Below are 576,716 nucleotides of genomic sequence, written 5' to 3'. Positions count from 1 at the left end.
GGGGCAAATTTCTCACCTAGCAGCAGAAATTCTGGGCTCAATCATGGTCATAAGTCGAAGACTACCTGCATTTGGCAACATCCCCACTAACTGTGATAGTTGTATCATCATCATCATTGGTTTGAAATAACAGTCCCGAGGACAGGCTTTATATCTCTTCAACGATGGTGGAGTGATGCTAAAAGAGAATGCAAGTTACTCCGGGGATCCTGCCTTCAGGTTCAAACAGGGACAAACAGACAATTCTGTGAAAAGCTAATTATCTGGCTTGACTTTAGTTACCTGTTAGGAGCCTCTGGGGTGAACCTTATCAGAACTGCTGCAACTTGGAAGTCTTTGGAGAAGAATGGAGTATACATTTCATTAAATAAATTAGCTAGTTAACTAAATGTGAGGCTGTAAGGTTTATGTTTTTACTCTCCAGCATGAACAGAGTTTGCTTATCATTAGACAGCCAGAACCGAGAGAGAGAGAGAGAGAGAAGAAAATTAAACTTACCTCATTCATTCCAGCATATTTAGAACTGCAATCTTAATGTCAGCTTGACTGACATATTAGAATCATCACATTTCCTCCTTTGCTAACTATTTAGCAAACTTTACTTATCAGCTCTCACTCTTGGGAACTGCAATAAAAAAGGAGGGAGCTATTCAAGTTTCTTCTTTCTTGCAAAGGAGAAAAAGAGGATAGAAAATAAGTGGATGAAATGGGGAGTGGGGGGGGGAGGAAAAAAGAGAAATGCCAACCAGCCTTTCTAATAGACCAGCATGGACCGAGTTGTTCTTATTCTCCAATATCTACAGTATGAAAAAAATGAAGGTATGTATTTTTGAACTGTGGTATTCAATAAAGAAGCATGGCTTCTCATGTTTAGCTGCTGGCTTCTTTTTGTGACTTCTAAAGGAAGAATGCACAACAGTTTTATGTTGAGAGCTACATTTCCAGGCAATTCTCCTCCTTTTTCCAGATGTCTCTAATCTGTTACTTTCTTTTCTCTCTTCTATTTTTTTCTCTTCCTTCTTCTCTTTCCCCATATAACAAACAAAGGCACTTCATATTGTTAACTGCTTTTTTACATTCAGTTTACATTCTTTCTGTAAAATTTAAGACACAGGACCAAGAGATTAACATTTTTTTTTTTAAAGACAGGCTGAAGTAATTTCAAGAGAAAAACTACTTCGGTGGGCAGGGGATAATAGTTCTAATTACAGCATTAGGGAACATACTAGAAACATGCATGAATATATCAGTTTCAGATGCATTAAACACAGAACAAATGAGAAGGTTAACTTAAAAAAAAATAATTTCCAAAGAAATCATTTATAAAGGTGAATCCTTGATAAATGGGATCATTTTTACTTGTGTGCACAAAGGAAATAGGTTTGGGATTTGTGCAGCTGTAATTGTCTGTGGGAATGACCTTGGGGGACAGAAGGAAGGAGGAGAGGAGGTGTGGGAAGCATTTCAGAATGGACACTTCCTGATAGTAAAAGGAGAGCAGGGCAGAGATATGTAGTTGCAGATTTGAAAGATTTGGTTAATGTAACCTTTGAATAAGATAGAGTTAGTACTCATGATTCTGTTTCTTGTCTGGATAAGTAGAAGGAGTAACATCAATCTGGCAAGACTGAAAGCATTGCCCCCCTTTATTTTCCAGAAAATTAGAGGATCCTTTCTAAAACCATTTCCATGCCTAATCTCCTTCTGTGGGCTGACAAATCATTTATATGTTGGTTATCCAATTTGCAAGTTTTCTTCCCGACTGCTAAAGACATTCCCAAATACCACTATGGTAGCTCAGAGGGCAAGGAGTTCAAAATCATGGGAGACCACAAAGGAATTCTCCCCCACTACTTTCATCTTATTAAAGGTGGGGACTATTAGTAGGCCTCTCAGGATGGGCAAAAGAGGCAATGCTGATCATATCAATCACTCTTGGGTAAAACAAGAACCCTGAATTAGTTCTGGAAACCTTTCGTCAGCCCACATAGCAGTCAGAACATTAGTATAATGGTATAGTATAATTGCTGTTCCCTCTTAGTAGCAGGGCTATATTTTGAAGGAGATACACTGTCATACACTGTCTACATGAAGTGTAGCCATGTATGTAGCATTTGCACTAAATAAGAGGCAAGGAGATAGTCCAAACAAAATGAATACAGAGGAATGTTTCTTCTATATCCTTGTTAGAAATTCAATCAATTAAAACAAATGGCAAAATTTCCCAGAATTCTCAGAAAGTATGGTGGAAGGAGTCATAGTCCCAGTGTGTATGGAGGAAACTTGTTCCATTGCATATCTGAATGACAAATTTACAAAACACCATTTTTGAAAGGTGATAATGAAATGAATTCCCCTAGCACAGTGGTTCTCAACCTGTGGATCAGGACCCCATTTGGGGTCGAACGACCATTTCACAGGGGTCGCCAAACAACGCAGTCCACCATTTTTTTCCCTTTTTCCTTAGCTGTGCTACTCCCTTTTATTCTATTGGCTTTTGAAAGCCAACAGAATAGACTCTCTTGAATAGAGTCTAATTCTACTGACTTTCGAAAGCCAATAGGAATTGTCCAGGCTGTCTCTGCCCTGCTGAGCCCGCCAAAAGTCCCATTCTGCAAATGGTGCTGCACCAGTTGAGTAGTCCTCGACTTACGACCGGTTGAGTAGTCCTTGACTTACAACCGGTTGGGGGGTCACGGCATTAAAAAGGTTGAGAACTACTGCCCTAGCATGTACAATGAAGAAAATTTGGGACAACTTAAGACTTTATTTTTGTATGGAGGGGCTACAAGTTTAACTACATTATGGTCCTCAGTCAATGCTCAGAGGTAACTTAGCATATCTTTTTCATCTGGCTCCTGTCTGTTAGTCTTAGGATTCAAGTAAAACACAAAGATCAAATGTCCTTTTAATCTAAACATAACTCATAGCCTTACTATAGCTATTAATGTAGATTAAAACAAATGCAGCATCTCCATCCTACCAAGCAAGAGAGGTATAGAAGTTATAACAGTTAATATTTTTAGTTTATTTGCATATGTGACACTCATTAATTTTTGACAAGGGCACATTAGCAGATGCTGCCTAGAAATGCATATTTGATAATTAACATTTAATGCCATCTCCTTAATCTTAAAATCATTGCTATCCTGACTTATGGTAAGGATATGGCAAATTAGACATCCCTTAAGGAATGTTAATGGATTTTATGGCAGAGATTGGCAGTCAGATGCCAGATCATGGCAACTAAAATCTCTCTGGAGAAAGGAGAAATTGTGAGATTGCCCAAATGTACTCCAATTCCTCATGAGTAGACAACAAGAACTGAGGATTTTACAACTGGCTTATAAGTTTGCAACTGAGAGTCTTAAGGATTCCATTTAAGCTCACAGTCATTAATATAGCCTATATGGACATGAAGCTCTACTAAGCCTAATTTGTTAATCATGTCTGGATTTACTTTTTTATTGCTTTTTAATAGGAACAGCAAGTTTTTATTGCATTCACTAGGTGAGTTTCCTTTTCCTTAACAAAAGGAAAAGTTTTAAGTATGAATTTAAGGAGTTAGGGAAAAATTCTTTGGGGAATAAGCACAAAGGTGATTAGAGTGTTGATTTTGGAAAGTTAAAAATGGACTAAGGCTCCACAGGAATGTGAAATAAGATTCTGAAATTAATTATAAGAATACTTCCTATGGGAAATTGCTGTCATTTGGATTCCTTAGGGGAAAAACATGAAAGGACTGGATTCTGAAGGTTGGAATCTAGAGAGAACTAGAAGAAACTAAAGATTACAATTAAATGAGAAAAATATTTAAAGTTGACTCATTATCACAGAATGAAGGAAAATATCTTAGTATTGACATTTTGAAGGACATTCGTGAACAATGGACTCAGAAATTAATTCAAAGAATTTTTGTCACTATAAATAGATGGTGTGTAAATGATGTTACAGATGAGAAACAAGCTCTACTAGACAAGGCTAAAATTTATTTGAATCTGGATTTTAAATAAGATACAAGCATAACATGAAAAAAATTGTGTACTGGATATACAAATGAAACTGGGTGATGTTTAAAAATTAAAAGAGACATAAAAACAACAAACCAGAAGAATTATTTGGATAACTTTTCTGTACTGGATTTGCAAAAGAGATCTGTTGCAGTTCTAAAGTACTTTCCCAGAACGAACAAAGAAAAAATGAAATCAAGTTCTAGGATATTATCTGGAGTAAAAACCAAAATTGTTAAAAGTACATGGAAGGTATATAAAGCTAGTTTATCTGTTCAAGGTTAAAGTAGTTATGTAGTTACCTCTGGTAACTTTTAATGGACTTTTGTTGACCAAACATGAATATTTTAAAATTTTATAGTTAAGAAATGAGATATGAGAAGAAAAGAGCATTTATTATATTTTAAGGGACAAATGATAAGTTACTAAAATTGTTTATACTTGTAATGAGAGGGTAAAATTACTTCTTTTTTTCCCCTTTTCACGTTTTCTAATTTTTTCTTTTTATTCTTATATATTTTAGTTTGTATTAGTTTTTTTCTTTTTAATTGTAACCTTTAATAAAATTATTAAACTAAAATTATTATAACAATATTGCTATATATAAACCAAGTGTCAAGCCCCGAGGAAATCAGAAAAATCAGGCAGTTCAAATGAAAGATTTATAAACATTTATTGAAAGCTTCAGTTCCCCACAAAAATCTGAACTACTAATGGTCCAATCAAATTGGCTGTAGATAAGAGTCAAAGGGATTCAAAGTGGGCTGAACTTAGATCTCTTGTGGGTACGAAGAGACTCTGACTGATGAGTCTTCCCCTCCCTTGCCTCAACACCATTTACATTGATTTAAAAAAGACATAGAAAAGGAAATGGGAAACAGGAGAGATGAAATGGGAAAGAATTAAACTCGGTTAAACAACTAAATTTTTTTGAATAGATTACTGATACATTAACGTTAACAATCAATAACTCAAACAATCTTTTTCCTGAGATGAATATATCCTCATAGCTCCTGAAACCAAGTATGGGTCGCCTTTTAGTTTCTTCACGAGGTCTCACCCAGTCTTGATTTCTGGAGCCAACGGAGGTTAACAAACCTATCTGTACAATCATGTTATGGATTCTTGTAAACCACCCAAGGATTTATTATCTCAAGCTTCAAAATAATGATTTGGCCATGGTGTGGCAGGAGAACAATATGATTTAATTTGGTTGCAGATATTTTTCAAAGCAAAGAAGTGACAGGTAAAGTTAAATAGGCTCTTGATAAGAAACAGAAGTGTGAGAAAAATCTGTCATGGACACAGTGGCAGCTACATAATGTCTTTGTGGTTATTTCTTTCCTTTCCAACTGCAATCAAAGGTTAGGTTAGTAGTAATACTATTCAACAATGTACATTTAATGCTAGGTTTTATGTGTATTCTTAACAGAAAAATCATGTGGTCAATTCTTGCTTCAGTACTTGCTTTTGACTGGTATAAACACAATATGAAAAATGATCAACAAGAATACCATTCATAATTCTTGAAGGCATGATGATTAGGCTTCCTGTTCAAAAATAAATTCTCAGGGTTAAGTTTTTCAAGCACAGTTCTATATTCTGAGATGCTTTTGTTGTCTCAACCACTGTAAATTGTATTTAGGCAGGAAGACAAACTAGACTGAAATAAGATTTGGCTTGTGTATTTTATTGATGATACATTCCAGGAAGTGTTTGCTGTAGGAGTGTTTAACTTGTAGTTTGTGTGGCTTCTCAAAAGTGTTTCTGTGCAGCACCAAACGTTACTTCCTCATTACTATGAGGAATAAACAAAATGCCATAAAACTAACTTTGTAAAGTTTTCCATAACTCTTTGTCAAAGTCAGGATACAAAAACACAGAAAGGAAAAAAGAACCCAAATACCCCAAACTAGCTCAGGAATTGTGATTCTTCAGGTGCAGAAGCCAGTGAAAACTAATCAGAAGAAAATCCAAAACATCTTCATGTGCTATTGAGTAGAATCATATTTGGCCAAAATTTGATGATCAGTTCAATATGCAGAGTACATGCAAAATGATACTAAAATTACATATTCATTGCAAAGTCTCCAAAATCTGCACCATAATATTTCTCAAAAGAATGTAGGTAGTACTCGACTTACAACATTTCATTTAGCGACTATTCGGAGTTACATCATTGAAAAAAAGTGACTTATGACCATTTCTCACATTTACAACCATTGCAGCATTCCTACAGTCATGTGATCAAAATTCAGATGCTTGACAACTGGTTCATTCTTATGACAGTCGCTATGTCCCGAGATCATGTGAACACCTTTTGTGACCTTCTGACAAGCAAAGTCAAGGGGGAAACTAGATTCATTTAACAAACATGTTACTAAATCAACAACTGCAGTGATTCACTTAACCTCTGTGCAAAAAAGGTCATAAAATGGGGCAAAACTCACTTAACAAATGCCTCTCTTAGCAACATAAATTTTCGGCTCAACTGAAGTCATAAGTCAAGGACTTCCTCTACTTCAGGCATGTCAAACTCACGACGTTATGTGATGTCATGCGACGTATCAGAACTTTTTTCCCATTGCCGCCAAAGGGGTGGGCGCGGTTTCAGTGTGATGCATCTGGCCCGCAGGCCAGCAGTTTGACATGCCTGCTGTACTTAGTTAGCTTCTCTAGTCTGCAAGGACTTATTTCACATAATTATCACCAGATGAGTCAGAACTGTGGGGTGGAAGAGCTACCCCAGAAGTACACTTTCAGGAAACATATTCCCTGGATCCATATTTGCACTAGGGAAAGCAAGGAGCATTGTGAAGTGGTAGGTGGATTAATTGCTGATTGTAACCATGTTATACCATCCATTCTGACAGGACTATAGCAGAATAGAAAGTGTAGGAAAAAGGAAGATAAATAAATTTCCTGCACAATTTGACATCATTTTGTATTGTCTCTTCTGCAATTTACAGAGGCCGATAAACATTCCTTGCTCGTTTGGCAATAGATTTTCTTTCTTCAAGGAAGTCTGTTTTCTATTACCATGTAAACTACAGGATTGCCAAGCAGACTAGCCTCATTAATCTTGTCCCAATGTAGAAGAGTTAGCACTTCTGTACAATATTTGTGAACTTATGTCTTATTTCTCCACCCCCAGCCTCATCATCCATGGCTTACAGTAGACTTCATCTTTGCAGGAGATTCATTTGATAATTCCATTAACTAGAAAAGGATCCTTAAATGCCCTGAGCTGAATTTCTAATAATTTGTAAGAGGTCCCAATACTAATATTGTTGAATGTACAAAAATAATTTCTCTGCTTTTGATGACAGAAGTATAAAATGTTGGGTCTTAAAGCATCATTTTTTTCCCTCTGACATCTTTTAAACTATAATGTCAAAAATCAGAGATGCAGTTTTCTAACATTTTAAAACAAAAAATATGTGAAATGCTTCAGAATGGTTTTGTTTTGGCAATAATAACCACTAACACTAGTCTCTCCATTTCTCAAGGAAAGACATCTTAGCCCTGTCCTTTTGTGTAACAGGGCTCTGATAACTTTTTATGATTGCCCCACACTCAATGATCCAAAATGAAATCATCTTTCAATCAAGTTTAACTCAGATTATTTCCTTTTAGTTTTCTGGGCAACACAACCACATCTGTTTTTGACTATCTAATGCCAGTTCTGGGATTTAGTGGTGGTTTCCCATTCAAGCTCTATCCAAATTCACGCTGTTTAGATTATGAGATCATCCTTCATCTGGATGTGCACTGCAGTCCTGAAGCCTCACAGAATTTAAATGTGAGTTGAAAATACCAAATGTTGACATACAGTACACGGACATACTATTCAAACATTCCTGTCAATGTCCTAAAGACACAGGATTCTTCAGACTCAATAAAGATGGCAATATCTTGTAAATGAGTCTCAGAGAAAAGCTAATAAATAAATATATCATTATAAGATGACATATAAAATAAACATGTCTTCTGTTTAATGGCTTGAGAAAGTTATCTACAGAGTTACAACATGAGGAAGCACAATCAGCAAACTTATAGCTTACCATGGTTCCAATTTTTTTCACCTTGTTGAAATATATTACCCAAAGTTGCCTCAAGCTACGAGATAGGTGAACATATAAAGTTAAATAAATAAATAAATGAATTTCTTTTACATTATTAAAAAAATACTGCAAAATCATAACTGATTCTAAATTTTCATTATTTGAAAATTGCCATTGACAAACAGATAGACAAAAATAAATAGAGCTAATGCCAACCTAAAAAAAAGGTTTATTACATCCCTCAAGATCTCATCGGTTCACTGATCTGTAGCTTGGTTTTTAAGCAACATCTTAAACAAGAGTTTCCTGGTTTAAGAATCACAGACAATTGTATTTAATGAATCAGGAAGTCACCTTTCAAGATGGACAAGAAAAGAGAAGGTAATTGCTGGAATTCCCTCCCTCCCTCCCATGTATTTTTTATTGTAATTGTAGTTTTACTTCTGAGTTGGGCCATGTATTAAAGCTGTTTCTGTTCATTTAAGACTGTGTATTGGAGGGAGGAGTCATCATGAGCACAAAAGAAGATTTTATATTCCCCTATCAAAAAAGAACCTCATGTCAATAATCATCAAAGGAAAACTAGCTGCTTTTAGGAAGGTGTCCATTTGAATACATCGGGTCTTGAGTATTAAAGGTCAAAATCAACCTCTGAATTGTACATATCAATTGTTCTACCAGATTCAGGATGTGCAAATCTGCATTCTGACCATCTGCAGAGATCCAGAAAACCCTTGCTGCTGATATCTAGTGTTTGCTTGAATTTATGCACCCCAAATCTTGTAGTTGTAATCTAAAAATAAATTAGAAAAGAACTGTGGAATCAATGCTGGTGATTTGCAATCACTTTTTTAGCAACTGGATCAGAAACTTTTATAAAATTAAAGATTCATAAAGTATACAGTCCGCTAGCTCTGATGATGTTACCTAGTTTGGATAATGAAAGGTCTGCAAAAAAACAACCAAGCTCAGATAGCAACAAGGACACCTGGACTACAAATATTCCCCTTTATTAGTATACAGTCCAGATGTAATCAAAGTATTTATATAATTATTGTATACTTCAGATGTAATCAGTAGAGGAGTTTGATACCTGGCATTTTTGCCTTTAACCTTTGGTACTCTTATTATTTTTACTTTTTTGAAAAAGGGCATCTGTACAAAAACATATTCCCTACTGCAGTGATGGCGAACCTTTTAAAGACCGAGTGCCAAAACTGCAACCCAAAACCCACTTATGTATTGTCGGGTGCTGGGTGGGTGTGGCCAATTGGGTGGGCATGGTCCATTGGGTGGGCGTGGCTGCGGTGGTAACGGCAGGCTAGATGGGACTAAATAGTTCAATCAATCAATTCCAACTTTGCGAGATCTTTTTTTTTCCCTGCAAGAAGTTGAAATTGATTGATTGAACCTTTTTTTTTTTTTTGCACACGGCGGCAGAGGCCTGAAGCAAAAAGGTTTTATAAAACCCAGCTGAAAGCCTAGGACTGGGGCGACAGTGTGCGTGCCCACAGAGAGGGCTGTGTGCCATCTGTGGCACGCGTGCCATAGGTTCGCCACCATGATCCTACTGGTTTTATTCATTTTTCAAATCTTTGTTGCCCAAACTTCTTATTTTGCATCACTCTTTCACTTCTGTCCAATAAATTCCTTGGGCAAACAAAAATCTTTCATTTGTTATCAGAATTCTATAATACATAATATAAAATGAGGGTATTGTTTTTTAGAAAAGTTTCTACTGAGCTGCTCAAAGTTTAACTTGGAGTTTCATAGAAAGAACCAGAGGCTTATGCTAGCAGGACCTTTGAAGTGTGAATAGGTTTGAATGTGTAACTTCTAAAGTTTAAGCAAGGCAATTTCATCCATCTCACTCTCCTCTACGAGTTCATATGATGAGATCAGTCCCACATTATGAGTAAAATAGCCATTTCAATCTTCTCATACTTATCTACCAACATGGATTAAGACTATTTTAAATACAATTTCCATACCAAGGGACTGTATAAACATTTGTGTCTTCAGCTGATCTTTCTCAACATAACCCAAAAAGGCTCATGCATCCTTAGATTAACCTACAATGTAGGATGGGACAAACTGAAATGAATGAGCCCCACTCTTATTTCATTTCAAAGAGCAGCCCACAGCAAACCAATTACTATGCATTAAAAAAAATGTAATGAATGCAGCCCTGCTCTCAGTAACGTCACAAATTTAACACTAGAGCTCATTTTCTGCTTTAATTGAACCATTAATTAATGCAATCTTCCCAATATGCATTACTTCATCAGATTCTTCACTCTGTAATGACATCCAATGCCTATTCTATTATTGACTCAGTTGCAATTAATATGGCCACAAAGATTTGGGCTAGACAGATTTGGACTTCATTGTTTGGGCCAAATTTTAGTTTTACCATTTTGTTTTCAATTGAGGGATACAAAAGATGTTTGAGGGCATTAATGGAAGAACCTGGACTTAAAAGTAGTGTGCTTTTGCTGTTATTTTGTCAGGGTGATAAATTGTGCTACAAAAATTAGCCAACTTGCTGCAGCAATGCAATCCTAAGGGGCTTTGCAAGCCAGAAAACTAGATCTGGATAACCAAATGCTGACACAGGCCATAAGCTGCTTACCCCTGCTCTTTATGAACACATTAAAACTCCATTTTTCCATTTATTGTTTTATTTAAACCATTTATATAACCCTTATTTCACAGCTGTGGATCTGGGCAGTGTACAAAAAATTAGAACCTAAGCCAAAAATATAATATACCAAGAATATACATGCTATTCTGCCCCATCTTAAGTTTGAAGGGTAGTAACAGTATTTTTATTTTTTATTCCTGTCTATTTTTAATGTAGCTTTCAATGAAAGCTACAGTTCCTTACCTAGAAATATATACCTTCGCTAACCAACCATGTCATAATTTCTGCTGGAAAATAATGATTAAAAATAGGACAATCTATTAAAAAGTTGGCTTTTTCTTTTAATAGTGCTCTCTCCTTGAAAGTTTCTTGGAGAGTAAAGCAAAAGCTTAGAAGTCATAATGATGGCAGCTGCAAATAAGTAGGATCTTCAAACAGAAGACATTTCAAATAGCGATTATTTTGCTAATATGTACAGAAATAAAATATCCATTTCCAAAATGTTTCAGCCATCTTTATCTGTCTATTAGTCTGCTATTTTTATACTGTCCTTCAATCCACAAAGATCACCAATATGGCTTCATTATAAATTACAGACATAATTAACACAGTGCTGCTTTCATCCTGCTTTTCCCTTGCATTCTGACTGGAGAAGAGATATTAGTTATCATATTACACAAATGAGGGTGGACCTTTTCCTGGTTCTTTTGCCTGTTTTAGTTAGTATAAACTAGATTAGAAATGATTAGATAACATGCTCTAGTCTAGTACATGAAGTCTGTAGTGGGAATAAAAATAAATTTAGTATGATAGGGATAATCATCTCCTCCTTTTTTATGTGTACAAAGGCTCTGATCTGCCATCTTGACTTTGGTGACTCCCTCGTCTACAGAAGCTCCTAGCCCAGGACATTTGTTCAATTTCTACTAATCTAAAGTTATTCAAAATTCTGTTTTCTACTATCATTCTTTGGTAACTGGTCCAATCAGTAACATTCCAACATTCATTTGATGGTTATTATCCCATTTTGTTTAATTGCCTTCTACTACTTTTCTCCTATTCTGCAGGACTTTTGCTGCCTAAGAACAGAGACCAAAGTGGGATATTGGGCAATGTTGGTGACACTTCGCTGAGGCTCACTCAAGTAAAGAACATGTTTTTACTTTCCTTTTGCCTATGCCAAGGTTGGTAACCTATAGGTGTATGGCTCCATGTGGTCCTCTGTTTACATTTATGATGGCCCTTTGCAAGAGATCATTTCTGAACTCATTTCTGACCTTCTTGGAAAAGAATCAGAAAGAGAAAGAGAATTAGAATTATTTTCCATGTCTTTTACACAATGGAGAATCTAAAGCTACCTGTGTCAGTGAAAAAAACATATAGTTACGGTATATTCTATACCGTAATAAATTTTAGCACTGTGTTGCTACAAAAGAGAATTTGATCAGAATATAGTCAGGATTTTAAATTCTGCACTTCCAAACTTCCCTATCCCCTTACACATTCATTTGTCACACTATTTTAAAGCCCAAATCTCCCAATTTTCCCTTCATAGCTACTTTTAACAAAATTGAAAACTTACATGAAATACTATACTGTACATATTTCAGCCATCTCATTCTGTTTAAATCAAAGAATGTGATTTGCCCCACATCATGCACACCAAAGAATAGGCCAGGAGAGATATTTAAATACTGATGTCAAAAGCTTACCTGCCATTTTGATAACAGATGCTCCCCACACAGATGCTTTCTCTTATTTGGAAATCTTACAAAAAAAATCTGAGCAGTCAATCTGTTGAGGGTGTTGCACTGCATTTTGGTTATGTGTTGCAGAGTTAGACTATAATGGAATATTCTGTTCAACTCCCTGATTTGGTGACAAGATGCTTTTCAGATACAAGTCATTGCTTTTTTGCCATCACAAAAAAAATGAAGAATTTACCACCTATCTAACTTGAAGATCTGATCCATAAAAAGTCCCTTTGTAGTACAGTGATGTCACCTGGTGAAAATTAATTGTACTTATTCAGCAGTGCAGCTGAACACAGTAAGTAAATTACAGCAGTCTTTTTCCCATTTACATAAGCCGTAAAATAATGGCAGGAATATATCCAATTGCTTGAATTTGTTCTCCTTTGTGTCCCCATTACTTCCAGGACAGAAAAGGCCAATTCAGACTGATATCTACAGAGACTGATATGGATCATGATCTACATTTCTGCAACTAAATAAGCAGCTCTTCAAACACAAAAATCAGAGAACTGGGAAGAAATAATTGCTTCTTCCTCCAAATGGTGTATCTCTGCAAGCTGGCTTAGTACAGATATTTAATTAGTCATAAATATATATCAGTCACGTTGCAAGAGAAAATCACACCTGATTTTCCTGAGAAATGCATAAGGGAATTTTAATCATTAAAATAACTATCATATCTTTTGGGGAGGGGGTGGTTTCCTAGATCAAAGAACATGAAAAGATTTTCTTATATGAAAAGAATTAGCATAAAAAATCCAGCTGGGAATTAAAGAGTTAAGCTGTCAGTGTAAATCAGGAATTGCCTCAAAACAGGATATAACACTTAAAAGTAACCCATGTTTTCCTTCTATTCATTATTTCCTCTGCTTTTTCTTTCACTACTAATAAATGCAGGAGAATCCAAAAAATATAAGATGTGGTCATCAAGGCTGCAGCAATCTGTGGCAAAATTTGTCTCCTCACATCAGTCAAAAGCTTCAGCAAAAAATACCTAGAATCACATTATTAATCCCAGATCTCTTCCAGGAAGAACAATAACAAACAAAATAAAACAAAGATCTAATGGTTAAGGCACCAGGCCAGAAACTGGGAGTTCATGAATTCTAGTCCTGCCTTAGGTATGGAAGCCGGCTGGGTGGTTTTGAGTCTGTCCTTCTTTCTTAGCTGAAACCACCTCATTGGGTGGTTGCTGTGGGGAAAATAGGAAGAGGATGGAAAATTAGGTATGTTCACCGCCTTGAGTTATTTATAAAAATAACACAGGCAGGATCTAAATAAATAAATATTTAAGGGCTGTTCATCGATATACACTATTTTGGGTCCCTAAGTATCACACAGGTCATGGACACAAAGGAAGCTGTTTATTATAATCCATGCAAAATTTTCAGAGTGTGTCCAGTTTGGGAAATAATTTGCTTTGAGCTATACCAGAAAATTCTGAGCAAGCTGTGTTCCATTGGAAGAGGACTCTAAGGAGCTTGAGAATTTTCCTCTGAAACTGAAAATAAAACAAAACAAAAATACTCATTTTGTTTTGTGTTTAGAATATTCAATATGGTTTAAAAACAAACTGCCCTGTTGTTTCTTGTGATTTGGGCATACAAAACAACCATACTCAAAGCAACTGATATATTTCAAAGTTTAAAAAAATGTACATGCCTCACATATATAGAATATGAAATTCATATACATCATTTTATTCACTGTGATCTATAACCCCCCTTTTTTTCTGAAGGCTTCCTATCATTTTGTTCCCACAAGTATCTGTGAGGTAAATTGGATTGAATATATAATTAAATGTAAATTAAGCCAATTAAATGCAGCTATGGCTATTATTTCCTCTAAACTTCAATATATTTTCCTGCCTTTCACATTAAACAGTTTGTTCTCCATTTTGTTGAACTCCAGGACCCTATATAAGACTCACATATTTGCAATTCTAATCTGTTCATTTAACTTATGCCCAACTTAATTCTGGAAAGCCTTACTCTAAATTAAGTTAGGCATAAATGAAATAGATTGTTTAGACTAGTTTTCACCCCCTTGTGTCAGTTGCAAATCAATTGCATAAAATACATGGAAGAAGGGAAGAATACAGGTAGTCTTCGACTAACAAGCACAATTGAGCTCAAAATTTATGTTGCTAAATGAGACATTTGTTAAGTGCGAGTTTTGCTCTATTTTATGACTTTTCTTGCCTCAGTTATTAACTGAATCATAGCAGTTGTTAAGTTAGTTACATGGTTGTTAAGCGAATCTGATTTACCCATTGACATTGCTTGTCAGAAAGTTGCAAAAGGTGATCACAGGATCCCTGGATACTTCAACCGTCATAAATGTGAATTAATTGCTAACTGTCTGAATTTTGATCATGTGACCATGGGGATGCTGCAATGGTTGTGTTAAGAATGGTCATAAGTCAATTTTTCAGTGATGTTGTAACTTTGAATGGTCACTAAATGAACTGTTGTAAGTTGGGGATTGCTTGTATTTGTAATCTGCCCTGTGTGGTTACCTTATGGAGTGAAGACACATTGTGTAGCGTCAGCCCTGAGTTTCTCTGTGCAGACATCTTACTTCTCCAGGAAATCTCTGCCTTTTTGTCATTTATTTTGCCCATCTTTGAAAAATAGGACAATACCATTTCATCCTAGGGTTATTCACATACTTTGTTTGTTTATCAAAAATAATCATTAAATCTCTTCTCTACCTTTGCCATATAATCATATGGAACACCTCTAAGGCTATATCCTGCTGGTCCTAATATTCTATTCTCTTTAGTTTTCTAAGAGGTTTTCTAGTCTCTTTACTTTTCTAAGAAGGAGTTCATTATCTGACCTATCTCAGCCCAAATCCTATTTTTGCTGATTGAGTCATTCTCTATCTTTGTATGGTATATAGCCAGTTTGATTTTGGTGTTATCTATCTGCAGCCTCATCTTTCAAGTTATTGGAATTATTTGCTAACACCATTTAATTTTCTTGGCAGGATATTAATCATCTCTCTGCTTTGTTTCATATACCATGGCAAAAATTTTCCATTCCAATGCTTTTTTACTGTAACTTCAGCAGAGCATTTCAGTGTTTTGTTGTTGTTATTTTGGTGTGTAAATCTTCTGTTTCAACCTCTGCCTTCTCTGTATCTGCAATTGGAGCATAGACATAGATTTTTATAATAGCAATTAGCTTGGTATTGGACTCAGACCGAGATAATCTATTCAATTTTTGGACTTTATCCAAACACACCTTTTCTTAACAGTGGTGACACCATTTCTTCTATAGTTTTCTTGTCTGCGATAGAAAATATGACGCTATTCTGATGAGAAGTGACACGTTACAGTTCACTTCAGTTCACCGATTCCCAAAATGTCATTTTTCAGGCTTGACATTTCCGCTCTGACAATATCAAGTTCACCTTGGTTCATGATTCTGACATTCCACATGCCTATGATATGCATTTCTTTGTCTCATTAAACTTACCATTTGTCTTTGCCATATGAAGACCTGAACATTCTTTTGGCTTTAATTCAGCTAAATTTACTTACTTATTACTTGCTTACTTATTTACTTATTTACTTACTTTTATTGATATTTATGTTTCTACACCGTACATTTCCCTCAAGGACTTTGCACTTACCCCCTCTTCTCTTCCACATTATCTTATTGTTTATCTTCCAACCTGAGGCTGTTCCAGTATCATTATAGCTATTGTTCATTTAGTTGCATTAAATAAGGCAAAAGTATGAGGTGTAAAGAGCTACATACACATATTTATGGAGATTCTCAGTCATCCAAGTCATGGTTGTCCCAAAGGTGCTTTTTCAAGGGGCAACTGGACTTTCTTTGTTTTTCCTTAAAGATGTTTCGCTTCTCATCCAAGAACTGAAGCTTTATTTTTGCTTATGGATAAAGAAGTGAAGATGTTGTGACCTGTAGTTGTATAGGGAAGATTTGGTAGTGTGAATAAAGTCATCAACTCAGAAATAATGGAAAACTAAATTCCAAAGTGCATTTTCAGGGACAATTGGGAAGAATGTGTACATGACAGGCGATCGATGCTGGCTGAATATACTGGAATGAGTATATGAGAACACTGGCTAAAGCCAACAAAATGGACTGCAAAATACAAAGAAGGTTATTTAGAATACAGCTTACTATGGCTAAGTGATTTTCTTTAGCTTAGGCTCAATTCATAGGAACTACAAGGGGGATTTTAAGCACTTCTAGATGGGTTTCCTATTTTAAAGCTTGGAACTCTCCCAACCCCAGAAGTGTTGCTAAAGTGAACGTGTACTTGAACAAGAGCTGTACAAGTTTATGAGATTGAAACCACTCTCATAAAAATCCTGAAAGCCACTTATGGATATCTGGTTAATTATTCTGCATTCCTTTAAAAAAGATAGACCTGTTTTAACAAACTTCATTTCCACATGCTGTTAAGCCATAAAAGGTAATGTGGCATAACTAGAACCTAGGAGATATAAATTCACATTCAAAGTCAGCTATGGAAATGCACAGAAAGTTACTCTTTTTTACCTTAGGGAACCTCACAGGACTGTAGGGGAAATTTGGAACTTTGTATGCCAATTTGAGTTCCTAAAATAAAATTAGGATACAACAAACACCAAATCCAGTGTTTGGCATATCCTGCGAGAAATGGAAAATGCCTCTTTCAGTTCTGGAAAATCTGGGCCAATCTATGTTAACACTGCAAAGATAAATGTATTCTAATGCAGCTTCATGTGTGCTGGGTGAGTCATCAAGCCTTGCATCTGAGATCATCTGATTTGCCTTGAAGCTGTTCAGAATTTGTCTCAGTTCTTTCTTAATAAGGTCATCCTCACATTTCAAGGTAGTTCATTCACAGAGATTGCTGTGTTGTAGAAAGAGTACCATGAAACATTAACTTAACCCTAGAAAATAAAATAAAATAAAACCCAATCAAACCATAAAACCTCTGATGTGCTCCTTTAGCAAGCAGTCCTAATAATTACCAACGGAGCAACTGCATCTGGTTTTAAAGCTACAGAACACAATTGTATGTTCATTGGCCAGCTTATTCGCACAAATCTGTTAATGGGATGGAGAGAGCACTTTTGCAAGGCTTTCCCTTTTAGTTCATATCAGATCTTAAAACATTTCCTTTATTGGATGCTTATCTTGTTTTATGAGACAGCTGGAAAACACTGTGAACATTAAATGTAGATTTAATTTGTCACACAGACAGAAATGCAAGGGAAGAATTATTCAAGAGTGAAAGAAGAGAAATGAATACTTGGGACTAGGGTTGATAGAAGAGAAAGAACAACATTCTGCTAAGATGAGGTTGTCATCTCTTTTTTTTTTCTAGAGAAGTGTATCTCAGTTTCCAAACCAATATTTTCTCTGAACCTCCAAAGCAATATTTCATTCACTCCATAGTAGGAACTGAACATAAGAATTGACACTCTTATATTAAAAAAATAACTAGGCTTTAAACGCCTAACATTGCTATACACTCTCATATCTTCCATAAATATTAATATCTGAACTTTTGGATTAACTAAATTGCCACCTGTAATATAGATTGAAAAATAAAGTATACCGCGCTTTCATAAGCAATCAACATAAGCACAAGTCTAAACTTTAAACTGTATTTATTGACTGCTTGCAAGTAAAAGACATGCTAACATGCCCCATAACATTCATCTCAAAGCTTATTTGCTTCATTATGGATAGCAGAAGTAAGCCACTTTAATGGAACTGGTGCCTTCTTATTTATTTATTGAATTTATGCTAGGGGCATGGTGGTTCACAAGGTCAGAACACTGGGCTGATTATTAGCAGCCTCATGTTCAAGACCTATTGCTGCGACAGGATGGGGTGAGCTCCTGTCACATGCTCCAGCTCCCACTGACCCAGCGGTTCGAAAGCGGGTGATTTCATGTAGATAAATGGGTAACACTTTGATGGGCAACTTCGCAGGGATGCAAAAGGAGTTCCCAATTGGATGTCCCCCAGGCAAAGGTGTTGTCACCCGCAAATCCTTTTACCATGGAAGTACTTTGGTGCTTCTGATATGGAAGTATTAGTACTGAATTTATATGCCAACTTTCTCACTGTTGAGTGACTCCAGACAACACTGATTGTCACTAGAAAGATGCTGCTGGATTAATTTAAGTCATTCAAGTGGATTTAAAATGAATGGTTTTTTAAAAAGTGAGTAAAAAAGCATTCTTAAATATATGAAAAACAAAATTTATTGACTGAATACATTACAATCATTCTTTATCCGTGTCAGAATCACCCTCAAATTATAGGCATATAACATTCCAAGTAAAATGGGTATAAAATAGGTCACAGAAATAGGGCACGTGTAAAAAGTATGTAAGATAAATAGGATTAAAACTAAATGATTGTCTTTGGAGATTCTCAATCATCCAGGTCAGTGGTTCTCAACCTGTGGGTCGGGACCCCATTTGGGGTCGAACGACCATTTCACGGGGGTCGCCAAACAACGTAGTCCGCCATTTTTTCCCCCTTTTCCTTAGCTGTGCTACTCCCTTTTATTCTATTGGCTTTTGAAAGCCAATAGAATAGACTCTCTTGAATAGAGTCTAATTCTATTGGCTTTCAAAAGCCAATAGGAATTGTCCAGGCTGTCTCTGCCCTGCTGAGCCCGCCAAAAGTCCCATTCTGCAAACGGTGCTGCACCAGTTGAGTAGTCCTCGACTTACGACCGGTTGAGTAGTCCTCAACTTATGACCGGTTGGGGGTCGCAGCATTAAAAAGGTTGAGAACCACTGATCCAGGTCATGGTTGTCCCAAAGGTGCTTTTCCAAAAGGCAACTGGACTTTCCTGTATTTTTTTCTTCGAAAAAGTTTCTCTTCTTACAAAGAAGCTTTTTATTCCGGAACTGAAGAAGCTTCTTGAATGAGAAGCAAAACATTTTCAAGGAAAAAAACCCCAAGAAAGTCCAGTTGCCTTTTGGAAAAACATCACTGGGAAAATGAAATGACATTAGGCTGGTATCGGGCCACATCTATGCTGTCTCACTTTTCCTTCAGAACTCAAGTCAGTGTACAAAGTTTCAATTTTTTTTTCTACAATCCTATGAGATTCACTAGGGTGAAAAAATATGAAAGGAGCCTCTTGGGCGTCCCATGGGCAAAAGTGTTGTCAGCAGCAAATCCTTTCAACCCAGAAGCACTCTTCACTCAGTCTCCTTGACCTCTAGTAACTACCAAGTCAGATTTCACTCTGCTGTCCTTTTGAAAAGGATTTCCAGCATCTACTAAGATCAGTTATATTTTATGTCATTTTCTTTCCCTTTGATTCACATCTATTTATTGATCTACATCCTTATATGTAAGAGCGAGTTTGGTTCAGTGGTTAAGGCGACAGTGAGTTCTAGTCCTGCCTTAGTCATAAAAACCAGCCAGTTAACTTTGGACCAGTCACTTTCTCTCAGTCCAACCCACCACAAATTATTGTTGTTGTGGGAAGAATAGGAGGAAGAAGAAGTGTTAGGCACGTTTGTCGCCTTAAGTTATTTGTAAACAATAAAAGGGTTTTGTTTTTTTTTTAAAAAAAAAACTAAAATAAATCTATACATTATATGCAAGTTAATGAAATCTGCCTCTGCGACCACATTTATTGGGAAACAAATGAACAAACAAATAAAGTGTAAGTCCAATTCTGCTTCCATAATTCAGATTTAAAATTTTAGCAAGTTCTTTTACACTTTGGTTGCTGATTGTCATGTTTATAGTGTTTTCGTTGTATATGTCTAGTCTTGGACTGAAATAAAATATGTATCTATCTCCCTAACACTGGTGGAATGATGAGAAAGCGGATTGCTCATTCCTTTCCAGGCCCTCCATATGAGCTGTTGAATTGTGTAAGAATTATTGCAGGAGACTGCAGAGAGAACTCCTGAGAGTAGAAGCTGTATCATTCCTTTCCTTCCATAACAGTTTACTGCATTATTAGTCTTTCAGGAAAAGAAGACTATATGGCTGTTTGTAAAAGCTATTGGCTTTTCATTAAAAACAGTATTCAATCAGAAAAGGAAGTTTGTAGTTTTCCAAATCCTAAAATTCTAGCTCCCGTAATCCTAGTCATCTTGATTTGATGGTCAGAAAAGAAGGGAGACATCCTTACATTATCAAGAATAATAAAATCCACATTTTTGCTCAGTTCTACTTTCTATAGCCAAAAAAAAAAAAAAATTCTGTTCAAAAGAGACTGCAGTTATAGTAATCACTCACTATTAGAACCCAGGAAGATTTTGGATTCTTTTTTTTAATGAGGACTTGGACTTTAAATCACTTGACTGAATTCAACAAATCTGTATATGCTTTAGCAATTCAACTATAAAACAGAGATAGAAGCAATGCGAAAACTTTGTAGGTTATACCAGCAATGAGCACTCATGTGTAAACATCCATGCAATTCTGCTTCTCAGGATCAGAGAGGATTAATGCTCAGATACATATTGCTGCCAAATGAAAAGCGAGGATATTCATATTTTGTGATTTGCAAGTCTTCCTTCATTTGCATTCAAATTCAAGTCATTTATTTGTTAAAAAGATGCTTTGGTTTAACACATTCCATATCTAAAATTCTTCTTCTAAAAACCAATTTAACTTTCTGCAAACTCAATAACAAAGATAGACAATGAATTAAAATTTTCAACAGCCAGGGCCTGATCCTAATAGTTCTGCTGCAGCAGGGCAGAATAAGACAATATCTACTACCCAGAGGCCAGATTTTCGCTTTGCATGGGCAGCATATTTCATACCACTCTGGGCAAAATTGCAATATCACTTGGAGAATTATCATTATAACATGCAGGAATATATGGAAGATAGCTTTCCTTTTGGCTTATTTTGTAAAGGAAAGGAATTTCTTTATTTACATGCACATCCTATGTGATACAGAATTCAAGATAAAGTTTATTGCAAATAAAAGTTCTAGATAAACACCTGCTCACACTTACAGCATTATTTTTTTGGGGGGATGAGTTATACAACTAGACCTGAATGCCCTGTTCCCATGTTTCAAAATTCTAAAAAAGAATTATCAGAAAGGGCAACACTAGGACAAAAAGCATGTTTAGTTGATATATGCTCCTGTTTGCTACTCAAAACTTCAATGAGGCTGGATTCCCAAGCATGGATAGGGGTTGTCAACCCTTCAAGGGGTTGACTTCAGCATGGTTGAAGCCCACCTTATGCAAACCTTCATTTTAAACTTGTGAAGTTGACTCAGATTCACTTTCATGATAGAGTGTCTCTATACCCTACAGCAGTGGTTCTCAACCTGTGGGTCGGGACCCCATTTGCGGTCGAACGACCATTTTACAGGGGTCACCAAACAACGCAGTCCACCATTTCCCCCCCCCCCTTTCCTTAGCTATGCTACTCCCTTTTATTCTATTGGCTTTTGAAATAGAATAGACTCTCTTGAATAGAGTCTAATTCTATTCGCTTTCAAAAGCCAATAGGAATTGTCCAGGCTGTCTCTGCCCTGCTGAGCCCGCCAAAAGTCCCATTCTGCAAACGGTGCTACAAGTTGTCTGCAGCGAAGACGAGCTGTCTGGAAGTTTCCACCCCTCCCTGCTGAGCAACTACTAAAAATATAAGTAAAAGAGGGCCAGGGATGGGAGGTGGGAAGCCGGCGGGTGCAGGGAGGGTTGCTGGCGCGCGTGGGGCCTGGCGGGTGCCTTACCTCCCTTGGGCTGCGCAAGCTGGTGGCCCAGCCGGTGGTCGGCCTGCGCCGTCTCTGCCGCTTGCCAGCTATGCCTCGGCCGGCGCAGGGAGCGGTACCACGCATGCGCGGCTCTCCTGGGCAGGGAAAGTCCTCGACTTACGACCAGTTGGGTAGTCCTCGACTTATGACTGGTTGGGTAGTGCTCAGCGTACGACCGGTTGGGGGGTCACGGCATTAAAAAGGTTGAGAATCACTGCCCTACAGTTTAGCTGTACATGTGAGCACATTAAATGAAGGCCTTCAAAAGTACTGCCCAGAGATGTGAGAAAGGTTAGACCAGCCATATTTGAGTTTGGCACTCTTCAGAATTTAGGGATGGAGTTTCCAGAAATTTTCTGGGCTTGGGTCATATGAACTATAAATTCTAGAAGTTGAACAGATAGGAGGGAATGAAGAATGGAGTCAAGTAAGAGAAACTCAGCTGTGTTTATAGCTGAAAAAAATATCAATTGAATCCAACTTGAACAGTATCCTTTTAATATATCAGAAATTGAAAGTATACTGGAACTTTGGACAGTCTTTATGCATGTTTTTTTTAAATTCCACTTTTATTTTTTGTATAAATAACTCAAGGAAGAAAACATACCTAATTCTCTTTCCTCCTATTTTCCCCACAACAACCCTGTAAGGTGAGTTGAGCTGGGAGTGACTAGCTCAAAGTCACCTAACTGGCTTTCAGTCCTATAATGGGACTAGAACTGGCAGGATCCTGGTTTCTAGCCTGATGCTTTAACCACTAGACCAACTGGCTTTCATGTTGCAGCATTAGCTATAGGAGCTTAACACCTGAAGGCCTCTATTAAATGCCACTAGCCCAAACTAAATGAGGGAGCCTCATGCATTTTAATACCTATTTCAAAATAGGGAATAGATAATAGAATACTGTATACTGGCATAGGTTTAAGGGATACCAATGTAATAGTAGGCAATGTAGCATTCTTTAGATGTTTTTGAGTTCACATTCCATCAGCTCTAGTTTTCAAAATTGGCTATAAATTGTGGAAATCAACTTCCAAAATAGACAGTATCTTATTTCCTATTCTGGATTTAAGGAATAGTTTGTCCTTGGTAACTGATACTTCTTTTGGGAACTTCTAATGTGTTTAGAGCATGGAGTCCTGTTTGCTCTGTGCTCTAAAACAGCTTAGCTGTCCTCTTCCTTTTGATGCCTTCTTTACAAGAATTGAACACATAAATAATGGCTAACTTTGAAAGGATTACAGCTTTAACAATGCAAAATGATATGGCTAGAAAAATTCCTGCTGCTGTTCTTTTCCTGCTACTTTCTCAATCATATGACAGTGTTCTTAAACTGGTCCTAGTTTCTCATTAGTGTCCAGGCGCAAGTCAAGTAGTTGGTCCAATGATTTAAGGGGAGGTGTCATTTCATATCTAAAGATACCTATCACAAGAGGCTTCTGTCCTATTTTATGGCATGTTAGGGATACAAAACAGGGCTTCTGAGTGAAAGCATCACTAAGGTGAGGTTATGCTGAACATAAAAATAATTTAAAATAGCTTCGCACTAAGACATTGGCAGGGTCTACCACAGGTAAATCCTCATCTTATTACCAGTTGCTTAGTGACTGTTCAAAGTTCAGATAGGCCTACCTAGGACGTACTAATGACCCTGATTTGTAAGAAGGTGACAATAGCAAAACCACTTCCAAAAATCTTGCCAAGGGACTAGTCCAAACAGACACTAGAGTCAGTGTTGATAACACACACACACAATGCTGTATTACAACAAAAGCAAGGGTAACAAAATGGTCTCATGGAGGGGTCAAGTATGTCATCATTCACACCCATAAGAGATCTAAGTCCAGCCTTCCCTGAATTCTGTTGACTCTTATCTACTGCCAATTTACCTTGAGCATTAGTAGTTCACATTCCTGTTTAGAGGTAGCATGGAATAAACCTGTAGTCATTTTGGACCTAACCTGACTCTCAATTTCTTGTGCCTGACAATTTGCATTTTATCTCTGTAAATTTACTTTGAATTCCCAGAGGAAATTCACACAGTGCAAATATAAGAAATAAGCAGTAGAGAAATAAAAGTATTCTCACCAAAGGTAGATTTGCAAGAATTTCCATCCTGGAAATGTGTTAGAATCCAAAGATGGTCATTTTTGTAACATGGGAAGTTAACTTCAGAAACACATTGTAATAATCCTCCAGGGAAAGATTGAAGGCAAATGAGGTCTAGGCAGAAGAACAACATCATGGCTTCAAAATCTAAGGGACTGGTTTGGACAAAACTCAGCAGCACTTTTTTGTGTGGCTGCTGATAAAAACAGGATCGCCAACATGATCGCCAATGTCCAATAACGGATATGGCATAAGAAGAAAAAGAATCCAGTAGATCACAGGTCGGCAACATGAAGCTCCGGAGCTGCATGTGGCTCTTTGAGCCTTCCCCTGTGGCTCCCAGCCTCCTCTGCCATTTGCAGAGAAAGACAGAGACAGAGAGAGGCACTTGCACTTCTCTCTCTCTCTCTCCGCGTGTGTTTGTGTGTGTGTGTAAAAAAAGAGAGTGGACTCACGGTGTTCTCCGATGAGCTGAAAAGCTTACTGGGTGGAGCTCCTGCCTTGGCTGCATCTCTGCAGGAAGCAGGAAGCAGGAAGGGCAGGAGAGAGCTAGCTAGCCCAGCTATGCTGGCTCAGGAATTCTGGGAGTTGAAGTCCATGAGTCATAAAAGAGCCGAGGTTGCCTACCCCTGAGCTTGTTGGAGAACAGCTTGAAGCCAGCTTTCCAGGTGAGCAGAAGATCGGAGAGAGAGGGGGGGAGAGAAAGAGAGAGAGAGAGGAAGAGAGGGAGGGAGAGATACATATATATGTTTTTGGTTATTCGGGTTTTCTCCCATGTAAAATTGGAAGTGTCTTGGCGACGTTTCAACAAAGTCCCATTCATCATCTTCAGGCTGGTGTTTTCGGCTTCGTGCTTCTAGGCATTGGAATTCTGGGAGTTGAAGTCCACATGCCTTAAAATTGTCAAGGTTGAGAAACACTGGACTATAATATGGTCATTCTTTGACTTTTCAGCCTAGTCCACACATTCTGGATTTTCTAGTTCCAATTTTCTTTAAAAAAAAAAAAAAAAAAATCAACCAAGATTGGTACTATATAGCACCTCTTGCGAACAGCTAAAAAGGGAGCCACATGAAACCACAAATTTCTCATGACTTAACTTTCTGTAAATAAATATGTGAGGAAATTTGTTTGCTTTACCCTACAATCTCCAGTAAATGGAGAGGTAAGGGAGATGCATGAAATCATAAAAAAATATTTTATTAAAAAATATATCTCTTGTGCAACAACCCATTTCATGATCATAATTAATCTCCTAATTGTCTGTTGATTTAATTTATTTGCTATTTTTTTTTCTGGACAAACTATGTCAGTTAACTTAAACTAAACCTTTGTGCCAAGAAAACCATGGGGGGAATGAACTAAAATGGAAATTTAATTTATACTTTTAATGAAATAGGAAGTGAACTGAAATATTTCTGCTAAATGCTTAAGCATTTCAGGTGGAAATGGTTTCCAAAGCTTACTTATACTGTTTTCTCCCATCCAAAGATACACAAAATCTATCCTTTTATATCCTCAGTTTCTGCTTTCCTGAAAAGAAAATATATCATATGGTTTTTTCTATGTTGGGGAAATGGATTCTAATGAGCAAGTGCTTATGTCAGAAAAAAGCACATAGTTTTTCAAGTATCACTGGCTTATTTTTGCTGCAATAGCTATTCCACCTTCAGATTCTTCACTGAATTTTACACAAAAAGCCTTTTGTACAGTATTTGTCTCTGTAGCAAAGTGCAGGGTTTCACTCAAAGTTCATATTGCAGCAAAAGGATGATGTGGTGTTGACAAGATACACAGCCTGGAAGTCTGAGGTTTCAAATGTTCTTTTCATTAACAGATTGTTTTGGCTACCAGAAAGCAATCATTTCTTAGGTCAACCCTTCTTTAGATTTACAGATAAAAAATCGGCTTCAGCTACAGAACTTAATCATAGATAGTGATGAGAAATTCTTGAAGATAATAGACAATATTGCCATAACCTTTTTTGCCACATAAATGCACACATATACACTGACACAAAACCTTTAGTCTTGCAAGCAGAGATTAGTGATAGTGTGACTTTGGTATCTGAGATATATATCCTTGGCTGAATTAAATACAGAACAATGGGAAAATATTCCTTGAGGTTGAGTTTAGTCAGCTCATAGTTGGAGTCTAAATCAATGGAACTTAAGTAAATCAAAGATAGCAATCTTCTGATTTTCTGAGACCACATTTTACATTAGGGGAATCAAGGATCACAGCAGGATGAGAAAAGGATGCAAGGCAGACATGATGAGATCATGTCATGCCTATCAGAGAGATTTTGCATTTTGTGCATTTCAACTGTGTCAAGTTTGTGCTAAAGCCAAAGTACAGTTCACAGAAAAAAATAAAACTGTGAGGGTGAAGGTTCGTTCTCTGAGCTTATGGGTTGGTTTCTGAACGTCTCATTACCAGGCTAGGTAATATCTTCAGCAGAGTTTAGGGCAGCGGTTCTCAACCTGTGGGTCAGGACCCCATTTGGGGTCGAATGACCATTTCACGGGGGTCGCCAAACAACCCAGTCCGCCATTTTTTCCCCTTTTCCTTAGTTGTGCTACTCCCTTTTATTCTATTGGCTTTTGAAAGCCAATAGAATAGACTCTTTTGAATAGAGTCTAATTCTATTGGCTTTCAAAAGCCAATAGGAATTGTCCAGGCTGTCTCTGCCCTGCTGAGCCCGCAAAAGTCCCATTCTGCAAACGATGCTGCAAGTTGTCTGCAGCGAAGGCGAACGGTCTGGAAGTTTCCACCCCTCCCTGCTGAGCAACTACTAAAAATGTAAGTAAAAGAGGGCCAGGGAAGTGGGAGACCGGCGGGCGCAGGGAGGATTGTTGGCGGACGTGGGGTCCAGCGGGTGCCTTACCTCCTTGGGCTAGGCCAGCTGGTGGCCCAGCCGGTGGTCGGCCTGCGCCGTCTCTGCCACTGGCCAGCTACGCCTTGGCCGGCACAGAGGGCAGCACCACGCATGCGCAGTGCTCCCAGGCAGGAAAAGTCCTCGACTTACGACCGGTTGGGTAGTCCTCGACTTACGACCAGTTGGGTAGTCCTCAACTTACGACCGGTTGGGGGTCGCGGCATTAAAAAGGTTGAGAACCACTGGTTTAGGGGATGTTTAGTTCTTCTATTTATAAGGTTTTCAGGTGTGGGTGTATCAAGTGAGGGTCTGTCATGGGTCAGGTATGAGTCATCAGTGAGTCTTTTGATGGGTCTTGTGATATGGAGGTTACATCAGGTCAGGGTCATTGGGAGTTCAACTGCTGGTGGGACTGGTAATATAATCTAATATACAAAATCAACTGTAACCATTGCAACCAAGTGTACGTGGGACAAACATCACGTCAGTTGAAAAACAGGATTGATGAACACCAGCTGGCAGTTGATCCCAAATCCTTAATCTCTACCCACATCAATGCCAAACAGCACCAGTTCAATTGGAGCAACACAAAAATCATCAGCCACACTACCATCCGTCACGCTCATGAGTTCATTGAAGGCTGGCATTCCACAAGCAACTCCATCAATAGATACATTGACCTACAAACCCCTCAAATCCAAATCAACCACACAGCAAACCAGAGACAACACTGACCCATCACAAGACTGATGACTCATACCTGACCCTTCACATACCCTCACTTGACACACCCACATCTGAAGCCCTTATAGACAGAAGAACACTAGCACTGACATCCCCTAAACTCTATTGAAGATGTCACCTAGTGTGGTAATGAAATGTTCAGAAACCAAGCCCTAAGCTCAGAGAATGAAGCTTCACCCTCATCCTACACCTGAACTACAGATATTCACCACTACTACATAATAAAATTGTATTCAGCAATATTGCAATGAAATTTGGCTGCCCACTCAAAGGTATCTAGAATGACCTTCCCCACTCCCAATGCAGCGGAAGACCTAATGCAACTCTAAGTTGCCTTTATTGAAACTGAATCATGGTTATATTTATCTAAATTAACATCCCATCTTCTAGACAACTTTTTTCCATCTTCTCACTTTCTATCCTGTTTTGAGTGGGAAAGCCCAACAAGGAATTATACTTGCATTCATTTGAACAGAAATAAAATACCTATTTTGTTTCAATGTCTACAGTTCTAAAGAGAATTCTAGTTACATGAAAAAAAAATGTGAAGAAAAAGTTCAAGATTTGGGGATCCAAGCTAACAAATTCAGGGAACCTGAGACAATTGTGCACGAAAGACAGAGAAGAAGGTATGTCAACTTAGAATTCTGAGAAAACTGCTAAATTATACCAGAAGGGTAGTGAGTGATCTCATTGCATTCAACAATAGCTAAAGATTTAGCATAATATCTAATTTTGTCCCAAATCCTGTGGAACATCACTCCAAGAACAGGGAAATCACACCTGGGAATAGAATGAACTTCAGTTTATCCATTCAATTTCTAAATTAAGCTTCTGGTATAATTTCCATTGTGCCTCACTCCCATCTACACAACACTAAAAAGGAAGATAAAATAAATTAATGCTACACAGATTCTGTATTTCTTTAAAGGCGAAAATCTATAATTCATTTTAATTTGGGAAAATAGTATCATTACAAGCTGTTAGTAGTGCATACTTTGAGCACCTATATTTATGAGCGTTAACAAGTAAATGTGTTAAAAATAACAAGCATTTGTATGTACATCAGTGAATGCAGTAGAGAAAGACTTATAAAGATGATCACTGGGTGTTATCATTAGACTAAGCTAAATGTGGAGAATAAGAAATTCTAACAAACTCTAATACCTACAAATGTTTAATAAATATTTCTGACTCAATATTTAATATCTTTCCCTGCAGCTTTTAATGGAGCCCAATAGGCCTTAATGGCAATGCCAAACACAAAACCTAAATTATCTTCATTTGAAATATAAAGCTGTTACCAGAGATAGCAATTTATTGTCATGTTAACAAAAGCAGCATATAAAAAGCATGTCATTCAATCCCCTTTCCATTTTAGTGATCTCTCAGCTTCAGATCAGAAGCAGTATGGGGGCTTGTTCTATATGCATGGCAACATAAAGCATAGAAAATTCTAGTAATCATTCTGATTCCAGGCAAATAGATGTAAAGCTTATAACTGGATCAGTATGAGTTTTATGGACTTCAACTCCCAAATTCCCAGTCAGCATGGTTTGCTGAGGAATTCTGGGAGTTGAAGTCCACAGGTCTTCAAGTTGCCTAGGTTGGACAGCCTGACTAGAGTAATGATTTTCAGATATTTCAATTTCAGGCTTCACTTTCTCCATCAGCTGTTCATAGGACATGTAAGGTTGGGTCCTGCAATATAGCATGTTGTAGTAGGCATAACTGGATCCAAACGAAAAAGAAGGATTTAGAAATCCCATATTGAGCATTTTGGAAGGTCTTCCTTCCCCCATTAGATAGGAAAGTTTTATTATCTTCCAAATGTTCCAATTCCTGATCTCAGCTTACTGCAAGAGATCTAAGGGAACACTATCCAACAAATTCCTAGCAAACTCCCCACAGTCCACATTTCCCAGAATTATTTTAATAATTAAATTGGATAAAATCAGGCTAGATCTGCAGCACAGAAAGGATTCTCTTTTCAGCTAATTATTATTTGCAGTCGATCCATAAAAGAAAGATGAGCCTTCAGGGATTAACTCAGAATTTTAGGATGGAAAAAGAGCAGAAGGCAGATGGAGTCTTAGCTTCACCTTGAGAGTGGCATTTGAGTTCAGTGTTAATAAGAGATTTGCATTTGATGAACTCTTTGACAATTATTCATTTGTTAGCAAGCTTGCTGCTACATGTTGGATGTCACTAGAGTTGTTCTTACATGTATGCACTTGCTGGCACATATCATTTAAGTGTTTCTGACATACATACTTCATTTATGTTTAGGAGCTCTAAATGCATACTGGGAAGCCCAAGAAATCTTCCGCTGTAAATCAGAAAGAAACACATGACTCTTCCAGACAATGTCAATCAGTAAAATATCTGAATTCAATAGAAATAGAAATAGCACTTAGACTTATATACTGCCCCACAGTGCTTATCAGCACTCTTTGGGTGACTTCCAATGTCAGCATATTGCCTCCAACAATCTGGGTCCTCATTTCACTGACCTCAGAAGGATGGAAGGCTGAGTCAACCTTGAGCCAGTCAGGGTCGAACTCCAGGCTATGGGCAGAGTTAGCCTGCAATACTGCGTTCTAACCACTGCGTCACCAGGGCTCTTATGGTGAATGTGTTCACTGCTATCAAACCTCTGCGCCTGATTTATCAGATATTAAATAGTTTATACTAATTATTTTAAATTAAATACCTATGGGAATCATGAGCTCAGAAGAGACATTCTGCCTATCTCACCAAGGAACTACTACCAATTCTCAGATGAAGCCTAACAAAACATATGCATACATATTTTTCTTTAAAAACATTCCTTGGAACTATTTATATATGCAAATGTTCACAGATTTTTTTGAATCTAAACTCACATCATTAAGACTTTTTTAATTCACTGATAACATAAATATGCTAACACATACGTCCTGAATGTATTGATTCAGGCTTCTATAATGAGAGAATTCAAGAAGACATTTCTGCATTTATTATTTCTTGTCTGCTGATTTTCTGTGCATATATCCAGGTGAGCCTTAACGTATTGCCTAGCACAGTGGTTCACAACCTTTCTAATGCCGCGACCCCATAATACAGTTCCCCATGTTGTGGTGACCCCCAACCACTTATACATCACTGGGTGCCAGGGGCGTGGCCAAAGAAAAGGGGGGAAAAAATGGCGGACAGCCTTGTTTGGCGACCCCCGTGAAATGGTCGTTCGACCCCAAATGGGGTCCCGACCCACAGGTTGAGAACCACTGGCCTAGCAGGAAGGAGGCATCTGTCATGTTTATGTACTTGAATCTATGCTCATGTTACCAATGGCTTAGTTTCCAAAGAACTACTTTTGCCTAAGTAAACAAAAAGGAAAAAAAAATCAACTATTATGCAAAAATTGATTTTTGTCTAAATTGTGATTGGTTCATGCATGGTATAAGAAATGCATATTTACATGAAATGACAACTTACATACAATGTTTGCTTTAATGCCTTCCAAAGAGTTGACTACATGAACCAAAAGACCATGCAAGATTGCACAATCAGTCAAAGAATGACATTCTGAATTGTTTGTTGCAGACAATTAAGGATGAACAAGACATAAAACTTCTCCCAACCTTGGATTACAATTCCCTTAATTTCCATTTGGCATGCTTAATACTATCCTTAGATCTAAGTCTAAAAATGATAATTTAGCATGCAGCTATACCAATCTACTCTTTTGTTGGATATTTCCTTTTTGCCATTCTGTCCTTTCTTCAAGATACTCAGCATCTTATAATTTTATTTTATTTTCAGAGCAACCCTGAGAAGTAAGTTAGAGTGTAATAAAGATGTCTTGTTTTAAATCATCACATAAAATAGAAATTTCAAACTAGGTTTCTACAAAATCCCTACAATTCACTTAGTACCTCATACAAATATCTGTCCTAGGGAATGTGCTAGGGCTAGGCCACCAAAATCATCTAACAATGACACACACAAACATTAAAACCTGCAATATTCTGAAGTTTGGGGGCAGTATTTGGCTAAGTCTCATATTAGAACACTATAATCTCATAATGGAACACCAAAGCTTTTTGTGAGTTTTTCAGCCTCATTCAAGATCTATATTATTATCAAATCTATTTTGTTGAATCTATGGTTCAACTTTGGGGCACTGTGACATCAAAATATGCCCCAGTGAGAATAGCAACTCTTTCAAATTTATCAGCACTGATAAGAAAAATTTAGGGGCATACAATTCTCTAGTAAAGTGATGGCGAACCTTTTAGAGACCGAGTGCCCAAAAACTGGCCCCACCCCCACTCCACCCCCTGCCCTGCTCCACCCCATCCCCCACCCCACCTGCCCGCAGGGCCACTCACCGCCTCCAGGGACTGCCGCAGATCGCCCAGGCAGCCCAGCAGCACTATGGCAGTCATGCCCTCTGCCCACACCCTGCAGCATCAACTGTGCACAATGGAGTGTGAGGGCAGAGTCTGTCTACGCTGCCTGGCTGCCATGTCCTTGACTGCACTGCTCAGGGGCGACTCTCCTTCAGGGGGCTGCTGGAGAGGGGGTCACCGGGGGAGGCGAGGCTGAGGCAACAGCACGTGTGCCCACAGAGAGGGTTCTGAGTGCCGCCTCAGGCACCCGTGCCATAAGTTCGCCATCACTGCTCTAGTATGTAGGAGAGAACTTGCCAACAATACAATCAAATATTCAGGTTTCTTTTAGAAAATTATTATCACTTGTAAGGTGGGTCCTTACTATTTCTTTCCAAAAGCTACAAATGCAGATGGAAAAATTAAGACAAATAACAGAATATCTCTTTTTTTTATAAGGAGACATTTCATCTTGGTCAAAACCTTGACAGCTTGGAGAGCAAACACCTAATCTTGTTTTCCATTATGGTGGAGCAGTAGTTCAAAGCAGACTGCTAGGAGGCACTTTTTCATTTGAAGCTAGCCTTCACTGCCAACACGGTATTATGTAAAATAAGTAAACAGAATTAGATCAGGATAATATATGCTTGCTCTGTCAGTTTGCTTTAGAAAAGAGAGCAGCTTCCCACAAGAGGCTTTTAAGAAGAGATTTGATAGCCATTTGTCGGAAATAGTATAGGTCTCCTGCGTGAGCAGGGGGGTTGGACTAGATGATCTCCAAGATCCCTTCCAACTCTGTTACTGTTAATTCATCTGTACAGTATTAGGGATACTGGCATGCAAAATAAAGCTTGGCAGGACCTAGAAAAAGAGTCTTCTCTGTCATTGCCCCTGCATTATGGAAAATCTTGCCCCTCACTCTCCTGGCAAAGAGATCAAATCCTGGCTGTGCAGCCTTACCAGGGTGCATCCGTAGGGCTGACTGGCCCATGAGAACCGCATCCGTAGGGCTGACTGGCCCATGAGAACCGCATCACTATTGTTAAATGCCCATCTTGGAATTTTCTACCTTTTTGAAAATGTGTAATGTTATATTGTATAATTTTAAAAAGTTAATCTTAATGTTAATATTTTAATGTTATATGTTGTTTATTTATTGATAGATTAGATAGACAGACAGACAGATAGATCAATGCATTAAATCACTGATCTACGTACGTATATACATAGATGCTATGTGGTTTGAAATAGAGGAGAACGTTGTAATTCCCTTTAGCCAAGGCTTCTGGTGTTAATTGTTTGTGATTATATTTTTCTTGTGTTTTCTTTTGTTGCACTTGCATTTTAGTCTGTGACCGCAAAATAAAAATTAATTAATCCTATGTGGTTTGAAAAAGCAGATATGTGCTTAAATCATTGTGGGTTGGTGATTCTTTAAAATTTCCTCTCTAAAGGCTTAAGGCCGAAAGGTCTAAACTCCCCAGTTGCTGCTCACAAATATTTTAATGCATTGTTTCATATGTCCTACATGGAAATGGAATCACACCCAGCTTTCTCCATATGTAAAATATCAAGTAGCATACCGGTATATCAGAATCGCCCCTCTCACACAAAATGCCCACTGCTGTGCTAGCCATTAGCCATTCAAGATATATCTCCAATGCTGCCTTTCTCTCTCTTAATGTTTTGCATCACCATTTCCCCAGTTTTCTCTTACCTACCCTTTATTTTTCTATTTTCTAAGTAAAGAAAAATAAAATGAGAAACCAACCTGGATAAAGATAAGTTGTAGAGGAAAAAGCAACTGGGGGAGGGAAGCGAAGGAAAGAGAGACAAGGCATTGTTTAGCAATTGAATCAGATATTTAATATTTGCAAACACCCCAATAATAAATGGTAATTAAAAAATATTTTCTGACCAATGTACATATTTACCACAACAAAAGTCTTCAGTGTAAACTAATTAAGGTCTGGTCAGTTTCAGGCAGCAGCTACCAATATCTATGTTCTAATTAATTAATTGAGATTACAGAGCTGAGCTTGTTAACTTGCAGTTAACACTTTTTTTGTGAAATGTTGTGCTGAGGAGAAAAGCAGGAAAAGATAGGTTGTTTAGATAATTTCTCTGCCCTGCCAGAAGGCAAATAAAGGGTTCTTTTCACTCAAAGCTAGCATGGTGTGGGAGCTGAAGTCCACAAGTCATAAAAGGGCCAAGTTTGAAGACCCCTGCTTTAAAAGATCTGCAAAACCTTTTTTTTACAAAGAGAAGCAGTACAAAGGTTGATGAATGTGCCCTCTGGTTTTCTTATTTGCTCTTTCAGACCTTCACAGAGAGTTCAAGTTTCCTTCCTCACAGAAAAAGATTAACAAACAATTTTGGTGCAGGCAGGAAGGGGGGGGGGAGAATGGAGGACAGCAACTACCCTCCAAAATAATTGAAAAATCAGAGCAGGAATGCTTCATAAACTGGTAAATCTGGCTTTTCGTGTATCATAGAAACTCCCTTGCTTTCTATGAGGTTGCACTATGGAGCTTCCTAGTCCAAATCAAAATAACTAATGTGGATACATTAATTGCCTGTGACAGGGCTTCTCTTCAAACATTGGAACTTGCTGACATTCAAAATAACCACCAACAAAAAATATTTTTTCTCATTTTTTTTTTTAAAAAAAACCTTGCTGAAACATTTGCTCAAATCTCATGGCCCTGTTTTTGAAGCAGTGCAATGCCCTTGAACATGACTGCTTTAGAGAGGATTTTTAAAAACAAAAATACATTAGAAGGTATTTTGCCTCCCAACTCAGGAAACCTGCCTGCTTCTCCATATTTACACATATTTGCAAATGGATTTGGAGCCACATTTTGGATGTGCCATTTATACAACACATCTGACAACCACACTGGATATATCTATCACTTTGCAAGAACTGGCAGATTACTCTCAGATAGTGTCAGCCGCAGGCAACAATATTTCTGGCAAATGCTTATCTTCTTTTGAGGGACCCCCTAGTAAACCTCAAAATGTTCTTTTCTAGCACAGTTCCAGCTTCTTGCCATCTCACAGGACTTGAAATGATACAATTTCAATATACCAATAACAACCACTTAGCTCAAAATACACTGGTGCAGCCTCAAATTTGTGCCATAAAGAATAAGTTACTAGCAAAACATTAAGAATACCACAAAGTCAGGCTCTTTATGCAGCATTTAATTTCTGCTTCCTTGAGGTTTAAAATCCTAAATCAACACAGGACCCATTAAATCAAATGTCTAAGTTATCGAACAGAAGGGAAATTCTTGCCAAACCCCTGCTTCTCATTAACCAAGTTTCCTGCTTTTCTAATGAAAAGGATCTCAGACTCTAGAGAGGAGCCTTCTATTTTGTTTAATAGTTACAATTTAATAAAGCAGATATAATCCAGACCTCTCTAAACCTTAAGGGAAACATCGATTGGATAAAATCCATGTGTGTATTTTCAACTCTCTTCGAATAGAAGCCACTGCTTTTATCCTCCTAGGGTCAAAAAGGTATCTACTTGAAATGATACAATTTCAATACACTAATAATAACCACTTAGCTCAAAATACACTGGTTTAGCCTCAAATTTTTGCCATAAAGAATAAGTTACTAGCAAAAAGTTAGCCTCTTTTTGAAACATTTAATTTCTGCTTCCTTGTGGTTTAAAGTCCTAAACAGCTTTCTCTCTTCTGCTTAATAACTATTTATTTGATGAGCCACATAGGATTTTATACACACATTGGATATCAGACTCACAATCAACCTGGAGATGGGACTAGGAGATGGGAAAACCTCAAAAGGTTTAGAGAGTCAATTAGGGTGCCCTTTCAAATGTCATCTAGGCTATTTAAAGCAAATTAATGCATGGTGAGATGGAGATCACGATAATCAAGTAACAGGGCGAAAGGACTGGGATTCAGATCGTGCACTGATGTCTGATACTCCATTCTATTAAACTAGAAACTATTAAACAAATGTGTGATAGTTTTACTATCTATTTGGAAGAAGGCAAGAATGTCACTAAGCAGCATCTGAGAATCAAGGAAGCACACCTAAAGTCAACTATTTTATTCAGACAAAGGGCTCAGCAGTGAGGCACCATGTAATTACAACAAAATGATCAAGATTTTGCGAGAATTAAGTTACTTAGTACAAAAATTCCAGCTAAATTTCAGAGCTCTCTGTAGAAAATTCACAAAAGTCAAAATCTCATGTGGTACATTGAAATTTTGTGAAATCTTATATAGGATGTTGGCCATTTTTAAAGTTGTTGTTGTTGTTGTTGTTATTTGTCATATTTAGGAACCACTCATCTCTCTCACAGTTGTACAATAAAATATTAAAGGCTTAAAAATAGTATGCAAATTTAAAAAGTGGCAAGGAATATTAAAAAGTTTATTAAAAAGCAGGACAACTTTCAGATCAACAACCAGTCTCACTTCTGCAACAGGTGACTGTTTTACAGGGCAGAAGCAATGGCAGAGAAGACTCTCTTCTTGGACCCCATAAATCAGAATTCTGGTGATGATGATGTTACCTAGTTTGGCTAGTGAAATGTCTGCATAAAAACAACTAAGTCCAGATAATTGTTTTGGTTGATGGGGTCCACAACATACCTTCTCTGCCTCACTGGGTGAAATGGGCTGATGTAATTGGATGAAGACAATTTAATGTTATTGTATTTCATATTTTTTCTTGACTATTTACAAGTGTCACAAAAGGGTTCTATCTTCTTTCCATTCTTCAACAAGAGTGAACAATATTGTGTCTTTGTTACTTAGTTATTACTTAAGACTTGCATAAAAGCTTTTCTAGTTTAAGATTTTACACAAAAAAAATGAAAGTTACTTTAACAACTTACTAGAGTTCTTAAAATACACCTCCCCACTCCCCCTGGGACATTCATGGAAATAAATGAAGAAATCCATTCTTGAATTACATTGCAAAATGTTTACCATTCTGCTTTATCACATTTTTTTAAAATAGGCAGATTTTCAACACCAGATTCAGGGCAACTCAGTAAGTAAAAACTTCCCAACTAAAAGTGCTCATCTGGCCAGCAACTAAGGGGAAAAAAAATCTATTGTTTTCTGCAAAGACAAGCCAGGCCTTTTAACTGAGACAAACTGTCTGAATCCAACAGAGGTATTGAACACAAAGTTCAGCTCACTTACATCCATGTGCAGACAAAGTCATACGCATGTAAACTGAAAGACAAAGATTGCATTATTCAATTCTTTTTGTTTTAAAGCAGTCTAAGCTTCACCACTTGCATGTTGGAAATTAAAGATAAAAATGGCCCCATTCATCAAGGGGAGAGTGGTGTTGGAAACTTACTGTCAATTATTATCTGAGCTTCTGAACCATAATAAATGGCAAACCCTCTGGGTTTTGCAACCCCAGTCATCACAAGACTTCTGAAGTAATTGCATTCCTTTTGACACAGGCAAAGGATACTATCTGGTGACAGATGGAGAGAATTTGGCATGTCATTTCACAGGGTTTGGGATGGTTGACATGTCATCTAAATTTCAGTGGCCTGTCACAAGCATCACTGCCAATTAAACTGAAAACCTTCACTCTTAAGAAAATCTTTGCGACTGTCTTTTTCCCTGTCAAATCAGACTAAAGAATAAGGGTTATAAGGTGTTGAGATCTTTATTCTTATTAGCAATGTGGAGAAAAGCAAGATGGAAAGTCATTGTAACATGAATATAATGATTAGATTCACACTTGTAATTTGTTATAAAGTGATTTGCTTGTTAGTGGCTTTGAATGAAGTGTGACCAAGGCAATGTAATCATGGTTTAGGCTAAACACAAATTATGAATCCAGGTCTAGGAAAAATAGTGCTATCGGTCATCTGAACCTGGTTAATTTATACTCCATAATTATGGAGCTCAAGATCCAGAAAATCAGAGATTCATAGATGATACCTTACTATGCATATTTACTTTCCATTTTCATCAGACTAACAGCAGGTACAACATTATCCAAGGCCACCAATGCTCTCTTATATCAAGAAACAACCGAGGCCTTAGATCAGTGGTTCTCAACCTGTGGGTCGGGACCCCAGTTGGGGTCGAACGACCATTTCACGGGGGTCACCAAACAAGGCTGTCTGCCATTTTTTCCCTTTTCTTTGGCCACACCCCTGGCACCTGGTGATGTATAAGTGGTTGGGGGTCACCACAATATGGGGAACTGTATTATGGGGTCGCGGCATTAGAAAGGTTGAAAACCACTGCCTTAGATAAATTGCCCATCAAAGATTCAGGAAGCTCCCAACTGTCTCTGGAAATCAAATGGATCTAATGGGGTGACTCGATCTAATGGTCCCACCTTCTTGAAGGGAGAGCAGTATTAGATAGCTCCAAATTAACTAGAAGGTGATCTTAATGTTCCACATCGTTTGGATTATATTTCATCTGCCCCATCAAAACCATCAAGCAGCTCAATAGGGATATTACAATATTGTAGGGAACCATTGTTACTCAATCATTCTAACTTCACAAAAATCATATTACATCCACTCATCCACTCATCAATGAAACAGTGACTCTGGACACTATAACAGTCCTCCAAATAAAATAGCTATTCAAATCACACCTGGGACTGCAGCTACAGTAGTACCAAAATTAAAAACAGAGGGCCTGTTTCTCACACCATACATGCCAAATCATCCTTCTCATCAATAATAAGTAAATGGATAATGTAGGATATATTACAGTCTGACCTTATATTTCATACCAAAAGTCAGAGACCAAGCCTACCAAGAATTTGGTGACCTAGAATCTGGGATGAACATGGGGGCTAGAAGTGGGAGTGATGCTAAACTCTTTATTGGCAATTCAAATGATTTGCAGCAATTGTTTGAGATAATATGATGCAAGAGGTGTGTGCCTTTGAAAATTAACATTATCAAAGGCTAACATAGTTGTATTTGACAGGGAAAATAGAGGGAACAATTACAAGTTCTACATCAGTGACAAAAAAAAAAAAATCCAAAGCAAACAGATGATCTTGTGAATTTGATAGAATGCTTACTAAAGATAGGAAAATGAACAGAGAAATTTCAAGATGTGTAAATATTAGTAGAAAAGTAATGACAGATGAAAAGAATTTATGAAGGAATATCCTACAGTATGATGGCTGTTAATATTCAATTAAATGAAAGTATTAGATAAGCAAAGTTTCATCTCATAAAATACACAATATAAAGGCTTTAAGAAGGTTCAAAATAGAGTTCTCCCATAATTCCAGCTGCATTTCCATCTAGCTTTCAGAAATCTGTGCCCCCAAAACTCAGCTGTTTCTGGATCCCATTTTCCACAAGCCCCAACCAGGGTAGGCAAGAATTGGGGTTTATTGAAATTGTTGCTCATCATCACCTGAAACAGATGCACATCTATTTCATTCTTCCATTGTTCACTTTCAGTACCATCTAAGCTAGTCACCATTGCAACTTTTTATGGCAGCAAACTATGAAAGTTATATGTCAGTTTGTCCCTGATTATGTTTCATTGGAGGACCCCTGGTTCAATTCAGATGAGCGATTTTTTAAAAATTGTGCTTTCTATCATGCAACATTTTATATGACAGCATCATGTGGATTGTTCTGCTGTACCTTTGCCTAGTGAGATGCCACAGGACATGATAAGGAAACTGAAATAAGGTTGTTTGAAATAGCTTGGACATATGCTAGCAGTGAATGTTCACACTGAAAAATGGGACAATAAGATTGTTGCTCTAGGGTAGATAATCAGATCTGTGCCAATAAAAAAGCTATGTCAAAAAAAAAATTTCCTAGTCCTGATAAGTGAGAATTTAAAGGTAAAGTATGTGAACATTTCTGAGTTGATATTTTGATAGCAGCATTTCAGGAAAGCTCAAAACAAGACAGCAGTAACATATTAGTATTTTACAGGATCTGGGTAAATTAATCCTAAGGGATCATGCAGACTGGCAGGGTGTCAGCTAATAAACAAAACCTGCCAGTACAATACAGTTCACAGGATGTAACTGAGCAGGAATTCCTGAGGTTTTGAAAAACTGATTTTCTTCATATATAGAAGCCTCCTAATTTGTGAAATGGAACATAGCATAAAAACTATAGTCAAGGTCTTGAACAAGCAGATGCAATAATAATAATTTGCTTAAAAACAGTTTTCACTTCCTAACGATAGTGACTATTAAAAAAAGTTATGTTAAGATCTGCACGTGTGACACCATTCTTGCAATTCTCAGCCACTCTACATTTCACAGAAATGGCTATAATCTGTCATAAAGTGTTGTTTAAGCAAAAATCAAGTATTATCTTTTCCCTAGTTGCCTAATTTAAGTCACAAAACACTAGAAAATTAAAGCACATATTTCTTTGAATCAAGAAAAAGAATTTTCAAGTGTGAGAAACAGCACTTGCTGAAAAAAAGAGAGCAATATATATGGGGGGAGGCAGTAATCAAGGATTTAACACCAATGCTGTTGACCCTGTCATGTGTTTATCTACACAAATTTCTCTCAAGGATGAAACATGAAATATGGATTTCCCACATTTCTGTACTTCTCTTTAAGTTATCAATGTATATATCTACCACCAAAATTTTGGGACTCTTTTCTATGTTTACCTATATAATCTTGCTCCTTTGGTTCTTGATGTATACCACCATTAATTTTTTATTTATTCTCAACTTTATGAATCCAGAATCTGCCAGAGATATTCACCATGGTCTTGACAGAGTTTCATCTCTGTGAAATATAAACTGAAGACTAGGATCACGTAAATGCTTTGCAAGCTCAGAATTGCATTTAGTTGTTCGGGTAGCATTCTAAAAGCCATATTCCCCCAAGCGGGAGTAGGGGGAAAGGATAAAAAATGGGTAACAAAGACAAAATTGAATGAGATAAATGACATCAAAGCCATCAATACATGGCCATACCTGTGATACAATACAGTGTTGGAATTATTAACTGGACTGAAAAACAAGAAAACTGATAACTAGTCACTATACATAATATCTCTGTAGTTATATTGATACCTGCCTCTCAGAAATATAGAGATTTACTTAAGTCAAGTGAACTGTTGAAGAAGAAACACGTGTATTGACTCATTAAGTAAAAGATAGCTAAGAACAAACATTGGTGCAAGTTAAAAAATGGAACTTACTGATTGTATAGAAAACAAAACATGAATATTGAAATAATATAATACAATATGAATATAATGTTGGAAAGGAAAAGCATTGCATCATGTTCACATTAAGTTAAATTAACATGCTATGTTAATTTACATGTTATGTATTTCCCTTTTATGCCATATAAACTTTCGCTTGTAAACTTTTCACATTTTATAAGTTAAGGAAGATGGAACTTTGGAGGTTTATAATTTACCCAACTTTAATGCATCGGGATATCACTATTCTAGAATATTGACAAAAACAAACCCAACTATCAAATCAAAATCATGACATTATCATTGATATTTAACCCAGCCTCTTCTAATGTTAGCTTGTAGCTTCCATAATCCTCAACAAGTAAATTCAGTTGATTGGGGATGCAATTCTAATTCCACAGATCTGGAGGCACTGAATCAGAGGATGTTTTTGCTATGCTTGTTTCAGAAAGATGCAATTTTTGAGTAGGCATTGTTGTTTAGGAGTGGCATGGTGGCCTAGTAGTGAAGATGCTTTCCTCCCACTTGGAAGGTTGAGAGTTCAATCCTAGGTAGCAGCAGATATTTCTCTCTAGGGTGCAAAGAAAAAAATATCTGTTGCAAACCCCACACGGAATCAAGAATTGCATCCAGTCAGTAAATGCTCAGCTCCAGCCAGTCACCAGGATTCTACCCTGTATTAAGAGATTACAGGGTCATAAAAAAGAGAACTATTGTTGTTTAGGAGTAAACGGAGAACATGGTTTGACTATAGAAACAACTATTTCTCTCTCTCTCTTTCTCCCTCTCCCTCTCTCATTTGGGGCAAAACTCCAAAGTTTATACAATGCTTTATATAATTGATATCATATAATCATGCAAATTATGGGATGAGCAGATCTTCCATTCAATATCTTTTTTTTAAATATAACATTTTAAAAAATGTGTGAGAAGGCTTTAGATAAGAGTGCTTTTTTTACTCATTACTATCCTCATTACACTTCTGATAGTTTAAGGTGGCAATTCATTTATTATGGTAGTCAATCATTATTACCCTGTCAACCTCTTGATATTAGCAGTTAGCCTGACAAGCAGATAAATAATGGGGGGAGGGGGAAGAAAATCACCTGCCTGATGAACTCTTGCACTGAAGAAACTAGTAAACTTGTTCTTGTGAGTTTTGTTGTGAAAAAATAAAGGGGTTGGGAAGCATCCTATATAGAAACCAGTTATCAAATGCTGAAACCCCATGGCCTGCACTAAGTTGAATGAAAATAAAATGTTTGGCATATTGCTCTCCTCTGAGCTGTTAGCAAAGTCACATTGAAGACATTCTTCCTGCTGTTGCTATTTAAGTTGTAATCACCTCGGAGCAGGTATCTGTCATTTCAAATCATTCCATGCAGACACACACAGAGCTCAAGGCTGAGAACATGTTTATAGACATAGATCTGAAAATAAGACCCCAAAATTCAGTAGGACTTACTCTAAATGCAATTTCATTAAGGAGGAAAAGGGGGAAATAAGAGGGTGTTTTTTTTAAATAAGTTTTTTTTTAAATATTTAGCTCCAGGCCCAGGTAACTATAAATTCAGATGAATAAATCTTTTCCACTGTTACTTGCCCAAGTTGCCAATAGTTTGAAAAAAGTTCTAACACAAAAAGATAGAACTGGTTGAAACCTCCACTTTTGGTGGCCAATCAGGTATCTTTAGGAAGTTCAGCAGTTCATGCAAGCAACATGAGATGAGATAAGTTTAATTAGTAGGCACTCATACAACCAAAGGCTCTGTATAATTAGTCCCCATTCTGATTAATAGCCATTAAGAATCTTAACGGAACATTCACTAGACTGATAGGATTGGAAGGTGTTATTTAGATCATCACATCCAATGAGCCCTGGTGGCACAGTGGTTAGAATGCAGTACTATAGGCTAACTCTGCCCAGTTCAATCCTGACGGGGCTCAAGGATGATTCAGCCTCAGTCTTCCATTCTCCAAGATTGGTAAAATGAGGACCCAGATTGTTGGTGGCAACATGCTGATATTGTAAACTGCTCAGAGAGTGCTATATCACTATGGAATGATATATAAGTGTAAGTGTTATTGCTATTCTTGTTCAGAGCAAGAATCCAAATTAAAGCGTTCCAGACAAATATTCGCACATTAACAAAGGACACTCCATTATTTGAGTAATTGTTATATCACTGAAATGCTCTTACAATTAGATTTTTTCCCCAAACATTCAACTGAAATCTACTTTCCCATAATTTTTATCCATTATTAAATAACATTTGGTTCAGACGATGTTTAAAATGAATGGCAAAACTTCAGTTTTGGAAACTGTGATGAGGAACCATTATCAGTGTAGCGTTACCTCCTCAGAGGCCTCCAGAAAGCAGGCCCTCCCAGCCCCAGCCCCCTGTGTCAAGCCCTGCAGTAGTGTTCTTTAGGGGTTGATAAGATGTCTGTTCTAGCCGGAGCTCATGCAGAGTTAGTAGGTAGCCGGCTCTTGTCGTCAAGGAGGGGCTTCCAGGAACGAAAATAACCAGTCAAGATAGTCAATGCTATGATGATATCCAACAGCCCAAGGCCAGCATAGCAGCAGGAATAAAAGATTCCTCAACGATCGTTCAGAGTCAAGTGGGATGGAGGAAAACCCCAGCTCTAGACAGTAGTAGAAACAACAACAGTCAGTGTGCTGTAGCAATAACTCGTCCCCCCCAGGGCAACTCCCCCACAATGTCTAAAACCTGTACCAGCAGCAATAGTCCCAATCCAAATAGCCTACAGGCTTTGCAGCAACAATGTTGTTGTTGTTGTTAATTGCGAAGTCGTGTCCGACCCATTGCGACCCCATGGACAACGTTCCTCCAGGTCTTCCTGTCCTCTACCATTTTCTGGAGTCCATTTAAGTTCACACCTACTGCTTCAGTGACTCCATCCAGCCATCTCATTCTCTGTCGTCCCCTTCTTCTATTGCCCTCAATCTTTCCCAGCATTAGGCCCTTCTCCAGTGAGTCCTTCCTTCTCATTAGGTGGCCAAAGTATTTGAGTTTCAACTTCAGGATCTGGCCTTCTAAAGAGCAGTCGGAGTTGATCTCTTCTAGGACTGAATGGTTTGAACGCCTTGCAGTCCAAGGGACTCGCAGGAGTCTTCTCCAGCACCTTAGTTCAAAGGCCTCAATTCTTTGGCGCTCAGCCTTTCTTATGGTCCAATTTTCACAGCCATACATTGCAACTGGGAAAACCATGGCCTGGACTGTATGCACTTTTGTTGGCAGGGTGATGTCTCTGCTTTTTAGTATGCTGTCTAGATTTGCCATAGCTTTCCTCCCCAGAAGCAAGCGTCTTTTAATTTCTTGGCTGCAGTCCCCATCTGAGGTGATCTTGGAGCCCAGAAAAATAAAATCTGTCACTACCTCCATTTCTTCCCCATCTATTTGCCAGGAATTGAAAGGGCCGGATGCCATGATTTTGGTTTTCTTAATGTTGAGTTTCAAGCCAACATTTGCACTCCTTCTTTACCCGTATCAAGAGGCTCTTTAGTTCCTCTTCACTTTCTGCCATTAGAGTGGTATCATCTGCATATCTTAGGTTGTTGATATTTCTCCCGGCAATCTTAATTCCAACTTTTGATTCATCTAGCTCGGTCTTTCTCATGATGTGCTCTGCATATAAGTTAAATAGGCAGGGCGACAGTATACAGCCTTGCCGGACTCCTTTTCCAATTTTGAACCAATCAGTGGTTCCGTGTCCAGTTCTCACTGTTGCTTCTTGACCCGCATATAGGTTTCTCAAGAGACAAATGAGATGGTCTGGTACTCCCATCTCTTTAAGAACTTGCCACAATTTGTTGTGATCCACACAATCAAAGGCTTTGCATAGTCAATGAAGCAGAAGTAGATGTTTTTCTGGAACTCCCTAGCTTTCTCCATGATCCAGCGTATGTTGGCAATTTGATCTCTAGTTCCTCTGCCTCTTCGAAATCCTGCCTGTACTTCTGGTAGTTCTCGATCCACATACTGCTGGAGTCTAGCTTGTAGGATTTTAAGCATAACTTTACTAGCATGTGAAATGAGTGCAATGGTGCGATAGTTTGAACATTCTTTGGCATTGCCTTTCTTTGGAATTGGAATGTAAACTGACCTTTTCCAATCCTGTGGCCACTGTTGAGTTTTCCAAATTTGCTGGCAAATTGAGTGTAGCACTTTTACTGCATCGTCTTTTAAGATTTTGAATAGCTCAGCTGGAATACTGTCACCTCCACTAGCTTTGTTGTTGCTCAGATTTTCTAAGGCCCATTTCACTTCACATTCTAGGATGTCTGGTTCGAGGTCAGTGACCATCTCATTGTGGTTATCTGGGATGTTAAGCTCATTCTTGTATAGTTCTTCTGTGTAGTTTTGCCATCTCTTCTTAATCTCTTCTGCCTCTGTTAGGTCTCTGCCATTTTGGTCCTTTATCATGCCCATCTTTGCATGAAACGTTCTCTTCATATCTCCAATTTTCTTGAAGAGATCTCTGGTCCTCCCTATTCTGTTGTTTTCTTCTATTTCTTTGCACTGTTCATTTAAGAAGGCATTCTTATCTCTTCTAGCTACTCTCTGGAATTCTGCATTCAATTGGGTGTATCTTTCTCTTTCTCCTTTGCCTTTCGCTTCCCTTCTTTCCTCAGCTATTTGCAAAGCTTCCTCAGACAGCCATTTTGCTTTCTTGCATTTCTTTTTCTTTGGGATGGTTTTAGTTGCTACCTCTTGTACAATGTTGCGAACTTCCATCCATAGTTCTTCAGGCACTCTGTCTATCAGATCTAATTCCTTAAATCTATCACCTCTACTGTATATTCATCAGGAATATGATTTAGTTCATACCTGAGTGGCCTAGTGCTTTTCCCTACTTTTTTCAATTTAAGCCTAAATTTTGCAACGAGAAGCTCATGATCTGAGCTACAGTCAGCTCCTGGTCTTGTTTTTACTGACTGTATAGAGCTTCTCCATCTTTGGCTGCAGAGCACATAGTCAATCTGATTTCTATGTTGACCGTCTGGTGATGTCCATGTGTAGAGCCATCTCTTGGGTTGTTGGAAAAGAGTGTTTGTTATGACCATCTATTCTCTTGACAAAATTCTATTAGCCTGTGCTCTGCTTCATTTTGTACTCCAAGGCCAAACTTGCCTGTTATTCCGGTTATCTTTTGGCTTCCTACCTTAGCATTCCAATCCCCCATGATGATAAGGACATCATTTTTTGGTGTTAATTCTATAAGGTGCTGTAGAGCTTCATAGAACTGGTCAATTTCATCCTCTTCAGCACCAATTTTAGCTCTTGTCACTTTCTAGCTAATTTCACAATCCCTATAAAGTCCTTGACTTTGCCTCCCAATCTCTAGATTCAAACCAATTATCATTCTGTCCCAACAAAGAACCTGCATAGCTGAGTTGTTGGGAAAAATGTTTGACTGAAAAACCAGAACATGAACCCACCATTACTAATTCCAGCAGGAACATTACGCAGAAATAGTAACAAGGTCTCTTCCCAACCATCTTTTTGGGAAGGTGCCCTAAGAAATGCATATGTATTAAGGTTTTTTTTAAAAAAACTCCAAAAACATGGGATAGTCCAGGAAGTAGAAACACCAGCTCAGTGATAATATTTGCAATCTCTGGTTGGACCAGTTGAAGAGCTCACTAGTTGGGTTATGCAGTTTCCAGTTTGTTCTCAGCATTTCCTGGATAGCGAAACCCTGTGCACATTCACTCGTGCCCTGCTCATCTCCTGGTTGAATTACTGCAATGTGTTCTACATGGGGCTACCTTGAAGAGTATTCAGTGGCTACAACTGGTTCAGAACACAGCGGCACGGACAGTTCTGGAGACCTCTCAGTTGGCACACGTGACAGTGCTGTTACGTGAGCTGCTGGTTCAGAACACAGCGGCACGGACAGTTCTGGAGACCTCTCGGTTGACACATGTGACAGTGCTATTACATGAGCTGCACTGACCCAATTCAAGATGTTGGTCATCATCTTTAAAGCCCTGTATGGCATGGGTCCAGGGTATATGAGGAATCACGTTACCCCAATGAAACTAAACTGCCCCTCTCATTTCAGCTGAAAGAGCCTACTTCAGATCCCATTGCCCAAAGAATTTTGACTCATAGAGTCCAGGAGAAAAGCATTTTCTGCTATGCCCCACCTTCTGGGATATTCTCCCATCAGAGATGAGATCCACCTCCACACTCCTGGTCTTCCAGAAGAGCCTAAACACTTGGCTCTGCCACTTGCCACTTCCCCCAATGGTTTTCCATGTGCTTACACACAAACAGTAAATTGTGTACTTGTAACCTTCTTAAAATGATACATTTGCGTGATCACTTCATGAATAAAACTAATTTACTTCAGTGCTATTAGGATGGAACAAGAATAAATATACACTTGCTGAAATATAAGTAATTTTCATCAAACTTTCTTGCCTTAAGCTTATTTTTACCAACATTATAAGTAGATTAATCATCTTTACCTTTTCTTCTCTTTGCCATTCAAGAGTAACTTTACTATTTAAAAAGCACAAGAAGTTAAAATAATGGATACAAATAATTTTTAAGGTATTAAAATGAAATTCTATGTTTAGACCCAATGCTACTGATATACTACACTTGGCAGAAAACTATGCACCAATGCTAGTGTGATCTCTCAAGACGCACTCCAGGCTTGGCTCTTTACCTTGCCTTGTAAATCTGATTTTTTTAATTGTAGCCACTAAGGGGCACAATTTGCACTTTGAGAATCCTTGCAAATAGAGTTGGTTTATGGCAGTGGTGTCAAACCCTTGGCATGGGTGCCAGAGGCAGCACTCGGCGCCCTCTGTAGGCACATGTGCCGTTGCCCCAGCCTCACCTCCCCCTGCAACCTCCTCCTCTCCAGCAGCCTCCCTGAAGGAGAGTCGCCCCTGAGCGTGGCCCATGTGGAGCAGCGCAGCCAAGGACATGGCAGCCAGGCAGCATAGACAAAACTCTGCCCTTACACCCCATCATGCACAGTTGATGCTGCAGGGCATGGGCACAGGGCGTGACCACCATAGCGCTGCTGGGCTGCCTGGGCGATCTGCAGCAGGGCCTGGAAGCGGTGAGTGGCCCTACGGGCAGGCGGGAGATGGGGGGTGGAGTGGGGGCAGGACAGGGGGTGGAATGGGGGCAGGGCCAGTTTTTGGGAACTCAGTCTCTAAAAGGTTCGCCATCACTGGTTTATGGGTTCATAGAAAATGCAAACACTGTAGTTTGCAGTAAAAGCAAACCAGGCCATTGAAAACTATTAATACTGCTCCCCTCTCAACACAGCCCAGGAGAATGGCTGATGCAGCTGGTACCATTATTATGCCCCAAGGATGAAGGAAGTGAACCTTTTTGCCCAGTGCTTTGACCCTTTTGAAAGAATCCCTAAACAGGAAGTACCTGTCCAATCTGGAGGAGTTAGAAATATGAAATCGGTATCTTAAGCTTTCTGGTGACACTATAGTTTACACATGGAGTACTTGCCTGCTGTGTGAACCCAACCCATGCATTACTACCAGTTGTACTTTAAACATCCTTTCTTCTATAACTATATATGTTTTGAAACTTTCATGTGGCCAATTTAATCAACTCTTTTTTCCCTTGCAGTTTCTCGTTACGTAGGCATTTGTATCTTTGCTCTTCCATATCTTAACTGCAGATTAAGTTGTACAAATTTCATATTCCACATCCCTGATAGTTTCTGCTCATACTGCTACATTTGGCAGGATGGATATGCTCCAGGTCCTCTCAGTGAAATACTGTCAATTAGTGGGACCTTGGAAGTGTGCTTTCTCTGTCATGACAACTGCCTTATGGAACAGTCTTTCCCTGGAGATACAGATCACCCAAACCCTGTTGGCTTTCAAGAAAGTGGTGAAGACCTGTTTTTTTTTTCTTTTTCCTCCAGGCAATGAGACCAGAATGTTGATGGAGCTGATACAAAGTGGCTAGTGGATGAATGTGAGTTTTATTGGAGCCGCAATGTTATTAGTTTATGTTTGTTGTTGGTGGTTTTACTGCGTTTTTATTCTGTTTACCCCCCAGAGTTCCTTCTGGTAAATATTTTTCCTTTAAAACTATATGTGTTTGTTTAATAAATTAATAAACAAAATGAGCATTGCTTCTCTCAGTTTTCCAGCTTGTGTCATTAATTTAAAAGAGAATCTCTAGTAAGAAGCAGGTAGAAATCTAACAGGATTATCTGCTCCCAAGCCCTGAAGGTCTTTGTGTGAGTATGCTAGGTGCCATAGGAATCTTCAATCCACTTCAACAGAAAACAAGATTCTCCCAGTGATTCCTTTAACAGGATGAAAGAGGACAAGAAAATCCAGAAATCTGAATAGTTTACAGTATTTTATTCAGGGCCTCTGTGTAAATTGGTACACGTTTTCTTAACTGGTGTTTTCTGGGGTATCAGCGAGTGAATCTTTCTCAGGCCCTGAACAAGGCCACTAAATCAAATAAAACACTGAAATACTGTTCTTATTCTTATCTATTAGCAATACTGCATGATTAGTAACACTGCATAAAACCTGAAAAGAGCATTTTGGAGTTCCTACTCATTTCTGGTTTCTTAGTAAAATGAGTCCTCATTTTAAGAGACTAATTGGGAGAAGGGGTGCCCTGAATCAAAGAGCAGAAATTTATATCATTTGTCTGATGCTGGTTGCAAAGAATAGCTATTCGCATAATGGTATGATGCAAAAGAAAGCAGAAAATACGTCCCCATCTCTGAAGCCTTTTATAATACAATAACTTTTTATTGAAATATTGAAAATGCACCGTTGGAATCGGACCCATAGTTATCTATACAACTGTAACACCTGGAGACTGTCTATACTGCTTTTATACCAAGTAACAATTACAACTGCATAGCTGTATATTTGAAATTGCTAAGGCAAATTAGAATAAAACAGCATGCACTTAGAAAAAGAGGAAGGGCTTATGCTGAGCCCTTTAATCATTCTACTGGAACTTTCAAGAGTGCTGAAAGCGTGCTAGATGAAAAATAATTCTATTGCACAATTTTGGAAAAGCATTTCTACCCAATCCTCCTCCTTCTCATCCTCATTATTGTCTTCAAGGCTTTATATCCTTTTCCACCATCCAAATATTCAAAATATTAAATAGATACATAGATCCTTTTATGCAATTTCCACAGGTACTATATAAAATTAATTGTAACAATAAAAGAGACTATAGCTCAGGGTTGAAAGGAGGGGTCTTTGGTGCTCTCTGAACTTGGTTATTTTCTTGCAGATAGTTCATTACTCAAACTAGGTAACATTATCAGTGCAAAACAACAACAACCAAGGTCAGAGAGAAGCAAAGACCCATCAAAATTAATTGTGCATTAGCTTTTTTTCTGGGGTTGTTTTCATGGTTTTTTTTAAAAAAAATTAAAATCTTCATTCATTTGCATGAGACATGAAAACATTTGCATTATATGTGCTATCTCCTTACTGCTGTGCCTCATAATTCTTAGTCATGCATGGTGGGTAGCTCTTTGTACTCTTGAAAACACTTCTGAAAATCAAATTCTTCACAAGATCTCATCTGCCTGGAGTCATCTATGTGTGAGTTGGCCAGCTATGTAAATTTGTTTGATAAATAAATAAATAAAATGAAATAAACAAACATATAATTCCATCCTCCATACTGCTTACCAACTCAGGTGAAATTACAAGTCTATGCAAATAACCTTTCCACATTCAACCTTTTCTCATCTGATCTTTATTAGTTCTTTGCCTGTTACCTACCTTTAGACAACTTAGCTTCTACCTTGTATTTTGACTCATGCAGTAATGTAGAAAGGCAAAAAAGACAGCCCATCAACAGCTTTTCTGTGACTCCCCAAAAGTGGGTAGAGCTAAATATTTTGGGCACTTTTGGTTTGGAAAAGAAAAGTTTAAGGGGCAAAATGGATACAAAATCTTAATCTTTTCACCAATCAAATCTCTGATTCCTGCCCCCCCCTAACCATCACTTTGGGGATTCAGTCCATGAAGTGCCTGGTGTGGCCCCCAAGTTATAGATATACATTCTTCCTATGAGTTATTTTGTTAGCTACTTGGGATCACTACATTTCATGGAAGGCAAGTTTGCAACCCAAGCAACCCTGATACACAGGGACATAAGAATTTTATTATTTTCCAGGGCTTGTTTCTTCCAGCGATGGGGCATCTTAATATTATTAAAGATTATGCCCATTTGAAAGCTACCATTATAAATTTGATGAATGCCCAGCCTTCCAATTGCCTCAGTTTTTTACAACAGTAGTTGAGAAGTGTTCTCTAGCAAAATAAGAGGGACTGCATAATTATTGTCCTTCCAGTTAAAGAACACCTGCATTGAAGGTATTTTTTGAGCAGTATTCATCAGGAGGATATGTAAAAATGCCTAGAGATCAGCTTTTTATTAGCATTAGGTCTTCCTGGCCCCTACCTTCAAAGTTAGATGTAAAGAAAGGACTGAAAGCAAAATGCTGGCAATTTAACCGATGGATATTGCCTCTCCCATCCCTGTCAGCTTTTCTAAGCTCCACAAGGCTACAAAATTACAGTGCGGGAAAACAGATTTAGGTCAGCAACCCTGAATATAAAGTGCTCACAATATTGGCAACAGTAAGAAACCAATTGCCTGTGAATTCTTGGTGAACCTAAAGCAATTAGATTTACAAAAAGGGGAAACGGTTAGAAATAAGTTCTCTGTAAAAAGGCAAACTCCAAATAGTATTCCCATTATTTCTGTATGTCCAAAGCTAAAGAATGCTATCACAAACATTTCACATCCATGGAAAGAAATGGAAGCTACTTTCATCAAGGTGACCGGAGGGAAAGAGAGAGGAGAAAGCCGACGTAAAACTCTGGTTTGGGAACACAGCCAACACAATGGCTTTTAGAAAACTTGGGAAAAGAAAACTAAAGGGGAAATTTCAAACTGTGGTTCCCCTCAAATTGAGACATCAGTAAGACCAGATATGTTTTTGTAAAAGAGGGATATCTCTGCTTTATGCTCTTACCCGATATGCTAAGTGGCTATTTACATTAACTCCAGACTAAAAGGTCATATTGAAGCAAATGGAATATATGCATGTAGGCCACATAAAAAGCGGGGGGGGGGGGAAATGTAACCGTTGTTATTTGCTGTCTCTCTAGGGCAGTGTTTCCCAAACTTGACAATTTTAAAGCATGAGGACTTCAACTCCCAGAATTCCACAACCAGCAATGCTGGCTGTGGAATTCTGGGAGTTGAAGTCCTCATGCCTTAAAATTGTCAAGTTTGGGAAACACTGTTCTAGGGAAATCTTTATTTCTGCTAATACTTGTTCGTTGAGCCTTTCTATCAAATGACAGCTTTTTTTAAAAAAAGGAAAGAAAACACTCTAATGCAGGTTGCCTGGAAAGTTACTAGCATTATCCATTTTTGAGCAGCTGTTGCTAAAACCACAGGGTTGCCAGCTCCTAATTAGATCCAGCTGCCCCTTCTGAGAGCTCATTCGTGATGGGAGCAGGGCTACTGAGTGGTTGATGATGGGTCTTTCGCCTGACTTTTAGACAGACAGTGTAATTAACTTTGCTGCCCCTCTTAGCGCAACTCTCTAGCAGAGCTGAAAAGGTGCTCAAATGCCTACAAACTATTATATATGCACTGGAAATGAAATTATTCATCCTGAAAACTCAGGAAAAAGGGGATTGGCAGATCACATGGAGAAGACAAGAAAAGGTGAGCAGGCTAGTTAATTTCTTCTGCTCTGCAGGCAAACCCACTGATGTTTATCTTTGGCTGGACACAGGTGGAAAGTAGCTATATATGCAACCTGTTTCATGTCACCTTGATCTTAGGAATTCCTCGCAAAAAGAAAGCTTTCCCTAGACTTTGTGCAAGCATGAAGGACTATCTGGTGTTTCCTGGACCCACTCAAAATATGACTTCCCTATTTTTTTTGTTGTAAAGCTATTCTGGGAGGGTGTTTCTAAAAGCAAGCAGATGGATCAATATCAACATGATTAGCTTTTCAGATGAAAGGATAAGTGGGACAATTTATGGACAACAAAAACTCATCAACACTGAACTACAGCCCATTCAATCCTAGGCCAGGCTGGTGGGAATTATAGTTGAAACCCAATACATTTGGAAGGTGCCAGGCTATTTCACAGGATATGAAAAGGTTTTATTCCCTACACACATGTACAACCATCATACGGGTGCCTGGCTGAGGAATTCTGGGAATTGAAGTCCACAACTCATAAAAGGACCAAGTTTGAAGACCCCTGAACTAGATATTCATTCATGAATTTTGAATAATATTGTTTTCTATGAGGGAGAAGCTTAGATAAAGTCCAGAGAATTTCATTAACATCCATTTTCTGTTAATCTGCATCTCAACTCAACTTTATGGCTTAGTGAACATAAATATGATTATGTAGGCTGGATGGACAGGCTATTCTGACTTGTAAGAAGGCAGAGCCTTGAAGGCAGTCCTTGACTTAGAACTATTCATTTAGTGACTGTTCAAAATTACAGTGGTACTAAAAATAAGTGACTTATGACCATTTTTCACACTTATGTTTATTGCAGCATTCCCAGGGCCACGTGACCAAAATTCGGATGCTTGGCATTTCATGTTTATTTATGACAGATGAAATGTCCCGAGGTCATGTGATTGACTTTTGCGACCCTCTAATAAAGCCAAGTCAATGGGGAAATCAGATTCACTTAAAACTGTGTTGCTGACTTAACAACAGCAGTGATTCACTTAACAATTGTGGCAAGAAAGGTCATACAATAGGGGTAAAGCTCAATTAACAATTGTCTTGCTTAGAAATGGAAATTTCGGGCTCAACTGTAGTCATAGGTTGAGGACCATCTGTATACCTTAATGGGAAACAGGACAGTTCTGTTTCTGTAAATTCATCTCACTAGCACCTTCCCCTTAGGCTGTTGTTATGCATAGGTCCTCGTTTCTGCGCACCTCTTCAGTACAGCTATTTCACCTGAAGTTTAGAATTTCCGCTAGTCCCCTGGTTCATCTTTTGCCACCTTTGCTTTTTCCCATTTCCCCAATCATCTGTCCACCCCAATCACCGACGAAGAATGCATTTATTTCTGCTTGGACCCCACTTCTCCTCGCTGGCAAAGTAAACAATCTCTTGCGTTGCAGGCATTAAGAATGCCTTCGTTCTCAACTGCTTATTCTTGAGAGCATTTACTGTTGTCACATCCACTTGGTAGTTTGCAGTTCTCTTGCTCATCTATCCATCGCTCAGCAATAATAGCTCTAAAGTTCACGGACTCCAGGGCAGTTTGTCAAGATGTATGGATTAATGTCTTGACACATCTGTTCAGGAAGCAGACAATGATTTTTCAATCTGCACTTTACAGTTTTCATTCCCTCTGCTTTTTTTTTTTAAAGTGGACCCCAGAAAGAGGAGATATAGTACATTTGTGTGTATTGGTACATCAAGGGAGAAGGAATGTTCCGGAAGTGCTCTTCTGCTAAGAATTTTATATCAGGGTTCAGAGCCATAGATATCATGATCATAATTCCTAAAAAAACACCAGACATTCAACCTTGAAAGTTTTTCCCATGTGCATTGACATAAAGCTAAAGGTTTCCTTTGTCCATTCTAGGGGGTGGTGTTCATCTCTGTTTCTTAGATGAGGCACCCAGCATTGTCCAAAGATATTTCCGTGGTTACTTGGCCAGCATTACTATATGCTGAGGTGCACAGAACACTGTTACCTTCCCACAAAAGTGGTATCTGTTTATCTACTTGCATTTTCATACTTTCAAACTAGTAGGTGTGCAGGAGCTGGCGTAGGTATCAGGAACTCACCCTGTCGTATAATACTCAGGTCTCAAACCCGGGCTGTCAGCTTTCTAGCTGAGAAGCTCAGAGTCTTTAACCACTGAGCCACCATGTCCCTGCATTTGATATAGTAAAATATCAAACATTCAATGCACAAAATCTTTACCTGTTCTATCATCTTTGCAAGCCAATGTTCTGTCTCAAAGAGGATGGCCTAAAAAATATCAAACATTCAATGAATAAAATCTTTACCTGTTCTATCATCTTTGCAAGCCAATGTTCTGTCTCAAAAAGGATGGCCTAAAAATAATGTGTTTACAGTCAAAGAGATTAGGGTTGAACCAGGAGAGTTAAATCACTACCCACTTAGGAAATTTATAAGATAATCTTAGGCCAGTAACAATTTCTCTATCTAACTTGCATCACAAACTTATTATTAGGTTAAACTTGGGTAAGTGCATGGATAATCAGGAGCCCTGGTGGCGCAGTGGCTAGAGTACAGTATTGCAGGCTAACTCTGCCCACTGCCAGCAGTTCAATCTTGATCAAGATTTCCATTCTTCCAAGGTCAGTAAAATGAAGACCCAGATTGTTCGGGGCAATATGCTGATATAGTAAACTGCTCAGAAAGTGCTGCAAAGCACCATGAAGTAGTATATAAGTCTAAGTGCAATTGTTATTGGTATATCTTCTTTAAAGAATGATGAAATTTAATGTGGTAATAATGACCAGTTCATATCTGTCATGAATCTCGTTTAATGCTGCATTTTTAAGTATCACACAGATAGAAAGTTAGCTATTCATCAAAATATACATTACTTGTCCGCACACATTACTGAATATAATCATAAAAATAAGACATCTATTATACTAGGGAAGTACTATTTACCATGGATTTGTCAATAATATGTGCACATTTGTAGAAACATACTCAAAAATACATAGGAATACTTTAAATATATATATTCTGTTCCAGGAATGGAAGAAAGCCCTATTAAGAAATGGAAAACTGTAAAAGTAAAAGAATCCTAAAGCCTAGCTTTAACTAGAAATAAGATCGACATACAAATTCTTGTCAAAGTTCAGAATCGTTTCCATAACACTCTAATCATTTTGCTTCTGGAAAAAACAGAGATTCTGCCAGACATTCATTACACATGAATAGCCCCACACCTTAGCAAATCTCTTGCTCCCCACATTCAGGAATAAATTGACATTCTTACCCAGTTGCTAGCATCACTGAACTTTTTTTTTTAAAAAAAGGTCATTATAATCATAAGGAACCTAACACAGGTATCTCCTAGTGATTGTCTCTTTCAAAAGAGACAATTTTGGAAGAAAAATTGAGAAGCGAAACCTATACTGGGGTTAGTGAGGGTAAAGTTGAAAACATAAACTCTTCTATCTTTGTTGTCATATGAAAAAGCAATCCCCTGTACTACAATAACATGAAGATACCTCTCCATTCAGCAATGATTCAGGTCAGAAGTGTCAAAATATGTTGGAATGCCTCATGGAGAATTTAAGCTGCCTGAAAGTTTGAAAGAAAAAATACAATGATGGAAATATGATCTTCCTGCTAAGGACTTTGATTATGAGCCAATTATTATTGTGGATGAGATGTGGACTCATTAATTAGAAAATAAAAGTAGGGGCTTCTGGAAATCGCTTTTGTTTTCACATGCATAATATTGTTAACTACAACTAAAAGACCATCAAACACTACTACAGAAAAGAGCTGAAGCTTATATTTATTATTTAAAGAAATTTAAAAACTATTTTCTACACTAAGCCTAAAGTAGTTTTTGTAAGCATAGACTAGTTGTAAGTAACAGCTAATCTGTTTTTATAAGTCTTATATCTTGAAAGGAAAGCCAGAAAGTTGAATAGACAAATTAAGTTTGCTTAATATGATGTGAATCTGGCAGCTTTTGCAAATCCAATTCCATAGTCATTTCTGGAACCTTATACGGAAAACCTTATGCCCAATAGCTGAAATATTTAGATCAATGGTGACTGAATGGACACATAGGACAAGTTGCTAAATGGCAGCTCTTTTTCAGGAACGTGCAAGGGGATGGAGCAAGTCAAGATGGGAGGTCATGACCATGTGATTAAGGTCCCACCCCTTTGTTCATGCATCACATGAGCTCTGATCATGTAATCATAACCACAGACTGAACTCTGCACCCCTTGCAGACACCCTTAATCTTTATTTAATTATTAGGTCATATTGATCAACTAACCGAACAACCATTATTAACACTCATTTTGAAGCTAAAATCTACATGGAGAAATTCTGATCTTTTCCTTTATTCTGAATAGTCAAATTAAAAACATATAATTGTTTGAAGAATGACATATTTATTATTAAAATATGTTTAATGCAAACAAAAGCTGGATTATAGTTGTATAGTTTTTTTAATAGTTTTTTGTTTTTAGAAAGTCAGAACTTAACATAGGCTAAACATTTAATTTCTGTTTCTAATGAAGCTTGTGGTCAGGTCTTCCTAACAGTTTGCTTTCAAACTGTTTGCTTTCAAACCTTTTTGTATTATGGCTGTTAGGAAAAGTAAACCATGTATGATGAAATGCAAAATTGTAAAAGGACCTGTATTGCTGACCACTGTTCCATAAAACCCAATTTGAAAGATCATAACCATGATAACACCTCACAACCAGGAAACATCTGCAGGTTTACAAAATAAATTGTAAATATCTTATAGCTTTCCAATTGCAAAAGAATTGCTCTTTATCACAAATTGTTGATATCCCTGAGCTGTCAATAGAGCTACAGCATAATGCATTAATAATATGTCTTCTTTTCAGAAAGCCAGTTTTCTTCCAATATGTTGGCGTGGAAACTAACAAGCAAAAGACTACTTAGGAGACAGAGACCTAGAGACAGACAGAGACATACACACATTGATTTATAGAGCAGCACATCTCCTGGCAGTGACTTTGTGCAGAGTACAAAGATTAAAGCCTTCACAAGAACATGTAACTTACGACATCCTGGTTAAAACAACAACACCACAACCCCCAAAGCCACATCATTAGCATTGTTCACTTATTCTCCTGGCTCCAATGCCTAGAGTCACAGTTAGAGCTATCCAGATTTTTTTTGAGGGAGGGGAATGTTTTTCCACTGAAATGCACAGCCACATAGAAGGCATTGTTTGATGGAAGAGACCTGAGCATGCACTTGGTCCTACCAATAACATGACCCTCTGTCACATAGGACTTTACAGGGGTAACCAGTCACTTGAATCAGACATGGAAGTCTACTAAGAACCAGTACAAATATTAGAACTACACTTAAAAACAGAACCATGAAATGATCAGTTCTTTTCTTCCATGCATCTCAAAACCTACAATATAAAGTATCCAGTTTGTGTTGGGTTTAGCATTGTGCCAACTAGCCCATCATGGCTTAACAAAACAAAATGAAAACAAAAACAAAACCGACTTAGCATTCCTTGTGAACCAGGTCATGCTATTAAAAAAAGCTAAATAGCTAGATGGTAAAAATGTGTTGGCCAATTGAGGAGATTCTGCTATCCAAGAGATAATTCCAATTCATCTATTTTTATAATTGATTAATTGAAAAATTTAAGCCACGCAATAGTCAAAGCTTTTGGAATGTTTTATAATAAAATATTATAAAATATACAATCTGAGTAGAAATATATATATAATAAAATACAAAAAAATGCTATATACACCTATACGCATATTATACGTACCCATACCCATATTAGGCAACAGAAGTGATCATTCAAAAACTTATTAAAATGCAAGTAAAAATACACTGAGTTAAAATACATGTAAAAACCAGTTTAAAAGCCTGAGAAAATGATAACTGATTTTCCAAAATTGTATGTTCCAGTTCTTTATTCCATAGATCATATACTATTTAACAGTTACCGCTATTACAGCTCATCATACATTTTGGTTTCTTATCAAATATAAAAATAAGGAACTACAATTAAAACATTCAACTTTTTTTTCTTAGTTGTAAAAGGGGTATATTTTTATGACATCTGCAAGAATATCTAAGCAAAAATAATTGTCTTATACCTAAAAACTACACCATAAATAATTACTGTGAATTCAGTTTATTTTTGTTCCTTTTATATTCTGCTTTTCCTCCACGTGCTCAAAGTAGCTTAAATCATATCTTGCTTCATTTTATCCCCATAACCTTTGTGAGGTAGCTTGGGCTTGCAAACCTAAAACACAATGTAATACATTTCATATGTAGGTAAATCAATATCGACAGGAATTAAGCTAATAGCTGTCCCTTGAGGAAACAAGCTGAGGATTCTGGGAGTTGCAAACTCACACATCTGAAGAACATTAGGTTGGGGAAGTCTGTTCTGAACTTTCAGCCATTTATCCACTTGTCACTCTCTCAATAACAAGTGTAGTGGCACGTAACAGAAGCTAATGACTGAATTCCGTGCAGGTCCTCAAGTGCACAGATCACTATGGTAAAACACCTCTCAAAGGCACAAGCCTACAAATGGTAGACTAAATAGCACTGCTTTCAATGGCATCTCATCAACCCTCTAATCAACTCCCCATGGAGCTTGTTTCTGATTCCCAAACCTGCCCTTATTCCTGCCTATACCGGTATTACAGCACCGCCATTTAACCCTTCTCAAAATGCTGAATGCTTTGGAGACCCTAGGAAACACCTTTACACTCAAGGTGTTTTTAATGAAATTGCTGTACTCATGACTGAAGTTTCCAAACTGCTGAGTTTTTTTCCTACCTCTGAATTTTCTGCTGAAATGAACACACTGCACTCATCACTAGAACCCCAATTTCATACAGCGCCTCCAACTTGCTGATATGTATTTGCTATTCTACTAATTATTCGTTGCAGGAAGATTTCAATCAAACTTTTTGTTTACCATGCCATATTACAATTTAGTCTTTAAATTATACAAAAATCATTCAAAAGTCAAATGTGCAACAGCATCAATTTGCACTAGAGAACAGCTTATCATAAAGTGAATAATGTCAGACATTTTGGTTGCCCACCATTTAGTTCCAGGACATCAGGCTGACCACTTATCTGTCAGTCTCATTACTTCGTTCCAGATGATTTTTTAAAAGTTATTCTTTATCTTATATCAGATTATTCTGTTTAGTTAAAAGGGGTGATAAACTAGACTAAGAGATATCTCATTTAATCTGACATAACTAGTTTATATAGATCCTCTAATAAAAGATCAAATCAAATCAAGCTTTTAGTTTTTTCAATTGGCACTTGAGATATTCTTTCCATAATTTTTCCTTGGTCCCTAATGATTACTGAAGTTTCATGGGAAAATGTCAAAATTGTTTACAAGGATGCTAATATTGAGCCTTGTTTATTAGAGCAGTGAAACACTTTTTGCTATGTGTTATGCTTCCAGTGTGAACTTCAGTGAAATGTCCTATTTTGAGTGCAAAACTACTCTTTCAAGTACAAAATGGGCTGTTTGTGGATCTTGGAAGCATTTTATGCTTGAGATGTTTTGAAAAAAAAAAAACCTGTTTTGTGTATCCTTATGTTTTGTGCCTTTAACTTTGCCTGTGGTAAGTCAAGACCAGGATCATGCTGCAGTTTTACCCTTATTTCCCCTAACCTCCATGCATTCAGTTAGAGATCTGAAAAAGAGTGGCCCTTGCATTTCCTGACTCAAATATAGCTCTCATGGCAATTTAAAATCTTAATAAAGCAGAGATCTAGATGTCATGGATTGTTATACATGTATTCATGCAAGTAAAACGTCTGGGTAAATGCATGGCAGAAAATCAATCTAGAATACATCACATATAGAGAGATGCTTGGATAGTGAGATGAGCAATGTCTAAGTTTGACACATAAAATAAATATTTTTTCTCTAGTCTTCCACATATTTGCATAACTTCAAGTTTATTTATTCATGTTTCGCTGCCAATCCAATCAAAAGATTCTGAAAGGCTTACAAATCCTGTTAGAGTATGTGAGGTGAAGCAATACAAGGAACAGCCAAACTAATCAGAAAAAGTACAAAATAATCCTATCAGCCAGTAGTGCTTGACTAGGAACAGCACTATCATCTGGTCAATGGTCTTCCTTCTCAAGATCCACAGTCCCATAACTTGATTCATAACATTTATAGAAAGAATTATTCACTCATTTCACTATGAAGCACAAAATTTCCTAGGATGATGTCCCTTTTTATAAAGCTATTTATAAAGTTAATTCTGTATATTTGTAAGAAAGCACTGGCTTTCATTGAAGCAAGTATGTACCAAGCATCAAGTGGGATTGAAGGGAAGACAGACAGCAAATAAGCAACTGTTATTAATGCTAGTTCTTAGCACCCGAGGAAATCCTTCATGTCCCATTTAAAGCTGCATGTTTGCATAACCTACCTCTTCAAGAGTACAGATAATCCTCAATTTATGACCTTTTTTGCCATGGTTGTTAAATGAATGGTTAAAAAGTCAAGGACTTTTTTGCATATCGCACACCAACAGATTCAGAATTCCCCATTTATGCAAATTTAGTCAGAGCAAAAGTTGCATTTACAATACAAAGCCATACAGTTTTTATCCTGGACTTTCCCTTTTCAACACACACTTTTGTAAACGTATATTTATATTTATGAATCAAGCCTGTAGATGAAGCATTTTGTCAACATTCCTCCTGTTTCATTCAGTCATTTAAAAATAGTGTGATAATATACAGTTTCTTCTAGATCAGGGATTCCCAACCGGGGCTGCGAGAAGATATTCCAGGGGGTGCGAAAACTTGGGTTTTCAAAATTATAGTGTATATGCATAATTTCTTGCTGTTATTTTGAACTTTTTAAGGGGTGCGAGAATATATCAGAAGCGTTCTAGGGGTACAGGGAATACTTTGGGATAAGTATACATATAAAAAAGCTGAGGAAGTGAGGAACATATTTTAAAACAAATATTCACCTATTTTGTTTAATCAGTGTTAAGGGCTACATCCAGCAGAAATTAAACAGCATGACTTTTTCTAGGACTTTTTATTTTGAAACACATGAATCAGTTTCTGTAAAGCAACAGGTTTCAAGTTTTCGATCTCCTTTCGTACTGATTTATTCATGATTCTCCATCATTCAAATGAGCAACCAGAATTGACTGCTAGGTCTCTGCAGGAACACTTGACAGCTTTCTAACTCACAAAAGTGAATAAGGGCAAATTTAAACATAAAACAAAATTTCATGGACTCAGAAGATAAGTCTAAGTTAGTACTTGAATAGGAGACCCCAAAGAAATATCCGGAAATTAGGTTATTTTCAGAATCAAAAAAAAATCTCAGAAGGCAGTGATGGAATATCATTTTTGTACTGTTACTATATTAAAAAGAAAGTCCTGTATGGACATACCTATGGAATTATCAAGAGTCCAGCTCAAGCCAAAGAAGTCTTTATGTCAAGCACAGAAAATCAGGAGTCCAGGCAGTTCAAATGAAAATATAGGTTTATTGCAAGCTGAAGCTTTCTATAAGAATCTGAACTCCTAAAGATTAAAGCAAATTGGCGGTAGGTAAGAATCAATGGAATTCAAGGTGGGCTGAACTTAGATCTCTTGTGAGCTCAAAGAGACTCAAGACTGATAATGCGTTGACCCCTTCCTTAGACCAGTCTGGTCACTTCCTACACTTTATCTTCCATGCTGGTTAATGAACTTTCAGTAGTGAACTAGTGAAATAGGACTCTCTCCCTCACTTACTGCTCTTGACTAGATATGAAGCAACTTTAGATATATCTTAAGTCCAATTTACTCAATGCAGCAACTTTAATACAGTTTGTTTGGTTTGGCTTTGTGGTGTGAATTTGGGCCTACATATTTTAACTGCAATCTCTAATCTCTTGTAGCTCTGATGTATATTTGTGCTGACATATGTCATTATCATAGTATACTGATAGAGTAGAGGAAAATTAAAACATTAAAATGATTTCTAATCATATGTTGTTTGGAAATACTTAGAAATAAAGAGAATCCTATCTATGAATTATTATATGCCTGCCTTTACCAAGTTCCTCTTGATGAATTTAAAGTGGTAGTAAAACTCACACTGAGTGACTGGATTTGCTATCTTTGTTCTTGTTTGATTATGTGCCATTGTCAAGTAAAAGCTTGCTTAATGATGGTTCATTGTAAAAATCATAATTGGCTAAATTTACATACATAATCCAAACCATATTAGCATGCTGTGTGGATCTTTTGGTGAGGATTCATGGAGAACTAGACATCTTTTTTTGAACAGGACAGTGTGTATAGTGGAGATCATGGTTTGATGTAGGATCTGGATTGGCAATTCTCTCCAGAGCAAGGCAAGAGCATGAGATAACGTGTGTAGTTTGCACAGCCCCTCTTTGCGAGTACATCTCAGGAACATAAGCTTTTGCGATAGATTTCTGAATTTGAGTGACTGGGAATCAAGGATTCCATCTTAGTTCACAGTTGTAATAGAACTGTTTTTATGCACTAAAAAATTGATTGAGCCTCATCTCTTAGTCTAGGGGTCCCCAACCCCCCCCCCCGTCCGTGGACCAGCACCGGGCCGCAGCATGCCAGTAACCAATCCACACAAACAAGCAAAGCCCCATCAGAGGGATGCAGACAGTACAATGAAACCATACCCTCTCCAGTCCGCGGAAAAACCTGTCTCCATGGAACTGGTCCCTGGTGCCCAAAAGGTTGGGGACCTCTGTCTTAGTCATCTTTGAAATTATTTTTTTTACTGATTTTGAAATATTAAGAGCCTTTCAAACAGCAAGGTTGTATTGCATTCACTGAGTGAGTTTCCTTTTTCTTTGTGAAAGAAATTTAACATACAATTTTAATTTTATAAAAACAGGAGTTTTTTTAATAATTAGCCAAAGGAGCTTCAAAATGATGGCTTTGGAAAGTAAAAACTGGACTTAAGAGTCAAGTTGATTTTGAAATGAGAATTTGCAATTAAGTATAGTAATCTTCCCATGGGAAACTCTGTTGCTTTAGTTTGCTGGAAATATAACACAATAAGAAGGGAATCTGAATGTTGGAAACCAGAGGCAGTTAAAGATTATTTGAAGGAGAAGAACACTCAGATTAGACATGTTAGTACAAAATTAAACAAATTATTTTAACAATGGATGCTTTTATGGAGGTTTGTGACTTATCAATTGAGAAATTAAGTTTAAGAATATCTAACATCATAAATAGATGATGAGAAACACTATTACACAAGTAGAACAATTTATTCTGGAAAAATTAAAATTGATCTGAATGTGGATTTAAATATGACATATATGAATTTAAATATATGAAGCTATAAGAATGTTATGCAAAAGGATGACACACTGAATATATAAATAATAGGTGGCTTGATATTTAAAAAGGACATGCAACTATCAGTTCAGAACAGTGATTTGAAATTTTTAAATTGGATTTACAAAAAAGAAATTTTTAAACTTTGAAGGATTTGCTAGAAGGAGACAAAGAGAAGATCAAAAGAAATCAAAGCTGATGACATTATTTTAAGGGATTAAAAACTGAGATGGGTAAAGTTCAGGGAAAGAACGTACAAAATAAATTTGGCTTATTTGAAGGTTAAAATAGTTATGTAGTTATTTTTGGTAGCCCTTAATGATCTTTTGATGACTAGGAATGAATGACAATGTTTTAAGATGTTATTAATAGTTAAGAAAATAAATATGGAAAGAAAAGTGCATTAAAAATGTAGTGATAATTTACAAAAAAATGTTTCTACTTGTTATAAGGGGGAATTACTGCTTCATTCTTTTTTTCTTTTTCCTGCATTAGTTTTTACTTTTCCAATTCTAAGCTTAATAAAATTATTTGAAAAACAAAACAAAACGTAGTCCCTAGATGTTAGTCAATTTGTTTGTGATACGAAGGCCCTTCCATTTATTTAGCTTTTATTAAAAAAAAATTAAACACAAGCCAATATGTTACCTATGAACTACTACAGATTGCTTCCATATCTTTACTACACTGAAGATGACAAGGTTATTGATGTCCTACCCTGGCTTACATTAGACCTAAAATATTGAGAGAAAAATTTGATCTCAACAATACAATGCTGAGATACAACATAAAAAAGCTACGTCAAATGATCTTGACACTTATTTGGATCACCCAGATGTTAGAATGATTGTTGTTGTTAGTTAGATGGGTGTCTGACCCATCGCAACCCCATGGACAACATTCCTCCAGGCCTTCCTGTCCTCTACCATCTTCTGGAGTCCATTTAAGCTCATGCCTACTGTTGAGTCCTTCGCGAAATGGCAAGACACGAGAAGCAGTTGTAGTTCTCAGGAAACTTCTTTATTCATGTGTTCAGCTTATAGTTAGAAGACGCCGACGACGCCCAAAACTCCTGGCCTCTTATATAGGCCATCCCCGGGTAAATCTGCAACTTTTGGCACGCCAGCACTTGCGCATGCGCACAAGTACTGGCGACAGCCTGTCTGGTCACGGGCAGCTTGCACCTGCCGGAACTGTTTGCAATGCCCCGAGCCTGCTTGCACAGGCTCAGGACATAACACCCCTTCCCCCCGGGCTAAAACTATTCCTTATACCATAATAACACATAACTCATTTCTGTAGTGTAGTGCCATGCTCCCCAATACCAGGTATTCCTGGTCTTCCGTCAGCCTCAATGCTCTATTTTTCTACTAGCTCTGTTTGGCCAAGAGGGTTACAAAATCCTCCAAATACTTAGGAGATTTCCTTGCTCTCTGTGACCTCCTAAGTTCAGGGTGCTTGCCAAGTACCCTCTGATTGAGGGGTGATGCGTGCCTGTCCCCCTTGTTTTGCCTTGGTGATTCCCAAAGGCTGTGCTCCAATGCCTGGCCTGCTTGCTTGCCCACCGGGCTCATCAGGCCAGGGCTTCTTTCACTATGTGACCTGGTTGTCCCGCCTAGCTGTAGGCTCTCTGGCCCTTCTAAGTGACTGTCACTGTTGGGCATTTCTGTAGAACCTCCTAGGTCCGTCCAAGACCTGTCAGGAGGCTGTCTGTCCCCTGAATCCCGTTCTGTGCCCGGGCTTGTGTGGGTTTCAGTACTGTCCCAAAACTCAGTTGTCCCCTGAGTGGAGTCAGAGGTGTTGTAGTCGGGATTTGGTTCCTCGACCACATACCTGTGTGTTTGCCCCCTTCTAGGGACAGGGGTAGTGTCGGGCCAACTCGGAGGAGTGTGTGCCAGCTCTCTTGCGGGGAATGGTTTATTGGGATGCTCCCGGGTATTCTCCCTGACTGGAGTACTGAGTGATGCGGGTGAGTAGTGATTATGCCCCCGGGGTAACTCCCTGGCTGGAGTAGGCGTTGATGCCTGGTATCTAGTTGGGCTCCTTGAATTCCTGTTTGGAGCACTCGCGGAATCTTGAGATGGGCTGATTGTGGCTTCCCCATTGATAATGGGCATCATTCCATGCCCCTCCCTTTGCCCAAAGGGCTCCCCCTCGCCCCCTGGAAAAGACCTAGGAGTCTCATCGGGAAGGTCCCGTCTAGGGCGAAGTTGGTCAATGTGCCGACGCAGGACACGACTGTTGTCCAGGGATACCTCGTAGGATAGAGGACCTGTGACCCTGGATATAGATGTGGGGACCTATGTATGACCAGGCCCGTAATTACGAGTCCAAACCGGGGCACCCACAAGTAGTTGCCTAGGTGCCCTGGGGTGTGAGACAGAAGGAGGCAGTCTGTCCGGATGCAACCGGTCAAGCTTGGTAGTCAGTTTGCGCCCCCAACGAAGTTCAGCTGGGCTTCTCCCTGTAGAAGTGGACGGTGTGGTGCAATAAAAAAGGAGGAAGTCAGCCAACCTGTGATGCCAGTCTCCGTAGGTGAGTTTCTTCAAGGCGTCCTTGGTGATGCGCACCATGCGTTCAGCCATACCGTTGGTGGACGGGTGGAAGGGTGCAGAGGTGGCATGACGAATCATGTTAGCCTGTAAGAAAGCTTGGAATTCGGAGGAAGTGAATTGAGGGCCGTTGTCAGACACAATGACGTCTGGGAGCCCGTGTGCAGCAAAAATCCCCCTCAGTACCTGAATAGTCTTTGCAGCGGTGGTGGATGAGACAGATACAACCTCAAGCCATTTTGAATGGCTGTCAACGAGGACCAAGAAGAATTGACCCTGAAAGGGCCCAGCGTAGTCAATGTGCACCCTAGACCATGGAGATTGTGTTTCCTCCCATCTATGCACAGGAGCTTGAGGCATTTCAGGGCGCGAGCGTTGACAAAGGTGGCAATGCATGCACCTTAGCTTCAATGTCTTTGTCTAGGCCAGGCCACCACAAGTGGCTGCGCGCAAGAGCCTTCATTCGTACAATGCCAGGATGACCCTCGTGGAGGGAACCTAAGACCCTAGTCCTCATTGAGGTGGGAATGACAACTCTGCTTCCCCAAAGCAGACAACCCTGAGAGGTGGACAACTCGTTCCTTTTTGACCAGAAACTCTGAAACTCAGGACTAGGACAGCGCTCAGGCCATCCAGACAAAACCCAAGAAAGGACACGTGAAAGTGTGTGATCTGTGCCCGATTCAGCGGCTACATCCCTGGCATTAAGGGGAGACTCGGGCAAGGCTTGGATAGAGAGAATATTGAGCAGGGTCAGCTTCTATTACCGGCAGGGGTAATCTACTGAGGCCATCAGCATGGCCCATTTCCTCCCCAGGCATGTGAAGCAGGGAAAAATCATATGCAGATAAAAAGATAGACCATCTGAGCATCCTGGGGGAGATGATTTGGGGGGTTTGTTTACGTGTGGTAAACAGTCCCAGCAAAGGCTTATGGTCAGTAAAGACCGTGAAATGCCTACCATATAAAAAATCATGGAATTTTTTAATTCCAGCAACAACAGCTAAGGCCTCCCTGTCTATTTGAGCATAGTTGCGCTCAGCTGAAGACAATGTCCTGGAGTAATATGCAACAGGAACCTGAGTTCCATCAGACCTGAGGTGGCTCAGTACAGCTCCTACCCCATAAGGGGAAGCATCACAAGCGATGCACACAGGAAGGGACTCATTGAAGTGTGCAAGTACACTGTTAGAAGTGAGTAAGGCCTTGACCTCATTGAAACTAGACTCATGTGTTTGTGACCACTGCCACACTGCCTGTTTATCTAATAGCCTGTGAAGAGGCTCAGCTACACTAGCCTTATGTGGAAGAAAGGAATTGTAGAAATTCAGAAGGCCCAGGAAAGCCTGTAGTTCAGCCTTAGACTTTGGCCTGGGGGCTTGCATAATGGCTTTTAGTTTGGATTCAGCAGGGTGAATCCCAGCAGCATCAATTTTGAACCCCAGAAACTCTGTGGAAGGCACCCCAATTTTACATTTGTCCTTCTTGAGTTTGAGTCCCGTTTTCCTGAACCTTAACAGGACAGCCCTTAGCCTTTTAGCTAGAATGTGCGTGGAGTCTCCTGCAATTAAGACATCATCAAAATAGGGGCAAACCCCTGGTATACCCCGTAGTGTGTTTTCCATTATGCTTTGGAAAATCCCAGGAGCGACATTTACTCCAAATTGAAGTCTCTTTACCTTGAAAGCCCCTCTGTGGGTCACAATAGTCTGAGCTATAGCAGCGTCATCATCAACAGGCAGCTGTTGATATGCTTGAGCTAGGTCAAGCTTTGCAAAACCACGCCCCCCCCCCTTGAGGGAGGCCAGAATATGACTGACCACAGGAACAGGATAGGCATGTTGCTGCAATGCCTTAGTCAGAGTGAATTTGTAATCAGCACAGATGCGAATGTCCCCATTTGCCTTGAGAGGCGTGACAATGGGGATCTCCCAGGGACTGGAGTCAACAGGTTCCAGAATTCCTTGTTGGATCAGTTTATCCAACTCAGTGTCAATTTTACTCTTTAAAGCAAAAGGGACCCTTCTTGCTTTAATTCTAATGGGAGTGACAGTGGGGTCTAGCTATAAGGACACAGGAGGTCCTTTGAATGTGCCCAGCTGGGGGCTGAAAACATCTGCAAATTCTTTGCAGACTTCCTGTAGGTCGAGTGTTTGTAGGCTGTTGAGCCCTGTGACGTGTATTCCCAAGGCCTCAAACCAATCGAGTCCTATGAGACTCGTTCGTTCACCCCCTACTACTAATATGTCTAGTGGACCTTCAAAATCCTTATACTGTACGTTAAGGGTGGCCTCCCCCTTAACACACACTCTGGAGTTTTGAAAGTCTGTTAACACAATGTCAGAAGGCCTCAGCTTGGCCTGAGTTCCACTACCGGAACAAATCTTCCTAAACGTTTGCATGGAAATGATTGAAAGGGCAGACCCCGTATCCAGTTCCATAGCTAATGGAACCCCTTGTAGCTTCACCTTAAGTGACAGCTTTTTCTTAATTGGCTTGTGTGTGCCTGTCCTATAGATGCTTCTTCGCGAAGCGCAAAACCCCACCCTATTCTGGCTGGGGACCCTGGTACCTTTCAGGCGCAATTCTTCCTGAGGTTGTACCTTCAGATGGCCCAGGCACACAGCTGCAATGTGTCCTTGTTTTCCGCACGCCCTGCAGATAGCGGAGCAGAACTTGCAGTCGGTTCTCCTGTGGCGACCTCCACAACCGATGCACTTGGGGAGAGCTGAAGAGCTTCCCTTTTGTTTCCCTTCCTTTGTGGGGTGAAGACGGTCGACTTCCTCGTCCGGATCCTCCTCAGAGTTTCTTTGGACTTCTTCCTGGTGCACGGATGCAGCATCTGGACTGTTCCTGATTGGCCGCATATTCTTGACGGCGCCGCCCGCTGCTTCCTCTGCGGTGACCTCTCTCAAGGCATCTTGGAAAGACAAGTCCTCCTTAACAAAAAGTCTCTGTTGTAACTCACGATGCCTTAGCCCGCATACGAATCTGTCCCTCAGTCGTTCTTCGAGGTCCTTGAACTCGCAATGTTTGGCGACTTTCCTTAATGCGGCGATGTACTCCTTGGCCAATTCTCCGGGTCGTTGATCCCTCTGCTCGAAGGTGTGGCGCCACGCGATGACGGACATCTTAGGCTGGAAGTGCTCCTTCAGTAGCTTTTTTAGATCTGCGTAGCTGACAGAGTCTAAAGGAACAGGTGCTGCAAGGTTCTCAGCGATTTCGAATGCGTCTTGACCGCAAACGCACAGCAGGGTGGCAGCCTTCAAACTTTCTTCCCTCACTTGGTTCACTTTGAGTAGTTTTCCACCCTGGCTGCGTAGGACTCCCACCTCTCTGGATGTGAGACGTCGAATTCCGAAAGCCTTCCAATCTTTGCCATTTTTGTATCAGGAAGGGTCTATCAGCCAGCCTACCCCCGAATGCACGCTGGATTGGCGTGTTCCTGCCGCTCAGGACTCACTCGGGTAAGCTTACATCTTTTTGTTGATGTAAGGCAATCCCACCTTCGTTGCCAGTGTTGAGTCCTTCGCGAAATGGCAAGACACGAGAAGCAGTTGTAGTTCTCAGGAAACTTCTTTATTCATGTGTTCAACTTACAATTAGAAGATGCCGACGACGCCCCAAACTCCTGGCCTCTTATATAGGCCATCCCCGGGTAAATCTGTAACTTTTGGCGCGCCAGCACTTGTGCATGCGCACAAGTACTGGCGACAGCCTGTCTGGTCCCGGGTAGCTTGCACCTGCCTGAACCGTTTGCAATGCCCCGAGCCTGCTTGCACAGGCTCAGGACATAACACCTACTGCTTCAGTGACTCCATCCAGCCACCTCATTCTCTGTCGTCCCATTCTTCTATTGCCCTCAATCTTTCCCAGAATTAGGCTCTTCTCCAGTGAGTCCTTCCTTCTCATTAGGTGGCCAAAGTACTTGAGTTTCAACTTCTAAAGAGCAGTCAGGGTTGATCTCCTCTAGGACTGACTGGTTTGATCACCTTGCAGTCCAGGGGACTCGCAGGAGTCTTCTCCAGCACCATAGTTCAAAGGCCTCAATTCTTTTGCGCTTAGCTTTTCTTATGGTCCAACTTTCACAGCCATTTAGAATGATAGAGCTGACTAAATAGATTGGAAAAAAGGACAAGAAACCTCTGATAACTCATTGTTTAATTACTCACTGATGAGCAATGAACTAAAACCACTGTTTCCCAGCGCTAAATGTATTCTTACCAGATGATATTCAGAGTACTGGATTTATAGTTTAGATATGTCTTTAATTCATATTAAATAATATAAATAAAAAACGCTGTGAGCTGCTCTGTGAGTGTTAAATGTAATACATTAAACTTGTACATTAACAGAAGAGCTTTTGATGCCTCTACTAAAGCAAATGTCACAAACTGGATCAAGTTAACCAGCATATTTGCCATCTGAACATTATTGATTTCTTTCAAGTCAGTATAAAGTTATGCAGACACATTATTGATGTCCCAGTTCCATGAGCAACATTACAGAGCTCATTTTTCTTTGGATACAAGAATAACTTTGGAGACTTAGATTATTGTCACAATTTGTATTTTCAAATGCATAAGTAAATAGGAATAGAAGTAAAGAGATTCAGTTAACATGTAGAGTTAAGCTACACTTTAATTTAAATATATAGTTTAAATTTCCTCTTTATTTTCTTCTTAGAGTAGATGCCAAATGGATTAGAATTCCAGTATGGAAGATTTAGGGAGCTTAAGCCTCTCTAGACATAATAGGGCATCTAAGACCACATTTATATTTGTAATCAGCAATGTTTGAATAAGTAAATAACAGATTTTCATATATTTAATAAACCTTTATTTTATAAAGATACAATAACAGTTCTTCAGTAGTATTGGTTGTTTAATTGGTTATGTACCATTATTTAGTATCTTCAACTAAAAAACACAAGAACTAATAAGTGTATATGTGTCTATACACATATAGGTATGTATATCTGTTAAAACGAACACATATATACACACACACATAATCTCATATACATCAATACATCACACATACCAGAAGTATTATATAAAAATTAAAAAAAGAGAGGAAAATAAAATTTGGACACTCCCTTTGGTCCCTATCTAGTTAAGATTATTGGTTTGTTTAGGCTTCCTGCAGCTCACTCTATACAGAAGAAGAATATCTAGTCTTCTGAATAATTGTTGGTCTCCAACTTCTGTCAGCATTTACCAACATAGCTAGTAGTTCCAGAGACATCCAAAAGTTCTTACCAAATTAGGAGGAAGAAGACCACAATCATATTAAATACTTACATATTAAATATTTTGATTAAATGTAAATTAAATTGAGTTTGGTTTTCTTTTTTGAAATGTGGCCAGTGGCATGCTACTCAAAGGATAGTACAACACTTGCACTAAAGAGAGAAACAAAAATCTATATTTACCTTTGGGTGGCAAAATTATTTCGGGTATGGACAATAGATGGCTAGAGGTCTCTCTATTTTTTCCATCAAGGGAATTTTTTTTTTTTTTTTTTTTTATTGAAATTTTTCAAAAGTTTTACAAATAAAAATCCACCCCCCCCTCCCCAACCACCCCACCCCCCCCCCGACTTCCCAGAACTGAATATAGGATTATTTAACAAATATTTTAAAAATAACATTTGCAATTTATAAAATAATTAATAATAATAATAAAAATCACAATAATAATATATATAATAATAATATAGATAACATAAACTTTAAAATGAATAATATATACTAAAAAAGAAAAAAAAAAAATAAAAAGAGAAAAGAGAGAGAGAAAGAAGAAAGAAGAAAGTAGACGAAGAATAAAGCATATATATATATATAAAAAAAAAATATATGAATAATAATACATAAAAAATGTATATATATAAAAAAGAAAAAGAAGAAAGAAAGAAAGAAAAAACAATCATTACAAATTATAAAAAGGCTAAATAATATTTTTCCATATCCAAATTATGTTGTATAAAATTTATCCATTTTTCCCATACCGCAAAAAAATTTTCTTGAGATTGCTCCTTTAAGAAAGCCGAAATCTTTGCCATTTCTGCCAAATACGAAACTTTATGAAACCATTCTTGTAAAGTAGGCAAAGATTCCTTCTTCCAATATTGTCCTATTAACAACCTAGCGGCTGTAATCAAATTTAACATCAATATAACCTCCTTAGCATCACAGTCAATAACAATACCTAGTAAAAATAATTGCGGAGTAAATTTTACCCTCCTTTTAAAAATTCTTTGAATATTCCACCATATCTTAATCCAAAAAGCTTTTATATGCTTACACGTCCACCAAATATGGTAATAGGTAGCATCCAAATATCCACATCTCCAGCATTTCGGCTGTAGATTAGGGTACATAATGGACATTTTCTTTGGGTCAAGGTGCCATCTATAAAACATCTTATAAAAATTCTCTCTTAAATTTTGCGCTTGTGTGAATTTAACATTTCTTATCCAAATAAGTTCCCAAGTATCCATTGAAATCGTTTCACCAATATTCTGTGCCCATTTAATCATACAATCTTTAACTAGTTCAAGTTCTGAATCTAATTCCACTAAAACCCCATAAACTCTCTTAATATGGGTTGGCCTTTGATCTCTTACTTGTTTTAAAAAAATTTCATCTTCTCTAAGCCAGCCCATTTTACAATCCATCTTCCATCTATCCACTATTTGTCTATATTGGAACCATGAATAAGTTAAGTTTTCATGTGTTAATTCTTCCAAAGATTTTAACTGCCAGTCTTGGCCATCCCATCTTAATAACTGTACGTAAGAGACCTTGTCCATATTTACCCCTTTCCTTATACCTTCTATGGCATGCCGAGGTATAGCCCATAATGGTATTTTGAAGTCACTTTTATAATACTTTCTCCACACTCTTAGCAAAGAGTTTCTTATAATATGAGACTTAAAAACCCAATCCACTTTTTTATTAAATATTAAATAGGCATGCCATCCAAAAAATAGGTCCCAGCCTTCCAAATGAAGTATTTCTGTATTTGTTAAATTCACCCAGTCGCTAATCAATGTCAATACTACAGCATCATAATACAATTTCATATTTGGTACCTTGAGTCCACCTCTCTCACGAAAATCTTGCATTATTTTAAGTTTCACCCTTGGTTTTTTCCCTGCCCAAACAAATTTATTAATACCTTTTTGCCATTCATCTAAATTACATTCGTTCTTTAAGATAGGTAACATTTGAAACAAAAAAATAAACTTTGGCAGGACATTCATTTTAATAACTGCAATTCTGCCCATAAGGGATAACTGTAAATTATTCCAGTTTTTTAAATCCTTCTGTACCTCCATCCACAGCTTTTCATAATTATTTTTATACAATTTTACATTAGAAGCAGATAATGTAACCCCCAAATATTTTACCTTATCAACAATTTCAAAGTCTGTTAAGTTAACTAGAGCCTGTTTATCACCATTAGTCATGTTTTTAGCTAATATTTTGGTCTTATTATTATTAATTTTAAAGCCAGAAACACGTCCATATTGTTGAATCAATTGTAATAATTTCACCACCGAAGAAACAGGTTGAGACAAAGTAACAACCAAGTCATCTGCAAAGGCTCTTAATTTATATTCTTTTTTATTAATTTCTATTCCTTTTATTTCTTGAGACTCCCGAATTTTAATCAACAAAATTTCCAGTGTTAAAACAAACAATAACGGAGACAACGGGCATCCCTGTCTTGTTCCTTTTTCTATTACAAAAGCCTCTGACAAACCCCCATTTACAATAATTTGAGCAGTCTGTTTTTGATATATATTGGATAATACTTGTAATATATTTTGTCCAAAATTCATCTCCTTGATTAAACACAGCATAAACTGCCAATTCACTTGATCAAAGGCTTTTTCAGCATCCAAAAATATCAGGCCTGCAGAGACTTGGTTATTCTTTTCTAAATACTCTAATAAATTAATAATTTGTCTAACGTTATTCTTCATATACCTTCCAGTTATAAAACCCGATTGATCCCTATGTATAAACTGCTGCAAGATCCCCATAAGCCTGTTAGCTAAAATTTTTGCAAAAATTTTATAATCCACATTTAAAAGAGATATAGGCCTATAATTTTTAGGCAAAGTAAGATCTTGACTATCTTTTGGAATCAATGATATAAATGCATTACGCCAGGATGGAGGGATCTCTAACCCCTGTAATAAATTATTAAACAGTTCACACAACGGTTGAGTCATCTCTTCTACTAAAGCTTTATAATAAATAGATGTCAACCCATCCGTACCCGGCGCTTTGCCCAATTTCAATTGTTTAATAGCTGTAACAATTTCTTCCTTAGTAATTAAACCGTTAATCTTTTTTTCCTGATCTTCTGTTAATTTAGGAAAGTTAACTTTGCCTAAATAATTATTTATATCTGTAATTTGAATATTAGTACCCTTATATAATTTTTGATAGTATTCTAAAAAAGATTTCTTAATCAATTCTTTCTGATAAACCAATTTACCATTATAATTTATTTTATCTATATTCCTCTGTTTCTGTTTTTTTCTTAACTGATAAGCCAACCATCTCCCTGGTTTATTAGCATTACAAAATGTATTTTGTTTCATAAATAGCAAATTAGTTGCAGCTTGATCAGCCATCAGCATGTTAAATTGTGTTTTTAGCAATTTTAAAGCTCCTTTAACCTTTTCATCTAAGGGATTTGAAATTAAAAGTTTCTCTTTTAATTTAATCTCCTCTTCCAAGTCTTTCCGTTTCTGAGTCTGTTTCTGTCTATGCAAATTATTCATTTTTATCAAAATACCACGCATAAAAGCTTTACTTGCATCCCAGACCATTGACATTGATGTTCCCTTGTTCATATTTAAAGTAAAATATTCCTTTAAACATTCCTTTAATTTATGAACATTTTTTTCTTGTTTAAATAAATTCTCATTCACCCTCCAGGATCTCCTATCTTCCTTCTCTACAAACAGTTCCATCCAAACTGGACTATGATCGGACAATGTCCTAGGAAAAATTTTTACATTCTTCACCCTGTTGTATAAATCTGTTGTGATCAAAAAGAAATCAATTCTTGAGAAAGATTGGTGTCTATCTGAGAAAAACGTAAAATCCTTTTCTTCTTGATTACGTTCACGCCAATAGTCTCTCAATTCCCAATCTTCTTTCATATCAAAAAAGGCTTTAGGTAATTTAGCCTGTTTAAAAAAGGTAGAAGAGCCTTTTTTGTCCATTTGTATATCTAAGACACCATTCCAGTCTCCCATTAAAATCACAGATCTATAGTCCAACAAAGTTATTTTCTGATGTAGTAACCTATAAAATTGCTCCTGTTGCTGGTTTGGTGCATACAACCCCACAATAAGAATTTTCTTGCCATATAAACCAAGTTCAAGCATAACATATCTTCCGTAAGGGTCTGATTCTAACAAGGTAGCGGATAAATTCTGTTTAACATAGATTACCACACCCCCTTTCTTCCCAGGGGCGGGAGATACAAAATGAGATCCCAAGCGAGGATTATTTAAATATTTTTGATCTTTAGCTGTAATATGAGTTTCTTGCAAGCAAATAATATCATTGTTATGTTGTTTCAAATAGTGGTAAATTTTTTTTCTCTTTTGAGGAATGTTTAATCCATTAACATTCCAGGACAGGAGCTTTGCCATCTCCCTTGGCCTTCAGCCTGGAGAAGATCCGCTCAAATTCTGCTGCTGATGAATATGTAGCAGAGCTTTTGGGTCTTGCTCCTCCCACCGGCACTGAAGCAATTTGCTGAGTAGATTCTTCAATTTCTTTTTCTTTTTCTTTTTTCTGTTGTTCTTTTTCTTTACGTTTATGTGCTGCACGGGTCATTCTCTGTTCTTTAACCTCTGGTTGAGACATCCATACCACCTGTCCAGCAGTCATCATCCCTGTACCTTCAGATTTCTGTTCCATCTCTTTGTCACTCAAGACTTTATGCATCATGGGCAAAGGAGAGCCTGCTCCCAGGACCGTTTTATAAAATTCCTTAGCTTTAGCAACTGTATTAAGTCTATAACGTGTCCCCGCATGGCTCAAAACAATGCCCATCGGAATCTCCCATCTAAATGGCATTTGTCTTGCTTTAAGTTCATTTACTAAAAAAGCAAAATCTTTTCTGCTTCTTAAAATTTTAGGTGGAATTTCCTTTAAAATAATAATATCTTGGGCAGCAATCTGAAATCTTTTATTATAAAAAGTTTGTAGAATCTGATTTCGCAAAGACTTCTTAGCAAAATATATCACCACATCTCTAGGCAAATTCCTCTGTTTTGCAATCCAAGAATTAACTCTATAAATTCTTTCCACATCCCCACGTAACTCTTCTTTATCAATATTCAAAATAACAGCCAAGTCATTAATCACCATTTCCATCAAATCTTGAGTTTTATCTTCTTTCAGACCCCTTATTCTCAAAGCATATTCCATCTGTCTATACTGGAACATAAGAATATCATCTTGTGAAGTCTCCACTTTTTTCTCCATATCTTGAAATTTATAATCCAAAAGTTCAACTGTTTCTTCAATTTCCTCTACTCTGGAGTCCAGCTTCACAACCACTGAGGCCATTCCAGATAGAGCTAGAAGTATATCATCCCTCAAAATAGCATTATTCTGTTCTAAAAGCTCCTTCATCTCTTTCTTCATTTCCTCCTTAGTTTCAGATTTATTCTGGTCCAAAAGTTGTTTCATTTCCTCCCTAAACTGTGAGACAGCACTTACCATTATTTCTTTAATGTCTTGTGCTGATGTGCCAGATGGGGGAGGTGAAGGTGGAGTGGATTTAGGTTGCTGCACTGAGGGTATTATTTTAAGTTGTTGTTGCACAGTAGAAGTAGCAGGAGAAGAAGTTACTTTAGAAGCTGCAGTAGCTGGTTGTCGTTTTGAAGCCATTTTAATTTATCTTCCTTTCTTCTTAAAAATACCGATAAAAATAAGTAATCCAAAAAAAAATTAAAAATAAGATAAAATAGAATAAAATAAGATCAATCTAAAAGTCCCCAAGAATAAAAAAGTAAAAAAAGTAAAAAAAAAGCAGTATTAAACAACAATTCAGCCGATCCGTCTTTTAAAGGAAAAAAAACTTTCAAAACGCCATTTTACTTTCACTCTCACTTTTCCGCCCGAAAAAAAAAGAGAAAGCTTAAAAAAATAAAAAAAAATCAGCATATACTAAATAAACTAAATAAACTAAAAAAAAATAAAATGAAGCTAAACTATAAATAAAATCCTTTAAACAGTTCTGTCCGGTTTAAGATTACTCACGGTTTCTTTAAGTACGGAGATGGTAGCGGCGTCTCGCTTTGTTTCCGAAGAAACAAAGACAGCTGAGAGGCGGAGAAGGCAATGAACTCCGAGGGAACCCTCTTTCTACCCCCCTAAAAATAAAAATCCAGGGAGAGTTAAGAGGTTCTACCTCTATTCATGCGATCTCTACCCCTTCCCTTCGCCCGGGAAGGGGATTGCGAGCCGCGGGCCAGCTGGTAAACGCTGTGCTCCGCGGATCTGACACCTTCTCAGGAGGACGGCTACAAAGTAGCCGCCATCTCCACCGCTTTAACCACCGGAAGTCCCATCAAGGGAATTTTGACATAAATGGTTGCACCACAAGATTTTGTATGTCTCTCACTTAGAGGTAACTAACCCTATTAATTTTCAGCAACTTTGGCCGGAGAGAATAATAAGAGTAATAAAAAAATGAGACACTATGTTTGATAGGGAAGCACAATCTAATCTACAGCAATCCAGTTTTAACAATAGTAATACATTCTTTCATAATTCTGGACTAACAAGAAGCAGAAGCACATATTGGAGACATATTTGGTATACAGTACATTCCTCACAACAGAAAATATTGTGAATCTAAACACAAGGAAATAACTGAAATTGAGAGTTCTTCGTTTATTCATTTCAACACAGATGATGACTCCGTGTAGCAGTTGCCATGCAAGATCCTTTAAAAAAACCATAAGGATTTTGCACTTTAAAGTTCACCAAAATTGGATAATGAAGCCATTTTAGAATGATTTAGAAGTTTAAGGACTGCTAAGTTGGCCACATGTTGCCTGTAGCTCAGAGGTGTCAAACTGCTGGCCCGTAGGCCGGATGCATCATAGCAAAACCGCGCCCTCCCCATTGCTGGCAATGGAAAAAAAAGTCATGATACATCGCAACACGTCACATGGCATTGCAAGTTTGACACCCCTGCGTGTAGCTAAACTAAAGGATCAATGGAGTGACATAGCTATCCTTTTGATCAAGCCAATTTCAAAAATAATTCATATTTATCTGCCAACATATTTACTGAAAAAGTAGACAATAAATCTTGCTTATTTATAGATGGTGTCCATCACAAATGAAAGCTATACATCCATAGTGCTGACAACTGTTTATTTTCTAATACATTTCATGGTCTTCCTAATAAGTCATGCTTCTTACCTCTGAACTCTACAGAGCTGTACATTAAGGTAACATGAATAAGGAATGCCTGGAAGTATCACCAGAAAACATCTGGATGAACTGAAGCTTCAAATGTTTACTTTTGCATGCCAGTTTCTGCTCTGTGCAAAGAATCAAATCTATATGATGCCATCAAATAACACGTTTACTAATTCAACTGATTTTTATTGATTAAAAAAATGTAAATGCATTTGTGATATGCCTGGACTCAGGGTAATGCTATTAAACACTAAAATCACACTGTGAAATATCTTACAAGGTTTATGGAAAAATAAGCAGATGGAATTTAAGATATCACAGGGAGATTCGACAAACTCTTGAAATATCAAGTAATAGGACATGGAAAAGGATGCCAAGATCCCCATGGTGTTCTTCATGTGTCTAATAGTATGATCATGGAGAAAAAATAGTATAGATTTTCTTTAGTGTGGAAGAAGAGTGTCAGACAGTTTCATACAACACACTGGGCTGCATATGAAATAGCTTAACATACAATATGAATCCATTTATTGTGGTTTGTAACCCATACCTTATAGCTTTGAATGTTGTATAAATGTAACCAGCTGTGATTTATCACCTTTCTTGCCACAGTTGTTAAGTGAGTCATTGCAGCTGTTAAGTTAGTTACACAGTTGTAAAATGAATCTGGCTTCTCCATTGACTTTGTTTGTCAGGTCGCAAAAGAGGATTACATTACCCCAGGACACTGCAACCATCATAAATATGAATCAGTTGCCAAGCATCTGAATTTTGATCACATGAACATGGTGAGACTGCAACGGTCGTAGTGTGAAAAACGGTCATAAGTCACTTTTTTCAGTGCTGTTGTAACTTTGAATGGTCACTAAATGAACTCCTTGTAAATCAAGAACTACCTGTATGTGACAAACTGATGTGTGAAACTACCAGATTAAATAATGGCCAACAATGTTAATTTTACTCCATCCAATTGCCCAGATTCTACCCCGAATAGGAACTACAGGGTCACAAAAAAGGAGTTTCATGTTAATTTTAGGTCCCAACTCTTAAATCTTACATTCCTGCAGCATAATTCTTTCTATAAACTGAAGCAAGCATATTGAAATGATGCGGACCAACTTAGAATCAAATGAGACTTTTATCTGAACATAATTGTAATCAAGATTTCTTTTGAATACAATGGTCACTGAAGCTGTGCCAATCATGTTTTATGCAGCAGTGTTAGAAAAAGAAAAAGAAACATACAAGCGAAGCCATGGGTCACATTAACAGTAAATCTGAATAAATATCACTGTGCACCAATATTAGATTCCAGTTTTCTAATTCTACTGAGATTTCTCCAGCTCTGTGCATCAGTACAGCCTAATTTAAGATATTTGTGATAAGAGAATTCATTTATTCCGATATGCTTACCAAAAAGAAAAAAAAGAAAAATAATCATAATTGTATTTTCCCCCAGTGGAGCACAAAAGAACTTTGGAGAGGAAAATTTGTTCTGAAAAATTGTTGAATGAGGACTAAGCTGCACAGATTCTCTCCATCACCTTTCAAAAACTCTGGATTGGTTTGGGTTTGAAAACAAAGAAATGGGCAGGAAGAGGAAGAATCTTTAAATATTCAACTTTACTCTGGCCTTGTGCATAGCTTTTTAACAGAAATTTCAGGCATCTTATGTCATGTAAATTCCAAAACACTGTCAGCTTGAAATGTAAATAAACCAGTTGTAACTTGCAACTAACTTATGGAGAAACACATTTTACGAAGAACCACAGGCATGTAAATTAATTTCAGCATAACAGTTGAAAAACCTACTCACTCTTATTACAGAAAAGACATGTTTATATAAAGCAATTCTTTTTTTAAAGAATTGTTCTATTCTATTCTATTCTATTCTATTCTATTCTATTCTATTCTATTGACACTGTTACTAGGGTCACACATTCTACTAAGGTTTCCGCGGTTTAACATTTTTTGTGAACCCAAATAATTGTGGCTTATTCAGGAAAAGTGGCTTAGCAAAGAGGAGGAATCGAGCCATTTTTAAAACCTTCAACAGTTTTTTTCTCCCCAACTTATAAAATAGGATACGGCAAGTCATCGGTTTATGCCCATTTATTTAGTGATTGTTCAAAGTTACAATATTGCTGAAAAAAGTAACTTAGGACCATAGCTACATCCTCACAGTCACATGATCAAAATTTGAGCACTTGGCAATGATCTCGTATTTACAACAGTTGCATGATCACAGGGTCATGGAATCACCATTTTAGAATATTCCCAGCTGGCTTCTGACAAGCAAAGTCAATGGGTTGCTGGATTTGTTTAATGACCACTCGATTCATTGAACAACTGTAGTGATTTGTTTTACAACCCTGGCCAAAAAAAGGCAGTAAAATTGTACATGACTCACTTATTTGTCTTGCTTAACAACAGAAATTCTGGTCATAAGTCGAGAACTACCTCTATTGCCTAGAACAGTGGTGGCGAACCTATGGCATGCGTGCCAGAAGTGGCACTCAGAGCCCTCTCTGTGGGCACGCATGCCATCGCTCCAGCCCTACCTCCCCCCGCAGCCCCCTCCTCACTAGCAGCCCCCCTGGAGGAGAGTCGCCCCCAGGCGCGGCCTGCATGGAACAGCGCAGCCAAGGACATGGCAGCCGGGCAGCAGGGACAAGACTCTGTCTTCGTGGCCTGTCGCACGCAGATGATGCTGCAGGGCACAGGGGGAGGGCATGGCCACCATGGGGCTGCTGGGCCGCCTGGGCGATCTGCTGCGATGGGCCATGGAGGCGGTGGGTGGCCCTGCGTGTGGGTGGGGCTGGAGTGGGGCAGGTGAGGCGGGGCGGGACAGGGGGGCTGGGTGGGTTTTGGGCACTCGGTCTCCAAAAGGTTCGCCATCACTGGCCTAGAAATTTAAATTTGTAATATACTAGCCAAACCTGAGATGAGCAAGATGCAATAAGTGTATCCTTGAAAAACACAAGGGCTGATGCAGGGAGGAAGCAACAGAACCAGAGAGGGGATGGGGGGACTTTAATTCCGTCCACCAATGCACAAAGATTGTGCAACAAGCTCCTATTTACAAGACGAGACTTTTTGTCCTTGAAATAGGCAACCAAAATTCTCACCCCAACTTTATTTTATCATATCTTGGCCAAACTTAAAGTCTCTCGCCACCTTATAAAAACATAATCAGGTAATATAATGATGAAATCCATTTTAAGGTAGAAAACTGTAAAATGTGGTTGACAGATCCTTTTTAAGATTTGTTTCACCATGTAAGCTCTATCACACAGGAAGGACAAAACTGTTGATCTTAAAGATGCTGCACTGCTTACTTGGGAGCAGAGGGTGATAGATAGATGTACACAGTGGTGGGATTCAACCAGTTTACACCAGTTCAGCAGAACCAGTAGCTATTTTTTTGTTGCCCATGCCCAGAACGGACTTCCGGAAGCGGCATCCACACATAGAACCGGTTGTTCACATATTTGAATCCCACCACTGTATGTAGGTGATCCTGCAGGTAATGGAGCCTAAAGTCTGTATGATTTCTTTCCTAAGCACTTTGGATGGAGCTTGGAAAGCAGTTACAGGCAACCTATTTTGGTTTGTCACGCACTAGCAAAACAGCTGTTAAGGCACTTAGCAGCAGAAGGTGACTCACATTTAAATAAGTTTTAATGTTGGTCAATGTTAGACTATCACTTAGACGTGTGAAACCCTAAAAAGACTTCCACATCTCTAAAAGAATTCCAAATGTGTTAATTGCATGCTAAGCGCAATTATCACTTAATAATCGGTATGAAACTGCTAACAACAGTAACCACAGTAAATCACTTATAAAAGCGTTTCTTAGCTCTTTATTCCAATATCCTAATCTTTGCACACACTTGTCTGTAACCCCAATATGCCACATGGAAATCAGTTACTATTAATATCATCATCTTCTCTCTCATGCAAGAACCTCCCTCTGTTCTTAGCCCATATTATAACACACTACAGTATTCACATTATAAACACAGTACTTATACTGCATTCAATCATTCGAACCTCTTGTGACCAGATATTACAATTTCTCTTTGCAGTAGCATGCAGGATTTCCACACTGTGCATCATCCATTCATCACTTTGCATGTAATTCATAGTCACCAATAGTGACTAGTACAAAATACAAAACTGCTTGGTCTTAATATGTAACAGTCGGCTTGGGAGAAGTTGGGGCTAGTACCTTAAGTACCACATCTTGGTATTGCACGACCCTCCCTAACTAGTATAAAAAGAAAGAGACTTGGTGTAGTGTGAATAAGATGTGGTACTAGGAGTGAGGAGACTCAAGTTCAAATCTACTCTCTATGGGTGAGTTTGGGCCTATCATTTACTCTCAGCCTAATCTATCTCACATGATTGCTGTTATGAAGAGATTTCCAGGAAACCTCCCTTGAGCTCCTGGATGAAAAGCAGGATATTTATTTATTTATTATTCATTCATTCATATCCAGCTTTTGTTTTTATAAAAACTCAAGGCAGCAAACGTATTCATTCATTTATTTTAATTAAGACATTTACAGGTAAATGTCCTCAACTTATGACCACAATGGGCAACACAGGGTCATTAAGTAAATCTGGCTTCCCCCATTGACTTTGCTTATCAGAAGCTGGCTGGGAAGATTACACCAATGGTGATCACATGACCCCAGTATGCTGCAACCATTGTAAATGCATGCCAGTTGTAACTTCGAATGGTAATTAAATGAATGGTTGTAAATCATACCAGACTACCTGTATAGGCCAGCACAAGACCTAACAAGATCCTCAGTTGAAATTATAGTAAACCTATCTATAAAGCTCAACTCCCGCGCCTTCCTCATCTGTCCTCAAAATTCCACCTTCAGATTCTGCCTTGTGTCTCATAGTGGAGGGAAGATTACCCCATCCAGACTTATACAAAAATTAGGCTCTGCGAGATTTTCCAGAATAGCATAAGCATTTCAGTCAGGAAATTCTTGATTAATGCTTCTCATCCAAAGGTCTAGAATAAAGTTTAAATTAAAATTTCTACGAATTTTAGACAAGTTAATAGAAAACATTCATTGAGACATCATAGAAAATATACACTAAAAGCTCACTTTTTATGACCCTGTAATCCTTTAATTCCAGGTAGAGTTGGGGCCAGATGCCCTTCCTGACATCTATGTGGAGTTTGCAACAGGTATTTTTTCTTTGCGCCCTTGAGAGGAACATCTGCCACTACCTAGGATTGAACTCTCAACTTTCTGAGTGGAAGGCAAGCATTTTCACCATGAGGCCACCAGGCCACTCAATAAATATATACACTGTGTAAAAAATTCAAGAAGAGGTATTCTTTCAGATACCATGATCCCAAACGTGAAATCTTTTAGGAATAAAAACAGCATCTTGACTTGGGACCAAAAATGAACTAGGAGCCAGTGAAGATGAGAGTGAAGATCAGACAGAGGCATAGAATCAAAATCACGTGAAGCATTAGTACCGCTTTATAAATCCTTAGTAAGACCACACCTGGAATACTGCATCCAGTTTGGGTCACTACATTAGAAAAAAGATGTTGAGACTTTGGAAAAAGGGCAAAGAAGAGCAAGATGACTAAGGGCCCTGGAAACTAAAACATGTGAAGAATGGTTGCAGGAATTGGGTATGGCCAGTCTAGAGAAAAGAAGGACTAGGGGAGACATGATAGCAGTATTCCAGTATTTGAGGGACTGCCACAAAGAAGAGGGTATCAAATTATTCTCCAAAGCACCAGAGGGCAAGTCAAGAATCAATGGATGGAAACTATTCAGGGAGAGAAGCAACCTGGAATTAAGAAGAAACTTCCTAATGGTGAGCATGGCTGGCTCAGGAATTCTGGGAATTGAAGTCCACGAGTCATAAAAGAGCCAAGGTTGCCTATCCCTGGTATAGGGTATGGGTGTTAAACTCACGTGCTACATCACAATATTTTTTGCCTGTGTGGAACCGGGTGGCCATGGCCTGCATGTGATGCATCCAGCCCACCAGCCCCCAGTTTGACACCCCTGTTATAGGGTCTCCTGCTTAAGCAGGGGGTTGGACTAGACTATACAACCTCAAAGGTCCTTTTGACCTCTATTTTGATTAATCACAAAGCACCAGCAATATCAAATTCCAGTCATTTGTCCTGCTGTGATGTTTTGTGTTAACTGAAGTTTCTAAATCATTTTCAAGGCCATGCAACATAATCCAAGATATGGATTATGCAACAAGGCTACCTTGGGGCAAGTTGAAACATAGCTGGCACACTAAGAAGAACCTTGAGTGATAAAGGGCAGCATTACCTTTAATTACTATTCATTACTTATTAAATTTATATGTTGCTCAGGTCAAAGATGTTTTCAGAAACACTCCCAAACTCTGAAACTGATGCTTAAGAGAAGTGAATACTACTCACCTGAACCATTCAGAAATAGCACCTTTAACTTTCTGGACTAAGGTCCAATTTATTGGGCATTCACCCAACCCATTATTGTACCAAGCATTGATTCAGCAATTCTACTGCCTCATCTGGATCCAATAAAAAAGAAAAGTGGAATTGGATGTCATCAGCATTCTGATGACACTTTAAATCTCAAAATGATCTCACTCAGCAGTTTCATCTAGAGGTTGAACAGCTTGGAAATAAAATAGTTTTGCAGCCCTCCTTGGTGTAAACTCCATGAGATCCAACCGAAATGCCCCAGCATCACAAGACCTAAAAATATGCTGCATTTAAGAAAGTCTGGATCTGATCAGATACCACATGCTGAAGCACTTCATCTACTTAGGCCAGTGTTGGCCTATTTTTTTAAAAAAGTATCTTCTGAATATTATTGTTATTGGCAGAAGTATTCTCACTACAACTTCCTGTACTGAATCTGGAATCATTCCCCCTTGTATGAATTTATACCAGTGGTTCTCAACCTGTGAGTCGGGACCCCATTTGGGGTCGAATGACCATTTCACGGGGGTCGCCAAACAAGGCTGTCCGCCATTTTTCCCCCTTTTCTTTCGCCATGCCCCTGGCACCCGGTGATGTATAAGTGGTTGGGGGTCACCACAACATGGGGAACTGTATTATGGGATCATGGCATTAGAAAGGTTGAGAACCACTGATTTATACAGTTCTGAATCCAACTTTCCTACTAGATGTGATAACTGATAAACCATGAGGAGTTGGAATCAAGTGAAATGAAGCAGGTCAATTTCCAAGAAATATGTTGTCCATTGCATCAGACCTAAGAATAAATGGTCAAAGGTGTAGCCTACATTAGTAGACACTTACCCATGACTCAATAAACAGTCTTCACCCTCTTTGTCAAAGAAATGATTTATGAATTGTTAAATCTGATGGTGGCTCTTGCTGATCATAGTTGATCTCAACAGCTAAGCAGACTCAGACCTGGTTAGTATTTGAATGGATGCTTATTAGGGATGTAAGTGAAATTACAATGACTTCCATGTTGTCTCAAAGGCATCTACACGGATAGTGGGTAGAAGTATTTGAATTTAAAGAGGGAAAATAGTTCACATTTATATATGGTCATTAATATCTTAAAGACAACACACAGGTCATTCAATAGCAACACAGCTCCTTGAAAACACATAATTGAGTTAAACAGGTAAATGCACAGATATTTGTCCATGAGATAAGCTGTGATGGTAACCCACAAGATTTTTATCTTTTAGTTTTGAAATTAAAGAAATTAAAATAAGGGCCAAAATCCCCAAGGGAATGTATCAGGCTTTGCTAACTCAAAATGAGATGATTCCCAGATGAAAAAAATTACTAAGTGCTGATAAGTTGCAATGATACATTATGGCTTGGTTGTTTCCAAGCCAGAGGGTAGTTAGTTAGGTTTTAGCTTAGACAAGAAGGATGCATATATCCTTCTGCACCCAGGGCTGATTTTCAACAATGCAAGTTGAGTGCTTATTTCCACCCTTAAAAAAAGTGATCCAAAAGCTTGAGATTCCTGTTTCTACCTTTAAAAAAAGAAAAAGAAAACCATTCCATCATCACACTTCCAAGTGACATCATGGAAAGTTGCATATTAGATTAATATGGGAACCAAGCAATGATATGCTCATCAAATTATAAGTAAAAAGATTAACATTGAATGAAACCAATTTATGACTCATAAATTGAACCCATGAACCTGAGATTTCAGAGAATAATTTATCTTTTCCTCCCTCCCTCAGAAATTGCACCAATGAGTCTCACTGTTTAACAATCCTCACAGACGCATGCATATAAAACAGTTATCAAGAAAATAAATCCAATTAAACTTTTTCCTATATGACTGAACTATAGGCTAAAGTCCAAACCACACAATTTTATTCAGAAATAACATAACATGCAAGCATTTTGCACAACCTCACACTTTGACTCTTAATTATTGTGGCACAATTGCAGCTTGGTTCAGACTGCTTTCTTGAGGCAAGCTCAGGCTCAGGCCATTGTTTTCATACATTTAAAAAGGATTCTGAAATAACCACAAGGACAACTCCATTATTTCGTATTGAATCCACTGTAGACAGAAAGATCTTCAAGCTACAAACTAGGAATCTACTATGGAATTCTGATTGATAAAAATCAGGATTCACAAACTATGGTTTGAAATAGGTTTGAATATTATGATTGAAAGACACAACACTAGTCTATAGTAACAACAAATCACAGAGGATTTCTCCATAAGATAAAGAAGGGAAGAGAAGATTACTGGGCTGTAGAACAGAACATATCTGAAAACAATCTGAGGCTCTACAAATGTGAGAATCACAATAAAGATATATATCTCAGACTAAACCATGGAAGTGTGGTAGTGTGCTTTGCCTGAAGAATTTAATATTCAGAAGTCTCTGCTTTTGAAGAGTTCCTCTCCATACTACAAATCAACTAGAGAAGTGGAGAAAAACCTATTTTACCATAAATAAAATATAAATACTGCAAATATTTTATACATTTGCTGACACTTAAAACACTTCTACCCCTCCAATGTCTTTCTAACATCAGCAAGGAATACAAGTACTGATGTTGCAATAAGCATATGGAAATAAGATACTCATAACTCCATAGAGACCAACAGTGGAATCCTATCTATACCATACTATTTTTTCAGAACTAAGCTGCACTGAATTCAGAAGAATTAATGCCCAGCAAAATTGTCTAAACGTGAAGCCTGAGCAAAACTATGCACATGATGGAGCTACTGGAATAAAATATCTTCTGAATGAAAACTCTATCCCCATTTCAAAAGAAGGAAAAAATACATATGCATATACAGTGCATCATTTTGTGATGTGTGATGTGATTTAGTATTTTTTCATCATATATAAGTGTATACTTATTCCTATGCTCTACAAGGAATATCCTTGTAGAGCATAGGAATAAGTATACACTATAACCACACAAAAGCAAAACAAAAGTTGCATCTTGTCTAAGGTTTTCAGTGTTTATGCAATCAATGAAAGTACTTGCATTTAGAATCAGGATGGAGTTGGTCCCAACATTCAATCCCAACATCTGCAATTAAGAGGAACTTCAAAACAACCTAAAGAATTTCTGCCTGCATTCATACAAAATACTTATGGGGCTTACCTACTGAACCCCAAATTGGGTTTGCAAAAGTTAAGCACACTAAACTGCCGCTCAAAGCAAGCTTAGCATGGCATCTGAATATACTTGCATGATCTTTACCCAACCAGATGAAACATATTGTGTGAATACATCTAATATTGGCTACTCCCACTGCCCCAGTGACCTCCCTAATATGCCAAGTTCATTGCATCAACCCACCCATCTCACGTGTTTTCAATACAACAAACACACCATAATATAAAACATAAGCAAGAACAAAGTTAAACACAGAATTCAAAAGATTTAAAACTTGAAAAGGAAGAAACTCAGGATACCAACCAGCCCCTTGGTTGTCTAACCTAACACTCTTCAACCCCTATGCCAATTGGCAGAGCAAGGTCTTCACACTCTCTCTGAAGGCCAGAAAAATGGGGGTCCACCCACTTCTGGGGTAAAGGGTTCCAAAGGGGACACAGAATAAAAGGCTGTCAGGGTCACGCCAGTCGAAATTCTTTAACCTATGGGATCCACCACATTCCCTCCCAAATATTGGTGTGGATAGAGGTAATATTGGTTAGTTCTGCTTTTCTAACCAGGTGGCCACCCTAATAGCCAGATTACAATTCCCATTTTCCCAAACTGTCGATGTGTGAGAGTTGTCACACCAAAAAAGAAAAGAAGCTGTGCAGGGACGGAATGAGAACGGGAACGCAACACGCTCCGCGCACGCAATATTTGCAAGATTTCCAAAAGAGGATTTCAGGCAAACTAGCTGAAGGTTAAAGATTCCTTGCAACCGGTTTTTTATTCCCCGACCTCCATTCCCACAGCCTCTTTCCCTTGACCCACTTACGTCTCGCGCTGAAGTTGCAGATTCGCCCGGCGAGACCACAAGGCAACCAAAAAGGTGCACGCTGGGGCTCACCCCCCCCCCCCCGTGGAAGAGAAGAGCTAAAACTTCAGGTGACGAAGGCAGGCAGGCGTCGCGGGAGGACAGCCGGGCAGAAGCTGGCATCGGAGAATCGAAGCAAGGAGATCCGCCCACATCCGAGCGCTTTGACGGCAAAGGCTCCCCGAGCGCTGCAAACAGACAGCGGCTGGGGAAAGCGACCGCTCGCAGCAGTTCTCGCCGGTTTTCTATCGCCCACCCGGCGGAGACTTAGCGGGAGCAACAGGCTCCCAACAAGCGCCACCTTGCCGCTTACCGCCGCAAGAGCCCTCCAAATCACTTAAGCTCCTGCAGAACCAATCAGAAGCTTCGGGGTTTGCGAGCCCGCCCACCGCTGCTTAGAATGGGATGGCCGGTCGGACTCCGCGCGGGCTCGGAAAGAAGTTGCTGGACCGCTCATTGCGACGCTCAGTGGCACGTTAAGAGGGCATGGAATGTTGGCCCCTTCTGTTTTGAGACGGAACAAAGTTCTCTTTTGTGCAACCGTCGTTTGGTGGAGGAAACGTTTGGCTGCCTTTTCCAAACCGTTAGGCGCCCAAGTAAACAACCCTCCTTTGAGCTTATAAAAGTTGGTGAATTCAACCCAACTGAGGTTTCCCTCTTTGTTCTTCCAGCAGAAGCCAGGGAAGAGCTTCTTAGAGCAGAGGTTCTCAACCTTTCTAATGCCGTGATCCCATAATACAGTTCCCCATGTTCTGGTGACCCCCAAGTGAGTGTGGCCACCAATAAGAGGGAGTAGAACAGCTAGGGGAAAGGGAAAAAAATGGTGGACAGCGTGGATTGGCGACCCCCGTGAAATGGTCATTTGACCCCAAATGGGGTCCCAACCCACAGGTTGAGAACCACTGTCTTAGAGGCTCTGCACCATCCAAGTAACTCTTCCTTTAACTTCTAAAGACCACGAGAAGAGTTGCATAAACATTTCCCAGTACGTTTGGAAATCCATTGTTTAGCTATTAGGAGACTGAAGGCTAAAACATATGAGGAAGGGTTGCAGGAATTGGGTACGAGTAGTTTAATGACAAGAAGGACATGATAGAAGTGTCCTGCTATCTAAGGCAGGGCTTTTCAACCAGTGGTACGGGTACCACCTGTGGTACATTAGCACCTGGCAAGTGGTACGACCATCCTAGAAAAGTGGTAGTGGGGGAGGGGAATGAGCTGAACCGGTGGCAGCACCACACAAGCCTGAGCGAGGGATGGCTGGAGCTGCAGGACTGTCAGGGCTCAGTGGAAGCGCCAGGATCAGTGCTTCTTGGAGGCTGTCAGGGCTCAGTGGAAGCATCAGGATCAGTGCCAGGCTCCAGCTGGAGCTCAGCACTTATCCTGACCTTCTGCTGAGCCCAGAAGAAGCGCCAATCAGCTGGAATGTTGCAGCATCTCCAGGGTCTTGTGATTTACATTCAGATGCAACTGATTCATATTTATGACGATCACAGTGTCCCAGGGTCATGCGAAGTGACCAAAACCTGCTGTAACCACCCAGCAGATGGGGGGGGAATAAAAACCAAACCCTACCCCCACTGCCAATCCTCAACAGAAATGCTCACAACAATGAAAACCTCAGACAGGAGGATGAGCGCTGCCGGGTGGGCAGGCAGGTGTTTTGTTCGGCTGTGCCTTGGGGGGGCACTTTTTTCAGTGTCATTGTAACTTCGAACAGTCACTAAGCAAACTGTTGTAAGTCGAGGACTACCTGTACTCTATCACTTTTTTCCTTTGGGGGGGGGGTCATCAAGTTTTTTACACCTTGCTAGGCGATTGGTTTAGGATTGCCATATCCTAAAAGTGGTACAATGGCCGAAAAGGTTGAAAAGCCCTGATCTAAGGGGTTGCCACAAAGCAGAGGAGGTCAACATACAAAGCACCTGGAGGCAGGATAAGAAGCAATGGATGGAAACTAATCGAGAAGCAACCGAGAACTAAGGAGAAATTTCCTGGCAGTGAGAACAATAAGCCAGTGGAACAATTTGCCCCCAGAAGTTGTGGGTGCTCCAACCCTGGAGATTTTTAAGAAGAGATTGGACAATCATTTGTCTAAAATGGTATAGGGTTTCCTGCCTGAGTAGGGGGTTGGACTAAAAGACCGCCAAGATCCTGTCCAACGCTGTTATTCTGTTATATGATTGACACCAAGCTGTCCTTAGACTTGGTAGCCTTTTGGTGGACTTTGAAAAAAAATAAAAGAACCTACAGTGGTGTTGGTTGCCCTAGAAAGGTGCTGTGTAACTGCCTTTCCGGAATTTTTAGTATAGGCCTTAGAATTTGTAGTGATCTCTGGTCTATGTACTAACTAGGATCAAACTATCTTATAAGTAGTTCTTTGCTTATTACGCCAGTTAGGACTGGACTCTCATTCATTGAGCAAAGCAATCATTAAATGAGATGCCCATGTGACCACTTCATTCAGCAATCACAATAACAACACTCTTGGTGCAGTCATTAAACAATATAATGGGTTATTGAGTGGAGTCCCAAGTAAGGATATTGGGATGCTTTGGGGGAGCAATCCTTCATTGGGTTGCATTAACAGAGCTAAAATCTCCATATTCCTGCAGGTCAATGAAGGCTTTCCCCTCCTTTCCATTCATTGGGAGGAAATTCATCATTGCCAACTTTAAAATGTACAGACGTCAACTCATATATCATAAAGTTGACAAGGTTGAAAAGCACTGATTTAGGCCAATATTGTTAGTGTTGGTTTCAACTCTGAGTTCCAACTGAGAGTCTTAGTCTTAGCTAATGAAATCACAGATGTCTGCAAAATAGGATATTTTGCACTGAAAATGTATGTGCAATCACTGCACCTCCAATCAATAGCAATTAGTCTAATTAGGTCTCAAATAGTTTTTTAAAGCAAAAAACTAAGAGGACCAGCAGCATCCAGTTATTTTATTACTCACTGAAGATGCTCAGGGGCTAAATATTAAAAGTTATGTAAAGAGAGTTAATGAGTTGGATTTTGAGAAAAAATGACCCAGATGTTGATGTAGAATATTACAATATTCTTCTAATACCCAAAATGTTTTTATATTAAAGAAGGTCAAAGTCTATTGTCTCTCATTCGAGAGCACAGGTCACAGAACACTGGATTTAAGTTTCAGGAAGAAGATTCTAAATAAATTATTTGTTTAAAAAAGGTACTTACCATTAAAAGCAGTTTGACAGTAAAACCAATTACTGTAATAGACTCCCTTCATTGGATGAATCCAGGCAGAAATTAGATACTCACCTCTATGAAAGCTTTAATTTGAATTTCTGCCCTTAGCGGGCCACAAAATGATGATGATGATGATTAATTATGCATCTTTAACAAGGTGCAGCCCAGGACAAATTCAGTATAAAACAAAACTGTAACTCAATTACAAATCAATCCAATGTTAACTCAGAATATTTAAAACAATGCAAGAACAATGCATTTAGAACAGTGCCTACGGATAAGACCAAATCTATTTACATCCATAATCACTTAAAAACAAGTGATAACATTGAACTGCCAGCTAAACAGGAATAGTGTTAAATACCAAAACTTTAGGGTAACCCACCAATCAAATAACTCAGTCTTTAAAACCCTATTATGGTATAGCAATTGTATTTTTCTACAAATATGTCATTTAATACTTTGCTGCAGAATAATAACAGTAACTTTATGTAATTAAAAGTAAATTCAAATGTAAATGAGGTTCCAGGCAGTTAATTTTAACAAGCCCACGCCACAATTTTTGGGGATGTTGCCTCTAGTAGGTCATTGAAAAGGTATCCTATATTAATCTAATGTTTTATTTTAATGAATAGTGTTTACTTTTAAATAAACAGGTAGGGTTAGATTGTGCTAGCCTGAAATAACCAAAAAGATTAATAGTAAACATCATGGTGACCATTTACTTTTTACCAGCCTGATAAAAGAGTGAGCCACATGGTTACTTTGCAAAGGATATTTGGGAGAACCTTCATAACATAATTTGTGCTTTTAACCTAAATATTTCAAATACTTTTTATGCAATGTTTTAGTAATATACACATGCCTGTTTACACTGACGTAAGTTGCACAATTTATGCAGAAACTTTCCCTTAATACAACTTTAGCTAGACATATCTACATAAACCTTGTTTTTTAAAGTAACAAGAACCATTTGTGGTAATAGGTTTTTCTGAAATTTAATACTGGGCTGATAAGAGAGTATTGTCTAGTCATGATGTTACGAATTTGAGAACTCCAAAGCATTTTGAAACTCCACATTTTTAAAAGAACAAACCGGTTGAATATTGCTAGAATTGACTGCTTTCATATTTCAGCTGAAGATTCTGCTGCTTTACTTCTGTTTCTCCTGTTTTTGTCCTAGGAAAGCCATCTATTCAATGATGCTGGAATCACCTTGTGATTAAAAACTGAAGCAATATATAATAGGGAGAGAAAAAGACGGACGTTGGTCACATCCTAGGGGATTTCTTTTAGGGACATAAGAATATGCTCAAACCATTCTTGCCTCAAATCTTTCATACATTTATTTGTTTATTAAATTTAGAACTCCATGGTACTCTGGATAGCAGACATTAAATATAGTAAGAACAATAAAAACAAGAATAGAACTACATAAAGACTGTATTCACACAGTAGTTTTGCAGTGGTTGTTAAAAATCTAGCAATTGTATTCAGACAACATGTTTAGCTTAGTATCACCTTGGTTTATTTTTCCCATGGCTTAGCATATTTGGTCCCCCAAATTTGGTCCTGTTGCATTTGTTGATAGAAATAGAAAAATATATATTTAAAGCAAAGCAATGGAGATACAAATCACTGTAAACAGACTATTGCAAATATCCCAAGACAGCCAAGATTTCAGTCCAAGTTGACAACTATAAATTTGTAAGGATAGAAGTTAGACATTCTACAGAATATTTTTTGTACAAGTAGCATTCTACAAACCCAGAGAAATAAGTTGATTTAGTGGAAATGGTGTGTGACTCAGACATTGTATTGTATCTATTTTCATCTTTGGAAGGTTCTCTTCAAGAATTAAAATGGAGAAGATGCAGGATGTGGCCAGTGATGGTGCCAAACATTGGTACCATACAGGGAGCAATGACTTCAAACTTTTTTCCATAATTAAATTAAGCATTCAGACCAAGGCAGCACAGCCTCACACAGGATGGCCAAATGTCCTTGACTAGGAGGTTCAAAAAAAAATTCCATATCTGAATTAATGCTAAGAAAATAATCTACTTTGTCTCCTGCACTTTCTTGGAGACCTAGGTACACCATGGTGCAGATGGCTTGGGCGCAAACACTGAGTTTGTTTGGGTGCAAACATTGAAATTGGTTTAATTTCATTTCAGTTAACTTTTCCTAAAGTTAATTGACTGGATCAACTGAACCATTTGTGGTGTTTCCACAAATTCTCAATGCTTCTGTTGAATCAAGTAAACATTATGTGGACACAGATGTCATGTGGGAAATCTCTTTTGCATTCCAGAAGTGGAATAAAGAAAGAATCTCAGCTTCCTTGTTACAGTCCACTTGGGAGAAGTTGGGGCTGGTCCCTTAAGTACCACATCTTAGTATTGCATGACACTAACTAGTATAAAAACAAGAGACTTGGCGTAGTGTGAATAAGATGTGGTATTAGGAGTGGGGAGACTCAGGTTCAAATCTAGTCTCTATGAGTGAGTTTGGGCCTATCATTTACTCTAAGCCTAATCTATCTCACATGATTGCTGTTATGAAGAGATTTCCAGGAAACCTCATCTGAGCTTCTGGATGAAAAGCAGGATATTATTTATCTACATTCATTCATATCCAGCCTTCGTTTTTACAAAAACTCAAGGCAGCAAACATATCCAACACACCTTCCTCCTCTTATTTTCTCCACAACTATCTTGTGAGGTGGTTGGGCTAAGATTAACTGGCCTAAAGTTACCCAGCTGGCTTTCATGGCTGAGGCGGGACTAGAACTCATAGTCTCCCAATTCCTAGCCTAGTGCCTTAACCACTAGACTAGACAAACTAGAAATATACTCAAAATTACTTTTTATTTTCTAGGATTAGTCCATATAGATTGACATAATCATTGGTCAATGAAGGAGTGCTGTAGCTCACATGACTAGGACGCTGAGCTGGTCATGACCCAGTAATTGCTGCATGGAATGAACTCCTGTCACTTGCTCCAGCTCCTGCTGACCCAGCAGTTCGAAAGTGAATGGCTGTGAGTAGATAGATGGGTACCATTTTGGTGGGCAGCTTAATGGGGACAAAAAGGAGCCCCCAACTGGGCATCCTCTGGGCAAAGGTGATATCACCAGTTGATCCTTTCACCAAGAGCTTCAATGATTCCAACATAGAAGTAAAGTATAGTATCACTGGTCAATCATTATCTTATTATCTTTGTCTCTTGGGATTTCCTTGTGTGACATATTTAATACAAATTGTAAAATTTGCCCTTGTTCAGAATGCAGCTCTCTTAAGTAATCCATTTAAGTGAATAGATGCACATCATAATTCCTGACTCAGATGTTTATTATTGAATATTAATAAATATTACTAATTTCTTAAATTTAATACATCTACCCACTCCACTGGATTCTCAGCAGTTTATAAAATATTAGATTACAACAATTAAAAACAAACAAAAGAAAGATAGCCCAGAATAAAAACAACCATTAAAACAAAGCACAATTGCTCCAAAAACAACCATATTAATCCCAGAATTGAGAACAAAGCCAGGTTTTAAGGGCTTTTTGGAATCCCAGGAGAGAGGACACCACATGCATCTCTGGGATGCTGTTCTAGAAAGTGGGGGCTGCAACAGAGAAGACACTCCGTAGGTCTTTCAAAATGACAGCCTTGAATAGACAAGACCCAGAATGCACCCACTCTACCTGAATGTATTGGGCTGGCAGAAACAATGGGAGAAAATGGCACCTCGAGTATAATGGGTCCTATGCCATGAATGATGTTAAACATCCAGCTCTTTAAATTGTACCTGGAAGCCAGCTAGGAAAATAAAGACAATATCATGTAAATACAGCAAAATCAGAAAACTCTGTTCCATATTTATTTTGCCAGTTTACTGGAAAAAAAATATTAGTGAGTACTGTAGCACATAGAGGAGAAAAACATATTGCTTTGCAGTTTTATAAACAGTTTTATAGACAATGACCGTGCTTCTCCTCACATAGGAAATGCCATATGTAGCATAAAGCAGAGTCAGGGCACCTTAATCTCCAAAAATGGTGGAAAGACAGATAGATTAAATCTGCCTTAATTCAATGGTCTCAGGCAGGGCAGATATTTTAATCCAGTCACTGCTGGCAAATGCAAATGAAGTAATTGGAAATTGAATGAGTTTGGTAATCATGCATCCTAACACCAGCAAATTGTTGGGGCAAGAAATGACAGCTATGTCATATTTATTTACCAGTAGGCTTAGAAGATCTAACACTTACATTGCCCAATAACAGCAAAAATGGTAATACTACAGGTTAGAAACACTGCTGCTTTTAAAGGCAATATGTATCCCTGTTGAGTAGTTATGCAAATCACATTAATGTGCAAATGAGATTAACAGTTCAAGGCTACGTATAAGCTCAAAGATAAGTCCAGTTATGTTAGAGGGTTCCAAAATTCAGAGCTGCACACATCTTTAAAGGATAAAATTGGCAGAATTCCTAACCTATCTATCAATTTTCTTTTCTTACCTAGGAGCCCTCAGGAGAAGATAGGTTCCTAAAACCCACAAAAGTTTAAGCTTTGCTCTGGATGCACACATACATTACTTAAAAAGAGAAAGAAAAGGCATCCATTCCTAGCCCTATGAAGCTGAAATGATGAAGTGTTGTAACATCATAACTCCATCTTTTCTGTTATCCACAAGTGTGCAAGGGACAAAGTTGTTATTGCAATGTCACAATGCAAGTTTTATTGTGTGCCTCCTCCTTCCTCCTCCCCACTACTGGAGATCCCTATGCCAGTAAGGAAGAATGAGGTATACATAATGTACTAAATTCTAAACCCAGGTTAACACAATTCCTATATCTTATAACAGGCTGAGGCAAGCCATATGGAACTGTCCAGGGCTAGTTTATCTTAACTGTGCCTAATGTTCTGCACATATACAGCCAATACGTTCAGTAGGGCAGACCCATATGGTAGATGAAGTGGACATAGGCTTATCTTGCTGCGCAGTTCTGTATGTATGCGGTTCTTGTACCTTTGTGACACATCCCTCTTTGTTCTAACCACAGTTCATTGAATACGTCACAAGAGCTGAGTCGACACATAACATTAAGCCATAAATCACAAAATAGCTACATTCTCAAATTCTGTGAAACAAAAATCAGGGAATCCACACAATGGCTTAGTATGATACTTGAACCTAGCACAAATCGGTCAGCTTCCTAGGAGCAACTGAGCAGATGTTGTCAAGGTCAACAATAAATACAGTGTCTCATTTGGAGATCTTAATACCGCATTATTTCCTTGGATCTCCTCTCTGCCCTTGTCACTGTGAAGTAAACTTTGCTGAGACGACACAGTAAAATCAATAATCTTTGTGCTTACAACTGTGTTGTCTCTCTGAATGTGCTGGCAGCTAGAGTTCCACACCATGTTACCTCATGGAAATGATGGCAGACCATACTCTGTCTTGTTTTCCACTTCAGGTTTCTTTGCTGATGATAACCTTCTTAGAATAGAGTCACTTGTGCATCAGCACTTGATTTTTGTTTTTGCTCAGTTGAGAAGATAGAGCTAATCTGTATATTACCAGAAAAGTTCAATGCTTCTCTGGGTCAAAAGGCTAATCTCTGGTTGAAAAAAAACCCTATTTAGATATGGTCACAGTCATTATGTTCTAGGCAATTTTCAGAGACTCACCTTTTCTACTTCAGTGGCTTGCACCTGAAACATGAAGACAAAACTGTTGTATTTGCATATTTAAATATTCTTCATGCTGTAGTTATTAGCCATCTTTGGCAAATTTAAGAGTATTGTGCTGATGTTCCAGCATTAAAGAATTCTAAAAAATGGTTAAGACCTTAATCAGAGCTAAAGCAAAACAGTATTAAACAACGTAGAGCAAGATGAAAGATCAAAGAAAACAGTAGGTGATTATATAAATCAGCTAAGCTAAAACAATGTTAGAAATCACATGACTTGAAAAGCTTTCCATAACATTTTAAAATGATCATCAAAAATAACATTTTAAGCAAGCATTGACCAGACATCTCTGGGAAGATCAGTTCATGGCTGGAATGCCACTGTGAAAAATCTTTAATTCGTATTCACCCATTCGGTCTGTCTTGGTGAAGTTACTGAAAAAAAAACATTGCATGTAGGATGAATCAGTACTTCAACTCCCAAGAAGTAAATGATTTTCATCCCAACCTAGTTATTTGGGCAGATATCTACAGCCAACTAGACTGAATGAAGATGATGACAAAGCACTTACATAATTCATCCTGACATTTTGGAAGACTACTTATCAGACAAGGCAATTGTTTACAGGCTGGATTACTGCAATGCACACTATTTGGGCTATACTTGAAAGCTATTATTTTTGCTTTCTGCACATAGTGCAGAAATGTAACTGCAAGGCTGGTCAGTGGGACAGATAAATAAGATCAAGTAGCAGTAATCTTGAAAACACTTGGACTAGTGATTGCTTCTGAGCAGCCTGGATCAATCCTTGTATTAGTGCAGACTGTCTTACATCAGGGGTAGGCAACCTTGGCTCTTTTATGACTCGTGGACTTCAACTCCCAGAATTCCTGAGCCAGCCAATCTAGGTTGAAATCAGTGAGGGAGCTTCTGTTCTTCATCCCAAGCAGAAAGTCTTGTCAAACTTTTTTTGTTCTTTTTTAAAAAATATATTTATTACGTTTTATCAATGGAATAAAATATAAAACAAAAAAACCCAGAAAAACATACATCCAACAATAACAACAATAACAAAAATGTGTACAAAAAAGGGGAGAAAAAATGATCTGAACATCCAACATTAAACATAAAAAAACCCCACCCTGCCTGGATGCTGGAAAAAAAAAACCCTGATGACTTCTCCTCCCCTTACATAATGGGTCTGCAAATAGTTATAAACTTTCTTATCCTTATTTAACAAGAAAATATATAGACAAATATTTCAGGTGAGCAATTCTCTATCTAATAATCGAAACACTTCCAACATCTAATATGAAAGAAAAAAATTAAAAAAAACAACAGTCAGCAGGTTAGCCCCAATATTACACTACTCTTCAAATCCCTCTGTTAACCATCTGTTGTTGTATTTAACACATATAAAGTCCACAAACAGTTTCCAGTCTTTTATAAAGCTGTCTAGTCTATTATCCCTAATCAAGACAGTTAATTTCACCATTTCAGAGAACTTTTTTTGGTCTTGAATTTGGCTTTTTCAGGCCTCTTTAGATTCCCTCTTCTATAATTCAGTTCCCTCAGTTGCTTGTGGACTTCACTTGTATACATTATTGTAACGTGCCCTTCAATCCCTTTATCTGCTTAAAAGAAGTAAAAGAGTTTTCTTTTATTCTGATTTCTAGGTCTCATAATAACTTGTTATTTTCCTTTCTCCTTTCAATTTTAGGCAAGCTGCTTGAACTCTTCCTGATCTTGTTAAGCACCTGAGAAGAACATCTAACAAGAAGGCAAAAATTCCACTCAGACTAGTAAACAGTTTCTTCCTTTCATTCTGGACACAAAGACAGAATTTGTAATTGCATTAAGCCATAATATGAGTAATTTGGTTTTGATTTAGTATATCATGTGACCTGTCAATTGTACTTTACAACAGAATTCATGAGTTAATATAATTTTCTAAACAGCAACATAGTTTGTTTCATGCATGAATAAGGACAATATAGTTTGTTCAACAAATCCTGGTTTTAAAATCCTAGTTTTAGCATTACATATGCATACAGCCTCAATAATATGGCTTCAAGATACTCTCAAGTCTACAACATATAAATAATTTACACAGAAAATATTTAGAGAGGACATAGTTGTAGTAAATAATTATGGTAAAACCTGGCATTTAATGAGAAACCAGGATCAAGACTTGTGAGCAAATAAGTTGTGAAGTGCCAGGAAAATCAGGAGATTCAGGCAGTTCAAATGAGTATAAAGATTTATTGCAAGCTTAAGTTCTCTGCAAGAATATGAACTACTAATGGTCAAAGGAAATTAGCAGGAGTTAAGAAAGGAATTCGAGATAGGCTGGACTTATATATCTTGTAGGCATGCAGGGACTCGTGACTGATGACATGTTTGACTCCTCCCTTGGGCTCAGCCTGGTCATCTCCTACAGAAATATATAACATTTCTAAATATCACCATCTCACTTCTTCTTATGCATATACATGTTAATACATTTGTATTCATGTTCTGTTTGTTTCTAATGCTGCCTTACTTCCAGACCTCTGTTATTTAAAAGTTTTAGCAAACCTGGAGTATGTTTGTCTTATTTATGCAGTTGTTACCCTGTTGGTTTTTGCTGTCTGTAATAATAATAATAATAATAATAATAATAAATAACAACAACAACAACAACAACGATGATGATGATGATGATGTTGGAAGAGACCTTGGAGGTCATCTAGTCCAGCCCCCTGCTCAGGCAGGAAACCCTATACCATTTCAGACAAATGGCTGTCCAGTCTCTTTTCAAAAACTTCCAGTGTTGGAACATTCACAGCTTCTGGAGGTAGGTTGTTCCATTGATTAATTGTTCTATCTATCTATCTATCTATCTATCTATCTATCTATCTATCTATCTATCTATCATGGATGATATCTTTCATTCACTCATCTAAATTTATAATGAGATTGAAGAACTAGGCAGGTGAGAATTTAGCAAATAGATTGCTTGATATATTCTTACTGATCCTAATCTTTTGACATTTTAATAAGTTCAAAACTGAATCTTCAGGATAACCATAACTTTATTAATATTTAATTTAGAAATGCACAGTCCCATATATCAAATACAATACTCTTGTCTATTCATGGCAATACAAGGATTCCACTTCATTTCTTAATAATCTGTATTTCAGAAACACACATATCAGCATACAATGAGGAATCTACTGTGGACTGAAATCAGACATATAAAATGGATCTGGATTATTTTGTAATCTAATGCAGCCTATAAAAATGAAATAAATATTAGGATGTGCAAAGTGACTGCAATTTTCTTGACAAGATATTTCATACCATGAAACCAATATTGTTTATCATATTGTATATCATCACAGGAAAGTCTTATCCCTCTGTTCTACAAGCTAAAAGAAACTATTGCCTTTACTGATTCAACTGCTGGAAAAGATTTAAATATGATACCAAGCAATGCTGTCACATCATTTTTAGAAGCTAGTGGCCATATTATTTCATAAGGAAATTTTGGAGGAGTGCTTTGTAAAAGGCTTTGTTCTGGCAAAGTAACTCTTTGAAACTTGGATGGGCAGGCTAAGTACAGATTCAAACATTAGCTGGCTTCTCAGAAGATATAGTGTGGCCTATTGTACTCTAGCTCAATACAATGTGTGAACTCAGACATTGTGCTTTGTAAACAATTTGAATTTGACATTATCAATGGATAGCTGAACTCTGCTAAGGTAGACCATTATCAACCACTTATGTATCATTGCACAAAAAATTAGATGGAGGTGCCCAGCGTATTTCTAGAAGTTAAGATTGTCTCAGAGACTTGAGGTGTTTTTTTAACCATACTTTAAGAAACCAGAAACATTGAAATATATACTACCTCTGATCAGCTCAAAAATGGTTTAAAAAAAAAGCATTGGTGTTTGCATTGAAAGCTTTGAAAGGTCGATGGAAATTCCATAAAGAATTATGAAACCAAATGATACAGAACAAGTTTGAGGAGATTACATCTAAAGATAATTGCAACCATTTGCTCTCTCTGTAGAAGTTTTTCACATCTGTGTATTTACAGATGCATTTTTCTCTCACATATCTTTCTTCTTTAAGCAACAGCACTGGCAACTTAAAGAGAAAATCAATAGCAAGCTCCTAAAAGAATTATTAATCTAGGTTTTTTTTAAAATTATAATGCTTTGTACAGTATAAAAAGAACCTGAGGATCAAATTAATAGTGTTCTAGTATTTTAGGTAGTACTGATCATTAGAATGAATTCATAACATGGCTATAACTGTTAACTGTTTTATAACTACCGGTAGTTATGGCAATTTATTTGTACACAAGTCTTTCCCAACGTTACCCATTTTTCTTTCAAAATCAGCTGCTGCCATCTGGTGTGCATATGTTGGAGCTACACAATAACCTGAAAGAGAAAAAAAAACCCGCTATTCTTCCACAAAGATATTTAAAGTTCTTTCAATAATAAATAAGAATGTCTTATGTCTAAATTGTGGACATTCATTTCCTTTCTGAAGCAGAAAGAAAGTTTAGAGACAATGGAGCTAATGGATTCAAGTCCCCAAGGTCAGATGGATTATATCCCAGGGTACTGGCTGAATCACTCTTGTGGTGATTGTTGTGCTAATCAATGAACCATTCTTGGAATAACTGAGAAGTTCTAGAGGCATGGGAGAGACCCTGAAGAAGAGATGGATTGGTCAATTTATGGTTTGTGTCTTGTCTGCAGACAGCCAGTATTACTTTAAAAATCACTTTAATGTGATAATTTAGGCAATTGTGTTAAGTCATGCTATGAAACAAACGTGCAAATGCAGTTTCCCTTCCCTTCTCTCTTTACACATACAAACACACACACACACACTTAATAAAGAATCTTTATATATGCATGTATGTAAACAAATGGTTATTAAACCATTCTTTATCACCTGGAATTTCCAGGACCAGCCAATAAGTGACAATTTGGTCTAGTGATTTATTTATTTATTTATTTATTTATGAGACTTATATACCGCTTTAAGTGCAAGCACTCTCTAAGCGGTGTACACCAGTAAGCAATGTATATATATATTTACATTGCCCCCAACAATCTGGGTCCTCAGTTTACCTACCCCGGAAGGATGGAAGGCTGAGTCAACCTTGAGCCGGTGAGATTTGAACTGCTGACCTGCTGAACACAGTCAGCTAAAGTGGCCTGCAGTACTGCACTCTAACTGCTGCGCCACCTGCGCCACCTCGGCTCATTAAGGTACTAGGCTAGAAAGCCAAAGACTGTGAGTTCAAATCCCACCCACTGGCATGAAAGCCAGTTGGGTGCCTTTGGACCTGTCCCTCTCCCTCAGCCCAACTCACTTTACAGGATTGTTGTTGTGGGGAAAATAGGAGTATGAAGATGTGTTGGATATGATTTATTTGTAAAAATAATAAAGGCAGAATATAAATAAGCAAAATAAATAATTAGCTAGGGAAGATGGACATTATGCAGTAGTCCACGCATACTGAGAAGACACCAATTTGAAGAACGGTATTTTATAGATTTATAGTTAAAGTCCCTAAACAAATAGAAAACTTATACCATATGTACGCAAAGAAAGCAAACACATATCCGCTGTAAGCATGGCCAGAAGGGTGATGCAGATTGGAGTGAAGCAAAGTTACTTATATAACTATGGCCTCAACATGTTTTCAGATTGTAAAATTGTCCTTGAAAAACACTCAGAAACTTCCATTGGTATAAAATGTATCAGCACATGCAGTTTTGGACACACCGAGTTTTCCTTGCCTTACACCTCTGGCTACACTGGCTCCCATATGTCTTTTTATTTATTTATTAAATTTATATGCTACCCATCTCACTATCCAAGGTGACTTTTTGGCATGTGTATGTTTTATGTGCAATTCAAGGTGCAGGTAATTACTTTGAAAGCCCAGCATAGAACAGGTTACTAAATATTTTTGCACAAAAAAGAAAAATGTTCTCTCAGAGAATCCTTAATTGTGCTACTGTGACAACAAATCACCATTTGTCTGCATTTTATGATGTCCATGTTAGAATGAGAACTAAGCCTCCCTCAATCCTTTCTTATTACAAAATATACCCAAGTCCTGTGGCTGCTGGGCATCATCAGTTTTCCACGTCTAGCTAAAATCCTCTCTGTCTACTTGCAGTCAGATCTCCAAGGTCCTTTCCTGTCCATAGCCAATTCGCCATGGGAAAATTCATTAGGCCAATTCACCGTGGGACAACTCACCACGGAACAATTTAACAATTTTATTCAATTATTTAATATAATTTAAAAAATATTTTGATTTTTGACATTCATGTTTCATTTTGTCCTTCCTTTTGCATCCTTTCTTTAATTATTCTATTTCACCTTTTCTTTGATATTATGTAACCTTTGTCCCATGTCAAGTTGGCCATGATGAATTGTCCTCTAGTGAGTTGGCCATGGCAAGTTGGCTGCGGTGAATTGGCTCCTACCCTATCATTCTAGTCTATTTTGAAATATTTCCACTAGGTGGCTTTTAAACTTGCTTCTGGGATTATTTGCTGGACTGATGAGAGATTGAGTATGTAGGTCTTAAATTTTGCAGCTGCTAGTCCTATGGATTGGGTAATACAAAAAGTATTGAATGTGGGAGTGTGGAACGTGAGAGCATAAGGCTGGGTCACTTTCTAGAGCAGTGGTGGCGAACCTATGGCACGGGTGCCAGAGGCAGCACTCAGAGCCCTCTCTGTGGGCATGCGCGCCATTGCCCCAGTCTTAGACCTTCAGCTGGGTTTTATAAAACCTTTTTGCTGTAGGTCTCCGCCATGTACAAAAAAAAAGGTTCAATCAATCAGTCAATTTCAACTTCTCGCTGGAAAAAAAAGATCTTGCAAAGTTGGAATTGATTGATTGAACTTTTTAGTCCCATCAAGTCTGCCATTACCACCGCAGCCACGCCCACCTAATGGGCCACACCCACCCAATGGGTCACACCCACCCGGCACCCGACAATGCATAAGAGGATTTTGGGTTACAGTTTGGGCACTCGGTCTCTAAAAGGTTCGCCATCACTGTTCTAGAGCAAGGCTGTTCTATTCCTGCTGGGCGCAGTATGTAGAAGTAGTGTGGTGAAATTACAGCTGATGGTTGATGGTTGAATAGTTGGCTGGTTAAATGATACTCAGATACAGAAAAAGGGGGTGCTGGGAATGAAGATTGATGGGGAAGACAAAAATGTAATCCTTGACTTATGACCATAATTGAGCCCCAGATTTTTGTTGCTAAACAAGGCAATTGAGTTGTGTCTTTTTTTATGACACTTTTGCCACAGTTAAGGGAATCATTGAACTTGTTAAGTGAATCATGAAGTCATTAAGTGAATCTGGCTTCCCCCATTGACTTTGCTTGTTGGAAGCTGGCTGGCAAGGTGACATATGGTGACAATGGGGATGATGAAACGGTCATGCGAAAAACAGTCATAAGTCACTTTTTTTCAGTGCTGTTGTAACTTTGAACGATCACTAAATGAATGGGTTGTTAAGTTGAGGACTACCTGTAGTGCAAATCTGGTGATAGGCTGTTCTTGGGGAATGAAGAAATAGTGCTTGAAATTGATGCCACATTCCAGACCCCAGTGTTCAGCCACTGACGTCAAATGTCTGTATCCTTGCCAGAGGTTGTGAGTTTGGTTAATTAAGTCACAACGTGCTTTCCATTCATTTTGAGGTGGAATTGTAAAACATTGCAGTCTAACACTGCTAAGAAAACTGCACTGAAGCACAGACATTGGGGTGGGGTGGGGAGTGACAAAATGTGTGTCATGTCATCATGCAAATTTTGCTCACTTATAAACTTGCAGGTGATTTTAAGAGACACAAAAATAAGGGCAATATTTATTTACTATTATTTATTTATTAAATTTATATGCCACCCATCTCCCCTTTAAGGCAACTCTGGGCAGCTAATGTATGCTATCACATCATCAAGTGCGTGTAACAATTTTTCCACCATCATGGTTAGTTGTCATTATCTTGCTTGCCATCAAGCGAGGAATCAAACTTACAGGCTTCTTTCACTTTTCTAAGCCTACTCCCCCAAAACTAATATCCCTCCCTTCAGAAAAAATTCAAATTTTTCCTTTTGTTTCACCATCGTCCTAAGCATAAAAAAAGATGTTAGATGCACTGTCTGTCATCTAACAATTGACAGAACTAACAGAAACGTTTGTTAATCTCCTAAACCATTGACTTAGGTTCTGTATTGCCTAACTAGCTCCACCCTGCTGCTCCCGTTTTAGTAAAGGAGCCAAGAACATTAAAATTCTGTTCTCAACATTGCACCTATTGTCACTCTGACTAGCATTAATCACCTCAATGTAGACTTATATCCTAATTTAATCTGGCATTTCATAAGAACAAGGCTATCCTGTTTCAAACCTCTTTTAAGGCACGCACACATTTGCATGGATAGATATTTTAGATCTGAAAATAGGGCACAAAATCAGGTATTGCAAATAAAAGTGAAACTATAGACATGTTTGCATAGCTTGGTTTGCCCACAATAGCCTGGGGCCCCCATTCCAGCTCTGAAGTCAAGCCACATGTGTACAGATTTTGACATATCTGCAAATCCCCTCTTGAAATCCAGCCACTTCTCAATTTTAAGAAAAGGTGAATAGTTCAAGCCAAATGTATAAGATGGTATGTTTCAATTTTCCATTCATAAAAGGAACCTTTCTCCTTCTCCTCCGGCATTTCCAGATAATATTTCCACCAGCATATTTACAAATGAAACATATCCAAGAAGTCAACAAGTATCTCTTGTTCTAAGTCTTTAAACAATTGATATTTAGGAGTAAAATTTTAAACCTTGAGGTGTTATTTAACAACTATTATTAAAAGCTGTTAATAGATATTACTTTCCAGTATTTCTCCAAGGCTTCTGCAGTCACTTGGGATGGCCTTATTAACACCTTATCTCACCTAGCATCCTCCAGAAATCCAGCTCACCCATATAAACCATCCAGACTGTGCCAGATGGGTGGCATCTGCCTTACAATGGGGCAATGAATTCTGTAAGCAGAATCAATATCTTTGTAGCTATATTCCCTTCCTTCCTTCCTTCCTTCCTTCCTTCCTTCCTTCCTTCCTTCCTTCCTTCCTTCCTTTCCTTTCCTTTCCTTTCCTTTCCTTTCCTTTCCTTCTTTCTCTCCCTACTGTCAGTCAATTCTAAGAACCAAACTTATATGATCAATAAAACTCTCTTTTATCTTTTTCTAAATGTTTGGCTTGATTGTAGATTAGAAGTGTTTAATATGGAATATAAATGGAGCAAATCCTCCTCAAAAGAGAGAAAAATATTTCATTATTTGAAAAAAATTAAAACAAGATATAACTTGCCTACCACAGTACCAGAAAAAGGACATGTATATTTGATTTATAATCAAGAAAGAATTTATTGCAGCAGGAACAAATAAAATGGAGAGGGGTTTTATATATAAATGTCCAACTAAAAAGACAACTTGTATTGCCTGATGGGAATTGTGGATTTTTGGGGAAGATGTTAAGAGGTTTGGGAAGATAGACTAATAGGTTTGTCTTGTGAAAACTGGTGTTTGGGATTTGGAATGGAGTGATCACCTCACACCTGAATAGAACTTCTGAAAAAATATTGAAACTATCAAATTATCAAAATTTTCGCAGATTTGAACGACAGTTTAGGACTGGTATATATATGGAAACAGAAAAATGACAATTGAGGGGACATATTCTTCTGAAAGACATAGAGCCTTTTCAAGAACAGACAAATCTTGCTTAAGGAGGGCGTTGGACTAGCCACAGTCCCTTCAAACCATATTACTCTTATAAAAAAGATTAAATCAGGAATGTTCCTGGATCAGATGGATTATCAAGGTCTGACTATAAACATTTTGAGAATAAACTTTTACAATTTGTACAAAACACAGTGAATTCTACCTTACAGGGAAGAAAGATGCCAGAGTTGGAAAGAAGTCAATATAATGCTGATATATCTAAAGAGGAAAAAAATGACTTTAACAAGAAACTGTAGGCCAATATCATTATTGAATAATGATCTTGAATTTATTTATCATTATAGCTAATAGAGTGAAAATAATTTTGAAAGAATTTATTGATGAGGATCAATGTGGACTTCTACCCAAAATATTTTTGAAGAATGATATTAGAAATATGCGAGACAATTTGGAATATTTGGAGCAATGTAATAAAAAACAAGCCACACTGATTTTCTTAAGAGGCATAGATGGCCTTTGACAAATTTTTTTGTTCAAAGTTTTGGAAGGCATGAACTTTGGAGAAAACTTTATAAAATGGATAAGATGAATTTATGTTTCACAGAAAGCACACTTATTTATTAATGGATCTAACAAAGGCTGGTGAGATACAAAAAGGAACAAGACAGGGATGTTCACTGTCTCCTTTCTTGTTTATTTGGTTCTTGAAATATGAACAGATGAATAGCCAAATGAGAAGATTGTGGGAATAAAGATTAAAAAAGAAATGTATAAATTTGGGACTTGTGCAAATGACAGATATTGTTTTTGGAAGATTTTTAATTCATTTATTTACAGTATATCCTGCTTTATTATTTTTCCAAATAATTCAAGGCAGTGAACACCTTCCTCTTCCTATTTCCCCCACAACTACAACCCTGTGATGTGAATTGGGCTGAGTGTGAGTGGCTGGCCTGAGGTCACCCAGCTGGCTCTCATGACTAAAGTAGGAACTCACAGTCTCCTACTTTCGAGTCTGGTGCCTTTCACTAAACCAAACTAGCTCTTCATTGCAACATTAATTGGAAATCTAAAGGAATTTGATGCATTAGTAGATTTTAATACGTCAAAGATGAAGATATTAACAAAAAACATGAAAATATAAGATCAAACAGAATTGATGAATCAAATGGGTTTTAAGATTAAGAAGGAAGTAAAATATTTAGGTATTGTGATGTCAAATACAAATTGTATGTTGTTTTAAAATTAGCTATGTTAAGACACGGAAGGAAGTTAAAAAAGACATGTTAAGATGGGAGAAACTGCAACTGTCATCGCTGTGAAGAATTTCCATGATAAAAACAAATGTCTTACCTAGAATGACATTTTCGCTTCAGATAATCCCTACTTTCACAATTTATTCACCATTTAAACACTGTCAGAAGGATGTATCTAAATTTGCGTGGCAAGGAGAAAAACAACAAGTTTAATATTAAGGTGTAAATAAAATGCAGAAGAAAGAGGAAGATTGGTTCTACCTGATTTTGCATCTTGCTGTATGGTTTAGATAAGACTGGGTGCTGCTGAGAAATAGAGGGGTGTTGGAGTTAGAAGGACATGACCTGACATTTCGATGGCATGGATATTTGGAAGTCAAGACTAATATGAACTTGAAAATCATTGTTAGATATGCCATATTTAGAATATAAAATAGAATAGATACAAATCCAGATTGTGCAAGATAACATCTCTCTGGCTCTCAGCTCAAGAAGTATTTTAGAATGAAGAGAAATAATAGGCCACCTTTGGCAGATTTTAACAAACAAAAGCAGGGTTGCTTTCGTTCGCACTTGGATGGAAGATTACTGACCAATTTGAAAGTGTGGACTAGATTAGGAAGTTTAAAAATTATTCCAGTGGAAAGCAATGACAAACCATTCTTGTTATTTTTAACATACATCCACACAATAGGGCATAGGGAAAATAAGGAATTTTGTGAAACCTTTAAAACATATTTATTATAGAACAAACTTTGTGGATTACAATGTACTTGAAAAACATATGTTGCAGTTCTACACTGTGATCCAAGAATGAATTGGTGTTAGGCTGACATATAGTATCAGTCACCCATCTTACAACCTATTACCCACAAGGATAGTTCTGTCATTTTTATATAGCTATTTATTTATGAAAATTTATATCATTGCCAAACTTACTCTCAGTGATTTACAAGGATAAAAAGCTAATATAAAAATAGTATTATACAGGTAGTCCTCAATTAATGATGGCAATAGGAGCAGAATTTCTGCTGTTCAGTGACATGGTCGTAGACTAGAGCATTATGTCAGGTGACTATGTGACTCATCAAAAGAAATTGAGACACTTCCTGTTGCCATTGTTAAGTGAATCACTGCAGGTTATTAAATAAGTGAAATGAGGATGTTATCTGGTTGTCATTTGTGATTTCCAGCCAGCTTCCCCATTGACATTGTTTGTAGGAAGCTGACAAGGGTGCAAATAGTGATCATATAATTATGGATCGTGCAATGTCATAATTGTGAGCCAGGTGCAATCACATGACCATGGGAATACTGTGACTGACATAAGTAGGAGAAGTGCCCATAGTGGTTATTTACTCAGCACCATTGTTCAAGTGGTTCCTGAGTGAGTGATTGCTAAATGATGACCATTCGTATAGCAAACAATCGCTCTAAGACAGAAGGGTCAAGAATTGAGCTTTCCCTTAACTGACTGTGAGGCATTAATGGGATCTTATATCAAGCAAAATTAGGCGTGCTATATCATGGCTGTAAAAATCCAGAAATTAGTAGACCACAGCAAAGAAATACAGAAATCCTACCTTTGCTGCCAACTAGTGGTTATCCAGATTACTGCAGCACAGAGCTGACTCATACATATACAGCAGCGGTTCTCAACCTATGGGTCGCGACCCCATTTGGGGTCGATTGACCATTTTTCGGGGGTCGCCAAAGGCGATCCGCCATATTCTCCCCTCAGGGGGCGCCGCTGCGCATGCACGCCGTGCATGGGGGCGCCGCCGTGCATGCGCGCCGCGCCGCACATGCGCAGAACGTTTGTGTGACGGGGTCGCCATCACACAAACGTTGAGAACCACTGATATACAGTATATTTATTTATTTATTTATTTATTTATGAGACTTATATACCGCTTTAAGTGCAAGCACTCCCTAAGCGGTGTATACCAGTAAGCAATGTATATATATTTACATTGCCCCCAACAATCTGGGTCCTCATTTTACCTACCTCGGAAGGATGGAAGGCTGAGTCAACCTTGAGCCGGTGAGATTTGAACCGCTGACCTGCTGAACACAGTCAGCTAAAGTGGCCTGCAGTACTGCATTCTAACTGCTGCGCCACCTCAGCTCTCTATATGCTAAATATGTAATTGGCTAGCTTTATACAGTTCACTAAGACATAAATCATTGTTTACAAACCACAGTGGCTCAGTTCACAGAACTAGCTAAACCAACTTTACCTTCCTCCCATTTAGCATAAATACATGCAAACGTCATATATAGTTCAGATGTGTCCATGCAATGTTCTAAATCCAAGCCAGTCAAACTGTAATTTATTATGTGCAAATTCAGCCATTATTTTTATTTGTCACCCATCTCACCACATCTCTGAGGCCTACAACATTAAAAGCAATGAAACCATGAAAAGTAGATATTTCTAATAACAATAAAAACACAAATTATAACTAAAGATGGGGAGGGAGGGAACAGGACATGTGGAATGCGAGATGGTTGGTTGTGCTACGATTATGGCAGTACCATTATGATTGGTGTGCCTTGATTACAGCACTGGAATATATTTGAAGCATGTCTGGGTCGATGGTTAATTATTAACTGTTTAATCTTAACAAGACTGACATTTCACAGTCCAGAACAGGTGCAGCAGAGAATGGATCAAGATAGTGATTAACATTGTAGACTTTACTTAGGAGCAGGATTGGGAGAAGTTGTTAAGAGTTCCTGAACTTTGAAATCTACTACACCACTGGGCAGAGGAGATCAAAGGAGTTCCTTCTGCAAATATTTTATTCAGGTTTAGCAGTGGATTTCAGGTCTGTCCTATCTCACAGAAACAAATGAAAAGCCATTAAACAGATTATCGGTTGTGACAATTTTGTATACGCATGGCTGTGTTTTACTAGAGAAAGGCTAGAAAGTTGCTGAACTATGACTTCATAGAGATACTGGATGAGATGTTGATGTCCTCTCTCAGTGCTTGGAGAACAACAGATTGTTGTTGTAAGATTGAGTGGATTTGGGGTTTTGCAGCCTCCTGTATCTGGTGATTTACCATTTTGGGATAGGGTTGCACTGCTTGAAACAGACTCAGTTCACTATCTAGGGGCCCTTCTGAACTCATGACTCCTGCTCAAAGAGCACATGACAGCCAGGGCCAGCAATGGATGGACATATATTACAGGTAACTGGAAAGTTCTTCAACAAAAATGAAAACCAAGTGCTAAGAAAACTTTACTTAGTCAGTTAAATAAATCTGCAAAAGAAAAGACCAACTAATCAGCAAATGTTTTATTTTAAATGTAAGTATTTACAAAAGCAATAGTTAGGATATTGTAATTGCGAACTTGCAAAAGGGAAAGGGAGTCATTGATTGCAATAGGCGTGCGTACATAGAAAATGAATAGTTAAGTAAATTATGCTCACCATACTTTACATTCCATCTTCAAACCAAAAACAGTCTACTCTAGAGGTAAAGACCCCCTTGAATCAAATTTCAAGTTTCATAGCAATAATATACAATGCCACGTCATCTTTTGGATTTTTTCCCCAACTTTCTTATAGCTCTGGATGCTTTTTTCCATTCTGATACTATTCAAACATTTATCTTTTTTAGATCAGCCAAGATAGACTGCTACGATTATGCTTTAAAGAGTAACAGATTTATTATCTCATACGGCACCCCCCCCCCGGACATTAACTGGGATGATGAAAACTGTCTTACAAAACTCCTAAAACCAGAAAGTTAAACTTTTACCACGAAACTACTGAGTAAGGCGTTGTGACAATGCAGCAAAACCTTTTTTTTAAAAAAAAAAAAAAAGCACACACACGCTCACTTGTGTCTGCCGGTGCAATCCGAAACAGCCTTAGAAATATTTTAAATCCACCGAGTAAATAAAGTCCAAGACTCGGAGGGACCGTTATCCATAAACGTTGGAAACCACAGTTCGAACATATTTGGGTTGCAAAGGATTCGCACGACCCCAAGAGACTGTAGACAGAGCCAACGCTTGGCTGCAGTCTCGGCGTGTTCCGTAGTTTGCAACACGCATACAGTTCCCCTACCCCACCGGCAGACGCTCGCATTTTGCTGAAAAGCGGAGAGGAGACCACCATCCACCGAACGAGAACGCGCGCGCGCGCGCCCGCCCCCGTGCATTATCCTCCGGCCCTGGCGTGCAACGACCCCGCCTTCTCCACCAACCCCACCCACTTCTTCCTCTCTTCCCTCCTCTCTCAAAGCCGACAGAAGCGGGTGGGAGGAGAGGGGAGGGGTTGGCGCCCGGCGGGCCAGACAGACGCGTCGGACGTCCAATGTGCGCGCGCTCTGCCTTCTCGAGAGGAGGGGAGTATCCAGAGGCTGTGCCCAATGAGGCGGCGGCCGGAGCGGGACTTCCTTCAGGGATCCCGCTAGAAAAAAAAAAAAAAAGAAAAGAAAAAAAAAAGCAGCCCGGGAGCGGAGGTGACACGTAAGTGGCGGGGCTGGATGGTGTCCAAAGCGAGGCGGAGAACCGGAGAAGAAAAGCTTCCTTTTGGGGCAGTTTGGCAACAATAAAAAAGTAACTTTAACGGGGAAGGCGCTTTGAAGCGTCTCCAACGGCAGACTTGCCTTGCTGGAAGAGTCTCGCCGGGCTCCCTTCAAACCCATCTCTGCCAAAGCGAAGAGGGCGCTGGGAAGAGGAGCCCTTCCAGTCCCGGGGAGTGGGGGGGAAGAACCGTCCCCTGCAGCAGCGCTGGGGAACTGGTGGCAGACGGGTCACCTTGAAATTCGGCAGAGTAATTGGTGAAGCAAGGACAAGCCTGCCTGGAAGACGTCCCGTTTCTTCTGAACAGCATCTCCGAGCCGTGCTGGATGCCCAGCTGAACCGGCCTCTTGGGAAGTGACCCTCCCGTCCCTCCAGATCTCGGTCTCCTGGGAACCTGCAAAGCTCTTACAAAGCTCGCTTGCTATGACCTTGAATTCCTGGCAGTGGTTGTAGCTGGTTAAAGTTCGCACGGGGCCTATGGCAACAAACGTGCCAGAACCTCCTAGTCTCTGAGAGGTCTCTCCCCTGGTTCATGTTGTGGCCTGATGCTGCTGAAGTCCTAGGGGGACATCAACTTGGATCCCACCTCAAAGGTTGGGACTATGGGAAACGGGATGTGTTCCCGAAAACAGAAGCGGATCCTGCAGTCTCTCTTGCTTCTCACGGTGGTGTTTGGCTTCATCTATGGGGCAATGCTATACTATGAATTGCAGAACCAGCTGAGGAAGGCTGAAGCCGTGGGCATCAAGTATCAACAGCATCAAGAGTCCCTCGCAGCACAGTTGCAAGGTAAAGTCTTCTTTGATTCGTCCTACCTTGGAGAGCTCCTACAGAAGCTCCACCTGCTTCCCACCTGATGACTTGGGCTGGGTTCTCCATTGCACCATGCAGATGCTTCACCATAGTTTGCTGATGAGCCTCAGTTGGTTAAACCAAAGTCAAATAAGTTGAGAATTTACTCCTTTGAGTTTTTGTGTCTCAGCAGGGGTGTTATTCTTGTGAGGTTGTTGAACCTCTGTTGAAAATAACAACAACAACAAAAAAAAACTGTGCACAAGGAGCTCTTCATAAGCTTGGTTAAAAATTAGTGTTTTCTGTCAAGTTCTAAATTGTTACTCTTCTACATTAGTAGAGTTGAGAGTGTAGTGAAATTCTGTGTAGCAACTGTATCTCATAGCCTTCAATAGACATAAATTCTTAATTTTGTTGTGAGTTACACAATGACAATAAAGATATTCTATTACAGGCATGTCAAACTGCCGGCCCACGGGCCGGATGCATCACGCCAAAACCGCACCCACCCCATTGCTGGCAATGGAGAAAAAGTCCTGATACGTCACGTGACATTGCGAGTTTGACATGCTTGTTCTACTCTATTCAGAAGTTAGGTCAATCTTTTAAAGTGTTCACCTTTTTCTTAGTTCCAATCAGTAACATCTAGAAATCCAGATTCTCTTTTAGAATCATCTTGATAACTGTCATATCTTACAATAGATGAGTCCTTAAATTATTTCTGTATTGTGTAAGAATTCCCTATGATCAGCACTAATTAGCTAACATAGTTTCTTTAACAGATAAAAGATGCTTTCAAGTTGAGCTTGACTTCTTGAGACTGTATTCATGCAGTATTCTGGTCACATAATAGAAATAATTTGCAATGCTTTCTTCTTCTTTTTTTACTTTATAGTCTAGCCATCAGCTCTAAAATTCCTAAGTTATCTCCTATTCAAGTACCTTGTAATACCAAACAGTGTTGAAAAAGCATACCTTTTCTAATCAGCCAAGATAGACTAGGTGCTGCCATCTGCTGAAAAACTGTTATAATTAAATGATGCCAAAATGCTTAATTGACAAAAGACAACATCTTTTTTTTGCTGAGTATTCTCTTCTTATGAAAGAAGAAACTTTCTGCTCTACATTGCAGTCTTTGGTGCTCTCTGAGCTTGGTTGTTTGCTTGCAAGTGTTTCATTATCCAAGTACATTACCAATGCATTCTCTCTCTCTCTCCCTCTCTCCTTGTACTTTCTGGATAATACAAATTTGACAGGAACACAAAAGTTAGTGATCTTGGAACTAGCCTGCCATAAAAAAATGTAGAAGCTAAAATTTGCAGAAAAATGTTTAAGAGGATCCTCAGAAGAAATAGAATATATAATTTTTTATTTGGCCAAAATTAAAAAGTCAAATAATGTGGGAAACAAACAGATCAGTTTGTTTTTCATGTCATCCAATTGCATTAAATTTAACTTTGGTTTAAAATCTATTTGATCCTTGCTATTGTGGTTTGTGAATAATGAATTGTGGTTTGGTATGTTGTGGAATTCATTCAATAAAAAGGTAAAGGAATCCCGTGGATTTTACTTCGCTAGTCATTGTTGACCATAGGAGGCAGTGCTCATATCTATTTCAAGACTGTTGAGCCAATGCTGTCTGAAGACATTTCCATGATCATGTGGCCAGCATGACATCACAGAGCACTGTTACCTTCCCACTGAAGTGGTACCTATTTATCTACTCACATTTGCATGCTTTTAAACTGCTAGGTTAGCAAATTCAAAAAGTACAATTAAACCAAACCTGGGTTTATCATGTTTTCTGAATCCTGTCTGTATCAATGACCTAGAGGCTGCCTTCCAAATACTGGAAAGAATTAGAGAAGTAGCATTTTGATTAGAGTTGGATTGTTTTAAAGGAATCTTGTTTCTTTTGAAGCCATATGTACCAAAGCCAAAGCTGAAGTCAGATATGCCAAAAAGTAGGGACTTTTAAATTACTTCAGAGGTTGAGGGGGTAGGTGGGCTAATAACCATCCCTTCCTCCTTTGTTTTATTGTTATCATGATCGTGGAAGGCATTGGTTATGAGAGTTTAGCAACTAGCTGCTGAGTTGCTTTATGGGCAATCCTAAATCAGTCAGTCAGTCAGTCAGTCAGTCAGTCTGTCTGTCTGTCTGTCTACCTACCTACCTACCTACCTACCTACCTACCTACCTACCTACCTACCTACCTACCTATCTATCTAGTTTGGAAGCTGCCCAACTTCAGAATTACATAGAGTTTTAATCTACAAGTATTCTTGATAGTACTTGCAACTTGCCCCAATTGCAAGAAATTCTGAGTAGCGTATTATAACAAACAGGAATGGAAAAAAGGCAAAGAAAACTTTAACAATAATACTTCAATCAAAACCAGAAGGAAATGTTTTTAATCAGCTAGAGCTCATTGGGATAAATTGATTAATTTGTTTTGGATTGTCCACAAGGGGGAGGTGACACATACTTTTGGGGACTACCATGGAAAAAGAATGTCATATTGTCTACAGTACACTCAGTGCACCTCAGAAGGAGAAGAGCACCCCTGTAGGCTTTCTCTAGATGATTGAACCAGATTAGCAATCCAAGTTTGACAATACTAAAACTGATATTGCCCAGTGCTTCAATATATAAGTCTTTAAAGTAGTGACCCATTGATTTGGTCCTGAAAATGTACAAGCACTAATAAAGCAACTTCAATATAGATGTTATTTTACCCTACAGGGATTAGTGCAGCAATAATCTGTCACATTTTGTACTAGTTGCAGCTTCCAGGTTATCTCCAAAGGTAGGCCTGAGTCTGTTGCAATAGATTAACTGAGTGATCAAGTTATGAGTTAATAACATTTATATAATATTTTGCATTAGGGATTAATAACATATTCCTCTTCAGATGTTATCAAGCTCCAATTTCTCTCTATCCTGACTCACATGTTTAAAAGCAAGGGTTATTGGGAGTTGCTCCAAATATTTGGAGACTTGGATCCATTATACATAGATGCCTGAAAATAAGGCTTGTTAAATTGAATTAGACATCTGAATAAATATGTATATATTGTTAGATGTATAATAACTTATTGTACCATTACTTTAGAATTTGAGATTATGAGTTTAAATTAATAAATACATGTTTTAAAATTGTGAATCATCAGATATTTAGCCATTTAAAAAGAGGCATTTCAAAATAAGATTTCAATCAGATTTCCTTAAGTATTTAACCCAAGTCAATCTCCTGGAAAAAATATGGTTCTAGTGATCAGTTTTGCTTATTGGCTAGTGACACGATGCTGTAATAAACTGTTAATGTCTAATGCATTTGTGAGAATTAATGTTCCATAAAGCAGTGTTGAGAAGTGGAATTTGAAAGCATAATAACATTGGAATTTTGGAATTGGGATATTAGAATTCCCATTTAGTACTGACATAATGGATATAAACATTGATATCCCATCTTCTGAAAATCAGTTGTGTTGGAGATGAATGTTGGAAATATATTTTTGGAGATCATAACACACAATAATTAATATTGTCAAAGCATTATTAGAGCCATATCAGCAATTATAGTAATTTCCAGCCTTTATTTATATGGCATAGAGCTGTTTTTCCAAAAACATTGCATACAGAATCTCAATTAATTTATTTACTTAGTAGTTCTGAAAATTATTATATCAGTTTCTATTGTAATCCAGTTAAAAAGTTAATCCATGTGTTCTCAATTTTTTTTATATAACCATCCATAGACATATATTCTTCATAAGTATTATGTTTTCTAACGTAGTTTTAACAACCTAATTGTACAGATTGGCAGTAGGGCACGTGCAACATTCCTGTGTCGCATCTGCAAGACCTTAAAATTAAATAAACATAATTTCAAAATCACTAGAATTCCATGAGATAATCATGTTAAGATGTTTTGGCTTTCTTAGACGAGCTCTTAAGACAAGTATAGTAAAAAGATTTTGTATGCTATTGCAGTCAATCTCCAAGATGAGATCATGAACACCTTAAAGATTTTGGGTGAATTCTTTTGGGGAGTGGATGTTGTTATAGAAAGGACACCAAATGAAGACATGAGAAGGAATATCTACTTCGCTGGATTCCATAAGGGCAAAGTGTTTACAAATAAAGAATCCCAACAAAATCTCCCCACCAGTGGATGGGATGGCAACAAAGTGGGCTCTGGAAAACGCCCATCTATGTTTGCTTTGGGCTAGATCAGTGGTTCTCAACCTTTCTAATGCCGCAACCCCATAATACAGTTCCCCATGTTGTGGTGACCCCCAACCACTTATACATCACCAGGTGCCAGGGGCGTGGCCAAAGAAAAGGGGAAAAAATGGCGGACAGCCTTGTTTGGCGACCCCTGTGTAATGGTCGTTCGACCCCAAATGGGGTCCCGACCCACAGGTTGAGAACCACTGGGCTAGATTGTAAAGATACCCTGCATTAGAAGAACTGTGACTATCAAATATTTGGTGATAAATTCATACATAACTAAACTTTGAACAGAGGCTGGTATTTTGTGACTCATAATCAGAGTGATCCAAGGTTGTTCATGTACTTTTAAAATTTGCATGTTTGATAATGTTGGCTATAGTGTTCATTAGACATACAAGTAGTCCTCAACTTACAACCACGATTGAGCCCAAAATTTCTGTTGCTAAATGAGATAGCTCTTAAGTGAATTTGTCTCATTTTATGACTTTTATTGCCACAGTTGTTAAGTGAATCACTGCAGTTATTAGTAACATGGTAGTGAATCTGGCTGTCCCATTGACTTTGCTTGTCAGAAAGTCAGAAAAGGTGATCACATGACCCCAGGACATTGCAACCATCATAAATATGAGTCAATTGCCAAACATCTGAATTTTGATCAGGTGACCATGGTCCTAAGTCTGAAAAACGGTCATAAGTCATTTTTTCAGTGTTGTTGTAACTTTGAATAGTTCAGTTCAGTTTTAAGACTGAAAGCAAACATTAGGCTCGGGATATTCTTTGAAGCACATTCTTTGTCTTTTGTCCCTATCTCTGATTGATGGGTCTTCATGTTCTATTAAATATCAAGCAAGTCTGAAGTTTGCTATTCTTTAACAAACAGGGGCTTACCAACATCATAGGGAGAATTTTTGCCCGCTGATAATTTTACATTTTAATTAAAGATGCTGAAATTGTATTTGGAGCGTAGACGATACATGCTCTTTCTTTGAGCAGTTGCTCTTCATTCAAGCATATGTGTATGCATGTATGTGCAAGATAATATTAAATAATCTATTATATATTTTATATATAATATATGTATTATATACTAGAACACCCCAGGTTGAAACATGCTAGTATTATTGAAAATGGATAGACCTGTACAAGCCAACCACTGTGCCCCAAGTGATAAAACAGATATTTTGGCTAGAAACTGATAATGCGGCAGATGGACCACTCTCACAGCTTGGCATGTTTGTTGAACGTATTTGGATAGCAGTTGCTGAGTACGAACATCCTGTCCCCATACAAGGTTAAAATTCAATGTGTCAGCTTGCTTCTACCAATTTGTTCTTGGCAATCTGGAAAAGTACCAGTCCTTTCTCCTGATTTTTTTTTCTAGTTACAGAAAACTTTGGCAAGTTGCTATTTTTGGAGCCAACAGTGGTATTTTCATAGTAAAGTAAGTGCACAGGACCATTGGTCAGTCAAGAGAGAAAGAGATTATGGATCACAGAGCAGTTTATTTGAGTAGATATTCACAAGATAATCTGTTAATACTTAATCTTAATACATAAGGAAAAGTCTCATTCAAACTCTGTTGAATCGTCTGTCAGACAAATAGGAGGCTAAAATTCTGGGAAGGGAGGTAGGGAGTCACTTTTCCAACTATGCTTCAATGTGCGTATGGTAGGGAAAAGATGTACACATTTATATTTGTTGTTACATTTCTTCTTTGGAGTGGATGAAGCTTTGATTCACCCGCAAACTCATACCATCTGAGATTATCCAATGATTTATAATCCAATTCAGGAATTCTGTCTTGGACTTTCTGTTGACAAAAAGTCATACAAATGTCTTTCATTTGCAAATTATCAAGTAATGTTGCAGTCATCGGGTGATGAATAATGAGTTTTGTATAGTCCTCTTGCAAGTCTCTGTGTTTTCTTTTGGGTTGGTTATTGCTCTTTGTCTCTTTTGTTCCCATTAATAAGTTGAGGATAATGAGGATTGTGGAGCAGGGAAAGAAGGCAGCAGGAATGTTTTAAGCACAAACATGTGTTCTGGATGACAGAACAAAAACCAAGGGTGTATTCTGCTATGCCCGTGGAAAGTTCAGTGGGAGTGGAATGCTATCTACCATTGAGAAAACTTGGGTTACAATGAATTAGATGCTTTTTTTTCCAGTTTGGAGTCAAACTAAAATAATAACTGGTTATGTGTGTGCCAACATGTCGGTTTATTTTTAGAAACGTCGGGAACTATTGTTCATGGCTGGCTGTTGTATATTTATTTGTACAGCTGCTTCCTAGTTAGCATTTCTGGGGCTTAGTTCATTCATAGTGCTAAATCATGAATGGTTTTTATCATGGCTTATTAAAATGACCACACTGTTCAGTTCACAATACAGCTTGTTCGCAACTTATGATCACAATTGTAACCAGATTTTCCATTGTTTAGTGCAGGGGTCTGCAACCTTAAACACTCAAAGAGCCACTTGGACCCGTTTCCCAGAGAAAAGAAAACACTGGGGTGGGGACCTTGGTTGAAGAGTTTAATTAAAAAGAAATAGAGGCTGCTGTGCATGAGTTCTCTCTCTCTTTCTCTCCCTCTCTCTTTCTCTCTCTCTCTTTCTCTCTCTCTCCCCCCTCTTTCTTCTCCCTCTTTCTCTTTCTCTCCTCTCTCTCTCCCTCTCTCTCTCTTTCTCTCCCTCTCTTCCTCTCTCTCCCTATGTCTTTCTCTCTCTCTCTTTCCTCTCCCCCTCTCTTTTTTCTCTCTCTCCCTCCCCCTCTCTTCTCTCTTTTTCTCTCTCTCCCTCCCTCCCCCCTCTCTCTTTCCTCTCTCTCCCTCTCTCTCTCTTTCCTCTCCCCCTCTCTTTCTTTCTCTCTTCTTTCTTCTCCCTCTCCCTTTTTCTCTCTTTCTCTTTCCTCTCTTTCTCTCTCTCCCTCTCTTTCCTTTCCCTCTCCCCCCTCTCTTTTTCTCTTTCTTTCCTTGCTCTCTCTTTTTTCTCTCTCCCTCTCTCTTTCTCTCTCTTTCTCTCCCTCTCTCCCCCTTTCTCTTTCCTCTCTCTCTCCCTCCTTCCCTCCCTCTCTCTCTCTCTCTCTCTTTCCCCCCTCCCTTTCTTCGATCTTCTGCTCACCTGGCAAGCTGGCTTCAGGCTCTTTTCCAACAAGCTGACACACATTATTGGGCTGGCTCTCTCCTGCACTTCCTGCTTCCTGCAGAGATGCAGCAAAAGGAGGAGCCCCGCCCAATAAGCTTGTTAGCTCATCGGAACAGCATGAGGCCACTCTCTTTTTTACACTTACACACACACACAGAGAGAGAGAGAGAGAGAGAGAGAGAGAGAGAGAGAGAGAGAGAGAGAAGGGAATCGCAAGTGCCTCTCTCTGTCTCTGCCTCTCTCTCTGCAAATGGCAGACGAGGCTGGGAGCCGCAGGAGAAGGTTCTGGAGCCGCGGGTTGCCGATCCGTGGTTTAGTGAATCATTGGGTTTTAAGCAAATACAGCTTCCCCCATTGACTTTGCTTATCAGAAGTCACCTGGGAAGGTCGCAAATGGTGATCACATGACCCCAGGACACTGCAACCATTGTAATACATGCCAGTTGCCCAGCACCCAAATTTTAATCACATGACTGTGGGGAAGCTATGATAGTATAAGTGTGAGGACCAGTCTTAGATCTTTTTTCAGTGCTGTTATAACTTCAAATGGCTGCTAAATGAATGATTGTAAGTTGAGAATCATCTGTAACCATATGCTATTTTATGAATGATGATACAGGTAGTCCTCAAGTTACAACCACAAATGAGCCCCAAATTTATGTTGCTAAGTGAAAAATTTGTTAAGTGAGTTTGCCCCATTTTATGACTTTTCTTGCCATAGTTATTAAGTGAATCATTGCATCTGTTAAGTGAATATGGGTGTCCCATTGCTTGTCCAAAGGCCTCAAAAGGGGATCACATGACTCCAAGACACTTCAGCAATCATAAATATGAACTTTTTGTGGACTTCAGTGGAATTAAGATAATAACTGTTAAGCATATATATTTCCATGCAAGATTGTGATTAAAAAAATGCCCTCTATAAATAGTTACCTATGTTTTTTTCCAGTCTGGCTTTACCAGTTGTTCTTTTATGAAATGGATACGGATGTAATTTTGGAGCACTGGAATGTTAGCTCAGCACGCTACACTGCTTTAAATAGGAAACACTCCTATTTAAGTCCTTGGTCTCGAGGAAGAATTAAAAAAAAAAGGCTTCCCAGACTAGCTAAAATAAATATGATAGCATATAAGGTCTAGACAATTACCACACCATATGTCAAATAAAATCAGCCAGCTAATATTAGACTGGCGTTAACATCTACCTAAAAATAAGATTGAAGGAAAGTTAGAGGTTGTCTTTAAGTCTCAGCCTCTGAAAACAGAAACATTTTTAAATAAAGGTTTAGTTTAGTGAATCAGCATCTTAAAAATATACTGTGATGTCCCTTAATGTTTTTCAATTCATATATGTTGCATCTGAAAGTCTCCCAACAGTAAAATAATCTTTTGCATTATATTAAGACAGATTCTTTTGTCTGATGTATTTGTACACAAACTAATACATAATAGTTTGTTTGCAGTAGACCTATTCATGGAAGGCTGACCTAAAGTTTGAAATCTATAATGACATCAGTACATGCAGAAAATAGTTTAACACCATAAATAAATTTTAAAATGCTATGTATACTTAACAATAGGTAGCTTAACAGGAGTAACTTATTTATTTTATTTTCTTCAATATACTTTGTATGCTTTTAATTAAGCAAGTACTAATAGGGGTTAAGAAGAGTTAAAACATAAATTAACATTAATCCAGTCTGGCTATAAAATCATTTCTATGATTCTTTCTGAGCAGCATGGAGAAACTGCTGAAAAGGTCTGACCTAAAGAAATGTGCAATGCAAAGAAGGTTGTGCACTTGATATGGAAAGTCCAGCTCCCACTATTTCTTCCTTTGGGATCAAGATACCCTGCAGAAAAGAACATATTTTGGAATTAGAATTAGAAATAACAGGCATAAGCTCAACTGGTACCTGGTGACTTAAATGTAAGGAGAAACCTCTTGACAGTCAGAACTGTACAAGAGTGGAACAGTGTACTTAGGGAAAGTGTGCTCTGGAAATGTTTAAGTAGATGCTGGACCACCATCTTTCATGGATGGTTGAAATGGTTTTCCTGCACTTTATACAGTATTGGACTAAGGCAGGGGTGTCAAACTCAATTTCACTGAGGGCCGCATCAACATTATGGTTGCCCTTAGGGGGCCAGGTGGGTGTGGCCAGAGTGGGTGCAGCCTTCTGGGTGGGTGTGGATGGAGTGGGTGTTGCCTATTGGGTGGGCGTGGTCTGTTCTACATCATTCGTGACAAGGGTGCTTGTGGGGGCCTGGGCAGGAATGGGACAGATCTGAGAGTCTCTGGCAGAAGAGGGTGGGACCGGGGCAAGTGCCAAGGCATGGTCCACCAGGGCAAGTGCCAAGATGGCCACCACAGAATTGTATATTGGCTCCCGGCTGGCCTGGGCCAGGCCAAGGCAGTGGGGGCTGTTCCCTCACTGTTTCCAGGCTGGCTTCACGGGCCACATGAAACCACTTTGCGGGCCACATCTGGCCCCCAGGCCAAGTGTTTGACATGTCTGGACTAAGGTGATCTTTTCCTACTAATTCTAAAATCAGTGGAAAGTTATTGCTCACAGTTAAACCCTACAGAAGAGACAAGTAGTTATTTATTGACTGTGTAATAAGCACTAGCTGCCACCATAGGCATGACTAATTACAAAACATTCAATTCCAACAGAGCAAATTGTTAAGATTACTCCCTGATGTGTCTTACAGCACAGGAATGACGTTTTTATTTGCTTTATTGTTTACAAGAATATGTTAAATCAGGCATCAAAAGCAATATGTCTGCTCTACGGACTATGGAATAAAGAAAGGCAGATGCTATACACTTGAATCAGTTTCAAATTATTTCACAGCAAATTGGGAAATTAGAGAAGAGGTGGAGGGATACCAATACTTTTGGATGCATCTGTATATTGTGTAGATGTGTTATTTCAGAAACAAGCCATCTTTTAAATCCAAGGGACGATTCTGTAATGGATATTGCTACCAGATTTGGGATACAATAATCTACACAACTATGAAGTGACAGCAAAACATTTCATCTTTAGTTGCCTGGATGTTTGCAGCTCGTGATCTTGGAAGATGTCGTGAAACAGCTGTTATAAGTAGGATTTTCCTATTTCCAGATGGCTGCTAAAAGGAATGAGACTAGGAGTAAAACTTCCAAGTTCAATGACACAAACTGAAGAGTTGATTCTTGTAGTCCTAGCCCAGTGATGGCAAACCTTTTAGAGACCGAGTGCCCAAACTGCAATCCAAAACCCACTTATACATCATCAGGTGCTGGGTGGGTGTGGGCCATTGGGTGGGCATGGCTGCGGTGGTAACGGCAGACTGGGTGGCACTAAAAAGTTCAATCAATCAATTCCAACTTTGCAAGATCTTGTTTTCCCCATGAGAAGCTGAAATTGACTGATTGATTGAACCTTTTTTTTTTTAAACACATGGCGGCGGAGGCCTAAAACCCAGCTGAAGACCTAGGAGTGGGGCGACAGTGCGCGTGCCCACAGAGAAGGCTCTGGGTGCCGCCTCTGGCACCCGTGCCATAGGTTCGCCACCACTGTCATAGCCTCTGTTAGTAATTTTGTGATTTTTATAAATGATCCTGGAGCATGGAGCAAGTGTCAGAGGAATGGAAAAGAGTTGCTGTGGTTCCAGTTTTCAAAAAAGGGGAAAAATAAATAAAACCAGGAACTACAGACCAATCAGCTTGACATCAATACATGGGAAAATCCTAGAAAAGATAATCTCTTGAAATCTCCTGATGTGCAAGGAACTAAAATGAATGTCCATTTCACTGAATATTCTCCCAAGAGAAGATGAAATTTATCCCAACAGTTTTTAAGATGAGGCTTATGTGATAGTCTTTTCATAGTCTTGATTCCACATATCTCAATTGAAATGAAATGGGAAGTTATAGTTATAGTTATCTTTGGCTTATACTTTTCTTCACACAAGAGCAGAACGAAATGGAAATAAATATGTAGTAATGTCGTTAGCTTACTGTGCTGCTTATTTTTAAAAACCAAAATTTAATGAACTTATGCAGTCAGCACTGACATTTAAGCCTTCAGTAGGATGCTATTTTAATAGTGCTGTACAGAAAAACTCTCCTTTAAAAAAAGAGTCTATGTCTTTTCTTAATTAAAAAGAATCTCCGTTTGACATTTGTTTCAAAGAAAATGAAAATTTTGCTAAAATTCTCCTAGATGGATTGTGGTATTCTTGTGCTTGATTTAATGAAAAACTCGCTACAGTGCAAATTATGAATGTCCTATCTATCTCTCCAGAAACCTATAACCGCACTAAATTTCCACGCTTCAGTTAAATAAGGGGAAGTGGTGGTGAGTAACTCTTATTCTTTGGGAAGTGCAGGTTGTCAGTGTGCCTTGGAGTAATGGCAAATAGAGAATAAAAAAAAACCTATTTAAATACCGGTATCTTCCCATCTCCATTAAAAACGCTAAAAGAATTTAATAGAAACTCTCAGCTGTGTGGGAGAAAAAAACTTTTTTTTATTTGAGAAGACTTTTGAACAATTCCCCACCAATCTCTATCCTGTAATGGGTAAAGTACCACACTCCAGGGCTAGACTTTATGTCTTTTTAAACTTGCATTCAGGGCCTCAGAAGACCGAGTAAACTTGTGCTTTTCATCTGTTTATAATTTTAAACATTTAAGTTAAATTGAAAAGTGAAAAGTGACCTCCTTGATGTTTTCACATGTCTTTTGTATTGTGATTAATTCAGCAAAAACACTTCATGTGAAGATTTGAATCATAGATGATAGGGAGATAAGGAGAACGAGGGGGGGGGGAGAGGGATGGATAGGTAGGTAGGTAGGTGGATACATAGATAGACAGACAGACATTTTATGGAGAGAGATACTAGATCTGCCAGTCAAGGTTCTTGATTTTCTTTGCTTTTATTTGTTTGCAGTCATAAGGTTTTTGTTTTTTTTTTGCCTCCCCTTTTATGTTGCAATTAAACTTACATTAAGGAAGTGGCTGTAACAGTTTTTAGGTAGGAGCAACCACATCTTTCTTGAGGTTTTGTCTTTGTCACTAATCTTTTGCAAATTTGAAATTCCGTAAGATCATCAAGACCAGGCTCTGTGACCAGGCCAGAGGCTCCCAAGAAATTGGAGACTTGGCTTGATGATTGCACTGTTGAAGAGGACATTTCTTATTCTCCCTAAATTTTGACTGTATGGGGTTTTTTTTAGGTTATTTATTACTAGGGTTTTTTATATTTGTATTTGCTGTTCTTATATTTTTTTAACTATTGTGCACTGTCCAGAGTCACCTCGGTGAGATGGATGGCTATATAAATTTGATAAATAAAACATTTTTAAAAAATCACTTTTGTGTCTCACCAGAAAAGTTATATTTTTGAACAGATTGCCTAGATCTAGACATATTTCTAAAATACACTTACTAAGATACAGTCAACCAATCGATCCTACTTTACTTGTCCAAAGATGTTCTTTCCAATGCTACAATCTCCTAGAAACCTTGTACCTTGGAATAAGTCAACGAAATTACTTGGACTCCATTTTCTTGAAAGCAGTCAACGAAGGACTAATCAGAGCTAAATTAAAACCTGTTCACTTCAGGGCTATTTGGTAATGATAAATCTTATGAGATCATATTTGTGTTCAGTGTTTGCCAGACTGTTTTCAACCTGTTCACTTCAGGGTCACTAGGTAATGATAAATCTTATTAGATCATATTTGTGTTCAGTGTTTGTCAGCTTGTTTTTCTTGGAAAGGTTACAAGCAGGGTAGGAGTTTTACACACACACACACTACCCGCGCGTACTTCATACATTGAATTATTAATCTGTGAATTTCATTAGCACAAGACATGCTGATGGCCAGTAACTAGGATTATTTTAAAGAAAGATTAGCTAATTTCATGGAGGACAGACCTTAGTCTTAGAGGCTTATGTGCCTCTAAACTATATAACTCAAAATTCCAGTTGTGGGAAGCGGTGATGAAAAGAAAATATATCTCCATGTTCACTTTCAAGTATGCCAGAAGCCATGAGAGAGAAAGAAACAAAATGCTGGGTTAAGATGGTTGTTACCCTAACCCAGGGGTAGGCAACCTCGGCTCTTTTATGACTCATGGACTTCAACTCCCAGAATTCCTGAATTCTGGGAATTGAAGTCCATGAGTCATAAAAGAGCCGAGGTTGCCTACTCCTGCCCTAACCCTAATCTAGCAGGACTGTTCTTATGAGGCAGATAGTTGGTTCAGTATTAGGTCTGCTCTCAGAAAAGAATTTTTTATCCCTATGTGGAGATGTTGGGGACTTAGTCTGAGATTTTCAATATCTAAGACGTGGTTCACTAAATAGCATAGTGCCATCTTCTAAAAAGACCCCTTGTTTGTTTCCCATAGGATCCCCAATAGATCTAGCCTTCTTGCATTTTCCTTATTTTTATTTATTTTCTTCTAAAAGCCATATAATTTTGAATGTCATTTCATTAAATTTATATGGAATAGTAAATTAAATCTTATTTATCCCATGTAGTTTGATATCTTATTTTCAGATGGCAATGTAATTATAGAAATCTACAGCAGGCAAGTTCCTACTAGCGTCCTTTCGGCTGAACAACTTGGCCATGCCTTGTGGCAGGGAGAAAGGAGAATGTGAAAGCGATGAATAAGCTCTTGGTTTTCAGGAGCTCCTTTTGCCAAGTGGAAAATTTTGGGGAACTAGAGATTCTGCTTTTATAGATGGCCTGTTTGTTCTGTTCTGTTTTTGTGGGGGGTTTTGAGCATATACACCAGTAGATACATCTACCTAACACTGACTTTAGAAGTGTTTATTCTCAAGCAAAATTCATAAGGATTTCAGGATTTACCCTAAAAATATTTTAAAATGTTGTAATAATTCTTAGGTTCGATCTATAGCACTCTGTGAAGTCTGTAGTGATCTAATGAGCTGTACATGCAAAGAGGTTAATGCAGCAATATTGTATTTTGTGCTGTACTCAGAATAAATATCCTTTTTGAATACATCATTAGTTTGTTAGGTGGGAGGGAGAATTAGAAGGGATTTTTGTTGATGACAGCTAAGAAAGAAGCTTTTCATTCTCCAGTAAAACTTTTCTATTGAAATCACCAGTAAAATGAAAATCAAAAATATGATAATAAAGTCAAAATTTGGCAACATTCCAAGAAGCTTAGCTCATTATAAACATGTCAGAGATTTTGTAGTATTTCATAAACTGTACAAAGAGAGAATGTGGTGCAGTATAACTTTGTGCTCCTACAAATTTGCCTGGAATATAAACATGAAACCAACAGAAGGAGATTTAAAAATCTGTGAATTTATTTTTTTTGCCCCTTCTGAATTTTTCACTGAATGTTATTAGAGATTCATGTTAGTTCATCTATAAATAGAATCTAAGTGAACAAATGACACCAAAGTTGAAGCAAACATTTGTCCAACATGTAACGTGCCTGTTTGAAAGCATAAGTAATTATAGTTGCACCTGCAATAAGTATATTTATCTGCAATAACTTTAACTGAAGATTTCCTGTAACTGCTGAACAGTATTTCAGAACACTGTTAGAAATTCTGGCCCCCTTTTCAGTGGCAAACAGCTTCAAACCAGTAATATTTTAAGATTTTCTAAAATGAATTGTTCATTTCAGATCCTGTTCAACGTTTCAGCGGCATTTAGGTGTGGATTTGGATTTGATTATTCTAAAACATTGAATTTACTTTTCATTTACTCTGTTTAGATTTGCTTGTACATTCAGGATATATCACCCACTTAAAAGACTGTTTGTGTAAAAATGAAAAAAAAATCAACTTGTGGTTTATGGTTTTGGTGATTAGATAAGATATAGGAAGAAGAATAGGATACTTTAGAAAGAGAGATTAAATATATATATGTACTTATAACTGCTATGAAGTATATTGGAAGCATATTGTCCTAAATCACTTCTATTCCCCTTTAACTGGATTGTTGGATGCTCAGAGTTATAGAAATGGCTTTGTATGGTTTTCAGACTGATAGCCATCAATGACTTGCTTGCAGAGGCTTTCAAATATTTTGTTTGAGTAGGAGAATATGGTGTGACTCTAAAAATCTGCATGGTCAGAACTTCACTGTGATAAGTCAAAGTCTTGTGATTTATGTAGGACAGGGCTAGCCCAAATCAGTTCTGATCATTTAATGAAATACTAAAGCCCCTGACCCTAATAATTGAATTTAATTGAATTTACCTGAACTAGGTAATTATTTGGCATATCCCAATAGTCAAAAGTATATAACTAACATAAATGAAACAGGCACCAACCTTTGACGTTATTTGTTCATTCAGTCCCTTTATAAGTACCCCATGAAGTTCTGATAACATTTGTCCATATCTAGGTTTATGCTACTAATATTTTTCATCAATATGACTTTTTTCATGATGCAGTTGAAAATTTCCATGTGGCACTGAAGAGTCTTTAGCTGAAAGTTCAGAACTCTGAACGGAGTGAATTGTTTTGACTCTGAAATTATATTAATTTACATAAAGAAATACAATTGTAGAAGCATGACAGACTCCATTCCTCTTAGCCTTTATCTCTTTAGTAAGAACGATTTACAGATTTAAACCTCTGCAAGGGAAATTAGTAGTTTTCATAAAACTAGTAGTGATATCCTGTTTCTCCGGTTCTTCTGTACTACCTGCAATTACATAATTTCATTGAAGTCATATGGAAAATTTGAACAAATAGAATCATCTACAACAGATAGTTTGCAACAGAACAAAGCAAACAGAGCAGGAACCATATGATAATTCAGTATCTTAAGGGTGTTGTCCAGAGAACTCTGTTTTCTCTAGGAATGTAAAGAATGTTTCAAATTCTGACAATTTCAAATTTCACATACTCTCTTTTGAGCTCAGTACATCTTATTTTAAGTTCAAAATAGCTGGACTGAATACCAGATGGTGTTTCAAATGCAAAGGGAACTGTTCCAAGCTCTGAGCGCCAAACATTTCTACTTCAAATTTCAACAGTCTCAATGACAGCTCATTTCAGAACTGAAACAAAAGTTCTGCTCTCAAACAGGATATTTCAAATTCAGAATCTCCTTTTTCCAGTCTAGGATTCTTGAGCTGTACTCGGTGTTCAACTCTCATGAACTATATACATCCTATTAACTCAAGAATTCAAAAACTAAGTTCAAAAAAATGTGAGAAGTCATTGTTAGGGGATGCCAGATAGATTTCCTCATCTAGCTTTCTAGATCTGAAACCTTCTCCCTTGCAAATATCCACTTGACTTCACTTACAGGGCCCCAAACCAAGGCTTGGCAGTAGGAGAACAATAGGATGATGCATTTATCCAGATATCCAGCCTTTTGGGATTATAAAGATCTATATCAAGTCTTTGATTAGGGCTTGGAAATGAATTGGCAGCCAGTACGATTAAGTTATTTGCCAGACCAGATCAGTAGTTCTGAATGTAAAGCTAGTCTATGAACCTGTTTTGGATAGGTGCACACATTGTCTATAGAACAATCTATTGTAACCCGATTTCCAGATAACACTGGGCCATGAACCATGATTTATAAACTACAGTGACTGGGTCCATATATCATACTAACTTGAAATTAAATAACATGCATTACGTTTTGAAGTGATGTGTCAATCACTCTGGTACTCCCATCCCAGGAGCAGTAGCACTGCAACACCGAGACACTCATTTTTTAACATATGTTATGACATTACATACATGTTGCAGCCTATGGACACCTCTGCCTAATAGTGATGAAGGTGCTGTTACAAATACTGGCTCCATTATGCCCATAACTTGCACTCAAAATATATCTAGAAGGCTTAATGCAAAACTAAGAAGTATACAAAATGTTCTGAGTTTGAAACCTTATCCAGGATTCCAAGTTGCACTAAGCCAGCGGTTGTCAACCTGTGGGTCGTGACCCCATTTGGGGTCGAACGACCATTTCACAGGGGTCACCAAACAAGGCTTTCCGCCATTTTTTCCCCTTTTCTTTAGGTGTGCTACTCCCTCTTATTCTATTGGCTTTTGAAAGCCAATAGAATAGACTATTCAAGAGATTCTATTCTATTGGCATTCGAAAGCCAATAGAATCTATTGGCTTTCGAAAGCCAATAGAATAGACTCTCTTGAATAGAGTCTAATTCTATTGGCTTTCAAAAGCCAATAGGAATTGTCCAGGCTATCTCTGCCCTGCTGAGCCCACCAAAAGCCCCAGTCTGCAAACGGTGCTGCAAGGCGAACTTTCTGGAAAGCTTCCTTCCCTGCTGAGCAACTACTAAAAGTAAGTAAAAGAGGGTCAGGGGTGGGAGGTGGGAGGCCGGCAAGTGCAGGGAGGGTTGCTGGCACGCATGGGGCCTGGCAGGTGCCTTACCTGCCTTGGGCTGGGCCAGCTGGTGGCCCAGCCGGTGGTCGGCCTGTGCCATCTCTGCCGCTTGCCAGTTACACCTCGGCCGGCGCAGGGGATGGCACTACACATGTGTGGCACTCCCGGGCAGGGAAATACAGATAGTTCTCGACTTACTACCGGTTGCGGGGTCGCGGCATTAGGAAGGTTGAGAACCACTGCACTAAGCAATTCTAAATTTATCTGTAAGTGCCTTTTGTCATTATGTTCTTTACAGGGAAGTCTGGAAGTTGAGAGATCTGGAGTATAGGTAGAACAAAGCTTGTTGCTTCATATACACTCCCCAGCTTCCCTAGCTCCCACCCTTACCCCTTTGGTGCTTGCCATACTTTTCTGAAAATAACTTTGAACTAAGGCTGTGAGCTTAGACTCTTGGATACGAAGGATAATCTTTGTTCTTTTTCAGCATGGTGACAGATTTCTGTATGTGCATGTGTGTACACACCTATATACATGAACAATAGGGGTGTGAAAACATTGGAATTTGAAATGCTGGAAGTCCAAATCAGTTGTTTGGAGGGTGTGTTTTGTTTCACATTTGAAATGTTCTCTGTACAGCAAACAAGGAAATATAATTGGTACCATTGCTAGAGAACTGAATTTCATTATATATCCATCTCTGTAAATTTGAATGTCAAGCTGAAGCAATTTAACTCTGTGGATACAATCCACCATTGCCTGTTCAAGTATCAACTTGAATGTGTAGAATATTTTGCTTGGTGCGTGCATCTTTATTGATACTTCTGTGTTCCCTCACACACCCATTTTCAAAATGTTAAGTAATTTTCTTTTCACAGTTTATATTCATTGCTCTTAAAAGTAAAAATGCCTTTGAGTCAAGTTCAATTGCCAACAACCACAGGGATATAGTGTGGTTGGCCTATCTAAGTTACCTTCTGAGCCCTGATAATGTTGGCCAAGTGCTTGCTCCTTGCTGGGGATCTTCATTCTTACCATCCCTAAAATATATACAGCTTTTTTAGTTGACAAACTACTTATTTCCCTGCAATTTTTCTCTCTTTTTCAGTTGTGTATGAACATCGATCAAGACTAGAAAAATCTTTACAGAAAGAAAGGCTAGAACATAAGAAAGCAAAAGAAGGTAATATTTACATTTCAGTTGAATTTTAAAAGATTTTTACCAGCAGAGAAATGCTGTTTTGTAGTGTAACAACTCCAATAAGCAATTTAGGGCGATATGCTCCTTTAGAGTTGCCCTGGATTGAAACTGCATTTTTAAAAAAATTACAGACTTTTGAATGCTCTTCCTGGTGGTGGTTGGGTAATATTTCCATAGTGCAGATAAGAGCTGATTGTTTTATGGTTTCTTACCACCATCTAGTGGATAAAACTCATTTTATTTGCAACAGCTTCTCTGCAAACTGAGACATATTTCATTCAACAGGATGGAGCCAAACACTCAATCTGGCTGAATTTCTTGTGATTCTTTTCTGCCAGAAATGACAATAAGCATGGTAGCAATCCAATTAAGAGTGAACATTCTGATGTTTGAAGACTGGGTACATATTGAAAAATCGGGTGCAGACTGAACTATAGGTCTGGCATAGGGCTGAGTTAATCATTTATGCCCTTTTCCAGAGACTAAGGAATTTTACCTCTCAGTAAAGCTAAACTGTAAATAGTTTATTTACACACAAGGATAACTAGATACATATTTTTGTGAATGAACTACATATTATGATTTCAACATTATATTATATACCTGGATATCTGATGCACTCACTTCTATTCTCATGAATTTGCATGAGTTGCATTTAAATCTAGTAGTTATCTATTTTAATCATGACTGAAGTTCTTTTTATTTTAACTGGCACCAAGTGCCATAATTTGGGGTGGGCACTGAGCCACAGGCAGAGTCAGTTTACATATTTATCAGTTCACAGGTAGCGCTGAAGGGTATGGTAATTGAATGAAGAGAAATTGTGTATGGCTGAATTAATGTGTGAAATCTTGACAGTGAAAGGATGTTTGAGGTGGAGTTACCTCCAGAGAGAATAGCTGGTTCCAGGGTTTTATTTATGTATATGTTCCTGAAGATCATTCATTTTTCTCTTTTTATTTTTGTATTTTAGACTTTCTTGTTTATAAATTAGAAGCACAAGAAACATTAAATAAAGGAAGGGTAAGTCAGCAGAAATAATTGTTAAGTTTTTCTGCACATAAGGATTTTATCAAAGCCTCTACTCTTTAAAATTAAAAGAATAATGAATAACATCTAATTGTCTGAAATCTGAATAACCTAAATATATAGTCACTTCCTGAAAAAGAGGCATTTTAAGCAATGGTATGCTCCAGGACTGTAATACTGGGGTTGATGCTTTTAAATATTATAAATGTTCTAGAATGTGTCACCAAATCGACTGTAATTTGGAATTCTGAAAATATTTCTGGTGGTTTTGCAAAATAGTTTTGCAAAACAGATTTGTTTCAGTGTGGTCTAGAAATGCTGGATTTCTACGACCCTGAACTTCCCACAAATTGGGACCTCTAGCAATTGAATTCAACACTTCAACACAGCGCTGAGCCAAGAAAATATGCATCTTAAAATCTGTTTCCCCTGCAAGTTTTCAATTTCCATAGCATTCAGAGAAGTGTCATAGTTATGCCAAAAAGAGTTGAGATCTTATCTAACTATGTGTTTCTTTTTGTTTGCTTGTTTGTTTTGCAGCAAGATTCCAATAGCAGATACAGTGCACTGCATGTACAACACCAGATGCTGAAGGTAAATTCTTGAGTTGTTTTTTTTCCCAATGGTAGGCAATTTATAGCACTGGCAAACAAAGGAAATTTTATATAGAAGCTGTAAAAACAGCCTTAATAAATTTGGCAAAGGTGTTTTACAATCAGCATGGGCACTCCTGCTGGACCTAAAAACTTTTCCTGAAACCATGTGGCTACCATATGGGTTCAACAAGGGTGCCCATGCTAGATTTGGAGCATCTTTTGTCTGCTTAATATTAGAATATTCCATGCCATCAAATGCAAGATTTAACTTGAAAACTGGAGGTCTGTTATCTCTCAAATATAATTCCACCATTGAACCTACCTTCTGCTCCCCTTTTCAGCTATATTAATTAGGCCCACATCTGTCTTTAAACAGAAGATGGGTGGCTGAAGATGAAATTAGGTTTCTAGTGCTATTAAGTATTTGTCAAAATCTCCAGTTAAAAAAATCTTTTTTGGCTTCTAGACGTTATGAAAAGGTTGGCTTCCTGATTGCAAAACGTTTTCCATCCAGTCATCGTCTTTGTACTTTGAAGAGAATTAAAGACATTTTCACAAAGGAAACCCTCACAAACATTTCATATGTTTGATGTATAAGTACAGAAAGCAATTTGGTGTAAAGGTTCATGGTTTGGAGCTTGAACCCCAGGGACCTTCTGAGATAGTACAGTTTCAAGAGGGGATTTTAAGGCTGAAAAATATTCTGAATGATTTGCTGATCTGAATTTCAAGTTATGCTAAACCGTCCTTTAATCTTAATCTGACGGATTCTGTCTTCCCTTTTCTTCCTGTTCCTGTACATTTATGATGTTTTATTGTTATTGATATACACATTGCAGGAGAAAGCACAGAAGAGAGAAAGGAAGAGTATGCATAGCAGGGTTTAAACATTTTTTAAATGTTTAAAAAATGGGTTAAAACATTTTTTCAGACCATTTTTTTTTTTTAGTGGGAGGAGAGAATATTCTAAAAAATGTAGAAAGTATCAAGATAAAGACAGCTGGTTTGGTGCAGTGATAAAGGCTTCAGTCTAGAAATTGAGATACCGTGAGTTCTAGTTCCACCCCAGGCACAAAACCGGCTGCATGATCTTGGGCCAGTCACTTTCTCTCAGCCCAAGGAAAAGAAGGCAATGGCAAACCATTTCTGAAAACTGCAGAGACTTGTCCTTGTACTTACTGAGACTTAGCCATGATTGAACGGAAGGGGGAAAAAAATCAAAATAAAGAAATAGGCCAGAAATGGAATACTGGGAGCATTTCCATCAACACTGCACACCCCGCCTGCCCGCCCCCCCACCGATGTTCATTGTCTCACCCTTAGAGTGATGCTGCATTGAAAATCAAAACAAGATTTGGCAGCTGCACAGATCAAGAAATCCTTGTGCCGTTTTTTTGTTTTGGTTTTGTGCTCTGCAGAACCAGCATGAAGAACTAAAGAAACAGCACTCAGATCTGGAAGACGAGCACAGGAGACAGGAAGATGATTTCAACCGAGCAGTTGATGACCACAAGGAGAAATACGTGCAGTTACAGCAAGAAAAGGAGCAGGAGCTGTCCAAGTTAAAAGGTATAGGAGGATGCTCTTTAAGTAATTTTGGAATTGGACAAAGTAGGCCATCCTCTAGAGTGAGATCTCATTTGGCTATGTAGGTAGGAATTATGGGTTTTTGCAGTTTAATACTGCGGGGGTGGGGGGATATGTTTGGGCAAGACAGGTCTACTCAGGTTAGCATTGAGTTAGTTAATATTTGAAAACATAAATCAGTTAGAATTCATCCTACAAAGATAGGTCTGTTCAAACATTTTTTTGACACTAAATTTTAAACAGAATCCATGTACAATCTGCAAGAAGAAAACAGACAATTGAGGAAATCCCACCAGGATATTCATACTCAGCTGCAAGATGTGAAGGTAAGATCTTGGCCTACTAAAAAATCATGAGTGGTGAGAAAGAGAGAAATACATCTTTCTTTGCAAAGAGGAATGAATAAAAATGTTGCAACAGTGTATGTAACACAACGAGAAAAATGTTTAATCTTTGTGACTTAAGGGAAATATAGTAGACATTCTTTTAAGTACACAATAGTAGACTTTTGGAATTGTTCACACAGATCACCAGTGCACAATTTAACACATCACCACTCTACTCCCTGCCCTCTGAATAATCAAAAGGAAATATAAACATGTTTCTTGCATATAAGCCGTTGCATTGTAATTTTAAAAACTCAGTAAATTACTAAATAAGCCAATATAAGCCCTGGTTTTTACATGTTAAGAAATCACAGTATCTTTAAGTCACATTCTTGGCTTTCATATAGGAATGTGAATTAAATTCTGACTTCCATAATGCTAAATTATGGTTTGGTACATCCATACCCATCACATTGTTCTCTTTTTGAAGTTGGCAGTGTAATAAGTAAGAACTGCAGTACGGAATAATAAGCTAAAGGTGTTAAAGGGGTGAGAAAATAAAAGAAGAGGAGATCTAGTTAAATCTACTTTATACTAATATTGTTCACTCCAGGTACTTCTATCCTTGCAAGTCCTCTTTGCTTCTACTAAATCCATATGGTATTTCATACTATGTTTACCATCTATTTCATCAGCTTCAATTTCTTGGGCTTCTTCTCAACCCATTCATTCTTCCTTCCTATATGTTTTCTGCTCCAGACACATTAATTTTCTCTTATGACTGAACGACCTCAAGATTTTTCATACAAATAGTCCTAAACTGATAACAGAAATTGGGAGCAGAATTTCCTTTGCTAAGTGATGCAGTAATAAAGCCTGGCTACATCTCTTAGCAGCAGCAATCCCTGCAGTCCTGATTGCCATCGTTAATTGAATCCCATGGTTATTAGGCGAGGCAATTTCCTGCTGGTTTCCCACAAGCAAAGTCAGTGGGAAAGCTGGGATGAAGTCGCATGTCCCCAAATCTACAGGCAGGTAAATGGCTACTGGAAGGTGGGGAAGGGAGTGAAGATCCACATGAGGTGTGGCATGGGAAGGTACATGAGGGTGTGAGGAAAGGTAGGAAGGGGTGAGAGAGGCTCCATGGAGGTCAGCGAGGATACAGAAAGACACAAAGGGAAGTGCAAGAAGTGCCATGTGGGTTGGGGAGGGTGCACAGATTGTGTGAGGATGTGCATGGGAGGCATGATGTGGTTCGGAAGGCTGAGGCCTGAGGCTGCTAGGGGGTTCAAAGGGACACTGTATAGGTTGGGGACAGTAGGGCTGGGGTGAGTACACAAAGGTGCAAGAGGGTGTGTGAGAGGCCCTGATGTGTTGGAGAGGGTGTGCTAGAGGTGCCACACAGGTCAGGGAGGGTGTTTGGAGACACCAGTCAGAGAGGGAGTGTGAGAATCTTCTCCTAAGTTGATCATGCCAAACAATCACCATTCCTATTCAATCTTGAGTCTTTTTTTTCTACTGGTTTTGATTCATCCCCAACCTTGCATTCCCATCATCTGTATAACTCTCTGCCCCCCCGCCCCAGCATTCACTCAGAATGTTGCACAGTTTTTCTCAGAATTCATTCCTTGTTTTTTCATTATCACAGTTCACTAGAGCATAACATGCAGCACTTGCCTATAAATTTTCATACAGTCCAAATAATACTAGTTCATACTTTTTGGCATTCAATTTAGCTCTTTTATTCCTAATTGAACTTACACCTTCATGTTCATGCATGTACTGCACAAGATCAAACTATCTTCGTTCTGATCTATTACAGCCTTCCCTTTCCTGTTAGTTTCTCAGGCATACAACGTACCTATTTTTCTTTCTTTCATTCATTTCAGTTATTCATTCCTCCTCTTTCCATTTACTCCATTAACATTCCAAGTCTGCAATCCTCCATAAGCCATGCTTGTTGGGACTATACATAGTTCACAGATTAATTATCCTAGCTTGTAATTCCAGATTTGCTTTATTCCCCTCCACTCTCAAAGAATTGTGAGCTGCAGAATCAGTTTAAGGCTAGAGTAAAAAGGCTGTATCTACAGTGAACATTTGTCTGTGTTCAATTTATAAATGATTGGATAAATAAAACATATAAATATTCCTTGTGGTGTGTTGAAATCAATACAATAATTACCACTAATAGGTTTTTTTAGCAGGTGAAGTTCATAGAAATGTGTAATTGTCCAATCAGTTAGATGGTGGAAGAAACTTCCTTATTTGTTTAGAACTTTTTTTCTCCTGAAATGTATGAGCAAATAATTTTTATTGAGGGAAAATGAGGAATAATACTTTTCTATAGAAATATATGCACAAAACCACTGGTCTTGAGAACAAACTAGCTGGTATCCTAGAACAGAACAGAACAGAACAGAATATGTGTGTATACATGTAAACAATATAACATTAAGCTTTCCTCTCTGGAATTCATTTTAATTAGGAAAAACAACCTATTTAACTTTAGAGGCTATTTGGCTTCTGATATATAAGGTTAATAAAGAATAAAAAGCTAATATTAGCATTTTTTTCAAGCTAAGTCATTTTTTTAAAATGATGGTGTATTAAATAGCCCACAGTTGACTAGATTCAAGCAATAAACTTGTGCACTAAAGTTTGTCAGTCATGGTTTATATCTGTTCTCAGTCTATGTTCTCTAGCTATGACTGCATAAACCCACCCCTCATTTATTAAAGTTTGATAAAATGCATATACAGTGTAACCTCATATTAGTGAATTTAAATGGCATGAATGAAAACCCTGTTATCATTACATCATTTGTCATAAATGGTATAACCCATGTCATTGTATAATGCTGGTGCTGGAGTTATCATATTCTTTGATTTACTAGTGAGAAACAAGAAAGATCCACTCCTTTTAATGTATGTGTTAAACTGATATTTTACTATATATTTAATAAAAGCAAGGTTAAAAAGAAAGTGAGAAGTCAGTGGTTGACAGTCCCCTTAAGAATATCTTTTGGGCTTTGAAGAAACACGTGGGCTCACATTTGATGTGGTATTTTCTTTTGTGCAGTTTCAGCATAAGAATTTAATCTCCCAACAAAACCAGCTTGTAATGACACTGGAAGAACACAAGAGCGCACTAAAAGCTGCGCAGGTCAGCCACCAAATCAGCATTGCATTAGCAGTGGTGTTTTTCTTTTCTCTAAATCTTCTAATATTTTTGGCTTCTTTTTTTTCCTGCTGATCGTAACTTTTATGCATGCAAGCCTGGGTCCTCTGATTAATAACCAGCTGCCCTCTTGGGGCAAGATCTGCATACCTAGAAGGATTTCTGCTATACCAGAATTGTAAACCAGCACATTTGATTTTGTCTCCTGACATCTGATCCTTCAATGGACTTTCTCTTTTGAAGCTAAGAAACCAGTGCCACTGACGTCCAAAACTATTTTTATTAGAACAGCTATAGTAATATGCAGGTAGTCCTCAACTTACAACCAGTGAATTTTGCCCCATTTTATGACCTTTTTTGCCACAGTTGTTAAGTGAATCACTGCGGTTGTATAGTCTGAGACTGTAGAGATGGTAGAAATCATTTTGCAAGACTGAATATATTTTCCCCTCCCCTTCTCATTTTATTTTCATGTGAATCAGGGAGGGGGGTTGAGATGTTTCCTCAAATTAGTTTCTTGGAATAGATTTGAGCCCTTCCTGCATGCGATTGTTACTTTGGTAGTGATTCTTCCTCTGTCCTTCAAAGTCATTCCTTATTCCAGGGGTCTTCAAACTTGGCCCTTTTACGACTTGTGGACTTCAGCTCCCAGAATTCCTCAGCCAGCGTGCCTGGCTGAGGAATTCTGGGAGTTGAAGTCCACAAGTCATAAAAGGGCCAAGTTTGAAGACCCCTGCCTTATTCATTCTACTTTGAGAGTTAGAGTCTGCCTCATTTCTGCCACAGCTGCAGCTAGGTAATTTACACCTGGATGTAATGAATATTTCTTACCTAAGAGTAATTATGTTGTTACTGTGAGGTAAGATGGGCAGCCAATAGATTTGACAAATAAATAAGCGTTGTTGCAGGGAAGTAAAAATTAAAAGGAGCAGCATACCTAATCTGCTATCCTAATTATATAATATTAGCAAAACTAAAGCTGAGGGGGCCTTAATAAGTCCTTGTGTCAGGCTGGAGAGCTGGAAAGTAGTATGGGAGACAACTTTCCTCTCCTCCTTCCTATCATGGCAGCTCTCTGCATCTCCCATCATATCTTCCTCTACACTTTGTAACCATAGTGAAGCTGTGTTGATAAATATATTGTAGTTTGTTTTGTATGGGCATATGATTTAAATTTCAAAAAGGGGGAAAAATAAACAGATAGCAACAGAAAAAAATCCTTATCTGTTTTCCTTTGCCTGTCCATATCATCTTTTCTTTATGTATAACATCTTTTTTTTCCCTTGAGGGAGAACAGACGTAGCAGGTCCCAGGACTTTGATGCCAATTCCATTGCTTCTGCTTTATCAGCAAAGGCTGGTCATGATACTTTCCCTACATTTGGATTAAATGTCTTCTATTTGGCATTAAGATAAAACCTGTCATCACTGACATCAGCAGAGCCTTTTCAAAACCTCTTAAGGTTTAATTTCCTATCAGCTGCTGATTGGAGATGAGAGCTTTTCATATCAGGAAGTGGATGAGGACAGGGAAACATGCTGGTGGGGTATATGTAGAAGCATTATAGCTCTCTTGGTTTAGGAACTCTATTGCAGTTGCTTCCTCAACATCAGGTTTTGGTTGTGACAATATAAAAAAGATGTTGAGACTCTAGAAAGAGTGTAGAGAAGAGCAACAAAGATGATTAGGGGGCTGGAGGCTAAAACATATGAAGAACAATTGCAGGAACTGGGTATGTCTAGTTTAATGAAAAGAAGAACTAAGGATGATATGATAGCAGTGTTCCAATATTTGAGAGGCTACCACAAGGAATAGGAGGTCAACCTAATCTCTAAAGCACCTAAAGGCAGGAAAAAGAAGCGATGGATGGAAACTAATCAAGGAGAGAACCAATCTGGAACTAAGGAGAAATTTCCTGACAGTTAGAACAAATATTCAGCGGAAGAAGTTGCCTCCAGAAGTTGTGGTTGTTCCAACATTGGAGTTTTTAAAGAACAGGTTGGACAACTATTTGTCTGAAATGGTATAGGGTTTCCTGCTTGAGTAGTGGATTGGGCTAGAAGACCTCCAAGGTCACTTCCAACTCTTGTCATTCTGTCAATTCAGCTAGAGTAAAAGACTAAGCTTTATTGGAAACAGTTTACCAGCCAACATTAAATAACTGAAGCATTGATTGGCAGAGAACACCTCACAGTATATCAGGCTTTTCCTATGCCACCATTTGCCCAATAGCAATCAGGATTTCCTTTTTTCACCTTTGTGTCCCATGGACATTATATTATCTGTATTATTCTTGGCATTATCTCCCACAGTGGTTGACAAAGCATTGTCTTCCCTTTGAGATTTCTTTTTTCTGCAATTGCTGATATGAATCTGCATTGTCCATAGGATGCCTGTGACAAATTCACCAAATGGAAACATATAGGGTAGATATCAAGGATCTGGGTTGTTTTCTTTGTATCAAGGTAATGATGAACTTGTGTGGTTTTTTTTAAAAAAACCTTTAAACTATTGCTCATAGTTTCCATCTACTTGGTGAAAATAATTTTATTTTTATTTATGTAGTTTTATAATTTTTCCCATGCTCTCTGGCAGTGCTAATTTTATTGGGTGCTTTATAGTGAAAAGTAAGCCCAGTTTAAATGTTTGATAGATAGATGATAATTGTAGACCTTCATCCTTAAAATATTGTATAGCAATAGCACTTAGATTTATATACCACTTCACAGTGCTTTATAGCCCTCTCTAAGTGGTTTACAGCATATTGCCCCCAACAATCTGGGTCCTCATTTTACTAACCTTAGAAGGATGGAAGGCTGAGTCAACCTTGAGTTGGTCAGGGATTGAACTCTTGGCAGTGAACTGAACTAGCCTGTAATACTGCATTCCAACCACTGCACCACCACGGCTTGTAGGCATAGGTATAACACAGGGACATATTGCATAAAAGCCAATAATCACTGCTACTCCATTCACTCAAACATGTCTTCTTTTCCGTGAGGCTATTAACGTTAACTCCACATGCAGCCTTCATCACATGGATTTATAGGGAGTTTTGAACTAGATGGAATCTATTGGTGTGGCTCCATCACCAGGCCTTGCTCTTGTGACCTAGTAATCATGCTGGAGAATGATCAGTAGTTTGTTTCAGGGAACTGTTCTGTCACCTTTCCCCACCCCTGTATTTTATCAAGAGTCACTCTTTTTAAATACTATAGGCAGCAGCAGGCTGGATTTAGCAAGGTAATGTTCTCTAGTCCCTTACTCTCCAGATTTCTCCAAGAGTTCCCAAGTAGAAGTCCTGGAGTCTGATCCATTCTTAAACAAACACTTTTGTTTAAAAAAGGAAGGCCTATCCAACTGAACAAGATAGTTTTCCTTCCTTCCTTCCTTCCTTCCTTCCTTCCTTCCTTCCTTCCTTCCTTCCTTCCTTCCTTCCTTCCTCCCTCCCTCCCTCCCTCCCTCCCTCCCTCCCTTCTTTCCATTTCATTCCATGATCCTTTCTGTTTGTGGATGGTTTTTTTTTTCCCTTCCCAAAGATTGAAGGAAGATGTAATAATTCACTACTGACAGTTTCTTCTTCTGCGTGGCATGAAAAACTAATCCCATTTCTGGGCTATGGGGATTTTCTGTTCAACTTTGCATGTCTGCTGTAATATATTAAATTGATGCACTCTACAGCATAAAACGATGTAGCTTTAGCACATGGACATTTTTGATCAAATGTGCATGTTTAGTTAAAATACCTGCATCAGCTCGGAGCCTCTTGCTTCCCTGCATTTATTACTGAGACCAGCTTCTCTGTCAGTGAAATCTAATGGTTACATTTGATTTCTAGTCTCAGGTGGAAGAATACAGGCAGTTGAAGGACACCTTAAAAAAGATGCCCAGTTTCCAGAAACCTGAAAAATTTGAGTCGCCACATGGTTTGCCTGTGACACCTGTGCCTTCTCCTCTGAGTGATTCCAAAACACAGGGCACAGATGCCGCTAAAGAGCAAAAAGAGGTAATATGAACTGACTGTATTAAGGCAAAGCAATCTTATTTAATCATCATCATGGTTATTAGCATTGATACAGTGCTCTGAACATTATTGCAGTAGTCCCTGTAACAATCCTATTAAAAAGGTCGCTGTTATCATTGCAAAGGGCAGGAGAAGAGAAGCTGAGCAGGACAAATGATTTAATCTAGATATCACATTAAACCACAGTTAAAAAACCTTGAATAGCAGTTCCCTAAGATAATTTTTTTTCACTCAGCCAGGATATAAAAATTGAAACTTTAGTCCTCAGATAATGAATTGTGACCATTATGGCATTATCAGCCTCCAGCTATGATAAAGGACACTTACTTTATTCCACAATTATTTCAAGTTTTTGGCCATAACAAGTATCTGATTTACATCCAAATTTAATACTAGCTCCCTCTTAGGGTAAGTGAAAAATTGCCTAAAAGTGAAACTTACCTACATCTGAGGGAGAAAAAAGCCTATGAATTAAGAAAAGTACTTTCAGTTACAGGTTCTGGTGTATTTCTTCGTTTTCTGCTGCTGAAGTTCTCCATTTTCAGATGTAGGCAGGCCACAAACTGCTTGAAAATATACAATAGGATGAAGGATACCAGAAACTGCCAATTGGCCATTGAGTATAATTATTGACAACAGAAAAAGACAATTAGGACTATCTTCAGTAAACGTCGTCTGGCCAGAATTTTGGCATCCACCCTGAAGCAAGACCCATTTACCAGTTTTACAATGGTCATTTTGAGTAATTTGACCTGATTCCATTTTTATGCAAATGACTTCAGTTAAGCATTGTACATTTTTCACATCTTAATGCATAGATAATTTTTATTAAGGGTTTTAATTACAATAGTAAAATTTAATACAAACTAAAAGACTTTTAGAAGAATAGAAAAAAAAGAATGAAAGGTGCAAAGGAGAAGAAAAAATAGAAAAGTAAGAACAGAGTAGAGAGAGAGAGAGATAAAAAAGATATGTAAAGTGACTTCCAACCGTCATCACAAGTATACACCATTTTTGTAACTCTGCACCCACTTAATTTACACTCTGAACCCACTTATTTTACAACCAAAGTTCTCTTCATACCATATCTCATCTCTTACAGACAAATCCATTAAGCATAATCTTTTCAGTCCTTCGATCCGCAAAAAGTCCATTAAGGGTATCAGATTCAGATAAAATGATGGTGGCAGTTGTAGTACAGAACATGAAGAAGACACCAATTATTATTCTACCTTGGTTGCTATGACAAATTCAGCTTCATAAATACAGCAATAAGAATTGCAGAATTTAACCATAGTGGTACCTTGGTGGTACCTCAACTGCCTTGAAACTCATCGAATTTGGTACTCAATGCATTTTTATGCAACAATGTTGTCCCGGTACTCATCTGACAAAGTAGAACTTGTCAGTGTCGGCTGTCTTGGACTCACTATATTATTCCATACGAGAGAAAAATTGTTTGGTACTCATTGTGCCTCCCAGAACCAATTAACGATGAGTACTGAGGTACCAGTTGATTGTTAAATCAACATAAGGTGAAAGGACAGTGGTGAAATGTGATTTCTAGATGTTCAGATTTTCAGTTATGGAAAAGCATTTGTGTTATCTGGGGAGGGCTGTTTGCATAGCCAACACTACGATGTAGGACTTATTTTGTTATGTGTGTCTAAAGTATAAAAGAATTCAGCAGAAAGCTGTCAGAAATGGCCAGTCTTCATTTAAAATGACATAAAACATAAATATTCATTAAAAATGTTTCTTTGGGGATTTTCATGTTTACTGAGCTTGATTTTCCTTTTGCAATTGTCACAATTAATGAAATGTTTGCAAGAAAAAAGCCGGCTTTGTGAATAGCAAGATTCCGACATTTCAACCCTAAGCTACACATATTCTCCACTATTGCTATCACAAAAAATGTTCAGACTTAGTTACCTAAAGTTGTCAGAAGGTTTAGCAAGGATATTTACAGAGCAGGTCCACATGAAATTATAGATGACTCTGGCCATAACTCTTTGGCCTGTTGGAGATCAAGAATTTTCACTACTCCAAATAGAGGATGATGATGGTTTCCAAGTAAGGACATTCAAAATGGTCAATTTGTACCTTTGTTGGGCTAATCGGGGGTCTTCTGAATAAATTCTACAGTATATGTTTGACATCAGAATGGTAAGTCAGCATGGGATATGTTAAGTCATAGCCCAGGATAACTTAAAAGGTAATAGATATTTCAAGAACAAAGCAGCATAGTATACCAATACACACAAAAGTAGTCCACACTTATCAACCACAGTTGGAACTAGCAACTCCACTGCTAAGCTGCACAGTTGTTAAATGAAACATCACACTTAACAACATCAGTTTTGGCTGCAGTGAATTACCTCAGATCTTTAAGTGCAACATCCCATGTGCTCGCCATTTTGTAATTCACTTTACTTGAAGCAGTTGTTTGCCTTCCATCAGGTGACAGAATCTGGATATCATATCTGAAATGTCTAATTCCTGATCATCTACTAGGCAGTTATCCTCCAACCTGCCTAGATTTACTTCTCACCACATAAGTAAAGATGGCATTGAAAAGAAAGAAATATTGCAAAAAAAAACACTACCCTCCCAAAGAAAAAATGAGGTCGTATTACAATGAGCCAATGTAAAAGCTTTTCTGATATTTGGGGTTGTGATCTTAAATAAATAATGGGCAGGACTGCTCTCTGAGTGAAGTAAGGTGAAGCCTAGTTGAAATACAGGTGGTCCTTGACTTATGACCACAATTGAGCCTGGAATTTTGGTTGTAAATTGTCATGGCCATTAAGCAAGACATCTACATGACTATCTCACTCAATGATCACAATCCAGCCCTTCCCATGCCTCACTGGGTGGGGGAGACCTTGGTAGTTCTGGGATGAGGAAATTTGCCAGAAACATTCAGGCCTCCTGCCTCCCCACCACCACTCCTGGTTTCTTCCTTCCCTCCCCACTGGCCTTCTCTCTGTCCTACCACAACCAGGTCCACTTACCTTTCCTTTTCCTTGTAGCTACTGACAGGTGCATCCAGCCAATGCAAAGCTCAGCTAGAAAGCTAACAACTGCAGTTTTCATCAAGGCTGGAGAGGCAATCTTTCTTAAAGCTGGCCAGGAAAAGGAACTCCACTAGCTGACTTTCTACAGCACTGCAGCAGAATACTTAACTTATTAAGTGTTAATATTATTAATTGATACTAGGCAGAAATATTAATGCAAGGCAGAACATGGGCAGAAAATTGAATGGATGGATGATGGAAAACAGAGTATCCTACCTCACATAGTAAGCGTAAACATGTGCACGGAGTCCCATTTGACATCTTTAATGTAATTGGCAGATACGCCCACAATTGGCTACTACTGTATATTGGATATACCAACTTATCAGAAAGCTTTCCACTAGAGTTGTGTAAATCTTTCACAGGGTACTTCATGTCAACAGTATTTCAAAGTTATCACTTGAAGTTTGCTTGGGTTTGTAGGTAACACTATCTATAAATCAGTTTCTATGCGTCCTGAGCACTTGGGCAGGATGCTCTTCTGGTGTTTCTAGTCAGTGACTTTTGTACAAGTTGCAGCTGAACAAGTCACTGCCAGATATTGGGCCTGTCATTTGAGGCTTCGGAGTGATACAGAGCACCTTGTTGAGGAGAACCACATGGTTTCTTTGTCTTAATAAGGAAAATTTTTATCATTTCTTCAGTGTAAAGCAAGTTGATGAGGAAAGTGAAGCTGCTTGGTTTACTTTTTTCTCTGGTGTCCTTTTGGGACCTTTGTGGAGCTCAAAGCCATTCTATAAATAAATATGATATCATATTTCGTTCCTTGGTCTTTGTTTTTGTATTGCTTTATTGTTATTTTTCTGTATTTTACTTAGTGAACCTCACAGAATTGTTGAGAGTTGGGTGGTATACATATTCAATTAATATGTACGTAAATAAATGGCTGGTGCTTCGCTTTACCTGCCTGCCTGCTTCCCGTCCATCCATCCATCCATCCATCCAAAAGGCATCTGGGAAGGGAAGTGTCCAGGCATTCCTTAGCAGTGGTAGGCACTGCCTACCTACCCACTAGAACAGTGGTTCTCAACCTTTTTAATGCCGCGACCCCCAACTGGTCGTAAGTTGAGGACTACCCAACCAGTCGTAAGTCAAGGACTACCCAACCGGTCGTAAGTCGAGGACTTTCCCTGCCCGGGAGCACCGCACATGCGTGGTGCCGCCCCCTGCGCCGGCCGAGGCGTAGCTGGCAAGGGGCAGCGACGGCGTAGGCCGACCACCGGCTGGGCCACCAGCTGGCCCAGCCCAAGGGAGGTAAGCCACCCTCTGGGCCCCACGTGTACCAGCAACCCTCCCTGTGCCCGTCGGCCTGCCACCTCCCACCCCTGGCCCTCTTTTACTTACATTTTTAGTAGTTGCTCAGCAGGGAGGGGTGGAAACTTCCAGACAGCTCGCCTTCGCTGCAGACAACTTGCAGCACCGTTTGCAGAATGGGACTTTTGGCGGCTCAGCAGGGCAGAGACAGCCTGGACAATTCCTATTGGCTTTTGAAAGCCAATAGAATTAGACTCTATTCAAGAGAGTCTATTCTATTGGCTTTCAAAAGCCAATAGAATAAAAGGGAGTAGCACAGCTAAGGAAAAGGGGGAAAAATGGCGGACTGCATTGTTTGGCGACCCCCGTGAAATGGTTGTTTGACCCCAAATGGGGTTGCGACCCACAGGTTGAGAACCACTGCACTAGAGTGTAAACATATTTGTTATCTGTTTCAAAAAATTACTAATCCTAACTTCCTAAAAGCAATCTGTCTTTGGTCACCAGCAATGGTGGAAGTTGTATCAGCCATCCTTCCCTTGGTGTCTCTGCTTTCTTCTGCTCTTGAGATGTACATTTCTTCAGATGCAGAGGATTTTTCATCAACATTTTTTTTGGGGGGGAGGGAATTTCCTCCCCCCCTAGGTTTTATTTTTAATTTTCTTTTGCACCTGAGAAGGAGAATGAAGCTCCTTCCAGTTGACCCATGAACAGCTAAGGTGGCCAAAAGAGGTGGTATCTCTTTGCTTATTTTTCCTTTCTCTTTCTCTCCCACTTTCAAGGTCACAGTATGCAATAATGCAAAGCATCTTGGATATGGATAAGGCTGGGATTTTCTAGTTGGGCTGTTTCCGACCTTTGTTGCTGATTTAAGACAGCTTTTCAGTGTTTTCCAGCATAAAATGGTAAAAAAAATGTGCCATTGATTTTCAGCAACTATTACCATCTTGTCCTATTTAACTATAACAAGGGAACAGGTTGTGACCCAGCATTTGTTACCCTATTCATGTTTTTTGTCCCTCCCTGTTCCATTTGTATCAGTTTGGGGGAGATGTTTTAATTGGAAGACTGGTTGCTTGCATCAAGAAAATGCAGCCCTTGGTCTAGTGGTCTGTAACATAAAAGTATGAATCACAGCATTGATTTAGCTTAGGTTGCCCAGGCTGGAAGTAATCAGAAAAAAGACCTTTGTGTCTTTTTTTTTCCCCATAGCATATGGACAACCATGCATATATGGCCCCTCTCTGAATGCTTGTGTTTAATAAAACATTGATAGAGATCTTTGCTCTTTTCAAATGTCACATTATTATAGTTTAAGCAAGGTGAAGCAGTCTAAATTCCAGATATCATCTTGTTTGGGTATAAACAGCTTCAGTTTTGTTTTCTAATGAAAATCTGTAAGTCTGCTTTTTTTCTTTTCTTTAAGATTGGAATGAAAAAAAATAATGAAATCAAAAAAGAATAAACGGCAGGGATGGGTATTTCAGATCAGTAAAATATAGCTCTAGGAAGTAATTGTGGGATTGAGGAAAATGGGTTTCAAGAATGTTACTGATATGGGACATTAGCTGTGAAGCAAAAATACCGATTTGCATAGGCAAATTGAGTTTTTTTAGGGCTAATTTCACACATGAACGTCTACCTGTTGATGTCCCAGCTCTTAATGTCTTAGCAGTCTGATTCCCAACGATGGGAAGGAATTCAGTGCTGAAATTGCTACCAGACTCTGCTTAATATGACCTTAATTCCCGAGTCATAATAAATGATGGGAAACATCTGTTTCTATCTTTGATGAAATATGTACATGTAAATTTATTCTTAAATATCTATTCACGTTGTGATGGATTAAAGTCTAGCATTATAATACAGCAATTTCTAGCCAAATAGTTTTAGAGAGTAATACAGGTTAAAGCTAAAATTGGGTTCTGTAAAGATTCCACTTAATTTGTGTGTAATAAGTCCAATAATTATTTCAGTGCTCACTTTGTCTCGGAATAAAGCTATTTCCATTAATAAAACATGGCAACATAATTCCCTGGACCTTACAGGGTTGTCCCCTGTATATTGTATTTACCTTCCTTTTTCTATTCTTGATCCTTAGGCTATTCATCTTGGAGAATGTGAATTGACTGAGGGATAGCTTTTGAATTATGTAAGATGTGTATCGAGGCACACAAGTACTTTCTTTAAAAATGCCTAAATTCCTTACAGCAAGACATTATAGGCAAAAATTGCAGTAAAATGTTTAAAAATGATCCTTTGCCCTAGTTACATTTAAAAAAATAATAATAATAAAAATAGTGTGAAATACATCAACAGTTTAGCCAACAATCTGGATTTCTTCTAAACAAGATAAACAACTTTTTTTTTAAAAGGAGGAAGAGCCACAAATGGACAGCATAGAAATGTGGGTAGGCTTAAGACAAATGAAAGTGGAATTAAAATTGAAATAATTAAAATACAGTTCTTATAATTAATTCTCTTATGGTTATTATAATATTAATTATAACAATGTGTTTTTATTTATTTCTTTTAGTCATTAAACCTAATTCAGTAGCAACTGTTTGGAGGATCTCTGGAGCCATGTTCAAAGATCCATTTCAAGACCCTAGACTGAGTTTTTAAGTTCAACAAAGCTCACAGCAAAAATAAATGGAAATGCTTATGTTTTTATGGCCTTTGTAAACAAAAATAAAAAACAGAACATTTGTTTTAGGGACATAAACTGAAAAGCAACCAACCTTTGTCTTTCGCCATTTGCAGCTTAAACGGACCTATTATCAGTGAACTATCACAAAACGTACATAGTCTCCTAGGGATGTAAGCAGTTCATAGATGATCCAATTCTAAACTACCTCGCCTTTTAGCAGTAAAAAGTAACATTTTGAATTTTGTATTTTTCACCAGGCAAAACTTCCAAAACTCCTTTCAAAAGCTGTTCTATTTTTCCCTTCTCTGCATCACTGTAGACATTTTTTATGATGTATATTCTGACTTTCACAATGTATCTATCGTGATTTATATGCTGATGAGATTAATATTCCTCCAGGAAATCTAGGTACCATACACAAGAACTTCTTCCTCCATTTTTTTCCCTGTAATAGCAAACTACAAAAAGAAAGAACAACAATCTTGCAAAGTAGATTGGACAAAGCGATAATATCTGATCTGAAGTCATCTAAATGAGCTTCCATGGTTGAGGGGATCTCCCCAATTCTAGCCCAATATTATAACTGCCACATCAGACCATTGAAAACTTGACAGGAAATAAATCCCTTGAAGTTCAGTGTATAGTCCAGAAGCATATTGTTTGAAACTAACCTCTCAGATTTAATGATTTATATTATTGTAGATTATGCAAAATGGTGAGCAATCACAAGGGGGAGAAGAGGCTATTAAAGTAAGCCCTAGGGAAGGAAGAGAACAGACCGAAGAACTTTTTCATCCTGACAGAAAAGTGATGGAAGGTCACGGGCCACGGGAATTAAATATTCAAGAAAAGCAAGAAGCAGGAGAAGATGAGGAACAACATGTAGAGCAAGATGAAGAAGAGCAGAAAAAAGAATTAGAAGAAGAAGAAATGGAGCAAGCTGGGCAACCAGAACACTTAACAGATGATCTCGATCAAATCCCAGAAGAGCATGAATGGAAGGAGAAAGAACAGACTGACGAGGAAAACAACACGGTTGGAGAACACAACCATTCACAGGTGGGCCCCCTTTTCCCCATAAGAATATTTGCATGTTTAAAAAAGCAGTTTTCCTCAAATCAAGTTTGACTCTTGGTGGACATCTTCATATTGTTCATGGACATCTTCATTGTTCTTTCTGTGGCAATAATGAAAATTATTTGCCATCTTTTTTTTTTTAAAAAAAAAAACTTTTCTGTCTAGAATACAACCTTAGGACTTCTTGTGATTTCCCATCTGAGTGCTAATGAAGTCTGATTCTGCTTAGCAATTCTGAGATTGGCCAAGGCTGGTTAAGTCTTAGAACCATTTGCAGGAAGTAAATCAATTGGCCATCTTTGATTATTAAGATACACTTATTGAGAATTTTAGGTTATCATTGCTTGGCAGCAACCTCTGGGTGCCTCCTGCCATTGATAGTGGTTGGATTAATTTGTACTTAATGGGGAAGAAACAGCTGTTGGATTGTACACTAACTTGGACTTCATTGCATTTGTAACAAAAAGGCCAATGTAATGGTATGAGGGAATGACCTTGGGAGAAAGGGGAAGAGTGCAGCCAGGGAACATTCAGATAAGAGGCAGCTTAGTCCACAACAGGAATGTGAGTGTGGCAAATATCTCAGAAAGGACTCTTCCTAGATTCTTGGGTTGAAAAGGCGATGTGGAAAAAATGTACTTTCAGACTGGCAAGACTAATGTCTGCCCTGCAATATAATCCAGAAAAAAAGCATGCCCAGTTCAATTAATTCTACTTTATTGTATGGATACATAAACAGAATCTTGTTAGTCTAAAAGGCAGATTTTTTACTTGCAGATTTCTCTTTACGAATCCAGAATGCTCTTTCCTCCACCTTGGTGTAACTTAATATTTTGGCAAATCCTTTCATTTAAATATGATATGCAGCCAGCAGCCAGAATCCCAGAGGTATAGTTTATGCAGGTCACATTTTGTACAGAAGTATAAATAGAACTTGTCAAGAAATTCTTCTACTTTCTAGGTCATATCTTGGGGCAACAAAATATACTTTTTCGTTTGTTTCAACTGATTTTCAAATTGAAGCTTATACAGTGTGCCAAGCCCTCCTGATGTTTTCAGGCTTCTGAAACTATTGTCCCAATGCCAAAATTTGATGTTGTCTATATTGTTCCTTACTATTCATTCTAAGGAAGAATAAAATGATAGAAAGTTGAACATTTAATCTAGCTCATAAACATTTAAAATTGTCATATCTCTCTAGTCATCCTTGATTTCTGCTGCCAAAGGATGTATCCAGACTTTCCATTCAAAGTCTGTCCTACACCTATTTCAAACTGTTGTCTTGTTCAGCCTAATATTGTTTTCGCTGGCTCTTGAGGAATGAGAGCTTTTTTTATATCATGAGAATACCTTGTCTTGAGAAAAATTAGTTGTGGGTGGGTATAATAAATGTAAATGAGGAAGGGGTGAAGTTTAAGTAATTAGTATTGGAGCCATAGCCAAATGTGAGTGAGGCCATGTAGATTTTCTGGGATTTAATATGGCACTAATTAGGTCTGTTTCCCTGTCTCTTTTCCTAAGTATGACACAGTAATAAATTTTTCTTACCAAAAGCTGGAATTACAGAGGGCTTTGAAAATGAGGCTACAAGTTGACAACCCCTTGTTTAAAGTTTTATGCATATGTTTTTCTATGCCTTCTGGGATGCCAAAGTGAATTTGGGGTCTCCTGCATGCAAAACAAAATGTTACATTACTTGAGCGATCTTATATGTGTGTTCCGCCAGGAGCCACCCACACCAAAGACTGTAACAAGGTACAAATTGCCTTATGAGCAGCAGCTGGAGCAACAGAAGCTGGCTTCCCGGAGAGAAGAAGAAGCCAGCCGCCTCAGAGAGCACCAGGAGGCTCTGCATCACGAGAGACTTCAGGAACAGTTGCATCGGCAGCAGCAACTTGAAGAGAGAGAGCTGATGCTGAGGAGGCAGGCCGAACAGGATGAAGAACAATTTAAGCAACAGCTCAGGTTGTCTTTGCCACAAATACTCTCTGCCCCGCCCTCCCATACCTGAGAAAGGAAGAAAGTTTAATTGGTCAGAAAAGTCTAGACTTGCGAAATTCTTAGAATGCTGGCCCCATTTTGATTTTTTTCTATTTCAGGGTAGTAAATAATAGGTACATAAACAAGGCCTGAGAGGAACACAGGCAATTCTCTAATGAATTGCCTATCTAACAAGTAACTGTTTACAAGATGGCATTTGTAATGGTTGCCCTCAAAAAGGGACTTTTAAAGTTTTCAGTATTGGGATTGTGTGTCTCAAATGGTCTGCAAAAGAATGCCTGTGTATCCTTTATGAATCCTTTAAATGATTCATATGGCATTGTTCCACTTCACCATTGTTTGTATAAACTATGAGCAGATAAAGTCAGGCAGACAACAGACACACAGAATACATGTATCTTTGTATATACAGTACACTGAGATATATTACTGTCTGTTTTTTATGCTGATTTTTTTTTCCTGTGGAAGGCAGCCCTATTATTGGCACTGTTTAAACCAGAGATAGCACCTTTTTGATATAATAGTCACGTTTGGGATTTTGAGAACATTTCTTGGGTTGTTCTCACAAAATCGTTGCCACTTGGAACTAGTTTACTAGAAAGCAAAAACAAAAACATTAAATTGTTTGCTTCTCAGCTTCTACTCACTACCACCCTCAATGCTTTCTACCTCCCCAACGTACTTTTCTATTATTTAAGGTAAATGTAGAGAATGCTTCTTCATAAAGCACTAGACTGCAGCCACCATTGGGCCTAGACAATGTTGAAAACAGTTGTGGTCCTAGAGGATGAAGCTTTCCATTTATTTGCATACATTTGTTTCTTCAATTTGGTTAAGGTTTAAGGGGAAAGTTATTTTACGTAAAGCCAAATGGCAGACACCAAGTAGCGTGCGTATTCCTAGGCGTAAAGAGATACTAAGAAAGATTCTGCTGTTTTTCTGCTGTCAACCAGCAATCCATCTCAGACTTCTTTGGAACGATTTATTACTTGACAAATTGTATAGAAAGATTGGAAGTAGTGGGAAAAATTATCATAACCGTCCTTTGAAACTCCAGCAATTGGTGAGCTGGATGGACTGGTGCTCTAATTCAGAGTAAGACATGTTCCTATGTTTCTTTATCAATAGGATGGGCTTTAGTTCAGAAGGAGAGATCATGTTTTCCTAATAAAATAGGAATTCGTGAGATGGAACATCTCAAGTTCAATTCCTGGCCTCTTCAAGTAAGGTTGGGAAGGAATTTTGTCTTAGACTTTGGAGAACTACAGATAATTATATTATACTGACCTAAGTAAATCAAGAATTTGATGGTATTTTTTTTGTGTGCGTGTGCTCATTCGTCCACCTTCTGGGTAATGTTAAGCCAGCCTGGAGCAAAAAAGAAACATAGCATTAATCACCCCACATGTTGTATATCAGAAAGGGTTCCTTCTGTATGAATCTGAATTAACAGACCTTCCAATCATTTCAGCCAGCAATCCCATTATGACAATGTAGATCAGGATATCGTGCAAGGAAGAGAAGCAGGTGTACATAAAGAAGATGAAAGTAAGTAATAATTATCTTCCCTGTCAACAGTTTGTCTTATTTTTCTGATACTTTTTTCATAGGATTTATATCCCACTTAAGACAAGTAATAGCATATAATAGAGCTTAACCATTAAAAAAATAGTTTAAAATTACCATTAAGCTGAATTCCATCTGGAAAAAAAAATCTCTTGAAACAGAAATTATGGAATATTTAAAATATAAATATTAACATAACCATTTTATTGGTTGATCATTTCCAATATAGGCAAAAGACACTTAGCTTATGAGTAGAATGTGTCATTTTTTTTGGTGTTATGATTTTCACACTGCATCCAAAGCTGAGATGCTGTTTTTAATGCTGTTTCCAGCTGTGGAATTAAGCTTGTGATGGTGCTTCCTGCTTGTGGGGAAGAAGGACTGAAATGGATTTATTTTTCAATTAGATTATGAGAGACAGAACCAGTATCCAAGCAGAGTAGAAGATGATGATCAGAATAATGCAAATGAGCAACAGGACCCAGAGCTGGAGTACCAGTCAGAGAATGAGCAAAACGAAGAACCAGTAAGTGGCAGTAGTACCATCAAGGCTGCTTCTCAGCAACTTTTCAAGAGAAACAGATTCTTTTCTAGCTAATGTATTCAATCAATCAATCAATCAATCAATTTAAACCCATTCTGTACCCAAAAAAGAGTTGATAAACTGAAATAACAGAACTAACTTGAATAGCAATAACAATAGCACTCTTAGACTGATATACCGTCCCATAGGGCTTTGCAGCATTCTCCGGGAGGTATACAATGTCAGCATATTGCCCCCAACACTCAGTGTCTTCAGAAGGATGGAAGGTTGAGTCAACCTTGAGCCCTGTCAGGATTGAACTTTAAGCTGTGTTCAGATTTTGCTTGCAACTCTGCATTCTGAACAGTGTGCTTGAATGTAGTTGGAATAGAGTAGTTAAGAAGTGTGTATGTCTCTGTGGATGCTAAAGCAACAAGAATAGGTCAAGAATGAATGGGTGATGAATGAGCATGAACTAAATAGAAAAGTGAATGACCAGTACAAAAATGTGGAGGTCCCTTGATCATATAGAGAAGATGTATGAGGATCAGTTATAAAACAAATATATTCCTTTTGTCGCTACTGGTAGTCCTTAACTTATGACCATAATTGAAACCATAGGTTGTTGCGATTGTTAAGCATATCACCGTGTGACTGGACCCGATTTTATATCATTTCTTGCAGCAATGATTAAGCAAACATCATGGTTGTTAAGTGAAGCAATTTTACCCAATTTGCATTTTTATTGTAAACTGGGAGCAAATGCTGGAAACTGGCAAAAAAAACCCACTGAAAATCACTGTCACATAACTGTGAGATGCTGCAACAATCACAAAAATGAGCTGATTACCAAGCACCCAAAAATGTGATCATCTGGGTGCAGTCATTGTAACTTCAAAATTGAGTCATAAATAACTATTGGGGAGTCTGCCATAACTTCAAACAGTCTCTAATCAAAGATTACCTGTACTTCTCACCGTCCTGTGCTTTATATAATACTACTTATCTCAAGAGAGAATATGTATTTGTGTTTGTATGATTGCATACACAATAGCAGTTTGTATTACAGAAATATGTTATAGAAAAAGAAAACAGCCAAACTCAGAGAGCACCAAGGACCCCTTATTTCAACCCTGAGCTACAAATATTCTCCTTTATCGGGAGACATACGTTAATTCTTTTCCAGAAAGGGGTAAACATAAAGCTGGTCAGGCCTGAAGTCATGATAATTTTAAGAAGTTTGGGGAAAACAAAAATTAGAACAATGATTGCCAGTTACCCATACAACATCCCACTACTGAGCTTCACAGTCTTGTTATAAAAACAAAAAAGAACAGTATGTCTAGAGGTGAAGGATCTTGATGCATTATGAAAAGAAAAAGTATCTTTAGACTCTTTTCTCCAGGGACTGTTTTTGGGAAAAAGTAAAGAAGAGCTGTGTATGAGAGTGTTTAAATAATACTAAGTGAATTCCATCGGAGTGCCTTTTGATTTCAGCAAAGATGTGTATCACATTTTTCTAAATAAATGCCAATTCAAGGGAAAAGACTATAAAAAGAGTCTATTATAGAGTCTTCAGAATGCCATCCAGGAATATATATGGGTATAAAACCAATAGCAGGGGCATTGAGGGCATGAGGTAGTTACTTTCTTAAATACCCAATCATGTCTTTGAAAAAAAGAGATTGGACAGCCGTTTGTCTGAAATGCTATAGGTCAGGATTTCCTGCTTGAGCAGGGGGTTGGACTAGAAGACCTCCAATTCTCTTCCAATTCTGTTATTCTTTTAAGCATGAGATTTCATCCTGGCTTGCATGTTTATAGTTCAGTAGCTATAATAATTTCCAAGATCAAGCTTACACTATATTAACTTACAGGATGAAAATCTATGTTGAGAAGAGATGAATCTAGATGACTTTAATGCATTATGGGCTTACCTATCTTCTGTTGTTATAATTGTACTCATGAAGACTAATTTGCAAGATGAGAAGACAGAACCAATCTAACAGAATGAATTACTCTAACAGCAAAACAAATCATGCAATGAGTGGACTTGACCTTCAAGTCTATTTACATATCAAGCAAAGCCACAATTTTATTTACATGACATAATTTCTGAGCTCAAACAGCAAACTAAGCCTATATCAAATAAACCATTTTCTGATTTTCCATGATGAGTGAACCAACCTGTGTTTGGTCATAAAGCCTACTGAGTGATTTTGGGACAGTGTTTCAAATATCCTGTCTATAAGCTATAAATAATAGTTTAGAATCATAATGGCTAGGTTATTACGTTTTGCAAAATCAATATCAAGCTTTAACCACATGGTTTAATCCAATATATGAACCCCATTATTATTTTAGTATTACCTGTTTTTCAAGGATTTTTGAAGAAAAAGTTTTTCAATTTTTGTGGGATTTTTTAAAAAAACAAGTTAGCTATTGTACTGTATGTGCATATCACAACATAGCAACTGGGTGAGAGGTTTGTGGCTGCCATACTATAGAGCCCATCCATTATCCTAAATCTTGCTTGTGGTCATGCACAAGATTCCTGAAGAGAACGTGGACTATAGTACTCATTATCCCCAAACAGCAATTGTATCCAAAATATTTGCAGGGCACCCTTTTTTAAAAATGTTTACAGCGCTCTTATTATACAAATAAGATGAGTAACGTACCTTATTTCCTGAAAGGAATTTGTACCTGAATTTACTTTCTGTTCTGCTTGCTTACCGTTTTTTTTTTTAAAGCTAATTTATCAATATATTTCATACTGCCTTCATCTGTGTATTTATCCTGCTGACATATTGTATTTTTCTTCTAATGGAAGAAAAAGCAGAATATAAATTTCTACATTGAACATATTATACAGGTTTTATGTTGAAAGAATATAAATATAGAATGCATTTCTGTATTACTAGGGTATATCCAGAAAGTGCTAGTTAGTTCATAATATGTTAAACCTAAGTGACGGTGGTGGTATTGTAGTGAAATATATATTGTTGTTGAATATTTTTTTTTCACTTCATCTTGTAAATGAAGAAGACAGTCATGGATGATATCAACCCAGCTGATGATCCCAACAACCAGGGAGAAGATGAATTTGAAGAAGCAGAGCAAGAGAGGGAAGAAAATCTCCCTGAAGAGAATAAAGAGCTAAAACCAAATAACCAGAAACAAGTGAATTCTGAAATGGAAGACCATTTGGTGGTGAGTCAGTGAAGCCAATGGCTTTGTTCATGAATTGATTGTAATTTCAAGTGTTTTCATACATGGGTGAAATAATCCTTGCAAATATAAGATAGATAAGATAGCCTTTATTATCCTTTTTTTACTGTGAGCACACTGGCACATATTAAAAATAAAATTCTGCTGCCTACTCTCAAAAGAAAGTATATATCAACTCATATACATACTTAACACACATATATACATGCTATATAAATGTTTAAAATAAAATGAGCACCAAGGTAGTTAAAACTATAAAAGTTTAATTTAAAAACGCCAAGCTTTCGCCGTCACCTGCCGGCATCATCAGGGCTTAAAACGCCAGAGAGTGGGAGAGTCTCTTATAAGCAAGCCCGAGTCTGCGCCCGGCTCCTTGATCTCGTTATCGGACCTAATTGGATAGATTGTACTCCGGTGATCCGTTTCTTCCTGCACCCTTTATCTACGTGTATCTCCTCATTTGCGTTCTTTTCCTTGGATTCTAGGGTTTTAAGCCCTGATGATGCCGGCAGGTGACGGCAAAAGCTTGGCGTTTTTAAATTAAACTTCTATAGTTTTAACTACCTTGGTGCTCATTTTATTTTAAATATGAATATACCCAGGGTTCATATTTTTAATATTATTACTCATGCTATATAAATGTATATATACATATATACACACACACACACAAACACACACATACACACATATACCTATATCCATACATATATATAGTAATCATTGAGTACATAGCGGAAAGAGGAAGCTTGAGAGTTCACATAGTTGATGCTATATGGAACAAAACCGTGACTGAATCTGGATGTTCTGCTTCAGATACCACAAAGCTTCTTCCCAAAAGGCAACCAGAAAAATAGGTAGTGAAGAGGATGTGTAGCATCCCAGACAATACTGTGGACCCTGCTCAAGCATCACTTATGTGCCGTGACCTGAATAGAAGGAAGTGAACTACCAATAATCTTTTCTGCCACCCTCACCACTCTCTGTACCGCCTTTCTGTCTGAAGCAGTAATGCTTCCAAACCAGACAGTAATGCAATATGACAAAATGCTCTCAATTGTCCTTCTATAGAAAATGGAAATGATACAAAAAATGCAGGCACTACTGTGCCTTTTCTGTGTCACATGAGAAAAATACATCTTCCTTCCCCTGTCCTTACCACTTTTTATAGAGGGACAATTGAAAGCATGGTGTCATATTGCATTACTGTCTGGTTTGAAAGCATTACTGCTTCAGACAGGAAGGCGGTGCGGAGAATGGTGAGGATGGCAGAAAAAAATATTGGTAGTTCACTTCCTTCTATTCAGGACACGGCATATAAGCCATGCTTGAGCAGGGTCCACAGTATTGTCTGGGACGCTACACGTACTCTTCACTACCTGTTTTCCTTATAAGGTGCAGTAAGTGCATTATAACATCTTAAAACTCATCTGCTGGTCATTCTAGACAGCTACTAGAAAAATTTAGATTTCCTATTGTGATAGCATTGAAAATTTCTAAACTCAATCTCAGGAGTCTTCCATCTTCTGTTCATTCACATCTTGCCTTCTGCTCAACTTCATGTTACCAAACACCCTTGTGCATCTTTGATGAAGAGCAGGACACCAAAGGAATCTGGATGCAATGGTACGGATCATTGCATTAGATCTCCTTTTTGATTTATGCTCCATGCACATGAGCATCTGTGAGCATCTATAGCTTGAACAGAGAGAGGGGGAAAGGATGTAGTGAAAAAAATCAATAAAGGAGAATAGAAATTGAAGGAAGCTATACCTACAAATGATTTCTGAGAACTTCAGAAATCCAAAAGGGGAAAAATTGCAAAACATCAGCACTCTGTTGTCAAACTGTGCCAGGTATTAGAATCACAAAACAAAGGGAGATATGGGAAAATCTCTTTCCTTGTGTTAGACATGAATATCAATATAGTACCCAGTAGTAAACTGCATGAATGAAAGCAATGTTCTCAGATGATTCTGTTGATACATCAATCTGCCAACCAGCAAGTACACAAAAAACATGTAAGACAGTCTTTCCTAATGTAGTATCATCAAGATATATTGAATTATAGTTTCCAGAATTTTCAGTTGGCATGATCAACAATATATGGGGAAATTTAGTTTTATCTGTATAAAACTATTTCCCTCTCTCTTCCTATACAAGCTTCTGCTTCTGATTTTATGCAGTACAATATGATATATTTTCTGTACCTAAAATGAAAGTTAAACTTGGGTCACACATCACACAAAGACATTTTGTATTTTGTTTGGTTTGATTAACAGTTTGTGTAAACTCAAGTGTTCTGGTTTGTAAGTTTTGGATTATGGCTTAGGTTGTATGACTCTAGTTAGTTGGGGTATATTCAATAAACCACAGCTTAGCACAATCTCTAAACCTGTTCCTATGGCCCAATTCTGACAAAATGGCAAACAATTTTAATGAAAAATGATGCTTTGATGATACAATCAAATTATCATTTTTTATGTGCAATGTACATAAATAGGAAGAGCTTCAGTTACACTGTTGAGGCAGATATCTTGATGGATTTTGCTGTTGCTTATTTTTATTTATCTATCAAATTTTAATAATAATACTAATAATACTAATAATAATAATAATAATAATAATAATAATAATAAAGTTGGAAGGGACTTTGGAGGTCATTGAGTCCAACCCCCTGCTCATGCAGGAAACCCTACACCATTTTGGACAAATGGAAGCTCGGGGGTTGTACAAATAAAGTATTAAAACATAAAAACAGTACACAACATTTAAAAAGAGGCACAGAACAATGTTAAAAGTTAATTAAAAGGACTTTCTAAATGCTAACCAGTCCCACAGCTGTGTGCACCACTATGAGTCCCAAACATGGGCGCAGAGCCATGTTTTCATGCCTTTCCAGAAGGCCAGGAGAGTAGGATCCACCTCACCTTTTGGGGGAGAATATGTTCCACAAGGCAGAGGCAGTGGCAGAGAAAACTCAGTTCCTGGACCCCACTAGTCAGTATTGTTTGGCTGATGGAGTCCACAACTTACCTTCCTGTCCTCATTGGGTGGGACAGACTGATGTGATGAGATGAAGACAGTACTAAAGGTAACCTAGCCCTGTGCCATGCAGGATTGTAAAGGTGATAATCAAAATATTGAATTGAATCCTGAAGCAAACTGACATCCAATGCAACTTATGCTGCAAAGGTGTCAACATGCACCATTTTTGGACATGCATCTGTATTCTTTACCAGCGGAAGTTTCCAGATACTTTTCAAGGGTAACCTCATGTAGAGTATGTTTGTTTACCATAATCTCCAGATACCCCAAGGGGGAAAGCATGAGTCCCAACCTTGTTCATGAAGTAATTATCTATGATGCAATGCTTTTTAACAGTATAACCAGTACATACAGGGATTTTCCAGTTACCAAATAACTAAAATTCTTTTGAACTCCCTTTGTGAAACCACTATATACATATTATTAGCATTTGAATGTGCTACTTTTTGTATGATGAAATTTTTTTGTATTTCTTTAGAATATTTTCTCACTTTTCTTGACCAACTCAAAAGCCATTTAAAAATAAATAGAAATCAAAACAACCCTAAGACATAATAAAATTATGTTTTTTAGTTTTAGAAAAGCAGCAACATATAATAAAGCTCAATTTATTAAATCACCAGAAACTTGCCTGAACAATATGATATGAACACATCAATTAAATTCCAATACAAGAGAATATATGTAGCTCAGGGTTGAATTGTGGAGTCCTTTGGTGCTCTTTGAGCTTTTGATCGACTGATGAGGTTACCTAGGAAATATCTGCAAGTAAACAGCCAAGCTCAGAAAACACTAAGGACTCCACATCAATTAAATGAATCGTTTTAATGTTTTATCAGAATATCTTGGAGAAAGGGGTTTCATAACAGAGGGTTGAACATCAGAAAATGTATTTTTCATGTCAGACTTCTGACATTTTTCTTTTCAGTAAAAACTAAAATATATTAACATCTTCTTAAAACCATAATTGAAATAAGGCATCCTTAATTCGTATGCCTTTCTTAATTAAGAACTTGGGAGTAACCTATGCTCCCAAGTGGAGTAATCCACTTATAGCCAATGATAATAGAGGAACACGTTTGGAACACATCAAGATGGCGGGGGCTATCTTTTTTTTTTCTGCCCTTAGAAATTGCTGATGGTGTTGAGCTGTTTTGGCAAAATATATCCTGAACATCTTTTCCCAAGAATAGGGGCTAAAACTCTATCACCTTTAAACAGAGTTACAAATTCCTTCTGCAAATTGACCACGTTCATGGTGATGTCATGTCACAAATCTCACCTTGACTTTTTCTCCAAAGCACCTGAATGTAGAACAAACACCGGCAGTCGACGTGATGTGCCGGTGCCTGGAAGATGTGAGGGTCTGGATGGGGGTGAACAGGCTTAGACTCAACCCTCACAAGACCGAGTGGCTCTGGGTCTTGTCTCCCAAAGGTCAACTGGATGGTCCATCATTAGTCCTGGGGGAGACAAATTTACCTCCCTCAGTGCAGGCACGCAACTTGGGTGTCCTCCTGGACTCACAGCTAAATTTGGAACAACATCTATCGGCTGTGGCCAGGGGGACCTTTGCCCAGGTTCGCCTGGTGCACCAGTTGCGGCCTTATTTGGACCGAGAGGCTTTACTCACAGTCACTCATGCCCTTGTCACCTCAAGACTGGATTACTGTAATGCGCTCTACATGGGGCTACCCTTGAAGAGCGTTCGGAAGCTGCAGTTGGTTCAGAATGCAGCCGCGAGAGCGATTGTGGGCGCGCCAAGGTACGCCCACGTGTCACCTATCCTCTGCGAGCTGCACTGGCTTCCTGTGGGTCTCCGGACGCAATTCAAGGTGTTGGTTATCACCTTTAAAGCCCTTCATGGCATAGGGCCAGGTTACTTACAGGACCGCATTCTGCCGCACAGTTCCCAGAGACCGGTGAGGTCCCATAGATTGGGCCTCCTTCAGGTCCCATCGGCCAGACAATGTCGGCTGGCGGGCCCTCGGGGAAGGGCCTTTTCTGTGGTGGCTCCGACCTGGTGGAATCAACTTCCCCCCGAGGTTCGAACAACTCCCACCCTGCTGGCCTTTAAGAAAGCCGTTAAAACTCTCCTGTTCCGGCAGGCCTGGGGCTGATGTCCCCGGGGGGGGGGGCGGGATATGATGGGACTCGCGGTATGATTGTATTATTTTATTGTTTTATTGTTAGATGATTGTTTTAATTTTGTACGCCGCCCTGAGTCCTTTGGGATTGGGCGGCATATAAATAAAATTAAATAAATAAATAAAATGGATGGAAAGTAATCAAGAAGAAAATCAACCTAGAACTAAGGAGAAATTTCCTGGCAGTTCGAACAGTTAGTCAATGGAACAACTTGCCTCCAGAAGTTGTGGGTTCTCCAACACTGGAGGTTTTAAAGAAGAGATGGATAACCATTTGTCTGAAATGGTGTAGGGTTTCCTATTTGAGCAGGGGTTTCTATTAGAAAACTTCCAAGGTCCCTTCAAACTCTACTATTTTGTTACATCCTGTTTTTTTAGGAGAGGTGGCTCAAACATGTGCCTCTCTCTGTCCTGGCATCTATTTTATATCCTACAAAGAAGCGAAAGGTACTTGTAAGTATTTTCCGGCGTATAGGGTGACCTGGCGTATAAGACGACCCCTGACTTCGGTGCCGAGTTGCATGCCTAGAAAGTCGTCTTATACGCCAGAAACTACCATAATTTCTGGCGTATAAGACGACTCGGCGTATAAGACGACCCCCACTTCAGTGCCGATTTCAATGCTTTAGAAAGTCATCTTATACGCCGGAAAGTATGGTACCCTCAGAAAGCTAAGCTACCCTTTGCCAGAGACCTCTTGTAGATCAGTTCTTTTCTGTCTTTGGGTGGTTGAAGAGAAATTTTATCAGGAAAATGGGTTTTTTTTAAAGCCCTGATGGGGTTAAAGTATTAATGTATTATTTTCTCTCCTCAAACACTCGTCCAAGATATCATGTACCCACTTTTGCAGAGTGGCCCTCTATATGAGATTCTGTGGCCCTTGAATCAACAGGACTGGCTTATTCCTGGTCTAAATAATCAAAATTACTTTTTGAATATTTGTTATTGTTGAAATACATTACGAACACTGTTTAAAAGCATTAGCGGATATTGATGATAGCTTAAAATGTGTTTTTTTTTTACAGGGAGACATTGCATTTGAAGGTAGAAATGCTTAATTTAGCATCTATGTTTCTGATGTTTTAAAAAATATGTTAAAAAGAGCATTGATTTTCTTTCTCCTGCTCAACTTTGATTCTCCTAATACACATAAGCCAGCATTATAATGTCTAGACCAGGGGTAGTCAACCTTGGCTCTTTTATGACTCGGGGACTTCAACTCCCAGAATTCTGGGAATTGAAGTCCATGAGTCATAAAAGAGCCAAGGTTGACTACCCCTGGTCTAGACAATAAACGTTAATTTATTCTTGTCCTCTAGATAAATTCATTAGAAAGATAGAGATCAAGAGAAAGAGAGAAGCATTTAAGAATAAATATTGAATTAAGCAAGCTTGCTTCCAAACACTGTATCCGCCTTTCACATCACTGAAAGAGTTTAGAAATGGAAAGTATCTTAGAATGTATTGTTTACCAAAAATATCCATATCATTTACTCAAGCATGAATATAATATTAATATAATTGTAAAGCATGAATATAATATTAATATAATTGTAGTTATAATTGCTATGTTCCATATTCTTAAGCATTGACCAGATAAATTGTATTTTATACTATCCATACTCAGCGGTGACTTTCAGTACATTTCTAAATAATAATAGTTTATTAAATGTATATTTCATCTGACACCCAGTGACTCTGGGCAATCTAATTGCTTCCAGATTATGTTTTTTTTTTTTTAAAGAAAGAAATACAAAAGTTTCAACACATTTTGGTCACAGTTGCGATTTGGAAGGTTTCTTCACAGTTTCTTCTTGTGTTCCAGTTGTAAGCGTTCCTTCATCAGGTTATGAGTGACTCATAGTCACTCGTGCCTTGGTCAACTTTCATTTGGACTACTAACGAAGGAGAATATTTGTAGTTCAGGACTGAAATGAGGGGGTCTTGTTAGCACTGATGATGTTATCTAGCTTAGCCGATGAAGCGTCTGCAAGAAAACATTCAAGCTCAGAGAGCACCAAGGACCCCTCATTTGGACTCAGTTTACATGGGGCTGTCTTTGAACACACTCTGAACCCACAACTAGTCCAGAACATAGAACTCAGAGAGTTAGAGGCAATTTATTCATTCAATACCATTTTTGTGAGAGCGGATCAGGTTACCTTTTTGGTTTCCAGGTACAACTAAATGTGTTCATGGTTCATGTAAATCTCTTCATAGCTTTGGCCTTGAATGTCTTCTGGAATGTCTTCTCCCAGTGGCCTTTTGTAACTTGAAGAGATCTATGAGGACGGACTCATTCTGGATCTGGGTCCCTCCATCTGGAGGTCTGCCCTGCCTCCGTGGCCCCAGTTTTCTGGAATAACATATCTGCAGAGAACATAACATTCCCACCATTCTTGGGTTTCTATAAACCATTGAAATCTGGCTGTTTGAAGCCTTTTGATTCTGAAGGATGGTGAATGTTAGTTGGCTAACTGATATTCCCAGTTCTCAGATTTCTGCATTTTTTAAAACAGGTCTTAGTCTAAATGAATGACAAAAAAAAACCCTACATTTATTTTTTCATAAAAACTTTGCCAAAATATTTTAATGTGAATCTAAAATTAAAATTTAGTGCAAATGTTAATGCAAAATGATAAGCATTTAACACCCTGTATTTTTAGCTGAGAAATATTTCAAAGGGTAGGCTAAAGAGCTCAGTGAATTATATGCTCATTTGTACCGCAACAGATTCTGTTTTGGCAGACAAAGCTTCTTTGCTTGAAAAGATATCCATGATAGATATTTCCAGCATCCCTACATTAAACCATGTATCAGTTTGTTTTATGGCCCTGTGTGTATCAAACTATTCCAGATCTTTCAACCACAGTTAATAGACTGACCAAACTTATGTCTGTGCAGTTCTCAGTGATATGTGAGCTTTCAGATTTAAGTCTTTGCAATAGCCCAGCCTATCTATAGTTTTGCCTGCCCTTTATTTTTTTTAAAAAAAGTTAATACTTATTTTCTGAGTTCTGGAGCTGCAGGAGTAATAGCAGCAGAATCGGTTTGATTTATCTGCAGGTGGTGGGCAATCCGGATCAACAGGAAGACAATGTGGATGAGCAGTACCAGGAAGAGGGAGAAGAAGAGGTAAATAACCTTAAATTATGAATCCTACTTCACAGGTTTATTGTGAGGGTAACATATGGCAGTGGGTTGAATTTATGTGTCTTGTGCTTCTTGGAGGAAGGGCAGGCTGAATGATGAAATATATTACAGAAAAAGCTGCAATAATATATTTGAGTGGAACCCTAAGTCCATAATTCTGATGTGGCAGCTGTACAATGTAATTTATAGGCCACAGATAGTTTCTGCAAAAAAGGACAAGCTATACTACTAAAACAGTACGTAACCCATAGAAGTATTTCTTCTACTCATAATTCTGTTGGACTAGCCAACAGGATTATAACTGCCAGGAAACTTTATGGCTGGAAATTCTTAGAACTTTATTCTAAGATATTAAAAAAGAAAATTAGTTTTTTTAAAAATTAAATTTATTTATTTAATCTTACCCAATAGGTGCAATATAGACCAAATGACTACTTTATCTTCTATAATCACTTAGTTCTTAAATATGTGTATTTTTAATAGGCCCAAGGAGATCTACCCGAAGAGAAGAAAAGGGGGCTGGAACACAATGGTGAAGATCCATATGGTGAAAATGATGAAAATGTAAGCACTGCACAATTAAATAATGAAGTGGAGAAGGTCCTATCATGGGAAATGGACTTGGATCTAAAATGTTGTGCTTTATCCATTGAATCTCTTAACTATTACTCTTTCTGCCTAGGAAAAACAAATGTATTCTACTAAAAGCAAATGGGTCTTAATCAGTGTTTGATCTGACGAACACTTTGGAGCCTCATACTAGCTTTTTAGAACTTTTACAAACACGACAGATGCCAAATTCAGCAGAATCAATGATATAGCCCTTGTGGGGAAAAAAAAAAAGAAGTGACTACAAATTAGACTGTAGTGAAACCAGAATGAATACCAGGATTACCTGTGAAAATTGCACAGCATTAATAAAATGCTAACAAACGGTCCATTAGGGCGAGGGGATGCAAGTTTTTTCAAACCAAGGTTGCACTTGGCTTTTGATCACCATCCTTTCCAAGTAGGAAGCTCAGGAGAAAGTAGAAAATGACTTTATTTTTAAATAAAATTGACATTAGTATTAATTAAATAATAGATAACAGGATTGCATTTAATCATTTTGTTATGATTTCACAGTAACTTTGAGTGGAGTTTTGAGGATCCTATTAGAAGGGTTAGGTTGGATGACTCCAGCACCTATTTTATTTTATTTTATTTTATTTTATTTTATTTTATTATTTTATATTATATTTTTATTTTATTTTATTTTATTATTTTTTATTTCTCAAATGAAAATTACAAATTCAAATGAGTGAAATAAAAAATTAAAGTGTGATAGGAAGAATAGGCAACATTAGTGTACTTATGTACACCCCCTTAGGGACCTCTTATATATGGGGTGAGGTCCACAGAAGTTAAGTTAGAAATAAAGCTATGAAAGTTGGTGGCTGAGACAACTGAACTGGGTAAGATTATGTAATTTAGAAGCGACACAGTATGCATACTTCTGTTTCACCTTTAAAGTTGTAGGATGCTAATATCATTATGTATATCCCTTTGAATTTTCTCTTATTTCCAGGGGAGGGAAGAAATTCCCTCTACTTTGCTGTAACAATTAGAATACTATAGAATTTAATCTATAAAATGGTGCAGTGGTGGCGCGGTGTTTAGAAAGCAGTACTGCAGGCTAATTCTGCTGACTCTTGGCTGCCAGCAGTTCGAGTCTCACTGGCTCAAAGTTGACTCAGCCTTCCATCCTTCAGAGGCGGTAAAATGAGGACCCAGATAGTTGGGGGCAATAGGCTGACTCTGTAAACCGCTTAGAGAGAGCTGTAAAGCACTGTAAAGCAGTATATAAGTCTAAGTGCTATTACTATTAGCTTTTCTTTCCAAAATTTTTGTTTGTTTATTTTTTCAAGTTGTGTTCTGAAATCATCTCTCTCTTTCAACAATTTTGGATTTCCAGGCTGAAGAAAAAATGAGCGAAGGGGTTGATCAAGAAGAAGATATTCAGGAAGGGAAGCAACAGAAAGAAGGACATGATGAAAACTATGAGGAAGAAGAAGAGGAAGAAGAAGAAGAAGGTGGTCCTGTTGCAGTAAAAGCCCACAGACGAGGGGAAATGTAATCCTGGGATGGTTTCCTGACATTAAAAAGGGACAAGGGGGAGAGCAAAATTGTGTAGGTGCTAGAGAAAGAAAAGATGAGCCTTTTAACAAAAATGAATATATTATATTTTTTTTATTGAAACTGCATTTATATGAATATAGTATTTTTAGGTTGCATTCTTAATGTAAGTTTTATGTGACAAAAATAGAATAGAAAAGGTATTCTTTTTCTCTTAATTTTTTATGACGCTTTTTTTTAAAAAAAATGGTATATGTGTTTTTGTTTGGCATTGTCCAAATAGTGACAAGTCAAAGTATTCTTTAAGCCAATAATAAAACTAGTGCCTGAGTTTGAAACTTGAGGAAGGGCTGACTGCACCCATATCTCAATTCACTCACTTTGGTGAGTCTGCTGGTTGCCGACTTGTCCTGTGTTCATTTTGGTTACAATCCGTTTGCCGAGATGTCAATGATGCAGATGTTGTTAGCACAGATTTATGACAGCTCTGTTGGCATATGCCAAAAGGCATTGCAACAAGTGAATGCTTGAGCATGTGTCAGACCAGAGTGTTCGTTCCACTTCTATGTTTGTAGGCCAACTGTTACGAACTTTCCAGTGGCTGGCCATCATATGATACAAAATGCTAGTCTAAATGGTTATTTTTATGTTTGATCCTGCCTTATGTGCCCTAGTTCTCTCTTCAGGTGTGTTAGGATTGCAACTGGGTATAAAATTTGGGACTTAACAGCCATAACTCAACTTGATAGTATGAAGCTGAAAAGGCTGCATGAACCCAAGATTGGTTGCCATCTGTTGATGAAGATAGAATGCCCTTAGTCTTTCATTGACTTGTTTTCATTTTCTGTGAAAGCTCACATTTGAAAACAGTGGAAATTGCTTCTGAATGGACCTGTGTACATTTTTGCTATTAGAAACTCCAATCTTGTCTAGTTTAAAAGGTGATATGTATATGTGATTCTCTTCTCCCTCTGGCTTATTTGTGGTCAGTCATACTTTGTTTTTACCACCTAATTTATAAAAAGTCAGGTTTGAGATTTGAGGGTTTTTTAAAAATAACTTTCTCTCAAGGTCTTTTTATCACAATGATTCTCCCAAGGATCTGAAAACCTTCATCTTGGTTATATCAATTCAGAGTACAGGAAGTATTTTATGCATACAAAAAGCTTGTGTGTTGGGATTAGTAGAGTAGTAAAGGATTGGAAGTATATTTATATTTTTCCTTCTTGAGTACCTTGGTCCAAAAGTCCAGATGGCTGTTCTTTATTGCACTGGATTTTAGCCCAGATTTGTTAGCCCTGTCACCATCTAGCATCTGAAACAGTACAGCATAGACACAAGTTAATCACTTAATTTAGTCATGGAAAACTTTTATCCTAGTGTCTAATATACCATATGTTCTCTAGTCTATTCTACTCTACAAAGTTCTCCTTGCACACCCTTTCCATTGTCCATACCCCCGACCTTTAATCCAGTCTTCCTTGTTTAGTTTAAATTTTAAGGGATGTTTCTAGTAATCATTCTTACAAGAGATCAGATATTGTTTCCCCAGATATTCTGGTCTTAAATTGACTTTTTCCAGATGCCTGTTTTTGGGGCAACTGTGAAACATAGAGAAAGGAGCATATGGATAGCTAAAGGGAGCCTTTGGCCAACTCTCTTGCTTTATTCATGCTTGTATTTCTGACGTCAAGTTCTTAATAGCTTCTAAAATGTTCTTGGAACAACTTTATTGTTCCTTAATATTAGGAAACAGAGGCAATTTCTTTTGAATCTGTTCATCTTTAGAACTCAGATATGAAAATTGTGTATCAACTGACCAATCGGTGTCACAGATGGTAACAGAATGAAGCTTTCAAATACTCATAGCCGGTCCTGTCTTCTTCTTGCTTGGATTAATCAACAGTACCGTAAATGCCGGCGTATAAGGCGACTTCCGCGAGCGCTGAAATCGGCGCCAAAGACGGGGGTCGTCTTATACGCCGTCTTATACGCCGGAAATACTGGTAGTTTCCGGCGTATAAGACGACATTCTAGGAATGCGGCCCAGCTATAAAGATGGGGGTCATCTTATATGCCGGGTCGCCTTGTACGCCGGCATTTACGGTACTTACTTCATGTACTTACTGATGGAATAATCAATATACATTTCTATGTCTATGCACAGAAGCTAATAGTACATGCACTACCTAATGCTATAAAGGTCACAAATGTTGTACAACCACCTGGGAAGTAAAAGATTGTTCCCAAACTCCATGAACTTACCTACTCCAACACAGTAAGATGTTCTATGCAGTTCCTGGGAAGAAGCCTCTCTCCCATGCAGCAAAGCCTTGATGAAGATCCTACCCCCAAAATTTCCCTCAACTATAATTCTCCGCCTTATCTTTTGTATAAGAGAGTGAATTTCTTTCAACACACATTGGGAAAAATTCCCAAGACCAAGGTTTATTCCAAGTTTCTGCTCGCATCTAATAATGTCAGGTACGCCAATTTGATTTCATTATGTTTATGCTGGCTTTTAGCTGTCTGGTTCTTTTTCTCCCCTTATTACAGTGCACTGGGGATAGGGGATGTTTGTGATGTTTGTAACTTGCAGTATATGCACATACAGTATACACATATGCGGACCTACCTGCATCCTAGCAGATTTCAATTATTTGTGGCGGTCTTCCCTCACCTGGGCAACAGATGTTAGACTTCAGTTCCCAGAATTCCCCATCTGGCATGGCTGTTGCTGAGAATTCTAAGAGTTTGAATCAAAAGGTTGGGAAGATTCCTTCATGCACAGGTCAATTGGACATCTTCTGGAACAGAGTTTTTCAACCTTAGCAGCTTGAAAATATGTGCATTTCAACTTCCAGAATTCCCCAGGGCAGTTGAAGAATTGAAGCACACAGATCTTCAAGTTGCCAAGGTTAAGAAACAATGTTCGAGAATGTTTTTCAGAAGAATAAAACATTGTTCAGATCAGGGGTGAAATTCCACTTTATTTCCATCACAGGAAAAAATAATAATAATTCCATGCTTGAGAATCTTTCCCCTTTTTCTCTTTTAAGATACACCACAAGAACTATAATGGAACATTTCTTTTAATCTTTTTATATGAATGTAATATAATTCATTTTGTACTAACTGGATGGTAATTTACTTTTGTAAATGTTTTGAACCATATCTTTATACATTTTTAAAAAAGGATTTTGTGTTAAACATGGCATCCAATTGTATATGTATAACAATACAAAGCTGAGTTTACTAATTGAACAAAATTATCTTACAAGTGGTGAAAAAACTTCCCAGTTTACAGTTATGTAAAGTGTATAATATGTACATACCCTTTGGAATACAAATATTTTGATAAAATTCTGTGTATTTTTCATGCCTTGGGGTAGTATTTAATTTTTCTGAGGTTTTAATCGAAGACCATCAATAAATGGCAGAGTTTGAAATAATGCTGATTTTAAGGTGTGTGCTTTTTTCTTTATCTCTACTATTGTGTTGGCTGTAAGTTCAAGCAATGTGCATCATCCAAGTAGATGAATAACATTGCTTTTCAATAATCAAGTTCAAATATTCTGGGTTTTGATTCAAATCAGAAATTTTTTTATTTCTTTATATCATTTTTTAAGATTTAAGAAGCATTTGCAAACAAATGCAATAAAGTAGATGATCAAGAAAAGAGTTTATTGAATCAAGATCCACAGATGTAAATGTAGTTTTTATTAATGGGTATTTTTTATCACTGAGATACTTACTTTGTTTTTCCATAGGCTTAGTTTGTTCAGCTGATTTTAGCAATGTTTTCCTTTGACCCTATTAAAATATACTGCTTAGCATATGTACATAAACAAATAAATTTAGATTTGATTATCATGAGAGTATACATACTTTATAACACATATAGTAGATATCTCAGAAATAATAATTATTGATGCATTTTTTTTTTGTTCTTTTGAAGAACACTAGTATAAAGACTAGGGTTATTTTTATCAATTAGCAGTCAGATACAATCTCCACACTGGGGCTTCAGTTCATAGATATGACCTGTAGAGTGTTCATAGAAAGTCTTTGTGTTTGATTTTTACTACTTATACTCTCCCTTTGTCCTTTCCTTTTCATTGTTTTGTTTTTCCTCCATACCTATTTACATCCCCTCTTTCAAATATTGTTTCTTCAGCCTTGGCATAAAACATTCTCCATTATTGGCTGTTATTTTTACAAATTTCCTTTATATTGATTAATCTGGTTAATTAATAAATTAACCAAATTATATTTTAATTTAGCTGATTACTCAGCCAATACCACACAAACCACACACCTTTTAGTTACACTTGTGTCTTCAAGCAGAATATAAACACAACTAAACGTAAAAGTAACTTCATGGAGTTGAGAAGAATATATTTCTTTGACTCATCACTTGGATCTTTCCTTATCCAATTCCATCTTGTTAATAGATTATTTGAGTTTAACCTTTGGCAATGAGCTAATTTGCCTCTGTATTCCAGTCTATGGAGCGCTGCATACCAATACAAGCTACTCAGTGCAAGTCACAACCTCTAATGAGAGATACTGTTACCTATCTTTATATTCCAATTTAACTATAGAAATGTATATGTTGATACAAACTATTACCTGTGTGGTTGATAATCTTAGTTAATAGACAGTATTATTTCTCTGTACCTTAAATAGGAAAATCTACTTGCTGAAAGAAGCCTCTTCTGTACCATATTACAATATTTCCCTGTGCTGGGCTGAACTAAAGGAATTGCTTTGTTTTAGCTTTGGTGCAATATTTCTTCAAATCTCCTATTTGCTATCCTGTTATGCTAAATGTTTATGATGATTGTGTGGATAAGCATTGTTTGTAAAGGTTTCTGTTAAAGTTAGAGCATTGGCATTTCAACGCCAATCATTTGAAATGTAAGGCTACCAAGTTTCCAATATTTTTCCGCACAAGTAGAGTGTAGCATCAAAGCTATGGTTCTGTTTTTACCTTCTGAACATGTCCATTGAAAAACTGGGTGTTATTTCCAAATAGGTATTGTAGGAAGATGGTAGTCTCATTTTGCAGAGGAAACAAATGTTTTTCTTGTTGTATTTTTATTTTTTTTCTGCAAGCTATATGAGAATAACAGATAAATGAAGATTGACTATGACTCTCTCTATGAGGTTCTCTTCCATCAATTCTTCCCAGGAGAGATGAAATGGAGGGAGATTTTGGAAGGACTTTAAGCCAAATAGTCTTCCATCCAGAACTGGAAATTTAAAAGATAGAATTAAAATGTGGGGAAAATGCAATGAAAGCTAATAGAATCAAATAAAATTCCTAAGTATCCAGAGTAAAAATAAGATGCCGATCGTTATGGAAGAGATTAAATAAATACTGCTATAAAAGTATTTTTTCACACAGTAGTTTGGATTAATTCACACAACTGCACAGATGACTGCTTAATCAATTTTTGCATTTTTTAAAATTCTGAATATGCACTTTTGCTTACTTGGTACATAAATACAGTACCGGTACTTATTCTAATAGTTGAAATTCTTACAGAAGTTGGAAACCAAACACAAAACAAAAATACTATCTTAATTTATCTGCTTCTTCTGTCAACTTTTAGGATCTTTTCCTTTTTAAAAATCATCTACCATTTTACAGGGAGTTTATACAACTCTTTTAAAAATCGTAGAAATTAGAATATAAAAATACCCCAAATTTCAGAAAAATCAGATGCATTTCACAAAAGGTTGTGGGAATATGGAAGAAAGTAAACACATCTTGACTGCAACTAGACAATCCTGCAAATAGACATAGCTGTTTTTCATGAGACACCTGAATAAGCACCCTAATAAAAAGGCATCTGTCACAGTAAAGCAAAATGAACCTGCTGTTTTTATTGGAATTCAAATGCCACTATATTCCACCCAAATCCTGGAATATAAAAGAGGTTACTAGCATGCTACACATGAAAGTAAAGATTTCTATGGAGAAGAGAGAGCTAAGCTTGTATGCATTTTATTGCTTTTAAGAGAATCTAGCTGTAGGAAATACATTGATCTGTTTTAAACCTCAGCTTTAATAGGCTCCATTCAATTTACTAAGAAACAGAAAATGTATTTAAACCGTTATGATGGCAGTAAGGCATAAACTGTAACTTGGGCCCCAGGGCCATATATATTCCCTCCAATCTTTAGGTATTTATTCCAGAATCCTCCAAAGCTTGCTATCAAATTATAATTTGTACATGTGAAAGAAAAGGAAGAAAAATACTATATGTTTAATAATAATTGTTAATCTATTGGAATTATAGAATCTTGCAATTTATTTATGTAGAGGTGAAAGATTGCAACTAGTTTTCAAAAGCTGTTTGAACTGTAGATTGTAACTTAACTTTATTCTTATTCTTAACTGCTTTGGAAGCCTCTGTCAAGCCAGGCAACATATAACATATTTCAAATAGAATAAATAATTTTATGATCTATTAACACAATGAAAGAATAACTATAGTAATTCTCATCCACCCTAAAGTAGTCCTCATTTTATTCAGATGGAAGCAATTTTTACTTCCACAGCTGAAGAAGCAAATAATTTTATATGAGCTTGAAATTGTTTGGATTCATGTGTCTGGATATAGCCCATGTTTTCTGCTAAGAAATGCCATTTTAATTCCGGCAATTCTTGCGAGCCGGATTGTGTAAGAATAACACTGGACACACTGTTTGAAGAGGAAGCAGGTAATTTTATTTGAGAGCATTGAAACAGCACTAGAAGGTAGCTACAATAGGAGTACAGAGACTAGAAATATGTATAGGAGAGGTTGTTCTTGGTGCATGTGTGAATGTGCCCACTGTAATGCTTAATTTGGTGGATGTCCAGTTCTGGTGGAAATGTTCTTATCTTACTTTTCTGGTGTAGATGTTTTTCTTTGATATGTTGCTATGTAGTGGCTTTGGTTGCCATCTCTATGTACCCAGGGAAACTCTGTATTGTGAAAGGATTTTCGCTGTCTGTTATTAATTGTGCAGGTTAATTAATTTAGTCTGGTCATTAATTATCAGAGGAGGAAGTGGATTAGTGATCTTTGCAAAATGGTTTTCCAGTTTCAGTTACTTGTGGCTCATATTAATGATTGAAAGGAAAGTCAGAGACAATGTAGGAATAAATCTAATTTTGAATTAAAATTCTTTCCACAATTACTTAAATTCTTCTCACATTAAGAAAAGGAGTTTATTGTGTTCATAAGCACAGATTAACTTTCCAGTCTTTTATAACCACAGCTTATAGAAATTTATCATGCAATAGCTCTAAGAATATATTTTGATTGGGGATGAAGGTGGAATATAGCTTGTATCTATTTTAAAAAGTTTAAACATATCCCGAACATTTATCTAGTCAACCCTTCAGCTGTTTTCACTGATATATTTATTCAAAGTCCCTCCAGGAGAGCCTGCAGAAATTTCAGAGCAATAGAATAATGCATATCACAATACCATAAATGATGACTAGAAATAATTTATTGCTAGGGAGATCTTGACTTACAACCATAACTGAGCTTGGAAATATAGTAATAAATTTTGGCAGTCATTAGGTTGTTCATGGAGTGACCATGCCCAATTTTACAAAATTTTTCAGGTAGTCTTAAAGTGAATGCTGCAGTCATTAAACAAACACCATGATGGTTGAGTGAATCCATTATCCACAATGGTCACTTTTTGCCAGAAACCAAGACTAAACAACAGTCATCAAAAAGTTGACAGGTAAATGACCACAGGACAGTGCAAACAATCATAAATGCAGACCAATTGTCGAGCACCCAAAAGGCAATTGTGTTATAATAGGAGTGACTTGGCTGTAGGAACTTTGAATCCATTCTTAGTGGCAAGGTACATTGTCAAGGACTACCTATATATAGGAATCTTTTCAAACCTGATGATCTACAGATACTTCAGGATAATATTTCCAGCATGGAAGACAGGACTTGCAAACTCAAAGATTTATGAGCACCCAGTTGCAGTAGACTGAGGTATAGAATCATCTATATTTCACATGCAAAAATGTTTTATAATGATGTTGTTGTTGTTGATGATGATGATATTATGCCTTCAGTTGTGTCTGACTCTTGACGATTCCATACGCCATGTCTCTCCGTGTCTTCTGATCTTGCACTACTTTGAATTGTTCTTTGCTCTGGCTGGTGTCTGCTTTGATGGTGTCCTGCCTTCGTGTTCTTTGGTGGCCTGGTTTCCTTTTACACTAACTCTTCCAAAGATAATTGCTTTCTCCAGTGAATTCCCCCACATGACAAGGTCAAAATAAGTGAGACACAGTTTTGTGATTTTTGCCTTCCAGTGACATGTATGGTGTTATGCACTCCAGTACTTCCTTGTTATCCACCCTTGCTGTGCAAGTAATGTGCAGGAGTCTTCTTCAGTACCACAACTCAAAGGAGTCGATTTTCTTCCTGTCTTGTTTTTTTAAGGTCCAACTTTCACAACCATAGGTAACTACAGGGAACACAATAGAGTGGACTAATCTACCTTTCGTTGCCAGCCTGATGTCCTTGCTTTTCCATATTCAGCTCATGTTCATCATTGCTGTGAGCCTAGTGCAATCTTAGCAAAGGTGTTTATATACAAATAACTAAAACAAAGATTCATATGTTGAAATTCTGAGCACTCATATAAAGAGGTGTTGCCTGACCAGATGATTTGATAGATGAATTAATATTTAACATTAAATATGCCACCCTTCTAATAGTGTTTTCCCAGAAACACATTATAATCACCAAATAACATTCTAAAGGATGAAAATTAGTCAATAGGGTGACTTAGCTGTTTGAGATCCTTCCTAATTCAACAGACTTAAAGTGAGCCAGAAATGTTCTGAGGTCAGATCAAAAAGTTCTAAAGATTCTTCTTCATTCTCAATACCATCAATCCTGACCAAGAATAAAAAATGCATAGTATGGTGCCTAACATGGTAACAGCTTAACATGTAAGCATCCTAAATGTGGCACAAGTCCATTTTTATCTTATAAGACATTAATGTCTTGCTTTAGCATCCTGGATGTCGGCTTAGCCATTGTAGATTGTAAACCATTATTTCTGGCATAGTGTAATATACATTGTGGTTTATCTATCAAACTACAATTAAAAAACATGGATTAGTACAATGTTTGAATTCAGCCCTGTGACTTACTCCTCACTGAGTTGACTTTTACTCTACTTTACTATCAAGTTCACATTTGCCTGAAAAGTGAATTTCTAGCAGTTTTAGGAATTAAGGTATTTTTTTCTTTGCCTGGAAAAAAAAATCAAATTTAAAATTCCTCTATAGCCATTCAACATCAGTCAATGCTGTGCTATTTTTTCCTGTCTTGCCTTTTTAACGTGATTAGCCAAACAATGTTGGTCCAGGCTTGGCATAGCTGCTTCAGTGGCTTTTGTGACTCATGAATATTTAAACGTACCATTTCACATCACTGTCAAACCCAGAGAAAAAGTTGTGTCTGCACATGTATAGACATTCCACCATCAACCTGGAAGCTATTTTTGGAAGGCATTTCTTAAATCAACTGAAGTTAGCAATGTAATGTAATCCATACATGTAATCCATACATTTGCTTGAATTGCATGGTAGCTATTCAGATCTTGTTCTGGGTTCTGGAAAAGAATAATTTGACAATCACTTCACTATAGATGAGTCGATGATTTCTGTCTAGCATTAGTTGTAAACAAGAACAACTGAAATATCATACCAGTCAATTATTATCAAAAATATGTGCTGGCTGGAAACCATGTTTGCAGTGCAACTAATAGTTCTGGTTCAGTTACCACACTGTATGAAACCATAGTTTATTAACCATGGGTTTTTTTCCTAGAGTTTTTCTGCATGTGTAGAGTCCACTTATTTCAGCTCAGCTGAAAGTTGATCCATTTGTGTCAGAAATTGATTGGTGGCTTGTCACCCAAGGCTGATGTTGTGAGTTGAAAGAGAGTGACTGGCCCAAAGTCACTCAGTCAGGTTCATGTCTAAAGTAAGGCCTAAACTCACAGTTTTCTGGTTTCTATCCTGGTGTCTTAAATACTAGATCAAACTGGCTTTATTATTAACCATAGTTCATTGGTTCTATTTCTCAAAAGAAAAAAATTATGGCTTACAAATTGGAATGAATGGGTTCATAAGATAGTCAACCACACACACACAGACACACACAACATACACACACACACTATATATACACAACACACATACACACAGACATTAATGCATATTGTGAATCAGGTTTATATCTACTGCTCTTGCTAAGCTAGATATTAAATTTTGCATCAAAAGGGGTTTATATGGAAAACATCTAAATGCTGTAAACTGTATGCAGACAAATCAAAACACTTTTAATGATTATTTCAGAGCAATCATAATTTTAATTATTATTAATAGTTGTAGTGATCATTTTCAAGCAGAAAAAATAATCTAGATTATTTGGTATTTAAAATAAATAGGCAGGTGGATAATATCCAGTAAGTATATAATTTAAGAGAAAGAAGACTTGAAACAGTAAATAAGAAATTCCGGATTGGACTTTGGCATTAAGTTGGCATTTAGGAGAAGCTATTCTGTTAATTTAATTTTTTCCCTCTCCAAAAAAACCTTATCCATCTTCAAATGCCTCTGGGGAATTGCTTAATAACACATCTATTTCATTGAGGATAATCTAGTTCACTTTAATTTCCCAGACAGTAATACTCTGGACTATCAATTGTGATTTGGGAGCTGTTCTTTCTCCTTGTAACTGCTTTGGGGAGGGAGGAAGGACAGAAATAGTGCAAATCAGCTCTCTGTGCAGAAATATAAAATGCCAAGGTAGCTTTCAAGTATGATTTAGAAGGAAAAATGAAATATTTTGGATTTTGTCCATCCCACAATCCCTTATCTGATCAACTTTATTTTTGACTTTGTTCCAGAAGGAGATGTTGCTTGCAGGACTACGAGTATGATTAATTTAGAAGTAATCTTATTACAAGAAGTGGCATTATCTAGAGATCCATTTTGCAGGAAATCCAATGCAGACATGGGCATTGACCATCTGGAATAATGGGTGACTTAAATAAAAACAATATATCATGATTTCCTTAGGGTCTATGAGTTGATTTCTCTTGTGCAGGAAAACGGTATGTGCCAGACACTGTGCCATGCATGGAGGAAAGAGCTAGCTGGTCCTTGAGTTATGTACAGTGCTTTTTTTGTAAAAAAAAAAAAAAAAAGTGCTGGAACTCACACATGTCATACAACCCGCCTTGGCTACCCTACAAGATTCCATCCAAAAAAAGTGCCAGAACTCCGTTCTGGGCATTCTATGAGAAAAAAAGCCCTGGTTATGTATATAGGTATCTGCAAGAATGGAGCAAGGAAAAACAAAGCCAAAATGTCTACAGATAGCTTTTGACTTAAAATCCTGCCCATCACAGTCAGAAAAGCAATGGTCATAAAATTATAACTTCTTTGCCATATGCCAAATAAATAAATAGAACTTTTTTTTTGCAATTGTCGTTAAGCAAACCAACAGTTTGCTATGGGCCTGGTTTTGTTGAAAACTGGCAAAATTGTCATAACGTGCAGTCGTGTGACTGCAGGACCCTCCAAACAGCCATAAATGTGGCTATGTTGCCTAGTGTCTGAAGTTCAGTCATGTGACTGCAGGGGGTATGACCATTAGAACTTGAAATCTAACTTGTAAGTAACCTTAAGGTAGGTCCATCATAACTTTGAATAGTTGCTAAGCAACTGGTTGTCAAGGACTACCTGTACTGGAATGCAAATAAAAAGGATGAAGCTTGTGTAATGATGTCACAACACACATTTCATCATTCTGACATGATCATGGTTAGAAACAGGCACCTCTGATTGTATATTTTTACATGCTTGTCAAGATTTCAGGATCTGAACATAAGTCAAGTTACCTTTGAACTTCTAGTGGGTCATTATGTGATGCATCTTATCCTTTAAACAATTATAAAAGCTATTGTATACTGATTGAGTTTGCATTTCATGCTGGCCATAGTTTGCTTAATAATCTTTATTAGATAAGCCACAATAGACACTCTTCAAATAGCATTAACACAAACCCCGCTCTATAGATTACAATGATTGGGTTTGCACAATACAGTAAACTAAAACCAAACAGAACACATTTTCATTTAACTCCATGAATGAATCTAACGACTGAATTTGAAGACTATGATAATCTATCCATGGATTGCTGGTATTCACTAGGTTCACATACAATACTCTGAAGTGATTTGTTTGGATTTGGCTTAAAGCATTGAATGAAGATAACTATTATAAATAGGGAACTTTGAGTGACATACATGGTTAAATCAAATTGTGTTTTGCACAATTATGTAAACCCATCTACTGACTGACCATGGGTCCTTAGAGTTTCAGTCATACCTCTGCCTACCATTAAGAAGTTAACATGACATTGGCTGCATTCACATAAGACAGTTGTTCTAGTAAAGGCCAGCTTGTTTATTTTAATCCTTAATTTAATTTGATTTAATTTAAACCTTTGAATTCTCTTTTTTTGATGGCCTGGTGTATTCTGGGGATCAGTCCAACTGGTTAGTTTATGGGTCAGCTTATTCTGCGAGGCCAGAAAATGAGATAATTCAATAAGCATATTGCACATCTGATCTGCCCATAGTGCTTAGGTATATTCTCTCATTGACCTGTGGGGTTCCTGTGCCATTGCTCTTTTTTTCTTTCAAAGAAGAAAAAGGTGAGAAGACTTTAAATATCTACTTGCTCAAGTTCTTTCTCTCTTTTTATTTTTTTCTCACCAAGGAACTCTCAGCATAAGCCACTGCTACGTTTCCATTAGAGCAGGGGGTAAGTAGCAATGACAAATAATAATCCTTGCCATGGCAGGGTGAAAGAATATCCACTTCAGATTAGAATGGAATTTCTCTGGAGCACAGATTGCTAAGAGCTCCCATAACTCAAAACCAACCAGAATGGGTGAATTTATTTCAGCTCTGCAAGTCTGAAAAGAAATCCATTCTGTACAAAGATAAATTTTTCAGCCTCCAGCAATGCTAAGCATATTTTTGAAGACAGTCAAATTCTTTCATTTGTTCTAAATTTTTATTTGGAGCTACGCACTAGAAACCACTTTCTTTTTAGTTTTTCTGCAGAAAAAAATTGCATCTTGCTTTAAAAAATCATATCCTCTCATTCTTTTGGGTGGATTTCAGAGAAGAGTAGAAATGACATCAAACCATAAAAAAGTAGTTCAGTATAAAATAAAACAACAAAAAATATGGGGCAATAGTTTGGGGGTAGGCTGCAATCCTACACATAAACATCTGGGTGTATTTCATGCAAAATTTATAAGTGTTTGGAAGCCTAATGTATTTTTTATATTTTTTTTTATTTCCTATCATTTTTATATTCTGTTTCAGACTCCGGTTTTAAGGAAGTGCTGTATTTTCAAGACTAAACAAGAGCAAATTCTGCAGTTCTAGAATTCATGACCACCTAGATTGATTTGACTATTGCATAAATATACCTGCTTCTTCAGTGATTTTTGATTTACAAGGACTGCACTATTGTAGCTGGCCTACTAATTTTGAATACTGATGATAGTGATAGGTGGTATGTGTTGGCTGCAAAATAGGAGATAGACTCAAGCACTTGGAAAATAAATAATTTAATGCAGATATCATCAACGTGTGGATTGCAATTGCAATCCCCCAGCAACACAGCCATCTTGGAAGATAGCAGATTTTGGGAAGGGGAGGGGCTTGACTGAGGAATTGGAAAATGCTGCAATCCATGACATTTTGTGCTCCATCTCTAAGACATGTTAAAAGAGAGAAAATAAAAGTGTGCATGCCATAGGACTCACCACAGGACTTATTTGCTCATAAAGGGTATGTTTGTGTGACCAGTATGATGACCTCAGAGAACAACACTTTTGTAGCATAGCTGTTTATGACCTTGTAGTTGTGTGGTTCATCTGACTCCCATTCTGCTTCCAGTATGATTCAAGGTGTTGGTTATCACCTTTAAAGCTCTACATAGCTTGGGGCCAGGCTATCTGAAGGACCATCTCTTCCTCATTATGTAGGCCATTACTGGTCTACCAGAACAAGAATGTATGTTGTGGGTTCCATCTGTTAGAGATGTATATCTGACAGTACCACGGAAAATGGCCTTCTCAGTGGGAGGCTGGAACATTATTCTCCTTGAAGTATTATTGGCCCCCAGCTGCTGTTTTGAAAGTTTTGTGAGTTTTGTCAGCGAGGCTGGGAACTTCAAAAGGAGAAGGAGCCAATCAAGAGGTTGGTTTGATTGTGTTGCTGCTGCCATGGGATGGTATGGGTGTTATGATTTTTATATTGTGTTTTTTAATGCTGTAGGCCACCTTGAGTCATCAGTGTATGATTTGGTTGCTGGCTGTATATATTCATTTAATTAATAAATGTCTGCCATAGGATTGAAGTTCTAGACAGTTCTGCGTGGTTGAATGGGAACCCAGCTCATAAAATAAGGGGTACTTTGATAGAGGTATAAGCATGGTATTCTGTCAGTTGTAGTTCTGCTTCACATCCACTGCAGAATCATTCTTTTCTTTTGATTTTAGGAACATAGTTTATTTGTGCTTTGTCCTAGCCTCTAGCCTTCCCTGATTATATTTATGTATATCATTTGTTTGATCCTGGGCATATGCTATGTGAGAATCTCATTTCTTATTGTTAACATTTTCAATTATTAGTATGAAAGACAGCATGCTAACTGAATACACACACACACACACACACACACACACACACATGCATGCACACACCATACTGGACAGAGATCACAAATGAAAAATGATAGCTCTGAAATAACTTAATAGTGCATATTGGACTGCAGTTCTATAAACCTGTCCCTGTGTGCTTTAAAGGTGTATTGAAATTGATCAAAGCATCTGTCAGTAGATATGTTAAATTCATTTTTCTGTTTTAGGACTAGTAGTTGACTGCTGACTGAGTATGGTCATGAATTTTGTAAGTAGTTAGTTCCACTCTACAGCCCAAGTGAGAGCTGCTGAATAATGAATGAAATGGATTTGATTTTAATCAGCAGAAGAGGAAGCAGCAGAAGACAAATTGTTCCATTAGCTCCTGTTGCAATACATCCCATGGCAGGACATTGTATATCTTTGCTAAAAAAAAAAAACCAAAAAAACCCACAACAACCTAGTCTCCCCATCCCGACCCCAGCCCTATACTTTTCTTTGTAAAGTTAGTTTCCTGTCACTGCAATATTGAAGCTCAATAGAATTCATTGATACAGCACAGATATATAGTGAAAGTTGGAAGAAACAGAAGGCTGGGTGACATTCACATTAACAGTGGAAGATCACCCAGTTTCTCTAAACCAAGATGTAATACCTTTGCAATTATTTAGTAGTCAAGGCTTATATTACTGTCTAATCCTGCATGAAACTCAGGGCTATATTTTTACAACATAGTTAGTAGGAAAGGAACTGTATGCTATCCGTCATGAAATGGCTGCCAATCAGCTTAATCCCAAAGAGGCTAATGTAATTTGTTACATGTGTCTAGGTATGTCAGACTTCTACTTCAGTCATTCCCTGCCATGCTGACTGGTGGTGATGGGATTTATGTTGGCCAACAATTATAGGCAATGAAATCTTGGGATGTGCCAAGTTGTGAAAAGTTAGAAAAATTAAGTTTTGCCACAAAGAACAGGGGGTCAACCTATTTTCCAAAGCACCTGAAGACAGGACAAGAAGCAATGGGTAGAAACTAAACTAGGAGAGAAGTAATGAGAGACTTGCCTCAAGAGGTTGTGGGTGCTCCAACACTGGAGGTTTTTGAGAAGAAATTGGTCAACCATTTTCTGAAATTGTATAAGGTTTTCTGCCTGAGCAGGAGATTGGACTAGATACTAGAAGAACTCCAAGGTTTCTTCCAACTCTGTTATTCTGTTAAACCATTCAAGGCATCACAAGTAGACATTGGAATATGTAAAACTGAAATGATGTATTGGCTTAAGTTATCTTTTGACTTCAGGATTTGGCCCTGTGATTCCATTATCTTTTCTTTTCCTGCATTGGCTAGCATTGGTTGTTAACAAGCTGATCATTCCTAATTTAAAGCATGAACAATAATTATGTGTTCCCTAGATTTATAAAGGTTAAGATTGTACAAATTGGAAGAAGTTTAGAATGTCTGCATTGATCCAAGAGAGTGTTTCAGAGGAAATGGCCTCTTTAAACATATATTACAAATTTTCACAATTTGGGATGGCTCTTCATGCCTAAAAACAACACTTAATAGAAGGAAGGAACAATAATTCTGCATTCTACTTAAAAATTCAGCCTGAGTTTTCCAATTTTGCTTTTTAAAATGCATCTCATATAATTCCATTTTCAAATGTGTGCAAGGGTTTGTTCTAATATCGTAGGGGTTAATCTCCTATATAGAGTGGTATGAAGGAAATGAAATCTTTGAGAAGTCCTTGGTGAGGAGATTGGAAATAAATGTAATAAATAAGTAACTTAAAAAGCACAAGATTAGCAAAAAAAATATTCAAAGTAGTCTCATCTCTGTGTCCAGGGAGCATATTTTTGTATTCTGTAATGTTAAGTTTGGATATTTTTAATAAAGTCCCAAAATGATCGACTGTTAAGACAAAAAACAGCTTTGTGTCCCTAAGATTTACTCCTTTAATCATGGCAAATCCTTCAATCCTGTTGGAAAATATAATGCTACGATATGGTGCATATTTTAGAAAAAAAGTTCCTTCCTAGTGGAAGACAGTCCTCTGGCATTTTTAGGATTCCATCCAGCATCTTCAGATTTGGCAAATTGAAGAATACACTGTAGGGTAATAAAATTGAGAAAGAAATTGTTATTTCTCCTTCATTATCCTAACCCATTTAACTTAATGCTGCTATTGCTATTATTCCCACAAGCAGGAGAATTGGGGTAAAACATGTAATACGCCACTGAAACTCTTTCCTTCACTCCACCAAATTTTATATCCCATTCTGAATGGTAGAAGTTGTATCCTTGATCTATTTTTTTCAGATGCAAAGGGAAGTTAAGGGTGGATTATAAATTCTGTGGACTGCCAGTTGATATATATATATATTATTTTATTTCTTCTGCACGATGCACACTCCTTTATGGATGTTCTGAGAACAAAGTCTATTTACTTTGTTCTACTAAGGGAGGCACACCCTTTGGCCAACAAATACCCCAAATTTGTTTTGTCACCTCTGAAACTTGTGTATATGTGTCTGAGAGAAAGATATCACAAACTGAAAAGCCAAAACAAAAAATAGAGTTGCAAGGAGAATAAATTAAAAGTGAGCACCACAAGGCCAACTGAAGAGATTTTCTGGCTCCAGGCAAAAAAATAATATTATCCTCTCCTCTAGTAGAAAAGTTTACTAGACTGGCAACTTTAGGCCTTTCTTATCCTGGCAATGGAAAAATATTCTACACAGCAGGTGAGAGTCTCATACCATAATGCCAGAAGGTGCCCAGCAGGATTTGGGCGCAGCTCAAACCACTATTATCCACTGTCTGTTATTTGAAGTAGCTACCTCACTCAGTGTAGAATCACAGGATGCTAGTGTGAGGTTTTTTTGCATTGCTTCCAGAGAACAGTATCTGGGACTAGATATCACAACTTATTATTTTAGTATTTGGGAAAGTGCATCAATAAACTTCTGAACATTTGCCCTTTTTTCTTGAACTTCATCTTAGTTCGCATTCAGAGCAGTGGATCGATAAGTTCTTTATAATGGGACTACATTTCAGGTAATAGTATTCTCTTTTTAATGCTTAATTTTATTGATTAAACTGTACACTGCTCAGGGCTCCTCTCTGAGGGAGATGGAGAGTTACAAAGTGTGAAAGACAAACAAACAAACCCTTGTTTATTCATTCTCCATTATCAGTTATGGCAAAAAAGATGGATGGGGCAGTGGTTTCTGGGAAATTGTTCACATATGGTATTCACATATGTTCATTTTCCTTCACTTATTAATGAGCACTTTGAGTTCATGAATGGAACTTCTCTTGCTCTTTACAGTTAAGCCAGAAATCCTCTGAGAAACTAGATATTCCTGACTCATTCAACCCAAGAAACTGACTACCCAGATAAATTGTTAAGGGGATAATCCAAAGGGGATAATCATGGAGTCCTAGTTTGGGATTGAACAAATAATGGTGAATTAGGGACTTTTTAGGTGATTCATAGTTTGTGGCTAAGGGAGAATATATGCAGTTTGATGTTGAATCACAGCTTGATTTAGTCCAGTTTTAGTGAGACTATGGTCACTGTATGCATGTTATTTATTTTAATAAGTGAAGGGGGGGGGTTTGCTACTTCTGCTGTTTTACAATTATGCTCTCTAGGAATAACAGTCTCTCAAATCACACTTTACTAGTTTCCAGGAACTTACAGCTGCCTGTAGTTTTCTTGAAACTCACAGGGGTTTCTCTTGAGAATAAGAGATTCTAATGGAGCATATCTCAAGGCTGATAATTCATTTAAGGCTGTGATATTGTTCTCGTCTAAGAACAAGTGTTGAATTTCAGGTATTTTTGGCAGTTGTCTGAAGGATGTAAAATGATTTTTGCTGAGTTTGAGTTCTTTGCACCTGTAAAAAGTAAAAAGGAATGTGCTATCAACTATTACACAAAGAGAAAATAAAATTTTAGACTATAGCAGTGCTTTAAAATGTCTTAAAATAGACAAAGTTTTCTTTTTTTACTGGTAAATGGATTATTGGCCCTGATTAAAACTGTAACAGCAATTTTTATGTACATTGCCATTGATTTCAGTGCAAAGTGGAAAAGTACCTGTTACATGGGCAGAAAAAATTACCTTGGCAAATTTATGGCACTTAGATCTGTCAGTGAATTATCCACCAGCCAAAGCCTCTCCACTCGGATTAATCGGCGGAGAATTCTCTTACAGTTGTCTATTTGGTAAGGATCTCCCAGATCTTGATATGAAAGATTTAAACTCTGATAGAGAGGAAGAATATATAAATTAATTCATTTGAATACTGAACAAAGATCATTTCCAAGAGTGTCTTTCACAGCATGATTTGGATTTGGACTAAACCAGATTCATTGTTTACTTTTTATACAATTTAATAAAGAATAGTTTTGATGGGGTATTAGTTGGGTGATGGTGAAGAAAGCATCCAATACATACTGGAATCAGAGAGTAAAGGGGAAAGATTTCCCTCACTTTTTATCTTTAACAATAAAAATACATCCCAAAGCTTTTATTTACCTGTTATATAAAGAATATATATATTCTCCCTCCCTCCCTCCCTTTGAAAAATTACTAATAGCTTTGGGATAGCATATAAAAATTACTAATAGCTTTGGGATAGCATATACCATTGCATATTGAAAAATATGCATGGAAAAGGCTTAAAATGCCCATTGTCTCTAGGTTTGTGCTGAGTTTCTCCCTGAAAAATGCATATAAATTTAAATAAAATAGGTGTGATCTTTGGCCTTTAATTTTCCTACGACAGAAGACATTTTTTACTATTAATTAAAATGACTGAGTTATATAGTGAAGTGGGAAAACATGTTTTAAGGTCATCTAGGTTTTGCTAATACGATTAAACTGCTAAAATCCATCCTTCAGTTTCTCAGAATTTTTCTCCTGGGGAAAAAGGTTTTTCTTACTTTATTTTCATTCATCCTCTATAAATTTTATTCAGAAATTGTTTGCTGCTGTTTTTAGCTTACTTTTCATTGGAGATGCTGATGGTTTTTTTCCTATTATACTTCCCTCTGGCATTCTCCAACTGTGCTTCCTGATTTCCAAAAGTCAATGGATGGAATCTCCTCATGATTTTTCCCTGAGAGAAGCCAGAATGGCTACACCAGTGTTTCTCATCCTTAGCAACTCCCAGAATTCCCCAGCCAGTCTACATTTCTGTGGTAGAAATAGGGCTTAGACTTAGACCCCTTCACAGTCCTTTACAGCCCTCTTTAAGAGGTTTATAGCATATTGCCCCCAACAATCTGGGTCCTTATTTTACCGACCTCAGAAGGATGGAAGATTGAGTCAACCTTAATCCAGTGAGAATCGAACTGCTGGCAGTCAGCAGAATTAGCCTGCATAGTGCATTCTAATCACTGTGCCACCACAGCTCTTGTTAACTTGGTAAATAAAGTCATGAGAATTTAACCAAAACCATCTTCTCTTCTGAAAACAAACAACATTTTTCTAGCTGAATGAAAATGGTTTTGAAAAGTGCAAAATAAACTTTAAGCACACCATTAGACATACCCTATTTCTAAAAAAAGGGAGAAATAAAAAAACAGATCTGCAAACAACTAGAAGCAAACAAAGTTATACCTAGCAACCAGCACAGGTTTGTTAAAAACAGATCATGCCAAATAAATCTTATTTCATTCTTTAATAAAGTGACTGAATTAGTAGACCAGTGAAATGCTGTAGACATAGTATACTTAGATTTCAATAAGACATTTGACAAAGTAAACCACAACCTACTAGAAAAAGGTAGGCTAGACAACATCACCACCAGATGGATCGGTAGCTGGCTGACAAACCATACTCAAGGAGTAATCCATAATGGTACCACATTCACATGGAGAGAAATAAGCAGTGGGGTACCACAAGGCTCCATCTTAGCCCAATACTCTTCAATATCTTCATAAATGACTTAGATGAGGGAATAGATGGGGAACTCATCAAATTTGTCACTAAACTGGCTCAAAAACAGTAACTGTGAGAGGGATCTTGGAGTCCTAGTGGACGATCACTTGACTATGAGCCAGCAGTGTGCAGCAGCAGCCAAAAAAAGGTAATACAATTCTGGGTTGTATAAACCCAGAGGCATAGAATCAAGATCACGTGAAGTATTACTACCGCTTTATAAAACCCTAGTAAGACTACACCTGGAATTCTGCAACCAATTTTGGTGACCATATTACAAAAAAGATATTGTGACTTTGGAAAAAGTACAGAAAAGAGCAACTAAGATGATTAAAGGCTGGGGACTAAAACATATGAAGAACGGTTTCAGGAATTGGGTATGGCTAGTCTAAGAAGAAGAAGGACTAGGGGTGACATGATAGCAGTATTCCAGTATTTGAAGGGCTGCCAAAAAGAAGAGGGGGTCAAATTATTCTCCAAAGCATCAGAGGGCAAGACAAGAAACAATGGTTGGAAACTGACCAAAGAGAGAAGCAACCTGGAATTAAGGAGGAACTTCCTAACAGTGAGGACAATTAACCAGTGGAACAGCTTGCCTTCAGGAATCATGATCATTCCATCACTGGAGGTTTTTAAGAAGAGACTAAGCAGTCACTTGTCTGAAATGGTACAGGTTCTCATGCTTGAGCAGGGGGCTGGACTAGAAGACCTCCAAGGTTCCTTCCAGCTCTATTCTATTCTAAATCCAGCTGTCACTTCTTTACAGATTTAGTATAGTACTGATACTGGGTTGATAAATTGATTTCAATCTTGGTTCCAACCCCAATAGATATAATCTATTTTGATGTTATTTATTACTATTATTTTATATTATTGGCTATTCCTAGAAAAAAATTATTGAAGCAATTACAGACAAGATAATTTGATTGTAGAAGTTTTTCTTTCTAAATTCCTTAACAATTTGGAACACAGATTTGACAGGAACAACTCTGGAGTCCTTTATTTCTCAGTGTCTGATAGAAATATTGAATAGCTTACCAGCTATCGTTTACCCGTTTACAAGGAACATAACTCAAAAAGAAAATGAAGTTTAAAATATGTACCTATTTTAAAGCAGTGTGGAGTTTAAATTAGATTTCTATAACTAAGCACCCTAGCAATGAATGCCTCTGAATTACACAATGTCTTGATAGTAGGCACATATTTTAGAACTAATAGCAAGCCAAAACGGATTGCGTGAATTTGTTTCTTTTCGTTTCTGTCCATTACTCATTCATTGGTTGCCCTTGCCATTTTTAGTCTTATTTTTTTCTATCATTGTTATTTTTTTCCCTTTCCTGTAATTTTTTTATCTGTATCTGTATACCCAAAATCATTGGGAATATAGGCCTATGTACAGTATTTAATTAATAATAATAAAAGCAATAAGCTTCATACATTCGTAATCTTAGAACTTACCACACAATTTTCCCAGTCTTCTTGTAACCATTGCTCCCATCTCTCTTTTTCTGTCATTTTTTTTCTTGCACAATGACCATATTCTTCTCCTCTAAAAAAACATTCTTCTTCAGAAGGTCCTAAATGTATTTAAACATTTATGCATTCCAGTATCCCATTACTACTCATAAATTTGAATATTTCAAAAGACCAAAATAGATTACAGATTAGATTAAGCAGATGTGCAGAGGACAGTCCAGAAGAGGAAACAGAAATGCTTTAAAAATTGGAAGAATTCAAGTGAATAATAATAATAATAATAATAATAATAATAATAATAATGATGATGATGTAAGGGAACTTGGAGGTCATCTAGTCCAACCCCCTCTCAGGCAGGAAATCCTATACCATTTCAGACAGTCCAGTCCAGTCTCTTTTTAAAAACTTTCAGTGTTGGAGCATTCACAGCTTCTGGAGGCAGTAAATATACATATATACTTTTTTTTTTCATTTTTACATTGTAATCAAATAAGGGCATTACTCCACTGCCAATTAACAGTGTCACTCAAATAACACATTGGCAATACAACCCTCATTAGCGTCTTATCACTTCAATGGTAGCTAAATGATGCAATAAATTGTCAGTGTAGAAAAATGTGCAAATTTGCTGATAACATTAATATCAATCTATACATCGCAAACTGTGTTTGTATATATTCCATTATGGAATATTAAGTCATAAGTTGGACCCCACCATTAGAAATACCTTTTCTAGTAGCTAGTCTTGCTCTAAGCTTACTATGCATTCAATCCATAATCTCCATCCATTCAATCCATAATCTCCATCCATAATCTCCATCCATGTCCTCCACATCCCATAATTAAACATCTGTTATATTTTTAAAATTTCCTTACTTTTTCCCTATTTCAGTTTTTGTAACCTGTCAGTGAATAATTCTGAAAGCCTGGAAACATGCTTATATGTTTTGTGTTATTGTAGCTGGATCTAGAAATGGTGTCTTCCAGCTACAGATTGTGGGTTTTTTTCCCTCTCTGGATATCCCAGCTGTTAGTTCATTATCTTAGTGCATTATCTAAACATTAGGGTTGTGTTTTGTTGAAAAATGACCCCCCAAAAATGCTTCAGACGTCATACAAATGTAAGCATACTATTTTTCTGCTATTTGTTAAAGCCATCCAAATTATTTCTGGCTTCTGTACAAACTTTAGGAAAAAAGTTGTGATGGCTTTAAGGAATTGTTGCAATTATGTGATTCTTTATTGTTATTGAGTTGATTTTGACTCCTAGTAACCACATTGATAGAATCTCTATTAGAAGATCCACCTTCAACATCTGGACATTCACTATCATCATTGAGTCCATCCACCTTGCTGGTTGTTGCCCTCTTTCCTTCAATACTTCCCCATATTATTGACTTATCTGCTTAGGATGTTTTGAAGGGCTTTAGTTGGCTTGTGTGCTATGCTGATTCCATGTGGTTGTAGCAAGACTACATATAGTAATACATATAGTACTACTATAACCACATTGAATCAGCATAGCACACAAGCCAACTAAAGCCCTTCCAAATATCCTAAGCAGACTAAAAGTCCCAACAATCTCAGAAGAAAAAACAGAAATCATCTACAACATACAATGTAAGGATTTCAAAAACCACTACGTAAGACAAAGAGGCAGAAAACTGGCAGAAGGTATCCAGAAACATCAACTAGCAGGCAGAAGACATGATGAAAATTCTTTAATTTCACAACATATAGACAGATTTAACTATAGTTTCAATTGGGAAAATGTGACCATCCTAGACCATGCTAAATCCAAAAACATCAGGCAATTTCTAAATGCCTGGCACTCTGACAAATCAGCCATCAATGGACACATAGACATTAACAATATCTATAGATTATGAAAAAAAACTATCATCCAGCCCAAAAAAGAACAAAAAGCACCAGTAATCAGCACCCAGCTCAGCATAGATTAATTTCAAGGTCAACTTCAGACCAACAGTCAAGTAAGCAATGCCTCAATCAAGAAACTGCCAAAGAAGCCAACAGCAAATAATCCAACCAAAGAATCTCTAAGCCAACCCCCACTAACACTGACAGGCAAGCCACTAGAATATAAACTGACAGCAAACAGCACTCCTTACCAGCACTGATGATGTTACCTAGTTTGGGTAATGAAACGTCTGCAAGAAAACAAGCAAGCTCAGAGAGCACCAAGGACCCCTCAGGTCAACCCTGAGCTACAAATATTCTCTTTTATTAGTAATGATGACTCCATTTATTGTTTAAACTATCCATAGTATCCTCAAAAGTCTTCCCTAGCACCAAAGTACAAGATTGAAAGTACAATATTACTACATTTTCTGTTCTACTTCTTCAAGGTCCTATTTTTACGTTCATAAAATGTCATAAGAAAAATTACTGCTATTGGAAAAAAACTGGACAACTTTACAATAGCAGACGGGCATAATATTTGTACTATTCAAGGTGCAAAGTGTTTCTTCCAAATATTTTTGAAATGTACAGTAACTTAATATATACATTATATATACAGAGAACCACATAGACTAATGTGTATTTTTATTCCTTGGATTTTTATGGTTTTTTTTACATAATCATTCTTCAATTATTTGCTTATTTAGTGCAGTTAATAAAGTACTATAAATGAAACATTTAGTCTTAAAACTTCACAGCAGCTGCATCTGATACCTATCTGATATCTATCTGAGTACTTGAAACAAACATTAAATAGGAAATTTGGAGGATTATGGATGTCTTTCTTACAGTAATATTTTTGCCATATTGGATTGCTTTCAAGATTACTTTTGGGGATAAAATAATGAAGTTGCCAGGAAGCCAAATGATATCTATTCCTTCCTAGCTCTAGTGCCAAATTTTGTTTTGGTCCATATGTCTTGTGATTGCTTCTTCCTCGTTCAGTATATATAGAAATAATGCACTGCAGTTCTGTAAAAGACTGCTTAACTTCTGTTGTACAGCATAATCAGAGAGGCTTAGTAATAAAATCATTTTAGCCAATTAATCATACGTTTTATTTAATCAGTATATAGGCTTAAATTTTTGGAGGGCACCAAGATAGGAAATGTATAGGATTTAGGTTTTTTTGTGGGTGAAGGACAATACTGAATACTTTTCAAATATAAACAGTCATAACTAGCAACTACTGATATATTTGTGAATCTGTCAAATTCCCCTTTGAATGGCACAATGGACCAGTACTGTGATGTGCTAGCCCAAAATATCCATCTATTTTGAAGGGTGGTGAGTTAAGAGTCAACAATAAGGAGAATTGGGGGAAAATCTGACAGTGATACTGGCTGATTAACTATACATTAATTACTGTCTGGGTCATTGTAGGTCTTTTCCCGCACATATTTATTGTATCATAAAGGCAGACATTCTACTAAACCAGGAATGGTGAATTTGTTGTCCTCCAGTTTTTGATGAAATTAAGCCTACCGTATTTGGGCTCCAAATATTAGCACAACTGATAGATGGCAGCAAAGTTGAGAATTTTTGTAATACTTTGGTATTATCTGCTGATTGTTCAATTTGCAGCCCAAATATAATAGCCCTTCTGAAATACAGCTCCTATTATCTGAGCTAATGTAGCCAACACATTAGCTATAGCTCCATATAGCTTATGGCATTATTCTTCTTGTAACTTCAGTACAATCCTTTCATTGTAGTGTTTATGTGGAAATCTCTCTGTGTTGTCGAATAGAGCATGTACTAACAATTTAAAATTGTTTCCCCATTCCTGATAGAAGAACAAATAAAAGGTCTACGTATTTCAGAAAGAGAGAGAGGGAGATAGCATGTAGTTTAGAAAATGAAGGAAATATCAATTGGGCTACCACAAGGTTTCCCAACCTTGGCAACTTTGAGGACTGGCTGAGGAATTCTGTGGGTTGAGATCCACATGACTTAAAGTTGCCAAGATTGGGAAACCCTGGGCTATGGGAATATCAGAGCATAAATTAATCAGACAGTAGGGTCCTGTACAAGGCAGCAATACCATTACTCCATATCATATTTCCTCAGTGGTGTCTATGGAGATTCTCAATCAACCAGGTCGTGGTTGTCCCAAAGACGCTTTTCAAGAGGCAACTGGATTTTCTTAGTTTTTTTCCTTGAAAACGTTTTGCTTCTCATTCAAGAAGTTTCTGAACTGAACTTAAGAAACTTCTTGGATAAGAAGCAAAATGTTTTTGAGGAAAAACTAAGAAAGTCCAGTTGCGTCTTGAAAAGCATCTTTGTCCCATTGTGGTGCATTCAACCAACACTGTTCTTCTGGCTTTCTGACCTTCAAACTATAAACTACACTTTGTACACATAAATATGACGCTGAGTTCTGAAGTCACTGTGTGCATGAGCAGAGGTCTAAGCAACCTGGGAGTGCACATTGTGAAGACAGCTTCTTGGGAAGAACTATTGCTTCTTTTTTTGAATGTCTGTGAAGTAGAACATCAATTTAGAATCCAGAATTTGGCCATTCCATTCAAATCCATACAAACAGTTTGTTATTGCTATACCTTTTCTTACTCGGGGGCAGCAGATTTGGCTCCCTTGAACATCATGTTCTTCCAATTCATGCCAGGTAACATACTTGAATGTATCTGATGGAAGCTTGAAAGGAGAGAAGCAAAATGAAAACAGTTTGTACTGTGGAGGTATCTTATAATAAAAAATCATCCTTTATTTTAATTAATTTTCAATTTCAGTTATTTACAGTAAGTGTTATCTGATTTTCAGTGACTTTACTGAAACTGAAATAATCATGCTCCCTAAAGTTAAGATGAACTCCAGAAGGAAACATATGCAATGCCATTTATGAAATGGGTTTTGCTTTTATTTGGATGGGCATGTATAGCTTATTTTCTTGCATGCTACCAAGTTTTTTGGCAATGATGTGGAAAGGCCAAGAGAGGCAGTCTAGACAGATAGGCAAAAATCAAGAATTGTTGCATGTATTTAAGATTATCCTCTTCAGCTAGCTTAGACATATATAAAGACAGACATAATTTCCAGTTGAATGCAATTGCATTCAGTAATGTTCTCACCAGAAGCTAGATCATACTGCACCCATCCTTAAAACAGGGTGGATAGCTAATTCTCCTTTGATTCCCCATGTCTTTTGTGCCTTCTTCAAGGTTCACTCTGCAGAATACTGATTGGTTGGCCCTTTAAACAATGATTTTCATATAGTCTATTGGAATTGGGCAGCTAATAAAGATAGAAAGATGATAGATAGATGATAAATAAATAGATAGATAGATAGATGATAGATAGATAGATAGATAGATAGATAGATAGATAGATAGATAGATAGATAGGTAGGTAGGTAGGTAGATTTAAAACTATTTTTCAAATTAAAAAAGCCCCTTTTAAAAAAGTTACTTTTTTTAAAGAAAGTGAAAATGTAAAAAAAAAGATAGCTGGAACTGGAACTGGAACTAGGAGAGCAATAATTTTAGAGAAGATAAACTGTGAAGTTAAGAAAAGGGCTTTCTCAGCAACATCAAAACATGACCTATTGCTAGGTACAGTATATATATGGAACTAGCACTTTTTGGTGGCCTTGAAACTTCATACTGAAAAATATTCTGTATCAGTATCACTCATAACCCATCTCAAAGCCCAAAGAAGAGGCAGATGATGGGTTTATTATCTTGTGTTGTCCACTTGCCCTTAAGATTAGGCTATATAAAATCACCATCAGTTCCTTCTTAAGGATCCATTTTATACCATGGCTTAGCTGGAATATTTCAATTCTTCTCATTCCCATGTCCAAGAATCACCCTTACTTACTCTATTATTATTACTTGTCTGAACTAAGTAAACAAACTGCACTTCCAACAGATCAGGTCTAAAATCCATTGCTAAAAGAACAAATAGAACCATATTTTTGTCATGAAGCAATATGTTTGCAGTAAAGCAGCTGATAAGCTTCTTATAAGGAAAAAGGCTCCAGGAAACAACCAGCAAAGATAGGACAATAGATATGATTGGCTCTCAACTATGTTTACTAGAGAGCACTTTTCACTCTGGAAATTCAGCCTTGCACAAACCGAAGACAAGCAGTAACTGGAAAATTTACCACTTGAAAGTTTGATGAGATCATGCCATTACTGTTTCAGACAATTATATTATCAATCCTTCACAGCTGAAGGCTAAAAATAAAGAACAAGATTCTGTTCTCATAACCCAAGGAAAAACTAGCAGTGAGGGGCGAGTATTGAGGTTACCATAAAGATCTGCTTCTTTCCACAGAACCCAGAACCAGAATGCTTACTGGAGAAGAAATTCCAGAATCATAGCTTAGCTGATGATTTCCTCTGTTTCTTGATGAGAATAAAGGAAAATCTGTATTATTCGGTTCAGAGCAGGGAGATGAATGAGAAGCAGAAGATCGAAGTCGGCTTGGATTCAGACCTGAGGAACTAAATAGATAGCAATTTTAAAACACAGGAAAAATTCTGATGCAGGGAACCACATTTGCAATCACTTTAGGACTCAGAACAGTTTGAAGTTAGGCCACACAAAATCAAAGAGCAAAAGCTTGTGTTAAAATTATCTCTGTGCAAAATGAGAGAAAGTGTAGTGCTGGATTAGAGCATCATGTAGCATTCAACATCCAATAAACTTACTATCCTAAAGTTAGACAGCATAGAATAAAAGAGGAAATAGATAATGTTGATGCCCAAGAATGTTTTTCTGAGCAGTCAGGTCCCTTTTTACAACCTAGAGAGATACTTAGACCAATCTCCAGGCTGTGAACCAACCGGTTCTTGGCCTGCAAGTGACAGAAGCTCCATCCATGCATGCACAGGATGCCTGCAGTATGTGAAACCATGCCCCCCAGTCTGCAGAAAAACCAGTCTCCATGTAAATGGTTCCTGACCCCCAAAAGGTTGGGGGGCACTGACTTAGACCAGGGCTTTTCAACCAGTGCTCCGTGTAGCACCTATGGTACATTAGCACATGGCAGGTGGTATGCGGCCCTGCTCAGCCAAGTGTAGTGGTAAGGTGACCAACTTTTTTACAACAAAAAGGAGGACACGAATAAATTTAAGAAAAAAATATCGTAAATAAAAGAAACGTTGTATTTATTGCAACAATAATACAGAATACACTATAATATGATAAATGCATAATAAAAAACATTTGTAACAATAACATTTTATATTGTAATTATGCTTACATGCCTATTAATTATTTAAATGAGTACTTTTCCATTGAATGAATATTTTTTGTCAATGTATCATCTTCTAACAATATATTGGAAATATCTGAACAAGAAATATCCTTCATATTGAATTTTACGGCAAGTGCTGCAGCTAGAGTATCAATATTCAATCTCGATTTCTCACTTGTCCAAAAATCTACATGGCTGGATTGTGCGGGGGTGGGCGGCAGAGGCAGGTGTTATGAGCCAGGCGCCCCAGGATGGTCATGTAGATGCGCAGGGTGAGGTGGTGGCAGCGCAGGTCAGCACTGTGTAGACCACCAGCTGGCGCAGCCCATGGAAGGTCAACTGCCTGCCGCGCCCCCACCCACAGCCGCCCCACCAGCACTGCTGCCCTGCTGTGGAGAGCCGGCTCTACGGCTCGCAAAGCACCAGCCGCGCCAGCTCCAGCCCTGCAGCCGCCCCCCAGCACCACCATCCACCCTGCGCATCCCGGTAGAGCCAGCCCTGCGGCTTGCAAAGCACCAGCCGCGCCGGCTCTGGCCCTGCAGCTGCCCCCCCAGCCGCCCCCCAGCACCACTGCCCCCCCCAGTCGCCCCCAGAACCACTGCCCCCCCGCCCATTCCTGTAGAGCCAGCCCCGCAGCTTGCAAAGCACCAGCCGCGCCGGCTCTGGTCCTGCAGCCACGCCCCCCAGCCGCCCCCCAGCACCGCCGCCTACCCTGTGTATCCCCGCGTAGAACCGAACAGGGAAGATCAAGTGAAACTTACTGCTCCAGTCTCCTCCAGCTATCTTTGGAACTAAGAAGTAGGAGATCGTGTAATTGGGTAGCAGTGAGGGGTGCAAGTTCCTGCAACTTGCACGTGCAAAGTTTGCCGCCCGGGTGTTTTGGCGCGCTCAGCAGCAATTCCTATTGGCTTTCGAAAGCCAATAGGGGGAGTAGATGCAAAAGTTGAAAAAAAATAAAAAAGGTCCCGGAACGCCTTCTGAGCGTTCTATGAGGAAACAAAAGCCCTGCAGATTAGTCGTCAAAAAGAGGACATTTAGGAGGACATTTTCGAGAGAGGACAGAACTCCCAAAAGGAGGACTGTCCTCCCAAAAGGAGGACGGTATATGGAAAAGGAGGACATTTAGGAGGACACTTTTCAAGGGAGGACAGAACTCAAAAAAGGAGGACTGTCCTTCCAAAAGGAGGACGGTTGGTCACCTTAGTAGTGGGGGAGTAATGAGCCAGCACAGCACAGGACTTACTATGAGAGAGTCCTCCAGAGCTGCAGAGTGGCTTGGGCAAGGCAAAGGCCTCAGGCTCTCTTCTGACTCACCCGGAAGAGAAGAAGGAGGAGGGGGCAGAGACAGGAGAAGCTATAGAAGGAGGCAGTTTGGGCAGGAGAGAGAGAGAAAGAAAAAGAGGCAGCCTTGAGAGGAGGTGGAGTCAGCTCTAGTTGCATGAAAGGAAAGAAGGAGGAAGATGGGGGGAGAGGAGATCAAGCAGACCAGCCATGAGCCGATCTACAACTTCTGTGGCAGCCACCTGTGCTGGTAGCAACAAACAGGCAAGAAACGCAGCAGGGGAGGGGTTCACCCTCCATGAGGAATGAAGAAAGACAGCAATGAAGAAAGGTAGCATTGGCTGGAGGTGAGGCATGGAGGGAGGGAGGGAGGGAGATGGAGAGTGGAAGGATTCTTATGTGCTTTTGTGACTTTGAAATTCTGAGATTTGTGCAATGTGGGCTTTGTGTTCTTAAGGGGTGTTTGGCAATTTCTATTTGGCTGATGGCTGATGTCTCGTGTTAGCTTCTATTGCTGTGCTATTATTAGCTGTAAGTTTTGCTGCAAGGGATTTTGAAGTATTTTTCTCCTGAATGGATTTTGCTCATAGTATTCCTTTACTAACAAACGGAGCCATTTGGGTAGCCAGCAGCCAGTACTTACTACATTTTTTTTCTTCCTCCTTAACTTTGCTTTCTAGCCAGTAGCTAATTCTTAAAGGGGAATGCACCTTTTTAAACTCGTTTCCTCAGCAGCTTGTCTTTTCTGTCTCTGGAGGCTTTTCCTTGTTTGATGACTATATGGAAGAGGGAAAATATGGAGGAGGGTTTCAAATTCTTCCTTCAGAAGGAGATGGGAATAAGAAAGAGGGAGGCAGTGAAGGAGTGAGGGAGGGAAGGAAGTCCTGCTTAGCACTTGGCCACCAGGAGCCCTGCCATTGATTTTGCTTGTCAAAAAGTTGCAAAAGGGGATCACATGATCCTGGGACACTGTGACTATCATAAATGAATCAGTTGCCAAGCATCCAAACATAAATCACATGACCTTGAGCATGCTGTAATGGTCATAAGTGTGACAAATGGTCATAAGTCATTTCAGTGCAATTGCAACTTTGAACAGGGTTGTTGTTTTTTTGGTCACATTTTTGACACCTTGCTAGGTGGTACTCGAATATTGCCATATCCTAAAAGTGGTACAATCGGTGAAAAGGTTGAAAAGCCCTAACTTAGACTTTAAATAATTACTTCCAAATTTCAAAGTGCTCTAACTTTAGTACACTTCAATGCTTTCCTACAGGAGTTTCAGAGAGTCAATATGAAAAAGTCACCTACTGTATGAGCTGAGACTATGCCCCATGGACAAAGGATATTAAAAGTAGCTCATATCTTGCTATAACCCTCTATAACAAGGATGTCAAACTGCCGATCTGTGGGCCAGCTGCGTCACATGGAAGCTGCGCCCACCCCATTGCTGGCAATGGCAAAACAGTCCCAATACATTGCACGACATCACGTGACGTTGCGAGTTTGTCAGGTCTGCTCTATAAGGATTCATAGACCTGTCTTATAAACTCCTTGCCTAGTAAAACACCAGGGAAATTCTGATCTTTTTATGTATAGCTGTTATCAGATCAGTATGATTCAGTCACCTTAAACATAGCCAAATTTGGCCATACTGCCTGTAAAATTAGACAGATTTTGATTGTTCATAAATGAACTCGCCACCAACTGTAATATTTTTATCTTGTTTTGTTTTTGCTTTGTTTTTATCTTTAATGTATTTCTGTTTGTAATTCCGGACAGTGACTTTAAAAAAATGGTATTACATGTATGACATTGAAATGATCTTGGAAAAAAAATTAAATACAGATAGTCCTTGACTTATGATCAGTCATAGTTTTGACAGCCAGTCCCTCCCTCAATAACATGACTGCATTTCCGGTGTTCAGTAATTGGCTGAGTTTGAAGCATCCAGTGGTCACTTGACAAAGATTTACAATGTTTTTGCTGAAAAATGTTTACTTCCTATTATCAGCAAAAATGCTGCATAGCAAACAATGGGTTCGTTTAAAAATCAACTAAAAAAAAGGTCTAAAATTGGCTCAGTCATGTGATGACCCGCTTTGCAACCAATCATAGCTTATGGCTGTAATGGGCAGGCTCCATAAAGTTGCAAGTCAAGGACTACCTATAGTAGGAATTGTAGCAGTGGACCATATCGTAAACCTGCAATCCATATTTACTTGAGAAATATACAAGCAAGATATTATAGATTTAGCCTCTTTCTATTGAGGGAATTCTCTCTATAATTTATGAAATAATGCAACTCAATACCTCTACCTATCTGTCTCTAGCTAAATTCGATTATCAAGCGTTAAAATTTTTATACAAAAATAGTGATTTTCTTATTTTTATGGTTATTTTATTGTTTAATCTAAACTGCAGTTTTTGTCATGGATATGATTGAAAACTAGAATAAATAAAGGTTAAAGGGAGATAGTGGGGAAGAGTTACTTATCTGAAAAATTACTGCTACCTTGTTGACATGTCTCCAAAGACTTTGAGGAAAAATATGAAATCTGAACATAATAAACATGTTTTATGTGGTAAATAGTATTAAACATTATGATAGCCTATCTCTTTTGTGAACATAATCTCTGCAGTGGTCTCAACACAACTGGGACAATGAAGAATTGTGACAACACATTTCTGAAAGGACTAAATTTTTCAACCACAAAAATTGATCTGAACCAATAATTATTCAAGGAGATCTCAATTTCAACTTTGTCTCTGAATCCAGAAATTCAAATTATCCTTCATAAAACTGCTTTTTAAAATAATATGTCGGACAGCATTGGATGAAATTTACAACAATGCTTGCCCTGATGGAATGAGGCATGCCAATTTTCTCACAATTATAGCATGTTTTTGCATTAGCTACTTTTAAATTTGGAGCTTTGAAAACAAAAAAATTCCTGCAAATATTTTTATATCTGGGCTGAATAGGAAGACATGTTCAGAAATAATGCAAACTTACGAACAGGCTGATAATCTAGTTTGTCAGCTTTCCTACTATTTACTGTGATAATAGATCCACAATACAACCATTTTTTGGTGATTAGATAAATGGGAATTATAATCCAGATGATGAGGAAAAAAACCAGAGTAGAGGACATTAATAACAAAAAGGGATGTGTTTCCATTTGGGAAGAAGAAAATTCCAGGAAATTGGAATCACACTGTTAATTCCCCAAATGGTTCAGATTAGTACAGTCCACAGAAAGAATGGAACATTCCAGAGCTCTCTGGAATATTCCACAACTAGAATGGAACAACTTGCACATACTTAACAGACAGACAAGTGAGGAAAAAGTCCTGTGGTCATTGGGCCAGATCTAGATAACCTGTTTCTGAAAAGGTTGTGGCTCAGACTTGCAGACTATGTTTGGGTCCTGTCCTCCATTTTAACAGAGATAATTTTAATTTTATACAGGCACTATAATAGAGTATATATGGTTTATTACTTTGTCAGACAAGGGAACTGAAATTGCTTTCTTTTTTTATTGCGTAAATTGTGTGATTTTCATGGTTGTAATTTCAAGCAAATGAATATCTTTAAAAACAGGGACATTTACCAACGAAAACCTTGATTGATATTTCTGTTGCTCTTTAGTAGCATAACCAATTCACCAAATCATGCTCTTATTATTTTATGAGCCCTATGATCTGTCACAAAATATGATTGTAACAGCTAAAACAAGGCAACAGAAAGAGTTCTGCAATTGTTAAATGCTCCAGTAAGAAGGCTAATAGAAACATTAATCTATGAAGATAGCAGACTAATATAAAGCATTGCAACTGAGCCATTGTTACCATTTGCTGAAGAAAGTTATAGACTAAATAGCAAAATCTATTGTTGAAAAATATATAGATATGTTTCTACAAAAGCATTTTATCCTGATTTACCTGGAAATGAACTTCAGAACACATTTTTGTGTTTTAATCTTATTTTAAAAAAAATCTTTGAAAATGTTTCTTGTCAGAGAATCTTAATTAAATTTAACGGACCATCTTTTTAAGTAGTGCCAATGGTTAAAAAGCAGAAGGCAAAGAATGGGAATGGGTAATTTTCTCAATGGAGGAAAATAAGTGGAGTTTCTCAAAGAGTTTAATTTGTTCATAAGTGATCTTAACTAAGGGATAAGCCTTGAGCTAGCCATGTTTGCAGAAAATATTAAAGTATTCAAGGTGGTAAAGCTTAAAGTGATTATAAAGAGCCAGAAGATTCTTCTTAAATTTATTGAATGATTAATCAAATGGCAAACAAAATTTAATTTAAATAAGTGTAAAGGGATCCGATTGGAACTATACCCCCAACTTTACATATCCCCTGATAGGTTCCAGCCTATCTGTAAAAAGCCATAAAGCAAAAATTTGGGGTGATAGATGTCAACATAGTGTGTGGCAATTGTGAAAAGGGAAGGTGATTGAAAACAAAACTGCCAGCTTTGTATAGGTAGTGCTTGTTTAGTGACTGCTTCATTTAATTTCATTTCCAATTATGAGGGTGATGTAAAAATAATTTCATGACCAACCTTCACATTTATAAATTCACAGGTCTATAAAACTAAGGAAAGCATAAGGAAGATCATCAGCCCAGTCACAGTTTCACTTAGTGACCAAATTGCTGAATGATCGAGTTGACCATCCCAGTAGTGATCATTAAAGAAGAACTAATTGCATTGCCTTTATATCAATCTCTGAATCTGAAGTATTGTGAATAGATCTGATTGCCACAACTGGAAAAGAATATAGTAATGCTGGGAAAAGTGCAGAAGAAGGTAACCAAAATGCTTATGAGGCTCAAACACCCTACTTATAAGAAAAGGCAAGCATATCTGCACTCTTCAGGCCAGAAAAAATGATGAACAAATGGGGGATGATTAAGTGTATAAACCTAGGCATAGCTTGGAGAAATTTTCTGGTCTCTATTAAGACACCAGGACTGGAGATCATTCAATGAAGCTGACTGGAGCAGGATTTAGAATAGCAAAAAAAGTGCTTCTTACATAATGGTAATACCAGTAATTTGGATGGTGACCTTAAAAAGATACATTCCTGAAGAACAGCTTAGTCAACGGCTATTGGATGTGAACAGTTAATAATTAATGGCCCCAGGTTGGACAACACCATAGCTTCACACAGCAGTTGCTGGAAAATAATAGCAGGAGAGTATGTATCATTATCTCTTGCTTGCATGGCCCCAGCCAGCAGCAGATAGACTAATATCCAGGATTTTTATTCTGTTTTTATGAATCCTGTGCATTATTACAAAGATAAATCCTGGATTTCCTAAAACAAGTAATCTGCTTGAGAAAAAAAATCAACAAGACTGCACTGGGCAGAGGGACATCTATAACTATAGACAAACTGTGTATAAATTGCCTATTATTATTGGCCTTCTCATTAAACATCCATTAACTCTTTTCTAACATTCATAAAGAAGTGATGTGAGTGGTCAGACTAATATCTGGCTGTCATGCACCTATCTGGCTGTCATGCATTAATAGTAATTCTTCCCTAAAATGTTGGCATATATTAAGGCATGTATCCCAAAATGCATACAACTATTAACTCAATGTAGATGGTACTATTTAGTAGATGGAAACCAAGGGCAAAGCTAGTCGATTATAATGATCTCTTCAGACTGCCGGTTTACTAAAATACAGTCTGAACATGTATCTGTTATGAAAGTCACTCAGTCAATGTTGAATGACTACTTGTGTTATATTTTGGCCCATAGCTTGTCATCCCCATTAATAGAAAAGGGAGTTCTGGATTGCAATGCAATTATAAGCTTCAGAGATTTCAGTCTAAGGAAAACAAAATCTAAGGAGCAAATATCCTATCAAAAATTTTATATAAAATATGAGATCATGACTTTCTTCTCCTTTCCTGTAATTTCCATGCCATGCCCAAGGAGAGAAAGACACTAAGCAACAGTCTATCAAGGAACAGGCATGGCCCTTATTATCCATAGCCATTTGCTATTTTGAGCTGTCCATGGTCCTACTTGTCTTCAGTTAATCTTTGAGGCTTACTTACTGAGCCAAATCACAGAACTCTTTAATTTGAATAGAATAGAGCTGGAAGGGACCTTGGAGGTCTTCTAGTCCAGCCCCCTGCTCAAGCAGAAGGATCTATATATCTCAGACAAATGACTGTATAGCCTCACAATTTCTGGAGGGAAGCTGTTCCACTGGTTAATTGTCCTCACTGTCAGGAAGTTTCTCCTTAATTCCAGGTTGCTTCTCTCTTTGAGCAGTGTCCAACCATTGTTTCTTGTCCTGCCCTCTGGTGCTTTGATAAATAACATGTCCACCTCTTCTTGGTGGCAGCCCCTCAAATACTGCTATCATGTCTCCCCTATTTCTTCTTTTCTTTAAACTAGCCAAACCCAAGTCCTGCAGCCATTCTTCGTATGTTTTAGTCTCTAGGCCCTTAATCATCTTAGTTGCTCTTTGATTTTTTTTCCAAACTCTCAATATTTTTTGTGATATGGTGACAAAAATTGGCTGTAGTATTCCAGATGTAATCTTAATAGGGTTTTATAAAGTAGTACTAATACTTCACGTGATCATGATTCTATGCCTCTGTTTATGCAACTCAGAATTGTATTAGCTTTTTTGGCTGCTGCTGCACACTGCTGGCTCATAGTCAAGTGATTGTCCACTAGGACTCCGAGGTCCCTCTCACAGTTACTGTTTTTAAGCCAGATCTCACCAAATCTGTACTTGTACCTTTGATTTTTCCTGCCTAAATGTAAAACTTTGCTTTTCTCCACACTGAAACTTATTTTGTTGGATAGGGACCATTGTTCAAGTTTGTCAAAATCTTTTTGGATCCTTAGGGTGTTGGCTACTCCTGCCAGTTTGGTGTCATCTGTAAATTTGATGAGTTCCCCTTCAATTCCCTCATCTAAATCATTGATGAAGATATAGAAGAGTACTGGGCCTAAGACGGAATAATAATAATAATAATAATAATAATAATAATAATAATAATAATAATAATAATAATAATAACAACAGCAGCAGCAGCAGCAGCAGCAACAACAACAACAATAATAATAAAATTTGGAAGGGTGCTTGGAGGTCATCAAGTCCAACCCCCTGCTCAGGCAGGTAACCCTATACCATTTTGGACAAATGGCTGTCCAGTCTCTTCTTAAAAACTTCCAGTGTTGGAGCATTCACTACTTATGGAGGCAGGTTGTTCCACTGGTTAATTGTTCTCAGAAAGTTTCTCCTTAGTTCTAGGTTTCTTCTCTCCTTGATCAGTTTCCATCTGTTGCTTCTTGTCCTGCCCTCAGGTGCTTTGGAAAATAGCTTGACTCCCTCTTCTTTGTGGCAGCCCCTGAGAGATTGGAACACAGCTATCGTGCCCCTTCTCGTCCTTCTCTTCATTAAGCTAGACATACCCAATTCCAGCAATCGTTCCTTATATGTTTTAGCCTCCAGTCCCCTTATCACCTTTGTTGCTCTTCTCTGTACTCTTTCTAGAGTCTCAACATCTTTTTTACATTGTGGTGACCAAAACTGATGCAGTATTCCAAGTGTGGCCTTACCAAGGCATTGTAAAGTGGTATTAATAGTTCACGTGATCTTGATTCTATCTCTCTGTTAATGCAGCCTAGCACTGTGTTGGCTTTTTTGGCAACTGCAGCACACTGCTGGCTCATATTTAAATGATTGTCCACTAGGACTCCGAGATCCCTCTCACAGTTACTACTATAGAACAAGGACCCCCTATACTATACCTATACATTTGGTTTTTCTTGCCTAAATGTAGAACCTTACTTTTTTCACCATTGAATTTCATTTTGTTAGATAGCGCCCAGTGTTCAAGTCTGTCCAGATCCTCCTGTATCCTAAGCCTGTCTTCTGGAGCATTGGCTATTCCTGCCAGCTTGGTGTCGTCTGCAAATTTGATGAGTTTCCCATTTATCCCCTTGTCCAAATTGTTGATGAAGATGTTGAAGAGCACTGGGGCACTTCACTACACACTTTCCTCCATGTAGATGTGGTTCCCTTGAGGACCACACGCTGAGTACGGCCAGTCACCCAGCTACGAATCCATCTGATGGTGATGCTGTCTAACCCACATTTTTCTATCTTATCAAATAGTAGTTGTGATCTACTTTGTCAAATGCCTTACTGAAGTCCTTCTGGTACCCCACTGCTTACTTCTTTCCATGTGGATGTAATGCCATTAAGGACTACTCATGGAGTATAGTTTGCCAGCCAGCTACAGATCCATCTGGTGGTGATGTTGTCTATTCCACCTTTTTTTAGCTTATCAAGGAGTAGGCTGTAGTCTACTTTATCAAATGCCTCACTGAAATCTAAGTATACTACATCCACAGCATTTTGCTGGTCTGCTAGTTTAGTCACTTTATCAAAGAATGAAATAAGATTGGTTTGACATTTGAAGGCAGTTAGAGTTTTCAAATTGGCTTGATAATTCAGATATTTCAAAGTGAGTTGATGATTTAAAAAAGTATTTGGTGAGGGATGCATAAAAGACTTCTTTTTCTGAATTGATTTGATTTCCAAATCAACCTGATTCAGATATTTAATTCAAAGTGTGGAATTAAATTGTCCTGATTTTTCCAAACTAAATAGCTGATTAGAATTAGCTTTGAATCATTTTGCATATACTAATGTTCATGAATAAAGGAAAAATGCCTAAAATGTCCCCAAATGAAGGTTTTGTATGCTGAATCTACCGGCATATAATTCTAATGTGACCTAAAACCTGGTTCAGTTAAAATTGCACTAAGTTTCAGATCACCTTGCAACTTACATACCAATTTCCATCTTTCAGTTGCGGATATTGTTAAAGTTATAAGGCAGATTATATCTGTTGAAGAGAGCGCTCCAAAAGCATTGAATCTTTGCTTTTCTTCCTTTAGAGTTCTAGGGACATTAAGAGCAGAGATAAATGTTATTTTAACATTTCTTTCATTGTCTTTGCTCTGTTTACAGGAAGGATGGGATACTCCTCCTCCTCCTCCTCCTCCAAAAATTCAAAGGTTCAAGCTTTCTATCATAGCATGCTTTCTATAGAATAAATCTTTCATACTAAACCTTTCTTATACTTTGGACACTATGCATCTATTTCCAGATATTCTTAGTTAGGTTCTGTATACTTTCTACTAAATATGGAGCCAAGTGAATGGACAACCTGGTTTGTGCATGTTCTTTAATCATGTGGCTTCTTTTTTACATATACTAGAGATGGTATCTGTAACCATTAAGATATTGTTTGACTTCAAATCTCAATATCTTTCACCCTCATATCCCTCACCCTTTATATACTGACTAGAGCTGCTGGGATCTTCAGTTCAACAATATATGAAGATCCACATTTTTCCATACCTGTTGCAATGGTTGGAAAGGGCTATAATGTGATGCAGTATAGAAGATATGCTCTTTATGTCTGCTCATATATCACCCGGTATCATTGAGATGTTGTAATAAATAAGCAGACCTAACTGTTGACATGGCTCTTTAGACTTCATTTAAGTGATTCACAAAAAGGAACATGATAAACTAATGATCAAGCAGATAAATCGACATACAAATTCTATGAGATCCAACATGCTATAATGCTTAAGATGTTGGACTAGAACTAGATAGACTTAAGCTTAAGTACATCTTCAGCCATGTAGCTGACTGCATGATTTTGGACTAGCCACTATCTTTCAGTCCAAAAAACGTCGTAAGGCTGTTATAGTATGGAAAAAAAACGGAAGAAGAAATGTTATATATAGTAGTATTAGACCAGTGATTCTCAATCTTTTTAATGCTGCGACCCCCAACCAGTCGTAAGTCGAGGACTACTCAACCGGTCGTAAGTCGAGGACTACTCAGCTGGTGCAGCACCATTTGCAGAATGGGACTTTTGGCGGGCTCAGCAGGGCAGAGACAGCCTGGACAATTCCTATTGGCTTTTGAAAGCCAATAGAATTAGACTCTATTCAAGAGAGTCTATTCTATTGGCTTTCAAAAGCCAATAGAATAAAAGGGAGTAGCACAGCTAAGGAAAAGGGGGAAAAAATGGTGGACTGCGTTGTTTGGCAACCCCCGTGAAATGGTCGTTTGACCCCAAACGGGGTCCCGACCCACAGGTTGAGAACCACTGTATTAGACTAAATGGACAAATGATCCAGTTTGCTTCAAGGTGGCTTATTAAGTTGTATTCAAGCTGGACCATATTTCAGGCCACTAAAAAGCTGAGATTCTTAGATTATAACTTATTCATTTCATTTGTTTTGAAAATTGGGTGCAGTGATCATTTCAGCTGGATAATTGCCTATTAGTATCCTAGTATATGCCTTATTATTATTGCTTCTTAAGAATAAACTAAAAAAATGATGGTGCAAAATTAGGATGCAAATAAATACTTCTCTGGAGTACACACTTTAGATTTTTTTAAAACAATGGGGAGGGCAATGGAAATGAAATTCAGGCTATTTTCCTAAGTAGATCTCTCTCCCATTTTGTTTGCAGTGAGAAATAGGTTGTGACTATAAATCACAGGTCATGATGTATTGTCAATTCTACTTCTAAGATAAATTTGCTTTGCAAATACCTTTACAGGAATCTGTTGTGCTCATAAGACACCTAGATCATTTTGTTTTTCTCTCTCCCTAGAAATTTATAATGAGATAGATTTCTTTTCAGATGTATTTGTCTATCTTCCCCAAAATAGGTCTCCAAGGATCATTCTGATAGGCTATAATTCAATGACTTTTATTCCAATTCACATACATATGCTCATTGCTCATCAGCAATGACTTCTAGTGATTTCCTGTACATATGAATGAGCCACTCAGCATCTTACAGCTCAAAATTAGCTTTAGCTCAATATTTTCAAGATGGAAATAATTCATCTGGGAATTATTGGCTGCTGAATAATCAGGTGATATGTTCATGCGTGAATGAACATTTAGAAATATTCTACTCAACCCAGTTTTGTGATGTAATGGAAGTTCTCTCCTCTTCCAAAGCAGAGCTTACTTTTGCAAATCACCTGACAGTTAAAAGTGGCTCAAGATTGATTCAGCCTTCCATCTTTCTGAGGTTGGTAAAATGAGGACCCAGATTGTTTGGGGGGGGCAATATGCTATAAAACTGCTTAGAGAGTGCTGTAAAGCACTATGAAGCAGTACATAAGTCTAAGTGCTATGCTAGTGCTATTGCTAAGTGGATCAAATTTTTAAGTGCTGAAAATTAAATACAAAATAGCAGTCTGCATTTAATTAAAATTCAAAAATTACGTCTGTTAAGCTTCCCTTTTGTATTGAACACCACAAGTGTCCAAAAATTGATACTGTGTTAACATTTTATATAAATCTGTGATCTGTCTAGAAAAAGGATAGGTAACCAGTGTCCAGAGTAGCTTGCTAAAAATTAGCAACACTACCTTCTCTCATTTTAAGGTGAGAAAAACACTAGAACTATAGTGGTAGGTCTAAAATAGACTTAATCAGTGGTGGGATTCAAAAATGTGAACAACCGGTTCTCTGTGTGGATGCTGCTTCTGGAAGTCCATTCTGGGCCTGGGCAACAAAAAATTAGCTACTGGTTTTGCAGAAGTGGTGTGAACTGGCTGAATCCAATCACTGGATTTAATCTAGTTTTAAAAGTCAAGAACATATTTTAAATTTCCATTAATTCCAACTAACAGAACATTCTAGCCCCCATCCCTATATGAAGCATAGCCTATTTTGCATTTTCACTCCACCCACTGTAGATTTTATCCTTCCAAGACATATTAATGGTTGCCTATTGGTCTCTGGGTCCAATTCAAGGTGTTGGTTATTACCTTTAAAGCTCTATATGGCTCAGGGCCAGGCTATTTGCGAGACCGCCTACTACCTCATAGTTCCCTTCGTCCGGTTAGATCCCACAGGCTGGGCCTCCTTCAGGTCCCGTCGGCCAAGCAGTGCCATTTACTGGGGCCGCGGGGGAAGGCTTTCTCTGTGATGGCGCCCATGTCATGGAACCAGCTCCCCCCGGAAATTAGGACTGTTCCCACCCTGTTGGTTTTCCGCAAGCTGCTTAAGGCCTGGCTTTTCCGGCAGGCCTGTGGTTTATAAAATCTGACCCCTGGATGAATGTTATTGTATTGTTCGTCTTGTTAGGTTATATTGTGTTTTTATTGTTAGCCGCCTGGAGTCCTGCGGGAGTGGGGCGGTCTATAAATTTTAATAAATAAATAAATAAATAAATAAATAAATAAATAAATAAAATGCAACTCTCAGTGGTTAAAGGATAGACCACCTATGAAATTGAACCTGGGAAGACAAACTGATGCTTTTAAAACACTGGTAGACTCCAATTACAAGTAATCCTTTACATACTGTTCAAAATTATGATACTGAAAAAAGTGACTTACAACCAGTCCTCACACTTACAACCAGATCATTCCCACAGTTATGTGATCAAAATTTGGACTCTTGGCAATGGGCTTGTATTAATGATGGTTGCAGCATATGATTGCCATTTATGACTTTCCTAGCCAGCATCTTAGCAATAGCAATAGCTCTTAGACTTATATACTGCTCCATAGTGCTTTACAGTTCTCTTTGAGCAGTTTATAATGTCAGCATATTGTCCCCAACAATCTGGGTCCTCATTTTACCAACCTCAGAAGGATGGAAGGCTGAGTCAACCTTGAGCCTGTCAGGATCAAACTTCAGGCAGAGTTAGCCTGCAATACAGCATTCCAACCACTGCACCACCAGGGCTCCTGACAAGCAAAATCAATGGAGAAATCTGGATTTGCTTAACAAGTGCATGATTCACTTAACAACGTGGCAAAAGATGTTGTAAAATTGAGTGTGACTCACTTAACAATCTTGCTAATCAACAGAAATTCAGGACCCAATTGTGGCTGTAAGTCGTAATGGCCATTAGTAGGTATTACTTGAGTTTTAATCCATTATTCTGGAGGGCACAAAGTTGTTTACATTTTCAAATATAAGACTATGTACTTGAAAGGAATTCAGAATCACAAAATCTTTTGAACTCCAATGTTATCAGATGAACACATCCATTAGTAAAATAAAGAGGAGAAGGGTGGGAACTGGAACAAGTGGTTATACATACAAAGAAACAGTCATATAGTTGGAAGGATACTTAATGAAGCAATCTAAAGTAAATCATCCTGAACAGATGGCCAGTTAGCCTCTACTTAAACACATCCAGGAAAGGGGAGTTCACTATCTCCTTAAGTCAGTGGTTCCACTATCAAACTGCCCTATTAAGAAATGTTATTAACATTTGATCAGTCAACTAATGCTATTTTCTTCATGATGTGTCCTATGCTATGTAACAAAAAGATGCATCCAGTTTCTCTGAACCCTTGTTAAAGTGGGGTACCCAGAAGTAAATAAAACACCCCTGTAGAATCTCAGCGAAGCAAATGAAATTGAATAGAAGTTTTTCCAATCTCTGCTCTACTCCTCCAGAATTTTAGAATGGACAGCTAGAATTCATTGCTAATTCTTGGTTCTTCTGATTCAAAGGATGCCCTACAAGAAATACCTAGTAATTAGATTAAAGGATGGCTGTCTCTGCCTCTCAAGACAGTATCTTAATGGGTTTCTAATGAGCCTATGACAGTGATGCTGAACCTTTTAGAGATGGAGCACCCAAAAACTCCTCTGCCCCGCCTCACCCACCCGCAGGGCTACCCACCACCTCCATGGCCCACTGCAGATTGCCCAAGTGGCCCAGCAGCATCATGGCAGCCATACCCTCTGCCCGCACCCCGCAGCATTATCTACACATGATGGGGTGCGAGGGTGGAGTCTTATCCCTGTTGGTTTTATCCCAGCTGCCATGTCTTTGGTTGCGCTGCTTGGCGCAGGCCGCGCCCAGGGATGACTCTCCTCTGGGAGAGGCTGCTGGTGAGGAGGGGGCCACGGGGGGAGGCAGGGCTGAGGCAATGGCACACATGCCCACAGAGAGGGCTCTGAGTGCCACTTTTGGCACGGGTGCCATAGGTTCACCACCACTGTCCTATGACAACACTGACAAAAAGGTTTCTGGGTGTGATGACCAACTTTTGAACTGCAATGTTCTCACTCCAGGCAGGTCTTGGAGTAAGGCAGAAGAGGCAGACCTGGAAGCCCTCCCCAACCACCCCAAAGCCCAAGTTTTAATAATGGTTTCCTTCAAATCGAATTTGATTCTTGGCAATTACATAGGCCTGTTTTCTTGATTTCTTCTGTTGCTTTCTTCTGGGATTTTTTTTTTTTTCAGTTCTGCAGTTTGGTTTATGATCCTGGGATTGTTTGCTTATGCACCATCTTAGTGCTAACAAGGTCTAATCCTGCTTACTTAAATAAAACCAGCCAACTTACAGAAAGTCCTGCCGCCTAGAAGGACTATTAGTGATCTGTGATCCTGATATCTTGGAAAATTTCCAGAATATAATCCTGCAACTCACCTCACATGTACAATTTCTAAACATCCAATGAAGACATGAGGAAATTATATCTCCCCCTGTATTTTTTATCTGGCACCTAGTAGTATAATACTAGACTGTCTTCTTGGATTGTTGACAAGAGTCTGAAGAAAAAGGAGGAAAAATGGTTTCTTTTCTACCTGTTTTGAGATCCAGCTTTACACTGAAACCATTGGAACGCCCCCAGAGTATTACAAAACAGCTATTTTTATTCTTCATTCTGCTTGTTTGTTCACTCATCATTGTTTTTCTGCCCTTGACTATTTCTCTACTCTAGTTTAAATGCTTTGTAGCCCCATTTGGACTTGCTAGAGGTATTACCCAGCACAATATCTCTTTAGGGATCCTATTAGAACTTTTGGAAGATTAGAAGAAACCATTTGAAAGCAGACTTGCAAATGCAGATGCCATGCAAAGTGAGGCTAAACAATGAATGATTACCCCAAACATTATGGTACTCATTTTGTGCTATAAAGAAAATGCCTCCAACTCACAATTCAGGTCCAATTTCCCTAATTAGCCTTATCACACACAATTAGCCTTTGCCAGTGGATGTATAACGTGCATGCCAGGCTAGTCATCCATAATCTAAGCAATTGTACTTTAAATATTGCATTGCAGTGGCTGCTTGAATCCACTTTTCATAAATAATCAATTTCTTTGGCAACATTTTTTGCCCCTGCAGTGACATTTTCCGCTATGCCTCATAACCGAAAAACCAGCCTCAGCCATTTGACGGCTGTTGCTAATTGCAGATACATAAAGACATTCAACCTTGTAACTCTATCTTGGCGTTTCAAAGTGTGTCAGTTTGATAGTGCAAAGACTTTTCTGCTTTCTGTTTCTTACCTTTCAGACATGGTGCACTGCTGTGAGATGTTTTCAGGATTCTCAGGGCTCTCATAAAGCTGTTTGAGTCCTGAAGAAACATTTCTTTTTGTCTTTTGTGTTCCTTGCTTTACAACCCAGCATCCTTTCTCTTTCTCAAACACAGGCTCCCCTTTGGGGTCCCGGTTGAAACTCTAGAGGTGAGATATTGCCAAGGAGACCGCCTTTCCACTGAGCAAAGCCTGTTCACTTTAAGAGGTCTTGTTACCAATCTCTTAATTGCATCAAAGACTATCCCTCCTTCCTCCAATCACAAGTAAAGGACTTTGTGTTTTTCTTCCCCCTCTGGTGCTGTCGCTACAATAACCCAATTTATTACCTGGATGAATCTGTCTGGTTTGCAAGTGTTTTCATTCACTAGCATTTTAAAACTGTCTCTCCAGATTTGAATGATGAAGAATGTTATAAAGGAAAGCTTTGCAATTCTGTCTGAAGGCTGCTTGTCTTGAAATTATGGGAGATGAAGTCAACTACATCTGGAGGGTACCAGATTGAGGAAAGCTGCATTATGGTGAGACAAAGCTGGATCCCTACCATCCAAAGTATTGTAAGGGCAAATTCAACTGATTTTATTGTTGGTCCTTCCAGGGATGGTGGTGATCTTTAGGAGAGAGGGAACATGGCCCATTAGTGAACCCCTCATTAAGTGGTAAGGCCTGTTTTGATGTCCCAGGTACATGAGAAATGTGTGTAAGTGAAATATTGCTTAGTATAGTGGGTAGAAACATAGAAAACCACCTTATAATAGGCTAAATTGTTTGCCAGTCTAATCTGGTATTACCTGTTGCCTGCTCTGGCTGATAATAACCACTAATTTGGCATAATTCTGCTACTTGGATGCTTTAATTGGAGTTGCCAAGAATAAACCTGCAACCAAACTCTAGAGTATGTTTAAGTTTCTATTTAGTTGCCAAGCTATCTACTAACAATTCATTACTTCGTAGCTTAGCCTACCTCAGAAAAATGTTATGAACTGTGGGAATTAGGTGTTCAGCAGAGTGATGGCATGCAAGAAAAACCCTGTCTCTTTCTCAGATTGTTTTGGCATGTGTTTTGGTAGCTGCATCCAGGATTCAAAAGTTTAGAAAGGTAAACTTATTTCCATGTGCCCATTTTTAGCATGTAAGAAAGTATACATTATAGCAATTGTCTCTTTTGCATTCACAGACAGACACACACACATACTCAGAACTTTTGTTTATAAAGCACACAAAAGAGAACTGCTTGATCTCGGTTTTATGTTATAAATTGGTAAACCACAGTGTGCATGCATGCCTTATTAACTAACTATGGATAAGCAAACAAAATTATCATCCACTGTAAGAATTTCATGTTTTGTTTCTCTAGGCTACCTACTCTGTAACTAATGCATTAGATTGTATTAATGTGTTGAACATCTGTATTAGCTGAGCTTCATTTGTTGAACAAATAAGCAAATTTCATTCTGCGTGTAATGTTGGTTGTTTTACTGTTTCTAAAAGCATCAAAGTACTAGAAAATATTAATTTAAATGCTAGAAATAAGAAATGTGCTATGTTCAATGAAAAGAGTAAGAGAAAGATAAGGAAATGTGTTTTAAATTATAGGCTGCTATGGTATGAGTGACCGGTCTGTCATGATTTATTAATTTTTATCTTGCAGAGATACCATTTCATTTATATATGCATTCATTTTTCACCTTATAAAAGAAGGTGTTCTAAAATTTTTAAAAGTCATTGCACAGCCACTCTAGAGCAAAGTTTACACACTCTTTGCTGAATAATCCACCATTAGTCGGAGCCACACAACACATAAAGGCAAAAAGCATGGTTTATAAATCAGCATCTGCCTTCAGACATTGCACTAAACCAAACACATTATGGTCTAGTGTAGCATCTGTGATTGGCTCCAAGTCTTGCTTGACTGAATGGGAATGACTTCAAGGCTGGGATGACAAAGACATAATAGTGCTAGTGAATTGATTCTCTCACATCATGCAAACAGACCTTTGGGCTCAAGTCAGCTTTTCTTGAGCTTTTTTTTCCCACACTTCAGTCTTCTGATGGATTCCTTTATTCAGACTCAGAGAGGAAAAAACTCCTATCAAGTCCTGGAATTTTGAACATCCTAGTTATCTCCATGATAAGTTGCTTACCTATATTCAGAGTTGTGGGTGGATCATGAGGGGCAAATGATGAAAGCAGTGTCATCCTGTTGTGCCATAAGCTCTGCCTCTTCTGTATGTCTGAAGTTATATTGCATAAAAGTAGAGGTGATGATGAGATGTGGTTTTTATCAGGTCAGTAAAAGGGGTGGATCCTCTGGCTGTATTGTGGGGCAGAGAGATACCACCTGGCCAGAGTCGCACAACAACTTTCCATGGATGAGCATAGACTTGAATCTGGATCTTCTATTCCAAGTCAATACCTTAGCCATATTGTTTGAAGTAATATCTTTTTTTAAAATAACCCTGTGTTTGGTTATCTTTATGGTGTGACTGATATCCCTAGAATATTGATTATAGTTGCCTTTCATTTGCCTGAAATTTGAGACTATGTTTTTGCCTATGGCTGCTGGAATTGGAGCATAGAAGTCCAGGTGACTTCTGGATAATGGCAAAAAGAATTTCATTGCTATCTCATCTGCCAATCCTCTGCATTTTTGCAGCCCAGATCCAGTAGCTCTACTTTTGCCTCTCTTGATTCATTATTCAGGACAGAATAATTATAATATATAATTAAAGGATCTTAGGAAATCAGATAGATACATTACACAACTATTTGATTTGTGCTTAACTGTAATTTTTAGAAAATAGGCAACTTTTTATATGAATGATTATCGTTAAAAATGTAATGAAACAGTACAACTGGATTGTTTGGGAGTGGGAGGGGAGATTTGTCTGAGTAAGTGTTAATTCCTGATAGCTGTCTAGATTAGTTCTTGCACTTTTCTTGACAACTGGACATAAAATTATGGAAATAACTGAAAGTGGCATTGTCTTGGGGCTAAAATATATTCATATCAGGGCTAAGTACGGTACTTATGAATTCACAGGAAGTCCTTTGCTGCCTTCAAATATCCATAGAATCATATTCAAGTGGATTCATGGTTGGGTGTCTTTCGTATGCTGGAATGAATGCTGAAATGGACAATTCTGGTTTATAAATCCATAACTGAGTCAAAATTTGAACCATGATCTCTCAAGCTCATTGAGTTCATAGATTTATAATGCTCAACTCATAGCAGATTGCAACTTCTGGTGTTGTCTGGGTAGGCAAAATAATCAGGCTTGGGCTTGATTATTCCTTCAGTGGGAAACCTCCATGATAATCCACAGATTATGTTAGAAGGCACTGATCAAGCACTTTCATATTGTTGCTACTAAAAATACACAGATAGACCCATGAAACTAGGAACTGAGGTTAACTTGAAGGAGTCTTGATTTATATAATACTCAATACTTTTCTGGGAAGAAAATGTGGAGATTTTATTATATCTATTAGTTCCTGCCAATATTTTTTCCCCTTTGTCACAGCTAAAACAAGTATTCCTAACTGGCAATAGTCATTATAGTACTGAGATATTTAGCCAATGGTAGTCAAGGAGCACTACTGCCCTTAATTCTCCATTTATGTTCTTCATACAAAGCAACACATTTTATTAGTGGAGCCAGCACTCCTTGGCTGTGCATCACAATTAGGGGGAAGATCAATAGAATTTTCCCTGTAGGGACAATTTATCCAGAAGATAGATCTGCCAAGAATGGCTGCTCAAACAACATGTATCTGAAATGACCAACGATAAATTGGGATCTCCACACATTCCAACACCAGTTTTACACATTGATTTGATTACTTGCTTACTTAGGATTCATTCACCTTAGAGGCATTCTGCTTATTTAAATTTATATCTGATTCTAGTAATAAGATTCTGGATAGATGACAATGCACCCAGGTGCTTCTCAAATGACAGAATTATCTTGTTTGTGTGAAATATTCTGTTTTTAATAAAGAAGAATGTTGTTCCTTCAGTGGGTAATTAGATTTGCTTCATAATCACTTGAGCAGAGTCACTGATATTCACTCCTATCTTGCCAAAAATGGAAGACAAATTCCAATGTTGTAGCTGTCATTTTCGCCTATACTTTTCTTTCAGGTCTGGTTGATTGTAGAAAACAACAGAAACTACTGGGTAGTATAGTCATCAGGTTACAGCACTGTGGTTTTAATTGAAATATTTTGCCACACATGCACTGTATATCCATATCCAATGTATGGATTGGGTTGGATAGGTTGTATGGCAACAAAGATGATCAGGGGACTGGAAGCTAAAACACATAAGGAACGGCTGCTGGAATTGGGTATGTCTAGTTTAATGAAGAGAAGGACGAGGGGGGACATGATAGTAGTGTTCCAATATTTCAGGGGCTGCCACAAAGAAGAGGGAGTCAAGCTATTCTCCAAAGCACCTGAAGGCAGGACAAGAAGCAATGGATGGAAACTAATTAAGGAGAGAAGCAACCTAGAACTAAGGAGAAACTTCCTAACAGAACAATTAACCAATGGAACAACCTGCCTCCAGAAGGTTTTTAAGAAGAAACTGGACAGCCATTTGTTTGAAATGGTATAGGGTTTCCTGCCTGAGCAGGGGATTGGACTAGATGACCTCCAAAGTCCCTTCCAACTTTATTATTATTGTTGTTGTTGTTGTTGTTGTTATTGTTATTAAGGTTCTCTTCCAGGTGAGTACAGAAGTATCCTGATTGATCAAAGTGTGTGTTGTTCATACTTTGCATGTTATACTTCTGAAGGGTGGAAATTTACTTAAAAAGTGAATCTGAAAGGCCCTCAGAGAATACATTTTTATGTAACATTTACATAAAAATCTTGAGTGAATAGCTCAATGGGATCTTTAGGCGTGGGAATTTAATCTGAATTCAGTCAAGATAAATGATTAGGATATGACTAGATAGAATAATGGACATAGACAACTGAATAAGAAGCTACAGTGCTCTTTGTAAGTAACTAGTATTTCTCAATAGGGGTTTCTTATAGCTCATCTGCACGAGGCATTAGAAACCCATGATCAGATAATCAGTTATTTCTTTTTTTAATTAAAGCAATCAAATTATGGCAATAATTCTGGGTACAGGATGAGGTCATGTTTAATTTTCTCTAATCGTATAGCACTGATTAGTCTTAGGATCCAAGTCCAGATATCCACAAACCTCAAATGTTATGTAGTGATTTGTTCACTGGATAACAGTTGGGAGGTTGTGGACATGTATATAAATAAGAATGGTCATATTTAGGGCTACTAGATCTTGGCTGTAAAAATCCAGATGATCACTAGATGGCAACAAAGAATTAGAGGTAACTATAACTCTTTGTTATCATCTAATGTCTGAGTATATTTTTGCAACATGGTAGCCTCACTTTTTTAATATTTATATTTTATTTTACAGTTTAAGACTATACAATTGTACCCTTCCCCCCTCCACCTGACCCTCCCTCCCAAATAAATCATTATTTGCTCACTCAGAACATTTAAGAAAAGTTATGTTGGTTAGTGTAAAAGCTCATAAAACTATTTCAAGATAGTCCAGTCCCGTTATTGTTCCTGAATACTTCAGAATCTTAATATCCTGGGTTATGGAATTTCAGCTTGATCATATCATCTATGACTTTTTCTAATTCTGTTTAAAGTCACTTCAACTGAACTCCCCCAAACCATTTTACATTTAGATGCAAGAATTTAGAAGAAATGGAGAAAGGTAACTCATGTGTGCAATTGCTCTTTCTGTCTTCCTGCCGCTGTGGCCTTTAACTACTATCATAATGCTGAGAAATCCAATACTGCAGTCATGATGTAGGCTGCAATTTTATGCAAAAGTACTAGGGAGCCATTCACACTGAATTTATTGCTCAGGATTATAGTATTAAAGCTCTTAAAGGAGCTGGAATAGTTCATGTGGATTAAGTAATTTTGAAGTGAGGCCAGTCTTATGAATACAGCACTGAATATAGAATAATAGAGTTGGAAAGGACTTTGGAGGTCTTCTAGTCCAACCCCTGCTCAAGCAGGAGACCCTATAACCCTATTACCCCTGGTCCGTGGACCGGTAATGGGCCAGGGCATGCCAACAACTGGGCCACACAAACAAGCAAAGCCCCATCTGTGGGATGCAGGCAGCACACAAGCCCTTCCACTGGTTTCATTCAACCCCTCAGAATCATTATTGCCCACTGCCTGAACAATAATGATTCTGAATGAGATTCACTCAATAAATAGTCATCTTTGGTTGAATTCAGATCAGAAATCAGCATTTTTCATCTAGAGGTTACATATTATTGAGGATTATTTGTGAGAGCATAGTGGCTGAATTTCTCCTGCCCTCTGCATATTTTTACTACCTTTTTACTACAAATCTACTCATGTGAATCACTCCTCTATACAGGTAGTCCTTGCTTTACAACCATTTGTTTAGTGACCATGCTAAGTTACAACAGCATTGAAAAAAGTGACTTACAACCAGTCCTTACACTTATGACCTTCACAGCATCCCCATGGTCAAGTGATCAAATTCAGGAACTTGGCAACTGGTGTCATGTGATTACCCTTTTCATCTTCCCAGCTGGCTGCTGGCAAGCAAAGTCAATGGAGAGAACCAGATTCGCTTAATGACCATGTGATCCACTTAATGACTGTTGCGATTCGCTTAACAAGTATGGCAAAAAGGTCATAAAATTGGTTGTGGCTCACTTAGCAACCTTCCTCCTTAGCCATGGAAATTATGGTCCTAATTGTGGTTGGAAGTTGAGGACTACCTTGGCTCATTTTATTCAAGCCAACATTTTGGCCCACGCTTCCATTAAATAAAACTTACGAAAACAGCTGAGCCTACTCCGACTGTGCATGGTTCTCTGTTCATTCTAATTGGGGAATCTCTTTCATTTGATAGCTTCCATCTCTGAAATGGAGCTGTAAATCTCCAGGGCACTTCAATTTGAAGGAAGGGCAATACAAATAGCACATTGCTCTTCCTAAGCAGTAGAAAAGAGATGATGAGATACCTGCTTATTATATATAAATCATTTACATATAAATAAATATTGCAATACGACTGTACACTTTGGAGGGGCTTTTTATCAAGGTCAAGTATGAGTTCCTGCCCTAAATTGCAGAGGAGTAACTCCGCAGAATTGAAGGAATGTGCTTATCTGCAGAGACACTATAGAGGGTGTATTTAATACCCTTTCTTTACAGTAAAGGATTCATGCTATAGTTAGATTGTGTTAGTTTGCTTTCACTGCAAGTATTCTAACTTACACAAGGACCTGGAAAGGGAAACTGTTAGAGATTTTGAATGGGACAGTTGTTGTTCCCACTCAGTTTCCCCTGAGTACAGAAAAGCAAGTCAGTAAAATGCATCAGCATATTGCTCTCTTTGTAAAAACATGGGCATGCTGAGGCAGCAAGATACATTGTACAGTTTATTTCCATCTTCCTTATGTTAGAATCTCCGATGGACTGAATATCTATTTCCTATTCCAAAATGATTTTATTTTGTACCTGGTGCATTCAAATTCCACAATAACAGTGTATTCCTGAAACTTGTAAAAAGCTTGAAGGACTCTTTTAACTGCAAGGATTTTTCAGCTAGAATGTCTTGCATTATAATCCCAGTTTAATCATGAATTAATCTAGGCAATAATCTAGGCAACTAGAACTAAGAAGAAGTTTCCTAACAGTGAGAACAGTTAATCAGTGGAATGGCTTGCCTTCAGAAGTTGTGGGTGCTCCATCACTGGAGGCTTTTAAAGAAAAGACTGGACAACCACTTGTCTGAAATGGTGTAGGGTCTCCTGCTTGAATAGGGGGTTGGACTAGAAAACCTCAGACTCTGTTATTCAATTCTGTTCTGTTCTGTTCTGTAAACAATGGTGCTGCTGCTGATAATAGGAAAAAGAGGCTGAATGAAAAAGATCACCACAAATTGACACATGGGCAATTTCAATCATTAATACACAGTTGAAATAATGGACTGGATTCAAGCAGAATGAAGAGCCCTGGTTAGGAAGACCAGGAAATTATGACACTGAATCATGCCTTTCATCCATGCAGCAATGTTGACAGACTCTACCTACCAAGGAGCATAGGTGGACATGGAATGTTGCAAATACACTAGACAGTTCAAGGGCATTGGGAAACTATCTGAAAGACAGTGAGGAAGATGCACTGCAGCTAGTATACCATTAAAGTTTATTGAATACTAGAAAAACAAGGGCCTACCAGAAAGACCAAATGAAGAATAGAAAAGAGGCATGGGCAGAGAAAAGTATTACATGACCAGCACAGACATACACAAAATAGCAGACAAAGCAGACAACAACAAACCCTGACAAAGGCTAAGAGCAAAAATAGACACACAAAGGGGTTTTTATGACTGCCCAAGACTACACCTTAAGAACAAATGTATACAAAGCCAGAATTGAAAAGACAGCAACAGCAAATGCCACCTCTGCAAAGAAGCTGAAGAACAAATGGATCACTTTGTTAGCTGCTGTAAGAAGTTTGCATGGAATGACTACAAACAATGGCATGAAAAAGTAGCAAACTGGATTGGAATATCTGCAAGAAATATTATTTTCCTGCAGGCAAGAATTGGTGGAACCAACAAATAGATAAAGTAGTAGAAAATGAAGAAACTAAAGTACTCTGTGACTTTAGAATGCAAATAGGCAAACATCTGCCATGTGACACCCCATTTAACAATTGTTAATGAGAAAGACAAAAAAACCTGGATTGATGGACTTTACAGTACCTAGAGACAGAAGAAGAGAAGAGAAAGAATTGGAGAACATCACAAAACACAAAGACCTTGCAAATATAAGTATAATGACTAAGGCAAAGAAAGCAAAGACAATCCCAGCAGTAATATCTGTCTTGGGTACAAAACCAAAACATCTGGAGCACCATCATTAGAATTAATAAAATCACCATGAGTCAACTGCAAAAGGCAGCTTTACTTGGATTTACTTGGCAAATCCAGTCTAACCATTTGGTTGAGTAATCAAAATCATATCATAATAACAAACCTCATAATTTTCATGAAAATGAATTACCATAAGACTACTATTATTTGCTTCAGATAGTTAGGATTAGGAATTTTATGGAATTATATGAAAATAAAGATCATACTCGTGCAAATCATGGTATTTCCTTTAACATTCTATAAGACTGTGACTTCCTTCTAGCTAGGCATGCTTTTGAACTTTGGAGTTAGAGGAGATTCCTGAATATACATAGACAGCCATGAAAACAAACCCAATATATCATTGGACAAATCAAATCAGAGTTTCCACTTCAGGTATAAATGATCAGGCTCAAATTATCCTACTTGGGACACATTATGTGAAGGCTTAGCTCTTTGGAGAAGGCTCTAATGCTGGGAAAGAAGGGAGGAAAGAGAAGATGACAACCAGCAACTAGGTAGGTCAATTACAGTAGCAATGAGTATATGGCGGGGAGACTTGAAAGAACAGGTTAGGGATAGATTGTGTGGAGAAAATCTATCTGTGTGGTCACTAGAGTCAGAAACAACTTGATAGGATATAATCAATCAATATGGTAAATATTCAAAAGTATGGACATTGGAAAAATTCCCTTGACTGTTTTTGTACAGTGTAATTTGTAGAGTTGTTTCAAACCAGGGTTCCACAGTGAGCCACTCTAGTGAATGATACATGTACATATCAGAATACTTACTGTTCAACCATAACAGTTAAAAATGTAATTCTCTTTTACCTCTACTTGCTCTAATAACCTTCCATTAGCTCTGATCCATCTCGCTAGACTTGGGAATTTGAATCAGTTATCAGTTAAGTTGTGAGGAACGTTATTGGTTTTGTTATTGCCCCTTTTCTCCCTGGAAAAACCCATTTTTTTTAAAAAAAAGGAAAACCAATATATAGGAAAAAAGGAGGAAAACCAATATATAGGGAAAAAAAATGCCAAGATACTTGTTTATTACAATCTCTAAATAAAAATGTTAGCCTATGAAGAAATTAAAAAAGCAAAAATAAATAAGCAAGAGTAACTACTATTGCAACTACTAATATGCAGTCAAATATGGCAAGAAACTGCTTGATATCTTATGAATAAGAGAGATCAAACTCTAACCCAAACCTCACCCTCCTTCAGGAGATAAAATCAAGGCTATAATTTATAACAGTATGATTGCTGCTTGGCTATTTTGCTCTGTTGAATAGAATGCCTTATAATCACAAATTGTGCTTAACCATTTTGTATTTAGATTAAATTAGCTTATATGAACCTTGCCTGAACCTTAGTGTGCTGTCATCCATGACCTTGGGGCTTTATTGGTTTTCACTTGGTCTTAAAAAAAACCACTCATTACACTTCAGTCTTCCAAAAAGCAAAACAAAACCCAAAGCAAAAACAGTCTACCTGGTTTACATGTTTCATTTCTTTGTTTCATTAAGTGTCTTCACTGTTTGGAACAAATCAATACTTGGATTACTGAATCAGAATCCAATTTAAAATTGAAGTCATATATTACATTGGACATGTATAATCTATGTATATTAGAAATGGTTGCCTATTATGCTTTTTCCGTTTTTTTTTTTGCTGTTGAATTGCATCCCTATTTAGAATTTTAAATCAAATAGCAGATTTGTATATTTTACATCAGAAGTAATTTTATTAGACATGATTGCCTAATGCATTTCTCAAACTTGTCAAGTCTTCTGCATTGCTTAGCATGTTCACCCAACACTGTTTACCTCATAAAAACAGAGTGTTTAATTTTCCCATAGCATTTATTATTCTAAATAAATTATGCATGCATAGGGTCTCCATTATTAATTTAGCAGGCCATTGTTCTTTACCAAAGAGTGACCTAGTCTTTATTTTGTTAAGCTTATGTTTGAAATACATAAATATGTTTAGTGCTTGTTAAGATTTAGGCTGTTCAAATTCAGGGTCTAAAACCTTTACCTGTGAAAAGATAGACAGAGAAATGGTGCCATACAATCAGCTAGTTTAATGAAAGAAGATTTGAGCTCTACATTCTATGGGTTCATCAACGTGGCATCATTTGTCAGGACAAGAAGAAAGAAGAAGGGAGAAAAATGAAACTCAACTTGTACTACTTTAAACAATGATCGGTTTAAAGTATTGTGTTAATAGAGGGGCTACATTTGTCATCTTTTCATCAGAAATTAGGTGACTGCAAGAAAAACCTTAAAGCTGTATTTTGGAGGAAAAAAAGAACTTTTTTTGGGATGCTATGGCATCTGGTGTTATCAGAGCCTCTCTTAAATGTAGAAAGATCTGAGGACGTAATTTTCACTTCCTGTTCTGTTCTCATTACAACTTATGTCAATATAATTGTTTTATATTGAAGCATAATACAAAAGAGATCACAATTGTCCAAGACACCTCAAACAGATATCTTAGCCATATTTCATGAACAAATATAAACAAAGAATAGACATCGTTTCAAAGGTGCTTTTTCAAAAGGTAATCGGACTATGTTTTTTCCTTGAAGAATTTTCAAAAGGTAACTGGACTGGATTTCCTTGGGGAAGATGTTTCGTTTCTTATCCAAGAAGCTTCTTCAGATCTGACTGGATGGTAGAGGATGAAGGAGGGGGATGGAAGCTTCTTGGATGAGTCCAATTTCCTTTTGGAAAAAAAAGCACCTTTGAGACAACTATGACTTGGATGTTTGCAATTCTCCATAGATATCATAACAATACATTATTCACCGGCTTATTGCCATGCCAGAGCCAGGCAGAAGTTGCATTACACTAAATTCTGTCATCTTGTCTGCTCTCTCATTTCAATGGACTTCTTGAAGAACAATTCTAGAAAGTAATGCAACCCCCCCCCAAAAAAAACCTTGAATCTAAAGTGTGAAGCAAAAGGGTCATGTTATTTCATGTCACTTGACTCTGCTTAGGAGACCCTCATTGTCTTTTTCCTTGGAACTTCAACAATATTTTGGGAAAGTTTGAAAAGAGCTTTTTGCAGGTTAAGGCTACTCAAATTGTTTTATTGAGTCAATCAGTGACTTCTTCACTTCTGTGAATGAATCATATTCTTCCACAGTTCAAATTATTTTGTCAAAACCTTGCTTCACCTAGTCTTCTGTTTCAGATTATTTAAGAATCTATATCTTCCCTTTTCTTGTTTTATTGGCAGCACATTCAGAGATGAGATCATCCAGTGACATTTCTCTCCGAAGATCTCATTCTACAGAGAGAATACATGATGACAGTCATTGTAGATCAAAATTTAATTTTAATCAGGGACACTTTGGAGAAATCACTTTCTTCTTCACAGTTTGAAAAGGGCAAAGTTAGATAAAAGTGGAAGAGTACAGTGACATTTGTAAAAGCTTCTGCCAGGTCCTTATTATAAATTGCCTTCCAAATATTATGTGTGCGCTTATAACCATCCAACTCATCTGCATTATTTAAGAGAGTTAAATGTTTTTGTTCAAAGAGAAGAGAAATTTGGAACTATTTTGAGTAATCTCTCAGAAAAGTATCAAAATCCTTCTCCAAGGAAACCTTATTTGGAGGTTGTTTTCCTTCAGAATAAGGAAAATAAGTACATGCACAAATTCTATATAAGCAGAAGAGAGTTTTATGTCAACCTGAATGTTGTCTGCTTTTGTTAACGTGCCATTGTTTTTTATTCTCTGAAAAAATCTGTTTGAAGCAAACCCTATTGGGGTCAAAATGAAAAAAAAACATAGATGATGTCATCTCCATTATAAACCTTTAACATCTTCTGTGACTCAAGTAGGTAAGTTGTAGCATTTGTGTGATAACATAACCACAGATATTTCATCATTTCCACTTCCTACACCTTTTATAGTCCCATTGAATGACCATGCTTAGTAAACTTCTTTTATTCAGGCTTATCATGTTCAACTCCTTACCCTCTTTTAATAGATTCTTGAACATTCTTGTTGCCCTTCTTTGAATCTGTTCTAGTCTCTAAATCCTTCCTCAAATACTCAGGACTGAATACATTTTTCAAGATGATCTTGGTGTAGAGGATAAGGTGACTAGGAGACTGTGAATTCTAGTCCTCCCTTAGGCACAAAGCCAACTGGGTATCCTTGGGCCACTCACTTTCAGCCTGTGGAACAGGGGTGTCAAACTGCCAGCCTATGGGATGGATGTGTCATGCAGATGCAGCACCCACCCCAGCTCTGGCAAGGGGAAAAAAAGTCACGATATATCATGACATGTCATGTAATGTGGTGAGTTTGACACCCCTGCTGTGGAAAAAGCAATAGCAAACCACTTCTGAAATCTTGAAATCTTGCCAAGAAAATTGCAGGAATTGCCAAATGCCAAGAATGACTTGAAAGCACCAAAACAAAAACAAAACAAAGCCCCCTGAATAATCATCTTTGCTAGAGAAATGCAGCTCTATTATTACTCATGAAGCTGTTCAAAATGACAGAGCTCTACCTATATCTTCTTCAGAGAGGGAAGTTTTGGGGCAAGCAATGGGATGGTTTTCATCCTACAAACATTCCTTCAGTTTGCTGTTAATATACAGTAAATAAAATCACATAATGGAGAGGTGGATGATGGTTTTTTGCTATTTCATCCTCAGGGCTGGACTTATATCTGCTATCCATGCATCACTACTCAGTATCTGAAGAGGGCCATGTGCTCTATAAGATTTAAGGCTGCACAGGATGTGTTCATACAAGAAGAGTAAATGGGTCATTTAAAAATCTCACATATACATTTGTACAAAATGGCTGATAAATTTGTGATTCGGACTTTATTGCATGAATCTGGAGCGATGATTCATCGTATTGTGCAAATCCAGAAGATGAGTTATTTTAGTAACCAAGTTAAGCATGTTATATGAACACAGTCCAAATGGTAGGTTATACATACAGTAGCTGCCTTTTTGCTCTTTTCCTGAAATTAGTAAAAGTGAAATTCATACTACCAAACGCAACTGAGAAGATCATTTTTTTCCCCAATTCCCACTGCAATGATTTGTTTTTTTTAAAGGAGATGAAAAAAAATCACCCCTCTTGGCACCAATGGATTTGTATTTCCACCAGTAATTCCTACAGGAGAAGTAGGCTCTTTCTCTATATTGCTAGTAAACAAATAGTTCAATTATTTTTTTTCTTTAATTCCTTTTTTCCTTGAAACGGGAGAGGATCTCTCTCAAAAAAAAGTCAAGATGACAGTCATGACTGTAAAAAATTTCAACGCTTTTTTTACATGCTATATTGACTTTTTGACAACTCCCTATAGATACCCCTGGAAGGTGAGACTTACGACCACAATTGAGCCCAAAATTTATATTGTTAAATGAGACTTTGTAAAGTGAGGTTTGCCTCATTTTATGACCTTCCTTGCCATAGTTGTTAAGTGCATCCACTCCAGTTGATAAGTTAGTAACCTGATTGTTAAGTGAATCTGGTTTCCCGGTTGACTTTGCTTGTCAGAAGTTTGCAGAAGACGATTCCATGACCTTGGGACACAGCAACGGTTATAAGTATGAGCTGGTTGCCAAGCATCTGAATTTTGATCACATGATCATCAGGATGCTTCAACAGTTGTAACTGTGAAAAACGGTCGTAAATTGCTTTTTTCAATGTCGTAACTTTGCATGGTCACTAAATTAACTGTATAAGTCAAGGACTACCTGCGTTGTAACCAAGTAGCTGAGGCAATAGGATTTTGGTTGCCATGTTAAGTCCAGATGTTTGTACTACAACTCTCACACCATATGGTTCAACTATTCAACTACTATGGAGGGTTGCAGTTGTGTTTTTGGTGGGCCAATTACATATCCCAGGTGTACGCAACGAGTACTCTGATGCCAGTTGTGCAGTGGTGGGATTCAGTCAGTTCGCACCAATTCAGCAGAACCGGTAGCTAATGTTTTGTTGCCCAGGTCAAGAATGGACTTCTGGAAGCGGAATTCACATAGAGAACCAGTTGTTCACATATTTGAATCCCACCATTGCAGTTGTGGTACTTTGGAACAATCTACAAGGGAGCTTTGTCCTGCTATAACTCTTCTGCAACTGATGTACAATAACAAAAAACCTTTGAACATAGCTATGTATATAGCCTTAATACTGCTACAGTATTACAAATGGACAATAGCTTGCATATTTCTCAGGACTACAAATAGTGGCTCTTTCCCAGCTTGGTTAATTGCTTGGAAGTTTGGGAGTGTTCTCAATTTGTTGTTGCTGTTGAATGCTGAACTGGCAGCTGTAAACATTAGTTCCTGTGTTATCAGTTGATATCCTCAAATGTATGCCTTAGGTGAGCTTTGCAATAGTCAGTCATGCCCTGGTAATATAGGAAATTAATTACTGGAACATAGGCAGGGGAGAGTTGCCCTTACAGTTAACTTAGAAAGCTGCAGTTACTGATGGATGCAGTTGCCTTCTGCTCAGGTGTTTGAACTTATATTCCACAACCAATTAAACATCTGCTTTTGGCAAGCACAGTAGCATCTCAGGCAGTGGCCTTTTTCATCACCTGCTACTTGTCTTTCCAACCAGAACAGGAACATTCTTCATGCAAATCATGTGTTCTGCCACTGAGCCTTAAAATCAGACAACCCATCTTATTATACTAGCCTGGCAAAAGGAAAAGAGTTCCTGTGTGCTTAGAGGTTGCCCTTGCTTAACAATCACTTGGTCAGCAACCGTTAGAACTTACGATGGTGCTGAGTAGTGGTACTTATGACCAGTCATTATGCTTATGATGCTTGCAGCATCCCCAGGATCATGGGATCACACTCCAAATGCTCAGAGCTCAGGTCACAGTTAGGACATTGAAGCATCCTGCAATAATTGTCATTTGCAGTTTTCTTACTGCTGGCTTGGGACAAAGTCAATGAGGAAGCCAGCAGGAGGGCACAAAATGATGAGCATGTGACGTGTTTACGAATGTCAGAGAATCAGTGTAAGAAAGGCAACAAAGAGTGCTAGAACTGCTGTCACTGAACAATGTGGTCATATGACATCATGCTTTACCACCATGTTGTTTAATTACAGAAATCCAGTCTCAAGTAAAAACTAACTGTACTTAGGTGTTAACTATCTCTGAAGGCATAGGAAAAGATGTTTCCTCCAGGTTCAACCATTTATGAATCTCATTGTGGCTGGAATGGCTTGTACATATTTGATTTTGCTGACAATATTCTAACAAAGTATAATCATCTTCTTGATCCTGTTTCTGTGGAATTAGCATAACATGCCAAATCTGTCACCATGATAAATACTGGCAGGGGAACATCTGGAGAAATACGAGCACAACATGTTTGAACTAAATGATCACTTAATCATTTCTGTCAGTTTATGACTCTTGGTCTTACAAGCATTTATTTTTCCCACCAAGGCAAACATTTATTTTTTAGAACCAATGAGAATTCTGCTATGTTTGTCAGCCCTTGTTTTTATTGCTTTTTGCAGTTTCTTTATTGTTCATTTTCAAATCAGCATGGGACGAAAATTGCCTGCTTTGGTCATTTCCCAATATCAGTTTGTATCGGGGAATTTATTGACTTTAAAGACCAGCCAAAATGCAGGGACCATCATCACCACAGTTCTTTAAATGCCTTGAAAATGGTTATAAATTCTTGTCATGACTCCAAATCAGAGGTACTGTTTTTCCAAGATCTGTACATGATTCAATGTGACGATAAAACTCTTGAGGAAGAAGCTTTTTCATATCAGAAAACATCTTTGGCACATAATGAAGCTGCTAACCATATGTACATGACAGAACGTTTGCATATAGAAATGTTCTGCATGCATGGAAACTTATTCCTTATTATAGAATTGATTGGAATAAGGCAATTATAGAAAATTTAGATCAGTACAATATTTAGGAGCTGAAAGGTTCAACTTGACATACATGGTAGCCACTGGTTAATTATGGTTTGTTAAATATAATACTATTGGCTAGATTACATAATGTATTTATCCTTAAGCTGTGATTTGCAGTTGGGTTTATCCAATAGGCTACTCCAATAGTAATTAAATATACAGCGTGTGAATCCAATCAAAGTGATTTAGTTTTGATATCAGCCCACCAATCAAACTAGGTGATTCAGACATTGTTAACAGTTTTGAATGACTCTAATTTATTCCATAATTTGGAACTAGAAATCTATAAACTGGAAACTGAACCACATATGTATCACAGGGGTCCTTTTCTTGACAATGGCAGGTGGAACTTCATGCATGCATAAAGTGTTCTGCTCTGCTTTCGTTGACAGGTAGAAGACCCAAGCTTTTATTCCAAATGTGTAAGATTGTTTTTTTTAAACCCAAATGTGTAACATAGGTGTTTTTTTTTCTTTAACAAATCTCAGAGTTTTATTTCAAGTTCTTCATCAGCCACAAGGCCAGAGGTACTGAAGGAGTAATTTACAAAGATACTGTCCAGTGCCCAAGGCTTTTGCTCCTGAGCATATTGGGTACCAATGCCTCTTTGCTAAAATGGGCTATAGGGGCAAGCAAGGGATCAAGCTGCTGGTCTGCTGCCCTTATGCCACCCACCAGTCTCCCTTGTGAAAGATCTATATTTAGGCTTCTTGTTTTTGGAGTCCACTCATTTTTTGGTGTTGCCTGATTTCAGCCTCCATGCTTTATGTTTTGAGAAGGCTTTGGAGCTGACCTAGTTAAGTATATTGTAGGAATGTAGCTGTAGAGAAGGAATAATAAAATACGAGTCCCTGAATATTTTCCTGCTAAGCCTTTGAAATTCACCTGGTTTAAATTAAAATTCCTTCATCCACTTAGGGTGTGCTTATTACAAAGGCAAATCTATAAAGTAACAAGATAGGGGCTTTTTAACCTGTTAGGTCCATGCATTTACAAACAAACAGCACAATGTGGATTATAATTTGTTAGCAGAAGCAGGCGATAATAGAATGCCAGGTAATCTGAATCCATGATTAGAGAAATGAAGTACTGTATATGCTTATCTGATTATATTATGGGTCCTTATATGCTTTTTTTTGGAGGGGGAGAGGATGCTATTTCTGATTATAATAGATTCTTCCACATCTGAGAGGATTCTTGGTGTACAAAAATGTATCTGCAAATACAAGCAGACTAGCCCAGATGCTTATATTGTTCTAGAATTTGCATTGATTTAGTCAGGGTACCAGGCCTGCCACTGGCCCCATTTCCTCTTCTGCAGACAATTCAGAGGAGATAAACTTTGAGTTTTAATTGTAGGCAGGAAATACTTCCTCAGTAATCAGTAATTAATCATTTTATGACTTGTGGACTTCAAGTCCCAGAATTCCTCAGCCAGGCACGCTGGCTGAGGAATTCTGGGAGTTGAAGTCCACAAGTCATAAACAGGCCAAGTTTGAAGACCCCTGTTCTAGCTCAATCCCCTGCTCAAGCAGGAGACCCCTAGACCATTTCAGATGGCTGTTCAGTCTCTTCTTAAAAGCCTTCCGTGATGAAGCACCTACATCTTCTGAAGGCAAGCTGTTCCACTGGTTAACTGTTCTCACTGTTAGGAAGTTTCTCCTTAGTTCTAGGTTGCTTCTCTCCTTGATTAGTTTCCATCCATTGTTTCTTGTCTTGCCTTCTGGTGCTATGGCCAGCTACAGGCATTGCTTTGTAATAGAGAAATCAGTAAAGACAGTTTCATTTTGTTTTAGGCTAAAGTCTACTGTAAAATGAGAAAAAAATCCCTTGAATAAATACAGTGCTTTCAAGTTACTTCTAAGCTACATAATTAATGAATAGTTAAAATAATATAGGGCATTTGGTTCAGTCAGCCACATTTAATTAACTAATTATTAATTAATAATAACCAGATACAAGGCAAATAAGTGTAACCGTGACATTTCACTTGTCTAATGCATTCCAGAACAGCTTAAATCTTCCAGAAGACCAATAGTTAGGGTGCTAGCATCACTTCCAAAGGAAAGTATTCCATAACAGGAAGGCCATAATAATTTAAATTTAACCTTGTGAGTCCTTCCTCCTTCTAGTTCAGGGCTGGGAAGGTGAGATATACGTATTAGACAAGAAGACAGTCCTGGCTCCAGAGTCATAAAAGGTTTTATACATTAAAAACAGCATTTTGAACTTCTGCCTTGAAACTTACAGGTAACCAATAAAGTGACTGTAAAAAGGTGTTATGTGACTGTGGTGTCTCCAATGCACCCATATGCAAGATGCTGCACTTTGTCTGGCTTCATTTTCCAGTCTCCAATGGCAGCCCTATGTAAAGCTGATTGCATTAATCCAAGCAAAGGTTAGTCAGTGCATGAATCATTGTGTCTTTTGCTTCAGTCCAGTGACAACTAATGGAGGAAGACCTCTTTTAGAGGAGTGCACCTCCATCAAATTGACCAAGAATGTTTCTAAAGGTAAAGGAAAAGGTTTCCCTGTCAGTCATATCTGATGAGCACGTTGCTCATCTCTGTTCCTTGGCCGAGGGAGCCACGTTGTCCAAAGACGATTTCCGTGGTCATGTGGCCAGCATGGCTATATGCGAAAGGCACAGAACGTTTTTACCTTCCCATCAAAGTGGTACTTATTAATCTACTTGCATTTGCATGCTTTTGGACTGCTAGGTGGGCAGGACCTGGGGCAAGTAATGGGAGCTCACCCCATTGCACAGAGCTGCAATCTCTCCAGCTGACAAGCTCAGACTCTTTAACCTCTGTGCCATCACACCCCCAATATATGTACAATATTGTAGTATGTTTGAATATAAACAATAATTCTTAGTTTCAACTTCATCATTTCATACCGTCAAGTACCTCCAAGCACCAGACTAAAATAGGTCTATTTGCATTTTCAAGTACAGGCTGTAGCTGAATCCCTACCACTTTCTCAACGGTCTCCAAATAGGAGCGAGTTGATCAAGACAAGGTGGAAGGAGCAGTGAGAATTTAGCTCCTCAGTTGTCACAGTGATACTCCTCATATTTCAGATATGAACCTTTTGAGGTTGCAATTATTCCCTCATTATTATTGGAGTATCTCTTGGCTTTACTTATCAGATAACATAATAACAGAATTGGAAGAGACCTTGAAGGTCCGTGGACCGCCACCAGTCTTCAGCATGCCAGCAAGTGAGCCACACAAACAAGCAAAGCTCCATCCTCAGGATGCAGGCAGTATTCAAAACCACACCCCCTTTCTCCATGGCACCAGTCCCTGGTGCCCAAAAGGTTGGGGATCTCTGTTCTAGTCCAATGTTCTTCTCAGTCAGGAAACTCTATACCATTTCAGACAAATGACTGTTCAATCTCTTCTTAAAAATCTCTTATGTTGGAGCACTCACAGCTTCTGGAGGCAGGTTGTTCCTCCTTAGTTTTAGGTTGGATATCTCCTTGATTAGTTTCTATCCATTGCTTCTTGTCCTGACTTCAGATGCTTTGGAGAATAGCTTGACTCCCCCTCTTCTTTGTGGCAGCCCCTGAGATATTGGAACACTGCTATCATGTTACCCTTCATCCTTCTTTTCATTAATCTAGATATACCCGATTGCTGCAACCAATGTAGAAACACTTGGTGAAGATAAAAACCATTGCTAGCATGGTTTAGTGGTTCAAATGTTGCAGTAGGACTGGGGAGGCTCACATTCAAGATCACCTTTAGCCCTGGAATCCTATTGGAAGCTCTTTCTTCCTCAACCCAGCCAACCATATAGCTTTGCTGTTTGGGGCATAAACTGAAGTACTGAAGGTCATTTTTAGTTCTTGGAGGAAAAGCGGAACATAAATCTAATAAATTAGCAGAAGTTGAAGAGCACTTAGCTCTCTCAACCCACCATAATTTCCCATCTCTGCTATGTAAACAGGTGGGAAGGACGAATTAAATAAATTCAGGAAATTTCTCCCTTTCTTCTTGTTCATTTTCTTGTTTTTGTTTTGAACGGATAATGTTGCAGATTTAGAAAGAACATTATCATCTGGAAAACAATAACCATTTTATCAGGACTCAGGCGGCAACTTACTATGAACAACTATTGGCTCCATCATTCCAACAAGCTATCTATACAATCCTGGATATTGCCAAAGGTAAAACATTAAATGGTGGAAAAAAAGTAAAGATTGCACACTTAATTTTTTTTAATTATTGATTCCACTTTAGCTAAGCACCAACTTAATGCCTGGGAGTAGCTTTTGCTTTTTCCTTAATGGGGTCAAAGCAATAGAATTAGTGAATGAGAAAAGAATTCACTTATTACAGAGTCACAATCCTACACATCTTGGCAATGTACCTTAATGAAGCACACACAGGATTGCCATCTATGCTGTTTTTCCCCATGCTTTATTAATAAAGTGCTTTTAATCTGTAGCAGCATCAATACAATTGCATTTGAATGAATATAAAACTTTTTTTGATGGCAGGGAGAATCTGAGGTACACACAGGAAAACTACCATAGTGGAAGGACATACAGATTTGTGTTAGACAACTTGCCCCAAAAGATTTGACAGAGAACAGAATCAAATCCATATAGAAATCAAAGGAACTAGAAAGCTTTTATTGGTGCCTTAGTGTTTTGAATGGGATTTTACTAATATTCTCTTTAACTGGACTTGGATGATATGGTTCTTATCTACAGAAGATAGCTAAGTGCCACGCCACAAAAACATTTGCTGTTTTTCATGAACAATCCAAGGAACTGCACAGAGAATTGTATGATTTCATGTTAATCTGCCTGCCAGAAGAAATCTTGATAAATTATAAAGTCCCTGATCCCCATTGACTACGAAGTACAACCATTTAGAGTGAGTGACAGCTACTCAAGTTTCAAATGGACATTGCTTTTTTTTTAATATTATAGCAGCAATTACAGAAACATATTTAAAACCGGCTTTTTAAAAAATTTAGTGCAATTTATTTTTGTATTTGACACACATCAATGTTACTCATAGGAAGATTGACTTTGAGATTGCATAATGGCTCATATTGTCTTCTTGGCAACAACATGGGAATTAGCTGGAGGAGGTGCTCATCTGTTTCATAGCCAAGGGAGCCAGCATGGTCCAAAACTGCTTCTGTGATCACGTAGCTGGCATGATTATACATTGAGTGCATGGAACACTGTTACCTTCACACCCAAGTGGTATCTATTTACATGCTAAATAGGCAGGACCTGGAGCAGGAACAGGAACTCACCGTCACACGGTTCTTGGATCTCAAACTACCAACCTTTTGATCCACAAGCCCAGTGTCTTAACTGCTGATTTTAAAAAGGTGGGTGCAATGGGACAACTGTTAGGAAAAACAAACAAGGCCAGAATGCTCCATAGGAATTATGCTACTTAAAGCTGCAGTACACATTGTCTTGATGCACTGCTATAGTATGGTGTTACTTTCCCTAATTTCAAGACATCACACAACCTCCGTCCCTGATCTTTTACAAATGCATTAGGATTAGATATCACTATAGGTTTCCCACATATTCTGGAACTCTTGCCTTTTCTGAAGCAAGACAGAGTTATGGTTCTGGAATAATTCTTTCTCAAAACCTTCCAGTGCTGTATTTTTCCTGCTTAATCCTGGGATCCTTGCCTGTTTTTCCTGAAAGTCTTCCTCAGTTCCCTGGCTTTTGCACAGGAGTCAGTGGTAGATGAGACATTATAGAAGAAGATAAAAGGGAGTGGTGCATCACACAGAGATGTAATGAATTATTTCCTCCATGGGTTAGATTAGCATTTACCAACCTTGGCATCTTATAGTTGTGTGGCATTCAATTTCTAGAGTTCACAACAATTGTGAATTTTGCAAATTGGAGTTCACACCTCTGAAGGTTGTCCAAACTGGAAAATAGTGTCTAGAAATTTAGCTGTGATACCAGCTCACCAAACAATAACAATGCTGAATTGTAAATTTTATTGTGACATTTTGGGAAATGCACACAATATATGGGGAATGGTCATATTGACCAGGATTGCTTAATTCAATTTTAACTACATTTAAATTAAAACAAATACAAGTTAGTTATGGTATAATTTCTATCTAGGCCAGTGTTTCTCAACCCTAGCAACTTTATGCTGGGTGGACTTAAGCTCCCAGAATTCTTCAGTTAGTATGATTTGCTGAGGAATTCTAGGAATTGAAGTCCATCCATCTTAAAGTTGCTGAGGTGGAGAAACACTGATCTAAGCTCTTCCCACTTCTGGAATGTGTTCCCAATACATTGCCCAAAGGCCTTCTGGGGCTCTCATCTTTAAAAATCTGAGCACTTTGGGATTGTTATCTAGGCTTCAAAGAGCCTTGACAATTAATTATGTTCTACTATAGAAATTTGGAATGGCTTCATTTGAGAGGCAATTAGGCATTGATTCCCAAGACAAGAAAATGATCACTAGCATGAATATTTTATTTTTTTTTATTTTAAAGGACCAACACAATAAATCACGAAGACAACAACATATATTTTAATACTGAAAGCTTTCCTTCCACAACTATGGTCTGCAATTTCATAGTTGAAGTCAGACCTGGAAATGGTTTGTCTTTTTAAATAGTATCTCAAAGGTAACATTGCAAAAAAGGGAGAACTAAAAAAAGAAAGTAAACCACCACATGGAAAACCTTAAATACATCAATTGCAAACTTAGTGTGCTTGTTTTCTTTTGTGAGAATGTGGATCAACCTGTGGAGCTATTAAAGTTCTTCAAAATCATGCACACTTGGATTCATCGCTTCTGGGTGCATTACTCTCCCCATGAAAATGATGGTACCTTAAAGAAAGAAAAGAAGAGCTATAGGAATACAGATTCCAGATAACAAGAATAATAATTCTTAAAAAAACATGTTCAACGGTGGAAAATTATCCATAAAGGATATGGCTTCTGTTTACTGGGTGGGTTCAAGAAAAGAGTGATTACAAACTTCCTTTCAAGAAACTTTCTTTTCAAGAAAAGAGTGATTATAAACTTCAAAGACGGTGTCTTTTCTGCTGGATAGATCTTATCAGTGCTTTTTTTCTTAAAAAAAAAAAGGTGCGGAACTCACACGTCATACAACCCGCCTTGCCTACCCTACAAGGTTCCATCCAAAAAAGGTGCCGGAACTCCATTCTGGGTGTTCTATGAGATAAAAAGCCCTGGATCTCATTATTAGGTAGTTTTCCTAAGGTTTTCCTGAAAATGTCATTTATTGGTTCCAATCTTGTCTATGGAACAATAGTTATGATCCTATCCTATTTTCTAAAGCAGTGTTTCTCAACCTTGACAATTTTAAGGCATGTGGACTTCAACTCCCAGAATTCCACAGGCAGCAATGCTGGCTGTGGAATTCTGGGAGTTGAAGTCCACATGCCTTAAAATTGTCAAGGTTGAGAAACACTGTTCTAAAGGTACTGGGTGCTCCTTGTAATTAATGAAGAAGATATTAAGATACTGATATGAGATGTCTCCTGAACCAAGTTCTTATTTGTTTTCAGATAGGATTATCCACCTACAAAAGAACCATGGATGAAAGAATAAAGAAATAAAGCCAATGTAGAGTTTAGAATATCTTGTGGTCTTTAATAGTTTATTTTCATAATTAATGAGAATCCTGGGGAAGGAAGGAATCAAATGAGTTACAAAGAATGTTTTCTGGTATTGTCTGATGGCATTAATATTTGAGTATGTATTATATATATATATATGTATGTATGTATGTATGTATGTATGTATGTATGTATGTATGTATTAAATATATATAGTATGTAAATTTATATATATATAGTATGAATTTACATACATATAGTATGAATTTATATATATATATAGTATGAATTCATGTATGTATGTATGCATGTATATATTTGTTGTTGTTAGTTGCAAAGTCGTGACCAACCCATCGTAACCCCTTGGACAACATTCCTCCAGGCCTTCCTGTTCTCTACCATCTTCTGGAGTCCATTTAAGCTCACACCTACTGCTTCAGTGACTCCATCCAGCCACCTCATTCTCTGTCTTCTATTGCCCTCAATCTTTCATATATATAAATATATATATTCAATCCTTTGTTTTATACTTTTATTTATAGTTATCAAAGGCATGTATTTCTTTGAAGTCTTATTTTATATCTGTTTCACAACAACACATATAATCAATTATAATAAAATGTTCTTGCTTAAATAGGGATTTCTTTAAAAAAAAAAACCAAATGATTCTGCCAGGCACAAGTTTTCTATTTCAGCACTGTCCAACTTGACTCTGGGCTTCTTCATATGAGTTGTGAGAGGATAAAAACTCTGTTCTGGCTACTAGGCAAGGCTCCTTTTCCTCCAGGATGTGTCTGGAGGTATGCAATTCTTAGCAGCAAAGTTGCTTCTGATTTCAATTTCAAAAAATCCCCAACACTCTTGGCTACTTTTGACTGTTGCTTCATTGGCTAGATCTGTGGTTCTCAACCTGTGGGTCGGGACCCCATTTGGGGTCGAACGACCATTTCACAGGGGTCGCCAAACAACGCAGTCCGCCATTTTTTCCCCCTTTTCCTTAGCTGTGCTACTCCCTTTTATTCTATTGGCTTTTGAAAGCCAACAGAATAGACTCTCTTGAATAGAGTCTAATTCTATTGGCTTTCAAAAGCCAATAGTAATTGTCCAGGCTGTCTCTGCCCTGCTGAGCCCACCAAAAGTCCCATTCTGCAAACGGTGCTGCACCAGTTGAGTAGTCCTCGACTTACGACCGGTTGGGGGTCACGGCATTAAAAAGGTTGAGAACCACTGGGCTAGATAAAGAGTTGATAGCATGGCCCAAAATTCAATTAAAAAGGTTAAAAAAATAAGTTCATGTAATCTTGAGTGAATGCTGAATATTCCATGCAATTTCAGTAATTTCAAACAAGATTTGATTGCTTACTTGTGGGATCTCATGGGAGAAACACATACATGTATATAGAAACCCAATTTTGAGTGGGATCATGAATCACACTTACTTGAAATGAGCCTGATTAAATTTAAGGAGCCTGATTTCTGAGCCACATCTAGGATTGACAGTTAGAACACAGGTCCATTTTAGCCCATATTATTTCCCAAACTGACAACAATTCCTTTTTGTCCAATTAGATTTTTACTAGTCTTGCAGATCTCTTTTTGAGCTGGTAATGGAGTGAATTGAAAATGTGAACTCTAGTTTGTGAGATATATACTGTGCCACAGAGCAATTGCTTCCTTCCAAAAGTACATGATTAAAAAAAATCCTCTATGTACTTTTAAAAGTATATAGTATATACTTTAAATCAATCCATTTTGTTATACACCAGGCAGTTGTCATCATTCTTGTCAAGCAGGTGAATAACTCATCACATTGGTACTCTGGATACTCTTGAGTCAGAACATTTGGGAATTTTCCAATATTAATCATAAAAAGTTGGACAGCAGTCAAAGCCTGCTGGTTTGACTAATGGCCTTTAACTCCCTTGCACTGAACCACAGCATGAACAGTCCATGGCAAGTGCTTTGTTCTGCCATGTCCTCATTATGTTTCCTACACCCCCAGTTTAAAGTCATCTCCTACAGTTTTGATATCAAAGTAGGGTCCTCCCTTTTGAGCAAGCAAAAAGATGCAGCAGTTTTGCTGAAGATGAAATCTGATGAAATTCATTAATCATTCCGTTGATTCTCGGAAGCTGGGATCAGACCACAGTCTAATGGCCATTTTAACCTGGTGCATGCCGGTTCCTTCCCATTGGCCCCTGGTCAGTGTATTCCAGGGCCAGTCTGCTTTGGCTACTGGTCAAGTCTAGCTCTTTCAAACTGAACTCTCTCATCTACCCACAACATAGCCTCCCTGCCTGACTGGATGGGATGGATCAATGAAATATGGACAAGATAGTTCCTTTGGTAACCTTTTTCCATACCATAAAGGGATTTAAAGGTTCAACCGGAAGCAAACTGATACCCAATGCAGCTCATATAGCAGGTGTTAGATGTACAACCCTAGGGGTGGCCAAAACTACTCACATTGTTGTCTTCTGCACAGCTGTAATTTCTGGCTACTCTTCAAAGATAACCCCATGTAGAGTATATTGTATTAGTGCATATGGAGATGACAAAGGCATAAGTGACTGAAAGAGGGGTGTTTCAATCAGGGAAGGGGAATAACTGATGAACAACTCAAAGTTGAGCAAAAGTCCTCTTAGCCACAACAGTCATCTGCTTTTTGAATGGGAGTTGTGAGTCCAGGAGGACCCCTAAATTGAACATTGTGTTTGTCTGGGGCAGTACAACCCCAGACAAACACCCCATACTGAAGTGGCCCCTTCAGTATCTGGCAAAGCCCCAGATACTGAAGGGGCCACTACCGATAGCCATTCCATCTTACCAAAATCAGTTGAAGCCTGTTGTTCCCTATCCGGATCCTCATAGCTTCCAAGCATGCACAAGAGGGCATCCACAAATCACTTAGTTCATCAGGGATGGAGATGTACAACTGGGTTTCATTGACATACCAATGATATAGAAGACCTCACCCAACAGCTTCATGTAAATATTTTAAAAAGAGGAGAGAGCCCTAAGCCCTGCAGCAATCCACAGAGCAATGGGTATGTGCTAGATCTCTTGTTCCCTATCAGTATCAATTGGAACCAGCACAAAACCTCCCCCCCCCTTTCAACTCTTAAAGCCAACCCCAAAGGATACCATGGGTCAATGGCATCAAAAGCTGCAAGGGGGTGAAGCTGGATGCACTACCCCCCAAGTTACTCCCGCCAGAGGATTTATTATTATTTTTTATTCATTCAATTTCTATTTGCTGGCAGTATGGCTATTGGGTAGAGCAAAAAAGAGCAACTTATTTTGTACTTAAACATAGCCTTCTGCCAGCTGTAGAACCAGTGGATAATACTTGGGAACAATGCTGGAAAGTGAGCAAAGCTCTGGGGAGGCAAATAAAGTAACTTTCTAGTTTATGGGATATTGCCTCTTTGAAAAGCTTCTATTTCTTTATGGTCCTGCCTCATTACTTCATACTTATATACTCTAATTACTTCACTAGGCACATGTTTTGTAATAGCCAATGAAATATCTTGCTGTTATAGCTGATCTCATGTATGATCTCATTTGAATAAATTATTAATCTCAACCTTTTTGAGACCTGTTTTTCTTTCCAGAATTGACAAAAATCCAGTATGATTCAGTGTCATATATTATATCCTGGTTTCCAGTTTAAACAAACCCCCTACTACAATTCAAAGGAGGCAAAAAGAAGAAAAACAAATTGGGATTAGGCATAGGTTCAAGTCTATCCCCATCCATGGAAGCTGGTGAGTTGACTTGGGAATAGTCACTGTATGTCAGCCCATTCTACTTTATAAGGTTGTGAGGAAATGTTTAAAGGCAGGATTGCTGTGTAAGCTGCTTTGAACTCCTAGAGAAATAAGGAAGATGAATCAATATTATATATTTAAATATTGCAATGCACTCACCTATAATTCTGTTCCGAACCACAAAGAAGAATGGATGATCCACTATAATTTGGGGGTACAGCACAGCCATTCTACTAATTGCAATCATTCCTGGGGAATGGGAGAAAAAAAAAACAAAGTCTAATATTTCTTGGATATATTTGTGCCACACAATCTCTCCTTTTTGCTGCCAGTCCATTTGTAGCCCACCTAAAGTGCACAAACAAGGATTAGAAACCCATCACACTAACAAGGTTGTCAGGAGGCACAAACCTAATCTAAAACCTTAGAAAGATTTGGAAAGAAATGGATGTATCTAGATATGTTCTATAAATGATTAACAACTGGTAGTTGCACAATTTATTTTCACCACTTTGGGAACAGTTTATAACTTACAAACAAGCTGACTTGGGAGACTTATTACATCCATTCCTTTCTGAGGGGAAGCCATTACCTTGGATAACCTTACCACCCACTTAGGTTATTGCTAAATACAGAACAGAAGCATTCAATGGAACGTATTGTGTTAATCCTAACTGGCCACAATAATTTCCAGGAGTGCACCTGTACTGTAAAATCTTATTTCTGATCTCCAGAATTTTCATTGCAAATGGATGCAAATTCTGATTCAATGCTTGCAAAATTTTCAAATGACATATTTTGATTACTTTCACAATCGTAACAGTGACATTGCTAGGAGTATTTTCAACCAGAGACAACATTCTTTTCTGAGGGGATAATACTAACTCCCCACCTTAAAACATTAACTGCCTACCATCTTAAATTCATTTTTATATTGACTTATCAGCTATGAATTGGTCTGGTTTTCAATTAGTTAATCTTCTGTGGACCTTATAATCAGATTCATTCTTTAGTCATTTACTTTGGTATAGGTAAATCAGAATTTCCTTTAATTAGAATTTGAGATCTCTTACAAATTATACCCGGAGAGGCCGTTTAAAGGAAACATGGTTTGCCTTAATGACCGAAATGATAGAAGACCCTACTTAAAAGCAAGTCAGAAATGAGATTTGGAGAAGGGAAGGATTTGCTTCAGTAAAGATGGATTTAGTGGGACAGTGGCTCAGTCATTATCATGGTTCATTACATTAATCTAATAAATTATCTCAAAATGACACAGCAAGCCACAGTACATTAGCCTCACTCTGTCTTGCTTATTATCTCAGCAATAATTCCTGATTGGTTAGTCTGTTGCCCCATTGTTATTTTTCTAATTACAACGATCAAAAAAAGTCTGTGATTGCCAATGAACATCTACGCCAGGGTTTTTCAAAAGGGGGGTTCCATGAAACCTAGCATTATGTGAGATACTAAATGTGAGAAACTAAGGGGGAAAAAAACCCACTCAAAACACAGCCAATTTATTTTGGCAAGAGCAATGTTTCTCAACCTTGGCATATTTAAGATGAATGGACTTCAGTTTTCTACATCCCAAGTCAGAATCTCCCATGCTGGCTGAAGTATTCTAAGAGCTGAAATCCACCCCATTTTAAAGAAGCCAAGAATGAGAAATCTTATGCTAGAGCTTCGCTTCTTGATCTGGCATTCTGGAATTTATTTTCTTAAATGGCAACCTTACTAAGTTTAGACCAAGCGCATGACTAAGTCCCCATCTGCAGAATGAAGGAAAGCCTATTCTTTCTGTCGTTCTTTTCTTTTATAAAAGAACTCATAGTCAGCAAGGGTGAGAAGACAGTCAAACTGCCACAAGGCAATTTTACTTACTGTTTCCCCTTTTATTGTCTGAAAGACTAATACTGCTTAACTCTATGTTAACTCTTAGCAGAAATATAAATGACAGAGCACATCCTCGATCATAATTAACATAGTTAACACAAACAAATGTAAATCAAACAAGGTCAAGACAACCCGACTTGAAATGCTCCTTCTAACCCATAATTTAATCTATAGTATGGGTTTTGACATTATAGCAAGCCAAAAAACAACAGGTTTTGGCTTGTTGTGAGAACACACTCAATATAAGACACTTGTTTCTAACCACAACTGCCAAAAGCAGAGAATCATAGTTAAGGTGACCAACTTTTTTACAATGAGAAGGAGGACACAAATAAATTGAAAAAAAAAAGTGAGTCTAATGTGTGTGTGTGTGCCGTGTCATGTTTCGGTAAGAAGTAAACAAAGCCACTTGCATGCAGCGCACTCTCTCAAAACAATTCTCCTGTGCGAAGCGCATGCGTCTCATAATCGCGTCTTGCCGCACTGTACCAAGCCTTGACGAATTGTCATGTCAAATACAAATACGTCACATCACATGCAACGGATCAGCTTGCCATTGATCGAATACGGAGATTTACAGATTAGTCTTCAAATATCGAAAAGGAGAACATGTAGGAGGACATCTTTCGAGAGAGGACAGAACTTACAAAAGGAGGACTGTCCTCCCTAAAGGAGGATGGTTGTTCACCTTATCATAATTAACTCATTATGAACTTGCAAGAAGTTCTCCAACATGGTCAGCATAAGATATATGGGACTATAATGTTGATCATCTCCATCAAGAATTTCTTATAGCTAAACTGTTTGGAAGGGATTTGTCAGGCACAAGAAACCAGGAGGAAGGATAGAGTTCAAAAGCACTGCAAGTTTATTCTATGCAGCCTATACAATAATCTGAACTACTTGGTTAGAAAATATGATGAAAATCCAGATAGAATTTAAACCGGAACTGTTCCTGTTAGGTATATTAAGACCTAACTATGGCAAAGAAAATGATTATTTAATATTACATGTATTAACAGCTGCAAGAATAGTATTTGCCCAATTTTGGAAAAATGAAAACCTACCATCAGACCAGATTATAATTTTGAAAATCCTAGATTGTGCAGAAATGGACAAATTAACGTTAGAGATGAAGGAGAAAGAAGATTCAGTCTTTTATAAAACCTGGGGAAAATTTTATCAGTGGGTTGAAACACGTTAGAATAAGAAGAGATTTTAGAGTTTTACTATATTAAGTATTAAGGTTGATGATTGGAAATAGTTGTTATGCTGTTAACTATGTCAATTATTTAAAGGAATATTAGACTTTTACCAAATGTCAGTTGTAACTATATCGATTTATTCTTATAAATGTCTAGTATTATATAAACAATAATACTTAATATAAAACCTGGACGACAGCTTGTTCGCTGAATTACGTATTTACTGTAGTTATCCACACCCTGTCCCTTTTATCCCGATTTTCTTGTACCCGCACCGACCCTACCTTTTCCCTACCCATATAAAATCTCATAAAATATATTAAAAAAAAGAATCTGATCTACTAACAGTCAAGGCAAATTGGCAGCAGATAAGAGACTTCAAGTGGGGCCCTCTTTTGGGGGTGTAGGAACTCCAGACTAATGATCTGTTTGACTTTGCCCTCAGGCTCAACCTGGTTATCTCTTACAGGATTGGCTATCTACTTGAATTAGCATCCAGAAAGCTGTGTGTTTTTCTGACACTTAAGCTGAGACATCTAAAATATGCAGATTTAATTTGTAATATCAGTATATACAGGAAATATTGTAGTTCAAATACATTAGCATTAAGACAAAATTTAGTCTTAATTAAATTTGTAAGTCTTTAGTGACTCTCCTCTAGAGCTTTACAGCAAGCATTTTATTAACTTTTATCTTTATTATACTGACATATAAAAAGGAGATAGTAATGAAATAAATAAAACTTTCACGCATGCCCAGTCATGAAATGAATCCTTGTCTCTGTAGTTTTCAGGAATCGACCTTTCCAGCCAGGGCTCAGTAGGAATGCAAATTGGCAGCAGATAAGAGACTTCAATCTCCAAAGATTGTGCTTTTCTACTTATATATATATATATATATAAAGGAAATTGATACATGATTTGAAACCTATAAGAGAATTATTTAAAATCTGTGGGGGTGACAGATATATATTTGTACGTGATAAGCAAGTAGTTCTGCCATCTGGGTGTGTGATATTCAAATATATTCAAGTGGGTCACTTTGTTGGGGGAGAAGCTGAATTGTGAAATAGGTAGGACAAAGATGCAATATTGGTGGGACCATATCTCACATCTTAGCACAGTCTTTCTCAACCTTAGGAACTTTACGATGTGTGGACTTCAACTCCCAGAATTCCCCAGCCAGCGATGCCACCATGCTGGATAGGGAATTCTGGAAGTTGAAGTCCACACATCTTAAAGTTGCCAAGGTTGAGAAACACTCCCCTACCAGGACTGAAAATCCCAGTATTTCTTCCTTGGGGAAATTGGAGAAGCAAAATTTCAGGATTATTTTCAATCCTTTTAAAAAATACTTTCAATGATAAAGTTGAGGCTTAGATTTCAAGTGTTTCCTAGCTCAAAATGATAAGAAATTAGCTTCTCAATATTCAGCAACAGTAATCGCAAAACAGGGTCTTAGAGCTGCAGATTGCCCATTCTGATCTATGACTTTTTCTTATTTCTGTCTGATCATCAGCTCATCTGGAAACAGAAAGATCTTGCAAACTGATGTAATGTTATATAGCCGCAACCTGATGCTTCTGATAAGAGCAAAGGGATATTTTTATCTCCTCACACTGGTGCTGCAGTCCAGCCTCCCTCCTTCTTTCCTTCTGGTATTACAAAGACATTTAATCAAAGGCTGCGGCAGGAGAAGAATATATCATGGAACAGAATCAGCTGCAGAATTTCCTTGGCTCAGAATTCAAATGTATTATACACACATAATGCAATTGCAAATGGCCAAGTTTCTATTGCCTTTTTTTTTAGAAAACCTAGTTCACCATCTAAATACTCTCTAATTCTTTTGACATATATCTGTTTAAATTCTCTTGACTTCTGTTTCATCTAAGAACAGAGACTTGACTAAGTTAAAAAGTAGGGTTTATATTTTAAAGATTAGGGCTTGCTTTCTTCCCGGACAGTACTATGGTACTGGGCATAACCCAATACCATTGGATAACTCCTCTTCATGGTAATGCCAAGACTATAATTAAGTGCAGACAACGTCTTCCTCCCAACCTTTCAAGGGTTGGGGACATGTTTTAAATGAGCCTTCTGCCCACTCATTGACCTTACCAGAAAGGTAAACAAATGGCTAGAAAGCATGGGAAAATGTCCTCCAAAATAGCTTTTCCGAAATTGCCCTTTCAAGGTGTGTTGCACTGTACTACGAAGTATTTATCTGCACAGCTGTCTTGGGAGCTAAGCCATTAATTACTTTGGCTGATGAAAATGAGAAGATAAATGTCATGCTCCTGCTTCATATGCTTATCAGGCTAGCAGACATCCATGGCTGGGATTATTGCACCAGGAGCTTGCCTCTCCTCCACCTCCTTACACAATACACATAAAATGCATCTTGTTAGGATTGTTGGGTTTGAATTAAGGAGAGGAAAATTGAGCTGTGAAGCTTACCACTGGCTGTCCATGGAAGGGCAGGAACCTAGGCCAGGGTGTCAAACTGCCGGCCCGCGGGCTGGACACATCATCTGGAAGCCGCACACACCCCATTGCTGGCAATGGCAAAACCGTCCCGATACGTTGCGTGACGTCACGTGATGTCGCGAGTTTGACATGTCTGACCTAGGCCCTTGAAGACGGTTTGGACTTCAAAGCTCATCAGTCCCAGTCAACGGCCAAAGATTGATTGAGTTGAAATCCCAAGTCTCTAGAACAGGGGTTCTCAACCTTGGCAACTTTAAGACTTGTGGACTTCAACTCCCAGAATTCCTCAGCCAGCAAAGCTGGCTGAGGAATTCTGGGAATTGAAGTCCACAAGTCTTAAAGTTGCCAAGGTTGAGAACCCCTGCTCTAGAAGACAGTTAACTGTACTTCAAGCTTTCCTAGCAAAAGTCTAAATCTTGACAACTCTGCCAAAAAAAATGACAGAGGAGGAGGAGGAGGAGGATCACCCAGCTACTGCTCGCTTCAGCCCAATCCATGTAGCAGTTTATTCTGTGGGAATACATCTTTTTGCTAAAAAGCTGGGCATGTCATTTAGTCCACACTTTTAGAAAGTTTACCTGAAGCAGCAGCAGCTTCTGAGCCTTCTTCATTAACTTCAAGGATAGATTTGTGAACTGCTTTTGACAGGTAAAGCTCTTTGTTGTCTGGAGGAAAAACAAAAGTCGGAGCATTAGCAATTCAGCATTTCCACAAAAGACCTATAAATGTCTTCCAATATCAGAGAAAAATAAGCTTTGGGCTTAGTTTACAATAATGGTGAACAATTACCATTCAAAAGGTACAGATGACACCCTCTGTAATCTAAACTCTAGGTACTTTATTTCTTTTTCTCTTCTCTCTTTCCTGTTCTGTAAGTCCCACTATTTTCTTCTGATAAGACACCTTCAGATTTCATATACTGAAATGTGAAACTATCAGATTACTAGTGTATCTGAGCCAGATGTAGATAACCTATTGTCCTTGGAATCTCTCTGCAACCTTATTTTTTTAATTCCTGAAACAACCTCCCCACGGTCAAGTATTCAGTGATTCAACTGTCAAAAAATGATGATGCAATTTTGCATCATATCAAGGCAAAAAATAAATTAAGAATCTCAAGGCCCCCCAAATAAAAGAAAAGGGCAATCCAGAGTATTAATAAATCAAAAGCTTATCAACCCCAAGTCTAAGCAAAATGATGCCCATGAATGCAGAGATTTCAGGTTTACTGACTTTTTGCAATTTTCCCTAGAACCCTGAGACCTACTAGTCTTCATTAATCAGGCAGAGGGGAAGAATTAAAGAACAGATGCCCTGAGCAAATGAACAGCACAGGAATTTGTCACTTTTAGAATCAGAAACAAGGTCATAAAATCCTTTCTTGAGAAAATCCATTTCTGGTGTTTATTTTTTCAAGCATTCTTTTTTTTGGGTAACCCAAACATGGTCAGTTCTTGGCCCTGATAGCCAACTGGAGTAAATAATGAAACTCATGGTGATGTGCTACAAAACACTCAGCAATCTCTTCTGTCCATCATTGGATTACTTTAACTCTGTAGAATCTCAAGCTGTGTTTCCTATAGCTGAAAATCTATTTTATTCAACTAGATATAATAAAGTTTGAGTCTCCTTCACACTGAATTCATAGAAGAGAATATTTGTAGCTCAGTGTTGAACTGTGAAGTCCTTGGTGCCCTCTGAGCTTGGTTGTTTTCTTGCAGATGTTTCAACAGGTAACTAGGCAACATCATCAGTGCAAGAAAACATCTGCAAGAAAACAACCAAGTTCAAACAGCACCAAGGAGCCCACACACTCAACTCAATACTGGGGACAACATAAACCTATCTGTGGCAATGATATGGAAAAGATTACTTCTTTTTCCAGGACATTTTTCAACTTTCCAGTCTAGCCTTTAGCCTTGGGATTTCTTTATAATCTCCCAAGTAAGTACTAATTAGATCTAACACTGCTTAATTTTTAAATATGAGCCAAAGGCATCTTGGTACTGCTACATAGCTGGGCATAGACTAAGGCCCCCTCCAAATCTAATAAGAGAGGTAAGAAGACAAAAATTTATCACTATAGAAAGTCTGAAGTCTGATGCACTCCAAAAGAAGAGATGATTGAATCCAGTAATTTATTTTTGTACATTCACTAGGACCCTGGGTGGTGCACAATGAAAAAAAAACCCCAGAAAAATAATACAAAAACATATTAAATGATATTCCTTGTAATAAAATGGTAACCCAACAATCATATAATGAATCAAAAGCCTTGAATAATTAAAACAAATCCTCAGAGTTTTTCTAAGTAAAAAGATAGTCAGGGCTACCTGTCCTTCTGGAGACAAGAGTATTCCAGAGTAGGAGACTCACTATAACAATGCCCATCGCCTTGTTCCTCTACAGATCTCTCAATGGGTTAGTTTCTCATGATAATCAGACTGGACAGACAGAACTATCCCTGATATTACTGAACACCATTATTTATGGGAGGCCTTATAGGTAACAACCAGCACTTTGAATATACCTCATAAATATGAATATACAGATCAGCCTCAACTTTCGATTGTAATTGAGCCTGTAAGTCATGATGGTCGTAATGTGAGTTACCCATGTGACCAACCCAAATTTATAACATTTTTTTGTGGTGGCTGTTAAGTGAATGCCACAATTGTTAAGTGAACCCACTGTTTGATATGGGATGTTTTTACTGAAAACTGGAAGCAAAAAGGCCAACACAGTGCTAGGCTGCATTAACAGAGGGATAGAATCAAGATCACCTGAAGTATTAATACCACTCTACAATGCCTTGTTAAGGCCACATTTGGAATACTGCATCCAGTTTTGGTCACCACAATGTAAAAAAGATGTTGAAACTCTAGAAAGAGTACAGAGAAGAGCAACAAAGATGATTAGGGGACTGGAGGCTAAAACATATAAGGAACGGTTGCTAGAATTGGGTATGTCTAGTTTAATGAAGAGAAGGACAAGGGGGGACATGATAGCAGTATTCTAATATCTCAGGGGCTGCCATAAAGAAGAGGGAATTAAGCTATTTTCCAAAGCACCTGAAGGCAGGACAAGAAGCAACGGGTGGAAACTAATCAAGGAGAGAAGCAACCTAGAACTAAGGAGAAACTTCCTGACAGTGAGAACAATTAATCAGTGGAACAGCTTGCCTCCAGAAGCAGTAAATGCTCCAACACTGGAAGTTTTTAAGAAGAGACTGGACAGCCATTTGTCCGAAATGGTGTAGGGTTTCCTGCCTGAGCAGGGGGTTGGACTAGATGACCTCCAAGGTCCCTTCCAACTTTACTACTATTACTAAATGCCAGCTTTTGGCAAAAATGTTGTAAACTGTGGGATGTTGAAAATGACCCTAAACGCAGACTGATTGCTAAGTGCTTGAAATGGAGTCATGTGACCATGGGGGAACTTTGGTACTAGGTTGTAAAGACATTTGGGGGAGTCCATTGTAACTTTGAAGGGTTGCTAAACCACCAGTCATAAGTTTATTTTTATACAAAGAAAGAGAGAGACTGTTTTTTTTTATCAGATTCAATCCAATTAAAAAACAGGGCAGGGAAGACATAATGCTGCTACTTTTCTATTTGTTTCCTTTCCTCTAGCAATTAAAAAAGGAAAGGTGCTTTTATGAAAATATGAAAATAAAGAAAACAGGCATACAGCATTAAACCAGAGCTAAACCAGGAATTTTAACTGGTTTCCAAAGCATTGCTCTACATTTTGTCTCATAAAGCAAAATGTAGGCAACCACTTTTTCCATATCACCTGGATTTGTCTACTTTACTCATGAAGAAAAATTAACAGTGCTATCCTAGAGCACATTAATCTTTTCTGTGCTTAATGCTCAACATTCCTGTATAAATAATTTGATCTTTAAACAGCAGAGGAGTTAATTTGTTTGGCTAAAATGGGTTGTTTTCTCTTGGTTTTTGTAGGTAAGGGAGTTAGGTGGTATAAATCTTTGGGAAAATATTTATCTCTGGGAGGAAGTGCAAGTCCAATACCACACTGGTTTGTGTGCTTTATAACCTCCTCCCGTGCCTGGGTGCACCAACTTCCCAAGAGCTAAATCAAAAAGGCTGTGAAGTAAAACATAAGAACTGCTCAGCTGAACTGAGGCAAAGTTTAATCTTTTCTGACTATAGCCATCAGTCCAACATTATTAGAAAGCTGACAAGCAGACATCCTTCCTGGATTCTCTACAACAACTAGTTCTTAAACTAGTACAACTGTTAACTCCAGCACACAGTAGTTAAACTATATCTTCCAACATCTTTTACTATTAGCCATGATGACTGTGACTGGTGGAAGGGTAGTGATCAATATTCACCAATTACCCATTTCTATAATGGAACAGGAATTTTGATCTTAAGGTGACATTTCAGCATTGATCATTACTAAAATGGGCTGCTAGCCTGCAATGTGCTTCATAACAGCTGCCAAATTGCAGATGGCTCAGACCCTCTATTAATTCTGCTCAGGTAAATGCTACTATCCATGGATACCAGCTGTGCTTTTTAATACAACTGAAGAGAGAACCAAGTCTTTTTCACCTGAATAAAAATGGATCTGATATTGTGCAGGATTCAATTACTATTTCTGTGTGAAATTCTCAAAGGATTTCCATTTAGCTGTAGGAAAAAGCCTGTATGGAAAGCTTCCAACATGCCAGTATATCATGTTTGTCCTGGAGGGATGGTAGAATCAAATTCTCCAAACTCAAAGATAAAGAGAACCAAGATCTGAATAGACAATATGTCTGTGATGGATGGAGATCAAGATAACTTGGAAAACAGAGATATTGATGATGGGAGAAATTAACCAACAGGGCAAACTATAGTTGCTGATATCAAAAGATTTGATATGAATTCAGTTAATTGAATCTCTATTGCTCTATGACAGGACCCTAGTCAATGGGGGAAGGATCAAAACATGTAAAACCAAAGTCTTCTCTAAGAAAATCACCAAGGGACTGGAGGACTATACCACACCTATTACAAAAGGTTAGACATTATTTATTGTCCTGCAGGAGAAACAGACTTTAGAATTCCCCAATTGGATTTTATAATTATGCCCACAAAATGAAATTCTGCTTGTGCTCTTTGAACTGTGATGTTTAAAAACAAATTAAGAATATTTCAAGAAGTGCCAATAAATATATAATATTTGAGGAGCTGCCAGAAAGAAGAAGGGGTCAACCTATTCTCCAAAGTACCTGAAGGCAGGACAAGAAGTAATGGGTAGAAACTAATCAAGGATTAGTTACTATTACTAGAACCTAGAAATAAGGAGAAACTTCCCAACAGTGAGAACAATTAACCAATGGAACAGATTGCCTCCAGAAGTTGTAGGTGTTCCATCATTGGAGGTTTTTAAGAAGATATTGGATAGCTATTTGTCTGAAATTGTACAGGGTCACTAGCACAGTGATAATTTTCCCTCCCTCATCTATTTCTTCAAATGTTATGGCTGTTTATGGAGGACAACTATTTACATTGTTTTAAGTTAAAAACAGCACTCATGATAGTTAAGAACAGCCATCATAAATGAAAGAGTACATTCATCAGGAATAAGCTTCAAAGCAGCTCATATTGAGCCAAGGAACCTAGAATTAAGGAGAAATTTCCTAACGATGAGAGCAATCAACCAATGGAACAGCTTGTTTTCAGAATTGTGGGTGCTCCATCACTGGAGGCTTTCAAAAAGAGACTGGACAACCATTTATCTGAAATAGTGTAGGTTCCTCTGCTCAAGCTGTGGGTTGGACTAGAAGACCTCAAAGGTCCCTTCTGATTCTGTTATTCTATGTTCTGTGTTCTATTTCTGCATTGTTTTCAAGAGAACCGTGTGGACAGTTCAAATATACAGATAAGGTTGAATGCCAGATATAAGATTCCTGCCCTTCACTTGCCCAGATTGGAAGCCATTTCTCTATCAACTGGGGAAGAAGATCAGGATCTAAAGATCTAAAGATGACACGGACAGAACATTGTCATTGTCAAAGTAAAATACAATGCATTAAATTACATATTTTAGAAATAAGTGAATTTAGATGGACCAGCATTTAAAATCAGATGCGCTATTTAAGGTATTAAATTGTATGAAGCAATGATGTGTTGATGATATTCACAAAGGTCATTGCTAAGTATATGTTTGGCTGCAACTCAATTCATGACAATATCACTTCTACAGAATCAGAAGACAAGATTATTTATTCACTACAGTCAAGAAAGTGGAATATATTGAAGAATTCAAAGGCAAAGAAAAGCAATATCAGAAAGAAAGTAGTACATTGGTAGCAGGTTGAAATGTCATGGTAGAGAATGAAGGTACCAAAAATTACAAGAATATTACCAGAATTACCAGAAGCGGTGAATGCTCCAACACTGGAAGTTTTTAAGAAGAGACTGGACAGCCATCTGTCTGAAATGGTGTAGGGTTTCCTGCCTGCCTGAGCAGGGGGTTTGACTTAATGACCTCCAAGGTCCCTTCCAACATTATTATTACTATTACTATTATTATTATTATTATTACTATTTATTTATTTATTTATTATTTATTTATTATTATTATTATGTGCTATGTAGTGTATAATAATTCAGGGGGCAGGTTAATCAAGTGAAAATAATGGTTTTTTTCAATGCCAACAACTGCTTCAAGTGAAATATATGCAGTTTTGACACCTGGATATCACCTGCAAAACAATATCAGAATCACATTTATTTTTTTGTTTACTTATCGAATTTATAAGTTATAAAATCCATAGTCACTCAATCTTTTCAGGGTTGAGCTGAAACCATTCTTCCCCATTCAGACCCGCACTGCATCCTGATGCTGGGAAAGATGGCCCCAGGCAAAGATATTCACCTGAGTGTCATTAGCATATTGGTAAAATATAATCCCATGTTGGCAGATAACCTCAACCAGTAGCTTCATATAGATGTTCAGTAACAGCAGGGAGGCTCTTAAACATACTCAGTTGGTTCTTCTTTCTCTTCCTCGGCCAAAGCACGCATCTGAATTTTAGGAAGTTCCTAAGAACCCTAAGTTCCCTTTGGAATCACACCAAGATTATAGCCACTCTCAATAAAAATAATTTTAGCCAATTAGTTTATGTCTGGCCTATATAGTGGGTCTAAAAACCATCTTGCACATCTCATTGCACAGTATCTCCTCTGCCTCTTACATTTATATAAATTAAGGAGGTGTGTGCCTGAGCTTTTTCTGCATATTTTCTGCTTGTTATGGGCTTAAGATTCAATTTTTCTCTTGTACTTTGGTAATGGATCTTGCCTATCTCTGTCTCTACAGTCAACCACATTCCATAGAGAAGTATCTTTTAAAAATTGTGAATGAGGAAGGTCTTCTCACAGACCGATCTAGCATTTAGAAGCACAAACAAAACTCAGGGATGGTGATGTTTTGATGACCAAGAGGAGCACCAAGAGGATGGAATGTGATACTGATGCCTAATACCAAGGCAACTTTCCCCAAGAACAGCCAATTCACCCTGCCTCCTGCCATATCTTCCCATGTCCATCACCACCATGAAGTTCTTGCCTGCCCTTTCTTCTCTTACAGAATCTATTGCCTCCATCTCTTGTACTCCCTCCAACCCCCTCTCAAAGAGTTTTATCACACAACAAAAGAATGTAACAGAACAGCTGACACACCCAACACTTGTCCTCACCTTCTTCTTCCACACCTTCACCCTTCCAATTGCCCCTTTCTCATCCAGCAGGCAAGAGGAAAATCTCTTGGCCAGTGACATCCTTCCCCTTGTTTCTCACCTGAGGAGAAATGAACAGTTCTGCTCTATTTGTACCACCTTTCTCCATTTATCTAACTTCAAGACCTCCATCCCACTAGTCTAAACTTTCATCAAATCTTCAGAGACATAGGGTTTTTATATAATGGATACAAAATACAGACAACTGAAAACTAATAAGCTAGAACACTTCCAGGCACAAATGTGGAAACAGATATGAATTATTACCATAAAATATATTGGTTAGAATGACAAAATTAAGAAAAGTAGATGTGCCAGAAATATTTGATCTGTAAGACATACCCTCAGAATATAAGATTAATGTTATGAACAGACTTGGTAACCAAGTTGTGAACACAAAATCTCAGGAAAGAGCTATCACAAAAATTAACAGAAAAAAGAGTATGTTCAACCTTTTTAAAGAAGAAAAGATCCAAGACAAGGAATCATGATGGTGAACAAACATTTGGGAGTGTATGTTAATTAAAAACAGACTTTCAACATCAAACTAGAAGGGACAAGGAAAGATATTTTAATCAAGAACATTAACAAATGAAGCAATGCAGCTAAGTTTGTTATGGTCATAGAGTACAGTAAAATACTGAAACCAGCCATGAAAGCTGGCTAGGTGACTTATGGCCAATTATCAGGAGACTGTGAATTCTAGTCCTGCCTTAGCTATGAAAACCAGCTGGATGACTTTAGGCCAGTCACTCTTTCTCTCTTAGGCCAACTCACCTCATAGAGTCGTTATTGTGGGAAAAATGGGAGAACGAAGGTTGTTGGATATATCTGCCACCTTAAATTGTTCATAAAAATAATAAACATGGGTTATAAAAATGATAAATAGAAATAAAATAAAATATACAGAATTTTCTTGATTTTCCTTTCTGTGACAGACTTTCCTTTCTGTGAAGGGCATTCAAATGAGTTAAGAATAACAGTCTTCCAACAGAATATTGGAACTGTAGTTTGATATGGTGTTTAAGTATAGGCAAGTCGGTTTCTAGGAAGGGAGGACTGTACTAGTTGTCTAAATGTGCATTTGGTTTTCTCATATCCCAGAATCAGTATCATTTCACTAGAAAGCCATCAAAATGCAATTTCTTGGCAAGTTATTTTTTTTTCCAGCTACAATTAAGAGGATGAGCTAGCATTAAGGAGGCCAATCCAACTTGGCCAAAGAATATCCATAGCCAGTATGGAAAGATGCTCAGCCAGAGATTGCTCAGTTTTGGTGATATTTATTTCCTGAAACAAAGCAAGTACCTTGAAATATATTTTGTAGGAATTTGGATCCTATAATACCTTTTTAACGCAGCCATGTGATTATGAAGGCCAAACTGAATCCCATATAATAAGTAGTTGTGCGGTAGTTGCATTTACAGTATTTTTAACACAGAAGATATCAAGTGGTACAATAAAAACTGTCTGGAGAAACAGAATGGTTCATAACTGGAAAAAAGAATGAGATTAAAAATGTATTCTGTCTCCTCATACCTATTTAACTTGTGCATGAGATATATTAAAAGCACGGTAGGATTTGAAAGGATGACAGCTGGAATCAAAATTAATACTAAGAATTAACAGCACTTACAAAATTAACACTAATGGTTTAAGTTATGCAGACACTTCCATTTCATTAGCTCAAATAATGAAGACTTAGAAAAGCTCATTATCAAAGTAAAAATGGAAAATGAAAAATTTGGGTTAAGGTTAAATATTAAGAAGGCAAGGAAGTATCAGTTAGCGTGCTTATTGAATTCATAATCTATAGAGGAGAAGTTACAGTGCAGATAGCTTTAATTTTCTTGGGCTCATCTGTAGTTAAAAATGGACTGTGTGCTGCAGGAAGAAAAAGAAGACTAATCCTAGAGAGGAAGGAAATGATTCATTTAGACCTGACATCATATGACATCGTGCAATGTATTGGGAGAGTTTTGCCGGCAATGGGGTGGGTGCGGCTTCTGCATGACGCGTCCGACATGAGGACCGGCAGTTTGACATCCCTGATTTAGACAAAACCAAAAACAAAGGTCGGAATTCTTAAATCATTTTTTTCCATTGGTAAAGCTACACACTGAGAAAAATTAAGGGAGAAGAGAATTATGGATTTGGAGATATTTAGTAAGAATTTGACAGATAGCAAGAAGAACCAATCCATTAGCCCTGAGCTGACTCCCTCAGTGTGATAATCAGCAAGCAGACATTCATATACTTTAGGTACAGCATGAACTCTGACTGTGAGAGGGTATGTGCAAAAGGGAAAAAATAAAACAACACGCCACACTGTTTCGTCTCACTTCTGTTCCCCTGGAAGCTAAAGAAGTTGTTCTCTTTCAAAAGAAGGCAGTTACTGTATTTAAAGAAGGGGATTGCTTCTTATTTAAAGAAGGCAGGAACAGAAAAGTGGAAGATCTGAAGAAAAGGAAGAAAGATAGAAAGAACAATACCTCAAGGTTTGAAAAAGGGAAGGAGCCCAAAGATTCTTGTAGCTGACACCATGTAAATGTGTTTGTGTGTGTGTATGTGTGTATGCAGAGCTGTTAAAGAAGGTGGGGAGGAAAAAAAGCCTTAGCAGTTGAAGAGGTGATTCCAGAGAAACTTTATTACAGCAGGCCCAATCCAACCAATAGCTGGACAGACAAGAAGTAACAAGTGAAAGATGGTTAAAGAGGGATACAACCTAGAACTAAGGAGAAATTTCATGACAATGAGAACAATTAAATCAGTGGAATGGCTTATCCCTGGAAGTTGTAGGTGTTTCATTACTTATAGTAGCAATGGGAATTTAAAGAGAGCCAGGAGTTGTGGCCATTTTACAGGAAAATGCCAAACTGACGGAATTAGATTGGCCAATTGCCCCAGAGGTCAAAACAGTTCACATAAAGCCAGTCAGAGAGCTGGAGATGAAGCAAAAGCCAGCACCACACTGTGGGACACTGGAGGTAATGTCAAGCTTCACCAGATCAGTTCCAATGGTCAAGTTCAGCTGAAGCAGCTGACAACAGAGATTAATACAGCATTTATTTCTGTAAGCTGTCTGGAGTCACCATGAGTGAGCTGGGTGGCCATATACATTTTTTTTAAATAAATAAAGTGCCAAAGGCAAAGTAGTTGGTTATATGTAGGATTGGGACTGAGATGGATGGATGGAAGGATGGATGGATGGATGGATGGATGGATGGATGGATGGATGGATGGATAGATAGATAGATAGATAGATAGATAGATAGATAGATAGATAGATAGATAGGCAGGCAGGCAGGCAGGCAGGTAGACAGATGGATAGCTTGAAGATAGCACAGATAGTAAGGAAGTCAGGTAGGCCTTAGGAATAAAAGTCAAATAGAAGTTAGAGTGGAGATAAACAAAACAAAATAGAGCTTTGAAGATTAAAATAGCTTTCAGAAATAAAAAAAAATTCCAGACAGAGACAATAGCTGTATATAAGAAAGCAATCTTCCTGCTTTTGTAATGAAAAATAACATTTTTAAATAATAAAACCTATTCCAAGTAACACTCCACCTCCACTTCTAAATTTCTATCAGTTTCCAAGTTCTGGAAGTTAGCATCCAATAGTCTAGAGCAGGGGTCTTCAAACTTGGCTGGCTGAGGAATTCTGGGAGTTGAAGTCCACAAGTCATGAAAGGGCCAAATTTGAAGACCCCTGCTCTAGAGACCACCAGAATAGGAAAAGATGGTAGATATCTTCAATGGTGAGATTCAAGTGAACAACTGGTTCTCTCTATGAATGCTGCTTCCAGAAGTCCATTCTGGGCCTGGGCAACAAAAAAATAGCTACCGGTTCTGCTGAACTGGCTGAATCCCACCACTGGATGTCTTTTAGGACAGCCTAGGCCAGGCCAAATATTGCTTTTTTTCCGACCTGTGCCTCAATATTCTCTCATTGGAGAATATTGGGTTAGAAATTTAATTAATTAACTAAAACATCTGTGGGCCAGGTTTTTCTTGGCCAAGTTTTAAAATTATCGTGGAAGAAAATAAATGCAGTGCTGCAATAACCTAAATCACAGAAAGCCGCTTACCAGACATTGCAGTGAGATCAGCACTTTGGCTGAATACTTCTGTAATTCCAACCCCTTTCAAAGCATCCTTCAGATCAATTTCCTGTTCTATTGTGAACCTAGAGGGGGAAAGGGAGAGAAAAAAATGAAAGTCTTAACTCCCTTTGCTCTAAAAAAGAAGTAAAGATGCAAATTGTTGGTAGAAAAACGGGGAGGGGGGAAGAAAAGAATATAATATAATAACTGCCTCCAAGGCATTCAGGTAGCTCAGCAGGAGAAAACACATTACAAAGAGAGAGAGAGATACTCAGAGAGACAATGCATTGAACTGACATTCATCACTAGTTTATTCCTGGTTATTGCCTTGTTTGCAGTAATACCCTGAGACTAATTGTTTTGCAGTCATACAACATCACCCTTGCAAAGGACTTTGAGTCAATAGAAATTTGGGGAGGAGAGCCTGTATATACAAAGCAAAATGAAATGCAGTCAGTTTTAAATAGCATCATGAACCTGCATAACAGAACATGGGGGAAAAATACAACAAAGCAGTTACAAACAGAGCAAAGAATCAGAGAAGATAAATAAACAAGAGCCTTGTTTTTTAAAACTGCATCACTACTGTATGCAGCAAACAGCCAAACTTGGCAAATCTCTTGTTGTTTTCAACTCCCCAATCTGAAGGAAGGAAGGAAGGAAGGAAGAAAGGAAGGAAGGAAATTAGTTTGCAAACTTTAAGCTTAATATACCAAGCATTCTGAAACTGATTGTCAACTAACCATAAATTTGGAACAATACCCTCCCCCAGAAATTTGGTCTCAGAACTAAATCTTGCTTGCTGTCAGGGAATTCACAGAATTCTCTGTGAGAAACTCACAGAACTCAAAATAGCAAGAATGTTCTGTTGCAACAAAATAATTAAAAAAAACATTTTGAATGTTCTATTAATGGCAATTCTTTATGTGCTCCTCATTCCTTTGTTTTTTCATATCAAGCAGCAAGAGTAGATGGGATGGCAATCCATGCTAACTACTACCAGCCAGCCAACTTTGCAGAAAGATTAGCAAAGGGGATGTTTCATTTTTCTTTCTTTCTGAAAGTGTACATATTTTTACATGGACTCTGAAGCTCCCTATCTACATATAAGCAAAAGCTCATTCACGTAGTACATGTATGCTCCCAGCAAACCAACCACAGCAAACAAACTCTTTCAGGCAGTCAAACAGAAATTTGTCAGTTTCATAACAGCAGTCCAGTTGCAGGCTTCTGATGTTACTCTTAAGTCTTCCCAAGTTCTTATTAATAGCAGAGTTGGATCCAGAAAACTTCCTTCTCCTGTTCCTTGGTATTCCACCCCTAAATTATTTTGTATAGCAAGGGTCTCCAAACTTGGCCGCTTTAAGACTTGTGGACTTCAACTCCCAGAATTCCTCGTGGCTGGCTGAGGAATTCTGGGAATTGAAGTCCACAAGTCTTAAAGCAGCCAAGTTTGAAGACCCCTGTTGTATAGCCTTTCAAAGGAAGCTGGCGAGGATATAATGTGTCTCAGTCCTAAACTCATGGTATAGGACAGGGGTCTGCAACCTTGACAATTTTAAGACTTGTGGACTTCAGCTCCCAGAATTCCTCAGTCAGCTGAATTCCACAAAGTTGTCAAGGTTGCAGACCCCTGGTATAGACTTCCTTCTAGTCCCCCAGCAGCACAAAATATTTAAGAGGGATGAATTTTGCATTTCAGCAGGATTTGAGGAACTACAGGCTCATTTCTGTTTTAGGAATCCTGATTTCAGTTAATCTGTTTTCCCCATTCTAAATTTGCTCACAGTAGCACACTGGTAGAAGTATACTTGAGGCATGCCATCCTATTCCTATAATTGTAATGTTATAACTAGCTAATATGTTATTCTAATATATGTTTGCAGTCGTTGTTGCCTTTAGATAAACTAAGGGGATTACATGGACAAATAAATGTATGGAAACTCTGTAACTCTCAGCCGTACTAGGTAGTCCAGACTAAGAAATCAACTCCCCAGGAAGGTTAACACCACTTTTATTGAGATTGCCTAGGACAGAATGTTGAAAGCCCAACTGTGTTATATCTCCTCCCCTTCTTATAATAACTTCAGCTAACTGGGGAAGTATCTGTTTGAGCTACTTCAGACCATTATTTGAATGTTCTCAACTCACAACATGTTTTTCCCCTTTTTGCCTTGGCAACACAGTTTGCATATTTCTATCGAGGTCATCTTCTTTACTCTCTACATCAGGGCCCGGTTTCATCATACCGAAGCCGCGCCCACCCCATTGCCGGCAACGCAAAAAGAGTTCCGATACGTTGCAACATGTCCTGTGACGTGGAGAGTTTGACACCCGTGCTCTACATCAGCTACCCAAAAGGACCCTTGATAGGAAAAGATTAAGCGGGATCGAAAATTGACACCACCATCCACAACAAGGCTGTCATTAGTGGCCTTTTCTTTGGTGTTCTGTGCATGCATGTTATAGGATTTGGGCAAATACATTAAAAGCCTACATGCTTATTTTGCTTATTAGCCCAACAAACAAAATGGACAAAAGCCCCTCATGCTGTGCAATTTTGGGAGTGCAATTGTGAAGCAGAGCTCTGTGGGCAACATAACAGGGACTGGAAATTGCACGCAGGTAATCCTTGGCCTACAACCATTTTGCTTATCAACCATTTGAAGTTACAGCAGCACTGAAAAATGTGACTTACAACCTGTCCTTCCATTTATAGCCATTCCCTCAGTCATGTGATCAAAATTTAGACGCTTGGCAACTGGCGTGTATTTACCCAGTGGAAGCGTCCTGCAGTCACATGATTGCCATTGGTGATCTTCCCACTTGGCTTCTGACAATCAAAGTCAATGAAGGAAGCCAGATTCACTTAATGACTATTCATTTAACTGCAGTGATTCACTTAACAACTGTGACAAAGTAGTTGATAAAATGAAGTGCAACTTGGTTAGCAATGAAAATTCTGACCCCAATTGTAGTTGTAAATCAAAGATAACCTATACATACAGTTTTCCAGTTGCCCACATTCTTTCACTGCAGTTTGACAACACTTCATCCACAGAACTGAGTGGTGTCTCCTGAGAAATAAACCGTTTTCTACTCATATTGAACCAAGGCCAGTTTTGTCCCATCTCATTTCCTCTTCTATTGCTTTGCAAGGCACAACTGAAACTGTGAAACTTGCTAAGTTGCTATGACAGTAAAACAAAGCATTTTAGATTTCTATGACAGTTTGTGATTCTGTTATGTGCTCAAGAGAGAGATAATAACTTTTGGCACCAGCTGGCATGTCCTTGGAGCCTGCCAGTTACAGCATGGAGGAAAAGACAATATATGGAAGATTTATTTGATCCAAGTAGAAATCTTTCTTATTGTCACCTCCAATTTTCTGGCTGAAAAGTTGATTCTGCCACTTAACTTGAGGGAGGAAAAAAAACAAAAATAAACCAGGAATGTCAGTGAACTTTGTCAGATATTCTTTTTAAAGAACACATTACACAATAGTGACCTTACAGATCAGTATCTACAATAATATTCAGATGGAATAATATTTAGAGTTACATTTTTGGTGCGGTCCATTACAGATGTGTTTGGGTGACAACTTATAGAAAGGGTTGAACAAATTGAGCAAATTTTATATTACTGGAGCTTTGCCTCTGACTCAGGGACCTTGGTTCTGCAGTATAAGGAAGTGTAAAAACCCCTATTTTTTTAAACCCAGGGCATTTGAGTAGCTGGGAAGTGGGACATAAACACTATTTTGGAAAAGCAAAGACCTGTAGGCAGTGGGGATCCAGCCATTTCACACTCGTAAGTGGCTCCAGAATTATTTGCATAAGTAGTCCTGGACTTACAACTATTCATTTAACGATCATTTGATGTTACAATGGTACTGAAAAAAGTGACTGATCCTTACAACTGTCACAGCACTCACAAAGTCCACCTGATCAAAATTTGGCTGCTTGGCAACTGGCATGTATTTATGACAATTGCAATATCCCAGGGTCATGTGACCTACCCAGCTGGCTTCTGACAAAGTCAATGGGGAAAACTGGATTCGCTTAACGACTGTGGATTCACTTAACAATTGAGGCAAAAAAGATTGTAAAAATCAGGTTGACTAATCTCTTGCTTAGGAATAGAAATTCTGTTCCCAGTTGTTGCGGGTCAAGGACAACCTGTATTTTCCTATAATGGGCGGGTGGGTTTTTTCCTTTAACCAAATTAAACTATCTGGGAGGCTACCCTGCAGGTTTTGGGTTACCTGTCTCAAAATCACAAGAAAATCTAACACTGATTGGTAGCAATTCTGGATAGAAAAGATCCCATCACCTAAAAAGTAGAATTTGGAGTCTTCCTACAGCTTGGTGGTTCATCCCTGCCCTAATGACTGTCCTCACTGAGGAATTGGTTCTCTTCATGCGTGCTTCACCTCATTCAAGGATTTGTCTATCGGTCTGAGTAGACTGCGATCTTACAGCAGGATATAAGATTGGGAGCCGGCTTTTATACCCAGGCAATTCTTTTTTCCTACCAGACTTTGTTAAAGCCTTCCATAAATATTAATGAGCAAAGCAGAGACGAGAACAGATAAACTTGATGCCATTTCTCACCAGTGTTATTTTCATAATAGGGACAAAAGAGGCAGCTAATGTAATAAGCTTGGGGTGCAGTTCTCCAATATGGTCTTTCCCTTATTAAATTCCAAAGATTAATTACAGGCCTCAAGGTTGAATTTCTCTGAGGACTTGCAAGCAGGTCTGCTGAATGTTATCAATGGGCTCCATAAATATTTTGTAAATATTTTGTTATCTCTCTATGTATATTTTTAAAAAGTGTGTGTGTGTGTGTGTGTGTGTGTGTGAGAGAGAGAGAGAGAGAGAGAGAGAGAGAGAGAGAGAGAGAGAGAAAGAGAGAACCACAGGAGAGAAATTAGGAAAATGTCATTTGTGGCTTGCAGGTCCAATAGTAGAAAAAAAAAAGTTAAAACTTTCATTCCTTTGAAAAACGCCATTCAATTATAAAATAAGTGTTTTTAAAACTTCTACATTTGTAAAAGGGCTGAATGACTAAGCCAAACCGAGTTAATCACAACATTTCAAATATTCTGTCTATAGTCCTATCTGTGTCCAACTGAAACTGCAGTTTGCTTGTCTTAATAGCAAAGTGAAAAAACAATAAAAGAGCGCAAATTGTTTAAATTATATTTGGTTTTGTTCTTGAAGCATTATTTCTGAGCCAAAGCAATCAACACTTTAAATCTATTTTGGCATAGCAAGGAAACAGACCATGAAACTAATTTGCAAAACCATCTTCTAAACACACTTTACCTGAAGAATATAAAAGGCATGCCAACTAATAACAGTAACCAAGTTTCTCCATGAACCCTAACCCTCTACTGCTGTCTTGGCGTCTTGTAAAAGAGATGTGGGATCGGTTCCTTGCTAGCAGTAACAAGGGCTGCAAATCTTTCTGTCAAGCAAATCCTTACAAAGCCACTGCATTTTCTAGGCATTTCAAACACACAGTTTTATCCTCTTACTTAACCCTATCAAAATGTAGGCAACAGTTAGGTTATTCCTTTTAGGACAAGCAATATTATGTAAATATATTTGCATAATGGAGATAAGAAGTGAGAAGTAATAGTAAAAAAACCCTCAAAATCATGAAGTAAGAGAAAAAGAAATCTACATCTAGTTTGCATCAAGGCTTGCTACTCCTGTCCACATTTTTTCTGTCCTTCCAGATCATGCTCATTTCTGTTAAGCTCATACATTGATTCAAGCGCCACTTTTTGTTCTTAAACGTCTCAGTTCTTTTCCAGGATTTCATTACGGTAACTTCATCCAATAATTTAATTTATATACAGGTAGGCCTCGACTTACAACCATTCATTTAGTGACTATTCAAAGTTGCAATGGCACTGAAAAAAGTGACTTGTGACCATTTTTCACACTTAACAACTGTTACAGCATCCCCCTGGTCATGAGAGCAAAATTTGGACCCTTGGCAACTGGTATGTATTTAAGACGGTTGCAGTGTCCTGAGGTCATGTGATCACCTTTTGCAACCTTCTGATAAGCAAAGTCAATGGGGAAGCCAGATTCACTTAACAACTGAGTTAGTAACTTAATAGCTATAGTAATTCACTTAACAACTGTGGCAAGAAAGGTTTTAAAAGTGGGCAAAACTCACTTAACAACTATCTTGCTTAGCAACGGAAATTTTGGGCTCAGTTGTGCTTGTACGTTGAGGACTATCTGTAATTTATTTTATATAATTTATAATATAAATTATATAAAATTGCTCTTTGCTCTTCCTTCATAGATCTGTTTTGCAATTCAATGTTTTTTAAAATTATTTCATTTATTTAAATGATTTATATCGTCGCTTCTCTCACAGCAATGACTTTATGTGACCATACTATCTCAGTATAGTTATTTTTGTACTGGTCACTCATTGTTGTATTTAATCCGTATTCACTAATTATCTAGTTATGCTTCGTTCATCCACTTCTTGCATTAGCTTTTATCAGGATTTATTCGTCTTAAAATATCTCATCCGTTTCCTCATATTTAGTAAGCATTCTACCGAGGAACACAAATTCCACATTTTGTACTTGCTCTATTTTTTTTCACCATTTATGCTTAACTTGCAATTGTTCATTCCATTTAACTTTTTAAATATTCTTGTCTTAATTTTTGATATATTAATTTTGAAATCTATATACCTGCTTACTGTGTGTTTAATTAACCTTTACTTTTTCCAAGATGAGATAAAGTCCTAAAATCTATAAATATGGGCTTTTCTTAACATTTCATCTCTGTGGCTGGCACGGGAAATGAGTGAGGGAAAAAATGAAATATTACCTAAAATAAATAGAAGATGGGTAAAAATCTACTCCCAACAAACTTGTTTTCTGTGGTGCTAAGTATATCCATGCAATCTGATTTCAGGGCTTCAGAGGTTAAAACTAGATTATATTTTTGAATCAAATGGATTACTGAAACAATTCCAAAAGATAATCATTTATGCCACAGTAGCAAATGCTATGGAAAGCTCAACATAAGGGCATAGCACAGCACTGACAAATGTTTGTAGAGGTTGAAAAATATTTAGAGAATAAACCCAAGGAAAATTGTTAATGGAAAAATAGCCTAATGAGAATGCCCACTGTTCACATCTTCCCAAGCGGGAGACAGAAAAATGCCAATAAAGAGGGAATATAATGAAGCACCCTAAATAAAAGGAGTATATTGTAATTTTGTGTGCTATTGTACAAACATTAGAGACAGGTAAGTAGTAAACATTCCTCAGTTTTCCAAATATATTTGAATTCCACAGAAGAATTTCAAATATATTTGAATCTCACAGAAGAATTTCAGTGGAGGAAAAGAGGGCTATTTGTCGTATAATAGTACAAAACTTACTTGTTCTTACCCCAAATAATACATGCTAAAAAAAAGTCATTATTTGGAAATCTTGTGATTCTCCTTTAATGCAGTGATAAGGACAAAACAGGTCAGATTGGTTCAGATAAGGCTGTGCAACATTTTGGATTAGAAGAGAGAAATCAGATTTGAAGTACAGGTGCAAAGGGCATATGTTTGAGCATAGGAAAAAGAGGCACCACTGGTGCTACATCTGGGCCTAAACATGTTCCAAATCAGATTTCTTCCTTTGAACCTAAAGGGTTTGTAGCCCAGAAAAACAGAATAAAGCCACACATGTTGGCAACCAACTGAAACAACCATCTGAATGAATTTTCATACAAATATCCTTGCCTCTTAAACACCATTAACTCAAGCATACTGTGTAACCAGGGAGTATTCAACAGGAGGGTGTTTATTTTGAAGAGATATGCACTGTTTCAAAAACTTGATAAAATAGAAGCAAGAAGGCATTCTAATTAGAATTTAAATGAAACATGTTAGCATTCAATAACTTTAAAATGCAATGCTTTTTCAAGCAAGGTTTCATTAGAATAGCTCATAATGGAGAAAATTAAACTTATCTGACAGCATACTTTGTATATTCCAAAGATAGTGAAATATACATACAAAGGTAGTAGAATGTGTAAGGGGAATGGCTTGCCTTCAGAGGTTGTGGGTGCTCCATCACTGGAGGTTTTTAACAAGAGATTGGAAAACCATTTGTCTGAAATGGCATAGGGTTGGATTAGAAGACTTCTAAGGTCCTTTCCAACTATGGTATTCTGTTATTGGGCCCATTTCTCATTTGCAGCTTTAATAGGTTTTCCCAAAGTGGCATTAAGCCTTAAAATGAAACTAAGCAACTTAGCAGATATACAGAAAAATAAAATCAGCATGGGGCACCCCTTACTCCCTTACACATTGTCAATAATTTTTAAAAAGCATGGGCTCTCTAGTCTCTCTAGCGCTGTGTTTCCTACCCTTAACTGATGTGTGGACTTCAACTCCCAGAATTCCCTAGCTAACTTATTGGCTGGGGAATTCTGGGGACTAAAGTCCACACACCTTAAAGATGCTGAGATTGGAAAAAAAACACTGCTCTAGCAAAACATAGGTTCAAGTGAACATAACCACTTTAAAGAAAGTTGGATGAAATGAAAAGAAAAACACATGGAATGGGAGAATGCATTAACAAGTGTAACATTTTAGACCTGTCTCTCTAAAGTCAGGTTGTCCAGTTGCTTGGGGTGAAATTATCAGAATTGCCAGCCATGTCAGCATAGAAACAGAGGTTGCCAATTAGACACAGGGTTAGGAGAAAGGCATCTTAAAATGTTATTCATGGAGGAAAATGAGAAAAAAAGAGAACACTGAGGAGATATAACCTAGTTTTTGGTTGGGGAAAGCAAGAACATCTGAATGCCTTTAAGTAAAGGCATTTTCCCATATCCAGCCTCAAAATATTCTGCAGAGGAAACTGAAAAGCAAGGGCAACATATATTAGGACAACTCTGCCTACAGAAGAGAAGGTGGGTTCCATGTGGATGTAAAGCTGTCTTCAACAGCTTACTTTCAAAAAAAGCCTAAAGCAAAGCTCCTTCTTTTCTTTACATGAACCTCAAATTCCTTTAAAGCAGACATGTCAAACACAAGGGCCGGGGGGCCAGATGCGGCCCGCAAAGTGGTTTTATGTGGCCCATGAAGCCATCCTGGAAACAGTGAGTGAACGGCCCCTGTTGCCATGCCGTGAATGATGTAGAGCTGGCCACGCCCACCCAGTAGGCCACACCCACTCCATCCATGCCCACACAATAGACTGCACCTACTCTGGCCACACCCACCTGCCCCCCCCCAGGACAACTGCAGTGCTGATGCGGCCCTCAGTGAAATTGAGTTTGACACCCCTGCTTTAAAGAGTCAAGGGACCATCCAGCCTGGTGTACAGTAGGGATGTGAGTCTTAAGTTGATCCACCCTGCCATCCGCATTTAAACAAACAGAAGTCTTATCATCTCTTTGCATCATTCTTTTTGAATTGTATAAGACTTTCTCAAACCATGCACTTTTGAAAACAAACTGTGATAGACTATTATGTTAAGCTTTTTATTTTTAACTCTATTGTTTCCACCCTATCAAATCAAAGGATGGAGAACTTGAAAGCTTTCACCAGGCAGTCTTGCAGATCCCTGTCAGATTCCATCTCAGCTATGGAAAACAGTTGGGGAGATCAGCAAAGGAGATGGAAAAAAATGATTAATCAATCTTTAACTAAAGAATGTCTTCCATTTTGTGAACACATTTCATTAATGTGTTGTTTACTTAGTTTTTACATACAAACTATTAAGTTGCTTTACTCATGCATTCATTATTTTTATTAGCTCCTTCGAGTACTTTTTAGTAGAAAAGAAGGATATAAACATTAGTTAAATCAAATAAATATTGCCCAAATATCTCATAAATCCTCACATCTACTCTCCACTGAATAACATTTCCATTTTACACATGAGGAACTGAGCTAAATTTTCTGCTTATCTTACAAAGGCTGCAGAACTACTATATCTCAGAATAATAAATACTGACCACACTGGAACATCAGAAGCTTACGATCTTTCCTTTTAATGGTTAAAAAGTCACCAAACTGCATAATAAGTCTTGAAACAGGTTTAACAAAAGATTATCTCACACATTCTTCTCCAATTCCTCTAATTCACTGGATCTATCGCTGAATTCTAGGAAACACAGGACATCTTGTCCCTTGTGACATGTATGATAAAAGCATCAACTTTACACCGTCACCTCACTCTATGTAAATTCTAAATATCTACTCTAACTTTTGCCTTTCAAAAGAGTGTTCCCTTAATGCAGGGGTGTCCAGTTGCCAGCCCATACGGAGGCCGCGCCCACCCCAGCTCCAGCAATGCAAAAAAAAGTCATGATATGTCACAACACATCACATGACACGGTGAGTTTGACACCCGTGCCTTAATGCAGTGTTTCCCAAACTTGACAATTTTAAGGCATGAGGACTTCAACTCCCAGAATTCCACAGCCAGCAACGCTGGCTGTGGAATTCTGGGAGTTGAAGTCCACATGCCTTAAAATTGTCAAGTTTGGGAAACACTGCCTTAATGGATCAAACATTTCTCATTCTCTTTTTCTCTGCCTTCATTCTTTAACTCCCTCCCTAGTAGTCCAAACTAACTGGTTTTTCAGAAGAAGAAATGGATTCCCACCTTGGAAGATACACCTCAACCTTCTGTTTCTTTATAGAGGTTGCCCATTCCTCAATCAGCTGGGCTTTGACCAAAGGCTCCAGTGTGGCTAGGGGTACTTCCTGCCTGGAGAGAACAATCATCATGCTGAACTCATCTCCCTCATACGGTATTTCCAAGACTTGATAAATGCCTCCTGCTTCATTGGATCCATCACTGAATTCCCCTAAAAACAAACAAACAAACAAACAAAAAAACCCAAAAGAGTTGGATTCTTTCATTCAGGTGGAGAATATTCCTCCATTATTATTATTTTTTTGGTTAAAAAAAAAGATAAAATAGGGCTTTGTCATTTTTTAGTTGGTTTGTGCTTTGGGCATGCGTAATTTACCATTATAGATGTCATGGAATGCAGTAAGGAGGTGAATTCCCAGGAGAGAGGGGGTGCATTCAACCAGAGCCACCTGTATACAGCTAGAGTAAGCAAATTTATTGTCTATCTATGTTACAGGAATCTCCGCAGGCTGCTTGCCTTCCCCTGGGAACAATGCAGTAGATAAGGTTTCATGGATCTTCACTGTCTGTGCAATGATTCCCAGCATCTCCAGATATTTTGTATGGGAGAAAGAAGGTGAAGATAGTCCTCACTAACAGTTTACAAAGTGTATGTAGATGCAGATAGTGGAGTACTCCCTGCAAGATTTTGTCTATAGGTGTTAAACAATAAAGATCTAACTTGGAAAAATTGACACATGTCATTCTTGGTTTGGGGCCTGACATATGTTTAAACATGAAAGCTGGATCCAAACTGAATCACAGATCATGAATGTGCAATGTGATTTGAAGTTTCAAATGCACAGGAAAGAGATTATGTTGTGGGGTTTTTTTTTGCCAATTTTTGTTTCTCTATAAACTGAACTTTATAACTTTGTGAGTTGATCCCCATAATTCAAACATTTAGGCATTAGTAAAGTAACACTTAATGCAAACAATGGTTTGCTAATTGCCTTCAAATGGCTGTTTCAAATCATAACAAGTCAACCAGTTTATAACAAGTTTGGCTTCAGATAATGAAGAAAAGCATTTCATGTCTAAATTGAGCTAAAATGTTTCCTTTTGTGTCTCAAAGTATTTGAATTTTAAAATGATATGTAGATGAAAAATAGAAGCCCATTTCTGAAACCAAACGTATTTGGCCCTTGCTAATCCAGAATGAGAGGCTACTTGGAATTATTACTACACATTGGCTGGATTATAAACAGACATCCAAAATAATGTGAATAATCTACAAGACTGAATTGGAAAGGAGTCACTGGACAGTCAAGAATCTCATTAACCAGCTATTAATTTAGGGCTGTATATGTGGGAACATATGGTATATCATCAAATGTGAATTTAGAGCTACCTTTCAACTGTCAAGCCTATTCCAAACAAGGAAAAAGAACATGCCCTTTGCAGCTGTGAAATATTCAACAATATTTTAATTTGTTTTTCCCCTGTCTGGAACAAGGAGTAATAGCCAAAGCATTAGAATTTTACAGGGAAAAAGGGTATAACATGATTGATGCAATAGGGTGCAGGAGATAGGGAATTCTTCTTCACCACAAAGATTTCAGCTCCAATGGACATTGAATATCACACAGTCTACTTACAGTAAGCAATATTTTTTGTAGGGTTTTGAGGCTTCATAAACATGAAAAAATTGACATAATTGCAATCAATCTTTCAATCAAAATTGACATAATTGCAATCAAACTCAGTACTCATATACAGTGGCACTTTAGTAACTCAACTGCTTTGAAACTCATCGAATTTAGTACCTAATGCCTTTTTTATTTGAAAATTTTGTGTCGGTACTCATCATTTGTTTGGTACACAACATACAAGCTAGAACTTTTCGGTGTCCATTGCCTTGTGATTCACTACATTATTCCTTATGAGAAAAATCTGTTTGGTATTCATCGTTTTTTGTACTCACTGCATCTGCCGGAACCAATTAATGATGACTACCAAGATATCACTGTACTATCAAATTATAAGTGAAGGATTAAAATGGAAAGTTACGTTTGTTTGCAGGAAAGGTGAGAATCAACAGTGCTTAACAACTTCTATGACAATCATAATTCTGGGCTCAATTAAGGTCATAAGTTGAGGACTACCTGTACTATAATCCATAGATAAAACAGATATCAGAGCCAGCAACTACTGAACTTCATGGAAGTTTTTTGGGGGCATTATAACAACAGACATTGTTTAAGGGATACTGTTGACAGACTGTGTGATTTGACACCAGGATTGAAGAAGCAAAAGATGCTGTATAGACTTTATAAAGAAAGATCTAGTTTGCAATAAGAAGGCTAGAAAGAAAATGAACATTTTTGTTCCTTACCATAATAAAATTCTCCTTGCTGATACATCATGGGAATTTGTACTTCACTTTCATCATCCTTCGTAAAGGAGAAAGTTCTTGTGTTCTCCGGTCTGAACTGAGACTTCCAGTTTCCCTTAAAGTAGATTGCATTGACAATAGCCAGGTGAGTGAGAGCACTGAGATCCCTTGCTGAGACAAAATCTTTGATCATATCTGTCAGATGAAAAGAGAGAAGAAGCACATCAATCAGCAGATCTAAACGAGCTTTTAAAATCAAAACTTTACCAAAAATAAGAAGCAAGCAAATAATTAAAAAAATGTCTAGATAAAATATTTTATGCCCACTTTAAACTAATACTTGGGCAAAGAAGTCAACAAAAGTTTCAAACACAAGCAACCTACATCATTTAAGTATGATTAATTCATTCTAAATTTATATCACACTTTTCCTCAAGAGCTCAAATGACAGGCATCTGTATTGCATCTTCCAGTTTTAACCATTCAGCCATATCTTTGTGAAATTGGTTGGGCTGAGGTAGTGACTGGCTATTACCTACCCACCCACCCTCCCACCCACCCACCCTCCCTCCATTCCTTCTTTCTCTCCCTCCCTCCTATAGATACGAATTTGTGTATCCATGACTGAATACTCAGTACCCAGATGGATTCAATACTGATTGAATACTCAATCAATTGCTACACTACACTGGCTTTCTGTCCCAAAACACGGACATGAAAACAGTATTATAAAGTTTTACTAACTTAATCAACTAAATCTAACTGCAGCTCTGGAGAAGCAAAGTGTCAATGGATACAAAGAGGATTAACTTGCCACTGCTAGGATAACTGATAGCTGGAACATGGGATAGACTTTGTAACCTTCCTGTATTCCTTTCCCAATAATCAACAGTGAACCCAAAAGGAATTGGGTGACACAAGACAATCTAAAAGGCTCCTGCTGGCCTTACAAACGAATGCCGCTTCTCATTCTGAGCATTGCTTCTAGGAGAAAAAGTCTGTTTAGTAATTCAGCGGAGAAAACTGTCAAGAGCCTTTGAGATCTGCCTTTGGAGCTTTCTCCATCAGTCCAGAACCTGATGGTTAGCTTGTTTGGTCATTTCTTTTTGCACTTGACTCCCATCAAGCTGTGACAGTAGACTGGATCTCTAAGTCCCTTTTGCTCAGAAGACACTGTTGCATTGAGTTTTTCTCCTGTGAAGTTGCTGTTCTGTGGGGAAAAATTAACGAATGCAGGGTGCAGGATAACAACGGGCAGTTCTATATTTGAAAGAGAAAGAGATGGCCTTTGAAAGCCCTGTGTTTTTGTCTCTAGGGTCTCTTCACAATACTAAGAAAAGCAGACTATGGAGTAACTTTCCAGTTACTTCTTCCAATTCTCATGAGCGCATCTGTAGTTGTATCAGAGCTCAAATTTAAGAATTGTATGGTTATTTATAGCTCTATAGATAGGTTTCGCAAAAAGATAATTTTTTTGTCATTTTTTTTTTTTTTTTTGGCTCTCTAGCAGTTGTCAGGATTTTTGCAGAACAAATTTGCCAGCTCGGAAACTCCTAGATTTCCTGCTCATAGCTTCTCTTCCTGCTTTGCATCAAAGGAGATGAGATAAGGGGTTTCAAAAGCTTCAAATCCACTCTTTCACCACTAACAGAAAATTTCCTGTATTGTCAACACAACTGCATTCAAAATATAGAAGCATAAGCACCCGCATACAAAAATCTCACACTAATAGAGGAGAATATCAGTAGCTCAGAGTTGAAATAAGGGGTTCAGCACTGAGGATGTTACCTAGTTTAGGTAATGAAACATCTGCAAGAAAACAACCAAGCTCAGAGAGCACCAAGAACCTCTCAAAACCTCATAGGAATACAGTAGTTTACTATGAAATGGAATTCACAGGGAGGAACTTTCTTAGGAGAATGAGCAGCCTGATTACATGGCCAGAAATTACATTATACAGGTAGGCATCATGTTATGTCTGTAATTGAGCTTAGCTATTATGATCATTAAGTTGTGATAGTCAAAAAGCAGGTCACCCTGTGACCAGACCTAACTTGATCTTTTTCCATAGAGGTCATTAAGCGAAAGCAACAGTTGTTCAGCAACCCATTGTTTGCTATGGGCTGAGTTTTGCCGGAAACTGGGAGCAAATGCCAGTTTCTAGGACAGTGGTTCTCAACCCATTTCACGGGGGTCGCCAAACAACGCAGTCCGCCATTTTTCCCCCTTTTCCTTAGCTGTGCTACTCCCTTTTATTCTATTGGCTTTTGAAAGCCAATAGAATAGACTCTCTTGAATAGAGTCTAATTCTATTGGCTTTCAAAAGCCAATAGGAATTGTCCAGGCTGTCTCTGCCCTGCTGAGCCCACCCAAAGTCCCATTCTGCAAACAGTGCTGCGCTAGTTGAGTAGTCCTTGACTTATGACTGGTTGAGTAGTCCTCGACTTACGACCGGTTGGAGGTCGCGGCATTAAAAAGGTTGAGAACCACTGTTCTAGGAAAACACTGTAAATCATGGTCCCTTAACTGAGAAGGGCACTGCAATTATCGCAAATGTGGGCCAGTTGCCAAAAGCCAAAAAAGTGGTAACAAGGCCATGCGGGGATGGGGGGGGCAATCAAAACTGGATTGTTAAGTAACTGTCATGGTTCTGATAGATGAAACTCTCCAAAAGAATTTCAAGGCATTGTTTACCTTAAAGAATCTTTTATTTGAGTAGCATAATATCGGCACTACATAATCGAAGCCAAAAACTGAATTCCCTTCCCCTGGGCACATAGTATCAAAGCACAATTCCCTCCTCCAATTAACAGTCATAAATCACATTCCCCAATTAGCTTGAAGCAGTGGGCTTCCTCTCTAGCTCTCCAGCCCACCAGTTCCTTATCAGCTCTGGACTCAATAACCTTGATTCTCCTGCTAAGTTTAGTGTTTATGTCTAGCTGGACTCTCATTCACATTCCCCCCCCCCCAGCATCATCTAACTCTAAAAGTGAAAGGGAAAAAGATGGCTACATTTCCATCTGTTGTCAATGCAAAACATCCGATGTTAGCAGCATTGACAGGAACCTTTGGGGGGGGGGCATCTGTTCTAACTTTGACTGTTCTTAAGTCAAGGAGACTGTAGAGACTGTCTATTCTAACCTGGCTGCTGATGCAGTTATTATTTCCTCACTGTATCACATTTTATATATGGCTAAACAAAATCATATAGTTTGCTGCTAGTGAGATAGGAATTGCTTCATATCTCTGGACCTAATAACCATGATAAACTTAATTTAAAAAGTGTTCAGGATCACCTCACATCCCATAATCTTAGCAAACTTTAAAAGTGCGGGTGGAAGTACTTAGACTGAGAGTCAATGATTCAGATCAGAGATGAGATGTAAACACTATGCATACCTGCTGAGAACTCATCTGCACTGAATCGGAGGATAGGTTTTTAAATAAGTATGAATATAAACAGATTATGCCACTGACAGTATGAATGGGAGTTATGGGCTGCCAAGCTCTATCGCAGATTGGTTTTTTAAAACAATTGCATCAAAACAAATAAACAAATAACTTTTTTTACAGAGAAGCCTACAAGCTCAGGATGAAATGACAAATTTAGGAAATAATCCACCCTGGATAACATTTTGCATCAATGAAATATTATTCTACACTTTAATGTTGTTTTGGAATCCAATGCTAATCAAGTAAGGTTACTAGAAATAATAACAACAATCCTGTCAAGACTCTTCACAATATTGCTCTAGTACAGGGGTAGGCACAACCTTGGCACTTTTATGACTCGTGGACTTCAACTCCCAGAATTCCTGAGCCAGCCATGCTGGCTCAGGAATTCTGGGAGTTGAAGTCCACGAGTCAGAAAAGAGCCAAGGTTTGCCTACCCCTGCTAGTACTTACAGGTTAATCTACCTTTTACTAAGGCCAGGAATTCTGGGAGTTGAAGTCCACGAGTCATAAAAGAGCCAAGGTTGCCTATTCCTGCTAGTAATTACTGGTTTATCTACATTTTACTAAAATATTTTAGACGTGTACCAAAATGCAAAATTTGAAATGGGGGGGGGAGTATATTGTAGAAATACCTATATTTTAAACATCAGTCCATGTTTCATTTTCAAAGAGATACCAATTATTTCTGAACAGGCCACTGAGCTATATATAAAATAGGCTTATTTTAAAAGTGCAAAGCTTGTTTCACTTGCAGAAACTTGAATCTGATTATTCTTCAGATGATGTCAAAGCTAAGGTCTGATTCTGCTTACACAAACTATTCTACAATTCATTTACTAGGTTAAATGATGTTTGCACTAATTGTGTGGCTTCTAAAACCCACATTTGTGCTCTTTCTGGTAGTGTATCATTGGCTATAATATTATTATAGGCAATAAAATACAATTTAAGGATAATAAATAATGGGATATGTAGAGTTATACCATTGATCTATTTAAGCCAGAGAGGTAGTAATTTTCCAAGAATTCAGGAATTTTTGTAATGCTGGGAACTAAATGTGAAATCTTGTGCATGTAAACTATGCATTTTTCCACAGACTTAATGGCATTGTTCCACTGAACAATCTTTCAATAATATTGTTTTAAAGTTTCATTAATAGCTTGGCAATGTTTCTAGGCTTTAAAGTTGGTAAAGTACTAATAAAGAGCGCGTGCATCTTAGCATTAAATCCGCCAACATTTGTTCAAGGAGGACAAAAAGACATCTTGCATGTGTTAGTGCCTTGAGAGGCTTGTTAGCCCAATGTAGCAGCTGTCCTGCATACATTCGGAAATAAATCATTCCAATCAGAATGCATTTTCTGTGATCCAGGGTTTCCAAAGGGAATGGTTTGCGTGCTTTTTGGTGTAATAATTCTGACTTTGGAATTCTGCACGGACAGCAGTGAATTAGATAACTATATCAAATTTCACAGGATTCATATTGTGCATATGGGAAGATTTCCATTTCAAGCAGAGTGCCAATCCTTTCATTAAAGGAAGAGAAGCCACTGGTGCCCTGGAGACTGTGTTCATGTTCCAATGTTTTTTCATATTGAGCCCCAAACCCTGGATTTTACAAAAATAAAATGTTTGGAGTAACTCTATGTGTGTTTGCGCATGTGTTGGTATGGGTATGTATGTGTGTGTGTGTGTGTGTGTGTGTGTGTGTGTGTGTGTGTGTGTCTGCACGCACATATACCTATACCTATACATATACATGTACTTTTTATAATCTCTTTTGCCTTGCAGCCCCCCCAACTAGGGGCATTAAGCAGGCTCAAGTCACTACTGTGATACATTACAAATTCAGATTTCTTTTTGCTGACAAAGAGGTAAAGATTATAAAAAAGTAGAACTGCAGTATAGCAGTCAAAATGCCAAGGTGTAATCAATCAGACCGGCCTGTCTGAAAAACTTTCTGTATATATTCCCTTGACTCAGCTGACAAAGAGGGGAGGAGAGCCGGTGGCCTGGTGGTTAATACAACTGCCTAGCATGTAGACTGCCCAGGTTCAAATCCCATAAAGGATGTGGCTAGCTGATGAGGACTAATGAGTCCGAAATAGCTATACTAATCTCCCACTTAAATCTTTAACTCTTTGTCAGCAAAAAGAAATCTGAATATATATTGCTCCTAGAAGCATGAAGCCGAAAACACCAGCCTGAAGATGATGAATGAGACTTCGTCGAAACGTCACCAAGACACTTCCAATTTGACGCGGGAGAAAACCTGAATAACCAAAGACCTACATATATATATATATATATATATATATATATATATATATATATATATATGTGTGTGTGTGTGTGTGTGTGTGTGTGTGTGTGTGTGTGTGTGTGTGTGTATGTTTGGAGTATACATACACGCACTTATATATATGTATGTATATGTGTGTGTCAGCACACAAACAAGTATACACACACACACACATACCCACTCCGCACATACACGCAAACACACATAGGATTACTCCAAACATTTCCATTTTATATCTGGAGAAGAATTAGACGTAGTAAGTAAACCACCACAGATGCCTTGGCCAACAGATCTCAATGGAAGGTGATGCAATAAAGGAAACTGAACTGTGTGTTAAATGTGGTTAAGAGGCATTTGGCAAGCTAAGCATAATATTCAAGAACAACCTTCCCTTATGTCTGAAAAGCTTTGGATCAGTGTGTGCTATCTGCTCTAACATATGCCGGTGAAACATGGACACTAACCTCAGAAATTGATACAAAAATTACGAGTGGCACAAAGAGCCCATGGAAAGACACATGCTTGGCATTACAAGACAAGAGTAGAAGAACTAAAATGGAAACAGTCAGAAGGACTGATGGCAGGTGGACCAAGGCAGTCATAGAGTGGATCCCACTTGATAAAAAGCATCCACGAAAGAGATTGAAAACAAGATGGATCAACATCAGCATATATACATATATATATATATATATACGTGTGCATATATACATGCACACCGTATATACATAAATATAAATTATAATTGAGGGAAATAAGTTTGACTGCAGAAAAACATTTCTAAAATGAACAATTTTAAATTTCTCCACAATGACTGATCATATGGAACCAAAACAAATTGAAATTAAAGAACATCAAATCAAAAGGATCTTCAAAACTTGGAATTTAATTTCTCTGTGTGTCTGGGAGTAAATGGCAAACAATGACAATCCCCGACATTGAGAATTGGGAAATAATTGGGAACCTACTGTTGGTATGGTTTGCCACCCATTTATTGATGTAGCTCGCAACAGCTATATTTTGACTGAAATCCACAGCTTCAACGTCAGCTTTAAAGTATTTTTTCAGCAGCTGCAAAAATTTATCGCTAACGTGATATCCATTTTGCACATAAAGGGAATTGGCAAGCTTCATCACGTAATGGCTATCCTCAGTAGCAGCCATTTCAGAAAGATCTTTTAGGAAGGCAAATTCTTCACCTGAAATTAGAGAAAGAGATTAAAATTGGTCTGACAGAACTGGCAAATACATTGAGAGCTTAACATATCTCACTGCCTTCCTAGGGAAAAAGGATTAATGATCACTGATATTTCAGTGAAGTCAGTTACTAAGAAATACTTCATATAATTAACCTTTCTTTGAGAAAAATGAGAAGAAACAAGGAAGACAAAAGCTCCAAAGAGCTTTACAGACAAAACTCCATTTCAGTATGGACTTCTTTGGTTGTATTGCCAGGAAATGGTTATTAAGTACACCATGATTTTCCTCCTTCCTTTCCAAGACCTTTAAAACTGAATGCTGTTTCTACCACTCAGTTGTAGGATAGACCAAAGACTCAAGTTCTCCACCATAAGTGAGCTTATGTTTTCTAAGGCTTAAGTATGTAATTCCACACAGGATACATTCTGGACCTTGCCTAATCTGAAAATGGCACTCCAGATTACAGTTCTTGTGCCAACATCCTGATTATTAATATTCTTTGCTTTTAAGCAGACAAGATGGTGATATCAAATGTCCCATGTCACCTTCTCTTTGCCAGAGTTTTTTAATGTGTCTTTCATTCACCCTTTCTTCCAATATAAATTCCAGGTGATATAAACCACTAGAGAGATCCATGTAATTTTCAGCAGGCAAACATTCATGGAAACTGAATGTTATTAGACTGGGTTGTGTTTAGAGGACAATATTAGAGTTTGTTTTTCATGCAATCAGTCTTCTCAACTCTCAACTCCTTCATTCTTCAAATCCAAGATTTGGATCCTGGATATTGGCTATTTAGTTTGAAATGCACAATGGTTGGGGTCACCATGGAACAAGGACAGCAGATAACATCTTTGGGATGCTGACAAACAAGAGTTTATTAGGGCCACATAACACATCTGTGATATGAAACTGTTTTCATCTGCTTTCTTTCTTAAAACGGCCAGAAACTGTGCGTTTTAGAGATGCAGAAAGGAGGTTCATGGTTGCCTATGACCCACTCCTGGTGCATCTTTAATTAGCCTTAAGTGTACAAGGAGTGTACAAGAAGTTTCGTGGTTGCCTATGAGTGGTGCATCTTTAATCAGTGTACATGGACCAAAATTTGGAGGAATCAAATTGAACCCTGACTTCCTAAAAATGAATTCCGACTTCCTCAAATTGAGCAAAAAGTGATCACACAATCCCCCTAGCCCAAATCAAATTACTTTCTTGTCAGGAAAGCTGAAAGAAATACTTCTTGACTTTCAGTTAATCCCTTCAGCTCTTAGGAGTTAGTCATTCAAACTTAAGGTGCATGAAAGAAGCAAGGGCATTCACCTGAGTATAAATAAAAAGGACAGAGGTGCTTACTTTTCCTCACAGGATAGAAGTGAGTTATCCTTGCAGAATGTTTCTCTATAAATATGATGTTTGTGCCAAGAAATGCTACACAGTCAAACAACAATAGTCTCAGATCATACGCTAAACTAAATGTCATTTTCCCTTTTAATATTAGGGCAGAAGTCTCCAACCTTTCTGGGCTCGAGGACTGGAGGGAAGGACAGCAGCTGCAAAATTGGAGCGCATGGGCGCGCATGCACACACAGGGCCACACACATTGGTGCGGCAGTAGCAGCCCTGTTCGCGCTTCCAGCATGCGCTGGCACCATGTGCATGCATGAACAGATGTGCACCCCACAGCAGCTAGTGGCCTGTTTGCGCATGTGCAAATGGGCCGCGCAAATCACCCAGGCTAGAAGCGCATGAGCAAATAGGCTGCGAACACCTGCCCCATGCTAACATCCCCGTTTGTGTCTATGCACATGCGCAAACGGGGCTGTGGGCGCTAGTACAAGTGGGTGGGAATGCGTGCCCATTCATCCATGGTCCACATAATTGACAAACAGATTTGTCAGTTATGTGGACCATACAGTACAAAGAGATTTCATTCTGCAGAAGCATCATATGTGGAGTCCTTGGTGCTTTCTGAGCTTAACTGTTTACTTGCATACATTTCATTACCCTAGTACAGAGTTCCCCAACCTTTAGGGGTTGTCGGCCTGGAGCGGTGGGAAGGGGGAAAGAAGGGATGGTTTGGGGTGTGTGGTTGTGAATGCATGCGTACATGTGCATGCACAAGCACCCATTGGTTGCGTGAGTGGGGCCATGAGCACTCGTGTGAGTGGAGCCGTGAATGCCTGAGATGCTCGTGGAGATACTCATGTGAGTGGGGCTATGCGCATGTGTACACACACATGGGCACCAACCAGCCACTCATGCGGCCTGGTGGCCAATAGGATACGCCCAGTAGTGGGCCACAGCCCACAAGTTGGGGACCCCTGCCCTAATAGGTAATATCATCAGTATATATCATCAAAAGAATGGTATGGCGTGGCCTAGTGTCAAAGACACTTGCCTCCCATTCGGAAGGTTGAAAATTTAATCCTAGGTAGCAGCAGATGTTTCTCTCCTAGGACACAAATATATGCTGCAAACTCCACTTAGTGTCAGGAAGGGCATCCGTCCAGTAAACGCTCAGCTCCATCCAGTCACCCTGACTCTACCCCGAATTAAGGAATTACAGGGTCGTGAAAAGAGAGTGGTAGATATTATCATCAGTGAACAGACGATATTACTAGTTGGTTAATGAAACCTCAGCAAATTCAAAGAGCACCAAGAATTCCATAGTTCAACCCTGAGCTAAATATTCTCTTCTATTAGCTGCATCATTAAGAACATTAAGAACTCAGACTTGTTTTTTAATTGACTTGAAAAGCATTACTGAAGCACGTTACCATTTTTCAAACCTTCATAGCCCATGGAGTGCTGAATTTCTTTCAGGGTGGAACCGTGAGCACCGAGCTCCACCATCCCCATCGTTATTGCTATTCCCAGTGGGGAGAAAATAATATTTTCATCTTCTCCTGTAGCTCGCAGCTGACTGTAAACATTCACCGAAAATTCTGCAATGGTTTCATCAGGAATACTGGTGCTGAAGGCTTCGCTGTGCAAAACAAGAAGCAACAGGGGTCCAAGAACAAACATGGTCGAAGGGTTTCAGATCTGCAAGGCACACAAGGAGGATAGAAAAATGAATCTTACATTGTGCACACATGATGGATTAGTGGGATCATTAAATCAATATGTGCCTAATGTGAAGGAAGAATGTTTTTCTGGATTTTAAAAATGTTCCCCATTGAGACAAAAGAAAAAAGTCACTCAAGAATGGAACTCAGAAAAAAGAAACTGTATTCCAACTAGTGGCTTGGTTCTTTTTTATCATTAAAAAAATGGGTATTGCCCCATACAAAGCAATGCTTGCCCATCACAAAGGAAAGAGCTGTGAAAAGACTAACATCATCTCTTCTAGCTCAAAGCAAGGCTTAAGACTTTTCCTGACCCACTTCTTCTTTGTTTTAGATTTTTCTTTGTCTTCAGGGGAGACATAGTGAATTTTTCTTTTTTCAGGGGTTCAGAACCAAAGAACGTGAAATAAAATAGGACACAACATACTAAGAGTAAGAGACAGTGAGACAGTGACAATGCTAGGATAGAGAGAAATGCTGCCAGTCACAAGCTTGGATGATCAGCGCACCAAAGATAACCTGCAGCTAAGGGATCCTGTGGCAGCCAGGATCAAAGCTGGAAAGACCTGGAACCAGAAAAGCTTTCCCATGAGTCAGAGAAGCTTCCAGAAGCAGTGGGGAAAGAGGAGGTGGCAAGTAGTACTGGTTGCAAGCATTTCTGCATACAGTAACCTTCCAAAGAATTAGACACTGGGTGGTATCACCTTGGATTGCTTCCCTCTCTCCCAACTGACTATGCACTGGATGAATCCAAGTGTGGGGACCTAGCATTAGGTGGCACCAGCAGAGCAAATCCTCTGATTTCTGGGATTGTCCTCCTTCTTCTGGGCAAAGAATTCAAGTCCTCCAGGCTTGATGAGAACGTAGTAATGAGATTTCCCTTCATCATTACAATGGCAGGTGGAACACTGGATGGATGTTACGGTACACTGGGAAAGGGGTGGGACTGGAGGAGAGGGATGATATGGGTTACTCTAGTACTCATGGTGGCTCAGGACCCTGAGGAGAACAGGATTCATTGGCAACTCAGGACTTCTCAGGTCTACCATTTTCAGGTCTATGCATGTAAAATATGGGATCCCCTCTTAAGAAAGAAAATCTCCACAGTTGATTATATGTTATACCAAAGCAGCCTATAAAGAACAGAGACTATTTCAGAGTAAACAGGAAGGAAAAAAAAGCCTTATTCCCAGAAGTTCACCAAGAGAATCATATCCCACATATTACTGAAAAAAAGATATTTTCTCCAGTGGACGGGAAAGAATCATGTGCAGTGTCTTCTAGCTAGAAATGACATTCTTCTCTAATCAAGTCCATCTTGGTGATCAGAACGACATTTTGTAGGAATTCCAACTTCTATTCTTCATCTCACAGGACCACTTTGGGGCAGCATTTGAGAATCAACAGAGTTCATTCCAAGCCACTAAATCAGTGGTTCTCAACCTTTTTAATGCCGCAACCCCAAACCGGTTGTAAGTCGAGGACTACCCAACTGGTCGTAGGTTGAGAACTTTCCCTGCCCGGGAGCGCTGCGCATGCGTGGTGCCGCCCCCTGCACCGGCCGAGGCATAGCTGGCAAACGGCAGAGACGGCGCAGGCTGACCACCGGCTGGGCCACCAGCTGGCCCAGCCCAAGGGAGGTAAGGCACCCGCCGGGCCCTACGTGCGCCAGCAACCCTCCCTGCGCCCACCGGCCTCCCACCTCCCACCCTTGGCCCTCTTTTACTTACATTTTTAGTAGTTGCTCAGCAGGGAGGGGTGGAAACTCCCAGACAGCTCGCCTTCGCTGCAGATAACTTGCAGCACCATTTGCAGAATGGGACTTTTGGCGGGCTCAGCAGGGCAGAGACAGCCTGGATAATTCCCATTGGCTTTTGAAAGCCAATAGAATTAGACTCTGTTCAAGAGAGTCCATTCTATTGGCTTTCAAAAGCCAATAGAATAAAAGGGAGTAGCACAGCTAAGGAAAAGGGGGAAAAAATGGTGGACTGCGTTGTTTGGCGACCCCTGTGAAATGGTTGTTCGACCCCAAATGGGCTCCCGACCCACAGGTTGAGAACCGCTGCACTAAATTTTTAGTTCTTAAAAGACTTAGGTCTTCAAAATATAAGACAACTATTTTCTGCATTATTTTTCCAAAAGAAATGAATAGTCTCAGAAAACAGTTGGAGGAATGCTAGAGATTCTCTGTGAATAGTCCTTACTGTATGTCATATGCACTATTTATTACTTTCATTTTAAATCATTTTAGACTTTTCATTCCATGGAAATCGAAATCACTCTGTTGTATAATTTTTATATATAACTTTATTAAATTTCCCAAAACAGAAAATACAAGATAGGAAAGAACAAAAATGGAGGGAAATGGGATAGGGACCAAGAAAAAAGGAAAATTGGGGATGCAAACAAGAATAGCAACAGCACTTAGACTTATATACCGCTCCACAGTGCTTTACAGCCCTCTCTAAGCAGTTTACAGAATCAGCCTATTGCCCCCAACAATCTGGGTCCTCATTTTACCGACCTCGGAAGGATGGATAGCTGAGTCAACCTTGAGCCGATGAGACTCGAACTGCCTAACTACAGGCAGCCAGCAGGCAGCAGAAATAGCCTGCAGTACTGCATTCTAACTACTGTGCCACCACAGCTCTAGAAAGAAAAAAAGCAATAGAAAAGAATAACTTCTGACTTTCTTTGGTACAGGCACAAGCATAAAATGCAATAATCCTTTGAGTTAGAATAAGTCATAACACACAGTACTGCTATACTCATCAATAAATCTAATCGTCAAATCCCAAGTTTCATTTTTTTCAGTTTCAAGCAAAAAACAAAACAAAAAACAAAAAAACCCATAAATGATTTCCAAATAGAGAAAGTTAGAGAAAGTGTTTTCTTTAATCAAAATGGTTAATTTTGCCATCTCTGCCAATTCCATTAATTTCAGCATCCATTCTTCCATTTGTGAGTCCATCTGTGCACATAAAGAAGACTTGCTGCTGTTGACATATTGTATATAAGAACAGAGTTCCATTTTTTTCCTGTCTGTCCATCAAACTTAAAAGAAAAGCCTGTTATATCAATTTGCTTGGTTAGTTTAATGGGATATAAGATTAATAAATAAAATAAAATGTGATACTAGAACCGACTGAAAAAGAATAATTAATGAAAACAGCCCCAGCAAATTGGGCTTAAGTGAATAAAATACAAACTGGGTCTAAATGAATAATGTGTAGTCCTCAAACTATAGTCATATGACTGACTTGATTTTTACAACCTTTTATGTGGTGGTCGTAAAGCAAACCCTGTGGTTGTAAAGTGAATGCTGCAGTCATAAAGTGAACCAAACTGGAGATGCCTATTTCTGACAAAACTCTTGTAAAACATGGTCACACGATCACAGGTGCTGCAAATAATCGCAAATGTAGCCCTGTTGCCAAGCTGCTATGTGACTGGTGGAACTTCAGATTCAGGTCATAATTCCCTGTTTTTGGTTGGTCATAACTTCAAATGGTCACTAAGTAACCAGTCATAAGTCAAGGACTTCCTGTACTGTGAAGTGGTGGCTAAGGCATAGTACCGGAAGCAAGGAGATCCAGATTCTTGCCCATCCCCAGCTCTGGAAGTTCATTTGATAGTTTTGGACCAGCCAGTGTCTCTCACAGAATTGCTGTTATGGGGAACCTATCTCATAGGGTTCTTTTGTGGGCAAGCCCAAGAAGGAGCCACACATACACTGCATTAAACCCTTGAACAAAAGGTGGGACAGATATCTAACAAATATATAAATTATTAAATTAATGTGGTATTCAAGCAATAGCAGCTCGAATCTTGCATCCCAGCCAGTTTTAGCCTATTTTTGTGGACATTAAGTGCCTGATTACCAGGACAAAAAGCAGAAAAAGTAGAAAACAGAGATGTCTCAAAACATATTAGAAAGATGTATAATGATATCTATTCTGTGCCACTACTGAACGGATTTTTTTTTCTTTGTAAAGATATACTTATCCATCAGAAAAGGCCTTAAAAGCAGGATGAGGACAGGGAGAATTCATGGATATGTTTGCAATACCCCAAACATCTGTGCCAAATCATAGTTCTGAAAGTGCAGAGATAGCAGTAACTTCAATTAGGGTATGGTTCGTTTATGCCTATTTACCAGGACATGTGTATTCTTCTCTCCAGTGACCTTTTGCAATCATAATACTTAACATTTATATGGTGTATCTTATTAGCAGACTGTTCCACAAACATCACCTAATTAAATATTGTGGCAGCTCAGAGCAGTGTACAATTAAATGTTATTAAACCCATTTTATAGGTGAAGAAGCATCAACTAAATAGGCTGTTTTGTGTATTTTAGCAATAACACTAAAGACCGTTTTTTCCAAAGAGGTTTTCCTTTCTTTCTTTTTAAAGAAAAAACAATAGAAGAAAATTCTATTCCTGAATCATATGAGTTCAAGCTGCAGACAGGATAAATGGATGGTTGAAACTATCATATAATGGAAACTATACTAAAACTCATCTCTCCTAACAGCTGGTTTACCTTTTTGGAGAGCTTTTCTTTTCCAATTTGAAAATAAATTTTCCTGTTAGAGCTGCACAGTCAAGAGAAAAGTTTTACCTCTGCAGTACCAATCTTTATGAATTAGGCTTAACAAAACCTTCATTATTCATATATAATATACAGATGTCAATATACACTATTCTGCAGATGGTTTATAATGGAAAATAATATAATATAACAAAAAGCACTTTGGCTCTTAAAGGAGCAATCGCAAGAGAAATTCTTTGCGGTATGGGAAAAATGGATAAATTTTATACAATATAAATTGGATATAAAAAATATCATTTAGCTTTCTAATAACTTGTATATAAATTTTAATATTTTATAGATTGTACTTTTTTTATATCTCTTTTCTTCTTTCTCTTTTTTTTCTTTTTTATTATCTCTTTTTCTTTCAAGTACTTTTTCCTTTTAATACGTATGCTTTTTTTTACATATATTTTATTGTTAATTACTTTATAAATTGTTTATGTAAGGTATTTAGATATACTTATGATTTATATTTTTCCAATTTTTTTAAGATTCTTAAAAATTTTAATTAAGCCTATATTCAGCTCTGGGAAGATCGGGGGGGGGGGATGGAGAGGGAGGGCTGGGGTGGATGGGTGAGGGTTGGTTTTTTTTGTTTTTTTTTGCTTTTTGTAAAAATATCTAAAAATTTTCAATAAAAAAAAAAAGCACTTTGGCTGCAATAAACAATGAAGTGGATTTTGTTGTTAGCTTCATATGCCTGAACCTGTTATTCTAGTTTGCAAACCATGATTTATAATTTAGAAAGCTATAGAAAGCCAGTCAATTCTGTTTGATCCAATAAGCCATAGTTAAACCAGGTATGGCTTAATGTCACCCAGACAATGCCATGCAACAATTTGTACACAGTCCCAGCAGAGAAAAGCAAACCCCAAACAAATATACAAAACTTTATGTGATATCAAAATGCCTAAAACTATGTCACATGAGCCAGGAGCTGAATTTCCCAGCTATGGGAAAGGAACATTGTACTTAGCAGCCACTTTTGTGTGGAAGACCTACATTGTTGACCACCATATACCAGAATCACATAGTACTGTTCTTTCGGGAGATGCCTGCCTTTAAAATGTTCTGCCTCCATATTTGAAAGATACCACAATTAATGCATGTTAGATGCTTCCCAAATATTCTTGTTTTCAGCCAGTCCTTCTTTGTGGGAAAAATGGTCTGTGGACATCTAGACACATTAAAATGTTTCAGGCTTTAAGGTAAATTTAAAACTGTATCTGTGGTTAGGGTTCTTTTTTTGGTCACAATAGCTAGCAGTTAAAAATGCTGAGTTTGTCAGCTGGAGAGCTGAGAGCCTGGGTTCGAGACCCAAGCTTCATGCACCGGGGTGAGCTCCCATTACTTGCCCAGCTCCTGCCCACCTAGCAGTTGGAAAGCATGAAAATGCAAGTAGATCAATAGGTACCACTTCGGTGGGAAGGTAACAGCATTCCATGCACCTTTGGCATATAGCCATGATGGCCACATGACCATGGCTCCCTCACTCAAGAAACGAACATGAGCACCGTGTCCTAGAGTCAGACATGACTGGCAGGAAAACCTTTTACTTTTTAGAATTCTGATAGCTACGTTATTTCTGACACAGGATGCCATCAAAGACTGGTTGCCATTGTTAAGTGAGAGGGGTTCCAAACTAGAACCTCTGAGTTCAAGTCCTATTGAAAACAGGCAGTCAGGAAAGGAGATTGCAATCAGAGATGTATTTAGGATGGGTGGAACAACATTTTGTGACCAAACAGGCCATACTTTGGAGTAGGGTAGGGAGATGCAAGCTTCTTCTCGTTCCTGATTTATTAGAATTGGGGTTCATTTGGAAGATAGTCAACTGGAAATACAGGATGCAAAGAATTCATTTAACTTCAATGATATCTACTACCTGATTAAACTTACATTGCAACTAAGTCAGAAAAATGCATGAGCTCTTAAACATTCCTTTCAATATTGTACAGAGAATGTGTTTCCCCTTTACTTAAGAGTTTCACATTACAAAGTTGGCATGTACAAGTCATTAAATCAGTAATGTTGCTATATTCATTACAACATAGCATCAACTAAACATCTAATCTCTGCAGAACAACCAAAGCTGTTTTTCAAGATTGTGTTGAATTACCAAGGTTGCATCTTCAATTACTATGCCAAATGTTATCAAGGACTAGTACTTGTTATTTAATAAATCAATATATTAATTCAAATCTATATGGCATGAAGATTGAATGAAAAGTAATACCAGCTCCTTAATTTTAAATTAAATGGGGGTATTTAACAGGAAAACAATCCTTCAGAGGAGCTCTTTCGTTACCTATATTTAGTTTTCCACATAAATACCAGTATTCAGTACATAATTCTGCTATGATGGAAAAGTTTCTTAAAGCTGCTACAAAAACAACAACAAAACAACAACAAACCCAAACAAAACAACATACCACACTGTCTCTTTAAACAGATCTGATGTGCCTTGGTATCTCTTCGTCTGAGTCAAACAGATGCCCACTGTTTCCCTTCAATTTTGGGAAAATGTGGAAATCACACAAAACCAGGTCTGGGTTATATGGTACAATTGGGTAAGACAGTGATATCTAACTGGTTAATTTTTTTTCAGTTGTTTGTCAGGTGACATCTAGAATTGTCATATTGCAGCATTTTTTTCCATTTTTTTTTCAAAATTCTGACTAATCTTTGTTTCAGTGAACTGATAGTGCTGCCAGTTTCAAGGAAATCCATGAGAATAATACCATTTGTGTCCCAAAGGATGCAACCATGAATTTTTGTGCCTGAGACAAGTTTTTGATTCCCCCATCCCCACAGGTAAAATTGTATGATGATATTCTATGGCAGGCATGTCAAACTGCAGTCCTGCGGGCCGGATGCGTCATACCAAAACTGCGCCCACTCTATTGCCGGCAATGGGGGAAAAGTCGCAATACGTCGCGAGTTTGACATTCCTGTTCTATGGACTGACATTTTATTTCTGGGTCGTAATGATGAGCCCACATTTTATTGTCTATCACAATGCTGTGAAGAAATTCCTCACCTTCATTTTCATAGAATGACAATTACTGGCAAATTTCAACTCTTGAAACTTTCACCTCTTTTGCATGAAAAGAAATCATTTTAAACAAACCTTTTAGCATTGGAGAACATCAATTATGTGACCCACACATTCCTGTGAGATGCCAAGCTTGACAGCAATTTCCCTGATTGTCCTTAATCACTCTATCAACTTTTCTCATGTGAAATTAATCAGCTGCTGTCACAAGCCATCCATTTTATTCTTGATCAAACAAATCAGCCCTGCCCCGTTCACCATCCTTATTTATTTTTATTTTTTTTTTGGCCCAGCAATGCCCAGTATTCATGCCAAACCAATCAACACCATAAATACCCTGCATTCAGTGGTGAATTTCAATTGAAATAATTCCTTCAGCAGTCAAAAATTCAATCATGGCAATCTTGCTTAAAATGCAAGATTGCATATCACAGCTTTCATTTTATGAATTATAGCAACCACTTTCTACCAACTGAAGTGAAAGACAAGATGCCAAAAACTGCATCAGAGCCTATTGCATTAAAATGGGATATTATATTACATTAAATTGCCATAGTTTGGTGACTTATAACATTGGAGGCATTACTTTTCGTTGAACCCTCCTATAGTGGCAATAAATAAGGGAGTCTTCTCTATGCATTCATACTGGGAATGCTTTCTTTACCTGATCACAACCCATGGAACCCATCCAGTTGCTTCCTCTGTAAAACTTCAAAATTCTTAACCTAGTATCCCCAGCAATATGTCCCATCCTTTCTAGAAGATGCATGTTTTCCCAGGGCATAGAAGCTGAGGATAACCAAGTAACTGTGCTGCCAAATACTGTTGTTTGCTTGATATTTACTACAGCTGGATGAAAACAAAAATGTCCATGCTCACTATGAAAGATGCTCAAGGCTCAATTACCTATTCTCCAAAGCACCTGAAGGTAGGACAAGAAGCAATGGATGGAAACTAATCAAGGAGAAAATGTCTATGGAGATTATCAGTCATCCAGGTCATGGTTGTCCCAAAGGTGCTTTTTCAAAAGGCAACTGGACTTTTTTTCCTTCAAGACATTTCACTTTGCTGAAGAACTGAAGTAGCTTTTGGGATGAGAAACGAAAGGTCTTCAAAGAAAAACAAAGAAAGTCAAGTTGCCTTTTGAAAAAGCACTTTTGGGATGAAGGAGAGAACCAACCTAGAACTAAGGAGAATTTTCCTGATAGTTAGAACAATTAATCAATGGAATGACTTGCCTCCAGAAGTTGTAGGTGTTACAACACTGGAAGTTTTTATGAAGAGATTGGACAGCCATTTGTCTGAAATGGTATAGGATTTCCTGCTTGAGCAGGGGGTTAGACTAGAAGATCTCCAAGGTCCCTTCCAATTCTATTATTCTGTATGTAGCATGTCCATAAAAGTCATTTCAGATTTTTCTTGGGAAGATGTGGAGAAATGACTGAGGTCCATTACATTTTTCAAATATTATAAGAGTAAATGACTGATACATCTACATTCATTCATGATTGTTGCCTTGAGGTGAGATGGGAAGCAAACAAATCTAATAAATAAAATAAAAATAAATAAAATAAATTCTGCCAGTGGTAGTTTTATCTTTTGAAGAAAATATAACAACTCTGACGAGATCTGGATCTCATTCTAGTTGTGCCATCAGATCATCCAGTAGCCATTGGAAAGCTATTCTTTTCAGGCTATATAAAGAAAGAATGACAGTGAAATTATCTTCCGTATCAAATAATTCTTAGTAATGAGGCTCGATTCCAATGAAGTTTGTGTTCTTTTAGCATTGTTTAGAAAATCAATCAATCAATCAATCAATCAAAATACCTCAGTTATCTTAACACATATGTCCTGTCATATTAACCACAATTACAAGCATTTTGCTGCAATTGGTGCATAAAACCTAAAACAAAATAATAGGCCATATTTTACCATAACAGTACGAATATATGCTCATGTTTTTTTTTTAAAATAGCTTGTATTAACTGAGTACAAAAAAAAAACCTCAGAAAAAAATAAACTATATACAAATGTCCACTTAGAGATGGCATAAAAATAAAAACCACAATAAAGTTTGCTTAATTCTGAGAAGGCAAAAGACTTGCTCACACTGTAGCATATCACCAAGAATCCATGGTTACAGACTTTTAAAATGCTTTCATTTCTTCATTTAATCTCTATCCTGCCTTTCTGCTTACATAAATCTTAGATGGCTTCCAGTTATAAAACAGAATACAAATTGTTTAAGATGACAGTACAATCAATGCAATTCAAGACATTAAAATCAATTAACAGTTAAAAGAGGGTAAAGATTTGGTTTGGCTGCTTTCCTAAATTGTGCAAGAACAGTACGTGGGTGTCAAAAAATACCACCCTGGGGAATATATGCCATTGCCAGGAAGACACAGGAGTAGCATTCTGTTATATATCACATAGTCAGGAACATCTTTCAAAGATGTTAGGCAATGTTCAAGGGTACTGACAGCTGATTTAGCAGGGAGCAGTATAGTTGGATGCTATCAATATATTCAAATCAAATATTTTTATTAAGGTCCTTGAGCAGCCTTTACAATAAAAAGAGTACAATGAAAAGAGAGATCATTTAACACAAGCAATTAGTTATTGGGGGAGAAAAAAATATTAGGACAATAAAACAATATATCTCATTAAAAGTTTTCTGCAGTTGCATAACTTGCTGAAGATATTTGATGTATGAGTGTGGGGTTAGCATCCCTTAAAAATAATAAATATACAACTTATCTGCGTAGACCTTGTTTTTGGAAATTTGGGAAATTATTGGGGCATCATAGAAAAGGCACCTTATGAGGACATGAGTGAAAGTCTACTTCTCTGGATTCACAAAGGCAAAGTCTCTGCAAATAAAGAATGCAAGGAAACCTCCTTCCAGAAGAGCTGATGGAAGTGCTATCAATACATCCTTTCAAAAGTTCCAAATAATCTCCTCCATAGTTTCATGTTTATGTAACATGGCAGAGCCTCTATGGCAAATAATCTGGATAGCATAGGGGACCAGGTGGGATAATACACCTACGTGATGATGGCAGTTCTCCAGCACCATCTTCCATTGGCAACCCATCTGGAAGGAATGGAATCTTTGTAAAGTTTCCACCAAGACCATTAAACAGTCAAGAAGAATATTTTGGTTGATGGTATTGAACATTGCCAAGAGGTCCAGGAAAGTTAACAGAATCACAACTGCCACCATTTAGTGTTTGGCCTTGGTCATCACCAAAGCTATCAAACTGTATCATATTTTTTGGTTGAAACAAGTCCAGATAATCCAATTTTTTTTTCTGTAAAGTCTTATACCTGCCTCTTTGAAATAAGTGCAAAAATATCCAATAAACTTTTGAGGCATTGATCATCTCCATTCACACTGGAATAATGCCAGTCTGGTCAATTTGATCAGCTAAGTATGTTAAGCACAGGAGTGAAAATCAACAATCGTTTTGATTGTTTGGATTTTGTGATCAACAATAAAAATAATCCATAAGAACAGCACAAATGATTGCTAATATTGCCTTCCTATGAACTGCCTCAATACTTAACAAACCAAAGGCAATTGGACTGTTTGGACAAAATAATGAAAAGTGCTCACCACAATATATTCATGAAGTAGATCATACAGCATCAAAAGGTATTGTTGACTTGTGCAATGAGAGTAGAGAAGTACGTTCTCTTTGCTGCAGATGGACTCTAAAAAGACCTATTTTTTACCAGCCACTGATCTCACGTTATAAAATAAATCTTACACTTTGGAAGGCCCACCATTGCTACATGACTTTAGATAGACTGCCTTACTTCTCTCCAACAAGTAGGTTGGGGACACCAATATATCTCCCAGTTATTACATAAGGATGTACAAACAGAAATAGAAAATAGAAATAGAAATAAGAATAGAACAAAACAGAACAAAACAGGAGTTGGAAGGGATCTTGGAGGTCTTCTAGTCCAACCCCCTGCTTAAGAGGAGGCCCTTTACCATTTTAGACAAATGGTTGTCCAGTCCTTCTTAAAAGCCTCCAGTGTTGGAGCACCCACAACTTTTGAAAGCAAGCTGTTCCATTGGTTGATTGTTCTTACTGTCAGGAATTTTCTCTCAGGTTGCTTCTCTCTTCGTTCAGTTTCCATCCATTGCTCTTGTCTTTCCTTCTGGTGCTTTGGGAAATAGATTGACTTGCTCCTGTTTGTAGCAGCCCCTCAAATATTGGAACACTGCTATCTTGTCATCTCTGGTTCTTCTTTTCACTAGACATACCCAATTCTTGCAACCTTTCTTCATATGTTTTAGCCTTCAGCCCCCAGTCATCTTTGTCACTTTTCTCTGCACTCTTTCTAGAGTCTTCTTTATATTGTGGTGACCAAAATTGGATGCAGTATTCCAAGTGTGGTCTTATTAAAGCATTATAAAGCGGTAGTATCACTTTATTTCTTAGTCTTACTAAGCCATAATTAATAAAACCAAACAAATTCCTTCCTCAAAGAGCCTCAAGTTTCACCCAATGTTCATACATAAAGTGAATGTTGACCGTTGTACCCATCAGCCTCATCTCCCAAACCATTCTTGGAGTCTCCAAAGGGCAGCATTTCTTTAAGAATGAGTTAGAAAATCATTGCATTGCAGCAAAATGGCTTCTTCCAGGCAGAACTTTAACACTGCAGCTCTACACAGATGGCTGGCAGACTAGTAGTTACCATCCAAATTTCTCTCCTGTGGCTACTTGTGTTCCAGTCTTATCTTTGTTTGGCAGGACTGCATCAATTATTCTTGAACAAAACTTCAAATAATTTGAGCTGGCAACCCACATATTTAATGAAAAAATGGGAACAGTATTTTTTTAATTTTCCAGAAATGAGGCATTTGCATTATTAATCTGGGGAAACTGTTTTAAGAGATAATAACAACAGCAACATCCTTATTGTAGTTGCTTTCTATCCAATGAGTGTCTATGGGAAAATGACAAAACGTGTCAAAAGACTGCAATATATTACTTTTGTATGAGCATCAGACCATTGCACACACACATATACAGTGAGGAGACTTTACATCCTGGCATCACAACACAAATTTCTTCACTATTAGATTTTATGGATGTGTCTGGTGGAAACAAGGATGCTAGAAAGATATTTAGTTTTTCCAAAATTGGACGTGTTTTTTTCTACAATCCATTCCCTAAAGAAAGAAATGAAAGTCACCAGTTTTCCAAATGGTGTCCATGGTTAGCCCTGCTTACAGAAGTACTCCCTTCTCATACCATCCGAAAGAGTTCTCTCATAAGATGAGTTTAGCAAAACTCTGCAGTAGTAATACTGAATGACATATTGAAAGTTTGCAGGCATTTTGGAGCATATGAAAGTCTTTTTTTAAAAGCTGCCAATAATTTTCACAAGTTAGCACTTATGAAAGGTTAATGAGAGGGAGAGATTTCTGCTACGTAGACCAGCAGCTCCTTTGCAAATTAACTCACAAGTACAACCCACAAACTGAATCATAGTCTTCTAAAGCTAAATTATATTATCCCAGTGTGCGTGCATATCATTATCCTAAACTTTCATGAGATGCTGTCATATAATAGAAACATATTACTTTTTGAACTCAAAGGTGGAATTCCTTATTTTTGTACTAGGAGCTATTGTAGAATGACGTATAAGGGGAGTAACAATACTATGCATTTTCTATTGTCTGTGGCCAAGCCAGCCATGCATTTTTATGACAGAGATACTATTCAGACAACCATATCTGGACTGCAACAGTCCAGGTGAGCCCCTGATGGAAGCATCTATACTAAATTACTATTGTCATCTAGTGCTTATTTGAACTTTTGCAATCCAGCTATGGTAGCCTTAGAAGCCATACTTCTGGTGTTAGGAATGATGGCTAAAAACTGATATTTATTTCAGCCAGCACTGTCTGGATTGAGGACCAAGCCCATACATCGGGAAGGTGAGAAGATAACAAGAAATGGACAAACATGGCAGCAGCAATGCAATGAATAAACACTCACAATCTATGTAGTCTTTTTGATAAATCACATACATGCAGTTAGTCCCTTGCACGTCATCCATAATTATATTAAAGGCAACACATATCACACATACCACAATTTAAAATTATTAAATTTGTGCTGAAGCTTCTAAGCTCAAAATAAATTGGGGAAAAAGGGAGAGCAGTGGAATTTAAAAAAGAACAAAGTGAACGGTGGTGAGAAGACTTTAACTTATAATTAAAAAAACCAAACTAAGCTTAATTATTTATTTTAATAAGAGTTTATTTCAACATAGCTTCCCAGGAAAATGAAGAAGAAGAAGAGGAGGAGGAAGAAACGTTGTTTCAAAGCTGCAAACCAATTTCAGCAAAACAGAAGAATGCAACATACAAAAATTAGAAAGTAAAATAGAGTTTAAACAATGGAGAGATCAGAAATGTTACCAGGCTTGAACCAAGAAGTGAATGCTAAGCAAGTCTCTGCTTGACAGGCAGTTCAAACATGGCATATCAACAACACCAGAAAGGCCTTGTCCACTTATCTCACTTCAGATGAGGTCCAGGAATCTGGGAATCAGGTTCGATGGAAATTAAATGCTTTTCAATGTGTAATAGTGCTACTCTCATATAAAGATGGAGATTATTGAGGAAATGAACCAAATTCCTTTTGCAAGAAAACAAAAGGGATATATTTCTATCCCTGCACTCCTCAGTGATGAATGACTCCACCTACTACAAGATTGGCCACCTTAGATCCAGTTTGTTCTAGGAGAGCCAGTTTGGACTAGTGGTTAAAGCAGACCTGGACATTTATGACTTGTGGGCCACATCTGGCCGTTTGGCTGTCCCTATTCAGCTCATGGGATTGGTGGTATTGGAATATGGGATGGCCTTGACAGGGGGTGGAGGTGGGACAGCATCAGGAGCAGGGCGGGATTGGGGTGGGACAGCAGCCCTTCACAACAGTCACAGATTCTCATGTGACCCCTTGGGAAAACTGTCCAACTCCTGGGTTAAGGCAGCAGAAGACTGACAGTTCTAGCCCCACTTAGGCATGAAAGTTGGTTGGCAGACTTTGGGCCAACCAGCAGGAAACTGTGGGTTCTAGTCCCGCCTTAGACATGGAAGACAGCTGGGTGACTTTGGGTCAGTTACTCTCTCTCTCTCAGCCCAACTCACTTTGCAGGGTTGCGGTTGTGGGAGAAAATAGAAGGAGGAAGGAGTATGAAGTATGTTTACTACCGTGATTTAATTTATACAAATAAATTTGTACACCATCCAGAGTCCTCCCTCTGGGAGAAGGGTAATTCAAAAATGTGAAAAAAATGAATAAAAATAATAAAAGTGGGATTAACAATAAATAAATTTCAAATTTTTACTGCTGATAGGTTAATAGCCCATTTGTACTCCTGCATCTCAAGCTGTTTTATACTAAAATACAGTTCTTTGAACCCCATAATTTACTTTGTAAAGGACATCAGTTTTGCTTTCTGCTTAGTGCCTTTCATTTTAATCCTTTTGTCTTTTTCCTTCTTCTTCTTTTAAAAAGGATAAAAAGGTAATTCAAGTATGCTGCCTACCCTCTTCTTTTGTTGACTGGAGCAGAAAGCTTTGTTAGATGTCTCTACAGATTGCTGATATTACCGTGCTGCTGCTCTGTGATTAAAATTAAAAATAATTAGATCTGACCTTTAGTCTGATTGAGAAGAGACTGTTCCTAAGCTAATGTAAATTTATGCAAATCTATCCAAATATACAATTACAATTTCTTCAATCTCTACATTCATTCTAAGTCCTTACTGAAATCTATTATCTCATTTTTTCTGCTGTTCTTCCCCCACTCCAACTCCCACCCACCCCCAGGATCCATTTCTGCACTGGACAGATTTGAGATGCATGTGTTTGTTATTCCAGATGTTTCAATGTGAATCATTTTTTCCCCAAGCATCTTGAAGAGAGAGAGGAAGGGTTAGCCATGAGGAGAAAAAAAACCCAATATATTTCTTAGATTAGCCAAAATGTTATAATGTCTTGAGTTTATTAAAACTCATATTGTTCGTAAGATTAATTTTTTGCCTGTTTTCCAAGAGGTTAAGGTAGCTTAAATGGGACATTCCCTTCATTTGAACTTCACAATCACCCCATAAGTTGGGCTGAGAAAGGATGATCGAATCAATGTCAGTCAATGAATGTCCATGGTGTAGAGAAGTGCAGAGATAATGTTGACAAAAGGAATGCAAAAGAGGGAAAAATACTGGCAATCCTTGACTTTCAACAGTTCATTCAAAGTTACAACGGCACTGAAAAAGGGACTTACGATAGTTTTTCACACTTATGACCATCACAGTATCTGCATAGTCACGTGATCAAAATTAAGACACTTGGCAATTGACTCATATTTATGATGGTTGCAGCCTGCCAGGATCATGTGATGAGCTTTTGTGACCTTCTGACAAGCAAAGTCAATGGGAAAGCCAGATTTATTTAACAACCGGGTTACTAATTTAACAACTGCAGTGATTCACTTAATAATTGTGGCAAGAAGGGTCATAAAATGGGGCAAAACTCACTTAACAAATGTCTCACTTAGCAAGAGAAATGTTGGGCTCAATTGTGGTCGTAGGTCAAGGATTACCTGTAAATGGCTACTCAATAGTCCTGAGAGAGACAAGAATATGAGAAAGGCTCAAAATAACATCACCTTGGTCCTGTTTGAAATAAAGGACATAATTTTTAACTGCTCAGTTTCCTGCTTAATGCCATTCTGGCAGACTTCCAAGATTCTAATACCCTATAACAGGGGTAGGCAACCTTGGCTCTTTTATGACTCGTGGACTTCCTCTCCCAGAATTCCTGAGCCAGCATGGCTCAGTTTGGAAACCTCTCCCTTTCCCCTCAGCATGGCTGGCTCAGGAATTCTGGGAGTTGAAGTCCATGAGTCATAAAAGAGCCAAGGTTGCCTACCCCTGCCCTATAACAATAAAATTCCAGTCCTTCTTGCAGTGTCCGCTTTCTGAGGTGGCCTACCTCAAACGACTAACAACAGCCTGGGATGGACCTGAAAATGCCCAGCCTTTTTCAACATATCTTCAAACAGTGAAGACTTAAAAATTAACAAAAAAAGCAAGACATTTTTGTTTGGCCAAATTCTATCCATAATCTTTTAATATCACAGTCTTCACTTTCTATAACCTAATCCTTATGATATAATTCCTGGGAGAATCTCCATTATTCTTTTCAGTCTCGAGTCAAATCTTTTATTCCTTGTTAGCTTTTTAGGAAAAAAAAGGTTAGTTTCTCAAATGCTCTGTATTTTGCAGAGTTATGTCAGGTTTCCTGTTTTTAATCCCCTTGTTTGTTTATGTTAACATAGTTCAAGCAATAAGAAATAAAAAAAAATCAGAGATGAATTAGGTTTTGAAGGCAATGAATAGGATTAATTTGCAAGGGCAAACCTACAATTAGGCAGAGTGAGACAGCCACTTCAGACAGCAGAGATAAGTATCTAAAAGCAGCTAATTGCTAATAATTTAATTTTGGCCTGCTTAGTCTTTGGATAAGAATCCACCAGGGAATCTGAGGTCTGTAAGATAAACAGAATTTATGCATCCATTTACACATCCTGGAAGAAAGTACAAATGAGTCACTGCCAAATTGTTGAAAACTCCATGAACACACCTGTGAAATAACTAAAACAGGAGTGTTACCCAACAGCACCACCACTTAAAGAATGAAGTTCTCCCAGGAGTTTTCATCTGCTATATCCAAACTCTCCAAACATCTTCTATATCAAAACTTTGGAACTGAGAATGAGGAAAAGATGGGTCCTATTTACTACTTTATTTCAGGCAGAAAAAAAATATATATCTTGATCCAGCTTTGTTAACTTCTTCATTCTTATGGCAGCCTTTACTGGATTTCATTCTTTCCAACACTGATAACAAAAGCTAAAGAAGCAGATAGAAAAGAGATGCAGTCTCTTTTAGTAGTCATCAATTTACAAACATTTAAAGTTACAATAGACTTCCCCAGAGATATTTACAATCAGTTTTTAAAGTTATGATGACCATACCCCACATCCATGTTCACGTGATTGCATTTTGGATGCTTGGCAACTGGCTCACCTTGACAACTATTTGCAGCATCTCACACTCACTCAACCATGATTTATGATGCTTTTTGCCCATTTCCAGCCTTTTCTTCCAGTTTCTGAAAAAAAAAATGCCAATTTGGGAAAATTGGATTCACTTAATGACCACCACAAAAAATGGGGGGGGGGGAACCATTTCCATGTGATGCTTTGGCTTATGACTGTAATAACTTATGACCATAATACCAGGCTCAATTACAATCATATGTCAAGGACTACCTCTAGTCTGGGGAAGTCTAGTTTTAAAAGTGAAGTGTATAACTATTTTGTGAGGGCAAAATAGTCCATCTTTGTGGTCTGGGGACTGCACTTCCCTTCTGCTCACCCCCCCCCCCTCTTGGGAGTGTTTTGATGTTTCCAGAGTAGATTTCCGGAGACAACATTTTTAGATTGACTTTATTGTTTGGGGAGGGGGGAATGTCTGAAGGAGCAGAATTGTTGCTATAAACCTTGCACCAATTGAGATACCCATTTTGGCACTTAATAACTTGAAAAAATGAGAAAGCCTGACATCTTCAGGGGAGTTTAAGAATGTTTAAGTGGGTGCTGTGAATCTCTGCAAAGCTTAACGCACCCATTTTGTCCCTTAAAACATCCTCCAAAATTAAAATCAGTCCAAATATTCCATTGTAGAACTCATATGAGAGATGAGAGATCTTTGTCTTAATGCATTAATTTCATGCAGGGACCGGAGATCCATTGGCCCACAAGATGTTTTTACACTATAATTTCTGGAAAACACAGACAGCAGCAAATGGCACATAATACTAGGAACTGTAGTTGAACAAATTCTAGAGAATCAGAAATACTTTCCTCTCTGCTTTAATAGATTATTATGAGCTTCAACAAGCTTATTTTGGATCAGAAGGCAGGAAATACATAAATTAAAGTCTTTAACAAGAACTCTTTGATGGGAGCAGAAAGTAGCAACTACTTGTCTCCAGCAATCTCCTAAACCAGAACTGAACATAGTAGTTTTCTATCTCCTCCTATTGTTTTGCAGTAATCGACCTTCAGTGAAGTTTTGCTTCTGCACATTAAAACCTCATACTATCCAATAATGACTTTAGTTGCATTTTCCACAAATGTGTTTAGTTCTCTTTTACAGTCACTCAAGTTAATGGCCAAACATTTTGACTTCATCTTAGATCCCATCCATTCTTTAGTTTGAAGAGGTTTGATTACTTTAATTAGAGAAATTATTTTCAATTTTATCTTTCTTGGCATTAAATATGGTTTTCTGGAATGGTAGTTCTTCTTGTAATGCAGTTAGAATTCTTTCACATGTGTATTCAATTAAAAGAAATGCCTCAATTCATTCTGCCATTCAAGCCAGCAATCCATTAAGCTATAGAAAACCATTTACTTTGAATGGCATTTTGCTGTAATTTACTTCTTGATGCCGCAGGTCTCCATTTCAACCAAGAAAAGAAAAAAGATCTAACACTAATTTTATTGGTGTGTTGGTATTTATTATCTCAATATATGAAAATCCTAGAAGCTTGCAGCAGAAATTTAGAAACACAAATTGAAGTTGGCATCTAGGTCAACTGATCACATACTATTAGTTTCTGGTGAATTAACCCTAGACTGAATCTTATTAGTTCACAGTTGGATACTCAAAAACACTATTGTACTCCCATTATCCCCAGTTAGTGTAGCCAGTAGCCAGGTTGCTTCAAATGATAAGAACTTCAGATCAACCAAGTATTGCTGCTATGCAACTTAAATGTGACATTGTAATTAGCATATCCATTAGACTTGCTGATGATCCTCTTTGCTGCTCCTACAACGTTTTATGCATTTTGGATGTGCAAAACAAAGATTCTGTCCTCATAATCCATTGAATGCGGACTGCAGTTCCAAATTATTTTCTCATTTATTTATTTGCTGGAAGATCATTTTCAAACATTTTATTTATTTATTAAACTTTTATGCCTCCTATCTTGCCTAGAGACAATGCTAGGCAGCTTACAATAATAAAAATACGATTGTAAGATAGAACATTAAATATTGATTTAAAATTGAAGCTGGGAAGGAAAGGGGGAAGATGCACATGGGAAGGAAGTGAGTCTTAGTCCTTTAACCACTTTCAGACATGCTTCCATGGAGGCCCTAGACCACTTGGCAGAGCCAGGACATCAGGCCCTTTTGGAAGCTAAAAGGCTGGATTCGGATCTCACCTTGGGGGGCACAAATTCCAGAGGATGGGAGGCATGACAGAAAAGGCTTTTCTCCTGGACATTGCCCACTGGAATTCCTTGACTGACAGGATCCACAGCATGCCCTTTCTGCCGTTATGGACCAGGGCCTCATTGAAAGATCCAGAAAACATCTCCTCCTAAAATGGAGATATTATTACTGCTTGAATACAGCTGGCAGTCACCATCCTGGACGCTTTCACCAGCCAGGAGGAACAGAGATCTAATTGACAAGTTTGACAGCATTGAGGATCTTGTCCACTTTATCAGGTCCAACAGGATCAAACTGTTCCCAGATAATCCTGTAAGACCTTTCCCCAGGCATCTCTAATGGATCTGCACCACACATGGATTCCAACGTGAAACAGATCTGCATTGTATCCTAGTTTACAGACTTGGAGACTTTTGTTTAAACTGAGTATTAAAAGACTGAGTATAAAGGACTGAATATTAAAGACATATTTACATGGCAACATCACTTTCCAAGTCCTAGAAGGGTGGAGTAGACCTGGAGCAATAGCTTATTGTTGGGGAAGGTGCGTTTTGCACTAAAGTATTGTGTACAGTTTTGTCATGCTATGTGTGCAGTCCTTGAAAAGCGAAGAACCCTCACAATTAGCAAATAACACCTCTTCCCAGTTTCTTGTGCAGAGAATTGCAATTTTTTCTTAAATACATAAAGCAGCTAACATGGCGTTTGGGCAGACAGGGACGTATAAAAGGTACCTCTTTAGCCACAATCGTCTTTTAAGTTTCCGGAGCTTTAGAACCCATACTTTGCAATCTGTAAATTTCAAAATTTCAAATTTCAAAATTAAGATCAGAGTCAGAACATGCAAGAGAGTTAGAAAGGTCAAACTTCTGCCAGCTACATTTTTTTACATGTCAGGCAGAAAAGCTCCCCCCCCCTTTCTATTTGTTATATACCTATGGAGTACACATACATATGAAATACAGGAGCTCTCAAGCACAGAAAAAATACTCAAACATCTTTTCATATTTGGAGCTTAGCGAGTAAAAGGCTGACAAGCAATGCAAAACTGTCAGAATTATTCCACGCCATCAAAACCATCAACTTTTTCAAAAGATGAAAACGTTTTCAGCGAGCACAACTTGAAAAGATTATTTTCCTCCCTTCCCTTTCCTCTTACAATGCAGATGAAGCAAATCACTTCTATAATGCTCAGATTTTGCAAGGCGCATGAGATTTGTCTTAAACTTTTGAACAACAAAAACTCAACCATCAAAACGATGTTCTCATTATTCTTGCAGCCACTGTTGATAGCTGTCACCAGCCAGATTATATTCACAAACAATTCTGAGAAAAAAGTTGGCTTAGGGATGTTTGGAATATAATAGCTATTGCTCTAGCACTGAAATTTTGGAGCCAACTTCAGAAAAAGGGACTTCTGTATGCTTGGAAGCAACCAGTGCAAATATTGGCTATATATTCTATGAGGAATTTATCAAAATGTTTGTTCCTATTCTGACTTCATAAATATCTGAGTGTATTATCATGCCTACTTTATCCATACATTGGAATAAATTAGATTTTATGATATATCAATAATTCTGACAAGGACTATGTATTGACTTTTCTTTATCTCAACTGGGAAATGTTAACATATCTTCTGTTTTAAGACAAATGAAAAGAAAATTTAGATATAATTTGGTACCTGGAGTAAGATAAAGGTAATTGAGATGAATTTGTTGCTGTTTTACATTCTAAAAGGTCTTTCGATGTTTATTTTATCATACTATTTTAAAGCAGTTTACAGGCTAGTGAATGAATTTTTATAGGAGCATCCTGAGATTTTCCCTGCAGAAATTGCAATTACCTGTTGGAAAACATTGGTTATTATTGGGCATTTCTTTTACATTTTTTACTGACTATAATAAGGAATTTCAGAACGCTGTTTTGATTTAAGAGCTTGTATTAGATCTAACTGGAAATACTGGACTCTCTATTTGTGAGTAAATCTGTTTAAAAACCTTGAATCCTGTTTGTGGGCAGATCTGTTTAAATGTCTATACTTAATACTGCAAAATGTGTACAGAAAATATTACGTTGTGTGGATAATTCTGATTCTTTTGCTCCTGGAATCTTACTATACAAATTTAAAACAGGATAAATCTTGGAGCATTTCCTCCCCTAATGGGATTTCAAATCAAAATTTAAAGTTCCAAAATTAAAGAACAAATTAAATGTACCTCAAAGTGATCTCGGGTATTTATTATTTGGCCTGTTGGGTCTATTTGCTCCATCAATCACGCGTTTGGTGTTGTGGTTAAGGCATCAGGCTAGAAAACCAGACTGTGACTTCCATTCCCATCTTAGATATGAAGTCATCTGAGTAACCTTGAACTAGTCACTTCTCTTTCAGCCCTAGGAAGGAGGTAGTGAAAAACCACTTCTGAAATCTTGCCAAGAAAACTGCAGAGATTAGTCCTGGCAATCACCAGGATTCAACACTGACTCTAAGGCCCACATATATACATAATTTGATACAAAAATGTGGTAATTTGAGAAATTTGGGCATCACTATTGACACCTTTGCAAGGGGAAAGCCTCTGTGTTATATGCGTGAAATATTTAATAGCCATTAATTTGAAAACCATGACAACTGGGTTTCTTGAACCAAGCAAGTTCAACCTATAGGCAAGATAGTTAAAATAACGGATATGTTTTTAATAACTTTTCTTCCTGTCTGATCTTTATTCAGGGGGAGGAACTATATCATATTTAAGGTCATTTTCTTGTTGAATACATGTGATGATTATGATAATATCCAGCTAAGATAGAAATGAAGTACTGATTCTGGCTTGGATAGATCAACAGATAAATGTGAATCAAGTGAAAGGCTTAGTAAAATAGGCTGCTGTTTTTGGTGATGAAACCCTGCAAGAAATTTTGGGTTTGGTGTATTTAGGAGAAGCTAGCAACATTAATTCAACTGACAGCTTTGAAACTTCATCCACAAGGTCAGATATTTCTATATTTGTTCTGTTTCCCTTAGTGATGTGTGGTAATACATTCATATTTCTTCATACATGAATGTTAGTAATAAAACTGCATTTTTGACACCTGCTGTTGACACACCTAGTTACTTGTTTTCTGCATGTCTTCCAGTTTCTAAGGAGAAATAAAATAACTTTCCTTGTTGATTTTAGCTGGAAAGAAACTGCATGTCTCTGATTGGTTAAGTGCCATCAAGTTGTTGAATCTCAGCAACCACATAGACAGACATTTTCCAAGATGATCTGTCTTCATCCTAGCATTTTAGCTCTCTCAATGGTTCATTAATCGCTGTTGTAATCAAGTCCATCCATCTTGCTACTGGCTATTTTATTTCTCCTTTCCCAGTGTTATTGACTTTTCAAGGGAGCTAGGTTTTTGCATAATGTGTTTGAAGCCTTATAGGTTAAGCCCAGTCATCTAAAACAGGGCTCTTCAACCAGTGGTACGGGTACCACCTGTGGTACATTGGCTCCTGGCAGGTGGTACGTAACCATCCTAGAAAAGTGGTAGCGGGGGAGGGGAATGAGCTGAACTGGTGGCAGCACCGCACAAGCCTGAGCGAGAGATGGGTGGAGTTGCAGGGCTCAGTGGAAGCACCAGGAACAGCGCTTCTTTGGGACTGACAGGGCTCAGTGAAAGCACCAGGATCAGCGCCAGGCTCCAGCTGGAGCTCGGCGCTGATCCTGGTGCTTCTGCTGAGCCCAGAAGAAACGCCGATCAGCTGGAATGTTGCAGCATCTCCAGGATCTTGTGATTTACATTCAGATGCTTGGCAACTGATTCATATTTATGAGGGTCACAGTGTCCCAGGGTCATGTTAAGTGACCAAAACCTGCTGCAACCACCCAGCAGATGGGGGGAATAAAAACCAAACACCCCCCCCACCCCACCCCTGCTGCCAATCCTCAACAAAAATGTTCACAACAATGAAAACCTCAGAAAGGAGGAAGAGCGCCACCGGGCGGGCAGGCAGCTGTCTTGCTCGGCTGTGGCTTGGGGGGCACTTTTTTCAGGGCCATTGTAACTTCGAACAATCACTAAGTGAACTGTTGTAAGTCGAGACTACCTGTACTTTATCATTTTTTTTGTCATCAAGTTTTTGACACCTTGCTAGGCGACTGGTGGTACTTGGATATTGACATATCCTAAAAGTGGTACAATGGGTGAAAAGATTGAAAAGTCCTGATCTAAAAACTCTAAATTGATTTGTTCTAAGAAACATTCATTTGTTTTCTTGGGTATCTATGATATGCTTAGGAGTTGTCTCCAACATCAACATTCAATAACATTAATATTCTTTTGATCACACTTCTTCAAAGTCCAACATTCAATTCCACAGAATGCCATAGCAAAAACATTATTTGCACAATTCTTCTTTATAAGTATAGAGTACAGACACATCGTGGCATCCAAATATCTTTCTCAAAGCCTGTGGTGTCTTTCTTGACTAGTGATTCCTTTTCTCTTGATAGTCAGTCCTAACAGACAAAAAATATTTGCTACTTCAAAGTCTTCATTTTTAATTCTGAAGCTTCTTACTGAACCAATTATCACTAGTTTGGTCTTCTTTATGTTAATTTTTAGTCCCAGTTTTTCACTGTGCTCCTTGACTTTTATTACTCAATCTTGCAGATCATTTAATTTTCTGTTATCAGAATAGTTATTAATGTTTCTTTTTAAATTTACATTCAAGCATTAATTTAAAAAATGTAAATATAAGCACATTTTTCTTTTGCTTTAATGCTTTAAATTAAATATTGTTTGAAATGAAACATTTCCTTTAAGGACAATCTAGGATAAACTGGTAATCTATAATTCTATTTTGTAATATGCCAGGGCTCATGAGATGTTCTGGAGAACTACTATAGTTGTGAACAAAATCACAGGAGGATATGCTTGATTTATTGAAGTATCTACCTCTGAGACCTACAGTACATATTACAGAAGGCAAAACTATGAAAGGTAATCTAACTTGAGAATTGTAATTACCATTTTGTAGGACTGAGGCTTAGTCTAGCATATCTGTGGCCTCAATATGTAACGATGCAGGAGGTGAGTGTTACAGCAAGGCAGGGGAAGCTAAGACAATTAGATGACTTTAAGCCAGTCATCATATATTTTTGTTGTATACAGCTTTGACACTTTGGAGTAAAACTGAATATAAACCAAGTAAACAATAGATGTTGGAGCACATTACTTGGTAAAAGGAATTCAATTTGTTGGGCCATCAGTTGTACAGATCTCACATAAGCAACATAGGATAATCAAATCCCCTACCAAATATACTGTATGATCTTACTTAGCCTTTCACACAACTTTAATTAGAAGTGCTCTTCACCTATCCTTGGGCAAGCAGAATAGTAAACCAGCATAACTTGCCCAACTGCTGTCCCTACCTCCACAGTTTCTATTTTGGCTTGCTGTCCAGATGTTGGTGTGGTTTAGGGCCTGTAGGGCATCTAAAGAAAAGCCACTAGTCAACCTCTTTGGCTTAGCTGCCCTCCCTCTTCTTCAGGATTACCAACAAACAAGTGATTTGTGGTAGAGTCTAACAGATGGCTAGATTCCTGGGTTTAAGCTTTCCACCCAACCTTTCACTGAGATAGGTGATTATGAAGTGGGTAAAGGATGCCTAGTAATGCACGAGTGGTTTTTCTGCTTTATCAGGCAATCCCCATCTTACCTAGCAGATTAATTCTGGTTCTTGCAGCTGATGCATCAGTGGATATGATGCATGGCAAAACAGAGGTAAAAGCAATTTGCCAGCAGCTGATAAGCAAGGTGAAGGGAACTATTGGAAAAGACCTTTACCAGGAGCCCCCATCAGCTGTTCAGGGAGTTGGTTTGATGTGGTTTTGATGTGTTTATACCCATTATCATCTCCCTTATCCATTCAAGAAGTGAGGGAGTTGCAGATAATGAACAGCTGATGGCTGCTCTCCCCACTCTCCCCTGAAAAGAAATGGATCAGAGGATCCATTTTTGGGCAGCATTGTTGCATAGAAATGGAGAGCAAGCATCTTGTCCCTTTAATGGCTTATAGTGCCAGCAGCATGGAAAGGGATGTGTAGCAGATTGCCCCAGGTTTACTTTGACAGTGATTGCTTCAGGCTTAAAGGGAAAGCAAAGAGTAATTATTAAGGACAACTCAAGATTGTCTCAATCATGGTCTAAGGATGAGATGAAAGCAACATCACAAGATGAAAGAGTGTATGAGGACCTATTCTAATAAGTATGTCAGGGTGTATCCCTAGATGGAACTCCAGGAAGATGGAAGTAAAAAAAAAAAGGGGGGGGGGGTTATTTATCTCACTAACATGATTCTGGCAGGCTTTCAATGAAGTACTTACATGGCAGACATAAATATCCAGAATTTCTATGAGGATGTCTGGGGAAGGAGAAATAGGATGGAGAAGTAGATCTTTCCTGAGATTTCATCTAGCTTCAGGGATAGCTATACATATACTCAAGATAAAAATGCAATAGGTTGTTGGATAGAGAAGGAATGGATGGTTTGTCCCATGCTTCCTTCAACTACTTGTATAGCTTTGTCCCTGCTCCCATGCTGTGAGACTGGAAGCCAGCATGGTCAGGTCATCTCAGAAGACAGTCCTTCTTCTGCTGGCCAACACAGCAGTAAAAGCAGCTGACCTTATAGAAAGCTCACAAGAATGTTTATAAATGAGTAAGTTGTATAGAAAGCACTCCAAGTTTCTCAGATACTTTGAAGTCCATTTGTAAAACATACTAACCTTTTATTTTTTATTGTAAATATTTATTAAGTTTTTAAAATTTTACAAAAACAAAACAACCCATCCCCAAACCTCCCCAACCCTCCCATTCCCTCCCCTGACCTTCCCAGAGCTGAACATAGGCTTAATTAAAATTTCTTCCAATAATCTAAAAAAAAATATAAACCATGAATAAATCTAAATACTGAATACATTAATTAAACAAACTATAAGATAATAAACAATAATATATGTATAAAAAAACATAAATACCAGAAAAATAATACTTGAAAAAAAAAAAGACTAAAGAAAAAGAAAAAAGAGAAAGATAAAAGAAAGTATGAAAAAAAAGAAAAGGAATAAAATCTATAAAATATTTTAAATTTTAAATATAAGTTATTGAAAAACTAAATAGTATTTTTTAATACTTATATTGTATAAAATCTATCCATTATCCTTCTGTTTGAGAGAGAATGGTCAAGTACTGTGATTTTAGGAGTTGTGTCTCTTGTTTAAGAGTTTAAACTTGGGATATAGTCCAAGAAAAGATGGACATGTGGAGCTGTATGGTGATGCTCACGTTTAGATGGTTTTAAGAAAAACTATCAGTAGTTGTAACAGCTATATGTTGCACTCACTCAGTCATGCAGATTGCGTCTTTATATCTAAGCATGTTGGAAAGACGACGATCCAAACTATATTCTGATATCTTGAGGCTGCAAGATAATGACTACCCATGTGGAAATAAGGCACATTAATTCCATGGAGCTTATACCTGAGTAAAGATACATAACATTACATGGTGAACATGGTTGTGAATATGATTTGTTTATGATACTTGTTGTAACTGTTCTCTTTTTATTTAAATTATCCTCACCTTAAAACACTGGGAATTGCTTCTTTTGTAGTTGACTATGAAATCCAGGATTTTGATGTTTACTCCCAGAAGCTATTTCTCAGTTGTAATTTAATTAAAAGGGCAGTATCTGAAATTCACCATATGTGACTCCATCTGCAATAATTGCAGTTTTAAGTCTAAGGGTGACATTAGCACATGTATTGAAGCATACTTTTACAAGTGATAAAAGCTGTCACCTGTGGTGCATAAATTGCTATTATATCTCATGATACGCTATAAAATCTATCATGGCTTTTTTATACTAATGTATTTAAAAGAGGGATAAAGGTTTAAATACACAAACCACAGAGTAAGAAAAAAAATTAAAATATCTACAAAGTCCTGCAAGAAAATAGAATTCTAATCTTTGTTCTTTTCTGAATTATGCACCAGGAGCGTAGCAGTTTCAGTTCAACATGGTCCATGAAAACACAAACTACAATCTGCATTTTGAACAGAAAATCAAAAACCTGAGGGAATATGGCTTGAAACAGTGACCTATGATGATTCTCCCCTTCTAATCTAAAGTCTCAGTTGGACTGATAATACATTGAACTCTTTATGAGAGAGCCAATGTTCTAATCTGTGCCTTACAATCCTTTGATCTATGACATGATTTAAGAGCATTTGATTAAAAGACTAAAATACTACAGATATGATAGGAGGTTGGGAGAAGAGGAAGGAAAGTTTGAAATAGTCAAAGTAGACAAAGGCAAGCAGGCTGGCTGGTTGGTCCCTATGTCCAATTAAAAGGGTTGCTTTCTCTCTCTCACACAGCCATTTTCAAAGGGAAACACATCACCCATGACTGGGATTCAAATGAATGAATCTGCTTACTCAGTTTAACCAGACTTCACACGCTGAAATACACATGTACACAAGCCTGGTTCATACCACACTATGAACCACTTGGCTTGTTTGTTTGGGGCTAAATGTGATGGCTTAATATAATGCACAGTCCACTGTTTTATGGCTTAGTATTGTGTGAAAGGCCAGCCACTATGCTTTCTTCAATGGCACAGCATGTGTGAACCAGCAGCTTCCATGGATTAGTCTGAAGAAATCAATATTCCACCAATACGCTGCAAGTGCTACAGTTTTCTTTATGCATTGTGTTGCCCTCATGTCCAAAAGGGGCAGAGTGTTATGGTATGTAAGAATGATAGGAGTAACATGGTAGCAGTGTTCCACTGCTGCCACAAAGAAGAGAGGGTCGACCTCTTTTCCAAAGCACCAGAAGGCAAGACAAGAAACAATGGACGGAAATTAATCAAGGAGAGAAGCAACCTGGAACTAAAAAGAAATTTCAAGATTCTGTTTCTGTAGCCTTAAGATAAAGGTAGTTTAGCATTCAGTTGGTGTTTCTTGTCTAGACTACCTCAAAAGGCTGATACAGAGCTTGCAAACAATGTTATGACAAAAGTGGCAGAAACTTGTGGATGCCCAAAAAAGCCTGTTTTCTGCTTTTCTGTCTCTCTCATTTTCTCCCCAAGTTTTTTTTTCTGATTTGTTCACCTTGTCTCCCCAATTTTCATTTCTATCCCCCTCTCCATTATTTCCTTCTGTGCAAGAGAAAACCAACTCAATATTAGTTCTTGCTAACATGTCCCTATTTTGTTATAATGTCCATTGCATTTTTTAGTGCAAAATTTGCCAGCATCCAAACATTGAGGGACCCAAGTAATTGATAATCAAAGAAATTATCAAAGAAAAATTATTATCTTATTGATATCCTTCTGGTGTATACGATATCAGTGTGTGTTTGGGGGAGATTTTTACCAATCCATAACATACTTCTGGTTTTCTAAACCACTGGCAGGGTGGTTTACTTGGATATTATTATCACTTGGAAAACATCTCAAATATCCATCATAAATCCTTGAAATTCATGGCCACTTACATCAACTTTGTTATCCTTGACATAATCCAGCTTTTTTTGCTTTCACAGAATTCTCAATCTGATTTGGAACTTATTCACATGACTGAATCATTAAATAATTACTGTACAGCATTTATTGCTCTTCCCCAGGGTGGCTAAATCCTGTTAGGGCTCTTTATATGGTGTGCACCATACCATTTAATACTGGTAACTCCTGCTGTTGTGCTAGAGAGAAGTTGTTCAAAATGCTCACATAAGAGCAGGCACAAGGAACTTTAATTACTACCAGTTTCTTCTACTGGTAAAATGAAAGCCTGTTAACTTTGAAATAGTTCTTATGACCTTTCGAAGCAGAAATGAATCACTAGTGCTTAATACTAAGAAACCAGAGAAACCAGAGGACTCAAATCTGTCACAATGCTAAGTGTAGAAATCTCTCTGCAACTCTGTGTTGGCAAGGAAAATGTACTTATACCCACCTTCTGAAACAATTGTAGCTCTCAAGTTCCAGGACAAAACCTGACACTGATGTATAGATTTAACAACAACAATGATAACAACGCAATACTAGAATGCCATATTGGACAGAAGGCTGTGTAAAAAAAAAAATCACATTTCTTACAGGCTATAAAGTTTTGACACTTCTAAATATAAGGTGATTTCATCTGAGCAGTCACAAAATGTTGGTCAAACAAGGATACTGGGACTAGAAAAAATGTGTAGCTTCTACGAATGCTTTTTCTTTGGGACAAAGGAAAAAAAATCAAACCTGTTTGAAAAAAAGGGAGAAATGTTATCTTGAATCTACAGGCGTATTTGCTTTGTCATATACTCACAATGTATCTAGAAATGGTCATGTTAACGAGGGCCTAAGGCTCTTAACACCAATTCATTTTATTAAATACAAGAAGTAAAAGAAGACAAGATATGAAATATTAGATATTGCTTTGCCAATGACACCAATAACTGTAATAAATATATACTGACAGTCTTCCATTATTATTATATGTGATTATGACATTGTCTTTAGGGATTTGCTTCAATTTTTGAACATTGTTTGTATATGTGAAGCCGCTAGAGTCCCTAGAGTTAGGTGGCCTAGAAATCTGAAATATAAAAATATATAAAATTTCTATGCTGCAAAACTCCAACAATTATGAGTGGCTTCACATGTACAAATAATTTTTAAAAAACAAGATAAAATCTAAGAAAAACCAGAATCCTCTGGAACGAACAACAACCAAATTTATATGTAAGTTAAGCACATATAATTTTAAAAAGGAAATGTGTTGTGCTAATGAATAGGATAAGTGCTAATATGAGTTTAATTCGTCACCATACTACCTTCATAAAACATCTCAGATGATGCCTGATTGGACACTCCAGCTGATGAGTGCTCAAGTGATGTTGATTTTATGTTCCGTGAGATTATATACATTCCCCAAATTCTGGTTTAACAACTTACAAGGATGCAAGTAAGACTTATGAAAAGTTTCATCTGTCTTTATGTCCTGGTGTTGGTCTGCTAATGGCCTTTGACCTGGCTGTGCCTAGGAAGAACCATTCATCTACAGCAGCTTCTTACAATTTTTTTTGATTGAACTCATCCAATTATTTAATATACACAGAAATGGCATCTTTGGTGGCCTGACTATGTGGCAGATGCCCAGGTCAACAGGAAATAGATTCAGGGTCCACTCATTAACTCATATTTATGAATATCCATATTAATGAGTAGAACTGAGTGTTTCAGTTGTATCAATTTGGAGAAAGTTTACTTTATTTGAGCAAAGGGACTTTTGCATATTACTCTGTTGGCAGAAAGCAAACATGAGCAATAATTTGGCAAGGTGATAACGTATGGCTTTTATTAGCTGAGTGTAGATTTCTCCTGTTTAATAAAATGTTAATTAAAACTTCCATATAATTTTCACTTATGTAAATGCCAAAAAGTATTGATTTATGCAAATGCCAAAGGATACTAGCTGGAGAAGTACAACTACAAATTTACTTGTTCCTAAATGAGGACTGCTATTTCGTTTCCAAAGACCTGTCTATATCCAAAATACTCCCTATATTTATTCAATGAAGTTATATTTAATGCACGGCAAAGATTAAATTTAGAAGCAGACCTCTGCATCCTAGAAACATAAATCTCTGCTAGTCACATAAAGATGCCACAAGGAGGAAATAGTGTTATAGAATAAGCCTTTAGGGGTGGTAGGAGATGATACAGTTCTGTGGGTTAGAAATGCCAATTTATCATTACTAAGTATTTTAAATCCACAGCTGTTGCTTCTCCAATGTTTTTCAGCTTTATGGCCAATTAATTATAGATTGCAAGACAAAAAATAAGAGCAACAATCACTAGCGATTCCTCGTCAGACTGTAATTACTCTTGGAAGTAATTACGAATTAACAGTCACATCAGCCAAAGCATTGACAGCCTACCAATAATGCTGCATTCAAAATGGAACTACGGTCATTCCAAAATGAATCCTCTCAAGGCCAACAAAGACTCGGCAATTCTTGGCAGTCTATACATTGGCAAAGGTTCTGAATGATGGAAAGGGAATAATGCTGGCAGTGGGCTCTGACCATAAACTCATTCAGCTAATGAAGATGTCCTACGGGGAGTTCTAAAACCATCTACTCCACTAGCAACCAAATTAGGGAAAGTGAATTCAAAGCTACTTTTCTGTTTCTTGAAAAGCTAAGGATTATCAATATAATGGGATTGTCAAATTCTGAAGGAAGCCATTATTATTCCAAAAGAAAGAGAAAGAGAGACACATTCTGTGTTCTTTTTTTTTTTTAAAGCACTTTGGAATTAAATCAAAATTAAAGTACCTTCTTGGAGAATAAATGAATTATACACATAGACCTTACTTTTAGATTTTTTTTAAAAAAAAATAGAGATTAAGAAATAAACATTCAGAACAAATATAACGTTTTCATACAGCCAGGTTGGCAAGAACTGATTGTACGGTTAAATAAAAACACAGTGGTGGTCTCGGGCAAGCTACTTAAAGAAGAAAGAAATCAAAGTGCCTCTCCTGTTTATAATTATAGACAAATCAATGGGGCATTGGATCAAAAGGCGTCCGAGGAACGCTAACTTTAGTGTTGGTTCTTTTATTTACTGGGGTACTACTTTTCAGAATCTCACCATCCTGGACAACTTGCTTTTTAGGGAAGATTGTGGAGATGACGACTCCACAACAGCTTTAAAGGATTCTGGATGAAGATGATTTCAGTCATGGGGATTGGATGGAATCAGCACTGATTACACTTTCAGATGATCTATGGTGGGATACTTAAATTTTCCATATATTTCAACATATTCTTGTTTTCTGCAACAAAATAATGCTCCGTATTTAGCAATAGCAATAGGACTTAAGACTTATATACTGCTTCATAGTGCTTTCCAGCCCTCTCTATGTGGTTTACCGAGTCAGCATATTGCTCTCAACAATCTGGTTCCTCATTTTACTGACCTCAGAAGGATGGAAGGCTGAGTCAATCTTGAGCCGGTCAGGATCGAACTGCTGGCAGTGAACAGTGAATTAACCTGCAATACTATATTCTAACCATTGTGCCACCAGGGCTCTTAGTTATTAACGAGACCAAAAAGGAGAAAGGTCGAGTGCCTGAGTACCTTGCTGAAAGTAATGAAACTCACTAAATTATAAAAGCATTGACTGATGCAAAAGAGGATTCTGATTCTAGGAATGTGTATTGTTGAGTCAGTAGTGATTCCCAGCAATATTTTTCAGAACTGGTCTGCCATTGCCTCTTCTTCCTAGGGCTAAAAGAGTGTGACTGGTCCAAGGTCAACCAGTTGGCTTCATGCTTAAAGTAGGACTACAATTCATGATCTCTCAGTTTCTAGCTTGGTGCCTTAACTACTACACCAAACTGTTATGCTGAAAAACTACTGGGCAGATGTATTGTTTGGTAAGAGGGAGAAAAGTTCCTTTATCTCCCATTCAGTTTTCTTACCATGGCATATTAATAAACAGGCATCAATAAATATTCCGGATTCCCAAGGCATTTATGACATATTTATTTGGCAGTTCGAATGGTAAATGGGGTCCTGAGAGATGTCAGCACCATTTATCAGTGTGATGGCTATCTTCACAACAATGTATATTATTTTCCTTGTCAGTCATCATAACATGTGTTTTGATACTTTTTGGAGATTCAGGGCTATTGAAAGGTGAGTGAGCAGTAAGAGGCTTTCAGGATCCCATCCTTAGATTAAGCCAGGTAAGAGGATTAATAGGTTTTTTTGTTGGTTTTTTTTTTGCAATAAGCTTATGAACCTTGGCTTTCAATGGGCTGTGCAAGAAAAGATTCTTTGTCTTTCACTTAAATCGTATCCCCTGCTTTAATTTTTATTTATTGCCTTAAGCAGATTTTTTTTTAAATGAGTCAGGAACAGCCATGCTGAACCCAAAAAATTTCTGGTGCACACTGACATGCATAGTAATGCACATCAGCTATGCAAAAAGATGCTCAGAGTAGTGCCATACTTCTAAATAAATATCCTCATTATTATAATCTATGACCAGGCAAAATAAAAATTTCACCGCCTCAGAATCATGTAATTGAAACACATAAAAATATTGAGAGCATGTACTGAATAACTGTTGACAGATGGATGGTGGTTGTTTAGAACTTGGCCATCTATTCAGTAGTCACATCTTGATGATCTAATAGTACATAAACATGTTTCCACCACCAAATTTGCCATAAGAGATAAAAAGGGAATTATAGAAGAAGAGTTGGTTGCTGCACAAAGGTGGGAATATAACAGGGCAAAGTCCACTGATTCTGCCTCATCTGCAAAAAAGGGTATCCCTTTGATAGCACCAAAGTAAGGTGATAGAACAAACTAAATTTACCTCAGTAAAAAAAAAAAAAAGAACAAGAAGGAACAGGAGTTTCTCCATGCAAGGGATGAATACTGTTTGTGGGTTTGTTTTTGTTTTTTAATTTCATTATTATAGGTTTATTGAAGAGACTATAATGGGTTGGAGTTGTACAGTTCATTACACTGTAAACCATAACATAACAGGAATACAACATGCTAAGCAAAAATCAAATCAAACCTGTGTTTCAGATTAGAATCCACATCATCATCAATCATCATCATCACAATCACCATCACCATCATCTCCTTCATGCTACTGGTGTATTAAGATCTATGTTATGTTCCCATAACATGAAACAGCATGTCATGATGTATTGAATTAACCCAACTGTCTCAGAAATGTAAAATACAAGCTCTACCCCATAAACATACAAGTAGTCCTTAGTAGACCTCTCATTCAGCAGCTATTCAGCAGCTATTACAATAGCACCAAGGGGGACTTACAACCGGTTCTCTAAGTTGTGACTGGCGCACTGTCCTCACGGTCATAATTGTAATACAGGCATTTGGCAAACAGCTCACACTTATGAGTGTTATGCAGTCACAGAATCACCATTTGCAACCTTCCCATCTAACTTCCCACAAGCAAAGTCAATGGGCAAGTTGGAAGGAGGTCCTAAGTTAGTCTGGAAAGTTGCTCCCACCATTTTTTTCTCTTGAGGAACTCCCCCAGGAAACAGGGTGAGTGCGAACCCCATGTGCTGGACCATAGCACACCCATTCCCATCCACACTTGTGCTGTGCTGTGGCACGCAGTGCCGCAACTGGTCACACTCACACTATAGCACTCACCCTCCACACATCTGCATTTGTACCAGAGCACCCACCCACATGCATGGCCCACTCATATCATGTCACAGTACCTACCTGTGTACCAACTGCACTCAAGCTACAGCATATGTATACACTCTACTTGCAGTAGTAATATTCTGTATCACTATACCTTTTGTAGCAGTAATGCTCTGTAGATGTTCAAATCATTTTATATTTCACCCTTGGCTCTTTCTTTTAGACCTCCTTTCCCTGCCATTCATGTTTTTCTTGGTATCAGTGTCTGGTTTAAAATTAGACCATGTCTGCTTACTAAGACATTTCTGATTTCTGACTGAAAGCTCTTTCAGGTGTATGTCTGGGTGAGAGAAGAACGGAGAGGTGGCTTGTAAGATAGCTAACATCAGAAATTCCAGGGAATCAAGGAATCATACAAGAGCAGGAAAAAAGACTGAATAGGCAGGAAAGATTGAAATAGACAGAGCCTGGCTGAAGCAGATCAAAATTATTTCCAGTTGATCATGGTATTCCCACAGATTCCAACTACAATTTTCCATAAAGCGCATAAATTAGTTCATCCTTAATTTGCTCAGTGAACCAGGATTCCATAAAAGAAGATGCAGAAAAACATTATTTTCTGATCTTGTTTTTCAGAACATTCTAAAGCATCAATAACATATTATCCTTAAGGTCCCCCATAAGTGTTATACTTAATAGCTTTTGATGAAGCTGCACTTCCATTGCTTCCCTAACCTCCTTTTAAAGCTATCTAGACTATATGGATATCAGGATATTTCATAGTATAGATTTCAAAAATTAAAACTTATACCTTGCAAAGCAACTTTTTAAATTTAACCTAAATCTTAAAATATACTGCCTTCTGAATTGGCTCATTCAACTTTGCAAATAAATCAACAAATGTGCTCCATCAGTAGTTTTGTTTAAAAACTTCACACTGAGCTTTGATCCTCCTCACAGCCTGAATCTGGGGTCAGGAGGTCTAGGACACAGAATGAGCCAACGGTTGAATGAATGCAACAACAACAAAACATTTCTTTGTGTATTGCAGAATGAGAGAAACATCAAGAAAATGGGAAATCTGCTGGGCAAGAAAGTGGCAAGATGGTGAGAGACCACAGGGAGAATGCTAAACTGATTAAGTCTTATTTTGCATCTGTCATTCCACAAAAGGGAAAAGTGGTCCAACCTGTCAGAAAGTGTACCGTAGGGAGCAGAAGAGAAATGCAGGTCAAATAGGCAAGGAAATGTGAAAGAACACTTAGCTGCTTTGAATGAGTTCAAATTCAAAGGGCAGATGGATTACATCCCAAGGTGCTAAAAGAGTTGAAAGATGCGATCTCAAAATCATTACCTATATTCTTTGAAAACTTTGAGTACAGGGGAAATGTTAGAAGATTGAAGAGCTAATATTGTTTCAATCTTTAAAATAGGAAAAAGTAGACCCAGGAAAATATAGACAAGTCAGCTAGATAGTAATATCTTGAAAAATCCTAGAAGATAAACAGTGGATTTTCATGTAATGTCATTGTAATATGATGCTGTTAAAAACAGATTGTGCCAGACAAACTATATAGTACAGCATTTTTTGACAAAATGACTAAATTAGTAGACTAAGGGAATGCCTTGAACATAGTGTACCTAGACTTTATCAAAGCATTTGATAAAGTTGATCACAGCTTCTTACTTGATTAAAATGTGGGTTGGGGGTCATTACCACTACCAGAAGAATTCACATTTGGTCAAATAACTGTACTCAACATGTGGGCCTCAATGTTACATATAGGCCTATGTCTACATGGAGAGAAGTATGCAATGGGATACTTTAAGCCTGTGTTCTAGATCCAGTGCTGTTCATGCTGTTCAGCATTTTTATAATTGACTTAGATAAGGGAATAATAGGGATATTTAGGAAATTTGCAGATGACACAAAGTAGGTTTCAAAGATTTTTGAAAGCTGACTCGAGGTTTTAAAGGATCTTATAGACTCAAACATTGGCCAATCAGTAGTGAAAATGGAGGTTTCTGCACTTGGATAGAAAAAAAAATCAGACAAGTGATGGCACTGATATCTTACCCAAGTGCCCGGAGGCTGTGATAGTCTCGATGAGGAACAACAGCCTCACTGGACTCTTGGAAACATTGAGTAGCTACATGTTTTTGGGCCTGCTGTTTTGGGACTATACTATCTTTGATGGGGTTGCAGTGACCCAGACAGACCCTGCATGCTACTTGGGGGTCCTTCCTGCTGAAAGAGCAGGTGATTGTCATGGCTAGGAGGGCTTCTGTGCAATCTCATGTTGTATTCCAGTTGCATTCATTCCTAAATCAAGAGGCTCTGCTCATAGTCACTTATGCCTTAGTCATCTCCCAGGTAGACTTCTATAGTATACTTTATGTTGGGATGCCTTTGAAGAGCATCTGGAAGCGTCAAATCTTTTTTGCAATGTGAGATTGGTTCCTTCTTCTCATCCTTCTGGAAATCTTTACTAAGATTGGATGTGTCAACAGGCTTAGAGGTCTTAATGGAACAATGTTCTCTTGAAGTGGCTCCACTGTTCATAATATGTAATATTCTTGCTTAGCCTTTTGAAATAATAACATCAATGAACCACAGAACCATATTTTAATGGTTTTATTGTATGCTGCCCAGAGTCATGTTCTATGAAATGGTGGTTATATAAATATGATATGATAACCTATCAACCAAATAAATAAATAAACAGACAAGTCATACCTGTCTAAACAGCAATACTTTGTGAGAAGGAATTGAGTATCCTGATAAAATATGAGCCAAGAGTATGTTGCAACTGCCAAAAAAGTTGATGCAATCTTGGGCTGCATCGACAGAAATATAATGTTGAGATGACAGGCTACACTGATCTGACTGCACCTGGAATACCATGTCCAGTTTTGATCACCAAATACAAGGAGGAGGTTGAGGAATTAGAAAAAGTACACAAAAGAGAAACAAAGATGGTGCTAGGCTAATTTTTGGAAAGAAGAGTTAAAAGAGCTAGGCATATATAGTCTGAAGAAGAGAAGGCTAAAGGGAGATATGATACCAGTTTTCCAATACCTGAAGAACTTTCACTTAATCACTTTGCTTAGCAACGAAAATTCTGGCCCCAACAATGGTTGTAAGTTGAAACCTAAGTTGAGCTTTTGTTAATGTCCATGGTACAGTACTGATTAAAGAATCTTCAATTGAGCTTTACTTACCTTCCCCCCTATCCCCCCAAACAAACTCCAAAGAGTCTACAAATTTTTCTCCTCCTAAAAAAACATGTAGTAGCTATTCATTCTCAGGTATATTGTGTTTTGCTTAAATAAATATTATAAACCTAGGTAGTTTAGCCACTGCCAAAAACTCAATTTATTGTTTTCATAAGAGACATTTGGGCTTAGTTCACCCACCACATTAAGTTGCAGTGTGGTTTATTTAATTTCATATGATACATGACCGCTGTCTTCTGTGGTTTGCAAATAAAAGTATATGGCTTAGCATGTTGGTCAGGACTGTGGTGATTATGGTTAAACTCATTATAGTTTAATGTAATAGTGAACCAGGCTATTATGAAGTTCTATAATGAAGAATAGAAATGAAATCTTTTGAAATGAAAAATGCAAAACGTCTTCCAACAAAATATATAAATAGTAATAAATATACATCATAACCAACAGGATCCAACCCAGAACAAAAAAACCCTATAAATCATAACAATTTGTTTCATGGATAAATATAAAAGTTTAAGCCGTATCACAACCAGTCTGCTCAGTAGACAGAAATATAGCCAGGATCTTCCAATTATTCCATTTTAATTTACTAATTAACAAGCATAAGAATAATAATTCTTCTGATACTGCCTCTGTTAAGTCACATGTTTTCCCCAAGTATAGACATACATATATCAGCTCAATATAAATCTGTGAACAGAGATAAAAAAAATCTCTTCTTATTCTATTTTTTTTAAATTCTGCCTTTAGTACTTTATAAGTAACTCGATATGATGAACATACCTAATACTCCTTCCACCTCCCATTTCCTCCACAACAAGAATTTTGTGAGATACATTGAGCTAAGAGCAAGTGCCCCAAAGTCACTCAGCTGGCTTTCATGCTTAAGGTGGAGAACTCATGATGTTCTGGTGATTGGCCCAAAGTCATCCAGCTAGCTTTCATGCCTATAGAGCAGGGGTCTTCAAACTCGGTCCTTTTATGACTCATGGACTTCAACTCCCAGAATTCTTCAGCGAGGCGCGAGTTTGAAGACCCCTGCTATAGTGGAAATAGAACTCACATTCTCCAGGTTTGTAGGCCAGCATCAAAACCACCACACCCAACTGGGTCTACAATCTTTCTCTCTTCTCCAGATCAATATATTTCTCCTCCAGGTCTTGGCCATGATCACCTGGGTTTCCAGCTGAATCAAAATGCAGAGCAAAACTGCATTTGTTATTTCTTTATCTACGTACAGATTTTCCTTCTACACTGAGCTGATTGTTAGCACAATGGCAGCTTCCAAATGCATTTGGGTCAACAACCAACATCCAACAAATGTTGGCAGAGAAGAACAACCACTACACTATTGTAGGTTATGAAGAGTTCACATGCAAAATATAAATCGCACCTACACTACAACACTCACAGGTGGTGTTTTGCTAATGGCATATGAAGAATTAAACGTTTCTGTATAATATTTGTATCCTAACTCTTCTACTCAAGGTGAGGCTTACAGTAGTTTACAGACACATGAAAAATATTAAGCTTTTGTACAAACTATGTAAAATTACTCATACAGAAGGGCAGTGCAAAAAAATAAAATTAAAGTGCCCTGAATCATATTTCTTTTTTTTCTTTATTCTGAGGAAATCTGAGGTTAATACATTTAGATGGGAACAAGCATTTTTCATTTCTCGAAAGCACTGACCCTGAAGCAAGTTTGATTAAGATTACAACACAATTCTTTTCAGTGTGTGGAGCATGGTAAAACAAACAAATGCATTAAAACATTTGCCAGCATAGGAAAATAAATTATTTCTCCTAATGCTTCTATAGCTTGGATAAAGACATAAATTACCATAACTTGTCTTGTAAGTTAATGATTCACAGTGATGGATTATTCATGCAAGTCAGCCAAATGAACATTCTACTTTGACTCTAAAAGGGGAAAAATATGAACTCCCTCCATTAATTATGCTTTGAGCAAAACTGGAGACTAGCATCAAAACTATCAACTAAACAATTTTGGATAGGAGGCTTGCTTCCTCTCTTCCCATTTTTAAGGCTAACTTTGAATGCCAATCCACCCAAGGTATCTAAGGAGAGTTTGCCCAAACTGGCTTTCGAAATATGTACAGCTAGTCCTTGACCTATTTAGTGATCGTTCAAAGTTACAATGGCACTGAAAAAAGTGATTTATGACCGGGTTTCACATTTACAACCATTGCAGCATCCCCATGGTCATGTGATCAAAATTCGGATGCTTGGCAACTGACTCGTATTTATGACCGATGCAGTGTCCCGGGGTCATGTGATCACCTTTTGACACCTTCAAATGAACATAGTCAATGGGGAAATCAGATTCACTTAAGAAACATGATACTAACTTAATAACTGCAATGATTCACTTAACAAATGTGGCAAGAAATGTTGTAAAATGGGGCAAAACTCATTTAACAAATGTCTCACTTAGTAACAGAAATTTTGGGCTCAATTATGGTTGTAAGTTCATGAGTATCTCTATCAAAAGTATAAGTCAAACCCAAGTGGATCAGAATTTGAATCAAGTTCCTGAATACCAGCCAGGCAGATAGATATTTTTGAAGAAGAATTTCAGGGTAGGAAAGCAAAAGCTGTCTCCTGTTTCAAGCTAATTTGCTTGAAAATATGGAAGTTTTAGATGGTCTCAAGTCAGTAGGGATCGAAAAATTATGCCAAAATCCTGGATGACTGCTGCCAATCAATATTGCCAGGTACTGTATAAGCTAGACAGATCAAAAGTCTGAATAAGATATGGCCACTTTTTAAATTCCAAGATTAAAAGTACAAGTCCACAGGTTATGTAATTAAAACAGTGTCTGAAAATTGAATAGTTGCTTATGATTTGCCACTATTCTGTTGGAAAATGCACCTAGAGCTGAGAAGGCAATAATAAGCACATCCTACCCTCAAATATACATGTAAAAAGATCCATTTATTTGTAGATATTTGTATACGGCCTCCTCCATATATTATAAGCCTACAATCATTAAAGATTAAAAGACACATGAAACCATGGTAAAACTCTTAATATCATCAATTGGCCTATCTATCAGCAGCTTCCTGCCGTTGTTGTGAATCTTCTCCAGACAATGTTTGATCTTAGAGTTGTGATCTAAGGTAAGTGGTCAAACAAATCTATTAAATAAAATCAATAAAATCTGTGGAAGAGCATTGCCTTCCTAAGTGACTACAGGGAAGAGGTCATCTTGACCTTGAAGAGTAAATTGGTCCAGACAGAAGACCAAGAATGCTAGCATGTGAGCCTTTGCTTCCCTTATCTCCGGGGAAGTAGGGGCTGAAATATGCCCTGTCAACTTGCATCTACTGGGTGTGCAGATTAAACCTGGAGTATATGGGGCCAAATGTAATGAGAAATTGTGTGAAACGGAACAACATCGGGAAGAAAGAGGAAAAAATAAAACTCAAACATTAGCTCTCTCTTCTAAAGTCAGTCTTTCTTAATTTGGTGCCAACTAAATATGTCAAGGGAATTCTGGGAATGTAGGTATATGCAACTGGAGCACCTCAGGAAGATTATGAATTTTTCCCTCAGCAGCAGCTTGGGCTAGATTTCCTCAAAGAAGAAACATCTGATGGAATGCTTTCTCAGCAGAGAACCAATCTCATGATGCAATCTAAGATCTCAAATGATACTGGGCTCTCCAAGCACATTTATGGAGATATATTATTTTTATAAAAGACAAGCTATCAAATAATCTGAGTTTTCTATGCTATCTTTTCCCTAACATCTTGAAGGGTGGTGGTGGGGTATCTGGTCTAATTCAATGTCCACAAAAACAACCTCCTAATATAGATCGGACTTTGCTCAAAGTAACCTAGGGAACTCCAAGATCCAACAGGAACTTAAAGTGAACTTCCCAAAATTCAAACGCAACACCTTAATCATTCAGCTACATTGCTTGCAATCAAAATAAGGTTTTAAGCCCATGATTGCTTCATGAGCCGAGGTGGCGCAGCAGTTAGAGTGCAGTACTGCAGGCCACTTTAGCTGACTGTGTTCAGCAGGTCAGCGGTTCAAATCTCACCGGCTCAAGGTTGACTCAGCCTTCCATCCTTCCGAGGTAGGTAAAATGAGGACCCAGATTGTTGGGGGCAATGTAAATATATACATACATTGCTTACTGGTGTACACCGCTTAGAGAGTGCTTGCACTTAAAAGCAGTATATAAGTCTCATAAATAAATAAATAAATAAATTTGCTTTCCCTGTATCTTTTCTAACTCTTTAGTATTTGCTACACTAATGTTTAAATGAATTTATTATTTAGCGTATGGCATATAATGTCAGGGAAATCTACATATGCTAGATCCAGTGCAGTCCTGACAGCCTAGATTGATAGTTCATTCCATTCAGTGCTTAAGCATCTATCTTTGATGAAACAAAGCTAGCTTTACACCAATTAGCTAGCGGCACTCAAGTTGCTGGCTTTTCCAAGCTCCTTTGCCAATCTTGCCCCACCTAGTGTCATGATGCTTGCGTTTAACCAGGTCCAGTGCCGCTCTCTGCACACACAAACACAAGTAGGGCTTTCCCCCCCCCCCACCAAAGTGGTACCTTTTATCTATTTGCAATATTGCCTGCTGGGTGGGCAGGAGCTAGGAATTGAGCAACGGTAGCTCACTCCGTCTCACGGATCTGGGCTTGAACAGTGAGAGTGCAGACCGGTTTCCCCTAGTGTAAATGAAAATTCCAGTATAAGAGAACACAGTATAAGGAAAGCTGCTATAGTTTACTTAAAGAAAGCTGTTCAGATTACTCTTTTTTTAAATATCTTTTTTTTAACTTGGCAAAGCAACTTCAGCTCTGTCTATTAAAGCTTGATGAAGCAATTCAAATGTTATCCAGTTTTGTCTCATATCATTTCTGCTACATTACAAGACTGCAATTGCTGACTTCTAAACTACAAGATGCTAATTCCCTTAGCGTTGCTCTGACTGCGTTCAAAATAATGAGTTTTTCCTTGAGTGACAGCTTATTTCAGTCTCTTGCATATTAGCTAAGCAAAACTGAAGAATTGAAGCCCCATTTATTTTACAATAAGCAATTTTAGATAGCATGTATATTTACTATTGTATTAAATTCTCAAAAAAGAGAAGTTATAATTGTATAGTTGAGGGTTAAAGGCAAATTAAAGAATAAAACCACAAGCTGAAATCATGCTGCAAATGGTAATTAGATCCAAATCCAATGTTTCTTGTTTCAAATTATTCTAGGGACCAATCCTAAATACGCTTGGAGAAAATACAAAAAACACTTTATACATAAATCGTATCAAATTCATATTTGGTGTGAAAACAATCCTGAATTCAATCTAGTTTGTTTTGAACAAGTGTGTTTTGTATCAATATATTGTATTACAATACTTGGAGGCTTTCAGAAATGTAAGTTGCTTTTTTTTTATCCAATCCAAGCATTTCACCTACACAAAAAGAAAATTGAGAAACATTTTCCTTTATAAAAGAATAAGTTGAATATTAAGGTATGAGGGGTTAAGTTCTAAATTCAGGGAAATCACAAATCAAACCATTTTTACAAGACTACCTTTTTTACAACAGTAGTTAAAAAAAAATAATGTATTTGGCAAGCACATCTGTTACATAGCCCTTGGGATCTTTTCAACTGTAACATCTTTTCAAATCGTGAGAACAAATGGCATTTTAGCATTCAGTGTATTTTGTTGTTGTTGTTAATTGCGAAGTCGTGTCTGACCCATCACGACCCCATGGACAACGTTCCTTCAGGTCTTCCTGTCCTCTACCATCTTCTGGAGTCCATTTAAGTTCACACCTACTGCTTCAGTGACTCCATCCAGCCATCTCATTCTCTGTCGTCCCCTTCTTCTATTGCCCTCAATCTTTCCCAGCATTAGGCTCTTCTCCAGTGAGTCCTTCCTTCTCATTAGGTGGCCAAAGTACTTGAGTTTCAACTTCAGGATCTGGCCTTCTAAAGAGCAGTCGGGGTTGATCTCTTCTAGGACTGACCGGTTTGAACGCCTTGCAGTCCAAGGGACTCGCAGGAGTCTTCTCCAGCACCATAGTTCAAAAGGCCTCAATTCTTTGGCGCTCAGCCTTTCTTATGGTCCAACTTTCACAGCCATACATTGCAACTGGGAAAACCATGGCCTGGACTATACGCACTTTTGTTGGCAAGGTGATGTCTCTGCTTTTTAGTATGCTGTCTAGATTTGCCATAGCTTTCCTCCCCAGGAGCAAACATCTTTTAATTTCTTGGTTGCAGTCCCCATCTGAGGTGATCTTGGAGCCCAGAAAAATAAAATCTGTCACTACCTCCATTTCTTCCCCATCTATATAATGAATTGAGAGGGCCGGATGCCATGATTTTGGTTTTCTTAATGTTGAGTTTCAAGCCAACTTTTGCACTCTTCTTCTTCACCCGCATCAAGAGGCTCTTTAGTTCCTCTTCACTTTCTGCCATTAGAGTGGTATCATCTGCATATTCAGTGTATATGCTTCCCTATATACTTTCTACCCTAACTTGAGACGAGTTCAGAGCCTCCAAACAAAATAAAATTTCAGGAGCTTTCTTTGCATATTTTCTCCTCTGTACTTGTCTCTTTTATAACTTCAGTAAGATTTGTTTGTTTCTAGCAAACAGTGTCATCTGAGCTCAGCTGTTTTGGTAGATAAACCATGGTTTGTTACATGTAAACTTTTCCAACTGTGATTAATTCAATTAACCATGGTAAAATAACTTGATCTTTAGTGAAGTATATGAACTGTTTATTGTCACAGTTTGTTCCAAAGATTTCAGTAGGACTGATGTCTTTTACAGCCAAATTTTTCTCTAACTAAGCTTCATAATTCCAGAATTCCTAATCAGCATGGAATTGAAGTCCACTGTAGGAAAAGAACCAGATTGGTGACAATAATGTGATTTGTCTTCTCCATATCCCATTAATTATATTATTTTTCAGGTATGGGGGGGGTTTGAAATAGAAGACAAGCTTCTAAAATACAAACATAAGATAAACAGATATCCTTTGCAAGAGCTTATACTATGAACTCCTAGTAACTTTCTCCAATGGTGCAAGATGGAAGCCATGAACTCATGAAATTGCTGCTTGTTCTCCTAAGAGAAAAATGAAATGCTGATTGATCTTTTCATAGATAGGCATGGCATGCAAATGATAATCTTCTCTTCTGATTTCCTTTTGTTCACCATATCTCATCTCTTCTATTTAATAAGCAGAAGGTCAACTGGAAATGAAACTGACCTAAATCTAACCAGGCAATAGGTTTGTGTGTGTGTGTGTGTGTGCTGCTTTTTTAAAAAAAATGTGTTCGATTCTCTCAAATAGAGTGAAAACTACAGTAAGCATGTGCAAAGTTGTGGCGGATTACATCTCTTTGAGATTAAACATAAAATATTATACCTTGTATTGGGACAAGGACATTGCCATTGGTAATGGCTGAATGGCTTGTCAGATTATATTTCTCATCTCTAAGTAGGTACTATGTATGCTGCTTCTTATCATCTATATAATGAATAGTCTCCCTTTGCCAGTTCTTGCAGACAGATTTCAAATTTTCTAAATAATTTACTAACACCTAAGAAAATATGTTTGACTTATCCAACTAATTTTGGGTACAAAAAGAAGGCCATAATCATGGATGAAAACTTGAAAGTTTTCAATTGTAGACTGAGAACTTCAGGCTTTTTTAATCCTGCTAAACTTTCCCATTTTTAAAATTAAGTTTATTGATTTTAAAAAAAAACCAGTGACCTTTAAGAATATTCATAGATCTATCAAATTATATATCAAGTACCAATTATATAGTAAGTATAGTGTGAAGGAACTTTCTTTTCAACAGATATAGATATATGTACATTTGTGGGATCTTAATCATACTGTAAATCTTAATATAAATAATTATCTGTCCAAGAACTTTTTAAAAAAAATATTTTATGAATTGTCAGTGTTATATTTACATACAATCAAATTTTTATATGATTAGACTGTGTGTCTTACATTTTATTCTGTATAACTCTATTATTCTTCCCCCCCTCTTTCCTACATCTATATATACAGTATGTATCTACATTACCCAATTCATGATGAAATATCTGATAAAGTCCACAAATGCTTACAACATAAACAGATTTTAGTTTAGTTTGGTTTTCTTTCAAGTGCCAGAAAATTCTTTATCATTTCCATTGCAATGTAGCAATTTTGGAATTGAAGAAATGTGCTAATAGTTTCTGTGGATAGCAATCTCTGGTCTCTGACCAACCTGATTTAATTATGAAAATATCCTTAAGTGCAGGTCTTCCAGCCTCATCTTTATTAGGGATCCCATAACTTTCTCAGACAATAAAAAAGTAGAACTTGATAACCTGTACTTTGATTGGAAGTGTGCATAACTAACTAGATGAAATGTCAAAGGTAAGCAGAAATTGCCATTGGAAGAAATTTCAGGAAAAAAAAGGTGGGCAAGCAGAATTTTACTAAATTAATCAGAATAGAGCTGGAAGGGACATCGGAGATCTTCTAGTCCAACCCCCCAGTCAAGCAAGAGACCCTATAAAATTCTAGACAAGTGGCTGTCCAATCTCTTCTTAAAAACCTACAACTTCTGAAGGCAAACTGTTTCACTGGTTAATTGTTCTTTCGTAGAAAGTTTCTTCTTAATTCCAGGTTGCTTCTCTCCTTGATTCGTTTCCATCTATTGTTTCTTCTCCTGCCTTCTGGTGCTTTGGAAAATAAGTTGACTCCCTCTTCTTTGTGGCAGCCAAATCAATGCTGAATGATTCCTTGTCCTCTATCACAACCATTTTATGAATCTGCAAGCCCCTGCTCATGGCAGCTTTCATTAATTTACTTTGAGAAAATATGCCTTTGAAAGACCAAATGTGCCTACCAGCCTGAAAAGTTTGGGAACTTCAACTCATCAGTTCTGCCTTGGGAAGCAAATTGTTCCTATTTTCAGCTTCAAAACTATTACGCAGATAGTTCTTCCCAACTCACCCTTTTTTAAAAAATGCAGTTTTCAGCGTTAAAAAGGAACACATTCAAATGTACATTAAAAAGTGCAAAGTTATTACAAAATGCACAAAAGTCTTGCAAAATCCAATGAAGCATTTTATTTTAGTAAATAAAAAAGGAGATTAATGCACAAATGGGATACAATTGGTTTATGAGTGAATGAGTAAAATACTGGTAAAGATTTTAAATATCTGAATTGTCAGTATTCCCACTGGGGATATTTGCAAAACTTTTCCCTTATGCACATCCTCAACTTATGACCACTTAACTTTTAATAAAAAACAGCTTTTGTTATAACAACAGTTATAACAGCCTCGGAAAAAGTGACTTATGTCTCATCCTCATGACCATCATACAAACCCACAATTATGTGATTGGGCATTTGGCAAGTAATTTACATTTAAAAAGTCCGCAACATCTTGCAGTTATGTGTTCACAATTTGTGACCTTCCCGGCTGGTTTCCAACAATTAGAGATGCTAGATTCACTTAATGACTCATGAGATTCACTTAACTTCCACTGTAATTCACTTAACCATGATAAAATGATTGTAAAATCATCTGATCACGTGATGACTTGCTTAACAATTGCACTGGTTAGTGACCGAAATTCCAGTGCCCACTGTTGTTGTAAGTTGAGGACTATCTATATAGCATACAATAGATAGTCTTCTAGAAACAGTAAATAAGGTTACTCAAGTTTACTCATTAAAAAAAAAATTCTGACACTGTCCTGTTATAGATATTTTCTCCTTCTTTCTCCCCAGCATCTCCAAATGTAAGCTAGCCTGCATCTTAAATGGTTATGTGAAGGTCACATTAACTAAATGCTCTGAAACTGCTTTAATAAAGTCAGGGGGAAATCATTCCAAAAAAGCAGATTTACAGAGCCAATTAAATTAAGCATTCTAATATATTAACTATAGTTAGGCACCATGTTGAGTCAGTGGGAAAATGGCAATAAAGAGAATAGGCAGCATCAGTTCCTTGCTCATAAAATGAGGCTGCCAGAAGGAGTGACTTCAGTATTGTTTTAAATATTTGCTGGAGTAGACCTTGACAGTTGCAGGCACACATAACAAAGCAAAAGAAAAAACGGCTCCTCTATGCACTAGAGCAGTGTTTCCCAAACTTGACAATTTTAAGGCATGGGGACTTCAATTCTGGGAGTTGAAGTCCCCATGCCTTAAAATTGTCAAGTTTGGGAAACACTGCACTAGAGCAACCTTTTTAGACAAATATATCCATAAATAAAAAGTGTAAAGATTAACGAATGCAAATATTTACAAATGACATAGACTTGGCTCAGCAGCAGAAAGCCAATTTCACTATCCTTGTTTCTCTGAACAATTGGCTGGACACGAAACTCATGAATATGCTGACATCCACAGAACTGTTTTTTGTCATTCCAGGATCATGCATCAGGTCTCCCTCAGGTTCTAGGAAAGGAAGACAGCACCAGAATTTGGAGTGAATGTTCTGGTGACTGGAGCAATTTCCATTTCTTTAATGGTTAAGGCACTTCCATCCTTCCCAATTTAATTGTCACTATCATCATCCAGAGAGGCTTTAACCCTTGGTAAAAAGATAGCCAAGAGTGATTTCACACAGCAACTTCTAAAGAAAATCACAACTAAACAATCTAATTCTCACAAGGGGAGGGGGGAGAGGATCATTAGCATCGAGCTGGATGGACTCAGTTACAATTGCAATGAGTGCACCATTGGACTAGCTGAAGGACCAGGTTATGGAATAAAATGTAATAAAGAAAATCCTGGGTTCCACGTCTATTGGCAAAACCATAGCTTCAGGGCTTTACATAATAAACCCAAAAGGACCTTAAGTAATAATTTTAAAAAATATCATTTTTCTCAGATTAAAATATAAAAAGGCACAACAGAAAAGGCACAGAGGACGGGGAGAAAAAAACAAGATAACTCAGGCATGAGTTCTTAATTCTGTGAAGTTAGATTAATGACCAGCTGAGATGGAAATAGGCTCAGAAAAACTATGGTGATACCATTACTCCAAAATAATCCTATTGCAGTAGAAGAAGAGCAGGCAGAGTCTGGGGACAGAGTCAAGAGAGGATTCAGCCTAAAATCATTATGTGACCAGAAATGCTCCAAGTTCACCCCCCCCCTTGAATTCCATTAACTTTTATCCAGCACCAATTTAGTGCTGACTACTAGTTGACCAGATTCTTGTGTATAGGCTTGAACAATAAATCTTCAGAACTGGAACTTATGTGTGATCCTGAATCTTCATTCTTGACAATTGCTTCTTCTCAAAGCCCTGATAATCAGTATGAAGAACAAGGACCAGACTCCCAAGCCAGATGGATAAAGAAATAATGGGATGACCATTGCCCCTTCTCTGCTTTCTTACAGGTTAATTGCTTGAACCTTTTGGACTAGGCAAGACTAAAAACACAGAAGGTTACCCAATACTAAAGTGCCTGGTTATAGGTTCCTAACATGAAATTGTATAAACTTTTTAGGCTTAATATGTCATTCACCCAGATGGCAAAGCTACACTTTTTCAAAGTAGCAGGATAATCCTGAGCAAACATGCTTCTATTTTAATTAAATACACCCAACACTGCATTTGTATTATAGTAAGCCATAAATAATGGTCTCTTCAGGATATGAGTCAAAAAGCAATTATAACCAAACAGCTTCCATAAACGCGCTGACAGTGTTTATATTATGAACCCATGAAAATATCTGAGAGTGATCTAAAGAGATCTATTGTTGTGTGCACTTTGTTGCTGTCATCAAATTACTTTTGAATATTGTGCAACAACAAGGACATTAAAGGCTCAGCAACCATATTCCTTAGGAAAAAAGATATTCCAGAAAAAAAGAACTGAGAAGCTATACCCAGTCTTGATTCTCCTTGAAGAGATCCTGCATTGTGCCAGATGACCCAAAGTATGAGAGTAAGCCCACAGATGCATATGTTAAAGGTCGTAACAAAGAGAAAAAAAGTACAGAGTGGGAAGAGAAGACCCTTAATCTTAAATATGAATTGGTAAACTGAAAACCATTATAAGGTCCAGTTGAGATTTTCAAGAGCAAGAACCTGTTGGCGGTGATCTTCTGTTAAGTCTAATGGACTGATTCATTTAACTCTCTTGAAGAAATATTCCTTCATTAAAAATGAAAATTGTGGCATTTATTGCCTACAAAGAAAAAAACAGAAAGTTTAAGAACTTAAAATTCAAAAAGAACATTGCTTGAAAAATGACCAAATTCTTTATAGTGGTGAATTTTCCCCACAAGTGAAATGAAGGTGAGAGCAATATTAGTCTTCGCAGACTATCCCATTCTGCAGTTGGCATTGAGTGACATGTTTTATGCTCTTGATTATTCCCATTGAGCGCAAGTATGGGTTTGGGTGGTAATGGAAAGTTGATGAGGATAGTTGCCTTGATTAGATCTGAGATACCACTGATCCTGGAAGCAGAAGAGGATCACCCTTTACCCCTAAGATGATGCCATGATTGCAAGAGAACTTTCACAGGTTAAGAACAAAAAGAGACTATTTTAAAATATGAAAAATGAAGAGCAGTTCATAGTTCAATCTTATCTGCTAAAAAGAGCCATTAGCCCTTCAACTAAGATATCTGAGAAGAAGAATTTCAGGCAATTCACAGAGACCTCGTTTTAATAAATTCGCTAACAAGTAAGGACTGAAGTTTTATTCAGTTTCCAAGACTCTTTATCCCATCCCACTTAATCTTTTTTACATTAAACTTATCATTTTCAATAAACCTGATTAACATTCCTTGTGAATCTTGTTTTCCTTAATCATGTGGTGATCTTTGGGACAGATACTGGTATACATTAACAGAATGCAAAGTTTCAGGTGATAACGTACAAAATTTGATGCAACTGGAATATTTTATTTTCATTTTTTTGGTTCCCATGACAGTGTACAATTTTGCACAATGGGCTCATTATCTGGACAGTGTAGGCTGTAACCTTGTTCACAAGATCTGTTGCACCATATTTATAATCCAAAGTAATTTTATGAGCAACAGAGAATGCCACAATATTAAAAAAAAATCTTTAGGATGGAGAGCGGAAGGTTACCCAATCCAGAAGATACAGCAAGTTCACCGTTAAAATTCCTCAGCATTGCAACAAATTTACCAAAGCAACATTGGAATGTGTCAACCATAGATATACAAGATACATAGTGAACCTTATTACTTAGATTTATAGGGAAGTTAATAGCTTAAGTTTCATCCCTGAAAGAAGATGCAATCTAAAGAGGAAGAGGTTTCATCATACAATTTTCACTTGACATACAAAAAGGTAAGATTAACATACTCTTCTAAAAATTCTAAACTTTATCTTTTTACATGACTGCATGCAATTAAATTTAATTGAAAGCAACCCTCAGACATTTATTTTACAATTCCCCCTCAACTTTCAAACATCAAGTGTCCTTCAATGCCAATTGATAAGCCAGTGTAGGAGGTGACCATACTGGGCCCAAGGGAGGGATCAAATACGTCATCATTCATGAATACCTTCACACCCACAAGAGATCTAAATCCACTTCACCTTGAAAAAACTGAAAAAACTAAAAGGATCAGATAAGGGACCACCAGAAAATTCTAAGAATTTTCATCAACTTGGATAAAATAATGGCTTGAATCAAATTCTGAATTTGTTTTTTTTTTATTCTGACAAGGATGATAAATGAGTAAAGGTACTTGGTTCCCAAATTACCTACCAGTGGGCTTAATATTTTTCTTACTTCCCTAAAGGAAGAGTGGGAAATATTGCAAAGGTATGCTGTGGTTGCTGTAAACACCAGAGCACAAATCCCAAGAAAGTTTACTGAGAAGCATAAGCCCCACTTCATTCAAAAGGATTTGTTTCTAAAGAAAGCTATTCCCAAAATGCATCCAGGGAGACAATTTTCCTTTGATCAAGGATTACATTTAACAAAAGAAAAGAGCAGCAAGACCACTAACATCATTACATCCTTGCAATTAGCAAAAGCAAAAACAAAGTTGGACTTTTTGCAGAGTTTTTTTTTTTTTTTTAGGCCTATGTTTTGGGCACTTTTAAAATTTAGAGGCTTCCTGGTAGCAAAGCAACTCTGAGCAGGTTACATAAAAAAATAAGATAAGAATAAGAAAGAGCAATGATGTTAAAAATCAGGAAAATCAGATTACTTTTTAGGGGAGATTATCAGGAATGAACAAGGCAGCTGAAGTCTCTGCAAAACACTATAAATTAAAATTTAAAAATAGCTAGATGCACTATTGGGGTGGACCAGGTGTTACAGGATGGGCCCTGAGGACTGAATGTGATTTATCAATTGCAGGTTCCCTGTTTTCTGCACTATGATTGGAATCTGTGCCATACTTGACCTGTCGCTTTGAGTTGGAAGGCACAGCAATCCTAGCGTTAAATGCTAAAATAGGTTTGACATTGTTTTAAAATAGAAGGGGAAATGCTGTCCAGAAAACCTGTCTGCCCATTTCATATAATCACTGATTCTCCTGATTTTTTTCCTTTCCACCAAGGTGTTTCCTCACCCTCTTTTTTATATCCATGACTATCCAATTGTACTCTCCAGTTTGTATAGATTGATAATCTTTCAGCTGCTCAGATTATGCACCTACTTTAACTTTCTATACTACATTGCACTGAAAATCCCTCCTAGGATATGGCATTGAAAAAAGAGAATAAACTTCAGTCCAAGTAGTTGCTTTGCTCTTACCCAAGTCATCAACATTATGCATCTTTAAATATTTATGTGCAACTAATTCAAATGTGCTCATAGTCACATTTTTGATGACTGTCAAACTCTATTTTCAAACTGCCTTATATTATCACTATTATGCTATATATTTACACTGCCTTCCCAATACTACCTGAATTATAAACTACCTAATCTCATTTTAGCATATTTTGGTATTTACCAGTAGCAGTATGACCAGGGAGAATCTAGAAACAGAGGATCTAGAAAAACAATCTGGCTGCCACAACTACACAACTGAAGCTGCTATCTTCAGTTTTTTTTCCTATGGTCCCAGTGCCCCCAAGACAGTCCCAGGTGTGGCCATAACCAGCTCTTCCTTGAAAAAAAATGCACAAAATATCCTTTTCAAAAAGTCCTAAATTCAATATCTGCATTGAATCTGCAGGTTATCTGACATTATGGCAATACACTACTGGCCAGAGTAGTTAAATTCTGGTCCTAGATATGTCTACTTCAGCTTTGCTCATTATATTTTTGTGTAGAAGGTGGGAGGGAGGGAGGGAGGGAAGGAAATTAAAGACAAAAATAAACCCCTACAAAATATATTTTATCATATACAAATGCATATTTAATTTTAAAACAAATAACTAAACCCTGAACACACAATATCCATCAGTCTTTCTTTTACAACCCCCTGCTCAGGCAGGAAATCCTACACCATTTTGGACAGATGGCTGTCCAGTCTCTTCTTAAAAACTTCCAGTGTTGGAGCATTCACCACTTCTGGAGGCAGGTTGTTCCATTGGTTAATTGTTCTAACTGTCAGGAAGTTTCTCCTTAGTTCTAGGTTGCTTCTCTCCTTGATTAGTTTCCATCTGTTGCTTCTTGTCCTGCCCTCAGGTGCTTTGGAGAATAGCTTGACTCCCTCTTCTTTGTGGCAGCCCCTAAGATATTGGAACACTGCTATCATGTCCCCCCTCGTCCTTATATATATACATACATACATAAATACATACATGTATATATCAACCAAGACTATTAATTTGGGGTGGTGCTATATTTGTAATGTTGAACAATGATCATCTTTGCTCTCCCCCATGTTTGAGAAATCCATTATTCTCTAGGCAGTGATACATTCCATACATTTTGATATATAACTCAAAACTACAGTTACATTTTTAAAAGTATAATGATCTTCATGACACTCATACGAACAATCTTATGGATATCAAACCAGAACACCACATTATAGAACAAGTCCTTCATCCACTTTATACATCAAACATAAGTAAGTTAATAACTAATCCTTTTTAATTCTCTGTGGAGTTAGTAAACATGAAAAATAATCATTGTCAAATTAGACTGTTTGAAGAGCATAGCAAAAGTGCTCAATAATTTAAAGACCTTTTGCCATTGATTTGCTAATGTAGGTTTTACTAAGTTACACCAGAGTCCTTGCAGATAATGGTAATTACTCAGATGGATCTCCATTAACTGCTTGTAAAGAGTACTATAGATTCAGGATTTTCTAAAAGTATGTTCCAATAATGATAATAATTCCGGAGTTTAGGTACTGTAATCTATTCTTCAGCAGGAAAAAAATATAAGCAGGAGAATTCTTAGTATTAAGGCTTTATTAAGCTAGTGATTTAGTAGAGTGAATCATAGACACTGACGGCCTAAACCCCTCATTCTTTTCTATTGGCCTCTCATAGTATCCTTGGCATGTTAAACATTCAAGCCAACTTTTAATCTGAGGAAATTCAGAGAACAAATCAGGCATTTTAAACCTCATTAAAAACCACTCATTGCATTTATGCCAGCTCCCCTGTTGACGTAATTGGACCAAGAGATTTGCTGGAGAACATCCTGAAGTAAAATCTCAGAAGCAAAATTTCTCATATAATCTCTGCTACGAGAGAGCTGCTACACCAGTTTTGTCTACTAAATCTGCTGCTATGTTACCTAGTTTGGTAATGAAACTTTCAGAAACTAAATTGAAACAAGCTTGGACAGCAAACCACTGCCAAAATCTAAAACCCAAGCTATAAGTATTTTCTATTATTTCAAAAGGGTAAAGTGCTTAAGACGATGCTTATAATTTCTCTATATCTGTAATAAAGGTAAAAATATATAGGAGAAAGCATCTCCAATACATCTCATTACACATCACAATTTCCAGGTATTTATTTCTACTTCACATATTTAGTGAACTGCTCCAAAAGTGAGCACAGAAACTTTCTCTGGTCTATGTAACCACTTGTTTAAACAATTTGATGGGTATAAATAAGAATAGAAGCATAATGTGCATCAGCATCATAACTGGACAAAGTGCCACTTACATTACCAGGGAATTAAAATTCTTCTCTGTGTGAAAAACCTAGAATATCTCGGACTCCAGCTTAATAAAACAAAGGCAACTAACAGATATAAAATCATGCCTGGCAGGAAGAAAATGAAGAGATAAGTTTTTTGGGGGGGCGGGTTTTTTTTTTCCTTCAATAAGGTCCTCCAATAAAGCTGAAGGTTTAGAACAGCGAAAAAGGAATATATCTTAATAAAACTAGCATAAAACTAGCCTGTAAAATTCATTATCATAAGGTGTAATGATGGTCACTAATTTGAATACATTTGGTTAGTCTATAAATCTTAGATTTAAATGCGCATCAGCCTGATCCAGAAATGACTTTGAACGTTCTAGGACAGATAGAGGTTACATTCCCTGCATACTCTTCACAAAGCCACAATGTGGTTTGTCTTAGTTTTCTGTATGACTCGAAACAACTATGGTTGAAAAAGCCAGGGTTCAGCGTAATATGTGAACTCTTGCAGCCTATTCCACAGTAATAACTAAATAATAGCTTAAATGAATAATTTATGGAAAACTACAGATTGTTTAACCTGAAGTTGCAAAGTCTAACTTACAAGTTAGTTATAAATATTTTCTTTAACAGCTTTGTTTTTTTGTTTTTTAAAAATGAATGAATACAAAAATGAGGCTTCCGTTTAAAAGAAAAAAAATTCCTGTTGTTGTGAAGGTAATTTTGCATCTTCAAAAGAACATGTGAACTTCATTAAAAATGGTATAGAGCAACCTATGGTTTTAGGTTGCATGTGGTTCTCAGATTAATTTCAAAATACCTCTACAAATAATCTGTTCAGATCTCTTGCAAAGTACTTGCTTTTCCCTAACCATTCTGTTCAACAAGGGAAGAAAAGATAACAGAAAAAGAAAAACTGATGATCTTAAAATTCAGGCTGCAAATCTTCCTGCCACATTATGAGACCCTCAATATACCCACATATACAAGCAAAGCTTCCCCATGTTCAACATGAAAAAGCAATGTTTCTCATTATAGGTGCAGATCTAAACTGATCAGTTAGTGTTATATCCTAGCTAAGATATAATTAAGAGCCAGTTTGGTCTATAAGTTAAAAGCACCAGGCTAAAAATCAGGAGCTGTAAGTTCTAGTCCTATGTTAGGCGTGAAAGCCGGCTGGATAATTATGGGCCAGTTACTCTATCTCAGCCCAATTCACCTCACAGCATCGTTGTTGTAGGAAAAATAGGAGGAAGAAGGAGAATAATTTTTGTTCTCCATCTTGAGTTACTTATAAAGTAATAAAGGTGAGATTTTAAAAAATCTAAAAAAATCAGGAAATAGATTTAGCTTAATATGTATCTGGATAAAATATGAGTATATAAAGCTTCAGATATATTTGGAAAAACTATTTCAGAATACCTAGGATTGTGAACACAGTATTTTTCTGTGGCTTATTAAAACAGTTATGTGATCCTGAAAACAGATGTGGTTACTTTAATGAATTTCAAATCAAATCAGCAGTTCATTCTTCAGACAAGCCACAATATGATTTATTTGGCATTGACATAGATGCTAGTTTTCATCAAATTCTTCAGAATGATGAATGGCACAACACATATCAGATGAAATATAAAAAGCATTATCTAAACCATATATAAGGATGAGATTAAACCTATAGACTTTAATTATATGCAAAGCTTGGAATAGGAATATGGATCCCATCATATCACATAAGCAAATACACAGTTAGAGAAAGCCCAAATGCTTGGAATGTTTTAATTCACAAATCTGTTATTTTAAAATTGCTCTATATTTGCACTAAGTAATTAGGTATATATATGTTTTATGCAGTAATAAATATACCCCATAAGTGGTCATATCATAGACTTTAGAAATATGTCTTTATAAGTAAACATTTTCAGGATTATATGGTTTATTTTATAGGTATTCCCACTGAAACTAAATCCCACTCAAGCTTTTATTGTCATGTAAAGACAGATAAGCCAGATGGTAATTTTATTTTGGCAGAACTTCAATTTGGAAGTAAATAATCAGGGATACAAACATTCCTGCACCTGGTTTTTTAGACACCTAGAAAATTGATTAGAATTTAATATGAACTGATATATCATGCTGGCATTTAAGAATCTGAAAAACACCTTTCCCTTCTACATATTTCTATTACAGTCTACACATTAACATTTGCATAGCATAATATTAAGATCCATTCTTATTAACTGTCATTACATATGGAGGGGGAAATGTGAATTGCAACATGTTAAGGAGACAATATTTGTTTTAAAAAAGAACCAGGTATTCAGATCAATCTGACAACACTCTACGGACAGAAGAAAATAAATGTCCTGGTATAGGGCCAGACTAGACTGATGTTCTTTACACACAGCTGAAGACCTATTCACATAGATCTCAGCCTGCAGTTTAAAAAGAAAATTAGGCATTTCTACATTCCTCTTTGAAGTGGAAGTCAACTGAAGTAAAGGGACTTAATGATCTTCTCAAGAAATGTTTCTGGAATATCTTATTGTGCAGAGTAGTCGTTGCACAGATTTACACAGATATCAGTATTATGCAGTTCACATAAAACTAACCTAATCAGTGCTAATCAGAAAGACTCATAAATTATTTCTTTATCCACATCTTGATAACTGACAGGTCATTTTTTCCATTTTTTAAAAAAGATGAATTTCACATTTCAGTTCACATGAAAACAATAACAAAATTCCCAATGATTTCAATATACAAAAAATTAGCTTGCTCTAATACAAATGGAGATACACAATCCACAAAGGATCATGTTAATGGTCAGACAATCAATATAAAACTTTCAAGGGATTTATTGCACTAACTGCAACTCTTGTTAATGTTGCAGGATACAGTAAGTCTAAATTGATAAGCAACCATTTATCTTTATATTAACCCATAAAGGCCAATTCTCAATACTAAAAGCATGCATTTTAAAGTTCTGCTCGGGTGCTACAATTGTTTAAGATGCCCTGGCAAAGGACACTGCTTGAGAAAAAGACAATGAATGAAACTCACGGGTCTTCAGTTAAAAACATAATTCTTTCTGATCATCTAGCAGAAACAGGTATTTGTAAAAATATCAGGAAAAAGTATCAAGCCTTGCTCAGAGGAATTTATGAACGTTCACGTAAAAGCTGGGAAAAGATCTAGCAATACCTGTATACCTACCAGGAAGATAGAAACAAAGGAGAAAAAAGAATCAAACCAAAAAGATTACCATGATCAAGAGAAAAAAGAATTTCCAAAAGATTTCAATAAGAATTACCCCCCCCCCGTATATTTGGAGCCATTTATTCTACTGAAATAGAAGATATTGAGATTTTTTTTAAAAAAAAAGCACTGTGTTTTTGTGAATGAGCGGAAAGCTCTTCAAAAGGACATAAGATGAACTTCGTTTACCGAGCGATGGGAATTTTTTGTTTGAAAAGGATCTCCCTTTTAAGGCTGCACAACACGCGAGATGGGCGCTCCAGCGTTCCCCACCGGAGCTGCTTCACCGCAAGCCAAGACACCCAAAGAGGAGGTGTGCTGGTGCAGGAGCCTCTGGCGGCGCTTACCTGTCCGAGAGAAGCCCTCTGATGAAAGTCTCAAGGGCTTCAGGTGGGGCTTCCGATCCCGTCAAGCTCAACCAGGTCCTGGCGCTGAAACTGTTCCAGAAACAACAGCACCGCCTCCAGGATCGCTTCTGTCGCCTCTTGTAGCGCCCGAAGACTTTTACTCTCACCCACCCATCCTTTTTCCCGTCGCCCCGCCTCTTTCTGCCTAATACGGTCAAAGCCTCGCCCACCACTCCGACTCTGGCTTTTAATTGGTCTTCTCGCTCACTGGCCCCTCCCCCTCGCCGCTCGCCTTGTAGCGGCCTCTTTTTGTCGCCGCCACCCCCCCATTCCCGCCCCGCTTTCTTTTGCCCGAGGCCTCGCAATGCTTTTCGGGACTTGTAGTTTTTCTGGGAAGCGGACTACAGGTCCCATGGGCTCACGCGATCGCCGGCTAGTTCCGGACAACGCCTGGTGTGTGGTAACAACGGTGGCAGCGGTAGCGGCGAGAGAGAGGAGGACGCTGCTTTTCCGGCACGTACTTCCGGCAAGAGCGACGGGGGAACCTGCTCGGGAGTCCTAGAGGCTTCGCGGGTCAGGTGAAAGGGAGAAGTGAGGTAATGTGGCGGAAGAGGCCCCCTTCCTCTCCCTCTTCGGGTGTCGCCAAGGCAGTGGTAGATTTGCGTAAGGCCTGACCACCCCATAGAGGTTACGTCGACCTGTATGCGTAAGGGGGATTACAGCATCGGGGGGGGGCGGCGGTGCATTCGGGCCTAGCCCTTCCATGGGAACCTCGAGAGAAAGTGGGGGCCAGAGACTTGTCCCCAGCAGAGTGGGGGGAAAGGGCCTCCTTTTTTCTGCAGGCGCTCAAACATTTGCAAGGGGAGAAGCAGCTTTTGGTACCCGAAAGGATTTAGGTATGGAATGGGAAGGGTGAATACAGGTCGGTATCGTAGTTGTTTGGATGAAGATGTCCGCGTCTCGGTAGCTGTTGAGGAGAGTAAATACATACATACATATATACATGCATACATGCATGATATCGAGGGTGAGAAACGACAGCAACCTGTCTCATTGAAAGGGAGGATAAAAGCGAGGAGCATCTGGAAAAAGAAGGCTCAGCCTTTCTGATCTTGCTGTGGGAAGCTTGTCTTTCTTGAAACCTGATTGTGCGTGGAGGGTCTTGGATATCTTTGGCAGGACTCAAGTGGTGGAATTAAAGCTCTCGTTGAACCGTTCTATTATAATAAATTGCAGATGGTTGTATCAGGGGGACTACCTTTGCCTTAGAAACTGTTTCAACCTGTCTTCCATGAAGACATAAAAGTACTTCACCGGAGCAGTTTATATGATGCATCTGCACACACCCAAAATGCATGTCCATTCTTGGAAGGATTTGCTTGTGGAGGAAAGGAAAAATGGGAGCCACTAAGGAGGAAAACCTCGTTGTTTCTGCTTAGTAATAGTGAGGTATCTTGTCATATGACAAGATCTCAGGGATTATATAATTCAAGACAGTTATTCGTACTGTCCAGTTTTATGGGATTTCTCTAATTTGGTCAGGAATAAGTATGTTTAAAGGAAACACTGAAATAGCTTTTGTTTAAATATGGTATTTTTTCTGTACCATATTGATACTATCAACATTAGTAATGAGCTTCATTCTTGAGACTCTTGTTCTGTATTCAGGATGTATTGCAGTTGTTTTCAATTGGTCAGAGTGAAACCTTAATGATCTAAGTATAGAAGTGCTTGGGTTTGCAACCAGTGATCATATCTATTCCATTATATTTTGATGCAATATTTACTCAATATCAAAATTGGACACGGGAGCACTTTTCTTGTCATAATGATATTGTCTTGTTCAATAAACCTAGGAGCTTCTGCATTCAAATATTATGGATGGCCAAAGCATGAAAATGTGCTTTTGCTTTCGGTGTACAGAAAGAAGACATTTTCACCTTGGTATTCTTATTCTTTCAAATGCATCCAACCACCTTTGTGCTTGGGAGACTAAAGGGCGTAATATTAAAAATGTAAATGTGCCTGGTTTGAAGGTATAAACATTTAGGTCACAGGTTTCCTACATCACAATAAACTGAGTCACATGCACTTTTTTGTTTGTGCAGTGAATATTAAAGTTATTTTTACAGTACATGGGGTTCTACATGGGGCTATCCTTGAGCATTCAGAAGCTACAGCTGGTGCAGATCGTGGTGGCGCAGGCAGTTTTGGCAGCCCCAAGACTGGCACCTGTAACACCACTACTCTGCAAGCTGCATTGGTTGCCAGTCTGCTTCTGGGTGCAATTCAAATTGTTGATCACCTTAAAAGCCCTTCATGGCATGGGTCCGGGTTACTTGAGGGGCTGTCTCATCCCACTGGGATTGGCCTGTACCACTCATACCAGCAGAGGAGGCATGCTGCAAGTCTTATCAGTCCGATTATTCTGGCTGGCAGGGGCCCAGAAGGAACACCTTCTCTGCTGTTGCTCCTGCCTCTGGAACATCTCCCCCCAATGTGAGGTTGACCCCAACCCTCCTATCCATTCATAAAAGTTTAAAGACATGTCTTTGTCATTGGCTTAGGGCCCCAAAGGGGGAATAGATCCCACCTCCACCCAATGTGGGATCTGCCCTCCCCACTAATGTTTGATTTTAATTTAGGTATGTTTAAAATGTATACGTATAGACAACATACGTATATGTATATACTTTTATGACTGTGTGTAATAGCATTGTATCTTAAAAAAGCAATGTACATACCTTAACTAAATTAATTTAAAATACTTTATTGCTGAAAAATACCTTCTGAGAATCGTTAGAGCCTTCAGTGAGTTGTAACATTTTTGTTGGTGGAGCATCTTGATAAAAAATAATGCAGTATCTTTAAATCTCAATGAAGCAAAACACAATAAAACAAGATATGTGATTAAGGTTGGAGAGAGACTAGAAACCTTGAGTTGTAGTCCCACTTTAGGCATGAAAGATAGCTGGGTGACCTTGGGCCAGTCATTCTCTTTCAGCCCAACTCACCTCACAGGGTGGTGGTTGTGGGGAAAATAGGCAGAAGGTGTGTTGGATATGTTCACTGCCTTGAATTATTTGTAATAATAAGGGTGGGATATAAATATAAATAAATAAAAATTTGAAAACTAGAAAATGAAACACTTTAGACCAGTGGTTCTCAACCTTTTTAATGCCGCGACCCCCAACTGGTCGTAAGTTGAGGACTACTCAACCGGTCGTAAGTTGAGGACTACTCAACTGGTGCAGCACCGTTTGCAGACTGGGACTTTTGGCGGGCTCAGCAGGGCAGAGACAGCTGGACAATTCCTATTGGCTTTTGAAAACCAATAGAATTAGACTCTATTCAAGAAAGTCTATTCTATTGGCTTTCAAAAGCCAATAGAATAAAAGGGAGTAGCACAGCTAAGGAAAAGGGGAAAAAATGGCGGACTGTGTTGTTTGGCGACCCCCGTGAAATGGTCGTTTGACCTCAAATGGGGTCCCGACCCACAGGTTGAGAACTACTGCTTTAGACTATTATAAGAAAAAAAAAAATCTTATATATTGTATCCTTTCAGTTTTTGTTATTTTAGTGACAAGAAAATACATGTAAAATTATCAGAGAAATTAGTTATACTAAGAAACTGGACTTTTAAAAGTCTATAGTCCAATTACAAGGGGTGCATGGCAAACAAACTATACACATGTGCACAATTCACTAGACTAAATGTGGTCATCTGGTTTGTCGTTCAGTGTGTTATAGCCAATCACTCTGTAGTCTCTTGTAAAGAAAATAGCTTTCGGAAAGTACTTATTGTGCTAATCCAGTTCAAATACACCTAAGCATGATATCTTACTCTTTCTTAAATGTTGTTTATATAACTCCTATAATACTGTGTTTAATCATAGACATGATTACTGTATATTTTTATAGTAAAATAATTTAATGATACCCAATTTTTCTATAAAAACTGTGTATCTGACATCTAAGAAATTCTGAAACTGAAGGCAGTTAATGATTTGAACTATGTTTATCCGATTTTTCAATAAAAATAGCTTGGAGACTGCATCACATGTTATTATTGGAAAATATTTCACAGGTCTGGTGTACCTTTCTTTGTAACCTTGCTTTACTTGCAACAGTACAATACGTTATTAGTTGATAATCCATTGCCTACTTAATACTATTTTCAGAAATTATGATGTACTTAGTGACTTTTGGATAAAAGCAAAGGCTGAAATCGTCTGTTGATTCTATAGGTTTCAGTGTGGTAAGGGCATAGTATCTATGAAAAATTTTAATATTAGTATTACAATCTCTGACATAATAACCGCTGTTAATCTCAATCAATCTCCATGGTTTAGAATCTGCTCTGAGAAGGCCTTCGTTCTGTTTATAGGTAAGCAGAGAGGATTGAAAGAAGGTGATACTATTAGATGTATGTGAAGTACAGGTAGTCCTTGACTTACAACCATTCATTTAGTGACCGTTTGAAGTTACAACAGTACTGAAAAAAAAGTGACATGGCTGGTTTTCACACTTAATGACTGTTGCCGCATCTCCATGGTCACATAATCAAAATTCAGGAGCTTGACAGCTGTATGACAGTTGCAGTGTCCAGGTATTATGTGATAACCATTTGTAACCTTCCCAGCTGGCTTCTGACAAGCAAAATCAATGGGGAAAGCCAGATTTACTTAACCACGTGATTCACTTAACAGCTGCAGTGATTCTTTTAACAATTGTGGCAAAAAAAGTAAAATGGGGCACAATTCACTTAACAACTGTCTTGCTTATCAGTGGAAATTTTTGAGCTCCATTGTGGTCATAAGTTGAGGACTATCTGTACTCCCTCGGTTCAACTTGCTATCCTCTGTACCATACCTGTCTTTTAAGCAAATAGAATTATTTCCATAAATGAATGGGTTCCATCTACATTTTAAGCATATGTAAATTGCCTATATTAAAAATGATAAATATTACATATAATTTAATTTGGCTTTCAAGTAACTGCCCTAGTTATTGTAGCCTGATAAATTCTTCATTCATTTTCCAAATATAAAAGATTTGTGTTAAAATACAAGAGAAACATCTCATGGCAAAAAATAACTCCATAAAGAAGCCAAGAAAAAAAAAATTGGTAACAAGGGACTGTGAAAAACCTGCTTATTCTAGAAAAATCTTCACATAGGTAGAAGCAATAGAAGCATTTTGTACTGTAGCACATCAAATTAAACTAGTCAGAAAAATGTCAATAGAAAGATATTTTAAATAATATGCAGTATTTTTTAAAGCTACCGTATTATCCACAAATAATATGTACATAGTAATAAAAAGCTAGTTTACTTCTAAACACAGTGTGATGTCTTCCAGATGTTTTGGATTGTAAGTTTCAGTTGCTTCCATTACCCATGCAAATGGGAATTGAAGTATGAACCATCTGGATGTACCAGGCTTCTTAGCTTTGGTGTAAATAGCATTCTGTACGATATTTGAATTTTTTATACGTTTTTTGACAGCTGTAAATGAATTTTGATTTCGAGTAATTACACTTCACAACTCTGTTCTAATTATAGTTTTATATCTTATTGACAAATGAAATATCTGGAAAAATTAAAAATAAAATTAGTTATAATAAAATAAGATATACTTGTCAGTTTATAATGTTTTTAAAATCTTTTGCATGCATGCATGCATATAGACCTGATCATAATGATGCATAGAGTTATAGCAATTTAAATGCAATAATGCCTGTATTTGAAATAGCTGGCATTTTTGTAGGTATGGATTTCCTTTCCTAAAAATACAACATTTTGCACCCTATGCCTTATTGAGATCATGGTGCCTTTTGTTATTTTTATTTAGAAAAAGAAATTTTAAAAACTTCTATTTTCATTATTTTATTTGCCTTATCATGAATTACGTATGACATCCAAATCAGAGCCTCGGGTGATGCAGATCAAAACACACAGCTCAAAGCATTGTGTGATGCAAAAGTTATTTGGAGGGTTTGCTAAATCTTCACTTTTTTATAAGATTACCTGTTGCTTATAAATATAAAGCTTTTTATAATTTGATGCCTGCCTATCTGCAGGATCACACATCCCCACTGAAATCAGCCTTAATCCTGATGTTGGGAGAAGCTGCAGTTTGCCCCTGTTCTTTGAGAGGGCAAGAGCGCTGTTTTTCAGTGATAGGTTACTCTCTGGAATGTCACCCATTACAGATTCATCTGTCTCCAACATTGTTCACCTTCCAGAAGATCAAAAGAGAGCTTTTCTAGAGAGCTCTCCAGCAAAGAGGCCATAAACTGCTTGGGCTTTATCTTATCTCTGTATCTATATTTTATTGCTTTTTTTTTACTTTGCAATCTTATTATTGTGGTAAGATACAAATTTGAACAATAAGAAATATTGATACAGTGATACTCCATACTCAACTGCTTCAGAACTCATCGAATTTTGTACTTCATGAATTTGACACGAAAATGTTGTTGTGGTACTTATTGTTTGTTTGGTACTTGATGTGCTGTAAAAGGAAGCGGGGGACAGGAAGTCAGCCATGCTGACTTTGCTGACCAAGGATAAGGGACAGATAGGACGTTCTTCCTGGCTGAAACAAAGGGTCATGTAAGTCACATGGTTTGTTTGGTACTTGTCCTTTTTAGTACTTGTTGCACCTCCCAGAACAAATTAAGGATGAGTACCAAGGTACTACTGTAATATTTTAGGAATAATTTAGAATTTTAAATCTAGACAGGAATTTGAAACAACAACAACAACAACAACAACAACAACAATAATAATAATAATAATAATAAAAATTGGATGAGACCGTGGGGATTGTCTAGTCCAGGCAGGAAACCCTATACCATTTCGGACAAATGGCTGTCCAGTCTCTTCTTAAAAACTTCCAGTGTTGGAGCATTCACCGCTTCTGGTTGTTCCACTGGTTAATTGTTCTAACTGCCAGGAAGTTTCTCCTTAGTTCTAGGTTGCTTCTCTCCTTGATTAGTTTCCATCTGTTGCTTCTTGTCCTGCCTTCCGGCACTTTGGAGAATAGCTTGACTCCCTCTTCTTTGTGGCAGCCCCTGAGCTATTGAAACACTGCTATCATGTCCTCCTCATCCTTCTCTTCATTAAACTAGACATATCCAATTCCAGCAACTGTTCCTTATATGTTTTAGCCTCCAGTCCCCTAATCATCTTCGTTGCTCTTCTCTGTACTCTTTCTAGAGTCTCAACATCTTTATATCGTGGTGGCCAAAACTGGATGCAGTATTCCAAGTGTGGCCTTACCAAGGCATTGCAAAGTGGTATTAATACTTCACGTGATCTTGATTCTATCCCTTTGTTAATGCAGCCTAGCACTGTGTTGGCTTTTTTGGCAGCTGCACTACACTGCTGCCTCATATTTAAGTGATTGTCCACTAGGACTCCGAGATCCCTCTCACAGTTACTACTATTGAGCAAAGTACCCCCTATACTATACCTGTACATTTGGTTTTTCTTGCCTAAATGTAGAACCTTACTTTTTTCACCACTGAATTTCATTTTGTTAGATAGCACCCATGTTCAAGTCTGTCCAGATCCTCCTGTATCCTAAGCCTGTCTTCTGGAGTGTTGGCTATTCCTGCCAGCTTGGTGTCGTCTGCAAATTTGATGAGTTCCCCATCTATACCTTCGTCCAAATCGTTGATGAAGATGTTGAAGAGCACTGGGCCCAGAACAGAGCCCTGTATGTTTTCCAGTGTATGAATTAATAGAGCATTAATAACAGGTTATCATTTAAAGCATTGTTCTCTTAAGGTTTTACCAGTTTAGATGATATATTTCATTCTGAAGGGGAAATCAGAGGCAAAAGAAAAAAATTACCTAGAACAATTAACACAACTTTGAGCACTATTTTTGTAGCAGGGATGTAAGTTTAATAAATTAATAATAATAGACTCAAAACCTGTAGCCCCTTTTTATCTTCCATGTTAAAGTATTACTAAATGATATTCCTTTGTTTATGTAAAACAAAACATTCTAAAAAGCTTGAAAAGATATATAGTATGCTATTTTGTAATGTTTCATTTGTCCTGGTAGAGATTGTGCTGATTTTGAAATGCAGATAATTTCTAGCATAGTTATCATTATTTCATATTTTTCTAATAATCAGAAGGTTAGTTCCTTTAAATCTGCCATCTTTTTTGTTGAACTGGAATTTCAAGAACTTTAATTAAGGACTAGATGTTGTGCTCATCCTGCATGGCACAGTGATAATCATGATGTGATGCAGTACACATGGTTTTTCTAGCTGGGATAACCTGATTCTTAATACCTATTTTTGGTATTCCATTTTTTAAAAATTGGCTTTTTACTATGGATAAGATGGTACAGTATTCTTTCACAAATTACCATCGTCATTTTGATTCAAATTTCATGTCTACAGATGCTACAGATACCTAGGAATTTAATGCTGACATTTATGTATCTTAAAATGTTTCATGAGACAATAACATTACTGTATAAATATATTGTTATATTTTTGAGAACTTTATTCTGTCATCCTCAATATAAAATCAGCTCCAATACTTCAGTCCTGAAAAACCTACCAAATAGTTGGTATTGTCAAGAGTGGCCATGTATAATGGCTTGAACAAAAATTCAAAGGAGCAAGCAAATCAAGGCCACTTGATGATCTTGGAAGAACAAGACAGATAACAGAGACTAGCCTGTGGGCTTTCCTTTGTTATGAAGGAAAACAGTTTATGCACCAAGAATAATGGCATTTAGAGCAGCGGTTCTCAACCTGTGGGTTGCGACCCTTTTGGGGGTCGCACAACGCTTTCACAGGGATCGCCTAAGACCATCGGAAAACACATATTTCCGATGGTCTTAGAAACCGAGACACTGCTCCTCTATCTGGCCGCCGCCACCCTCCTCCTCCACTAGCTCCTCCGCCTCCAGGGCGCCCTTCTCCTCTGACAGAGCCTGCTCCTCCTGCCGCAGCGCCATCGTGTGTGCCCCCGACGCCGCCCTGGGCTGGCTCAGCGGCCGGTTCAAGCCAATTACGATTCATAACAGTAGCAAAATTACAGTTATGAAGTAGCAACGAAAATAATTTTATGGTTGGGGGTCACCACAACATGAGGAACTGTATTAAAGGGTCGCGGCATTAGGAAGGTTGAGAACCACTGATTTAGAGAATTAAGAATGACAAGCTGAAATCAGTGAATTTCAGCCTATTTATAAACTTCCTTGATGCTGATTCTGTAATCTAGAAGTGGAATTTTGGAAAAGATCCAGATACCTTTGAAATTTGTTGTGATGCTACCTTGTATCTGAAACTAGTAATTTTAGTGTTTGTCACCCTGCAAGTCAGAAGCTTAAACAGTTCCATATCTGTATCTTAAACTATTTTATCCACAGATGTGAAAAGTATTTAGTATCTCATTACTAAATAAATGGATTGTCCTTGGTGTTCTCTGAGTTTAGTTATTTGTTTGCAGATGTTTCATTAGCTATAAGGTAACATAACTAGAGTCAACAAGGCTGGGGTTTGCCAGTAGTAGCTTGCCCTGCCAGTTTTGTTGGGTGTGTGGTTCCCCCCCCCTTGGTGGTTCTTTGATTAGGATATTGTTTTCAGCTTTATTGCTTGTCTAGTTTAATCCCTGCTTATCTGGGTGTTGGCTGCTAGAGGGAATGTGTTCTGGTCTTTTTGTTTTAGCTTTTTTATGTCTCTTGAATGGTAAGTAAATATAGTTTATTTCTATGCATTTATTGATGGCTGGTTTGTCTGAATGCCAAGCTTTTGGGAATTCCATTGTGTTTTTCAATTTGATTTGGTCTAGGGTGCTCACAGTTTTCCAGTTGAAATTATGATTGAGTTTGTCTATGTTTTGTGAGATTTAAGGATTTTTTATTGTTTCTTCTGACTGCTAGTTGGTGTTCATGGATGTGTTCTGCTAGTCTTACCTCTCTTTTCAATGTAGTGGCTGTTAACAGTCCTTACAGTTGTTAAGTGAATCACTGCAGTTATTAAGTTAGTAGTAGCCCAGTTGTTAAGTGAATCTGGGTTCCCCATTGATTTTGCTTGTCAGAAAATCACAAAAGTTGATTACATGACCCTGGGACACAACAATCATCATAAATACAGATCAGTTCCCAAACATCTGAATTTTGATTATGTGACTATGGGGATCCTGCAAAAGTCATAAATATGAAAAATGGCCATAAGTTACTTTTTTCAGTGCCGTTGTAACTTTGAACAGCCACTAAAGGAACTGTTATAAGTCGAGAACTACCTACATTACATGCCAACTTGCCTTGGCAGTTTGTTTATGTCTTGTCCAAATATATAACTGCCAGTTTCTGTTTGCTTTTATCTTTGACTTGCCTGTTGAGAGAATGCTTAGAAAATTTGTCAAGATTAATTATCTTGTTGTAGCTTTCCTTAGTCTTTTGTCTATACACTAAATTCATTGTGGTACAGCTTGAATTCTTTTTCTTCAAAATAACTTTACTACAGAAATGCAGAAGTTTACATAGATTATTTCAAGCAGTATTTGCAGATAATAGTTGAAAACTTGTTTAGCAGCATATCTTCCTTGTCGTTTGTCATGTAGTAATATTAGTACTTTCTTTAAATTTATGTATAGAAAGAAATAATAGTAAAAAAAAAATCTGTATGCCATCTAAGGCTGCTTCACTTGTCAATTTAGTTAATGTTATTCCATGCTGATGAATAGTCTTATAAGTAATTTTCATTTATTTATATCCATTTTCCAGTTACAGATGCTGATAATTAATATTCACTTAAAAGATAACATACAATTAAGAATATAGCATATATGTGGATGAGAACCGCTTTTGACCTCTAGTGATTGGTGAAATGTAGATAATAGAATTAAAAATAGTTAAAGATACCAGTTGATAGTAAAGACATCTACTGTGCATTTTGTTTCATAATTATATGCCATCATTGCTGAAAAAGGCTAGATAATGAAACATTCCATATAAGAGAATGTAAATGCCCTATAGTAGATTATTTTTTTTCATCATATCATAATTGTCCACAGAAAAGATGGTCAAAATTGGCACAACTTACAGTTGTGTATGTAGCTTTCAAATGATTTGTCTTCAAATGATAACACGTATATCAATATTACAACTTTAGAATCCACAGACATGCAAGTGAATCAATATGGTATAGCAGGGGTCCTCAACCCCCAGGCTGGGGACCACTACTGGGCCTTGAGCCCATTGGACCTGGACTGTGAAAGTGGTGAGCATGCACACTTCTCTCCTTGTGCGAGTGCTGCTTATGTGCCCACCACGCGTGGAAACGTCCCCTCTCCCCCCCCCCCCGGCTGGTCCACAAAGCCAGAAAGGTTGGGGAACTAGGACTAGGAGTCTCCATGTAACTGTGGTGTTCATTGATTAGTGTTGCAGCCCAAGTTTCTCCTAAGGAATAATAAAATAAGCAGAGAACTTCTATGTTGTACAGAAACTTGTTATCTAGCAAAGGTGTAATTACTGTTGTACAGTTACATATTGCTAGAAAGGGATGATCAAGATGTTATTAGGAAGACTTCTTGCTGATTTTCCTGTTGGTAAATTCTTCCTAGGTTTTTAAAGAATCATTGCTGGTATGTCTATAACTGAGTTTTAGAAATAGAATAGTAATAAATTGGAGCTGAGGTGTCCCGCAACTATTTTATTTGTAATGAATAGGTCAAGTTACTTTCTGTTAGCAAAATGTTTAGTTTTCATGACATCAGTGACCCATACTTCCTCTCTTTATGTTGTAGCTCAATCAACATTTGTTGAGAAGTGATGTACTTTTAGGTTATCTTTAGAAGTCATAATGGCGCAGTGGTTAGAATGCAGTATTGCAGGCAAAACTCTGCCCACAGCCTGGATTCAATCCCGATGGTTAACAGGCTCAAGGTTAACTCAGCCTTCCATACTTCTGAGGTTAGTAAAAAGAGGACCCAGATTGTTGGGGGCAGTATGCTGACTTTGTAAATCGCCCAGAGAGTGCCATAGTGGGTGGTATATAAGTCTTAAGTGCTGTCTCCATTGCTATTGCTATCTTCTGTTCATACACTATTAACGCCTTTCTCATAGTATGGAATGTTTATGAACATTTGTGAGTAGAAATGCTACTAAGTTAGTAAACCTAGGCAGTTTGGGGGAAGGGAAGTTCAAGGCCACGTTCTAGCCTTTTTCTTTTGCTCTTTATTACAGAATTTTAAATCTGGCTGAAGCTGTCATCTAGGGAATTCCTCTTTTTTTCCTCCCTAACTGTATAGGTGTTTTGAAATGAGATTTTGGGTGGTTTGATTGATAGCTGAAATGGATAGAACCTTTTAAGAGAATTATGTTTTCTGTCTAGCACTGCAGTATTTTCTGAAAGTACATTTATATAATGGAAATCAATTTTATCTAATCAGGATGCACAAGACATGGCTTTCTGTAGATTAGTAAAACCCTTGTTTCACATTCTAGGTTTATGTTGGGTGACTTGTAGACAGAGGTGACTGTAATTCTATTAGCATTTTGAACTTGACCCTAGAAATTTTGTTAGAATCCATAGTTATCATCAATGAGACTTCATGTGGTAATTTCTAATACTTTTTAACTATTTCACATGGCAAAAGGTCTGATATAGCTTCTAGTCTATATTTTTGTCTTGCTAAAAAGCATTATGGGGAAACTTGATGTGAATAAACCATGGTGAATAATGGAGGTTAATATTTGTGGGTACATCTGCATATGAAATTTTGTTATTTGGAATAGAAGAAGAATGTATGGTAAAGAGCATGAATTATGAATTAATAAATGGAATGAAAAACATACATATTGTTTCTATTAAACCAAGAAAAGAAGAATAGTGTATTGAATTGAATGAAACTGTAAAATGAAATTGTTGAATATACAAAGGAAATTGAAGATGTGGCTTTGATTATAAACAGAAAGCCAAAGTGTACATGAGAAAATATTACTTGATGCCATCTAGACTATTGTGAGTTTGTTTGAAAGTAGGAACACATAGTGATAATTGAATCTTATGTTCAAATGAATTATGGGAATAGAATAATCAGAGATGAGTTTTGGGGAAGAAATTGTCAATGTTCAGAATGAGTACAATCCAAAGAAAGAAATTATTTTGCTATGTGACATGAATGGTTAGTTGGGAATGAGATGAGAAGGTACAGAAGAAGTCATTGGAGAAATAAAGGGAATAGCAAAGTATTTGCTTTAAAAAGATCTGTTAGTTTTGAATCTGTGGCCTAAGCCATCTATATGTATGCACAGCAAAGGAATGAATATTTTAAAGCATGATTGATTTGATAAAAGATTGAGATAATCAATGAAGGATACAAAGGAATGAAAATATTTTGAATGTGGGACGGACTGTTTTGCTGATTATATCAAGAGCAGATATCTGGGAAAAGTGGATGTGGAAGAAAAGTGAAATGAACTAGAGCAGCGGTTCCCAACCGGGTGTGTTCGCACCTTCTGGTGATAGGAGACGGTATTCCAGGGAGTGCGAAAACTTGGGTTTTCAAAATTATAGTGTATATGCATAATTCGGTGCTGTTATTTTGAACTTTTGTAAGGGGTGCGAGAATATATCAGAAATGTTTTAGGGTGTGGGGTATAGAAAAGGTTGGGAACCGCTGAAGTAGAGTGAAGGTAGAAAGATTATAGGAAGAGAAAGTACAAGTTGTGTATGAAAATAGATGATAAAAAAATCTAACAAAATGAATGGAAATGGGTATAAAGAAGTAGAAAAAGAAAAATGTTTCAAACAAAATGAAAAAAAATATTTTAAAAGTTCCACAGTAGAAGTGGAATAATAAAGTGAAAGAAGCTAGAGGTGAGAAAAATGCATATAAGAAAGTTAAAAGGAATTTAGTAATTTGAGATGAAACTGAAGTATTTAAGAGATTTGTGTGGAAATAATACTGATATATTAAAAACAGAATTGAAATAAATGCTTAGTGTTCAAGGGGACGAAAGGGACTAAGGCTGCTAAGTGTGAATGGCTGACCTGTACAAATCCTCTTTCTTATGGAATAGTTGCACAACTTGTTTAGTGAGCATGTAAAGACGGCATCTAGGAGAATGCCATTATTCTTCTCCTATACAAAGAAAATGGTGGTAAGAATGAATGCAAATACTACAGGGGATTAATTGTTAAATCTGCCAGGGAAGATGTTTGATAAAATTCTGATTGAAGGTGACAGTCATAATGAATGACAGTGAGCAAAATTCGGGAAGTGCAGTGTAATTATAGTTGAACATTAATGATTTTGAGGAAAATGATTGTACTTTAGAAAAATGTGTAATAAAGTGAATTATAGCATATTTTATATAAAGTTTTATTGCTAAACGGAGTATTAATAAAGAAGACTGGCATATGATGAAAGTGAAGTATTTGTGAGAATAAACTGAATGCTTAATACAGTCCTCACTTAATGACTGTAATTGGAATCAGCAGCAACTCTGTTGCTAAGTTGTTGTTAATTGCGAAGTCGTGTCCGACCCATCGCGACCCCATGGACAACGTTCCTCCAAGTCTTCCTGTCCTCTACCATCTTCTGGAGTCCATTTAAGTTCACACCTACTGCTTCAGTGACTCCATCCAGCCATCTCATTCTCTGTCGTCCCCTTCTTCTATTGCCCTCAATCTTTCCCAGCATTAGGCCCTTCTCCAGTGAGTCCTTCCTTCTCATTAGGTGGCCAAAGTATTTGAGTTTCAACTTCAGGATCTGGCCTTCTAAAGAGCAGTCAAGGTTGATCTCTTCTAGGACTGACCAGTTTGAACGCCTTGCAATCCAAGGGACTCGCAGGAGTCTTCTCCAGCACCATAGTTCAAAGGCTTCAATTCTTTGGCGCTCAGCCTTTCTTATGGTCCAACTTTCACAGCCATACATTGCAACTGGGAAAACCATGGCCTGGACTATACGCACTTTTGTTGGCAGGGTGATGTCTCTGCTTTTTAATATGCTGTCTAGATTTGCCATAGCTTTCCTCCCCAGGAGCAAGCGTCTTTTAATTTCTTGGCTGCAGTCCCCATCTGAGGTGATCTTGGAGCCCAGAAAAATAAAATCTGTCACTACCTCCATTTCTTCCCCATCTATTTGCCAGGAATTGAGAGGGCCGGATGCCATGATTTTGGTTTTCTTAATGTTGAGTTTCAAGCCTACTTTTGCACTCTCCTTCTTCACCCGCATCAAGAGGCTCTTTAGTTCCTCTTCACTTTCTGCCATTAGAGTGGTATCATCTGCATATCTTAGGTTGTTGATATTTCTCCCGGCAATCTTAATTCCAACTTTTGATTCATCTAGCCCTGCCTTTCTCATGATGTGCTCTGCATATAAGTTAAATAGGCAGGGCGACAGTATACAGCCTTGCCGGACTCCTTTTCAAATTTTGAACCAATCAGTGGTTCCGTGTCCAGTTCTCACTGTTGCTTCTTGACCTGCATATAAGTTTCTCAAGAGACAAATGAGATGGTCTGGTACTCCCATCTCTTTAAGAACTTGCCACAATTTGTTGTGATCCACACAATCAAAGGCTTTTGCATAGTCAATGAAGCAGAAGTAGATGTTTTTCTGGAACTCCCTAGCTTTCTCCATGATCCAGCGTATGTTGGCAATTTGATCTCTAGTTCCTCTGCCTCTTCGAAATCCTGCCTGTACTTCTGGTAGTTCTCGATCCACATACTGCTGGAGTCTAGCTTGTAGGATTTTAAGCATAACTTTACTAGCATGTGAAATGAGTGCAATGGTGCGATAGTTTGAACATTCTTTGGCATTGCCTTTCTTTGGAATTGGAATGTAAACTGACCTTTTCCAATCCTGTGGGTACTGGGCGAGTGGGGCATCGTCTTTTAAGATTTTGAATAGCTCAGCTGGAATACTGTCACATCCACTAGCTTTGTTGTTGCTCAGATTTTCTAAGGCCCATTTCACTTCACATTCTAGGATGTCTGGTTCGAGGTCAGTGACCATCTCATTGTGGTTATCTGGGATGTTAAGCTCATTCTTGTATAGTTCTTCTGTGTAGTTTTGCCATCTCTTCTTAATCTCTTCTGCCTCTGTTAGGTCTCTGCCATTTTGGTCCTTTATCATGCCCATCTTTGCATGAAACGTTCCCTTCATATCTCCAATTTTCTTGAAGAGATCTCTGGTCCTCCCTATTCTGTTGTTTTCTTCTATTTCTTTGCACTGTTCATTTAAGAAGGCATTCTTATCTCTTCTAGCTACTCTCTGGAATTCTGCATTCAATTGGGTGTATCTTTCTCTTTCTCCTTGCCTTTTGCTTCCCTTCTTTCCTCAGCTATTTGCAAAGCTTCCTCAGATAGCCATTTTGCTTTCTTGCATTTCTTTTTCTTTGGGATGGTTTTAGTTGCTACCTCTTGTACAATGTTGCGAACTTCCATCCATAGTTCTTCAGGCACTCTGTCTATCAGATCTAATTCCTTAAATCTATTTGTCACCTCTACTGTATATTCATCAGGAATATGATTTAGTTCATACCTGAGTGGCCTAGTGCTTTTCCCTACTTTTTTCAATTTAAGCTTAAATTTTGCAACGAGAAGCTCATGATCTGAGCCACAGTCAGCTCCTGGTCTTGTTTTTACTGACTGTATAGAGCTTCTCCATCTTTGGCTGCAGAGCACATAGTCAATCTGATTTCTATGTTGACCGTCTGGTGATGTCCATGTGTAGAGCCGTCTCTTGGGTTGTTGGAAAAGAGTGTTTGTTATGACCATCGTATTCTCTTGACAAAATTCTATTAGCCTGTGCCCTGCTTCATTTTGTACTCCAAGGCCAAACTTGCCTGTTATTCCGGTTATCTTTTGGCTTCCTACCTTAGCATTCCAATCCCCCATGATGATAAGGACATCATTTTTTGGTGTTAATTCTATAAGGTGCTGTAGGGCTTCATAGAACCGGTCAATTTCATCCTCTTCAGCACCAGTGGTTGGGGCATAGATTTGGACTATTGTGATATTGAATGGTTTGCCTTGGATTCGAATTGAGATCATTCTGTCATTTTGGGGATTGTATCCCAGTATTGCTTTTCCTATTCTTTTATTGACTATGAAGGCTACTCCATTTCTTCTGAGGGATTCTTGCCCACAGTAGTATACCTGATGGTCATCTGAGTTAAATTCACCCATTCCTGTCCATTTTAGTTCGCTGATTCCTAAGATGTCGATGTTCATTCTTGTCATCTCTTTTTTGACTACGTCTAGCTTGCCTTGATTCATGGATCTTACATTCCAGGTTCCTATGGAGAAAAAATCTTTACAGCATCGGACTTTCCTTTCACCACCAGATATATCCACAGCTGAGCGTCCTTTCGGCTTTGGCCCAGTCGCTTCATTCTTTCTGGCGCTACTAGTACTAGCCCTCTGCTCTTCCCCAGTAGCATATTGGACACCTTCCGACCTGAGGGGCTCATCTTTCAGCGTCATATCTTTTTGCCTTTTAGTACTGTCCATGGGGTTTTCATGGCAAAGATACTGGAGTGGTTTGCCATTTCCTTTTCCAGTGGATCACATTTTGTCAGAACTCTCTGCTATGACCTGTCCGTCCTGGGTGGCCCTGCACGGCATAGCTTATAGCTTCATTGAGTTACGCAAGCCCCTTCGCCACGACAAGGCAGTAATCCATAAAGGGGTGTTGCTAAGTATGTAGTCATAAAGTCCAACATCTCCTGAGTACACTGGCTTACAAAAATAGTTGTGGCAATTTTGGTACATGTAATTAAGTGAATCCTGCAGTCATTAGGCACAGGATCATATGATTGTCATTTACAACCTCTTGCTGGCTTTCCCATTGACTTTGCTTGTCAGAAGCCATCAGTGAAGATCGCAGATGGTGATCATGTGATTGCTGAATGCTGCAAACATTACAATTGCAAGCTGGTTGTCAAGTGCCAAAATCATAATCACGTGACTGCAAGGAACAGCTGCAACTGCAAAGACCATGTAAGATCCCTTGTTCAGTGTCAGTGTAAATTTGAACGGTCACTGAGTAAGTGGTGGTTAACTGAGGACTAACTGTAAATGGTAGACATGAGCAAAGAGCAAGACATGGATGCTTAAGGTAAAGTTGGGGATATGTTGGTTAGGGACATGGATGTATTTTTGAATGCAAATGCTACCTGGCGGAGAACCTGAGTGCTTTCAGCAAAATATTAGATTAATTAAAAATATGGAGTGGATATGAGTATTAATGTGTCCAGGAATAAGATGTTTGACAGAAAAAAATGGAATGAATAGATAGATAGGCAGGCAGACAGACAGACAGACAGACATAGAACAGTGTAGATAAATTTATGTGCCTTGATATATTTACAAAAGGGGGGGAAAGAATGCAGAAATTTTAAGAGGTGCAAATATAGAATAGTAGTGTCCATTATATTATGACATATATTGTAAGTGTTCATTAAAAAAAGAAAATGGTTTGTATAAGAGTGTGTTTCCTACTGATTTGTTTTATGGAAGTTATTTGGTATGCCAGGGGAACCATAAAATTATAGTAACAGTGGAAATGGAGTACATAAGAAGTGTATGTTAGAAACAAGTAATAGGATCAAGAATGAATGGAGGGTGCATTAATGTGGAATACATAACTAGTAACATGTGACAGGAGAAATGAGTTAATTTTGTAGTCTGAGTGAAAATCAAATATATGAAAGAAAAATGAATGAGTTAAAAGGAAAGCTGAGAAAGTTGAACCTTTAAAAAAAGAGAAGAACAAAAAGGAATTTCTAAAATAGTACATAAATGTGGAAGCAAAAATGTTTATAAGACTAGAGAGATAGGGAAATTGAATGGGATTTGATTCAGTAAATTTAGTAAACTGGTTTTGATATATGTCCTGTTTATTTATACAAATTTAGAAGCTGCCTGACTCCCAATAATTGTCTGGCTTACAATTAAAACAAGAAAAATACAAAGGGGGGGGGGACGAAAACCTAAGAAGTCTTAATACAAATATACAGGTAATCCTCATTTAGTGACTGCCTTGTTTAGTGACCATTTCCAGTTATTCGGATGATGAAAAAATAACTCTACAACCAATTCTTATATTTATGACTTTCGCGAGTCTGTAAAGCAAAGGAAAGTTGAAATAATATCATAAACACAGTTGTGTTCATTTAGTGACTGCTTCACATAATAGCCGAGTTGCTGGTCTCAATTGTGGTAGCTAAACAAAGACTATCTGTAAAAACAAACAAACAAAAAATCCATCCAGCAGGGACTTATTAATCAACCTGGATAAACAGCCAGGTCTTCAGTGGATTCTTGAAAGTCATCAGGTTGGGAGCCATCTGGATCTCTTGGGGATATCATTCCTGATGGCAGGACAAAGAAGGCATGTTTCTAACTTTCATTAGGTGACACTACAGTACTTAATTACTGAGACCTGCAGCCACTCTTCCAGATCTAATCTGATGCTCAGAAAGAACAGACAGGTAATCCCTCAAAAAATCAAACCCTGTATCATGAAGACCTTCATAGATGCCAACAAACCTGAATTGCACCATGAAACTACCCCCCCTCAGATAGCCAGTGCAGCTTGTGAAGTAGTGGAGTCACATGGATATAGTAAGGCATACATACTGTTGCCTATGCTGCTGCACTCTGACCTAACCACTAGCGTCTGAGGGGTTATTAAAGGCAGCTCCATGTAGCTACAGCTGTCACCTGCTGTTTGAGCGGGAGTTATGAATACAACTAGCTTTCACAGTAATTTGAATAAGGAATTGCAACCCCACCCAAGATCAAAGATGGAAAATCCTCAGACCTAGGTAGCCCAAATGTCCGCAGCCATTCAGCCTTGTCAGGATTGAGCCTGAATCTGTGCCTTTCAATCTAGACTTGTAGAAGACTTTAACAGAATCACTTTGCGCAAGATTGGATGTAATGAGTAAAAGGAATTACATTGAGGAATAAGAAAAAGAGTTGCAACTAAGACAAGTCAGATAAAATAAATCAGAGTTTGGGCCAGAACTGTAATCTGAGTAAGCATCTCAGAAAAGACCCTCCTTAGTTCTCATGAAGATAAAGGCAGGAGGAAAATGCAAAATTCTGTTGCTATAACCTTGCAATAGAAGTAGTATTAGTATTAGGCTTCAACCAAACAGTCTGCCAGATCCCCAGAGAAAACTCCAAGCTTCCTTTTGAAACCAACCAGGTACATCAGTTTTCTGGCATACAAAATCCCATGCACTGCTTGTCCCACCACATACATCGGACAAACCAACAGAAGAATAAGTGCACACATTGGAGAACATAAGAACTCAGTCAAAAAAGAGGAACCAACTTCTTCCCTGGTCCAACACCTTAAAATCACAGGACATGAAATTGACTTTAAAAAGACCAGAACTATCGCCAAAACTGAACACTTTAATAACAGAATAATCAGAGAAGCCATCGATATAGAAAAACGCCCACACACCATGAACAAATGAGATGATACCTCCCGCCTACCAGTCATTTGGAAACCCGCCCTTATTGACAGACGAGTCCCTAACACACAGAATGACACCAGACCCACACTCACGAAAGCCACACAGGATGTCACCACCACACGTCCACGCGAAAAGCAAACCCAAACCCACACCGATGATGAGACACGACCACAAACCAGAAGCCAGACTACAGCTACATCATTAGCCACTTTAAACCCCTCCAATCCGTACATGAAGCAAACTGACACCTACCATGAAGATGAGGCATGACCACAAACGCGAAGCCAAACAATAGCAATGCAGCTCACCATCTCACATCCCCCTACAACTCAGACTAACCTGAGCACAACAAAGCCCCCACCCAAACAAAACACTCCCCCAACCAATCAGAGCACAGCCAACCCCCCATCCAATCAGAGCACAGCCAAGCTCCTAACCAATCAGAACACACCTCCATCCAATCAGAACACAGCCAAGCTCTCATCCAATCAGTTCATACCCCTACTGGCAGTTAAAATGAAGAAACAGCTACGATCACACATTGCTCCTCGAAGCACGAAGCCGAAAACACCAGCCTGAAGATGACGAATGAGACTTCATCGAAACGTCGCCAAGACACTTCCAATTTGACACGGGAGAAAACCTGAATAACCAAAGACCTACATACAAACACCCGCGAAAACCTCAGAAAACAAATACATATATACATACATACACACACACACACATGCATATCATTGCTAACCTCAATAACTAACAGTATTTATTTATTTTGTATGGCATACATTTGTCAGAGAGATCTACACTTTATAGAGTAGTTCTGACAGCCTAAGTGCTAGTTTGTTTGGTTTCATGCCTGCATGTTTATCATGTGCTCTATAAGGGGGAACTATCTAGCAGCATTTAGGTTGATGACATCTTCCAGGCCTCTTCTGCCAATCTTGCCTTGTATCCAGGCAAATCCAACACTGGCTCCTGTTCTCATGCAGCTAGACCACGGTCGGCAACCCGCGGCTCTGGAGCTGTATGTGGCTCTTTGAACCTTCTCCTGCGGCTCCCAGCCTCCTCTGGCATTTGCAGAGAGAGAGACAGAGAGAGGCACTTGCGCTTCCCTTCTCTCTCTCTCTCTCTCTCTCTCTCTCTCTCTCTCTCTGTGTGTGTGTGTGTGTGTGTGTGTGTGTGTGTGTGTGTGTAAAAAGAGAGTGGCCTCATGCTGTTCTGATGAGCTGACAAGCTTATTGGGTGGGGCTCCTCCCTTTGCTGCATCTTTGCAGGAAGCAGGAAGGGCAGGAAAGAGCCAGCCCAATAATATGTGTCAGCTTGTTGGAGAAGAGCCTGAAGCCAGCCTGCCCGGTGAGCAGAAGATCAGAGAGAGGGGGAGAGAGAGAGAGAGAGAGAGAGAGAGAGAGAGAGAGAGAGAGGAAAGAGGGAGAGAAATGGAGAAAGAGAGAGAGGGAGGGAGGGAGGGAGAGGAAAGAGGGAGAGAAAGAGGAAAGAGAAAGGGAGAGAGAGAAGGAGAGGGAGAGGGAAAGAGAAAGAGGGAGAGGAAAGAAAAAGAGAGAAAGAGGAAGAGGAAAGATAGAGGGGGGAGAGGAAAGAGAGAAAGAGAGTAGGAGAGAGAGAGAGAGAGCTCATGCACAGCAGCCTCTATTTCTTTTTAATTAAACTCTTCAATCAAGCTCCCACCCCGCACGCGCAGGTTTTGTGGCTCCCAGTGTTTTCTTTTCTCTGGGAAACGGGTCGAAGTGGCTCTTTGAGTGTTTAAGGTTGCAGACCCCTGAGCTAGACTTTCCCACTGGAGTGGTACACATTTATCTATTCTCAATAATGCTTGGTTGGGCAGGACAGGAGCTAGAGGCGAGTGATGAGAACTCACCCCATCCTACAGTGCTACCAGGGCTCAAACTGTTGCAGTGTCAACTATTTCTGATTGGCAGATCCAGCACGTTTGAGCCGCTGCACCACCAGTAACACTAGGTAACAGTATGATATGTTTTACATATGAATCATTAATATTGAGCCATTAATTGCTGGCATATCCTAGATAGGAATGGAATGTGAGATTTCTCTTTGGTTTAAATCAACCAATGATTTAGAGGTTTGAGTATATTTTTGCAATACTGTATAAGCATGGATATCCAGTTTTAACTTTGGCATTTATGCTGTTAGATTTCTTGCTCTTTCCAGTCTCTCGCATCTCTTTCCACCTAAGTTGCTATAACATACGACTATGCTCAATAACACTGGTGAACAATTACTGCCTGAAATGTTAAAAATAAAAGTTGTATTCTTTAGTAGTTTAAAGACATTTCTCATTTCTGTTGTTCTTTTCAAGAAACATAAGTGAGAATTTATTGCAACAACTGTGTTAATTATTTATAAGTTGCCAGCTAAGTGAAACATACTTAATAGTTTTTACCGAAGAATTGAGTATAGGCTATATCAAGACTACTGATAAAAATATTTTCGGATTGGTTGTTTCAAAATTAGTACATCTAGTAACGAACTTTTCTCTCTCTCTTCATTTTTCAGAGCTACCTATTTTTAAGTACTCGAAACATCTATTTACAATAAGGAGAAAAATATAGCTGTACTTGAATGAGGAATCTGTTGCTTCAGTAGCCTTTTTCTTCAAGAGTGGGTCTTTGAATGAGGATGACAATGGAAGAGATGAGGAATGAAGCAGAGACCACTTCTATGGTTTCCATGCCTCTCTATGCTGTTATGTATCCTGTCTTTAATGAGGTAATAAGTTCAGTTTTATTTTCTTTGCATTATAGTACTTGGGAAGCAAAGTTTTATTTAACTCAGCTACTATCTTGCTTATATTAATGTACTCATTTTCATTATGAATTCTGCTTCTTTTCTATCCATATTTCTTGACTTCTTGACAGACTGCTTGGTTTGTTGGCATTCAGTTCCTTAATTCTGAGTATTATTGTCTATGTTTATAAACTTCCAAGATGCATTCCAGCATTATATAAGAGTCTGGAATGTAGACTGCATTGCTTAATTAATATTCCAGATTAGGCAGACGTATTATATAAGATGGAAAGGCTTATGCTTTTTGCAGCTACTTGGTTTTACAGAAATGTTTTCTATTAAACATTACAGAATCTGTTTTTTTAAATGAGAAATAAGTGTATTTAGGTTTTGAACAAATGAAAATCAGATGGTCTTTGGTAATTTATCAAGAAAGCTATATTCATAGAAATGGTGTTATTCTGGCACATTTATTTTGAGGGATAATCTTGATCAGACAGTCTAAATTTTTTTTAAAAAAAATAAAGACTATATTTTTGCCTTGTGGTTTTCTCCCTCCATAGGAGAGTTATTTACGTTTAATATTTTCTTTTCCTTGACACCTATATCAGTAGTACATGGGCAGATTTCATAGAGCATGATTTGTTATACAAACATTTATCTGTTAAATGTTGTATCTATTCATATGTTCCAGATGTATGGATTTCATCTACCCAGAATTTTCAAGAATAGTCATGCTGGTTGGGAATTGTAGTCCACACATCCTGAGTCACAAGTTGTGGAAAGCTATTATGGCAGAATATAATGGCAAAACTTTTTCAGATTTAAGACCATTTCACAGATTCATTTTATTGGATATGATTATTTCTGCTTGTAAATAATCATGCTTGTATTCTTGTCTGAAGGACACAGCTCCAGTGTGCCTGAGCTGCAAAAATCTTATCTAGATTAACAAAAATCCTTAGAAATATTATCAGTATTGATAATGTACTTTAACCTCTTATTTATTTTGATATAACTGTTTATTCCTATTTTTTGCAGCTAGAACGAGTAAATCTATCAGCAGCTCAAACATTGAGAGCAGCTTTTATTAAGGTGAAAATAATATATATTTACTTATATAACACCAAAATATTAATATTTTATATTAAGATAAAAACATTAAAATATTGTAAAATTCTGCAAAGTAGATTTAGTTACTAATTCTAACTTAAAATAACATTAACTATTTGTCTGCTCTAATTAAAAAGTGTGTAGTCAGTTTATTTATATACCTTATTTTCCAGAAATAGATATACTCATAGTGGATAATAGCTTAATATTAAATTTAAAGAATATGCTGCAATTAACTCATTGGTTATGATTCATTTATGTTTATGAAATTTCAATGGATATAAGTCATGGAAATAGGTAAGCTAACAATACTAACTTTAATGTTATATTTTGCTAAAGATCTTCATTGAAATTTCACATTAAGAGACCTAACACTTGGCATCCATGTTCATTTAAATTAAGATCAGGTAACAGAAAGAATCAGTAAAATATTATGAACCCTTTTAAACTTCAGAAAGATTATCCTTTTCATCTAAGTCCTCTGTCCTAATATCCCCTTGATACTTCTCTTCTTGGCAATGAAGGTCTAGGAAAGAAACAGTGCGAAAAGTCCCCCTCCCACGGACATTTATCTTCAGTAAAAGAGTGCTGAAGAGATCAGAAAGCTTCTTCATAAATGCTGTCAAACATGGACTTATCAAAAGCTTGATGTTGAGGATGGTAACGTGGCTTTTGAAGCTCAGTATTACAAGAAGAGGACATTTAAAGGCTTTTCACCTTCATGTTTATGCTTCACTGATGCAAGAGTCATCGATTACTTTTTTTCCCATTAGATGACTTGAGTTTCCTGTGTTCAGCCAACTCATATTGCTAGATAGTATCTTGATATTCTTTACCAAGTCAGAAGTATGTTAGTTGAAAGTAGAATTTCTCTAATTTACAATTGAGATGATTAAAATCATTTAAATTTGTCTTCTAAAGTTATCCTAAGAAAATCTTGGCCCATAGTTTATTGTTATTTATTGTATGATTGAATTGGTACAGGCATTCTCTGGATTAAGAATGTCCGACTTAACAGACAACTTATACTTCTGAACAAGCTGCCTATTACAAAAAATGGCGGACAGCATTCTCCTTCCTCAAACTGATGAACCACTGAATCTCTATGGACCATTGAAGCTACAGAATTTTAATATACATTCTGTTTTCAGGAGTTTATAAAAACATTGCGTGGCTTCAGAAATTTGTCAGATCAAGGAAGGAGAATGCCATCGACCATTTTTAGTAATTGGCAGTTTGTTTGTAAGTATGAGTTCTGACTTACATACAAATTCATTTTGAAGGAAAATTGAAGAATGGAATTTGTTCTTAGTCTGGGGACTGCCTATATATATTTCACAATCTTTTTAAACCTGAAAAATGAGTACTCTAAAAACATTCTGAGATGTTTCTTAAAAAAGGAATAGGGAATTCAGGAAAAATGAGGTTTTGCAGCCTTTTGGGATAATGTAATGTTTGATATTTGTTGTTTATTATTTATCCATGTTATCTATCTAACTTATGGGTTTTTAAAAATAATTCTGATGCAGCTTGAAAAAATAAGTGAAAGCAGTGAAGATTACTGTCTTCTTTAATTTTATGTAGCTCATGTCATAAGGGAATAAAGACAAATATATATAAGGCTGTCTGTTTTTACAGGTAGTCCTTGAATTATGTGCATTCACCCCACAACTGTTCAGATTTACAACGTTGCTAAAGAGATGGTAGTTGTGACTGCCCCTTGAAATTCTAGCCATTGTATAACCACCACAGTCATGGGATCAAAATTTGGATGCTTGGCAACCGACTCACATTTACAACTGATCACAGCGTCCCATAGTCATATTCTCCTGCTCTGTTCAAACTGTTTCTGCTTCAGCTCCCCCTATGTGCCTGTCTATCGCCCCCATCAGTGCCCTTTTGGCTGTCCTACATTCCACCACCCATCCCCGCTGCTGCTGGCACAAGCTGACCTGGGAGAGGTTGCAGCCCCGGGATGTGCCTGGTGAACGAAGCAGGGAGGTGGAGCTTTCTTTGCCAAAGAGAGCTTGCTGGCCCCAGTCAGGGAGGAGACTGGAGAAGCAAGAGGACCTCACTTAATGGCCATACGGTCCTCATCTAATGACCTCAAGGGTTGCCAGAACCCCCATTGCTTAGCAGTGCGATCATGTGACATTTTTCTTAACCACTTTGCTTAGCAATTGCATTTCTGGTCCCAGTTAGGGTTGTAACTTGAGGGCTATCTATTTCAGTTACCGTGAAAGATAGGAGAAAAAGGAATGATGCGCAGAAATAAGCACTGCAAAAAATGAAAGAAAAGACTAATTACAGGTGAAAATACTGATTTAGTTCAAGAAATACGGTCTTTGGAGGAAAAAATGGCAGTGCAAAATCAGTGTTTATGAAAAGCCAGTTCTACTCAGATGTCTTTTAAAAATTCATATTGTAGCTTTTTTGGAAGCTGTTCTCCGTTTTCAATATGTCAGAATAACTCTGAAATCTCTTCTTTGAAATACAGGCAGAAAGGGAAAACCCAGGTCTCACACAAGATATTATCATAAAAATTTTGGAAAAGAAAAGCATTGAAGTTAATTTTACCGAATCTCTTTTGCGCATGGCAGCGGATGATGTAGAAGGTATTTCCTGCTAATGGCCTTTTGCTCATGAGGTTTAGATGGTTTTAATTTTTAAAACATGTTTGTTATTTCTGTTTTGTTTATAAACACAGCTGAATTTCCAGATTGTCACTTCAGTTTTTACATTTACAATTATGTGTTGTAAATTATATATTCTTGGTGATACCATGTTTCCCCGAAAATAAGACTGGCTCTGATTTATTTATTTTTGCCTCCAAAAGAGGCACCAGGTCTTATTTTCGGGATAGGCCTTACCTCACCTCCGGCACCAACAGCCCCACCCAGCCGGTCCACTTCTTCTGGGGCTGAAGTTCTGCAGTTGCATTCAGGCCTGCATTTTGCAGTCAGGCCTTTCTAGAAGGCTAAGCAGCTGAGTACTGAGCTATGGATTCATAGGTCTTGCAGAACCAAGCTATAGATTGAATCCGTAGCTCTGTTCTTGGCTGCACAGGCCTTCCGGAAAGCCCTGTGACTGAGAAATGCAGGCCTGACTGCAGAAGAAGAAGTGGGCCGGCAAGGAGAGGCCTGGCTACAAGGTGAGTGGGTGCTGGGCGAGTGGGGCAGCTTCCTATCCCCACCCCTGCCCTAGCTTGATTTTTAGGTGTGTGCCTCGCCCCAAAACTAGGGCTTATTTTTGGGATAGGGCTTATATTAGGCCCACCTCCAAAAATCAAGCTAGGGCTTATTGTTGGTGTAGGCCTTATTTTGATAATTCTTTAATTTGATAGCTCTATGCTAGTCTTACTTGAGTGGGGGGGGGGGAAGACATGAAATTCTAACTTTTTAAAAAGGCCGTAGAGTAGATGACAGCATGGGGTAAGAGTTAAAGAGGATGAATACAAAAAAAAAAAAAAATTGGGTGGAAGAAAATTCTGGGACTGGAACAAAATATATGTTTAGCCAATTTCCTATAGTTCCCAGCACTGTCTTCTTTACTCAGAAATAAGATTTTCTGATTTCAGATTTTTAAGGAAGCTTTAGAAAGAAAAAAAAGGTTTTATTAGGTTTCATTTAGGAGATGTAAAGTACAGATAAATTCATCTCATGCATTAGTTTTCATGACTCTGAAATGACTCTCATATACCTGGAGTACTTGTCATAACTTGTGCTTTAATAAGGTTACTCTAAATAGTTCAGTTTTGGCTGACATTATATTGAATTATATCATTAGAAATCAATAGTCTTTTCCTTACAAAATAGAGAGTTGGGATTAATTTAGTGTTCTTATTTGTTGCTTGTTTTAATTTTAGCATGGTAAAAGATGTTGCCAATCCTTTTAAGTTTAATTTATAACTTACTTAGAAAAGAAATCCATTTATACTTTCTTCCTCCTTCCTCCCCCCCATCAGAGTACATGATTGAAAGGCCAGAACCTGAATTCCAAGACCTCAATGAAAAGGCACGAGCACTTAAACAGATTCTCAGCAAGATTCCAGATGAGATCAATGACAGAGTGAGGTTTCTTCAGACAATCAAGTAAATACTAATCAAACTATTCTGAAGTATGACTTCTTCGACCAGCTGTGGCTTTATATTTATAGAAGAATTATATTTTTGGCTTGTACTGTAATTCTGGGTATTACTGATATTTTATAAAATTGCTTGTTTTCTTTTCCCGGGAGTTTTTGCTTCAAAATGAATGCTTGCTTACTGTTGAATGGCCAAGCTGTGGGTTGGTTTTAGCTGCTGGAGTAATAACCGTGGATATTACAGCTATCACAAATCTGTCAGTGATCCCTATTCTGTGCCCTTTGTAATTAAATCCTTTTATTTCTAACAATATAATCCTATGGCAATAATGCTGCCTCAGACTTGAAATCTTATAAGTCTTACTGGTGAATTGCCCCTCTTTTATACGTTGCACTTTCCAGTCTTCTCTTACCTAAAAATTGCAGTGCTTTGGGTCTTATATTGCTCAGAAATTTTTAACGTGCTCTGGATATTAAGTCACCTATGCTTTTGGGGAGCTTTTTTCTTCCTTAGTTTAGAGACGGAGATCATCTATTTTAAAATATTTTCCCTATCTGCAGCTCTGTACTTGTCTTAAGGACTACTTATGGAGGTTTTTCAAATATCCAATTTGAATTAGTAATTCGAATCAATAGATCTCTTAGTACACATAATGTATCCAAAATCGCCATCAAAAAGATGTGTGGGTATCCTTTCACATTTTGGATTGTATCACTTTTGATTGTTTATTGAGTTTTCAAAACCAAAAACCATAAAGCTGATGTTCAAAATAGCTATGCAATGCAGGGGCTCATTGTATGTAATTATGTAAAACCAAGTCATTAATTTTTGCTTAATTCCATTTGTAGAGTTAATTTTTTGATTCCTTTGTTTAAGATTGGTGGATAGTAAAACTACTAGAAAATAAAATTACACATATACTTTATCATAGAATGGGAATACATTTTTTTCTTATCTGTAACATTTTTGTAAGCCATGATAATGCCCGAAGATTAGAGACATGCTAGAAAAATCCATGCTCTCATCTGGGTTTATCTGAAGTTGTAATGGGAAGGCTTTTTTTTCTTTTCTTGGAATTCATTTTTCTAGGATCCAACTTTATAAAAGAGAGATGGTGTGAGTTCATTGCTTCTTTATAGCTGTATGTAGAAGATCATAATGTAAAATACAGGATTTTATAGTGATTTCAGTTGTTATTACCTCAGGTACCTCATTAGTGAGATTGTCATACTCCACATGCATTGCTATAGGATTTAAAAGGGCCTTTTTTTTGCAGTGCAGTAATGGAAACATTAACTGAGAACTATAGAATGAATTGTCTGTTGGATTACTTATTTATTCTTTTTATATAGTCGCCCACTCACTAGGCAACTCAGAGCAACTAGCAACTAGCAGCTGTTTCAACTAAAAACCTAAAGCATCTGCCAAAGACAATTCATACATTCAAACAGTTGAATGTATGGATTTACCTAACATCCTCGCCAAGTTATTGAGATTAGAGTCAATCTGTATAAATTTGAATTGTTCATAAGGTTATTTTGATATAAATAAATATCTTCTATAAAGTCTGCTCTGTTCTGAGACATTGTTCTGTCTTACCGGTCATGGAACAAGATGCAAATGTTTACTGATTGGAGCAAAGTGCTGGAGACTTAGGGCATTCATCTCCTGGATCAGTTTAAAAAGTCCTTGGGAAACTGTTAGTTTTGATTCCCCCACATATAAAACAGAGATACTGATATTAATACAGACATCTTCCCAAAAGGGTCACCAGTCCATTTTGGAGGATGTTCAGCAAATAAAGGGACAGACAGATGACAGCTGACAGTTGATGCAGTCCTGTTTTCAACTTAGCAGTGGGTCTTCGATTACAAAGTATTTTTTTAAGTTGATATTGTAGATAGTGTTTTATCCTCGCTGTAGATTAAACTGCCTTTTTCTCTTAAATAATTTTTCTCTCTTACTCCCACACACAGTGGTTTGGTTTCATTATATTATAAGCTTAAAATCTAGATGAAATTGTATCCATTAATCTTAGGAGGAAAAATAGTTGCCATTGAATTATTTCAGGAATCTTTACAACGGCAGGCGATTTTTTTGCAGTTAATTTAGCTTTAATTAAATAACATTTACTTTTATTTAAATAAAGATGAATGGGACAAGATTTTAGCCTTAGTTCATGAGAACTTCAAGCTAGTTCAAAGTAGATCAGGGCAATCTTTTTTTATTCAATCTAAGATATCAAAAGTCAAATCTATGCATTTCATAACTACACACATTCAAAATTGTTCCAGGGAAAGACTTTTGATTGTAAAGGTAAGCCAATGCTCCTGCTGCTTCAGAGAATTGTTCTGTAATTTTCAGATGCTAGTTTTCCACATGTGAAGAATGCATTAAATGTAATTTAGATTTTGAAGTGCCATATAATTTAATTAGCTCTTGTTGTTTCATCTTGCTGTGCATATCTAAAACCTACTCCATATGACAGGAAATCTTTTAGAAATACATTTCAAACATAATTTTGAAAGTGATTAAAATTCTGCAGCCTCACTTTAAAAGTTGCAATTATATTTTCATTACCAAACAGGGACATTGCCAGTGCAATAAAGGAACTTCTCGATACAGTAAATAATGTCTTCAAGAAATACCAATACCAGAACCGGAGGGTATGTGAATTAATTTCTACTATAGTACCTCATCAGAAATATAATTAAATACAAGCCTTACAAATATACGGAGCTTCATAGTCAGTAATATGAATTGTAAACATCATTTTTCAACTAATACAAACTGACAAATAAAAAGACAATCAGGATGATGAATAGAGATTTTTCAGTCTGTGTGGATTTTTAATCAATAATGATTGCTTTAAGGTTTAATATAATTTTTTATTATACAAACATTAAGCAAAAGTTGCTTGTAGAAGCTCCTTTTCATCGTTTAAATGGTGAATTTTGCCCCTTCCAACATTTACTGTATTCCTTTTCTCATCTTGTTCTGTGTTCATTGGCTAAATCATAATGTTTGAGAAAAATGAAAATTTTAATTATTATTTACATAAATTTTTCAGGCACTTGAACACCAAAAGAAAGAATTTGTAAAATACTCCAAAAGTTTCAGTGACACTTTGAAAACTTATTTTAAAGATGGAAAGTAAGTATATATTTCTTTTAATTGACTTAGTGATTATTTTCTTTTTTATTTTGCCTTAATAATGTGTACTCCAAAAAACATACTTTGCAACTTAACATCTTAATTGCTCCATTAGTTCCAGTTTAGCAAAGCATGAAAAAATGGCCAGATTGTAATATTTGCTTTTTAAACTTAGGCATCAATGAGTCTACTTAATTTTTAATTCTCCTTGGGAATCTACAGTATCACTGTTCTAATAGTAATTATAGTAGTAATTATGTTTTCCTTTTATTCTTGCTAAAAACAATCTTAGGGGGGGGAACACATTCCCTTGGGGATCCTTAATAGATTGGGCGGAGACTTGCACTAATGCGGGCATGGATATCCATTGTCTCTGAAACTGTTTCTTTGTTCTTTTCAACACCCTGTTTTTGGAGGAAAGAACATATATCACTAGAGGCTGAATATATAGAGTAACACATTGTTCACTCTGTCGTAACTTGAAACATGGAATTTTCAAAATGGGAAAAGTCACAAAAGCATCAAGTATCCAACTCATCTATCAATTTTCATATTTATGATTGCTGTGACAAGACATTTTTAACAGTTGAATAAAAGAAGGGAAATAATAAATGGGATTTTTTTTTGTCTAGAAACAAAGATTATGCATATCAAAATGAATGACAAATTTCTATAGCTATAAAGTTGAGACTCTCTAGTTGATATAAACTTCTGGTAAATGTAAGGACATGACTAGGAATGTAAAACTCTTTGAATCCAAACCTGAAAAAAGTGCCTTAGAGGGAATGTGCATGGATCTATTGGCACATCCTTAAAGGAGCTGTGGCTTTTCCTGGGCTTTAAAGAGTCACCAAGTGGTGTGGTATTACCCTTTCTTTTACCTTCCAATTGAAAGCACTTCACATCTCTAGACAGGTCTACGTGGTTTCTTGAGAATAATGTAGAGTTTACTATTGCCTTCTCCTATGGATTTTCTTTTTAATGGCTCAATCTAACCTATAGCCCCAGACTTATATTCTGGGGTCTCTAGTAATGCACTCTGACCCTTTGCTGTTTTTATGGGAATAGAGAAAGCTGGCTATGTGCTTGCTGCCTCCTATTAACTATAAGTAAATGGGATTTCCATAATAGAGAAATAATTTATCTTCAAAGTCTGATACTACTGACAAAAGGGAGAACCACCGCTCACTTCTAAGTATGATAGCTGTTGCTTAGATACAGAATCACTGTGTGCTTCTGAATAACAATTGTTGGAGGAAAAAATCTGGAGAGGAAGAGTTGTATTTCGGTTCAGTTTTCAGATTTCCAAGGATCATCTAATTGGCCATAATTGGTAACAGGATATTGGGCTCATTCAATATGGTATATGTAGTAGCAGGACGTTTGTTTGGTTTGTACATAAATATGAGACACCTGGAATTCCAGGATGGTTGGCAAATTAGAACTGGAAAAACAATGGGAACAAGGTATTAGCAAACTCCTAATGATGCCAAGAAAGTCTCATGTACTCTGTGGGTATGAAAAAGAGGAGCATATATAACAAAATCTATCTGTATCTCTTTTAAAGCAAAAGAATGAATTTCATATTGGAAGCAGCTGAAGAACAATTTTATTTCTGTGTAGTGAGGAGAGAAAATCCCATCTGTTCTTTCACCTTGCTTGTGATCCTTGTAGCTGAACAATGCTAATACTCCAAAAGTCTCCAATTTTTTTTTCCACTATTCCAGTGGTGGCGAACCTATGGCACACGTGCCAGAGACAACACTCAGAGCCCTCTCTGTGGGTACGCGCGCCATGCTCCGGAGAGAACAACTGTCCCTCTTCAGCCAGCCGCCCGCTAACTCGCCAAGGTCTCATGTGGCCGAATGCATCTCAGCATGGCTGGTTTCCCTCCCCCTGTCCCATTCCTCCTGGCCTCGCATGCTCTCCTTTTCCCGGGAACGACCCACTGCATTGCCTCCTCAGCTGTCGGCCAGCCATCTAGCTCAGAGGCGGCTTCTCTGAACTGCTGGTGATGGGCTGCGGAGCCCCAGAGTGCACCAGTCGAGGGGCCAGCAGGCTGTGGCTGCGGACAGACACTGTCGGCTCCCGTGCGCTTGCTGGCCTCTGTGTGCAGGGGCCGATGGTGTCAGGCAGCAGCTGCCCCGGCCAACTGCCCCACCTGCCAGATCCCCTGGATCTCCCCCAAACCTGCCCGGCCCCCACAGGCATCCCTCCCCACAAACAACATCGAGGTGACCACGCCCACCATGGCCACACCCACCCAGTCTGCTGCCACGCCCACCACAGCCACGCCCACCCAGTGGGCCACACTCACCTGGCACCCAGCGATAAATAAGTGGGTTTTGGGTTTCAGTTTGGGCACTCAGTCTCTAAAAGGTTCGCCATCACTGCACTATTCCATTTATTTACCATTTATAATAAGAAATTATTCTGAATTAATATGCATCCAAAGAATTATCTTTGTCTATGGATAAATATAAACAAAGAAAGAGAAGTAGATTGTGAGGTGGGGTTTTGTTTTCTGTTTTTTTTTTAAATAGAATCATAGATTTGGGAGGGGTCATTTAGTTCATTTATTTATGAATTTCAGTTCAGAAATCGAAATTAAACATCCCAGATAGGTAGCTATATAGCCTCCACCTAGATATTGTCATCTCCCTTTAGGTAGCTTACTCCACTGTTAAAGTACTCTCAGTCTTAATATATAATTTAACTTTCTCTGACTTAAATAAGAAGTAACAGACTGCGACATTTTGTCCTCCAAAGTGCTATCATATCCCTCCTCAGTCATCTTCCATGGATGCTGAAATATTTAAAATATTTTTCTCCTTCAAATTCTCTTCAATGGACTTAGTATCTAATCCCCTATTATTGTTGTTACTTGTCTCTGAAGTTGTTTCAACTTTTTATGAGTCCTCAGTTTATGAACTCTATTTTTGGCAAAGACCGCCCATTTTGGAGAATGAGTTTGCACTTAACAGCTACAGCATTTGCTTATCAATCACAGATTTACTTAATGACCACTGTGATTTTCTTCACAAACATTGCAAAAAATGTTATAAAATTTGATCCAGTCATGTGGGTGCCTTGACATTTAACCATAATGATTTAATAACCAGAAATCTGGTTCAGTTGCAGTTGTAAGTCAAGGACTATTGCTATACTTTTAACCCAGACTTAAAGGGGAATCTGATCAGAGGTGAATAGAGTGGAATTATTATTTTCCATTATTTGGAAATTGATGCTGTCTAACATTGCATTTGCTGTCTTTGTAACCACATACATTGCTGATTCAGGTGCAGTTACAACTGTAGCACCAAAATCTTTGGTGCTGTTACCAAGCCAGGATCCCCCCTCCTATATTTGTGTATTCAGTGTATATTTTTTGAGTTAAGAACTTTGCATTTATCTCTGTTAAATTCTATTCTGTTACATACTACCCATTTCTACAACCTATCAATATTGTTTCCAATTTTAGTTCTGTATTCTAGCTGTCCCAATTTTGTATCATATACAAATTTGATAGGGATTTCTACCTCTTCACTCAAATCCTTAATGGAAGTATTAAGAGCCATATTTGATCTTTATGTCATACCACCAGATATCACAGTCTAATTAGTTGCAAAACCATAGATGAGCATTTCTTGAGTATCATTTTCTATGTCTAGGTATATATTTACTTAATTATTATGCTATCTAGCCCACACTTAAGTAACTTGCTGGTCAGCATGTCGTGGGGTACTCTTATCAAATGTTTTGGTCATGTTATGTGTATAACATTCTATTAAAGAATTTACCAAATTAACCAACAAGAAATGTTACATTGTTGAGAAATATGTGCTAGTTTCTAACAATTATTGAATTTTTTTCAAGGAGACTACTTCTTTATGATTTGTTTTAGGATTTCTGCAGGTATTGATATCAGAATGATTGTTCTCTAGCAGCTGGATTTTCCTTTTACCTCTTTTTGAAAGTAGTAGTGATAGTTAGGAGTCAAAAGTGCTTTACTTTTTCTTTAGAATTTCTGAAACATCATACTTGAATTCAGAAAGACAATCCTCTAGTCCCTAAGTAAAACAGGATGTAATTAATCTCTTCCTACAGATTTATTTGGAAATAACTGAACCCCAGTGAATTTGAGTAGGTCTGCCTTTTCTTTGTTGTTTAACAATATTTTACTTTTACTGGGCAGCTAGTCTATTAATTCTGTTTCCTTTTATTTTGAGTATATTTAAAGAAGTTATTTTTGTGTGTGTTATTTTTAGTGCATTTTGTACCTTTTACCCTAATCTCAGTTGATTCTGAGTTTTTGATTTCCTGTATCTAGTTTATAGCTCTGCCAGCTCTATAGTTCTGAGTCAGTTGTACTTTTTCTTCTTTTATGATGTGGATCTCTTTCAAGGTAGATTTTAAAATGAACATCCTAATCTGGCTTTTCCTTGTGTAAATTTCATTCTAATGTGAGTTGTGCCTTTAGGTCATCAGAATGTATTTCTTTGTTCCTTATCAATTTTAATTTTTGTCATTAGTTTTTCCCAAAGGAGAAAAAGTAGGTAATCTTATTCAAAATGTGTTTTGAAAAACTTTGGAATCGAACTTATTTGAATTTGTATAAATGTTATATTTGTCTATAATTCTTCTTTTGATTGAAAAGGTAATATAGACAATAAGCTGATGCCTCAGATGTCTCTTTTCCATCCACTTCAAAACCTTGTTATAATTGTTACTGATTTGTTATAATTATCAAATTCTGTCCTAACATTATATCCTTAATGTAACAGAAGAGGCAAGTAATTAACAAGTTGTGGAGTAATCATCTTCATTGCAGCTGATAAATTTCTTTCACCAGGTGTATGTTACTCATCAGCCCAGAAAACATGAGCATTTTCAGTCAATATTGCACAAATTTTACCAATTTACTATTATGCAACAAGATTCAGTTTTTTTTTTTTATTTTCATGATCTTGAAATTACATTTCCTGATAAACAGACATATCTGTTGACTCCTTTGCTGGTTTGTCTATTTTGCTCACTGAAAATGTTTAAAGCAGTGAATGTGAATGGGCGTTTTTAACAGTTTGCAAAGTTTTGCTCAATCTTTTATAAACAAGGGGAAATTCATATCCAAATCCATATGTTGTTTTGCATAACTAGGATCACTTTAGCAGGAACTTGATTGATTTACAAGCATATGGTATGTACTGATAGAAAAGAATATTTGTAGTTGAGAGTTGAACTGTGGGGTCCTTGAGCAATCTGAGCTCAGCACTGATGATGTTGCCTAGCTGGATAATGAAATGTCTGCAAGAAAACCACCAAGTTCAGAGAGCACCAAGGATCCCACGGGTATACTTGTATTCAGAAACAATGAATTCAGAAACAATTGAATTCATTGACCCAGTAAGTAAGTATAGGATTGCAACTTGGTTCTGTAAATACAAGATTTAATTTTGTATTGTGATTTAACTTTAGGGTTTAATAAAGAATTTAATATTTTTTTCATTTAAGAAAAGACCTCTAATTATTTTCAGTGTTAGACTATTAAAAAAACCTTCAACCAGAATTTCATATTGTTGAACTTCCTTTGTGAAATACCTGTTGCATATTTAAGTATTGCATTCCAGAAGCAGTGTATGGGATTTGATTGTAAAAATTAATTGTATTTGATATGATGGTTTTCTAATCTGTATAAGCTTATCTTGTTGCTAAAATATATCTTTCTTTCTGTTTTTCTTTACAATAGGGCAATAAATGTGTTCATAAGTGCCAACCGACTAATTCATCAAACTAACTTGATACTCCAGACCTTCAAAACTGTGGCCTGAAAAAAAAAACTGTATATGTTGAGAGCTGTACTTTTCAATGACGGATAGGATACCTTTATATGTAAACTTTAAAGTTTGACTGTGTAAATTATCAATCCCAATTGAAGGGACTTAATGCAGGATTTTGAATGGGATTTATTGCCATCTTACACCATATTTTTGTAAAAACATAGCTTAATCATAATCACACAATGAAGATTTTGCATCACTTTTTTGCTATTATTCTTTTCAGAATTATAAGCCAAAAGAATTTACGCCTTAATGTGTCATTATGTAACATTCCTTATAAGAACTGTAAATATTTGGTGTTCCGTTTCTGACATTTTAACTTGAAAGCGAAAAACTGCAACAGAATTATGTATTTAACAATATTGGTGGCAAATATTCAATAAATAGTTTACATCTGTTTATCTCTATAATTTTATCCCATAATGGTGTCCTTAAAGCTAAAATTGGCGGGGAGATATACATATGTCTTCAGAGTTCATACAAAGAATGATGTCCTTTTAAGAAGATTGACTCTTAAACAGCATCTTCAAAGTTTCCTGCACAGAAATTCACTCTAACTACTGAATCTTTCCTTCAAAGCTTGATTTTTTTTCAGATTATTTTTAGAGTAAATTATTATATTACCAAAGAACTCATCATTAGAGGTGGCGTGAACTGCATGACCTCTTTGGAGAGTAATAATTTGACCTTGGTGTACTAATTTAGCTGCACCGAAGATTAAGACATTACTTTTTTTAACTTAATTTTTGGGTGGGAATATCTCTAGCATTTGGCAATGTAACAAAAGCAAAAGTGGAGTTTGCCCAAAGGAGTTTGGCATTTAATTCTGATAACAAAAACCAGTGAAGGAAAGACAGGTGAAGATAACATGCAGGCTACCCATATCACTGTGCTAGAAATTATATTTAATAAAATATTGCAGTTATATCAATGCAAGAGATCAAGTCTATTCATTTGTGCAATGGTACTATTTAATATGTATGTTTAAATAAATTGTTTAATATCTATGCTTCTTAATATTAATATAACAATTTAAATGATCACTACTGCAAGCTGTCATGATAGGGCAACTGATTTCCAACAGAAATTCATTTTATTTGTTTTACAGCTGTTATGCTAGGATCTCCTTTTCACATTTGTCTTTGTGAACAGCTTATCTATGTTGTGATCATGCGTTTGCATCACTTTTTTTCTCTCTTTTCACCACTATTTCGGCAAGAACAATAAGAAGGATCTTTTGCAATGTCTTAGTTAAGCATTGGTTACACAATGCTTAACTAAGCTTAACTAAGCAATGCTCTTTTTAGTAGAGTTTTTTGTAACAGAAAAATATTCAGCATCATGTTCAGGTAGTCTTTAACGTATGACATGATTGAGCCCAAAATGTAAGGATGGTGGTGGAAAAGCAGGTAACCACTGACTTTATGACTGCATCTTGGCTTTCCCAGTGGGATTGTTAAGGGATCGTGCATGTTGTGATGGAGCTAAAGAACTCCCTTCCAAAGGGAGTCAGGCAACTCTCTCAAAGAAGCTGAGCAAAAAAGTCCATTTTCACCCATCCTTTTTGCCAGAAAAAACATTGTGTGCCAGACATATTCTGCCCTGCAAAAGAGGACCTTCTTGGTGGTGGCCCCTACGCTGTGGAACATATTCCCTCCGAAGTACAACCCTGCTACTTTTTCAAAAGGCCATGAAGACCTGGTTTTGTCAGTGGGCGTGGGGACCACAAATGGAGATCAAGTCGATCAAATGGTGATGGATTTAATTGTGTTGCTGCCATCAGGTGGGGTTTTATTGGTTTTTATGTTGTGGGTTTTTAATGTAAGCCACCCAAAGTCACCAAGTGTGGGTTGGGCATCCATATAAATAATACATTATTTAATAAATCTGGCTGCCAATTTTAGCCATAATGTCATCCCTGCTTCTTCCGGGACATCTTCAGTTTGTCAGGTCCTCATCCCAAGTCACTCTCTTTGAACTTGGTTCTCATTTCACAGACATGTTATCGTAATACAAAGTATGGTTTGGTGACTCTGTAACAGTTGTCCTGCTAGCTTTGTTTTGTATAAATATTGTGTTTTCTTGATCACAGTATTTTTGCTAATGTAATGCTAGTTCATCTTATCTGGGTATTGGTTAATAGGTATATGATAAGGAAGAATGTGTTCAGGGCTTCTGAAATTATGATGTTAAATTTCAGCAACACAAAGGCAAGTATTCAGAAATTCAGCAGTGCGATTTCGGCTGCCGAATATAAATAACACCTTCTAAAGACTCCCTGTAGTTTTTATTCAAATTCCACTGCCTACCACCAGCCATATTTTTTTCCTAACAGAAGTTTTACAGATGATCAGTAATATTCAACTCTGGGGACTATGAAGGCTACTCCAAAACCATTTTTTCTGTAAGGACTTCATGGTTGTTTTGGAAATTTATCTTCAGTCTTGCTAAAATATCTAGCCTCTTTGCAGCTTCAATTTCTTTATTGATAGTCAAACATTAGCTAGAGAAAATGTTCAGAAGCTGTTGTTTCTGCCAAAGGAGGTGTTACAAAGTCTGACTGAAAGAGCAACTAAACTTTGGCATCTAGCATCGTCATTTTTTCATAGCTTGAACAACTGTCCATTAATAATAAGTACTGTATACATTTAAATTTGCTCACCAAAGTGGTGTTTTAACTTTATACCATTGTGTCTGGTTCAGTAGAATATAATTTGGCCTCAAATTACACCCAATTATTCAGGCATAGTGGCAATAGTGAATTCTATTACAGACAGTCCTTGATTTACGATCACAACTGAGTTCAAAATTTCCATTGCTAAGCAAGACAGCTAAGCGAGCTTTGTCCTATTTTACAATCTTTCGTGCCACAAGTGTTAAATGAATCGCTATAGTTAATAATAGGGTTGTTAAGTGAATCTGGCTTCTCTATTGACTTTGCTTGTCGAGGGCTACAAAACATGATCACATGATCCCGAGACACTGTAACAGTTATGAGTCGGTTGCCAAGCGTCTGAATTTTGATCACAGGATGATGGGGATGCTGCAATGAGAAACTATCTTAAGTCATTTTTTTTCAGTGCCGTTGTAACTTCAAATGGTCATTAAACAAATGATTGTATGCCAGAAGTTGCCTGATGTTAACTAGGTTCAACCTCATCATGTTAAATCATTCCATAGTTGTTCACTTTGTGTGTGTAAACCTAGCTTTCTCTGACTGACTGCCTTATCACCTCCGTAGCTACAGGTGGTCCTTGATACAGAGCAGATCGAAGCTTTATCCTAACAAATTTATACAAATTATGCAAACTTCTGTATTGCTCTTTACCAAAACTGATTGGATTTTTTTTATTTCACGGGGATGCAGCACAGGCACTCATTGTAAAGCTGTGATATTTTCTATATACCCTTGGATTATTTTCAGCAACAGGAGAAATTGACCACAGCTCTTGACTTCAGAGCAAAAACAAACAAACAAAAAAGCCTAAGGGTTAAGAATCATGGGGTCCCTCTGTAGCAGTCATGTTTCTTTGCACAATGACTGCTACAAAGGGACTCCATGATTCTTAATAGAATTTAAGATGCCTAAAATAGGATAAGATCAAAGCATTCTGTTTTACTTGAATTGTAGCCATCAAAAGGCAGCTAGATGCTTGTACATACTCAGGCTCTGTGTGAGCATCTTTATTTTTGCAAATGCCAAAATTTCGATTCAGCTAATCCTGCTTCTGCAGTGCCTAATTGACTTCCCAACTGATGTTTATTCCGGAGAAAGTCCCTGTGTGATCTATGCTGTTTCCTGTCAGGGAAATGTGCATAAGAGAATTTTTCTCAAGCATGAACAGATTATGTAACTGAAGAGAGAAGATTCTTGAATTAGATAGAACGTTCCCAACGGAGCTACAGAGTATCATGTCTTTGGTTCCACATTTTGATTAAAAAGCTAGTGAAAAATTTGCCTTTGATCAACAATTATATATGTTTTATTGCTGTAAAACTGAGTTAAAATTGAACTCTACAGAAATTAGTTTTTTTTTAGATGGCCTAAATCCTTCTGTTTAAGACATTGTTTCTCAACTTTAAGATATGTGGATTTCATTTCTCCATTCTGGCTGGAGAATTCTGGGAGTTGAAGTCCACACATCTTAAACTTGTTGAGATTGAGAAACGCTGGTTTAGTATACATTCAGTATGAATGTTTAACTCCATTCAATCATGTCTGATTCTTAGAAATGGACACGTCCTTGCAGTTTTCTTGGCAAGGTTTTTAGAAGTGAATTGCTATTTCCTCTTTCTTAGGGCTGAGAAAAAGTGATTGGTCCAAGGTCACCCAGCTGGCTTTGTGCCTAAAGTGGAACTAGAACTCACAGCCTCTAGTTTCTAGCTTCTGCCTTAACCACTAGCCAAGTTAGCTCTCATGAACTATAGTTAAGAAAAAATATTTAACCTTAAGATTGAAGGCACGTTATGGGATTCTTTTGCTGCTGAAGCATATTAGACGACTGCTCTGGAATGATCTTACCAAGTGGGAATCCCCAACTCTGAAAAACCTTTGTTGGTGCCCCCTTTATTGTGCTTTAAGCAAATATTTTATTCTTCCTAGGTTTTTTAATAGCTGTGCTGCGGTGCAGATTTTTAATTAATTTTATTTTTGCTGCTTGGAAATTATTACAGGTTTATATGTTACCTCTTTATATTGAATATTTAGACTGTGATCTTAAATGTTTTATAAGAAGTTATTTTACATAAATTATGAAGGGTAATACACACATACACACATGCCCATGCACGCACATAGTATGGAAGAGAAGATAGGACATAACTTCTTCCTTATAAACTGTTGTAATATAAAGTTTCATACAACAATAAACATTGTTATTTTTGTTAAATGTCTTTTAATATTATCAGTATGAAGATCCAGTTTTTATAACAAAGGTCTCAAATTATACATATGCTATTCTTTCTCCTTTTTGATCCTCAATGATCTAAATTTGTTTGTATTTAGGGGGAAAAACCTGTTTAATTGCTAAGACAAAGAATAGCAGAGTTGTGGAATCTATTGTCCATTATGAAAAGCAAAGCATGTCCTGCTAGTAGTAATTAGCATGTAATAGTATGCACAGTTAACTAGTTCTGAAATAAAATGCAGAAAATGAAATGGACAGGAGAAGGAATGTTCTTAGATGATGCATTATGCCAAGCATCTTTGTGAGAGGAGTTATTTGAAGTAGTGGTGCCTGTAGGATTCTATCAATGGATTCTTTTGGATTCTATCAATATATTTATTAGAGGAAGGCTCTGCTTTTTAGCTGTGTTAGACTACTTTAAATTCTGCAGTACGTACAGCCTTTATTTCAAGGGTGGGCACCTGGGACTATATACAGTACATGCCTCCGTGCCTTTGTTCAGTCTCAAAGTTCCTCTGAAGCTTATTTAATTCAATATCAACATTTCAAAGCAAATTGCTCTTTAAGGAAAACATAACTTTTAAAAATGTATTAACTTTAGTGAGCCAGTCTTTTGTGGGAAGGATATTTTTTCCCTACGAGTTTTAATTTTAATAATATAGGAGCCCTTTCATTCGTTTTGCTGAATGAAATTCTGGATATTCCTCTTCCAGAATCCTGCACTGCTTTGAAGTTGATCACTGGTGTCAAGTTTTTGTGGTTCTTGGAGATCTAATGTTGATTACATTTAGTTGCAATGTATGTTTCAGACTTCTCTCAACTCCAGCTTTTGGTTCTGATAGAAAGCAAATTCCAGCATAATACTTAATGCGAAGATAATCTTCAGGTTTTTATTGCATCCACTCTCTTTATCTATGGATGTATTGTACTGCAAGCAGGTGCATTAAGGTGCTTATGAATGTGCATCACACATTAATAAGTATACAAAAAGCAGACAATTCCCTTCATTCTGCCCAAGTCCTTTAAGTTTTTTTTTAAAAAACAAAAACAAAATACTGATTTGGTTACATTGTTGTGTCTTACTTTGAAAGTCCTTGCTAAAAATTTTTTTCTTTCCCTTTTCTGGAGCAGTGAAGGAAGCTAGTTAGCTTGTGTTGTGCAATTGTTGCTAAGAAACACATGTAAGTTCAAAGAAAAAGGAATCTAGCTATTTCAAACAGCCTCTCAAATGTTTGTAACTTCAATAAAGTATATACTCAAATGCTGAAGCTAATCATCTCTGTGTGGAAAAAATAATGGATTTTTAATGAAAAAAAATGACACTTTAATCACAAGGTAAGCAAAACTAATTTCATCTTTGTGAACAGATGCTATTTCATTTCCAAAGAAATTAAATGATTATAAATTTGTTGATTTTGTTAGCATGGAATTCAGTATAGACTTTTATGTCTTTTTTTCTGCTTTACATATGGTTTTCCTATGCAAACATCTGATGTCAGGAATAAAAATAAGTCTGTAATTATATCTTTTGATTTTTTCCCCCTTTTAAAACCCCATTTGTTTTTTTTTAAGGGTTTTTTTTTCAGGAAAACTTTCTAGAGACAAGACTTCTTAACTTGTGCTGAACTATCCAGAACTATTCTTGGTGAATGAAATTAAGTTCCAAAAAGGCTTGAAAGCTGCAAGGAATTCCAGACTAGCTAAATATTAATTTCTAAAAAATTAATTAGCATGAATAACGAACCATACGTCATGATAAAAGCCAAAAAGGTCACTGCTGAGAAACAAACTATGAATTGTGGAACTGTAAAAAAACAGGAACACCTTGAAAGCAGGTTAACTATTCATGATTTTATGAAAATGCAGGAACTTTTTCAGGTGAGTAAGTTTTCATGTGAGATTGTTTAAAAATTTTAATCAAGTAGAGCTGGAAGATACCTAGCTCAAGTTCAAGATCCTGTTATCTGCTGCTGTTGTGATATAAAATGTGTGTGTGGAACATGGAGCAATGAAATGCATAGGATAGCATGAATTACACGGTTCAGTACAAATAACTTTGGTCTCTTTTGTAGATTATCTTGCTGCATTTTTCACATGTAGGTCTGATACTTCTGACAAAGACTTTTGAGGAAAACCATTTTTTTACATGTGGAATTGACATGTAGGAGGGTTTTCTCTGCTCTGAAATAAAAGTGGGTTGCAATATACGAGCATCATTTTTTGGGTTGATGGTCACCCTCCACATACCTTTTCAGAAGTGTGACTCAATAAATGAAATGTTACATTCCCAGGAAATGGATATAGGAATTACACTGTGTTAACTAATTACATGTCAAGAAAAAAATGGCTTCCTGCACTGGGCTAGTTGCTACAAGCAAAAATCCAGTCTTTTGGTCAAAGCCACCATCAATAAATCAGAGAGGTAAATCAAATCCGACCTCCACTCGGGGCATTATATACAGGAACGGTCTAATCCAGGGGTCTTCAAACTTGGCATTTATATGACTTGTGGACTTCAACTCCCAGAATTCCTTAGCCAGCATGCCTGGCTGAGGAATTCTGGGAGTTGAAGTCCACAAGTTATAAAAGGGCCAGGTTTGAAGACCCCTGGTCTAATCTTTATTTGAATCCATGCTGTTGAGTCTGTCGCGAAATGGTAAGACATGAGAAGCAGTTGTAGTTCTCAGGAAACCTTTATTCTTCAGTTCAGCTTACATTGGAATATGGCGGCAAAAGCCCACACCTCGCAGCCTCCTTTTATAGGACTTTCCCGGGTCAATGTGTTACTTTTCACGCGCCAGCACTTGCGCATGCGCACAAGCACTGGTGACAGCCTATCTGGTCCTGGGCAGCTTGCACCTGCCCAGGACTGCCTGCAATGCCCCGAGCCCGCTTGCAAGGCTCAGGACATAACACCTCTTTCCCCCGGGCTAAAACTACGACCAATGCCAAATAATACACAACCCACTCTTAGTACAATGCTCTGCTCCCCTCCATGTTCGGAGTTCCCCCATTTTCATTGCCTCAGTGTTTCTACCCTTCTACTGGCTCTGTTTAGCCAATAGTGTTATGTAATCCTCTAAGTACTTAGGAGATTTCCTTGCTCTCTGTGACCTCCTAAGCTCTGGGTGCTTGCTAGGTACTCCCTGACTGGAGGGTGACGTGTGCCTGTTCCCTCCATTATGCCTTGGTGATTCCCAAGGACTGTGCTCCAATGCTTGGCCTGCTTGCTTGCCCACCAGGCTCGTCAGGCCAGGGCTTCTTCCAGTGTATGACCTGGTTGTCCCACCTAGCTGTAGGCTCTCTGGCCCTTCTAAGTGACTGTCACAGTTGGGCGTTTCTGTAGAACCTCCTAGGTCCGTCCAAAACCTGTCAGGATGCTGTCTATCCCCTGAATCCCGTTCTGTATCCGGGCTTGTGTGGGTTTCAGTACTGTCCCAAAACTCAGTTGTCCCCTGAGTGTAGTCAGAGGTGTTGTAGTCGGGATTTGGTTCCTCGACCACCTCCCTGTGTGTTTGCCCCCTTCTAGGGACAGGGTTGAAGTCAGGCCAACTAGGAGGAGTGTGTGCCAGCTCTCTTGCAGGGAATGGATTGTTGGGATGCTCCCGGGTATTCTCTCTGACTGGAGTACTGAGTGATGCGGGTGAAAGTGATCATGCCCCCGGGGTGACTCCCTGGCTGGAGTAGGCATTGATGCCTGAGTTCTAGTTGGGCTCCATGACTTCCTGTTGGGAGCAATTGTGGAATTTAGGGATGGGCCATTTGTGGCTCCCTCATTGGTACAGGGCAGCATTCCATGCCCCTCCCTTTGCCCAAAGGTCTCCCCCTCCCCCCCTGGAAATGACCCAGGAGTCTCAGCAGGAAGGTCCCATCTAGGGCGAAGTTGGTCAATGTGCCGACGCAGGACACGACCGTTGTCCAGGGATACCTCGTAGGATAGAGGACCTGTGACCCTGGAAATAGATGCGGGGACCCATGTATGACCAGGCCCGTAATTACGAGTCCAAACCGGGGCACCCACAAGTAGTTGCCTAGGTGCCCTGGGGTGTGAGACAGAAGGAGGCAGTCTGTCCAGATGCAACCGGTCAAGCTTGGTAGTCAGTTTGCGCCCCCAATGAAGTTCAGCTGGGCTTCTCCCTGTAGAAGTGGACGGTGTGGTGCGATAAGAAAGGAGGAAGTCAGCCAACCTGTGATGCCAGTCCCTGTAGGTGAGCCTCTTCAAGGCGTCCTTGGTGATGTGAACCATGCGTTCAGCCATACCGTTGGTGGACGGGTGGAAAGGTGCAGAAGTGGCATGACGAATCATGTTAGCCTGCAAGAAAGCTTGGAATTCGGAGGAAGTGAATTGAGGGCCGTTGTCAGACACAATGACGTCTGGGAGCCCGTGTGCAGCAAAAATCCCCCTCAGTACCTGAATAGTCTTTGCAGTGGTGGTGGAAGAGACAGGTACAACCTCAAGCCATTTTGAATGGCTGTCAACGAAGAATTGGCCCTGAAAGGGCCCAGCGTAGTCAATGTGCACCCTAGACCATGGACACTGTGTTTCCTCCCATCTATGCACAGGAGCTTGGGGCATTTCAGGGCGTGAACGTTGACAAAGGTGGCAAGCATGCACCTTAGCTTCTATGTCTTTGTCTACCCCTGGCCACCACAAGTGGCTGCGTGCAAGAGCCTTCATACGAACAATGCCAGGATGACCCTCGTGGAGGGAATCTAAGACCCTAGTCCTCATTGAGGTGGGAATGACAACCCTGCTCCCCCAAAGCAGACAACCCTGAGAGGTGGACAACTCGTTCCTTTTAGACCAGAAACTCTGAAACTCAGGACTAGGACAGTGCTCAGGCCATCCAGACAAAACCCAAGAAAGGACACGTGAAAGTGTGTGATCTGTGCCTGATTCAGCGGCTACATCCCTGGCATTCAGGGGGGACTCGGGCAAAGCTTGAATGGAGAGAATATAGATGGCTGGCGCGGGGTCAGCCTCTATTACCGGCAGGGGTAATCTACTGAGGCCATCAGCATGGCCCATTTCCTTCCCAGGCTTGTGAAGTAGGGAAAAATCATATGCAGACAAAAAGATAGACCACCTGAGCATCCTGGGAGAGATGATTTGGGGAGTTTGTTTACGTGTGGTAAACAGTCCCAGCAAAGGCTTATGGTCAGTGAAGACCGTGAATTGCCTACCATATAAAAAATCATGGAATTTTTTAATTCCAGCAACAACAGCTAAGGCCTCCCTGTCTATTTGAGCATAGTTGCGCTCAGCTGCAGACAATGTCCTGGAGTAATATGCAACAGGAACCTGAGTTCCATCAGCCCTGAGGTGGCTCAGTACAGCACCCACCCCATAAGGGGAAGCATCACAACGATGCACACAGGAAGGGACTCATTGAAGTGTGCAAGTACACTGTTAGAAGTGAGTAAGGCCTTGACCTCATTGAAACTAGACTCATGTGTTTGTGACCACTGCCACACTGCCTGTTTATCTAATAGCCTGTGAAGAGGCTCAGCTACACTAGCCTTATGTGGAAGAAAGGAATTGTAGAAATTCAGAAGGCCCAGAAAAGCCTGCAGTTCGGCCTTAGACTTTGGCCTAGGGGCTTGCATAATGGCTTTTAGTTTGGATTCAGCAGGATGAATCCCAGCAGCATCAATTTTGAACCCCAGAAACTCAGTAGAAGGTACCCCAATTTTACATTTGTCCTTCTTGAGTTTGAGTCCCGTTTTCCTGAACCTTAACAGGACAGCCCTTAGCCTTTCAGCTAGAATGTGTGTGGAGTCTCCTGCAATTAAGACATCATCAAAATAGGGGCAAACCCCTGGTATACCCCGTAGTGTGTTTTCCATTACGCTTTGGAAAATCCCAGGAGCGACATTTACTCCAAATTGAAGTCTCTTTACCTTGAAAGCCCCTCTGTGGGTCACAATAGTCTGAGCTATAGCAGCGTCATCATCAACAGGCAGCTGTTGATATGCTTGAGCTAGGTCAAGCTTTGCAAAAACGCGCCCCCCCTTGAGGGAGGCCAGGATATGACTGACCACAGGAACAGGATAGGCATGTTGTTGCAATGCCTTATTTAGAGTGCATTTGTAATCAGCACAGATGCGAATGTCCCCATTTGCCTTAAGAGGCGTGACAATGGGGGTCTCCCATGGACTGGAGTCAACAGGTTCTAGAATTCCTTGTTGGATCAGTTTGTCCAACTCAGTGTCAATTTTACTCTTTAAAGCAAAAGGGACTCTTCTTTCTTTAATTCTAATGGGAGTGACCGTGGGGTCTAACTTTAATGACACAGGGGGTCCTTTGTATGTGCCCAGCTGGGGGCTGAAAACATCTGCAAATTCTTTGCAGACTTCCTGTAGGTCGAGTGTTTGTAGGTTGTTGAGCCCTGTGACGTGTATCCCCAAGGCCTCAAACCACTCGAGTCCTATGAGACTCGTTCGTTCACCCTCTACTACTAGTAGGTCTAGTGGACCCTCAAAATCCTTATACTGTACGTTAAGGGTGGTCTCCCCCTTAACACACACTCTGGAGTTTTGAAAATCCGTTAGCACAATGTCAGAAGGCCTCAACTTGGCCTGGGTTCCGCTGCCGGAACAAATCTTCCTAAATGTGTGCATAGAAATGATTGAAAGTGCAGACCCCGTGTCCAGTTCCATAGTTAATGGAACCCCTTGTAGCTTCACCTTAAGTGACAGCTTTTTCTTAATGGGCTTGCGTGTGCCTGTCCTGTAGATACTTCTTCGCGAAGCACAAAACCCCACCCTATTCTGGCTGGGGACCCTGGTACCTTTCAGGCACAATTCTTCCTGGGGTTGTACCTTCTGACGGCCCAGGCACACAGCTGCAATGTGTCCTTGTTTTCCGCATGCCCGGCAGATAGCGGAGCGGAACTTGCAGTCGGCTTTCTTGTGGCGACCTCCACAACCAATGCACTTGGGGAGAGCTGAAGAAATTCCTCTTGGTTTTCCTTCCTTTGTGGGGTGGAGACGGTCCACTTCCTCGTCCAGATCCTCCTCGGAGTTTCTTTGGACTTCTTCCTGGTGCACGGATGCAGCATCTGGACTGTTTCTGATCGGCCGCATGTTCTTGATGGCGCCGCCTGCTGCTTCTTCTGCGGTGACCTCTCTCAAGGCATCTTGGAAGGACAAGTCCTCCTTGGCAAAAAGTCTCTGTTGCAACTCTCGATGCCTTAGCCCACACACAAATCGGTCCCTCAGTCGTTCTTTGAGGTCCTTGAACTTGCAATGTTTGGCGGCTTTCCTCAGTGCGGCGATGTACTCCTTGGCCGATTCTCCGGGTCGTTGATCCCTCTGCTCGAAGGTGTGGTGCCACGTGATGACGGACATCTTAGGTTGGAAGTGCTCCTTCAGTAACTTTTTTAGATCTGCGTAGCTGACAGACTCTAAAGGAACAGGTGCTGCGAGGTTCTCAGTGATTTCGAATGCGTCTTGACCGCAAACACACAGCAGGGTGGCAGCCTTCAAGCTCTCTTCCCTCACCTGGTTCACTTTGAGGTAGTTTTCCACCCTGGCTGCGTAGGACTCCCACCTCTCTGGATGTGAGACGTCGAATTCCGAAAGCCTTCCAATCTTCACCATTTCGTATCAGGAAGGGTCTATCAGCCAGCCTACCCCCGAATGCACGCTGGATTGGCGGGTAGCTGCCGAGTCAACGCCGTTCCTGCCGCTCCGGACTCACTCGGGTAAGCTTACACCTTCTCTTTTCCGATGTAAGGCAATCCCATCCTCGTCGCCAGTGTTGAGTCCGTCGCGAAATGGTAAGACACGAGAAGCAGTTGTAGTTCTCAGGAAACCTTTATTCTTCAGTTCAGCTTACATTGGAATATGGCGGCAAAAGCCCACACCTCGCAGCCTCCTTTTATAGGACTTTCCTGGGTCAATGTGTTACTTTCCGTGCGCCAGCACTTGCGCATGCGCACAAGCACTGGCAACAGCCTGTCTGGTCCCGGGTAGCTTGCACCTGCCCGGGACCGCCTGCAATGCCCCGAGCCCGCTTGCAAGGCTCAGGACATAACACATGCAATGAATGGAAACTACAGTATCTATCGGTAATTGTTTTCACTTTTCTACAGTTCTTATAGGTAAGATTTTTAAAAAATATTCAGATGCAATCCCTATTTCCATCCTACATTCTGCAAAAGAGATCATGGGTCTTGATTAAAGTGACATTCTTGTATGTATTTTGAATATCTATCGTACTCAAATAGATATCACCACTATGAGTCCTTTCTGGTTATTTTTTTTTCTCTGAAGCTCAGCTCAGTGCTCAACTAAGTGCTCAGTTACTTCAGTCAGTTTTACTGGTAAGTATCTAATCTTCCAATCATTTTGTTGTTCTCTGAACTGTTGTGATTCCTCTGATTTCTTCTATGTAGTTCTCAGAATTCAGCACAAAAACCTGAGACGGAGTCTGACTAAAACAGAATGGAATTAATATTTCATGTAATTTAGACATTATACAAAGTAAAACATCCCAGATAGATGGCTGTCTCCCCCAATCACATCTATTGAAGATAACCCTTCACCTCTCTGAGTTAATTGATTCTGCTGTCAAATTGTTATTGCTATTATGCAGGATTTTCTCTTCTTTTTTAAAAAAATCTTTGGAATTGTTTTAAAAACCAGGAGACCATGATTTCTAGCCCCATTTTAGACAGGAAACCAGTTAGGTGAACTTGGGCCAGTCACTTTCTCTCAGCCCTAGGAAGGAGCAATGACAAACCACTTATGAAAAATCTTGCCAAGAAAACTGCAAGAACCTGACCAGGCACTCTGAGAATCAAACACAATTGAAAAGAAGAAGAAAAAAAAACCAAGTTCATACTGAAGAAAAAAACATAAATCTATTATTTTATATTCTGAACTCTTGAATAAGAAATAATAGGCCTTGATCTTTTTCTGCATGACATTCTTTAAAGTTATTTGAATTATCATTGATGCCTATTTCTGACTTTGTTTCACTATTTTTAAAGTTTGGTGGTCAGGACAGGACACAAATTTCAAGTAGGATCTGATGAGAGTCTAATAGAGTGGAGTGATTATTTCCAATGGTTTAGAATTTATAGTTCTGCTGATGCAGCTTAAAATTACATACTGTATACCTTCTCTGCAGCCACATCATACTGTTGGCAATCAATTACTGTGTCAAAATATTTTTTTTCAAGTACTGTTATCATATATTAGTACCAAGCAATATCCCTCATTCTATAGCTGTACATTTGATTTATGTTTCCATTGCCCTTGCCTCTTTTAGATTGTGTTCGATTAGTTTCTGACCATTTATGCAACCTCTCAAGATTATTTTGAACTATTTATCTGACCAATTTTGAATTAGCTGTAAACCTTAAAAGCATCCCCACTCTCTCTTCATCCAGCAGAGAACCTGGATTGATTTTTGTGATAACCAGTTTGGTACCCCTTTCTAGTTAGAGGCTGAACTAATGAGATATACTTGGGTTTGCTATAAATTAGCATGTGTCTTAGACCTCATATTGTTTATGTGCTTTACATAACATTGCTTATCTCAACAGGGAAAAACATCATGGGTTATTTTTTTTTTTATTTATTGATCAAATTTATATAGCTACCCATCTCATCAAAAGTGACTCTGGGTGGTGCACAACAATAGATAAAAAGAGAGAATATAAAAAAAGCAAATACACAAATAAAAATCTGTAATAATAACTACAAAAGCCAAAAATACAAGCTACTGTATATCTAAAGTTAGAATTAAAAATGTCTAGTTATGTATGCTTTTTACTGAACTAGGGAGTTAATGGAACATAAAAATGGAAAAATGCAGAAGAATAAAAAGGGAGAGAAAAATCAAAGCACATAAGGAAGCAAGTCATGTAGCAACTTGATGATCAGAAGCTATCATGCATTTGTCCAGCATGATAACCTTGGTTTGTTTTGTGCTTGTGACTTAGTTGCTCTGCAAACCAAGCCCATTTGGTCAGTTTGTAGGTCAATGTATGGTGAGACCCATAATCCAATATAAAATTATTCAATCTGAATGATATTTTTAACCACAAAACACATGTACTTTTTTCTGATTAACACCTTGAATAAAACTCTGCAGAGATTTCCAGAAGGCTAGATCTTCTGCAGCAGGCTGAATTTGTTAATTTTAATTGAGGAAGTGCTCATGTTTTAAGAGAGTGAAGATGAGCATGGCAGAACTATGAAAAAAAAAGAGATACTCATTTGTAATCAAAGTACACACCGAAACCCAGACTCAACCATTGAACCTATAAAAATAAATGGCTGCATTTATTTTAAAATGCTGAAAAAGCAGAGAAGTGGAAAGATTTGGAATAAAAATCTGAAATGTGCCTCTGAGCTAATACTATAGCTTACTGCAGAGTGGTAGATGTTTATGGAGCAAGGAGTAGCCATTTCAGAATGAAGCTGGTCCATCTGAATGTTAGACCCAGATCTATTACATATTTTGCCCTAAAAACAAAACATTTCTAGAGCCCATGGAATTAAAAACTAACATTCCTATAGTGTTTTTGCCATCATTCTGTAATGATTGACAAACAGGTCAAGTACAATTGATGGGAATAATGGGAGCAGAATGGTGTGTGTGTGTGTGTGTGTGTGTGTATGTGAACGAGAGAGAGAGAGAGAGAGAGAGAGAGAGAGAGAGAGAGAGAGATCTAATTTTGTTTAAGATGTTCCTGCAGATATGGTATTTCTTTTTGTGAAGCAAGTATGCAAGTTAGGTTAGGTGACTATGTGTGAATAGAGATGAAAACAACTAAGAAGGAAAGGGTTGTTGGGAGATTGAAGAAACTTGACAGATAAGGGAGGGGAGATCAAGGCTGGGAGGAAATAGGAGACAGAAGGCTTAGAAACAGACTGGATCAGACTTGGCATCAGAGCTATCATTTTTTTCCACATTCAGAAGTAGAGGCAGTGAGAAGACGACAGAGGAGAAGGTGGAAATAATTTGGATTGCTGGTTGTTGGAGAATGAAATCATATCAGAATGGCTAACATTACAGATTGGGCAGCTGAGGGATTGCAATGGCGGTGAGAGAAACAGCAGGAATGGGTTAGGCTAGAATACAGAGTGGCTGTAGATATTGCCATGATGAAGGTCAGTGGGAGTGGGGGTCGCCTGGATGGTCTGCAACTGGAATATGAGCAAGAAAACCACTCCAAAAACAAGCATGAAAAAACTCTTAGCTTGCTACCAGAAAAATTCGGATGTTATTGATTCTGCCACATGAAATGTTATAAACAACCAACTGTCAAATGTATGCACTTGCTATATTCACTGTTTTTGAATTATATCAAGGATGTATCATCTTTTGTTCACTTACTTATTCACTGAAACGTACAACTTGACCAGATTGTCTAAACTTACATTTCTGATGTTGACTGCCCGGGGTCATTTGAGTGGGTGGCTTCTGTAAAACATAAAACAGCTAAGCAAGGGCAGAACATATTTTTCCATAAAAGTAAAACAGAATGAAAAGAAAATAGGGTTAAAAAGCTGAAGGTTTGCAGAAGCATAAAATGATGGAGTTTCTATAGTTATTTTTATATTCTAAGTAGAAAAACTATATTAGATTCCAAGCAGAACGCATTATATACCAAATATATCTTAATATTTCCAGTAGTTCTAGTTATTGGATTTGGGAAAGGAAATGTGTTTAGTTCAGTATGTGAATTAAACATTGTTTCCCTGAGAAATTCTTGGAAAGGAGAAAATGTGATCTTGGTCCACTAAACTATAAATTGGTCCTCAAAAGTGTAACTAAGACATCATGAATATAAGTTTCCAGATTTTAGGAACAAATTAAATCTCAAAAACTTTATTTTTGAGGAGATGGTTTAACAAAATAATAGGTTCCTATGGTCCATGGGTGTCAAACTTTTTTGCATTACTGGAGCTGAGTGGGGGCATGGCCTCCATATGATGCAACTGGCCCATGGGCCAGCAGATTGAAACCTGCTGCTGTGGTCCATGCACCATGCCTCATTGCCTCATTTCCCTTGCTCTGACTCCATCCAGCACAATGCTTTATAGAGCCAAGACAGTCTGCCCCTGTGAAGCATAAAGATACTGCCATCTGCTTCAGTTGGCCAGCCTGCTTCCAGAGAAAGTCACTGTTGCATATTCATAGAAGCCACTTTTACATGTTGAAAGCCTGTGACTGCTCTGCCACTTAAAAGTGGGAGGCAACGTGGCCCTTTGATGAAGGATTTTGAAGAGACACTTTATTTGGACTGTCACTGAAGCCTTTGGTCTTTTGAAGATTTGCAACAGCCCTAGAAAAGAAAAGGCCCTTACTAATCCCCTGGCACTGCCAAGGATTGAACCCAACCATAATATTTTTTATGCAAGTCTTGTGTTCTTTGTTACTGACCTACAGGTTTCCAAAGAACTGGGTTTGTACGATAGAAAGAACAAAAATAAATCTACATTTTGTTTGGCCCATCACCAGCAAAAGTCACCCGCTGCTTCCTGGGTGCAGGAACAGAAGTTGTCAGCCTCCTCCCCTTCTCAGCCCATTGCAAATGCATCCCAGGCCCATGCTGCCCTGCTCTGATTCATAACCACTCTTTTTCTGTCCAAAGATGTCTCCAGAACTTATAATAGAAGAATAGAATAAAAACTTTATTGTCAGTTAAATGTACAATAATCAGCATACATTAAAATGAAATTTCATTGCATTCAGCCTTCAAAAAAAAAAAAACCACCAACAACAACATATACACAGAGAAACATCACAGTCTAGTTTGATTTTGATACAATGATAGCTTCTGATTGGTGCAACTTCTTCACTCAAGCAGCTAGTCGCTGCCCCATGCAGCTATTTTGCTCTCGGCTGCTCAGCAGCTATGTTCTCAGCCGTTTTTAAAAAGCTTGAAGATGATCCAATAACGGCCCCTTAAGTCAATGAACTATTCTCACTCCCCAAAGCTCATGTTTTATTCAACCTTACCTCTCCCAGGCTGAATGAAGCACATCCCCCTTGTTTTTCCATTCTCTGCTCATAATACTGAAAAACCTCTCTTCTTATCCCCCCTTTCCCTCTCTCCTTTAAAAATCTTTCAGTTGTTTTTCCCTTCCTGCAACATTTCCATGGACTACAGAAGAAGATAGGGAGGCGTTTCCTCTTATTTTGTTGAAGCCACAGAATAACAAGAGGAAATATAAGAGGAAAAAGGAAAAAGGAAAGGTTTCCTTTAGCATCAAAGGGGTTTAATTTGGGGAGTGAAGATATGTTCAGACATATCTTCAGATCTGGGGAACCAAAGTAACTGGGATAATCCCTAAAAGGATAAAGCAGTCTATCCACATGGATTGACTGATCTATGTGGGAACCAGCCAAAGCAACTTGACTTTCTGCATTGATGAACAGAATAGAATAGAATAGAATAGAATAGAACTGGAAGGGACCTTGGAGGTCTTCTAGTTCAGCCCCCTGTTCAAGCAGGAGAACCTATGCCATTTCAGACAGTGACTGCCCAGTCTCTTCTTAAAAACCTCCAGTGAGATTTTTAAGCTAAGTCTCTTTTATGAACTTGCCTTAATTCCAAAGGTGTGTGTAATAGTTTCCATGGAATACCAACCCTATCTATTGTTCTATTCAGCATGCCAAAAAAGGTGTCTCTTTCTTTTACAGATTTCTGTTGCTTCCCTTCCAAGGTTATTAATTAGTTCAAGGGGTCAGTGATTGTGCATGAAAAGGAAATGTGTCTGATATGAGATCTGGCCTTGTCTGCAGCCACAGAGCAGACAGAGTATGATTACAAGACCCCCTCCTATTCAACCAATCCTTAGTAAGAGAGTTGGAAGGACCAGTGCCAGCAGGCCAAGCAGAGCTTTTGATCTCTAATTACTGCAGATTGTCAGACTTCTGGTTTAAATTGGGTCTAATTGAGGTTATTGCAGTTACAATAGCTTTCCCTTCAAGATACTGCCCTTTCCCCTGTGTGAGCTGCTGAGCTAATGGAAGCTGGCAGCACTCATATATATGTATTGTAGCATTGCTTGGCAGGAAACTGTACGGACGTGGCTGGCTTTTTAGGGGGTAGAGTATGATTCCCTTTTGCAAAGAAGGCGGAAGAGGTGAGTAGCCCATTTCTGCCAGTGTCATTTTTCAAGCTGCATTGTTTCTTTCAGTTTGCAAAGAGGGGCCCTTCCCCTGAGCCGGAGGTGAGCAATTATTTATTTATTTAAAAGAACAGAAAACAAATTAATGTTTTCTTGACAACCCTCTGACTTCCAATCAGCCATAAGGTTCTTCGTTTCAGACTGCTTGCAGGATTCTCAGTTAAAGTAGATCCTGCAGGGATCTACTTCGAATATTTCTGTCATTGTCAATTTTCAATGGGGCAAGAGCTGAAATGGCAGGCTGAGGGGATTTGCTTCCATGAAACCGTTAAATGCACAGCTTTGCTACAAGTTGTGAAAACAGCTCATTCTGATGCATCATCACAACTATTAATGATGGCAATTGGGCTTGTGAATGCATTCCAGCTAGATTTGTAGTTTCTGTAACAATTACAAGACAAGTAAAAAAAAAGTATCCCCTGTAAACTAATAGTATGAAAATGGTCCTGTTGAGAATGAACTCTTAGGCAGTCAAATTCTATGGTTTCAGAATATAATAGACTATCCTACTGGCAGAATAAAGAACACCCACTAATGAGACGTAGGTAGATGTAAAAGTAGGTTACTTACTAATTCCAGCAGTTGCCAGCAAAGGCAGGACGGAGGACACATTGCAAATGTTCCCTTAACTGGTCTGATTTACTGTTGTATGTGCCAGTATACCTTAATAAAACAAATTCAGTGAGAGGGAAATTCAGTCCAAACCACTGAAATGACTTTAACTTCACAAGATTAGTAAGATAGGGTCTCACTCTTTACACAATGCAGAAGATATCTCTGAAACAGACTTTGCTAAAGTCAGCCATTTTTTTCTTTAGTGACCCCTGTATTATTTAAATTTTAAATGTCATGTTATCAACAGAGAGGGTTTTCTGGCATAATATAAATTTAAAAAAAACAAACCAAAATACCTATGCCATTATTGAGATAAAGGGATTAGAGAATGATAGCACATTCCTCCCGTTTCCTGACACTACTTAAATAAACAGCATCAGACACTGGAACAGGAAAACACACAGTCTATATATCAATAATAGTCTGCCAAGCTGGATCATGCAGGCCTTGAAAAATGCTTAATTCTACAGTATCTGTCAATCAAAAAGCTTAAAGAGTGGACAGTAGATTCCATGAAAATTTTTGAATAACACTAGCAAGCACAGCTTGGTATTTCCTAGACACTGAACCAAAGTGAGGGAAACCTTTCCAGTTTCTGTCTATACCTTAAATCAGTGGTTCTCAACCTTTTTAATGCTGCGACCCCCAACCGGTCATAAGTCAAGGACTACTCAACCAGTCGTAAGTCGAGGACTACTCAACTGGTGCAGCACCGTTTGCAGAATGGGACTTTTGGTGGGCTCAGCAGGGCAGAGACAGCCTTGACAATTCCTACTGGCTTTTGAAAGCCAATATAATTAGACTCTATTCAAGAGAGTCTATTCTATTGGCTTTCAAAAGCCAATAGAATAAAAGGGAGTAGCACAGCTAAGGAAAAGGGGGAAAAAATGGCGGACTGCGTTGTTTGGCGACCCCTGTGAAATGGTCGTTTGACCCCAAATGGGGTCCTGACCCACAGGTTGAGAACCACTCCCTTAAATGTTTCTGATCTTTGAAAGAGTTAGAATGTAGCTGGAAGGGAACTTGGAGGTCTTCTAGTCCAACCCCCTGTTCAAGCAGGAAACCCTATACCATTTCAGACAAGTGGCTGTCCAGTCTTTTCTTAAAAACCTCCAGTGATGAAGCACCCACAACTTCTGAAGGCAAGCTGTTCCACTGGTTAATTGATCTCAATGTTAGGAAGTTTCTCTTAATTCCAGGTTGCTTCTCTCCTTGATTAGTTTCCATCTGTTGTTCCTTGTCCTGCCCTCTGGTGCTTTGGAAAATAAATTGACCCCCCTCCTCTTTGTGGCAACCCCTCAAATACTGGAATACTGCTATCATGTCACCACTAGTCCTTCTTTTCTTTAGACTAGTGATACCCAAATCTTGCAATCTTGACCAAGATCCAGTGGACTACTTTAAATCTGCCTTGGCTTACCTTGAGAGTTTCTATCCCTACTAAAACCTCTGGAAATTAGTTGACCTTCTGAAGTAGTATCCATGAGTCTCAACTGGCTATTGCTAGAAAAGAATATTCTCAAATATTTTTCCTGTCAGTGTACACTTCAAAGCAAAGAACATCAATCATTTTGATACCTCCAATTGAATATTCAGCTTTTTGTAGAATGTGCTTGATATTCTAAGTTTATTTTTTCTCTATACAATTCCTTCTCTGTGCCAATCACGCAGCCCTCAGCCACCAATACCATAAAATCTTCTGGGTTTCTCAAAATGGGCCAAATCATCAGTGCCCATTCTGTCTACAGCCAAAATCTTACTGGTAGCCATCCCCACATGAATAAAATTTTCTGTCTCTGATTTAATCTTGGATTTCCCCACCAGTCAAGAATTTATAAAATTCTTAGGATGGCAATCGTATCTTGGAAGCACTTTGTATGTTTCTTAAAATTCCATGTAGTATGTTTTTGGTCTTTGAAGTTCATCATTGTGAAATACTACATTAACTTCCTTTGTCATGCTCAGTTTTAAATGCTAGATTGATTTGGATGTAGCTCAATAATTTATTGAAAGAGATTCTCTGCTAAAAGATATTCATTACTCATTCTCTATGGCTACATTTCAGCCAATAACTCTCATAATGTTCCCCTCTTAGTCATAAAGGATTTTTTAAAATCAAAATGTGATTTTTTTAATATTGTTAACAGTGTTCAGAAGATAAACCAAGCCAGCAGGTTCTGCTTATTTATTTTGCTTATGAGTGTTTTTCCTTAACTTCCAGCAGTGACTTTTAGGAGTCTTACTTCCTAAAACTCTTTGAACTAAGTTCCCTATCTATCCATCATGAAAAGAAATCCTTCATCTACTTCAAAACATATATTTTCTTTTGTGTTCATTGGGTCTTTGGTTTTTTTAGAAGTAGATGAATGAACACATGGAAGGTAGGATCATCCATCTATTGGATGTCAGTATGTTCCTCTGTGAGAAACCCTTAGTTTATGGTATGGCAAAATAATATTATCTAACTCATCTATCTGATCTGAAGTCATCGAGAAGTAGGTTTTAAGATGAAGCATTCTTGAAAGCAATAAGACTTTTCACAATCTTTTGCTAGCAAAGAGACTCTGATGCAATTTTCTCTTACAGCTGATTATCTATGGTGGCCTTTATAACCTCATATATAGTCTCATCTCAAACTCTTTCCATTTATGCAATACTCTCTGCTATTTGTTACCTTCTATAGCATCGATAATTCCTAGCCAGATATTTTTAGTCTTTGATTCCCATGGAATCCAATATGGATAGAATACTAAACTGGAAAAAATTGCCATAAGACAAATATGTGACTTTCTGAGTTTTTGAGTATGTTTGTAAATCACAGCCTCTCCACTTGGTGACCATTGGGAATTTCATACCAGTTATATATTGAAGGGATGATTCCATTTTTTATTGCCTTTGAAGAACATGACATTTTTCAATTTCTATCGTCCATGCAGTGCAAGAAAGCCTTTGAGGCTACTGCTCGATTTATTTAGCATTTATTAATTATGGAACTAAGATCAGTAACAGTTATTTTTTGTTTGTTTTTGCACTTCCATAACTTTCCACTCAGATCTATGTTTTTCTTCAGGAGTATACATAGTTGCATCCATTTGAGATGAAGATATGTATGCTGTAATACATGAGTCTTCAAACTTGGGCCTCTTATGACTTGTGGACTTCAACTCCCAGAATTCTGGGAGTTGAAGTCCACAAGTCATAAAAGGGCCAGGTTTGAAGACCCCTGCTGTAATAGTAGATAGATAGATAGATAGATAGATAGATAGATAGATAGATAGATAGATAGATAGATAGATAGATAGATGCAACTAAACTTCTAGTTCTAATTTGCATGTAATTTTTACCATCACTACCACTTCCTTGGTTACTAGCAGGAAACATTTCTGCTCAAAAAAATAGTCTTTTTTACTTGCTAGTTCAGTTGGCACAACTTTCTAGTGGAACTGTTTAAAGTATCACATAGATGTTAGACCTGAAAGTCTCAATGTAGGTTTTGTTATACCCTCCTATTCACTCCTCTTGTGCAAATTCAGCCATGGCTTAAATGAGATCGGGAAACTCTGACCTAACTTAGCCTACCAGGCTGGTTGATTTTGTCTAGAGCTTTCTAATCTAAATTGATGAGGATGAACCTATTAGTCTGAGGGCCACCAAAGATGAATTCCAACATTTGAAAAATTGGCCAAAAATGTAGAAAATGTACAGTATATACAGAAATGTACATGCCATTAAAAATAAATGTATTAATGTGAAAGCTTTACTGCAGAAGAAAGCTTCTTGCAAAACAAAATTATTTTGTTTTGGCCATTAAGCCAGCAGAATATTTCATTAAGGAGAACACTGATATTTGGTTTTATTATTGGGTTAATAGATATTTTTCTCAAGATGAATATGTCAAGGTCATTCCACTCAAAGTGCCCTAGTTGTGTGTTTTTTTTTCTTCTCTCTCCTTCTGGAACAGATGCTCTTTTTCTCATTCAATCTTCTTTCAGCATAGACCTTCCTGCTACTGCTTAGCAGAGATATCTTACTTGTTTGTTGTTTTTCTCCTTCCTTGCCCCCTCTTTCCCTGTCATGGCTAGCCTTCATCTCCTGGGCTCTCTTCCATGGATAGGCCAAGCTTTCCCACCGTCCCACCCCCCACTACCTACTGTCTCTGCCCAAAAAGCATCAGCTTCAGGAGAATGTAGGAGAAGGAATGGCAGAACCTGGAGATGGGGTGAAATAGGAATTTCCCTACATAGCTAGAGGAAAACTAATTCCAAACTCCCTTAAATGCTTTTGGCCCTTATCTAACTCTAACCAGATGTTGACTATTAGTTGAGAAGATTCTTGTGCATAGGCATGATTAGCAATACATTGGTTTAATTGGACTTCACAAGTGGACCTGATTTTTTGCACCTGACAGAGAAGAACTTGTCATACTACAAGAGAGTGGGCAATATTGTTAGGCATAACAGGCACTGTTGTGCCAGGTGTACTGCCTTGCCAAGTGCACAGACTCAGCTTTCGATGTGAGACCTGCTGGAGAGATATGGGAGGCTACTGTACAGCTATACAGTGACTACCAATGATCTGGGTCACAGAAGATGATTTGAAGAGCTACCTGCCATTATACGTTTCAGACCATTGATGTAGTGTGTGAACTTGGACCTAGAAGGATGTTAGCTATTTTGAAAGCAGCTCTGTGGCATTGCACAGCAAGCAACATAACTTTTGTATTGTGTGTAACATTATAAGGCATATAAAACAGGGTTTCAGGTGGGTGGATTGTGCTGTGATGCTGCAATGCTGCTTTGATCATTCTGATCCTGTCCTGCCTTCCCACAGGTATTGCTGCTGCTTCATCTTGGATGAAGCACCAGTCTTCACCAAAGGTCTTTTCTCTTTCCTCACAAGTCTCTGCAGGAATGGTCGCTTCCATCCTTCAGTACATCCCACATAACATACCCTTTATATTAACTCAACCACACATACACACTAACACACACCTAACATAATCACTGATAATGATGATACTGCTTTGCTAAAAACTGTAAACCTTATTTCAGGCAAAACTGAACATATTCTGATTCAGTTCAAGTTCCTGTCAACTTTTAGAAAATATGCAGCGTACTAGAGAGGGCAAGCAGAGTGTAAATTACCTTCTAAAATATTGCTCCATTAATGTTGAAGATCAGGGGTATCAAACTGCTAGTCTGCGGGCCAGATGTGTCATGGCAAAACCACACTACGCCATTGCCGGCAATGGGAAAAAAGTTGTGATATGTCGCAACACATCACATGACATTGCGGGTTTGACAACCCTGTCTTAGATGGAAGACCAATGAAATCAGAAGTCTTGAAGTATTAGCAATGTAATGAATTAAACTTGATTTTCCTCAAACTTCTCTTGAGTATGGGCTTCAAATAGTATCTTCTTTCTCATGTATAGAAACCGTGGTGATTTTTATTTTTGTTTTTGTTTTCTGTTAATTCACTGGAATGCATGGAGAGATTTTTTTCATATCTAAAAAATCCTTTCTTCTCACTTCTGCTCTTACTATTATATTTCCATCTACAGATATGAGAAAACTCAAGGAAGAGGGTTTTTTTAATGTGTCTTTAGGGAAGATTGGATTCAGTGATTATTAAATAGCATAAAGAGATTTCCTCCTGAGTGATTTCAAATAATTATTTTGATAGCTTTTTAGCATATGAAATGAGTTTGAAGCCTTAGGTATTTGCAGTATTAAACACAAGTCTTTCATAAGGAAAATAAACTAAGCTATAAAACTTATTTTGCCAAGTCAACAATTATTTTTATGTAGCTGCAAAACTGAGGTTGGACTTGTTCCTAATCATGCAGAGTATGAGGTTCTTCCCATACTAAATAGAAAATCCACTGTCAAAATCATTCCTTCCCTTGTTGGAAAAAAGCAAATATACTGAGCTTAGCAGAATTGTCCCAAAGGTGCTTTTTCAAAAGGCAAATGGACTTTCTTTGTTTTTGCTTGAAGACATTTCACTTCTCATCCAAGAAGCTTCTTTGGTTCTGAATAAATGGTGGAGAATGGAAGGATTTATATTCCCTGAATGACTGAGAATCTCCATAGAGCTAAGCAGAACTTACTTCTGAGTCAATACATATTGTATAGGATCATCTTCCAGAATATGATACCTATGCCTTAAAAATATTCAACCAATTCTATTAATTCTATTTATTTATGTATTTGATTTAATATAGCTACTCACCTCTACTTTTGACTTCTGGGTGGCCAACAATAATTAAAAGCATAATGATCAAAAAATCAAGTAAAAATGATTACTATAGCAATTAGTACTATGCAGCCAAGGTCCTCAAAACAATACATTCTGCAACCATATAGCTGGACTCACTTAACATGTGGGTTAGACCTTCAGAGACAGGGAGAAGAGATGCAGCCAACAGAATAGTCAGACAACTTAGCCCACTGCAGGAATGTGGGAAAAGCAAGCAGATCAGAAGGGACAACCTCCCCCCCCCCCAGTTTCTTGAGCTGTGAAGGCAATGGGGGAAGAGGAGAAATGTACTTAGAAGACTTAGATTTTTTTTTTAATGCAACCTTACAATAAATTAGAAATGGTTATCAGGCTGGGCTTTCTCTGTGGTTTACATTGCAAGGTTGACACACACATATGACATTTTAAGTATATATGCCAATTGAATAGGCAATAAGAGCCGAGGTGGCGCAGCAGTTAGAGTGCAGTACTGCAGGCCACTTTAGCTGACTGTATTCAGCAGGTCAGCGGTTCAAATCTCACCGGCTCAAGGTTGACTCAGCCTTCCATCCTTCCGGGGTAGGTAAAATGAGGACCCAGATTGTTGGGGGCAATGTAAATATATATATATATATATATACATTGCTTACTGGTGTACACCGCTTAGAGAGTGCTAAAGCGGTATATAAGTCTCATAAATAAATAAATAACCATTTTTCAGCACTGCCTCTAGGAAAGCATTTGGCACTAAACTTGAAGTAGCAGGCTACCTTCAGAAGCACTGAACCAATGAAGTTGTGCAGAATTATGGTACAGAAGATGGATACCCATATAGGTTTTTTTTAAATAAATACCTAAATAAAACATTGCTCCAATGTCTTCCTCTCAACATCTTTATCAGAATGATTACCTCATTCTACCTAACAGTAGGACTAGTTATAGTTGGTCAACAGTGACCTCTTATTTAGTTGTGCCAATCCCCGAATCTGCTCCAGATTGGAGTATGTTCATATACAATTTTCATATTGCTTAATGTCCCTACAAACCCATGAAAGCTTTCAATGAAGACTGATGAAATCAGTCCAGTAAAAATTGTTGAATTATTGCTATTTAATCAAAATATAGCAAACTTTAAACTGTGTTCTTCTTCTTAGTCCTCAGAATCCAGTGGAAACAGAGGTCTGATGACTCGAGAATCGTTTATCAATACAATGTCTGCTATGATTAAGCAAGGCACTAAGGAGGAATATGGTGAGCTTTTTGATAAGATAGATTTGATCCGGGATGGCCTTATTGATTGGGATAAATTGACTTCCTTTGTGCTTCTTGAGCTATATGAAAGAGATGAACGAACCAAGCTGTCAGTCATTCCCCAATGGAAAGATCTCCGGTTTCTCTCAACGATACATAAAGATGTTATTCAGAATGTGACATATTTTAAACATCCCAGCAAATACTTGACTGTGAGCAGGAATGGATTGCTTGGCTTCTGGGGCGAAAGTTTAAAGTCACAAAAGATGGTGCAAATCACTACAGAAGCTGTGAAACCCAAAGACCTCTGGGTGACCTCTCTGGTTGCATTACCAAATGTTAACAAGGTAGGTTGATGAACTGATGGAAATGGAACACAATTTTTGAGGGAATGGTGAATAATAATAATAATAACAACAACTGACTGATGGTCCAAGAATGGTGGTTCTCAAGGAATATTCTTTTTTCTCCTTTTTCTGTCCCCACCCCTTCTCTCACCTTTTAGATAGCTGTTGCATTTACAAACAAAGAGATCCATTTTGCAGAGTTAAATTTCAAAAAAGGGTTCTCGTGTCAATATAGGCTTCAAGGCTTTGAGGGAACAGTGACATGCATGCACTACTGGTATAACCCTCATGATGGAAATGAAGCTATTCTGACCCTGGGAGATGTCTGTGGACAGGCAAGTATGGCATAACATCTTGAATTATGGTACAATATAATCTTGCTAATATTGGATATTATTGCTTTGATAATAATCTTGTAATGCTACACATTCAGTGCTAACAGTTTCATTGTGTGAACCAGAGAAAGTTCCCTACACATTTGATATAAGAGAAGGCTGGAAACAAGATTGTTTGGAAGGTATGAAGCTAACCAAACTTGGTGGATCTGACTGAAGATTTGAGGTGATCTCATGATATGGGCTCAGTGAGTTCCATGGCTGCCCATGGATTTGAACTTGGATATGGTCAGCTATAGTTCTTCAACACTTTAAATTGTACACCACAATGGCTCCCTAGATCTCTTTAGATCTCTCTAGATCTATACTCCATTTAGTCCTACCTGGAGAAACAAGAAACTGAACTGAAGTATGTTTGCATCCAACCCATTTGATCTATCAGTGAGCAATATTATACGCTTCCTCTCCTTAGAGATTTTTAAGCAGAGGTTGGATGGCACCCCTTGTGGACTCCTTGCATATTTTGAAATAGTTCCTTCACAATTCTATTATTTAGGATTTCTTTACTTCTAAACCAAATGCCCCCTGAGCTCAATTGTTTCTCATTATTCCTGCTCTTGAGCCACACAAAACTAATTTGGGTTTCCCAAGTATTTGCTTACATCTTTTGACTAAACATCTTGCCCAGATACACAGATCTGAGTTACTCCCATTGTCATCTCCTAAATATTTCTCTGAATTATCAATAATAACTACTATTATAACAATAAAATAGTCTTAGCTGAGGCCATGATGTTTAAATGCCTACAAATTATGAATTTATAACAGAGGTATTTGTGTGATATTGGTAATGTTTAGAAATGGTTAAAAATTGAATAAATTCTTCTTGTCTAGGTTCAAGCAATTGTCTTCAATGCAGCCTTAATTTCATTATTTGAACGACCTCCTAGTTCTCTTGAAGATGAAAATGTGACAGTGACAATTAATTGGCAGGAGTTGGTTTCTGGATATCACAAATGCTGCCACACCTTAAGACACAAAATCCATAATAAAGAATGGATTAAGCAAGGTACATATTTGAAGAGTAATAAAAGAATGTCTTCTTTTAATCTCATGTATTACTTTTGCCATATATTGTGATGTTAGAAAGAATATTGAAATGATGAAATCTGGCTTTTAAATGGCAAATGTATCTATGTCTCCTAAGCCCTATTAAATATAAGCCGTGTCCTCAAGTCAAGGTCAGCTTATCCATCAATGCAGTTTCCTGGGTTACAATGCAGAAGTGGTTTGTCATTGCCTTCACAGGTATTTTTATTTTATTTATTTAGCTTATAACCCTGGGATGTTCTGATACCATCTGAGCACTAACTAGATCTGACTTTGCAAAGCTTATGAATCTATATAAAATTTGCAAGGAGCCAGGTTTACTTTTAAAGTAAATCTAAGCTGAGATTTATTTTCTCAGAAAATGCTACCAGAAGGTCTTTCTTAAATGGAAGGCTATAAGAAAACTCCCAGAAATGATGGACAAAAAGACATTTCAGCCTTATCTGGAAAAAGATGTGTTGGCCTGTCACTTAAGCCCTCTGGGACTTTGATCTCCATAGGGCAGGTCAACATGCAGAAGCTGACAGAAATAGGATTGTAGTTCAAGTCCTGCCCTTTTGTATGATGTCTTTTGAGGGTGGAGGAACAGTGATAGATTTGGGAAGCAGGGGGGAACATTTAACAATGTTTTCACTGAGGTGGAGTGCTGTGGAGGACATGCTTTTTATAGGCATTTAAAGGTTTTTGCCCTATATATCAATTATCAGTTGTCCACCATATCCTTCAGAATTTCAAATCAAAGGTGGAAATAATTTAAAGTTAGAGAAAAGGAGGACTCCAATTGATTACCAGAATAAAGGATTCATTAAAATTCCATGTACCATCAAACTTGATCTCTTGTTTTCAGTAGTCTTATATTTTTTTTAACTCCAGCATTTGCTCACTTTTAAATGCTTCATCTTATGAAGTGGCTCTTTAAATTCTAAAATAATAAAGCATTTTCCATAAATGACATAAATTATTTAGATTTGAATAATTAATAAATGTCTAGAGGAATTACCCCCCTTTCTGCCATAAAAGTGTCCCCATTAATACAAAATTTCAAACTTTCATTTCAACGTTGTCAAGTTGCAACCTGGAGACATCTGTTGGATCTTTTAAATCCCATAGTACAGTTTAGGGAAAGACAACCACAGCATCTGTTCTGCTCTGTCCTATTATTCATTTCCCTTACCTGCTTGTTATGGCACATTTGGATTTTCATTCCAGGAGCTAGAATAAGCAGATAAGTGAGAGTGAGTGGAAGAAAAGACCCACAACAACCATCTGGATTCATGTGGCATCAAATACTTCAGTAAGAGAACTCCAGGTTGCAATCTAGACACCTTATTCTACTCTTAAATATTTCAAAGGAACAAATGTGGAGGTTTCATTTGAATTCTGAGAATCACAATGGAAGGTTAGTGTGACAACTCAAACATATATCAACTTTAATCTTGATTTGTTTGGGGCTTTTCTGCAATCCTTTGATGAGGAGTCCAGAGATCATATAAGGAGCAGTTTCTGGAATTGGGTATGCCTAGTTTAATGAAGAAAGGATGAGGGGGGACTTGATAGCAGTGTTCCAATATCTCAGGGGCTGCCACAGAGAAGAGGGAGTCGAGCTACTCTCCAAAGCACTTGAAGGCAGGACAAGAAGCAACAGATGGAAACTAATCAAGGAGAGAAGCAACCTAGAACTAAGGAGAAACTTCCTGACAGAACAATTAACCAGTGGAACAACTTGCCTCCAAAAGCGGTAAATGCTCCAACACTGGAATTTTTTAAGAAGAGACTGGACAACCATTTGTCTGAAATTGTATAGGGTTTCCTGCCTGAGCAGGGGGTTGGACTAGATGACCTCCAAGGTCCCTTCCAACTTTATTATCATCATCATCATTATTGTTATTACCGAGCATCGCACAGTCAGCCAGATGTTCAGACTGGATTTGGCATTTTGTCTACCTATCGAGTCCTTACCCAGGACCTGGGATAGGCAGATGTGGATGTTTGATGGTATTTATTATTATTATTATTATTATTGTTGTTGTTGTTGTTGTTGTTGTTGTTGTAGTTTGTGCGTGCCACTGTATTTGGTTTCATCTATCTCTAATTGCTTTCATTCCCCATTGAAAGTGGACATTTTCCCTACAACAGAATGAACTATCAACAAAATTGGGAGGACAAGTGCCTGTGTCCTTTTCCCTCTATGATCCAGAACCTGTTTCAAGATACTTTAGAAGGCTGGGGGGAATGTTTAAGAATTCTTTAAAAAATTATTTTATATGCTAGCTATTACAAGTAAGAGATCTTCATTGCTGGAGATTTTCAGGACAGAAGGTAGATATTCTTGTCTTATGAATTCCCTAGTTGTACATTTTCTCTACACAAACTAGTTAAATTAATAACCTTCACATCTATTTCCAATTCTGATTTTATCATTCTCTAAGAACATACTTTTCTGCTGTTTAATTTCTTCATCTTTTCTTCAGGTAGCAGAGCATTTTAATTTATCATGTGTGCTCTTGATGCAAACATTGCTCCGACATCACCTTTCCCAGTCAGACATCTTCCAAGGAGGTTGATTTACAGCTTAATTTAGTCAGCAACCAGTAGAATTGTAAAGATTAGTTGGCTCATAACATATATTTTATTCACATAAAAGTCCCCAAGGCCTCCTGTATTGCTAAAGTATGCCCTTAATTTTTTTAAAGGAATTCTATTTCACTACATAAATTGCCAAACAAACATTTCAGAAGCATATAACAAATATGTTTCCCAAATACTTACATCTTCTGGTAGCAAATGTGTTTATTTTAATGTTTCATTCTCTCAGAGGCATAAAGACTTTGAATTTCAGAGGTTTATTTGGCACCTTTCTTACCCAGTGGGTTTTTTAAAGGATGGCCTTCAGTTGTTTGCACATGAGCACATAAAAAATGCAATATATGAACATACCACCTATATGTTTCTTAGGTTGCTGAAATTCATGAGGGTTCCTGAAACAAACACATGCTGGAGATTCCACAATGAGCTACATTGACTTATACCTGGCAAAGATACCAGACAGCTGTTAAAAAAAAAAATCTAATTCTGATATGGGAAAATGATGAAGCCAAAATATATTTGGGGAATAAAGGCACAATTAGTTTTCTACTTTTTTTTTTTAATTCCAGAGGAAAAATGAGAAATACTGGGGAAAAAACATGGAGTATTTTTTAAATCTCAAAACTCCAAGGGATATACAAGGAGTTGAGGAAATTCATGTCAGATTGATTACTAATCCTACCATCCTCATCAGAAGGATGTCTGTATTTTTTATTCACCAATAGGCTAATTTATAAGCAAAGTTTGTCTAAGATGCATGCTTATGAAGATTTTATAGCTGTTCCTAACATATATTTCATTGACCCAAGTGGAGGCAGAAGCTAGATTCATCACAGGATACTTAAAAACTGTACTTACCTGCCCTTAAGTAGACTTGCTACAATGCATTTTAAAAATCTGGATTAGCATTAGAATGTTAAAAGCCTGATAAATTATGCATTGCATGTGAAGATGTACATGGGTCCTGTGAGAGTGCAGATGGCCTGAGACCAGATAGGTCCATTATAAGAGCAATGCACAGATATCAACTCCCTCTCAAACTGAGAGATGATCAATCCTTAGACTATTAGGACACACTGGTATGAAAAGGAAATGGAACTTTTGTTCCCAGGAAGAGATGAGAGAAAGAGAATGCTGGCTAACTCCACATATGTATGTATATACATGTGTGCTTGTAATTGGCAGTTGCTGCTTTTCTGCTGTAGTAACAGTTTTCCTAATAGTTAGAATATACAATAAACCTAATTTATCAGAAAGCAGGGTTCTTTCATCTCTGCTTCATAGCCTTCATGTTCAAGTAATAACCAGCATGAAGCCAGTCATGGATCTTCACTAAATCACACCAGGTGGCAGCATCTAGCCGATCTTTGCTGATCTAGCAGGTTAAGCAGGGCTGTAGACCTTGTTTGAGAAATTAAACATAAGGAATAGAATCCCCAAAATAAGTGATGGCAAACCACTCATAATGACTAGAAAATTGCATGAATGCAATGTCCAGGAATTAAGTTCAACAAGAACATCTTTACCCTACCATTCTCAAAAAGGTTATGCCAAGGTTTCTGGAAGGACTCACAGCTCTGAAAGAAAAACAGTTAGGACTTATTAAGTCTTCACTTCAGGAGAGAATAAATATAGGGGGGGGGGGGAAAGAATGGAATCATGACTTTACATGGAGAAGGAGAGCATTCAGAGATCCATACTAGATATTAGCATATACAATATAAAGGTGCATTAGTTTGTTACATTTACAATTTTTATAAGTTCTTCATTTTTGCAATAGAATGTTTCAGTGGTTGAAGTAAAAGCTGTTTCCATCCTATTGAGACATACAGATTCCAGAACAAAATGGAAATCAACTTGATAGTCTATAACTGGGTTAGCTCAATATGGGTTTAGTTAAAGACCTACTAGTCTACATTCACACAATGTAATAGGTTTGGCTACTTTTAACTTTTTTTTTTTGTTACTTGATGTATCACATAAACACAACCTGTTTCATTAGGGCATTATTTAATTTATTTCACACATTTGGAAAATAGATTAATTTAGTAATCAAATTAAATATGTTATTCAATTAAAAGCTTTACTGTATATTAACCAAGAAAGATATAATCGGAAGTTGTTATTCAAGAAACAAAGCTGGCCATTCAAGGAAAAAGAAATAACAACTGAAGTATTAGTTCAAGAAGGTGACAAAGTTCTCCACTAGTCTTTATTATGGCTAAATATATTTTCAAAGTCTGTTAAAAAGCTATAATAATCATGTTGTTTGTGAAAAAAGAATCCAGAAGTGACAGAAACAGTTAGGTCATCAGAAGTGGTACATGTTGTTTACAAGGATCCGGTCTGTCTCCATCAATAACTAATTTGCTAAAATGTTTCCTTGATTTTAGCTCTTTCACTATGATACTTATAGTATATACTTGGGAATTTCTGAATGCTGGAATTTAGTTTCTTATTCAGAGCAAAGTGTGCTTTAAATAGTAGTAACTGTGAGAGGGACCTCGGAGTCCTAGTAGACAATAGTAGTAGTAACTGTGAGAGGGACCTCGGAGTCCTAGTAGACAATCACTTAAATATGAGCCAGCAGTGTGCGGCAGCTGCCAAAAAGGCCAACACAGTGCTAGGCTGCATTAACCGAGGGATAGAATCAAGATCACGTGAAGTATTAATACCACTCTTCAATGCCTTGGTAAGGCCACACTTGGAATACTGCATCCAGTTTTGGTCACCACGATGTAAAAAAGATGTTGAGACTCTAGAAAGAGTACAGAGAAGAGCAACAAAGCTGATTAGGGGACTGGAGGCTAAAACATATAAGGAACGGTTGCGAGAATTGGGTATGTCTAGTTTAACGAAGAGAAGGACAAGGGGGGACATGATAGCAGTATTCCAATATCTCAGGGGCTGCCATAAAGAAGAGGGAATTAAGCTATTTTCCAAAGCACCTGAAGGCAGGACAAGAAGCAACGGGTGGAAACTAATCAAGGAGAGAAGCAACCTAGAACGAAGGAGAAACTTCCTGACAGTGAGAACAATTAATCAGTGGAACAGCTTGCCTCCAGAAGCAGTAAATGCTCCAACACTGGAAGTTTTTAAGAAGAGACTGGACAGCAATTTGTCCGAAATGGTGTAGGGTTTCCTGCCCGAGCAGGGGGTTGGACTAGATGACCTCCAAGATCCCTTCCAACTTTACTATTATTATTATTATTATTATTATAAATGCACATTTTAAAATAAAATGCTTTTAGAAATATGTGCATTGCATTTATTGTATAATATTGCATTTACATATTTTTGATAGAGTTATGCATAAGTGAGACGCCATGGAAATTGAAATACACCCATGCATAAACATATTCATACATATAGCTATACCCTTGCCCCTACAACACAATCTAAATATTGTATATATCTGCATACATGTACAAAGTGTACAAGAAATCTACATATGAATATGGAAAAGAATGGGATGGATTTATGAAGGAACTCATCTAAAAGTCTTAATGTCTCAAATATCCAATATTAAATAAACCAGAAATAGTTGAGTCACCACAACTGATTCAGCTGAAGCTAAGAATTGTTGCTTTGGCAGAATTTAATTATGATGTCATCTCTGTCCTATTTCAGTTTTGTACAGCTCGTCTTTAGATGCATTCTTGTCTGTTACCACCAGTAGCACAAAAACACTAGTGCTAGCCTGGAGGGAAAAATTAAGTCCTTGCCTAACAATGACAGCTTTCTATATTGACCAAGGAGTCAACGCCTTTGACTTTCATTCCAGGCTTAACTTAATAGGTATGTATATTCCTCCTGATTTCTCCATTCTTATAAAATGTAATGGGTCAATTAAAAGAACAGAAGAGGACTCAGATAAAAATTCAGAACATGACAGTAGAGAGAAAAGTCCAGATATATTCTGGTTGGGATCTGCACTGACATGAGCATATTGGGTCCCATGGAGGTTAACCTTGGTTGCCTTGGGTTTCTCCTTTAAAAAAGAAGATTTTATAGGGAAAGATTGGTCCATACGTACATAAAGACTGACACTTAGAAAAATTCTGCATTTCCCCTCCTATTAGCTACCATTCTGTTTCATGAATGAGAATTTACTTTTGAAACTTATTTCAAAGGAGAAAAGAATTCCAGGGAAATTCTCTTGGGTGGAATCTGAGGTTCAAGCACTCCATCTTGGTTAATTGAATTTTAAATGTATGTTTTTTATTGTTTAACACTTTATATCATATTTTAATTATATGACTATAAGCTACCTAGAGTTCCTTGGCAAGATTGGTGGCATAGAAGTTAAATAAATAAATAAATAAATAAATAAAACAAGCAAGCAAGCAAGTAAGCAAGCAAGCAAGCTAGGGATTAGATAGCTAGAGATATACAGTCTTTCACTATGCAGCTATGTCTCCAATGGTCTGCTTTCTTCCTGGCTGTCCTTGCTTCAGTTAAATCCCAATGGAAGACATTTTTGGGAATCTCTTTCCATTGGACTGTTTCAAGTTAGAACTAACATCCAGCTATCCAGTAAGCTCAAAACACCAGCAAGGAAATGCCCAACCATCATGAGTTTATAATTTCTCAGGAATAAAATATTTTGCTAGACAATAGTGTCTACAGAAGGAATCAAAATCTGCATGATTTAAGGCCCAATTATTTTGTATGTGCTTCAATATTACATGCATGTACAAATCAAGGGCTTGAATTGTGATGGCTGGATTGTGATCCTGCAAAACCTTTAAGCTTTTGATCATCACAACCTCCTTTGAAGATGTCTCTGCTGGTAGGAAAAAAATCTCTATAAAGCTACAAATCAAATGTTGGCACAATGCTAATTCTAGATGTTAATTATATTTTTAAAACAATTTAAAATATGCTATTCATTTCCACAACAAAACTGTGCTCATTGCTGAGTAAGATAGAGTTGTCTAAAATTCTTTTGCCTCCCTGTAATCTCTGCCTCTACTAATGGTGACAACAGTATTTGTGTTTATCATATATATGAAAAGCAGTGTAAAATCAATCCACCCACTGGATTCCACCCAGAAAAGTTCGATAAATCTCTGTGAAGTTGTAAAACATGACATTTACTAAGTGGTGGTTGTTTCTTAGAGTTATATATCTCTGGCCTTTTGTATGACAAATGCATTACAAAACAATCCTATATAAATATATTCAAGATGCAAACCAAGTTTCTGTGAAAGCTTTGGAAATTCTGTCTTCCTATTCTCTTCACGAAAATGGCTGCACTTCCTGTAAAAATAATATCTTAACCCTGTAAGGCTTCTTGTACAGATGGTCCTATGTCCCACTACCACTTCTGTGATTCATTGATGCTAGGCTGTACCTTTTTGTTTTTTGCCTCAGTGCTCAGATTTGCAGAGGGAAGACATTTTAAGCTTCACACTTAAAAAAAGTCATACAGAATTCAGGACTGGTGCAGAGCAGTGCTGCTAGACAAAGTGAAATGCAGGGAACTTGACATGGATTGGATTGAAGTGAAAACCAGTGAAGAAAATACCACAAAAAGTAGCAGGGTGGCTGGGCAGGGTGAACAAGAGGCAAACTAGAATAAAGCATATTCTGATCAAGTCACAACTGATAGAAAAGCTAGAAGGAGACAAAGACTAAATACTAGAATAATCCAATTGTAGAACAGAGTTCAGACATATCTGAAAAGACATGTCAAGATAGTGATATTGTAGAGACCCTTGCTGCTAGTTGAAACATTTCCTCTTTATCCAAGTTATTAAAGTCAAAAAGATAGATATATCATGTATTATTTCATGTTTGAATGGGTTTAATGAGTATAAATATTTCAAATGGTAGACTGTCGTGAATGGAAGAAAAATTGATTAGAGAAACCAAACATTTTTGGAAAAACTGTCTTTCCCTAGTAGAGGAAAAAAAATTGTTGAACCAGTTTAATTTGGTGATATAGTGTATTTGAGCTGTAGCAGGAAGAAAAATATTTGGCAAGTATTTCTCAGATGCCAGATTACTTGTTCTGGAGGCATATGGATAGATAATTCAAGGTTGATTTATTTTCTAGAAATCTGGTCATAAATTTTATTGCCATAGATTAGCATCTTATTAAGGTGATGTATGCCAAGGGACCAATATGTGTATACTGGTCAATAATCCTTTATCTCTTTAGAGATTGCTTTAGAGATTCCCAGATTCATTCTGAAGGAAGGAAGGGGATCCTGATATCCTTCATTGAGAAAAAAGTTGTAAGAGAATACAAAGGAGCATACTAAAAAAAGTGAGGGTGCATGTGGTGTGGCAGATTCTTGCTTAAGAACCTATGGGTGGATTGAAAACTAGGTGGACCTTATAAAGCCAATGCCTTAAAGAATGCCCAAGAGGTTTTTGGAAGAAGTGTGTGTGAGCGAGCGAGAGAGAGAGAGAGAGAGAGAGAGAGAGAGAGAGAGAGAGAGAGAGAGAGAGAGAGAGAGAGAGAGAGAGAGGTTTTGACTGACTCTTGGCAACTGCCTGAACAAGTCCTTGCAGTTTTCTTGGCAACATTTCTCAGAAAAAGTTTGTCATTGTCATTCTGAGAGAGAGGGACTGATTGGCCCAAAGTCATCCAGTTGGTTTCATGCCCAGGGCATGACTAGAACTCACCATCTCCTGGTTTCTAACCAGAGGCCTTCAACATATTCTTTCCTTATATATATATTTTACCCTAAATGGACATGTGGTAGTACAAAAGTAAAGTATAGGAAGCCAAAGTAAAGTAAAATTGTTTTACAAGTCTTAGGGATTTGATTCTTGTTTCTCTGTATGAAAGATGCTCTTTGGATACCTAAGCAATGACTATCATGCTACATAGGGAATCATAGTTCTGAGTGAAACTGTCTTCACCAGCATATTATATAAATACCTAAAAGAGAGCCTGATGACCAAGTTGTGGAATTTATTGCCTTGGTAAACACACAATATGCTCCCTGCTACTACCACAAGGACCACAATTAAAAGTGACTTTATCCTTATAGATTTTTTAAAATCTGGATACCAACACACTGGTGATTATTCCTTTATTTAATTTTGGTCCATATTTCTATTAATATATTGATGTTAGGGTATCAATTAAGATAGTACCCTAACTATGTTAATATAGTATAATAGTAGGAACTGAACACTAAAACATAGTAGAGCTTCTTCATGGAGTGGTACTGTACTTCGTATGAATTTTAATGTAAGATGCAGATAAAATAAATGCATCAAAATAAAGTTATTAAATTTGTAGCATTTCCAATTTGCAAACTTTGTTATAATATGCTTTTCCAACTTTGTAGCAGAATTAATTGTTGCTTTTTAATAGGTAACCATGTGGACTGAATCTAAAAGATTACATATAGAGTACTCTGTAAGGTACAGGTTATCACTATTTCTTTCTCTGAATCACATTGGGTTTAAATCAAAGCAAGCAGGTTATTAATGTTACAAAGGAAAGAAATGGAAAGAAAGCAGAAAGGAGATAAAAGGCAGCCTTTCCCAACCTGGTGCCCCTGAGATAACATACCAGATTGGGAAAATTATTAGAATCAGAATGTGTCTATCTTCTTACCAATGTGCCAAAGGCACAAACTGTCAAACTGAACAGAACTGAATCATATAATCAATTAGAGGAAAAAAGATGTGGCATGCATTACAAAGTGTTAGATCACTAAATCTATTCGGTGGCATCAATTCAACATTTCAATCAATGTGATGATTCAGGTAAGAAAGTCAATTTAATTTGGAGATTTGATCAAATCGCAGTTCACTTGAATCTCTGCCTCAGATATTTGTACACTGATAATACTCATTAGTTACACCTTGGAACCCTTTTGTAAAACCGTATTTCAACTTTATGACTCTGAACAGCAACTGCAGGAATTAATTGCTCCGTCTGCCTTTGGAATCCTTATGTCACATCAAAACCTGCTGGAATCCTGACAGGTCATTCAGACAGTGTAATAGCTGTCCAGTTCATTACTGAGCGCAAACTGCTCTTCAGCTTTGCCAAGGATAAGGTGAGTGTTGAAGGAGCCTGTCAAACATAGCTCATTATACTACACAAGACCCCAGTATAAAAATCTAAACTCACTGTGCCACTTAGTAACATTAATACTAGACTTATTTAAAAGTCTTCCTTAAACTATTTAAGGAAGTTAAACAGTTTCCCTTCTCTTCTTCATAGTACAGTCCACACAGATGTCTGAATCTAGTTGACCTTAGCTGAAATCAGAAAAACTAAGTAGAAGTGGAAAACATTATTCCCTGGATAACAGGCTACCAAAAAGTCCCAGAGCTTAGACTACACTATGATTTAAAACAAAAACAAAAACACCACAGTAGACAGCAACAGCAGACTACATCCAGGGTATCTAAGAAAACATCATTTATGTATCTAGAATGTCTCCGTGAGTAAAGAAGTTTAGCTGCCCACCTTCAGAGATTCATCACTTCACAAATAGTTCAGAGTTGCATCCATGTCCCTCCTCGTTGGCTAAGGCTTCCCAGGAGATGACATGTGGTTGAGTTTTGGTGGTAGAGAATTTGCATTTAACAAAGGGGTGGTTTAGCTGGGTCATGCGAAGGAGGTGATCTGCGTCATCTAGTCCTAATGATTCAATGTGATTTTCATCCACTTTCCAACTTTCCCTTTTGGAAGACAGTATTGGAGAAGGAAATTGTTCCAGTCTGGAATAAGTGGATTATCTGGATACTTTTCAGTCAAGATTTGGATTCAGGTGTGAGACAAATATAGTATTGGTCACACTTCTCGATGACCTCTATTGACCATCCTATAGTTGAGGAAGTTATATCAAATTTATGTCTACAACCCTGGCCATCTGAGTGATATGGCGAAGGACTCTTCTCATCTGGAGAATGTAGGGGAATGCATGGCAAACATCAAGCTTCATCTCAACCCTAACAAGACCAGTTTGAAGGTCCACTTGGACTTATTCCCAAAGGGCAGGTGGCAATGGTGGCTCAGAAGGTCTTTACACAGCTACATATTGTGCACCATTCTTGACCAAGAGGTCCTGCTCATGACCACTTAATCCTGATTGGAAGATTGCACTATTGCAATCTGCACTACATGGGGTTTTCTTTGAAGTGTATCCAGAAGTTTCAGCTGGTCCAGATGAAGCCAGGAGGACAATTATGGGCTTAATTCATTCAGTGCATGGAACACCTCAAGCTTCATTGGTTACCAGTGTACTTTTGGGTTTAATTCAAAGTGTTGGTAATGAGCCATTAAGCCCTTGATGACATGGGGCCAAGTTACTTGCAGAACTCTTTCTTCTCACTTGCATCTACCTATTCTATTAGAACAGCGACCCCCAACCTTTTGGGCACCAGGAACTGGTTCCATGGAGAGAGGTTTTTCCATGAACCAGAGGGAGCATGGTTTCATGTGCTACCCGCATCCGGTATATGGGTCTTCTCTTGTTTGCATGGACCGGTTTCCGGCATGCTGCAGACAGGTGCTGCTAGAGTGGTTAAAAATCACTTTTATTGTCACATGAAGATTTTAGATCAGTGTTTCTTAATCTTGGCAGCTTTCAAATGTATGGTTTCCAACTCTCAGAATTTCCCAACTATTAAGTCTGATTGGGGAATTCTGGGAATTGGAGTCCACACATCTGAAAACTACCAAGATTAAAAAACACTACTCTAAATAAAAGTGTCACATATTCAGTGGGTCAAAGATAAACTGTGCCCCTGAAAAGGTATCTCTATATTGGAAAAAAACATTTGTTAACTCAATGAGAGATAAATGCCATAGACACAAGCTAAAGTTGAAACTCTAAGCTAATTTCTTCCATTAATAACATCTCTCATGAAGACATGAGCTTGGAACTTAGATACGGAGAATACAGAATATGCTCTGATTGAAAGATTGAACAAAAAATATTGTTAAGTTTCAATAATTATCTTAATACTTGGCTAACACTGTCTTCCCTTCGTTGTTAAGCCATTATTTTACAAGCAATCTTGTGTTGTTTTTGGCATTAGCATAAATCTGTTTCACTTTGATGGATGAATGGGCATCAGCAATGGTAGCTATTTACATACAAAGCCTTCTGCTCTGCTTAAGCAATCTCTTATTGACTGCCAGCAATCCAAATTAAACATCATAATCCTGTGTAGGACAAATGGCAGAATAAAAGAAGATAAAAAGCTTTCCTTTTTATAAGGGCTTGATCTGACAGCTCAGAGAAGAAAATGACAATGATGAAAAGCCTAACTTTGGTTTGTGCTTCCCATGGAATAAGAATGACTCCAAAACTCTTTTAGAATCAGAGAGGTGGAAGAAAGTCTTCAATGTTCAAATTCCCTTTTCTGTGCTGGCAATGTATAGCTTATTCTAGAGACCTCCAAATATCACTGGGCCAAAACAAGAATGACATGCATGGATAGGTTTTAATGATAGCTGACTAGATGATGATACCATCAGTGACTGTTGGACTGTTGGAAAATAACTTCAGGGTAGAAATCTACATCAAGGTGTCCCTAACATATGGCTGGTTGTTCATTGAGTTGATAAGAAGTCTGTTCAGCTCTGCTTGAACAGACATATTGAAGAGGAATTTCCTATCATTCAACCAGTATTTTTTTTTTTTACTATAACATAAGATCATAATTTTGTACCCTGTTGTATCTTGGACAACAGAGAACAAGTCTTGATCTTCTTTCTGGAACTTGGGGAATTATATCTTTCTCAGTCTTTCTTCTTAAGACTAAACTTTCCTTAAGCCATCTATAGATTTCAGGACTGCGTATGCAATATTTCTGACCTGAGATTCCGTGTTTTACCTTTGTGTATTGATGATGTCATGAATCATCAAAGTACTTGGGTTGAACACTTTGGTCTGGCTTTTTGATGAGAGGTTGAGAAGACTTTGGATTGGGTTTCTTTATTTTTAGTTCTAATTTATTTTCCTTCCTCTCCTCCTTCCTCTGCACAGATATTAAGGCTTTGGGACATTCAGCATCAACTTTGTGTGCAAAGGATTGCCGGATCCTTCCCTAAAAGCGTGGACTTTCACTCCATCCTTTATTTTGATGAATCACAAGGTCTTCTGTTCATCTCAATGAACAACCAACTGATGGTCCTGGAAATGGAACAGGAGTTAGGGAAAAGGAGAGTGGCAAGTCACAAGAAAGCTGTGACCTGCCTCCTGTACAATTCAGTGCTCCAACAGGTAAAACATAAAAGAAAAGGATCCTTTTGGTAATTGTCTGAAAAGCTATTTGAAATTCACATTCACTGTTTTCTGGAAGTCTTTTTCAGCAAGTAAAAATTGAAGCACAAGAGGCATTTACAGAGAAATTTCCTCTATGCTGTGATGCAATAATTGTATTTCTTTGGCTTTTCTTTAAGACACGGGTATTCTGCCTTCTCTAGAATTTTATTTCAGTACTGGAGGTCACCCAATTTTCTATAGTTTAATTAACACTGTGCTGAAGTCTGGCTTGCATTTTGTCAAAAGCTTTCTTCTCTTCTGCTTCTTCCTCTGCTTCTCTGTATTATTCTCAGGATGTGCAAGAATTTCTTTTTAATTTCTGCTGGTGGCATTTTTGAGCTGACTTTATTCATGGAATAATAATATAGTGCCACTATTTTCTTTTATGCACTTGTTCTTCACTCGGAATTTCTGTGCCTGCCTCCACTCTGAAAAGATTGTGTGAGAGGTTCTGTCACATTCTTCCTTTGGGATATAATTGAGGTACAGGAAATCAGGGATGATGCAGATAGTTGAATAGATGTTTCTCCAATGAAAGAAAGGATATTTATACATACTCTTGGCACCGTATTATTCAATAAGTATGAGAACTGTACTCTTAAAACAGGAAATTCTGTTTTCTTCTAGAAGCAAATTCTCTTTTACCGCAGTGAGTGAAAACTTTAAGAAACCTTAATTATGGTTTTATTCAGTTCAAATGTCTTCTAGAGTCAAATAGAGCAAATAGAGTCTTACTCTTTCTTTTAACTTTAAATAGATAAATAGATAGATAGATAGATAGATAGATAGATAGATAGATAGATAGACAGACAGACAGACAGACAGACAGACGTAGGTGGGTAGGTAGATGGATGGATTGATAGACAGAGAGAGAGAGAGAGAGAGAGAGAGAGAGAGAGAGAGAGAGAGAGAGAGAGAAATGGATAGATAGCTAGAGATAGAGCTAGATGGAGTTGAGATAAATAGAGAGGGTGTGTATAGTCCTCAGTTTACAACTGTAATTGAGCCTGAAAGTAAGGTCCTGAGCTGTGGTGGTGCAGGGGTTAGAATGTAATATTGCCAGGCTACTTCTGCTGACTGCTGGTTGCCTGCAGTTTGGCAGTTCAAACCTCACTGGCTCAAGATTGACTCAGCCTTCCATCTTTCCGAGGTCGGTAAAATGAGGACCCAGATTGTTGGGCAAAATTTGCTAATTTTGTAAACCACTTAGAGAGGGCTGTAAAGAACTGTGGAGCGGAATATAAATCTAAGTGCTATGGCTAAGTCATGATGGTTATTAAGTGAGTAACCACATGTCCATATGGGATTTTACTACCTTATTTCAGCAGTCATTAAGTGAATACCATGGTCTGTAGTGAACTCATTGTTTGCTATGGAGTATTTCTTTGCTGGAAACTCAAAATAAATGCCTTTTTTTAAAAAAAATCTAAATTGTGGTCACAGGACTACGGGACATTGCAAACAGCCATACGTATAGGACAGTCGCTGGTTTTCCAAAAAGCATCACCACATGGAGGCAGCCACTAGAACTTCAAATCTGGATCAAGTAGCTTTTGGGGTCTTCCGTAACTTCAAATGGTTGCTAAATGACCAGTTGTAAGTTAAAGGCTACCTGTAGTACATTGGTAAGTTCTTTCAGAGTTTCAGTTAAATGCATGGGTATGGATGTAATGCTGGGAAGACGAGTCAGTGAGCAAAGATTCTGCACATTCCCGTATATATTTTATTCTCTGATCCATACCTATGAATACACTGCAGGTGTTTTTTGAACAAGAAATTATACACATCCTGCAATGAAATACATATAATTACTCTAATTGGAATACATTGTATGTTTGTGGTTGTTACTCCAAAAACATTGTCACTGGAAAAATGCAGACAAAGATGAGCCAAACAAGAAGAGGAAGTAGGGAAACAAATAAATAAAGGAAAGTTATAATATTTGGACTCTATTTTTTTTAAAAAAATGAATTAATAGAAGTTATAGATTAAAATGAGAGCCAGGTCTAGGGGAGTGGTTAAAGCATGAGGCCAGTAACTGAGAGAATATGAAGCTCTACTCTTATCTTAGGCACAAAGCCGGCTAGATGTACTTAGTCATTCTCTCTCAGGAGGCAATGATGAGCCACATCTGAAATTTCATCGGCAAACTGCAGGCACTTGTCGAGACAGTCACCTGGAGTTAACACTGACTCAAAAGCTAAATAAATAAATAAATAAATGAGATTTACATTGATTTAGACAAAATCAACTGAGAACTTTTTTCTGTACCATCTAGTAAAGCATATTAGGCAAAACATATAAGGCAAATAAAAATACTTTACATAATATGCTTTTAAAATATTTTGCTTTCTCAGGGGGTATTGATTGCCATTCATTGGATGGCTACACGGGTGAGTTATGCTAAGACAGGACTATCACCAAGGGCTACCAATTGTGACAGTTTTATGGAGCACATCGTTAAGTCATAGTCCCTGGGGATTTACAGAAGGAAAAAGCTTCTGCCTTCATGTTCTGCTTTTTGATTTCTGAGAAACAATCTGGTTAGCTTCTGTAAGAAGCAAGACATTGGATTAGATGCTGGTGTTTCTTATGTTCTTTTGAAAATGTATGACAGAGGACAACTATTCCTTTGAGGACCAGAATTTCCAATCATGAAGGCTTTCTAAACATTGCATAGAGCCCAACTGAACAGGCATATTCACTCTTATCCAGACAACCAACTTAATGGGTATAAGGGTTAGAGGAGGGGTCTCCAAACTTGGTAACTTTATAACTTGTGGGCTTCAACTCCCAAAATTCCTCAGCTAGGAATTCTGGGATTCAAAGTTCACAAGTCATAAAGGTTAGGTTAGAGGATATTGGACACATAAAACCTCTTGCACAATTTTATATGTGGAGAATGCAGATATAAAGATTTACTACACCCTTACTTTGTATCGATCCAGTTTTACCCATCCCATAATTAATATGGAACAACTGTTTCAAAACTATAACAAAAGAGCTATAGTTGTCAGCTCCACGCTGGTCCCCAATAAAAAGAAAGAAGCCTAAGAACTGGGGCCGAGAAGAATAATATTTAATGAATTTGCTTTTGAAATATTCATATGAAATCACCTTATGGCTCATGTCAGCTATAAAATGTGCAAACAGTGTACTTAGCTCAGATCATGTATTGTCTTATACAATTTTTCCAATATAAATTCATAATATAATGGCCATGGATCATAGTTATATCTTTGATAGTAAGAGAAATGAATTAAACATACAGCCACTTGGCATCCAAGTTGGATGTTTATTTCCTTTGTAGGACTGCAGCTATTGTAAGCAGAGATTTACCTACATCTTGCCTGAGATTCAGCAACCCCAGCCATCACAATACAAAATGCAATGAAATTAATCTCTTGGCAAATTGCCATTATCTCCCCCTTCTTCCTTTTCTGAAACAACATGGTTCTCTTTTGTTCAAGGTTTAAAACAAAGCAGGAAAAAGAAATTATTTACTATCACAAGTGCCGTTGCTGCTATGAGAAAAATGAATAATCCCCCCCCCTGCGCAGCCCAGCATAATATGAGTTCCTCAGCTTCTTTGTCCCCCCCCCCCCGAATATCCTTGAACTTCATGCCAAAATTTGATGGCATAGATGACAAAATCCGGGATGTAGTGTCTGTCATTTTAATGAGACGGTGAGAAAATTAAAGGATAAGTGCTAAAAGAACATTAGGAACATCTTTTTTTCCCTAAAAAAGAAGTAAGCCTTGAGTCCACCCTCCAAACAGAAAGATTAGAAATATCCAGCCCCACCCATCTGGGTGATGTTTTTTTAACCACTGAAGCCTTTTATCCACTGGCTACCTCTGTCCTTTGTTTTTATATTTAACATGAACTTTGGCTACAGTCAAATGCACAGAGAACTGGAAGTAAGCACTAAAAAAATCAAGAAATACTTCTGAGTTAACATCTTATCAAGCTGTATGCCCCATTTTCTGAAAGTGTTGTGTATTAAAGATCAAGGCCTGTGATTCTTAATGTTTTGAAGGCTTATACAATCCATTAAAAAATGACATTTTCCTGAAAATCTCTGTTAATCACAATATCTTGGCTTTTATAATCTCAGAAATTCTCTTCAGCTATATATCAGTATTCATGAGGATCCGAATTGCAAAACCTTTGTGCCTACCAAACTCTGTGCTTTTACACCCTAATGATATGCTGAGTGAACTTCTCTGATTTTGCTGCTCTGTGTGACAAAGTCAAAGATGAGGTGATAGAGTCAGATGCACATGGAATTACTGCGAGTGAAGTTAGTGCGTATACCCTTCACTCCCATTTGAAATTTTACAAATTCAGACAAATCTTGAGGAACCATCTGTCTTTCAGTTTTGAAAATTCCCACAAGGAACCTGTCCAGAATAAAAATTGTGACTGATTTTCTATTATGCACATTTGAAATTATTAACCTATAAATCTATAATGGGTTACAATGGGAATATATACATCCATAAATCTTTAAATAAATATATCTGTAACCAGAGTATAACAGGTTCACACACACACACACACACACACACAAACACACACACACAAACACACACACACAGAGCGATTGCTTTGTTTCATTGTTAAAACCAAAAAAGAACACTCATAGTCATCATTGGATTAGACAGAGATTAGGCTGGAATATCTACTCACAAGGAAGAAACAAGTCAGGGGTGTCAAACTCGCATTGTCACATGACATGTTGTGACATATTGTGACTTTTTTGCCATTGCCGGCAATGGGGTGGGTGCGGTTTCGCTATGATGCATCTGGCCCATGGGCTGGCAGTTTGACACCCCTGGTTTAAGTGAAAGAGAGACCAAGGACAGTTTGGTCCAATAGTTAAGGCACCAGTCTACAAAGCAGGAGACTGTGAGTTCAAGTCCAGCCTTAACCATGCAAGTCATCAGGTGACCTTGGATCAGTCACTTTTTCTCAGCCCAACTCACCTCACAGAGTTGTTGTCATGGGGAAAATAAGAAGAGGAAGATGTATTGGATATGAGTTATTTGTAAAAATAATACAGGCAGGAGATAGATAGATAGATAGATAGATAGATAGATAGACAGACAGACAACACACACAGAGATAGATAGATATGATACATAGATATAGAGATAGATGATAGATAGATAGATACAGTAGATAGATAGATAGACAGACAACACACACAGAGATAGATAGATATGATACATAGATATAGAGATAGATGATAGATAGATAGATACAGTAGATAGATAGATAGATAGACAGACAACACACACAGAGATAGATAGATATGATACATAGATATAGAGATAGATGATAGATAGATAGATAGATAGATAGATAGATAGATGATTGATTGATAGGTAGAAAGATAGACAACACATACAGAGACAGATAGATATGATACATAGATATAGAGATAGATGATTGATAGATAGATAGACAACACACACACAGATAGATATGATACACAGATATAGAGATAGATAAATGATAGATAGATGATAGACAAAACACACACATACACACAGAGATAGATAGATAGATAGATAGATAGATAGATGAGATAGCTAAACTGTGGTAAAATACAATAAACCAATAAAGCCATTCATTCCCATTTATTCATGATGATATGTCTTCCCCCCTCCTCCATGACTAATTACACCACAGGTATTCTTCAACTTATGATCACATTTGGGACCATAATTTCCATTGTTAACTTAATAACTTAATTAAAATGAAGTCATGCCTGATTTTACAACCCTTTTTTTGCCATAGTTAAGTAAATCACTGCAGTTGTTAAGTGAATGTTATGGTAGTTAAGCGAATCTGGTTTTCCCCCTTGAATTTGCTTGTTAGAAGCCAGCCGGGAAGGTCACGAATGATGATCAGATGTCAACCACCCAAATTTTGATCATGTGACCATGGGATACTGCAACGGTTGTAAGTGCAGGATTAATCATCAGTGACTTTTTTTCAGTGCCATTGTAACTTTGAACAGTTGTAAGTTGAGGACTACCTGTACAGAAGAGCAATACAAGAAACTATTTGGTTAGCAAAGACAAGTGTAATCATATGTATATATTCACATACACATGCAAGCATACACACACACACACACAAACACAAATCAGCCTTTTTCTTGCCCTTAAAATATTATTTGCTCTGGGGAAAGTGGCTGCATGATCATTATGTACAAGAACTTTGGGATCCCTTTATTCCAGGGGTGTCAAACTCAATTTCATTGAGGGCCGCATCAGCATTGCGGTTGCCCTCGGGGTGTGTGTGGCCAGGGTGGGTGCGGCGTACTGGATGGGCATGGATGGAGTGTGTGTGTGGCCTACTGGATGGGTGTGGCCAGCTCTACATCATTTGCATCAAGGGTGCCTGTGGGGGCCTGGGCAGCAGTGGGACAGATCTGAGGGTCTCTGGCAGAAGAGGGTGAGGATAGCGCCCGCTGCCTGCTGAACCCCCCCAGAGCCCATCAAGCCAGATATGTGAAGTAGGCGAGGGCCATTTGCTGGCCACTTCCAGGCGATGGTGCATTTCTTCATTTCTCACAAAGGGTGACACCTCCCCAGCATGCACCCAGGGGGTGGGGCCGATGCAACAGGGGTTGGTTCCTTGCTGTTTCCAGACAGCCTTGTCTGGAAGCTAAGATTGAATGCGTTTCAGCATAGATGGCCACCACAAAATTGTATATTGGCTCCCGGATGGCCTAGGCCAGGGCCAAGGCAGCGGGGGCCTTTACCTCACTGTTTCCAGGATGGCTTCGCGGGCCACATGAAACCACTTCATGGGCTGCATCCGGCCCCTGGGCCTTGTGTTTGACATGTGTGCTTTAGAAATCACCCTATAAATGAGAAAAAGTCTGTCTTGGTGAATATTCTTTCTGTTTCCATTGCTTTTCGGTTTTCCTTGAAATCTCATTTTTTGCATGCTATTCTGCATCTCAGCCATTCTAACTCAGAAGAAAAGCTCGTTGCTCCTGTTGAGATTCTCATATTGCTATTTCATTTCTGAACACTCGTTCTGGCATTGCCAAGCTTCAACAGCTCTCTGGACCCCCGAGGCAGAATAATTCTAAAATTTAGGATTGCGCAAATGTCATACTGAGAATGCTTATAGAATGTCCTTCTCCATGGTGATATAACTGTGCCTACCTTATAACAGTACTGACAGTGTAGCTGCTGATCTCTCTGCTTCCATTCTGTCTTTGAACTATTTGTCCAATATAATTTTTTTTAGCAATGTGAAAATGTTGTTTAAATCAGACCTAAAGAGCAATGTGGCATTTCTAAGGCACTGGGAAGGGAATCATTCATCTCTCCTTCAGCTTGACTGCCTCATTAATATGTTGATGATTTTGATCGTACTGCTGGACTTTACCATCCTGTAGCATTGTGAAAATGAAAGGAGGGTTGGGTAAAAAAAATGCTTCTAAATAAATAAATACATAGTTCTTTAGATTTCCAATGCAAACATAAATATGTTCAGCTGATTAACATATTTTGTACCAGCTGTCCAGTGCAACAAGTACTATTTTACAAACTGGAAGTACCCACAGATATAAATAAATATACAGAGAGATATACAGGTATCAGTAACAAAATTCCTGCCAGAGAACAAGAAAGAACATGGAAAATTTGAAAACATGAAATGAAGCATATGGAGAGAAGGCCATTGTGTAGGAGTGGAGGTACACCACATGATCTGTATGCAGAAAATTTTACAGTCTGTTTCTTGGCACCTGCAGTTAAAAAGGATTCATAGCAAAAAATCTACTGGGCTAGATGGATAAATATACTAATTAGTTGCAAGGCAGCTTCACAGTATCCTAAAAGTTGCATAACTAGATAGAGCAGCAATGAATAACATGGAATAGTTTAGAAGGATAAAGATGATGGTTGTGTATAGCAGGAAGAGAGAGTGGAGGAAAATTGCAAATTAATACATATAAGTTAAGGGTTTTCCAACGTTCCCTTGAAATGTTCTCAGATTGAAATGGTGTAGGGTTTCCTGCCGGAGCAGGGGATTGGACTCAATGACCTCCAAGGTCCCTTCCAACTTTATTATTATTATTACTATTATTATTATGGATCATCGCACAGTCAGCCAGATGTTCAGACTGGATTTGGCATTTTGTCTACTTATCGAGTCCTTACCCAGGACCTGGGATAGGCAGATGTGGATGTTTGATAGTATTACAGATATTGTCGCAGGATGGAAGCAGTTCCTAGTAAGGCCGCCTTTTGCAATTGACTAATAGCGAATTTGTCAATGCCAATGGTGTTCAAGTGGTGCTCCAGTTGTTTTGGGATTGCACCCAAGGAGCCTATTACTATTGGTACTACCCTTGCTTGCTTTTGCCACAGTCTTTCTATTTCTATTTGTAGGTCTTTGTATTTTGTTATCTTCTCCAGTTCTTTCTCTTCTATTCTGCTATCTCCAGGCACTGCCACGTCCACTATCCAGACTTTTTTGTCTTTCTTATCGACAATTGTTAAGTCTGGGGTGTTATGTTGCAGGTGCTTGTCTGTTTGAATTCTGAAGTCCCAGAGCAGTTTAATTTTATCATTTTCTATGACTTTCTCTATTTTGCTTACAGGCAAATGATATTTTTTGCAGATCTTCCAATGCACCATTGTTGCTATTTTGTCATGCCGCTGCTTGTAGTCAGTCTGTGCAATCTTCTTGCAACAGCTTATCAGGTGTCCACTGTTTCTTCAGCTTCTTTGCGTAGGCGGCACTTACTGTTTGTTGCTGTCTTCTCAATTTTGACTTTATATGCATTTGTCCTTAAGGCTTGGTCTTGTGCAGCCAGAATTAGTCCCTCAATCTCTTTCTTCAATTTTCCTGCTCTTAGCCATTGCCAGGCTTTGTTATTATTTGCTCTCCCAGCTATTTTTTTAACGTATTGGCCATGTAGTCCTTTGTCTTCCCATGCCTCTATTCTGTTCTTCATTTGGTCTTTCTTGTAGGCCAGTTTGGTCTCTCCAGTAGTCAGTAAGCCTTCCTGATACACTAATTTCAGTGCATCTTCATCATTGTTACTATTATTATTATTATCAATCATCGCACAGTCAGCCAGATGTTCAGACTGGATTTGGCATTTTGTCTACCTATCGAGTCCTTACCCAGGACCTGGGATAGGCAGATGTGGATGTTTGATGGTATTACAGGTATCGTCGCAGGATGGAAGCAGTTCCTAATAAGGCCGCCTTTTGCAATTGACTAATAGCAAATTTGTCAATGCCAATGGTGTTCAAGTGGTGCTCCAGTTGTTTTGGGATTGCACCCAAGGAGCCTATGACTATTGGTACTACCCTTGCTTGCTTTTGCCACAGTCTTTCTATTTCTATTTGTAGGTCTTTGTATTTTGTTATCTTCTCCAGTTCTTTCTCTTCTATTCTGCTGTCTCCAGGCACTGCCACGTCCACTATCCAGACTTTTTTGTCTTTCTTATCGACAATTGTTAAGTCTGGGGTGTTATGTTGCAGGTGCTTGTCTGTTTGAATTCTGAAGTCCCAGAGCAGTTTAATTTTATCATTTTCTATGACTTTCTCTATTTTATGATCCCACCAGTTTTTGCTTACAGGCAAATGATATTTTTTGCAGATCTTCCAATGCACCATTGTTGCTACTTTGTCATGCCGCTGCTTGTAATCAGTCTGTGCAATCTTCTTGCAACAGCTTACCAAGTGGTCCACTGTTTCTTCAGCTTCTTTGCATAGGCGGCACTTACTGTCTGTTGCTGTCTTCTCAATTTTGACTTTGTATGCATTTGTCCTTAAGGCTTGGTCTTGTGCAGCCAGAATTAGTCCCTCGGTCTCTTTCTTCAATTTTCCTGCTCTTAGCCATTGCCAGGTTTTATTATTATCTGCTTTCCCAGCTATTTTTTTCATGTATTGGCCATGTAGTGCTTTGTCTTCCCATGCCTCTATTCTGTTCTTCATTTGGTCTTTCTTGTAGGCCAGTTTGGTCTCTCCAGTAGTTAGTAAGCCTTCCTGATATACTAATTTCAGTGCATCTTCATCATTGTTCTTCAGATATTCTTCCAAAGCCATTTTTTCTTCTTCAACCATCTGATGTACTTGTAGCATTCCACGCCCACCTATTTGCCTTGGTAGATAAAGTCTATCAATGTCACTGCGTGGATGAAGGGCATGATTCATTGTCATTATTTTTCTGGTCTGCCTATCCATTGCTTTTAGTTCTGCTTGAGTCCAGTCCACTATTCCAGCTGTGTACCTAATGACTGGGATTGCCCAGGTGTTGATTGCCTTTATGGTATTTCCTCCATTGAGTTTGGATTTTAAGATCTTCTTCACTCTCTTGATGTATTCACCTCTAATCTTTTTCTTGACTTCAGTGTGCTTGATGTTGTCAGCTTGAAGGATACCCAAGTATTTGTAGTACTCTTCCTCATCCAGACTCTTAATGTTATTTTCGTGGGGCATCTTGATTCCTTCAGTTTTCACTATTTTTCCTTGTTTGATAGTAAGTGTGGCACATTTGTCCAAGCCAAACTCCATTACAATATCTTGGCTATATATACGAACAGTGTTGAGCAGCGATTCTATTTCAGATGATGTTTTTCCATACAGCTTCAGATCATCCATGTAAAGGAGGTGGGATAGTCTAGCAGATGTTTTTGATGTTTGATAGCCATGTCCTGAGTTATTCAGTATTGTTGACAGAGGAAACAGTGCAATAACAAATAGTAATGGTGATAATGAATCTCCTTGAAATATTCCTCTCTTGATATTAACCTCTCCCAGCTTTTCACCATTGATCTGCAACTGTGTCTTCCATTGTGCCATCGATTTTTGCACAAATTTTCTGATGTTTCTACTACTCCTGTTATTTCTAGGCACTTGATTATCCAGTCATGTGGCAGAGAGTCAAATGCCTTTTTGTAGTCAATCCATGCCACATTCAGGTTGGTCTTCCTTCTCTTGCAGTTTTCCAAGATCATTTTGTCTATTAGGAGTTGATCTTTTGTTCCTCTGCTATTGGGGCGGTTTCCTTTCTGCTCAGGTGGAAAGAGATTGTTTTCAACTAGATGCTGTTGTACTGCATCAGCTACCACACCAGTTAGTAATTTGAAAGTTGTTGGTAAGCAGGTAATTGGCCTGTAGTTACCTGGTGTTGCCCCTTTTGCTGGATTTTTCATTATTAGGTAGGTTTTCCCAGTTGTTAGCCACTTTTCAATTTCTCCTCCTTGTAGTATATTGTTGAACTGCTTGGCAATGAGTGGGTGTATAACAGTTAGATGTTTCAACCAAAACCCATGCAGTTCATCTTCACCTGGTGCTGACCAATTTTTGATTTTCTTTGCTCTTTTTTCTACCATTTTTGTTGTTATTACTAGTTCTTTCATTTCAACTTCTGTTTTATTTGCATCCACCTCTTTTAACCAAGCCGCATCCTTGTTGTATTTCTTTGGGTTATCCCATATCTGCTTCCAGAATTGCACTGTTTCTTCCTTGTCAGGTACTGACTGATTCCTTGCAGTTTCTCCATTGATGGATTGGTAGAAACGTTTCTGATTGGATTGAAATTGGAGGTTCTGCCTATAGTTTGCAATTCGAGCTTCATATCTACTGATTTTCCTGGCTATAGCTGTTATTTGTTGCTTTATTATTTCCAGTGCTTCCTTGATCTTCCTTGTTTCTAAGTGGTATTTCTTGATTAGGTATTCTTTGGTCTTCTTGTTCTTCAGCTTCTTTTCTTTCATCTGTTCTAGCTTGCTTGCATGTGATCTTAACTTGCTGATCTTATTTTCTAGTCTAACCTTCCATTTTTGTGGTGCACTGTTTGTTTGTTTTTCTTTTTTGTTGATTTTACATCCCAGGTATTCTGTTATAACTGCAGCTGTGCTGTACATTAGTTGGTTTGTTTCTTGCAGTGAATTGGTGCTTATACTTGATATTGCAGTATTTGCATCTTTTAATGCTTGTGCTAGCTGTTTCTTTGGAACAAGCTTCAATGCAGGCAGCCTTATTCTGTTGTTTTTGTGCTGTTCTAGATGCTCAGTTATTCTTTGTTTCAATTCTTTTATTTCTTTAGTTAGAGGGTTTTGTTCTTCCTGAGGAAGAGGTGCCTGGTTTCCAAATGAGAACAGTTGTATATCTCTACTGGATTCTTTCACTGCCAACTCCCCCTGGTTTGCCTCTACATTCTGAATTACTTCTGGTAAGGCTTTGATTTCTTTGCCCTGGGTAAACCTTTGCAGTTCGTCCAATTCTGTTTCTGTGAATACTTTATTTCGTGTTATAAATCGGCGTTGATCTGCTAGTCTCTGTTCTGTTATTTCTGATTCTGGATGTTGTTCTTTCCAGAACTGGTGCATTCGTTTTAGATATCCTCTTCTTGTTGGACTTGATCTGTAGTAACAGATCATTATTTCTTTGTTTTCCATCACTGTGTATCTGCGACGGGTAAACACCTTTTCTTCCAGTAGTTCTGCAGCTGCTGGCCCTGGTTGCTCAGCCAACAGTCCTGAGTCCTGTAACCCATTTTTCACCAGATATCCAGGAACTCCAATATCTAGTGCGGACCTTGTTAACCCGGGCGACGTCCGAGCCGGTATGGCATTCTGAAATTTACGTCTCACCATATTTTTTATGGGAGAGACACTCTTTGTCTGACTCCTCTGATGAGACCTGTCCAGTATGGTTGAACCTCTGGTATAGCTCTCATCTTCCTCAGAGCACACAAGCCCCACAACCACGTCAAGGTAGATGATTATTATTATTATTATTATTATTATTATTATTATTATTATTATTATTATTACTATTATTATTATTACTATTATTATTATTAAATATAATAGAATGGAATGGAGTGGATGGAGTGGAATAGAATTGGAAGGGACCATGGATGTCTTCTAACCCAACTCCCTGCTTGAGCAGGAAACTCTATACTGGACAAATGGCTGTTCAGTCTTGTTTTGAAAGCCTCCAGTGATGGAACACCCACAACTTCTGAAGGCAAGCTATTCCACTGGCTGATTGCTCTCACTGTTAGGAAATTTCTCCTTAGTTCTAGGTTGCTTCTTTCCTTGGTTAGTTTCCATTCATTGTTGCTTATCTTGCCTTTTGGTGCTTTGAAAAATAGTTTGATCCCCTTATCTTTGTAGGAGCCCCTCAAATATTGTAATACTGCTATCATGTTTTCCTTAGTTCTTCTTTTCACTAGACTAGACATACCCAGTTCCAATTCCTGCAACCGTTCTTTGAATGTTTTAGCCCCCAGCCCCCTAATCATTCTTGTTGCTCTTTTCTGCACTCTTTCCAGAGTCTCAATATTTTTTTTTATATTGTGGTGACCAGAACTGGATGCAGTATTCAGTTCTAGTCATAAATAAATAAAAATAATCCTTACTAAATATCCATTTCTTGCACTTTCCATTACTTATTCAAATGTTTAGTGTAAGCAACACAGGAAAATTCAGCAAATCAGAATATGAAGTCATGTGGTTTAGTAGTGTTCCCACACTTTTTCTTCATTCATAAAGAAATAACTTAAGAAAGTTGCTATCTGATTTGAGAAGCAAAGTTGAGATGCAGCCTTCTGAATTAAGTCCTATATGCAGAGATGTATTCTGTCTCCACTGTTGTTCAATATCTACTCTGAGTCAATCTTCAACAAGGCACTGGAGAACATCGATGCTGGCATCAAAGTAAACGGTGTTTGGAACAACAACTTAAGTTCTGCTTGCCAGTAAGCATGAAACTCTCATCAACAGAGCCACAGAAATATCTGAAAAATATGGCTTGAAGCTTAACATCTCAAAAACCAAGATCATGATTGTCAGCAAACAACCCGTTAATTTACCACCAATAAATTCAGAAGGAATACTACTATAAAAAGTTGAAAGGATCACACATCTCGGTTCTAATTTACATGAAAGCTGGGACATGACTGTTGAAGTAAAGACAAGGATAGAAAAAGCCCGAACAGTATTCTTCAAAATGAAAAAGATCTTCTGCATTCATGACATAAGCCTAAGACTGAAAATCAGGCTTGTCAGATGCTATATTTTTTCTATTCTGCTCTATGGAGTAGAGAGTTGGTCTCTGACAGAAGGCCAACTGAAGAGACTAGAAGCATTTGAAATGTGGATTTACAGGTGGTTGTTACAGTATGTATAATCTGGGTTGACAAGATTAGAAATGAGGAGATGATAAGCCACCTGGGAAAGCCAAGGGAAATCATCAAAACAATTAAAAAAATGAAAATTAGAATATTTCAGACATGTGATGCGACACCCAGAAAAATATGGCATACTCCATTTAATCCTCCAGGGAAAGATTGAAGGCAAATTAGGTCCAGGCAGAAGAAGAACATTGTGGCTTCAAAATCTAAGGGACTGGTTTGGACAAAACTCAGCAGCACTTTTGCATGCGGTTGCTGATAAAAACAGATCATCAACGTGATCGCCAACGTCCAATAACAGATATGGCACAAGAAGAAGAATAAGAAGATGCATTGCTTTGATTGTCCAATCTGAGATTACTTGGAAGGCTTTAAAAGAGGACTAGATAAACTCATAACTGCTATTCATCCTGACTAAAAATTGATTTTAGTATTGGAGCAACTCTGGCCTTCAGTATCATTTGCTAGGACCATGAATTGGAGAATGCATTTCTATTTATGTTCTCATTTTGAGTATTATGTTCTCATTTTGAGCTTTCCATAAACATTTGATTATGTGGGAAGAAAATGCTGGCTCACATGGTTTTCCTTATGCTAACAGGATCTTCAGTCTCATAGACTGCCCATTAACTTCACTGGGGAATTCAAAAATTCAAAGTATATAAAAGAAATAGGAGTTTATGTAGAAATTATACAGTATAGATGCCCATTTCAAGGTTGTGATTTCAGGTAGTTCACATTACAATAAAGTTACACAGTATCATAAAAGTAGCATTACAATGTAGCCAAGGCTCCTATAAAACTATTTCCCAATCAGAATGCATACATATCAAAATCTAGCAACCTGATCCATACAGGATGTCTGAGGGAAAAGGAGCCCCTTCAGGGCATATCAAAAAGTTAACAGGGTTGGAGATTGTTTTAAAGGGCAGGCACCACAACAATGCAAATAGGCCTCTGAGTCCCAAAGGATGGCTTAATTATATGGAAGAGACCTGGATCATGCCCATTTGGTTAGATTTGGTGCAATAGATCAGAGGTCTCCAACCTTTCTCAGTTGGCGGACCAGAGGAAAAGGGAGGGGAAAGCATTTTACGTGCGTGTCTGTGCACACACAAATGGGGCCACGAGCATATATGACACAAATGGGGTGGTGCTAGTGCCCACATGACACTCACTGACACCACCCCATTTTTGTTGCATGGGTGCTAGCACCACCTATTTTCATGGTGTGGTGCCCCATTTTTGCCATGCAGTGCTTCCTTTTCCCTGTGTGGTGCCCCATTTGTGTAGCAGCAGCAGCAGCATTAACGCGAGTGGGGGTGAGTACACACACACACACGTGTGTGCGCACTGGCCAGCCTGTTCCATGGCCCAGTGGCCAGCAGGCCAAAGCCCGGTAGTGGACTGCGACCCAAAGGTTGGGGACCCGTGCAATAGATGAACACAATTGAGGACAGGGGATCACACAAATAACTGTGGCATTTCTGTCACATGGAGTTTTATAGGTAACCACCAGTGAACCTAGGACAGGAGTCTTGTAGCTTGAAAAATAGTGGTGTTACTCAGCTATAACCAGAGATGTACCTGAGTAATGCCACTATTTGATGTACTTAGGTACAACCAAAGATGTCTCCATCACTGCATTCTGGACCAGCTGCAGTTTCTGAGCATTTTTTAAGAGCAGCCCCATGTAGATCTCATTTCAATAGTTCATTTGTCAACTGAGAAGTCACTAAAGCATGTTTCATTCTCCAACTTCCTTGTATTGATAATGATCTGCAGATATTATATCCATATTCGGTCCAACCTGAACAGAGTGCTTTGCATAAATAAGAACTCTACTGTGCAGAATTTCCAACCATGCAAAATGTTGTAATTTGTGTTCCACTGACTTTCTTTGCCAAATTTTCGAATCAGCTTGAGAGAATGGGAATTTGAGCTACACTGACCTGCTTTTGTTGTGTCTTCGTTTTCTGAATTTGTAGATTAGAATGACATGGCACCTGCATATTTGTTTCCTAACAAATATAGGAAAGAATGGTTGTTTTTCTCTAAAAGTATTGTGCTAACTTTACTTAATGCTTCTTTTTACAAGTCTTTCTTAAGGAAAGTATAAAGCTATTTTGGAAAAAAAGTATTTTTTCTTAGGACTGTTGAGTTTGTTGGCTGATCCTTCTTCAACCAAGCATGTTTATTAAAAGACTGTCTGCCATTTGTTTTCACAAAGCCTATTTAATTCAAGGACTCCCCATGTCTTTGACAGAAATAAGCAATGGAAGTTCTACTCTGATCAAAGTAGGGAAATGGATGAAGCGATCAAAACTAGCCTAAGAACTCCCATCCATTTGACTTATACAGCCAAAAGAAGGCTTCTAGCTGGTTTTGTTATTTTTTTTTTACCTTTTGCCAAGGGAAAAAAAAAAGCTTTTTTACATTTGCTTTCTTGAAATAACAGGTGTTATCATCCAGGTTTTTTGGAGGAGAATTTTTAATAGGCCAGCAATGATATGTCTGTTATTAAAAGCATATTGGCTAGCAATTAAAATTTTTCATGGGTGCCATTCGTAATTATGTTTCCAGGGCTTTATGAGAACCTAATTTAACACAAATATGTTTGCAGCTTCTCATATCTTTATAAGGAAATTTTGTTTAATTATTATTTATTTATTTTATTTATTTAGAAAATGTATATTGCTGCTTACTCACACATGGCGACTCAAGGTGGCTTACAAGATATAAAAGCACAATATCAAAGAAATACAACTAAGAGAATAATAACCCCCCTCCTCCCACCCTGGGGACAATGCACACCCATGCCAGCCATTTAATGGGCTCCATCCTGCTCTGGGCTCCACAGGCCCGCTGGCAGAACCACATTTTCAGGTCCTTCTGAAAGAGTGTTAGAGTGAGGGCCATTCTAATTTAATATTGAAAAGCAGCAAATTTACTTCACTTACAGGTAAATAGCTTCAGTCTGATTTACTAATTCAACCCAGGTATACCTGCTTACAGAATGTTATAGCATCAATAAATATGTGAAATATAAGCAGTACATCTTCCTAGTGAAAATAATAAAGGTATTATATTATTGCACCAAGTTTATGACTTTACACGTCTACTCAATATAATCTGTCTACCAAACAAAATGAAGAAATGCTTGGGATGCAGTTCTGTAGATGATATTTATATTAAGCAGTAAATGGACTAATTCACCTGAAACCTATTCAGAATTAAGGATGAATAAAAGCCATCTATAGAGAAACAGCTCTCTGTCTTTTCTGGCAAGCCATAAGTCACCATTAGAAAAAACTAGTATGATTATTAAAAAAATGGCATGATTTGATTGTCATATTTTAATGGAAAGAACTGGTTCAACTGCAGAATACAGTACAGAAAAAATAGTGGTGATGGAGATCAACTTATCTCCCTCAAATTGAATTCAACTCTGGTGATATTATGGATACATCCATGGAATTTTCTTGGTAGCAGTTTGGAAGTCATCTGTCATTGCCTTATTTCAGGATATTTGTAAAACTTCTCAGCTGAGGTTACGGGTAGCCCTCAACTTATAACCAAAATGAGCCCAAATATCTGTTGCTAAATGAGACATTTAAGTGAATTTTGCACCATTGTAAGACCTTCCTTGCCACATTTGTTAAGTGAATCACTACAGTTGTTAAGTTAGTAACATGGTTGTTAAATGAATCTGGCTTCCCCGTTGACTTTGCTTATCAGAAGGTCAGAAAAGGTGATTACATTACCCTGGAACAGTCATAAATATGAGTCGGTTGCCAAACGTCTGAATTTTGATCATGTGATCATGTGCTGCAATGGACATACATGTGAAAAATGGTCATAAGTCACTTTTTTTTCAGTACCGTTATAACTTTGAACAGTCATTAAATGAACTGTTGTAAGTTGTAAGTTGAGGACTACCTGTATTGTGAGGATTCAAAGTATGAACCCCTTCATGCCTTAAATATGGAGCAATTTGCTGAGTCTCTGGCTAGAAATTGCAGCTAATGCAGCTTTAACTCACCAATCCATACCAAGAATATATTCATTTCTGGGAAAGGTGAGAAAAAGAAGCAATACATGTAAATCACTATGGATATAACAGTCATCTGCACTTTCTCATTCACACTGGGCAATCATCTATTTCAAGTAGCTTCATGCTTGTCTGCAATACAGATTCCTTTCTGTCCAAACCAAGCCAGCTAAGAGGAACAGGGCTATGCTTGAACTTCTTGAAATTGATTTAATTCCCAGTCTTTATTAGGAAAATTTCACAAATGACATAATGGGAATCTTCCTGTCAGCCATTCCAACTTGGTCAGTTAGAAAAGAAAGACTTTCAAGTCCATGATTAGCTAAAAGTATAGTTTACTAAAGCCAAGTGGTTACAGAGGAAGCAAAGCTAGATCTGAAGTTTTTGCACCCAAAGCATATTGTTAACTTTTTCTTTGTTCCCACCTCCCCCCCACCCCGGTTAGCAGTGAGTGTTCAATTATGTGCTAACAAATTGTTTGGAGGCTGGATGGTTCTGCATGACCTTGGAACAGCCAACGGGTCTCATGGGCCGGTCCAATGCTTAGTTTCAATTCCTCTCATGCTATCCTCTCCTTATCCCACTCCACAGCTCCCCTCCCCATCAAATATGGCAGACTGACAGCAGGCAATGCATATCAGAACAGGATGGCTGTCTTGACACTCTTATTCAGATATTGACCAGGACTAACTCTGTTCAGCTTTTTTGAGGTTAGCTAACATTGACTAGGTAGTTCATTTTCATGACAATGCCAACTTGGATTATATTAAAAGGGGATTGAATATATTCACAGAATGTAACTATGGTAGCCAGAACAATGGCTAGCAATCATGATGAATATAAATTATATGCAGATTTGGAATGAGTATGCTGAGGAACACAAATGAGACAGCACTAATCTAATTGGTCTGGCTTCCCTGAGAAAGTGATTGGGCAATGTGGGAAAAAAAGGATACAAAATTATAATAGGCAAGGGCGAACTATATTTTACTAAGAGCATAACTAGTAGATTTTACCTGCACCTAAATATTTCATAAATATTAAACATGATTTATTGGTATAAATGGGAAAGGGTGTGTGACCTAAAAAACTGAGGTTGCATTTTGAAATCACAACACATATTTTACCAAGATTTTTTGTGGAGATGTGTGTATCATACGTCATGATTTATCCAAATGACACTTTCTCCAATATGCAGTGAAAATAAATGCCAATATACTGTTAAAAATAAATGCATAATACTAATATTGCAAGCTAATGCATTCAGAAACATTCCCGTAACACTTTATATATGGAGCAATTTGCTGACATAAGGAAGCGTGGTATTTATTACCTGTATATCACAAACTTTATTATATCACAAAGATTTATTTTATTTTGTTTGAAAAAAATCGCAAATTTCATTGCTAAAGACACATTGTCCCTGTTTGGATTAAAATAGTATCTGCTGTAAGAACAAGTCACCTTTTTTCTTTGTTAAATGATAACTAGATCATTACTCATCCGTTAAATGAAGCTTGCTGTGAAGAAAAGTATTTAGTATAGGATAAAAATCAAACTTTATGATTTGGAAGAAAGGTGAGAAAATCAGCGCTAATATTTTCCTTTTGGATTTGCATTTCAAATTGATACTTAGTAGGCTGCATATGTATTAATTTATTATAATGCAGGTGTTTGGACGCAGAGCATGTCAGCAAGATTTTAATTTGAGTGACTTTTCTCTCCTCCTCTTCCTTAGGTAATCAGCTCAGATACTGGATCTACAGTTATCTTCTGGTTGATTGATACTGGGCAGAAAATCAAAGAGTTTATCGGTTGTCATGGCAATGCAGAAATCAGCACTATGACTCTTGACGGGACTCAGACACGGCTCTTCACCGGGGGCACAGATGGAACAGTCAAGGTGTGCACTATGTGTGTTTAAGAAAGCGGGGTGGGGGAATGAAATGGGCTGAACCATTTCATATTATCAGAGGGGTAGCATCCACCACTTAGAAATTCCATTAGTGGAACTCAAAGCGGTACTTATTTTTTTAATAAAATAGCCAATACGTTTAAACAATAATAACAATACTGTTTATTAACTTAACTGGAAAAATAAAGTATTTATAATCCTTTTCTGTGCTTCCATGTAGATTGGAAAAGTAGACTGCGTTACCTCAGACTGTGTTTAATTTCTGCTTCAATTCTTTCTGGTTTCTTCTTTACCTTATAAATGTATGTTATCCTGCCTTTTTTTTAAATTCATGGCTTAGGATCACTTTTCACCTCAGATGGAAGTTAGGATGAGAAAGCATTTAAATTCTGGAACTGGGATACAGTCAAGGATACTGACATAAGGATACTTTGAATGTGTTCTTCTAACACATGGATCATCTAAAGTTCTAGCAGATAATTTGCACAACAGAGCAAACCTGATTTGTCCTAAAATTGATCAGACTTTCTTTGGCATGTCAAAACCCTGCTCAAGTGCTTAATGTATAGTTCAAAATACAGTGCAAACTCAGAAAATGGATTAATTCAGTAAACATGTTAGGTGTGTTGTGTAAATGTAGTCTTTTGCATAGATCAAGACTGTGCACCAAAGATTTCTAAATTGTGCTACATTATGATTTGTTGAAGAAATAAAGTTCACATGGTGTGTTGTAAGTAAGTCATAATATACAAACCACAATAAACAGATCCATAGAGCTTACTCCCAAACTGAACTGGCCTGCTCATAATTTAGCATAATGAATGAATCTCATCCTCTGTAGGTTCAGAAGCACCAGTTATTTACAACTTTATTTTACTGACCCCTAGGGACATTGGGAATTGAAATAGCAAATAAGAGTCCCTCTCTTGGTTTCTCTTCTGGCCTCTGCTTTTCTTATTTCTGATTTTAAAAAAAATTCAGATACTTTCCTTTACATATAGAATACTTGTTTCCTTTTTACTTTCCTCCTCCCCATCATAGGGACAAATAGGAAAGTCTTTGAGTCTATTGAACATAGCTAATAAAAGATACATATTCTTTTGCACATTAAGATCACTACTTAGATAGTATTAATAGCTTGATTCTAGTCCCATAATATACACCTTTAACTGGGACTCGGCAACTGAACTGAAAGCTGGGTTTGCCTTAAAATTTTCTCTACAAAATTTAGTTTCTGTGCTATGTTTGGAAGAGCAAAGAAAAATAGCAGGAGGTGAACTTAAGCCCAGGGGAACTGTGAATTCAGAGATGCAGAGCAAACAGAATTTCTAGGTTAATAAATAGCAGCAGTAACAGAGAATTCTAAAGAAGAAATGAAAGAAATCGTAAAAGAAGGAGCAAAATTGCGATTATATAAATATACTTCACAGAGGAGGATGAACTACTTTTGGACACGATAGTGGGTTTGTAAAGGGAGAAATAATTTTAATTCATCTGTATGAGCCAAAAATCAGTGAGTAGATGAGTGTGTGTCTCAAGTCAGATAAAAAAATATTACATTTCACAATTTTTTGATTGATGTGTCTGTGTGAGCAATGAACTATTTTCATAAGGATATTCCTTCTGTCTCCAGCTCTGCTACAGATAGACATCCTGAGTGTATCAAGCTTTGTCTTCTGATGTGATCAAGAATGAAGAATGGGTTTATTAATTTGAATTGTGCCAAAAACTTTCATATGATTAAGAAATCAGTAGATAAAAACTAGCTGTGCTTCACTTAACTTTTGGTTGGCTAGTATAACATTAAGTTGTATTGTACAGTAAATTAGCTGCAGTTGTAAGATCTTTAGATTTTAAAGATTCAAAAAGTTTACAGATAACATTGGTTCCCCATCAATTATGTTCTTTCCTCTCCAACACATGAATTATGTAGCCTTAAGATTTTTAACCTTATTTTTGAAGTTACCGAGAAACATTTTACTCTATGGTTTTGATACACTGATTTTTCTATTTTCCAATTTAATTGCTTTATTATTGAGAATAATAAATCATAAAATACAAATTAAGATTGAGTACAATCGTATCTATAGAATAGAAACTAGAGGCAAATAGCCCTATGATGATGAAAGTAAATTAAAATGTTCAAAATAAAAAAAAATCAGAATTAAATGTGATTTGTAATATAATTCTCTAATTATATAAAAATGCAAATCCTGGGTAAATCCATATAATAGAAATAAAATAGTCCGAGCACCAGGATAATTTTTTTTTATTGAAAATTTTTTACATTTTACAAAAACAAATCCCCTTCCCATACCCCCCCCAACCCTACCTCACCCCCCCCTTCCCAACCTCCCAAACCCTCCCCTGGACTTCCCAGAGCTGAGTACAGGCTTAATTAAAAAAAAAAAAAACTTAAAACACTTTTAAAACCTAAACAAATTTAAATACAATCATCATTCTATATAAACTCCCTCCAAAAACACAAATTTAAACATTACTTTCTTTGAATATCTATATCTATAGTGTAAAATCTAATTTCTCCCTCTTTCTTTATCCTAAAACGAAAAAATAAACATATAAACCTTTGTTATACCATTAAAACTAAATACTCTTAAAAAACTTAAAGTAAATACATATTTCCTTCAATCTTCATAATCTTCTCTCCTATCCAAAAAGAAAAAACTTAAAAAACCTATAAGTCCTAAACAAATCTAAGCACATTTAATTAAACAAATTATTTTCTCTTAAAAATATTAATAATAATATTTAAAAACTAGAAACACTTTTAAATCCTAAACAAATCTAAATACAATCATCATTCTATATAAACTCCCTCCAAAAACACAAATTTAAACATTACTTTCTTTCCTAAACAAATCTAGACATTTAATTAAACAAATTATTTTCTCTTAAAAATATTAATAATATTTAAAAACCAAATTTAAGCATACTTAAAACTTGAACAAGTTATACTCCCTTCAAAACACAAATTTAAACATTACTTAAAATTTAAAACATTAGAATCCCCTCACTAAAATGAGCAAATTATAATCCCTTCAAAACACAAATTTAAACAATATTATCATTAAAGGTTCAAAACTTAAAACAACAAAATTCCCTTATACGCCTATCCATAATAAACACATTAAACATTTCAATCTTCACCAATAACAAATTCCATCCGTAAGAAACTGCATCCTTATCAGTCTCAATTATATTAGTATTATTATTAATTATTCACATTCCAGTTTTTTCCATTCTCCATTCTTCCATTCTTCCATTTCCCTTCTCCAGGATAATTTTAAAACAAAAACTGTTTAATACAAAAGCTAAAGCTAAGCTTTCGTTGGCCAACATCATCAGAGCATAATACAAGATTACTGGGAGTCTTTTTTATATTGCCAGACAGCTCTGCACCTGGCTTCTCGATCTAGTCATTGGTCCGTCTGTTTTCTCTACTTGGTTTGTTCTTAAAGAGCACGCGTCTCTTGCTGTGTTGGTATCTTCTGAGGTTACTATTTTCTTTTTCCTGGGCTCAATCACTTTCTTTCTACTAGCATATGCCAGTTGCTTTCGCTCGCTTACATTTATCCCCTTTTTTGTTTCTATTCCGGGGTCCATCTGATCTTCCTTAATGGGATTGTGCACATGTGTGCTCGGGGGAGTGGGTATATTGAGTGGATCCGGGCATCTATTAGGGTAGTCTCTGATGGATATGCTCCTACGTGTGTTCTTCCACTCAGGAGCGCTGCCTTCTTCCGTGAACCTCCGTGGGTATATTGATCCACCTCTGGTTGTCCCCCCCATCTTAAGGTCCTTTACTGCTCAATTGTTCATTGGGTTTTTCGATCCCCCTTCATTGTTTGCTAGTTCTTTTGCCCTTCTTGAGCACGTGCAGGGTCCCGTGGCGTGGCTTTCCATCATTTGCTCATGGATCTCTTTTTTGTAGTCATCGGTGGAGTATCTCATCCCTCCCCTCTTGTTAGCGGGGGTCGTGGTGTGGGTGCCCCATGGGTTATCATCCAGCCATCCATGTCATTCGCATCCATCATTATTTCTCCTTGTTGTGGAGTGGATTGGGGTGTGCATATTTGGTGTGTCTATGGGGGTTGCTTTTTGTCTCTTCTCTGTTTCCCTTGTAGGATATGTTGTGAGTTCATTATCGCACAAATGGGCTACCTCCTCCATTTCCCCTTCCTTCTGATCTTGTGGGGTGTGTGCAAATTGCCTTCGTTGTGAACTATGATGTTGTTTTCCCCATATCTTAAGTGTTTGGTATGCCAGGCAACGTTCTATGTGGTGATTGATAGAATTGCCATCAGAAAGCCAGGTTTCCTTGAGTAGGCGGCCTCCCTTAGCGGTATCCCTGGATATAGGTTGTGCACTGATAAGATCAAATTCATGCCCATAGTTGGTCATATGGGTCCAAATCTGTGAATATTGTTCCTGTCTTTTAACTGCCAGTACATGCTCATGCACCCTAGTTTTTAACCTTTTAGTAGTCTCCCCAACATAATTGCAGGAACAATCCTTGTACTTGCTCTTGTATATTATTGAAGATTTTTCCTCATTGGGGAGTGGGTCTTTTGGGTGCATGATCTTGGTCTGTAAAGTTTGGTCTGGTCTATATTAAAGGGGGCCAGTAATCTGGCTGTTGCCTTTGATATATGGGAGAGGGACGCGCACATTTCGTGTTATCATCGGCTTTTTGCAAGTCTTCATGGGATCTGTGTGGTCTACTATACTTCCTGATAAATTTGATAGGGTAGGTTCAAAAGAGGTGGTTTCTTTCTTCAGTTTTGGTCTTGGTTGTATTGCAATGTGAGTCTATCCATTTGAATAATGTTCTTACACAGCTGATCTTGTGGGCCACTGGATGGTTGCTTTTATAGTGGAGGGTCCTGTTGGTATGAGTTGGTTTGCAATGTACCCTTGTGTGTAGAGTCCCATCTGGTTGGCGATGGACCAACACATCCAAAAAGGCTAAGGAACCCTGGTTCTCCTCCTCTGCTGTGAAGCAGATGGAGTTTAATGCATCCATAAAGTTGGCCTTATCTTTCACACACGCGCACAATCCCATTAAGGAAGATCAGATGGACCCCGGAATAGAACCAAAAAAGGGGATAAGTGTAAGCGAGCGAAAGCAACTGGCATATGCTAGCAGAAAGAAAGTGATTGAGCCCAGGAAAAACAAAATAGTAACCTCGGAAGATACCAGCACAGCAAGAGTGTTCTCTTTAAGAACAAACCAAGTAGAGAAAACGGATGGACCAATGACTAGATCGAGAAGCCAGGCGCAGAGCCGCCCGGCAATATAAAAAGGACTCCCAGTAATCTTGTATTATGATCTGATGATGTTGGCCGATGAAAGCTTAGCTTTAGCTTTTGTATTAAACAGTTTTTGTTTTAATATTATCCTGGTGCTCGGACTATTTTATCATATATATATGAACATAGAGCTGTTTATATTGAACTGTTGATGCTATTGATAAGAAGTTGTAAAGTGCACTGAATTATTTTGCAATATGAAAAATGTTAAACTTAATACTAAAGTCTCCATCCTATTATTACCTATTGCTATTTTTCAATATCATTTTTTTAAAAAAATACTATAAATCAAATATCCTGATTTTTCAATATTTTCAGGTTTGGGACTTCAACGGATACTGTCACCATAAGCTCAATGCTGGAAGAGACCAAGCAGTTGAAATTTCCCAGATTTTGGTGCTAAGCTGGACTATCTTGGTCCTAGGATGGGACAGGTACTGTGAAGAGTATTCTACTTAAAATATAAGCCTACAATATAGAAAACTGTACTAGTGCACCTTTTGCTTCCATTAATGGGTGATAACATCTGCTAATTGTCTGTCCCAGTAATTCAAGAGCTACTTGATAATGGAAATCAAGAAAAGATGTATTCACTGGTGTAGTATAGTAAGAGAAGCTCTCATTTGTCTTGATCAAATAAAGCACTTTAGTTTTCACCAAGAAGGTCAGCAAGTCTCTTCTCAAGGTTTTTCAAGAGCAAAAAAAAAAAAAAAATACTCCAGAGTACATTCAAAATAGGCTAGGCTTTCAAAACAAAGGAATCCTTTATGAAAGGATTTGTTGAGTTTACATTTCCCACTGCCCAATCTCTTAAACCCTTTGGTGAGATGAAAAAGAGTGTGTTTGTGTACACACACAGGCAGAGACATATTCTTTATTTCAATGCAATGATTTGGATCCTATGCTGAAGCATACTGTAAACCCACTTAAAATTCATGTAGAACATCTTCCTTTGTTTGCTAAGGCTAAAAATTCATGTTGCTCAGAGCAGGGGTCATTCCTGTTATGGAGTCACAGCTTCCAAAATTTCTAGTGAATTCTTGGGGTTGTAATCATAAACCACTTGGAGATCTCTAGATGTCAGCCCTTTGAGGTAGACCAGACCACGAAATCAACTCTGCAGGAAGATTAAAATATTTTTTATCGAGATAGGTTCAACAAAAAACGATTACAAAGTGTACCTTACCTGATAATAATGTGGTAAGCCAAGAATTGCTTAAGTTAGGTGGCCTATAAATCTCTGAATAAAAAAAAATATAATAATTCCTGCGTATTCCTTTCTACACTATGCCAGGATGGAAAAGATAGCATAACATTGGTAAACAGTTCGTTTTGATTTAAGATAATTCTCATGTTTATTTATTTGTTTATGACATTTTTAGCCCTTGCTTCCCCCCCCAGTGTATCACAGCTCTGAGAAGCTTACAAAATAAGACAATAAAAATGAGAATATACATCATCAAAAACATTAGTATGAAATGCAGAGGAAAAAAACAACATCTAATAGACCAAAACACTCCAGAAAGGATCTTTCAGCATTCTAGCACAGGTCTTGGAGGAGGTTTAAAAGACTAATTTAAACCAGGGTGAGGATGGGAACCATATAAATCTCAGAGATAATGTTGTTTTAGACAGCAGATGCCATGAGAGACAAGACCCACTTCGTGCATCTCACTTGCTAATATTATTTGTTGGATGAGAATTAGAACATGATGACTCAGAGCAGAGTGGACCCAAAAGAAGGCACAGGCAGTCTTTGACTTACAACCTTTTGTTCAGTGACTGTTTGAAGTTACAATGACACTGACAAAAAAGACGTACAACCAGTCCTCACATTTACAACTACTGAAGCATCCCCATAGTCATGTGATTAAAATCTGGGCACTTCACAATGAGCAGGTATTTACATTAGTTGCAGCACTCCAGGGTCATGTGACCATCATCTGTGACCTTCCCAGCCATCTTCCAACAAATAAAGTCAGTGGGGTAAGCCAGATTTGCTGAGCGACTCCCTGATTCACTTAAGAACTTCAGTGATTCACTCGACAACTGCAGAAAAAAAAGTCATAAAACTGGATGCAGTTGACTTCACAATTGCTTTAACAATGGAAATTCTGATCCCAATTGCTGTCATAAGTCAAGAACTACCTGTACTGAATATGTCCAAATCATATGACACATCCTACAATATCATTCTGTACTCTCTATTCTACTGCAGATTGCCACTGACAGCTATAGTAACTTTTCCCATGCCCTCTGTTGCTTTCTTTATAAAGGTCTGTGGAGAGGAAAAACAGATGAGATTAAAACAAGAGTTTGCCATATATATATATATATATATATATATATATATATATATATATATATATATATATATATATATATATATATATATATATATATATATATATACATACATACATGTCAGAGACAGTAGTGGGATTCAAATATGTGAACAACCGGTTCTCTGTGTGGATGCCACTTCTGGAAGTCCATTCTGGGCCTGGGCAACAAAATATTAGCTACCGGTCCTGCCAAAGTGGTATGAACTGACTGAATCCCACCACTGGTCATAGATCATTATAGGATGCATGCAATAATATTGTACATGGCAATTTGCTAGATTTACTTTCTCTCTTTCTCCCTCTCTCAGAATATTGCTTGTTTTTATAAAGTCTTAGCTTCTACACCCATGAGCTTTGCAGATGCTAAAGAAAAATTATATTAGGCTTTAATTAGAAACACTTCTGTCAATATACTTGAATGTTCAGATAACACATACAAGTACTTCCTCTATAATAATCATTGCAAAATTAGGCTACACAACTGGAGATTTGGATGAAATAAATTGATTTTAGGGTACAAGGTTTCCTCTGAGTTAAGAGCTGTTTATTTCATAGGCTCAAAAACATACACACTGAAATCAAAACTGAATTAACCAGCCGACTATGCCATCATTCAGCATGTGTGAATATAGTTATGCCTTCTCAGACAGTTCTCAATATTTACAACAGAAAACAATAGTTTTAGTCTGCAGAATACTAACAAAGGCATTCCTCCATTCTATTGAAAGCTCTAATGCCACCCGAAAAGATATTTCAGTTGTTAGGGAAACTTCCTACAACTATTACTATTATAGTCATGTCAGAAGCTGAATCTCTTCAGGGTTGAAAGGATTGAAGAGTGACATCACCATTGCTCAAGGGACACCCAGTTGGGGGTTCTTTTCATGTCCCCATTAAGTGGTACCCTTTATTTATTTACTCATGGTCACCTGCTTTTGAACTGCTGGGTTGCCAGGAGCTGGAGCAAGAGACTGGAACTCACCCATCACAGCAGTAACCGGGTCTCGAACGTGAGCCCACTGATTTTCAGCCCAGTGTCCAAACCATGTGAGATGCCACACTCCTCCAACTTCCTAGTACAAGTGAGATAGAACACAGAATGCTTCCATGTAATGTTTGAATTTTCCTTTGGTAAGATCTGTATATCTCGTCAACATTCTTCAAACATTTTTTGAAAGACCCAAAAACACAAATATTTTTTCACAGAGTAATTTTATTCTTAAATTATAAATTTATTTTGCATTTGCAGGCTGTAATGTTAAGTTAGTACTGTATCAGTTGTAAGCATTGCCAAATGAATTTTGTAGAGGCAAATCACATGCAAAACGTAATTTCCTGAAGTCTCTGAAACAGCCATTAGAAATCAACTGATTCAAACTATTGATCCCTTGTTTGGCCAAACCATTCCAGTAAACATCTTCCCCCTAATTTTCAAATTATTCTATTCCAGGGGTGTCAAACTGCCGGTCCAGGGGTCAGTTGCATAATGCGGAGGCGCACCCACCCCAGCTCCGGCAATATGAAAAAAGTTGTGATACATCGTGACACCTCACGTGATGCGGCAAGTTTGACACCCGTGTTCTATTCTAATTGTATTTTCATATAATTTTGGATCAAATGTAACCACTTACCTATGAATAACATTATACATTATGCATTATGAATAAAGTATACATTTCATTCAAAACAATCAAAAAGCTAAAAGGCCACAATATCTCCTAGCCAGCAATCAACACCCAGATAAGCAGCGATTAACACCAAGCAGTAATCAGTACCCCAATCAAGAAACTACCAACTCAATAAACAACGGCTTATCAAGGAGCCACCAAGAACACTTCTACCAACACTGACAAGGCAGACCACTTGCATATAAACAGAGAACAAATTCCACTCCCTTCTAGAACTGATGGTGTTACCCAGGTGGGTAATGAAAGCTCTGCAAGAAAACAACCAAACTCTAAGAGCACCAAGGACTTCACAGTTCAACCCTGAGCTACAAATATTCTCCACTGTTAGTACTTATGTAAAGCTTAAAGCAATAATGACTATAAAGTAGGAATGCAATGGATAAAAATGGGAGATTTTTTTTAACAATAAAACATTTCTCTGTGATGTGTAGTCACTACTTAAGTGCACAATAATCTGCCCATTTATCCAGAACATAGACACATGAATGGGCTGTATATGTTCAGAAGACTTGGATCACAAAATGTTCTTAGTGATACATAATTATTAAGTTTTTGCACAGTCAAAATGTATGTGATATTGAATACAACTATCTTTCTAATTCTGATATCCTCACTATATATGGGACTAAAAATCCCAGATGTCCCAGCCTATATCTCTTTTAATGCATTACCTCTGGTGCCGTATCTCAACCTTGCAAATTTGGGTGGACTTCATTGGCTGGGGAATTCTGGAAGTTGCAATCCTACCCATCTCAAAGTTACCAATACTGAAAAATACTGGCTTAAGGATTTAGGGAAGTTCAGTCCATCATACCTTTAGAGTGCTAAATTTAGAGAAGATATTCTACACCAGGGTGCCAAGCTGGCAGCCCGCGGACCGGATGCATCACGTGCAGGCCATGCCCATTTGGCTCTGCAAAGGCAAAAAAGTCACAATACATCATGATACATCACATGATGCAATTGAGTTTGACACCCATGTTCTACACTATTGGCAACTTTCAAGAACTCAGTGCATTCCAGGAATACGTTTGTGACGTTAGTGACCTGATGCCTTTCTGTCTGGTGATATACAAAACATGTCCTTGGAGAGATCTCTCAAGTCTTTAAACATCAGTCCTCATGTGGATAATTAAACTGACATCCTTTCACCATAAAGATGCTACTCACCATGAAAAACAATAATAAATTGTATACATCCACTTTTAATGTGCTTAGAAACTTGCAGTCTGTAAATCAGCATTGTATTTGTGCTGAAAAAAGGTTTAACAAGGTAGTAATTGTTATAACGCATCTGAGTCTTCTTGTTTGAAGTCTGAGTTTGGCTGATCTGCACGCAACAGATTTTTAGCTTTTCTACAGAACAAATGTTATTGGCAAAGGAAATAGAAAATCAATGTAAATACATTTAAGCAGAATAAAATGTATCTGTGCTGCCTGCTGTACAAAGCCTGCTTTAGCCAGGGCTGAGTGTTACGTGTTTATAAACAGTAGATTAGACAGGATTAAAGGATCTCAGCCTATGTTTGAAAATCTCTATTTTCTCAGCAGCCTCATAAAACCAATGTTTTTTCTGCAAAAACTCCTATTCTTTGTTTGATTCTGGCATAATGAAATAAAGAATGGGAAAATGTAGATTGGGGGTATAGAGAGTGTAGAAAGTACTACATATTGAACTGATTCTGTTGCAGAATACAGTACAGAAAAAATAGTGGTGATGGAGGTCAACCTATCTCCCTCAAATTGAATTCAACTCTGGTGACATCATGGGCACATCCATGTAGTTTTCTTTGCTAGGAATTTGGGATTGGTCTGTCAGTGCATTATTTCAGGATAAACTTCTCAGCTGAGATTACTCTGAAGATTCAAATGTGAATCCCAAAATGTAGGTTTGGGGTATAGAAAATAACTCAGTTCATCTCCTTCTCTTTCTTGAAACTGGGATAAAATCTGTGCATCCATCCAAAGTTTAGCAATCAGGAATTTTAGGTATACAACAGGGAACATGTTCTTAATGCCTGCCCTATGCTTCCCTTTAAGCAAACTGAAGAAATTGAAATCCAAATATATAATTCAGCATAGTTTTGGAACATAGATTTTCCTAGTGTGGTCTTCAGTTTGAGGAATTACCTTGTGTGAAAGTTAGATTTGCATAGGAGCAGCTACTGATACATTCAGTACATTCACATTAGAATGACCCCACCACAAGTCAGACAATCCTTCTGAAGGTCTTCCATGAAAGAATTACAGATAATTCTTATTTAATGACTGCCTCAATGATTATTGAAGTGATGGCAGGGATAAAAAATAATTTCATGACCAAAGCCAATATTTATGACCTTCACAGTATTTCTCTCAATGATGTGTTCACCTTTCAGTTAAATAGTATATGTTGTCCTGTTACTTGACCTATTTTTTTCTTTCTATCCCATCACAAGAATGGACAGATTGCCTGGACAAACTATCTCTTCCTGAGCTACTTTTCTCTGAAGCATCTCCTAGAAAGTGCTGACTGCAAGTTAACAAGCTCAGCTTTGTGACATTAAGATTAGACAGATTAAAACCTTCTGGCCATCTGTCTCTGTTGCCTGACACAGACAAGACCATAATTATTTCACACTAAATACTTTTGTTTGAGTCCTTAGTGCAGTGATGGCGAACCTTTTAGAGACTGAGTGCCCAAACTGCAACCCAAAACCCATTTATGCATCGTCAAGTGCCGGGTGGGTATGACCCATTGGCTTGGTGGGGCTCATTGGCTGGGCGTGGCTGTGGTGGTAACAGCAGACTGGGTGGGACTAAAAAGTTAAATCAATCAATTCCAACTTTGCAAGGTCTTTTTTTTTCCCTCGAGAAGTTGAAAGTGACTGATTGATTGAACTTTTTTTTTTTTTTTTTTTTGCACACGGCAGTGGAGGCCTAAAGCGAAAAGGTTTTATAAAACCCAGCTGAAAGCCTAGGACTGGGGTGATGGCGTGCATGCCCACAGAGAGGGCTCTGAGTGCTGTCTCTGGCACCCGTGCCATAGGTTTGCCACCACTGCCTTAGTGGCTCATGGAAGTGCACTAGGCAAATAGCAGCACAAGTACATTCCTTTCAATCTGCACACTCCATTGTGTGTCTGTTATTCTCTTGTAATCACTTCCTCTGCAATAATGTAAATACAACATAACTCTGTTCTTACTAATTATCCCAGAGCAGGGTGAGCATTCCAAAAGGGAGGGATAGATAAGGGGCTATAAAATTTACTCTTTTTCTTGGCTTCCCTGTGAATCAAATTCTTGAAACCGTCCCTGTTCTTTAAACTTCCCTGACTGTTTGAGGCCATATCCTTCTGATGGTTTAGGGTTAGGGTCTGTCACTGGAATGGAAAGGAAAACTGAAGTAAAATGCTAAGCACAGTCAATGTTACATCATTGCTTCACTTAATGACCAAGTCACTAGAATCTACTGATAAGAACTCTTCTACTGAACCTGGGAAATGGTTAGCAATGGTTATTCAAAGGTTAGTGAATAACATAGTGCTAGGTACAGAACATTCTGGAGTCTTCTGGTGACAGGGCTAGAATTACTCAGACAAGTTTATAAGAAAGCCAAGCACTTATGAAGACTAACATTTACTAAAGAAAGTTAGGAAACTATAAGCAAAAAATTGTTTCAGTTCAGGAATAAACCCTCCTATCTAGAAAGAGGATGGGTGTGATGGCTTAGCAGTTAAAGACCCTGAGCTTATTAGCTGGAAAGATGACAGCCCAGATTTGAGCCCTGAGCACAGAACGATGGGATGAGCTTCTGTTACTTATCCCAATTCCTGCCAACCTAGTATTTCAAAAGCATGCAAATGTGAATAGAGAGGTACCATTTTGGTGGGAAGATGAGAGTGTTCCATGCTCCTCAGCATATGTCATGCTGGCCACAAGACCAGAGAAATGTTTTCAGATAATGCTAGTTCCCTTGGCTAAGAAATGGAAATAAGCACCATCCTGTAGAGTTTGGCACAACTGGACAGGGAAACCTTTACTTTTACCAATAGAAAGAAGATTCAAACCCTGTTCTGTTTCTTATCCTTCCTAATGACTGCTTGTTTCCACCACTTTGCTCCGGCTGGCCAGCTTCCACTTGTCCTTTGTTTTGCAATGGTCAGATTTGCACTTATCTGACTATGTGAGAATTAGTTCTCAGATACTGTTGATGAAAGCAGCAAAAATTCAGTAGCACAATTTGCTCTCTCACTACTAAGTTTTCACATCATTTCAAATTATTTTTTTGTTTTTTTAAATAGTATTTTATAACACTGAAAAATAAAGACAGTTTGTTATTTGTTAATCTTTGAGCTGCTACAACACAATTTGTTGCTTTTGTAATTGAATAATAAAGGTAATTCTTTAACTTCAGGATTAAATCTTGGTATGATAAGCCTTAGTTTATAAGGTATGCCACAAGTGGCTGGATTTATATAACAATTTAAGTCATAATAGATAGTTTGGAAATCCCAATAGTTGACTTGAACAACATGCCAAGACAAATCCAGATATGCTATATAATAATTTAGGATGTTCTGTTAATTCAGCCTAGAATTATTCAAAAATAATTCATTTTCCTTTTTTCTCTGCTCCCTAAAATATATACAATGGAACTGAAGGGTAAACACAATCATTTGGTTCCTCAGCAACAAACTGTACCTATTTGTTTAGGATATATCCAAAGTATTGTTGTTTTTAGGACTCCACATTTTCTGCATTATTGTTTTCAAATAAAGGGTTTTCTTTTTTCTTTAAGTTAATTTTATAGCAGATTTTAACAAAGCTGTAAATTGGTTAGGACAGTAATTATCCTTGTCATCAACTAATATGGTTAGAAACAATGCATGGTGCACTGGAGACAGATTTTCCATTATGATTTAGCAATAAGAAATGTAACTGAACAATAGAAATATAGAATGAGGTTTGTAACATACAATTTCTGCAACAAAAGTGCAGAAGAGAAGGAGAAAATTAAAACATGAAAACATCACATTTAATGTTATCTGTTAAACATTATCATTTCTTGCAGATCAGACTGCTTTTTGATGATTAACTCAATTCCAAAAGTGTAGTATTTCCATCATATGAAAATAATTTGTGGATGGGATGGCCAGCAACTATGGAGTATGAAGAAGATAAAATGCAAGGGGATGAATAAGGGAAAAATATTCTGAGGTGTACCTTGTCTGCTAAACTTTGACTAGAGAATATATTCACATCCTGAGGGATATATCAATTCTAACTTAAAAATATATATTGTGATGCACTTACATATTTGTTTTGCACTTCCTTGTGAGATTGCTAAAAGGGACTGTCCTTATAACAACTTTCCTTATAACAACCTATAGTATCAATATAAGTTAGGTTAGAAGGGAGCTGGTAACTCAGATAAGCAAGTTCACCATTCAAAGTTGGTTCCTAGGACTGATGCTTACCACTTCTTTTGTCTCCTTGCATACTTCAGATTGACATGGGATGTATATTTATTCTATATTTATACTCCTTAGCCAAGGGACAAAAAGCTGAAGTACAAGAAGGTCCACTCATTGGTTTTATTTGTGCTTGTTTGTATCTTTAGGGTGATCACTGTTTTCCGCCTAAATAATTTGACTCAGTATCTTGTTCAGCCTTCAGAATGGAAAGGAACAGCTCAGCATCAGGATGACATTTTATGTGCAGCATTTTTACCTCCACAGACTCTTGTCACAGGTAGAAAAAATATTTAATGACTGAACTAATGGTGCTTCAGTGCAGAACTAGATCTGCTGTCTGGTTTAAGTTATCTATTGTATTTTGTAGAGCTTAATTGCTTCTGAAACATAGAAGAAATGAAATCATGCAATAAAACAATTATGGGTCTGACCTTCCTTTTTTTCCTACTATGGTTTTCAGCTTCTAACTTAGAAAAATCTGGAACTATGACATTTATTTCTAGATGATCCAACACTAAGAAGAGTAGAAGAAATGAGTTTTAAGAAACATAAGAGTGGATATTATTATATAAAATCATAAACTTTTAAGTCTTATTTTCCATCTGGAAAAGCAAAGTCTCAACTTCTTCCCATTCTACTTCTCTTATCAGTATTAATTAACATCAGTTAAAATATTTTTTCAGTAAACTTTTATAGGGTTACTCCTGAATATGAAGTGGATACATTTAGGATTGATTTAATTAAATAAGCACAAGACATTTCTGACTCTGTAGCTATATGGCTTTGTAGCTCTATGGCTCTATTTCTTTTGACAAAAATATCGTGTGAACTGAGCTACTAGTCTTTGTCTGCTTCCCCCCCTCCATGTTCACTACAGTTAAGACTTGCTGTTACTGTTCCTGTTGCTTCCATCTGCGTTTGATTCTTGACAGTTATTGTGAAGTTGGATTAACAACACTTTAATATTGGATGATTATTTTAATTTATTATATTAATTTCAATAATCATTTTGTATCCTGTCAACATCTTCAAGAATTCCCTATGGTTTACTAGCATAGCACTAATTAAAATGTCCATAGCAAGTTAAATTAAATAAGGATTAAAAATGGAGCAGCAACAAACAAGCAATAAGGCATTAACTTTCAGAAAGAGAAACAAAAGAAGGAACAAATTTAAATTCTAGAGAGTGGCTTTTGCAAAGATACCACTAGTGAACAACATCTCTGAGTGTCAATCCCATTTTCCACAACAGCTGTTTTCCCCAGACAGAGTGAATTTGATGGATAGATTCTGGTTGCAAGAGGCGTCCTATAAAAGTCAACTTATCAAGCTGTATGAGGCATAACACTTTAAACTGCCCCTGGCACGCTTTGGAAGCAAATGAAAAGTCCACTAGTCAGATGTAATATGCAATGAACAATAGTTAACAAGTGGGCTGCTATATTTTTTTACTACTTGCAAGTTCTGATGAGTCTCTGGGGTGAGTACTATGTGGAGCTCATTACTGTAATCTTGCATCAAGTTACAGATTTGTTCAAATGTTTAATCAAATTAATTAATAATTAACAACACAGTAATCCTTATCTACATAAAAGGATTATATGTAGGGCATGGGGGGGGGGAAGAGAAATTTATTTCTTTTACAGGTTGATAAACTCATCACTGCCCATATTGGTTTTCTGCTGCTTTCTGGGATCCACAACTACCCTGCCCTAATGCAAAGACTTCATAACGTTGCAGAAGTGACTTTAACTTTTCACTGGTTCTTTTCACACTAATCCCCTATGATGGATTTGACAAGACAAAATTGTGAAGAGGGATCTATTTTAGTGCTGGATCCCATCCCGTCAATGGTTTGATTCCACTATATACAAACTTAAACCTGAATTGTTGGGAGAAAGGAAGATGTTGAGGATCACACCATTAACTTACCTTTTTTTAATTCACCTGTTCATCTGATTTGTATTTAAATGGAAATTTATGCAATGTTTTGTTATTAACTTTTGCATCAATTTAATATTTTGCATTGCATTGTTTGCTTATTTTGCAAACAGAATGCATTTTGGAGAAATAGATCAGTACATGCCAAGGGATCCTAAATAAGATGTGTGTGTGTGTGTGTGTGTGTGTGTGTGTGTGTGTGTGAGAGAGAGAGAGAGAGAGAGAGACAGAGAGAGACAGAGACAGACAGACACAGACAGAGACAGACAGACAGACAGACAGACAGATAGACACAGAGACATATAAGGAAAAGAAAAAAACTAGAACAAAAATTAGACGGGGCAAGATTTCATGAAACAATACATAGATCATGGTTTAATGGTTAAGTTCACAGCATTCTTAATCTGATTGGTAAAGATGTAGAACCTGCATTCCACAACATATTGTTTGGCTGTTTATAATATTGCTAGTTTTCTTATGGTTAGTTATATAAATCCAAGTTGTAAGATCAATTTATGGTTCATTATACTATATTGCCTGAATCCAGAAAATTAGTTAATTCAGTAACTAGGGGAAGTGTGTTATATGCAACCCTCTGTATAATGCATTTTTTTTCTTATTAGACTATTACTTATAGAAAATTTCAGCCATTCTAACAATCCTGAATGTAATCTTTCTACTCACCAAACATGAAGCAATCAGCACTTCTCAATCTTATTTTCATCTTTGATTCATCTTTGCATACTATTTTTTTGGTAATGCATTTAATTTTGTAATTTAATTCAGGCAGTTCTGATGGCGAGATTGTTGTATGGAACAATAGTACTGAAAATGCCATCATGAAGCTTTGCTACAATCCTGGAAGATCATTGAGGTCCAATTCAGGTTAGTGAGTGTCATAATGGGACATTAGTTTTCTTAGACTTAGAAACTGTTATTTTGTACAGGAAGGGAAACAACAAATGACTCCACCTTTCATTGCATTGAAGTTTTTTTATTGTAGGTTGGTGCCTGCCAGGAGTTGCCCAAACTGAAATCCATAAATAATTTGGAGAACTGTCCACTGAGTGATGGTCAAATGTTAGTTGAATTGGGGTACTTGTGAGCTACATAATGGATGGTCATATTGTAATAGTCAAGGGTGGTAGAAATTGAAACCATGCTACGCAAGGCATATGACTGATACCCTCAAATGTCCATATTGGCATGAGACAAGAGATTGTACTAATGTACATAAATCAGCTATCCCCAACTTGAGTGCTCTCCTGATGTGTGGGATTCAATTCAGCTATGGAGGAATCCAGGCTCGGGAAACATAACATAGATAATAAATTACCTAACAACACTAACCATATTGAAAAGGTAATTATATGAAGACTGGGCTGTCATGTTCTTATATAGGATAAAGATAAGTTCACCAAGCATTTAAACTTGGATCAGAAGCCCTAGAAAACAAAGGAATACTAGCTGGTTTGTTGAAATATGGGCAGCTGCTACATATATATCCTCCTGTGTATCTCCTATCATATTATTGCTTGGTAAATTATCATTTGCTTTTAATCTAGCAACATTACAATTATCTTGTTCTATGGGATCAAGCAGGCCAGGAAAATTTTTATCTCTGGAATTAATAATAATGAGTTCCATCTAGGAGACTGTTTATACCTTTGCTTGTCAGAGCGACAAAAGGCAGCAGCAACAAGGCTTTTCCTTGAGATTGTTTTCTAATTCCCCATCACACTGAAAACGATTGGCCATGTTTATTGTCTCAGATCTATGTCAGCAATTTTTGTGTTACCATCTTCAGCAGGGGGTATTTCCTTAATTTCTGCCTTGTTTAAATGCAAGGTGATAAACAATTTCAGGGGGCTCCCTTGCAATGCAGCCTCCCCTTGAGGTTGTTCATAACCTGAGAAATTTCATTTGGCTGAGTCTTCACACACTAATGGTTATCATATATTAAGGCAATTCATAATTGCTCCCCTTTCTACAAATCTCAGCTTCCATTATGGAAGAATAACTTGCATATACAAGACAGAGAGATGAGAAGGGTTTCTTATAGCAGGGACAGAAATGTATTTTCAGCTAACATTATAGAATGGCTTGACACATTCTTCTTCTACTCCTTCCTTAAATTGCATGGCAATTTTAAAAGGGCCAGCTATATAAATTTTAATCTAGTCAGATCTTGTTGTCAGGATAGCCTATAACACACAAGACAGAATGGTGAGAAAAAGAGACTTTTGATCTTTTGCACTGGTGTCAGTTGCAAGAAGAGAGGCTTTTCTTTTTTTAACACAAATTGGAAGATATCTAATCTTCACTAGATAAATAATCCCTTCATCTAGATATGCTGGAAAATCATTTTGTTATAAATAGAGCTGAAATAATGATGTTGGAAGAAGATGTCTAAGCCCTTAAGGACCGAAATTGTGTATGAAGACTGTAATAAACCAACAGAGAGCAATTTGGTGGCTGTAGAGCATCCCTAATTTGAAATGACCTCTGCTGGTCCATGTCTAGCATGGGATTATTTCAGTATATTTGTTCTGCAGAAGCCCATTAAATTGGTGTTATATTATCTGCAAATTTGTTACTATATTAAGGACAGAGGACTGAAAATATACTGCAGCATACATTTCAGAGAAAGAAAGAACCAAGTTTTGTCTTTGAAGAGGTACCAAATGCAACATATCAAAATTGGGGAAAGCCAGAATAAAACATCATACATTATATATAAAATCCCTAATAAGTTGTTCCCTTCATATTTAATATTTTCCCCTTCTGTCCCATTTAAATAGGTATTTGGCAGTAACACTGCTAGGATCCTAGGGCTATTCCCAGAGCTTAAAGAGGCTGTTTATGGCCTCAGAACATAAAACTTTATTTTTTAAGATCCCAGGGAGTATGAAGTGATAAGAAGAAAACAAAAATAAGGAGCAAAACAAGGAAGATAATGCAACATTCAGCATCTGTTACTTAATACATTATGTGGCATAAAAATTAACTTTGAAAATTGTGTGGAACCTATGTGTTCCTGTGAATATAGGAATAAATATTCTATATTTGAATGATAGAAAGTGGTGGCAATAAGCTGACCTTGAAAAAAAAGAAAAGAAAAAGCAAGCATAAAATGAATGGGAGGCCACCAGGAAATCACAAGGCTATAGATTAGTCTGGGAAAATGAAAACAAAAATGATCATGGGATAAAACAATGGCAAAAAACTTCCAGATTGCTGCCAAGAAAACTACATGGAGATGTCTAGAGTTAAGCTGAATGAAAAACTAATTTATTTTTATCCTGTTGTTAGATAGGTTTGTGATACATATTTCAGTAATGATTGATTCTAATTTAACTCTAATTAAAACCCATATATAGGCACAATATAATTAGGGAGATTATTTGGCTTTTTTGACAGTTTAAGGTCAAAATGAAATAAAATGCAATGAACTAGCTTAATCTATTTCCTGATTCTTTTCTTTATAGCCTGCTATTCCAAAATAGTATCGCTTTCTGGTTGTTGTCATTTTTAAAAGTCAAAATTATAGGATCATAGAAATATGCACCTTGATGAGACCTCAAGAATCATCTTGTCCAATCCTTTGCAATGAACAGGAAAACAACCAATTAAACCATCTCAGAGAGATTGCTCTCCAGACATCTTAAAAACCTTTAGAGATGAACCTACAGTCTCTATACAGTAGGAAAATTGGTTTTCCACGTATTTAAACCAAATCTAGGTAGCTGCAATTTATAGCCATCATTTCTGTGCTATTTTCTGTGGCCATGGAGAATAGTTCTTGGCCATGTTCCTGTATCCAGACTATGTTACTGTATCTGCTCTACATTGTTTTCTTCATACTGAACAGTAAGAAGGTTCCTTCAGCCTATTCTCACAGAGCATGCTCCTAAATCCTTGAATCTTTTGTTGCCCTCTTCCAACCTGTCAATATACTTCTAGAAATGGGAGTCCCAGGATTATACAAAACTCCAAGCATGATCTCAACAGTGAAGAGTCAGGAGGAGCAAAGTTTTCACATTTCTTTCTTTTTTATATAATATATTTTATTATTTTTTTTAACATGGTCACCTTAATATTCGGTAAACAGTGTGTTGTCTGGGTTTACATTTAAAAAACATTAGCTAACAATTGGTTTCTATGATCTATAATCCACATAAAAGCTTTACTTGATTTCCTCTTCTTCCCATAATGTTCTCTTTTACCAACCTTAGGTTAATACAATTTTTATTGTTTTGATAGATAACAATTGAATATAATTTTTTTCCTAATATTTCCGCAAATCATAATCACATCAATATAATATTTCTTTTCTATCTAGTCATTCTGGTTGCCTCATCATAGGCATCCCTATTTTTGACAAACCTATGTTGACTGTTAGCAATTACACCATTGTGTTCTTGATGCTTGCAAATAGTCTGCTTTATAATCTGCTCCAACATCTTTCCAGCTATTGATGTTAGTTCACCAAATTCCTTCAGTATTCTCCTTCAGCATATTTCATCAGTGCTCGAGGAACTGAAAGTCTTTGAATTAGCTAGAAGTTATTCGAATTAGCTGGACCTTTTATCCTCACCTGTTGTCTCTAAGGATTAGCAGTAAAAGGAACGAGGTCTGAAAGACAAAGGAAGAAAATTATCTAAGGCTAGCAACATTCAATAAGGATGATGACCAAGGGAAAAGAAGCAGTGATTTGACTTGCATAAACTAAAGACTGTTTGTGTGATTCAAATCACCACTTAATTTGGATGCAAAATAATAATTACAGGTCTCCTTTTCTTGATCATCTGTTAAGACCTCTCTCTTTGGATTAAACAATGAATTAAAAGATAAAGCTGCCTTTGTTTTCCTCCATAGTTTATGAGGTTTTTTTTTTTAAATCCTTCCTTCTGGATTCTGCTAATCCTAGCTGATTATCCTGCTTTTACCTTCTAGACTTCATTCTTTATTTCTGACCTGAAGCTTTGTTGACTTCCTTGGTTATTAAGCCATCCTTCTATTTCCAACACTCAATTTCAGTCTTAATTCTTTTGTGAGCTATCTATTTAAAATGGCTTTTTTAAAGATGTAAAATAATATATATTTCTGAAGTAATGTTTTATTTCTCACTGGTGTTCATTGAGATTGTGCTAGCCTTAATGTCTTTTCAAGAAGTCTCAGCCAGCTGTCCCATCTTTTCAATTAAAATTTTTCTTCTCATGACATCTCCTTTACTACTTCTCTTACCTTAATAAAATCAGTTAATAAAATTCATGGTTCAATTAAGAATCAGTTAATAAAATACATGGTTTCAGTTTGATAGGTTTTGCCTTTTTTTGTTTTGCTATTAAAAATCAGTTCTAAGAATGTTTGTTCATTGTACCCAAAGTTTCTATTATTTTAATATCTTCAATTAAGTCTTCTTGTTACTAAGGATTAAATCTGATCTAACAGATTCTCTAGTATACACCTCAATCTTAAGAAAGGTAAAATGACTGCCAACTCAAGTACAAGTAATATTTAATATCTTATGTTTGGCAACATTTGCTGTCTAAACAGATGTCCAGGTATGTGAAATCTCCCATTGCAACTGTTTTATATTTTATACTTCAGTTATCTGCTTTAATAAATCTTCATCTATGTCCTCTGTTTGGTTTTGTGCCTGTAGGAAACTCCTTGTATCGGAACAGCAGGCAGAACTGCAGGGTGAAGTTAAGCACGTCATCAACTTAGACTCATTGTGTTCCCACAAGCACTCCTAGTTCAACCCTTCTGAATTCCGCTAACCCTTGTCTGGCACCAATTTAGTGTTGGTTTTGAGTTGACCAGATTCTATGCTGCAGTCTTGCAAAAGGTTCTTTGCATCCAACATTAATCTGGTCAACTCACGTTTAACACTAAATTGGAAGCTGATAAGTGTCAATGAAATTCAGGAGGACTTGGACTTGTGGGAATGCAGCAATTCTAAATTGATGATGTGCTTAACTCGTCCCCCTAGCTCTGCCTACTTTTCTCATATACTCCTAGCAAGTTACCCATTCTGTTAGCTTGCCATATTATCTTAAGCATTCAACATTATTATTAACAGTAGTCTGATGGACCTCTGTACATGTATGTTCTTTCTTGTTATATAACACAATATCCCTCCTCTCTTGTATTGCCTGTTTTTCTGAAACAAGGTATTCTGCTAGTAGGTAAGATTCATGTTTCTTTAATCCCAAATATATCATACTTGCCTTTATGTTTGAAGACATTTAAAGAAGGCTACATTCAGAGTAAATGAATCAGCTAGTCCCCTGAATTATGTGAAGAAATGTATGGGAAGTTATTGTAACTCTGTAGCCTCTTCTGCCCTCAGAAACTTGATAATATTAAATAAATAAATTCAGATTCCATGTTCCTATTTCTAAGGAAACAGTACTGATAGAACTGCTATAATATGTAAGCTGCATTACTCTGAGGAATTGCCAAAAATGATTCATTTATTAATTTAATTTATTTACTAGACTTTGATAATCACTTATCTCATATAATGACCCAAGATAACTCACAACAACCCATAAAAAGCATAGTTAAAAGCTAAAGTATTCTTCCCCCAGATGCCAGACCAATCACTCAACTCCTACCCTAACTCAATGTTTGAGGGAAGAGCCAGGACTTCACAGCCTTCCAGAAAGCTAAAAGAGTAGAGATTCCTTGGGTCTCAGGGAGGAAAACTGTTTGAAAGAACTTAAGTGGCCCATCAAGAAGGCAGACTTCTAAGGTCCCATCAAATGTAACCAAATACACCCATCCTATCTAACCTAGTAAGATGGGCAGATACCCTCAGGGAGAGACAGCCCCACAAACAGCATTCTATTAATTTTATATTTATAGAGCTATACAGTAGGAACTTTGTCAGCCTTTAAATTATAACTTTCAGCTTCCCTCCTCTTACAAAAACAAGAAAGCCAAAGTAGCTGGGTACTTTTCCCTTAAAAAAACCCACAGCAGTTTGGCTAAGGGACTAACTAAGATACTACTTTATCTCAACAGTATAAGCATATTTATTCATGCTGATATCTCTTGTAGACTGGGAGCCAAAAACCCACAGAAATTGTTCGTACACCCAGAAAAATTTGGGGATTTCATTTCTGTTCCAGCATTCTTACTCCATTCCCATGTTGCCCTGTATATCCTTTTGATACTGAACAGGCTTAGTGATCAGCTCTCCATGGATCAAGAAAGCTATAGTGTTTGAAAGCTGAAAAAATGAATAGAAAATCCTTCTGAGAGCACCAAACTCCATATATATATATATATATATATATATATATATATATATATATATATATATATATATATATATATTAAAAAAAATAAGCTGTGTGGATATTGGGCATGGTAAAATACAGAAATGTAACATTATAAGGAGCCACAGTCTTGGCATGGTAAAATACAGAAATGTAACATTATAAGGAGCCACAGTCTTTACCTAACTAGACCGAAATGTAATCAAAGCAACCTGCTGTCCAAGTTAGCTCAAAAACCATTAGGTAAGATCATGTAATTTTAGAGCCATTTTAAAAAGTTTTATAGACCTAATTAGACTGCTTTTTAAAAGTCCAAATGTTTCTTTACAGCACAAAACAGAGTTTATTATTAGTTTTTTTCCCCTCTGGATATTGCAGTGTGGATATAATATTCAATTATTATTATTTTAACCTATGAGCCATACCAAATCTGAATGAAGATGGAAAAGAGATTATTGCATGTAATATTGAAATCTGATTACTGAGTCTACTTGTTCTCATTCTCACTTTTGCTTCCTTTTTGCATCCAATCATGAGAAGATAACTAGAAGTGTTCATTTTCTTTTTTGTTTTCTGAAAATCGGTTAGTATAATATGACATATGAACCTAAACTATAGATTCATATGTCAACTTCATTGTGCAAAATATACTTACTTTCATAATTATTTCATAATATTGGCAGGTTCCAATCAAACTATAGATAGGGTTAACATAGCCACTTGAATTTGGATAGGGCTAGAGATTAGCGAAGAGATACAGAAAATTGTAAGTCTCTATTTCCATCTTGCAGTGATTCAGATTGTTTGCAGTCTTGAACAGATAGTCCTAATGTTGAATAACATGACGAGTTGATTTTATTTATTTATTTCAAACATGTATAGAGCTATCCATCTTGTCCCAAACTCTCTGGATGGTTCACAACCAAGAAATAAGACAACATCTATTTACAATAAAAATATTAAAATCAAAACAATTACAACCCAAAGACCCAGCCCATAACAAGTACATTTCACAATCTCACCCTATCCACAGCCTGGGGGAAAAGCTATATCTTCAGAGAGGTTTTGGGGAAGGTTAAAAGGGTGGGGGACTGCCAAATTTCAATGGAAAGGGTGTTCCAAAAGGCAGTGGCTGCCATGAAGAAGGCACACTTCCTGAGTCCCAGATGATGGCAGCATTTAAGAGGGGGGACTAGGAATGTGCTCACCCTACTGAATCTGGTCAGATGTTCTTAGGAAGAGGTGGTTCAACAAATAACCTGATCCTTTTCCATAGAGGGCTTTAAAGATAATAACCAGCACCTTGTATTGCACTTGGAAGAAAACTGGGAACCAATTCAGATTATGTAGGAGGGGTGTAATGTGGGTGAATCTAGGGGACCCATCACTGTGCACTGTGCATTCTGGACCAGTTATAACTTCTGGGTGCTTTTCAAGGGCAGCTCCATGCAGAAAGCATTACAATAATCCAAATGGAAAATGATCAAGGTCATTCCTAGTCCAGGAAGGGGCATAATTGATTCATGAATCTGTGCAAAAGCCCCCATTGGCCATGGCTACAGTCACAAGTCATGACCTCCAAATTGCATACCAGCTGTATGTATTCAATGTCTATATGCATTCAGAGATACATTTGTTGTTGTTGTTAGTTGCAAAATCATGTCCGACTCATCACAACCCCATGGACAACATTCCTCCAGGCCTTCCTATCCTCTATGATCTTCTGGAGTCCATGTAAGCTCACACCTACTGCTTCAGTGACTCCATCCAGCCACCTCATTCTCTGTCGTCCCATTCTTCTCTTGCCCTCCATCTTTCCCAGCATTAGGCTCTTCTCCAGTGAATCCTTCCTTCTCATTAAGTGGCTAAAGTACTTGAGTTTCAACTTCAGGATCTGGCTTTCTAAAGAGCAGTCAGGGTTGATCGGAGATACATACAAACTGCATTTGGCATGCGAAATCCTAAAACCAGGTTACCTTAACACATGTTTTATCTCAACAAATAAACCATACTAAAGGTGAAGAGAATAGCCAATTTATCCTAGGTTCCAGGGCTTGATTCCCACAACAAACCACCCAATCCCATTTTTCTAGCTCTAATGTATTATGTGAACCTGGCATAATTGTATAACTTGCATAAATTTTGTGATCTTGAGAATTCAGTTCCTATGTCAGCTTTTAAAAACATTTTAAACTGTCTAGCAAAGCTAGTTGATTTAGAATTATAGAAAAGAAAATTACCAATGAGGCTTCTTTTTAATGAAAGCCTTCTATCACAGACCTCATATTAATCTTTCCAAATAGCTCTTCAAAATTCTTTGACATGCATCTTCAGTGGTCTGCAGAGGAAGTCACTAACAGAAAAAGCATTACACACATTAAATTGGGAACAGAGATACATATTTTGTATTTTGGATCATGAATATTGTTGGCACCTTGTAATCTGGCTTCTCCTCCACCTCATATACATTAATAAATTTTTTTTTGTTTTAAAATTCCCCACAGGTTCTCAAATGCTACAGAACAAAACATTTGACAAATATATGAAGTCTGCAACTAATCCTGAAGCTGAAAACTGCAATGCTATAACTAGACTTGTCTTCTTGGAGAGTAGGAATATCTCAGCCACAGGTAAAATATAAGCACTTTCTGATGCAGGTAGCCTTCAATTTACAACCATTTGGTTAGCAAACCAACAATGGCACTCAAGTAACTTATGACCGGTCCTTGCACTTAAAACCTTTGTAGCATCCCAATGGTTGTATGATTAAGATTTGGGTGTTTCACACTGACATATATTTATGCAATGCTTTTTTTCTTAAAAAAAAAAAAAAATGGTGCCGGAACTCACACACCTAATACAACCCGCCTTCCCTTCCCTACAAGGTTCCATCCAAAAAAGGTGCTGAAACAACGTTCTGGGCGTTCTATGAGAAAAAAAAGCCCTGTATTTATGATGGTTGCACCACTTTGGCAGAACTGGTAGCTAATTTTTTGTTGCCCAGGCCAGAATGGACTTAGTAATAGTAGTAAAGTTGGAAGGGACCTTGGAGGTCATCTAGTCCAACCCCCTGCTCGGGCAGGAAACCCTACACCTACACTAAACCCTACACTTCTGGAAGTGGCATCCACACAGAGAACCGGTTGTTCACATATTTGAATCCCACCACTTGTTGCAGCCTCCTGGGGTCATATGCAACCTTCCCAGCTGGTCTCCAACAAAGTCACTGGGAGGAAGCTAATGACTGTGTGATTCATTTAACAACTACAGTGATTTGCTTAATAATGTGGCAAGAAAAAATTAAATTCAGGCACTTAATAACTGCCTTGCTTAGCAATGAAAATCCTGAACCCAGTTGTGATCATGAGGCAAGGACTATCTATAGTCCTCTCCTTCATTTTTCTGAGGCCTAGATCATATAATGCTCCTTGGAGTAAGGTGATACAGTGCCTAACTGAAATTTTAAAAAGAGGGCAGATTAGCAGAGGTTTCAGATAGATGAATAAAGGATTTTGATGCGGACACATAAGACCTATCTCACTTTTTCTTGTCTTTTGGCATATGTGAACTTTTTTCTTCAGTTCTGATTTATGATTCAGGCAGGGTGGCTGCATCGTGGATTTATACAGTGAAGTTGTAAAATTAGTATTTTAATTTTCAATCATCTTCCTCACAGTTCCTATACTTTTAATCCCAAAAGATATTTAAGAAATATTGAAACCCTCCTTACTTTGTCCCACATCTGCTCAAACATAATAGATCCATTCATTTCGATAATTAATCAATCCACTCTCTTCCCCAGTTTCTGGAATTAACCTTCTCCCAAAATTAATGTCATCACTTACCAAAATATATAAATACTTCTAAGCAGATTGCTCATTTGCTTTCTTTTTATTTGAATCAGAACTAAATTACGTTTGATATTGAAGGTACATTCCAAATGAGCAAATCTATAATGAAAGACTGGTTACCCAGAGAGTGTCTAAGTAAATAAATATTGATTTATGCCTCTGCAAGTTGGAACAGCATTGCAAGATGATGATGGAATTTCTGCCTAGTTGAGAGCTTTGGTGCAACTAATCTTCAGAAAATAAAGTAATTTTTCAGCCACTTTTTCCCCCAGATGTTTCTTGAATGAAAATATCATTGTTTCCCTCTAAGGTAAATTGGAATCTCTTTGCAGATTTATGTCCAATGATTTAAGAAATCTGTTGCTTTAAGGATTATTTAGGGTTCTTTGGTGTCCATAAAGTACATAAAACTGACAAGAGGAACTTTATTTTGCCAAAGTAAAAACCATTTATATGAAGATTTACAGTGCCGTGTACAGGTTTTGCAAATAGAAAATAAAAAAGTCTGGGAAATAGATTTTTAAGGCTTAATTTCTTATTGTGATAGCTTCTCTTGGTGTGAGAATGCTAAGGATTGCTGCATATTTCACTGCTGGTGGAAAGCTGCAGTATTAAAATGAAGACTAAAAGCTACACAACATCCATCTAGCAAGCTTCACATGCAGTAAAAATGGCTCATGATGAAAAAAATGCACAAAGTTAAATCAAATGCACAATTCCTTTTTACTATTCTCAGAAAGAATATGTAAGAGAAGACCTCAAGATTAAGGCTTTAATCCTATAAATATTTGCACAAAATAGAAGAGTACATTCATGGGACAAAACCCCATGGCTTTGTGTGATCACACACACACACACACACACACATACGGATTCTTTATTAAGGCTTCTGAGCCTGAATTGGTATTTCACAGCAATTCCCTGTGCCAGCACCAGCTCAGTCCCAATGAAGTGGTATCCTCCTCTGAGCTGACATCTAGAGAGGTATCTGGTAAAGCATCTGGGGGTGTCATCCTAGGATAGTGGAATTATTTTCATTCATAGGAGCATAAATTATGAAGTTTATGGTTCAAAGTATTGTTCAAATTTGTAAAATAGGTTTATTCAGTATCTAAGTTAATCATGTTGCCAGTAGATTTTGCACCTGAACTCAGCTTTCACTGATTCTGAGTTACTGAGTAAGTTTTTTTCCAACCTGCTGCCCTTCCAACCAAATTCATTTATTTGATTTTTATCTTGCCTTTATTATTGCTTATAAAAAACTCAATATAGCTCCTATGGCTATATTGGAAGAGAATAATGCAATTTATGGTTTCACACATTTGGAGGGCACTGGATTGGCAAAGTTGTGTTTTGCAACAATGGCTCTCCCAGGCATTTTTATTTCTTCTTTAAATAACTTAGAACTTTGTCTCAGTGGTGAACAGTTTCAACTATAGAAGAATTTGGTTAATCTCTTACCAAAGATCCTGGAGACATTTTAGAGACGTGCACAAACAGCAGTACAGGTAGTTCTTGACTTGTAACCATTTGTTGGTGACCATTTAAAGTTGCAACAGCACTGAAAAAAGCAACTTATGTCCAGTTTCAATACTTATGACTGCTTTTTAATGATCACATGATAATAATTTGGCCGCTTGGCAATTGGCATGTATTTATGCTGGCTGCAGTGTCCCAGGGTAATGTGGTTACCTTTTGCAAATTTCTGACAAACAATCTCAATGGAAAGCCAGATTTACTTAACAATTGTGTTACTTAACAATTCTAGTGATTCACTGTGTCAAGAAAGGTCATAAAATGAGGTAAAATTTACAACTGTCTGCTCAGTAATGAGATTTTTTTGGTTTAATTGTGGTTATAAGTCGAGGACTACCTATATGTCATAGTTGGCTAGATGAAATAATGACTTGTTCATTTAAGGAACAAGATATCTTGAAATCCAAGCAGCTGTGTATGAACTTTTGATGGCTAAGAGTCATTCTTAATATTATGCATGGCTGAGGCCTCCATGGTCAAGATGAGGATACAAAATGGATGGTGCCAAGGTTTTCAGGCAATCTTCCTTTAGTGTTGAGGAGACCTTGTGGAGACCTTGTGAAATCTAAAAATTTTGAGTATTATCCATCTTAGGATACTAGGAAATTACTTTATCAGTCTATAGTAATTGTCCTCCAAGATTATTTGAGAGGTGCACAAAACAGAGGTCCCAAAGTAGCATGTTGCCCCAGAGTCCTGGGCTATTCAAATAATCTATTTTTTATGCATGTATTTGAACCAAGCATCATAATGTGAGATTAGATCCACCTTCTTTATGTCTCCTTGTTTTCCTATTTTAGGTGGAGCCAACCTTGCGTCTTGTGGAGGTGCTGGTTGGGTCCGGTTTTGGAATACACAAAGAAGCAAGCTACTGGCAGAATTTGAAGCTCACAGTGGAGTAGGATCTATTATTATGACAACTGAAAAACGAAACCAGTACCTCATCACAGCTGATCTGGTTGGATGGCTAAAAATATGGGACATAAAGGTAAGATGCAGGATTTCTGCATTAACTTGATGGAGCTAAAGCAAGCAAACACATATGCATACACATAATGCTCATATCCTACCGTGCTCCTTATGTGAAACATACAGTTTTAAGATAAATTCTACAAAATGTAATACAATTTCCCAGGATTTAAAAAAAAATCTTAATGGTATATAAATTTCTATCTGTTTCAGTTCTTGAACATGGCATTTGAACTTAGGTTTCCCTCACCAAAGTTCCAATACCAGTCATTACATCAACTTTCCCTTATCTGGCACACCCAGCATTGGTACCATTTCTGGAAGAAAGACATGATTGAGATAAGCTGCACATGTTTTCATACTTTGCAAATATTTACCCATCCTTATAGATTTGCATATTTTAATCTTAGACCTGTGCTGACCTATATCTGCTTACCCATTAATTTATTGATTAAGCTAGAAGCTGAAATTATATGCCATTTTAAACTGTATACAGTACCATGGTTTACAAATCAATATATCTGGGGGTCGCATAACATACTAAGTTAAAACCAGGCTGAGCTGTTACATGACTTACGAATCCTATTTGGGCATTATACTTATGAAGAAGTCCGAAAGATGAGCAAGCCTGCAACAAATATCTCACACACTATATAGCCTTATACACACATCACACATGCATCCTTTGCATACATATTTCTAATGTACAACTGTGTATTTTCCATGTCAAATCATAACTATGAGGGCACGTTGGTGTATACAATTGTATACACAGAGGCGTTCTTGCAGATTTTTACTTATTTATTTATTTAATTTTATTTATATGCTGCCCAATCCCAAAGGACTTCACTTTATGTGAATGCCAGATTACATACTTTTATTAAGTTTGAAATGGAATTGTTAAAATGGTTGGTATTAGGAATAAAATAAGAGGAAGAAGGAGAATTAGATATGAGCTATTTACAAAAATAATAAAAGTGGGGTATAAGTAAATTCATGGGGAAGTGTTTCTGAGTAATTATGAATTATGGAACCTCCATGTTCTGCAGAAGATGACTATTAAATAACCAGAAATGGTTTCCAAGTAGAAACAAAACAAACAGGCAAAATAAATGTTTTATTTGGGGTTTCTTTCTCTGGATATTAATGGAAAAGAATGCCAAGCTAAATACTGTACCTGGTCTGATGCTATTGACTTACCCTCATGTTCTTCTGAATATAGGAGCTCTTGGCATAGCTGATAGCATATATTTTTCCATTCAGTTGCTGCTCTTCCAGGAGTTCAGTGATCAATCATGTTTGCCAATTGCCATAGTTACAATACATGGCTACTATATTCATACATACGCTGTTAGGATATTAGACTATATAAGTATTTGAATTAATGTAAGGACTATATGATGCCCACTTTGGTATGTCTGAAGACTGCCAAAATGAGCAGCTTATATTTATGTAGCCTTACTAATTATTTCCATATGTTACCATATGTTACATGAATTTTCTTAACCTAGTTTAAATTGGCAAAATGGTTAAAAACCAAACAAAACCCAAAGCTATTGCTACACTTTTGTTTCTCCTACTTCTGTCCCTCTCTGTCTCTTTTTCCTGTTCTCCATCAGGACTACTGCTTTGTTGTGGAAGAAAACTTCATAACGCAACCACCTGCTCTACTAAGATCATTTCAGGCTCATGAAGATTGCATCACTAGCTTGGAGTCTTGTTGGCAAAACAACTGTCTTTTTATCGTGACTTCTTCGACAGATCGTAGCATTATTCTCATGGACATTTCTGGAATTCCGTTTGGGATATTTGGACAGGTAGAAATGTGAACATTATTACCATTATTTCGTTTTCTCAGCATTTCATGAATTATTTTCATTTCATTTATTTATTTAGAAAATTTATGTAGCTGCCTACTGACTCACAACAACTATAGGTGGCTTATAGGTCAACTGCCAACAGCAGTTGATTCTGCCAACCGCTGCTGGCAGTTTGCAGAGTCAGCCTGCAGCACTACACCACCACAATATCCATAGTGCCATAGTGGCTAGGTGCAATAAGTCAGGGATGAGGATAGAGTTCAAAAAGTACTATAAGTTTATTTCATGCTGCCTATATACCAGAATCTATACTACTAACGGTCAAGGTAAATTGGCACCAGCTAAAAGTCAATGGACTTCAAAGGAGGCTGGACTTTTGCCTGAATATTAATTCCTTGCAACATGCATGCCTGAGACACTATCATTTTGCTTTCAATGCCTATTTTAGCAGTCATATCAAGCTAAATATAGGAATTTTTGTAGTGTCAATCGTACAGTAGTTGCACCATCATGGAGCTATTTTTTCCATCCTGAGGGAGAAGAATCATAAAAAGAGCAAGAAGTGGGGAGGGAACCAGAGAGGGAAAACATTTTCTGAAAGAAGGAGTGAGAGAGGAAGAGAGAGAGAGAGAGAGAGAGAGAGAGAGAGAGAGAGAGAGAGAGAGAGAGAGAGAGAGAGAGAGAGAGAGAGAGAGAGAGAGAGAGAAAGGGACAGGGACAGGGATAGGGATAGGGATAGGGATAGGGATATGGAGAAGGAATGGGAAAGAGAGAGAGACACACACACAGAGAGGAGGTATTTGAAAAAAAGAAAAATAATAGTAGCACCTGTTTAACCATGGCTTCATCCTAATTCTACTTTGGCCACATCAATCACTGTCAGCCATGAAAAGATTGATCCTATGGCATGGCAATGAGGCCCCCAAAACATTGCCCACTCCACTTTAAAACAATTGCTTTATATCCTTTTCTTAGCATCTTTGGGCTTATCACCTAAATTATTTCTTCATCTTTCCTGTATTTTATTGAAAGTACTGAAGGCTCACTTGGTCCTTTAGATATGACACTTTTATCTCTTAAAAGATAATACATAAGAACAAAAATTCTCTTGTTACAGAAGATCTACAAAAGATTATCAAGGAGGGGGGTCAATATAAGATTTTTAGAAAGATGATACCATAGGATAGATGCTATGTTTCTTTTCTTTTCATGTTAGACTCCACAGAGGAAGAAGAACAAGAAAGAGTGATCCAGGGCTACCTTCTAAAGCTTAGAGATGATATCTGTTTGATATATCCTTTATCCTATGATCTGTTTTTAGGAGGAGCACTGGAGAATTAGAAATCATGTGCCATCCTTGTCCGAAATAGAAAAAGATACCCAAAGAGAAACAGAGAAAGATGTCATAAAGAGCAACCCTGTACAATTGGTTGAAGACAATGCTCCCTCTACTGTTGTGGAACAAATTCAATCTGTTGCAGAGGATAAAGACAACTCTACATTCATGTATGTAATGTCTCTGAAAGCTGATGTAAAGTGACATATTTTTGAGAGACTATGCTATTAAGAAAAAGTCAGTACTCCATTATCAGGGTCTCTCTCTCTCTCTCTCTCTCTCTCTCTCTCTCTCTCTCTCTCTCTCTCTCTCTCTCTCTCTCTCTCTCTCTCTCTCTCTCTCTCCACTTTTAAAATCCCCCCAGTCCATCAAACCACAAATCACATTCTAATATCTCCAAAGCTATTCTAAGTGATACATTTCAGAAATAGGTTTGAGGAGGTAATTCAATCTACGATCCTTCTAACTGAAGAATCCTTTAAGAGCTTTTTAAATACTAACATTTAAATCCTCTGCCTTAAGAGTTTTTTAAAAAAATAATAATATATAAATAGGGCTCAAAATATTGACAAAGAAACATAACAAATAGGATATTTTCTTTGTCTCTTGGATTGTTTTATAACAGTGTAGTACCAAAACATCTAGCACCAAGAAATGCATCACCTGAAAAAATTCTTTACGCAAGGTTGTTAAAAATTCAGGAGCATGGTTTTGTGAGAATGGGGACTAACCTGTTTGTAAATTTTCTGTGGCAGCTTATTGTGTTGTGTTTTACAAACAACAGTTTTTAAAAGGTTTTTTTTCCTCTTATTCTAGTTTATAAAAAAATACATTGAATAAGTAATTGGTATAACTTTGTAGTTCTCTTGCCAAAAGAATTTGCAAGAATTTGATTCTGAGTGAATTCATATATGGCAAAATACATAAGTCTTTCATGGATGTTTGTAAAATATGAAAACATAAGAATGGTAAGTTAAACTTTGGCTAAGTGCTTCCTCACTTTAATTTCTTTGATATAACATAATTAAGCTTCTGTGTTATTAAAATGCTAATAACATTGGGCAAAACAAAGTAACCTTCATGTACAGGGCCAATGCACAACTAAATATAGTAATGAATAATAAAATATGATGCTGTTCACTACAATTGCAGTGTTACAAAGTTGGAAAATGTTGCCCAAAGCTACGGTGCATGTCCATCTAACTCGACATGTGTGATTGTGGGTACAATTAGAATTCTGATATTTTCAAATTCAAAATTAATCAGAACACATTTTCTGGGGAAAATAATCTAAGATTTTTATTCTTTTTTCTCATAGCTGAAGGGAAGCCTTCCATAACCTGACATCTCTAGATCTGTTGAGGTTGTAATTCCCAGAATTCTTTTGGCCATTCAAACTGGAAATTTGGAAATTGCAACTACAACTAGAAGTGGTTTGTTTGTTTGTTTGTTTGTTTGTTTAAATTGTGGCTAATGCTATTCATCTCCCAGGTATCTCTGGAAGATATTCACAGTATTTTCATCCAGGTCTCCAAGTATATCTATTTCAAATTATAATGGAAAATATTGAAAGACCACTGCATAGGGCTCTGGAGAAAGGGATTTAAAAACATGTAGAATAAAGGTTTGGCTAGTCTAAAGAAAAGAAGAAATAGGGGAGACATGATAGCAATATTCCAGTATTTGAGGGGCTGCCACCAAGAAGAAAAGATCACATTATTCATCAAAGCACCAGAGGGAAGGACAAGAAACAATGGTTGGAAATTGATTAAAGAGAGAAGCAACCTGAAATTAAGGAGAAAATTCCTGACACTGAGGACAATTAACTAGTGAAACAGCTTGCCTCCAGAAATTGTGGGCACTCCATCACTAGAGATTTTTAAGAAGAGGCTAGAGTCACTTGTCTGAGATGGTATAGGTTCTCCTGCTTGAGCAGGGGGCTGGACTAGAAGTCCCTTCCAGCTCTATTCTATCCTAAATGTCCTACGTCAGATCAAAGAATAAATAGTTTATGCTTATGGCCATGGAAGCCAACCAAATGCATCCAAAAACAAGACATACCGTAAATGCCGGCGTATAAGACGACTTCCGCGAGTGCTGAAATTGGTGCCAAAGATGGGGGTCGTCTTATATGCCGAGTCGTCTTACTGGTAGTTTCTGGCGTATAAGACGACATTCTAGGAATGCGGCCCGGCTATAAAGACAGGGGTCGTCTTATACGCCGGGTCGCCTTGTACGCCGGCATTTACAGTACTTGATATAGATCTTATCTCATCCAATGGTTGGCTTAACAACATAGATGTCAGGATACATGCATTGTCTACACTGACTGGCAACATCATTCATGAATCTCAAGTAAAGGGTGTTCTCTATTACCTGATTATTTTAACTGGAAATAACAAGACCTGAACTTGGAATCTTCTGTCTACAAAGCACAGGCTATTTAATTGAGTTATGACCCCTGTCAAAATACATTTAAGCTGTATTTAATCATTCCATGGTGCATGGGTTTTTCAGTTTGTGCCAATTTTCAATATGTTCAGATTAAAGTTAGAGACTGAAGATTCAGATAAGGTAGGAGAAGATGGATGGAGGTGCATGGGAATCAATATTTAGATTGGGAATTGTAAAACAATATAGTTTTCATTACAAACAAGTCTTCAACCTATCTTCCTTCCTTCCTTCTTTCCTCTTTTCCTTTTTTCCTGCATTGTGGCCTGTTACGCATTTCTCTAGAACTCTGAGCTACCCTCAAACCCCAAAAGCCTGTGCACCAATGGGTAAATATGTGTATCCAATCTATACCAGAATTTATGAAGATTGGAGAATATTCTGTTTGCTTATTCAAAATGTCAATGGCTGCCTGTTACAATCAATGACTCTGGATGGCTTACAATTCAGTTTTAATTATTTAGTTCAGAAAGAGCTGTAAGTAGCTGTAGTGAAATTGAATTTGAAGATTTTGTGTCCAGATCCATTTCCCTAATGGTTATTACTGGACTAGAACTTGAAGAGAGATTCTAAAATGCAAAGCACAGAAAGCTCAGCTGTCTTGTCAAAAACGGAAACTTATAGTTGACTAAACGAAACTATATGTCTATACCTTTAATGAAGCTGTAGTAATGACAAGTGTATGCCATTTGGAACCAAATGGAAAATTCATAATTTTTTAAAGAAGGAAAACCATCTCTAAGTGATAATTTGCACTGTAGCCAGAAAGTCTGAGATTTAAGCCCTGGCATCTGCTTTTTTAATGTACTAAGTCATTTCCAATATCTCTGTATAGCATCCTGCAAATTATATTGCTACTGGGCACAATTATGAGACTTTAGGCTTTCATTTTTCTGTTCCAAGTAAACAACTTGATATAAATTGCATGCAGATGTGCACACAAGATAGCTAACAGCATGAATGGAAACCTGATCTTAGTGACATATGATGGCTTCATCATTCTTGCTTTTATGAGAAACATGTTCCTATTTGTATTTGCATAGATGCAAATAGAACTCCCTGCACAGTTAAGAAACCTGAATAAACAGCTATTTATTAGTGCAGAGGAGATCTACATCCAGGAGAGATGGCTCCTTCAGACATTGCTGATCAATGTTTAATTCAGTCCCTGGAGGCCAGACTCCAAAGGTTGTATTCAAAAGGGCAAATTTATTACATACACAGCTGGAACACAATTTTTCAAACTATATTTAATTTCCAATAAATTGAAGCGTGTGTATGAATGCAATACAACCACATTTAGCTTTCATCCTGGTTCTATCCATTTTTTTTAGGAGTGGAGCTCCAAGCATATCACTCCAAATCAATAACTGTTGGCCGCCAATTAGATCTAGCCTTCTGATTACAAAAGTGTTGGAGCATAATCGTTCACTAGGTTAGTTCCCTCAAAGCACAAGTTTAGTTTCCATAATGGTAGCATCTGCTATGAAAATACCGTTTATGTCACACAGGGTTTTATGATAGTTCATTAATCATGAAGAATAAATTTAGCTTGCACAAGTGAGTAGTGCACCAATGCCAACTTTACCAAATGTCATGATTGCTGATTGATGTTTATTCTCTGTAAACAGTGGTATTTTTATTTTTTAATCTTTTTTTTTACTTTTGAGAGAGGCATAGCAAGTTGAAGTCACTTTCATAAAAATGGAGTTGACAATTATGACAAAAACTAAAGAACCGGTGAGCAATCCATTTCTTCAGAACTTCTCCAAATTTATTTATTTATTTATTTATGAGACTTATATATCGCTTTAAGTGCAAGCACTCTCTAAGCGGTGTACACCAGTAAGCATATATATATATATATATATATATATATATATATATATATATATATATATATTACATTGCCCCCAACAATCTGGGTCCTCATTTTACCTACCCCGGAAGGATGGAAGGCTGAGTCAACCTTGAGCCGGTGAGATTTGAACCACTTACCTGCTGAACACAGTCAGCTAAAGTGGCCTGCAGTACTGCACCCTCACTGCTGCGCCACCTCGGCTGTAAGTACAAGATAGGAGATCACCCACACATGTTCTGGAAGACTACTCCTCATGAAGAGGACCATAGGGCAGGTGTTTTCAGTGAGTTTGAGCACTAGGAGACAGCAAGATCAACCATCTTGCTTACAACCATAGTGGAGCCTTTTAAAGGACACAACTATGGTGTAATCTTTTGAAAGACACTCACTTTCTAATCACATTTGGAAATTGCCTATTAGCTATTTGAAAACTACTTGAAATCTTTAGAATGACAAGTTTGATGATCAAGGTATCCGCCCTGCCAGGTAAGTAACTTCAGCTCTGAACAACAATAGCAACAACAAATAATTACAAACTTATGAATGTGAAGTAAGCAAAAAAAGTTAAAAGATTTTGATCTAAGGAGGACTTCTGTTTTGCACCCGTAACGCATGGCCGCGCGAGAGCGGACCTCTGCTCCCCATGGCTAGTTTTATCCTGCCAGGGGGACCCTAGATGAGTCTGAAGTCACCCCAAAGAGGTGACTGTGAAGGAGGGGTGCCCCATTGATCATGAAGCGATGGCAATCACTCTATTTGATCCAGGGAAAGCCTTCTGAACCCGACAGGAGAAAGGCTAGCATGAGATCAGCGTCTAGCCCAAGCTACTTGCAGCCAAAGTCCCAGAGCATGAACCTGAACGTAGGTGAACAGCGTGCTTGGAATTGGTGAGAGTACTGATCTTCTTTCTTTTATCTACTAACTAAATCTTTGACAAGATCCCCAAAACAAGAAAACCTCCAGAAGTGAAGGGAGGGGACTATATCCCCATTCCCTTACAGATGGAAGCAATGAATTAATATTAAAGGAGGGAAGAGATATTACAAAAATTTGATTTAAAATACTACATTCTGGATAAATCTAGGAACTAAAAAACTGTCAAGATTATACCCTAAAGAATTTTTGACAGAATTATAAAAATATATAACAAAAATAACTTTTTGATTGAAAAAAAAACTGAAAAAATAAATAATTGCTGACATCTAATGGAGAATCAGAGAATAAAACACTAACAATAAGGACTCAGAAATAAGCCGAATGACTAGAAACAAAGAAAAAGTTGTTCCTTTGAATTGCAAATAGCCTTGAAGACAGCTGGGAACGGAAGAGCCAGCTATAAGATTAAAAGTGTCTGAAAGAAAAAAACAACACCTGGACTGTTGTTTAAATCTAAGAACTGTTTATGGAAAAGAAAAACCTTGGCTTTTTGGCTAATCTTTTAGAGGTGAATCTACAGGAAGGATTTAAAGTGGCTTAACACACTGAACTGTAATTTTGACTGACTGATAAATTGACTTTTGAATTAAAACATTGATGAAAGATTATTTGAAGGGGGGAGACAACATGGATATCACATACGTATCAAAAAATGACAGGATACCACATTCAATATTTTCTCCTGAAGGACTTAGCCTGGAAAATCAAGGGCCACCAGAAGCATTACTTCAAGGCAAGATAAATTCTTTCCAGGAGGAAATATATGTAATGTTAGGACAAATACAAATGACAATAGACTCTAACCATGAGGAAATTCAAAACAACTTTGGTGATTTAAATAAGCATATTTCCAATCTAAATCTACAATTAAAGAACACCCAGGAAATAACAACAAATGAACAAATAAATCAGACAGAAGACTAAAAATTAGAAGAGTATGATCAAATTGATGAAATAACAAAGGAAAAGAATTACAATTTGACACAAACAGGAAAAAATCTACAAGGTTCTGATGCAACAAGAAAAATGGAATGGACTATAGAATTATCAGGAGAACTATCAAAGTTTGGGAGACAGAAAGTATTCATCTTACTTACTTCAGCTTTTGTATTCCCAACATTTGTAAAAATACAGGAACTGCTGGATAAGTGGATTACATCAACTTGGAAAATTACTTGGCAAAAGAAGACCAGTGACAGATACAAGAGATTTGACTCAGCCTACCAGATGGACTATTACATGAATAAACATTTGTTTGAATATGGCTAAAAGAAGAGAGACTTTTTGAACATAAAGGCGCCTTATAATAAGAAGGATAAGAGATTTAAGTAATATAGTATGTTCTATATTATATGAAATGTTAAAATAGCAGGTTGATGTAACTTTTATTAATATAAGTGAAATATAAATTGATTAAAAAGGATGTTATATCTAGATACTATAAGATAGATAAAAAGTATAGTATTTTTATAATGCATGACATAAAATATTGGGATGATGTACCTAAATGGGAAAATTTGGACAGTTAGATGACTAATATGACTGATAAGAATTGGATTGAATATAAGGGAATTTAATCGAACAAAAATTATAAAAATAGGATGCATGCTGAACTAATGAGATGATGGTTATGAGAATAGTATAAGCTGAAAAAATGTTATATAGAGAGATTATTAATATTTGTATAAATATAAAAAATGCCTATATCTAATCTTTTATATATTGAAAATATTAAGAATTATATTTTGGCTAAGGTTGAAGAAGGAGAATACAAATGGGAGAAGGGAAGATCAAAGAGATATATCATTAATTAAACCAGAGATATGTTGGCTATCTTGGTTCATAATAAAGATAAATGACTTTATAATTTTAGAAATTGGATGCTAGAGGGGACTATATTGTAAGTTGAAGGAGAAAAAAAATACAAGCCAGCTTTTGGTATTGATTAACTTGGTCTTACAAAATGACAGAAAATTTCATAATATGGGAAATATTAAAGGTGATATTTGAAGAATGGAGCCAGAAATTAGTAGTTACAATATCAACAATATCATTAATGATGTCAAATTCTATGGATAGATTATGTCCAAAAGATGTCAGTGAGGGAATGACAGACATGGAACAAAATTTGTTTGACAAGACAGAGAAAATAATGAAAGTGGAATTACAATGATAAGCCAAGAAAAATATTTTCTTATTGGATCTACAAAAGAGGCTTTTAAATGCTTAAAGAACTTTGTGTGATGTGACAAAGAATAATTGAAAAGAAATCAGATCCTATGATAACATTTGACAATATTCATACAATAATAAACTAAAATTAAGACAATTAATTATATTCCTTCCATTTAATTACAATGTTTTATAATACTTATAGATAACAGATGAGATATTGTAAACCAATAGGGAGTGATGAATTACTAAATTTGTTTATATTTGTAATGAAGATTAGAAGTCACATCTTTATATATTTATTATATTTTTATCATATTTTTTCTTCTTTTTCCTTTTTCCTTGCACTTTTTATTTTGTTACCATTCTTGTTTCTTTTTTAAAACTTAGTTTGTAATAAAATTGTATTTTATTGTGTAACCAAAATCATTAATAAAAAAATATGCACAAAAAATATCTTCACATCAACCCACTGAAGTATGTTGTGGAACAGGGCTTCTAGTGTTAAAATGGGAATAGACTCGTTCATGCATGCAATCAAGCAACTGTTTCATCTTGTAGCTGAACATGGATAGATTTTGAGAACCAACTCTTTTTAAAAAGAATATCCTTAGTGTAATCACATCAAAACTGTAATTCAGTACAAAACTACACATCATAGTCCACCAGACTAACAGCTGTTTTATTCATAGCAAAAATTGCTGCTAAAGCTTCCAGGATATAATGAGATGAGAAGAGATGAGACGGTGATTAATCTTTCCCCCATATTTTTTTTTCTTTATTTTTCAGCCTTTTTCATGATTTTTTTATACCTCCAGGTTCTGAAAAATGTGTTTGCAAGGGCAAATGTGTGTTTCAAATTCAACAGGCAGATAATTACTTGGGGAGCAATTTGGAATAGCAACACAGCAAGTTGGCAATAAGGTTAAAAACTGTGCCCTTCACCCTGTCACTCCAGATATACCTTTTCATTAAAAAACAGACACACTGTACTTTTATTGTATAATTTACTCTACTTTTAACTGATTGGAAACTGATTTGCAGAACATCCAGTTCAGTTTTTTATTTTGTTCTTTTGCGGAGATTGAAGGTTATGCAAAACCATTTACAAATGAATAAGCAAAAGTCACTTCTTATGTTTAAAACAACAAAATTTTATTCAATGGCTGAATTCTTGTAAGATGGAAAGAATTTTTTTTTGCTCAGTTAATGTGATTTTAAACAAAAAGAACTGTTTTAAAACAAACAGAAATAAATTCACACAATGTTCCAATTAAAAATTGCCTTGAGGTTCAATAACAAAAGAGGTATTTACATTATTACAACTTTTTGCACATTTTTCCAGAAAAAACAATACCATTGAAATGATATTTAACTTCTATACATGGTTAAGCTTTTCTTCTCTCCCTCCCTCTCTCTCTCTCTCTCTCTCTCTCTCTCTCTCTCTCTCTCTCTCTGTGTGTGTGTGTGTTTGTATACACATAAATAAAATAGCAAACTCTTTTATAAATCTCTCTTGAAAATTCTTTGATTTTCCTATCTCCTATTTGATTTTGAAGTGAAAGGTAGCCCATTCCAAATTCAACTTCTCATCCTGAAGACCTCTGATTGACTATTATAAACATCTCAGAGAGTTGGTACCATGGAACAGTTTATTTTGTTGTTTCACTTGGGATATTCATTTGATTCATTCAGCCCTAATGAGCTCTATTGAGAATGGATAACAAGATTCATTTCAGAGAAAGTTTTCTTTTGCCTTGTGGTCCAATCATTCTGCTACCTTGTCTTGTTAACTGTCAATGGTAGGCACATCTTCCACACTCTTGCTCCCTTGTACAAAAAAAGAGCAATTGAAACAAAGCATGATCATGTCAAAAATATTTCATTTTGTTCCATGTTTCTATCCATCTAGGGAAAATAATATATGGGGGAACACAATACTGGGGAAAAAATTCCAAGCGAGACAAAATGAGAAAGGAAAGAAATACAGTCTCAGCACTAGAATGACTGGAATAAAACCAACAGGTATACTATATTCATCGTTAGCAACATTATTATGCACTCTCTTATAATGTACATTCCTTACCATTGTGATGTACACTGTTGTCTTCATTGATTTGGGGGAATACATCCAGTCTGTTGCTAAAAGAAGTTCATACAGAAAGCTGTGGAAAATGTTGGAGAAGCAATAGGAAGTTCAAACCTCTAAAATTGTCAGGCTTGATAAATCAAGCTAGGACCTTCAAAGACCCAGAATTGGATTCCTGCTGGTTTCTTTAGTAAAGTCCTACCATAATTCATTATGACTACCCCCATTGATGGCTCTAAAATTAAGACATAGACACACTATTTTTTATACTTTGGGGGTTGCAGTGGGTGAAATGATGATATGAAATGGACAGAGTCAGAAAATAGATGGAATGAGATTGGGATTTCCAATAGTTTTTCTTCTCTAATGTTGCTGTTTTTCTTCTTTTTCTCTTCTTCCTCCTCTTCTTTTTTAAGTCTCACTGAACCTATTTTAGGGATTTATGTTACAATTTTTGTGTGCTTTCTGCCTTTAATTGGGGAGAAACCCCACCATGCAAGCTTGTATATGATTGACATAGTCACAAGAGGTTCTGAGGACCGGAGAGACTATGTTTAGGAACACAATGCCTGGCCTTCAGTTAGATAAGAGTGCTGGACTCTGTGAGTGGAAAATGACTGAATGTGTCAGGAACAAACTTTATGATAAATTGGATTCCAGGCCAGAGATGGGTTTTATACAGCTTTCCTGGAAAAAATGTCATTTAATTAAACTTATAGAGCATTTCTAGAGCAATCGGTCTGAGGACTGGTCTTCTAAATCTCTTTTTTTGACTTATGGCTGAACATTTTTAGCCACACAAATGGCTTTAATGTGATTAGGTGATTTTACCTAGCTGGAATTTGTTTTTGGAATGATCCTTTGGTTCTGAACTAGTTGTATTTAGGTCATTGAAGATTGAAGCCCTGAAGGAGATAACAGATATGAATGAGCTGGACTTATTTTTGCACCCTGACAAATACTCTGGGGAGAAGTTGGCAGAGAAGTCTTCTAAAGATTTAAAACCACCTACTCTTTCAGCAAGTAAGTAGATACTTATTATATTGTCATTATACAGAGTCTCGTAAGCGAGAGGCAAAAATTAATACCGCAAGCTTATCTCTTTTAAGAAGAGGGGGAGGTAATGGGGAGACCTTGGATTTATTGTGTGGCCTGAGGGAATCCTTTCAGGAATCAAGAAAGCTGGAAGATGCAGAAAATCTATGATCCAAAGCTGTAAATGATTTTTGCCATGGAAAAGCGGCCAGGCACTTTTGAAAACTCTAATGACATTAAATTCTTTGCACATTTATAACTACATTAGAAGAAAATTGGGCTAATGGTCACTGGTTTTATCCTCTCAATCTTGTGTTGCAACCCTCCATTTAATTTGTCTTTTATTACATTTACATCTAGTTTTTCCCCTGGATAGGAAGTTGTCAGCCTATTGAAATCCTGGGAGTATTTATTTATTTATTTTCATTAGCTATAGAGCAGGGGTCCTCAACCCCTGACTGGAGAACAGTATTGGTTTGTGGCCTGTTAGGAACTGGGTCACACAACAGGGGGTGACTAGCAAGCAAGCAAAACTGCACATGCGTGGGATCTAGGTTGCATACTACTGCTCTCCCTTCCCTGGTCTATGGAAAAATTGTCTCCCATAAAACTGATCCCTGGTGCAATAAAGGTTGGAAATCATTGCTATAGAGGGCACGTCTGGTGAATTAGCGGCATCCTGGAGGATGGTAAGGAAAGTTTGTGATGGATGCTTGGGGAATGTGGTCCTTTAACCATTATTAGATGGGACAATGCTGATCACTCCAGGGTAGAGCAGGTAGGTAGTGCCTGTTTGGAGTACTTGGATAGGAATTATTTTGGCATGTGTTCATTGGTCTCCCATAAGAACTAGAATCAAGATAACTGGTCTAATAGTCTCCTAGCATGGTTGACAGTAAAAGGACCTGATTCAATTCCTTTTCTCTTCTCTCTAAATCAGTTACCATGGACAGAAGAGAGAGGAATGAGTCTTAGATGGTGCTAGTTTGACAAACATAGTGATTAATCTGTGATTTTGGGAATTTCAGATGTGAAATAAGCAGATTTCTCCCTGATTGCTTCCCTTATTTTAAACCATTCCTTAATTTGTTTTGTTCCCAGCATTTCATAATTGAAGAACATATATTTATCCAAAAATATCCACAGCAAATATTAGAACAGAGAACCTTTATCATAAAGACAGCATACTTGCCAAGACCTGAGATCATCATAGATTGTCAATATGAATGGAATAGGATTAGCAATAAAACTACTTTCATATATCAACATCAGCACTTTTAATGGTGGAAGAAAAAAAGCTGTTGCCTTTTCAAGCAGTGTATTAAGAGGCAACTGGGAATTAGGTGGAAAGTAACTGAAAAACAAGAAGAGTGAAACTGGAGTTATATTGATGATTCAGCATAAACCAAGAAAAAGATCCTGCTCAGCTCCAAAAACTAATTTTTAAAATTAAAAATAAACATTTTGGAAGTCAGATCAATTTATAAACAGCTTCTTGATTAGCTATGTCAGTTGGCAAAATACTGATTTTCTAGACTGTTATTAATCTTGCCAGACAGAATCTCTCCTATTCCCCTGGAGCTTTTGATATAAAATGCTATTCTTACATTTATATGAAGTACTTCAGAATTCTCTCATTAATCCTTGAGAAAATCCTATTTTTAGGCAACGAGGAGAAGCCAAAATGAAGTAAGCTTCAGTATTAACTCTTTGGTTTGAGAAATTTGCAGGTATTATTTTGCTCAGAAGGGTGTTAGAAATGTACAAGTTAAATCAACTACAAAGTTGGGAAAAGAAAAATGTGGTAATATCCCAATGTCACAGTGTTATAGCCAAAAATTAACTTGAATTTTGACTTCCAGGTCTAAGATAGTTACACTGTATAAGAATCCAACACGTAATCTTAAATTGATTGCCATAAATGTTCTTTCCCAAGGCTTTTATGATCCTTGGATTTGTCACAAATCCAATACAGTGGTATTACCAAGGTTCAGAGGACCTGGGACAATAGAATTTAGAACACAGAACATAGAATATCAGAGTTGAAAGGGACTTGGGAGGTCTTCTAGTTCAACTGTAGTCAAGCATGAGATCCTATACAATTTCAGACAGGTGGTTGTCCAGTTTCTCCAGTGATGGAGCACCCACAACTTCTGAAGGCAACTTCTGTTCTACTGGAGCCCATGTTTCCTATTGCTATTTTAAGACTCATTCTGAAATGAAAAATGACTAACTTGAAAATTGGGGTTTTTGTTTATTGCAACCATTTAAAATACATATTTGTTGAAATAAGGACTTTGTTTCATTTGGTCTGATAGCTCTGAAAGCTGCATTTGATGAAAAGAACTTATTCCCCAAAGAAATTCTGGACCGTGAAAAATGGTCAAGACAGTTGCAGGAGGAACTGTGTCCCAAAGATAGGATAACAAGTGAGAGAAAGCAAGGGAAGTTGAAACGAAAATGAATCATTCATGGTTTCAAAAGGAAGGTAAGAATGAAGGATACAAGCCTTGACAATGTAAGAGCCCAACTTTTGTTTCCTCTCATTGAGAAATACATAGGATGGAGAAGATGCTAAAATGAGAAAAATGTACATGGTAAACACTATAAAGAAAGCATGAAAATGTAAGGAATGTTTTTTCTATCCCACTTTCCACTTTGGAACTGCACAAAGAACATGATGTCAATGAAGTAAAACCAAATGACAATGCAATTTAATAAATCTCTTTTAAAAGGTATTAGAAAGAATAAATTTGCCTTTTCCCTTGAGTATGAGCTGAGAGTCTTTTACAATACTAATGATGTTTATGATATAGCTAGATTAAAGCCTTCAGGATATCTAGTTGCTGATGTTGCCATGGAGGAAAAGAAATCCAGAGTTGCAAAGACAGAATAACGGTTGAAATATGGAACATATTAAACATGAATGAAGGAAAACTCAACATAGTGAAAGATGAAATGAATCAATTACAGATTGACATTTGAGCCATCAGTCAGTTGAAAAAGACTGAAATTGCACACTACCAGTAAGAAAATCATACTGTGCACCTTGACAAAATGTCATCAAATCATTGAAACTCTTAGTGACCACATGCAGTATACATAGTTTATCAAGGACAATCTGACCTTAATCTGGCCTTTCAGTTTTCCATTGCCACTGTAACTGAATTTATCCAGCTTTCCTTCCACCTTCCCCAGTATTAGACTGTTCTCCAGGAAGCTAGATAATGTATCCATAGTAGAGTAATTAAAGCCAGTCATTTATTCCGTTACTGAGTTGATTTCTTTGCTGATGCATTTTTTTTTGTTTTATTTTCCTGGCTATCCATGGTATTCATAGAAGTCTTCTCCAATATCAAGTTCAAAAGAGTCAATACTCTTTTAATCCCGTTCCTTCAAACTCCAATCTTTGCTTCCGTAGAGTGTTGCAATGAATATCTTTGCTTGCACTAGATGCATCATGACATAGGAATGTCTTTTCCAAGGACTTCATGGCTGTTCTACCAAGTTCTAATCTGTGGTGGACTTCTTGCCTGTTTGCTAGCTTGTTTTTTTATTGTTGATGGTTGATCCTAAAAGGCAGAAGCTACCTACCATTTCAATATCTTCATTATCAATACAAGTTTATTGTATCTGTTGTCATTAGATAATCATCCTTATACTGACTTCCAATTTTTCCATTATACTCCTTGACTTTTGTTACTTGACTTTGCAAATCCTTTGCATTTTCAGCTGTTAGTGTCATCAGCATGCCACAAATTATTGCTGTTCCTTCCTCCAGTTTTAAAACAATGCTTATTTTCTTCCTAACCAGATTTCCTTAATAAATATTCAGCATATAGCTTGAATAAATAAGAGGATAATATATGGCCTTGTCTCAGTCCTTTGCCAACCTGGAGCAGTCTGTTTCATTATGTACTTCCCAACCTGTGTGTAGGTTTCTTGTCTTTTTGAGGACAATACATTTTTTTTATTCCTTTTTTTTCTAAGCATATTCTAGAGTTTAATATTGCCACAACTGAAGGCCTTTCTATAACCAATGAAGCACATACTGAGTTCTTTCTGGTACTTTTTGACTTTTCTAATTATTCAGCATGCATCAGAAATAATGTCTCATGTTCCTCTACTGTCTAGCATCTTTTTTTTTCATGTAGGACTCTTATTTATTTTATTTATTTATTAAAAGTTATAGACCGCCCCATTCCCGCAGGACTCCAGGCGGCTAACAATAAAAACACAATATAACTTAACAAGACAAACAATACAATAACATTCATCCAGGGGTCAGATTTTATAAACCCCGGGCCTGCCGGAAAAGCCAGGTCTTAAGCAGCTTGCGGAAAACCAACAGGGTGGGAGCGGTCCTAATCTCCGGGGGGAGCTGGTTCCAAGATGTGGGCACCATCACAGAGAAAGCCCTCCCCCGTGGCCCCGCCAAATGGCATTGCTTGGCTGACGAAGGAGGCCCAGCCTGTGGGATCTCACCAGACGAAGGGAACTATGAGGTAATAGGCATTACATAGTCATAGCTTGTAATATTGTGTAATAGTTTGTATGCTCTATGACAGGAGTGTCAAACTGCCGCCCCGCGGGCCGGATGTGTCATGGTGAAACCATGCCCACCCCATTGCCGGCAATGGAAAAAAAGTCATGATACGTCGTGACACATCACGTGATGTGGCGAGTTTGACACCCCGGCTCTATGGAGTCTTTATTTTGGGTATTGAAATGTTGATTGACCTCTTCCAATCTGTTGGCAAATACTAGCTTGTAACACTCATTGAAGGGAAAAGTCAAAGAATGGACATTGCAAATGGTCCCAATTCAACTGATGAGAGGGAAGTTAAAGATTTCAGGATAAAGAAAGAAGTCAATACAAATGAATCTGACACTGGAAAAATTATCCATAAAAAAACAATAAAAAGATAGGGGCAAGTCCATTGGATGAGCTATTCTGTACTACTATTCAGTTTTCAAGCCCTCACAAATAAAACAGGTTGATAATTATTTCTATCTATTAATGCATGTATGGAGATATAGAATTTCATGGTACAGGTATAATCATATTATCATGGACTTTGACCATTTCAAAAGGAAGCTCAAGGTCTTGGGGTAGTGTTCTCATGGAATTCATGGAAGGGGAAAGAGAGATATCAAAAATCAGTATTCAAATAATATTGATGGATAGATTTGGTTTAGAGGATCTTAATCTGAGTTATCTAGCAACAAACAGCAACAAACAGGCAAGAAATGCAGCGGGGGAGGGGTCGCCTTCCACAAAGAATGAAGAAAGGCAACAATGAAGGACGGCAGTATTGGCTAGAGGTTAGGCACGGAGGGAGATGGAGAATGGAAGGATTCTTATGTGCTTGTAGCTTATGGGTTGTAGCTTATAAAAAACTGATAAAGCTATATTTGATAGAAGCATGGTGGGTTTGAGTTAGGTAACGTTAATTTCTATAATATAATACCTTTCAGTATAGTTGATGCAATGGATGTAGAGTTCTTTAGTATAGAAAAAAACAGGAGTATTGCTTTGAAATTTATTAAAGCACTCAATGAAAATCAGAAAGGAAATGGCTTAGCAAGCATGACCTTATTTGTTTATACATTAATTCTCAGAGCATGAGAAATAAACAAGTCAAACAAATATGATTTAAGAAGTATAACAGATATTTGGTAGGATGAGTCCCTTGATTGGAATACAATAGTTCAGAAGGAACAGAAGCAATGGGGGAACAGATTGCATGTTAAAAGTATCCACTCTTTCTCAGAAATCCAAATAAAGAAATTAACAATACAGTATAAAACATGTGGATTAAAATAAGCAGACAAACCAATAAAACTGATACTCTTGTGAATGTCTATTGTTGTCCACCTATCCAAGGAGAAGATATGGATGATGCATCCTAAAAGAAAATTGCAGATTTTTCAAATATGCATGAAATAGTAGTGCTGTAGGACTTTGCTCCCTTGTAAATATTTTGAGAGATGAACTCTGCCAAATCTTTCTGGGAAATTCCTGACATGTTTTGCTGACAGATGTCTTATTAAAGGATGAGGAAGGTATACATAACCTTCTACTCTTGAACATTCCCAATAAGGAAATGTTCTGAGGAATTGGAAGTAACAGGAGATTGGTGGGGAAATTATAGTGTAATACTGATTTGCTTAATTATAAATTATATGGAAACTAAAGCAGCATGAAGTCAAACACGTATCTTGGACTTCAAAAAAGAGAAGATTTTAATGAACTCTATCATCTGTTTATGCTAAATCAGATAGCACAGGAGCAGAAGTAGGAAAGCATAGAGAACTTCAGTGGACTCCTGATAAATAGGATAACATTAAATGAGAAACTAATGAGAACAGGAAGAAATATGTCGATATGATTTCAGAAAAACTAAGCTCAGAATGGTTGGTAAGATTGGTGAAAGGTGTTGATGAATACAAAGAGTTTCTTTAGATACAAACTGAAAGGAAAAGAAAAACATCAGAGTCTTGTGCAGTTTGCAGGGGAATAAAAACCTGATTATATTTGCTACCTATAAGACAAATATCTGAAGATGTAGATTTTGTACAGAAAAGCATAATGAAACATGGAATCATTATATAAAATACAGTAGATTAAAAAAGAATTGTAGCTATATAAATGTATTATAAATTAATATATATGTATTTGAATAATGGTCCTTGACTTACTATTGATTTAGTGATCATTCAAAGTTACAATGACACCAAAAAAGTAACTTATGACTGTTTTTCACACTTATGACTGTTGTCACATACATCATGTGATCAGAATCTGGTGCTTGGCAACTGGTTCATATTTACGATGGTTGAAGTGTCCCAGGGTCATGTGATCACCTTTTGCAAACTTCTGACAAGCAAAGTCAATGAGGAGGCCAGATTCACTTAACAACCCATTATTAATTTAACAACTGCAGTGATTCACTTAACAACTGCGTCAAGAAAGGTCATGAAATGGGGCAAAACTCACTCAACAGAAATTTTGGACTCAATTTTGGCAGTAAGTTTAGGACTATTGTACACAAGTATACAGAGAATTGTAACTGTTAATTGCTGTAAATATATGTTATACTTTGTTTCTGTTCTTTTTTCTTTTGTATTTTTTCATTTGTAAACACTTTCAAAGCATAGTTTTACTATGTATTTGCATTATAGTTATCTTTGTGGGTTTTTCCCTTCTTTTTCTGTTTTTTAAAGGGGGAATAAAAACAGTGAAAACGGCAATTAGCATCACAATAAAAATCCTGCCTCTTTGTAGGTGTGTGTAATAGTGACGCATGGACAAAAAAGAGATAGGCCTTTAATTGTGGTGCTGTGATTGCCACCTAATCAGTTTCAACTTTTTCTTTCTGTCCTGCCCCCCTCCCCCCACTACAGTTGCTGATTTGTCTTCTTCAACAAAAAAGGATATGGTCCAGCAGGAAAATGTGAAGAATGGGATTGAAGATTTTTAAATTAGAATGATCACAGAATAATTCTTCTTTGAATACATTTAACTTTCCAAGATCAGATGAACTGCACTGTAATGTTCTGAGGGAAACTGCTGAACTTTTATCCAAAAGATACTTACATGCTGTGTTGTATTTATACTTACAAAGATCAGAATTGTATAGGCAATATTATTTACTATGAAATTCTATGAAAGTAAATTTGGATTTTGAAGAAGCAAGATAGAAACAGTATTGACACTTTTGAATATTGGTTTTGGGGAAGATTGTTGTTGTTGTTGTTAATTGCGAAGTCGTGTCCGACCCGTCGCGACCCCATGGACAATGTTCCTCCAGGTCTTCCTGTCCTCTACCATCTCCTGGAGTCCATTTAAATTCACACCTACTGCTTCAGTGACTCCATCCAGCCATCTCATTCTCTGTCGTCCCCTTCTTCTATTGCCCTCAATCTTTCCCAGCATTAGGCTCTTCTCCAGTGAATCCTTCCTTCTCATTAGGTGGCCAAAGTACTTGAGTTTCAACTTCAGGATCTGGCCTTCTAAAGAGCAGTCGGGGTTGATCTCTTCTAGGACTGACCGGTTTGAACGCCTTGCAGTCCAAGGGACTCGCAGGAGTCTTCTCCAGCACCATAGTTCAAAGGCCTCAATTCTTTTGCGCTCAGCCTTTCTTATGGTCCAACTTTCACAGCCATACATTGCAACTGGGAAAACCATGGCCTGGACTATACGCACTTTTGTTGGCAGGGTGATGTCTCTGCTTTTTAGAATGCTGTCTAGATTTGCCATAGCTTTCCTCCCCAGGAGCAAGCGTCTTTTAATTTCTTGGCTGCAGTCCCCATCTGAGGTGATCTTGGAGCCCAGAAAAATAAAATCTGTCACTACCTCCATTTCTTCCCCATCTATTTGCCAGGAATTGAGAGGGCCGGATGCCATGATTTTGGTTTTCTTAATGTTGAGTTTCAAGCCAACTTTTGCACTCTCCTTCTTCACCCGCATCAAGAGGCTCTTTAGTTCCTCTTCACTTTCTGCCATTAGAGTGGTATCATCTGCATATCTTAGGTTGTTGATATTTCTCCCGGCAATCTTAATTCCAACTTTTGATTCATCTAGCCCTGCCTTTCTCATGATGTGCTCTGCATATAAGTTAAATAGGCAGGGCGACAGTATACAGCCTTGCCGGACTCCTTTTCCAATTTTGAACCAATCAGTGGTTCCGTGTTCGGTTCTCACTGTTGCTTCTTGACCCGCATATAGGTTTCTCAAGAGACAAATGAGATGGTCTGGTACTCCCATCTCTTTAAGAACTTGCCACAATTTGTTGTGATCCACACAATCAAAGGCTTTTGCATAGTCAATGAAGCAGAAGTAGATGTTTTTCTGGAACTCCCTAGCTTTCTCCATGATCCAGCGTATGTTGGCAATTTGATCTCTAGTTCCTCTGCCTCTTCGAAATCCTGCCTGTACTTCTGGTAGTTCTCGATCCACATACTGCTGGAGTCTAGCTTGTAGGATTTTAAGCATAACTTTACTAGCATGTGAAATGAGTGCAATGGTGCGATAGTTTGAACATTCTTTGGCATTGCCTTTCTTTGGAATTGGAATGTAAACTGACCTTTTCCAATCCTGTGGCCACTGTTGAGTTTTCCAAATTTGCTGGCAAATTGAGTGTAGCACTTTTACTGCATCGTCTTTTAAGATTTTGAATAGCTCAGCTGGAATACTGTCACCTCCACTAGCTTTGTTGTTGCTCAGATTTTCTAAGGCCCATTTCACTTCACATTCTAGGATGTCTGGTTCGAGGTCAGTGACCATCTCATTGTGGTTATCTGGGATGTTAAGCTCATTCTTGTATAGTTCTTCTGTGTAGTTTTGCCATCTCTTCTTAATCTCTTCTGCCTCTGTTAGGTCTCTGCCATTTTGGTCCTTTATCATGCCCATCTTTGCATGAAACGTTCCCTTCATATCTCCAATTTTCTTGAAGAGATCTCTGGTCCTCCCTATTCTGTTGTTTTCTTCTATTTCTTTGCACTGTTCATTTAAGAAGGTATTCTTATCTCTTCTAGCTATTCTCTGGAATTCTGCATTCAATTGGGTGTATCTTTCTCTTTCTCCTTTGCCTTTCGCTTCCCTTCTTTCCTCAGCTATTTGCAAAGCTTCCTCAGACAGCCATTTTGCTTTCTTGCATTTCTTTTTCTTTGGGATGGTTTTAGTTGCTACCTCTTGTACAATGTTGCGAACTTCCATCCATAGTTCTTCAGGCACTCTGTCTATCAGATCTAATTCCTTAAATCTATTTGTCACCTCTACTGTATATTCATCAGGAATATGATTTAGTTCATACCTGAGTGGCCTAGTGCTTTTCCCTACTTTTTTCAATTTAAGCCTAAATTTTGCAACGAGAAGCTCATGATCTGAGCCACAGTCAGCTCCTGGTCTTGTTTTTACTGACTGTATAGAGCTTCTCCATCTTTGGCTGCAGAGCACATAGTCAATCTGATTTCTATGTTGACCGTCTGGTGATGTCCATGTGTAGAGCCGTCTCTTGGGTTGTTGGAAAAGAGTGTTTGTTATGACCATCGTATTCTCTTGACAAAATTCTATTAGCCTGTGCCCTGCTTCATTTTGTACTCCAAGGCCAAACTTGCCTGTTATTCCGGTTATCTTTTGGCTTCCTACCTTAGCATTCCAATCCCCCATGATGATAAGGACATCATTTTTTGGTGTTAATTCTATAAGGTGCTGTAGGGCTTCATAGAACCGGTCAATTTCATCCTCTTCAGCACCAGTGGTTGGGGCATAGATTTGGACTACTGTGATATTGAATGGTTTGCCTTGGATTCGAATTGAGATCATTCTGTCATTTTGGGGATTGTATCCCAGTATTGCTTTTCCTATTCTTTTATTGACTATGAAGGCTACTCCATTTCTTCTGAGGGATTCTTGCCCACAGTAGTATACCTGATGGTCATCTGAGTTAAATTCACCCATTCCTGTCCATTTTAGTTCGCTGATTCCTAAGATGTCGATGTTCAGTCTTGTCATCTCTTTTTTGACTACGTCTAGCTTGCCTTGATTCATGGATCTTACATTCCAGGTTCCTATGGAGAAAAAATCTTTACAGCATCGGACTTTCCTTTCACCACCAGATATATCCACAGCTGAGCGTCCTTTCGGCTTTGGCCCAGTCGCTTCATTCTTTCTGGCGCTACTAGTACTAGCCCTCTGCTCTTCCCCAGTAGCATATTGGACACCTTCCGACCTGAGGGGCTCATCTTCCAGCGTCATATCTTTTTTCCTTTTAGTACTGTCCATGGGGTTTTCATGGCAAAGATACTGGAGTGGTTTGCCATTTCCTTCTCCAGTGGATCACATTTTGTCAGAACTCTCTGCTATAACCTGTCCGTCTTGGGTGGCCCTGCACGGCATAGCTTATAGCTTCATTGAGTTACGCAAGCCCCTTCGCCACGACAAGGCAGTAATCCATAAAGGGGTTGGGGAAGATTACTAGGAATTAAAAGGGAGCCAGAAAACAAATGGATCATTGAGTAACTCAAGTCAAAGTCTTAGTCAAGGCACAAATAACCAAGATCAAATTATTCTACTCTGGAGATGTTGTGCAAAGGTCCAGCTCTCTGGAGAAGATTCTAATTTTGAGAAAAATGGAAGGAAAGGGAAGAAGTGGACAGCCAACAGTGAAGTAGATGAATGGATGCATTGTTGGAATACCTGAAAGACCAGGCTAGGAATATGGAGACAATCTATGTGTTCACCAACTAAAGCTTGATAGCACATAATCAATTCATACATGAGTTAGCAATTCATATGTCATTACCAGAGGGAGTGTACATCACAAGGAAAAAGAGATAAGTGACCATTTGTGTATAATCTTTACATAAGCTAATTTATGCCTCCAGTTGCCCACCAAATAGTAAACGGAAATATAAAAACTATTTTGAGTCTATCCTTTTCCAAATAAACTTATTTTGTGATGAATGTATGAGAATTCACATATGAAAAGAGAAGCCTTACCATCCTTATTTGCCCTGTATCCAAGGTTCAACAGACTTGAAATTTGAATCCTTCCTTGCCCAGTTCCTAGTGCAGAGGGCAGAGTGGTGTCTCTGGGTATGCTTTTTTCATGAATATTAAAAAAAGAGCCTTAGAAGCACAATTTTGTTTTTCCTCTAGAGAATTCTCCCAGGAAACCAAGTACATCCTAAATCAATTTACAGAAAATACAACATCAGACAGCTTTTGATACTCAGCTGGACTATTGATCTCCATAAGATGGAGAAATAGCAAAGCTTTCTGCTAAAATAACCTTAGAGCTGATATGTGAGATTCTGCTAATTAGAAAAGAAATTTTTGAAAGTTTTGTCGATAAATTCATGTTGCTTTTATAGACATGAGGGGTCATTACCTAAACTAGGTAACATCATCAATGCTCATCAGTCTGCAAGAAAACAACCAACCTCAGAGAACATCAAGGGCCCCTCATTTCAACCCTGAGCTACAAATATTCTCCTTTATTGTTATAGAAGTCCTCATATAAGACTTTTTGGAATCAACATGGTAGAATTGTGGGATTAGGGCAATATGCTTATGTTCAACTAAGAAACTTCCCAAACTTGGACAAAGCCTGTCTCAGTTTATTTCTTCCAATTTGGTTCTATTTCATTTCCTTTGACATTTACAGACACTATATGAGAAAATTTTCTATGGACCCAGAATAGTGTTAATTGTTATCAGATAACTAACTTTGTCCTCTGAATTCATTTCTGGACATTATAAATTAGGGAATATATTTAAGAAGATCATATTTCCCATCACATTTCTTTGGCAGAATGTATTTTGAAGATGTATTAAATATGTACCTGAAGATCCAAAGTATAAGGATGTTAAAAAGTCTGGGTTTCATGTAGGAATGCTAGTTAAAAGACCAGATTTGGCTACACACAAATTTGCACACATAGTTACATCTTGGCACATGTATACATTTGAGAGCACACTCTGTAGCAAATGCAAGGTTTTTTTTTCACTATGCAGTATGTAAATTAGCATTTTTGCTCTTTCTGTTTTCTCCATTCAAAACCACTTAGTACACATAATGGGCTAGTATTTTATTCATATTTCTTTTGAATGACTCATCTAGGGACTATTAAAAAACTCTTTGTGTACTGAATCTGATTTAATCTATGGCATAACATTTTATGCCCTGCCTCTTGGGGGAAAAATGTACTCCTTTTTTAAAAAAGAAACCTGTAGCAGATTCGGAAGACCTCATGGGTTCTGTTCATCCTCTGACAACAACACAAACAGTGATTGTGATAAAATGCTCTTGGGCTTTCCAACATTTTTTGAGTTATTGTACACAAGCAATCACCATACATTTAGCTCTGGTAGAGTGTGAATTGCTTGCTCTTTTGTTTATTTTTAGCTGTCACATCTGGCTGATCTTGCCTTTGCTCAAAAGCTAAGTATGGCTCAGCCTGATTAGTATTTGAATGGGAAATCTCCAGAGAATCCAAAGTCTGTAGACTAGACAGGGAAGTTTTTTCTTTTTAAAAAGAGATTTCTTGCATATTCTTGCATAAAAAAACCATCTTGCATATTTCCATTTTGTTAAGAAAGAATAAATGTTTCCATGTAGCCAACAGGATTTTTGTTCAACTCAAAAAAACCTCTTTATTTGTGATTATAAAACAAAGATTATGGGGGAATAAACCCCCCACCTTTTTTAAAAAAAATAGTGATTATAATTATTTATTCCAAAACCTTCTAGTAGAACTGGACCCAAATGGTTTCTCAAAAGTTTCCACCTTATTTATCAGAAGAAAAATTGAATAGACAGTGTCTCTGACTTTTTCAGGAAGAGGAATTCATTATTAATAATGAGGATAGCATGGGAATTAGGAGGAGATGGTAGGTTCATTGACTGGCAATTCAGGCACTGGGTTGAAGCTTTGTCCCATTGCAACCTGGAATGGGGTGTAGCCTGTGCTGGAGCAAAAAGCATTGTTGTAAGCCACTTCTGTGAAAGGAAGCAGTTCGGTCTAATTGTCTTGTTGATAATTAATAAAGCATTTTAAATATTGTTCCAATACTGAGTTCTAATGTTATGTCCCACCATTCATTTGCAGATGATGACTGACAGGCCCTGGGTGATCCCCAGGAGGTCAAAAAACACTCTCTAGAACTCTGAAATGAATTGCACCACCCTGTCCGAAATTATGTGTTGCGGAGCCCCATGTAATCAGTAGATATGTTATACAAATATCTTTGCTAGAATCTTGACCGTGGGAATCTTGGTGCGCAGGATGAAATGCACCTATTTGGGAAACAAGTCAGTCACCACCCAAATGACCATGTTTCCTGTGCTCTCTGGTAACTCCACAATAAAATCTCCCACCAAGGTGCTGATGGGCTTGCTACCACCTGCAATAGCCCTGGTGTTCTACCGTGACTTCATTTTGACACTGCACAGATGGGATAGCTAGCAACATAGCTTTCATTGTCCTTCTTTATGGATGGCCAACCAAAACGTCTCTTCACTTAATGGAGCATTTTTATGAACCCAAAATGTATAGCCATCTTTGAGTCATAACATAGTTGCATAAATTTCAGTCTCTGGGCTTTGTGCACATATAATTTTCCACCCACCCAAGGGAGTCCATTATCCATCGAGCAGAGGTTCTTATGACCCAGGAAGCATTCATCTGTTTCCAAAGCCTATCTGAACTTTGTTCCTGCTTCGCTATCTAGGGGCTTTGGGTTTTTGCTTGCAAGCGTGTGGTTATTGGAGCCACTGTTTAGATAGCATGAGGGGGTCCACTACTTCTGTTTTGGTGCTGTTATACTGTGGCAACCTTGACAAAGCATCTGCCAGGCAGGCATTTGATAGTAAAGTTAAACCGGTGGAAGTGTTGAGACCACCTTGCTTGTTTTGGTGACAGTTTTCTGGGGTTTTTTAAGGCTTCAAGTTTCTTGTGGTCAGTCCATGCCTGGAAGGGGATTTTACTCCCTTCTAGGAAGTGCCTCCATGTGAGGAGGGCTCAGTGTACTGCATAGGCTTCTTTCTCCCACACTGCCCACCTCTGTTCCATCTCCGTGAGTTTTCTGGATGTGTAAGCACAGAATTGCAGTTGGCCCTCTTGGTTTTCTTGGAGCAGTACTGCTAGCATCTGCTTGTATAACAAAAGGCTTCTCTGTTTCTGGGTATTTCAGGACCGGTTAAGCTGCAAAAAGTGTTTTCATTCCATAGTCCATTTTAATGGTTGGCTAGGTTTTGGTTTGCCCTCTTGTTTTTAGCAAATTTGTAATGGGAAGTGCAATTTGGGCAAAATAAATTAGCGAACCCCAGGAAATTTGCAATTGTTTCCTTGTGCATGGCAGTTCAGCACTGACCTTTTCTGGATCCATTTCTATCCCATTATAAGATATAGGGTATCCTAAATAGTCAATTTTTTCTTTATGGAATTCATACTTTGACAGCTTGGTGTAGAGTCAAGCAGCTGCAATTTATTCAGTACTTCCCCTGACCAGTTTTACGTGCTCCTTCCTTGTTTTGGTAAAAATTAAGATGACATCCAGGTACATGAGAAACCCCTGGTAGAGGTGCTCATGGAGGACTCCTGCCTAATGTAAGGACCCGCCTCAATCAGTTCTTCCAAGAAAGCAGAACTCTTAAAATGGCATAATTTCAAAAGGAACTTTTATTGGGAGCTGTTGACAGCAGGGATAGAAGGCAAGATCTGAGGGTTTCCTTCATGAATTAAGTAGTTAAAAGTGTTCATAGTAACCCCACCCTAACTGTCCATCTGGATGGTTCAAACAGGCCAATCCACAGGTGTGAAAACGCCATGGGAAAGAGTGATAAGGTGCCAAGGCTGTTAAGTGTCTGAGCTGTTACTTTTGCACTTAGAGATAAGGCAGATGGCAGGAGGTACATTCCATTCTCACCCCATTAGAGACACATCAAAGAGGATAGAGCAAGAGACATAGCAAAGGAAATACACATCAGCACCTCAAGCTTTCCCCCCCCCCAGGAGAATGGCAGAACCCAAAAAGAATAAGAAATCCCATGCACATAGAACATAGGGTTCTGACAATAGGATATTTAGTGAGAAGTAAAACATTCATACTAATACCTTGGCAAACTATGTTGATTGACAGGAACTCTATCCTCACTTGGTGATTAAGATGGCACTCCTACTTTCGCCTAAAATGTTGACAGGCCCTACAGCCATCTTACATTAGCTTGTATTGCTCCTTTGGTTGCCTCTGGTGCACTTATCTTGGCATTTTGTTCTGTCTTTAAAAGAATGTTGTCTGCTGTATCTAATAAATAATATATTGCATATAATCTGAACTCTAATGTGTGATACTATGTTCTGTTATATTATCTTATGATTCTTTTTACAATATCTTTGTATCTGTCTCACAAATGGAAGAAAATTGCTGATCCAGATCTTCCAGCTTTCTTCACCACTTTTGTTAAACAAATTAAATGAAGTATTAAGGACAGATGAATCTTGGAACGGATTGTTGAATCATTTCTAATTTGTTTTATGTGAATTTATAGAGTTTTGGAATGCCTCTGCAGACTTGCTTTGCTTCACCTTGGTTCAGGGGTTGCCACAAAGAAGAGGGAGTCAAGCTATTCTCCAAAGACACCTGAGGGCAGGACAAGAAGCAATGGATGGAAACTATCAAGGAGAGAAGCAACCTAGAACTAAGGAGAATTTCCTGACAGTTAGAACAATTAACCAGTGGAACAACCTGCCTCCAGAAGTTATGAATGATCCAAAACTGGAAGTTTTTAAGTTTTGTCTGAAATGGTATAGGATTTCCTTTCCAACTTTATTATTATTATTATTATTATTATTATTATTATTAGTAGTAGTAGTAGTAGTAGTAGTAGTAGTGACTTCATCAGGGTTTGAAGCTACCTTCCATTCTAGATGGGTCTACATCATTTCTAAGAAGTTGCTCAAATAAATGAATTCATAATCACTGATTTCTTCATAACCAATTGTTGATGTTTAGTTTTTTGCAATCAAACATTTAGGACATACTAGACTTATCTGTGTACTTTGGTTTTTTGTTTTTTTTGTTTTGTTTTTGAGGTGGGTAGCTTAAACTGCTGTGCAAATAGTGAGTCTGGGGTGTAATGCATTCTGTGTACCCAAATAAGGGTTATTTTTTCTATTATTAGATTAAGAATATTGAACAATTGTGACCCATGATAAAATTTTATTTAATCATAAGAGGAATAAGCAGTTGAAAGCCTTGGGCATTTTACATGCTACCTGTTTACACCATTGGCATACCTGCAAGCAGGAAATCAGACCTTTAGTCTAATTAATTGCAGTAGTTCCTTGCTGCAACCAAGATATTACATTAATTCATTTTTCTGTGTTTAGACCAAACAGGATGAGCTCACACAACTTGCTTAGCCACAAAGTATTAACCAAGCTTAACACCAAGCATGTCATGTTGTGCAAATTAATCTGCCAGGTTTTTATTTGACCTGGTTAAATGTGTCTTGTGAGTACAACCATTTTGTCTGCATGCGAAGGACAGTTGTTACTCTTACCTATCATAAATCAAGTAGCCATAACTTCATTTGATTTTCTACAGTGATATTTTGCACAGTGGTGATAAAAGCAACCACCAATTAAAAATAATATTTTAACCAACCAGCAGAGGCAAAGAATATGGGAAGCTTTCAACACTGCATTTAGAAAAGTTGGCACATTTTCTCTTATAATTTATATTCAATCCTTTGAATTTATTATAGATTAAGGATTCCTTTTCTGTAGAATGAAAATTATGCTAAACATTTGATCCACCAGCAGGTTAATAGGAAGGATGTCAACACAGCAGCTTTACATGCATATAATTATCTTAATCTGTATGTACTTGTGTCTTGTTTATGTATTGAGAAAACATGCATAAGCCCTTTTACAAAACCTCAACAACTTTATAAAAAACAATCAAAACACTATGCATTTTCCCCATGTAATAAATATTTACCTATTCTGAAACTATAAGAGCTAAAAACTGCAAACTTACTTGGCAACCTTAACTAGATACTGCATCAGAATGCAAAGAAGCACAATTGTATGGAGGATTGCAGGATTATGCACATAGCAAGTCATATATTATGCTACTCAATTCCATCAGAAATACCTTCGATTCTTAATTTCATATATTCTGGTAAAATTTAACCATGGTTATCTATTTCCACTGAATATACCAAAGTCATAAGTATATACAACCTCACAGAATGCTTATATATGACTTATTTCATATTTTTTAACCTAAGGCATTTTCAGAGATGCCTTATTCTGAATGCTGGGAGTTATGTATGCAACGTATTTCTTAAGATAGGGAAAGATGCTGTCTAGTGTGTGATTTCCAAACTTCCTATGTTTAAGGACCAAATTAACCTTGATCTTGGTGTGGAAATGTAGAGGGGGGAAAGCTATGAAACATGATTGCTATGATGAGAACTTAATGGAGGATTCTTATGATCAGGACATAATAAACTAGAAGAACAGAACAGAACAGAACAGAACAGAATAGAATAGAATAGAATAGAATAGAATAACTTTATTGTCACTTTAAGTGTACATTAATTAGCATACATTAAAATGTGATTTCATTGCATAGGTTAACCACCTCCAATATACACTACATAAACATGACAAAAAAAATTATGTATATACCCACATACACACACATATATGACCCAGAGAAACTGCACAGTCTAGTTGGGATGTATACATATACATGGCAAGAAAAAAGAATCTTGAGAGTTTACCAGACAGGTGGCATAGGGAAATTACAGAATCTGAGATTCTGTTGCAGAAACTGAGATTAGTTTAGATGAATAATGACTAGCAGCTGGAATCCAAGGAGAGAGATGATGTTATCTCTATCAGCACTTGTAATATTTTTGCATACCACTCAGGTCTTATTTTTCTGAGCACTCTATTTTGTTCTTCCCCTTCCTCTTCTACCCCAGTTACAAACAATCACATAAGGTGATTTGTCAGCATAGATTCACCTGTGTATAAAATACCCTTGTAAAATCCACACAACTCAGATCTCTCCATGGACAAGGACTGGAATACATGCTATGGATTCAGCATTCCTCCAATGCAAGCAGTTCCTGACTTAAAGCCAAAATTATGATGGACTTCAAAAAAGCTACTTACAACCCATCCTTGAAGTTAAGACTGCTGTATCATAATCCTTTGTATGGTTACATAATCACATTTTGGATACTTATCAACTGTTTACAATTGGTTGCAGCATCCTGTGGTCATGTGACCACTATTTACAATCTTTTTGCCATTTTCTGATGTTGTTTTGATTGATCTAGAACACCTCCTGAAGATAAATTACTGCAGTCTATCAACCTTTCAATAAAAAATAGTTTCTAGAGCTAATTTTTAATTCAAAAAAGTTCTGAGGATTCTAGCTGACAATTAAATTCCCAATAGCCACTCCCTATTTCTGGCTATTACAGTATTCCCTGTTGCTAAAGGGATTCAGTATTAAGCACTTCACTAGTGGAATTTTAAACAACAAATTCAATTACTTACCATTCCAGTATCTTCTTGGAAAGGAATTCATATTTCAATCAACATTCTGAATAAACAATAACAAATTAGAAATACTTTATACCTCAATTCTTGCAACTTAAAACTCTTTATGTTCAGCTAAAATGCTTAGAATGATTTGCCAAAAGAACCTGTGATAACTAAGGACATGGTTTATCTATCAGGCCCATACTTAAAAAATGCAGTTTTTCAGATAGCCACCTGTTCTGTATCTGCTTCATTAATCAATCCATTTTCTGTGATAAATGTCATTTTCCAAATACCCTTGACTTTCTACTTGTTCCCTTCATTACACAATAATCTGTGTTGGATGCACAGGCTGGCTGAATAGAGGACTCCCTTTTGGTATACACATATCTTTTTAAGGTTTTACTTATACTGTGCTAATGACATTATTCTGATAAATGAAAATAAAAATGGTCTGAAAGCTCTACTAATGAAAGTCAAGAAGTACAGAATTAAGGTTAAATAGAAAAAAGACCAAATTAATGATAACAGCTAAAGCATTCAGCTTTAGAATTGACAATGAAGAAATTGGAAGTTGTGGATCGTTTCTACCTTTTATCCTCAATTCTCAACAGAAAGGTTCTAGCAGTGAAGAAATACACAGACTAGAATTTGAATAATGTAACAATGAAATTTTTTTGGGAAAAATATTCAGATACCATGATGCGTCTACACCTATCGAGTTTATAAAAATGCAGGCAATGTTTTTTTCCTATGGAACTATATAGAAAAGAAAGATGGATTTTGAAGAAGCTGAATTAACATTATTAATGCTTTGAACCAGGAATTAGGAAAAGACTCTTAAAAATACCAAGGGCAACTAAGAAGACAAATGGATAGATTTAAATTATCATATTTGAGACACATTATTCTAAATCCCAACTCCCTTGAGTAATCCATAATATTGGGAAAGGTGAAGGAAAAACCAGCAGAAAGGTGGATGAACTCTGGTTCAATAATGATAGGTCTATAGTTAGAACATTTGAATGGCTTAGCAATAATCTGATGTCATATAAATCAATCAATCAGTTAGAATTAAAAAGATAATGGGAAAAATATGGCAACAAACTAGCTTGTAAAATACCAAAAGTATTATCTTTTCAGACTGTCTATTCAGTTTTTTGAATTTGTTCTTTATAGTTGGTGTACAGCAGAAAGTGATACTAATCCTGAAGAGTTCACAAGAGTCAGTTCTAAATAATTGACAACTTGATTGTCACTTTAAATGTACATTAATTAGCATCAGTAGCGGGATTCAGCCGGTTCGCACCACTTCAGCAGAACCAATAGCTAATTTTTTGTTGCCCAGGCCCAGAATGGACTTCCAGGAGCGGCATACACAGAGAACCAGTGGTTCACATATTTGAATTCCATCACTGATCAGCATACATTAAAATGAGATTTTGTTGCATACAGCTTTCAAAGGATAATGACCTTTGAGATGTATGCTGCATAAACATGACAAAAATATGCATATACCCACATACACACACATATATGACCCAGAGAAACAGCAGTCTAGTTCGGATATATATATATATATATACATGGTGAGAAAAAAGAATCTTGAGAGTTTACCAGATGGATGGCAAAGGAAACAAAGCTGTTACAGGATCTGAGTTTCTGTTACAGAAACTGAGATTAGTTTAGATGAATAATGACTAGCAGGCTGGAATCCAAGGAGAGAGATGATCTTATCTCTATCAGCACTTGTAATATTTTTACATACCATTCAGGTCTTATTTTCCTGAGCACTAGTATTTTGTTCCTCCATTTTTTCTTCTACTCCAGTTACAAACAATCACATAAGGTGATTTGTCAGCATAAATTCATCTGTGTATAAAATACCCTTGTAAAATGGCACAATTCAGATCTCTCATGGACAAGGACTAGAATGCATTCTATGGATTCAGTACTCCTCCAATGCAAGCAGTTCCTGACTTACTTGAGACTGTGGAAAAAGTTCAGAGAAGAGCAACTAAGATGATCTAAAGATGTGGAGACTAAAACATATGAAGAATGGCTGCAGGACTTGGGTTTGGCTAGTGACTGGTCTAAAGAAAAGAAGAAACAGGGGTGACATGATAGCAGTATTCCAGTATTTGAGGGGCTGCCACAAATAAGAGGAGTCAAATTATTCTCCAAAGCACCATAGGGCAGAACAAGAAACAATGGTTGGAAACTGGTCAAAGAGAGAAGCAACCTGGAATTAAGGAGAAAGTTCCTAACAGTGAGGACAATTAACCCATGGAACAGCTTGCTTTCAGAAATTGTGGCTGCTCCATCACTGGAAGTTTTTAAGAAGAGACTGGACGGCCATTTGTCAGAAATGGTAAAGATTCTCCTGCTTGAGCAGAGGTCTGGACTAGAAGATCTCCAAGGTCTTTTCCAGCTCTATTCTATTCTATTCTATTCTATTCTATTCTATTCTATTCTATTCTATTCTATTCTATTCTATTTTTCCTATTAGCTTGTATATTCAGCACTGCACTTATTAAATCCTGGTTAGTTTTAGAAAGAAAAAAAACAAGGAACAAGATAAAAACAAAAACAAAACTAAAACAATGATGTTAAAGGATTTATTAAGAACCAAAAACAACCCATACAATGATATAGTTATGTACCTTATTAGTAGGACATCTAGGCTAGGGATATAGAATGAAGCCAAAAATGAAGAAGAATTTGTCCTCTATAATTAATGCAGTTAGTTGCATCTAGAGCAACTATCATGATCTATGAGTGACAATGAGGTAAGATTATTTGGGACATTAATTCAGTAAGTATTACAAAACTCTTTGGGTAGAAAGAATTGCTATTGAGTGAATTAATGCAATTGATCTTTTATGCAGTATGATGAATTATTGGAAAGGTCATTTTATAATTCAACAGTGCCAAGCACCTGCTGAATAATTGTGTGATATCATGGTTCTTTTGCCTAGTTTTTTCATTACCATTTTTAGGATTTATCTATTTAAGAAGACATACTTCAACCCAATACCTTCTGATATCACATACTTTAAAGTGGATTTTTTCCAAGTTGTTTCCATATGTAAAAAAAAAATGTGGAAATGTTATCTTTTGCCTCTAGTAGCTTCATTGGTTCTTGAAAAGATATATCTAGGAGCAAAAGGAACAGCATAAAATAGGATCTGAGAACCTGTGAATTTCCACAGAAATGACAATGAGTATTGTTGGATTTTATAAGTTATCTACTAACTTAAAATATTTGTATTCCTAGTTTTTAAATTTCATGTTATGCAAAGAGATCTACAACAATACTGATGCCACAAATATTTTTAAAAAGGGGGAAATTGGATCAAGAATTAAAATGCATGAAAGTAGCATTAAAAATAGTAATATCTTATAGTGTAGTTTAATGAATAATTCCAATTTATTCAATGATGTTCACTCAGAAGGTTAAATTCTGCTGTGAATTCTGGAAACTGCTATTTCAATTTACGTGAAGGAGCCTCAGTTGAGGAAGAATGATATATAGCAGTCTCCAAAGTAAATACTGTTGAGTGCTTTTCTGATTAATCTTGTATAGGATTGCACAATAATTATTCACTAACACTCTTCAGATGTAATTCTATGCATTTTAATCCAGGAATAAATCTGATGGAAGACACTGAGGATTAATTAAATGCTATCACCTGAAATCTAACTATTCTGAGAAAAGCAAAGGCAAAAGGTCCATAATTCAGTTGAGATCATAGAAAGTGTGTCCTCTGCAGCTATAACCTATTTAATTTTCAAAATGTGGTGGGATCAAGTTGGAGATATCTAGGAAGGGTCTTAAATAAAATGCTTATGCCTTGGATTTTATGGATAGAAAGTCCAACAATTGTTCTGATAAACAGTCTTAAAATCTTTAAAAAACAATGACTCTTTAAACAGTCTTGAAACAAAGAAACATATAAGATTGGTTTTATGTTGAGGGATACCTAAATATATGTGTGTGACTGTCAACAAAATGTCACAATATGAATTGGCTTTTTTGTTCATTTTTTTAAACCACCTCTTACACTTTATTCTTCCCTTTGTGGTGACCAGATCTCATCAGCAACAATCCCAACAATCATTAGATGGCAGCTAGGAGAAGAAGAATGAACCAAACCCTAGTCTTTGAACTTTGTAGTTAAGACCTGGTAGTCCTATCACTGTCAGACAGCATTCTGTGTTCACTAATATGTGTAAACCTTGGTTGCTTTTTGGAAGCTACCCTTCAGTATTTTCCTCTAAAATTTGCTCTTTTATTGCTGAAAACCCTGAGATTTTCTCACCTGTTAATGCTTCCCTGTGTTTTTTCACACTTGAAAAAATATTTAGTGACTGAATTTGCATATCATATAACAGAATAACAGAGTTGGAAGGGACTTTGGAAGCTTCAAGTCCAATCCTCAAGCAGGAAACCTATAACATTTCAGGCAAATAGTTGTCCAATCTCTTCTTAAAAATCTTCAGTGTTGGAGCACCCACAACTTCTGGAGGCAAGTCATTGCCCTAATTAATTATTCTAATTGTCAGGAAATCTCTCCTTAGTTCTAGGTTAGTCCTTTCTTTGATTAGTTTCCAATCTTGGTTAGTTACTAATATCACACTGATACAAAATATGCTTTATAAATTACATTGATTTCCATTAACTGCAATAGACCAAAATTGAAGGATGGGCAGATCCAACCATTAAATCTCCTTTCACTTTCCCATTAGTTATTTCAAATGCCAATGCATCTGTAAGAATCTTTTATAAACTTAGTTTATTAAAAAAAACTAAGAATAATATGCATAATAAGGAACCCAGCCCATTATCTTTGGTTGGTTGGAAACATGATTGCTTGGTTTCATTTGAGAAAAAGCAACAGGGGGAAAAAAAGGAAAAGAAAAATAATGTGGCTTTCTATGCAGCTAAAAACAGGCGATAATTGGAGGCTGTTTTCAACTGCAATCTCTAAGAAAATGTATTAAGCTGATATAATTGATTATTTTTCATACACAATCTGAACGAAATGCAATCTACAAATCAAATCAAGTGTGCAGAGAACATATTTGGCATCACTTTACTGTATAGGCTATGCTATATTGAAATATTTGCTTTTTTTCAAAACAAAAACCCCAAACCCTCTTTGACTTCCAATCAGCAAGAACACATCCAAAAGGCAGATGAAGATATTTATAGTGCCTTTTTAGACCTTTTGCAAATGATGTAAATCTATTCATTCAAGGAGATGATTGCCTACTATTTCAGTATGGTTCAATTTTGTCCTTCCCTTTAGAAAATTCACTTGAGAACAGACCCTCTTGCCTCTAAATTCCACCAGATGTCTTGCTGTCAGTCACAGACATAAAGGGAGCTTTTCAGATATCTGTGTAGTGTAATTACAGGTTCTAGTGATGATGTGGTAATTGGCTCGATGTGTTGTAGTTTTTTCTATTAAAAAGAATGTCCTATAGATTTAAAGAGAAAACAAGGGCAAGAGATTGCTGGATGCTGAACGAAGCAGCCCTCCACAGTAACAGCAAATCTTGATTGACAAGATAATTCACTCCTCTTTTGTTACTAAAATGAGGATGTCCCTGAAAATGCTGCTTCAAAGAGGGAGTACACATTTATAACAGAGCTTCAGAGGTCCACAGACACCCCTGAAGATTCACAGTAATGATAATACCAAAAGTTGATTTTCCTGGTGCCCAGTATTATAGATCAGGTTCCACAAAATTTTGATAGGGTTCCATGAAAAACTAAAGGTAAAAAACATTCACTTGAACATAGTCAATATTCTATTACTAGAGTTTCACCTCTTGAGCAAGGATGCAAGAAATTATTTTTTAATGAACAGATTCTGTGACTGAAAAAGCCTGTTGTAGACAACCAGAGTGCTGGTACTATTGTTCAGTCCCTGTCTGTCCATAAATCTATTTTACAGAAAACCCTACTTTGACCTTGGACTCCTCTGGATAGGTGTTTGTGTATGGTATTCAGCTTGGTGAATTGGATCTCATTTGCAGCCTTTGGAAACATTTGCAGCCTTTACTTGTTGTTCAGTCTTTGGTTGCTTGTAACAGTCTAATTGAACAAGTTTTCATAATTCCTGTACTGCCTACTTTAGGCCATTAAACAGAACATTGACAGTAATGGACTTGGGTTTTCTTACTAGCTCTTTTGGGGTTCTCACCTCCTTCTGGAAGGGTTAATGCATCCAGTTCCTACATATAATGAAACATTTTCATTCAAGATAGAAATTGATACTCTTATAAACTTGATAAAACTTCAGAAATGACTCAAGGCCATTTTTCATACTACTGAGCTTTCCAAGCTTAAACACAAGTGTTAAAACTCTAGTTTATTTTATGATTTATTTTCCCACTTTCCTCTGTTTTAAGCTCAGAATTTCTTCCTCTTTCTTTCTCATTATTATTCCCATATGCTTTCATTTGCTCCTTCAAATGCATTTAATAAGGCTTCTAGAATGGAATACCAGATTGGTTCGGGTTTTTTTAATTGGCCAATGAAACAGCAAAACTATATATTCTCCATCAGGTTCTTATGGATAAGGAGCATTAGGACCAGGCTGAGACAAAATTGCATGAAATCTTTCAATTGGGTAGGATCTAGGCTAACAAAAGAGTTTCTGACCTCTTTCAATGACTTAAGAAATAGTAAGAGTATATTCAAAGTGAATGTTGTCACTTATGGTAAAATCCAGTAGAGAGATTCATATTGGCACTGTAGTAAGACAAAATAGAGATTTGAATCATTTTTCTTTTATATTAAATTTTAAACCAGCCATGGGCAGAAACTGTGCAGGTCAAGATCTAGCCAAACTATTGTTTAGGATGGGTAGGCAACCTTGGTTCTTTTATGAGTCGTGGATTTCAACTCCCAGAATTCCTGAGCCAGCCATGCTGGCTCAGGAATTCTGGGAGATGAAGTCCACAACTCATAAAAGAGCCAAGGTTGCCTACCCCTGGTATAGGAGCTGTGGTGGTGCATTGTTAGAATGCAGTGGTTAGGAATTCTGGGAGTTGAAGTCCACAAGTCATAAAAGAGCCAAGGTTGCCTACCCCTGGTATAGGAGCTGTGGTGGTGCAGTGGTTAGAATATTCCACAGCCTGGAATTTGATCCTGTCTGGATCAAAGTTGATTCAGCCTTCCATCCTTCCAAAGTCAGTAATATGAAGACCCAGGTTGTTGGGGGCAATGTGCTAGCATTTGTAAACTGCTCAGAGAGTTCTGTAAAGCACTATGGAGCAATATATAAGTTTAAGTTGCTATTGCTAAATGGTTATTTTTTAAAAAAAAATATGTAAAGGAAGGAGCAGCCTTTATGAGAACCACATGCAACTGTAAGCAAATAGGTCATTTATTTCTTTTAAAAGAAATTAAAAAGTTAAAATATTAGCTATTTCTTACATTTTCAAAAATAATCTTTCTTTTCTTTTTTTAAAAGAAATAAAATCCTAGTTGGGTTTAAATCTCAATCTTTCTCCTCCCCTGCATTTTTTAAAGCAACCCTCAAATATAAATTCATTTTTTATAAAATCTATGGCATGATTCTTCTATATCTCAACTTTCAGGTAAAAGTATTAGTTAATATTTATATTAGAAAATATATCCAAACAGGAAAACCAGAAATTATAGGCATCTGTCCTTGAGGTACAAGATATATGATTGCCTTCCAGGAAAGAAGACAAGAATAGTTGAAAGACAGAATAGTTTTTTTTTAAATCCATCATATGAAACAAGAGCTGAGCAATGCTTTGAAAGGTAACATTCACTATTATACAGAGATAAACTTTTACAGAGAGAATACAGAATTGTACTTTTTTTGATACAAGTCAGTTTTAATCACAGCTAGAGCTACTTCCAGAAATTCAATACTTAATCCACTAGAGAGCAATGAGAAATTATTTTAAATGGAGCAGACTGCAAAATAATGTGTTCACTAGTGTAGATTCTATGCAGTCATGGCAGTGTTGGATCTGAACAACTTGTGGCATGAAAATAAGTTGCTTTTACAGGTTGAAATTTGGCTCCTTAGGTCTATTACATCAGTGCTTTGTATGATAAAAAGACTATTTTCCAGGCAAAAAATTATGCTTAACTATTGAGTGACATCCTATGGCCCACAGTCCCAAAAGAATCTATTTGGTTTCTGTGCCATCTTTCTGTTAAAAATGAATATTTGCAATGGCTTATAGTTTAACTATAATATAATTAAAATAATCTCTTATATACCCAAATCCAGAACACGCAGCATAAAAACAAGGATAAATCAGTGATATTTAATGGTCTGCTTAACAAGAGATGTTCTTCAGTTTTTCTAAAGGTAGAATGAATGAAGGCTGAAGGTAACAATGGTGTACATTTCATAGCTTAGAAATGATAGTCGTCTCCCAATTGTCCCATAATAAGAACCTCTTTAGATGGGCCTCCCCTTATCGTCTATCACATTCATAACAGAAGAGGTGATCCCTCTGATAGTTGGATGCTAAATTACAGGTAAGGCCAGGTCTACTTTGTGAACAAATTTGATTTAGTTATTTTGTCATAAGAATAATTTAGGGTGCCAACTCGAACTAAGGATGCACAAGAATAAATAAAAATGAAATCCAGACAGCTGTGAAGAAAGGAGAATGATTTAATCCCCAAAGCAAAGAGGTTTTACTAGGGGGACAGCTGCAAAGAAAATAGGGTATAGACTGGGGGTGTCAAAGTGCCAGCCCACGGGCCGAATGCATCATGCCGAAACTGTGCCCACCCCTTGCTGACAATGGAGAAAAAGTCACGCTACATCATGACATGTGACATGATGTTGCGAGTTTGACACCCCTGGTACAGAGAGATTGTTTTACAGGGAGCTTGTCCTTGGTGTGGAAGTGTGTACATGCTGATTCTAGGGTGACACTTAAAGAACATGTCCATGTGTATGAATTGACCCTAGAGAAGAAGTTGATTAAATCAAGCAATGTATATTGGGTCTCCTCGTTTGAACTGTGACTGTTATAATTATGTTTATATTGAGTTCATTGAGTTTTGTGTGTTTACTTGTTTGTGTTTACTATGTGAAATACGTGTTTAATTAATTTTTATGTTTGGGATTTTGGAAGTTGTTAATCAGTAACTTGTTAGACCTGGGTTAGTTAACATATGGTTTCCTATACAATATTTCTAACACAATTAAATAAATTTATAAATTCTTCCCACACTATTTGTTGTCATTGCAGTGGGGAGGTTAATTTTTCTTCTTGGCATCATATTCTCTTGCACAACTTGCAAAGAAACAGCTTTAAACAGATATCAGCTAGTTCTCTTCTGTCTGTCAAATAAGCAAAATAGTAATTTTTTAGTCAGACAATTGTTATTAAGTTAAGGTGGGATAAGATAAGATAACCTTTATTGTCATTTTTTACTGTAGGCACACCGGCACACATTAAAAATGAAATTTTGTTGCCTGTTACCATACCCATACATGGCACACATATACACAAAGTGGATCAAAGTTGAATCAGCCTTCCATCCTTCCAAGGTCAATAATATGAAGATCCAGGTTGTTGGGGGCAATGTGGTGGCATTTGTAAACTGCTCAGAGAGTTATGTAAAGCACTATGGAGCAATATACAATTGTATTAAATGCCAAACTGAAGTCAATGAACAGTGTTCACACATGAGTATTTCTTTCTCTAAATGTGCCAGTCTCAGATGGAGAACAGAAGAAATAGCATCCTTTGTAGAGCAATTCGGAGAGTAAGCAAACTGAAGCGAGTCAAATGCAGGAGGGAGGCTAGATACAATAATGTCCTTTATCAGCCTCTCAAAACATTTCATAATGATGGATGTAAGTGCAATTATCAATTATTCAATATTGTTAGCAAAATTTGTATGAAAAAGTGACTATTTGGTCAAATGGTTATATTTCAGTGAATGGACTATTGTGAAGATAGCACTCTTCCATGGATATTCCTATGAAGTCCAGTGAGATGCATGCCTAAGCAATTATACATTGAACTCCATGGTTGCTTTCTTACAGTCATTTTATTACCCAACTAGATAACATCATCAGAAGAGAGTGGAATTTGCCCTCTGTTTATATATAAGTGGCTTATATTTAGTAGCTCATTCTTTGATTGGTGCATTGTTTACTATTGATTCTTGGTTTTGTGTTAATTACACCAACATTAATACCAGATTAACAGTCAAGCAGTAAACAATACCACACTCAAGGAACTACCAGTTCAGAAAAATAATTAAACATTAAAAACAGCCTAATCAAACAACTAACAAGAACATCACATAAATGCTGCCATTATATCCTTCTGTCTGGTGTTTAAAGTCCTGATGTCCTTGTACATGTGTTGTTATTTGCCTGTACATTGCAAATGGAGGCAATGTGTCTTTCTACTTTGGATCTGTTTTCCTGACATTTCCAAATCCTTTACATCCAGGAATGAAAAAGTTCAAGGAACAAAAAATTTTTAAGGATATGTATGATATGTTAATATAATGAAATATAAGACTTTCTTGTTAAAATGCTACATTCTGAAATAAAAATATGACTTTGGAGCTCTTAAGATAAGAAAATTCTGATGTCCACTTATAATGAAATCATTTCAGAGATTGTGGTCAATAGCTTTTATGGCCAAATCAATCCATTTTATTACAAAGCATGAAGGCAAATAACAAAGTCGTACACTAATGAATTGGAATCTTTCCTACCCTGGATTTATACAACATAGTTAATCTCATTACTAAATTTTCTGGATTTACACAATCTACTGAACCAACTACACAGGCTAAGTCTGCATAACATACAAAGCAGACAAAAAATCTAATGTTTAACACTAAGCAAACTTAGCAATGTATAATACAAATGCTTTTCTTGCACTTTTCAAATGCCTCATTAAGCATCCTTATGTGAACATAATCATGATGTAGTCAGATGATAAAGACCCTGATGATAATAGGTTAGGTTAACTAGATTATGGGGGTTAACTAGATTATGGGGGTTAATACAATGTATAAGTTCCTAATAAATCAGGTAATTGAGTCTTATAATGCTGAGGTGTTAGTTTTAGCCCTAAAAAGCCAAAGACTTTTGAGGAGAAAAATAGTCATACTATTCAAGCAGCTTAGATTTTTTTTCTTCCATCTCAACCAAAGACTGCCTCCTTTGTCCTTTCATCACCTGTCACCTTATAGCAAAATTGAAAAGGGGAGAAAAAGGAGGAGGGCTAACTTCCTTTTTCTGTCTGCAGCAGTTTCACCCACCTAATTTGGTTAGCACATTTTTTTTTTTAAACTTTCTGGCAGAAACTCCTGAATCTCAGGAACAAGAAAGGAAGTGGCATCATTCTTCATAGCTCGGAGAACTCAAAATGTCAGAGAGATGATTGATCCAGTTCTTCTAGTTCATGCATTGCTGGCACATACAAGAGAATGAATTGGCTGTGGGAGAGGATGATTGACAAGGTCAACCATTTAAACATGGTCAAAGTTTTCTTTTAGCTGTAGCCTGTCTTAACAGATAATGCTATTTTAGCCAGCAGTCTAGTCTATTATTCATGGAAATGAATTAATTATATTGACTTTTTGCTTTTTTTGTGAGGAGATTAACCCATGTTCATCTCCATATGAGCTTGATGACCTCCCTGTAAGACAATTTAGATATATGGGCCAACTTCAAACATTGTGTTATTCCATGACTTATTTAACTGGGATTTGTTGATACACCATACTAAGCTAGAGTCAAAGAAACTGTGTTATGGCTTGGCACGGTATATGCCATAATACAAAGTAGCAGGATCATGGTGTACACATGACTGGAATTTGAAACCATTAATATGCTAATGATACTCAGTTGTATATCTCAGCCCATGGTTGAGTTAAGAAATGCTGTGACTTGCAGGCTGTTAGGGGCTGGATGGGGAGCAATGGGTTGAAACTGAATCCTGGCAAGACTGAGTGGTTTAGGGTTTAGGGTTCTTTGGATGGGGGTAGCACTGCCCCAAACAGACCCTATGCATAATCTGGGGGATCTCCTGGACTTGCAACTTCTCCTGGACTTGCAACTCCTCTCTTGTTGGTCACATCTACCTGACTCACTAGAGTCCTATTCCCTAAGGAGATAATCTGGCGGGACCCAGAAGAAGGGCCTTGTTTGTGGTGGCTCCCTCCCTCTGGAATACCATCCCTCCAGAGATTAGTCTGGCTCCCACTCTAACATTTTTTGGAAGCCCTGAAGATGTGGGTCTCCTAGCACCCAGATTGGGATGGAACCCTTTAAATGGCTGGTATGAATGTGTGTTATCACCAGGGTGGGGGGGAGGATTATTTTATTATTTTTATATTTTAGTATGTTTATGTTTATTTCTTTTATATTGTGCTTTTATGTCGTGTAAGCCACTTAACTTGCTATGTGCGAGTAGGCGGCAGTATAAATTTTCTAAATAAATAAATAAATATCCTTGGAGTTTGGACCTAATTTTGGGCCATACATATGTAAGATAGAAGAATAGAATATATGTTGGATAGAAAAATGTTGAATGTTCATCCTGGAGACCAGAGTACCAAAAAAGATGTACCGTATTTTCCAGCATATAAAGTGACCCGGCGTATAAGACGACCCCCGACTTTGGCACCAAATTTCATGCTGAGAAAGTCATATTATCTGCCAGAAACTATCATAATTTCCAGCATATAAGACGACTCGGTGTATAAGACGACCCCCGACTTCGGCACTGATTTCCGCGCTTTAGAAAGTCATCTTATACATCGGAAAATACGGTAATGTTGAAGATATATGCACTAAAAGAGTGTATATATCTGCTGCCCAGGAGAGCAGGACTAGATATAATGGATTAATTCAGATGAAGGGAGGTATTTTTTTTAATGTTATGCTAAAATTGTTAATGATTCTTAATTATAAAAGCAATTATCAGTAGCTTGTACTAATCTGTGCCTTCCAGCTATGTTGACCTACAATCACTTAATTATTAGACAGCAAAACCAATTGATAGGGAATGATAGATTAATTATCTGGAAAATATAGGATTTACATCTGACTAAAAGGCCTGAGAATTTTTCTGGATGTCTTTCTTCTAGAAAAAGCTGGTTGATCTTTTGAAGGGATGTTCTGTTAATAGTTTTTTTTTTTTTTTTTGCAGTGGCTAAAGATACTTTTCTGAATTGATACAGCTACCTCTGACTTCAGGCAAGTCTTTCCATTATCTTCTCAATGTTGCAACATGGATTTCTGATAGAGATATGAAAGAACTCTTAGGCTGCAGACCTAGGTATATTTGTTTAGTAATCTGCTCCAGTGAATGCAGGTAGACTTTCAACTTAAGAAGCATACATGGAATTGCTTTTTATTCTTCCAAAACATATGAATTGTTCCTATGGATATTCTGCTTTTGAAAGTCTTCATTGAAATAGTTCAGAACACTTTATACATTTTATTTTTAAAATTTTATTATACCTGCTGTATGATGAAACCAGCCTGCAGGCTGGCAGTTTGACACCCCTGCCTTAAACAGAAGCTTTCTCCCAATGTTTAAATGTGGCAAATGAAAAGTAACTTGCATATTAGAAGAAGAATATACATTATAGTTCTTTCCTAGTAGGATAAATATAGGATCTAATAAAGAACTCTTAGTGTGGCAATCAAAATTGCAAATATTTCTGTTTTCAAAATTCCATAAAGTCAAATCTTACTTATAGATGATTTCTGTTGAGTCCGTGGCGGGAAAACAGACACGAGAAGCAGCTGGAGTTCTCAGTTTCATTTATTCAGCGTTCAGCTTACAGGAAGATGGCTTCAGCCTCGCCCAAACGCCTCGCAGCCTCTTATATAGGCAACTCCCGGGTAAATGGGTTACTTTTCCCGCGCCAGCACCCGCGCATGCGCACGGCGCTGGCGACAGCCTGTCTGGTCCCGGGCAGCTTTGCACCTGCCCGGGACTGCCTGCAAACGCCCGAGCCGTTTGCAAGGCTCGGGACATAACACCCCTTTCCCCCGGGCTAAAACTACTACCAACATACAACATTTATTTTATATGACATTTTGCTCCCCAGTGCTCCCACTGATTACTGGCTTTTGCCTTGCCAGCAATGTTATGTAATCTTCTAGATACTTAGGAGATTTCTTTGCTCTCTGTGACCTTCTTAGCTCTGGGTTACTGGCATAAGTCCCCTGACTGGAGGGAGGCGTGAGCCTGTTCTCTCTATTGTGCCCTGGTGTCTTCCAAGGACTGTGCCCCGATGCCTGGCCTGCTTGCTTGCCCACCGGGCTCGTCAGGCCAGGGCTTCTGTTACTTTGTGACCTGGTTGACCTACCTAGCTGTAGACCCTCAGGCCCCTTGAAGTGATAGCCGCTGCTGGGCGTCTCTGTAGAACCTCCTAGGTCAGTCCAAGACCTGTCAGGAGGCTGTCCATTCCCTGAACCCCATTCTGTGTTCGGGCTCGTGTGGGTTTCTGTACTTTCCCAAAACTCAGGTGTTCCCTGATTTGTGCTAGGGTTGTTGTAGTCGGGACTTGGTTCCTCGACTAGCTCTGTGTATGTTTGACCCCCTGTAGGATTTGGGGTAAGGTCAGGCCAACCTTGGGAATTGTGTGCCAGCTCTCTTGCGGGGAATGATTTGTTGGGATGCCCCCGGGTATCCTCCGTGACTGGAGTGCTGTGTGATGTGTGTGGAAAGTGAGTATGCCCCCGGGGTGACTCCCTGGCTGGAGTAGGCGTGAGTGCCTGTTGTGTGGGTAAGCTCCATGACTTTCTTTTCGGAGCAATTGCAGAACCTTGGGACGAGCCGTTTGTGGCTCCCTCAGTGGAGATGGGCAGTAGCTCTTGCCCTTCCCTTTGCTCCAAAGGGTCCCCCTCCCCCCCTGGAAAAGACCCAGGAGTCTCAGCAGAAAAGTCCCGCCTAGAGCGGAGTTGGTCGATGTGCCGACGCAGGACACGACCGTTGTCCAGGGCAACCTCGTAGGAGAGAGGACCTGTGATCCTGGACACAGAAGCGGGGACCCATGTATGACCAGGCCCGTAATTGCGAGCCCAAACCGGGGCACCCACAAGTAGTTGTCTAGGTGCCCTAGGATGTGAGGTAGATGAAGGCAGTCTGTCCGGATGCAACCGGTCAAGTCTAGTAGTAAGTTGGCGCCCCCAACGAAGTTCAGCTGGACTTCTCCCTGTAGAAGTGGACGGTGTGGTGCGATAAGAAAGGAGAAAGTCAGCCAACCTGTGATGCCAGTCCCCGTAGGTGAGTCTCTTCAAGGCGTCCTTTGCGATGCGCACCATGCGTTCAGCCATACCGTTGGTGGACGGGTGAAAAGGCGCAGACGTGGCATGACGAATCAGGTTTGCCTGTAAGAAAGCTTGGAATTCGGAGGAGGTGAATTGAGGGCCGTTGTCGGACACAATGACATCTGGCAGCCCGTGTGCAGCAAAAATCCCCCTCAGTACCTGAATAGTCTTTGCAGTGGTGGTGGATGAGACAGGCACAACCTCAAGCCATTTTGAATGGCTGTCAACAAGGACCAAGAAGAACTGGCCCTGAAAGGGCCCAGCGTAGTCAATGTGCACCCTAGACCATGGGGACTGTGTTTCCTCCCATCTATGCACAGGAGCTTGGGGCATCTCTGGGCGAGATCGTTGGCACAGGTGGCATGCGTGTACCTTAGCCTCAATATCTTTATCTAAAGCAGGCCACCACAAGTGGCTGCGTGCAAGAGCCTTCATACGAACAATGCCAGGATGACCCTCGTGGAGGGATTCTAAGACCCTAGTCCTCATTGAGGTGGGAATGACAACTCTGTTTCCCCAAAGCAGACAACCCTGAGAAAGGGACAGTTCGTTTCTTTTGGACCAGAAACTCTGAAACTCAGGACTAGGGCAGTGCTCAGGCCACCCGGACAGGACCCAGGAGCGGACACGTGAAAGTGTGTGATCTGTACCTGTTTCAGCGGTAACATCCCTGGCACTAAGAGGGAGCTCGGGCAAGGCTTGGATTGATAGAATGTTGACAGCTGGCGCGGGGTCAGCTTCTACTACTGGCAGAGGCAACCTACTGAGGCCATCAGCATGGCCCATTTCTTTCCCAGGCTTGTGGAGTAATGAAAAATCATATGCAGACAAAAAAATAGACCACCTAAGCATTCTAGGGGAAATGATGTGGGGAGTCTGCTTACGTGTGGTAAACAGTCCCAGCAGAGGCTTATGGTCAGTGAAGACCGTGAAATGCCTGCCATATAGAAAATCGTGGAATTTTTTAATTCCAGCAACAACAGCCAGAGCCTCCCTGTCTATCTGAGCGTAGTTGCGCTCGGCAGAAGACAGTGTTCTGGAGTAGTATGCAATAGGAACCTGAGTTCCATCAGACCTGAGGTGACTCAGGACAGCTCCAACCCCGTAGGGGGACGCATCACAAGCGATGCACACAGGGAGAGACTCGTTGAAATGTGCAAGAACACTGTTAGAAGTGAGCAAGGCCTTGACTTCTTTAAAGCAAGCCTCATGCGCTTGTGACCACAGCCACACAGCCTGTTTGTCTAGTAGCCTGTGAAGAGGCTCAGCTACACTAGCTTTATGTGGAAGAAAAGAATTGTAGAAATTCAGGAGGCCTAGAAAGGCCTGAAGTTCGGCCTTAGACTTTGGCCTGGGTGCATCTAAAATAGCAGTTAGTTTGGATTCAGCAGGATGAATCCCAGCAGCATCAATTTTGAATCCCAGAAATTCAGTAGAAGGCACCCCAATCTGGCATTTGTCTTTTCTGAGCTTGAGGCCTGATTTCCTGAATCTTAACAGGACAGCCCTAAGCCTTTCAGCTAGAATGTGTGTGGAGTCTCCTGCAATCAAGACATCGTCAAAGTAGGGGCAGACCCCTGGTATACCTCGTAGTGTGTTTTCCATTACGCTTTGGAAAATCCCAGGAGCGACATTCACTCCAAACTGTAGCCTTTTTACTTTAAAGGCTCCCCTGTGGGTCACAATGGTCTGAGCTATGGCAGCATCATCATCAACAGGCAGCTGTTGATATGCTTGAGCTAGGTCAAGCTTTGCAAAAACACGCCCCCCCTTGAGAGAGGCCAGGATGTGACTGACCACAGGAACAGGATAGGCATGTTGCTGCAATGCCTTATTGAGTGTGCATTTGTAATCAGCACAAATGCGAATGTCCCCATTTGCCTTTAGAGGCGTGACAATGGGGGTCTCCCACGGGCTGGAATCAACAGGTTCTAGGATTCCCTGTTGGATTAGTTTGTCTAAGTTCAGTGTCAATCTTACTTTTTAAAGCAAAAGGGACCCTTCTTGCTTTAATCCTAATGGGAGTGACAGTGGGGTCTAGCTTTAAGGACACAGGTGGTCCTTTGAATGTGCCCAGCTGGGGGCTGAAAACATCTGCAAATTCTGTGCAGACTTCCTGTAGGTCGAGTGTTTGTAAGCTATTGAGTCCTGTGACGTGTATCCCCAGGGCCTCAAACCAATCGAGTCCTATGAGACTCGTTCGTTCACCCCCTACTACTAATAAGTCTAGTGGACCTTCAAAACTCTTGTATTGCACGTTAAGGGTGGCCTCCCCCTTAACACACACTCTTGAGTTCTGAAAATCTGTTAATACAATATCAGAAGGCCTTAACTTGGCCTTAGACCCACTTCTGGAACAAATCTTCCTAAATGTATGCAATGAAATGATGGACAGGGCAGACCCTGTGTCTAGTTCCATAGATAATGGAACCCCTTGTAGCTTCACGTTGAGTGACAGCTTTTTCTTCATGGGCTTGTGTGTGCCTGTTCTACAGATGCTTCTTCGCGAAGCGCAAAAACCTACCCTATTCTGGCTGGGGAATCTGGTACCCTTCAGGCGTTCTTCTTGGGGTTGTGCCTTTCGTCGGCCCAGGCACACAGCTGCAATGTGCCCTTGTTTACCGCATGCCCGGCAGGTAGCGGAGCGGAACTTGCAGTCGGTTCTCCTGTGGCGACCTCCACAGCCGATGCACTTGAGCGGAGCCGAAGAGCTTCCCTTCTGGTTCTCTTCCTTCGCGGGGTGTAGACGGTCGACTTCCTCGTCCGGATCCTCCTCGGAGTTTCGTCGGACGTCTTCCTGGTGCACGGACGCACCCTCTGCACTGTTTCTGATCGGCCGCATGTTTTTGACGGCGCCGCCTGCTGCTTCTTCTGCGGTGACTTCCCTTAAGGCGTCTTGGAAGGATAATTCTTCCTTTGCGAAAAGTCTCTGTTGTAGCTCGCGATGCCTTAACCCGCACACGAATCGGTCCCTCAGTCGTTCCTCGAGGTCCTTGAACTCGCAGGGCTTGGCGGCCTTCCGTAACGCGGCGATGTATTCCTTGGCTGACTCACCGGACCGTTGATCCCTTTGTTCGAAGGTGTGGCGCCATGAGATAACGGACACCTTGGGATGGAAATGCTCCTTCAGCAGCTTCTTCAGGTCTGCGTAGCTTACAGACTCTACTGGGACAGGTGCTGCAAGGTTTTCTGCGATTTCGAAGGCGTCTTGGCCGCAAACGCAAAGCAGGGTGGCCGCCTTCAAGCTATCTTCCCTCACTTGGTTTGCCTTGAAGTAGTTCTCCATTCTGGATACGTAGGACTCCCACCGCTCTGGATGTGAGACGTCGAATTCCGAAAGCCTTCCGATTTTCGCCATCTTCGGATCTTCAGGAGACGGGTCTATCAGCCAGCCTACCCCCGAATGCGCACCGGATTGGCGGGCAGCTGCCGAGTCGACGCCGTTCCTCTTTCGCCGCTCAGGACTCCTTGGGTAAGCTTACACTTCTTCCTTTCCAGATAGTGCAAGGCATCCCACCTTCATCGCCAGTGTTGAGTCCGTGGTGGGAAAACAGACACGAGAAGCAGCTGGAGTTCTCAGTTTCATTTATTCAGCGTTCAGCTTACAGGAAGATGGCTTCAGCCTCGCCCAAACGCCTCGCAGCCTCTTATATAGGCAACTCCCGGGTAAATGGGTTACTTTTCCCGCGCCAGCACCCGCGCATGCGCACGGCGCTGGCGACAGCCTGTCTGGTCCCGGGCAGCTTTGCACCTGCCCGGGACTGCCTGCAAACGCCCGAGCCGTTTGCAAGGCTCGGGACATAACAATTTCCTAATTTCCTTCAGTCCCCGAAAACATCTTTTTTAGGAGATATCAATCAATAGTAATGCAGATCAGCTCAAGGCATTTTTTTCTGATAAAGAGAAACCCTTCCATATAAAAAAGGAAGACTGGTCAAACTGAAACTGTCAAGCCCCAAGAACCATGAATGACATGAGTTACATCTAAGTAGTTTACTTTATTGTTCTTCATCTATAGACAGAATCATGCCAGACTAAAGCAACTATCTGAAAAACTATAGCTATACTCTGTGAACTCCTAGGGAGTACCATTTTAACCCTCTTCCTGCCCACCAACTAGTTAAGCTTCTTTGCCTTTTTTCCCTCTGGAAAGTAACCCCTCCTTCTTGGGAATCCAGATGACATTGCACCCCAGAAACATACTCAACTCTGACAATGGGCCATCATCTCCCATTGCTCAGAAAAGCAACAGCTTAATGTAGGGCATGTGAAGGTAGTTTCTGGAACAGATATTTCTGTCCCACCTAATAGTTCTTGCAGCTGTCTTACTAGAGTTACTTAAGTAATGAGACTGGCCTTCAGAATGAATTTACCAAAAGATCTAAAATCTGAGATAATCCCAGTTTATCAAAGCTATAGTCAACATTATTTAGCTTTTTGTGTGTAAACAAGCTCAACTCTCTTGAGACGAAAGTTCACCCTTTCCTTGCATATACCTCATTTTTTCAAATAAACCACATTTGTGTCATGGCTTAGAAACCAATGGCACCTTCTCCTTTGTAGGTAGATAAAAGGTCTTCAAACTTGGTTCTTCTATGACTTGTGGACTTCAACTCCCAAAATTCCTCACCCAGGCACACAAGTCTAAAAAGGCCAAGTTTGAAGACCCCTGGATTAGACCGTTCCTGTATATAACGCCCTGAATGGATTTGAATTCTGGGAGTTGAAATCCACAAGTCATAGAAGGGTCAAGTTTGAAGGCCCCTGAGGTAGATTTTCCTTATAGGCCAATATGAAATTTCAGGCAATTTGAAAAAAAGAAAACATGTCTCTCTTGCATAGGAACTTTATCAAACATTTGGGTTCCTCAAATGAAGATGTTAAATCTTAATGCCTATTTTCTTCAGGTGAAGTGTTCCTGAAGCTCTACCCTGTTCTCTGCCACCTCAGAAAGAAAGGCAGTTATAGTTAATCTTGCCAATGTCCTCCACCTTCAAGAAAGATTCATAATGAAAGAACAGTATCTCCATAGCAACCAGGAATTATTTCAGGCGGCTGTAAAGCTGGTGAATTTCCAACATGCTAAAGCTTTTGCAAAGGCCATAAGAAAAACAAAACAGATGGTTAAAAAAAATCCACTCTCTCTTCAGCTTCTTTGCTTTTGGTTGCTTCATAGGATTTGCTAGTTAAATTTGTTTTCTTCAAAGCTCAAGTTTGGCAGCTAAATGTATATTTACATAAAGGGAATGAAAATCATGGAGACTTTCTACAGCACCCATACAACTGTGTTCTCTTGTTCTTTGGAATAAATATTGAAAATTTTAATTTCATCAAGCTAAGGGAGAACTGATCAGGAAAAATGTAAGACAATTATTTTTGCAGGCACTGTTCCTGCAAATGTCCTATGTTTGAAGCAATTCTCCAGAGTCTCCCTATCATTCAGCTTTGCTTCTTTCCTTTCTCAGATATACTGAGGATTAAGAAATCACTGGGACAGGTGGACAGAACAGTAGTACTGAGAAGACAAAAAAATTAAATGAAAAGAGTAGCCCTTCATCTTTGGATACAGTGATATGGTGAGAAGTATCGGGAAGTGAGGGAGCAAAGGATCTATAGGAAATATTCTATGAAGGAAAAGTTGCAGAAACAGTGATTTGAAGAAGGTGTCATTCAGACAACCTGTGGATTTCCAGCTATTGATGAATTCTAACTTACAATATTTGATGCTAAGGAATTAAAAACTGAATGACAACAATAGTTATATATCTGAATAAAGAATTATAATTCTCAATCTTGGAAAATCAGTGAGTCCAGGTTTTCAGTCATATAAAACAGACTTCTTAATGAAAACAATTTATAAGAACACATTATTTTGTGTCTACTAAAGAATGTTTAAATATTAGACTTAGATTTTTTTTGTGTTGACACTGAAAGAAATTTGAGGGTTTTTTAACTCATAAAATCTCCTCTTGTCCAATCATAATTTTGCTTTCGTTTCAGATCATAGCAAATGTTGATACAGCTTTGGAAAGAAATATAATAAAGAAGTATATATGATGTTAAAATATATTCCTAAAATATAACATATGTCATTTTGTGAAAAAAAATGGTTCTATCAAGCCTAGTACTCAGAAAACTAGGCTGAGGAAAACCTTATGTAAATTGAAATAAATTTATCCTTCTGATACCAAGGAATGGATTCATGAGACAAGTCTTACCTATTTTTGAAAAAGAAACCTTTGTTATAAAACTGAGCAAAAGAAGCAATATGACTTCAGTTTAATTATAAGTTTAAGGACTATACTAATTTCCTATTGATACTATATGGATATATATATATAGAGAGAGAGATCTTTTTTCTCCTTTTACTTTAATTCCTTCATTTTTAATGTTTCATTTATTTTAGCCACTATCAACATAATCAGATTCTTTTGTATTTGATTTTTTATATTCCACAAACTTCCTTAGTATTTCATCAAGCTATATCCTGTATATTTTGGCATCACACAGGCAACCATAATTTATCCTAGAATTATGGTAGTAAGTCAAGCCAGTCATTAACCGAATCATCACATGTCTGATGAGATTTTTGGAATGTTTTTTGCAGCAGTCCTTAAGTGAAAATCATTGTCTTTAAGTGAATCCAATGTCCTCAATGGGAGTTTTTTGCTGGAAATCAGAAGTAAAATCCAACTTCTGGTAAAACCCATAAATCATAGTCATATGACTATGAGACATTGCAAATGGCCATAAATGCTGGCCGGTTGCCAAGCATGCAGAATGGAATGGCTTTGGGGGAATCCATTTAAATTTGAACAGTCACTAAATGATCAATCATAAGTCAAGGTATTTTGTTTCAGTCAAAATAGAACAGTGATTTAATTTTCAGCTTAAAAATAAACCAGCAGCAATATTAACAATTACTCAGAAAGCAGAAAGTGAACAGGTAAAGCTTAACACTACTGAAATGGTGGTGTGCTCAAATTGATTCCACAACTGATATATTTTAAATGGATCCATTGGTCATTTTGTTTCACATAATGGAGGTGAAATCTGTTATATGAATCATTCTAGGGATTCACATTTCTCTAAGTTTATGTGACTGGTCTTGGGTGTTCTGACACTAGCTGACCTAGCTAATTGGGTCAATCTCATTTTGCTTGTTAGCAACTATGTTGTATATCTCTCTGATTGGTAGACTCAGACTTATTGTATTTTTTATAAATTAGTACTGGAGAAAAAAAATCTTTAATGGCTAAAATGGGGAGAACCTATTGTACTCTAATAGAAGTACTGTACATATCTAGGTTGCAAGCATATACAGTACATGACTAGTAGATGGGAGTAAGGCAATACAGAAATTTTTTTGCTGTGATCATTTGTTCAGATCTGATACCTTATGTCTAGGTCTCCTTTTTATCTTCCATTTTTACATTCACCTTTGTGTGAGGAGAAACAGTAAAACAGGAATGAAATAGACAAAATCAATGAAAGAGCCCCTGTTTCCCAGTTGTTCTATGTTCTGTGTCTGAAAGCTAGAAAGGAAATGCTTTTTCTAAAGGTAACTGGACTGTTTTCTCCTTGAGGAAGAAGTTTCACTTCTCATCCAAGAAGATTCCATCCCTCACCTTCATTTCCAACCAGTCAGAACCGAAGAAGCTTCTTGAATGAAAAATGAAACTTCTTTAAGCAAAAACAAAGGAAGTCCAGTTGCCTTTGAAAAAGTGCCTTTGAGATAACTATGACCAGGATAACTGAGAATCCCCACAGACAGCTGGAAGGAAGGATTAATCACATATTCTCTCTTCCAAATCTAGAAGATTCGAGAATTATTTCCTCCATTTTTCATGCTGCTCTTGCATCAGTTCCCATGAAGATCAAGACCACTTCATAGGTTCATCAGGGAGGCCACACTTAATGATTTACCTAGAAGAAAGGATTTAGGAGAAAAGATTCTAAATGACTCTTTACCTACTCATCTAATGAGCTTATTCAGATTAAGTGATACATGAAACTACTGGAGGACAAACATGGGGTCCCCTTAACCAATTTGCTGAGACCGAAGAAAAGCAGTGAAATGTTTAAAACCAAAAAGAAAAGAAGGCCAATTGCCATGACTCAACTTCCAGACATACTTATCTGAAGTATACCTTTACATATTTGAGACTGTTCCTTTTAGTTGTTCTAAATAATAAAGTAATAGATTATCAAAATTAGTTTAACATCATATTTTGGGGAAGCTCTAATATTTATGTTGTCCAAAAGAGATTGGTAGCTTAGCATTGATTTGTTGCTCTGGCTGTTCTTTTTGATGAGAGGCTCAGTATTATTAAAAAAAGAAAAAGAAAACGTTTTAGTCTATAAACTTTATATGCTGTCAAAGATTTCACATTAAGCCAAAACCTCTTCTGCCTTGATTTTGTTTAATATCAACAAGAGTCATAGTGGTGCAGTGGTTAGAATGCAGTACTGCAGGCTAATTCTGCTGTCTGCCAACTGTCAGCAGTTCAATTCTTACCAGCTTAAGGTTGATTCAGCCTTCCATTCTTCCAAGGTTGGTAAAATGAGGACCCAGACTGTTGGAGGCAGTATGCTGACTCTGTAAATTGCTTAGAGAGGACTGTAAAGCACTGTGAAGTGGTATATAAGTCTAAGTGCTATTGCTATTGCTATCAACAAATAGGGACAGAGAGAAACTTGGACATACTTTCAAGATTCTGTTATTATACCTTGTAACAATAAAGTAGCATTCCAGGAATCCCTGCAGTGTCTATTTCATGATCTGGCCTCTCTTGAACGGTTGATAGATAATTGTTATTGTTTTAAAATCCAAATTCTTTCTAATTGTAAGGCAATGCTTTTAAATGTAAATGAACTATAGCTTGGCTGTCTGACCTGAGGAGATGGGAGACTTTGATGATATAGTAGAGCATAAAGAAATATCTCCAGCTCATTCTATAGACCATATATAACCTGTCCCCACCTCTCAACTCCCAAATTGATCTTTTTCTAAACGGGCTTGGAAATAGATGTTACCAATAATATAATTGGAACATAAAGGCCAAAAAAAAAAAAAAAAAAAACTGAATACCATTCACCACTCAAACTTTTGCAAAATGCTACAATAAAAATATTGTTCTGGGGAACTATGGAAAAATTGAAATGGCAGGTGATCTCTGTCTATCCCGGTGGATGCCTTCAGAAAGATCTGTAGATGGAAAGACTCTCCATTCTCTGAGCCATAGAAGCCTGATGTAAGCTGCTCCTCCTGCTAAAGGCAAAACAAAGGACAATAACTGTGAAACTGACACATCAGACAAGGTGGAGGAAGAACTGTCAATTCCACCTTGTTTTTCTACCCTTTTCAAGCAGAAGCAGTCAAAACTCTAATGAACTTATCACCTCCCTATAGTATGGAGCTGGACGGACACTTCACATGGCTTTTTGAAGGAAAAGGAGACTGTTCTCTTTTTTATAGCACAATAACATGAAATTAAGTAAAGATGGCCTTTCAAAGAGGCTGTCTTCTGCATTGCATGGGGTCAAGCTAATAAGCAATCATCCTTGAATAGAGCTAGTGCTAAGACAGTATTAACCAGATAGAAAATGGCATTTTCATTATTGGCTGGAAGCACCTGAGGAAAGCTACAGCTATTGATTTTTTTTTCTTCCTCTTGTGTACTTGTTAAAGGTGTGAGGGCTACAAGTACATCTCTGTTCTACCGACACACACACACTTTTGTCTTGTTTCTCAGAAATTTCAGTTTTTTTAAAAAAATATTTTTACTACCAGAAAATATGTTTCCAGAGATCTATTTATTCTGTCTCTAACAAGAGGGAAAGGCAAATGCTCTGTTTCCCACAGCTGCATAAATCATTAAAATTCATTTAAAAGATGAGTTCATTTGTTTGCTAAATGCATGTTATTGACAACAGCAACATTTCAAGATGAAAGTGCGTCAAGAAATGTGATACCACTGCAAACCTAGAAATAAAGGACCTATAAAAAGGTCAGTGATGCCAGTTGATATGGAAACATTTGTTCAGGCTCTTCTGGGAAATAGAGGAATCAGTGAGTTGTAATTTCAGATCACTGTTTCATTTCCACAGGTCCAGAAGTAGGGCACATTGTCCTAAAAGTGATTTATATCCTACCTGACTTCGTGAGCACTGTGGTTTAATTATTTAATCCTTGACTTAGAACAAATCATTTACTGATTGTTCAAAGTTATGACAGCACAGAAAAAAGTGACTTGTGACCATTTTTTTTTACATTTATTATCTACGGGGAAAGTCTTCAAAATTCTCTTATGCTTTGAAATAATTTCTAAAATAAATGGCAACTGACTAAAATTTCAGACATTTGAGATCCAATGTGATACAATGATTAAGGTAGAAGACTAAGACATGAGGTTCCCGGATTCAAATCCACTCTCAGTCATGGAACCTGAGTGGGTGACTTTGGGTGAATTACTTCTCAATTTACCTACTTTTCTGGGGTCGAGATAGAAGCTCTACTTGAGCTCCTTGAGATAAAACAAATAAAACTTTGAAAAGATGAATAACATGCAAGATGTTAAAATAAAAGTGAATCATCAAATTTTCTTCCTGTTAGCATTTATTCTATCAGGGATCTTCTAGGAGCAAACTCCAAAATCTACTTCCAGCAGGATTCTTGCCAGAATTTGTTCACATTTTGATCCCTAATAATGCCAATTATTCATGTTGTTTCAGTCAAAGGTGTTAGGTTAAGGACTTTTCTTTCTTCTCTGAAAGATGGAAATAAATATATAGGTCATGCACATCTGGGTTGAGTCATTTGCATTTTCTTACTCCATAAGAAAAAGAAACAATAACATTTAAGGAAGCAGACATTATCATCTTCAAGTGGCAGTGGCTAAACTAGTGTTGCTTAATCTTAGCAATTTCAAAATATGTGGACTTCAACTCTCAGAATTTCCCAGCCAGCATGCTGGAAGTTAAACATAGCTGGCTAGTTAATACTTGATTGGGAAACCTTTGGGAATCCAAGAACTGAGGGCTAAACTGGAAGGTTAAAAAAATAGGCCTGAAAGAAGCTAATTGCAAATGTCTTCATGTTGTTGTCAGAAAAACCCTACCATGCATGAATATGCTTATAGGTTGTAAAGACATCAATGTTTTTGAAGTATAGTTTGAAAGAGAAGTTTAAAATATATATACCCTGTCCAACCCTACCCATCAGGGAGTTTTATTTTATATCTGGGTTTAAGCTGCAATGTGATTCAAATGTTCAATAATGTGATGAGATAAATCAATTCTCTTTTCAATCTGCCTTCAAAATGTCCCAATCCTAGAGTGTTTCATTGTTTCTCAACCACACATATATCAGTATAATGTGCTGATATCCTACTTTGTATTGGTGAAAATTGGCTGTGGGTAGTCTTAAGTAAACAATATGCCAAGGTCTGAGAACAAAGACAATGAAAATTCTTCTAAGAGCAAGGATGATACTTTTGCCTTGTGGATCACAGAAACAATAGGTGGAATACATATTTATTTACATCCATATGTTCATATTTCCACAGCTCAAATGCTTCTTGTTCTGTCGCCTAATTTTGTCAACTACTTTCACTTTATGTCTACTAGCAGGATTCTTCAAAATGATTGTGTAGTGCTTTACTCAGAAGTTTCTATAGTTTGTTGCAGCAGGAAAATGCTCACAGGGGGTCTCTAGATTGGGGGTCCCCCACCCCCGGTCCATGGACTGGTACAAGTCACAGCATGCTTGCAACTGGTCTGCACAAACAAGCAAAGTCCCATCCATGGGATGCCGGCAGCACATAAAACCATGCACTCTCCAGTCTGTGGAAAAATCTTTCTCCATGGAACTGGTCCCTGGTGCCCAAAAGGTTGGGGACCTCTGCTCTAGATAATCTAGCACTCCTAATGATTTGCAATTAGGGAGAAGACCGCTTAGAGAGGGCTGTAAAGCACGGTGAAGCAGTATATAAGTCTAAGTGCTATTGCTTTTGCTATTTCCCTTTAAGGGAAACTGGAAGCAAACATTCCAAGCAGAGGATGCTCATTTGATACTTTTTTACTGGAAGCAATGGCTCTGCAGTAGAAATATCAATGGTTCATTTTCAGCTCACAGCAAATCCTAACAGTTTTCCTCAGTCTTCATGTATATATATTGATAGATGGATGCTATTAAAGCTATGAAAGTGGGTATCGATCTCAAAAATGTCATATAAGCATCCAAACTAACACCAATAAGCCCCTTTGAATAATACTGCGGAAACTAAAAGAGGAACTGAATGTGAAATAATATATCTGTTACGTACTAGTCTGCAAAAACAAATGCTAAAAACATAGGCAATATTCATCCTGTTCCATGAAATCATACACATAATATTCTTATAATTCTTGTACAACAATTAAACACATGACATATATTCAAAGAGGATGACCTTTAGAGAAAATGCTTTTGCTGAATGCAATATCTAGACCAATGGGCAATTGGCACTAAAAATTGCTATTTTTATTATTTGTACCTATGCTTACAGTTAAATATATACTGTAATTAAGAAATGCAAAACTATTTCTTAAATAGCACATAAAAATAGTCTCAGAATAATGGAACAGAATAGCAGAAGGAATCTTGGAGGTATTCTAGTCCAACCTGCCTGCTCAAGTAGGAGACCCTATAACACTTGAGTCAAGTGGTTGTCCAGTCTCTTCTTAAAAACCTCCAGCAACACCACAACTTCTGGAGGCAAGCTCTTCCACTAATTAATTATTCTCACTCTCAGGAAATTTCTCCTTAGTTCTAGGTTGGTCCTCTTTCATTATTCGTCATACCTCACACAATATCCATGGCTTATTTGAAAAACCAGATTTTCTAAAACAGAGAAGAAAATAGATCTGGAAGCACCTGTGGGGGATTGGTATTCCAGAAGACAGGCGTGGTGACAGAGAAGGTATACATCTGAAGTCCCACAAGATTTCATGAGATGGGCAAAACAATTGATATCTGCGTACCTATCTTTAGGATATTGCTAAAGAAATGAGGCACAAGGAATAGGTAACATTTCTCTTTAAAGCAGTAAGAGAAGTTACAATACAGAAAATGAAAAACAGCTTCAAACTCTACATTAGATTTATGATATTAATAGATCTGAACTTCCGCATTGCCTAAAAATTAACTAAGTAATTAAGTTCAGACTGTTTACAAAATGACCAAGCCAACAACATTTATGAGCAATTGGTATTGGTTTATTGATTCTGTGACTTAACAAAATTATTCTGCTTTAGGATCAAATTCTCATGGTACCCTTCTAGAGACATTTATTCAAATAATGGAGCTGAAGCTGCTTAGTTAAAATAGCTAAGTTTTCCAAAAGGATACAATTAAATAATTGTGAGAACATTGTTGAAAACATCTCTCTTTCTCTCTCTCTCTCTCTCTCTCTCTCTCTCTCTCTCTCTCTCTCTCTCTCTCTCTCTCTCTCTCTCTCTCTCTCTCTCTCTGTGTGTGTGTGTGTGTGTGTGTGTGCACATGAGCTTTCAACTCAGTGTTCATTTCTGGTGTCTGCCTGGACAAGTTCCTAGCCAAATTTAGTCATTTATTTATTTTTATTATTTAGTATTGTGATTTTGTTTTCAAATAATCCTATTATTGACATCCACTCAGCAAATTGGAATATAAAAGGTTATAATACATTACTTTTTTATTATTATTATTTTTTATTGAGAATTTTTAAAGTTTTACAATAAAATACTCCCCCCTCCCCCCCATCACCCTCCCCCCTCCTTCCCAGAGCTGAATACAGGGTTAAAAACAACAAAAAATATACAACTTAAATGAACATCAAGCAATTATACATAAATCCAAAAAACAAAATTTTAAATATTTTAACTCCAGTACATAAAAGCAGAGATTCTAGCCATTACCCTTAAACATAGATTATTCAAAAGCTAAGTAATACTTTCTAATCTCATATTTATTCTGTATAAAATTCACCATCTTTTCCACACTAAAATATATTTCTCTTGCGATTGATCTTTCAGATAAGCCGAAATTTTTGCCATTTCAGATAAATAAGAAACTTTAAGAAACCATTCTTCTAAAGTAGGCAAAGAGTCCTTCTTCCAATATTGCCCAATCAGCAACCTTACTGCTGTAATTAAATTCAACATTAGAATAATTTCTTTATCATCACAATCAACAATAATACCTAACAAAAACAATTGTGGTGTAAATTTTATCCTTCTATTAAAAATCTTCTGAATGTTCCACCAAATCTTAATCCAAAAAGCCTTTATATTTCTACATGACCAAGGTTATAGTATATTACTTGATAGGTACTGTTGAGTCCGTGGCGGGAAAATAGACACGAGAAGCAGCTGGAGTTCTCAGTTTCTTTTATTCAGCGTTCAGCTTACAGGAAGATGGCTTCAGCCTCGCCCAAACGCCTCGCAGCCTCTTATATAGGCAACTCCCGGGTAAATGGGTTACTTTTCCCGCGCCAGCACCCGCGCATGCGCACGGCGCTGGCGACAGCCTGTCTGGTCCCGGGCAGCTTTGCACCTGCCCGGGACTGCCTGCAAACGCCCGAGCCGTTTGCAAGGCTCGGGACATAACACCCCTTTCCCCCGGGCTAAAACTACTACCAACATACAACATTTATTTTATACGACAATTTGCTCCCCAGTGCTCCCACTGTTTACTGGCTTTTGCCTTGCCAGCAATGTTATGTAATCTTCTAGGTACTTAGGAGATTTCTTTGCTCTCTGTGACCTTCTTAGCTCTGGGTTACTGGCATAAGTTCCCTGACTGGAGGGAGGCGTGAGCCTGTTCTCTCTATTGTGCCCTGGTGTCTTCCAAGGACTGTGCCCCGATGCCTGGCCTGCTTGCTTGCCCACCGGGCTCGTCAGGCCAGGGCTTCTGTTGCTTTGTGACCTGGTTGTCCTACCTAGCTGTAGACCCTCAGGCCCCTTGAAGTGATAGCCACTGCTGGGCGTCTCTGTAGAACCTCCTAGGTCAGTCCAAGACCTGTCAGGAGGCTGTCCATTCCCTGAACCCCATTCTGTGCTCGGGCTCGTGTGGGTTTCTGTACTTTCCCAAAACTCAGGTGTTCCCTGATTTGTGCTAGGGGTGTTGTAGTCGGGACTTGGCTCCTCGACTAGCTCTGTGTATGTTTGACCCCCTGTAGGATTTGGGGTAAGGTCAGGCCAACCTTGGGAATTGTGTGCCAGCTCTCTTGCAGGGAATGATTTGTTGGGATGCCCCCGGGTATCCTCCGTTGCTGGAGTGCTGTGTGATGTGTGTGGAAAGTGAGTATGCCCCCGGGGTGACTCCCTGGCTGGAGTAGGCGTGAGTGCCTGTTGTGTGGGTAAGCTCCATGACTTTCTTTTCGGAGCAATTGCGGAACCCTGGGATGGGCCGTTTGTGGCTCCCTCAGTGGAGATGGGCAGTAGCTCTTGCCCTTCCCTTTGCTCCAAAGGGTCCCCCTCCCCCCCTGGAAAAGACCCAGGAGTCTCAGCAGAAAAGTCTCGCCTAGAGCGAAGTTGGTCGATGTGCCGACGCAGGACACGACCGTTGTCCAGGGCAACCTCGTAGGAGAGAGGACCTGTGATCCTGGACACAGAAGCGGGGACCCATGTATGACCAGGCCCGTAATTGCGAGCCCAAACCGGGGCACCCACAAGTAGTTGTCTAGGTGCCCTAGGATGTGAGGTAGATGAAGGCAGTCTGTCCGGATGCAACCGGTCAAGTCTAGTAGTAAGTTGGCGCCCCCAACGAAGTTCAGCTGGACTTCTCCCTGTAGAAGTGGACGGTGTGGTGCGATAAGAAAGGAGAAAGTCAGCCAACCTGTGATGCCAGTCCCCGTAGGTGAGTCTCTTCAAGGCGTCCTTTGCGATGCGCACCATGCGTTCAGCCATACCGTTGGTGGATGGGTGGAAGGGCGCAGACGTGGCATGACGAATCAGGTTTGCCTGTAAGAAAGCTTGGAATTCGGAGGAGGTGAATTGAGGGCCGTTGTCGGACACAATGACATCTGGCAGCCCGTGTGCAGCAAAAATCCCCCTCAGTACCTGAATAGTATTTGCAGTGGTGGTGGATGAGACAGGCACAACCTCAAGCCATTTTGAATGGCTGTCAACAAGGACCAAGAAGAACTGGCCCTGAAAGGGCCCAGCGTAGTCAATGTGCACCCTAGACCATGGGGACTGTGTTTCCTCCCATCTATGCACAGGAGCTTGGGGCATCTCTGGGCGAGATCGTTGGCACAGGTGGCATGCGTGTACCGTAGCCTCAAGACCTTTATCTAAACCAGGCCACCACAAGTGGCTTCGTGCAAGAGCCTTCATACGAACAATGCCAGGATGACCCTCGTGGAGGGATTCTAAGACCCTAGTCCTCATTGAGGTGGGAATGACAACTCTGTTTCCCCAAAGCAGACAACCCTGAGAAAGGGACAGTTCGTTCCTTTTGGACCAGAAACTCTGAAACTCAGGACTAGGGCAGTGCTCAGGCCACCCGGACAGGACCCAGGAGCGGACACGTGAAAGTGTGTGATCTGTACCTGTTTCAGCGGTAACATCCCTGGCACTAAGAGGGAGCTCGGGCAAGGCTTGGATTGATAGAATGTTGACAGCTGGCGCGGGGTCAGCTTCTACTACTGGCAGAGGCAACCTACTGAGGCCATCAGCATGGCCCATTTCTTTCCCAGGCTTGTGGAGTAAGAAAAATCATATGCAGACAAAAAAATAGACCACCTAAGCATTCTAGGGGAAATGATGTGGGGAGTCTGCTTACGTGTGGTAAACAGTCCCAGCAGAGGCTTATGGTCAGTGAAGACCGTGAAATGCCTGCCATATAGAAAATCGTGGAATTTTTTAATTCCAGCAACAACAGCCAGAGCCTCCCTGTCTATCTGAGCGTAGTTGCGCTCGGCAGAAGACAGTGTTCTGGAGTAGTATGCAATAGGAACCTGAGTTCCATCAGACCTGAGGTGACTCAGGACAGCTCCAACCCCGTAGGGGGATGCATCACAAGCGATGCACACAGGAAGAGACTCGTTGAAATGTGCAAGAACACTGTTAGAAGTGAGCAAGGCCTTGACTTCTTTAAAGCAAGCCTCATGTGCTTGTGACCACAGCCACACAGCTTGTTTGTCTAGTAGCCTGTGAAGAGGCTCAGCTACACTAGCTTTATGTGGAAGAAAAGAATTGTAGAAATTCAGGAGGCCTAAGAAGGCCTGAAGTTCGGCCTTAGACTTTGGCCTGGGTGCTTCTAAAATAGCAGTTAGTTTGGATTCAGCAGGATGAATCCCAGCAGCATCAATTTTGAATCCCAGAAATTCAGTAGAAGGCACCCCAATCTTGCATTTGTCTTTTCTGAGCTTGAGGCCTGATTTCCTGAATCTTAACAGGACAGCCCTCAGCCTTTCAGCTAGAATGTGTGTGGAGTCTCCTGCAATCAAGACATCGTCAAAGTAGGGGCAGACCCCTGGTATACCTCGTAGTGTGTTTTCCATTACGCTTTGGAAAATCCCAGGAGCGACATTCACTCCAAACTGTAGCCTTTTTACCTTAAAGGCTCCCCTGTGGATCACAATGGTCTGAGCTATAGCAGCATCATCATCAACAGGCAGCTGTTGATATGCTTGAGCTAGGTCAAGCTTTGCAAAAACACGCCCCCCCTTGAGAGAGGCCAGGATGTGACTGACCACAGGAACAGGATAGGCATGTTGCTGCAATGCCTTATTGAGTGTGCATTTGTAATCAGCACAAATGCGAATGTCCCCATTTGCCTTTAGAGGCGTGACAATGGGGGTCTCCCACGGGCTGGAATCAACAGGTTCTAGGATTCCCTGTTGGATTAGTTTGTCTAATTCAGTGTCAATCTTACTTTTTAAAGCAAAAGGGACCCTTCTTGCTTTAATCCTAATGGGAGTGACAGTGGGGTCTAGCTTTAAGGACACAGGTGGTCCTTTGAATGTGCCCAGCTGGGGGCTGAAAACATCTGCAAATTCTTTGCAGACTTCCTGTAGGTCGAGTGTTTGTAAGCTGTTGAGTCCTGTGACGTGTATCCCCAGGGCCTCAAACCAATCGAGTCCTATGAGACTCGTTCGTTCACCCCCTACTACTAATAAGTCTAGTGGACCTTCAAAACTCTTGTATTGCACATTAAGGGTGGCCTCCCCCTTAACACACACTCTTGAGTTCTGAAAATCCTGTTAATACAATATCAGAAGGCCTTAACTTGGCCTTAGTCCCACTACTGGAACAAATCTTCCTAAATGTATGCAATGAAATGATGGAAAGGGCAGACCCTGTGTCTAGTTCCATAGATAATGGAACCCCTTGTAGCTTCACGTTGAGTGACAGCTTTTTCTTCATGGGCTTGTGTGTGCCTGTCCTACAGATGCTTCTTCGCGAAGCGCAAAAACCTACCCTATTCTGGCTGGGGAGTCTGGTACCCTTCAGGCGTTCTTCTTGGGGTTGTGCCTTTCGTCGGCCCAGACACACAGCTGCAATGTGCCCTAGTTTGCCGCATGCCCGGCAGGTAGCGGAGCGGAACTTGCAGTCGGTTCTCCTGTGACGACCTCCACAGCCGATGCACTTGAGCGGAGCCGAAGAGCTTCCCTTCTGGTTTCCTTCCTTCGCGGGGTGTAGACGGTCGACTTCCTCGTCCGGATCCTCCTCGGAGTTTCGTTGGACGTCTTCCTGGTGCACGGACGCACCCTCTGCACTGCTTCTGATCGGCCGCATGTTCTTGACGGCGCCGCCTGCTGCTTCTTCTGCGGTGACTTCCCTTAAGGCGTCTTGGAAGGATAATTCTTCCTTAGCGAAAAGTCTCTGTTGTAGCTCTCGATGCCTTAAACCGCACACGAATCGGTCCCTCAGTCGTTCCTCGAGGTCCTTGAACTCGCAGGGCTTGGCGGCCTTCCGTAACGCGGCGATGTATTCCTTGGCTGACTCACCGGACCGTTGATCCCTCTGTTCGAAGGTGTGGCGCCATGAGATCACGGACACCTTGGGGTGGAAGTGCTCCTTCAGCAGCTTCTTCAGGTCTGCGTAGCTTACAGACTCTACTGGGACAGGTGCTGCAAGGTTTTCTGCGATTTCGAAGGCGTCTTGGCCGCAAACGCAAAGCAGGGTGGCGCCTTCAAGCTATCTTCCCTCACTTGGTTTGCCTTGAAGTAGTTCTCCATTCTGGATACGTAGGACTCCCACCGCTCTGGATATGAGACGTCGAATTCCGAAAGCCTTCCGATTTTCGCCATCTTCGGATCTTCAGGAGACGGGTCTATCAGCCAGCCTACCCCCGAATGCGCACCGGATTGGCGGGCAGCTGCCGAGTCGACGCCTTCCTCTTCCGCCGCTCAGGACTCCTTGGGTAAGCTTACACTTTTTCCTTTCCAGGTAGTGCAAGGCATCCCATCCTCGTCGCCAGTGTTGAGTCCGTGGCGGGAAAATAGACACGAGAAGCAGCTGGAGTTCTCAGTTTCTTTTATTCAGCGTTCAGCTTACAGGAAGATGGCTTCAGCCTCGCCCAAACGCCTCGCAGCCTCTTATATAGGCAACTCCCGGGTAAATGGGTTACTTTTCCCGCGCCAGCACCCGCGCATGCGCACGGCTCTGGCGACAGCCTGTCTGGTCCCGGGCAGCTTTGCACCTGCCCGGGACTGCCTGCAAACGCCCGAGCCGTTTGCAAGGCTCGGGACATAACAGGTACATATATTGTTTTACATATCTGACCTCTAACACCATGTTCTGGATCCATATATAAAACTTCTCCTTAGTGTTAAGTCTATCAGATTTGGGCTGCAAAAATCCAGGAGACCCACTAAAGGTAGCAAAGGATTATAGAATTCTTCTTTTTGTAGTCTAAATTTGGAAGGATTTAGGCCCTTTATAACAAGGATAATTTGCTGTAAAGTGGGCCATTGATTAATTAATATTTTGTAGACTAATCAATTACTATACGTTATAGCTTTCTTTGTTTACAGGCAGTTTGTTTGTTTGTTTAGAGCCAATTGATGTAAGAGAATTGAGGCCTTTGAACTATGGTGCTGGAGAAGACTCCTGCAAGTCCCTTGGACTGCAAGGCATTCAAACCGGTCAGTCCTAGAAGAGATCAACCCCGACTGCTCTTTAGAAGGCCAGATCCTGAAGTTGAAACTCAAGTACTTTGGCGACCTAATGAGAAGGAAGGACTCACTGGAGAAGAGCCTAATGCTGGGAAAGATTGAGGGCAATAGAAGAAGGGGACGACAGAGAATGAGATGGCTGGATGGAATCACTGAAGCAGTAGGTGTGAACTTAAATAGACTCCAGAAGATGGTAGAGGACAGGAAGACCTGGAGGAACGTTGTCCATGGGGTTGCGATGGGTTGGACACGACTTCGCAATTAATAACAACAACAACAACAACAACAACTTGATGTAAGACTGGAACAAGAAACTGGGAGATTGTGAGCACTAGTCCCATTTTAGGGACAAAGCCAGCTTGGTGACCTTGGACCATGGGCCAGTCATTCTCTCAGGCATCAATGGCAAACTACTTCCAAAAAACCTTGCCAAAAAGGGACTTGCCTTGACAGTTGCCAGGAGTCAACACTGGCTTGAAAGCACACACACATACAAACCATGTGCCCCATTTTCTCCACTATTATACTCCTTGTTATATTTACTGACTATTCAATAGTCAACATAAGATGCATTTTGTTTTACTTATCTGCCAAGATCCACCAAAGAAAAAGTTCTTAGACATTTAGTAAATATTCCTGTGACAAATGACTCATATTTTCCTGTACAAATGTTTTCTTCTAATTTTTGATTTCCATTCGATTTCCTTAAATCTTCGGAGAGCAATTCATTCCCCACTGTGAATCCCAGAACTGAAGCCTTTGGATAATATAACATTTAAAATGCATTTTTCTTTGAGCATTTTTTCCCCTTTAAAATATTGATTGTTTTAAACAGAAATGGCAAAATGCATCAATGATGCCTTTGTCAAAATAGTAAGTCAGAATGACAAATTCCAATTAAACTATCTGTTCTAGTACATGATAAATAATTTCCAATCGTCAGAATCACAGCTTGCTTGTTCTCTCTTCTTTCCCTGAATCCATCCTGATATATTAATCAGACTCAAAGCATACCAATGTTTTTTCCTTAGCAAAATAAAAGTACCAAATGATTTATTTTGTCCTTATTTGACTTGATTTATACCCTTCCTTTATGGCTGGGCAAGCAGTTAGGTTGGCTAACCAAACTTTAGCTGTGTGTAAAATGCTGTATCTTTATGGATTTTCTAAATTTTAAAGGGCCAGGCTATCTCCTCTATGCCTGATGAGTCTCCAACAGAAGGAAATAAGTTGTAATTCATGAAAGCTTATGTCTTTAATAAAATGTGTCAAGTGGAAATGTTCCTATCAGAATTCTGATTTTTTTGGCTACCATAGATTAACATGGCCCTCTTCCCACAATGTCTAATGGCAAGGAGATTTTCTCCTGCCAATCTTAACTACCAGGCAGTTTCTCTATGGAGATTCTCAGTCATCCAGATCAGGGTGGTTGCAGAGGGGCTTTCTTTCAAAAAGCAACTGGACTTTCTTGTTTTGCTAGAAGACATTTCATTTCTCATCCAAGAAGCTTCTTCAGTTCTGACTGAATGATGGAGTATGGAAGGAATGTAAATCCTATAAATCTCCACCATTCAGTCAGAACTGAAGAAACCTCTTGGATGAGAAACGTAACATCTTCTAGCAAAAGAAGAAAATCCAGTTGCCTTTTGAAAGAAAGAACCAGACAGCTTCATAATTGGTGGGGTGGTCTCTTAGATCAGGGCTTTTCAACCTTTTCACCCATTATACCACTTTTAGGATATGACAACATCCAAGTACCACCAGTCGCCTAGCAAGGTGTCAAAAACTTGATGACCAAAAAAAAAAAGGAAAAAAGTGATAAAATACAGGTAGTCCTCGACTTACAACAGTTTGCTTAGTGACTGTTCAAAGTTACAATGGCACTAAAAAAGTGCCCCCCAAGCCACAGCCGAGCAAGACACCTACCTGCCCGCCCAGCGGCGCTCTTCCTCCTGTCTGAGGTTTCCATTGTTGTGAGCATTTCTGTTGAGGATTGGCAGGGTGGTGGGGTGAGGGGGTGTTTGGTTTTTATTCCCCCGTCTGCTGGGTGGTTGCAGCAGGTTTTGGTCACTTCACATGACCCTGGGACACTGTAACCATCATAAATATGAATCAGTTGCCAAGCATCTGAATGTAAATCACAAGACCCTGGAGATGCTGCAACATTCCAGCTGATCAGCACTTCTTCTGGGCCCAGCTGGAACCTGGCACTGATTCTGGTGCTTCCACTGAGCCCTGACAGACCCAAAGAAGCGCTGATCCTGGCGCTTCCACTGAGCCCTGACAGCCCTGCAGCTCCAGCCATCTCTCTCTCAGGCTTGTGCGGTGCTGCCACCGGTTCAGCTCATTCCCCTCCCCTGCTACCACTTTTCTAGGATGATCACGTACCACCTGCCAGGTCCCAATGTACCACAGGTGGTACCGTACCACTGGTTGAAAAGCCCTGTCTTAGACAGGACTGTCAGTTTAGCTTAGAAGGCCCTAAGTGTTCTGAATGAGAAGTTTGTGCAAAACTGTAAGAAGAGTCCTGTGTGCCTTAAATTTCTCCATCGCTGTCTAATTTGTAGAGTCAAGTAACTGGTGATAGTCTCTTTATCCTTTTTGATGTGGTTGCAGAGGTTCATGGTGTAGTAATGCAGTTAGGGATTAAGTAACACTTGTAACGAGTAAAGATGCAATAAAATGTCTAAAACTGACACAATTCTTCTGTCCACTACATTTATTTTACACAAATACATACTGATTTAGTCATGAAGGAATATTATGAGGCAGCTTGGTGAAAATTGTTTTTGCAAATTTCTAAATATCAGAGAAAAGTATCTCTAATGGGATGTGTTGGATAGTATAAGCATAACACCACTGATATGCTCGGTTTTATTTTCTTGTAAAACTTAGAACCTACATAGTTTTGCAGTCTTTTCAGCATATTTAAGAAGATTTAGGGTGAAAAATAATACTCTCTTTTTTATTACATCAATAACCCAGCTTTTCATCCACATATTTATGATACAATTAGAATAAAAAAAGTGTGAACTGGCAGCTTTACCCCTCATGGAGATAGAAGACTGAGTAGAGATATAAATCAATGTTTCTCCAGTTCTAATCTGGCATTCTAACTACTGCAGAATACTCTGTTACTCGAAATAATAAAAAGGTAGGAAAATTAATATATGCATATAGATTTTACAATTCACATTATGGATTAAGAACCTGCAGTTATCATAGCTAAGAAGGTAACTTTCTTTCACATCCTAAATTGTCTTTTTCCTTGCTTGTTAAACCCTTTTGTTCTCCTTTTCTCCCCAGTTGCTCAGTTAATAAATTCTTTCTGTCCTTATTTTATTTTTTTATCATAATTAGAACTGCCAGCTTTCAGAGTTGCCATAAATAGGAGAAGAATTCATTTCAGAGATATTTTCTTACAGAATGGCTATGGACAGGGAAAAAAAAAAAAAAATCAGTACTGGTAGGACTGGATGGATTGGGCTGAGAGAAAGTGACTGACCCAAAGTCATCCAGCCAGCTTTCATTTCTAAAGTGAGACTGGAATTTTTGGTTTTCTTATTTCTAGCCTGGCACCACTAGACCAAATTGGCTCTTCAAGTCATTTGTTATGGAAATACATGTATATATGGAGAGAGTGAAAACTATTTACATGGACCATTGACAGGAAGGTGTGAAGCAGGCCTTTTCATGGAATGAATGGAAGAAAAAGTTTCACTTGGGTGGTGAGCAACTGAAACTTTTGGATTAATTTCAGAAGCCTTCCGTAAAGGATGGATTTAAGAATGAGTAGAGAGCGGGAGAGAGAGTAGGAGAGGGGGAGAGAGAGTAGGAGGAGAGGGAGAGTGAGTAGGAGGAGGGGAAGAGGGGGAAGAGGAATAAATAATAATAATAATAATAATAATAATAATAATAATAATAATAATAATAAAGTTGGAAGGGGCCATGGAGGTCATCTAGTCCAACCCCCTACTCAGGCAGGAAACCCTATACCAGTGATGGCGAACCTTTTAGAGATCGAGTGCCCAAACTACAACCCAAAGCCCACTTATGCATCGTCGGGTGCCGGATGGGTGTGGCCATTGGGTGGGCGTGGCTGCGGTGGTAATGGCAGACTGGATGGGATTAAAAAGTTCAATCAATTCCAACTTTGCAAGATCTTTTTTTTTCTCGCAAGAAGTTGAAATAGACTGATTGATTGAACTCTTTTTTTTTTGCACACAGCGGCAGAGGCCTAAGGCAAAAAAGTTTTATAAAACCCAACTGAAGGCCTAGGACTGGGGCAACGGCGCCCGTGCCAAGAGAGAGCTCTGAGTGCCGCCTCTGGCACCCGTGCCATAGGTTCGCCACCACTGCCCTATACCATTTCAAAAAAAATGGCTGTCCAGTCTCTTCTTAAAAACTTCCAGTGTTGGAAGTTTTAAAGAAGAGACTGGACAGCCATTTGAATGGCAGAAATGAAGAAAAACGGTATTCCTCATCATTTTAGGGATGAATCCAATAATTATTGGAATATAATTTTCCATAGATGAAGTCTGAAAAAATCTGGACCCTAAGATTCTCACTTTCATTCTTCTATTCAGTTTCTTCAGATTCACAACAGAACAAATGGCAGAGTTGAAAAATGTTTTTCAGATGCTCAGTGTTACTGAAATATTTAATAGTGGAGGTGACCTTTAGGGAGCAGCAGATGGTTGATTTATTATGTTGTTATTACTATTGTGAAAATGTTTATTTTCAGTCCTCTGTAATAATGCTGTAATAATGTACTTTCAATGAAGAATGTTCTGGTATTTGTTCAAGGACAAAGAAAAACCCTGATTTTTAAAATTTTTAGATTTAAAAATACATTTTTCAGATTCTTCTTCACTATACTCAGACCTTAGTATACTTAACAAAGAACTGCATTCAAAACAAAACAGCCAGCCAGATTTAGCCTCAAGTGAAATTCAGTTAGGGTGGATGATCAGCTGAAATTCAGAATTTTGAAATGCACTTTAAGGAACCAGTTATAATTCTTACAAAAAAAAAATTAGAGTCTAAACTTTATTATATTTCATCTCCATAATTTCATATCCAATAAAGATATTTTCTTCAAGAGAAAGATTGGAGAAAGGAAAATTTCATTGTGGAAATGAAAATGATTCAATGGAGAAATATTAATGAAAGTATATTAAATTATATTAAAATATACTAAATTAATGTAATTACTATAGCCTTCTTGCAGACATTGTCCTCATCTCCTATGTCCGAGTTGGGCAAATTATAGCTGAATGAGTCACGTAGACCCATATTAGCAATAGAAATAGCATTTATGCTTACATACCACCGCACAACACTGTGCCATTTACAGTGTAAGCATTATGTGTATATTTCCACCAACAATCTGCGTCCTCATTTTACTCTTACTTTCCCCACTCAGGACAAATAAAAATGGTTCTCTCCCATGCACGCTATTAGTGCCAGAGAATTTTGTGTGGAATATCAAAATGTAAAAATAGTGTGAATAATGAATCTTTCATTGTACAGCCATGTTTCTAGCATTCGGCAGCCTGCTAGCTTTCCAACATCTTAATTAAATCCTTTTATAGGCCTTCCTGGTTTCTGCTGTGCTGCCTCATTGTGGGCACACAAGCATTCCTGGGAGGAATGAGTGAAGAATGTTGGGAGTGTACATCAAGAATATGTACTCCATTGGAGTCATCCCAGAATATGAAAACAGTGACTCACAAGGTTAGAATGCTAGACTGATGATCAGCAGGCTCATCTTTGCTGCCATGGGGCAGGGTAAGTTCCTGTCATATGGCCCTTCTCCTGCAGTTCAAAAGTGGGTGACCGTGAGTAATTGGTACCGCTTTGGAAGGCAACTTCATGAGGACATGAAAGAAGCCCCCAACTGCACACACCCCAGGAAATGGTGATGTCACTGGCAAATTGTTTCACCACAGAAGCACTTTGGTGCTTCCAACACAGAAAAAAAGCCCACCCAGAATATGTAAAGGTAATCCTCAATTTACAACCATTCATAGTTACAATGGCACTGAAAATAGTTACTTACAACCAGTCCTTGCACTTATGGCTGTTGTAGCATCCCAAGAGTTGCATGATCAAAACTGAGGCCCTGGGGAACAGGTACATATTTATGATGGTTGCAGCATCCTGGCTTCATGTGATCTCCACTTCTAATTTTCCCAGTGGGCTGTTGGCAAGCAAAATAACAGCAGAAGCCAGATCCATTGAACTACTGCATGATTCACTTAACAACTGTGGGGATTCACTTTGCAACCTTGGCAAAAAATATCATAAAATCAAATGTGATTCAGTTAACAACTGCCTTGTTTAGCAATGAAAATTCTGGTGCCAATTGTGATTGTAAGTCGAGGTCTACAGCAGCATTCCCCAAACTTTCTGGGTTGTGGCCCAAGGTGTGTGGGAGAAGAGGGAATGGTTTTGTGCAAGCACGAGCGCATGCTCGGAAGGCTTTATTTGTGTGAGTGGGTCTGTGCGTGCTGGCACCTACTGCCCATGAGTGGGGTAGTGCATGCATGAACACCTGCCCCTCACACAAAACCATCCCTTCTCCCCCCCCCGTGCCAGACTACCAACTTGGAAAGGTTGGTGAATGCTCTTATTATAATCCTGTGTTCTGCACAAAGTCTAAATATAATCTATGGTAATCTTTTGATGGTATATACTATTGGAGAGCCTGATTATGCACGGCTCTTGACAATATATCAATAATCTATGTGCATTACATTTTTTGCAATTTTGGCTTCACTTCTTCATATCTTTGGATGACCAAAGATCAAGAGACAGACCATTTATTCCCTTTATCCCATCTGAACATAATTAATTAGTCATCACCTTGGGGCATATTTGGAAGATAGATTTTGTACCATTTTAAGAGGGAGAAACTCACCATGTAATTTAAGAAATGTTTAGAGTTAGGATGAGATCTCTTTTGGGATTATTTCTTTCGCCTCCATTTGTCCTTGGCCAACTGATTATTTAGGAGGAACACATTGTTGCAAGGTATGAGTTTCTAAAAAATTAAAGCCCAGAGGATTTTAAGTAGTTGATGACTCCAATAATTAATCGCTTATTCTCATCCAGACATATTGGAATACATTTAATGTTTCTCAAAAGTCTCCAGCAATATAAAATATGTCATCTTAAGGCTGAAATCCAATTCACCTTCCTCTTTAAGTAATTCTCAGAGTACATATGTAAAAGCAAGTTTTTATTTTGTGCAGAAATCTTATAGTATATGTACACACACACACACGCGCGCGCACACACACACACACAAACACACTTAGTGGTTGTTTGCCTGCTGGTCCTTTTATAGACAAAACTGACACATCCATATATGTATATGTGTGTATATATATATATATATATATATATATATATATATATATATATATATATATATATATATATATTGTCCAAATAATAATGATCACCAAGAGAATATCTATAAAAATAGAAATTTAATCCACCGAGCTTTCGTCAAATACACTTGACATCGTCAGGGTTAAAAGGCAAACTACGGGGGGAGTCTTATATACAGTTGTTTAATGCCTGTTTCCGGCTCCTGGAGCGCGTCATAGGCCCCAGCTGATCGGGCTGAGTCCTAAGCATACGCCCCACGTCAGCATCTATCTCCGTTCCATGGTTAGTTTGAGTTCGATTATATGTTGCTTCGTTAGTTGTTACCGGGTTGGGAGCCCAAGTCCTTTTTCCTTCCCTATTCGTAACCCCTCCACCATCCCAGACATCACTTCCCTTTGTGAGCGGGGGTAGGCAATTATCCACACTGCCTTCAATATCACTACATGCCCCAAGGCTGCTTTGATCCTGTTTTCCTATCTCCCGGGATTGTAACACAAGCTCGTAGTCCCCCCCCATACTATTCCTCCTCCCCTCCTTCTTCCCGTAGGTTCTCCTGAGCGGTCTGCTGTTCGTTTCCACGTTCTCTCTCTTGCGCGCAGTCGCGATGTTTCTTGCCGTTGTTCCGTTATCAGTGCTTCGTTGTTCCGTCCATTGTTGGAGAGCACTACTGCCGTTCATCCCCAATTCTCTGTTCCCACTCCGTATAGTGCTCTTCCCCTTTAACTGCAATCGCTGTTTTGTCTCGCAACTTGGTGTTGGGAGTATCCGAGGGGGATGCATTCTTCTACTCGACTGTGACCGGGTTGTCATGGTGTGTGTGGTGCGTGTGGTAATATCCTCAATGGGGGGTTCGTCCTCGGTCTCGTCATCTTGGTTGAGCTTGGTTGTATTCCGTTTTTCTTTCAGTTCATCGGGCTCTACTCCATCTCCATTCCGTCCCACCAATGATCCGTTCTCTATGGGTCGTGGCGCACTCAGCCGCAGTTGCTTGCTGGAATCAGTCTGTTGTTGATCCGTGAGAGGGGAGCTGTCAATGGAAACCCCATTGCTGTAATTACGTAGGGAGGAGGCCAGGGCGGCTTTTTGATTGGGTCCCCTCCCCATATCAGTACGATTACCAGTACTCCATATTTTTAGAGCTTGGTGCGCTGCGCACAAATCTACACGTCGATTGATAGATTCCGTTCCTGAGAACCATGCCTCTTTCAATAGGCGACCTCTTTTTGTCATATCATTGGCCAAAATTTGTGCGTTCTCAAAATCGAAGCGATGGCCGTGTTCCGCTACATGGGCCCAGATCTGCGAATGTTGCTCGCCTCGTTTAATGGCCAGCTTGTGCTCGTGTAAACGAGTCTTGAGTCTTTTCGAGGTCTCGCCTATATAATGGCTCTGGCAGTCTGTGCAATTGATTCTATATACTACAGCTGACCTCTCGACAGTAGGGAGCTGGTCCTTGGGGCGCATCACTTTAGCTCGTAGAGTCTGGGTAGGTTTGTGAGCTACCTGTATGTTGTGGGGTGCTAGGATTCTGGCAGTGGCTTCTGACACGTTGTTGATGTATGGTAGTGACACTCGTACGGTTCGTGTCCCAGGTTCTTCTCTTTGTTGTCCATTTCGAGGTCCTGGTGCCATACTGTGTCGCTTAATAAATCTCGGGGGGTACCCATTCATCCGGCATATACGGAACAGGTGTTTTCTTTCTTCTGCCTTAGACTCCCTAGTGCTACAGTGCGATTGCACCCGTTTAAACAGGGTCTTGATGCAGCTGGCCTTATGGGAGGCCGGATGGTTGCTATAGAAATGGAGGATGCGATCCGTGTGGGTGGGCTTCCGATAGACCCTGGTGTTAAGGGTTCCGTCTAGGGAACGTTGGACTAACACGTCCAAAAAGGCTATCGAGCCCCGGATCTCCTCCTCCATCGTAAATTTAATGTCCGGATATATTGAATTTAATACTCCCATAAAGCCAGCCAGATGACAGCGTTTGACGACAGCAAAAGTGTCGTCAACATACCGTGCCCAGAACTTGGGCTGTTGACGGGTCATGGCCTCGTGTTCCAGTTGTTGTAGAACCGCTTCCGCCACCACGCTGGATATTGGGGAGCCCATCGGTGTGCCCTTGACTTGCTCGTATATATTGTCTTGAAAGGAGAAGTAAGTTGTAAGGCATAGCTCAATGAGTTGCGCTAGATCTCCCGGTTGCAGAGAATCTCGGTGTCCAGTTTTTCCTAGTTTTTCTAATCTGTCCCTTAAGACTCTCAGGGCCAGGTCTTGAGGGATGGAGGTGAAGAGTGAGGTGACGTCAAAAGAGACCATCACCTCATCCTCCTCCACCCTAAGGGTCCTGATCCTCTCCAGGAACTCCTCCGCAGATCTAACTGTAGTAGGGCTGCCATCGACCAGGTAGGATATGCGATCACTGAGCCACTTCGCCAACCCCGAAATGGGAGTGCCTCTAAACGACACGATAGGGCGAAGTGGAATATCCTCCTTATGGATCTTTGGCAGCCCATAAAACCTTGGGAGCGCCGAGTCATTGGGCCGTATTCTCCTTAAAGTATCTTCATCAAGTTTCTTTGACCGTTTAAAACCGTCAAGTAGCTTATTGATTTTGTTTTTCAAGGTCACCATGGGGTCTTTCTTGATAATTCTGTAAGCAGTCCTGTCACTTAGTAATAGCAATGCTTTGGCCACATAGAGTGTCCTGTCCATCACCACTGTGGCCCTCCCCTTGTCAGCGGGGAGTATCACAATGGTGGCGTCCCTCTTGAGATGCTCTAGGGCCTCTATTTCATCCCTAGTTAACACTTGGTGGTACCTGTGGCGCATAAGCAGCCCCGTGACCTGCTGCCTAATTAAGCTCATAGAATTCTCCCCCATATTCTCGTGGTGTATGGCGGGTTCTAACGCGGCGATGAAATCCAGCAGATTTGCATCCATCAGATTATATCCTACGTCGCGCTGCAGCAGCGTAAGTTGGGGGCGGGTAAGGGTCTTTGAGGACAAGTTATGCACCAAATTATCCATATCCCCGTTACCCTTTTGTCCCCGTAAAGAGTCTATCTTACGTTGGAGGCGTGTGGCAGTCTGTTGGTTGGTTCTCTCAGCCATTAACTGAACGTGCTGGTCGAGCATTTGGAAGTGTTGTTCTGACAGACCCTTGCTACATTGTTCACGAAGGCAGTCAGCTCCCCTCTTCAAGATTCCCACCCGACGATGTTGGTCATTGATGAGTGCCCGTACCGTACGACGTTGAAATTGTCTCACCGCTAGCTGGCATTCAGCAGAATTCACCGCGGGTCTCCTCATCAATGACTTAGGCGGGAGTTCTTCACGCATACAAGCGTGCAGGAAGGCTAGCTTACGATAGCAAGCCGAGATACGACAGGCAGACTTTTCCCAGCGTCTTGCCGTGAGCAAAACTGCTCTGTTATAATAATTAGAAATAAAAACAAAAATGCGACTCTTGGGAATATTCATATTGTCCAAATAATAACGATCACCAAGAGAATATCTATAAAAATAGAAATTTAATCCACCAAGCTTTCGTCAAATACACTTGACATCGTCAGGGTTAAAAGGCAAACTACGGGGGAGTCTTATATACAGTTGTTTAATGCCTGTTTCCGGCTCCTGGAGCGCGTCATAGGCCCCAGCTGATCGGGCTGAGTCCTAAGCATACGCCCCACGTCAGCATCTATCTCCGTTCCATGGTTAGTTTGAGTTCGATTATATGTTGCTTCGTTAGTTGTTATCGGGTTGGAAGCCCAAGTCCTTTTTCCTTCCCTATTCGTAACCCCTCCACCATCCCAGACATCACTTCCCTTTGTGAGCGGGGGTAGGCAATTATCCACACTGCCTTCAATATCACTACATGCCCCAAGGCTGCTTTGATCCTGTTTTCCTATCTCCCGGGATTGTAACACAAGCTCGTAGTCCCCCCCCATGCTATTCCTCCTCCCCTCCTTCTTCCCGTAGGTTCTCCTGAGCGGTCTGCTGTTCGTTTCCACGCTCTCTCTCTTGCGCGCAGTCGCGATGTTTCTTGCCGTTGTTCCGTTATCAGTGCTTCGTTGTTCCGTCCATTGTTGGAGAGCACTACTGCCGTTCATCCCCAATTCTCCGTTCCCACTCCGTATAGTGCTCCTCCCCTTTAACTGCAATCGCTGTTTTGTCTCGCAACTTGGTGTTGGGAGTATCCGAGGGGGATGCATTCTTCTACTCGACTGTGACCGGGTTGTCATGGTGTGTGTGGTGCGTGTGGTAATATCCTCAACGGGGAGTTCGTCCTCGGTCTCGTCATCTTGGTTGAGCTTGGTTGTATTCCGTTTTTCTTTCAGTTCATCGGGCTCTACTCCATCTCCATTCCGTCCCACCAATGATCCGTTCTCTATGGGTCGTGGCGCACTCAGCCGCAGTTGATTGCTGGAATCAGTCTGTTGTTGATCCGTGAGAGGGTATGTTGACTCGGCGCTCCCAAGGTTTTATGGGCTGCCAAAGATCCATAAGGAGGATATTCCACTTCGCCCTATCGTGTCGTTTAGAGGCACTCCTATTTCGGGGTTGGCGAAGTGGCTCAGTGATCGCATATCCTACCTGGTCGATGGCAGCCCTACTACAGTTAGATCTGCGGAGGAGTTCCTGGAGAGGATCAGGACCCTTAGGGTGGAGGAGGATGAGGTGATGGTCTCTTTTGACGTCACCTCACTCTTCACCTCCATCCCTCAAGACCTGGCCCTGAGAGTCTTAAGGGACAGATTAGAACAACTAGGAAAAACTGGACACCGAGATTCTCTGCAACCGGGAGATCTAGCGCAACTCATTGAGCTATGCCTTACAACTTACTTCTCCTTTCAAGACAATATATACGAGCAAGTCAAGGGCACACCGATGGGCTCCCCAATATCCAGCGTGATGGCGGAAGCGGTTCTACAACAACTGGAACACGAGGCCATGACCCGTCAACAGCCCAAGTTCTGGGCACGGTATGTTGACGACACTTTTGCTGTCGTCAAACGCTGTCATCTGGCTGGCTTTATGGGAGTATTAAATTCAATATATCCGGACATTAAATTTACGATGGAGGAGGAGATCCGGGGCTCGATAGCCTTTTTGGACGTGTTAGTCCAACGTTCCCTAGACAGAACCCTTAACACCAGGGTCTATCGGAAGCCCACCCACACGGATCGCATCCTCCATTTCTATAGCAACCATCCGGCCTCCCATAAGGCCAGCTGCATCAAGACCCTGTTTAAACGGGTGCAATCGCACTGTAGCACTAGGGACTCTAAGGCAGAAGAAAGAAAACATCTGTTCCGTATATGCCGGATGAATGGGTACCCCCCAAGATTTATTAAGCGACACAGTATGGCACCAGGACCTCGAAATGGACAACAAAGAGAAGAACCTGGGACACGAACCGTACGAGTGTCACTACCATACATCAACAACGTGTCAGAAGCCACTGCCAGAATCCTAGCACCCCACAACATACAGGTAGCTCACAAACCTACCCAGACTCTACGAGCTAAAGTGATGCGCCCCAAGGACCAGCTCCCTACTGTCGAGAGGTCAGCTGTAGTATATAGAATCAACTGCACAGACTGCCAGAGCCATTATATAGGCGAGACCTCGAAAAGACTCAAGACTCGTTTACACGAGCACAAGCTGGCCATTAAACGAGGCGAGCAACATTCGCAGATCTGGGCCCATGTAGCGGAACACGGCCATCGCTTCGATTTTGAGAACGCACAAATTTTGGCCAATGATCTGACAAAAAGAGGTCGCCTATTGAAAGAGGCATGGTTCTCAGGAACGGAATCTATCAATCGACGTGTAGATTTGTGCGCAGCGCACCAAGCTCTAAAAATATGGAGTACTGGTAATCGTACTGATATGGGGAGGGGACCCAATCAAAAAGCCGCCCTGGCCTCCTCCCTACGTAATTACAGCAATGGAGTTTCCATTGACAGCTCCCCTCTCACGGATCAACAACAGACTGATTCCAGCAAGCAACTGCGGCTGAGTGCGCCACGACCCAGAGAGAACGGATCATTGGTGGGACGGAATGGAGATGGAGTAGAGCCCGATGAACTGAAAGAAAAACGGAATACAACCAAGCTCAACCAAGATGACGAGACCGAGGACGAACCCCCCATTGAGGATATTACCACACGCACCACACACACCATGACAACCCGGTCACAGTCGAGTAGAAGAATGCATCCCCCTCGGATACTCCCAACACCAAGTTGCGAGACAAAACAGCGATTGCAGTTAAAGGGGAAGAGCACTATACGGAGTGGGAACGGAGAATTGGGGATGAACGGCAGTAGTGCTCTCCAACAATGGACGGAACAACGAAGCACTGATAACGGAACAACGGCAAGAAACATCGCGACTGCGCGCAAGAGAGAGAACGTGGAAACGAACAGCAGACCGCTCAGGAGAACCTACGGGAAGAAGGAGGGGAGGAGGAATAGTATGGGGGGGGGACTACGAGCTTGTGTTACAATCCCGGGAGATAGGAAAACAGGATCAAAGCAGCCTTGGGGCATGTAGTGATATTGAAGGCAGTGTGGATAATTGCCTACCCCCGCTCACAAAGGGAAGTGATGTCTGGGATGGTGGAGGGGTTACGAATAGGGAAGGAAAAAGGACTTGGGCTTCCAACCCGTTAACAACTAACGAAGCAACATATGATCGAACTCAAACTAACCATGGAACGGAGAGAGATGCTGACGTGGGGCGTATGCTTAGGACTCAGCCCGATCAGCTGGGGCCTATGACGCGCTCCAGGAGCCGGAAACAGGCATTAAACAACTGTATATAAGACTCCCCCGTAGTTTGCCTTTTAACCCTGACGATGTCAAGTGTATTTGACGAAAGCTCGGTGAATTAAATTTCTATTTTTATAGATATTCTCTTGGTGATCATTATTATTTGGACAATATGAATATTCCCAAGAGTCGCATTTTTGTTTTTATTTCTAAATATATATATATATATATATATATATATATATATATATATATATATATATATATATATATATATATATATATATCTGTAGGTCTTTGGTTATTCGGGTTTTCTCCCACATAAAATTGGAAGTGTCTTGGTGATGTTTCGATGAAGTCTCATTTGTCATCTTCAGGCTGGTGCTTTCGGCTTCATGCTTCTAGGACAGTGGTTCTCAACCTTTCTAATGCCGCGACCCCATAATACAGTTCCCCATGTTGTGGTGACCCCCAACCACTTATACATCACCAGGTGCCAGGGGTGTGGCCAAAGAAAAGGGGGAAAAAATGGAGGACAGCCTTGTTTGGCGACCCCCGTGAAATGGTCATTCGACCCCAAATGGGGTCCCGACCCACAGGTTGAGAACCACTGTTCTAGGAGCAATGTGTGATTGTAGCTGTTTCCTCCTTCCTCCAGTTAAAAGGAGGAAACAGCTACAAGCACACATTGCTCCTAGAAGCACGAAGCCAAAAGCACCAGCCTGAAGATGACGAATGAGACTTCGTCAAAACGTCGCCAAGACACTTCCAATTTTACGTGGGAGAAAACCCGAATAACCAAAGACCTACATACAAACACCCGCAAAAACCTCAGAAAACATACACACAGACACACACACACACACACACACAAGAAGATACCAGTAAAAATGCAGAAATCAAAGTGCTATATAAGTACAAGCAATATAAAGTACATTTACTGGGGGAGGGGGAAGTACAGAACTGATTGTGGAGGGTGGGAAAAAAATGAATACAGGTAGTCCTTGACTTATGCCTATAATTGAGATTGGAACTGTTGTTGCTAAGCAATGCAATAGATAAGTGAGTCACATCCAATTTTATGATCTTGTTTTGGCATGGTTGTTAAGTGAATCCAGCTTCAGCCATTGAGTTTGCTTTTCAGACACCCCCTGGGAAGGTCACAATGGTAAGTATGTGACTTAGGATGCTGCAGCCATTGTAAATACATACCGGTTGCTAACAGCCTGAATTTTAACCACATGATTGTGGGGACATTGTGAGAGTTGTAAATGTCATAATTCACTTTTTTTCAATGCCATTGTAACTTTGAATACCTTTTTTTAATGAATGTCGTAAGTCAAGGACTACCTATAAAGTACCATATAGGCAAACAGGAATCCATCCCTGAATTTTGCTGAAATGTTCCATTTTGCTGAATTTTCAGTTTGTTTAATTGAAACATCTTTTTTTCAAAAAATGTATCACGATCTATTGCATTCCAGTTTAAATGAACCGGAGTTGCATCAGAGCCCACAGAGATATATTGAGCTGTTGCTGGCTGATTTATTTATGATATGCAGAAGGCAGTATTTTATATGCTTGAATAAAATAGCATGAAAGCTGATTATTTCTTTAGGTGCACCAGGATGATAAACAGGCCTATTGATTCTGGGTTAGATGGAAGAAAAGGAACAAGAGGCTGTCTGAGCACCTATTTCTACTGGCTGAGTCCTACTTCTTCCAGACAGGCCATTGTCCCTTCTCAAGTTAATAAATGATGGCCACACAGGATGGACTTTGTAAAACTTGTGCACAGGTATAGTATAGGGGATACATTCTCAATAGTAGTAACTGTGAGAGGGATCTCAGAGTCCTAGTGGACAATCACTTAAATATGAGCCAGCAGTGTGCTGCAGCTGCCAAAAAAGCCAACACAGTGCTGGGCTGCATTAACAGAGGGATAGAATCACGATCCCTAATGAGAAGGAAGGACTCACTGGAGAAGGGCCTAATGCTGGGAAAGATTGAGGGCAATAGAAGAAGGGATGACAGAGAATGAGATGGCTGGATGGAGTCACTGAAGCAGTAGGTGTGAACTTAAATGGACTCCAGAAGATGGTAGAAGACAGGAAGACCTGGAGGAACGTTGTCCATGGGGTCGCGATGGGCTGGACACGACTTCGCATTTAACAACAACAACAAGAAGAAGAATCACGATCACTTTACAATGCCTTTGTAAGGCCACACTTGGAATACTTCATCCAGTTTTGGTCACCAGGATGTAAAAAAGATGTTGAGGCTCTAGAAAGAGTACAGAGAAGAGCAACAAAGATAATTAGGGGACTGGAGGCTAAAACATATAAGGAACAGTTGCTGGAATTGGGTATGTCTAGTTTAATGAAGAGAAGGACAAGGGGGGACATGACAGCAGTCTTCCAATATCTCAGGGGTTGCCACAAAGAAAAGGGAGTCAGGCTATTCTCCAAAGCACTGAAGGCAGGACAAGAAGCAATAGATGGAAAGTAATCAAAGAGAGAAGCAACCTAGAAATAAAAAGAAATTTCCTGACAGTTAAAACAATTAACCAGTGGAATAACCTGCCTCCAGAAGTTGTGAATGCTCCACCACTGGACATTTTTAAGAAGAAACTGGACAACCATTTGTCTGAAATGGTATAGGATCTACTGCCTGAGCAGGGGGTTGGATTAAAAGACTTCCAAGGTCCCTTCCAATTTTTATTTTTATAACAACAACAACAACAACAACAACAATAATAATAATAATAATAAACAACCAACAACATGGACTTTATAGTATTGTTGTACTTGCTAACTAACACTATTATTTTGTATTTTAATTTGACTTATTCTTCTCTCTTTTAAATGATGTTAATGGTTTACCAAACTATTTGCAGATTGGAATTTATAATGGATAGTTTGATACTTCTAACATTCCTAAACTGAAAAGGTAAAAACTGCTTTTGTTCTCCAGGCTAGGATAGGATGGGACCATGCTTTAATAAGATGTCTGGAGTTTGTCTTCTGGTAAGAGAAAGCTTGTTGGTGCTAATTGATACCTGGTTTGTCTCTCTGTGAACTCCAGACAACCTTATGACTTTTTTTTTCCTTATTAACATCTTAAATTTTATGCTCCTGCCTTCATCAGTCCTCATTTAAATGGACACCCATGTAACTGATTTCCTATGAAAAGGGGAGGTTACTTTTGATCTATCCAATCAACTTTTCTCTTGTAATTTTCTTTGATGTCTTAACTATAAAAGGGAATATAAGATGGGTCTCGGAGTTCCCTCTTTGAATGTGAGGAATGCTTTTTAATCAAAAGTTTTTGAATAAATTGTAATAAAATGATGTTCCTGTCTCAGTTTATTTCATTGAAAAATATGCAAGCCAAGACAGCCTAGAAGCCATATTTTGGCTCTCATAAATTAGCAAGCTAAGAAGTTGTTGTCTCTGTTCTCCAAGTCAAGATCAGCTGCTAGAAGACATTGGACACTGGTAACCATAGATAGTTACTTATCCTAACTCATTGTGTTAACACAAGGAACAGTCTCTTGGATGGGCCATACCAGATAGATAGTTTGTAAAATAAGGGGTATTACAAGGTTCAGTATACAATATGCAAAATGGTACAGTGGCTATTGCTATTATCCTAGACAGGAAGAGTACAGCTGTGGGGGGGGGGTATCTTAGAGCAAAGGCTGAAAAAGGAGACATAATAGAAGTATATAAAATGGTATGGAAAGTATGAATAGAAAAAGAAGTGTTTCCTCTCTGCAAGTATTAAGCTACCAATAAAAGGAGTTCTTTCAAAAACAGCACACATTTCAATTGTTGACTTCACTGCCATTGACTATCAATTTAGGTGGTCTTAAAAGAGCCTGAACAAACTCATGGAGGATGAGGATATTAATGGTTATCTGAAGGCTGTTTAGTATTTCTGAATTGAACGTAATGTACTTCAAATACTGCCAAGAATGGAAGAGGACTATTAACAACATTTGTGATCTATCTGAATGCATCTAATTGGGTACCAAAGTACACAAATGGGCCATTGGTCTCAATCAAGAATTCTTATGCTGTCTAATATCTCATTTCCTGTAGTGGCCCATTACGTTTTAGAGAACCTAAACAGCAGAACAATCATATTCAATATTTTGCCTGCGGGTTCAGACACAAAATGAAGAATGTTTCTGTAATTAAAGATTGATCCTGCTACACAGAATTAGAGGAGATCTCTTAATTGGTCAATTTTGGCTTCTTTCGGGGTCTCATTTTTCCATTACACATTTTTTTGAGAATTTCTTTTTTTAAATTTCACAAAAAAATTATACATTTTTGTGCATTTCTATGTAGTGTTTCATCTCCTGTATGTTTTGGAAGTAATTTTTTCTTAATACAAAGTGACTTGTAAGTTATATTGGAAATCTAGTCCCAATAGCATTGATCTTCAGCATCTCAAGATATATTGACCATTGGAAGGGTCCTCACTTAATGACCAGTCACTTAATGGCCATTTGAAGTTATGGAGGATGCCCCTAACCTTGTCCCAAAGTTATAACAGCTGCAGCACCTCCAGGTCATTCACCCTTAAACTGACCACAGGGACACTGCAGTGCTCCCCACCTATTTCTCCATCCCTCTGCTGGGTCCCTGCAGGCCTCCACCCCCCACTCGGTCCCTGCAGGCCTTTTCCTATCCCATCTTTCTAAGCTGACATTATTAGATCCCTGCTCTCAGGAATAGAAGCACAAATGCTTCTATCTCCAACTTTTCTTTTTTTCATTTTAATATTTCCTTTTTTACTGGAGATCAGCATCACAAATCTATGATTAGTGAGTCTTTCTAAGGACAACTTGATTTGGTTCAAATGTGCATGTATCAGCAAACCAGTACTAAAATGCAAACTTAATATACTTTGGTTATGACCATATGGCTTTTTTCTCTGAGCACTATTTTTCTCAAGAGAATAAGAACAAATACATTTACACCAATATATTTATGTAACCAATATATCATGTTTAGTGGAATCTGTAGAATCACATTATAAATACACAAATCTATTAATAGAAATATGGATAGCCTAATTTTCTGTCTTTTAAGGATACAACCCACTAATATCATGCCTTTAAAAAAAGCAGTTGTATTTCCAGGGTTAAGTAACTCTTGTTAAATATATTTCACAGTTACATGGCCCATTTTTAAAGTTCTGATTCCACCAATGCCTGCAGGGAAGATAATAATTATACTTAGAAGTAAATGATGCAACAAACATGTCCTTCAAACAAGTTTGAAAATGGAGATGGTGATTTCAGCTTTTTCAGCTCAGTGCATCAATCTCAGCTCAATTTCTGCTAGGTTATTATCTCTGATAGCATTGGCTAAATCCCTAAAGAAAATGCTTTATTATAATACAATAGTGTGATGAATAAGAATTTCCTAGAAATGTTTCAGTTGCCTTCTGACGATTTGTAAGCAAAGGATGAGAAAAGGTTGTTGTAAATCATTTCCCACTTGCTAAAGAGTTTGTTTAGAACTATAGGTGATCTGAAAAATAAAAGACATTTAACATCTGTTTCTCTTCTGTATCTGATCCATTATGCTGAACTGATGACACATGTTGATTTGATCTAAGTTATGGAAATCTATGAGGAAGGAGTATTGCTTCTTTCCAACAAGTTCATCTGTCTTACTATCTGTCCCTTTTGGCCATGAAAATGATGTAGAGCTTTGGTTGAATAAAGCAGATTATGAAACATTTTGTTACTAGACCATTCAGTAAGTTGATGGGATGGAAGAAAATGCTGCAAAGAATTTAAGTAACTTTCATACAGCTGCTCAGTTTTTCTTATTCCTTTTAACTAGGATCTTAGTACTTTTTTATTCATTTTATTTATATCTTGACTTTATTAGTTTTATAAATAACTCAAGGTGGCAAACATATCCAACACACCTTCCTCCTCCTATTTTCCTCATAATAACAACCCCGTGAAGTGAATTGGTCTGTGAGAGAAATACTGACCAGCTGGCTTTCATGACTAAAGCAGGACTAGAACTCACTGTCTCCTGATTCGTAGTCTGGTACCTTATCCAACAGACGAAACTGGCTCTCCCTAACCCTTCTCTATCTGTATATTCCTTTTTGGCTAATACTGTATTGCAATTATGTACTGTATCAGAAATATCAATTGAATAGGTGAGTGTCAAGCAACAGACTGCTATTACTTCATATCACTCTTCCATAATTAATGGCATTACACCATATACATATATTTTCTTCCCAATAACTTATGGTGTAATAAATGGCTTTTCTTTATGTGATAACGTATTTTCTCCCTGCCAGCAAAACTACTCAAGATTGCTATTTCACTGCTGAGTAATTCTGCTGTGTTTTTTTTTCACTTCCCAGTATTTTAAACTCTAATCAAACCTCCAGTCCTCTCCCATTTATTTCCTATGCATCTGAGGAAATATATTAAAACTATTTCTGATGATGCATGTGTACATGAGACATGAGGTCTCAATGTATTCCTTTTGGGGAAGACTCAAAGGTGGTTTTTCAGAATCAACTTCTTTCCTTGAGGAAGAAGACATTTTGCTTCTCACCCAAGAAGCTTCATCAATTCTGACTGGATGGTGTGGGGATGGAAGGATTAGTACTGATGGGATGGTGGAGGAGGGGGGGGGGAAATGGAAGGATATTACTTCTTTGCATTCATCTGGTTATTAGTGCTCTATCTGAGAGCCATTGAGGCCCTTTGGGGGTTTATCTGTGCTCTGAGGGTCATTTGAATCAGAGGGCAAGTGGGTGTGGAATCTTCTTGGAACTGCTGAAAGGACTGGGTGTAAAGAAGAGATAGTTGGTGTTGTATTCCTCCCCCCTTGTTGAGGGAGGGCTTTTTGGGAAGACCTAAATTTCCACAGATGCCAGATGAAGAAAGAGAAGAGAAAGACATAAGACAGGCTAAAGGTCAATAAACTTAAGTTGCAGCCATATGGTTGCCATTCTTTTTTTTTTTTAAATTAGCTCTATCATATTTAATAACTTCAACTTAAGGGGGGAAATCTGCTTTGCTGTTTTATGCTTGCTGTTAACATCAGACAATCTGAAGTATCCTGCTGCTTTATTAAACTATGGATGAGAGATGAGTGACAGCTCATTTTCAGAAAATAATAGTGACAGCAATAAAGAGATGAAATTACTGTGATTTTTATCAATTACATGATCAGTGTTTTTTTTTTCTTTTCAGAAATTTCCACTTGAATTAATGTTAATACAGCATAATGGTATGGGAGCTTTATCAAGGGTTTTTTTGATAGCCTTAATTGAAGTCTAGGGATTAAGACTGAGTTTGTTATTCATCACTTCATGTGAAAACATGAAATGGAATTTCTGGAATTCTTCTCTTCAACTTATCATTTTAGAAGAACAGGTATATGCAGTATACCCAGAATAACCCTTCTATCTATCATCTATCTAAGCTTATGTGTCATTCCAATGTAACTGAACTCTGGCTTATATTCCAATTCTTCACAATTGTCTTGTATCTGGGTCTCTCAAAGCCTGTTCTAGGCTGCCAACCTTGAACCAGGTTTTGGAAGACCCAGATACAGGACCATTACAAAGAATTGGAATAAAAGCCAGTTGCATTGGAAAGAAACATAAGCCTAGATAGATAGATAGATAGATAGATAGATAGATAGATAGATAGATAGATAGATAGATTATCTATCTATCTATCTAGATAGATAGATATCTATCTAGATAGATAGATAGATATCTATCTAGATAGATAGATAGATATGATAAAGATGATATATAGATATATAGATAATATAGCTATAGATATAGATAGATGATATAGATATATTTTATACTGTTATCATTGCTCAATCATTATTTGACTTAAATCAAGGGATAATGACTACAGAGGGAGAGATGATATAATGAACTACATTATGAAGCAGAAGTTTTACAAGAAGGAAAGAGCCCATTCCAAGGAGAAGAGGCTGAGACAAAAGGCAACACAGCCCAGAGCTGATAGAAGGCTAAGGAAGAGATAGGATAGCTGTTATGTCCCGAGCCTTGCAAACGGCTCGGGCGTTTGGAGGCAGTCCCGGGCAGGTGCAAAGCTGCCCAGGAACAGACAGGCTGTCGCCAGCGCCGTGCGCATGCGCGGGTGCTGGCGCGGGAAAAGTAACACATTTACCCGGGAAGCGTCTATATAAGAAGCTGGGAGGTTTTGGGAGCTGCTGAAGCCATCTACTTGTAAGCTGAACGCTGAATAAAGGAAACTGAGAACTTCAACTGCTTCTCGTGTCTGCTTCCCGCCAAGGAACCAACACTGGCGACGAAGGTGGGATGCCTTGCACTACCTGGAAAGGAAGAAGTGTAAGCTTACCCAAGGAGTCCTGAGCGGCGGAAAGGAACGGCGTCGACTCGGCAGCTGCCCGCCAATCCGGTGCACATTCGGGGGTAGGCTGGCTGATAGACCCGTCTCCTGAAGATCTAAAGATGGCAAAAATCGGAAGGCTTTCGGAATTCGACGTCTCACATCCAGAGCGGTGGGGGTCATACGTAGCCAGGGTGGAGAACTACTTCAAGGCAAACCAAGTGAGGGAAGAGAGCTTGAAGGCTGCCACCCTGCTTTGTGTTTGCGGTCAAGACGCCTTCGACATCGCATAAAACCTTGCAGCACCTGTTCCAGTAGAGTCTGTCAGCTACGCAGATCTGAAGAAGCTACTGAAAGAGCACTTCCACCCCAAGATGTCCGTCATCGCATGGCGCCACACCTTCGAGCAGAGGGATCAACGGCCCGGCGAGTTGGCCAAAGAATTCATCGCCGCATTACGGAAGGCCGCCAAGCACTGCGAGTTCAAAGACCTCGAAGAACGACTGAGGGACCGATTCGTGTGAGGGTTAAGGCATCGAGATCTACAACAGAGACTTTTCGCTAAAGAAGAACTGTCCTACCAAGATGCCTTAAGGGAAGTCACCGCAGAAGAAGCAGCAGGCGGCGCTGTCAAGAACATGCGGCCGATCAGAAACAGTCCAGAGGTTGCATCCGTGCACCAGGAAGATGCCCAAAGAAACTCCGAGGAGGATCCGGACGAGGAAGTCGACCGTCTCCACCCCACACCGGAAGAAAAACAGAAGGGAAGCTCTTCAGCTCCGCTCAAGTGCATCGGCTGTGGAGGTCGCCACAGGAGAACCGACTGCAAGTTCCGCTCCGCTAACTGCCGGGCATGCGGCAAACAAGGACACATTGCAGCTGTGTGTCTGGGCCGACGAAAGGTACAACCTCAGGAAGAACCGTGCCTGAAAGGTACCAGATTCCCCAGCCAGAATAGGGTAGGGTTTTGCGTTTCGCGAAGAAGCATCCTTAGGACAGGCACACACAAGCCAATTAAGAAAAAGCTGTCACTCAAGGTGAAGCTACAAGGGGTTCCATTATCTATTGAACTAGACACAGGGTCTGCCTTTTCAATTATCTCCTTGCATACATTTAGGAAGATTTGTTCCGGTAGTGGAACTCAGGCCAAGTTAAGGCCTTCTGACATTGTGTTAACAGATTTTCAAAATTCAAGAGTGTGTGTTAAGGGGGAGGCCACCCTTAACGTGCAATACAAGAAGTTTGAAGGTCCACTAGACTTATTAGTAGTAGGGGGTGAACGAACGAGTCTCATAGGACTCGATTGGTTTGAGGCCCTGGGGATACACGTCACAGGACTCAACAGTTTACAAACACTCGACCTACCGGAAGTCTGCAAAGAATTTGCAGATGTTTTCAGCCCCCAGCTGGGCACATTCAAAGGACCCCCTGTGTCCTTAAAGCTAGACCCCACTGTCACTCCCATTAGAATTAAAGCAAGAAGGGTCCCTTTTGCTTTAAAGAGTAAAATTGACACTGGGTTAGACAAACTGATTCAACAGGGAATCCTAGAACCTGTTGATTCCAGTCCTTGGGAGACCCCCATTGTCACGCCTCTAAAGGCAAATGGGGACATTCGCATTTGTGCTGATTACAAATGCACTCTTAATAAGGCATTGCAGCAACATGCCTATCCTGTTCCTGTGGTCAGTCATATTCTGGCCTCCCTCAAGGGGGGCGCGTTTTTGCAAAGCTTGACCTAGCTCAAGCGTATCAACAGCTGCCTGTTGATGATGATGCTGCTATAGCTCAAACTATTGTGACCCACAGGGGAGCCTTTAAGGTAAAAAGGCTGCAGTTTGGAGTGAATGTTGCTCCTGGGATTTTCCAAAGTGTAATGGAAAACACACTACGGGATATACCAGGGGTTTGCCCCTACTTTGATGATGTCTTAATTGCAGGAGACTCCACACACATTCTAGCTGAAAGGCTAAGGGCTGTTCTGTTAAGATTCAGGAAGTCAGGCCTCAAGCTCAAAAAAGACAAATGCAAGATTGGGGTGCCTTCTACTGAATTTCTGGGGTTCAAAATTGATGCTGCTGGGATTCACCCTGCTGAATCCAAACTGACAGCTATTTTAGAAGCACCTAGGCCAAAGTCCAAGGCCGAACTTCAGGCCTTCCTGGGCCTCCTGAATTTCTACAATTCTTTTCTTCCACATAAAGCTAGTGTAGCTGAGCCTCTTCACAGGCTACTAGACAAACAAGCAGTGTGGCAGTGGTCACATACACATGAGGCTTGCTTTAACAAAGTCAAGGCCTTGCTCACTTCTAACAGTGTACTTGCACATTTCAACGAATCTCTTCCTGTGTGCATCGCATGTGATGCGTCCCCTTACGGGGTAGGAGCTGTCCTGAGCCACCTCAGGTCTGATGGAACTCAGGTTCCTGTTGCATATTACTCCAGAACATTGTCTTCTGCTGAGCGCAACTACGCTCAGATAGACAGGGAGGCTCTGGCTGTTGTCGCTGGAATTAAAAAATTCCACGATTTTCTCTATGGCAGGCATTTCACGGTCTTTACTGACCATAAGCCTCTGCTGGGACTGTTTACCACACGTAAGCAGACTCCCCAAATCATTTCCCCTAGAATGCTTAGGTGGTCTATTTTTCTGTCTGCATATGATTTTTCTTTACTCCACAAGCCTGGAAAAGAAATGGGCCATGCTGATGGCCTCAGTAGATTGCCTCTGCCAGTAGTAGAAGCTGACCCTGCGCCAGCTGTCAACATTCTATCAATCCAAGCCTTGCCCGAGCTCCCTCTTTGTGCCAGGGATGTTGCCGCTGAAACAGGTACAGATCACACACTTTCACGTGTCCGTTCCTGGGTTTTGTCCGGTTGGCCTGAGCACTGCCCTAGTCCTGAGTTTCAGAGTTTCTGGTCCAAAAGAAATGAGTTGTCCCTTTCTCAGGGTTGTCTGCTTTGGGGAAACAGAGTTGTCATTCCCTCCTCAATGAGGACTAGGGTCTTAGAATCCCTCCACGAGGGTCATCCTGGCATTGTTCGTATGAAGGCTCTTGCACGCAGCCACTTGTGGTGGCCTGTTTTAGATAAGGATATTGAGGCTAAGGTGCATGCATGCCACCTGTGCCAACGATCTCGCCCAGAGATGCCCCAAGCTCCCGTGCATAAATGGGAGGAAACGCAGTCCCCATGGTCTAGGGTGCACATTGACTACGCTGGGCCCTTTCAGGGCCAGTTCTTCTTGGTCCTTGTTGACAGCCATTCAAAATGGCTTGAGGTTGTACCTGTCTCTTCCACCACCACTGCAAAGACTATTCAGGTACTGAGGGGGATTTTTGCTGCACACGGGCTTCCAGATGTCATCGTGTCTGACAACGGCCCTCAATTCACTTCCTCCGAATTCCAAGCTTTTTTACAGGCTAACATGATTCGTCATGCCACGTCTGCACCCTTCCACCCGTCCACCAACGGTATGGCTGAACGTATGGTGCGCATCACAAAGGACGCCTTGAAAAGACTCACCTACGGGGACTGGCATCACAGGTTGGCTGACTTTCTCCTTTCTTATCGCACTACACCGTCCACTTCTACAGGGAGAAGCCCAGCTGAACTTCGCTGGGGCGTCAATTTACTACTAAACTTGACCAATTGCATCCGGACAGACTGCCTTCATCTACCTCACATCCTAGGGCACCTAGACAACTACTTGTGGGTGCCCCGGTTTGGGCTCGCAATTACGGGCCTGGTCATACCTGGGTCCCCGCTTCTATTTCCAGGGTCACAGGTCCTCTCTCCTACGAGGTTGCCCTGGACAACGGTCGTGTCCTGCGTCGGCACATCGACCAACTCCGCCCTAGGCGGGACTTTTCAGATGAGACTCCTGGGTCTTTTCCAGGGGGGGAGGGGGACCCTTTGGAGCAAAGGGAAGGGCAGAGCTGCTGCCCATCTCCACTGATGGAGCCACAAACGGCCCATCCCAGGGTTCCGCAATTGCTCCGAAAAGGAATTCATGGAGCTTACCCACACAACAGGCACTCACGCCTACTCCAGCCAGGGAGTCACCCCGGGGGCATACTCACCTTCCACACACATCACACAGCACTCCAGTCACGGAGGATACCCGGGGGCATCCCAACAAATCATTCCCCGCAAGAGAGCTGGCACACAATCCCCAAGGTTGGCCTGACCTTACCCCAAATTCTACAGGGGGTCAAACATACAGGGAGGTGGTCGAGGAACCAAGTCCCGACTACAACACCTCTAGCCCAAATCAGGGAGTAACTGAGTTTTGGGAAAGTACAGGAACCCACACAAGCCCGGACACAGAACGGGGTTCAGGGAATGGTCAGCCTCCTGACAGGTCTTGGACGGACCTAGGAGGTTCAACAGAGACGCCCAGCAGTGGCTATCACTTCAAGGGGCCCGAGGGTCTACAGCTAGGCAGGTCAACCAGGTCACAAAGTGACAGAAGCCCTGGCCTGACTAGCCCAGTGGGCAAGCAAGCAGGCCAGGCATTGGGGCACAGTCCTTGGAAGGCACCAAGGCAAAATAAGGAGAACAGGCTCACATCTCCCTCCAGTCAGGGAACTCATGCTAGTAACCCAGAGCTGAGAAGGTCACAGAGAGCAAAGAAGTCTCCTAAATACTTAGAGGATTACATAACATTGCTGGCTAAACAAAAGCCAGGTAACGATAGGAGCACTGAGAAGCAGAACACTGCGTAAAATAAATGTTTATATGTTGGTAGTAGTTTTAGCCCGGGGGAAAGGGGTGTTATGTCCCGAGCCTTGCAAACGGCTCGGGCGTTTGCAGGCAGTCCCGGGCAGGTGCAAAGCTGCCCGGGACCAGACAGGCTGTCGCCAGCGCCGTGCGCATGCGCGGGTGCTGGCGCGGGAAAAGTAACACATTTACCCGGGAAGCGTCTATATAAGAAGCTGGGAGGTTTTGGGAGCTGCTGAAGCCATCTACTTGTAAGCTGAACGCTGAATAAAGGAAACTGAGAACTTCAACTGCTTCTCGTGTCTGCTTCCCGCCAAGGACTCAACAATAGCCACTCCCTAGAATCTCCCAGGATATATCTGTTAGAGTGAGAGTAGTAAAAATTTAGTCTGGAAAGATTCTGTCTATTGCTGTGAGCAAAATGTAGATCTGAACTTGTGGCTGGATTGTTCTATATTGTTCTTGGGCTGGATCTGATAGCAGATCAGTGGATCAGTGGACACATTTGGAAATTTGGGGAAATGTTGAGGGTGGTATCACTAAATAGGATAAGGTAGGACTTGCCTTTATAACACTAGTGCAGTGTTTCTCAACCTTGACAATTTTAAGGCATGTGGACTTCAACTCCCAGAATTCCACAGCCAGCAATGCTGGCTGTGGAATTCTGGGAGCTGAAGTCCACATGCCTTAAAATTGTCAAGGTTGAGAAACACTGCACTAGGGCCTTCCTATCTTCCTTCTCTGTGGCTTTTTTTTTTTTTTTTTTGCCTGTGTGGATTTCTAAGTAGTCACTCATACTAACGTAGCAACAGGAAAAATAAAACTAAAAAGTAGAATCTCCTTCATTTTGAATTCAACTTCTGCTATCTTCATGGATATATTCATATAATTTTTATGACAATAATACCAACTACAGTATCTTCTTTTTCAATGCTTTTTTTCCAACTTTGTAAGTTTAACTTTTTAAAATCAATCATTTTTCTCTTACTACCTATTTATTAAATTTATATGCCACCCATCTCACTCAAGTGAGAGAGAAACCTTAAAATATCAATATTAAAATTCACATAAATTAAAGTATTATATGAATGTATCTCAATGGATATTAGCACGTTGTGGTTATCCAGGTTGATAAAGACCTAAGAAGCTGTATTTGTATAACATGGTTATACAATACAATTTTGTTTGTATTGTGTGAAGTTACCCCATTTGGTCAATTTATGGATCAATATACTGAGCAATGTTTTTAAAGGTTAATTCAATAAATAGAGTAAGCATATGTCAACTCAACCAATGGGTTTCAAGATTTAAGATTATGGAGCAAATAAGAATTCTAGCTCAACCATAATTTTATTAGTTGTTGGACACTTTATATGAAGGTGTTAATTCAAGTATAGATAAATATGGAATGTTTGGCATATCTGTAACTGAGACAACTCAATAAACAGGCCACGTATGAATTATTCTGTGAGACTTCCTACAAATTTCAATGGGGTACCTGAGGTCCTCTAATACTGTGACCTACAATCTCCAGTCTCTCTTACTAAGATACTAGGAACTGTAGTTTAATACTAGTGGATTCAGTTTTCCTAGTTTTATTTAAATTATTCTGTAGTAATTCTGCAGAGAGACAATTACGTACCATGCACCTTGTTCTCTACTTTGTAAATACATATAGACAGTGATTCCAACTGTTGACAATACCTGAATATATTTTACTATCTGGCATGCATGGAACCTCATTTCTAGATTTTTGTTTGTTTAGGAAGGAGAAGCTATTGCTATAGCAACAAGAAATAAGTCTTCAAGCCTGAAATAGTGCATATTTGTACATTTTAAATGATAACTTTCCACTCCACAGATTCTGGTACAGGAGAAAAAGGTAAGATCTGCCTTTTAGAATCTAGATGATTTTAGAAAGCCATGTTTGCATAACATTTTAATAGAGTAAATTAGCATTCTACTCTGAATGCAAACAAAGTAGAGGTGGAAACTGTGGCAATGGAGAAAACAGAATCTGTATATCATTTAAAATAGCCATTTCAGCTCTATGATTCTCTTCACTATGAAAACAAAAAATACTTCTACACCATAGCCATGTTCCTTTGTGGGTTTCTCAAAAGCAGTTTGAAACAGGTGCAGCTGCACCAAATTTGTTGGTTTCAAAATGGCAGGCATGACTGGATGATCAAAGCCCTGCCTCTTTTTAATATGCAACACATACTTGGCATGCATGTATAAAGGGATGGTTTTACCAACATGGCTCCACTCACCCAGTTGTGCTTGACAAAGAGCCAGTTTCTACTAGTGTTGAAGATAGTCGGCTAGAAACAAGGATGGTTCTAAGTCTCACCTTAGGCATGAAAACCAGTTGGGTGACTTTGGGCTAATTACCAGGAGAGTTCATGTCCCATCTTAGGGGTAAAAGATGGATGAGTAATTTTGGACCAGTCACCAGAAGATTGTGAGTTCTAGTACTGCCTTAGGGATGAAAGCTAGCTGGGTAACCTTAAGTCAAGCACTCTCTCTGAGCTCAACTCATCTCATAGGATTTCTGTTGTGGGAGGAAGGAGTAGAAGGTATGTTTGCTGCCTTGAGTTACTATAAAAATAATAAAGAGAAGATATAAAATAAAAATAAATGAAATTATTTTGAAGCCAATGCATGTGGTTGTGGATGCTCCTGGTTTGAAATCATCATGATTGTCTTCTGCAAATCTAGAATGCCATGTCAAAGACCTAAAATCATTATTGGCCCAAAGCTGCTTCACATCCAGTAGCAACAGACTTTTTATGTCTACTCCATAGCAAAGCGAAATAAAATAAATACAACATTCAACTAGTTGGTGCTTTGTAGTGAGCATATGGGAAAAAGATGCTCTACCCATTTTGCTTGGGTCATCAAAAGGGAGATGCAAACTTGTCAGGCTATCATCCCCTTGTGGAACCTTTGGGGCAGTTAAAATTCAGAAGCTGGGAGGTGGCAAGCATTTCAGATAATGGCAAAACAAACAGCTTCAAAACTCCATAGTGCACTAGCATTTTTATCTGGCAACCCACTTCAGCCTGGTTCCTCTTGCATTGTAGCTGAAATGGAAGTTAATCTCCTGCCAGGAAGAGATGATAGGATGTCACAAGGATATGGAACTAATCTAGAAGCAGCACAAATGCTTCACGTATAAACGACCCAAGATCCAAATAAATTTGGGGGTTGTTCAATTGTACCTGAATACCCAAGATATTTTCCTTTTCTTAGACTGAATAATCCAAACTAAGAAACTAGAAATCTCTTCCAAGTGTGTTTTTTGTATATTTGTGGCCAATTTAACAGTGAGCTCTATGTCCTCTTTTCTACCAATCAAGCTTTATTTATTTATTCATTAAATTTGTTGAGGCTGCCCAACTTCAAAGAGACTGTGCAGCCTACAAAATATCAAACATCTACTTAAAACATGGCTAATGATATCATTTTATTTTCCATTTCTTTTTTCTCCTCAAAATGTATCCACATCTATTTATTTTATTCCTGGCCTTGCTAACCCTAGTTTCATACAGAACTTTGTGGTTTAAAAGCTCATCATTTCTTATTATATTGAAACAAAGAGTTTCAATCTACTTTTATGTATCACACTTCTAGAAAAAATCCTTTTATCTTGACAAATGCATATATGCAAATTTAACTTTCGCTCTCCAACTGCGTGTTTATGGAGTGTACACAAGTGAATTTTAGCCTTGAAAATATATGTCATAACAACCTTGTCAGGTGTGTAAGACGGAGCAATGAAACTTTTGGTAATTAAAAGTTTCACTTAGATAAATTTGATGATGAAACTTAGAGAAGCCAGGTAACATTTCCAAGGCCCAGGATTTCTCTGACATTTATTTATTCTGTGATGAAATATAAGACTAGCCTGAAATTAACATTTGTGGCTGTATCCTAAAAATAAACTCAGCATACTGTTTATACAGAAAAGACAACATGTAGCAATCTTGGAAGGAAGACAGGGTTTATGGATTTTAGATTGTGGGTTTTTAAAGCTGTAAGCCATCTAGAGTTACCAAATATGATTTGGGTGGCCATACAAAAGTGTTTAATAAATAAATGAATCTTGTAAAAAGTCATTTTTGGAAAATAAATGAGAAAGAAGCAAGTCATTAAGAATCAAAGGAAATGCCATCAGAAAACAGAGGTTAGGCATAGAGACAAGGAATCCCTAATCTCAGCAACAGCTACCAGATTTTCAGATCAACAATGTGGGTGAGAAAAAGGAGGTAGTGAGGCCCACCCACTCATGGCATCGCTTGGGTCTAGACCTAGCAATTTCCATTCCTGTAGATACTGTAGTGCCTGATTAGCCTAGCTCTGCAGGATTGGATAATTAGGGTGCACGTGTGAGTGGGAAGCAATTTTATATGGGCAGTTCTTGATTTCTGACTACAGTGGAGCGTACCCATCATGATTGCTATGTTGTGATGGTCATCAATGAGTTACTCATATGACCACCCTAATTTTTTGATCTTTTTTGCTGTGGTCAATAAGCAAACCAATGATCATGTGACCTCGAGGTGCTGCAAACAGCCCTAAATGCACCCAGTTGGCAAGCATCTACAATGCATTCATGTGACTGCAGGGTGGGTGTTCAGATATTAGAACTTTCAACTGAGTCGTAGGTATCACCAAGGAGTCTGTTGTGACTTCAAATGGTCTATAAGTGACTGTAAATCAAGAACTACCTATGTTTAATTTGCTGCAACTTTAAATTTGGCAGGTCTCCATGTAATCAGCCAAAACCTTGAGAATGTCAGTGTTCCATTGAAACTGATTTGCACATATTCCTAAGTTTTTTGCCATTGTTAATTAGGGCTGTGTGCTCTGTATGTCCTAGCTGCACATATCTGGACCCTTTGATAGGGAACAAAGAGGGATGAAGGAACTGCATGCCTCAATAGGCTTCATGAATGGAGCAAGCAGCCATAAGCCAAACCTGGGAATTTTGTACCAGAGTTTTCAGAGTTGTGGATTTATTTTGGGGTACATAGTAAAAGACTTATACATGTCTTGGTTCTCCTGAAAAATATTAGGAAATCTAAACTTGGAGTTTTGTTTTTAATATTTCATCAAAGAAATTTGTGGACATCATTTTAGGGTGACTCTGGATCTGCTTTGAGAATTCATGTGGCCCCCAAAACTACACCCCTTATCAACACATGATTTTT

General features: G+C 38.1%; 5 protein-coding genes and 2 long non-coding RNA genes across 12 annotated transcripts in view; 3 read left to right on the top strand and 4 right to left on the bottom strand.

Moving 5' to 3' along the window:
• LOC120298785 overlaps positions 1–90,503 on the bottom strand; it is a 128,593-nt gene extending 38,090 nt beyond the window's left edge. For both annotated transcript variants that reach the window (XR_005554216.1, XR_005554217.1), the window contains exon 1: positions 90,172–90,503. This is a non-coding gene — a long non-coding RNA (uncharacterized LOC120298785). The remainder of the gene's footprint in view (positions 1–90,171) is intronic.
• A 10,881-nt stretch (positions 90,504–101,384) lies between these two features.
• LOC120298780 lies at positions 101,385–114,458 on the bottom strand. 2 transcript variants are annotated; one of them, XR_005554214.1, is made up of 3 exons: positions 114,038–114,458; positions 103,516–103,578; positions 101,385–101,576 (listed from the first exon to the last, which is right to left on the bottom strand). It is a non-coding gene; the product is annotated as an uncharacterized LOC120298780 (long non-coding RNA). The 2 variants fall into 2 exon arrangements; XR_005554215.1 differs by having other exon boundaries at positions 114,046–114,458.
• Positions 114,459–114,645: 187 nt separating this feature from the next.
• Positions 114,646–174,505, top strand: GOLIM4 (golgi integral membrane protein 4). 3 transcript variants are annotated; one of them, XM_039322812.1, is made up of 16 exons: positions 114,646–115,524; positions 134,377–134,451; positions 135,443–135,492; positions 136,039–136,092; positions 137,513–137,663; positions 137,925–138,007; positions 141,089–141,172; positions 145,026–145,193; positions 152,895–153,251; positions 154,996–155,234; positions 156,742–156,818; positions 157,244–157,362; positions 160,405–160,572; positions 168,852–168,920; positions 169,422–169,502; positions 170,893–174,505. In XM_039322812.1, exons 1-16 carry the CDS (start codon positions 115,338–115,340, stop codon positions 171,052–171,054), a joined length of 2,124 nt encoding a protein of 707 aa, XP_039178746.1. In that variant the 5' UTR covers positions 114,646–115,337; the 3' UTR covers positions 171,055–174,505. The 3 variants fall into 3 exon arrangements, with proteins under 3 accessions (XP_039178746.1, XP_039178747.1, XP_039178748.1); XM_039322813.1 differs by lacking the exon at positions 141,089–141,172; XM_039322814.1 differs by lacking the exons at positions 141,089–141,172; positions 145,026–145,193.
• Positions 174,506–187,783: 13,278 nt separating this feature from the next.
• Positions 187,784–193,363, bottom strand: LOC120298781 (leucine-rich repeat-containing protein 9-like). Its single transcript, XM_039322816.1, has 4 exons — positions 193,249–193,363; positions 189,967–190,109; positions 189,542–189,739; positions 187,784–187,946 (listed from the first exon to the last, which is right to left on the bottom strand). Exons 1-4 carry the CDS (start codon positions 193,303–193,305, stop codon positions 187,835–187,837), a joined length of 510 nt encoding a protein of 169 aa, XP_039178750.1. The 5' UTR covers positions 193,306–193,363; the 3' UTR covers positions 187,784–187,834.
• Positions 193,364–240,543: 47,180 nt separating this feature from the next.
• On the bottom strand, positions 240,544–345,335 carry SERPINI1 (serpin family I member 1). 2 transcript variants are annotated; one of them, XM_039322819.1, is made up of 10 exons: positions 345,158–345,335; positions 303,738–303,822; positions 285,661–285,928; positions 282,652–282,882; positions 275,924–276,118; positions 273,556–273,760; positions 262,876–262,973; positions 251,607–251,693; positions 245,598–245,687; positions 240,544–240,913 (listed from the first exon to the last, which is right to left on the bottom strand). In XM_039322819.1, exons 3-10 carry the CDS (start codon positions 285,908–285,910, stop codon positions 240,837–240,839), a joined length of 1,233 nt encoding a protein of 410 aa, XP_039178753.1. In that variant the 5' UTR covers positions 285,911–285,928; positions 303,738–303,822; positions 345,158–345,335; the 3' UTR covers positions 240,544–240,836. The 2 variants fall into 2 exon arrangements, with proteins under 2 accessions (XP_039178753.1, XP_039178752.1); XM_039322818.1 differs by lacking the exon at positions 303,738–303,822 and having other exon boundaries at positions 345,158–345,333.
• Positions 345,336–345,542: 207 nt separating this feature from the next.
• Positions 345,543–383,519, top strand: PDCD10 (programmed cell death 10). Its single transcript, XM_039322817.1, has 8 exons — positions 345,543–345,753; positions 368,170–368,382; positions 369,442–369,495; positions 372,011–372,128; positions 373,478–373,604; positions 376,186–376,264; positions 376,669–376,751; positions 382,498–383,519. Exons 2-8 carry the CDS (start codon positions 368,287–368,289, stop codon positions 382,577–382,579), a joined length of 639 nt encoding a protein of 212 aa, XP_039178751.1. The 5' UTR covers positions 345,543–345,753; positions 368,170–368,286; the 3' UTR covers positions 382,580–383,519.
• A 5,160-nt stretch (positions 383,520–388,679) lies between these two features.
• Positions 388,680–497,407, top strand: WDR49 (WD repeat domain 49). The gene is made up of 20 exons (XM_039322822.1): positions 388,680–388,830; positions 389,068–389,373; positions 409,662–410,105; positions 410,264–410,440; positions 411,335–411,509; positions 417,767–417,934; positions 422,018–422,166; positions 425,113–425,349; positions 445,375–445,539; positions 451,201–451,316; positions 460,517–460,647; positions 463,098–463,196; positions 472,108–472,233; positions 475,791–475,978; positions 477,579–477,776; positions 479,101–479,285; positions 488,448–488,560; positions 489,501–489,647; positions 491,978–492,147; positions 497,067–497,407. Exons 2-19 carry the CDS (start codon positions 389,227–389,229, stop codon positions 492,121–492,123), a joined length of 3,111 nt encoding a protein of 1,036 aa, XP_039178756.1. The 5' UTR covers positions 388,680–388,830; positions 389,068–389,226; the 3' UTR covers positions 492,124–492,147; positions 497,067–497,407.
• Positions 497,408–576,716: the final 79,309 nt, after the last annotated feature.

Source organism: Crotalus tigris, unplaced genomic scaffold (assembly GCF_016545835.1).
Source record: "Crotalus tigris isolate CLP2741 ecotype Arizona unplaced genomic scaffold, ASM1654583v1 scf7180000024131.857555, whole genome shotgun sequence".
NCBI lineage: Eukaryota > Metazoa > Chordata > Lepidosauria > Squamata > Viperidae > Crotalus > Crotalus tigris.
This window is presented reverse-complemented; position numbering and strand designations above follow the sequence as displayed.

Excerpts from the sequence above, each read along its gene's own strand:
- LOC120298781 (XM_039322816.1), bottom strand. The coding sequence starts at position 193,305 with ATGACAGAAAAAGAGAGATGGGAGCAATGGTTACAAGAAGACTGGGAA. Across the intron at positions 190,110-193,248 it reads AAGACTGGGAAAATTGTGTG|AGTTTAAATCTTTCATATCA; the intron begins GTAAGTTCTAAG and ends CCTCTCTATCAG. Across the intron at positions 189,740-189,966 it reads AGTGCCATAAATTTGCCAAG|GTGCAAAGAACTCAAACTCA; the intron begins GTAATTTTTTCT and ends TACTTTTTACAG.
- WDR49 (XM_039322822.1), top strand. The coding sequence starts at position 389,227 with ATGAATAACGAACCATACGTCATGATAAAAGCCAAAAAGGTCACTGCT. Across the intron at positions 475,979-477,578 it reads TAAAAATATGGGACATAAAG|GACTACTGCTTTGTTGTGGA; the intron begins GTAAGATGCAGG and ends GTTCTCCATCAG. Across the intron at positions 479,286-488,447 it reads AAAGACAACTCTACATTCAT|GGAAAATAATATATGGGGGA; the intron begins GTATGTAATGTC and ends CTATCCATCTAG.
- SERPINI1 (XM_039322819.1), bottom strand. The coding sequence starts at position 285,910 with ATGTTTGTTCTTGGACCCCTGTTGCTTCTTGTTTTGCACAGCGAAGCC. Across the intron at positions 282,883-285,660 it reads CTATGAAGGTTTGAAAAATG|GTGAAGAATTTGCCTTCCTA; the intron begins GTAACGTGCTTC and ends CTCTAATTTCAG. Across the intron at positions 240,914-245,597 it reads GGTTCGGAACAGAATTATAG|GTACCATCATTTTCATGGGG; the intron begins GTGAGTGCATTG and ends TCTTTCTTTAAG.
- PDCD10 (XM_039322817.1), top strand. The coding sequence starts at position 368,287 with ATGAGGATGACAATGGAAGAGATGAGGAATGAAGCAGAGACCACTTCT. Across the intron at positions 368,383-369,441 it reads TGTATCCTGTCTTTAATGAG|CTAGAACGAGTAAATCTATC; the intron begins GTAATAAGTTCA and ends TATTTTTTGCAG. Across the intron at positions 373,605-376,185 it reads AGGTTTCTTCAGACAATCAA|GGACATTGCCAGTGCAATAA; the intron begins GTAAATACTAAT and ends ATTACCAAACAG.
- GOLIM4 (XM_039322812.1), top strand. The coding sequence starts at position 115,338 with ATGGGAAACGGGATGTGTTCCCGAAAACAGAAGCGGATCCTGCAGTCT. Across the intron at positions 137,664-137,924 it reads GGAGCTGTCCAAGTTAAAAG|AATCCATGTACAATCTGCAA; the intron begins GTATAGGAGGAT and ends AATTTTAAACAG. Across the intron at positions 169,503-170,892 it reads ATGGTGAAAATGATGAAAAT|GCTGAAGAAAAAATGAGCGA; the intron begins GTAAGCACTGCA and ends TTGGATTTCCAG.